General features: G+C 41.1%; 9 protein-coding genes, 2 long non-coding RNA genes and 1 pseudogene across 19 annotated transcripts; 3 read left to right on the forward strand and 9 right to left on the reverse strand.

Annotated features, from left to right (window-relative positions):
• Positions 1–387: 387 nt before the first annotated feature.
• SPATA4 (spermatogenesis associated 4) lies at positions 388–8,351 on the forward strand. Of its 2 annotated transcripts, none has more exons than XM_073798697.1 (6): positions 388–757; positions 1,509–1,638; positions 2,020–2,138; positions 2,239–2,459; positions 4,419–4,528; positions 5,732–8,351. In XM_073798697.1, exons 1-6 carry the CDS (start codon positions 546–548, stop codon positions 5,765–5,767), a joined length of 828 nt encoding a protein of 275 aa, XP_073654798.1. In that variant the 5' UTR covers positions 388–545; the 3' UTR covers positions 5,768–8,351. The 2 variants fall into 2 exon arrangements, with proteins under 2 accessions (XP_073654798.1, XP_019776792.1); XM_019921233.3 differs by having other exon boundaries at positions 393–757; positions 4,419–4,532.
• A 1,151-nt stretch (positions 8,352–9,502) lies between these two features.
• Positions 9,503–88,748, reverse strand: WDR17 (WD repeat domain 17). Of its 4 annotated transcripts, XM_073798696.1 has the most exons (33): positions 88,576–88,748; positions 78,369–78,450; positions 76,173–76,294; positions 76,015–76,062; positions 65,014–65,142; positions 62,029–62,212; positions 58,622–58,669; positions 57,763–57,993; positions 54,313–54,564; positions 52,312–52,434; positions 49,504–49,688; positions 48,735–48,903; positions 45,616–45,707; positions 43,099–43,181; positions 41,333–41,419; positions 37,532–37,696; positions 35,840–36,042; positions 34,620–34,769; positions 34,402–34,532; positions 33,311–33,436; positions 32,132–32,287; positions 29,352–29,416; positions 26,569–26,701; positions 26,018–26,109; positions 24,617–24,716; positions 23,643–23,782; positions 19,664–19,775; positions 16,969–17,110; positions 16,590–16,692; positions 15,209–15,310; positions 12,470–12,568; positions 11,964–12,147; positions 9,504–9,817 (listed from the first exon to the last, which is right to left on the reverse strand). In XM_073798696.1, the coding sequence occupies exons 5-33, from the start codon at positions 65,134–65,136 to the stop codon at positions 9,698–9,700; spliced, it is 3,900 nt and encodes a 1,299-aa protein (XP_073654797.1). In that variant the 5' UTR covers positions 65,137–65,142; positions 76,015–76,062; positions 76,173–76,294; positions 78,369–78,450; positions 88,576–88,748; the 3' UTR covers positions 9,504–9,697. The 4 variants fall into 4 exon arrangements, with proteins under 4 accessions (XP_019777135.2, XP_073654795.1, XP_073654797.1 ...); XM_019921576.3 differs by lacking the exon at positions 76,015–76,062 and having other exon boundaries at positions 9,503–9,817; XM_073798694.1 differs by lacking the exons at positions 76,015–76,062; positions 78,369–78,450 and having other exon boundaries at positions 9,503–9,817.
• Positions 88,749–116,520: 27,772 nt separating this feature from the next.
• On the reverse strand, positions 116,521–116,644 carry LOC117310083 (small nucleolar RNA SNORA18; annotated as a pseudogene).
• An 8,316-nt stretch (positions 116,645–124,960) lies between these two features.
• Positions 124,961–373,022, forward strand: GPM6A (glycoprotein M6A). 3 transcript variants are annotated; one of them, XM_019921618.3, is made up of 7 exons: positions 124,961–125,133; positions 337,106–337,298; positions 346,638–346,794; positions 363,141–363,294; positions 367,293–367,369; positions 367,904–367,969; positions 370,908–373,022. In XM_019921618.3, the coding sequence occupies exons 1-7, from the start codon at positions 125,130–125,132 to the stop codon at positions 371,058–371,060; spliced, it is 804 nt and encodes a 267-aa protein (XP_019777177.1). In that variant the 5' UTR covers positions 124,961–125,129; the 3' UTR covers positions 371,061–373,022. The 3 variants fall into 3 exon arrangements, with proteins under 3 accessions (XP_019777177.1, XP_073654825.1, XP_033704731.2); XM_073798724.1 differs by lacking the exon at positions 124,961–125,133 and adding an exon at positions 167,528–167,785; XM_033848840.2 differs by lacking the exon at positions 124,961–125,133 and having other exon boundaries at positions 346,638–346,782.
• A 40,867-nt stretch (positions 373,023–413,889) lies between these two features.
• LOC101330066 (beta-defensin 130B-like) lies at positions 413,890–419,693 on the reverse strand. The gene is made up of 2 exons (XM_004327604.2): positions 419,635–419,693; positions 413,890–414,200 (listed from the first exon to the last, which is right to left on the reverse strand). Exons 1-2 carry the CDS (start codon positions 419,690–419,692, stop codon positions 414,019–414,021), a joined length of 240 nt encoding a protein of 79 aa, XP_004327652.1. The 5' UTR covers position 419,693; the 3' UTR covers positions 413,890–414,018.
• A 7,763-nt stretch (positions 419,694–427,456) lies between these two features.
• Positions 427,457–431,900, reverse strand: LOC117310055 (beta-defensin 109-like). The gene is given in 3 exon segments (XM_073798739.1): positions 427,457–427,583; positions 427,585–427,660; positions 431,756–431,900. Coding segments are annotated over 3 exon segments (348 nt in total).
• Positions 431,901–440,932: 9,032 nt separating this feature from the next.
• Positions 440,933–448,840, reverse strand: LOC101329370 (uncharacterized). 3 transcript variants are annotated; one of them, XR_012329010.1, is made up of 5 exons: positions 448,659–448,840; positions 447,046–447,603; positions 446,130–446,375; positions 445,553–445,858; positions 440,933–443,234 (listed from the first exon to the last, which is right to left on the reverse strand). It is a non-coding gene; the product is annotated as an uncharacterized lncRNA (long non-coding RNA). The 3 variants fall into 3 exon arrangements; XR_012329011.1 differs by lacking the exon at positions 445,553–445,858 and having other exon boundaries at positions 448,659–448,837; XR_012329009.1 differs by having other exon boundaries at positions 440,933–445,858; positions 448,659–448,837.
• A 5,616-nt stretch (positions 448,841–454,456) lies between these two features.
• Positions 454,457–460,265, reverse strand: LOC141275685 (uncharacterized). The gene is made up of 5 exons (XM_073798541.1): positions 460,147–460,265; positions 458,887–459,013; positions 458,071–458,166; positions 457,487–457,569; positions 454,457–457,027 (listed from the first exon to the last, which is right to left on the reverse strand). The coding sequence occupies exons 1-5, from the start codon at positions 460,156–460,158 to the stop codon at positions 456,149–456,151; spliced, it is 1,197 nt and encodes a 398-aa protein (XP_073654642.1). The 5' UTR covers positions 460,159–460,265; the 3' UTR covers positions 454,457–456,148.
• Positions 460,266–464,413: 4,148 nt separating this feature from the next.
• LOC141277524 (endogenous retrovirus group FC1 Env polyprotein-like) lies at positions 464,414–476,684 on the reverse strand. Its single transcript, XM_073798740.1, has 6 exons — positions 476,666–476,684; positions 476,125–476,193; positions 471,268–471,430; positions 466,543–466,676; positions 465,197–465,544; positions 464,414–464,673 (listed from the first exon to the last, which is right to left on the reverse strand). Exons 1-6 carry the CDS (start codon positions 476,682–476,684, stop codon positions 464,474–464,476), a joined length of 933 nt encoding a protein of 310 aa, XP_073654841.1. The 3' UTR covers positions 464,414–464,473.
• Positions 476,685–479,587: 2,903 nt separating this feature from the next.
• On the forward strand, positions 479,588–498,238 carry LOC117310060 (uncharacterized). The gene is made up of 2 exons (XR_004524321.2): positions 479,588–482,457; positions 493,639–498,238. It is a non-coding gene; the product is annotated as an uncharacterized lncRNA (long non-coding RNA).
• Positions 493,704–506,217, reverse strand: DEFB1 (defensin beta 1). Its single transcript, XM_073798603.1, has 3 exons — positions 506,078–506,217; positions 494,267–494,568; positions 493,704–494,162 (listed from the first exon to the last, which is right to left on the reverse strand). Exons 1-2 carry the CDS (start codon positions 506,136–506,138, stop codon positions 494,420–494,422), a joined length of 210 nt encoding a protein of 69 aa, XP_073654704.1. The 5' UTR covers positions 506,139–506,217; the 3' UTR covers positions 493,704–494,162; positions 494,267–494,419.
• A 50,413-nt stretch (positions 506,218–556,630) lies between these two features.
• LOC101326055 (beta-defensin 103A-like) lies at positions 556,631–564,064 on the reverse strand. The gene is made up of 2 exons (XM_004319017.4): positions 563,895–564,064; positions 556,631–563,232 (listed from the first exon to the last, which is right to left on the reverse strand). The coding sequence occupies exons 1-2, from the start codon at positions 563,950–563,952 to the stop codon at positions 563,087–563,089; spliced, it is 204 nt and encodes a 67-aa protein (XP_004319065.1). The 5' UTR covers positions 563,953–564,064; the 3' UTR covers positions 556,631–563,086.
• Positions 564,065–576,716: the final 12,652 nt, after the last annotated feature.

Below are 576,716 nucleotides of genomic sequence, written 5' to 3' on the forward strand. Positions count from 1 at the left end.
TTTGTGAAGTGTGAAAATCGAATTTACAAATCGCTTTCGAATATGTAATTTTTATGAACGCAGCGTAATAATTAAGGAAATAGGTACGTTAAATTTTGTAGCCATTAAGCATCTATTCATTGTAATTTTGAAGATTTTTTTCATTGGCATTTTGGAACAAAACCCTATCGTTTCCAATTTCCAAACAAAAACTGTCTTTGTCCTCTGAAAGGTCCTCACAACCTCCTCCAAATGCTTGACTGAAACTAGGCCTTCGACGGGGCAGAAACCACGATATTCAAAATGTCCATTTCTAAGGGAGGGCCCTAATCGGTTATTCTTCACACCAATTAAAACGGAGATTGAAAGCTCCGCCCAAGGCTTAAGCTCCCGGAACCGAGTCCTCAGTGAGGCCAGGGAAGCGCGTCCGCCAACCCGGAGCCGCAGGACCCCAAACTGGAGGACCCGCGAGGCCCAGGGCGCCCGCGCCGAAGCCCCAGCCCCACCGAAGCCCCGCCCCGCCGAGGCCCCGCCCCCGGTGCTGCCATAGAAACCCAGAAAGCGCCATGGCTGCCGCCGGTCTGGGAGGAGAGCTTTTGACACTGCCGACGGTACCCAAGTCACCGTCACTTGCGCCACGTCCAGCCGCTCCCATGCGAGGGAGGCCTAAGAAATGTCTGGTCTATCCGCATCCCCCGAAGAGGTCCCGCGTGTCTCCGTCGGTTCTGCGCTGGCTCCAGGGCCTGGATCTCAGCTTCTTCCCCAGAAACATCAACAGGTGCTGCAGCAGGGCCGGCCCCCGCCGCCTGGCGGGAGCCTCGGTCGGAGCAGAGCAGCCCCGGGGTCCGCGCAGGGGCTTTCTCCTGGGATTGCCCCCGCCCACTCATCACACACACACACACACACACACACACACACACACACACACACACACACACACACACACACACACACACACACACACACCCCTTGCTTTCTTAGGGAGCTGACCTAAAAAAAATAGGATGGAGCATTTCACTCAATCGGTCAATCAGTCAATCAATCATTACATAGACTTGAGCTAATACAGACTGCTTTGGTGACTACAAAAAAAGTAAAAGAGTCCAGGCTCTTTCTTCAGAGACACTGGACATTAATACTAGTGGCAGTTAATATTTGCTCTGGGCGTGCAAACTAAATTCCATAAAAATAATGACTTTGTTGCAGGCAAGGACTCTGGTTTACTAATTTCGGTATTCCTCAAGAAAGACACGCCTGAAAATTTCAGTGTACCTAGGTATCACATGGGCATCTTGTTAAAATTCAGGTTTGATACAAATGAATAGTTTGGGGTTCATAAAAAGAACACCATGGCCTTCGGTGTATGTCATCTTACCCAAAGGTTATTCCATAGCAGGTCCTCCTTGGAGCAAGGGTACAACAACATTCTGTAAGTTGCTGCCAGTATAGTATATTAAATTGGTGTTAATGAACCATAATCACAAACTGTGTAAGTAACTGCATTTTATTTCCTTATTTTTATGGATCAGGGATTTTTCAAATGGCTTCCTGATAGCAGAAATATTCACTGTACACTACCCCTGGGACCTTAAATTGTCATCCTTTAAAAACGGAACGTCTTTAAAAGTCAAGTTGGATAACTGGGCGCAGTTGGAAAAGGTAAATTAGCAACCAATGACACTTTTAACTGTTGAAAAGTTTATGTTTGAAGAAGCGTATTCTTGAGGTCGTGGATTTCTCTGTATATGCGTGTGTGGCCGTGTTTTAGGACGCAATGCAGCTGGGTAGGCAGCTTGTTTCCTTGTATTGAAAAGAAGGTTATTAAAGTTTATGTCATGAGCCACCTGTGAAACTGAGCATACTCATTTCAAATTGGAGTGGGATATAATGGTTGATTCTCTTGCTGAGTAATAACTTAATTAACATGTTAAACCTCAAAATATTAGTTGAGGATTAAAGGGGGATTAAAGTGAATTCACAGTAATTGGAGATTTTTATAGAACTTCTTATGGTGAAAGTATTCTCTTTCTACTATTACAGTTCCTGGCGAGAAAAAAACTTAGATTACCTAAAGAACTAATCCACGGAACAATTCATTGTAAAGCCGGAGTACCTGAAATACTGATACAGGAGGTGTACACCTTGTTAACACATCGAGAGTGAGTTATTTGGAATTTTCTAGTAATGTGAAACTTTTGATAATATAAATCTTATTACTAAAATGGGGCTTGTCAACAATATTTATTTTTTTATTTCCAGAATTAAAAGTATCCAGGATGACCTTGTGAATTTCACAGACTACAGTTACCAGATGCAGTTGCCCCTGGTCTCCAGATCGACAGCTTCAAAGTCTATTAAAGATAACATTAGGTTATCAGAATTAATAGGCAATCCGAACAAGCTCAATAATGAACGTAAAGTAGAGTTCCTCCTCCTTTTACAAATGTTGCAAAGAAAATTGAGCAGAAAACTGAATCCAAGTAAGTTTTCTTGGAAACAGTCAACTGGGTTCTTCCAAGCTTAAAAGGCTCTTCTTGAGCACAGATGAAAGAAAAGCCTGCCACTGTGCCCTGATTCGTAGACTTGTTGTAATTTCATCTACTGTGACTTTTATTGTTATTAATTCAGTCATACTTATTACCATATATGTATTCATATCTATCATATTATTTTGTGCTTTTAATTTGTTCTCTGTTTCTTGTTTTTGTCTTACCTATTTTTCTTCTTCTTTTGGACTGAACTTTTATCCAAAGACGTTTTTCCTCCCTACTAATTTGGAAAATTATAAATTTCTATTCTCTTTAGTGCTACGCTAGAAACTTTAACATGCCTATTTATCTTAGTCTAAGAGTAATATCTTTATTCTCTTCCTCAAACTGTAAGGACCTTACAACACTAGGACACTGACCAATCCCTACCAGCCCCCTCCCCACTTCAGTTCTTTTGTTCAGCATTTTCGTTTTGTCAAGTTATTTTTTTAACACTGCAAAATCAGGTATCATTATTTTTTATACCGAATACTTGTTTACATTTAATCTGTCTCACTATTACTTCCACTCACTGGGTCTTGTCGGAATTCCTGGATCGAAACACAACCATTCCATTTAGTCATCAGTTTAAATGTCCATCTTAGTGCAGAGCTAACCTCTCTCTCTGCTGTCTTCTTTGGAACACATGTTCTCTTTAGCCACGGACATACCTCAACACTTTCGATTCTTGAACAGAATTCTGTTATCACCGGTGTTGATTTTTGAGAATGCTGATTTCAAGCTGGCAAATAATTAATTGTGATAATCACAGTTCTGGGAATGACCAGGGTGGTGTTTAAGCATAAACAGGGCATGGCTGATGAGCAGAAATGACCTTAGACACGTCTTCCAGCCTCGGTGAGGGTGAGCTGCTGAGGCGTAGGTGATCTTTAGAAGCACAGTGAAGCTGATGCCCAAGTGCTGCAGTTGACAGAATTAGTTAATAAGACATACGGGAAACATGGAAAATAATTTTGTCACTATTTTTACAGTATAAAAATGTTTGCAAAATGAAATAGATACTGTATGGTTTTACTTATATGAAATATACAAACATGTAAAGCTAACCTATGATGATAGAAGTCAAGACAGAGTTTTAGTTTTAGGGTACTGTATGGGAGAGACAGGAAGCGATTTTGGGGTGCTGGCACTATACTATTTCTGGATCTGGGTGATGGCATCCCAGGTATGTATTCACTCCAAAAATTCATCTGTAAACATAAACAAAATTCAACTGTAAACATACGATTTGTTCATTTTTCTGTACATATATTACTATTGAATGAAAGCTTATTGGGACTTCCAGTGGTTAAGACTCCGTGCTTCCAATGCAGGGGCGTGGGTTCAATCCCTGGTGAGGGAAATAAGATCCCACATGCTGTGTGGCCAAAATATTTTTTAAAAATAAAATTAAAAATAAATTGGCTGAATTAAAAAAAAAAAAGCTTAACAAAAGACTAATAGGAACATAGGGATACTGTCTTTAAAGTAACTTTTTTTTTTTCTTTTTTTTGCGGTACGCGGGCCTCTCACTGTTGTGGCCTCTCCCGTTGCGGAGCACAGGCTCCGGACGTGCAGGCTCAGCGGCCATGGCTCACGGGCCCAGCCATTCTGCGGCATGTGGGATCTTCCCAGACCGGGGCACGAACCCGTGTACCCTGCATCGGCAGGCGGACTCTCAACCACTGCGCCACCAGGGAAGCCCTAAAGTAACTTTTTTAAAGCAACTATTTTGTGCATCAGAGATGTGAACCATGGTGGAGAGGGTTATTAACCTACATATCCACACTGCTCTCAGGAATATGATACAACAGATGTCTAAATAATTTGCTTAATTTCAAATTGTGGTGTCGTACTTTGACCATGGCCATAGTGAATTTTTAAGAAGGAATTTTTGTTTACATTTTATAGAATGGTTTGAGGTCAAACCAACACTGGGAGAATCGACTTTCAGTCATGGTCCTGCCCAAGCCTGTGGGTGCAAATGTAATTCAGTCGTTTCGAAGGAAAGAGTTGCTCCTGTGTGTAAGTTTTTTAAAAGTTTTTCCACTTGTTAAAAATGATGTTTTGGGGTTTTATTGTTTGTTTAAAATTTCAAAATAGTTAAAATGTTGGTCTAGGCATTCAGTCTAGGACGGTGCGGTAGGTTGGTGTGTGTGCTTTTGGATAGGTGGCGGGAGCATGCTGTCCGCTAAGAACCAGTCACAACGGGGGAAAATCCCAGGCCAGCGCTGCCCCGCCTGCTACTATAGGAGCCATTTCAATTCCGATTTCAGCTTAAAAAAGTGCGCCTGAAACAGGGGAAGCTCGTTGGCAGAGCTCAAAACTCAATCCTGTAGCAGCTGGATGATGAATCAGTCCTAAGGCAGATACAGACAACCTGCACACCTAGACGTCCCCATCACTTGTTTTACAAGAAGCCACGAGTTTAAATCCTGTTAATTCAGAAAGCACTTAACACCAAAGCAAACTGTAGCCAAACGAGGGCCGAAGTCAGCCTCTGCCTGACTTTTTGGTACAGCCTGCAAGTTAAGAATGGTTCTTACATGTTTACATGGTTGACAACATACACCAAAATTGCACATAATGGTACTGAAATCACAGCCTGTTCATCTGAGAAGCTTCTAATTATCAAATAGAGTGGGAACAATTAATTGTAAGAAAGGTTACCTTTTTTTTTTAACACTTAAGTTCCTCTCTTTGTTTACCTAAATCTAGCATCTAGCAAAATAGTGCGCCAAGGGAATGTGGATTTCTTAGTTGCCACTGGCCCCTCATGTTAGAACTGAGTCACCTAAAGAGTCTGAGTGGCCGGCTTGGATGCCTCAGTGCAGAATTCTAGAAACCGAATTCTGAATTCTGCATAGTTGCCAAATCTAAGCACTATTAAAATCGCGGCACTGTTGCCTCACCTGCTTTCTGAAGCAACATCTAAAAATAGTTGAGTCATATTCAGTATCAGAGGCACCAAAATAAGCCCTGGGTATTTTTAGGCTCCACCGATGACTTTTGGAGATGGTGGCATTCAGGTGTTGTATTTCCAACTACTGTCATGCATGCTTTAAATATTCTGTTTACCAGGCATTTAGACTAACCTGTGCTCAGCCTGTTGCCAATCGTTCTGCATATGTCTAGTATGTTAGAAACACAGATGGTCGTATACAATAGTTAGTAACCACAAATGGATTTTAATGTTGTTTATTTAAATATTACACCAAATACAGGTAATGGTGGCAATCCACTTAAAGAAATTCACATGAAGCGAGCTGGAAAACATTCTTCTGACTCTATGAAACCTATCAGATCAGAAGCATGGAAAGGGGACCCAGAAGAGCGCCTGTCTGATGGGCTTTGAAGAAGCAATGCCACCACCTCTTGCCACTCTGAAGGGATACCGTCACCTAGTCTTGGATATATGTCAATAATAAGTAAATTAAAGGGGTGTCTTATCTATAGTTGGGCTGAAGAATGTATTTTTTAATTCAATTCAACAACCATTTATTCAACACCTGCACCTAGTAGTGTTGAAAATACAAAATCAGTTTAATTAGTATAGAATGAACAAAAATAATTTTAAAGGTACAGTTAAACATAATTCACCAAGACGGGTGAGAATTCTTTCTCATAAATTTTGTAGGAATGGCGAATCTACTTTGTAATATGTTTTCCTCACTAGAAAGAGAAGAGTCATGCTACGAATATGCCTGATAGTATTTATTTACAGGTCATGTTCATCAACAAAATTTATTCTGAATGATTATTACTGTTATACATAGGCCCATAGAAAATCTTGCCCACTTCCATAAATAACTTTACTTAAGCCATCAAAAAAAAAAAATAGTCATCTTTCCTGTTGATACTGAGTTGTGGGGAAGGAAAATCATGGTTTACTTGGTGTTTAGCAAACAATTCAGTTTGATTTTAAAAAATGCCTCCTGCTTGCTGCCATGCCCCATATTTTTACTGAAGGGAGACAGAAGCAGTGATATACTGACAGACTGATGATCGTTCATATATTCTCGGTAATTTAAAATTCATATTTGGTAAATTTCCTTCAAGTGGAATTATTCACATTTTTATGCTATCTCATTAATAGTGTCATATGACTTCCAAGATGAGTATTACTAATGCTGAATCCCATGATATGCTTGTCAATTTCCAACAAAACTCTATTCGTCTTTCTGCATTTTTGAAGCCTTAGAGAGTTTAATTCGGATTTCTACCTCCAGAGACTTCCTTGTTTAATCTTACCCTTCTGGATAGGTAACATTTAGTAAAAGAAATTAACGAGAGCCCTGATGAAATCGATGACTTCTTGGGAAAGGTTTAGAAAATTATGAGAATAATTTTTAAACCATAAAATATAGTTCCTTAGGAAAGGATTTTAGAAACAAGTCTTCTGAAGCTCAGCTAGAGAAACGTCCAGAGAAAAGGATTAGATTTGGATAAACAGTCAAATAATAGGTTTCTTTATTCTCTTGACTCTGTTCAATCTCCTGAAAAAGCTACTCACTCATGGCCTGACCCTGGTTAAGTTCCCAAGACCCCTGTGGGACCTACGGAGAGTTTTGAAAATACAGGAGAGTCTGGAAGCTTCATATCATGGTTACTAAGGACATGAAGGAAGTGGGGATATGGTGAAAGTAGGTAACATCAAGAGCTTCTTAAGATGAGTTGTGTCAACAGAAGCCAACACTTCAGGCAAATCTAAGGAAGGTCATTTTCTTCACAAAGATCTTTGACAGAAGGAAGCAGTGAACTATTCTCGGAGCTACAGCTGCCCCTATAGGAACAGAACCTTTCAATCAACTGGCAGAATGCTTATCACGGGAATGGAAGCTTCTGTGATATGCTGTTTCTATTAATTAGTAAGCCTCTTTTGTCTCTCTTTTATACTAATTCTCTCTTGTATACTAAACACTGTAGTCAGTGTTTCTTACAAGTGGAGAATCACCCTCCTGAACAGCCCAATCACATGATTTTTCTATGTTTCTAAGCAAGGTCATAACCCAGATGGACAGCGCAGCCCTTCATACCTCTGATGACTTTAACCCAGAATTTAGCGAGAGATGGTGTCCTCTCACTGGTGGTTCTAGGGACAAGACTGATGTTCATCTTAGCAGTTAACTGTGTCGTATCTGGCTTTAACTGCGGTATTTATTAAAATCATTGTCTAATGAGACTTCTTTCATAAAAGCATACTTAAACTTGCAAAATAATTGGTCCACATTATCAGTAATGTCCACCTTATCAGACACCTTCAAATAAAAACAAGTTCATGTTCTTTGTTTGGGTTTTCATGCATACTAAATATAACAATGAAATTTAACTTTATAAATTTGTAAAACTTTTGTTTTTCATATTAAGACACATACAGATCAACACAGTCAATGACATTTTATGAAGAATTAATAGTCATAATATTAAGGTATAGAACATTGTTGAAGTCAAGGAATAATAGAATTGCATTTGAATCAATCTAATTTAGGCTTTAGACAAATACTGGGTTATACCTCAATGGTCTTCATGTGCTAAAGAGTTGTAAGGTCTTTTTCATACTTTACACATTAAAATATTATTTCTTGCATTCATTAAAAATACAGAAGAATGTAACAATTGTTTATATATGTATAACTTAATACGTTTGAAGTATTTAAAGCACAGATTAGGGTTTTTAATCTATTTTAAAACAAAACAGAGAATGATAGCAGGATTTAGACTGCCACTTTTTAAGTGAGGAGATTTCAGTGCATATATGCCAATTAATAATACCTCTCACCTAAAAAAAAAAGAAATCTGAATTACACGTATCACTAAGGGTTAAAAAGTACTTCTCAGATACGATTTACATTACCCATTGCATCTCTGAGTTGTATACATTCTCTTCTATAATATTAACTATTTTCTTTATAAAATGGAATTTAAGGCTAAAATGCTTTTTTTGTGGAGTTAGAAGTAGGTCAGTGTGATAGACAGGTACATAATACATATTGTTTTCTGTTTTAAGAAGCTTAAGAAAAATTTTAAAGTATTTTAAATGCAACAAGTTTAAAGATAATAAAAACCACCATTATTCTAGTTATATGAGCTCACTCCCTAATTAGACAAAACACCTGTATTATAAATCTTGTAAAACAGCTTGAGTGTCAAAGTACTATTCCTCCTAGTGTGGATTCATTTCGTAAATTTTGAAGTCAGAATTCTAGTACAATTGAAATACTTGTCGTCACGCCTCAGGCTTTTTAAAAATATCGACAGATGCACTATTTTAATAAATATTTTTAAAACTTGAATTTACATAATATATCCCAAATTTCAACTAACATCCTATTTACTTACAGAAATTTATTTGAAACTAATTTTCATCAAATAAATTGTTTATTATAACTATATTATAATGTAACTTGATTAGCGATTATGTGACTATTAAATACATTAATCAAAATTAATATTCATAAATACCAAATATCTTTTTAAATAGTGAATTATCATCAAATGCAAATTTTCACATAGATTTCACTGCATTTTGTGTTTTTCGCCTCCAATTTTTTTCATGCTTATATATAGCCTATTCCTTTATAATTAGACATTTGAGTTTCAGCTACAGAACTTGGGAATGTTTTCTCTTTAAAAAAATAAAACTCAAAAGTACTTTGCGTACCCATTTATTGATATATATTAAACTTATAACTGAAAACTTCGATTAAATATGAGCTAAAACTAGTGGTTTACTATACATTTTATAGAGGACAATACCAGTGTTTGTTAACTTGAAGATCAGTTGTACACACCTTACATTTCGACACTTCAAGATATTCAGTCACCCAAACACTCTAAGCACCTACTGCACGTCAAGCACGATTCCAGGTGTTGCACTATTTTATGTTTCAGTGTTTCAACAACAGAATATTTGGTACCTTTCGTGCTTTGTGAAAAGTTGATATGCTCTTTTAGATTTGTCAGTCCTTCATAATTTAAATATTACCTTCCTCCCAAATAAGGAGACACCTATTTTTCCTTGAAATTATATAAATATTTTATTTGTTGAAGTTAACGAATAAAATCAACTGTGAGTCCCCACTTCCCACCTCCTCCTCCAGACCTTTGGCTCTTGGACAACAAAGGTTAAAGGTAATACTAACCGGAAAAAGGTCTTTAAAAAAACAATTAAGTGTGAGAAAAACCTTCTGTCAAAATGGGTTGAGTCGTATTCCAGTCCCCAAAGGTGAGAATGGGTTCACCTTTGCCCACATCAGAGCGTCATTCAAGGAGATGGTGGATTTCCCATCTTCAAGGAAAAATACAGGGCCCTGCACAGTGACAGTTAAGGGAAGAGAAGATGAGATTATGAATTTGCAATATGCTTTTAAACTTCCAGAAACAGACTCACACAGATAAAAAGCACTGGTGATATTTAAGCAACACTGATAGGAAATTTATAAATAAGAGAAAAATTAGATTATTTGAATTGCCACCAAATAGAGAAACATTTTAAAATATCTTAACATTATGCCCTGATGTCTTTCAAAATAGAATTTAGTTTTATAATTTGAATTCGTTAATTACAATGGCGCTGTCAGTGGCAATAGGTATTGCTAACCTATTAATTACTACAAAGTTAACATTTATAAAGGCATATATGCCTAATAATAGACTTTAATATACTTCACTCTTTTAATCATACAGCCTACATCAATACAACTGGGAAAATTATTTAAGCCAGAAATTCAACCTGCTCTCCAGAAGATGAAAAATACACTGCTATATATGTGTATATATAATTCAAAGTCCTGTCAACCCTGTGATTTACTAGCATATCTATAATTTAGTTATATCAGCTATTTTGTATGTCAAGGGTAGTTCTGAAGAACAAATCCAAAAAAACCTTTCAATGTGTATCCCCAGCTCTTAGAAGGAAAAGCATGATTTTACAAACACAGAATGGAATAAAAACTTACTTTCTTCATTACTTTCTAAAGTTATCAGGTTTTTTATCATGATTTCAAATGATAACAGCTTGTTGTTAGTAAATTATTTCTAGATATTAGGAAATCTATTATATGAAGTAGGCAGCTTCCTATTCACAGGGACTTGAAATTTTAGTTTTAAGCAGAACACATTGATTTTCTGCAGGAACAGAAATATCCTAGGAGGGTAGCCCCCCTCCCGCACCTCTGAATAAGTCATTTGCGCCCTAGTGTATGTAAGATAATGAATAGATCCTTTCCTAATGTGTGTGTGAGTGCAGAGAGGTTAGCCTGTGGAGTAGGTCATCTGTCTGTCTCAGATGGAGAAAAAGTCCTGAAGAGGAGAAAGAAACAGGAAAGTGTCCACTAGAAGTACATGCAGGGCAGTGAGTGGCACTGAAAATGTATTCTGAAAACTGCATAATGGTTTTTGCTCTTAATCATAAGTTCTTGAATTTACTGCTTTGGTTCTTTATCTCTGAACATAAGTGGATAAGCACGTATACAACTAAGTGTTCTGTCTGTGGTTTGGAATATATTGCTGTGTCTGAAGACTTAGTTTGTTTCTGGTGTCAAGTCAAGCTATAGATAGAGTTTACATGAGCAGCAAGATATTTAATTGGAGTGATTATCCCCCCACGTACCTTTCTCCATTGACCTGGCATGTCAGTGTTAGAAATGTAATTAGCTACGTTACATTAGAAATACAAGAGTCCTCTTAGTAAAATGTGAATGTGCCCAAGAGGTGGCGTTCTTTTAGTCCCACCTGGTCTCCATTAGCATTTCATTGGGATTCAGCTTGGTTTACTTCTTGGGGACACCTACAACCGGTCCTGGCTCTGGGATGATGAAGGCTCCTCTATTTTCTGGAGATAATGGCACCCCTGGGTCACACTGGGAGGCTCTGGCATCGTTCACCATCATTACTTTGATTGGGCATGAGGGACCATTCCTTGGGAATTAGCCATCCCTCATGATTGATCCCCGTAATTTTTAACTGCTGAAAAGTTCCGTAAATCAATGTAAGAATATGCATAATATATCAATGATATATTATACATCTAACAGTTGTTAATTGCTTTCTTTGTGTTTATAAAATACAAATGGAGACTATAAAGTTAAATTTAATCTACTGAGATATAATAATTTGTAACTGTGTTGACTATTGCTTTGTCTTTCTTATTTAATTTCCCTAAGGATATGATCTATATGTATTTTAAAACATTTGTTACTAAGTATATCTATTATATGAATTGCTTTTATGATAACAGTACCATGACTATGTCTCTGAATTTATTTCAAGGAGAGAGAAAACATTTATACCAAATATGGAAGCATTGAGGGCAATACTTTCTCACTGGGCCTCAGGTCTCTTTATAGGTACCTAATTTTATTCAGGTTGTGCTTATTTTAAGATCACATTTCAAAAAATAATGAAACAAATAAAAATGATGAACATGCACAATTTATGCCTGACATCATGCTGTACCTGGATTTTTAATCCTGTAAAACAAGAGATGTGAATATCAGAATGACTCGGTAGGTTTGACCCGGTCACATAATCTGGTCCAATAATTCCTCTGAGCGGTTCTTCTTTTAGTCTCTTCAGTAAAGTTGCATAAACCATTCTTTGTGAATCAGAAGGGGGTGTATGTGGAGCTTCTTCTGATGATCTGTATTTTCAACAGATATTCCATTTTTAGTTTTGCAGAATCACAGGGTTGTTAAGGTTTAGATTAGAAAACAGTCCCTGATGATGATTTAGTTCTCCTTTATGAAACATGGCAAATCAACTTTAGACTCAAAGTATAGTAAAATGAAGGACTTAAAAAAGGCAGGAAAGAGCGTTGTAAATTATTACTGAATATAGGCTCAACGACACAAGATTCATTATCCTGCCAAGATAAATAATGAGACAACCAAACTGTCAATAAGTCTGTCTGTAATATTAAGTGATACCTTCTGTATCCCAATTTTTATATCAGCTTCACTCACCGGTTGATGGATCGTGAGCAAGCTCTCCACGCATCCAATTCCTCAGAAAGGTGTTCGATTTTTATAGGCACTGACACCTTCCGACGTTTCAATAGCTGACTGAAACATGTGAAAAAGACATTAACATCTACCATCCAAGACAAAGACAGCAAAAGAGCAAATGAACTTTAAATAACTGCAATTTCAGATTTAACAACTGTTGTTCACAAATCTATGTGTATATGTAAATATATACATGTAGGGGGGTGTGTGTGCGTGCAAGTCCCTGGCAGGTCAAAGATATCCAATAAATATTGGTTGGATGACAGGCCGGGTATTGCTGAGTAACAGCCATGGCCAGCTACAGTGAGGTCCAGTGTGTCTCCGTATTAAAAACGACTCTTAGAAAGCAAGTGGAACAGTAAGAAAAGAATGTCAATTAGCGGAAAGCAATGGAAATGCTGATTTCAATTCTTTAAAGACAAGGATGTGTGAAAAAAAGCAGTGAGACAGTGACAGCAGTGATCCATCACATCTGTGTATAGAAAACTGGAAAACAGATACAATGTTGTTAATTATGAGGCTGTAGGTAAGGAATTACTAGTCCTAGTTTCCATAAGTTACAAACTCAGTATGTTTTTCAAGGAACTAGTTGGTTGAAATTTAAAAGTAAAAGCTGTTTAGGAGATAAAAAGAAAAAGAACATAAGACCTTACAGGTGATATAAGACTAAAAGTAAGCATTTCTATACTTTATATCTTGTGGTTAACTCTTGCTGGTTTGTCATCATTCTGCTGGGACATGATCAGAATTGGTGAGAAAAAATATATAAACACACTCCCCCCACACACATACCCCTAACATTTCAGTAATATTATCTCAAATCAGTTGGTAGCTTGTTTTTTTTTCAACCTCAAATTATTGACTTAAAAATTTTTTATTGATAATGTAGCTTGGCTCCAAAACAAATTCTTTAAATCATATGGTTTCCCTGTCTACAGTTCTGCACTTGGTAGTACTTTGTCTGCCCAGTGGGTTTTGATGATCTACTGTAGATAGAGCACTGTTAAAGAGTGAGGAGAAAAACCCAGGTAACTAGGTGGACAGAGCACTGTGAAAATACCAGAGAAAAGCTTACATGTGTAGACGGGGAATCACAAGGGTTTCACTTTGGCTGGAGCAGAGAACACGTAGAAGGACACAGTGGGTGATAAGGATGGAATGTGACTTCTGTGGAATTTCAAAGTAAGACTAAGGATCTAAAATGTTATCTGTTCACTAGTGGGGAGTCTCACCGTCAGGGTGGCTAATGCAACTGTTGTAGGGGTGACAGGAGGAGCGGGGGTAGGGTGACTAGAGGAAGGGCTACCACAGGGGACAGTTAGTGAAGACGGTAAGTGTGGGTCCCAGAGAATGAGAAACGTGCGGGTGTGGGAACTTACTGCATAATTGGATGTTGACAGCGAGGAAGACCACCTAACCCTGAACCTGAGCGTTTAATTCTGGACGACAGAAGTATAATGACGTCATCAGAAGAAAGAGCGAACCCAGGAGGAATAGATGTGAGAAGGAAGATGGCTTTAATTCTGAGCGCACTGAGGTTAGCGAGCTGCGGGGCGTCCAGCCAGGCGCTGTACCTGCCTACAGAAGGGTGAGTCGTCCGCACAGAGGTGAGAGGGTGGGTTCTGAGGGACAGAGTACAGGCAGGTCCCAGAGCTCGCGTTCCTCTCTCTGGGATAACACGTTTCTAACCCAGCCACACTGTCGCAAGTCTCTCCTGCCTTAGGAATAAAATGCCTTCCTTGCATTGGTGATACGTTTTCAAGGGACCATTTTCTCTTTTTCATTACCAAAGTCATACAGAGCTGAACATAGCTCATTAAATAATATTAATTCCATGTGATACATCCCAGTGTTCTTACAATATATTTTCTAAATATTGTTAAAAGTTGCTTTCGAATTGTGGTCATGCTGCCTGCGTAGATCTCTCCTTGAGCGCCCTGACAGCAGGAATGTCTGCTGCCCCCTGGTCAGGCCCACAGCTACACCAGACCTCCCCCCAGGGGCAATGGATTTTATTTTCGAGTACGACAAGCTTTAAGCGCAATGGCCGATGGTCAGCAAGCTGTGAGAAAACACAGGAGTTTGGCAGGTAGGTTATACCTGAATACAATATGCTTCGCACTTTTGTACCGTAGAGATGGGAAAGCTAAAAGACACAGTTTTTCATCTTCTTTTGAAAGTAGGGTTACACCGTCCTGGCCAGTGGGTTGCAGATGCACAGCCCTAAGGAAGACTTTCCTTCCTGAATCCAAGGGTCCTGCCCTCTGTGGTCTCCATCCTTTCACCCTTACCACTCCTTCTGCTTCGAATGTAGACCTAATACCCAGAGGGCTGGGAACTACCTGGTAACCTTGGGTCACTCAGGCAAGAGGAAGGAAGCCAAGAATGTCGGAGTTGAAAGCAGCGAAGAATCCAGATCCTTGATGGAATCTGCCTGAGAATGCCTACCTCGAGTGTCTTGACGTAAGACCAGGAACCCTTAGTGTTTAAGCTAGAATTAGGATTTCTATTATTTACACCCCAGTTCACTGCTAATTCATATCGTTTACTGCTGCTCTATTATGAAGCACATGCTTAGTAAATAAATACATGGATGAGTGCAAAATGTATTCGTTGCTTCTATGATGCACTTAGACACTAACCATCTCAGTGAAAGGTACTTCTCTAATTTCACAGTAGAAGAGAACCTGCTCTTACCTCGTGTACTCATAAAGTGCCGGGACGATGCTTTGGTACTGTCTTCTGATAGCCAGCAAAGCACCAACGTACCCACATAGTATCAGCAGTTCATTTCGCGCTCTAAAAGAGAATATATTTATTTTGAAAGATTCCGTAACTTGAGGTAAGAACATTGCTCTCATATACAGTTATTCTACTTGTGGCTCTATATTTGGATGGGTGACATTTATAGCAAAATATGCTTAGAAAATTTTCTAAACTTGAAGATGTTTTATTCATCAGCTAACTCCTATTCAGACACGTACACAATAACATAAATTGTATTTTGAAATAAAAGTCTTTAAGTAATATTTAACTCTGCCTTCTTGTTTTTCTCTCTTCCTTGTCTCTTCCTTCATGTAATTTCTCCCCGAGTGATGCACTGGGTCGGACTGACGGATTCCTGGCATACTGTACAGACTGCAGGGGACGGCAGAGAACACCTCCTGCACACCCAGCTGGGGAAGTTTGCCAAAGTTTCACAGGCTCTGCACCATCTTTTCCACACAGCATTGCCACAAAAATAGCCCAAAGCCTCTAGTATAAATATATGTGGTCTTGGGATTTTAGTTACATGGATAACAATGTCCTTAAATGATACTTGAATTCAAGGATAGTGTCTATTTTTTAATTTCTAGCATTTTCACTTCTTTCCCCAACCTAGTATGCTTTGCACACACGGAGATTTAAGAGATATGACCACTAGACAGACCACCGAGGACATGAGGTCCAGAACCACCCCAAAGCTCCGAATTGGCCCTATTTGAACCAGGCGTGTATGTGTGTGTCTGTGTGTACATACACATAACACACTAGATATTAGGAAATGGGACCACTAAGATTTACTATTTGTTTCAAACTGACCTCTGTATTTTTACTTAAGGATAACACAAATTAAAATGTAATTTTTCTACACATGCACCTATCTGTCCAAGATGATCTTATTTCCTGATCTGAACACCAAAAACAATACAGCCGGGACCTTCCCTGGTGGCACAGTGGTTAAGAATTCACCTGCCAATGCAGGGGACATGGGTTCGATCCCTGGTCCAGGAAGATCCCACATGCCGCGGAGGAACTAAGCCTGTGTGCCACAACTGCTGAAACCACGTGCCACAACTACTGAAGCCCCTGCACCTACAGCCCGTGCTCCGCTACAAGAGAAGCCACTGCAATGAGAAGCCCACGCACCGCAACGAAGAGTAGCCTGCACTCGCCGCCAACTAGAGAAAGCCCGCGCGCAGCAAGAAAGACCCAACGCAGCCAAAAATAAATTAATTAAAAAAAAACAAAAAAACAATACAGCCATTCCGAAACATTACGTAAGCTCAGTTACGCATTTTGGAGAAAAAGTACTCACTCAGTACATGTATGAAGGAGTAATTTTTCAGTACGAACATAACTCAGTAGGTCAAGAACGGGGTAAATGGTATCCAAAGTCCAATTGGAACTACTGATGGATCCTGGCAAAATAAAACCAAATAAAAGATTCTCTAAATAATAGGATTAAACCTTGTTCATCCAATTTTTAACTTATGTAATTGATTCTTTTCTGGTCAACGCTATCTACTTCTTTATTTTCTAGATCACAATCAGGTCCCGATACCAAACACGCAGCAATCTCTTTCCTCTTTAAATTCAGGACAGCTAGTGCTTGGTTTTAAGCCTTTTTATCGATATGAATGAAAATACCAAATAAAAGAGTAGATTTTAAACTATACTACCAACTGAACACGTACCTTTGATGAAGTCAATACCAATAGGAAGGGCTTTCTCAGGTTCTTGACTTAACAAGTAATACTTTATACTTTCAAATATATTGCCATCGGCATGGGCTGTCTCAGCTAATTGCATACATTCTTCTACTGTGGGTAGCTTGCACTAGAAAATAATTGGTTTGATGACACTGTTACTAAAATTTATAGGGATAAAAGCAATAGTATTAAGTGCTAAATGTTTCCAATATGCCTCCTTATTAAAGTTGCTGAGAACAGATGTAAATGAAATAATTTGTACTAAAAGCATACACTTATGGGAATATCTTTAAGATCTAATAACAATAAATAGGGTATTACCTAATGAGTCAGTAGTTTTAATCACACAAATACCTAATAAAAGAGGTGAAAGTAGGGCTTCCCTGGTGGCGCAGTGGTTGAGAGTCCGCCTGCCGATGCAGGGGACGCGGGTTTGTGCCCCGGTCCGGGAAGATCCCACATGCTGCGGAGTGGCTGGGCCCATGAGCCACGGCCGCTGAGCCTGCGCGTCCGGAGCCTGTGCTCCGCAACGGGAGAGGCCACAGCAGTGAGAGGCCCGCATATCGCAAAAAAAAAAAAAAAAAAAAGCTACAAAAAAAAAAAAAAAAAAACCCCAAAGAGGTGGAAGTAAATTTGTCCTGATTGTGATACTAGAATTAGTACCTGCAAATGTAATTGAGCAGGAAACGCTGAAATTAGTTACTTTAGAACAAATATACTGACCAGTCTCAAAAACTACATTAAATGTAGAAAACATAAAAGGTGCATGCTTACGTGTTCCCTACACAGTGATTTACTTTCACTTGGCCTTGAGACAAAGCAACTTTATTTCGAGTAGGACAAGCTCTCAACGTTTTTAGCTTTGACATTCCGAAATGCCACAAAGTGGAGATCTGAGTCTATGAATTCATTACTGTAAAATGAAAAGCAACACTCCCAATCTTTTCAAATAATGTTTTCTTCTGTTAAAACTGAGAGTCTACTCCACCTTCATGTAAGTTTTTCTGCTTCCATAACGTAGACAGGAATTAAGTTATAAATTAGTAACTTAACAACTCAAATCAATATTTTAACTTAAGTTATAAATTAATTTTAGATAAAATTCTGACTTGTTCATGATATGTGCAGTTTAGGTGTTAAAGTTTGTTGGTTTGTTTCTAAGCAACACAGGCATAGTGTACTGCTGTCTTACTAGTCTTTGGCAACCACTGAGACGGAGCTTCCGCCGCAAAAAATATTTTGTGCTGTGACCGCAGATGATGTGGTTCATCCACAGTTAGGTCATCTGTCTCCTCTCCTTGGAGATTTGTCACTCTATTTCCTTCTCACTATTTTTTACACCCCCGTAAGTTACTAAAATGGTTTATTCAATTTGTTTATTCCACAGCTTCATATTTTCCGTTGTTTAAAATTTAAGTAAACTGAATATTTTAGATCCCTCAAACTCTCTCAAAAAAATTACAACAAACTAAACTAAAAGAGCTCTCATGTATGTGACATTTCATATTGTTTCCCCATCTTTATTCACTGAATGCCAGTTATTTACTGAGCAACTACTATGTGCTAGGAACTGTGCCTGGTTAGAAAGAAAAAAGTTTCTTCACTTTGCTATATGCTCTGAGAGTAGAGGGAATTAGCAAATGGTTCCCACTGAAATTTCATTCTGACACATAATATGATAAGAAGGGTAGGTTGATCATTCCTGTAATTCTTATCCTATCTTAAAATTCCAAAAGCTTATGACTTAATATTTAAATATAATTTTTAGGGGAGTTCCCTGGTGGCCTAGTGGTTAGGATTCTGGGCTTTCACTACCATGGCCCGGGTTCAGTCCCTGGTTGGTGAGCTGAGATCCCACAAGCCACGTGGCACAGCCAAAATATACTGTAATTAATACAATCTCCCTATTGTTGAACATTTTGATTGCTTTTGTATGTAATCTTGGTATATAAATTCCTGTATTCGTAATGGAGCATTTTTAAAAAGCACTTCAGAATAAGCATGCCAATTTTATTATACTTCACTGATTCTTTTAAAGATCTTAAACTGCCTATTTTTAAAGTTAGCATACATGTACCTTAAGATGCAAAGTGGAAAGGGCTTGGGATGTGAAGTTACAAACGTTGAAGTTCTCACCCCACCGTTAACTAGTTAAAAGTTCCGGGCTTCCCTGGTGGCGCAGTGGTTGAGAGTCCGCCTACCGATGCAGGGGACACAGGTTCATGCCCCGGTCCGGGAGGATCCCATATGCCGCGGAGCGGCTGGGCCCGTGAGCCATGGCCGCTGAGCCTGCGCGTCCGGAGGCTGTGCTCCGCAACGGGAGAGGCCACAACAGTGAGAGGCCCGCGTACCGCAAAAAAAAAAAAAAAAAAAAAGTTCCTTACCTTCTCTGAGTTCACTTTCTTTATAAATTAGGAACAGTATCCCCTGCTTTTCAGAGTTTCATGAGAATTAAGTAACAGATAGATAACAGATGTGAAAATTTAGAACAGTTCCAAACGTATAGTAGAAACTCAATAAATGTTCTTCCTTATTGTTATAATTTTTGTGGTATTTATGAGGGGATTCTGACGGAACCGTATATTCATTTCTCTGTGTGCATCACTATTTGACCAAACCTAAAGCTAATGAAATCACAGCACTGCACTCCAAAGTAGAATACTTAATATCGTCAGCATACCTTCTCATGAAGATCATTTATCTCTTCGATACACCCCGGGTAGAAAGCACAGAGTTTTACTAACTGTAGTTCGCTGTCAGGAGTCATCAGGAGAAGATCAACGGCCAAATTCCTATTCACATAACAAAAGGGGAAACTTCCATGAGGAAGAAAAAGCCTAAAAATAACATTTTAGAACTATTTCGAAGGAAGAAGGCTCATTACACCTCCCTTGCTTTTCTATTTACATAAACAGTACTAATTTCCTACTTAGTGATGAAACTCCTCTAAATGTAGATTACAGAAACCAGAGGACGTGAAGAAAAAACGTATTATGAAATTCCTAAATACTGAGCCCTTATATATTTACAATTAATTTTGTTATTATAGAATAATTCTCTAACCAAACTAAGTAGTATGAGACGTGTTCTTTGGAGCGAATTGTAAGGCAGACTCTGTGAAAGCTAATTCTCATCAACTTTTGCTACACTTGCCAACAATGGACAACTGCATTTTCCAGCGCATTAAAACTAATGGATATTTAGATATTTTAAGTGTAGATGTATGGGTATTCTGCATATTTCTTAAACTTTAGGTGGAAATCAAAGACAGAAATGCGGTTTCCCGATTTGCTTTCTAAAGATTTAATCAATGGAATAGATCATCTTGAAATCAGACATTTAAAAAATGTCTGGACTTTCACAGCTTTACATTAAAATATTTTGTATAAAATCATTCTTAAAAATCAGGAAGTGAGGAGGTTTTGGTTTCACGCCTCGTAAGAGAGAAATCACTAATTTTTAATAGCTTACGATATTATCATTCAATTTTCAAGAAAAGGATAGACATTCCGCATGACTTTAGAAGAGACAGTATTCCAAATGTGAAGTTACCACGGCTGTGCTGTGGACTCTGAGTAAAGCCCCCTCCACCTTCTCTGTGCAGCCTTCAGTAAAATCTAAATTGGTCATTCAAGTGAATAAATTATTTTAGAAAATATTAGGGAGATGTTTCATCAGAATACACTGAGTAAAGAACAGGAATAGGGATAATTTGTACGTGTCAAATTCTCTATCATCATTGGGCAAGTAAATCTTTGAGTGTTCTTACAGGTTCCAAATTAGAGTAATTCATCTGTTCTTGATAAAAAGTATGACTTTATGTTTTCTGATACTAACATTTAATAGCAGTTTTTAATAATGTCCATGAGAATATAGAAATTATCATTTGCTTTTATAGTGTTTTAAAAAGCTGTGCTAAAATTCTACTTTAACTTCTATGAACTACAGACAAAAGTCTGACTTTCTTATCCTAGAATCATATCCTGACACAGAGAAATTTACAGCAATTCTAGCTAATTTTATTTACTTTTTAGGCTAGTTCACTATTTATTGAAAATTCAGTATGCCAGTAGGGGAAAATGTGTGTCTATATTTCTATATACTGATATAGACCAGCGAAATGATCCAAACTCTTAAATTTCACTATAGAACAGGCATCTTAATTTGCTTAGTTGAGTTAATTATTGTTTTATTGTAGAAAGCCACAGTTCATTTTTTACACAGGTTTAAAGTATAAAATCATGAGTGATTTTGTACCTAGGTTATAGGAACTGTTCTCATTACTTTGTAGTTAGGTTTTATATAAACTATATAAATGAACTGGCATTCTGCAAAGCAATAAACCAAAAACAGTTAGTGATCATTTCTTAGTAAAGAGTTGGTATTCTAAAAACAAAATATGTGAATTTTTAATTGAAGATTTTAATAAAACTCGATAATACCTGTATCCAGTGGATGGAAAGCTAAAAAGAAAATAAATTTGAATACCGTGAATAGGCAATGACAACCAAGAAAAAGCAAACTTTTACCAGTGACTGTAAAAAAAAACACGAAGTGTTCTCGGTTTATAAAATAACATTAGGATTAGATTTCACTCGGGAAAAAAAAGCCAGATGCATGTATTTCAGCGTTTGAACTTTATCCTGGTTTCTGGTGCACAAACCTATGGCTATATTAAGAAAGGACTCTTGGAGGGAGTTAAAAGGAAGGAGAAGTTTGTTTTATATTAAAAGCAATAAGACATAGAGTCAGGTGGAAGATTTTGAAACCTCTTTAAAATTTAATATCCATGTTTCGCTACTTTTTTACCTTTACTTTAGTAATCACATTGTATTTGAATTAGATGATGACTTTTAGCACAGCGTCAGTCAGTCACCTTTGTGGGTTAAGTAGTGTGAGTTAGACCTCGTGCTTTCGGTTGGGTCTGAGCCAACGACCATAGTTCTCGAGAGACGGAACTGGGTCCTCTCGAGGGATGGCCTGCGTTAGGTACACTTAAGTCTGAGACTGATGGTGGGGCACCACTCCATTCTGATGGGGGAGGGAGCTCTTACATCACTGTAAGATATGGGTAAAAATTAGAATAACTCTGAGATTCCCGAATCTCTCTGAAGCCCCCAGATCCAACAGGAAAGGAGTCCGGGAAGCACTGCTCTTTTTCTGACTCAGCCCTGGATGAGGGGGCGGTGTAGTGTGACAGCTGCCATAGACTGAATGTTTGTGTCCCCCAAAAGCCCTATGTTGACATCTAACCCCCAGCGGGATGGTATTAGGAGGTGGGGTCTTTGGGAGGTTATAGGGACATGAGGGAAGAGCTGCGATGAATGGGATTTAGTACCCCGATAAAAGGGGTCACAGGGAGCTCCCTCACCCCTTCCACCACGTGAGCACAGCAAAAACGCAGCCAGTTACGAAACAGGAAGCCAGCTCCCATCAGACACCGAATGTGCCAGTTTATCTTGAACTTCTCACTCTCCAGAACCATGAAAAATAAATTTCTCCTGTGTATCGGTCACCCAGGCTGTAGCATTTTGTTACAGCAGCCCCAGCTGACTAAGACAGTAGCTAGGAGTGCAAACACTGGAGGCAGTTTATGTAGCTTTGAGTCCTGGCACGACCAATTACTGAGACCAGAGGCAAATCAACATCTACCGCATAGTTCTGAGTGAACTGTCGCATGTGGCACGTAAGTGCTTACGACGGTGCATGGCGCACAGTGAGCGGTAAGGAAGTGTTAGCTAGCGATGACTATGATTCTCATCTGTAGTGTTCAACAGTGGAGTCTGTATAGCTCCATCGTAAGAGTGGGGGCCTGTGTGCAGGGAGTGTAGAGTGGGGAGACGTGAAAGTCCTCATAAACAAGCTTATGTAGAAATTTCCCAAGGTTCTACGTGAGAAGACAGAGGTCTAAAATCATCTTTATTCAACAAACATGTGAGTGACAGCACCATCTCCTTCCTCCACGATGAAGGACTGTCTGCCCTGAGAAGTGAGGGAGAATTGCTGTGAGCTGGAGCTCCAGGTCCCCCAGGGACTCTCCCGGGTCTGCCTCTTACAGCACAGCCCAAGTTTGTTCCAAGTGTCCGGCTATATCATCTTTATTATTACTCTCCATTAGAAAAGTGACTTTATTTTCTAAACCTCAAACTAAGACCCAAGATCTGACAAGATTGAGTGTAGACATGCAGAATTTAAAAAGTGGGAATGTTGGGCTTCCCTGGTGGTACAGTGGTTGAGAGTCTGCCTGCCGATGCAGGGGACGCGGGTTCATGCCCTGGTCCGGGAAGATCCCACATGCCGCGGAGCGGCTGGGCCCGTGAGCCATGGCCGCTGAGCCTGCGCGTCCGGAGCCTGTGCTCCGCAATGGGAAGTGGGAATGCGTGGTCCTGATAATCTTAAGAAGTGCACATTTACTGTCTCATGGTGCTTTATGTGTTTGAAATATTACACGTTACAACTGGGCTACTTTAGAATAAGTGATGGCAGATTTCGCTACATAGCCACGGTAGTTCTCACTCTTAATTCGTGCTCACATCTTATCTTTATCTAAAAGGGAGCTCCTATATTCTCCCAACACACATCTTATCAAGAGCAACTTACCACATTCAAAAAATGCTTCCATCACTAGGAAACTATTCTTTGACTTTAGAAATGCTCACCACATTGGAATCATCATGCACTTTCTCGCCAGCAGCTCGAGGGCATAGTGGGTTGCGGGTCCTGCCAGCTCTCCAAGCACTGTGCCCACAGAGACTGCCAACTCCAGCTCGTTTCCGCGAATCAGGTACGCCATAGCCAGCTTGCTCAATGAGAAAAGAATTCCTTCAGTTTCATAGATGCTGGGCAGCCTCATCATTCCCCTACTTCATCTCGTGAAGCAGATAAAGTTGTATTAACCTATAATCGATTATTCTTATAAAATACCGAGTGTAACATTTGTCTACAGTACTTATGTCAGGGCAACTACAGTTTTCAGATGGAAAAGCTGATAAAGGGACACAGAGCACATTTTATAAGGTCAGAATTTAAGAGTTTCGAGCCTTTGCTCACATTTTTGTAATTAATAACAGTCTCTCTGCAGTATCCTCAACATGTCCTTCAGTCCCTCTATCAGAAAAAAAAGTAAATTCGTAAAATCTTCCTCGATACTGTACAATGACTATCAATTATCCCTTAAGGCCAACATAGCTAAGGATACATGCAAAATAGAACCCACATCTTTACTTAATGGTTTCCTATTACATTAGAGGCTCAAATGAAAAATACCTCAAAAACATAACTTGCGAAGAATATACTAAAGTATTTATAAAAATAACTGCTTTCAAAAGTCAGGTATTCTGAGTCCAAGTCCAGTGACTCTTCCCTTTACCACACTCCTGCTTCTCATATATGATGAAATACTTAAAGTAAGGTTTTGACAAGTATGTCTCTTGTAATAAAAATAAATAAACAGGTAAATAAAAAGATCTCATAGTCTGTACAGTTTATCTGTGTTTATTGGGCATGTAATCGCTCAGGCTTGGAGAGCATGCAAAAACCAGATCTTACATAGAAAGTCACCGTATTATTCCCCCTCAAACATCATGACGTATCTTAAGAGCTTTTCATTCACATGAGCCACTTTGAAATGTACCTCGATATTATCCACAGCGAGGTGGCAACACGCGGCTAGGACTGCCCGGCCATCCTGAAAATACCATTCCGCCAGCTCTCTGCAGGCTTCCTGCAGGAGTCTAGGAAGAAAAAGTGTACGTACTGGATATAAACACAAGGACTCCATCATAAAAGTGAACTGATGCCTTTTTATAACAAGCTGCTTAAGGGATCCAACAAGATTTAATTTTATATCCTTGGTATAGGTAGAAAGCCTGATTTGGGGGGAAAATCAGGAAAGCAGTCTTTCTTAGCAGATGAGCTGATAAGGCTACCTGCTCTCCCCTGCAATTTTTCTTCTTTTCAGAAGAAAAGCCAAATTTTCAGAATTTCCCATCCTACCTCGAATAATTTATGCCTCAGCTATAGGGGCAGTTAACCTTAGAAGAATTACAGGTTGAACAGAAACTTTTCAAGATTTAGGTGATGACTGGAACAGGGGTGGTGTAATGTTAGATCTTTAAAATGCCAAGTTTAGAAATGGCAGAGAATAACAGCAAAAAACCAGGAAGAAATGCGTTAGTCCCAACACATTATTTGCCTAACATTTTGTGATCATTTTTACTTGTCAAGTGTCCTAAAAGTTTAAATATCCTATTTCCTAGGGCCATGATAGGAGCTAAGAGAAGACGCAGAGGAAGGTAGATTACTAGACTTGAAAAAGGTCAAAAGGCTGGAGAATCCTAATTTCTATTTCTTTTAAAAATGTTAGTATTTGGATTTCATTTTTTTTTAATTTTTAAAAACATTGGTATTGGAGTACAGTTGGTTTACAATGTTGTGTTACTTTCTGCTGTACAGCAAAGTGAATCAATTACACATATACATATATTCACTCTTTTTTAGATTCTTTTCCCATAGAGGTTATTACAGAGTATTGAGTAGAGTTCCCTGTGCTCTACAGCAGGTCTTTATTAGTTACCTATTTTATATATAGTAGTGTGTATATGTCAAGAGACCTAGATGTTGTTCCAGATGCTAATACCAGGGTGTCATGGATTTTGAGTGATGTCAGGGAGATGTTATCCACACTGAGTCTAGGGTGAAACATTAATAAACAGCACATCTTACTTTTACTGCCTCTCCTCCCCAGCAGGTTTGATCAGATTTTAAGGATTTAGGTGCTTTATATGCAATTTCTGTACTGAAATGCAGTTTGCTTTTCTGGAAGCTACATAAGACGTGTGGCGGCTGTGTCTATGTGCCTGACATTTCCCTCCTTGTCTAGGGACGGATGCTGTGACGGAACATGACTGTGGTGAGAAATGCAGTTGAGGACACGAGACAGACAAGTCCTCTGCGTGCCAAGAAGGATGAACTGCCTTAAAGGGAAACCAGCCACAAAAAAGTATTGATCCCCAACAAAGAATGAATCGCTCACTCGTTAAAGTCTTCCTTGTAGATATCATCAGAATAAGAAGATCCTTTAGGTGTTGAAACATGGAAGGTTTGCATATTTCCCTCACAAGCAGCCTGGAATTTAATGCAATCTTTAGTTAATCTGTAGCTAACTGCTGATAATGGACCGATTTCAGAATATTCTTTTGAACAAAGTATATTTAAATGATGTTTGAAATTTATACTACGATTTGGAGATAGGCTTAGAATTAAAAAAAAACCAAAAAACCAACCCATGAACTCTGTTGTATCAACAGGAAGCTTCAAGTGAATGATTACTAGAGTTGTTCAAGTGTATACGACATTCAGCAGCGTAGAAAAGGCCAGAGTTCAGAGACGCCTGCATGTTTAAAGATCTAAAATAGGTTCAGTGTGGCCAGAGCAAAGAGAGGGTGACTGAAATGTCCAAGAAAGACGGTCAGGAGGTGGGCAGAAGCCAAGCCATCTACAACTCTGTCCATCACGTGAACATGACCTTCCCCCTCCCACACGCCCCTCCCAGCGTGTCCAGCCCGTGTCGTTACGTGTTTGTACCTGTGCAACAAGCAGAGCTTCTTTAAGCTGACCTCGTGACATAAAAAAATGGACTAATTTTTTCACATCGCCAGTGGCTATGCAGTATGGAATGACATCATCCTTATCTTCCTGGATCAGCTGATCAGCTCTCCTAATAAAATAACAACAAAGCTTTTTTTTATATAACATAGTAATTTCAAGGTTCTCAGTTTGACTGAGATTCTCTGAAGTCTCTAAACTTTGCATCAGAATCCACAAAGACTTAGATTTATAATCATATCACATAAGGAGGACAGAAGTTTCCTGAAATAGTAAACACTGTTAGTACTTGTTTTCCCTTAGGAAACTACAAATTTTCATATTTTAAATGCAATGAACATTTCAGGTCTTAAAATTAATGTAGCTTAGCTATTAAAATAAGGAATATATCTTTCTGATAAGTTGTTACCCAGATATGTGTGATGGGACATCCATCTCAACTGGATTAATGCATATGTGGGTGTCTACTTCACTAAAGACAGAGAATTTTAAGTGTTTTACTGAGCACGATTGGCGAGCCTCTAAATGCAAGTAGCCGAAGAACCATTAAAAAGGATAATTCAAGAAAAAAAAAAAAGGATAATTCAAGAAAATTTTATTTCACTGTTACTTATATTTAACAGACATGAAATTTATTTGTTTTGATTTTTTTCCCTACTCACTGTCATAACTGGCTATGTTTTTGCTGTGCTCATATGCTGGAAAGGGTTAAGGAGCTTTGCCCCAGGCAAGGTAGCTTAAAGAAAAATAATGTTCCCAATATGTGAGGGGGGAGCGGGGGCCTGATCTTGAAGATTATGAAGGATATACATGTGTCTGTCTCTGTCTCTCTACATCCATCACTGTCTGTCTGTCTGTCTCTGTTTCTCTTTTCCTGTTTTATGTCCCCATTACTTTCTCAGTGACCAACCTCGTTAATGCCACTCTTAACGTTCAATCTCAGTTTTACTGAGAACTAATCTGGTATATTTAATTTACGCTGGCACCTGCATTAAACTCCATTTCAATTGCCAACCTTTGGGTGGGTGCAGTAGACACTTTTTTATTTAATAATAAAACAACAATTTTATTATTGTTTGCCTAGATCACTGTTAACAGTCTCCAGTTCATGGGGTCACTGGAGTCTTCCCTAACAACCAGGCTTTTACCATCTGACCCTGATTTCCCTGTTATAGCTGTTTAGAAACAATATTCTCTTCCTGGGCATTTAGAAATAGGACTGAGAGACTGCCGATCAATCTTTCTGAATGGCTGCATGCATAAAACATGAACTTAGGAGTTGCAGGGAGATGATTTTCTGGCCACCATGTGAACTAAGGAGCAGAGAAAATCAGGTGTTGGTTTTCAAAGATAAATGAAAAAGACTGTTGTTTCTTAGGTTGAAACAAAATTGTTTTGTGAAATAAATACCCTCTGCTAACCTGACTTTATTAAGGTTTCAGTGGGAGCAGTGACATTTACAATCGTGTAGTAATTGTACACACAACAGAAGACACATGAACTTAGAATTACTTTGGATTCTCAGAGCTTAGTCTAAGGAGCCTGCAGTCTGAGGGCTGGAGCTAGCTAATGCTTAACTTATTTGGGGAGAGTAGGTGCTGGGGAATGGTCCACTTTCCCACGGCTAATGCGTTAATCCTTCTGTATTTCATGCTTAGTCTCTGATTGATTTTATGGGTACACGTGAGTTACAGTTGAATTTTTTTCTAAACCCTGTCCCGTGAAATGAAAACCAAACTTCATTTTTAATGCCAGAAGCAAGGTAATTACTCATTAAATAGTCCTCTACGGTAACTGGCACGTAGTGAGTGCTAAATATCTGTGGAACGAATGAATAGAACAGAACAGAGAGCAGTCTATGTTTCCCCCTCAGAAGATACGTGGTGGAAGCCCTAATCCACAGTACCTGTGAGTGTGACTTCATTTGCTGATATAATTAGTTAAGACGGGGTTGTACTGGATTAGGGTAAACTCTAAATCTGATATGACTGGTATCCTTATTAAAAAGGGGGAATTTGGACGCAGAAACGCACGGAGGATAATGCCACGTGAAGACTTAGCAGAGCCTGCAGTGCCAAGGGCTGTCGGTAACCACCAGAAGCCAGGGGGAGAGCACGGACCTGATTCCTTCTCAGAACCTCCAGCAGGAAGCAACACTGCTGACAACTTGATAGCCGGGAGAGAATACATTTCTGTTGTTCTAAGCACTCGGTTTGTGGTCCTTTCTTATGGCAGCCCTAGGAGACCAATACACCTCAGAAGAAATCTTGTTTGTTTATTACATTCTAGAACAAGGACATCCGGTTAACCTTGTCCAGTGGTAAAACGCTTCTTCATCATCAGAACTACCTTGTATACATGCAGAGGACATGGCAGGAATTAGTGTCCACAGAGAGAATTTCTGAGATTATTTATAGAATGGCTATTTCACGAACTTTGCTAACCTTCAAGAAATCTTACCACTTATATTTCAATAGCAATACATTAACCAGTGAGTATGTTGACTGATCTGTCATTTCCTCCATCAACATGGGGGAATTTGCCTTCTACCACTGTTCTTATCAGATGTCAGCTCAAATATAAGAACGCCAAATGATTTATAACCGATTCATTTAATTTACTGTATCAGGAGACATAAAATTCAGTTATCATTTAAAACAACATAAAAGTAAAAAATCTCAAAGGCTACTAGCATACTTATATATTGCTTCTATTTTAACAAAATGTAAAACATCTGTTTGGACACAGACTCTCTGCCTCACCTCTGCATCAACTTCTTCCAGTATTTCACAGACACCCCTGGCGCAACTGACAAGGCTTTGTCCCACTAGAACAGGAGAAAAGAAGAGCAGAAACATACCCATTTTGATTGTACGGGCTAACTCTTAACAGACTTTTTTAAAAATGAACTCATATTTATAACACAAGTTTTTATTAGAGCGTTTGGATTTCCAGGCATATTTTTTGTATACTATCTCATGCATTCCCTAGGGTATAAGTATTACCATAGTTTAAAATAAAATAAGATATATAAATTCCCTGATTTAGCAGGGAAAATCCCAAGCCTACAGAGAAAGAAAGAGAGGTGGAGGGAAGGGGGGAGCAGAGAGAGAAAAAGAAAGGAGGTTGGGGGAAGGGGTAGTACATAAAGTATGGAGTTTGAAAAATATACTAACTCACCTTCGCACACAACACCAGAGTAATCTGGTCTATGGTATTCTATGTTCTATTTTCAAAGTCATATATACACTGAAATTTTTATTTCACTGTTACTTATAGTTAACAAACATGGCATTTATTTCTATTTTTATTTTTTCCCTACTCATTGTCATAAATTTTATTTATTGTCATCTCTCCCTTTATAATTGATATTCCTGTCTTCATATTTTAAAAATGAGACTACTACTAAAAGAAGCTCGCTGTTCAATTAAGGCTGATTGTGACTGTTGTTTGAAGACACAGATTTCACTGAATTCAAGTCTAGAAGGGAACTGAGGAGAAAATATTCTGAAATATCACTACAAAAATCAAAACTTCATTTTAATTAAGGCTCTCCGAGACAGGCAAGTTCTACTGCAAATAAAGCTAGAAAATTGGTAATTAGCCTGAAAATAATAGGTTAGGGAATTTTTAACACTACATTATTTATAATCATGTTTTTTGGGGGAAATTCATCTTTATTATAGTAGGGATGAATGGAAGAAAGAAATTGAAATGTAGATTAAATTAACTTTAAAATCACCAAGCTCTTTCAATAAAAACATGTGTTGCAAGTGAAAAGAATAAATGTTTTCCTAATCTCATACTATCAATTTTACAGAAATAGAAGCTATTTGTAAGGCGGTGATCATGAACAATTATAAGGACACCTATATTTCTAAAGGGTTGTAAGCACAGTTTTTTGGATCATTAAGTCCATTGATGAAACTGCACAACAACAAAATTATTAGCTCCATAAGTAAATGCCTGATTAAATTATCTTGAATTAAATTGGAATTAAATATAATTTAAAATTATATACACCCAAATATATAACTCAGAAAGATAAAGAATTACACTGTTCTACCAAATTTATTTATTCTTTTTCTCCTTCACTTTTGATATTCTTTCTAGAAGTGCCCTGTTAAAGAAGTTACTTTTAAGTCATACCTTTATTTCTTCAAAAGAAAAATTTCACACTGCTCCTAAGTTAAACATTTTTTTAGTTTGCAATTCCTTTTAAATAACATTTTTAAATGGTACACTTTATTATCTTAGATCAAGGAGTAATTCATTGTTTTTCTCTAATGTATGGGGAAATACAAAGGTGAGCTAAATTTAATTTTGATACAGTTTAATGTAATGTTACTGCTTAGTTTTACTTCATATTATTTATAAGTATTCTTTTTTTTTAAGTTAGTTTTTTTAATAGATTTTTATTGGAGTATAATTGCTTCACAATACTGTATTAGTTTCTGTTGTACAACAAAGTGAATCAGCCATTTGCATACATATATCCCCATATCCTCTCCCTCTTCAGTCTCCCTCCCACCCCTCTAGGTGGTCACAAAGCACTGAGCTGATCTCCCTGTGCTCTGCGGCTGCTTCCCACTAGCTATTTTACATCTGGTAGTGTATATACGTCAATGCTACTCTCACTTCGCCCCAGCTTCCACATCCCACCCCCGTGTCCTCAAGTCCATCTTCTATGCCTTTATTCTTGCCCTGCCACTAGGTTTGTCGGTACCATTTTTCTTTTAGAGTCCTAATATCATGCTTTGTAATTATAAAATTAATTAACCAAGAGCTTTTCAGAAATTATCAACCATGGAATGAGTCCATGTCATTCTAATCTTTTATTTTTCATGGGTAGGAGAATTTCTGTTGACCTAAAAGTACACATGCCAAAAAATGAAAGGCTCAATAAATCTTCCCAAACTGAATACTAATGTAACGAGCTCCCAGATCAAGGAACAGAAGCCCCTCCTCTCTTCTGCTCTATTTTAGTCACCAGCCATTTCCCAAAGGAAACCACCATCCTGAATTTTAATAGAATGGATTCATCCAAACCTTTTTGGAAAACTGTTTTGTTGATTCCGTGCTCTCTAAAGATCAGAATGCGCCTTCACCAGCTGACCCTCAGAGAGGGTCAGTGTGGGACTGACAAACAGTATTAGCAAGGGGAATTCACTGGGAGCAGATTAGCCAACATAGATTGTTTTAGGAATCAAAGACTAGAGTCGAGGACAGTGGTTCTCACAGGTTAGCTTGTTGGGAAGAGAAGCTGGAGGGCTTAGAAAGGCACCTGTCATTGGGCTCCATCCCCCGAGTTCCTGATTCGGTAGGTTTCGGTGGGAAATGCACGTCTGAGGAGTTCCCAGGCATGCTGATACTGCTAGCCGGGATCTCACTTGGATAGCTACCGCTCTGAGGTATACCCCTGGTATCAGATTGGCAGGGAACCAACCAGGCCTGGAAGAAGACAAGCTTGATATTTAGTATCTAACTGAGACTCGGAACACTGTGTGAGACTCCTTGGTTTTGCTGTAACAGCACATTTTACCTCTCCAAGTTCCACCATCAGCTCACAGTATCTCCGGATCTGTCCTAATCGCAAGTGTATTTCAGCAGCTTCCTTCAGTCTTTCCTCTTTAGTAGGGACACCAATACCACCACCAAATTTAGACATCTTGACTGTGGTTAGCTCTTGGGCTTCAGACTGGTTAAGAAGAAAATGAAATGATCTAAATTTTGTTATGCAACAGTTCGTGATAACAGATCATTATAAAAGCATTATACAGACACATATTTTATAAGCATATAGCACTGGAAATTAAATATTTTTTTAAATCAATGCTTTTTATCTATAAAATATAACACCTCTTTAAACACAATATTTTGGTGTGGTGAAGAGTAGGGCTCGGGTATGCCTGGTGTGGGTGGGAAGAAGCTAAATCCCATTTTCCTTAAAACTCACCAGAAGTCCAGAGGCCAAAAGGTAGTGAGTGATAAAGTGGTATATAACTGGTGAAAAAATATATAATAAATAAATAAATAAAAATAAAAACTAAAAATTATTCTAATTGGTTTCTATACTATCAATAGGTAACTGTTACAGTCATTAGGTGTTTAGTTTGTGACTTAAAAGCGTACTTCTTTATGAAAATAGCTGCTTCCTATCACCATCAAATCCACATCCCTGGCATGATTCTCTCCATGGTCTGACAATTAAATAGTCACCCGCTGATACTTCATTGCAAATATAAAAGCTTTTTCTTCTTTCTGGTCTCAGGACTGGTTTACTGTTGGAACTGCATATCGCTTCATGTATAAGGTGACTAGTAGTTTTGTACTGAAATTCATTAAGGGATAAAATATGAACAGTTTTAATAAAATATATCCCAGAATACAGCCTAGTAGGACTCTGAGACAAAAATCAGAGTAGCCCATACATACAATCATCTGGTAAGAGGGTAAAGGTAAAGCATTTCAAGGGCTTTCCAGGTGACCTTTGAAGAATTTCACGAGATTCAACCTATGAAAACCATGGCTGCCTTAATCTGTTCCCCAAATAACTGATACTCTCGTGATCAGTTTTTACTGAAGGTTTATGTCCTCAGTGTTCACTTACTTCAGTCTACCAACTCTAATTATATATGCAAAAAATAATTTTCCTATTTTAATAGTGAAAAGGCAAAACAATTTTGTGTTTGAGTACATCACATCTGCATACTTTACTTACTGTTCGGAATGTAATCAGATGTTTCAAATGCATTATTCCTTTACAGTAGTTCTGAGGAAGTAAGCTATCATCTTGCCCTTTTATCACAGCAACTAAGTCCCATAAATTGTCACTGCCACCTGGAGGCTAAAAAGTTGATACAGAACATCCAAAGATAGAATAATGAATTAAAAACCCCACAGCATTTTGCACCTTTAAAAATATAATGCAGGCATATCTAACTTGAAAAATTACCAGGATAATAACTATACTCTATCTTATTTATTGTTTCTGGTTTCCATTTGCTTTTTTTGTTTGTTAGGCCCTCTGAGATCCTTGTTGGATTAATGCATGCACCCAAATTGTCTACTGAGGACCAGAGGGGAAAAGCTTTGTTCGTTGCAAAAGATCCTTGAATCACCCACAGTCCCAACAAATAGCCTCTATATATACAAATGTGCGTGTATAAGCGTGTGTGGTATAATATGAAAATTTTGGATTCAAATGTATATAGTAGAAACTTATAATTTATAAAATAACACTAAATTTAAAATCGTTTAAGGTCGGTGGCAAACTTTTTTGATTACATATTTTGTTAGCTCAGAAATAATCTCAGCTGTCTATTACCATGTGGAAGATCACGAATAGTTCTTGAGGTGAAAAGGGTCTTCAAAACAAAACACGCGGTTCTGAAGTGCAAGTAATAATTAAGAAGGAAAAGTTGATTTATTGCCAATAATAAAAGATAGTAATATCAAGGCGAGGGCCAGAATAGAAGGTAAGGAAGCATGCTGCTATAAAAGCAGACATGGAGACCACACAGCCGCAGCTGACAAGTTAGGAGGTAGATCGGTAGCTGAAGTACCCTAAAGGCTGTCAGAAATGCTACTGATTAGTCAATGATCGATTTTATCAGTGTTAGTAGGGTGGAAACAGCAAATTGCCTTCTTCTGTCTCTTTTTTAATGTCTCATTGCCCTCACAACTTATGGACCATTTGCTTTCTTACACTGGGATAACACATGTAAATATGTGATAACTTAATGACAAAAAGTTGTCATGATTCACTTTGGCAAAGGGGAAATTTTCACATTTAATTCCTCTAATACTTACTGATAAACATTCTGAAAACCATCTTAGTTTTTTCACACGAGGGTTGCCACTTAGTTTCTCTATCTCCTGTTTGATGTCTCTTGACACTTTGCCACACAGCAGAGGGGGCATGCCTTGTTCTACAGCACAATCTGGAGAAGAGACACAACTCAGTGAGAAAACAGCGCTTATAAAATCGTATTTAGAAAGAAGATCTAATACATGCAGAGTTTCCATACCAGTGTTCCCGATAATTTCTTCCCAGGATCTATCTGCCAGAATATTTATTTGTAAAGGAGTGATTAACGGCGTTAATGACCAGAGTCTCACCGTAGAGTCCCGGGAGCACGAGGCCATAGTGAAGGGGCGACGTGGGTGGCATGTTAAACCTGATGGAAGAAATAAAGCCGTTTACTAAAGGAAGCACTGAAAAATATGTTTTATTGATGTGTACCTCCTAACCCTTCCACAGAACTGAAGTTGTGGAGAAGTGTTTTAAATAACATTTCTGTCCTGGCTGAAAACAATACACAGATGTAAAAAAAGTATTTAGCATCTTCTGTAGATATGAATACAGAGTTGAATAATTATTAGAAAGCAGATGGTCCTGGATGAAAGTGTTGGAATTACATTTCATTTGGTATGTCAGTGAGCTGACTGTCATACCCATGGAATACACAGTGATCCATGGGTGGGTGGATGTTCTCATTACACGATAAAGAAAGGCTTGAGGACCTTTCATTTTAGAATGTCCAGAAATGGGATTCTCTCCCACACTCAGTCCCACACTGCAGTAACTAAAAGGCCATTGGCGTAAAGCATATGGATACAATGACTAGGTTAGGGTTAACTGCTCTCAATAATCATTTTTGCATTCTTAATTTACCTACTCAACCCCATCAAGGTTTGGGTGCTACAAATGAGGGTAAAATCATGTGCAAAAGGTAAGGAATCTGATTTTCCATTCCCAACTCATTTATAGTAAAAAACTTTGTACTATACTAAGAAACAAAACATTGCCCCAAATATCCAAAAATAGAGGTAAAGGAATGGCTAACTACGTCATACCTAAGTTATTAGGGACTTCCTGTTTTACAACTTACCTTTGGGGTGATGGTAAGGTAACGGAGAAAAATCCAAGCCATACATGAGAATATGTGCAAGGGTATATGTGTGCGTGCGTGCATGCGTGCGTGCATGTGTGTGTGTATGTTTCTGTACAGGGATAGAGAGAAAGACACCACGGTGCTAACAAGAGTTAGTTTCTGATTATTTTTGATGACATTTTCTATTATAGTCTGTGTACCCTGATATTTAAATAGTAAGCATGTATACTTTCTACTAAGATAAATGTTATTTCAAAATGAAACCCTGTAAGACTTCTTCAAAAATACTGTCTTGCTCAGAAATTATAATCATGAATATAGCAAAATTTAAAAGTACACGAAAAACACTTTACCGTATACATCTGCGCCATGATCGTACACGGTATCCAAACAAGCTCCTTCCCGAGTGTCCCACACTTTTATAGTATAGTCCCAGCTGCCAGATATTAGTAGGTATGGGATCTCAGTATTCCACATTAATCCCCGCACAGGTGCCGTGTGTCCTCTAAGAACGTTTACGCATGCATCTTTAGTATAATCCCAGATTCGAACAGAACTGAAAACAGAATATTATGTATATAATACAAGTTATAATTTATCTGGAGTATCAGCATGTTCTTAATGGAACACAATGATTATTTCTCAGTATATTGAAAAAACATTTTATGTTTCAATATATGTTATGATTCTCTTCTTTTTAGCAAATAATAATGAATTTTATTTATTTTAAAATGAATAACTAACTAGGCTAGAGCCATCCTATTCCAATATTTTTTCCTTACTTTTACTGGTCATTAACCCCAATACTAAATATATGATTTCGCAGTTTATGTGTTTAAAAAATTGCTTTCTTAAAATAAAATATCCAGAACAGGTAAAGCCAAAGAAAAATATGACTAACAACATGTATACGATAACTTAAGAGCACTCAAATTATTTGTGTAACTTGAAAATACAGCATGTATGGTGACGGGTATTATTTGAAAAATCAATTCGTATCTCTGCTTTTATCAATACAGGAAACACTTCATGTTTTTGTCAGTTAAATAAGTTTCTTAGTCTGTGGAATCACTCTCAGATCAAGTACAAAATTTAAATATAAATGGGTTCATAATATTACTTGAATCTACTGACTGTGTAGAGTACAAATGTTACTGAAGGACAATTTGAACTCAAAATCAATTTAAGACCTCCAAATGTCAACTCTGCTTGGACAATTCATAATAATCTTTTAGTTAAAGATTTATATAAACCTGAAAAATATCAAAATATTAATATTCCAAAGGTTATATTACACAATTAGGAGACATACCACATATTTTATTTCTTAAGGCATATCTCTTTCTGCTATATATAAAAGACTATATATAGTCTGCTTTATATAAAAGACTATATATAGTCTGCTATATATAAAAGTAATGTGGTTACTATATACCACAACTTTTACTTGCACCAAGTAAGATTTTTCTTACCTAAATTTATCTCATATTCAAACAGCCCAAACTGTACCATGCAAATGTATCTTGTCTGGATATAAAATATAGACAAGATTTCAGAAACTTTCATAAACCCAGAAAAAAATGTTATGTCACTCTCATTTCTAAAATATCTTTTCATGCTAACATACATAATCATCTTCTTTTATTCCATTCTTAATGAAAACAGAGTACAGCTGTTTTCCACATTAAATATGGGAACATTATTAAAAATCAACTCGTCTCTACATGTTACAAAGGTTTATTGTTTCAGACGTTTTTCCCTTTCCCAACAGATTTCTGTTAACTTTGTTCCTAATAAGAGAGAAATAAGCACCTATTGCAAGTACAATAAATAAGGAAATAGAAATCATGAATAAGATGCTAAGTATGGGAAAATTTAATTTACTTTTAGTTGGATGCAACTAGATACTTGTTAACTGCCTACTTGTTAAGTACATGTTTAAAATAGTTCCACATACACGTTGGATCATATAAATAAGTACACTTCTAGAAAATTACAAGCTTATGAATTTTAGGACTAGAAAATTAGAATCCAAAAATACATACCCATCATCAGAGCCACTGCAAAGAATTCCCTCCCTCAGAGGAGACCACCTAACATGGAACACCTTCTCTGTATGCCCACTAAACACTTTCAATGGTTGATCCGAACTGGTGGCCACATAATAGACACGAACATTTTTGTCTTCACAGCCAGTGGCTATCATGTCTCTGAAATATCACCCACGGCACATAAAAAAATAAAAAGTTTGATATTATTTGTTACTGATAGCTTTTAAATGCACACAGTTCTAACTTCTAAAACGAGAATTTTTTGCTTCCTTAATGAAGTTACACTGAAAACTTACAAAAGTAAAAACATCATTTACAGCAACTGCTCTAGTACAGAGTTTCTCAATGTTTCCTTTCAATCAGTTGTGTTTTTTATTTATGAGAGATAATGGCACAGTCATTTCTATACATTCTTTTTCAAGATGTCTAGATTCATAACTTTAGTATTTCTCAGACCTTTATATTTTGCAACTACTGGGTCTTAAGAAGGGTCTTGAATGGTCAGTGACTGAGATTTGCTTAACTGCTGGTAGGCACGTTATTAATTACTACATGCCCTGACCGTTGGTAAATTTTGTTGTGGTAGGGATATAAATAGCAATGCTTCCCCCAGAAGTGTGCTAGGAAAGCTCCCCGCAGAGCCAGGGTCGTCTCATCTGACAGTAAGTCACATTCCTGGTTTTCCAATTCTCTCTGGTGAGATGCTTAACTGTTTGATCCAACAGAATCCTCTGGGAATATAATACGTGGATCTGATCTTTTAACGATCTTGGCTCTATCTCTAAGAGAGTGAGAGAGCTAAGCAACTATTTGTACCCTAGCCGTCATGCCTGGAATACTGTTCCCAACGGAATTCGAGTACTAGGCAGACCTGTGGCATCAGGTACCAGTCAGAACAGTCTCCCCGAGGAACATTAACAACCGTATAAACAGTCCCCACACTTTAAAGGTAAAGAGGGGAAGTTACACGTTTTGGACCCAGCTGTTATCAAAACCTTCTCCAAACTTCAAATTGTTGATTTTTGTCGCATGGGTTGTAATACCTGTATTTATTTAACCTTACATGCATAAATACACCAGTTGGTAAACTGCATGCCAATCTATAAATGTGTCGATTACATGTGCCCAAGGCCCACTGATAAACAGCCCGTTCCTCCATGTGGGAAAATATATTTTGCATAATACAAATATTTACACGTATACACGAGCATATTTCTGTATATATGTCTATGCAGATACATAAAGATAAAATCTTAGAAGTGAAAAAATATTCAAAGAAGGTACATACAGATATCCAAATCATAAATTCAGAAATATCTTATGAATAAACTTTTATAAGTTCAAGGTGTTTTTCACTTATCTCCTAGGATGCTAAGTGGAATATAAATACAGAAATTAGAACATTTAGAAAAGATTTTTAAAAATAATAGTGAAATTTTAAAAAAATAAAAAATGAAATTTATTAGGTAGGCTTGGTAGTAAACACAATAGTTAAGTATAAAGGACTTTTTTTTAAAAAAAGTTTTCTTAACCAATAAGGCATACTGCATTAATTTCTAATTTTTATTCCTACCGGTCAAATTCTTATTAACCCTATAAAACAGAGAAATAAGAATGTGGAACTGTTCTGTTGATCATATGCAAGGTAATTCTACTCATTTTTATATTCAACAAATATTTATTAAACATCTGGTTTTTTCAAGGCATAGTGAGGGTCAGAAGTACAGTGTCTTGCTGATAATATACTGCTAAAAACAGATAACCACTACTGATCTCATGGAGCTTACATTTTACAGGGTGAAGCAGCCAATTCACAAACAAAACTTAATTGTATGATGTCAAGTGCACCCAAGGCTTATTATACCATAGGGGAAATTTACCTAATATGGGGGTCAGGGAAGACTTTTCTCCAAAAGTGGTTTTTTGAGCTGAGAGCTGAAGGATAGGGAGAAGTTACTTATATCCGGCCCAGGTTGGGAGGAGTTGTATGCGGTGGGATGGGAAGTAGAATCCTAGATGGAAGGGGAAACAGGAGTGAAAGCCTTGGGGTGAAAATGAGCTGGCTGGTTCAAGAAATCGAAAGCCACTGTGGCTGGATATAAGGAAAAAGGGAAGCAAGGCTTGTAATGTGATACTAAAATACAAAGGAATGGGATTATACAGGGACTCCCTTGTAGGACTGGCTAAGATTCTGCACATTATCCCAAGATCAATGGGAAACTGTTGAAGGATTTAAGCAGGAGAATGCCGTGCTCACATCTGCGGTTTTAAACGCTCACTCTGACAGCAACCTAGAGAACACAGAGAGAGGAAGTGGTGACGAAAGGTGTGAATTCTGGGATTGATTTAGAAGACTTTTACAGAAGTCCCCAAACAGACAAATGTCATTAGTTTAGTCGCTGGAGGGATGGTTGGGTAAAGAAGGATATTTAGATGGAGGATATGACAGGAATTGATGGCTGGCTGCAAGTGAAAATTGAGAGCTAATAAGGTCTAAAAGAAGAGGGCTTCCCTGGTGGCGCAGTGGTTGCGAGTCCGCCTGCCGATGCAGGGGACGTGGGTTTGTGCCCCGGTCCGGGAAGATCCCACGTGCCGCGGAGCGGCTGGGCCCGTGAGCCATGGCCGCTGAGCCTGCGTGTCCGGAGCCTGTGCTCCGCAACGGAGAGGCCGCAACAGTGAGAGGCCCGCGTACCGCAAAAAACAAAAAAGAAGAGGTCAAGGATTTGGGCTTTAGCAGTTTGTTGTTTGCATTTTCAGGCCACTGAGGTGGGAAATACTGCAGAAGAGCTGGTCACGAGCTCATTTTAGAGCCTCTAACCGGGGACCTCCCTGGCAGTCCACGGTTAAGACTTTGCCTTCCAATGCAGTGGGTATGGGTTCAATCCCCAGTCGGGGAGCTAAGATCCCACATGCCTCGGGGCCAAAAAAACCAAAACATAAAGCAGAAGCAATATTGTAATAAATTCAATAAAGATTTTAAAAATGGTCCACATAAAAAAATTTTTTTTAAAAGTACCTGTAACTGTGTAATAAATGCTTCTGTATTTACTGGAAGAAACTCATAGATCCATCATTTTGTATAATATGTGATTTGACTCAGAACACAGTGTAATAAGGGTTTAATATTTTAGTATGTATATTTTACGACTCTAATATGGAAAAGCATAATTCACATTGTTTTCACAATATTTAAAGAAAGTTTGAATTTTTAAAGATAATTTATATCCCATCAAAGAGAGGTTTGAAACACAAGATTCTTGGAAGTGCAGGGGCTTAAAAGATCAATTTTAGTGGAGGTTTGACTTGGATTAATTTTTAAATCTAAGCTGATCTTTAATGCCAGGCTCTTAAGCAAGGTTGACCTTTCAAAACCATTCTAAGTTCTCTGTCATGGGAAATCACCCAAGGCCGTGGCATTTGCATTAGGTGGAGGCAATGGAAAGTCACGGGGAACAAAATACCATTGCACAGATTCCTAAAAAGGGTTCAGAGAAAGGGCCACGTTCCTCAGAAGACACACAAAGATTGGACTGATTTCCATGTTTCATTAGTTAGTCATATGCTTTTCCTTAAAGCAGCAGGAAATAGCTTGAAAGTAGGAAATCAGTATTTCTAAATCATATAAAAACCTCACGGAATAAAAACAGACGGTTACACATGCAATTACAAGGCTAGGCAAAGGGAATATTACCTAAAAAGAGTCATGAATATTACCTATGGAAATAACCTTAAACTTTATGGCTATTCAAAATCTCTGAAATGTAATTATTACTTATTTCCGGAAAAAATACTTACCTGTTGTTTTGGCTCCAATCACAACCAAACACTGCAGCTGGATGTTTGTATTTGTGTAGTACTTTACCATCAACTGTTCGAATAATACTGAAATTAAGTATAATATATTAATAGAAAATTACAACAGTCTAAATACATCATTCAAGGGAAGAAAGCCAGAACTGTAAAATTTGAACATAAGTGTTTTAGGAAAGAGACCTTGTCTGCAAAGCACAAGGAACATTTAAAAGTACTGTGTAAATATTACCAATGATGAGTACGGATATTTATATCACATAGTATTAATTATGGTAACCCACTGAAACCAATTTAAAGGAGATACATTTTTATTTAGAAACTATTTCTTATAGTTTTAATTAGGGAAATACATAGTTTAATACATATATTTTAAAATATATGCATTAGATTTCAGCTTCAAAATTTAACAGTTCAAAATGTATGTTTAAAACAACTCATTTATAGTGTTGGGTGCATGCACTATTACACCAACTGCAAGACATATAATATTTTCATGGCATATTTTAAGTGATACAACTAGAACTTCAGAGGACCCCTTCTCCCAAAACAGATCCTATATACTTTCACTGCAAAAACAAAAGCAGCTCTAATACCCTTCTATTATATCGCCATAGTGCAAGGGCTACTGATTCCATAGGGACACAAAGCTGTGTATAAATTAACGTATTGCAAAGTTTTAAAAGTCTTTGGAAAAGACCCTTTTAAAACATCACTAGGCCCACCAAAACTTTGAGGTTACTGGAGAGTGGTGGTGATCTACGCTTCCAAATATTTAGTCATTGACTGTGGTGTTTATCAAATAAGTAATGCCCTGAGAATATATGGTAAAGCTAGTCATGTATCACCTAGTCAAAAAACTCTTACGTACATCTTTCGTATTTTGGTATGTATCAATGAGCAAACAGTCATTTTCAAGGGAAAAAAATCACTAACTGTCGTTTCTGAAAATTTTAACTTCTTGGTAAAGATCTTTGGTTTCCATAACTACTGTATTTTCCACTGAAATTAAAAAGTGAGGATGAGAAGGTTTTGGGCTGGGTATAGCAAAACCTAAGAGGAGATAAACTTTACTACTTCTCAACAACCATAAGTGCTTATACTACCCGTCAAAGATGACAATACCTATAGCTATAGGGTAGCACCACTGGATTAAAAACATTTTTTTTAACTCAAAGGCAATTCTTCCCTTACATATATTTCTTGGAAGCCTCCTTTTTCCTGGGACTCAACAGAATTAAGAAAGCACATATTTCTGAGAAGTTAGTCACTTTCTAAAAATAGGCATTTCCCACAGGCATGGTCTTATTGCTCCTTACAAAGCCTTTTTTATCCTTTTAAAAATAATAACACCTACTGTGAACAAGTTTCTAGAGCACTTGATACCTCTTTAACCACTTGCGAAACTGAAATACCACGCCCTCAAAATGTGATGAAAATTAGACTCTGAAAGTCCTTTAAGTTTCTTTGAGGTAAGTCACGGTATTCTAGTTAAAATTCGAGTAGCATTTTCATTTAGAAAGAATTAGTGGTTTGTTTATTTTTAAACATCATTGCATTGTTATTTATTACTGATATATCATAGCAATGTAGCATGTGCCTATGCGGGCTTATAAATAATATTTATGATAGTAGGTAGAGCTGTACGAATGGAATCTCATCGAACATTTTAATGTATGTGCTAACATGATACAATTGATATTATCAAATGTATCTTTTATAAACAGTGTAATTTCATACATAGTACTTACCAGTAACCATCACCACTGCAGGTTGCTATTCTTTTGGAATCTTTATGACTCCAGGCAATGCAGAATATTCCATTTTTTCCATGCTTCAAAAAATGTAAAATACCTATCAATAAGAAATAATTCACCCCTTTTTCCTCTTATTTATTTATTTCTTCTAATATTACTTTGCTATTAGGAACTTGCTCTAGATGATGCTACAGAGACACTACTGTCAACAGCAGAAGGCTGAATACATACTTTAAAGAATGTGTAATGCTGTCAACACTTAAGAAACAAAACCATTGTTTTAAGACATAAATGGGTGGCTCTATTTCCTTTTTGTGGACACTGGTAAACACCCAGAATCTGCTTCCTCAGCCATCTGTAGAATTAAGCTCTGCTTAATAGCTTAATACCTTTTTCTGTAAAAGCCCTTCTGGAGATGAAGATATTTATCTATCTGCTTTCTAACCCAGTTAGGCTCCTAAAACTACAGTATAAGAGATGCTGCAAGCAGCTGTTATTACTGATTGTTCTTCTAAATTTCAAAATTTTATTTTTATGAAACAAAGAAGGTTTAAGGTTATTATTAAAACAAATCACTCTGTATTTACCTGTACTCTACGTTTATCTGTATTCTTGGACTGGGAAAGGGTAAAGGAATACAGTCACAGCTGTATGATGAGAATTTTTAAAAACACAAAGAATGTATTTTATACATAGGAATGTCATTCATCAACTAGGTAATGGGTGAATAAAGGTTGCAACCAATGCATTTCCGAATTTCGTTTACATCATTTCCGTTTTATATAGCACTTCAATCGTGGCTGCTCTTAAGGGAAGACTAAAGTGACTTTTTTATCTGGAGCTTTAAGGCTGTTTTACTAAGGTGGTCTCCAGTTTGCTATTTTTACCTTTCTTGGGGGATCAAGGTGGGTAGCTTTATAAAGATGAACACAGGAATGGAGGTAGTCTCTATACTCACTCAGTTGAAGGAGGGGAGGTCCTCCATCAGCTGTGCTCGTCCCCGTGAACGGGGCACTCATGGCTCCCTCACGCCCTGCATTTTATTTGGTGAGGCATGTGTAACTTAGTTAACTGAAGCTGGCACTCTTCATTTTCCCCACATTTATTATCCTAGATGTAAGCGGTTTCGATATTGGTCTTAAATATGCTATTGGAGCTGGGAAAGACATAAATGGACATAAGAGATGTCCCTGATGCTCAGGGCTGGGCTGCTGGAATCAGGCTGCACCTGCCGAGTGCTAATAGGAAGATACTTAGTTGACAGGACGCCAAGATGCTAGAAGAAGAAATCGACAGATTTGACATCCAAGGATAAGATTCTTGAATTAGGTCCAAAGTTGCTTTTCCAGATTCATCTTTTCTTCTTATATCCTTACTTATTATGGGATATGCATCGTTCTGGTGACGGGGAGGGCAGAAGGCGGGCTGGGGGAGTGCTGAACTGAGAACATTGTTGTTAAGTAGAGAAAGGGAAGGATGACCTGTAGTCCTTTGCCAAAGTTTCCTCTTTTGAGAGCAGAATTGCACACTGGTGGTTGTTGAAGTTTCCCTACGGCTCTGCATTTGTCACATAACTTCCGTAACCCCTGGAAGATCAACGCTACTTGATTTTCAGAGAGAGAACAGTCTTTTGTATAAATGGTTTTAAAGCCTCGATATATAAATAATTATCAAGTAAGTTATATGTTTGATAAACTTCAACAGTAATCATTTGAAATGAATGAAATTTCAAGAAAGTGACAGACAATCCTAGATGCTGTTCACATTTCCCTCCATTTACAACGAACATACTGTAACGAGAGCATACGTATTTACAAAATATTAACAGAACTCAGGGAAATATGAGATGACAATTTAACTCCAAGCAGAAGGAAAAGTACAATCTGTGACACTACAAATAGGAAGAGAGGAGCTTTTGGAACTTGTCATGGAAAAATGGAATTTGAGACTTGGAAGGAAACCTAAGAAATTATATAATCCAACTTCACCATCTTATAAAATGAACAATCAGAAGAGATATGGGAACATATGTACATGTATAACTGATTCACTTTGTTATAAAGCAGAAACTAACACACCATTGTAAAGCAATTATACTCCAATAAAGATGTTAAAAGATAAATAAATAAATGAACAATCAGCTTCAAGGCAATAAAATTATCCTCTCTATGTCAAGAGCTAATCAGTGACAAAATTGGGACTATAATTTGGGTCTTGTTCTGAGTTTAGTCTTTTTCCAACTTTTGAATATTTGCCTAGACAATTCTGTGGAAGGCGACCCAAAATTCCTTTGAACCTCTCATGCAACTCTAGGTGAATTTTTGTATCTTAGGCTCAGCTACATTTTTCAGAATTCATTTTAGCACGTGCATGTCCTCTTGGATTTTCTTCTAATTAAAAGACTACAATGCCACCTGGTGACTCACTAATAAATTAAGAGAGGAAAGCATTTAAAAAACGTGAAGCCATATAAGGCATTATGTTATTCGACTAGCAATAAATACATCTTACCTCATTAAATCGTTGTACGATTTTGCCCTTTTTAATATCCCAAATAAAAGCACCATTTCGAGAAGTTGCTCCAGCAATACAATTTAAATCACCTTAGGAAACAATTTGTTAGACATTATACGAAATGTTTGCCACAAATGTTAATTCTTTTCAAAAATGTAATTTTTGAAAAAGTAAGACTTGAGTTTGCAAAGTGGCTCTTTTTTTTAAATAATGAAAATTATCAAATGTATGCAAATATAGAAAGAACAGTATAATGCATGAATCCATCATACAATTTCAACAATTATCAAAATATGGTCAATCTTATTTTGTCTATAGCCCCCTACTGGATTTCTTTGGAGCAAATCTCTAACATTGTATCCTTTCATCAATAAATACTTGAGGATGGATGTCTAAAATACAGGAACTCTTTTATTAACATGACCAAACTACTACAATCACAAATAGAAAAATTATCAAAAATTCCTCAATATTATGACATATCCATTCGGTATTTACATTTTTCTGACCATCTAGTAATTTTTTTAATGGTTAGGAAAGTATTTCTCTAAGCAGGACACATGAAAAAATTCATTTTCTCCATCAAAGATATAAACAATGCTCTTTGTTTTTAAGAAGTTAAAAAAATCTGTTAAAATTGAACTGCAGCTAAGTTAGTAGCTGGTCTTGAATTTTTTGCAAGGCAGTCAAAGAAGAGGTTTGCTCCATTTGAAGAAAGAAATAGCTGTTATCTGTCTCCTAAGAGTAAAAATATGGAGGAATTATTTTGTGATAAATGACTATGAATACTAAAAGAAAAGCCCTCACCAGTTTTTTCTAGGGTTTTCATTCTGCTACCCTTTTAGTGCTCTAAAATTATTGGGGGTAAGTTTCCATATTTATATGCACTTCTAAAAATTTCCCAGTGATATCTACTCTAAAAATAAAGGAAATTCTGCAATCATCTATAACCTACTCTACTTCCATCCAGTGTCAACCTTTGCTAATCTTTTAAGTTTCATCCATATTTACCTAACAATAGTGATTCATCAGTAATCACTTTGCAAAAAGTGGCAGAATTTCCATTTTACAACATTTTTATTTTCTTAAGGCAAATTCTCAATGTAGAGAGCAAAATAAGCTTGAAGTAAGATTGGGCCTTCTGTGTTATGATTTGAAACAATGGTTTTCACAGTCACAATTTCTATTCAAGCTTTAGGTTTGAGACTTGAACACGTTCTGTAGAAGAAAGAATGATCAGCTCGTTGCTGTTACAGTGTCACCGCACTGGTGGCCCAATTCCTGTAGCTCAACCCAGCAGGCCCTGCTGTGACGATGCAAACTACCATGACTAAGAGCACAGGCTTAAACATCAAATTGATAAGGGTTCAAATCTTGACTCCACCACTACTCCCTCTGTATATAATCTTGGGTAAGTTACTCAACCTCTCTGACCTCAGGTCCTCTTTAATAAATGTTGGCTCTCACAATCGAAAGTAAAGTGAAGATGGAGGTAAAGAAGGGAGCAGAAAAGAGTGCTAGTTCTTTTTGTTCCTTACATCTTTTTTTTTTTTTTTTTTTTTTTTTTTTTTGCTGTATGCGGGCCTCTCACCGCTGCAGCCTCCCCCGTCGCGGAGCACAGGCTCCGGACGCACAGGCTCAGCGGCCATGGCTCACGGGCCCAGCCGCTCCGCGGCATGTGGGATCCTCCCGGACCGGGACACAAACCCGCGTCCCCTGCATCGGCAGGCGGACCCTCAACCACTACGCCACCAGGGAAGCCCTGTTCCTTACTTATTAATTAGTGAAGTAACATTTTTTTCCAATTAGCTTTGGATCTATCATGGCACTAAGTATTTTCTGCTTCAGAGAACAGCTGCTGTCATTAAGACTTGGAAGTAAAACCTTCTTCTAGATCTTCTCATGGTAGGAGATAAGGGATACAAAAATAGTAGTTCTTTACCTTTTTTGTGTCATGGACTTCTCTGAAAATCTGATAGCTATGATAATCTTTGACAGATATAGGAACATGCACACATATGCTAAAAATTATGCATAAAATTCCAAGAGAATCCCAAATTCTCTGAAGACATCAAAACCCTGACAGCCCATATATTCAGGGCTAAAAATCTCTGTGCACAAGGAGATAAGCTAAAAAATAAGCTACATCTTGGTTATAAGTGGGTTTTAAATTAATATGTTAGTATTAGGACAAATAAGTAAAGCATTCTACATAGTTTATAAAGTGAAAAATTCATTTTAGGTGTGTAAAATTATTTATTACAGGAAGAAAATATTTGGGAAGAAAATGTCAGAGGTTTCATAGGACATCTCTTTTTTACGTACAGGAAGGTATAAAGGTAGCATCATTCTGAGATCAAAGAAAAGACCCTATTATAGCATAAAAGTTCTTCAATATTACAGAAGCGGAGTTTATATAGAATCACATGCTCACAATTAAACTGTGATGATATATAGTCATTCATATTCACAAAACAGATGTATCAGAGAAAGACAGGTATTATAATTTTTAGAAAATACATGTTTTATTTTCATATATTTGATTCACATGAAAATTTTAAGGAAAGCTTCTATAATGTGAAATACACTGCACCTTCATAGACACATCTATACAAATGCAGCTAAAACTAGATGCGTCAGTATCATCCTGATTTACTGTGGCTTTTCTTTATGACTATGTCATATAGAAGGGCCGAGAAATCAACGTGCTTGGGCAAGCAGTCTATTCTACAACCCACAAAAACTGCACCAACAACTATGTTGGTACTAATCTGCCTCCACAATCATTTGGAGTAAGATGACACTGTGAGGAAGAAGATAATACAAATGAAAATAAAAGTTAGGAAAGTCGGGCTTCCCTGGTGGCACAGTGGTTGAGAGTCCGCCTACCGATGCAGGGGACATGGGTTCGTGTCCCGGTCCGGGAAGATCCCACATGCCGCGGAGCGGCTGGGCCCGTGAGCCACGGCCGCTGAGCCTGCGTGTCCGGAGCCTGTGCTCCGCAGCGGGAGAGGCCACAACGGTGAGAGGCCCGCGTACCACAAAAAAAAAAAAAAAAAAAAAAAGTTAGGAAAGTCATTTAATTGTATTCCTGATTTTAATAAAATACTTCTTACCTGGAGCCCATGAAAGGGAATAAATAACCCCTTCATTCCCTGGGGAAGTGTACACTGCCGTCAGTGTGTTTATATCCCAGACTTTTATTGTGCCGTCAAAGGAAGCTGTTGCTAAAAGATTGGGATCATCAGGTTTGAATTTGCAGTCAAAGATAGTTTCCACGTGACCCTAGGGATGCAGCATAAAAAAACATAGAACAAACCCAGACAAAATGTGAGTCCTCAGCAGGGCTGTATTCTATTTCACACAGAGGCTTAAGGATCATGAGAACAGAAGTTCGTAGACTCATAGAATTATTATGACTCCATAATAGAAATAAATCTTAGAAAACACTTAATCCAAGCTTGCTCATTTCATGAATGAGAACAAGAAAGCTCAGAGTAACTGGCAGAGGTGGACTTCTCCTTCCTTCTGAAAGAATATTCTATTTCTCATTTTGCTTCCAAAATATACTACATCTATGTGATTTTCCACTACACAAAGGAGTAACGTAGCCCACACAATAATGGGAAAACTACCAAATGCAGAGTAATTCTGATAAGCTAAACAGACATTAATATTTAAAGAAGTTTAATGTTTATAATGTTTACAATTAAATAATTTTAATAGTTCTATACATTTTTCTAAAATGTTTCAATCAACCAAGATAAAGTCCTAATATATGATTCTCTATGAAAATAATTTTAGAATATCATCAATAATACAAAAGTAAACATCATTTTATACACAAAATAAGTATTGTGTATAAAAGAATGACCACAGACATACCAAGTCCCTAAGAAAATCCCACTTCTTAGCTCCCATATCATAAAGTCCAACTCCACCATCCAAGAAACAGCACACTGCGTGACCAGGAGGAACAGAAAATGCTTGATTCTGTGTCAAAGTTGGGGGTGGTACTGCTTCACTCGTTGAGGATGTATAATGATTTTTGGTTGGGGACTGGACTGAAACTAGAAAAGAAAAAAATAAATAAACAAGTAAACATTTATGCCAGTATCTTCCCATAGGCTGGAATGAAGCCACAGGACTTAATTTACAAAGACGCTCTTTGTTTTCTTTTATCCAGAATTTATATCAGTAAACTCTTAAGCAATGATCAGATTTTCTGCCACAGGAGTACTTCAGCAGCATTGCCCATATTTATATATTTATATATACAAAATGGGATATTATTTTGAAAAGAGGTGTATAGAAGTGCAGGTGGTGCAAAATGAATGAAAATTAGTTTCTGAGGAATCACAATATGTGGTGAGTATTTGGTTTCTTATTGCCCCATAAATTAAAGCACAGCACGATTATTTCTGAATTAAAAGTTTCTTTCAAAGTGCTGATGTAATAGCTTACTTCTTCCTCTATACAAGCAAACACACACGCACCTGAACTTTTTTCTTTTAAAACTAATAACTCTCTTCCACTAATTTTCAATCCAATGAAAATAATTTTGTTTTTTCTTTTTTTTGCGGTACGCGGGCCTCTCACTGCTATGCCCTCCCGTTGCGGAGCAACAGGCTCCGGACGCGCAGGCTCAGCGGCCATGGCTCACGGGCCCAGCCGCTCCGCGGCATGTGGGATCTTCCCGGACCGGGACACGAACCCGTGTTCCCTCCATCGGCAGGCGGACTCTCAACCACTGCGCCACCAGGGAAGCCCGAAAATAATTATTTTTGAGATTATTTATAATTCACTTTAATTTAGCACCTAAATTAAGAATTACAACTGATATACATTTGCACCTTAATTTCTTCTTCCTCAATTTTTACTGTTCATACACTTTCAATTACATAAATGTCTCCTTGTTCAGTTATTTTCTTTGTATTCTTTATCACATATTTTGTCTTCTTTCAAAAAGCTTTTCCTTAGAACATAAATATACTCTTGTAAATATAATTCAAAATAATGATACCACCATAAATTATCAGACCAATCTAGATTAATTACACACTGGAATATAAATATTTCCCAGTATATTGTCTTTTTTGACTCAAATATAATAAAGTCTTTCTTATTGCATTCATTAGGATAATACTCATTTCTTAGAATCGGAGAACGACAGGCAGTCCAAACTAGAATGAACCATTAATAACAAAAGAAGCATTTGGTGCAATGAAATTTTGCTGAGAGTTTGGTTAAAATTAATATAATCCATGACTGTTTTCTAATATTTTAATTTGTTGATATTATAGGTGGTTTTGATACCCTTTATGCTCCTATCTATCCATAATTCATCTTTTTTTCAGAATTTGATGATTATGTCTACATTTAAAGTTTTTCATTTTTACATAAATTTTCTTACTCCACGCTTTCTGTTACATTAAAAAATTGGGAGAAAAAACTATCAACAACCTGAAAGGAATGACTCAAAAATGACAAGATCAGTATGTGCTTCTTTATATTTCCTGACTTTTCTCTAATGGGCCTGGACCACTTTTGCAATAAGAAAAATATAAGGAAGTAAAGAACCTATGATATTTCAGTCATCTTACGAGATGGGTGTTCACAGCAAATAAACAAAGAAAAAAATAGTTCCAAAAAATGCAGGATACGTAAACATATGCCAGTCCCCAGCATACTATCAATACTTCTCCAGTCCTAATGCTTCTAGACCCTCCAGTTTCCAGGATTTAGAAGTATCAGGAAAAGCTTAAATTTGTGAAAAGACTGGAGGTTCAAATACAGAGAGTTTCTACTACTTGCCATTGCCCACAAAATCAGATACTAAATTTGCTAACCAAAACAGCATTATTTTGAACAGGCCTCACTAATTATTTAGTATATCATAGACAGCAGTGAGTAAGGAGGAATCAATAACTCTAGGTTGTTCAATCACTACTCTTTTCCCCAAGTTTTTTTATGATCCACACAGAAATAAAAGAAACACTACCAACCATGCAGAGTAACCACAGTTGACTTCAATAGAAAGTCAATTTCTTTTCCCTCATATTTAGGAAAAATTCTAATTCTAAACCTCCCCCCCATACTCCAGATTTTTCTTTTATACCTTAAATGTATTTTATAATTTTTTCTTAATCATAGAAGTAATAAAAGGTAATTAGAAAAAAACACAAAAATAAATGAAGAACATCTATAATACTAACTACTAATCCTGCAACAAACATGCAATACGTTCAAACATGGAATATATATTCTAGATCCTACATTTCCAATGTTTAGGTTATTTTAACTTTGTTATAAACCATATAGATTGTAAAAGAGCCACGTTTAAAACAAAGTCCCCTAGTTCAGACCAATTTTATTTAATCCCATCACTCTTGATATTTTTTATTTTCACCAATATCATTGTCTCATTTTCCCCACGTAGATTTGAGATTATCTTAATATCCTCACTGAATAGCATTTTTAAATGTAACTTTGCTCTAAATATTTTCAATTTAGCAATATTAGATATTGTGTGGTTTTGATGGTACCTTTAGCACGTATATTGTCAAAGGCTATTTTTTTAAATTTACTTTTCAGTAGCAGTATTTGATACGTTTATATCATTATATCACTCATTTTATTGGATAGCAGCAAGTACGATATTTTAAAATATCCAATTTTGATAATTTTACTTACATTTCTTCCTTGGAGGAGAATTCAGTACGTGTAAGCAGTGAAACCCTGTTTTCTTTAATTTAAAATTATCAACAGGTGTTGCTCTAGAAACATTCCAAACGCGCAAAACACCCACTTGAGAATCTAGTCAGATCCAGAAAAAAGCATTATATTAACAAATTTTATTTGAAACATAAAATGCCTAGATATAAAAGTAATAACAAAATTTCAACTTGCCAGATTTTTAGCACCACTTACTGACATTCTTCACACAGTAATATTATATCATAATACAAAGAAACAGCCGAAGTGATATTCATCCTTTCAATTTTTGGCACGTTTTGTCTTTTTTTTCCTGTTCCAAATCCCCTTCTCGGGTGAGAGACTGCCTGCCTTGGGAGCTTCCCCGACAAAGATCATTATGACAATGTGACCACAAAAAAGCACCCCAGGGACACACTTGCTCTAGGAAAGCCAGCCACAGAAAACTTTCCACCTCTACCATTAAGTAACCCTTCACCTTTCGAAATGCTTGTACACTGCTTCCTTGCTCACTTGCAGCCAAACAAGGACTGCCTGATATACCTGAAGATTAATTAGAAAGCCCCCTCCTTCGAAAAATCCTACCTTAATAAGCTGCTCTGGAAAGAGTCTGGCAGTTCCTCAAATGATTAAACGCAGAGTCACCATGTGACCCAAAAATTGCACTCCTGCATATACACCCAACCGAATTACAGACATGTGTCCCCATAAAGCCTGCGCACAAATGTTCCCAGCAGCATTGATAACCACACAAAACCGGAAACAAGATAATGTCTATCAGCTGATAAATGGATAAACAAAACCTGGCATATCCATACCATGGAATATTATTCACCTATAAAAAGGAATGAAGTACTCATCCATGCTACATCACGGATGAACCTTGAAAACTCTACGTTAAGTGAAAGAAGCCAAACATAAAAGGCCACATGTTGAATGACTCTGCTTCTATGAAACGTCCGGAACAGGCAAATCCACCAAAAGAGAAAGTAGATTCGTGGTTTACGTACACACAGGAGTGACTAAGGGGTGTGGAGGGCGTAATGAAGAGTGACTTGCGGATGGGTCCAGGGTTTATTAGGGGGATGAGGAAACGCTCTGGAGTTAAATGATGCTAATGGTCGTAGAACTCTGTGAACACAGAGTCCACTACACTGTACACTTTAAGTGTACACGGTGAGTTTTTATGGTATGTGAATCTCAGCTCAATAATGATGATAATAATAATAATAGGTATATTATTATTAATATATAGCTATCATTAATTATATCCTGTGAAATTAAAGGCAATGAAGATACATCAATAAGAATCCGTCTACTTCTATGTGCAGTTTAAGTGCTTAAAGAAGTAAAGACTTCTTTAAAAATGTTGAAAAGGTAAAGACTCTTTGTCTTTCATTTTACACTTAGCAAATATGGGAAGTATTTATACAGTAGCTGAAAGTGCTGTCTCTTCAGAGACCTCTCTCTCTCTGAAGCTAAGTAAACGGTAAGAGTCATTTAATTCCTAATTTCTATTTTAAATTCCCCACCTTCCCATCCCCCATCACTTCTTAGTTTTGCTAATTCTCTTATGATTAGGAAATCATGACTGTCAAAATCCTCAGTGAGGCTAACAAACTCCTCATCCAGACAGACTGTTTTTCTAGCCAGTATTTTTACTGTCACCCTGCCATGGCTGAAATTGAACTGCCTTTGTCTTTTGTACACACACAAACACAGACATGCACACATGTGTGTAAATATATAACATATCCCAATGTTACCAGAAACCTGGAAAACCGGGCCTTCTTTTCATTTTTATTTGTCATTGTATTAATGATGCACTGTATAAATAAAAGTAAACGAGCTATTTACTATAATAATAATGTTTGAGATATTAATAAGTTTTACACAAAATTAACCAATAAAAGTACAATCTTCCTGATTCAGTTAAAGAATATACACATATTTAAACCTCTGGGAGTAGGGTAAAGTTACCTCCAGTTATAAACATGCCAGGAGCACCGGGAACCCAGGCCAAGCACTGCACAGAAGCTACTGCACTGGGAAAATTAAATGTTGTTATGCAACAAAGTGATTCCGAATCTACCAGGCGAATTCCACGATGCAAATTAGCCACTAGGAGGTAATCAGTAGACAGTGGGTCCCATTCCAGGGCTGTAACGGGATCCTCTTCGTCGGTCCCTTCAAGAGATTCAGGTCTCAGAACATGTTTCTGACTTTTACTACCTATTAAAATGTAAAGAGCATGATTTTAAACAAAATTTCCAAAATAAGATTAATCACTGAGATCACATGAACTTTCTCCTTGCATACCACTGATCTCTGAGGGTCCTGGGAATACAAGTCTGGCATTTCTATGCAGAAGTCATAACTGACAAGGGAATGCAGGGGAATTAGAGTTTGCCCTAAGGATGAAAGTCGTACTGGACTGCTTTGCCTTGGCAATCCCCAGTACCCTGCATGTTTTTCTATTTGTTACTGAAAAGCTGTAAGAAAAAGACGTAGGAAAATAATATACATCATCTTGTCATCAACTACCATTTCACTGAGTTACAACAGCATAGGAATAGGGAAGTGTTTACCGAAGGGAAGAACAACGTGTTCTGACTAAAAGCACAGACTTTGGAGGGCTGCCTGGGTCCAGATCCTAGTCCCAAGATACTTAATCTCTGTGTGCTCAGTTTTTTATTTTACAGTGGAGAACATAACGATACCAGAGTTTGTTTGTTTGTTCAAGAGTAAACGAGTTAGTTGCTTGAAGTGCTTCAAACAGTGGGGCATACGATAAACAGCATACCAATGTTTATTGTCATCCGTCCTCATTCATCCTATCACTTGTCATATCATAATTCGCTCCTGGCTACCAGAACAAAGAGGCAGCCAGAAAAACAGGGAGATGAAACAGTGAGATTAAGTGAAGAAAAGGATCAGCAAACAATCCTCTTATTTCTTCCAAAATATATACACGCTGGCGATACGGGAAAAAAAAGCCTTTGCTAACGCACCAATGGGGACTCCAATTAAACAGTTCTCTCGTTCACAAAAGAAAGGCAGTGAAACACTAAGTTTACAGATTACAACCTTAACAGAAGTACCAATTATTCCTAAGTACTGTAAACGTTGAAGAAGTGTCTATTTTTAAAATAACACTATTGAAAGATACCATAGCTCTTCCTGCAATGTCTTCGTTACATACTGTTTTTCAATGTATCAGATTATAAAAGCAGAAAAAATAGATCTCCTTGTATATATAAGATATTTGTAAAGTTAACTGAAAAATCTTATAGTTTCTGGCTTGAGGTTAATTCGTCAGAACATATTCTTTCAATATAATGGTATTCTTAGGTAGGGAGTATTTTATTTAGATATTTTGCAGATATAATCATAGAAGGTGCATGTGAAGCTTCTCTTATTGGACTTTATCAAACTTTTGCAATAACCATCAAGAAAAGTTTGCTTGCTTCTTCTTTCCCAAAATAAGCATCTTTAAAGTTGCTATTTGATAAAATAAACAGTAATGAATATTAATATAGTTGATCATTACAAACCACAGAGAGGTAGAAAAATGATTAACCTAAGTTAATCAGCTATTTAAGTAATTATTAGGTATTTGAATGTGCCCGTTAGTATCTATGGTTATTAAAAATATTCCAGGGCTTCCCTGGTGGCGCAGTGGTTGACAGTCCGCCTGCCGATGCAGGGGACACAGGTTCGTGCCCTGGTCCGGGAAGATCCCACATGCCGCGGAGCGGCTGGGCCCGTGAGCCATGGCCGCTGAGCCTGCGCGTCCGGAGCCTGTGCTCCGCAGTGAGAGAGGCCACAGCAGTGAGAGGCCTGCGTACCGCAAAAAAAAAAAAAAAAAATGTATTTAAAATAAAATGAACACACCATTGTAAAGCAATTATACACCAATAAAGATGTTAAAAAATAAATAAATAAAATAAAATAAAATGGTCCGATGGATAAAGAAGATGTGGCACACATATACAATGGAATATTACTCAGCCATAAAAAGAAATGAAATTGAGTTATTTGTAGTGAGGTGGATGGACCTAGAGTCTGTCATACAGAGTGAAGTAAGTCAGAAAGAGAAAAACAAATACCGTATGCTAACACATATATATGGAATCTAAGAAGAAGAAAATAACGGTCATGAAGAACCTAGGGGTAAGATGGGAATAAAGACACAGGCCTACTAGAGCATGGATTTGAGGATATGGGGAGGGGGAAGGGTAAGCTGTGACAAAGCAAGAGAGTGGCATGGACGTATATTCACTACCAAGCGTAAAATAGATAGCTAGTTCCCACTAAGCAGCCGCACAGCACAGGGAGATCAGCTCGGTGCCTTGTGACCACCTAGAGGGGTGGGACAGGGAGGGTGGGAGGGAAGGAGACGCAAGAGGGAAGAGATATGGGAACATATGTATATGTATAACTGATTCACTTTGTTATAAAGCAGAAATTAGCACACCATTGTAAAGCAATTATACTCCAATAAAGATGTTAAAAAAATAAAATAAAAATAAAAAATAGTGTTAAAAAATAAAATAAAATGGCCTGACTTTATCAATAATTTATATAGCTTTTTTTTTAACATTAGAAAGATCATTCCCTAAGGAAAGAAAAGATTTATTTGGATGTTCACTGTTCTGTTCAATTTCAATTTCTTCTTTCTTCTATTAATTTCAGATAAATTGAATGTAATACGCCTTGTGAAAGTAGTTATTCTAATCCTGAAGCAGCACTTTCATCCATCTACCTAGTGAACCAGGAGTCACATCCATCAACAGATACCAATGGCGAAAAGCACGTTTTTCAAATGTCAGCAGTGCTGACTTACAAGTGGAGAACTGTTCATCTAATTTTTCAATTTTTTATTATATATTTTGTTATTGTTTAAATTTTAAAAATACACATAAACTAATTTCTCAGACCTTTCCACTGAGCCATGTTAATTAACTAATAGAGCTACACGGAGTTATTGTTCCTTTTTATCCCAAGTTCAAACTCTTTGCTAAGGAGCTGTGACAACTAAATGGTATTTTACAAGCAGGTGCGAAAATATTTTTGAGTAGTATTAGTAAGTTATTATATAATCCAGCTGTAGGTCCTTTGTCATTCAGGCCATTTTCTTAGTAAATACGCAGAATGAAACAACTGACTTTAAAAAGTAAAAATGCAGGACAAATGCCTGACAGGGGTTAACTCAAAGTAAAATCCAGAGAGCTGAGTTAAATGTACCACGACGCCTCACAAGTAAGATTTACTTCCAATGGTTATTTGGAATTAGCATAGTGCTGGATAATATTTGCACAACTATTATTTAAAAATTAAAATACTGTTAACTTTCTATGCTGTGTAAATAAGAAATTATATATGCTGAGAAAAATAATATTTAAGAGACCTGACTAGTAAAATTCTTACCTGGTTGAAAAATTGATAGACTTCCATCAATATGACCGAAGACAACTTTCCCCTTTTTCTGGGTATGCCATCTGAATATACAGATATCAGACAGGAAGCTATGGGCTTCTCTGTGCACAGTCACGCCACTGTCCGGTCCTGAGATGGTCCAGATGAACAGTGGGCCTCTCTGGGAAGCAAACGCCACTGCGTCATCTGCATTCCAGCACCAGCTGAGAGAGGCAGGCGTCCCTGGAATAAATTAGATACAGATACACAGTAGAGAAACATGGCATAAGATCGTACCGTTAAATGTGATTTGCATCCTACCTTTCTACAACAACTAAAATACAAGACTGTGTTCATTATTAAAAAATATTACCTTCTTACTCGGAAATTTGATTTATAAAGTAACCCTAAAGGCTGCAGGGAACATATGCAGGGTGCTTCTATGATGAAAAAGTACCTAGTTTCTGGTTTGAAACTACTAATATGATCATATGCTTCACATACTCAAAGAAATGTATAGAGTTCTTTCTTTCTTTCAGAAAACTATATATTAAAGCAATAAATTCTTACTGAGTTTTTGTGTATAAGACCTGCTTTAGGCGTTCTAGGTATACAAGTTAATATAGGAGACAATTCCTGCTTTAACGGATCTTAAGTATAAATTGGGGAGATGATTACATTTATGAAAAGTTGCATGCTACTATAAGGATTTATTTTTTTATTTATTTTTTTTTTGCGGTACGCGGGCCTCTCATTGTTGTGGCCTCTCCCGCTGCAGAGCACAGGCTCCAGACGCGCAGGCTCAGCGGCCATGGCTCACGGGCCCAGCCGCTCCGCGGCATGTGGGATCTTCCTGGACTGGGGCACAAACCTGTGTCCCCTGCATCGGCAGGCGAACTCTCAACCACTGCGCCAGCCTCTATAAGGATTTAAAAACAACAAAATTAACACTACAAACTACTTCTTATCAGGAGTTGGATTTAAGTCTTAGTTTTGCCTCGGATGATCTAAACAAGCCACTTTACCTCTGTAAACCTGTTTCCTCACATAAAAGAGACATGACTAAAAATAGCTGACCACCTGTTTCACATGAAAGTTAGGGCAAGAAAAAATAATGATGTATGTAAAAATCCTTTTTAAACTAAAAGACAAAATACGAAAGTTAACTGTTAGTCTCCTGTTATTGTGATCAAATAAATAATAGATGAAATAAATGTTATGGTAAATTTATGACTCAGGAGACAGACTGTGAATCTCCCGACATAGAATCGGAATCATCAAACTGAATATGCATATCAGATCGTGCGGAGTTAGGGCCCAGGAATCTATTTTTAACAAGGTTCTCCAAATGATTTTTATGTGTATAAGGGTTTGTGACCGTTTGGGCTACTGCCCTGGAAAGAAACTGGATTTGAATTACACCTTGAAGGAACAGCGGAGTTTCAACACGTGGGTCAAGACGTATTTCCCAGGAAGAGGAAACGCTATGAACAAAGACACAGGGTTGAAAGTTGTTCATTGACCGTAAATTCAGTTTGTGTCAGCAGCCTACAATGTGCCAAGAGGCAGAAGCTAAAGCTGATTCACTTGGTTATAAAGCAGAAACGAACACCCCACTGTAAAGCAGTTATACTCCAATAAAGATGTTAAAAAAAAAGGGAGAGAAAAGAAACTGTTTCAGGGCTTGACATACAATGGGAACTCCATAAATACTCACTGAATGAACGAATGAGTACACAAATAAGGCCAATAAAAAAGCTGTTTGGTTTTCGGATACATTAACAGAAGTAGAATTTCCCCAATAAGGGACAAGACATGCTGTATGGGTCAAACCACCACAGCCCACTTGAAGGAAGCCACTGGAATGATGGCTCTCGGAATGTGTGTTTTGAGAAGCACAGCAAGGAAGAGAAAGGACCAGAAACGATGTCCTGTAGTTATAATAGAAAACACTGCTATACTGGCTTGTCACACGCAAGCACTTCTAAGAGCTCTACAAATAATCCACTCATTTAATTCTCTCAACAATATTCTGAGATAGGCAGGTAGTAGTATTCTCCACTGTTAACAGTTTTTTTTTTTTTTTCTGAAAGTGTATTATTAAGTGTGACATTTTTCAGGTTGGTGACAATTTTTTAACCTTTTACATTTAAACAAAGTAATACTCATTTTCTTTTAAGTGACTTTTTTAATATTAAGAAAAAAGAATGATGAAGTAAAAAGAATACAGAGGCATGTTCAAGTTCAACAGCCGGATGTGGAAGTTCTAATATTTATTTTTTTTAAAGTTGACAATGCAAACTTCTACTTTGTTTAAACTGGATTCTGAAAAGAAAAAAGGAGTCTAAGCCTTTTCAAAGGGGATTATTTTAAATAAAAATGACCAAAAATATTCATAATTTTTCCAAATAAAATATCAAAACTTTCAATCTTTAAATTAAGATCTTTGAAAACATAAGGAATTTACCCTGAAATTTTTCAGAAAAAGGAAAAATATATAAAATTGATCAAAACTGTTACCACAATTATTTAATCATTCTACACATGTTAATGAAAAAGTCTTATTTAATTGCATACTCAGTGGCAAAGGAAGCTATGGTGCACACAGCTGATGAACAGAAATCTCTTCCACAATGAATGGATGTGATGCATATGGTGTTTGATGACAAATCACTAGGTAATGATATCATAATATGCTGTCTAATCTGTCCTTATGCATAACATTTAGAAAGTGTTACTATGCAGTTACAGTCTAGTATAGATTTTGTGGGACAACTTTATAAGCACAATGGCATTGTATAACATTTTTAGTTTATGTCGCATAAAATATGGAAAGAATTTTAAGGAGTATTTATTGTGTTATTTAAAATTAATCTCACACAAAGCTGTATTTAAAGTAGTGGGAAAGTGCACTGTTGATCAATATAAATAATACTGGTAAAACCGTAGGATCTGTGATTGGTGGAGAAAGGGCTATGACCAGAAAAACATGAAATCTTGATCGAGGCTATCACTGTTTATACACCACAAAGCTTTGTACCAAACCTAATTTGGCTTTTTCTCATTGGAGTAGTGAAAACCTTAAGGAAAACTGTTACTTACATTAATGGGAGCTCACTGAATAGATGACTTTTAAAAAGATTTTGCTCAGAGATTGAAGCAAACTACTCACTGTCTAATACTGAAATTCATTGGTCGCTGCAAGTGAAAATAATAAGCAGCGTATGTGAACTTGGGAAGGAGATGCTCATTTTCCTAGCTGAAAATATCTGGTAAATATTTTTTAGGACAAAAGTTACATAACAAAATTGGTGTGTTTTTCGGGTGTTTTCAGCATTCCTAACGACCTAAATTTGAAAAGACAAGGGAAAAGCCATACTCAACCTATGTCGAACATACCCAAAGGTTCCAAAAGGCATCATTATTGTTATATTGGAAGCAAGATTTAAATACAATTGCCTATGACTCCTCAATATTGTTGTTACACACTGAAAAGAATATTATAAAGAAACTCTGTGAAAAGTAAAGTTTGTGACACTGTCACATCTCAGTTTACTATCTCAAAGTTACAACCAGTATTTTTTAGAGAAAAGGCTGAATATGGAAAATATATCCAGCAGGAGCTTTCAAAAACACAATCGGTAATCGAGCCACACTCAGCACTCAAAAAGAGAACTGAACTATTATGACATTTAACACAGAAAAATGATTATTTAACTTCATCATCATTATGGGGTAAGATGCTAGGTAGAGAGAAAGTAATGATATTATGCCATTCACAAAGATCTATTTGCATAAACTAGAACTTTCTACTTTGACCTAAAAATATAGGAAAAAGTCAACTCAGCAGAGCAGTGACTACATGCGTCATACTGTCTTTGTATGTTTCAAGCAAGGCCAATTGTCTCATTGAGAAAATAGTATCTAATTATTATTTTTATATTTATTTTGGAATTTTTAATATTATATTTAAATATTAATCAAGTTATTTGGTGTTGACTATGTTTTTTAATTGATCAGTGTACTAAGTCTGATCATTTCATGAAATTTTGTTTCAGTTTTGTACACATGCACATACACAATAATGAGTCATGACGTGAAATGTGTTTCTTATATAGATTACCATTAGAAAGCTTGAAAAACACTACTTTAAAACTTGAGCTAATTGAAATAAAATATTTTGCTTATTGAAATAATAGGAAAAAAACTGAGGTATAATTCACATGTAACATTCTATTTATTTTCATTCAATAAAATAAATCCCAGTTATAGGTATACCTTTCGTATTGTCGAGTTTAGCAATGACTTTTTGTTCTGCAACATTCCAAATGATCACTAAATTATCGGTACTGCCACTTGCAAACAGATCAGGGTTATGTGGACACCAAGAGATAGCTGTGATTGTTTTTTTATGTTCAGACATAATTGCGTGAAGTTTGAATTCATTATAACGGTGATCCAACTAAAAAATATATAAATAAAACATGTCAGTGCTTCTTTCTATGTAATACACTTTCCATTAATAATCACATTATTTTTAAAAAACTACATACATGAAAATTAGTACACCTAATAACAAGATATGAACATAATTCAAGCCTTGGTCTACTTTCAAGTGAATTCAAATGTATTCAATTTGAAAGAAATCATTTTCCAAAAAAATAAAAGAGAATTGAAATTAAACATACCAATTTTAAAAAGAAGTAACAATAAATGTACATTTAAATATGCATAATAATTCAGAGACTTATTTTCCATAGCTCTATTTATGAGGGAAAAACATCTTGTTCTTAAAATATTTTTTCTGCAAATTTTTAACTTATATTTGAGTCAAAAAAATGTAGGTTAAATAAGCCAGCTGCTCATTACTACATTATTAAGATGTCCAAAGTTTGCAGAGCAATGGTATCATTTGGACCTGTTTTATGTTATTGCTTTTCGGAAGGGGCATTATGTTGTGTTTTTATACGTAAGTGGACAAAAGGAATAGCCTAGTTTTCCTATTTTCTTTGTAAATGTGCCATTAATTAGTGGATCAATTCATCTTTCTATCAGTTTTACCATGTTTGAGATGTATATACTGTATATGTCATTTTGTTGAACCTGGTTTTTCCCTTTAACACATAACAAACCTTTCACAGTGTTATGTAAGAGTTACTCAAACCATTATCCTATTAACTATTAACTACACCAACCTTTCTTTAACCGTATACTTGCCGTAAAATCCTAACTGCTAACTGTCACCCAAGTTTATTTGTATTAACTTCTAAATCAGGGTAATTTTTAGTTTGTTTTAGTCTTTAATAACACGCAAACTTTCTTCATAGGTTTTTTAGATTAATCTTTTAGCTTAATCTTCCTAAGTATTCAAGTCATAAAATGTCATCATTAAACAAGATATATGCAAACATTAAAAAAATTAAGTTTTGCCTTCATCCACTTTCTTACCTTCCTGACTCCTCAGAGGAATAGTTTTCCCTGCCTGATAAATTCTTCTTCTTTAGGAGGAAGTAAAAGACAAGACAATAGGGACCAAAGATTAAGGGAGAAATTTCTGAAGAGGAAGCTTAGCAACACACATAGGGTGGTAATGAGGTAGATGGCAAAACAAAAGGGGCATTTAGAAGGCTTGCTCCTGTCTTCTGGGGAACGGGAAGTGAAAAAAAGATGTGAGTTACATTGAAATTGCATTTTGATTGCTAGATATTTCCTCAATCTTGAGAAATGGACTACATAAAATCTTAGCATTGTGGAAACTTAATTGGTTTATAGATGAATGCTATTATTTCTTAAATTTTCAATAAACTACAACACTGTTAGCAATTTAAAGGAATTTTTACTCCAGAATAAAGCAATAATTTTTTTTCACTCTTAACTGAAGTGAGTTGGTATTTCAAGATAAAAAAAATTCAAGAAACATTTACTAAGTGCTTACTAAGTGCCAGAGAGTGTGCAGTAACTTGAGAATTCAAAGATGAGAAAGACCCATTCTGGTCAATGGAAGCATGTAGAGACGCAATCCATTCCATAAGGTCCTTCACTAAGAACGAGGAAAAAGCAGAATGTAGAAAAGAGCTTATACATTTGAGCTGACATTTGAAAGATGAGAAAACGTCTCTGGACAGGCAATGTGGGCAAACTGAAAAATTAGTGCAAGCACAGGCAAGATACAGAAGAGTCTGAGTAGTTTTGGAAAAGGCAATGATCTCAGGGTCTGGAGCACAAGGTGACAGGGAGACGGAGACAGGAAGATCATGAAAGGATGTCATACCATGAGGTTGGATGTTAATATTAAGGAATGAGGAGTGACTGAAGACTGAAAAGTTTAGATTTGCATTATAGATGACTGGTTACACTGAAGGATAAATTAGAGGGAGTCAAGATAGAGGCAAAGAGAATATTAAGAAACTGTTATAGTAGTTTAGGTGAGAAGGATATGAAGAAGGGAGTAAAAGGTAGAAAGTACCAGAACCAGTCCTGGTTACCTAGGGTGCAGGACGTGAGTAGAAGAGGGAGTCGTTGATAACTCTCACATCTGTGGTTTAGACTAATGGTTAGTGGGTGACACTGAAATACTGGCTGCAGGTTTAAGAAGAAAAACTGGACTTGGATTTATGATGCTCATGTCACCTCTATATGAAAAAATTCAGAAGGCCGTTGGCTGTGTAGATTGGGAACTGATAAGAGATGTCTGCATGGAGTCAGCACATGAAAAAAGGTAGTGATAAAGGTGATAGTCCCAAGGTGATAAAGGTGATAGTCCCAAGTGATAAAGGTGATAGTCCCAAGACTATCTCAAAATATGTTACAACTGCACTATTTTTAATAGAAGGCTCTCTAAAGGACTACTCACTTCTTCAACTGATAAGACTATTTTCTCGTATCACATGTTACTGAGTAAGGTTTGAAATAAATGGACACATGAATTCCATTTAATTATATGGGAATATAGTTTAAAAGAATTAAGAACTACTTGTTCACCATTCATAAAACAGGATCTTTAATTCTTGAAGAAATTCTTTTTGATGAATAGCACCAAAATAGGATTACTAAATCAATTAAGAATTTGCTAATAATTTAATATTATGATATGGGCATTTTCTAAAAGCTTGACTTGGAAAACTAACAGAGTATAAATAGTAACAAAATATACAATAAAATACCAATATCAATAAAGTTACAGCATTAAGCTTTTCAAGTATTAATTAAATAGTAATTTTACCTGATAAAAGGAAAACTTGGAAAGAATCAGCATTCTTTTACCTGATAAACATAGATGGCCAGGGTAGCACAGTACGCAAACCTGTCTCCATTGGCAACGCACACATCTTTGTTCCATGGCTGACATCCAGCAGCCAGCAGTCCCACTTGTCTTACCTGGGACATGTTTGCCTTGAGGAACAAATTCAGAGGCATATCAGTCAATTCCATTATTCAATAAACTTCCTCTTCTTTGTTTTACATCTGTTTTCTTCAATCCTTATCTTTACGCCCTGAAAACATTTTCTACTAGCACCATCAATCTCAGCGTCTACTTTCAAAGAACAGGAGTTGAAATCTCCAAATGTCAACGAACATCAAGGCAGGTCACTTCAGTTAAGGAAGCGAGAGATTATAAAATAAATGACGACTGACATTTGACCAAGGGTTGGTAATCCTACCAGGAGTGACAAGGACCAGAGTGAAACAGAAAGTGTATATCCTATCTAAAGGGTCTGGTACCACTGGAGAAGGTTACTCCATGTTGCCAGTATTTCTGGAACTTCCCAAAGAAATGGAAATATCCAGATGTTTATGTAAACGTACCAATTTTAAACACTGGCAATTCCTTCAAGGCAGCAAATTCAGATGTTAAACACTGTGAGCCAATACTATATTGGGAGGATTGTGACCTCTGTCTCAGAACTTCAGTCTTCACATTGACGCTACGTCCTCACAGAAACTATTCGAGGTACACAAGGCAGGAATACAAACTGGCTTAACGGTGGTGTTCATTGTGAAGAGAGGACAGAGGAAGCTGGAAATTACAGAATATAAATCGTTTATGTGGCAGGGCAGAGGATTTTAGAGTAAAAGAGCCCAGAGTCAGTTACGTTATATCTCATTTATTTATAAAGCTACTTTCCTCTTTATATCTTTTCTAGTTCATATTTCCACTTCCTGAAAAGATCTCTTCTTTTTTCCTCTTCCCTTTCTTCTCCAATTTCTATCTTCATCCCATTAAATTCCTTTATCTGGGTGGAACTAGTGATATATTTCCCCCAAAAAGTAAATAATTTGCAGTGAAAACTGGCAGGATAAAAAAGCGGTGCTACCAACTTTTCGGTGCTTACAAGTATAAGAAACTGCTACAAATACCTGCTTTCTTCCTCCTCTAATGACACCTAGCATTCTGGATAAATTTTAAAAATACACTTTTTTTCAATTAGTAATGTTATGACAATATTACTTTTCATTGAAAATATACATTATCTCAACCACATGTGAATTAAATAGGCTGTTATAGTTTATCCTTGGTATGTATGATTACTATTAATGTTCGTGTGTAAACAAATTTTGAGTTTATATTTGGAAAAGAAACATAAGGGAAAGATATTTAAATATACAGGCAAAATGGAGTCATTTAATTTTCACTTTCTTCTAACTCTGTTTTACTTTTTAAAAAATTAATAAACTTTATTTTTAGAGCAGTTTGAGGTTTACAGCAAAACTGAGTAGAAATTAGAGATTTTCATTCGCCCCCCGGTTCCCCTACACGCACAAGCTCCGCCACTATCAACATCCCTACCAGATGGTACATTTGTTATAACGATGAACCTACCCTGACACATCATTACCATCCAAAGTCCAGAGTTTACATTAGGGTTCACTCTTGGAGTTGTACCTTCTACGGGTTTTGACAAATGCATAACGACATGCATCACCATTGTAGCATCATACAAAGTAGTTTCACGTAACCATTGATCTTTTTACTGTCTCCATAGCTTTGCCTTTTCCAGAATATAGCTGGAAATCATAGAGTACGGTGTTTTTTCCAGATCAGTTTCTTACACTTAGTAATATGTATTCAATGTCTTTTCATGGCTTGATAGCTCATTTCTTCTTAGCACTGAATAACAGTCCATTGTTTTGATGTACCGTGGTTTGTTGATCCATTCACCTATTGAAGGACATGTGGTTGTTTGCAAGTTTGGGCAATTATGAATAAAGCCACTATAAACATCTGTATGCAGGTTTTTGTCTGGACGTAACTTTTCAATTCATGTAGGTAAATAAGAAAGAGTGGAAAAGGAAGAGATTGCTGGATCCTGGTAAGGGTATGTTTATTTTGTAACAAACTATGGAACTGTCTTCCAAAGTGTCTGCCCCATTTTGCATTCCCACCAGCAATGAGTGAGAGTTCCTGCTGCTGTACATCCTCACCATCCTTCGGTGCTGTCAGTGTTTTAGATGGGCCATTCGAATAGGCACGTAGTAGTACCTCCCTGTCGTTTTAATTTGCAATTCCCTAATAACTTATGATGCTGGACATCTTTCCATAGCTTACATGTCATCTTCTTCAGTGATGTGTCTTTTCAAGTCTTTTTCCCTTTTATTTTTATTGAAGTATAGTTGATTTACAATGTTGTGTTAGCTTCAGACGTACAGAAAAGTGGTTCATATATATATGTATATATATATATATATGTATTACTTTTCAGATTCTTTTCCATTTTAGGCTATTACAGGATATTGACTATAGTTCCCTGTGCTATACAGTAGGTCCTTGGTTTTTTTTAATTGGGGTGTTTGTCTTTTCTTGTTGAATTTTAAGAGTTCTCCACATATTCTGGGTAACAGTTATTAGATGGTCTTTGGCAAATATTTTCTCCGAGTCTGTGGCTTGTCTTCTTTTTCTCTTGACACTGTCTTTCACAGAGGAGAATATTTTAATTTAATAAAGTTTAGCATTCAATTATTTATTTCATGGATCATGCCTTTGGTGTTGAATCTAAAAATTCATGGCCATACCCAAGGTCATCTAGGTTTCTCTTATGTTATCTTCTAGGAGTTTAATAGTTTTGTGTTTTACCTTTAGGGTCTAAAATCCATTTATGAAAGACGTAAGGTCTAGTCTAGATTAATTTTTTTGCATGTGGATGTCCAGTTCTAGTACCATTTGTTGAAAAGACTACCTTTTCTCCATTGTATTGCCTTTGATCCTTTGTTGAAGATCAGTTGATTATATTTATGTGGGTGTATTTACGGGCTCTCTATTCTGTTACACAGATCTATTTGTCTATTCTTTTATCAATACTACACCGTCTTATTCCTGTAGCTTTACAGTAAGCCTTGAAGTTGGGTAGTGTCAGGCCGCTGACTGTTGCTCTCGTTCAACACTGTGTTAGCTGTTTTGGGTCTTTTGCCTTTCCATATAAACTTCAGAATCAGTTTGTCAATATCCAAAAAAATAACTTCCTGAGATCCTGGTTGGGATTTTATCACATCTATAGATCAAGTTTTAGCAATAAGTGACATCTTGACACTATTGATTCTTTCTATCCCTGAACATGGAATATCTCTCCATTTATTTAGTTCTTTGATATCTGTTGTCTGAGTTTCATTGTTTTTCTCATATTGATCTTGTACATATTTTGTTAGATTTAAACCTCAGTATTTCATTGTTGGGGTGCTATTGTAAATGGTAATGTGTTTTAAATTTCAAATTACACTTGTTCATTGCTGGTACATAGGAAAGTGATTGACTTTTGTATATTCATCTTGTATTCTAAAATCTTGCTAAAATCACTATATTGGTACCAGGAGGTTTTTTTCTACGCAGACACTAAAGTCATCTGTGAACAAAGACAGTTTGATTTCTTCCATGCCAATCTGTATACCTTTTATTTCCTTTTCTTGTCCAGTTACATTACTTAGGACTTCAATACAGTGTTGAAAAGCAGTGGTGAGAGCAGACATCCCTGCCTTGTTCCTGATCATAGCAGGAGAACTTCAAGTTTCTCACCATTAAGTATGATGTTAGTTACAGGGTTTTTGTTCTTTATCAAGATGAGGAATAAATATGTTCTTTGTCAAGTTGAGGAAGTTACCCTTTATTCCTAGGTTGCTGAGAGTTTTCATCATGAAGAAGTACTGGATTTTGTCAAATGATTTTCAGCATCTGTTGATACATAGGTCTATTCAGGTCTAGATACACGTCTACACAGATTGTCTATTTATACTTGTGTGAGTTTTGGCAAACTGTGTCTTCAAAAAATAGGTCCATTTCACCTAGGTTATCAAATTTGTGGGCATAGAATTATTGATAGTACTCCTTTATTATCCTTTTAATGTCCATAGGATCTGTAGTGATACCTCTTCTTTCACTACTAATATTAGTAATATATTTCTTCTCTTTTTTCTTCTTAAGTAGCCTGGCTAAAGGCTTATAAACTTTATTGATCTTTTCAAAGAAGCAGCTTTTAGTTTTGTTTTGTCTATTGATTTTCTATTTTCAATTTCATTAATTTCTGCTCTAATTTTTATTATTTCTTTTATTCTGCTTACTTTGAATTCCATTTGCTCTTCTTTTTCTAGTGTCCTAAGGCAGAAGCTTAGATGACTGATTTTACATCTTCCTTTTTTTCTAAGAAATGCACTAAATGCTATAAATTTCCTTCCAAGCCCTGCTTTTGTGGGCTTTTACTTCATTAAGTTGTATTTTCAATTTCATTTAGTTCAAAATAATTTTTAATTTCTCTTGAGAGTTCTTCTTTGATCCATGTGTTGTTTAGAAAAGTGTTGTTTAATCTCTAAGTATTTGGGGGTTTTCCAGCTATGTTTCTGCTACTGATATCTAGTTTAGTTCCATTGTCTCAGAGCAGACCTGTATTATTTCTATACTTTTAAAATTTGTTAAGGTGTGTTTTTTGGTCCAGAATATGGTCTAGTCTGTGAATGTTCCTTGTGAGCTTGAGAAGAATGTGTAATCTGCTGTTGTTGGCTGAAGTAGCCTATAGAAGTCAATTATATCCAGTTGATTGAAGATGCTCTTGAGTTCAGCTATGTCCCTACTAACTTTCTGTCTGCTAGATCTGTTAAATTCTTATAAAGGGATATTAAAGTCCCCAACTATAATAGTGGGTTCATCTATTTCTCCTTGCACTTCTATCAGCTTTGCCTCATGCATTATGATACTCTGTTATTAGGTGAATACACATTACGGATTGTTATATCTTCTTGGAATACGGACCCCTTGATTATTATGTAATGTACCTCTTTATCCCTGATATCTTTCCTTGCTCTGAAGTCTGCTCCATCTGAAATTAAGACAGACATGCCTACTTCTTTTGATTAGGGTTAGCATGGTATATTCTCCATCCCTTTACTTTTAATCTATATGTGCCTTTATATTTAATGTGAATTTCTTGCAGAAAACATATAGTTGGGCCTTGTTTTTTGATCCACTTTGACAAACTCTGTCTTTTAATTGGTGCATGTAGATCATCAACATTCAAGGTGATTATTGATATAGTTGGATTAATATCTACTATATATTTACTGTTTCATTTTGTTGCCCTTGATCTTTGGCCCTGTTTTTGTCTCCCACACTTTCTCTTTCTTTTGTGGTTTCAACTGAGTACTTTGTACGACTCAATTTTTTCTCCTTTCTTAGCATATCAATTATACCTCATTTAAAAACATTTTAGGGCTTCCCTGGTGGCGCAGTGGTTGAGAGTCCGCCTGCCGATGCAGGGGACACGGGTTCGTGCCCTGGTCCGGGAAGATCCCACTTGCCACGGAGCGGCTGGGCCCGTGAGCCATGGCAGCTGAGCCTGCGCTCCGCAACGGGAGAGGCCACAACAGTGAGAGGCCCACGTACCGCAAAAAGAAAAACAAAACATTTTAAGTTCTTGTCCTAGATTTTGCAATATACATTGACAACTAATCCAAGTCTACTTTCAAATAATACTATTCCACTTCTCAGTACCTTATAAAAACAAAATAATCCTAATTCCTCTTTCTCATCTCTTGTATCATTGATGTCATTCATTTCACTCACACATAAGCATACCTGACACATATATATGTATGTATGTGTAAGTGTGTGTGTGTACACACATAAGCTTACATAATTAAAGACACTGTCACTAATTTCATTTTGAACAAACTGTTATTTGTTAGGTCAATTAAGAATAAGAAAATGAAAGTTTTTATTTTACCATCACTTAGTCATTCTCCACTGTTCTTCCTTTGTTTATGTAGATCTGAATTTCTACCTATTTAATTTTCCTTCTCTCTGAAGAACTTTTTTTTTTTTTTTTAACATTTCTTGCAAGGCAGGTCTACTGGCAACAAATGCCCCAGTTTTTGTTTGTCTAAGAAAGTCTTTATTTCTCTTTCACTTTTGAAGGATAGTTTCACAAGGTACAGAATTCTAGGTTGGTGTTTTAGTTCTCCCAACACTTTAAACGTTTCATTCCACTCTCTTCTTGATTGCATGGTTTCTGAGAAGTGGATATAATTCTGACCCTTGCTCTGGCTTCTTTTAAGATTTCTCTTTGTCTTTGATTTTCTGAAGTTTGGATATGATTTTCCTAGGCGTATTTTTTTGGGGGGCATTTATCCTGCTTAGTGTTCTCCAAACTTCGTGGACCTGTGGTTTGGTGTCTGATGTTAATTTTAGGAAATTCTAAGTCATTATTGTTTCAATTATTGCTTCTGTCCCTGTCTTTCTTCTTCTGGTATTTCCATTATGTGTATGGAAATGTAGTTGTACATTTGTAGTTGTCCCACAGTTCTTGGACATTCTGTTCTGTTATTTTTTTCTCTTTTCTTCTTAGTTTTGGAAGTTTCTATTGTCATATTCTCAAGCTCAGAGATTCTTTTCTCAGTCATGTCCAGTCTACTAATGAATCTATTAAAGGTATTCTTCATTTCTGTTACAGTGTTTCTGATCTCTTGTATTTCTTGTTGATTCTTTCTTAGAATTTCCATCTCTCTGTTTAAATTATCCATCTTTTTTCCATGTTGTCTACTTTTTTCATTAAAGCCCTTAGCATACTAATCATACTTTAAAAAAAATTATTGGTCGGATAAATTCCAGCATCCCTGCCGTATCTGACTTTGGAGCTGATGCCTGTTTAATCTCTTTAAACTGTGTTTTTTGCTTTTTAGTGTGCCTTGTGATTTTTTGTTGAAAGGAGAACATGATGTTACTGGCTAAAAGGAACTGGTAAGCAGACCTTTAGTAATGTAATGTTAAGTTGTGGGAGAAGAGAAAGCATTCTGCGGTCCTATGATTAAGTCTCTGTCTTCTGAGGAGCCTGTGGCTGTGGAATGGGAATTTCACCAGTCTTCTCAGGGATCTTTCTCCCCTAGGTGGGACAGGATAGCTAGTGAGCAGGGACTGGGTATTTCCCTTCCCCCAGATAGGTTAGGTGCTGATATAATCTCTGCAGATCAGGCTCTCCTCACGGGCAGCCTTGTTAAGAAGAAGAGTGCTCTGACATATTTCTAAACAATCCCTTTTCCTCTCCCTTTGCCAGAAGCAGGGAGGGATCTTTCTCTGGTATTTACTGTGAAAACTTGGTAAAGGTCCTGGAGGTAAAACTCAGAAAAGCCTGGAGGCCTCCTTATTACTCCCCCCGCCGTCCTGAGTTTTTAACTCTCGGACTTGATATATGGGCCTCCAGCAATTCATCAATTACAGTTCAGGTTTTCCACTGTGGCTCTGGTTCCCACAGAGGTTTCTGCTGGTGGGTTTCTGCTCTGGTGCATTGTGATTCTCCGTATCTGCCTGTCTGTCTCTCCAATCTGGGGCAGTGGTTTGCCTTGTGACCTCACTTCTCTTATGAATCTAAGAAAAGTTGTTGATTTGTTTTAGGCCACAGTAAAGACTTCTGAGCTCCTACATGACAAACTGGAAACTAAAAGTCCCTCTGCTAACTCTTTATTTATTGAAAACAAATAAATTACTTCTAAATCCATGCCAATACTTTTTATTTTATCAGTTTACCCTGATTTACTTCTTTTTAGTTTCTAACTTCAGATAATATAAACATTTCAATACGGTCATACAATTTGGCATGCCTTCATATGTTCCTAAGCAGCTTTTATAAGTTTCATAGTCCAACAACTTAAATCCTTCATAATTCAGAGTTGAATAACTTGTCTAAACCAGCCATTAAAATAATAAACAGGAGGGCTTCCCTGGTGGTGCAGTGGTTAAGAGTCCGCCTGCTGATGCAGGGGACGTGGGTTCGTGCCCCGAGCAGGGAAGATCCCACATGCTGTGGGGCGGCTGGGGCCGTGAGCCATGGTCGCTGAGCCTGCGCGTCCGGAGCCTGTGCTCCGCAGCGGGAGAGGCCACAACAGTGAGAGGCCCGTGTACCGCAAAAAAAATAAATAAATAAAATAATAATAATAATAATAAACAGGAAAAAACAAAATGGCAGCTTCTTAAAAAAATTAGGATTTTGAATGAGGTATTAAAAAATCATGCATCATTAAACATATGACTACTATTGCATCTATAATTCTGAATTATGTATTTAAACTGCTAGTATTTGAAACTTCTATATTATTTTTCTCAAAAGTATCATAAAATATATATATATAATATTATGTAGCCTTTATTAAGCGATATCTTCAGTTACCGAGGAGATAAAAAGAAATGTCCAGAAGCTTTTGATATCATTGTGGTCAGCATGAACGTTTACAAAATTAGTGATTCTGCATTACTAAAAATAGAAAACGTTCAACCGAAGGTCCATTTCAAAATATATGTTTATATTTTAAATATAAATCCTACAAATATGTCACATATATAGGAAATCAAATATATTTTAACTGTATGTGACAGGTAGTTTTATATTTCAGGTAAATATTACGTACCCTTTTATCTTTAGTTAAGAATACGTTTCCTTCTTATGTGAACCACCTAAGAATTTCCATGTCCATTCTAAAGATTTGCTATTTCAGAAAACATCATCTTTCTGGCCCAGAAACAATATACACACTTTAAAGATAAAGTACTAAACCTTGCAGTTCACTGAATAATGCAGATTTACAAAGGATTCAGGAAGAAAGTCTGAGCACTGTGTCACCTCACATGCAACTGACAGTGTCAGTAGCCTGGCAACTACAGCCCTACAGAGATATTATTTTCATTTTTTTAACCTAAATTCTACTCTTGGTTTCAATCTTATATTATATGAAATACACAATGCATACATTATAATTACACTGAAGTGTAAGTGTATGAAATGTAAAAAAGCAAGTTATAAGAGTATATTTGCATTAGATTTGTATAACAATAAAGCTCACCTCTGAATATGCAAGATTATATGACATAAGCATGAAATTTAAATATAGCTAGAGTTACAATACTGCCAAAAATAAAATTATAAAACTAAGTTAAAATCAAGTTCATAAAAGAAAAAAAAAAAAAAACCAAGTTCATATACATGTGCTGTGTGTGTAGAAATATATACATATGCCATAAATATTAATTAAAGTATAAAGGCCGCTTCAGTGATCTAAAGATAAAACTCATACTTGTATGTGACTTTTTTCAAACACTACATTTCTCAATTCTAATTTTTAGCTCAAAAACCAACTTATCTTTTCCAGTAAGCATTAAAAATATAACAATGGAAAAATCTGGTGTTCTGAATGCTGACTATATAGGGTATATGTGCACATATATATCATCTGAAAAATGTTAAGCTGGAATTTTAGAAGAAATTAAATAATCATGTTTCAATTTTCATTATTTAGAATAAGCTGTTTCATTGTCATCTAAGTCTGTATAAGAACTGATCAATACTTGAGCCAAGAAAAGCTTAAACTCATGAAGAGGATATGGTAATTTTAGGGTTGGACTATATCTATATATGAGAATAGTTATTCTTTTAATATGTCTCAGAACAAGGAATTCACTTATAAAGGCCATAGCTTATTAAAGGGCAGATTGGGCTTATGGTGGAGGGAAGGATTTTGAATCCTCAAAATCTCCATGAGCTGCCTCAAAATCACTAAAAAGAGACACACAATTTTAGCAAAACGCATTTTCTTAAAATCAGTCACCCCCTCCCTCCAAATTAGATTGTCATCCCTTTCCTTTCCCGTAGAGGAATATATGCACTACACGTGAAAACAAAAAGCCTTCTGTCTGAACATCAGAAATGCACTGTTATTACATTTTAAATGCACTCACACAATATAAAAAAGGATGCTGGCATTACAGTGAGTGCACGCGTGTCTCTGTGTGTGTGTGTGTGTCCAGCGCAACTTCAAATACTGCTATTAAACTCATAAGCTGAAACATTTCTATCATTATGGTTAAGGCTGGAATTCGGGACGGTGAGCTACCCAGTAATTCTCAACCTCCCTTCTGAAGAACGCTTTAGGATCCATACCATGAGGGTTATTCTCCAGAGTTAGATATTTACTGGCTCCTGAGATGTTTACCAGCCTGTTTCACAGCTGGAAAAAAAAAAAAAAATCTGAAGAAGAAAACCCAAGAGGCTTAAACTGCTGAGGATTGACAACTAAAAAGATAATCTAAACGAAGTAAAGTGCTGAGAAAATATCTTTGATTGATGTGATTAGAACAGTACCCTGAAGAAGTAAGGAGGAAGGAAGAAGAATTCAGCGCTGCCTGTCTTTAGTAGTACACGCCCTCAAACAACAATGGGGATAAAGCTGGTAAAACTCCATCAAGATATTCTGGCTCTTTTGTTCCACTCATTAATGAAAAGAAAAGTCCACAAATCTCCTTCATTTAGGTAATTAAGAAATCCTTCATTGAAAAGGTGACCATAATCAAAGAGAAATCTTATGTTATTCTAAACTAAATCCATTTTGATAAGGTGCATTTAAAGATGGCAGTTTTCTGCTGTTGCAGTAGAAATAGATCAGAATAGCTGTGCTGCGCAACAGTTGCCATAGTAACAATGCAAATCCCTTTGAAGCATAATTAATTGCCTAAAAATTTACCAGATGGAACATGGCACTCTTCTTCAGAACGTTTTTTCATTTTCTTTTACAATATTATTATAATACGTGGTATTATCATACATATTTCTATCATAAAATTATGTAAAATTACTTTCTTGAAATTATTGCTATTTTCATACATTAATCACATTAGAAAGAATCCTATTTTATCTTTAAAGCCTAAAGACAATCTGAACACGTTAAGAATTCATCTGAAATCAGGATAGAAAAAAAAAAAACACCTTTTCTTCAATAAATGACTATCCTTATATTTTTTCTTACCTCTGCTTTTAAGTCTATCAGATAAGTATCCTATTTACCCTCAGAATCCTGCAATGCAAAAATGTCCGCAATATAAATGACACAGAAATACAGCTGCATGAGAAATAAAGCAGATAAAAATCACAGAAAATTAGAATTACAACGTAAATATATCTTACTCTTTGTAGTCCTTCATAGCAATCATCTTGCTCAAACCAATGTGAAATGTAAGTCATCCAAGCCATAGAATGTTCCTACTTTAATCAAGGCAATTGGAAACCGGCTTCAGAATCGTCAGCACCTAAAGTAATAACAATGTGTTTCAACCAAAGGGGTTTACCAAACTCTGCCTTATGAAATGTTGTTCAGTACAAGACACTAGAAGTACATACACATTTCAGCTGAACCAGTTTTAATAATTTATAACTAACGGTGTCTGTAAAAATAATGCTAAAGCAGAAAGGTAAGCCTATAGTCAAATAAGAAATAAATCAAATGATAATTATGTTGTTGTACTAGACAATGCTATGTCAAATACTTCATTAGCCCTTCACTTTTCATTGTTCTGGCGTAGAAACACATGTATGACACGTAAACATCACTGCAGCTAGTTGAGAACATCTTTATCTCACTCTAAAAATATACCAAATGGGACATGGCACCCTTCAGAATTCCTCTTCTTCCTTATTCTCTAGAAATATTTTCAATAATATCTGCTTGAAGCCCCAGGTCAAAATAGTTGGGAATAGGCTTCCACAGGAAGCTCCAGGACTCGTACACTCTGGTGCTCATTTTGTTTCCATCTTGCTGACTTCCCCGAATCTGGACCATGCTTTCTGTCCTGCCCTTGGGTTCCCACAGAGCCCCTGGTTCCTGGCTAACTGCTCAGAATTTGCATCTCCTGCAGGGTCCCACCCTCTGGACTGGTGGTCCTTCCTTGCTGTCTCTCTTGTCATTGCCTATCCTATTCTGAGTTAGAGATCTGTGTCTGTGTCCTGCCTTACGCTTTTTTACCCCGCCCTGGATCTATATCTAGCGCCTACCCAGGGTATATCTAACTATCTTGCCACCATTTCAGTGGTTGCAGTCTCTCATGGCAAGCCCTTAAACTCCATTTTAAAGTACCTACTGTACCTAGATCCCGCAGCCTTGTATCTGGTAATCTCAATATGAACATCGGTAAAGCCAAGCTTATCCCTTTCAAGTGATAAGAATCCCTTTCTACTGCCCCCCAATAGTCTTTCATTTGCCCTGCATTCCCTGTTCCAGTGACCAAAACGATACTCGACGGTAACCCGAAATAAGAACAGGGAGCCATCTTTGATTCTTTCACCACCTTCCCCTCCACCTCCCGCTACATTTGATCACCAAGTCTTAACAACTACCTTTAACATGTCTCTTCAAAAGCCCCTTCCCTCCATCCCTAACGCCACTGTCTTGTGCAAACTAATGAAATACTTTACTTACTAACCTCCCTGCTTTCACTGCAACTCCTAAACATGTTCTATACCAGCATGGCTTTATGCCTTTAAGTTGTGAAATGCTTTTTCCTGAGCTGTCTTACCTCTTCCCCTTTTTTTGTGACTAATACGCTGTATCATATTTATCAAGACCCAACTTAATGTCCCTTTTCTTTGAAGCCTTTCACAAATGCACCAAATCCCTCATCTGTATGCCTCTAAGTCTATATTTGTGTGCACTGGATAGTGATTATTTGCAGAGACAAAAACTGTGAGTTGCCCAAGACAAAGGAACATGTTTTATTCATATTTGCATAGAAGGTACAAAATGTTTGTTGCGTGAATTGACACATGCTAGAAGAGTTTGTCAACTAGTGGTAGTTCACATGAACCGAAGGGGTGTGTGTGTGTGTGTGTGTGTGTGTACACATAACTGCAACTTGGAAAGGGGCTAAAGAAATGTATCCAAATTACAGGTAATATACTCATCAACAAGGGAAATGGGATTACCATTCAATTCCTTGCAGAGAAATGGCTAATCAAATTATTTCAGAAATTAATTTTTAAAGGGAAAATAAAATGCAAACTTGAATTGGTAAAATTAGTTTATAATCATATAAGGTACCAAGTATTTACTATGTCACTATAAATACAATATAGTTAAAAGGAATACCTTGTTTGTAGGGCACGTTACAGTTCTCATGTCATACTTCCTGACCTTTTTCCATGAGCACTATTTACCATATTTGCAAGAACTAAGAAAAGTAAAATATTTCACATCATGGAATCTCAGATGAATATTATCTTGCATAAAAATACATATTTTTGATTGTATTTCAGGTATTTTGATTATCTGAGAGTGTATAGAATCTGGTTCATTTAGTATAAGAATGGCCAATAGTGTTCAACTCTCACATCTCCTTGATGGTCTGGAGCGCAGGGTTGAAACCTTTAGCTGATCTCAGAGCGGAAGCATGTCACGATCACTTAGCAGTAACTGAAACAGGAAGGAGAAAGTCATGGTGACATCTACTCCACATCTTTACATCTGTGTATTCCTCCACGGGTCTAACTGACTAATTTATTGTTAAAATCACAAATTTAACTTAATTCGTAGTCAGAAAATTTTTCCTGCCTTTTAAGATTAGTGATGGAAGGAAATGAAAAGAGCCAAAGGCTAGATGTCATTGTGTTAAAGAAAATAAATAAATAAAGTAAAATGGCTTGCAACGTCAGAAAACTTACTGCAGGGATTCATACAACACACAAGTAACCTGTGGTCTGACTGCGGGTCATGACCTTTTTATATCCCTCTCTGCACCTATACCTTTTTATGAGCTCATCACGGGCCGACTATATATCCTGGCCTGTTGCCTTTGGACTTGCCGTATGACTTGCTTTCCCCAGCGATATGTGGGCAGAGGTCAGAATGTTCCAGCTCCAAGCTCTGGCTGTAAGGCTTGCTTCCTTTCACACCCATCAACATGAGGAGGACATTCCACAGCTACCCTCTTGTAGGGAACAGGGTGGGGCTGGGGAGGCGGGGAATGCTACTTCCCCCCAACAGGATCTGACTATCTAAAAGTAGTGGCTGAAGTACTAAGACGCTATGGAGAGCTTTTCATAATCTCATGGGACTGGAGGGAAAAAACCTGGCGTCCATATGCTGCCAAGGAAGAAAACGGCCTAATAATGGTGCCCTTTCAGTGAGAAGCACGTGGGTCCACACCTTAACACTAGCGTGAAATAGACTCTCCTTTACAAAGACTGAAGTTCAGCTTCAAATAGATTCATTCAATGATTGCATTGAGGGGGTCTTCCCTACCCTCATACTTTCCAAAAGCAAAAGCATATTCTCTCTGGAGAAAGAGAATATTAAATCGTCAGGCTGCAAAGCGATCAAGGGAATTCCAAAGAGTGAGGAGACCAGTCGGGGGAGATGGGGAGACAAACAGACTAACGGCTTCGCCTTTGACGGGGAGTGGGAGAAAGAGGCGACTGCCATCAAAGCGGGGAGGAGAAAGTCAGATAAAATCTGCGAAAGTCCTAAAGGCCGGTATGAGCTAGAGCATCAGTTCAGAATAACTGGAGGTCCCCGGTGCAAGCTGGGTTGCACTCACCTGTCAGATCTTCTCCTCAGGCCTCAATCGGGGGCTTAGGAGAAAGAGGGGGGCAAATCAGACATAGTCCCCCGTAGTGGCTCAGGCACATAGGAGGCACTTGGCTACTGAGAGCTGACAGGCATGCAACTCTGTATAGGCCCCTGAATCCTTCTCCCAAATGGAGCACAAGCCTTCAGCTACTCGGAGAGAGGAAATACATACCCTCACTCCCAGGGACAATGGGGAGGGAGTAAAAGCAAAGCCCATCTGCTTCTAGGGAGGGACAGATAACCCTCCTTCCTGCCCACAGAACTGGGAGAAGGGAAGAAGCAAAAGCTACCAGCCCCTGGGGGGTGGGCAGGAAAACATCTTGGGCTCCCATCCTGAACCAGAACGAAGCCCAGATCTGCCACTGAAGAGGTGCTTTCTCTCTTACTCAGCACCCACCCCAGATATAAAGTGGAGTTTGGCTGCCTCAGAGCGGGGTTGAGGAGAGGGAGACACACAAGTCTCCCCTAAAAACCAGATTCCCGCAATCTGGGAGTTCAGATGATAGGACAGTCGTACACTGGGGTACTATACAATAATTAAAATGAACCATACACAGCGAAACGGATGAACCATACAATGTAATGATGACCGAAAGTCACACATGAACATCATAGGATTCTAATATTTATAAAAGTTTAAAGACCAGCAAAGTTAATCTATGCTACTAGAAGTTATGAGAGAGTTTTCTTCAGGGAAAAGGAAGTAGTGACAGACAGGAGCCATGAGGGAGATTTCTAGGAAGCTCACAATGTTTCTTTTATGCTAATTATGCTGATGTGGAAATTTGCTGGTACAAAACAGTAAATTGCACATTTCTGCTGTCAGGTATATAATCTAAATAAAAAGAAATTATACACTAAGAATCCACAGCAGTGCTTTCTAATACTAACAAAATTAAGAGGGGAAAATAAACTGAAATGACTTGTCCACATATAAGTAGGTGTTGTATAATTGGATTATATTTTCTAACTTCACTTGGACACTTTCATTTATCTTTTTATTTTGCCCCTAGAGTTTCCTGCCCCATTTACCACCCCCAGCCATCATATTTTGCAACATGTTAAGTCTTTCTCTGAGATATGCACTAATGCTGCTTTAACCCACAAGTATTTTTAGAAGCAACGTCAGGGACAAGCGGATGAGGAAGGTGGACACAAGGAATAAATAATCTCACAACAGGAAATGGGTAAAAACCAAAGTCTGCAAAGCAAGCAGCAGGGGACTGAGATGGGCTAGATTAAGGATATGCATTTGGGGGTCCACAGAAACACCCACAGAGTCTGATGACTCAGCGTGATGGTTCACAGTGGATGCCTGCTAATGCCACGCCCATAGCAGATCCTCGGACTCCTCAGTCGGTACTATTCCACAGGGGTGTGCCCCAGAGCAATCTCCACCAGCACGTGCCTAAACGCTGGCAGCGATCTGTAGCGACACACAGCTCCCATCCCAGCATTTCATGCCTTGACAAGACCTTCCAAAAATATTAAACAGCTACATCCTAAGAACAATTTGAAAGCTCACCCTTGGAAAACAACAAATCAATATAGCTGACAACACCCTCCAGTTACTGGTGATTCTAACCACTGGTAACAAAGTGACAATCGATACAGTATACTTCTCTTTAGCTTAGGTCACATGATATTTTTAATATGTAAGAACAAAAATAGTTGAAAATGAAGTATTTTTACCAGAAAATCTGACTATATGAAAAGTAAAAATAGGGCTTCCCTGGTGGTGCAGTGGTTGAGAATCTGCCTGCCAGTGCAGGGTAGACGGGTTCAAGCCCTGGTCTGGGAAGATCCCACATGCACCGCGATGAAGACAGTGGCTCCCGCTCACCACAACTAGAGAAAGCCCTCGCACAGAAACGAAGACCCAACACAGCCAAAAATAAATAAACAATAAAATTTTAAAAGGTACTATAGTCATGTCATAGGTACTACGTGAAAGCGCACTAAACAGAGGGAGCAGCAAAAGCAGAGACTCTGACCAGGAAGCACTCCGGGGAGGATTGAGAAAGAGAAAAATCGATCAAAGTATATAAAGATGTGTATTCAAAGGTCAGGGTCACAAACATATCACCATGCAGAGAGTCAGGGTAGTTTTCTTGAACTCCTCTTTGTCCTATTCAGAAGTTTGTTAATTTTCTTAATAGAAATCTATTGCCTACAGTAATTTTTTTAAAAACCTAAAAATATCATGTTGAAAATCAGTGTTTAAAATTTGAATACACTATATGCTCAGAGTGATGCAAAAAATTCTAGTGAGCACATATAGTTAATATGTTAGTATTTACTATACGTGCTCATTAGAAAGCATTTGGAAATTGCCAAAAAAAAAAAAAGTGGAAGGTTTTTTTTTTTAAGCAGCCACTAGCCCACTGACTTGAGATCTTCTTCCTCTGTCTAGTATCCATAATTCTAAATGACCACTATTTTCACTGATATGTACAGCCATAGGTTATCAAGGATAAATATAATTTTAAAAAATCTCTAAATCGGTGCATCTCAAAGTGTGGTTCTCGGGTCTCTTGCATCAGAATTAACTGAGAAACTTGCTAAAAATGAAGATTCCTGGATCACAATCTAGGGCCAGTGGATCTTGGGGTGGAGTCTGGAAACGTGCTTTTTAACATCATTTCCAGATGATTTATATAGCAGAGTAAAGCTTGAGAACTACTTACTCAGTTCAACAATAGCAAAGATGTTTATCAGATAAACTGCCTCTGGTAACTTCTACTGACCAGATTAATCTCTTAAATTTCAATCATTCCTAAATTTACCTTTCATGTGCTTGGCAGGACATTATATCTCAGCATCCCCAACATATGTCAAATCCTAATGTTCTTAAAAGCTTAGATGATAAAATAGGTCACAAAGTACAGTATTAACCTATGTTAAAATCCTGGATTAGATAGCAAATAGAAAAGAATAAGGTCATTATGGTTGTTCTAGTTTGGACTCACAGAATGACCACTTATACCAGTATGAATTCCAATTTGATCAGCAAAACAAAGGATTATAGGTAAGACGGAGAAGACCAGAACACTAATTCAAAGATGTGGCAAAGTGAATGTAGTTATTTCATCATCCATCTATATACTTAATCTATCATTCATCTAGATATTTATTTTTATACTTCCTACATTTTAACCACCAAAGTGAAAATTATATGGATTTGAATTACGAAATTAGATTTTCAAGGCGCTTGAAGGATTACAGAATCTCTTGACCTGCAATGTGGAAAAGATTTTTAATTTGATCAAAGATGTAATACACTTTTCTTGAACAATAGGGTCATTCATATACCTTCAATTAACCATTCTGAGAGACTCAGCCAAAGAGAAATACAAGAGTGAGATCACGTATTTTTCACCCATAAACTAAGAAGAGGTAAATATTCCACTGAAAGAGACATTATGAAAGTAAACACGTAAACATTGTCATAAAAAAGATGTAGGATTAAAGCAAAAATAAGTAGCTTTATTTTTATAAATAGGATCATTCCTCATGAAGGAGGACTTGAGAAGCTATGGCATGAATTGTTCTGTAAACCTGAGGATGCCTGTCCCCCTTCGAATTCATCTGTTCTGTAAGTTGGACATTGTATACGAGTTTTTAAAGTAGGGTGGGTCTTTATGTTATCTGTGTCTGAAAATCAGGATTCTCATTTGGCAGAAACAAGTCAGTTAGACTGGCATTTTCATGTTCTGGGCCAAGGGTGTTAAAATTTATTTTTGTCAAGGGCTTCCCTGGTGGCGCAGTGGTTGAGAGTCCGCCTGCCGATGCAGGGGACACGGGTTCGTGCCCCGGTCCGGGAAGATCCCACATGCCATGGAGCGGCTGGGCCCGTGAGCCATGGCCGCTGAGCCTGCGCGTCCGGAGCCTGTGCTCTGCAATGGGAGAGGCCACAACAGTGAGAGGCCCACGTACCAAAAAAAAAAAAAAAAATTTATTTTTGTCAAATGCTGAGAAAAACCAGCAAAGGAAATCAAATGGATTTAAAGCTTGAAAGCTTTAAGAAACAGCTCACACCAAGTCACTACATCCAAAATTTCTTTTATATATGCATCCATACATTGATAGGAGGCCGGAAATAAATCCTAAAGTTTGATAAGTAAGGAGTTGTATCAGCTAAGGCAGGACCAGTGCATATATGAGACAGGTTACTAATCTAGTCAACGGGCCACCTGTCAAAAATTATTCCCTTAGCCACCGTAAAATTCCCACAAAGATGAACTAATGTAATTAATAATGCAAGTGAGATATTGTGTCCAAAAAGCTACTATTGAAATTTAAATGTATCCACAATTGTATTCAATATCTTCAGGAATGAGTTCATTTATTTAGTAGTTTAAGTAAAGTTTCCAAGGTGGAGTTGTATACGAACACTACCAGTTCAAGAGAGGACTAGGTCCAGTGGCACAATGTACCTTCTATCAGTACCTCTAAAGCGTGACCTTGCGTTAGAATCACTCGAGCCTCCTGAAAACACTGATTCCAGGTGCTCCCTCAGATATTCTGATTTGGCAGGGCTGTGGCCTGGAAGTGTGCACTTCTGACATGCTCCCAGGGGATGCTGGTCTAAGATACATGTCGAATAACACCATTCTAGATGGCGTCTAGTACCAAAGGGTCAGAAAGTCTAGAAAATAAATGCGTCCAACTTCAAAATTTTACCCAATGGTAACCATAATCCAGGCTTCAGATGTAACTTCCAAAAGCTTCTTATTTCTAACATTCAATTGTAGATGTGATGGCTATGTACACTTAAGTACCATTGAGGTGCATTAGGATAAAGAATTTATAAGATAACTGGATCCCCCCCAAATCACAGAAGACTTTGCAGAAAAACTTAAATCATATTAATGAGCGAATCAAAAAATTTTACGAATTGTGGGAAAACACTTTTTAATTAATATTTTAAGCAAACTTTCCATATGATGAGACCAAACACATGCAATTTGTTCATTATGTACAATAGTTACTTAAAAAATACAAAAGTGATCTAAATCTTAACTACTCAAACTTTTGAATTAGTCACTTGAAGAAATATAATAAAAGAGAAAGGTGATATATTTTTACACCTCTTTAGGGAGCAGCACAATGCTGAGTGTTAGAGCCTGAGGTTCCAGACCAGCTTTCCCATTGAAATTTTCCCAATTTTGAGCAACTTAAGTTTTGTGTGTTTAGTGTTAATGGTGTTAGATTGACTGGTCTCTAAGAATCCTTCTAGCTTAAATTCTGAAATGACTCCTTCAAACCTGCTACCATGTTTATCTTAAAAATAAAATTTGCATAACTCTTTTCATTAAGACTCATTCAAAAAGTTTTATCTTAATGGGCCAAAATTAAGTATTACCTACTTCTTATTAACCAACTATTCAATTTTCAGGGCTCCATGTGGCGCTGTATTGTATTGAAAAATGAAGTTTTTCCAACAGCACATCATACACGACTGCTCTGTGTAATGAGAACTATTTTCTGCTTTCCAATTGGAAACTTTTTTTGTGTATGAGATAATGAAATTGAGCTTATTATACATAATTGCAAATGAGCCCACCTGAGATACTGGTACATGCTCATAACTTAAAGTGTCAACAACTGGAAGAGAACAACAAGTCTGAACATAAGGTAAATTACTTAACAACCTCCACTATGAGTTCTCCACATCTGAGCATTCAAATTTATAAACCAAATTTTAAATGGTGTAACATCCTCACCGAAGCATGGAAAATTATTTCTTGCATCTTTTGATAAGAGCTTTCCTGAACATGACAGTTATCAATTATCCCTTTAATAGCAAATAACATTGCTGAATTATCTCCTATGATCTTACTGTGCAAGATTTGCCTGTTTCTGTGACACATATATTTCCTAAACTAGAATACAGAGTTCCAGAATTTTAGGAGATAATTAGGCTACTAAATCAATGTTGTAAGTACCTGTAAAGTAATAAAAAAGTAAGCCTTCATCATTATTAAAAAAAATTATCTCACTCAAGTAGCTGATAATGTGATATCTAGATGCACGTGCCACCTGTGGCTCCAATTCCAGGTTGCTTTTTTTTTTTTTAACAAAGTCTAGCCTATTTCAAGTTATATTTGTTTAGTCATTGAGATCAAGTAAAAACAACCTGAAACTTGTCTCCTCATGTGACAGCCCATGTTTTACCATGAGAAGTTTTGAAATTCTTCTAGTCAGTCATGATGGGATTTTTTTCCCTTTCAATACACAAAGGCAAAGGTCAAAGTTGATCATTTTAGTGTATTTCTCTACCAATTTTTATAACCGAAGTTACAAGTCCTTCTTGAACAGTAACAGTAACCTCAAGCAAGAGGAAGCTTTTCCTTTAGGATCTGTTTCTCTACAGAGTAAATTCTTTGGGGAATTTCTAAGATTCTCTCCGGGTATCCATATCTAATTTCTTGCTCATCAATCTCCAAGGAACAGTCTCATCAACAGTGAGAGAATCATCTCCACGTGATTATCATAGAACACAGCATGGTCTTGGATGCTGAAAAATGCCAGCCACTCTTGGTCTAATATATGTTTCTCACATGAAAGAAAAGGAGGTGTCAGTTAGTAAGAAATGCCTCCCAATCTCCTAATATGATTTCTATGGATTATAATATTCTCAGTAAGATCTCTGTTCCTGAAGACACACTGGAAGCTACATACATAATTTCACTTTAATATTTCAATCTGCTACATGGAATAGATACAAAATACAAGATGAGATAATTCAGCAATTGCAGAAAGTAGTAGTAATGTTTGTATACTCATCATTACCATGAATGGCTGGGTAAACACGTTATTCAGTAATCTGGTAAACCATTACCTTTCTTGCATATTAGATCTGATTTTGAATAAATTCTGGAATACAGGAAGGACATGTGAATCCTTCCAAATTGTTTGAATTTCATTTTAGTCTTCATTACAGAGTTTAGGCAAGCAAAATTACGTAGTATGGAGAATTTGTACATATTTTATTGACAGGGACATCTAATCAGTCATGTTGGACTTCCAGTATCTACTGGGGCAAAAGAAACAAACAAACATACTCTTACTCTTCTCTGAGCAATATAAAAGCTGCTGCAGCTCACCCATGCTCAGGCTAAGGGCTGCAGGGTAGAGTCCACAGAACACAACAAAAAACACTCTAGCCCTAGAAGTCCGTCTACTGGGAGCAGAGGAATTTAAAAACATTATTTTCTAAGCTAAATTGATTTGCAGCTTTCGAATATATAGGATTATTGTGTGAGTAGTAACAAAAGTTTTTAGTACAGCAATATTTAATCATTAAAGATAAAAAGAATGAAGAATTTCAAACTTTTAAGTAAATATATCTTTTTTTTTTTCAGAGATACCCACAGTTCTTTAAGTATTCCTATTACTATCAACATAGGGAAAATCAGCTCAATATAAGTAGCAAAATTCAACTAGCCATTTTAATATAGAGTAAGTTTGTGGAGCTCACTTAAGAAGTATATGAGTTTTCTTTCCATTGGGCCCTTTCAAACAAGCCTTGGTTTATTCCAGTGGAGCAAACTTCCCAGGAACTCTCAATGCAATGACCTAAACCTAGCATTTGTAACATTAATCTCTAAACTATCACCTAAAGCACGGTTCCCCAAACTCTGATGAATTAACTGACAACTTTTCAAAGGCATTTAATTACTGTATTTAATTTTAGATCACAGAACAGGAAAGACTGTCAGACTTATTTCTCAGATCTCTGCCTTCACACAGGTAAGATGTGACCATGCTCACTTTCTTGCACACTTAGGCCAGTGAGGCAGAATCTCAACAGGATGTAAGAGAGCTTTTCTGCAGGGCCTGTCCACACCACAAGCCCAGAATCAGCTCCACTAATGCCAATAAGAGGGAGACAACATAACACCCAAGGCCATGCTGTGTTCTATGATAATCTCACCAAGACTATCCTCTCACTGTTGATGAGCCTAGGAGATTTGTGAGCAAGAAATCAGATATGAAAACCTGGAGAGAATCTTTGAAATTCCCCAAAGAATTTACTGTTAGAGAAACAAACCCTAAAGGGAAAGCTTCTTCTCACTTGAGGTGACTTAAAATGTTCAAGGAGGACTCGTAATTTCGGTTATAAAAATTGGAAGGGAAATGAGTTTCTCCGAAGGGTATCTATTTCTGAAATACTCAGACAATGAAAGAAATGTAATCTCTCTCTTCAAACCATTGTTGGAGACTTTTAAATAAAAAAAGTCAACAAATACATATACAAATGGACATGGAAGTTACAAAACAAGGGTGCTTTACTTCTGATACATGATCCAAGGCATCACTAAACTTCATTCAAATCAACTGCTTTTACTTAATATAGTAAAAAAAAAAAAAAAAAAGTCAGCTCCAATGCTTGCTCCTTTTAATATCTGCATGCAAAAAAGTAAGTCTGGGTTTGTTAGCTTCTGAAAAATAGGAAAGATTATATTTTTAAGATTCGCTTAGCACACAGTGCGCCTCTGAGATTCAATACTGTCTTTTTTCTGGGACGCGCTTCCCTTTGACCCCAGGGTTTCTTGCCGCAGCCTGAGTACGAAGGCCACCTTCAGGGGGGCGGGGGTCCTTACAGAAGCGCCCGTGGGCACAGTAACGAGAGCGACAATCTAGACTCTATACGCACTGAGGCTGAATAAGCTTAAAACATAAGGCAGTGTCCCCGGTCAGGGTCGCAGGTGACACTCCAGGGGCAGTTCAGAGGCGCAAGGGCTGCTGCTGCTTCTGCTGCGTCCCGTCGTCGGCCGGTGAGCGGCGCGGGTGCTCGGGGCCTCATCGCCCGCCAAGCCCCACAGGACGCGCGCACGCGGGTCCGCGACCGTCGCGGGGGCGGGCGGACCCCCACCAGCCCCGCGACGCCCCATCGCTCGAAGATCGCCCTCCTCCAGCCCGCGTCCGCCTGCGTCTCTCGCCCTGCGGCCCGCAGGCCCCTACCTGCAGGACGAGGCGACCGCAGCGGCGGACAGCGGAAGGTGCTGAAGCGGGCGCGGCGGCCGGACCCGACCCGCACCGCCCTCTCCTCCTGCGCCGCAGGCTCCGAGGCTGCGCTGCCGGGCCGCGGGGTCTGAAGGGCGCGCAGGCGGGCTCCGCAAGCCTGGCAGCGCGCGCGGCACTCCGGGTCCCGCTCCGAGCCCCACGTGACAGCCACACTGGCCGCTGATTGGAGCGCCTGGGGAGAGGCGGGGGCGGCCCCTGACCCCCGGAGACTGTGCGCGCCCAGGTGGTTACCTGGCAACCGGGAGTCGGCTCCGAAGTTGTGGTTCCCAGGCCCTGGGTTAGGCTTCAGCAGAGTTTACAGGGAGGCTGAAAGTGGAGGAAAGAACAGTGAACCGCCAGCGTTCTCACCACCTAACAGATTCCGCACACCGGGTTTGCACTTTCTAGGAAAATGAGTCAAGTATACAATAAATAAATCACCCCATCTTCTTGAGGAGCCTGAGGGAGGGAGTTGAGCCTCCTTCAGAGTCTAGGCTACACTAGCCTCGATGCTCACCTGGAAGGTGAGTACAGAATGCGGTCTCTTCTGCACTTCGTTATCGTCTGATTGGGCTCAAGAAGCTCTGTGCAAAACTCCTATGAATGCGATTTGTCTCTGTTGGTGGATTTGTATGTAGTTAATACACCTGCCCTCAAAGTGTGCAAACTGACATTTTCCTTGTGGAATCTGGTTGAATGGAAATGGCACTGTCATTCATATTTCCTTCTTCGTATCTCTGAAATATCTTCACTACCAATGACCTTTATCAAACACCCAGGAGAAAATAAACCTTCATATACTCGGAATATGTGTTTAATAACATTTACTGAGCTCTAATTATATGTCAGACTCTGAATAGTTAATAAATTTTTTGGTTTTTTAATAGCATTTTTCAGATCTTTTAAAAAATTAATTAATTAATTAATTTCTTCATTTTTGGCTGCCTTGGGTCTTCGTTGCTGCGCGCGGGCTTTCTTTAGTTGCGGTGAGCAGGCGCTACTCTTCGTTGCGGTGCGCGGGTTTCTCATTGTGGTGGCTTCTCTTGTTGCGGAGCACGGGCTCTAGGCGCGCTGGCCTTCAGTAGTTGTGGCTCTTGGGCTCTAGAGCGCAGGCTCCGTAGTTGTGGCGCACGGGCTTAGTTGTTTGGCGGCATATGGGATCTTCCCGGACCAGGGCTCGAACCCGTGTCCCCTGCATCGGCAGGAGGATTCTTAACCACTTTGCCACCCGAGAAGCCCCTGAATAGTTAGTAAATTATGGTTTGCCCCAACCGGCCAACCAGCGAAACTCCCTGGACGTAATTCTGACCCTCCTATGCCATACACTTTTTTTTTTTTCATACACTTTTTTCTTACAAAGTATTCTGTGCAGACTGTTCCCTATCACGGCACTTAGCATTCTGTTTTGCAAATTAAAATTGACTTAAAAGTTACCTCTCCACATAGACAAACTTGTCAAAAGCTAGAATCAGTTCTTACAGGTCTGTTCTCTGCATTCTAATAAAGTGGCTGATGAATAGCAGATCTTCAATAAATGTTGGATGAATGGATGGATAAATAAAAAATTAAGCACATAATCTACCAGAGAAAGTATAGAGGACAACACCTAAATATATGTGGTGTGTTAAGTCCTAAAGTAGGGTTATATAAAAGTTCTGCGAGATAATTTCAGATGAGGGAAGGAGAAAATTTTCTTTGTTTTCAGAGTAACTCTCAAGAAGGGTGATATTTGGACAGGAACTTAAGAAACAAATAGATTTCACCTGTTGGAAAAAAGGACTGGACATACTATGCGTCAGGAACAGCATGGCCAAAAGCACAAAATGGGGAAAATGCATGATTGATTTAACTAATTTTGACTTGTTTGCATTCTCTGGAGGAGGTGAAGGTCAGTATCTAAAGAGAAGAGGAGGGAAAGAAATTGGCAAAAGATTAAACTGAAAAAATAATAAAACCAGATTTAAGAAGACATTGGACTCCCTGATTAGGTTAGCCCTTAGACCTTAACCCCTAAAACCAGAGCTTTTTCTTGAGAAAAGATACCTTACAAATGTTGGGGGTACATAAGGGTGCAGAGAAATGAAAAGCATGATGGAGTAGGGAAAGATGCTGATGGCCTGAATTAAGATGATGAAAATAAGAATGATGGAGGGGAGATGGAAAGAAACATTTCTGGGAAAATAGACTGTCATTTTCATTTATGATCAGATATTTATTCGGTACAGTGTCAACAATAAACATGAAGAGAAAAGGTTGTCAAAGACCCAATGTCTAGCTTGTTCCATCAAAGTCTTTTACAACTAATTGGTTCATAATTGTTTCAACTCTCCAGTTAAGAATCAGAAAACCAAATGACACATTAGAAAATACCTGGTTATGCATTCACAATTGAAAGATGAAGGTCTTGAGGCCTGGAAAGTTCTAGAATTTGTCAAGATCCTACAGCTATATTAGCAGCAGGATTGATATCATGATCCCAGACTCCCAATTCAGTACCCTCCTCCCTTTACCATGATTTGGTTCACAAGTTTTGAAAGGGAGGTTTAAACAATCACAGATATAGTTAGATCCAGAACCCAAAGAAATAGGATAACCTAATTTCTAAGGAAAACATCTTTTTACTGAGATTTTCATTCTTTTATTCAACAAATATTTAATGTGATGCTCTCATCTCACAACCAAAAAAGTCAGACACTCAGGCTGACAGTTTCAGGGCAATCATTAGTTCTTAGCTAGAAGAGGGATTAGGGGAATCAATTGATTCTAGTCAATCAGTCTTCAAGGGTAGACATGTTCTGTGAGAGCAGTGGCTTTGAAAAGGTGTTCCAGGCCATTTAATGTGACAGGTGCATTTTTTGTGGATAGTCTAAAAAAAAAAAAAAGCAACCAGGTAGAAATTCTTGAACTTAAATTTTAGGAAAATTTAGCTAAAAGGGCTTTAGATTCACCTAAGTGAAAAGCTTTCTCACACTATTTTTAATGTAAAAATGGTAAGAGAACAGAAATAAGCATGACAAAAAAAAGCGATCAAACTGATATGCAGTAAACACGTAGAGAACTAAACACTTAGAGACTTACTGTGAATAAAAACACTGGCTGAAACCAGATCGCACTGGCTTGAGAGAGACAGCTGTCATAGTTTTCAGGGTTTTAGCAACCCATTGCTGTAAGAGCTCTTATTAAAATTAAGTGATATAAACTTATAATTTTAAAATGTTATTAAAAACAAATACTCAAAGCTCATCACTTTCTAATTATTCTTAGTATTTTATCTGTATCTATGTTATTGATGTTATTTATGTCTATTATGTCTATTTATGTCTAAGTCTGCATGGTGGAAATACTATATAATATTGTATATTTCTTCCCAACTCGTCATTCCATGATGTGATATTGGATGCTTGAAACTAGCCAAAATCAGTGTATTTACAATCCCCAAGTCAGCAAATGCTGCAAATCAGGCCGTGATTCATGGTTTTGTTGACTGTCTAGACCTACACTGTCTAATAAAGTAGCTACTAGCAGCATGTGGGTTTTTTTAATTAATTAAAATTAAAAAGAATGAAAAGTTTAGCTCCTCAGTTGCAGTAGACACATTTCAAGTGCTCAACAGTGAGTGTGGTTAAGTGGCTTCTGTATTAAACAGCACGGGTAAAGAACATTTTCATTATCACAGAAAGTTCTGTTGGTAAGTGCTGGTTTATTTCCAGAGTCAGAAAACTGTTCCTGGAAAGAGTCAGAGAGTAAACATCAATATTTTAGGCTTTGCAAACCATACAGCCTCCATCTCAACTCCTCAGTTCTGCTGTTGTAGCTTGAAAGCAGACAGACAAGACATAAATAAATAGGTGTGCTGTGTCCCCAAAAAACTTATTTACGAAAACAAGCTGTATTTGACCAAACAAGTTATTTGCCAATCCCTGGTATAAACTTAAGGAAATGATGGAGAAAATATTAATAACGCAATTCAACTGTAAAGTATGATATGCCTATAGTTATTACAATATAAATAGCAAAAAAATTCGAGGGACACTGCTTCTAATATTCAAAACCTATTATGCAAAGACGTTGGTAAGGTAACAACTAAATAAAAAGCCTTCATTGTTGCCCTGTTGACTCATTAGCATAAACAAAAATTTCGATCAGCATCAAAGCACTATGTTCATTTGTCTATTGCAACTGTCATTCAGCTACAAATAGAAGAGTTTGGCAAAAATTCAGAAAGAATTCTGTGAAAATCAATTAGCTATATGGAATATAAAATACAATATTGCATTATTATATGTAAACATGCAACACAACCTTTATCTCAGCAAAATCTGTAATAAACTTGTGTACATATATGTACACATTGTTTTATTCAGAGCACTGGTTGTTAAACATTCATTAGCACACCACTAAGAAGTACTTAAATGTGTCTAAAAATGTGACACAGGGTGCATTATGATTCTTGGTGTTTCTAAAGCCATCAATCTATCTATCCATTGATTTGTCTTTATTTCTGTTTACCTATCATAACCTTGAAAATGTGCCACTCATCTCCAGCTGTAGGAAACATCAAAGATAGGTGACCTCAGGTGTTGTGCTCTGAATCCAGCACCACTGGGTCTGGCCAAAGCTGCACTTTACCATATGTACATTGTCTCTCAATAATTACTGTTTCATCTTGGCAAATGACTGCCTCCAGTTAACATTAAAATATCCCCATAGTGTACAATTGGCCCATCAGACTGAAAGAAAATTAGGTGAATACATTTTTTATTTTAAATGGAAGATGCTTTTTGAACATATATTTGCAGTGAGTATTGGGAGTTAATAGAAACTAGGCAAAATAATTCTTGTTTGCTTGGACAGCTTAGCTTATATCCTTAATGTTGCCATGAGCTTATACCCTTAATTTTACCATGATCCTCTTAAATAATATGTTTTTGGCTTATTGTATCCCAAATGGAAATCTTTTTTGGTATAAGATACAGGCAAATGTTATCTGAGATACTATAACTCTCTAAATCTAAAATTTCCTTAATATGGGCATTCCATTCCTGTGTGTGCGTTGCATATACATAACTATGTATCTAAATAAAATGTATCAAAGCTTTATAAAGAGCACTGAAGAAGCGTACATATGAGACTGACACAGTGCAACAGACAAAGCTGAGACAAAATAAAGCAAGGTTGAGACTTCTGGTTATGGAAAATATGCCTTAGATCATCTTGCTGTGAAAACAAGACAAGATGTTGTTGCTATGAGTGGGAGTCCCACATGATGCAATTTGCCAAAAATATCTCAGAAGACTTTGGGCCCCTAAAACAAAGCTTTTTGTTCTGGGGATGACTGCCAAAAACTTATCTTTAATCCACAATTTTAATCTTTTAGTGACACCAGGATGAAGAGCACTTAATCATTTTTCACATGTTTTTAAAATTCTTAAGATCATCTACAATAATACGTGAAAATCTAGCATTTATAAAATCTTGTTCAGTGCGTGGCCAAATTTCCTTTGGCTATGCTTTTTGAGAGCAGTCGTAAAATTAAACCTTAGAGGATTTCTTCTGTGTTACTGTATTTTTAATCCTAGCCATCTTGCCAAAAGGAAAAAAAAAAAGAGAAAAGAAAAATCTCTGAATATATATTTTATGAAATATGAAAATAATATGTTACATTGTGATTTTCCAGAGGGAAAACTTATAAACTGGTTGATTTTATGGCCTAAAAAAATTTTTCTAAGGAGCACAACAGTTTAATAAAGAGTATGTCCTATTTTTTTTTTTGCATGTTGTTTTTCCACACTCCCTTGTCCCTATGCCACTCTGATTCCACAACTACATTATAGTTTTAGGTTTTTTAGAGATGAAAGAGGAATAAGAAAGCAATGGATCCAAATTCTCTTCTGGAGATGTTAATATTGAAAAACTTTTTTCTCAGAAGGAGAGTGTGGACAAAGTAATTAAGTAAATAAGCAAGTCAATCTGGAATGTCTATTAAGCATGTCGGTGAACATCTAATACTTACCACTTACATAAATTGTTCTGTTAAATGAATGTTAAAAATTTTTAATTTATGGTTGATAAAGTAATATTTTTAAAGACGGTTATATTTAGCTTTTCAAACCTTTGCATTGCATAATGCTTTATTTTTATGTTGAAACTTGAGGCAAGATCCTTAGGGATTAATTTGTAGGTATTCTCGAACTCTCTAATTGCCAGAGTGTTTTAGTATCATTGCTTTTGGTGTACAAATGGATTTCCCCCTCTAGTTCATGAAAACACAATTAAATTTTGAGAAGCGTGTTGTTCAATCATATGCCGTTTCCCCAGTTACAAGCATTTTACTAGTATAGAAGGGAACCAGGCAGATGTTATAACCAGTTCAAAAAAAATTCAGAATTAATGTATATGGTGAGTAAAGGAATATTGAAATGACTTTCAAATGGAAGCAGAAATTGTGTTTCTGGGAAAGAGGAAGAAGTCAGCTGAATCTTTGCCAGATAGGACAGAATTTACATATCTATCAGTTACTTACAATTTAAAAGAGAAGTGCAAAACAGCGCACAGACCATGAATAGGGTTGGAATTGGGCAGCCAGAAGGAGGGGCGATAGTCAACGCATGAATTTCCACTGGCTTTTCAACAGTTGTGCGGGTGATATTTAGGGACCTAGCTTTGTGTACATAATACACTCATTGAGATGACAGATATGTAGACTTTAAACTTAATCAACGTGATTGATTCCTAACATCACATGTAGGTTCACTGGGGGAAAAAAAGATAATCTCTGGTTATAAGAGAACTGAAATAATGCTTAGCTTAAAATAGCATATGCATTGGCATGATTATAAACTAGAATTATCTAATAGATATCATTAAAAGAGGTTTTTAGTCTATCAAGTCACCACCGCTTTTCCCAAATCTTTATTGTCAAATATACAGCGGTTCATAGCTGAGATTTTTTTGGTGATGGGAATAGATGGAGTGTATTATGATTATATATAATGGGAAAAGTATTAATCTCTGAATACTGAAAAATCTTGGTGATTTTTTGCTTGGTTAAGGTATGGAGTTTAAAAATAAAGCTTCTGACATTATCTGAAAGAGTATACGTATTGTCTTAACAGGACAATCCTAATTTTTCTGATGATTTTTGTGACAATTCTGAGTTGCCACTAGGTGGCACTGCTGCATCCTTAGTCAATGTAGCGGTTGATTCCTCTTCCACCCCGAAGGCCGTGCAAGTTCTGTGAGGCCGGGCTCGACTTCTAGTCCCTTCTCTCGCTTCTGTTTGCTTGCTCGTTAAGTTCCACTCAAAGCAACAATCAGATACAACTTGTTGCTTGTTCAGCCCTGAGATGATATATTGATTCTGATAACTGTGATCCTACTTAGTTACTTGAGGACAAAGCAATGTAAGCTAAGCATTCGTCTTCCTCTCTCCCAGGGGCCAACTGGCTCGGCGTTGTGTGTATCTGTAAAGCAGTGGGTCATACCTACGTCCCTGCTACGTCGCCCACCTGGCAGCTCTCCTCCCACCGCCTGCCGCTGCACCGTGGTCACTGAGATGCACAGGCATGGTTCCCTGACGGGATGCCCTCCTCCTCTGAACGCGGCAGCAGGAGGGCGAATACTCAGCACCCTCAGTTCCTCTGATCTTTCCATCCCTTCACACTCCCCATCAGCAGCGCCCAATGCTGAAAGGTAGAGCAGACTTTCTGAAGGGCTGGGGTAACTAACCCAGGAGCTGTCATGCAGGAGGAGAGCAACTTCAGACAACACGCTAAAGGTGCCTTTTCTCACCACCCAGAGGAAAATTGCCCAAGATCTTAAGTTACAACTTTTGCAGGGTTAGGGTTTTGAGTGATGGGCACACTGAAGCTCCTGACCTTGACGCTCCTTCCTCAGTACTGACTACTTCCTAAAACCCGCGTGAAAATTGAAAAAAAGTGATTTCCTTGCAAGTCTGTGTGTATGTGTGTGAGAGTGGCACAGCTCTAACGCAGCCACTTTTTAATGGTGTCCAAGTGGTTTACAATAGCTAAGCATCTTTGAAACCACGTATCAGTTAGATCCGTGCTTTTCAAGATTTTCACCTAAGAAAAAAAAAGGAGCATGAATCAGGGGGTTCTGTGACTATAACACTTTTTGGAAGTTTCAAAGTATATTAGAAATTAATGAGAATTTCACGTTCTATGCCATAAAAATGTCTCCATATTTTTAATTGACAAATATTTTTAATTTATGAAATACGTTTTTAATAAAAATTTACTATTCACTAAAACTGAGGTTTCAGGAAGACGATTCTTGCTTTTTTTCTGGGACCTTGAATGTACCCCTAAGGTGAAAAACCAGCCATCCTGGTTTGCCTGGAACTACAGTGTTTCCTGCGACACAAAACTTTCAGGGCTAAAACCAGAGCAGTGCTGGGCAAACGGGGATGGTTGCTTACCTTATATGTGACTTTGAGAAGCACAGATAGGACAGGGGTTAACATCGTTTAGGAAGAGGGATCCTAAAAATTCTGCCTAGCATCCCTTCCCTATTACGATAGCAATTACATCCTGCTTTTTTGGTATGTGATCTCCGCCCTCTCCCCTGCCTCAGCGTGGGCACATGAGTTCAGCTGTCCACCTAGAGTGCCCTGACCTCTCCCCACCATGCTTGGACCCAGTCCTTGTTAATAAGAGCACTTCGCTTCCTGCCCACAGCGATTGGTGCAAGCAGGGTCAGGGGACCCAGACAAGACTTGAGACGGGTACTTGGAGATGGTGAGATGGAGACGGTGAGAGAAAGGCTTTCTTCTGATAGGGTTGCTAAATCAGGAGGATAGAGAAGGAGCTATCTTGATTCACATGAAAAGAAAAGAAAAAAAATCATTGCATGAAGAATGGAGGCAAGAGGGTTTACCCAGAGCCAAGAAACCCAAGACTTGATTTATTTATTTGAGCTCCTGCGTCAAGTCATGCCTAAAGCTGGACCCATTTCTAGGCTTTAAACCCTACAAGCCAATACATTACTTTTTAGCTTCAGCTAGTATAATTGGATGTATATAATTAGCAATGGAAGGAATCCTAAGACACATGCTGAATTTATTTTTCCTCAGTTTACAGAAGCAAAATTAAATATAGCCTCTTGAAGATTCAGGCTTCATAGCACATGACTCCCCTGTGCCTTGAGGCCGTATTCCTCCAAGGAGCCTGTGAAGGGTAGGAGGGGCGGAGTGAGGGGGATGGGAAAGCTAACCGTCAGCTGAGACTCCAGGGGGCAAGCCGTGTGCAGTGTCCATCAATGAGGGCTTGGAAATCTGCAGGTCTGCTTCAGCAGGGCGTGGCGCCAGGTGTGCCAAAGACGGGTGCAAAATGGTTCCAAGGAAAAGCAACATGGGAGATTTGCTACGCGGAGCAGGGCCCTAACTGATTGAGTACGGTGCTGTCTAAGTCCTCAGGGGAGAGTGAGAGGTAGACCAAGATAGGAATCAGTCCTACAGCCTAGGACCGACATCATGAGGAACCAGGCTCAGAGACTCTGGATAAGCCCGAAGATCAGAAGAGATTGGCCTGAGGAAGGGAAGGTAGGACCGTGAGAGCCTCTTTTCTTGAGGGAGGATTGGTTTGGTATTTGAATGGGGAAAAAGCCCAAGGAGGGGACCAGCAGCTGCAACCCTAAGACGCTGGAGAAGGCAAAGACCTAGAAGTGCAAAACATGGAAAAGAGGGCGGTTTTAATGATAGCTTCCTAAACTGTAATTCCCAGAAAAATGTTATCTTTACAACTGAATTCGAATTCTAGTGATTTTTCATAAAAATAACTTTTTGTCTATATGCTCATTCCCCATGTTGAAACTCCACTCTCCGTTTGGACATGTATGTTTACTGGAAATTTACAATTCCACCTGTGAACTCATTTCTATAAGCCTTGAAGCCACAACTGAAGAGCTGCCTCTCTATCCCTCTTCTCCTGTGCTTTCCTTAACTTAAAAAGAAAAAAGCTCAGTTCACAGAGCCGTGAAACATGAAAAGAAACAAGCTCGATTACTGTTGTGAACAAGCATAGCATAGCAGCATAAACAAGCTATTCCAAACGTTTTCACTGCCTGAGATTTAAACGCCGCTCCTTTGAGGTTGGGTTTCCACGTATGTACTGGGACCGTCAAGTCAAAAATTTTATCGTTTCATAGATGTTTTAATGAAATAAAAGGGCATCTAAGAATAACCTGAAGCATTAAATGCTTTCATTCTATCTCCCTGGTTTTTAACAAAACAAAAATGCAGGTCTAATTTATTTCATGTCATTAAAAGGATTAAAAGTTCTCCACTGACCCTCTGCTCCCAGGTATATCAGCACAACACACTTAGCAGCCTTGCTGTCTTCACCTCAGGGTGTCCTCCCTTTCCCTTTTCTTTCCCTCTCCCCACCCCTATCCTGAGAATCTGAGTGTTGTAGAGGGAAAAATGAATATATTGGTGTCCCTGACTTTCTGGAGTTCTTTTTCACTCAGAGGAGACGGTGACATGCATAAAAATGCCAGCATTTTTTGAAGCCTTTGCTCTCTATTTATATGACTGTCTGGGTTTTATATGTCAGTCTTCCTTTCCATTCGCTGGTGTGTTGAATACTTCAGCTCCCAGCACAAGGTCTTCCCCTCTAGTCCTTCTTCTAAAATCAGGGAGCTCAACATCCTTTCGGGTGGCCTGTGCAGCAGTCAGGACTCTCAGCCCGTCACATTCACCTCCGACCTTTTGCTCTAGTGCCCTCAGCTCTGCACTCAATGCATCTTTGGGTCATCAGCGTTAAGACTGGAACTCTGAAGGGTCTAAGCTAACCAGCTGGCCCGCCAGTCTTATGTCCGTACATGTGATGTTTCATTGTTTGTGTTAACTTGGCTGGGCAAGGGTGTGACTGGAGAGCTGGTGAAACATCATTTCTGAGTGTGTCTGTGGTGGGGCTCCTGGAAGAAATTAGCATTTGATTCAGTAAACTGAATAAAGAAGATCCTCCCTCCCCAATATGGGTGGACATCATCCAGTCCACTGAGGCACCTAATACACCAAAAAGACAGAGGAGGGGCGAATTCTATCTCTCTGATGGAGCTGGGAAGCCTGTCTTCTCCTGCCCTCGTACATTAGTGCAGGTTCTCAGGCCTGTGGGCTCTGGGATGGGCACTGTTGGTTCCTCTGATTATCAGGGCCTCAGGCTTGGACTGAAACGCATGACCAGCTTTCCTAGGCCCCCAGCTTGCAGACAGCAGATTGTGGGCCGTTCAGCTCCTGCATCATGTGAGCCAATCCCTCAAAGCAAATCTTTTTCTACATATGTATCTATATATATCCCATTAGTCCTGTTTCTCTGGAGACTCCTAATCCATCGTGTGTGTGTGTGTGTGTGTGTGTGTACAGAAACATGAAACTCTGGATCAGGGAACAGAACTTTCATGTACTCACAGAACATCTGTCCCCCACACCCCAATTCCCCATGGCGAGACAAGGCAAGAGGCAGACTTATCTGTGTCTGCAGGGGTTTGTATCACAGCAGAGAAACTGAAATCATGAAACCCAGAGTTTATATTGGAACTGCTGGCATATCTTCCCAACCTCCCCTCTGGAGACAGAGAGAGAGAGAGAGAAAGACACTTTGTTTTTCACTCTGGAATATAAACAGATCCTCTCTTGGGGGAGGATGGGAAGGTCTTTACTGGAATGTAGGAAATTGACTCTGGGGGAAGCAAGAAAGCTATCTTTAAATTTTATTATTCATAAAATGTGAACAGTTGTCTCTGGGGAAGAGGAGACATTCTGTATCTTTATAGTATGTCAACTTCCATTGTTCAGAAAATCCTGGCCATGTAGGAACATGTAGAAATTCAGGAAGGATTGTCTTCTTGCAATCTATACCTACACGACCTCTAAAATCTCCACACCGAACATCTCAGTTTCTGACTACCTGCTCGTGTTTTTCTAGCTCACTTATTCCAGTACCCAGACTCTAACAGACTCTAATTCTTGCCTTCTTTAAGATATCTAATTCACTTTTTGATTTGTTTGTTTATTTATTTTTCAGTCATCCGACCCACCATCTGCTACTTTCACTTCCCTTTTAACTCAGCCTAAATTTCATGTCCCATTAGTATCATTAGTATCAGTGTCCTGAGAATTCCCTCAGTCCCAGGCAAACCAAGATGGTTAGTGGAATTTATCACCAAGAACTAGCTACGATAACAAAAACAGCACAATGGTTGCAAAGCCTCAGCATTCCAATTAAGCTTTTGGAAAACGAGAAGGAAAGGAGAGATTTGAGTCATAATTTCACTAAAATGCTTTTTTTGTGAAGTATCAAGGCCGGTTCTGTTTGAAGATCGACAATCCATCCATGTGGTTAGGCTGACCCCTGTTGGGGATGGGCTCTCAACCACAGTCACTTGAGAGGTGATCAGCGAGCTGCCTTTTTCTTTTAAAGTTTTTTATTTCCTTTTCTATTCAGAATGAAATACGCCTCCCATAAAGTTTCTCCTCTGACGTGAAATACACAGGGGAAGCTCTCTGCAGTCGTGCTGCTGACGTGTTTTATGGGCCTGCCGTGGAACCGCAGAGTGGCGAAAATCAGGCCTTCGGTCCCCATGTTATTCTTAGTTATTAGCAGGGAGAACCCAACAAGATAGTTAATTTGAAATTGGATCTCTAAGTGCTCGTCTTTGCATCTGGTGTGTGCTCGGCCTTGACATACTGTTATCCCAGATTTCTATGTGTGTTTCTCCTTTGCTTCCTTCAGATCTCTGATTAAATGTTGCCTTATTAGACAGCCCTTCTTGACTACATTGTATCAACGGCATCTCTTTCCCTGATACTTTCTATTATCCTTCGCCTACTTTAGTCCTCTTTCGACCAGTCAACCACAGCTGAAATCTGCTCGTCTCTCTCTCTCTACCTATCTATCTATCTATTCATCCATCACTATTCCCACTAGAAAAAGGCAGGGGCTTTTCCTATATTGGTTACCGCTGTATCTATAGCATCTCAGACAGGACGCCTGAGGGGACCAGTAGATGCACAATATATACTTCTTGAATGAATGAGTGAACGAATGGTCAGTGTTTCATTAACATAAAGCCAATCATCTGAAAGACATTGAGTGGCCAAAAACAATGCCTCAGTCCTTGCAAAGGAAAGTGGTCATTAAAAGAATCACACAGCAGATTGTCTTTCCACAAGTTAATGGCCTAGTCACCTAATTTCACAAAGTGGAAACAGAGTGGTAGTGGCAGCATGTGTCACTCACAGGTCTCTGAATGCAACTTTGTTCATAAACAGACTTTGCTCTTGTTCCTGTTCTTGCTATTTTTCCTTTATCAAACTGAACTGTAAATTCAGGGCAGTGATTCTTCTCTCATTTATCTGTTGACGTTAAATCAATATTAAGACTTTTTAATAGCCTAAAATATTAGTAGGCATATATATTATGCCCTTCAAGATATGTTTACTGCATATAGATTACTCATGGTGTTGTCCTTATTATAGTCTAGCCAAGTTGCCACTGGGCATATTAAAAAACTATCTAGTGCTTATACCTGAGGCCGCACGGACAGAGGAAACCATGCCACACTTTTCAACACTGGACAGAGAATAAGAACTATTTTTCCTGTTAATATTCTTTGATTAAATAGGACTTAGATAAACATTTTTGGACTTTTAACTGAAAATACATCTAAGAAGATCGTAACAGCTGACAGTGCTTGAGAAAAGTGGTAAAAAGCAGTGCTTTAAACTTCTATTCAACTTCTTATTCTGACATAATTTCAGACTTGTAGGAAAGTTGCAAGAATATTGAAAAGAATTTCTCTAAGCCTTTTTGTTTCTTATAAATTTATTTATTTTATTTATTTATTTTTGGCTGCGTTGGGTCTTCGTTGCTGTGCGCGGACTTTAGTTGTGGCGAGCGGGGGCTACTGCACTTCGTTGCAGTGCACGGGCTTCTCGTTGCGGTGGCTTCTCTTGTTGCGGAGCACGGGCTCTAGGCACGTGGGCTTCAATAGTTACAGCACGTGGGCTCAGTAGTTGTGGCTCGCGGGCTCTAGAGTTCAGGCTCAGTAGTTGTGGCGCAGGGACTTAGTTGCTTTGTGGCATGTGGGATCTTCCTGGACCAGGGCTCGAACCTGTGTCCCCTGCCTTGGCAGGCGGATTCTTAACCACTGGGCCACCAGGGAAGCCCCTCCCTAAGCCTTTTATCCAGGTTCCCATGTTAACATTTGCTACCTTTGTTTTGCTCTATTGCTCTTTTCTTCTCAAATATGTTACACACGCACACCCCCGGAGTTTAATCTTCTCTCTTTGTATATGTTTTTTTCTTCATTTTTTTGAAAGTAAGCATCAGACATGATGCCCCTTTACTCTTAAATACTTCAGTAAATATTTCATAAAAGCAAAGATATTCTCTTTCTAATCAAAGTACAATTGCCAAATAAAAAATTAATATTGATATTATGATCTAAACTACAGACATTATTCACATGTTGCCAGTTGTTCCAATAATATCCTTTCTAGCAGAAGAAAATCCTGGTTCACACTTTGCCCCCTGCTGTTCTGTCTTCTTGGTCTGCTTTAGTCTGAACACTCCTCAGTGTGTCTTTGTTTTCATAACCTTGATAAATTTGGAGAATATAGGCCAGTCATTTTGTAGACTGTCCTTACACTTGCTTTTATGGGACACAGCCGTGTGATTGGGTTCAGTGTCTGCATTTTTGGCAGGAATATTGCAGAAGCACAAGATGGCATGTGTCCTATTGCTGGTGATACTGACTTTGATCATTTCATTACAGTGGTGTCTGCCCGTTTTCCCCATGGAAAGTTATATTTTTTCGTTGTAATAAATAAGCATATTATGGGAAATAATTTGTCAGTAAAGAATATAAAATTCCTGTGACTCATCAAACTTACTTTTTATCCACTAGTTTTAGCATCTGTTAATGATTCTTTTGAAATCAATTATTACTATGATGGTTACCAAACGGTGGTTATCTAATTCCATAACAGTGCTGCTTTAATCAGAAATAAGTTATTATATAATAGTTTTTTATCTTTTCATAGTTTAATTATTTTCTTAATGGATTTGTATGCTCTCATTTTTTCCCCACTGCTAGTTTCCCCACTGCTATCTAAGGGATCCGTAAAAATTGCCTAGGTCATTTGGTAAAAAGCTACTGATTTTATAGATCATTTCCTTCTTATAATAAGTAATTGTTTGCATTAGCCATATTATTTTAATATTTTAAAAAGTATAGATGCTGTCTGTTTTAAGAGAGCAACTTTTTTATATGTAAAGCGATATCTTAGCCCTACTCACTATCTTGGGGTTAGGTTCCTTCACTAAAGCTTAAACTTACCGGGCATGGGTTGATTTTTTTTGCCAACACTCTGATATTAGCAGCAGGGCGCACGAGCTGTCGATAGAATTTTTTTTTTTTTTGTCACAAGTGGCATTCATCTTAATTTCTTTCTTTTTCTTAACTATATGATACCGTGTGGTAAATATTACATGATATAGCAAAGAGTTTCCTGTAACTTTTATATTATGACTCAATTAAGGACACTTTAAAACCAACACTACTAGGTAAAGAAGTTTTTAAAATTATATATCATTGGGTAGTCTTTGCAATGGCATTTAAAAATTTTACTAACCTGACTAGCTAAATAAACTAGACTCTGCTCCTATACTAGAAATTTTTCTCTCTATATATGTATTTCTATATATACATATAGTATGAGGATATGAAGGGTGAACATAATATTTACCAATCTACAAACACTACCTCTAAGTTTATACACACTTTATCTCTGGATATTAAAATGTCATAATTGCTAAAGTTTAATGACCCTGTTAAGAGGAATGGAGTAGGTCTTCATCTTTTAAAATATATATATAAAGTAGTGATAGTACCAAGAAAATTTGAAAATTATTTTGTGATAAAATGGGAAAATTTCTAGCATGGAACTCTAGATGCTGCCAAAAGAGCATTTGTTGGTGGTTTGCTGATAATCATGTATAACTTCCACTCTATTATCAACACCATCATCAAATCATGCCTGTAGGAAGGCTCAATGAATACTTTTGGGTGTATAACTTGTTGTTACCATAGATGTGTCCTTCATATTTGTTCATTGGGTAAATTGTTTAAATTAATAGCACCTTAATATATTCAGTCCATGATTCTTGAAAATTCAAATTTAACTTACTTATTTTTGTTGTTGTTTCTTTTACTTTGGGTTGGCAAAAGTTGAGGAAATAAGTTGATTGAAAGGATGTTAGCACTCACTTTTATCCAAGATGAGCCTTGTTGGTGACACTGCAGTGAAGTAATACACTTTGTATCGATAGCAAGGGAGACAAAGGTATCATAATTTTGTGAGGCTAGAGACCACATACACCTTTTCTCTCTCTTCCTTTATAGCTTTATAATAACTTTATAATTTTCTCTGCCCAGTCCCACCTCACCTCCTCATCCCCTCCATTCCCATCCCTTTTCTCATCCCCTAACCCTTCTTGACCTACTTCTCTTATAGCTTAACTTGAACTAGTTTTTATGTTCAGAGATGGGTGTTTATAATACGTAGTCTTCACAGGTTAAGTATATTTATGGAGCCGAAGTGGAAGCTTTATTCTAACCATCAAGAACTTTTCGAATTGAACAAAAAACTCTCAAATTTATGGGAATACAAGGATTCAAAATATTCTATTTTTAAAATTATATTTTAGAAATTTAAAACACTCTTAGTCTTAAAGTATACTGTTGGCAGTGAAATAAACATATATATATATATATAAATTAATTAATTAACTGTTATTCTTCAGCCAATGCAATTTTTAACAAGACTGTAGCCGACAGATTAATAAGACGTCTCTAATTCTGATGAAATGATTCGTTATACAGCTTGTCTCTATTTTCATATAATTTAAAGATCAATGAAGCAACAGAAAAATAATGATGACGAGAGAGCTCTATAGCCTCACGACTGTGTTCTGATCCTATTTTTTTGCTGTAAGACTAACTAGCTTATGATTGTTGCAGTTTGCTGCAGTCAGTACAAACAATCAGATCATTTTTACAGTGTTTCTTACACTAGAGTCAATTTTTTTTCCTGGAGTGATTTCTTTTTCCTGCTAGCTCTCCAATCTATTCTCTCACCAGACTCTACATTGCTCAGGCACCTTTTTGTCCAAACGGATCGGCGCTCAGCAACAGTAGATGCCTGTCTGAATAGCAGGGAACACTCCTAAGGGTGGAAGTGAATCCCAATGAGAAGAACACTGAATTCAGAGCCAGAGGCCAGAGTGCTTCCGAGTACAGTAGGCTGATAAATGACAAAGTCCTTTCCAGTCTCTCCTTACCCTTCACGCAGGTGACAACTTAGTGCTTCCTTGTCTCGGTGGAATTTTCCTGCAGCGGGTAAAGGAGATGTATGGGTACATCAGTTCCCTTTTGATGTGTAACCGACCAATCACCCCAAAATGCAGTAGCTTGAAACAACCATGATTGACAATTTCTCATGACTGATTGTGTCGTTGGTTCTTCTCTCCACAAGGGGTTGGCTGGACTCACTAGTATAACTGTGTTGAGTTGCGTTTGTCCGAGAAGGTCTCTCTCAAGTGTCTGGGGCTTCAGTGCCAGCCATCGGCGGAGGCATCTCATTCTCTCCCCACTTGCTGCCCAATTCCACACGGTCCCTCTTTCTATCAGGACGTCCTGGACTTTTTACCCAGAAGCTCAAGGATCTAAGAGAGCAAACGTCAAAGCTTCCGGGCCTATTCAGGGCTAGTCCCCAAACCAGCAGAGTGGCTACTTTTGCTGAAGTTATTGGGCAGGTCAAATTCTACTGGACAAGGCCAGCCTGCTTCAAGGGGAGGGGAAATTCCACCTCTTGATAGAATTAGTGTCATGCGCACACAGGGAGGGGAGGAATTGTTGGCAACTCATTTTTGAGACTATCTATAAGAAAGGTACGTTATTTTTTAATGCTGCCCAGATTAATTTCTCCCATTTTTTTCAGTAGTCATATCCATTTTCCCTCCGGAAATTATTCTTCCTACTCTCAATCCACGTGCTTTGGGTGAAGTCCCATCCCCAGCTCAAGTATAACGTATGGGACTTGGGTTTAGGTCATTCAGTGCATCGTATTACATTAACCACCGAGGTCAGGAGTGAAATGTGATCTCATCAAAGTCAAGTGAGTGCAATAAAGTTTGTTTCCCTGGTCATTGTGGGATAGAGAGCCGCATTCCCTTCCCTAGTGGTCTTGAAGCTAAAATGGTGATGGTAACAAGAGATAACAGAAAAATCATCAGAGAACAGATTCAAGCAAGAAGTAGAGCCCTAAGCTGGAGAGAGGAAAAACAGACCCTGATGACATAATTGAGTCCTGGATCTAGCTTGCTGAGGCCAGAACCCCACCTTGGTTTTCTCAGTGTTGTAATGCAATACATTTCTCTCTGTGTATAACGCCTGTGAGTTCACTGGATGGGAAGAGTTCCAACTCATAAAAGCAGAAAGTTAAAATTGTCTGCAATTCCGTTCCCTTCTTGGCCTCTGTAGCCCAAAGTTTAAACGCCTTGAAGAGAAGGGAGTGAGGAGAAAGAATTCCTCTGTTAGAAATATGAAGAAAGAAGGAAGGGTTTTTCCAATATTAAAAAAGAGGTTTTGTCAACTTGAGCTTGGGAGTGGGTGGAGGAGACATCAGTTAGGGTCTGACATTGCCATGCGCCCTCAGGGGGTGGCCAGGCCTCAGGAGAGTTGACAGGGCACATTGTGAGGCAGGACCCTAGGCTCCAGCGCACTCACTTTTCCAGAGAAACCCCAGCGAAGCGTGGCACGGATGCTGCAGAGCCGGCTGGCTTGAAGGACTCACGGAGAATGGGACGGTGACAGCTTGAGAGCAGGCTCTGAAAATAGCACACTGAGCCCCAGGGGTTCTGCAATATCCTCGCGAGGAGAGACCTTGGGACCCTCAAGGTCGAGTGGCCTTCCATCCTGAGGGAGTTCAGATTCAAGTTGATGTGAAAATCACTTTTAGAAAATAAAACAATGACTTTGTGTACATTGGAATTTGTAGACTGGGATTTATGCTTATTAAGCACTAATAAAATACATGAATTAAAGCAAATTGTTTAACATTTCTGGGCAGGAGTGTTCTCCCATACACAAGCTGGAAGATGAGGGATCACGAAATCAAAATATCTTGTACGCCTATGATAACTGGAGATTATGTGTGTGGAAAATTTCAGTGAAAATATTGAGCACCTACTGTGTGTCAAGCACTATGCCGGATGCTGGGGACACAGTACTGAGAAGAATAAGCCTGGTTCCTGCCCTCCCAGAGCCTGTAGTTTAATAGAGACGCAGACAGTTAGAGATGGAACCACAGTGCAGTCGCTACGATGGGAGGACGGGCTGTGTTTGGGGCATTTAGACGGTGGTTGTGCCTGTCCAAGTCTGCAGGTCATGGAGAGCCACTGAATCCAAGTTGGAAAATAAAGACAGCAGATCTTTACAGAGCAAGGTGGGAAAGGAGGTTTGTTGGGGGCAAGAGTTGTTTTAAGCCAAAGGAACAACATGTTCAAAGGTCAGAGTGGAGAGAAAGCATGGCAAATTACAGGATCCTGAACGGTGATGCACAGGTTGAACATAAAGATTGATGTGGTGAATGACAGCCATGAGAGGTAAGGCTGGAGGGCTGAGCGGACGGCAGCCATGGCACCAAGTCCCTTCTATGCTGCTTAAAATGTTTGTCTTGGGCTTCCCTGGTGGCGCAGTGGTTGAGAGTCCGCCTGCCGATGCAGGGGACACGGGTTCGTGCCCCGGTCCAGGAACATCCCACATGCCGCAGAGTGGCTGGGCCCCTGAGCCATGGCCGCTGAGCCTGCGCGTCCGGAGCCTGTGCTCCGCAGCGGGAGAGGCCACAACAGTGAGAGGCCCGCGTACAGCAAGAAAAAAAAAAAAACAATGTTGTCTTAATTTACCAATTTATCCCTACCCTCACCTGCCGTTTCCCCCCTGGTAACCATAAGTTTGTTTTCTACATCTGTGACTCTCTTTCTGTTTTGTAAATTGCTTCATTGGGATTGACATATACACACTACTATGCATAAAATCGATAATAAGAGCTACAGTATAGCACAAGGAACTCTGCTCAGTACTCTGCAATGAGCTATATGGGAATAGAATCTAAAAAAGAGGGCATATATGTATATGTATAACTGACTCACTTTGCTGTACAGCAGAAACAAACACAACATTGTAAATCAACTCTACTCCAATAAAAATTAACTACAAAATGTTTGTCTTGGGGCTTCCCTGGTGGTGCAGAAGTTAAGAATCTGCCTGCCAATGCAGGGGACACGGGTTCGAGCCCTGGTCTGGGAAGATCCCACATGCTGCGGAGCAACTAAGCCGTGTGCCACAACTACTGAGCCAGCAAGCCACAACTACTGAGCCCGCACGCCTAGAGCCTATGCTCCGCAACAAGAGAAGCCACCGCTCACTGCAACTAGAGGAAGCCCACATGCAGCAACGAGGACCCAACGCAGCCAAAAATAAATAAATTAAATAAATTAATTAATTTTTTTTAAATGTTTGTCTTATTTTGATGTTTAGGTGAAGAATTTTAAACCAGGAAATTACATAACCAGATTCACATTCTTAGGATGATCAGTTGGGCTGCTGAGGAGAGGATAAAATGGTGGGGGGAATTGTATGCTGTAAATCGAATGGTTTCTGGCAGGCCACTCCTGCTCTGAAATGCTGTTGTCACTTCCAGGCTGTCATTTCCGACTCTGGCCCAGATGTTCCCCGTCCAATTTACAGAATCAAAATCTACTAGCGCTCTTTGGTGGTCTCAGGACAGCTCATTTCTCTCCCTATTCAGCTTTGCCCATCGTATTTGGCTCTTGTCCTCAGAGCTCTGCTAACAATGCCACTAACTAGTCTCACACAGACGGATAAGTCACTGCAGGATCTGAGCCTCACTCTGCTGTTGGGGAACTCCTCTGACTCTGCCCCAAAATATAGCAGCATCATTATAAATTAATGGTAATAATCCACTGAATTCAGAGTTGTTGGAAGAGCTGCATATGTGATGTTTATGCAAAGGACCTGGCGCATAGCAGGCACTACAATACATGACTATTATTTATAGTTGATCTGATCTTTCGAGCAATTCCATCCTCCTTGCCCTGATTACCTAGAGTAAATATATGAAAGGAATCAGGATAAATTTATACCATATTTAGGTCTATCAGCACAAGAGATAGTATCATACCTCAAATGTTGCAGCAAAAACATAATACCTGGCATCTCCAAAGACGCAAAGGAATAAAGAAATTTGAAAGTGATTATCTTCATTAAAGAAATATATGAGGTGTGACTGAAGTGATGTGGCTTAAATGGGACTGTGAAGGTTATAGCTCCACAGCCACACAAACAATGAACCTCCTTATTTTACAGTTGACAGCAGGAGTACTAGATAGATAAGGGATGTCTGGTACTTCTACATTAAGTGTAGATCTCATCTGAATTGCATTTTCACTATTGTGTTTCTGATGTCCTGAAATAATTTATTATGCTACAAATATGCTCATTTTTTTTTCTGGGAATTCTGGACAATTTTTGTATTTATGAAACAGAAGTAGAGATGTAGAGTCATGGATGTAGAAAACAAACTTAAGGTTACCAGGGGATGGGGGGGGAGGGATAAACTGGGAGATTGGAAGTGATGTATACACCCTACTATGTATAAAATAGATAACTAATAAGAACCTGTCATAGAGCACAGAGAGCTGTACTCAATCCTCCATAACGACCTCTATGGGCAAAGAATCTAAAAACTACAACAACTACGACAAAGTATGAGTTTGGAAGAGAAATATAGATTGGTTCATACTGGAAAAGAACTATCAAATCATTTTTATCCTTACTATATCTAAAGTAAATTGAACAACATTTAAAACTGCTTTAGTGGTGGAAAAAAATGATGTCTCATTTGCTTCTGGTAGTTGGACCACATTTCACAATAGACTGAAGGTGAAGTTTCTTAACTTTCCCCCCTATCCTTTGGGGCATGTAGAATGGCATACCCTTCAATGAGCTTATTTTACATGCAGAATCTACATTTCTTCTTACATAAATTATTCTAACTTCTGCCTGTCACACTTTACTTTTACTATCTAAAGGGCATCTGCGATCTCTTAAACATTTTTATGTGACTTTGAAAAAAGGTGTTGGTTGTGCTTATTTACATAATATAGCACACATGTGATAATTTACAGTGTACCACATCACCTAACACTTTTGGATAAAATTACAGATCATGGTCATACTTCCTGATTTTTCATTTAGATCAATGTCAAACACTCTTAAACTATTTTTAAAAAATTTTTTTCTGCAAGTCTGGGAAGAAAGACACTAAATTTGAAAAGTTTTTTTTTTTTAATTTTGAGGACAATCAAAATATACTAATGTTATCCATAAATATTTATTGGTCTTTGGCAACATTTTTTCTAAATTATTATCAATGAGCCATAGTGTACGTCTTCCCAACATGGCTAGTTTTAAAGAGGAACTGTCTCTTATTCCATTTTGTCCTGATGGAGCTATCAAACCCAAAATTTTATGTTCAGCGTTCCCTCTGTCTCTCAAGTGGTAGCTCAGGGCTGGTACATGAGCCATGCAGACTGATGGTAGTGTGTCAACCTCTTGACAAAAGCGAGCAGCCCACAGGTGGTCACAAGACCTCCAGCAGAGCCAGTCAGACTCCTCCATAGACTGTGGTACAGTGTCCGGAGTGAGAAAGGTCCTTTGCTGTAGGGCTTCTATGCTGGGAAAAGGTAATCACAGAAGGTTAGTGCCATCTTCCACGTCACATGTAGAAAACAGAGACACCTTCTGAGGGATTTTACATCTGAGAGGCACAAAGTGCCTACCCAGGGAGGAAGAGAAGTGTAATTGGTATTGAAATGTGTTAAGACAACGTTACAAGAATGAATTGTTCTGTAGAGAGAAAGGAAAGGGTGGAGATATTCCCGAAGCAACATCCACGTGAAGTTCTAAGCTCATAGGCACCCATCACAAAAGATGCCCCTTATTTGTCATCCGTAGAGGAAGGGCCTCCGACGACAGTGAAAGGCAAGCCCAGGGACAGTCAGCTGTCAATGTTGAGTAGGGTCACTGGCCAGAGCCACCAGATGTCAGGGCGTCACTCGGTTCAGTCTTCTGACCTATGACCCCTTTCAAGGTGTGGTGGAGTTGGGCCCCCCTGGTTTGAGAATAGAGAACTGTTGATAGGAGTACACTGTGGGCAGCCTGGTGTGTCTGGAGGACGCTGTGGAGACTTCGTAGAACCTGCTAGGGAGGTGTGTTCACAGCCTGCAGGTCTGCCTGGAGGAGACGCGCCGATCAGAGCCATCGCACCTCTCGTAGGTGTTATTTAGTTCTGCTTGTCCGCAGGCTAAGCATGGATAGCTTCTTCCCTGGCTGTGTCCCTGAGCTCCTGCACTGGTTAGGCAGTAGCTGGGAGGAGGGTAAGGTAGCTGAAGATTTAACACGAGAGTGACCATCGCCCAAATGTCTTCAAGAGAGTGAGCTAAGCCTGACATCTCCCAATAGATGGAGGGGGGGCGGGGAGATAAAGACATCTATAATGAAGCATAAAGTATTTTCCCTGATCCAGTGAAATGTGAGGTGAGAGAAAAGAGCATTGGATGGAATTAGGAGACTCCTAGCCCCTTCTCTGTCAACGATCGATGCTTTGAAGGACACATTAAAATTAATAATAATCATTTGAGTCTCAGGGTCTTGATACATCACATTCTAATTTCCCTGTAATGATTAACTTCAATTGAGTAAACTCAAATGACCACTCAGCACTCAGAGGTTTGCTGTTATCACTCTCTTAGGTGACGTCTCATACTCTTCTCCTTTCTTCATGCCTTACACAACCCTTCCTTTTATAATTCGTAAAAGAGGAACTCATTTAATACTTAGCTGAAAAACAACAACCAAATGGAACAAAAATTGCTACGAGGGGCTTCCCTGGTGGCGCAGTGGTTGAGAGTCCGCCTGCCGATGCAGGGGACACTGGTTCGTGCCCCGGTCCGGGAAGATCGCACATGCAGCGGAGCGGCTGCGCCCGTGAGCCATGGCCGCTGAGCCTGCGCGTCCGGAGCCTGTGCTCCGCAACGGGAGAGGCCACAACAGTGAGAGGCCAGCGTACAGCAAAAAAAAAAAAAAAAATGCTACGAGGGGGAAACTGTTCCTCTGACAAAGCCCACTGCAACATCCTTGTCTGTAGCTGTCCGCCCCCTCCTCCCCGCTATGGACGGGCATCCTGCCCCTGTTTACCTTCCCTCTCGCAGCTGCGATTTCTCCTGCCCCCCTGATTTAGTCACATAAGCATATAAGCATGCTCTGGAATCCACCTTCCTCTCATCATGCCTTTCTATTCCCAACATCCTTGCCCTGTTTTTCTTCTTCCTCTCAGAGCAAATTTTCTAACAAGATGCAACGTTTTCACTTTCCCTTTTCTTTCTTCAGCGCAATCTGTTTGCTTCCATTCCCACCACTCTTCAGATATTACCCTTATCAAGGTCACTAGGAACCTTCAATTTGCCAGATTTAAAGAGTACTTCTTCGAGCCTTCCCTGACTTGTCCCTGTACCACCCCTTCTTTGGAACAATCTCTTCCCGCCCCTTCTCTCACTGTTTCCAATCACATCAGCCACTTCTCTACTTCACTGATTCCTACTCTTCTGCAGTACATCCAAGGATAATCCTCAGGTTCCTTCCTGGAATCTCTCTTTTACCCTCCCCCCTAAGTAAGTCCTTCTATTTCTGTGACTTTTAATAACATCTCTGTGCTGTGAAGACATACAAGTCCATCTGCAGCTCAGTTCAGTCCTCAGTTGTCCAACTGGCAACTTGACATTTCTACTGGGATGTTTTATAGGCATCTCAACACTTAACATGTACAAATGAGGTCTGTCCAGGACCTCTATTTCCTCCCTACAACTCCTTCATTTTAATAAATGGAGCCTGAACGGGAAACCCAGGAGGCATTCTTGACCCCTTTCCCTTCTTCAACTCACATCAATCAAACATCCCATCATGTCAGTTTTATGTCCAAATTGTCCAGTTTTCTCCATCTCTCCCATTGCTTCAATTCCAATCAACATCATCTCTCAACTGGCCTGGTTTTTCTGTTCCTTTCTCTTCCATTCCCCTTTTCACAATGCAAACAAAATAATCCTTTAAAAGTAGGAATCAGCCCAAGTTACTCTACTACTTAATATACATTAACATTTTCCCATTGTAGTGAACCTGATTTGCAGACTCTCTACAATGGCTTATAATGTCTAATGTGGTAGGACTCCTTGCTGTCTCTCTAACCCTACATCACCTCTCCATCACTCCTCACCAGCCATACTGGCCCACGTCAGCTTCTGGAACAAGGTAAACTCTTTTCCTCATAAAGTAAATCTGAAGTGGGACCTGAAATCTACATTTCTAACAAACTACCAGGTGACACGAATGCTACTCTTTCAGTTGCAAGGGCCTAGATTGACAACCAAAGCTTCAATTCACTTTTCTATTTATCCTATAGATGATATCTATTGGCCATCCACTTAGTGTAAAAACTACAGGGAGGAACGTAGGTAATGAAAAGAGAATAAGGCACTCTACCCAGAGAGGAGTGATGCTCTGATTGAAGGATAAGGTAAGTAAGCTAGTCACTCCAGAGAAAACGGGATCCATTTAAAAGGATGTGGAAGAACAATTGATTAGGAGATGGTGGATTATAAGAGGACAAAAGATGCGAAAGTTCTGTCTCAAAAAATAGGTATTTCCACAGGTGAAGGAGAAGTAAATGACAGAAGTAAAGGTTCTTCGGCCATAAATTATGGAAGATGCTAATTATAATAATAGCGTTAATAAAACTAATAGTAGGGGCTTCCCTGGTGGCACAGTGGTTAAGAATCTGCCTGCCAATGCAGGGGACATGGGTTTGAGCCCTGGTCTGGGAAGATCTCACATGTCTCGGAGCAACTAAGCCTGTGCACCACAACTACTGAGACTGCGCTCTAGAGTCTGCACTCTAGAGCCCACGAGCCACAACTACTGAGCCCGCGTGCCACAACTACTGAAGGCCACGCGCCCAGAGCCTGTGCTCCACAGCAAGAGAAGCCACCGCAATGAGAAGCCCGTGCACAGCAATGAAGTGTAACCCCCGCTCGCTGCAACTAGAGAAAGCCCGCCCACAGCAGTGAAGACACAACACAGCCAAAAATAAAAATAAATAAAATAAATAAACTAAAACAAAACAAAACAAAAAACTAATAGTAGCAATAAAACTAAAATTCATTGAGCCTTTACAATATGCCAGGTGATTTCAAAACATGTATCTATTTATTATTTATGTACATAATGTATTTAAATATAGGTTTATGTATTATATATTTATACTTCAAGCCATATATTAATTATATATAGTATAATAAATATATATTAAAATTATAAATGTATTATTTATTATATATAATATAAATTATTTATTATATAAGTTCATTTAATCTTCAAAATAACCTAGAAGTTGGTGCTATAATTATGCTGTTTTCCGGGGGCAGAAGTAGAGGAGAGAAGTTAAGCCACTTGCCCACGTTTACCTGTTTAGTCAGTGGCAGAGACAGGATATGAACGCAGGTAGTTTGTAGCAGCTGGTGATTACAAAACTCAGACTCTAGACTCCAAACCATTGCATCAGATTCCTTCTAACATCCTAAGCCTACCAAACTAGAATATATACTTCAAGTCGACCCAATGTTATTTATGCATGTGATGGTTTTAGAAGCTCTACTCCAAACGAAGTGAATTCTGAGAGCTCTTGTAATTCTGAGGTTTTATTATAAAGCTTCTGAGGAGTATTTAATGGCAGCAGTGGGTGCTTGCTCAAACTATAAGCATTTAATGGTGAGAGGATATTAACTAGAAAACTCCCTTTTTTCCCTAAAAATAGGGTGGTGATGGGGCAAGTGCAGTTAGAAAATATCTCTTGTGGGTTAAACATGTGAACAATACATGAAATAAAATAAGGACTAAAATGTATACTGAAGGGTCACCCAGCATAGTTTTTTTTTTTCACGTATCTGAAGTGTTTGTCTTTAATTCCATATAAATTTCTTACTGATTATACCATCAGTTAGCTGAAGTGAAAAAGCAAAAGGAAGAGAAAGCAAAGCAAGATGCAGATGCCCAAAACAGAGCAAGGGCAAAAGAATTTCGTAAGGTGAACAGCGAGCCTCACAATTTTTCATGTCTAAGGCACATCAGAACTATAACTGATAAATTGAGGGACCTCCACAGAAAACACTAGAGAAACTTCGAGCCAAAAATATATGCTGACTTTCCACACAAAGTGTAAAGGGTTTTTTTTTTAAATTATGTGTAACACAGACAAAATTATTTAAGTCAATTTTTAAGGAATTTCATGTTCTGATTCTTTCCAAGACCAATCACCTTAGTTCCTCCAAACTCATAATCCTCAAGATAAAGTAGCGCTCTCAGAAAGAAACTGTCATGTAAATCAACCCACAATTCTTTTAGTTGGGCTTCTTCGATCTCCAGTGGAATATGGACACACTTCAGAATGCCCCACCTGGAATCTTTGGGATCCAATTTCCTCAAGTGATTTACTTTAGGACCATGTTTAGGGTCAGGGGATGGATCTGCCTGGTTCTGAATTTGACACCCTCTAAAAATGTATTAGGTTCAAATCATATTCACTCCTAAGCCATCACACCCTAGAACAGTACAGATGATCGGGATATGCCAACACCTAAGATAAAAGAAGTTTGACTGTTAGGTTTTTCATAGTTTACTTGGCCGCTCTGTCTTGTAGTTCTTTCCCACAGATCTAACAGGTAATTCTATGAGTAAAGGAAACCACGCAGTTACTCTATGAGGCGTTTCCAACGAAGGTTTTTTAAAAGATACACCAATGAGCCTAACTCAAGAGAGATGCTAACGTTTTTATAAACGTCAATTGCATAGAGGACAGTGCAAGAAACATGCCACATTCTTTAAAAGTGTGTGAATACAAACCAAGGCCATAGAATATAAAGGGCGCTGAGGTCTGATACTTTCCACACCCTTAAGTCTATGGGCTCTAAATACGAATCTGGTGTGTTTACAAAATAAGTATGGATACAGACCAAACATTAAAGAGCTGAGAACAGAAGTAGTAACGAGAACAAACAGAAGAGAGGAATCACGTCACCATCCGGGGGTTCTGGTGACCTGGGGGATCTGACCGAAGTTAGCTATTTTGCTCTTTGACTTCCTCGTCTATTTTGCTTGTTATCCCCTCACCCCGTTTTTTTCTTCTTTTTTTTTTTTGCGGTACGCAGGCCTCTCACTGCCACGGCCCCTCCCGTTGCGGAGCACAGGCCATGGCCCACGGACCTAGCCGCTTGGTGGCATGGGGGATCCTCCCAGACCAGGGCATGAGCCCATGTCCCCTGCATCAGCAGGCGGACTCTCAACCACTGCACCACCAGGGAAGCCCATCTTCTCACTATTTTTATTTTTTTAATTTTTTCTTTTCTCATTTTATATTTTTTGCATTTTTGTATTTTTTCTTTTTCTCATGTTTTCCTTTCTATTTTCTTTTTCTTAATCCTTTTACTCTTTTAATTTTTCTTGTTTTAAAATTCTTTGTGCCTTTTTTCAGTTTTCTTTTTATTCTTTTACTTTTCTCACGTTGTTCGTTTTTCTTTTTCTCAGTTTTCTTTTTCCTTTATTCATATTTTCTTACTTTTACTTTTTAATTTGGTTTGTAGGGTTTTTTTTTGTTTACTATTATTTTTGTCTGTTATTGTGGTTTGATACCTTTATAATGACCAGTTAATTGGGTGAACTGTATTAGTCAGGGCTCAACAGAGAATAAAACCAATAGGATATATAATATATGTATTTTATATATACATATATATAACATGTATATATGTATTTTATATATATAATGTATACATATTATATATGCTATGTATCGTATATATTTTATTATAGATTATATAATGATGTATTGCTATTATATAATAATGTAATTGTTATTTATAATTTTATATTATAGTATGGATTTATTATAGATTATATGCATATATGTATAATAAGGAACTAGCTCACAGGATTATGGAGGCTGAGAAGTCCCATCCCACCATCTGCCATCTGTGAGCTGGAGCCCCAGGAAAGCCAGTGGTGGAATTCAGTCCAGTCTGAGCAAAGTCCTGTGAACTAGAAGAGCTGATGGTATAAATCCCAGTCTCAGGACAGAAGAAGACGTGATGAGCTGTCCCAGCTCAACAACGAGACAGGAAGAAGGCGGAAAACATTCCTCCGGCCTCCCCTTTCTGTTGCCTTCGCAGACCCTCAGCGGAGGGGAGGATGCCCACCCACACTGGGGCAGCGGAGCTGCTTTGCTGAGTCCGCTGGTTCAAATGCTCACCTTCTCCAGAACTGCTCTCACAGACACACCCAGAAATAATGTGTAATCTGGGTCCCCTGGGCCAGTGGAGCTGACACACAAAATCAGCCATCATGTGGACTTTGGGCCCGGCCTTACTTTGAGGGGTTTGGACCAGCTTCTCACCCTTTTAAACTGACCTTTTAGAAAATGGAGCAGTCAGCCCCACGCACTGCGGGGCCTCTCGGCCACCTCGGGTTCGACCCAGAAAGGCAGCCACCATCTCCTCAAGCCTGTTGGCGATGGTGGGTGCACATCCTGCCTGGGAACGCGGTGGCCATGCAGATCAGTAACCTGGTTCAGCAGAGCTGCACCAAGCTCCGGGGACGGTCACACAAAGTCCAAAGCACGAAGGCCTTGAAGCCCTTGCCGTGCAGCGAACCAGTGGAAGAGACTTGTGCCATTACCTCGTGGCCCATGGCAGCAAGAGAGAGAGAGAGAGAGAGAGGCCTGAGGCAACCTCCACCAGATCTTGTCTGCTGTACCGTCCTGTCCTCAGGGGTGGCTCGTCCTCAGGGACTGTCGTGGCCTGATTGTCTGTGTCCCGCCAAATCCATATGTTGATGCATTTGGATCCCCAACAGATCCCCCATGGATATCCTAACGTGGCGGTATCTGGAGGGGGGCCGTTGGGAGGTGATTGGGGTCAGAGGAGGTGATAAGGGTGCGGCCCCATGATTACAGGAACAGGAAGTGAAACCAGAGCTTTCTCTCGCCACCATGTGAGGACACAGAGAGAGGCAGCCATCTGCCAGCCAGGAGGAGAGTTCTCTCCAGGAACCAGATCCACTGTACGTTGACCTTGGACCTCACAGCTTCCAGAACTGTGAGAAAGAAATATCTGTAGTTGAAGCCACCCAGGCCGTGGTATGTTGTTACAGGAGCTCAAACTGAGTGAGAGATCCAAAGCAGAAAACCTATTTTTGGAGGCTGATGGTGCAGGTTTTGGCCCCAGCAATGAATTCCCCCAGGGCAGCAAGCTGGGCACCTTCTGTGGCACTGCCCCACATGCTGCCCGGAACTCTTCCAGGGCGAAAAGTTACCACAGCCCTGCAGTGCATGTGTATGGCCTGGGAGCCATCCTCTACAGGCCGGTCAGCGGGTCCCTGCCTTTTGATGGACAGACGACAGGAGATGTAGAAGCAGGTACTGAGTAGAGCAGACAGTATCCCACGTGTCCACGGAGTGTGAGACCCGCTCATGAGATGCCTTACCCTCACCCCCAGCAAGAGAGGCACTTTAGCAGAAACCATGAGCAACCATGGATGAACGTGGGCCTTGAGGACAGTCAGGCCTTGCGCCGAGCCACTTCCTGACCGCAAGGATCCCTGAGAGATGGAGTAATGGTGTCCGTGGGTTAGACACGGGAAGAGGTCCAGGACTCCTTAATGGAGCAGAAGTAAGACAAAGTCATGACCACCTGTCTGCTCCTGGGCTACATGAGATCCAAGCAGGGGGGCTACGCCATCACTCTGAAGCCCCCAACTTCAGCTGGTCCCACCAACACCTGCACTTCTTCCCCATCCTGCAAGGTACAGCGCAGGGTTTCTGCCAACCCAAAGCAGCGGAGTTTCAGCCAACGTGTCATTCTCACCTTTAATTCTTACTCGAAGAAGAGTCAGAGTAGAAGCAACTCAGAAAATCAGTGGCTGATGAGGGGTGGAAGTCAGGGCAGAGGCCAGCAGCGCATCTAAAGCGCCTTCCAGGGCTTCCCTGGTGGTGCAGTGGTTGGGAGTCCACCTGCCGATTCAGGGGACGCAGGTTCGAGCCCCGGTCCGGGAAGATCCCACATGCCGCGGAGCGGCTGGGCCCGTGAGCCATGGCCATGGCACCAGCAGCCGTGTAGGAACCCCAGACAGTACCATCTCCCCCCAGGGCCTATCCTCCAAAGGACACTCCCTCCCCTGTGGGCAGCTGGTGCAGGCGCAGATCCAGTGGAATTTGCCTGATGGTGTGAGGTGTGACCCAGGCCCTTCTTCAGGTGATATCCGGGGCTAGCAAGGGGCCACTGGGAGGTTTTTCATCTCCTCTGCAGACGCTCGCGTTTCAAGTCGGCCAGAAAAAAAACGAGCATCAAGTTGAAAGCAGACTGCAGTAGATCAAACATCACGTGGTGGGCAGCAGAGGCAGGCGAGGCAGTGATAAAATCAAAAGTGTCAGGAGGTCATTATGGTCTCTGCCCTTCACATGGAGCCAGAAGGTCATGAACTCCACGGAGCCCCACAGGGCGCTGCTGGAGATGAGGCAGGTGTGGACGAGAATGGCTGCGCGTGGGAGCAGAGCAAGAAGTACACGCTCTGTGTGTGCATCGTACACCAGCCAGGAAGACTTCGTGCAGTGGAGCGTGCAGGTGTGCAAACTGCCCTGGTGTCCCCTCCACAGGGCTCAAACTAAGAGGGTACCCAGCACCTCCATGGCCTTCAAAAGCATAACTGCTAAGCTTAAAAGTCTGCCAGGAGCAGTCTGGGACAAGAGGGGAAGCCATGTTTGTGGAAGAGGAAGGATGGCTCTATAGAAATACACACACACACACACACACACACACACACACACACACACACATATATATTCTAACTTATATATTGTGTTTAAATACAATAGTTAAAAACAAACAATAATGCCCTGCTTTATTGTTACAGCTGTCACAAGACACTTGTCCACAACTTTGCAAGAGAAGGTCTTGACTCCTTCAAAATTCTCTTGTGATCCAACCGAAAAAAAACCCCCAAACCAAAAACAACACCAAAAACACCAAACCCTTCCCTTCAAGGTGAACGAAAGCCTGGTGAGACTATCCTAAGAACAGGACTCATGTCAATGGACTGGAAAGGGGACTATATTTGGGAGGTGTGGTGTTGTTTTTTCTTGCTTGAGGGAAAACAAGGCTTGAGGGTCACATCTATATGATGAATATTGCTATGAAAAGACCATTCCAATATTTTAAGCCTAAAAGAAACAAACAGAAAATTAAACTAATCAGCAGAAACGATATGAGTCTTGTGGATGGCATTTCCACTCCCTGAAAAACCAGCTTGCTCTCCAGAAACCTCCCTTTCATCATTCATTATCCTGCTCGAGGATCCACGGCTTCTTCTTGACTCTTTCATATATAAATTATTTTGATTGGCTTTTATGGCCACCCATAAACTATTTCCATTCATGTTCTCTATGAATATTTGCATTTGCAACTAACATTTGTATAGCTCTTTAACATTTTCAAGGTCTTTTTCAAATGCATTATCTCATTTAAATTTGACTCAGACTTTGTTTTTCTTTCCTTCCTACTCCTAACATCACTGCAGTAGACTTCAGAATCCCTGTGGATGACCTTCCCAACACCTGTCCTCAAAGTCCCTCCCCTCCATACCAATTACCATCACCTCCACTGCACTTCGAAAAATCCACTCCTTTGGTCTTACCCTGGGCCTTACTCCCAGTTGTTCAACTTCTGAGATCTTGAGGTCTAATTCAGCAAAATTTGAACATAAGGTGCTGTCTGTCCCCATCTTTCAGCTTTATTTCCACTAAATTGGCTTTTAAACTTCATTCACACTTTTAGAAACTTTACTGCTTCTGTTCCCCGAGTCCCAATCTACTTTCCTTCCCTGCTGAGCTACAAATAGGGTGTCTCCGTTCCCTTCCTGCCCCCCACTTCCTCATTACCTATTGTCCTTCAAAGTTATCTGTTCCTCAACTTTGACAGTACTCTTGCTAATTGTTGGAGGAGGTCATCGTGAGGACGGACGTGACTGGAGAGTTGAACCCAGGCAGTGGAGGCTCCTCACCCCCTCCCTGTCCTTGGACTGTACTTTCTGCCCACTGTTCCCACACTTGGAGTCATTTTCAAGGACGCAGCCTTGAGAGAGCAGTGCGTTATTGAGACCTTCTGGATGGTCTGCATTGCTGAACCCGCTTAAGGGCTCTCTCTATAAACTCTGAAGAGTCTGGCGGGCAGGGGTGGACATCTGCTGGTCTTGTGGCCCCCAAGACAAGCCTCCTAAGTCAATCCACTCCCTTATTACACCTGCTACCTCCCAACCTGGAGTGGCTGCCTCTTCTTTTTGGTCTCTCTTTGTCCCCCATGTACGGGGGCCAGTTTCAGATTTCACCCAGGAACCCTTGACGTATTGAACCGGCACTCTTGTTTCACCAGTGACTTGATAACTGCTACATCCAGAGGGAACTTCTCAGCCCTCATCTTATTGGCTCTGTCTGTGAAATCTAATCCAGGTGACACTACTCTTTCTTCCCGACACTCCCCTCGCAGGACTTCCTCTGGGTTCTTTCCCTAGACTGAGATGCTACTCTTGCACTCCTATTCATGGACTCCTGTGGCCCACACTAATTAACGTCTGTGTGTTCCGATCTCCCACTGATGGTGTTCCTTCCTTTTCATTCTACATTCTCCCAAGATGAATCAAAACTGTGGCGATGTTGGAATGACATCTGACAGAGCCAGAAAAGGCTCACGCAAACTCCAGTCACTCTGTGCCTAGGTCAAACCCCTGAAGTTTGCAATAGAATGTGGAATGAAACGCCTCCACCCATCTCAGGATTTAGCTAAATCCTCAATTTTGAGTTCGGTGGTGGATTAGAACCTCCATATTCTAAAAAAGAAGTGCTAGTCTCATCCGCACAGGACTTGTGAAGAGGTGGCCCAGGCAGTGGGGTTGGAGAAGAAGGACGAGTGGGGAGATGGTTTGGAGGCAGAATCAATCGTAGGGACTGATGGACAATTAGGTGAGAGGAATGAGAAAACAGACATACTGGAGAATTGGCGTTATGAATAGAATATATTGAGGCAATGAGTTAATTGAATTCCCATATAAAATTATGTAATTTATTAAAGCTCAGGTGAAACAATGGCTTCTTTGTATCTGAGATCCAGAATATCGATGCCCATTTGTATGGTCACTGTAAGGGAGATTACTTAAACCTTAAATTTCGACACATTAATTTATAATCAGCCAAAAGAGAGACAGCATCAAGATCTTGATTATTACATAGCAGTATATAATGAGACCTATCTCTATTGTATTTCAGAATTCCTACTGGGAGTATCTAAAATATTTATGAATTATTCTTAATATTGGAAGATGATACCACCATCTTTCTCGAGCATGTGGCTATCCACATAACTATTGAGAGAGAGTGTGGTGAACTGATTAAGCTCGTGGACTCTGGAGCATTTCTGCTTGGGTTTGAATCTCACATTTCTGTTTATGATCTGTATGAATTTGGGTAAGTGATTTATTTCTTTGTGGCTCAGTTTCCTTATCAGTAAAGTGGGAATAACTGTATCTCCCTTATAAGTTTGTTGTGAAAACTATATGCGTTAACATAAAGCCTTTAGAACAGTGCCTGACACAATAAACCACACTTAATTTATAATTATTACTTTGTATTTCAGAATCATGGTATAATTCCACTGCAAAAAGAATAGTTCTAATTTTAGAATTATAATATCTTGAAATAGAGCCTCAGGAAATAAGAAGTAAGTTGTCTGTGGCGATCCAAAAGCTGTGCTTATGAATTAATCTCCAAACATTCATCATTTATCTTTCTTGGACCCAGGTGTAAGTATTACGCTTTGCTGCAATCACGGCTCACGTTCGTCAGTTTCCAGAACGGTGATGCCTTTCTCAATGGTACGTTGAACCCTTTTAACTTTTATCGACTACTTCCCTTCCCCACCCACAAGAATAACTTTCTATTTCCGTTTAACTGAAAGGCATTCACGGCATCCTTCCAGGAGTGTGCCTCCTCCATTACGTGAGAAATAGCTGTGCAAACGTTTCTGTGCCGTTTTAATGATATGCTCAGCATTTCTTCATGTTTTTCTGCCAAACGTGCTCTGAATTATTTTTCGTACCGTGTCTTCTCCATTATTTAGCAGTGTTCCTCAAGGTTGGTAACCATGCACTTCACTTCATTCTTCTGCTTGGTCATGGCATAGATCTGTATACTTTAGGGTGTGTCCTGTACGAAAAAGGAGCTTGCGATACTTTGGGGACTGACTTACTGAAATAACTTCTCCACTATGAATCCTGAAAGAACTAGGCCAATAGCCCAAGGAATTATATAATTTTTTTTTTTTTTTTTTAGCTTGAAGGGACCTTAGAGATCACTTTTTCCAGATCTTTCATGTTACAAATTAAGAAACTGAGTCCCGGTATGTTAGTAGTAGAGCCAGAATCACAACCGATTCCTCCCACCTGGCAAGCCCAGCGCTTTTTCAGCACTACCTACTGCTTCTTGCACTGAGTCATTTATTTTCCAGGTGACTTCTGCATATGATGTTGATGATGATGATGATGGTGATGATGATGATGATGTGTGTGTGTGTGTGTGTGTGTGTGTGTCTTCTAGGACTTTATAGCTTTACCAGGTTACAGAAACAAATTTATTCAACAGAGAAGAAAGAAGAGAGACAAATTCAAGGGAGAACTTTCTCTTCCTATTGCCTTAATGTTGTTGTTAAGGGAAAAACTGGAATACTGAAAACAAGAGAAGATTTTAGGGAATGTAGAAATCATCCCATCAAACTCTTCTGGAAGAATCTTTCCTGGTCTCCACATTGGGGATGATTATCTCGTCTACCCGGTTGTCCGTGGGGCGCTGAGACGGTGCGGGTGTGTAATGTGTGTTTAACGTATGGGGGGCGGGGAAGGGCGTTTGCACGTGGCTCGCCCGGGCCTGAGCAGGCAGGGGAGGGGAGGGGAGGGGGCCGGTGGAGGGGGGCGCGGCGGGAACCGCGAGGCCACAGCCAGTCACCCGCGGCGCAGGTGGGAAGAGGGAGGGGTCTGCGCGGCAGCCGCGGAGCCGGGAGCCCCGGGAGCCGGCGAGGCTGGGAGGGGCGAGGCCGTCACTCGCCGCGGCGCGCGGAGCAGGGGAGGCGCGCGGAGCCCTTGGCCCCGGGCTGCGCCGGCCGCTTGCGCTCCGGAGGGGCCGCAGCGAAGGCGGACGCGGCGCCATGGGTGAGTGAGGCTCGGCCTCGGGGGCGGGTGTGGCGGGAAGAAAGTGGGTGTCGGTCGGCCCCGGACTGCGTCCCTCCTCGCCTCCCCCGTCCGTCTGTGGACTTTTCCCGGGCGCCGGGGGAGGGGCGCGGCCCGGGGGTCGCCGCGCGTGAGCGGCCCGGGGTCGGATAAGGAGAGTCGGGGGGCGGGGTGGCTGTCCCCACGTGTGCCACGTTTCAGTGTGCGGTTCGGCGAGCAAGTTGAGACGGGGCTCGAGGAGTGGCGACGTCGTGCACTTTCCATTCGCCCAGGTTTGCGTGCGGGAAGGCGCTGGGACGAGGCGAGTTGGGGACCCTTTCCAGCCCGCGCCTCAGCGGGCCGCCACCGCGGCACAAAAGGCTTGACGTGGAGGCTGAAGGCCAACCTGCCTCCAGCAGAGCTGGGCCGGTGGCGAGGGACGCGGGCTGTCCGTCCCGGCCCGGGTCCCCGGGCGCTGGGGCGCGCGCCGCTCCGCTCAAGTTTCTAGACGGGGTCCGCCCGCTTCAGAGCTGAGCTGCTGCGGCTGCAATGGCCCGGGGAATGTGGGTGGGCGGAGGGGGACCGGGTGTGAACCCGTCGGACCGAGCGGAGCCCGAGGAGGCGGCGTCCCACGAGAAGGCTTGGGAGCCGAGCAGGGCGCGGGGTCCGGAGAGCAGGCGTCACGCGCCCTGCAGAGGCGGCGCGGCCCGTCTCGGAGGCCGGAGAGAGCCCGGCCGTGCCGCCGCTCACGGTTACGGATCAGCGACCCCCCGGCAGCCCGGCTGGCTAGTCGACGCCAGCGTTCTCGTTTCTTCGCGTCCCAGCGCGTTACGCCCCTCCCCCGGCCTCTCGCTTGTCCTTTGTTGTCAGGGATTTCTTCCAGGGTACAGGAGGCCTTTGGGATTGACGTGCTCGGGTGGAAATTCCTAAGTTCCCACAGGCTCGAGGGTTAGGGGACGCTTTGACTGCTAATCGGTGCAGTTCATAGACGCTGGCCAACTTGGAAGAAAGGAAAAAAGAGAGAGCCGAGGACATTTTTGCCTGTGAATGTTAATTGTGGTCAAGACATGTATAGTCTCTTGCGTGATTCTGGAGAAGTTTTAGAAGGACCCATTTTTAGGGCCTTTGAATAAAATAGTGTTGCAGATGATCTGCAGGAAGAACTGTCTTTAAAAGTTTTCTGAAACGGAAGGAATATTTTCAAGTTAAAAAGGAAAGATAAAACATTTTCCCAAGTATGGCAGAATGAGTTTCAGGCTCTTCCTTCCTTCCTTCCTTCCTTCCTCCCTCTCCCTCCCTCCCTCCCTCTCTCCCTTCTTTCTTGCCTTTCTTTCTAAATACAGGGGCATATAAACTCCTGTTAGACTAGCACATAGAGGGAAAAAGCTCTCATAAATGGAAAACCAAAGTAATTGACTTACATAACCCATTCATTTTACTAAAAACTTTTAAGATGCTATTTGGATCCAACATAAAATCTCTAGAAAGAATGACATTTTTGCCTTGTAACCGTAAGCTTGAGTGGACTATCTATCAAGGGGTAAAGTACACATAATTTTGCAGTTAATTATTTCTCTAGGTTGCATTTCCAAACTATAATGAAAACAGTTGGTCTTGGCTTTTACCTCAATGTCCTCGGGTAAATTACACACGATCCCAGGTTACAGGAGAGTGTTCTCCGGACAGGGGGTGGAGTCAGCACCTGAGCTCTTCTGCTAATCCTGAGCTTGGAGACTTCTCTGTCCTACCTGTAAACGGACAGATACCTAAAATTTGTCTCTTCCTTTTTCTGCCGGGAGTGGACTACCTTTTCCTACTGTAATCAAGGTCACTAAAAACTCGTGTAGGGGTCAGATGGCTAGTAGGAGAGAGTGGGTAGAGGAAGCAGGTGAGAACCCAGAGGTCAGGGAAGTAGAGAAAGGAACAAGTGGGTGGCTCTAGGGTGAGAGCATGAGGCCAGCACTCAGGACAGTGACCCAGACACGCGGTCCACAAATAGGAAAGCCAAGGAAGGAGCCGAGGGGGGCCGATGAGAGAAAGAAGGAAGGAAATCTGTCCAGAAACTAGAGAGAAAACACTTGGTCACTTAAGGTCCTCTCTCTCTTCTTCTTTTCATTCACTTGTGAAAAACACATTACTTAGAACTTCTTTTATTTAGAGGTAGTAGGGGGGTGAGGGTTTAGCATTGGAGTCCAAATTGCTAGGATAAAGGGGAAAGCAGTGTAGCAGAATGCCTGACTATGCCAGCAAGCTGAATCCATCTTTTTCTGGTGTCATGACAACTGAAATTTATCATTTGAAAAAAAGGAAGATGGTGCTATGGGAGTGAATATAGCAATCAATTCTTGCTTGACTCAGAAGAAGAAATCCATACTCTAGCATCGTGGAAGAATGAGAGTAATTGGTTAATCAAATATTCTGAATAATTGATAGTTATTTATAATGCACAAGGCTAATCCTCAAAAAAAAGAAGTTATTTGCGAAGTAGGCAAATTGAGATTTTGGGATCCCTTGCTTCCTTCCTTTCATGTATTTTCTTTCCTCAGTGATGCCTTCAGCTAATCTAGGTATGCAACAGGCTTTCCCTCTGCACCTAAATTTTGCTCTCGAGAAAGGATGTGATGAAGCATTTCATACTGAAAAAATGCAGGACTGACTCCTTGCTAAGAATATTTATATTTTAGCTGCAAGGTTAACTTTAACCCACATGGTCTCTAATTATGTAATTCCAGGCTCCAGTGTGAGATGGGTGGGGGGATATTTTATATTTCTCCTCTAACCACGTCACTTACGTAGTTCTTTGTTTTATCTAAAAGGTGATGTTGGACATTATTTAGTTCATTATTTAGATATTATCATGGAAAGTTTCATGGAGGGAGTGGTATTGAACCTGGTGATATTTGGATGGATGTGAAGGATTCGGGAAGAGGTGTTCTAGGTAGAATAATGGGCCCCTAACCCAAAGCAGGAAGGAATTTGGGGGAGCGGAGCAGTAAGACATGGACCTGGGTTGACCAGATGGGACTTGATTTTGGAGAGCCTTCAAAAGCAACCAGAGGAATTTAGAATTTATGTAAGAGGAAATAGAGAATCATGGAATGTTCTTGAGCAAAGAAGAATTGTAATGAACTTGGTGTTTAAGGAAGATAAATTGAGCAATGTTGTTTAAGACACAGGATAAATTGGAGAGGACAGAACCAGTTGTCACAGTAATCCTGAAATGACATGGTACATGTCTAGTTCAGTCCTAGTGGAAGAGTGGCGATAGTGGAAATGGAGGGGAAAAAAGATAGATGAATGATATTTCTAATGAAAAGTCTATAAAATTAGGAAATTAATAAAGAAGAGAACGAATAAGAGGTATTTTCTGGAGATTTGAAACCTTGAGGATTGGGGATATAGTAGGTCCCTTGATAGATTATTTAAAGGATAAAACAGATGGTTTCTTTTCTGGATGCTTTGGACAGAAGATTAATTTCATTTTTGAAGTGTTAGTTCAAAAATGATGGCTAGACATCTAAAGACGAATGTTAGTAGATTGGAAACATACAGTGAGAAATTAATCAGAGGGCAAGAGCAAGAAGGAAAATAAAAGTTAGAAGGTCACCAATCTTTGTTTTGGTGAGAGGTAAATCCATATAATATATGAATTATCTGTTCGGAGGCAGGAGTATAGGGAGGTGGGTCGAGGGAAGGGGAAGGAGGATAAACACTGTTCGCTGGAAGAGAAACATCAACTACATAATGTGTATCAATGCCCTAAAATTAGAACAGTGAAATGTGACATCTTTAACATTCCGTGTTAGATCTAGGAGTCGGGAAATTTTGACAAGAGGAGAACATCAGACAGAAATATTTTGCTGTCATTCAATTTCAGTCAAAATGGACTTAGTTAAGGATCTGTAAAATTATTTGCAAACTTAGGCCAAGAATAATGAGACGTGGTATTGTCTTGAACTCAACTTCGTTTTTTCAGGAAAATATGACCCCTAGAGGCAGTTGGCAACAAGGGACAGAGAGCCAGGATATGAAGTAGGAGAAGCAAATGATGGTCTTTGGGTGATTATGCAAATCCTGGGGATCCCGTTTCCTCTTCTGTTTGATGAGAGGTTGGGCATGATTCTGTACGTTTATGTAGCTCAGATCTTGATTCAGTAAGACTTAGAGGAAAAAACATGGAAAAAGATAAGCGCGAGCTCTTTCCATTAAACAAATCAAGAACATGTTAAAGATGCTGGACTACTGGGCAAAACTTTTTAAGGGTCAATTGGCCTCTAGTACGTTATGTTCCCTAGAAAATTATAAACGTCTGATAGTCCGAACCTGAGCAGAGAAAGATTAATGTTCTGGTTATCTTCACTGCATAATAACTGTCTCCATAACTAGTTAATTAAAACAACAGTTTGGTATTATCTCTCATGGCTCTGTGGACTGACTGCTGAGCGGTTCTCATTTGAGGTCTCCTGCCTTGCAGTTGTGTACCTGCTGGGGGTTCAGGCATCTGAAGACGTGATTGGGCTGGTCGTCTAACGTAGCTCCCACCTGTAGCTGACAGCATGCTGGCTGTTGGCTGGGACTTCAGGTGGGGTTGCCTCCAAGTGGCTTGGACTTTTCACAACATGGTGACTGGGTTCCAAGAGGGAACAGCCCTAGAAAAGTGTTCCAAGAAAAAATCCGGCAGACGCTGCAAGGCCTCTTATAACCTAGAACATCTTAGGTCCCCATACATCACTTCAGCTGTATTCTCATGGTCACAAAAATCATTCAGGACAGTCAAGTTCAAGAGGAGGGGCATTAGACCCCCTTCCTCCTGATTCCAGGAGAGAAGGAGGGAAGGAACTGAGGTAGGCAGCTGCTTGATCTCGTTCCTAGAAGAGATGTAAGTGTGTTTCACAGTAGAGACATCCTCAGGTTTGCAACTGAAAATCTGATACAAGTTCTCTGAAACACATATGGTAAAGCATTGAAACTTTAGTTAGAACTATGAAGAAGTCCAGATAGTCACACTAAAGTTTCACAGTGAAACATTTGAGTGGAAATTCATGCCTGGGTGGAAATGTGTTAGTAAAATGCCGGGATAAGCTCTACTCAGAATAATTTCAAATACGATCAACTAATATTTCTTATTTTCATTTAAATTTGAAGTTTCTAAGGCTATTGTAAATTACTGTTTCTTTTACTTAAATTTGAGTTTATGTTATAAATTGGAAGGTAGGTCAATTAGCATAAATCCTTTATTCAATATCCTCTTGTCACAATAAACTAAATGTTTTGTAGTGAACTAACTGTTCAGAAGCTTGCTTTATTTTTCAAAAACGTGTTAACTGTACAAAATACGTAATTGGAATTGGTATGGTGCAACTAAAAGTAAGTGTAGTCTTAACTGTACTTACTTTTTGAAAGATATGTTTCTAAATTAAACATGTAAGATTGTTTATTAAATCTTGAAATGTAAATCTCATTTTATTATTTTTAATGGGAAAGAGTCAGAGCTGTCATTTATGATACAAAAAATATAGGTCTTTCTCCTAGACAGTCGAAAAACAAAGAAAAATTAGGGTAAATGAGATGGGTTTAAAGTCAGGGACGGAATTAGTTTCAACCTAGAAACTTAGAGGCCTTAAAAAAGAATTAGATTCTGTTTCAACCTGACTGATTTGAGGTCATTCTATTTTCAACTGTTTGACAAGAGGTGAGGAAATGAGGGTGGATAATATGAAGCCACGTACTTCGTGCACAGTAGTCATGATGTGGCAGACACACAAAGCCCACATCTCAACGAGAAATAAAGGCCTGACCTATATAACCAGTGGAACCGGAATAATGCCTGAGGAGTTCAGAAGGCACTATGGCATGGAGTTAAATTCTTCTTTAGTTTGTTAAGATGACCTGTCAGAATAGTCACTCACTACCTCCTCTACAAGGTACGAGATCTACCCAAACTGTATAATGATAGCACAATAAATATCTCTTGCCGTTTCTGTAAGACTTCTTTTTCTAGAACCTCCACGTTTATTGTCTACATAGAATAACTTAGAGAATACGTTCAGTACTAATTGCTGGGTCCCACTGCCAGGATTCAAATTCAGAAGGTTTGGGCTTGACCGGTGGGCCTTCAGTTCTAACGTGGTTCAGCCAGTGTTGAGGATGAAGCCTCGGACACGCTTCGGGAATTGGCTCTTCCAGAAAGCCGCTGTCCCCCATCAAGCTGGCTGAGCGCCGTGACAGCTGCTACTCATCACTTGTGTCCTGTCGAGACTTAACCTGATGAAGCCTCTGTCTAGTTGCCCTTTCCTTCCTTACCAGTCACTTCTTAGCCTTAGGATGGGGTGATGCTCTCCAGAGTTTACTGAAACTCTCCCTCTGAAAATTACTAATGATTTCCCGTCTCATGGTTCCAAGTGTAACTTATGTGCTCATAACTCCCGAAGCCGTGTCCCTGGGCTCCAGTGTCGGCTGTCTCCCCCCAGCCGTCCCTCTAGTGCTTCAGCCTCAACGCCTGCAAAACGGAGTTCCTCCTGCCAGGATCTGACTGGTTCCGTCTTCTCTTCCTTTGCCCTCTTCCTCCTCTTTCTTTTTCTTGATGACTCGAATAGACCTGGCCTTGTTGAGCAAACGTCATTAGCCCTCTGGCCGTCCACACTCTCTTGTCCTGTGTCATTGCAGTTGCTTTCCGCCAGCCCCTCACCCGCTCCAGCCTGGACCTTAGTGGTCTTTTCAGTGCCAGTTACTTCCCCGCTTTGGTCTCCTCCTAGTCACCCCCATGTGATGATCAAGACACCCCACTCAAGCACAGCTCTTAATCGCGTCGCTGTCCTCCCCAACTTCATTTCCTGCTCTTAGCGCTCATGCATTTTATCCCTTAACCGAAAGAAACTACAAATGAATTTCATCTACTCACCCTCAGCCTCTTCTTACCTCCAACTATTTGATCATGCTCGTTTTTATTACTCTGTGGCACGTCCTTTATTTCCCAGTGGAAATGCAAAACTATTCTCAGCTTAAATATATTTCCTGCATGAAAAATGTCCACTATCTGCCCAGCTTAGTGTTTTCCAAAGCGTGGGATATATGCTAGTGAAATGCAAAGTATTCTTTTTTAAATGTTCGACAAATGAGTTATGATAATGCTTCTTTTTATTTTTTAATATTTATTTATTTCTTTGGTTGTGCCGGGTCTTAGTTGCGGCAGGCGGGCTCCTTAGTTGTGGCATGCAAACTCTTAATTGCGGCATGCATGTGGGATCTACTTCCCTGAGCAGGGATCGAACCTGGGCCCCCCGCACTGGAAGCGCAGAGTCTGAACCACTGCGCCACCAGGGACGTCCGCGGTATTTTTATTTTATATACTTCACAAATACTTCTACACTATTTAATATGTGCCATGCACTATTTACAATGCTTTATAAGTACTTAGTAGTTTAACCTTCCAAACAATCCTATGATGTGTGTTATTATCATCATCTTCATTTTTACACAGAGAGGTTTAAATAATTTGCTCAAGGTAACCTAACTAGTAAACAGTCAAGAGGGATTCTGCACTGAGGCCCTCTGGCTCCAGAGGCTCTATGTTATACCACCTTCCCATTTTCGGTGGTTCAAGGACATGGCATTAAATAAAGTTGAATGTTACAGTGATAAAGTTATGCTCTTCTCAATATTCTTTCAATTCTTTTGATTAAGTCAAAAAGAAATCCTAGTTTAGTGTTACTGGTTATATTCATTTCACAGCAATTACCTTAACAGATCTCCCTTTACATAATACAGGCATCCAGGTTTAAATAAACTGAGAGGTGAAATGGTACTCAAGTCAAAAAAAGGTCGATACTTAAAGAGTATCAATGATATTTCAGAGAGTTCCCCTTTTTAATAAAGAGAGGGCAGGACCTAGACTTCGAGCCTTTGGTAATCATTGTTTTTTAAATAAGAAATACTGACTTTCTATTTAAGGTAGAGATTTAAAGTTTCATTTAAAATATATTTTAGTAAAAATGTAAATTGTGTTTTAAAATACCAAGTAAAGGAGAATAATGATGATACTTAAATATGGGACAAACCATATACCTGGAGGCAATTTTGGTCTGTAGAAGTAGTTAAAATATAAGTATTTCAGGAAATTTTTATCCTAATTTATCCACTAATTAGCCACGGAACTTGGGCACTTTTGTCACTCAATTTATAATTGGCGGGGCTTCAATTTATAATTGGTGGGGATAAAACCAACAATATTTATCTTACAGGGATGCTTCTAGAAAAAAAGATGGGTATTTGAAAAAACTTTGAATGTAATAAATGCTGAGTAAAGTATTCTATTTTTACACATTGCTAGGAGAATCTGGTATGGTAAAAACCATGACTATGGGGCACAAATGGCTGGAATTTGGTAAGCACTGCATCTAATGAAAGTCTGCCTTTTCTGTGCACTCTCAGTGCCTTACTTCTACATCTGTGACGCTTAATTGTGAATGTGTATTTTCTCCCCCATTATTTGAGGTCACGTCCAGATTCTGAAGACGGCACCTTCCAGTTAATTGGCATAAACACAGCAAACACTCTCACCCTTAAGCTGTTTGTCTAACACTGTTTACCTCACTAACTTAGTAGAAATTACAGAAATACAGCATTTGACTCTTACTGATGAAAACTGTATTTAGAATTAGTCATGGCAGGAGACAGGAAAGAAGGCAGAACTGTGGAATGACAGGGTTAGGGCTGTGGTCCTGGGAGGGTTTCAGCACCGGGCCAAAGGCCTCAATGAGATGGGAAACATGAAGGCAAACAGCCCTAGAAGAATCCTCTGAAAACAGACGAGACAGAGTTAGTTCGACTGCAGGAGAGTCCAAGGAGGACAGTGTTTTGAGAAACCAGGAACCTGCCTCATCTAGCCCAACAGAAGGAAGAATAGAGGAATGACATTCCTTTTGCATCGACGGATTTTTCCATCGATGCAAAGCCCATTGAAGTTACAGTACTTTTAATAAAGGGGTGAAGATACAAACCTGCTCTCATGGAGCAGATTTCAAGGACTAAAAAGAAGAGAGAGGACAGAAGGAAGAAGGGGGAAGAGGAAGGAGAGAGAGAGAAAGAAAGGATTTGGGTGGATCCAGGGTCAAAGAAGATTTTTATCAGGTAGAAAAGAACTGCAAGAATTCCTTCATATTTTAAGAAAAGGGGAGTGACCTCAGGGAGAGGCATAAACCACTGATGCCTTGGAATGTCAGGATCCCTGGGCAACGTCGTACAGAGCGATTAATCACAGGAACTATTTGGTACTACTTAAACAGGGTTTTTAAAGTAAAAAATTATATATATTTTGTCTATAAAAATGATGCCATTTGAGGATTTTTTTTAAACTTTATTTATTTTTGGCTGCATTGGGTCTTCATTGCTGCGCACGGGCTTTCTTTAGTTGCGGTGAGCGGGGGCTACTCTTCGTTGTGGTGCGCGGGCTTCTCCTTGCGGTGGCTTCTCTTGTTGCGGAGCATGGGCTCTAGGTGCGCGGGCTTCAGTAGTTGTGGCTTGCAGGCTCTGTAGTTGTGGCTCGCAGGCTCTAGATGCATGGGCTCAGTAGTTGTGGCACACGGGCTTAGTTGCTCCGCGGCATGTGGAATCTTCCCGGACCAGGGCTTGAACCCGTGTCCCCTGCATTGGCAGGTGCATTCTTAACCACTGTGCCACCAGGGAAGCCCAGGATTTCGTATTTCCAGAAATTACCTCAGGCTTCGTTAGGCTACATTGCTCACATGGAATTCATTATATATCATTATTAATATATCATTAATAAGTGAGAGAACTGGTTGATCTATTTTAACATGTAGGTTTGTATTCTTTATCCTGGTAGGATCCTGAACTTTTGAAGTATGTGGCTATGTGTGTGTGTGTGTGTGTGTGTGTGTGTGTGTGTGTGTGTGTGTGTGTGTGTGTGTGTGTGTGTGTGTGGTGGGGGGCGGTTCTTGTTCCTGCATTTTCTTTGATTTGTTTAATTTTTATGTGTGTGAGTACACAGTAGTGTCCTGTGAGGTTGTTATAATTAAAAAGGAATCATTTTGCAAGTGTTAGAACTGGTTTTTTAACCATCAGCAACGTTCTCTGCTGGTGAGAAGTAGCACCATGGTTATGTCCTAGTCTATGAGTCCCAAACAGACACTATTTAAAAAAGAAATATTGGGGCATAAAGAAGGAGGTGACATATGAGAATATAAAATAAAGTATAAAATATAAAGATAAAATATAATTCACTGCTGGCTAATTCCATCTGGGTGTAATATTTTCTTTTAGTAGAAAAACTATGTAAAAGGGAAATGCTGAAATGGAATTGCATTTTCAAAAAATGCTGAATGCTAAATACGCAGTAATATTTATTTCAGTAGACATTTTCTATTGAGATAAGTCAGCTATCTACTTCAGCCTAGATTTGAAGCGCAGGTAACAGACATCGGGTATGAAGGGAGTTTTCTGCAGCCCTGTGTCAGTTTTTCTACTAGATAGTACAACAAGGACAAAAATTCATGATGAGGTGCTACATATATGTGTGACAAAGACCCATTATTGTCACTGTTTTACACATTCTTTCCTTCCTAAAGGAAGATTTACAAAGAAGAGTACAATTTTGTTTAATTATAGATGAGAGAGTAAACTCAGGGTGACAAGTCTCTAGAGAAGAAAAATCCAGAGCAACTATTAATATAAGTGCATCATTTGTAAGTAATTGGTTCCTTAGGTATAAATGAAGTAGTGATCACTAGAAAAATTAGTGTTATTAGTTTCAGTCATTTCACAGCAATTACCTTAATAAACGTCCCTTTACGTAACATGATAAATACATCCTGTTTAAATAAACTGGGAGGTAGAGTGATACTCTCAAAGGAGGTAAAAAGAATTAAAAATACCAGTGATAGCTCATATATCTCATGGAATCATATTAAAGTCATCGTTGTGGCAGAATCATTGTACCTAAGGCCACCAACACTTCCATAGTAAAATAATACGGTGTATTATATACTTGAAGTTATTAGAGAGTAGATCTGAAGCTTCTCACCATAATAGAGAGCTAACTATGTGAGGTGATGGATGTGTTAATGAACTTAATTGTGGTCATTGTTCACAACATATGCACATGTCATCATGTTGTGTACTTTACATATATACAATTTTGTTTGTCAGTTATACCTCATTAAAGCTGAAAAAATGTAAGAAAGTGAAAAACTAAATTAGAAAAGAGTACTCCTCCCAAAACAAGCAGACTCTTCGATGTATTTTCTTTTCTTTTCTTTGGCTCCGCTGCTCAGAATGCAGAGTCTTAGTTGTCCGACCAGCGATTGAACCCGTGCCCCCTGCTTATCTACTGGACCGCCAGGGAAGTCCCTTAAGTATATTTTAATATTGATTTGACTGAACAAGTATTTCTTTTTTTTTTTTTAAATTTATTTAATTAATTTATTTTTGGCTGCATTGGGTCTTTGTTGCTGCGTGTGGGCTTTCTCTAGTTGTGGCCAACGGGGGCCACTCGTTGCCATGCGCAGGCTTCTCACTGTGGTGGCTTCTCTTGCTGCGGAGCGTGGGCTCTGGGCGCGTGGGCTTCAGTAGTTGTGGCTCGTGGGCTCAGTAGCTGTGGCTCACGGGCTCTAGAGCGCAGGCTCAGTAGTTGTGATGCACGGGCTTAGTTGCTCCGCGGCATGTGGGATCTTCCCAGACTAGGGCTCGAACCCATGTCCCCTGCACTGGCAGGCGGATTCTCAACCACTGCGCCACCAGGGAAGCCCTGAACAAGTATTTCTTAAGGATCAACCACATGCCTGCCCTTCTACACATAATGACAGTGAAGGACGCAGACTATAATTTCTGCTCCAAAAGGATTTATGTATTAATTGGGAGATAAAAAACTCACCCACACACAGAAAACTATTTGATAAAATTAGATAATGGAGATCTAGACTAAATAATAATTGCTAAAAAAAGCTGTTGGTCCAGAATGGAAGAGACCAGTGGAAGCTGCAGTCATCAGGGAGGTTTTCTGAATAAGGGAGGGACCTTGAAGAGAACCTGGACTTTCTGTGAATCTGTCAAAAGGTAGGGTGGGAGTAGGTGGGCGTAACCCAGGAGGAGCAGAGGTGCAAAGCCGTGGAGGTGGGGTGAGTGTGCCCTGGGGCCCACCTGAATCTGCTTCCCCTCCAGCTGCCTTGCATGAAGGCTCCTGACCTTTCCACGCTCCGTGACCTCTGGACTGGGCCGTGGGGTGCCACCCTGGTAGAAGTCTGCCTCTGCCGTTCAGGCTATCTGTGTACTTCAGTTTCTAGTTGGCCTCTGCATGCATTATTCCTGCCAGTCCTGTTCATGTATAGACTACGCCCTCAGCTCTTTTGTCCTCTTACTCTGTTCCCCCAGATCTTACCAGCGTGTTGGCCCACGTGGGCATCCCTTTCAAGACTAGTCATTTCCATCCCCGTACCGCCCTCAACCCTGGCTCTCCCAACTCACCCCTGGATTCTGTCCTTAAGTGGGATTTACTGACTATGTAAATTAAAACCAGTGTCATGCTTAGAGCATCAGTAACATTGCACAACACCAGAGGGTGTGATTCCCATCGCACTCTATGTGCCCCGAGGGCTTCCTGTTGGGTAGAACACGTGGGAATGGTGCCCGGCGGTGGGCAGAGTAGGGTCTGCTAGTCACAGCATCAACCTTTGTGCTCTCACTCTGTTTCTCCAACTCTGACCCTTCTCACTGGCCTCCTAGAGCCCTGACAGCCTCATTTGCTTTCCCTCTGCTCCAGCCCATCGTTATTTCCCTTCTCTCAGGCATGGCCCAGAGCCCCGACCACTCTGTTGCAAATCTTCTTAACTCCCTTGATCTTTTGTCCCGGAACCTGGATTATTGCAGCACAGATGGGAGGAAGCCTTCATGCAAGGTCTGAGAAAACGGTTCTAGTGCATATCATGCAGTTGTAGCATCTCAGCCAGGGAGTGATAAAGAAATTAGCAGATTTTGTTACAGATGAAGCAGAAAGGAAGGAAATGTGAGAGATAATGAAAAGAAAAACTATCTTTTTGTCTGTTGAAATACCAACCAGAAGAAATTGTGTTCTGATGAAAGAGAGGAAGAAGCCATCAAGGATGAGCATAAACAGACTGAAAATATTCACAGTTCAGGCAGTTGCCAATTAACTGTATATATCAGATCCCAAGTTACTAAATAAGAGGGTGATCTGGTATGACTCCTGTCAACCCAGGGATTCAGGATTGCTGTGTTGATCTACTTGTCCAGAGGGATGTTCTGTTACTTCCTGCTACCTACGTGGTCCTCCCTGGAAACTGTGCAAGATGACAAACTTTCCGGATGAAAGAGTATATTTTACTAAGGTTATGCAATTGGCTTCACTCGCTATCTAAATAGAACCTTCAAACAAGCTCTTAAGATCAAATTTCCTATTGACTGTGTGATATAATCAGAAATTTATAAAATTTGACTCAGATGTAAAGCCATCCACTTAATTACAAATGAAATAACTTAATTCTACATATTTAATTACAGATTATAACAATGGACAATTATACTGTTCAAGCTAAGTTGAAAAATTAGAAATTTGAAACTTTAGGTATCAAAGAATGCGATATAGTTAAGTATTGATAATGACAGATTACCGACAGTTTTTTTATCCCCAATTATTTAGCATTATGCAATATTTTCTCCTTTTTCCTATTTTTTATATTTAATATGCATGATTTGAGATGAAGGGCAAAGAAGAAAGACCCTTTTTCTTAACACTTTAGATTTCACATTCTTACTTGTAGGTCTCCCTAATTTTGGGGCTCCCTTCTGTTTCCCTTCTTTTTTGCCACTCTGGTTTTTTTTCTGTTTCTTGCTTTTGCTTGGCTTTTAAAGTTCCAAATGATGAATATTTGAAGAAGGCTATATCCTTGGGGTTGAAAGACTCATTCAGTTCCCCCGCACCGTCTTCTATGTAAGGGACTGACCCAAAGCAACGTAATTAAAATAAAACACCGTATAATTAAAACAATGCATTCTGGATAGGTGAATTAAAAAAAAAACACTAATTGGATATCTGTAATGATGTCTTTTCATTTTCCACTGAAGGTTTCTTAAATTAATATGTGCTGCTACAGGCAGGTGAATCTCTAGATTCCGATGTGTACAGGGAGTGTCTCTCTATCCCTGATTGCTCAATAGGTCCAGCAGGCATGCCTCTGGTCTTCCAGTTCCTGCACGGACTGCAGAATCGAGGTGCAAGTAGCTGTTTGCTCTCGAGTCCAGCCAGTCCTTCTGTTTTCTCGGTCACTGGCTTTCTTCTTCTGTCCCAGTGGCTGTAGCTCACTGTTTATTTTTTGGGTGTTTAGTATGAGAAAACATCTAGTCTTTGATCATTGACAACAAGTGAGAGCAATGAGCATGCCCATCACGGTACATTGGGTATAATCTTTGGCTGTTAGGCTCTTGGCTGGTTTGCTGCACTTTACTGTCCTGAAAGTTTGAGAAATCTGACTGCTTTGTTGGTTGTTGTTTCCCTATTCTTATTAACACTTGCCAAACCTTTTGTCAGGCATCTTTAGAACCATGACAGCTTCTAGGTCAAATTTCAGTTTTGATCCCTGCATCTTTAGAAGTAAAACTAAGAACTAAAATAGCCATTTCCTCCCAGTGATTGCAGTGGAGGCTGATTAAGCTGCCTGCTGGTTTTTGGAGTCATAGTAACAAGTCCTACTTACTATCTTTTAAGAATCTCAATTAAGTTTCTTTAGTCTTCGAATATCTAACGACAAAAAGTTTAATTTCCTAGGGAAAATGAATATGTTCTTTTCTTGGAGAACAACACCATAGAGTTAATTAAGCATTCCTTTCAAAGGTTTATTTGTGAACTAAGCTAGAAATTATTTGCCCTCCTTTTTTTTTTTTCTAGTTTTCATAATTAGGCTTTCAGTGGACTTAATCTTTTAATTTTAAAATGATTAATTGCCAAGTTGTTGGGTACCATTGCTTGGGTTACAAAGATAAACATACCCGGCGATAACAAGAAGTTCATTGAACTTGCTACAGTAACAGCAAATACTCAGGTTTAATTTTCAACGAAGACTCAGGACATGTTGCACTTGACAGTGTTATCTTGAGAGGAGCTATAGTTCTTTTATTTTTCTAGGGAAAAGGTAGATTTGGGGAGTAATTAATTTTTTGGTATTAAATTCTACTATGATATAGTAGCATGCCTCTTTGGAGGCATAGAATTACAAAGTTTAGACTTTTCCCAGATGGGTTAACGGTGGAAAAAAAGGTTAAGTTCTTTTACTTTTTAAATCAACTTGAAAAGAATTTTGTATTCTCCAATTCATTGATTTCCAGGTGAATCTGAACAAATCAACCTTCCCTGGCAAAGTCATGGCACTTTGTTTGCATTTTTTGATTTAGAAAAGTCTGTTTTCAGTTCCTAGACTCACTCCTTTGGAAAGGTGATCTAAACTCCCTGAGCTTCAGTGATTCTATTTTGTTATCTCTAGGCACAGCAATAATGCTGATAATAACACTGTGTACTACCTGGAGTTGTTGAAGAATAAATGATGGAATATATTAAAATAGTATAACAACATGTCAGACGAAGAGATGATACTCAATACATATAAACACACGTGAGCACGTGTGTGCACGTGCGCGCGCACACACACACACACAACTATGAAAGTTAGTTTGTCTTACCAAATCTTTAGTCTTAATTTTTTTTAAGTCTATCATGCAGGAAACTGTAGATTTGTGAGTATAATGCAAACTTCGATCAAATCAGTGCTTATTTTTCAAAACCAATGCACAATGTAGTCATATGTTTTCTTAGGAATAAACTGATTAGCTGTGGCTTTTATGGTTAGAAGATATTATCAGGAATAGGCTAGAATTAAGAGCAAGGTTGCTCAAAAGATGTCTAGGAATGGTCTTAAAAATCAGAACTTGTACAGTCTGTCTGTATAATCCATTCATCAAGCAATTTTAAACTTGTTATTTGCTAGACAGCATACTTAGTGCTAGATATTGGCAGTACAAAGATGAAAAAAATGTGATACTTGATACAGTGGCAAAGCAGTTGGAGTTATAAGCTATAACAGATGCTGCAGTGGAACTCTATAGGGTGCGTATGGACAGAAGAGAATAGTTAAAATTTCTCCCCAAATGTCAGTAATGAATTCCTAGAGACAGTCTGGGGCTGAGCCATAAAACCTGAAGATGGTTTTCCTGACACATGGATCAGGATAAAGGCATTCTAGCCAGGGGAGTAGTATGAATAAAGCATTGAGGTGAAAGCATGAAGTTGTTCAGTGAATTTGAAGCACATCAGCTGACGGGAGTACAGAGATGCGGGTGGTCTGCATTGATCGGGAGGACTGAAGAGGTAAAAAGGAGGCAGACTGGGGGGTCTTGGTCGACATACTGTTGGCATTTAGGAAGCACGGGGAGCCACTGCCGGGTATTCCGTACAGGGATAAGATACTTAGATTTTTATTTTATTAAGATTATTCTAGCAGCATTGGAGATAAAAAATATTATAAGTGGGAGAGTAGAAAAAACAGGAAAGAATACAAAAGATCATTTTTCAGAATAGAGATAAAAATATCAAATAAAAGACTAAAAGATCTAACCTAGAAGTGTCTTAAAAATAGTTATGTCCAAATAACATGTATTGGAATGGAAGGATGGTTCAAGATCTGGAAGTTAATTTTTTATGTTTAAAGGGGAAAAGCCATATGATCATCTCATCAATAGATATATATTTAATAAAATTCAATAGTAATTTATGGTAAAAATTGTAAGCAAATTAGGAACAGAGTAGAATGTCAATAAGCAGATCTAGGCTATCCTACAGAAACCTACAAGTATCATTATATTTAATGGTGAAACATTAAAAGCATTCCCAGTACAGTCAATAGCAGGACAAGGATTCTTACTCTCACTTTTACTATTCAGCACTGTCTTAGATGTCCTAACCAATGCAATCAGAAAAGAAAAATAAATTAAAGAGGAACAATTGGAAAGAAAGGCAAATTTGTCGTTACTCAGGATGATATACTTGTCTCCGTAGTAGATTGAAGAGATACTACAGACAACTAGAAATAATAAGAGATACCAGCAAGGACACTTGGCATAAGGTCACCACATATGATTAAGAGTATTGCTATATGTCAGTAATACCAAAGCAAGGTTAATTAAAAATCCAATTAACAGTAGCAAAAATTCTAAAAGAATCCTATAAATAAACATACCCCCAAATATATGGGATTTTACTGGCAAAAAGAAAATATGAAACATGACAAGATATATCTGGTTAGTGTCTGTGAAGTATCATCAGAAATATTCCAATTCCCTTTCAAATTAGTTTATATACTCAATATAATAATTCCAGTAACACTCCCAAATAAGTTTTTGGGATTCTAAAACTCTGTATGGAAAAGTGGTGTTCTACAAATTGTTCACAAAATTCTGAAAAAGAAAAAGAAGGAGGTGGGGACTAGGCCTTTGAAATATCTAGATTTATTTCTTAAACTATAATAATTATAACTGTGGTTTAACAGAGTAAACACAATAAAGTGGTATCTTCATTGGGACTCAATAAAGATACCAAAACCAGATTCAGATTTCTGTGTGTCCTTGATGTGTGTTAAGAGGAGGATTACTAATCCTTGTAGGATTATTCAGCAAATGGCGTTGGGACAGTGGTTTGCATATACAAAACAAGTTATTTTAACGCCTCACACATTACCTAATACCTCACTCCATACATGAAAATAATGATCTAATTGTGAAAAGCTGTCTTAAAATTATAAAGTTCATAAAGTTGAAACAATGGAATGTATGTAACAAAACAGAAACAGACTCATAGATACAGAGAACAAACTAGTGGTTACCAGTGGGGCAAGGAAGCCAGGGAGGGCAAGATAGGGGGAGGGGAGTAAGAGGTACAACTATATATAAAATAAATAAGCTACAAGGATATACTGTACAGCATAGGGAATATAGTCAATATATATATATATTTTAAATTAATTAATTTATTTTTGGCTGTGTTGGGTCTTCATTTCTGTGCGAGGGCTTTCTCCAGTTGCGGCAAGCGGGGGCCACTCTTCATCGCGGTGCGTGGGCCTCTCACTATCGCGGCCTCTCTTGTTGTGGAGCACACGTTCCAGACACGCAGGCTGGGTAGTTGTGGCTCACGGGCCTAGTTGCTCTGCGGCATGTGGGATCTTCCCAGACCAGGGTTCGAACCCGTGTCCCCTGCATTGGCAGGCAGACTGTCAGCCACTGCGCCACCAGGGAAGCCCCATAGTCAATATTTTATAATAACTTTAAATGGAGTATAATCTATAGGAATCTTGAATCCCTGTGTTGTATACCTGAAACTAATATACTGTAAATAAACTATACTTCAACAAAGTTAAAAAAAAGAAATAGAATCGAGGTAGTCTATGGTGTTTGTAAACTTATACCTCATGAAACTGTAGTTCGTTTTTACATTATTGTGTCAGCTGTTTCTTGGTGGAGACTAAGTTTTTCTTCAAACACTTGCTTCTTGTCATATGAGTATTTAATTAAGGGAAGGCTAATGTTTGCCTGAACTTGAGGACAAATTTATTGGCATATTGTAAAATATCTATTGGGTGTTTTTTCTGTAAGAGTTCCAGATTTGTAGTATGCAGAAATTTTGCCTTAAATTGATAGCTTTAGGCTTTACATGAGCCATGATGAAATGGATAAAATACTGTATTAAGATACCACCTTTATTATACCACCTTTATTAAGATACCACCTTTATTATAATTGTATAATTAAGATATTAAGATACCACCTTTATTATAATTCAGTGTAAATTTAGCTCTGGTCAGCAGTGGTTCTCATCCTTTAGTGTGCTTCAGAATTACTGGAGAGCTTTTTAAAACTAGTGGTATTTGGCCCACTCATAGAAATACAGTTTCAATTAATTCAGATTATAGCCCAGACACTGTTGTTCTTTGTTTTTTTTGTTTTGTTTGCGGTACGTGGGCCTCTCACTGCTGTGGCCTCTCCCGTTGCGGAGTACAGGCTCCGGACGCGCAGGCTCAGCGGCCATGGCTCACAGGCCCAGCCGCTCCGCGGCATGTGGGATCTTCCCGGACCGGGGCACGAACCCGTGTCCCCTGCATCGGCAGGCGGACTCTCAACCACTGCGCCACCGGGGAAGCCCGACACTGGTATTTTTCAAGAGCTCAGTACTTGAATCCAATATGCAGCCAAGATTGAGAGCACCTGAATTGAACACTAGGGTCTTTTATTTCTATATTATTCACTTATTCTTGATAGACTAATTGCTGTTAAAAAAACAACAACAAAAAAACAAAACCTGCATCTCAGTGGCTTGCAAAATAAAGATTTATTTCTCCCTAAGTCACAGCTCAGTGACTGTGGGTGTGGAGGCTAGTGGGGAGGGGACCCACCCTTTTATTCTGGTAACGCCATCCTCCTGTAAGAGTCTCAGAATTTTTCACATGGTAAATGAGGGAAGAGAGAACAAGGGAGATGAGTGGGAGGTTTTCTGTTCAGCCCTGAATTGGTAGATACACTTCTATCCCTATTACCTTAGCCAGATGCAGGCTTAAGGTCTCCACTTAAGTTCAAGGAAGTCTGGAATTCTAGTCTCAGTTTGTGCCCTGGAGGAAAGGAAACTGGGTTTGGTGAATACGGGGCCACCTCTACCTAAAACCGATTTTGATGAAAACAAGCACAGAGATACTCTCAAAGACAATAGTAAATGATAGCTCGTCAAAAACTGCTTTATTCCTTAAACTTTTGTGTAGTATCTTGAAAAAGCATGTACGTATTTATTTTTACGTGGTCACAGGGCTTGGATTAATGGCTTTTGAAGCCGAGAGCCATGCAGGGGAGGAGCGTACAGTCAGTATGTGGAGGACTGTCCAAGTGTGCACCTGAAGTGTTTAGGAATTCAGGGAGGTAGAAGAGAAAGCAGAGTCACATTTTCCCACCCTTTGGTTATCAAAGATCACCTGTTAAGTAGGACCAGAGATCCTGACTTCTGTTTCGGTGTTAATATCAGTGCATCGTGCAGATACTCAGTTTGGTTTCACACACTCTACTTTCCAGTCCCTTGTTGATAATCTCACTGTAACGCTGCTCGTATGGGAAAGAGAGAATTATTGAGATTGTCTTTAACCTTTTATATGAATATTGTGTTGCATAAATGTAGGTTTTGAATCACAAGGCTGTTTCTGTAGGGCTTCTATTTAAAACAGGGTTACTTTATCGCTGTTTTCAGATATGGGGAGGAACATGGTGTATTTCCATTCACCAGGAATGTCTAGGTTCTTCCAACAGTTATGTAGACTTTAGGTAAATTAAACTCCACATTCCAAGATATTATTAAAGAGCGATAAGACTTTTGTTCTCCTTTATTCTAAACTCAAGACATTGAAATAAGTTGCTTATTTTAATAATATTTGACAGCACTCTCAAGAGAGAATGCTGAATAAAATACTGCAAACACTTGGTTTTACATAGATATTTTGAACGGCTGTAGGAATGGTAAAGATATGAAAATTGTTTTCCAATTCATGATAGGAATTTCCATTATTAGTACGTCAAAAATCATTCTGATTATCTTATAGTCGTATCATATTCTAAAGTCTGACTTCGATGAATTCTTCTGTCTCGGTTGTGATTAATTTTGGTCACTAATTATTCAAGCTTTCTAAAATCTATTTCTTTGATTTGTCTATTAATCATTTCTCCAAAGAATAAAATATTATTTTAGTATTGAAAACCAATTTCAGTGAGTATATTACATATTAGTCTGTTAGTCTGCAGAATATTTAGATGATTTTTAAAGAAACAGTCTCCAGTGGCTTAATTATGTAAATGTACGTACACGTCTCATATCCCACCGTATTAGGGAATGCAGGATTTCATTTTTTTTTTATTTTTCTAGATTTATTCAATTCTGTTTTTTTTTTTTTGGTTTAAATCTGGGCACTACTACTTGTTGGTTACGCCGTTTGTGTAATTTGTTGGAATTCTCTGAGTTGCAGCTTCTCTTTGTGGCAGTTCTGGCTTACTCATACTCATCATTACTCATAATGATGATCCGAAGCAGTGGGTTCTTCGTGAACGCCTAGTCCCTGACTCAGGGCAGGATTCAGTCAGTGGAGCTTCCTGCCGGATTACCAGTCATCTATGCCTGTTACACAGACAAGCCTCTACAATAGTTGGCCCTCCTTGTTGTAAACCTTCACTTAATGAATATGCGTGGTACATACCACTTGTTCTGAATCACAGTGTCGCACTATAACGTCTGGTGTATTGAATTGCCTACCAGTGACCAAAAGGACAGTTTTAACATAAGAAACCAGTTTGAGAGACAACATATTTTATTTATTTATTTATTTTGCATTTTTCATATAGAGTTTTATTTGCTCTTTCCGCAAAAATAACAATCTGCATTTTGTAAAGAGTGCACACAAATTCGAATGTCTCAAAATATGTGACTTTTTTACTTATCCAAGAATAAATGGTATTCATCATACTTAGCAGGAACATCATGGGTTTCATTTTCAAAGTATTTTGCAAGCATCAGCTAATTAAGCCTCCTGTAGTCTTCAGTTTGACAGTTGTTTTCAAAAGTTGAGAGACAACATATTTTAAACCACAGACAATGAGTTAAAAACTGAAGTACAAAAAACCCAAACTGGTGAAAAACATCAGTGTAAAGTATTTTAAGATGATTTATTAAAATTAGATAAGACAAGTCTGAATTAGAAGAAAGTCTAAATCACTGAATTTTCAAATGCCAATAGCATGTTTTTAATTCCTAGCACATATGAGGCCTTCAAAGCAACTGTTACCATGGTTTTGGAAAGAAACAGCTTCTATTTCTACCTCAGTGAATGAATCAGAATCATTTTAAATTACCTCAGCACCTTTTATATAGAAATTAATTTAGTATGATTTTAGTATAGTTTGTTTTCCAGATAGATAACTAACAAAGTACTAAGACTGTGAGTCTAATTATATTACTTTATCTTTGATTAATATTTTTCGTTGAATAAAAGTGAACATTACCTGTGATCAAATAATAAATTAACTGAATAAAAATTATTAATGTTTTTGTTTACAGTATAAGAGTTTAAATATTTCTGAGGAGTTAGCTAGAAACTGGTGAGAACTGAAACTCTGGCGGCATTAATGCAATGCCAAGGAGTTTGGGTTGTGTTGTTGTTTGTCCATTCATTTACTCACTAAATAAATATTGATTGAAGGCCTACTGTGTGCCAGGCACTCTGCTAGGTGCTCAAAATATAACAGCGATGGAAATAAACATGGTTAGTGACATCACAGATATTCATAAACTAATAGGGGAGAAGCACAAGTAGATAATTGCTACGCAGGCATTGGTATTTGAAAAGATCCAGTAAAAAAAAAACCAAAAAAACAACAAAACCCTTATTACTCACCCAAGTTTGGATTGAAGACAAATGCTCTTGCAGAAGGAGCTCGAAGTGTTATAGCTCTTTTACTACTGATAGTGAGCTTAGAGAACAGGATTTTAGCTAGTCTCTCCAAGGGGGCTTTTTAGTACGTCAGCTCTGAGTTGGACAGACTCGCTCAGATGCAAGCATCGTGGACCAGTGGCCACCTCTCAGAGCCTGCCCTTCTACTGATGTGTGGTGCGGAGGGGCAGAGAATTATAGACAAGTATGAAGGCTGAAGGTGGAGACGTGCGAGATCGTGGACTTTAGGGAACTCACTGTAGTTCAGATTGGTGTATAAAGATAGGAGGGATGTCTGCAGGAAGAGGGGGGATCCGTATGGCACAGGGCCTTGGGGTCACGTTGGCCAGTTTCGATTTTATCCTAAGAGCAGCATGGAGCCATAGGTTTTAAATAGATGGTTGACAAGGTCACATTATTATTATTATTATTATTATTTTTGCGGTACGCGGGCCTCTCACCGTTGTGGCCTCTCCCGTTGCGGAGCAACAGGCTCCGGATGCGCAGGCTCGGCGGCCATGGCTCACGGGCACAGCCGCTCCGCGGCATGTGGGATCCTCCCGGACCGGGGCACGAACCCATGTCCCCTGCATCGGCAGGCGGACTCTCAACCACTGCGCCACCAGGGAAGCTCCACATTATTTTTTTAATGTCATCTAGGAAGCATTGCTCAGGGTGGATCTGAAAAGGACAAAAGAGAATGAGCACCTACTCTACAGGCTGTTTTCATACTAGAAAATAGAGGCCACACAATGTGAACAGGAGTAGTAAGAGTCTGAGTGGAGAGGTTGGAAGACATTTGCCGTTTCATCTTTCTAGCCTCTTGTAGCCATTGCACTGCTCTTTAGCACCTCCACCAAGAGGGGGCGCAGAGGAGCTGAATCGGACCTTCCCGGTGTTCTTGCAGAACCACCATTCTGAGGAATGAGTAGTCATTTTTTTAATTGCAATGAATAGTCACAGAGTGGTTTGGGATTAACTGAAAATTTCATTTATTCATCCTGTCCCAAGATCTCATTAGTATGTGTGATTGAGTTGGAAATGATTTTAATTATTTACTTGACCCTTTTAATTACCTCATTTTTCCTGTGATACTTTGTAAGCTTTCTGCATATTTTTAATTGATCACATCAGAGGAGTCACAGCTTCAGTAAGATGGGTCCTGAAAACAACAGCAACACAAGCAGCAAAGCCATGTTCTAAAGTTCTGTGAAGTTCATTTTGGGATTAGATGAAAAGCAAAATCATTCTTGGACCATGCTGTTTGTTTAAGATTAAACCTTTCCTCGTTGAAGTTGGATTGCTTTTGGTTTGAAGACCTAGAGTGGACACTGCATGCCTAAAGGCTCAACAGTCCCAATGTTATCTAATCCTTGACCTAACTTTAGAAGCTTCTGTATCTACAAAGTTAAGTCCTCTTAATTTTGCTGTGTCATTTCTGTAACCGTCTGCTTCTGCGCTTCACCATCTTTTTGAGATGGGTATTCACTGTTGTGTACACATTTTTGTCTTCACTGACCTAGCACTGTACGTGTATCATTAAGAGTCAGAGATGATAGTCATGTGATCGTCCATTCATTCCACTACCACTCAGTGTGCACTCCTGTCGTGCCTGGCACTGTTTACTGCTCTGTACACCCAAAGATAATAAAATGTAACGAGTGTAGCTATAACTGCTCATGATAAATGTTAACAGAGGTACCTGGCTCTCACAGCATAGAGAAGGGAATGACTCATTTTCCTTTCATTATCTAAGAAGGAAACTTTGGATAAGGGTTTGAGGAATGGAAAGGAGTGTGTCAAACTACAAAAAAAGTGAGCATATGCCAAGTAGAGGTATTAGCATATGTAAAAAAAAGCCCAGAAACAAAGATAATGGAAGTGCCCTGTATTTTTATTTTCCACTGTGTTATCAAGGCAGAGTCTCCCTAAATTTTAGATTATAGAGTATGTATATGTAGGTCTTGGAGCTGTGAGAGCTATGAATTATGTTTGGAGATCCTAGCCCAAACCACTTGCTTTATAGCGTAGAACTTGAGACCCAGGAAAACCAAGAGACTTGCCAGAGGTGACGTGGCTGATCAAAGGCAGAGCAGGGTCTCCCCACTGTCAGTCAGCAGCTCTAACCACACTGACATCCCCAGTGAAATCAGAAGCCTCTTGGTTGTTATCTTTGATACCTTATTTTCTGTCTCTTGTTTGTGAATCCTTAGGAAAGGCTCTGAAGTTTGAAGCTCAGCTCTTGTGAAAACAGGGATGTTATCAGCGTGATGTAAGCCACAGTTTTGTTTGAGGTGTTCCACTGCATCTTTGATCGGCACTGTTCACTCTACCACATACTTGCCACTGAAGATAATTTTGAGTGGAGGCTTATATCCAGAGCATCCAGAGAAGTGTTTATAGTTAGCTGAAGATGGTTTTAGTCTCGGATCAAGATAAAAGCTCTTGGGAAGAGTGATGATCTGTTCTACTTTTTTTTCTAGTGTGGACAAAAATATGTTATGAAGGAAATAAAATTACAGTGTGAGAGAGGTTTTGAGTCTGAGATTCAGGTCCCCATAGACTTCTAATAAATAAAGGAAAGCTGTGTAGAAACATTTACACTCATCTTTCAGATGAGCAAGGGGAATAGCAGAGGCATCCATTCTCCTCAAGAGGTTTACATTTTCACAGCTACCAGTTCAACAGTTGTAGGGCACAGGGATTACGCTGAGTATCTACAATGCAACTGCCATATTTCTTAGAATATATAGATATATACCAACTCTACTTTCTTAAATTATAAAAGGTTTTAGGGAGTTTTTTTTTTCTTTTCCTTTTATCTGCCCAGGCAGTATGGATTACAAATTTATCTTTAACAAATCCCATGTCATTTTTAAAAAGACGTCAGCTAACAGTTTTCAATAGCAAAGATTTCAAAGAAAGTTTAAAAGGATTATTGGTAAAGTAAAACAGTTTGCAAGTGAAAATGTCCATATTTTAAAATTTCATGTTCAGGAATTTTTGTTGTTACTTCTGTCAGTCTTGCTAGAAATAATAATTGGCATGAATTGAACAGCCATCAAAGATTTTGCATTTTATTGCAAATAAAATAATTTTTTAGCAAAATGTCTATATGTTTTATTGTTAGTAGTAGTAAGATACACTGGAACATTGTATTGTTTGTGAATTTATTTCCAGCACAAGAAAATTTAAAACAAAATATCTAGTGCTTAGTAGCTGCATCTGATACAAATCTAAAAACATTTTGCTTTTTTAAAATACATTTTAGAGCTAAGCTAGGGTCCTTTGAACAAACTGATGGAGAATAAAGTATATGCAGAGAATCTTAATGTGAAGGGGGGAATGAATAGTAGCCGCATGGGAGAATTTAGGTCAGTTACACTGCACATGATTCTCTTGTGACTGAAAATAGTTTTCAAGTAGGGAACAATGTACTCAGCTCCTCTCCTACCCCCAGCAGTGTGGCCGGCTTGTCCTGCCCAGGAAATAACTGTTTCCACCGCCCAAAGTACGGAGAACCCATAACTGACTTCCCCAAGATGTACTTTTTATCTCTATTTGTTTCTCTTTCTGAAACCCCAGAGCCACACATTATGTACATTGTAGCCATACTGTACTGCCGATTTCAACACCATCACTATCCTACTTTCATTTTTTTGGAAAAATACATAAGTACTCTATTTCAAAATCTTTACTTTAAAAAGGGAAAGACAGCATCAATCAGAGGCTTCTGGGCTGTATCTTCCCTGTAGCATCTCTTTTATTACCTTGCCCATCTTCTGCTCTTTTTTTGTTTGGTTCTCTTGTTAGTTCCATCCTGTTCTGCTTTCTGTCTTAAGATGGGAAAATACACTACCACGTGTAAAATAGTTAGCTAGTGGGAACCTCCTGTATAGCGCAAGGAGCTCCACTCGATGCTCTGTGGTGACCTGGATGGGTGGGATGGGTGTGGGGAGGGAGGCTCAAGAGGGAGGGGATATGTGTGTACATATAACTGATTCACTTTGTTGTACAGCAGAAACTAACACAACATTGTAAAGCAATTATACTCCCATAAAAAAATTTTTTTTTTAACGGGAATATATCAATAGTAGAGTTGGGCAGAAGTATAAAGGGGAGAGGAAATGGATTTGGGGAGAGGAGTTGTGGGATGTCTTTATGAGTGTGTTTGGTCTTCATTTTTATATGGAAGAGATGAATTTTTAAAAATACGTTGACACATTCTTTAGGCATATAAGCATCTACTCTATTTCCTTGGTGGAGTCCAGCTTTGAAAATACATGTGGCTCAGAGAATAGGCTTACCTAGGTTTGGATGAGTAGTAACCTAAAGGCAAGTACAAGCTCCTTTAAAGAGCCCGTGTTTTCATAGCAGATCAAGGCAAAGCGTGTGTCAGTGCCGCCCTGAAGGACAGGTTTCACAGGAGATGGCAGCAGGGGTGGGCCAGTTTTGATCCGAGCTGCTAAGATACTAGGGCTATAGAAAATCTAAACATGTTCTCTATTTTAAAATTGGGCCGAAGATAAATGCCTGAAGGTGATGGATGCCGCGGACAAGTGGGCTTTCTCCAGCAAGTGGTATCTTGCTGAGGTCTGTATCCTTGACTTTCCTAACTAAGGCAGCATTGTATTTGCGACTTTTGCTGAATCCCCCAGGAGTGCCCCGTGCTGGTCAGTGGCAGGATGTGGCTTCAGGCCCTGGCTGACTCCTTTGTCCTGAGACCGTGCTCTTCCATTGGGAAGTAGTGGGCTGTGAGTATCAGATGATGCTGACGACCAGGGGAGCACAGTGGATCTGCCATTCGGAAGACACGTTCTTCCAGCAGTTTGCTCATTTGAATAAAGGGGTGACAGAGGACATAGAATCTTGTTTTTCTTACAGTTGCTATTCCTGCCTTTTAATGTGACCTTTTATTTCAGAACAAGGGAGTTTGTTGTGGCTTTGAAGATAAGGCTTTCCTGGACTCCTTTCTCCTTTTTCCTTTTTCACTTGTGACGGTATTAAGCTACACAACCCTGCGTATGACCCTTTAAATCTAATTTGAATAAGGAAAGCAATAAGCTTAGAACGAATTTGTTTTGTTCTTTCAAAGAGGGAAGGAGCCACGTCCAACTTCTTTTGTATGTATTCCTTATAGCTCCCTCTTCAATAAACATTTCTCAGTGGATACATATGTGAAAACACACACATGCCCACACACACACACATCCACAAACACATATAAACTAACCAAGAGCTATATTGCAGCCTGTCATTACTGTTTACTAGTACTTTTTCTTCATTATCCTTGATTTCTCTATTTTTTCTTTTCCGTTGAGAGTCTCCTTATTGTAGCTCTGAAGACTGCCATCTTCTGGCAGTCAAGTGGCCCATGTGTTCACTGCAACTAGAATGTGACCTTCAACCTTCATTTCCTTCTCTGTTGTAAAGCACAAGTCTGGTGTGTTTTTGTAAAAGCCCCCCAAAGCAGATTTCCGGTGAAAACAAACTTGTTTATTGAGAGGTGGCAAAGTGCGTGGGCAAAAGAGTTTTATTTCCAGAGAATCTGCCAAATATTTTTTGGTAGGAAACGTTCTCTTTGATGAAAAGGGAAAAAAAAAAAAAGGAGAAAGGAAGGACACAGTGGAATATTTCAGCATCACTGTGTTTTGAAGAACAATAATATCTGAAAGCTATTGCTGAATTGGCCTTGAAAGTAAAAAGAATTTAATAACTTTATTTTTCATACTTAATGATCACTCATCTTCAAACTGTCACTGTGTGCTGTTCTGTGGCATTTACTGAAAAAATTCATAAGCATATTTTTTAGAGCAGTTTTAGGATTACATAAAAATTGAGCAGAAAGTACAGAATTCACACTTACCCCATCATCCCTCCTCAGAAACACAATTTCTGGTGTTATTAACGTTTTCCATTAGTGTAGTACATTTATTACAATTGATGAGCCAATATTGATGCGTTAGTATCAACTAAAGTCCAGAGTATACATTAGAGTTCATTCTTTGCATTATATGTCCTATGGGTTTTGTCAAATGTATAAAGATATGTGTCTACCATTATAGTATCGTACAGAATAGTTTCAGACAGTCAAAGTCCTCTGGGCTCCACAGACACATCTCCCCCTCCATCACCCCAGATCCCAGGCAACCACTGATCTTTTTACTGTCTCCACACTTGTGCCTTTTCCAGAATGTCATATAATTGAAACCATTCAGTATGTAGTCTTTTCAGATGGACTTCTTTAACTTAGTAATAGGCATTTAAGAGAACAGTTCCTCCTTGTCTTTTCATGGCTTGATAACTTGCTGCTTTTTAGTTCTGTGTAGTATTTCATTGTCTGAGTGTACCACAATTTATCTGTTCACCTTTTGAAGGACATCTTGATTGCTTCCAATTTTTGCAGCTTTGAATGAAGCTGCCATAAACATTTGTGTGTAGCTTTCTGTGTGGGCATAAGTTTTCAGTTCCTTTGCACAATTACCAAGACGTGTGATTGCTGGATCATGTGGTAAGAAGACTCATCCCTCAGGATCCACGGGGGATGGTTTCCGGGATCTTCCCGCATGTACCAAAATCCTTTATATAAAATGCCCCAGTTCTTTATATGCCCCAGTTCTTTATATAAAATGATGTAGCATTTGTGTATAACCTACACACGTCCTCCCATATACTCTAAATCATCTCTAGATTACTTCTAATACCTAATGCAATGTAAATGCTGTGTAAATAGTTGTCTGTGAGCTGCAAATTCAAGGTTTCCTTTTTGAAACTTTCTGGAATTATTTTTTGTAATATTTTTGATCCAAGATAGGTTGAATTCACAGATGCAAAACCCATGAATACAGAAGGCCAATTGTATGTTTATTTCATAAGAAACTGTTAAATTGTCTTCCAGAGTGTCTATGTCATTTTGCATTTCCACCAGCAATGAATGTTTCCCTGGAAGTTCCTTCTTAAATAAGGTCTGAGACTTGTAGCTCTCTCAGTTTTGCTCCCCTGCTGTTACCCAGGAGTCCTTTAATGTGGTAAGGTGGGAGGGAGAGAAGCATCTGTGGTCCTCCGATTAGGTATTAGTGTTTTAGTGAGCCTCTGCCCTTGGGCTGTGACCTTTCCCAGGGCCTCTCTGTTTCCAACACCACCCCTAGGTGAAACTGAAACTCAGGAGTGGGCTGGAATATTTCCCTTCTTCCAGATCAGTTTAGCCTTGGTAAAATATTTTGCTTGAGGGCAGGTCTTGTTTAGAAGAACAGGATGCTCTGGGTGTATTTCAGAAAGGCTATATTCCACCCCCCCACCCCCCCCCACCCCCCACCCCCACCCCCCCCCCCCCCCCCACCCCCCCCCGCCCCGCTCCGAGGAAGCACCGAGGAATTTTTCTCTGATCTTCTCTGTGAGAACCTAGCAGGGCTCTGGCTGGTGAAGCTCACAAAAGTGCAGGGGCCTCCCTAAGACTGGCGCCTCCTGGAGTTTTAAACTCTCGTTAAAACTCAAACTGAGCTTCCAGCAAGCCATCAAGTACAGACAGTTGAGGTTTTCTTCCCGTGGCGCTGGTTCCAGCAGGGTCTCTGCTTCTGCAAACTGTGGTTGTCTGTATCTGCCTCTCTGTCTCTCCAGTTTGGGGAACACAGGTTCATCCTGGGACTTCAGTTCTGGTGAATCATAGAAGAGTCGTTCATCTTCACTCTTTTCAGCTCTTGTTAGAACGGCATGGTGACTTCTAAGCTCCTTACATGCCAGACCACAAATGGAAGTCCATTCCATGGTATTGTGATTTTTGTTGAATGAACACTCCTGCTTAAAAGTAATCTGCAAGCACTGTAAAAAGTTGTTTTTCAGATGCATGGTATTTCCAATAAAGGGGTTTGTGTGAATATCGTAAGAAGTAATCAAATGATAGTGTCATGACAGTATCATGAGAAGTAACCAAATGACAGTCCATCAGCTCGAAATGTGCTTTATAGGATTAGCTATATTTAAAGGATGTTTGGGTTAATAAAACTTCAGAAATTAGCACACTGGCTCACCCAGGCTTTGGAATGCAGAAGCCAATAATAATGCTTATAAGGTATACATATTCATACATTACACAGTATGCATGTGTCGAACTACATTACAGATCTTCCTCAACTCATGATGGGTTACGTCCCGATAAACCCGTCAGAAGCTGAAAATATCCTAAGTTGAAAATGCATTCAATATACCTACCCTACGGAACTTATTAGCGTAGGCTCGCCTACCTTAAACATACTCGAAACACCCATATTAGCCTACAGTTGGGCAAAATCATCTAGTACGAAGACTTTTATAATAAAGTATTGAATATCTCATGTAATTGATTGAATACTGTACTGAAAGTGAAGAGCAGAGTGGTTTTCTGGGTCCAGGATAGTTGTAAGTATATCCCTTGTTGATTCTCGTGATCACAGGGCTGACCGGGAGCTTAGGCTGCAGCCCTGCCCTGCATCACAAGAGAGGATCAGACCACATATCTCTAGCCTGAGAAAAGATCAAAATTCCAAATTCGAAGCATAGTTTCTGCTGAATGTGTATCACTTTCACACCACTGTAAAGTCGAAAAATCGTTAAGTCGAAACCTATGCAAGTCAGGAACTGTCCATATTTACCTTTATCCCTAATTTTCAATAGAAAGATAGCTAATCTTACAATTAACTGTCATTTTTCCAAAATTGAAACAACTTTGTAGTTAAGATAGCATGAAACTTGTGCACCCTAATGCGGCAGTGCTCTGGGATTTGTCTTTTGACACCACAGACATTTAGAATTTGAAGGGATCTTTAAAATCACTTAGCGTTTCTCATATTGTACAGATCAAATGTATAAAAGTTACGTTTCTTGTCTAGGATCAAAAAGCTGGGATGTGGAATGACTTATTCTGGACTTGCGGTACGCGGGCCTCCCACTGCTGCGGCCTCTCCCGTTGCGGAGCGCAGGCTCCGGACGCGCAGGCTCAGCGGCCATGGCTCACGGGCCCAGCCACTCCGCGGCATGTGGGATCTTCCCGGACCGGGGCACGAACCCGCGTCCCCTGCATCGGCAGGCGGACTCCCAACCACTGCGCCACCAGGGAAGCCCTATTCTAGACTTTTTAATGGGATTTTTCAGTCTTGGTCCCGAGACAGACTTAGATCACTTTGCTCTTATTTACTTGATTAGGGGACTGGTGGAGAGTAGAATTTATAGTGTTGACCCTGCAACCCTGAAAGATTTCAAAGCCATATCTGACTCATCGCAAAATGGCTAAATTCTATGCCTAGAATTCGATTCTACTTTTAAAATGTTTAATTTTATTGTATTCAAACTGTTTGAAAATTTACCCCAAGTTTGGCCAGGTGGTTTAAAAATGAAAAAAAGAGGTTTAGTTGGAACACATTGGTGCCAACCTGTGTGATCTAATAGGAGCTTATTTAAGAAAATTAACCAGGGTGGTGTTGACTTCCAGAGTAGAGTATTTGGCAATGATTTTATGGTGTTCAGTAGGGATGCCACTTAACCTGTGGGCACCTCAGTTTTCTCCTCTCTAAAATAGGGTAATAGTTTCTATCTCATAGTGTTATAATAATTCAACAAATTAAATGTATACATTACTTAGAAGAATGTCTGGCAGTAGTTTCCTAATTAACGTTAGCTATTATAATTAAAGAGAACAGTGAATCAGGCTCTCGGGTTTTGCATTTTTGGTCCTCTTCCATTTAAAACTCTTTCTGAAACCGTCCTGGATGGATGACTGGCCATTTCTGGGTTATCTCTGAAACAGTTCCTTTCATTCACCCATTCTGTGTGGATATCTGTGGGGAGTGGCCGTGAGGCAGAAGTACATCTGAGTTTTGGTCACTGATTCTGTGGTCACGCAGGGCAGCAAAGTCCAGTCTTAAAATGCATTGCACACACCCATGTGTCTGTAGGGACTGAACTACCCCCCAAATCGCCAGTTCTGCTAACATTCTGATGTTCGTCTTTTCTGTTAGCATCTTTTTGCATAACGTTAAGTAAACCAGTGTAATTACAGCAGTCACTGAATTTTATGCATGTGACGTGTGTGTGTATGTGTGTGTGTCGAGGATCAATTCTAGGTGCATGAGAGGTTATGAAATGGCAATCGTGCAAAGGTAATGAGCCATACATCCAATCGTGACGTGTGAGCCTGGCTGTGCTGTGAGCTCTCATCACGTATAGACCGTTACACTATGTATTATGAAGATAGGGGCATTGCTGTTTATGAAATGTGAATATAGGGGCCTCCCTGGTGGCGCAGTGGTTGGGAGTCCGCCTGCCGATGCAGGGGACGCGGATTCGTGCCCCGGTCCGGGAAGATCCCACGTGCCGCGGAGCGGCTGGGCCCGTGAGCCATGGCCGCTGAGCCTGCGCGTCCGGAGCCTGTGCTCCGCAGCGGGAGGGGCCGCAACAGTGAGAGGCCCGCGTACCTCAAAAAAAAAAAAAAAAAAGTGAATATAGAGTTCCCCAGGACTTCCAGTCCCCACCTATCCGGACGTTTTGAAAGCAGTTAATTTTGTTTGTTTTTATGTTTCATTTTGGCAGAGTGTCTCTGTTTTCTGTCCCTGCTTCTTGAATTGATTTTGTAGAATGATTTGGTTGTTCTGCCAGCCTACACTGCAACTGTCCGGTTCTGCTGACAGTCGATTAAGTGGAAGCCTTTTTTTGAGCTGGAATTCCAAGCAGATGTAGTATGTATTCAGACACCAGTGGCACTCTTCATTCATTTACCTCACGTGCAGCCTTGTGATATTAGGCCTCAATCTGAAGCCAAGAAATCCTGGTCTTTACAAATGACGAGGCAAATGGATCGAAGTTGAATTTCATTCCAAAGTGAAGGCCATGGTGACGGAGCAGTCAGAGGGCCGCCGTGACTCTGGAGGGTGAAACCAGAGAGGGTTCCTTTAGTGGAAACCTGCCTCCTTCTGGGAACCCTAGTGCTCTGGCAGACATCGTGGGTCTAGGCAGATAACACCACAGTGCATTTTAAGATACGATCTAGATTCAGGCTTTTAATGGACTGCTGATGTATACTCAGAGTGACCAGGGGCAAAGTTCTCCCGAGATCTCCAGAGATCTGTGGAAACCTGTCTTTCTGGTCAGGACAAAAAAAAAAAAAAAAAAAAACAAAGAAAAAGAAAAAGACAACATTCTCTGTTTAGAATACAGTTTCGGCCGGTTTTTTACACTTTGCCCTATCACTTAGCAAATGAATTTGGAAACAGGGTTTGAAAGCTGCTTTATAGTTCTCAATGGCAATGGCTTTGAAAATGCATTTCAAATACAACTGCAGTTCCTACACCCAAAACCCAGTACTACAAAGTAGAATAGTAAACTTGCCTCTGGATAAACAACGGTTTCCTAGACTCTGCGGCACTCCTTTCTTTGAGGGACCATCGTGCGAAAAGTACTTTGAAGGTGAATGATGCCATTCAAGTATTTTGTTTGGCCCAAATAACTTTTTACAGGAAATATAAAAAAAAAAATACATAGTGATCTAGCATTCAGAGTCAGTAGTGACAGGCCAGGATCACAAGTTACATTGCTGTTCTCATTGCTGTAGGCACAAACAAAAATTAGGCTACGTGTGTGTTTCATGTCTTTTGAGCGCAGATCAACACGGGGCAAATATATTGCTTTGGCTTTGCAGAGAATTAACACACAGATGTAACCCACTGCTTGAAATTTTGCAAATCTGGAAAATTTACGTAACACCATGTAACAATCTTGTTTTTGATTTTGTTCTTCTGCATTTTTAATGGGGATGCTATTTGATGTTGATTTCCATTTTCACGTGGCGTTAGGGAAACGGGCACCCTGACACACAGAATTTGCTTTGGATTAGTGATAGTTACTGTAAGCGTGAGCGGACGTCCTGTATTTCTGGTTACCCCGAGACTTAACTCCAAAAGAGATTCTGTACTTCGATTCAAGCTTTCCTCAATGTTTTGTTCAAAATATTTTCCTGCTTCGGACTGTGCAGTAGAAATGCTATAGAGATTTCTTTTCCCCTTGGTGATTTTCATTCTACTTTGTGATGTTCATTACATTTTTTTTTCATGCAGATAATCACAGAATAGACCTGCTCAACAGCTCTCTGCTTTGATCTGGAACTTCGCGCAGCGTTTGCCTCTTAGCTTACTGTCGTCCTAAAGGTCTTTGAACTTCTTCTACATCCCATGCACAGCACACATATACACACACATTTTCACAGGATTTTTGAATCCTGCAGAACTCTGCAAAAGATATCTCTGTCTGCCTTGCCTCTTTGTACAACTAGACAGTTCCCGTGGGCCCGCACGTAAGTAGTCAGCCTAAAACTTAACTCTGACCCTCATGCCTGATCCAAAGTGAATGACGGCAGAGTAGCTCTGTCATTACGATGATCGGCACATATCGGCTTCCCTCGGATCCCTGTCCTAATTTGGTTTGGTTTTCTTGTCCAGCCTTCTCGTTCATTCTATACCACACAGTTTTCGATTTGTCGTAAAAATTCTTTCATTTGGGGTTTCAACCAGGCTATGGGTCATTTCTGGTTGGGGAATTAAGTATTTCTCCTGAGCACCTTCCGCGTCTTGCAGAATGTCAGGTACATAGGTGTAAAGTCGGGGTTGATCGACGGGTATGTTCAATGAAAATGAAAATAAATGAAGTTCCTTGAGGGCAGGTGCCCTGTCGTGCGTCTTTGATATCTACCTTCCGCTTAGCTTATTGGGAAGCACAATTTTTGCTCAGTGTGTGGTGTAAATGGGAGTATGGGGTGGAGAAGAACTAATGGAAACAGACGGAGAGATCAGAGGCTGTAGTGATGGGTAAAGTGCATCTATTCAGTGTGTTACATCTTCATTTGTCAGCTTCCTTTCAATCCTGATGGTTCAATTCTGGACATTTCAAAGCTGTGTGCTCTGTAAGAGCTAGTCTTCTCTGCAAGCCTTTCAGGTGGCAGATATGTTTTTTTTCCGTTTCCCTTTTCTCCAATGTTTGTATGAACAATTGTTAAATATATTTCGCTAGGCATTATTTTAGTCTGGACCATTGAGTCATTTCTGTGTATTTTCTCCACTAAAATATTTTGAGGTAATCCCTGACCATATGCACACTAGCATACATGATTTGTCTTATTCTCATATTTATTTATAATAGAGAATAATAAATACCATCACATTGTTACTTGTACCAAATGGTCCTCATTCCCCCCATCACCTCCTTTTAGTATGTATTTTGCTGTCATAAAATGGGATTAAAATTGCATTACGTTGCTTAGGAATATAGTATTCAGTTGAAATGAGTACTTAAACATTTAAAAATTAGAGTCAGAGGATGAATGGATCAACTTTCCAGCCAAGCCTAGTTCACTGAACACCTCTGTGTGCGGATTAACTGGGGAATAGCTTCCTATCTCACGGAATCTGTGCCTGAGTAATTAAAAAAGTTTTATTTGAATAAGAAATAATTTAGGATCTGACAGTTAAATTATACAGCCTAATTATTTATTTAAAACATTATTTAAAACGTGTTAGTACCTTGCAGAGGTATATAAATTCCTAAATGTAAACAAAGAAGTAGAAAGATGAGGTTAAAAAATGGTGAAGGGGAAAGAGGGCAAAGGGAATTTAATTTAGAAAAATGAGGTGAAGCTGGGTGAGCTTCTTACACAGAGTATATATATCATTAAATTCTATACATTTGTAACCTATAAATTATGTCTAGTTTTTCTAACATCCGACACGAAAGGGATACAGTTACGTGAACACCATTTTCTGCAGGATAAAAACCAAGCCAGAACACGTGTCTTTCTGGTATGTAAGGGAGAAATTTGGCCAGTGGGTCCTCAAAGAACAGGAATTTTAAAAATTGGATGCCAGTATCGTCAACAAGATCCTTCTCATATATCTGGTACAGCGTTAGACTTTGTGTGACTCACGTCCACTCCGGCTGATGGCGCTCCCTCCCGTGCAGGTCTGTGGCCCCAGTGGTATGATGCTAAGTGTTTAACAGCCAGTTCTCTGGTGAGGGTGGGTAAACCCTTATCTGAAGTGTTTGACCACTTTCACGGTGTATTTCCACAAAGTTCAGTGTCACTGAAGGGGGAGCTGGAGAGACTGCGCACTTGGCCCTCTAGAGGCCGCACCAACGAGCCCCAGTAACCCCCTGGGTGGCGTCCTCACAGCTCTCCCCGGATCTTGGCTTTATCCCAGACTGGATAGAGACTTTTAGAAATGGATGGTTTATTCATCAGGCTCTATCAGTACTTATTTTTTTACTAAACCAATTTTTGTTGTTGTTGTTACTATCAAGTTGCAGTGATTTTGAATTATACTACTTAATAATTACTTACAATGAAGTTATTCCTTAATACTGGTTAAGAGCACAGCCAAATGATTTAACAATCGGGTGAACCAGAGGTAGACTGGATGCCCATCAATAAAACTGAGAACCCTGAAAATGACCTCTGCCTGAGAAGATTTTACTTTACCTCTGTACTGGTCAAGATATATGATAACTAACATTTATATTTGAGCACTTGTTTTGGGCCAGACACAGTTTTTGTTGCTTTACATATATTAGCTGGTTTTACTACTGTCAAAATCCTGTGAGTTGGGTACTATTATTATTTTCTCTTTTACCACAAGGTCAGACCTAGTGAGTTGTGCCTTTGGGATCTGATCTCAGGTTGCCTGGTTCCATTAGTCCAGCATATTTGAATTTTTGAAAACATATTCTCTGTTTGCTATTGAATATTTGTTGAATAAAGCAAAGGACACAACGGCATTGAAATAAGCTGTTCTTTAAAATGGGCTTAGGAGATGTTTGCTCTCTCCCCTGGGAACCCAGGATTAGGTATGGTGTGAAGTGTTGGTACAAGTAGAGACGCAGTCCCTCGAGCTATCTTGAAAAGGTGAGATGTCAAGCGTGGGCTTTGCCTAGTCGTGGATTATCTGTGTGGCAAAAGCCCAGCCACTCTTCTTCCAGACGATGGACGATTTGTCTCTCCTTAGGACGCCGTCTAACAAAAGTTGTGGTTTATCTTGGACTCCTAAAAGACCAGAGAGTGTTTTACCTGTTAAAGGTCACTGTCTGACGCTCTTGACTTAAATGTTTATTAGACTCTCCCAGCCCCCTGCACTGCCTCCTCTGTGCTACCGGTGTTTGGTTTAGTTCCTGATTCTGTCTTTGGTTGTAACTGCGTGCCTTGCTGTTGCTCAGAGAGCAGAGGTAAGGGTTTACTCTTACCCTGGTTAAGTAGAAAATACCTGAAGTCTAAACTATGTTTGAGACCCAAAACAATAGAGAGATATGAGACCCTGTGAGTAATGGGGACAGAAATATAGCTGGGCTATGAAGGCTGAACTACAGCCGTACAACCGTAGACACCTAATAAGCTTACTTTTCAAGCTGTCCTTGCTCTCAGAAAACAGAAATGTATCACCTTCTTTAATGATTGAAGGAAGAATGGAAATGATGACTTCTGTCCTTCTGAGGAGATGACAACCTGACTCATCATTTCAGATTCACTAGTCTTTAGCCTCTTGGGTTTTACTTGACTTTTTTAGTGCGAAGATAATAGATATTTCTGGGTATTTACTTGAGGGAAACAAAAACACGAATTTGAGAAGATACATGCACCACCATGTTCATTGTAGTATTATTTACAATAGCCAGATATGGAAGCAACTTAAGTGCCCATCAACAGATGAATGGGGAAAGATTATACATATATATATATATGTATGTATGTAGTGGAATGTGTATATATATACACACATATTTATATATATACACACATACATATATACACACATATATATTATATATACACATATATATAGTGGAATATTACTCAGCCATAAAAAATGAAATCTTGCCATTTGTGGCAACATGGATGAACCTAGAGAGTATTATTCTAAGTGAAATAAGTCAGAGAAAGGCAAACACTGTATGATTTCACTTATATGTGGAATCTAAAAAACAAAACAAAACAAAAGCAGAATCATAGATACAGAGAACAGATTGATGATTGCCAGAGGAAAGAGGGTGAAGGGTGTAAGAGGTGCAAACTTGTAGTTATAAAAATAAATAAGCTACAGGGATGTGATGTACAGCAAAAGGAATGTTGTTAATAATAATCTAATAACTTTGTATGAGGACAGGTAGTTACTGGACTTATCATTGTGATCATTCTGTCATGTATGCAAATATCGAATCACTATGTTGTGCACTGAAACTGACATAATACTGTATGTCAACTATATTCCATTACAAAGTTTAAAGGTAAATAGCTACGTGTGACTGGAGTCTACCTTATTAGTGAAGCTCTAGACCAGGCTACCTCTCTGGGAGGAGCGAGGTACATCCTAGGTTGGCAAGGAGAGCCAAGGAGAGTTAATTGGACACGTTTCTGTTACCCAGCTTTCATCGCTGCCAGTGTTGAGTCCAACTGTGAAAAAAGATGATTATAAACCAACTGGGTTAACATTACTAACTCCCTTTTAACAGTAACCGTGGTAGCACACACTGTACGTCTGCCATGCGTCCAGCAGGCTTCAAAGTTGTGTGGTGTGTTGTAATCAAGAAGGCGATATTACTGTATTAACTAAGAATAATGGCAATTAAGGGAAGCATCAATTAAATTTCTGCCATGTTTCTGCTTTGCAGGCATTTGGCTGCCCTTGTTGTGGTTAGAAAGTTCTTTCTCCTCCACCCTTTGTACTACGTATCTTAAAGTGGATGTAAATTTAGGTTTCTGAAAATGCTATTTCCTGGGCCATTTTCACATCTAGCGCACAAATTATTATTCTCCTAGAATACTTCTCTGTGGAAAATTGTCATGGTACAGTAGAGGTTCCAACACAGTCTATTTATAGGTTTTTCAGGTACAAAAATGATAGAATTCTGGGAACAGTTTGATGAAGAATAAAATCTCCCTGCCTTTGATATTATTCTTTATTTGATGGAAATTAGGATTGTAGATACTTAGAATGCATGCCGTCTTCCATGGTCAAAGCAGAACCTTCCCATTATTTAACTGTCATGGTGAGGGGATTTCTGTTTTCTTTGGGCCTTGTACTACAGCAGGACAGGACTCATTAGTGGAAGAGATGGGTCACTGTCCACATTACTGTATGATTTCATGGGCTCTGGAAAGGCACTCGCGTAAAACTTTTCACAAAAGAGACACTCAGAAACATTTGTGGAATAGGTGAATGAACTAATGCTTTCTAAATATTCCTAGTTTCATGTTGCCTAAATAGAAGAATTTAAGCTGTTTGCAAAACCACCTCCTCAAGGAATGTACTAAATGAACAGATACGGGGAAGCCCGCCAGCTTGACTTTATCTTCTAAGTGCGCTTGAAATCAAACGGGGAAGGACTCTGGAAGGATCGGCCAGAGCAGATGCCCGTGTTTCTTTGCCAGTTCCAAGGAATCTCTACTAAGGTCAGCTCTTGATAAGAAGAAACAGGAGTACTAGGTACGACTCAATCTAATAGCACTTGACTATTTAGCTTCTTAGATTGAACAAAAAAAAACACAACAGCTTAACCTTTTTTTTAAAAAAATTATTTATTTATTTATGGCTGTGTTGGGTCTTCGTTTCTGTGCGAGGGCTTTCTCCAGTTGTGGCAAGCGGGGGCCACTCTTCATCGCCGTGCGCGGGCCTCTCACTATTGCGGCCTCTCTTGTTGTGGAGCACAGGCTCCAGACGCGCAGGCTCAGTGGTTGTGGCTCACGGGCCTAGTTGCTCTGCGGCATGTGGGATCTTCCCAGACCAGGGCTCGAACCTGTGGTCCCCTGCATTGGCAGGCAGATTCTCAACCACTGCGCCACCAGGGAAGCCCTTAACCTTTTTTTTAACATAAAATATGTGCCAAACAGATAATTTTAAGATCAGATATGAAATTTATACTACTGGAATTAAAAAAATCTCCCCCTGGTTCAAAAAGTAATTCATTTTTCATTGTGAGCAAATTGAAATGATAGGAAAGCACTAAAAAAACATCAGTATCACTTGTAATAACATCACTCATTGATAAGGACTTTAAATTTCTGGGTATTTCTTTTGAAAATATTTTATGATATCTGGGAGTATATGAAACTTTGGGTTAGCTGTTCATTTTAGGAGCTGTTTCTTGATTCCTTAGTTGCATGGAAGAAGTTTAACTGAGGGAGAAAAGGTAGCTGGTTTCCTCTCCCCACCCCGATCCCCACATATATACATACCACCAAGTGCAGCCTTCTTGCTAGAATAGGAAAAGTATCTGGTCTTTCTCAGGAAATTATCACTTGTTTTCAAGGATCTTTAGTTAATTTCAATTATTGCCCTTTACTTACTTTAATAGCAATTAATTGGTGGTAATTATTATTATAGTATCAATATATTTACTTCACTTGATGGGGCACAGGCCCATAACATAACTTTGTGGCAAATGTTTCAAGATTCCAGCAAAAGGAAGGGGTAGCGTCACAATTATAATTCTCCTTTCTTCTATTTAATTGTATCTGCTTTCCTCTGAGGTTAACCCATGTGATTTAGTTCTATATTTGTTATAATAATGCTTTATATAAGATTTAGTGGAATAATCAGAATTTCCTAGTTTAATTTTCTAAAGTCAAACAAACAGTATAGAGAAGGTGGAACAAGATGAAGTATATTAGTCAGTTTGAGCTGCCATAACAAAATACCATAAACTGGGTGGCGTAAATAACAGGTATTTATTTCTTGCAGTTCTGCAGATTGGAGGTCCCAGGTCAGGGTGCCAACGGATGGCCATCTTCTTCTAGTCTCACATGGCAAAGAGAAACAAACATTCACTCTTCTTTTAAGGGCACTAATCCAGTCATGAGGGCTCCACCCTCAGGACCTAATCTCCTTCCACGGGCCCTACCTTCTAACATCATCACATTGGGGCTTAGGATTTCAACACAGGAATTTTGGGGGGGGACACACAAACGTTCAGTCCATGACATAAGGATTCCATGATATTGGAGAAAGGATTACAAAGTTCTGTTCTTCATAGGGCTTATTAAGCTGCAAGTAATATCCTTAGGCATCCTTGCAATTACTAACTTGGAAATGAGATGTGGTTGGAAAAAAACCAGGTATCCTTTTGCTAGGTGCTGTGGTGGCACACACCGCTGCAGAGAAACAAGAGGGGAACTTCATTTATTCACTCATATTATTCATATGTTAATTCATCCATACATTCAGTGATTATTCAAGTGTCTACTGTGTTTCCAGATATCTTGCTAAAAATCTAGAATATGATGAGAAAACTGAGACTATAAACTTTCTATTTTCCTAAAAAACCTGGTGGGGAGACCATATAACATACTTGAAAAAAGTACTCAGACCTTCGTTCTGCTATTAATTGTGCAATTAAAATCTTGGCTGTCTGGTTAAATCAACATTTTAAAATTTCACCTGAGTGGTCATCATACCTGCTCTCTTAGCCGTTCATTTGGAGAAGCAAATGAGGTAATGAATGTACAAGCCTTTGCAGAATATGTATTATAGCACAAATGCTAATTATTATTGGGACTGATTTGAAAATACCTATGAGATTTGCGAGATGCTTGTATATATAATCTTTCATCTTGGAGACATCATTATTTTTGAGTTCTTCAGGTTTAGGAAACATATGAAGATAATACTGAATATTTTTAAATGATTTTCTTCAGTAGAAGTTTTCCCTCTAGTGGTTGCTGTGGAAATCACATGAGGAGTTTCTGTTGGTACACATCAAAATGGAAAAGAAAACAATCAAACTAAAGAGAACTGAAAAGAAAAGAAAAGAAAACGAAACAAAAAAACATACTCTGAATTATTGAGAAGATGTTAACTGTTTTTTAAAGGCTCTCCACTTGGACTTTTAAAGTTACATGACATTCAGTTTTCGAAAATGAGGAAGAACAATCTTTGCTCCTTTCCTGGTGCCTGGTTGATTTGAATGGAGATGGTGGTTAAGTCATCTTTGGTTTGGAAGAAGCAATAAAGAAGGCTGCCCTCTCCACCTTGTAATGTGCATGAAGACTTGGGACTACAGGTTCTGATCTGCTTCCAGTACAGCAGTGATCTCCAATCTTGGCTTCCTCGCAGGAAGCTGAACAGAAGTTCTGGGTGAGTAAGCATATTTGGTCTTTCTAACAGGTACTTTTAAAGAAATGATTCCAAAAGGTAAAAAAAAAAAATTTCATTTGTTGGGAAGATTGATACATTAAAAAAAATCCAACCTCTAACATGGCCTACCAGGTCACCCGTTATCTCTCCCTTGCCGGCCTCTGCAGCTGTGCACCGTCCTGTTCTCCTCTTTGCCCCCTGTCCCCGTTTTCTGACTGTGCAGTCATCTAATAATTAATTAATTTATGGCTGCGTTGGGTCTCCATTGCTGCACGCAGGCTTTCTCTAGTTGCAGCGAGCAAGGGCTACTCTTCGTTGCGGTGCGCGGGCTTCTCATTGCGGTGGCTTCTCTTGTTGCAGAGCACGGGCTCTAGGTGCACAGGCTTCAGTAGTTGTGGCTCACAGGCTCTAGAGCGCAGGCTCAGTGGTTATGGCACATGGCCTTAGTTGCTACGTGGCATAAGGGATCTTCCTGGACCAGGGATTGAACCCGTGTCCCCTGCACTGGCAGGTTGATTCTTAACCGCTGCGCCACCAGGGAAATCCCTGTGCTGTCATCTTAGGTCCCTCAGACACTGCACGTTTGGACGTGCCATTCCCTATTCTTGGGATGCTCGTCATCACATCACTGGCTCCTATAGACTGAAACCTCACCTACCTCAAAAAGGTTTTCCCTGACCCACCTGACAAAGTAGGCTTTTGACAATTAATCTTTGTCACACCCCCCATTTATTCACCCAGAGCTCTTACCACAATCTGTTTACTTACTAATTTCCTGTCTACATCCCTGCCCAGAATGGAAGCTATGTGAGGCCGGAGATTTGTCTCTCTTATTCACAGTTGTATCCCAGAACCGAGAGCAGATGCCTGTTATAGGTTGACACAATGCATAAATGAATGGGAAATGATATTAACATTAACTCATTGGAGTCAATTGCATAAAGCTTTTTCTGAAACATTAGTCTTTGGTGCCCTGTCTTAGTTGAGACTAATTTTTCCGCCTTTGAAACCATTTAACTTCCTAACTTCACATTGAAATAAGGGTTGTAAAAGGTTTGCAGTTCTTTACCCAGAAGCTCTATTCCAGAATTACAAAATTGAAACATGGGGGGGAGAAATGTTTAGTGAGCTCTGTTTGTGCTGAATAAGAACATGATGCTTTTATTTCTGTCTGTTATTAAATTCAGCTTGATTCTGACAGCTTGTTTAGTGATATGTTGTTTCTTATATCTGTACAATAAGAAGTCATTTCATAAATTGAAGTCGTTTTTCTGAAACTCACGTTATTCCGTCTTGCTCCGTCTTCCGTAAAGAGATAATTGCTGTTCGCGCTCACATGGTTGGCTTCCTCAGAATCTTTTCCAGCCTCAATAAATGATAAAAAACAAATCAAAACAAAACCTCTTCAAAAATGGCTTGTTTTTTATACCCGTCATCAGTTTTGATTGATGTTCTCTTCTGAAACTGCTTTAAATATTCCTCCTATTCCTGCATGGTTTTGAGGCTAAAAATGTACACTGAAGGCCAAGGATTCCAGGTCTGGGAGACTGGGGTGTCCGTACTGCTGTCTCTCAGTGGACTGCCCTGGGAGAGCCTCTGAGACCCGGCACTAGACATGGATCTGGTGGTTGCCTTCTATTCATGTTTGTGTCCTGCTCACGTGAGCCTGTTGCCACATGCAACTAAGAAACAGGTGGTTTTGCTATAAATTAGTAGCAAAAAGGCTAAGACACCAGAAACTATGAAATTCTTACTTAAATTTTCTGCTCTGTCACTGTCTCCATGCAGCCCCGTGAACACAAGGGCGATGTGCACGAGGTTGTATTAGTGCTTGCCTGGTAGTGTGTGTGTGTATGTTTAAGGTGATATGTTTTAATCTATTGGCCATGAATGATAGGAAGTAGAATAAAGTTAATATGCATTTTATAGATAGCTCTGCTTATTACAAAGGCTCTAAAAATAAACAGATGAAGTGCAACTTATCATTGGCTTATTCAGCCTCTCTCTTTTTGCACTTATGCTTTCCTGCTTTCGTTACCATAGTTACTGGCTTAATCATGATGCACAGAACCATTTCTAATTACAGTAGATGCCAGCACAAAAATTAATTCTTCGCATATCTTAGGCCACAAACAGCTTGTATGTAGCTCGCTTTTTGGCACTTTATTACCATATATTCTGAAACAGACATTTGTACATCATTTTAAAACTGTTCTTTTCTGCTATTTGTTATTAAGATGAAAATAAGTCTCTCAAGTGGATTGATGTTAGGACAAGTGACGCAGAAGGTTTGGAAGAGAGGACGGTTTATTACAAGTGAGACATCATCAATATTATCCCTAAAATATTAGTAGCAATTAATACATATTTAACGTTCTTTTCCCATCAGAAAATATTACTGAAAGGATGTTCATCATTTAGAAACTAAAATTATTAGATTGTGTGACTAAGCAGTTGAGGCAGATACCACTATTTGAGCATTCATATTTTCTAAAAAATGGGCGATTTACCTCAAAATTCCCTCCTAGCTCCTCTTGCAGTTATCCTAATTATATCAATCTAGTTGGAGCAGATACCACAAAAATTTTATAGGCATTTCCATTCACTTTCATTATTATTTTGCAGCTGAGTAGCAGTTTTAAAATATCAATAAATTATTATCAACAATAGAGATTTTAGAATATAATTACTTTTATGGACATTTTTCTTGTTAATGTGAAAATGCTGTTATTCTTAACTCAAATGTATTACCCATCTTTTCTGCCTTAGTAAAATGTTTGATGAACCAAAAGGGCATTATTTTCTCTCACAAAATTACAATATATCTTTTCCCCAAACTTACAGGTAAATGTTTTCTATTTGATTTTTGCTCAAAGTAATTTTTTAAACAGGTTATTATTATGCTCCCAAATGTATTCGAATCATATTTACATTGGTTGATACGTACATTTTCTAAAGCAATCAACATATGGTGCTTTCATGACTGCTCTGGTTCTAAAACCTCTTCTGTATTTCATAACTGGTAGTCCACCAGGCATGTTCAGTTTCACAGATAAAACCGTGCAGTCACACAAACAACATTTCTATCATAAAATAATGAAGGGACTAGTGCACCATCATTGATCTAACCTTGTTTGGCGATCTTTTGCTGCTGTGTTCCTACCTTGACTAGCATGGGATCTTTAAAGCATGCGTGCATCTTCCCAGAAATAGCGTATATAGCCTGGAACCAGGCCCTAGGGTTCCATTTGTGCTTACAGGAAAACCTCTGACTGCCAAACTATAAATGTTTTTCTGCCGGTTAAGACTGAAGCAGATAAATGTAAAATAAAAACAGGAAAGCTTTTCTGCTACAAAGACTAGATTCTTTTTCTTGCTGCTTCTGTTTAAATTCATCATACTCTAGTTCTACGTCAAGATATGTATCCCCTCGTAGTTTATTACAAAATAAATGTTAATTTCCGATTGAATTTTTTCTGACTTTTTCCATCTGGTGGACTTGTATTACTGTTAATGGACACATATAATGCGTATATTATGTTATTAACTGAAATAGCTTTAAAATCAGTGCACTATTTGATTTGCCAGTTAAACTGGTAGAGTGGCCTCTCTTTAATTGGGGAAGACATATTTATTGGCTTTTTAATTCGGTATTTTTAACTTGTCTGGCAGCAAATGTAAATCAGTTGGGAAAGCATAAGTCTATTAATTAGCTGAACTGATTTAGGGGAGACAAAAGTCTCTTAATGTGGATAACAGGTTTTCCATCAGGAAGAATACAGATTATTAAGTTATTCACAATTCTAAATACTCGGAAATGAAATTGTAGACGTGAAGATTACTACACGAGCTTGTCTGTTTTTTTTTAAAGGATTATTTGATATTCCTTTGGACTGCAGCAGTTGAGTGCCATTAGCTGTATTTGCCAGAGCCATGTTGGGTCTTCTCAGAATGTATTCTGAATTCAAACCGTAATCCATATGTGACAGACATAATTTAGACTTCTATGCAGTGTACTGTCAATTTGCAATCATAATAAACAGGGTTGACCTTTTGGGGTACAAGCATTTTCAAAACAATTTTAATGAACAAATTTAGAAAATTTGCATATTAAATCACTTACTCTTTTAATATAAAATGATTTGAGAGTAAGCCAGAGGTATAGTAAGATGAAACCCAGACTCTTTGTTATCCATTCATTCACTTGAGGTCACTCACATCTATATAAATAATTGGTTAACAATTTTTAAATTAAATTGGTTGATTGAGAGTCACCTTATTGATCAAACCAGTTACATTATTTGATTTCAGCTTGTGATCTCAGTGGCACTTGTCAATTTAAATGCTGTTTTTCATTGTGAAAATTGGCCCATTCGTTTAGCCTTTGGCTTTGTTCTGAACTTAATGCTTTTATGTGAACAGTTTTCTGATAGGTTACTTTCTTTAGATTTTCACTGAAATTAAATTCAACTCTTCAAAAATAACTTGTTTAAAAAATTCAAGTAAATATGTAATATAAAATGTGACAGTCCCCTTCATAGCCCCACAGTGTTTTCCTCCCCCATTTTGCTCTCCGGTCCATAGGTAATCACTGTTATCAACATGCTTTCGGATTTCTTTCTAAGTATTTATTCAGTGACTTGTTCATTCAATAAGCCAACATTTTAAGTACTGTCATGCAGAGTGTCATATCCATTTGTGTTGGGCACATTCGTATTTTTTATAACATGAATTTGGTCACACTCTACAAGCTGTTCTATAACTTGTTTTTTTCCTTCTTATTTTCAGTAACTTTTTCCACAGAGGTACATATAGACACAACTCATTTTCTTTAAAGGCTACATAGACCCATACTAGGTGTGCAAAGTAATGTACTTAATGGACGGGCATATGAATTCATTCCTTTTTGTTTGTTATTTCCCAAAAATGCTGTAATGAAAAGTTTGTCCTTGCGTGCAAGTCAGGATTTCTGTAGATTAGACTTCTAAGAGTAGAACTGCTAAGTCAAAGAAGAGGCACATTTATAACTTTGATATTTTGGTAAGTTGCCTCCTGCCACATTTATTTCCATTTTAAATTCCTCTAAAAGCAGATGATGGTTTTGTTGTCCTGTACTCTTGGTGGAGGTGGAAGTCATTAAATCGTAATGATAGGTATATAGTAAAAGATGTCTTTTAATTGAAATTTCTTTGATTTTGAGTCTTTGAATTCAATTCAATTTATTCAAGTCATGTCTTATTCCTTGTATTTAGTATATTTAATGTTTTGTATTTTTCTTCATAAGTAATACGTATATATGTATATATTTCTACTTTGTTGGTATTTAAATGGGGATCTAGAAAATTCTTTATTTCTCTCAGTGAGTATTTCTTTTCTTCTGGCAGTGGTTTTAGAAATCCGAGTCTTCCAATGGCTTTGGGGTGGCTGCAGGGAATACAGAAGATGTACGCCTGGGCAGGCTTTCTTTAATATTGGAGGGAAACTTCCTTTCTGTGCAGTGACGGGTTGTACCTTTGAATGAGTAATTCCTGAGAGTTGTGATAAACAACCGTGGTTGGAAGGGATCTGCCACCTAAGAGGCCAGCGGTGTCGGGGAGGTGAACTGCAGGCTCTTACGTAGCGGTACAGACAGTGGATTAATGCCCCATTGCTGTTGGGCCTCACGGTAAAGGCACATTATTCCCTCTGCGGTGTCAGTGCTCAGCGCAGAGCCCCACACAGCGGGTAGGTTAGCAATCATAGCATCAGTGTTAAACTAATCACGAAATCCACGTGGAATTAAATGGGACTGAGAGATTATCATTCCTTTTTAAAATAAACGGGTCTTAATATCCGCTTTGGAAATTTGTGCCTGGTTGTGACCCCTGAGCATGAGATGGGGATTTGAACAATAATTGAACTTTATCATTATTGTTTTAAAAATATACACAGAGGGTTAGCTAGCTTAGGGGACTATGCTTTATGGCTAACATAGGCATTATGAAGAAGTTTGTTATACAGTTTGTAAATATTCCTGGAGGCATAAATGATAGCTTCAAAGTTATCAACAGAAAGAAAATAAATGTGAGGGTTTTACTGCCCTGCTGTTATGGGAAGGAGTATCTGAAAGCATTTATGCAAAGGTAATTTCCTTTTTTTGTATTTACTTTTATTGAGCTAGTTAATTTTGAGCAAACCCCCATACGTTTTGGAACCAAATGTATATGCCCTCGAACAATATACATTTTGGTGTTCAAGCAGTATCTTCTGAATATTCTGGTGCCAACATTTATTGAGAGGAATACAGTCTATGTAATTTCTCCTGTATCTTCAGATTTGGGTGATATTTTAGGGCAGTCCAGTCACTACAACTTCAAGTTAACAGCTTAAGTAAACAATTTAGTTTTTACTGTCATAGATTAGTTATTTGATCTATAGCCAAAATTTGGCATATCTGTGGTTCCCTAGATTCATGGGTATGACACTTTTCCTCCTAGGTGTTAATTGATGAGAGTTTGGGAATCGCTGGCTCACAAAAGAGAATAAATGCTGTAAAATTAACATTTAAAATAACTTCACGGAGGAAAAATTTACCTGTTAAAATGCACCCATTTCAAGGGTAGCATGACTTCTGGCAAATGTCAACTGTGTCACCCCTACCAGTCCTCAGAAAGATCACTTGTGTCCTCTGCTGGTTATCGCCTGCTCCCTTGTCCCCGGGCAATCACTGATCTGCTTTTGCCACTGTCGATTAGTTTTGCCTGCTGTAGAATTTACTGTAAATGAACGTAGCTTTTTCTGTCTGGCTGCTTTCACTCAGCGTAAAGCTTTTGAGATCTGTACATGTCGTTGTAGATATTAAAAGTCCATTTCTTTTATATGCTGACTAGGAACCCATTGCGTGGAATTACAGTTTTTCCACTCACCCATTGATAGACATGTGCGTTATTTCCAGTAGGGGTGTATTAAAAAAAAAAAAAAAAAAACTTTTAAGAACACTATGTGCGAGTCTTGGTGTGGACATACGTATTCATTTTCCTTCATTAACTACCTAGCAGCAGGATTGCTGGGTCGTATGGCAAGTATACGTTAGCTTTGTAAGAAACGGTGAAACTGTTTTCCGGGGCTCTGCCATTTTACATTCCCACCAGCTGTGCAGGAGACAGTGTGACTCCACGTCATCGCTGATACCAGACATTGTCAACCTTTCGTTTTCAGTCGTTCAGAACGTGTGCACTGGTACCTCATTATAGTTTTAATTGGAATTTCTCTGAAAACAGATTCTGAGAATCTTCATGAGCTTATTGATCATTTGTTTATTATTATTATAGCTTATTATTAGCTTATTATTATTAGCTTATTATTAGCTTATTAGCTTATTATTATTTTTTGAAGTATCCTATCCTTTGCCCATTTTTCATGGATTTGGTGGTTTGCTGGTAATTGGGATTTGCATGGAATAGCTTTTCTAATCCTTTACTTTTAACCCTATTTCTTCCTTTATATTTAAAGTGTATGTCTTACAGAGAGCATATAGTTGAGCATCGCTTTTTTTTAACAGTCTGACATTCCACATTTTATTTGCAGTATTTAGAGCTTGACTATTATTGTAATTGATAGTATAAGTGGGTTGAAGTCCTCCTTGTTATTTATTTTCTATAAGTTTCATCTATTGTTTGTGCATTATTTAATTTTTCCTGACTTCTTTTGGGTTGAGTATTTTTCCTATTCTTCTATTTTGTTTATCAACTATATCATATTTTTAATTTTTAGTAGTTGCTCTGTGATTCACAATTTGCTCTTTAACTTCTTATGGTATAGCTTGATATAATATATATCTTCATGTATAATGTAATAATCTTAAAACAGTGTACCATTTCTACCTTCCTTTCTTTGTCTTATTGTTGTCATACATTTTACTTTTGCATGTATTATAAATCCAGAATACTTCGCTATTATTTTTGTTTTAAACAATTATCTAATCAAGAAATGTTTTAAAGAGGAGAAAGTGCCTTTAAGGTATACTTACCTGTTTATCATTTCTGGTGGTCTTCAGTCCTTTATGTAGACCTGGGTTCTATCTAGTATCATTTTCTTTTTGCTGAAGGGTTTCCTTTACTATTTTATTGTAGTGCCCCTACTAGAAGTAAATTCTCTAAGATTTTGTTTGTTTGAAAAGGTCCTTATTTCACCTTTATTCTTAAAGTATATGTTTCCCTGAACGTAGAGTTTGAGGTTGACAGTTTTTTTTCTCAGCACTTTAAAAATGATGTTCTATTGTCTTTTGGATTGCATAGTGTCTGATGAGAAGTCTGAGATCACATCTTTGTTCCTTTACATGAAATATGTCTTCGTCTCTGGTTGTTTTTAAGATTTTCTTTTTATCATCTGTTTTCAAAATTTGATTATATGCCTTGGTATGATTTTCTTTGGGTTTATACATCTTGAGACTTGTTAAATTTATTGGATGTGAGGATTTAGAATTCTATTAAATTTGGAGAAATTTTAGCCATTATTTGTTCAAAATGTTTTACTGTCTTACACTCTCTTTTTTCTTTCTTAGACTCCAATTACATGTATATTAAACTGTCCCAGAAGTCACTGAGATTCGGATCTTTTTTTTTTTTGCGGTACGCGGGCCTCTCACTGTTGTGGCCTCTCCCGTTGCGGAGCACGGGCTCCGGACGCGCAGGCTCAGCGGCCGTTATTTTGTACATAAATAACAAAATCATTTGTTATTTATGTACAATTAAAATTTAGCTAGGCATCTTGTGTTTTATCTGGCATCTGTAACTGCTATCCATGAGCAGAGGAAGGATGAAAGCACTCTTAACCTTTAGACCAACCTAAACTCAGGCTTCAATAGGGGTTACATTAGATAATATTTATTCAATGTTTCTCTCTGCCTCAAGTTCCTCCTCTGTAAAATGGGCACAAGAATAGTGATTACTGCATAGGATGGCTGTGTGGATTGAGATAGGAGAAATAAGTGGTTAGTCTGTGCCTGTCTCAATCTAAGTGCCCAGTAAATATTCACTCTGACGTCAATGACTATAATAATGACGATTATACCAAGACAGTGATTACTACTCTTACTGTTTGTTTTCATTGTTGTTTTTGATGGTCTAAAAATTAGATATGATTTTCTGTTTCAAGAATCTGTCAATTTAGCTAGGAAGAGTAAATACCATCACAATAATGGATAATTCATTTATAAAATTCTGTGCCATGCATTGTCCAAATCTCAAATGTTAAACCACATAGTTATTTATCAGAGTACCAACTGTCTAATAATACATCCTACCAGAATTATGTAATATTAACTGAGAAGAAAAAGATCTATGTTTGGGAAATAGTTGTACTGGCTTCGCTCTTTGGTATGTGGGAGGACTGGAATGCCCATTTTATCTGCAGGACAAGTGCCAGGATTCTTGATAGAAGTTTCAAATTATTTGAATAGTTTTTATTCTGAAGAATTCAAAGGGAGTAAAATGAAGTTCAGCGTTAGAGACGCAAAAGAACCTCACCAAGCCCCCCCCCCAAAAAAAGATTCTTTTAAAATTTAATTCAGAGTTGAGTATAATTGTCTAAATTTAGCTTGTGAAGTGCATAAAATAAGCTGTATAATACCCAGAATGCTCCTTAGGAAGATGACTTCATGTTGCAACCTTTTTTCAAAAATAACAGAAGACAGGTTTATAAAGTTTTTTTTTAAAGTTTAGATTTATGCTTTTTGTCGTTGCTATGCTGTGGCTTGTCTGAAAACCTCCTTAAAAAGAAGACTGTTTACATGGAGGTAATCTTCACGATGAGCTTCTGTTCTGTTTTTTTTTTTTATTTTGAAACTCCTGGTGCTGTTTTCAATCAGAGGCAAAAAAAAGGCACCGTTTTTACAGGGTGCTTTTATTAACGAGAGAATCTTGCCTCAGCGGAGAGTGACCGAGTGTTGTCTCTGTGTCCATGACGGGGACACCGTTCATCTCTGGAGTGCCCACTGCATGTCCAGCAAAATAAAACAGCTGCTGGCGGGGGAGGGGGGGGCGCGGTTTGTCTGGAAATCGGAAAGAGGAAGGAAGTTGAGATGAAATGACTTGTAGGTTTGCCTTTATCCATAGGGAGTAGGTACGTTCCTTGGGAACAGGGGTGAGACAGACAGGTACACGGCCCTGACATTTCCAGGGGAGCACACGCCTTCCTACGTGATGTGAGAGCTCCATTGTACTCCGCACTCAGTGTGTCTACCTCCCAGGCACAGTGATCACATTCTGCTTTATAATTTAATGGTTTAAATACTTCTGTCTCCGGCTAAAGTGGATGCACAAGACGTGAGTAGCCTAGTTTTGTCTGTATTTACATCTGTTGCATGAACTAATAAGGTGATGTACACATGCCCAAGGCTCTGTACATATTTTTTTGAGAATTGATGGGTCATGATAGCTGAAAGGGGAAAAATAAACAACTATGTTGACTCCTGAATACTCCGTACTCCACGTGTGTGGGTTCCCCCTAAACCAAGCCGCTCTGGCACTACCTGCCTGCAGTTAATACCACGTCCCGCAGTCCCAGAAACCTGCACCCCAGCTCTTACACTGATACATGCCCCATCAACGGATGTGTTCCAGGACAACTGTACAAATGCAGAAGAGTACTATTTTATTGTATTTTAGTAACTGAATTTATCTTTGTTTAACCCAGAGTCCTCCCAATAGGGACATGCATTTCAGAAAATAGCTACAGTGCAGTGGACCTCTTAGAAGAGCCCACGGGAGCCCACTTGGCTTCTAAGTCCTCCTGGCTTCTGGAGGCATGAGCTAATGAGGTTTCATGATGAGACTGAGCTTCCAAAATATTTTGACCGAGATAGGTGATTTCAGGCATATAAAAATGTTCCTTTTTGTTTATGAAAGCGTTCTAAATACAGAAAAGAAATCCTTGGTGTTTAGAAATTGAAGCCTGCTCTTGTGCCGCGTGTCATAGAGCTGTCATCTTTGGTTTTCGTGGCTATTTCTGGGAAGGCTGTTGCTTTGAAAGTTTTGTTTATTTATTTTACTTAATCACAGGCCTGAAACTATTGAGAGCTAATGTATGCTTATTTATTCCACATAAGCCTTCGACTTCCAGCGTGAGGGAAGCCCTATTCATGACTCACTTCTGCATTGGCCCCGTAGTAAAGAAGGTGCTCCTGGGAAATGTCTATTGTAGAGATGCGTGATAAAATGTATTGTCAGACAGCCCCACCCACCAGAATGAACCAAGGACATAACTAATTAATTGGTGTTTCCCTTAGAGCTTTGTTATTTTAATTTTGAGAGTTTGATGTTAAATAGAAATGGCTATTCTAAATCGGAGTTCTTTGGTCAGACTGCTCTATAACAACGCGTATACTGAAATGTGATGAATGGGAGTTAAATATACGTATTCATATTCTCTTTTGCATATGATAACTCAAACAGGGAAAAACCCTGACTTTTTTTTTTTTTTTTTGCGGTACGCGGGCCTCTCACTGTTGTGGCCTCTCCCGTTGCGGAGCACAGGCTCCGGACGCGCAGGCGCAGCGGCCATGGCTCACGGGCCCAGCCGCTCCGCGGCACGTGGGATCTTCCCGGACCGGGGCACGAACCCGTGTCCCCTGCATCGGCAGGCGGACTCTCAACCACTGCGCCACCAGGGAAGCCCAGTGCTCTCTTAAATAGAGCTACCTGTGAACAAAACAAGCAGTGCAGCTAATGAAGAAGCACAAGAATAAGGATCGGGAGATCTGGATCTGACTTGGGCAGATCCACAGGCTTCAGTCTTCTCTTTCAGGGGTTCACACGTCTCTTCCAGCTAAATGCTGTAGGTTGTATTCACCAAGTATGAGTGATTCTTGGGGTTCTGTCTGGAGTGAGAGCAGAGTTCCCACAGGCTGTGGACACCACATTCCTTCTCTGTTTTTGAACGGCGGTCTGTGAACAGCACAGTGCTTCCAGAAATGATTAGACATTTCTCAGTAAAAGGAATCATCCCCTCAAAAAAGCCACCTTCTTCTCTCCCAGTAGGTGGTTTCAGAAGAGAAGCTCTCCCTCTCTTGTGTTGGTTTCCAGATTTTATATTCTGTGCACTCTACAGTAGAAACAGTTTCCATATTTGTACCCAATAGGTGTACACTTGTAGATTCTATACATATACCATTGCATTTATAAATATGTGGATGATGAAAATATTAGAATAATGAGATAAAGTCAACAGTATTTTAAATAATATTTTGTTCACGGCATAGACAGCTATTTGGTTTTACTAAAATACTGTTGTAAATGATAATATTTTTATTGTAAGCAGTGTGACTAAATAAACTCCCATATATATGAATATGGGTTAAGGCAGCGATTTAGAGCTCTGATTTTAAGTACAGTTTTTTTGTTCGTTTGTTTTGTTTTTTTGCGGTACGCGGTTCTCTCACTGTTGTGGCCTTTCCAGTTGCGGAGCACAGGCTCCGGACGCGCAGGCTCAGCGGCCGTGGCTCACGGGCCCAGCCGCTTCGCGGCATGTGGGATCCTCCTGGACCGGGGCACGAACCCGTGTCCCCTGCATCGGCAGGCGGACTCTCAACCACTGCGCCACCAGGGAAGCCCCCAGTACAGTTTATTATATGGTTATTAAATTTGAAATTAGTACTCCTTCAATTGGCATTTCTCTGTAAACCATAATATTTTGAATTGTTGGTATCCTCTCCATAAATGAGGTTCTCATAAACTCAGAGAAAATTTGGCTAAATGAAAAATATTCTTAATTAAATATTCTCATATTATAAAATAATAAACATGTCAGGTCAGCTATTTTCACAAATACTGTCTTTGTGCCTCCATTCAGAGTAATTTTCTTGGACAAATATATAAAAATTTGTCAAATAAGTTGATTCTTTCAAATGTTTTATCAAATTTAGATACCATGTAATTGTAGGTCGTCTCAATTTTATTTTGATCTCATACACAATACAGAGTTATCCAGTAAAATATAGGGGCTTTATTAAAAGATTCTTCCAGAAGCCAAGCTATTCCTAAACACAGAGAATTTAAAAATTAAATCTTGCCGTCCATTTTGATCTCGCATTGTCCAACTTGTTCACTTCTTTTCTTGCTCTTGTCTATTTTTTTCTGTTCCATTTTATTCTCAGTAACTGCAATTGACCTGAAGCTTCAAAAGCCAACATTTTTGACACTCCATTTTCTGAATATTTTGAAAAAGCATTCAGAATTTAGAGATATACATTCAAAATTTAGGGAACTTTATAAACGCACACAAATATACATAAACACACGTAACTTTTGACAACTACAGCTGTATTTTCATTAGTACAATATTGAACTAGAAACTAGGTTGGATGTAATTATGAATTATAATTCATTTCAACCAATTGCAAATACGTTTCTTAGGAATACTGTTTTCATTCAAAAGCTGTGCTCCAACAAAACTTGTATTCACATTATTACCATAAAAACAATTCTTTTTTGTCAGCAGTGAACTTTCTAACTACAGTAGTATTTACCATAATGTTACATGTTTCGGTTTCAACAGAATGAGCTGCTAAAAGCTTTGTCCCAAATATATTAAATTAGATTTTAAAATTAAAATCAGTCTGGGAATTAAATTTAACTGAGTTTCATTTTTGTGCTTTTCTTTTTGAAGCATTTATGACACAGGATAATTTAACTGTGAAGTTCATTTGCTAAATGAACAACATACTAATCGCTTTTCCTATGTGCACAAGATAATACACAAAATTAATCTAGAAGTCAGGCATCTGATGTACTTGCAGTCATGCTTCACGGAGTGAAGTGTAAACACCTCCTCTGCAGCTTCTCATCCTAAATCATTGTGTTCAGGTCCAGGCTTCTTAACATAACTGCTGCCTTTTAAACAGTTACTCTTCCTCAGCAGATTGGTGTCTTCTGATTTTCATGGGGTCAGACATATTACTGTGACTCTCAGTGGACAGACATTTTGAAAAGTTACACAGTTATCCTCAACTTCTTCGAGAAATGGAAATTTGGTACTTAGTATTTTCATTGAACGTGGCCTTTAGCTAATTAATGGCAAGATGGTTCATTGCAAAAGGAAAAGCTTTACCAGAATAAGCTATATAAATAACCGTAGGTTTAATGACTCAACCACCGTAGCCTGAGTGTTGGGACGCCTCTTGGTTTGTTCCCAGGAGAAACTGCTCAGGCTCTGCTTCCTCCTCCCTTTCCCATCCATCTAACCTACGACTTCTCAGAAATCCGTCTGGCTGGTGGCCCGATAGCTCGGTCCCTCTCACAGTCTTTAACAAGGGCCACCGCACGTCTGGTCAGGACAGCACGCGACCCAAGTGGCAGCTGCATCAGATTACTTCCACCCCACCCTCCCCGCGACTCGGTCTGCCCCTACCCCTGGCATTGGGTGTGCTGCATTTGATCTTTGGTCGTACTGCATGCTGTCTTTGTCAGGAGGATTCAGTCGTATTTCATTTGGAGAGGGTCATCGGTAGAGACAGTGTCTGAAGGAGGTACTAGTTTTCTTTAGATGTAACCATGTTTTGAAATGAGAGAGCTGTTTGCTGCACAGCGCACCCTATGCTGCTGCATACGGCAGGACCAGAAGCAGGAAGTGCACAGTAGAGGACTACCCGATCCATCCTGGCTTATTTGAGTGCAGTTACTAATAGTGACAGTTGATTTGAAAAGAAAAATGCCAGGGCAGAGATGGAAGTAGAGCATACCAGGCGAACCTAGATGGCTCCCACAGACTGGGAGTTATGACCCTTGTTCACCCTCGTGCTCGTCATCTTGTGGCAGCAGGATGGCTGCTGCGCTGACGGCCATGGACTCCATTCAGAAGCAGCAAGGTGAGCGGGGTGTGGGGAGGGAGACAGGGACGTATAGGAAGTACCTTCCTTGGAACCTTCCTCACGCCCGGCACACTTCTCTGTTCAGGCGGCAGGTGTCCGCTCCCTTCTCACTGTTGAACGTGTGTTCCTCTCTGAGGCAGCTCATGGCCGGAACTTGGATGCTTAACTGCAGTGTTCTTCCCCGTACACATGCCCACAGCTCTCTTCCTTGGGAGTAAAGTGTTCTTCTAAAGAAAGAACGTTCTCACATTATTAATCTTTTCAGTTGTATGGTGTATATAAATTATTCACACTACCAAATGTCAGGAACTCTAAAGACTGCCTTTGACAACACGTGTAAGATCTGTTTAGCTCAGGTATTGCTAGAGATTCAACACATTTTTCTACAGAAAGATATTTATAAATCAGTGGTGATATGGATAATAACAGAGTATCTAGGAACTGATGCTATTATTATAATATCTTAGATAAATGACTAGTGTGGACTGCATTGTAATTCAACAATATTGAGATAAAGATGAGCTCAAAAGTGCACTGATTAAATTATAGGGCAGCAGTATTTTGGGGAACAGTGATATGCTTTCCATTTATAATTGCTAAATCAGTATCCCTTTCCATCCAAAAAATGAATAAAATAGAGCAAAAGAAAATTAAAAGGATGGTTATAATCAGTTAGATTTTATGTTAGGTTGATTTAAAATTACTAGTAATTAGGGATTTTGCTTAAGGGTTTACAAAAATTGTATGATGTAAGTATTACTGTTGCGGACACTCCAGTAGGTAAATGCAAAATCCCACCTCAACAGCAACACAAAACGAAGGGTAAGAAACCTGATGTAGCAAACAATGATAGGTCATGATCAGATACGAATATGTTCTGTAGAGTAAAATCTGTTCCCTTCTATTCTTCCATAAAAAAACTGAATTTCCAGAAGGTGTGAAACTCACTGCATACCCCAAATTAGGTCCACATGGTACTTTCTCAGGAGTTCCTTGATGATTTAGGTATTTCCTGGTCTTTAACAGGTTATGGAATATTTCATCTTCTTTGTATCCCATTTTTTCATTAGGAACAGCAGTCCTTGACTTTTTGGTAGGATAGAGCGTGGACGTCCTGGGAGAATCTGATTAAAATATTGAAGTTCTCCTCTCCACGTGTGAACAAAATTTCATTTTAACCATAGGCAGTTTACAGGTTTTGGAAGGCATCTGTGAACCCGTGGAATGCAGATTAAAATCCTAGCACATTGCCTGGCTAGTTAACCAAATGAATCTATGATCTGTTTGCACATTCCTTTCTTCTTTTTTTTTAAGGAAAGAAATTAGTCATGGTTGTGTATTGTAAGTGTTCTTTTTAAAGGATGGTTTTAATTTAACCATGTTTATGATATAAAGTTAGCATAGTCTGAATGGAATCTGTGCCTGCATATCTTGGATGATTTGCAGTGTGTGTTTAATCTTAAGATTTTTTTCCTAATACGTAGTTTTGCTATCTCATGGCATCTGCAGAGTAATTGCTTTATCTTTTACAACTCTTGCTTTAGCAATATTGCCCAACCATTTTCACATAAATTAACTAGTGCATCTCAACTAGGAAACAGACACTCATCTCAGAATTAGTAATAATTTCCAATTATCCCTGCCTTATCTTACCATCTTCTCCCAGGATACTCACGTGGCCCTTAAGGAGAACCTTCCTGGGGATATTTATGGAGAGATGATTTTTGATACAGTAGCTATGAAATGTTTTCGGGCATTTCATGATTAAACTACAAAAGCTATTTTGTTGTAGACGTGTGACGGAAGTACTACCGTAGTGCCGTGCGGCTGAATTTTTATATTTTTATTAAGCATGAATAACCACAAGGGCCCGCATGAGGGAAGGTTGTTTGACAAGAAAAGCCAATTGTTAAAGCATAAAAGCTACAAACTAGATTGGTCCATCCTGCGTCTGTTTGATGCCGATAATATGCTTTGAACCTCATCATCGCAACGGCTCTACCCAAGACTCTACACCAAACAGAAGTCTCTCTAAGAAACTCCTTTCCTCAACTTCCCAGTGTGTGTCTAATTGATAGACGTCATGCATGTACTTGTAGCCTTTTAATTCCTTCTCTTGATGTGTCCACCTATCATTTCTTAACTATGTTTTCAGCTTTATTGAGGTATAATTGACGGATAAAGTTGTAAGATAGTTACAGTGTAGATCATGGTGGTTTACTCTGTGTCCATACTGTGAAGGGATTCCCTCCGTCTAGTTAATTAACACACCCATAACCTCACCTGTTACTCACGTGAACATACTATGAGTGGAGACCAGGCTCTGTCTGGTAAACAGTAAACCTTTAAAGTTTACTTCACTTTCAATGAGACTTTAACTCATGACCAGAGATGGCCAGATGTGAGAAGACAAAAGGAGAATCTGTGAAAGAAGCCTGTCTCTGCTACACGGCATCCTTCAGAGGGGTCTGGACGAGAGAGAGGTCTGAACCAGAGGGGGTGTGCGCTCTTTTACACAGAGGACGCGCCGTAATCTGGATACACGAGGAGATTCCTGGAACTGGATAGCTATCCCTTCCCTTACAGGGAAGTTCTGAGGTAACAGCAAGGTTCCAAACTGAACTGGATCTCTGCTCAGCTACACGGAGCAGCTCACCATCCTTAACTGGTCTGGCAGTGTAACCAGTGCCACATAGGCTGGGAAATGTGGTCTTTTAGTAGTGTGCTGATTCTAAGTGGGAGTTCTCATCATTTGAAAGAAGAGGAGAGAATGTGTGTTTGGTGGCAATTAGCAGTCATGGGCTCATCTATTGATTATGCCTTTTTTTTTTTTTTTTTTTTTTTTTTGCGGTACGCGGGCCTCTCACTGTTGTGGCCTCTCCCGTTGCGGAGCACAGGCTCAGCGGCCATGGCTCACGAGCCCAGCCGCTCCGCAGCATGTGGGATCCTCCCGGACCGGGACACGAACCCGCGTCCCCTGCACCGGCAGGCGGACTCTCAACCACTGCGCCACCAGGGAAGCCCCTGATTATGCCTTTTTATCAAAGATGAAAACTTGGGCCCAATTCTTCTTTATTTACCCTTGTGTACTATTAAGTAGAAGCCCGCTCAGAAGTCTCAGGCAGACTTCACTGATGCTTCTAATTAGGGTGAGTTTTGTTGGTGGTTAAAAAAATAAAAAGACCTTCTGTTTTTAAGTTAGAAATGTTTGGGTGAAAGTGTCAATTGCTATTTATAGCTTATTCTGACTCAGTCTCTTTTTGTACGTGGGTCTTACTCTGTCACGAAGGTGAAGCCTAGATTTGAGGATCACGTAGACATCATAAGTAACTTTTATGATGCACAAAATGTTTAGAAGTTCCTCAGCAGAGAGCCATTACATGCAATTAGACTGCCAGAGACCTCATTCTTACAAGACAGATCACTAGAAGAGTTGAATTTTTAAAATAAGTGGTGGGCAACAGTCCTAAGCAGATATTTTAATTAATTATACAGTTATTTTTAGATGTACTAAAGTGTACCCCACCATATCCTAAGTATAAAAGGTGATCTTTCCACCTTCCCCAGTTTCAGATCAGTTTATTAGTATGCTCAGTTTTGCTTCAGAACATGAGGCTATAAAATCAACAGATATGAAACAGGTCTTTGCCTTATTATTCTAAGATAGCTTATGAAATAGTAAGACAGATACATCTCAAGTAAAAACTACCAAAGGACATAAATAGACAATTCAAAAAAGAATGGGGATAGACGTGGAATAATTCTTTCTTGTTAATTTCAAAGCTATACTAGATAAATGATGTGCTGGAGCTTAACAAATTGCTGATGATTTAAAAATATACATTTCTGTATATTCCACATATTGCATTATAGACGTATTTTTTGAAAAAAATTAGGAAACACGGTAGGCATCTTTCTCAGTAAACTCTGGGAAACCAAGTTAAGAATCTTTCAGTCCAAACTCTTAGGTTAAGGAAATGCTGTCTTTAGTTACAAGCATTCTGTTAACTCTTGCTAAACTTTCTTCCCTGTGGAAATGGTCAACAGTAATTTAAGACAGTTTTTTCAGAATTTGTCTAACATCAGCATTTTTGGTTAAAGACAGGAGCCATGCCTATACCTTCTTGATATACACTAACGTTTCTTCAGAAACCGTTGAAGTATTATCTCCCTTTTTCCCCCTATTTAAACATTTTTCTTCTTGATTCTGGTTTTTTTTAAAAAAAACTTCTTCCACACGTAACTCAACAGCTGCTGCTCCCAGCACCAGTTTCATTACCTAAGCAAAACTTTGCCTTTCTTAAAAACTGACAGATTCCCAGCTTACATCCATATAGTTTGTCCAGTGTTTTTAGAGAAAATTCAGAGCTTGCACATATGATTATCATCAAGTTTGTGTGAAATATCTCTTCATTGTAAAGTTTCTCTTTTTCTTTTTTCCATTTTCAGTGTCAGGGTTTTAAATTGCATATGCAAAATATGCCCCCATAAACTCTTCATTGTGAGAATATAATATGTTAGAATTATTATAATTTACTTTTTTATCTGGTGGGATTTATTACTAAAGCATTTTCTTTTCAGTGAAGTTTAAAATGAGATAGCTGTTTTGAGTTTCATGAAATAAAGAACTAGGGGAAAAAGGATCCAATTTTTTAAAAATTACAATAACAGTATATAATTCCTTACAAATTACCCACTTGTAAGGCTACTTTGTTGTCTTTCTGTGTTGTGTTGTTTAGAAAGCTTTCCTCTCCTTGGGTTGAGGTATCTTGAACCATTTGGTATTATTCTTCCATTGCTTTTTTTCCCTGTGTTTTTTGTACCAACTCATTTCTCCCACATATTAGAGTTTTTAACTCTAATATTATTAGATATAAAGTCTAATACAATATTAACTCTAATATAATATTAAAAAGTCACAGTTTTTAACCTGTTGTCCCTGAATTATATATATCATGATTCTTCCCCCCTTGTGCATTTTATAAATTTTGTATCAAGGAGGATGAATGAAAAAGAAACATCTGATCAGCAGATTTTTAATAGCTGCCCACACTATTACGATCTCACACGGGGACACAGAAAGTCTTGTCAGCCTTTTTTGTATTTCTTTGTTCTTGTTAGAATTACATGTATGCTACCTTTCTTTGGTCGGTATTCGTTTGCTGTCTCAAGCCCTGCCATTTCATTGTTTTGCGTATTTAGAGCTGATGTTTCATTTCTTACAACATGCAATCAACAACAGCTGCTTCTAGCAGGGCCTTGCAGTGCTGAGGGGAGGAGGTGACTCATCTATGGGGGGATTAAACTGAGGAGGGCATCTTAAATGTTAGGACCCCTACAGATAAATGTGATCGATCTTGTGGAGGGCAGCCTGTAAGAAGCTGCCTGTGATCCGTTCACTTGTTTTAGGTGGGAGATGACTCCCTCCACGCCCCCTGCCCAGGGAAAGGTAAACAGTCAGGTGATCCTGTCTAATTTCCTGGCTTAGTGGACTCCTGCAGACTAGTGATATTTGCCAGGAGAAAGAGACTGTTATCTCTTCAGCAGGAATGCTTTTAGCAGGATGTCCTTGGCTAAAGGATTGCCTGTATTGCAATAGGAAGTAAACCCTAGGTCTGTGGATTCACGAGGCAGGAAAAAGTCTGTCAACCACCAAACACTTTGGACTATAGAATAAAGATATTTCATAACTTAGAAATTCCCTTCAATGTGTGTAACAACCTGTAACACGTCTCCTCCACTCACCCGTTATTCTGGGCCAGAGAAAACACGTCCAGTGCAGGAAGGCGGGACCTGGGGAGCCACATGGGATGTCCCAGTCTTCTTTATCTGAGCCCCTTGATTGCTCTTATCCTTAAAATTATTAGTAAAACTTGATACTGGGAAAGAACTCTGATTTAGGGAGTCTGACTTGACAGTTTGAAAGTGTGGGCTACTTTAGATGATTACTTTTTCCCTCATGGTGTGTACACTTTCTAGACCACCTTCCTGGGTTATTTTCTGTCTCAGGGCTGCTCCTGATGTGATATCAAATGAGGGAAGCAAAATAAAACACAAGATCAGTACCGGAGTCAAGGGAGTGATGCTCAGGGCCCCTGGGTGATATGATCTATGTCTTTCTCAGGCTCTTATAACTTTCCTCTAAAATGGCAGGCACAGGAAAAAGACAATGTTCTAAACGATTTGAAAGAAAAACTTAAAAATTTGCCAGAAAATGGGGTAGTTTTGGTTTACTTCCAAAGCTGATGGGATTAAGTGGCCTGTATATGTTACATCCCTGGAGCCACCCTTTCCGCTGTCTGTTTTGTGGAAAAGAGAGTCAGGGAATGCAATAAACAGAAAATTAGATTTTCTGTATCTGTACGGATGGTTGTGGATTTTTTTAAGATTTTTTGGTGTGGACCATTTTTATAGTCTTTATTGAATTTGTTACAGTATTGCTTTGCTTTATGTTTTGGTTTTTTGGCCCCGAGGCATGTGGGATCTTAGCTCCCTGGCCAGGGATCAAACCCACACCCTCTGCATTGGAAGGCCAAGTCTTAACCACTGGACCGCCAGGGAGGTCCCTAGTTGTGAGTTTTAAACGCATACTCCTCGCTGTGTCTTGCAGCTCACAGGAAACAGGGAAGGAGAACCATGTGGGGAGGGATGGGAAGTGTGGTTTCCACTGGGGGGACCTCAGGCCCTGGGTCTCCGGGCGTTCTGAGGAGTGCAGTGTTGCATGTATCTACTTTCTCGTTTGCTGTTTTATATTCATGTCCTCCTGTCCTTGGCTGGGAGCATTTCCAACATTTCTCCTCTCTCTTCCCTCCCTTGCCGTCCCTTCCCCTGCCCTCCCCTCTTCTGTCTCTCTATTCTTTTGCTCTGAACGAATCCTGTTTCTACTCAGTGTCATCTACTTGTTTAGGTTTCAGGAACTCTATACCTGTAGCCACATCTCAGCATTAATTCTAATGACACATCTGACGCTGCCTCCTGGACAGTCCCAGTTTGGTGTGTGGACATCACCTAAGCCATGCCTGTCCTGGAAGGGAGTAATCATCTTCCTCTTTGCTCCTTTTTATCCCCTTCTTGACTTTTCAGTTTCCCTCTGTCATTTTTCTGGCATCTTATCTTGAAGAAAAAAGAGTTCACTCACTCTTTTCATTTGATGCAATCAGTCATCTTCAGATTTTTTATCTCTTTCAAACACTCCTTTTTTTGGTACCATTTTCATGCGTATAATCCTAGTTTGAATTATCATATTATTTGTATGAACCTTCAAATTATTTCCCTGCTGTTAGAATATCTACTGTTTTTTGGTTTTTTTTTTTTGCGGTACGCGGGCCTCTCACCGTTGTGGCCTCTCCTGTTGTGGAGCACAGGCTCCGGATGTGCAGGCTCAGCGGCCACGGCTCACGGGCCCAGCCGCTGCGCGGCATGTGGGATCTTCCCGGACCGGGGCACGAACCCGTGTCCCCTGCATCGGCAGGCGGACTCTCAACCACTGCGCCACCAGGGAAGCCCTCTACTGATCTTTAATCCATCCAATTCATTGCCAAATTTATATTTATTAAACAGTAGTTTCCTTATATCATTCATCAACTCTCAACCCTTAAGTACTTCAGTGTTCCGCAGTGAATAGAGTTAAAGTCACTTTATGTTTGGGGTATATGGCCTGATACGATCTGTGCCAATACTCGTATTAAACCTTTACAACATGATGCTAAAATGGACGTTTCATCTAAAGTACAGGGAAGTATTAGGCCTTATGTAGTACGATCAGATTAAGGGGGAAAAACCCTCTTGACAACAGTTAGAACATAAAAAGCGTTAGAACGACTTGATTTTTTAAAAGGGCAGCCTCTGTACTATGAGTCTCGTTCTCCTCACTTACCTCCCCTTCAAAAAAGAAGGGTTCTAAAGGCGAGCACTTGGGTAGGTGAATATAGCCCTTGCCATTTGGCGGACAGGGTAGATGAGTGTCTAAGACACCCGAGAAATCTAAACGTCTAAGCTTCAGAGAATTATTTCACCGTCCCGGGTAAGCAGGGTGTAGGATATACGAGTGTTTACTATGGACCGTGTGTGACAGTGAGGCAGCAAAGGTCAAGGTACATGATACCTCAGGCTCTAAAGCAGGTGTAGGCCAATTCCAGCTCTCCAGCCAAATTTCACTGCCTCTTTCGGAAAGAGAAAAATTTGAATATAGTCACAGTCATTTATTTTATCTATTGTCTATGGCTGCTTTGGGCTACAGTGACAGAGCTGAGTAGCTGCTGCGAAGATCAGCTGGCCCACAAAGCCTAAAATGCTTACTGTCCCTTACGGAAGAAGTTTGTTAACCCTTGTTGACAGAGGTAAGCAGTTTCAGCAGAAGAAGCCTGGAATTGTTGCTTGACTCCTAAGTCCAGAGAGAGAAAAAAGCCAGTAACTAGACTGTGAGGGCGATCAACCTGATACCCATGGTGGTCTAGTTGAGCGACGCCAAAGATAGAGAGATTTCAGCAAGTGTGGAAAAAAGCTACCTGCTTTTTGCTTCTTCCATCCCGTGATGACGGAGGCTTATGGTAGTCTCATCTGAGTAAGTGTCTGCTGCTTTCCTTTTTTCTGCTCCATTCACCAGCACAGGAGGGCCGAGAAACTGGATTATCGACCAGAGGAGTGGTAACACTGAAAGGGAAAAGAGAAGGCACCTGCCCCCTTGCCCAGCTTTAAATCAGGTTCAAAGCTTTTATTATTACGTAGTTTTCACCATTTTAATTCTTAAAATTAGACTGTTTTACAACCTAAAGAAATCGTGCAGTTTTTATGCTCTTCAGAGTAACCAGAGAGGACTCGTGGAAAACGCAGATTTTCATCAAGGGGAAGGGGAAGCCAGGGGCATGTGGGGTCAGGCCCCAATGGTTTATGAGGGTTGGTTGTTCAATATTCAGAAACTCTGTGAGCCTGTGGGTATAGCATTAGTTGCTTGAAATTGGCCGCAGTGGGAGTATTTACACCGCAGAAATTGGTAAACGCTATAGATCAGGTCTTCTTTCCCCAGAATGTCAATTTCTTAGCACACCACTGGATGGTCACAAGCCACACTGAGGACTTTGAAAGTGCAGTGGGAGACGAAATGCACATGCTTTTCATTATACCCTGTGAGTTATTCATGTTTAATGTAATGGTTGTACTTGATTCCTTTCCCTTTGATTCATAAATATCTTGTTGTCATTTTCACTGTTCCCTAAACATACTATGGCTGTTGCTCATTAAATATGTTGTTTAACCTATGTTATTCAAAGTAATGTTTATCTCTCTCAGGTCGTCCTATCCAAACCTTATCAATTTTTAAAACTCACTATAGACTCTGCCTCTTTCTTAAATCTTTCCCATATGACTCCATTTGCTATTGAATTTCTCTTTATTGCTCTTCCTTTTGTATTTGTGTTTCAGTGTATAAATATGTAATGTAATGTGCTGCGTGGCTTTTAAATTTGTGTCTTTCATGTTTTTTCTTCCCTCGCTTTTACTGTAGGCTAATGGAAAGTAGAAATCATGGCTTTTTAAATTCATGTATCAATCCCATGTTCATACTTAGCATTATGTAAACTTATTTCTAATAAACATATTAATAAAAATTTATTCATGAATGGATATATTAAAATACTCTACATTTAGTTACTTTCACTATGGTATTATGGTAGATTGAGGGTCTTGGAAATTTCGCCAGCAGATGGCTGTATCTATGTAGAAAAAGAAGACCATTACAGCAAAAAATTAGAAAGCTTAACTATGTTCCCTTCCATATCAGCTTAGACAGTGAATTTACTCTCTGAACATCTGCTTTTTATCTGTGAGCTGAATTTAATAATATCTACCTTCCTAGATTGTTGGGATGATCCAATTAGATAAGGCATATGAACTCCTTTGATCGATGTTGGGTAATTAGATGTTTGCCCTGACATACAGGTGGGCCACTCAGATAAATTTTTCTCTCTCGTAATAACTCTTATTCTGGGAAAGACGTCCAATTTAAGCTCTTCTGGATTGTTAAGGGAGGGACAAAAGTTTCTCTTGAATCTACAGGATCTCGATTGCCTTTAGCGCAAAATAATCGTCCCGGTAAAGTGGCACGCTTGGGGGAGGCTTGTTCTGAACCCCTTCAGGTGGAGTAGAGTGGCAGCTGGGCACAAATTATTTTGACTATAATAGATTGCATGTTAAAAATGATCACTAAACAAATGGAGTTTCAATTTATGATGTCATAAATATGTTATTTAGTTAATACAGTCTTTTTTTTTCCAATGTTTATTTTTTGTATTCTTACATTTGCTCTTAACATTCACTTCTTCCCTGCTTCCTGTTGACGTCAAAAAGCCTTTCCTCTTCAGCGGTTTGGATCTTTCGTTCTGAGGATGGGACTGACTGAGCATGAATAGTGTGTAGATTTAGGATTCATGGAATCTCAGAGGACATAGATGTAGATGCAGGTTCATTTGGACCGTGTCTAGAAGGTCTGCTGCTTCAAACAAATGAGGTGTTTTTTTTTGCGGTACGCGGGCCTCTCACTGCTGTGGCCTCTCCCGTTGCGGAGCACAGGCTCCGGACGCGCAGGCTCAGCGGCCATGGCTCACGGGCCCAGCCTCTCCGCGGCATGTGGGATCTTCCCGGACCGGGGCACGAACCCGCGTCCCCTGCATCGGCAGGTGGGCTCTCAACCACTGCGCCACCATGGAAGGTTTTGAGATTAGATATTTAATAAAAGGCAAGGGGAAGCAAGGAACAAAGGAGATTTGATCAGGATGGAGATTGGAAAAGAGCAAAAATGAAATTAGAGGATTCATGGAAATGCGTGGTCCTTTCAGGCATGAGTGTGTGCACACACGCTTAGAGGTGGAAGAGTAGCATCTTAGTCTGTTTGTGCTGCTGTAACAAAATACCTTAGACTCAGTGTCCTATAAACAACAGAAATTTATTCCCTACAATTCTGGAGGCTGGTAAATCGAAAATCAAGGTGCTGGAAGATTGGGTGTCTGGTGAGGACCCGCTTCTCCATTGGCAGCCATCCTCTCACTCCATCCTCACAGGGTGGAAGGGGCAGGGGCTCTCTGGGTCTCTTTGATAAGGGCACTAATCCCATTCACAAGGGCTCTGCCCTCATGACCTAATCACCCACCAAAGACCCCGCCTCCTGACACCATCACATTGGAGGTTAGGATTTCAAACTACAGATTTTGGAGGGACATAGCCAAGTGGTATGTAGATGAGGAAGACCAGATCATAGGCAGCAGGTGCTCTCTAAGACAGACCAGGAGGAGGTGGCATGACAGGCCGGAAGCTACGCAGCGAGCTGGGGGGCCACGGCACTCTTGAGGTGCCCGCTGAGCCCGTCAGCTGTAATGACTGGGAAGCAAGTTGTGTCTAGGACGATTAAGGAGAAACATATTTAACTGAAACCATCACAGGTCGTTTGTCTTTTGTGGTGGGTGGTGGTTCTGCTGTGGTTCTAAAGGTCCTCTTACAGATTGGCAGAATCTGGTAGACAGTATTTGCTTTCAAAAATGCCATAAATGCCCTTCACTTTGACCTACTTCAGTGGCTGAAAATGTTCCTAAACATCTGTAGCTGAGATTTCCCAACTTAATTTGGTTCTCATCAGAGTAAATTTCCATCCAAGTCAGTGGCAGCATCTGTGCCTGTAGCTCTGAGAAGGAAAAGATGTGTTTGATGGTCTCCCCAAGTGGGCAGCATCAACGTGAACTCATGAGAATTATAAGGAAATGAAGTAAGGAAAGGTAAACCTGGATTTCAAAGGAGTCTGGGTTGGGCTGCTGTCACGGAGGTGATGAAAAGCAGATCTGCAAGCTAAGAAGCTGTGCAAGGAACAGAGCTGTGTTTCTGAACAGCACCATGGTTACGGTCTATAAAAATAATAAAACTGGAAGAGAAAAATAACAGCGCAGGAGTTTGAGAATTTTTTTTTTCTAAGATTGGTTTTTATCTACTTGTCTGATCAAATGAAAAGATCCTGTGATTTGCATGATCGTACCTAAATCAAAAACCAAAAGCAGATTATAGCTGTCTCTTCAAATGCTCATTGCTAAATATTCAAGAATGTCTGTGCTCTCTATCCCTCCTCTAGACACCACGAATGTTATGTTTAACAAATCATTGTGAACTATCAAGTCTCCCTCTACTCTGACTGCAGATCTACAATCAAAACTCAGTGATGACTTTGTATCTTTCACCCACTACTTCTTAGACTTACTATCACTGATGCAGGGAGAGAGTTGCTTGAATTTCAATGCTTCTTGCATCCAGCTGTGGCCATTGATTCACTCATTGAATCTGATGGTGTTAAGCACAATAAGGGAGATGACTTAATGGGTCTTAAATGTTTACTGTTATCGAAACCGTTCTGCAATTTTCATTACCTAGAGAAGTCCCTGCTGGAATGTTATTCTTTCTACTTCCCGAATGCTTCTTGTAAGCAGAGATACAAGGAAATTCAGTCCACACCAGCTGTTACAGGCTAATTTAGAGAGAAATGAAGTGCCCATATTCAGTAAAGCCCCACTAAAATGCTCTTCTTTTCATAATGATGAAAAGACAAAAGGGCATTGCGTTTTCACAATTTAATGTACGCCTAGCAGTTGAAAGTTTTTTCCCTCACATTAGCATTCTTATGTAATGTGAAGACCAGTTCCTTTAGAAGATGTTTCCTTAACGTGAGAGGATATATTCTGAAGGGGATCAAAGTACAACACCCCCAAATATGCCGCTGTGGCAGAAAGATTATTTTGAGCTGAAGGAAGTGGAGAAGGAACAGACAGAAACGTTCTTTACCCTCCCCATTTGCCTAACAGCAGGGCATCCATTTCCCTGTGTATGAACCCAAGCCCACTCTGTCTCGTGCACCAGGGAGGGCAGAATGGGATTAGCCCAGAAACAACAAGGAGAGGAATCTGTATAACAAACCTTACGGAACAAACCTTATCTTTAATTAGTTTCCCCTATACATTTCCCTTACAATTTACCAACCTTAAAGCCTTAACACTTTTTTTCTTTCTGTTGTTTCCACAGTTTATTTCTCTTGGTTAAAATGGTATATAAACCCCTGGCACTAACTGCTTCTTTGGGTCTTCAATTTTTTTTCTAAAATAGTTGTACCATATTAAGTTCCCATCAGAAATACCTGAGAGTCTGGTAGCTGCATATTCTAGCCAACATCTGGTGGTGTCATTCTTTTTAACCCTGGCCATTCTAATGGATATAGTCCAGTTCCATTTTTTTATAATTTTTATTTGCAGTTTCCTGATTACTGATGAGATGGAGCACTTTTCATGTGTTTACCATCTGTTTGTATATCGTTCTTTGTGAAGTATCTCTTCATGTCCTTTTGCTCATTTTTAAAATTAACTGTTTGTCTTTATGTTATCGAGTTGTAGGAATATTTTATAGAGTCTTGACGCAAGTTCTTTGTCTCTGGTTTTCCAGGACTAGTGGAGTGCTCCAGGATAAGGCACGTAAATACCAAGTTGCACAACACAGTAGAAGCAGCATGAGCTATGGAAGTCATTAATGAGGAATTACTGAAGTGATATAGGGAGAGAAATGACATGGTCAGATTTACATTTTAGATAGGTCACTTTCAAACGGTGTGTGAAGAATGGATTGAAAGAAGACAAGATTGATACGGCAAAACCAGCTGCATTAATTGAAGACAGAAATGATTAAGGAAGCCAGAGGATTTCCACTCAGAATGATAGCTTTCATTTATCAAGATTCACCAACAATATCAAAGAAACTTGATATGATTCTGGTTTAAGATAGTTGTACTTTGCTAATCACTAATTATTCACAGCTTGAAATTGAAAAGAAATGCTTAGAACTGTGTTACTTGCCAACTTCGGTAAAATATATTCGGTAAAACGTAATATGATATAATATTTCAGTAAAGTATAGTATCACTAATATAGCAAAAATAAAATGGATTCTAATTTAAGTACAGTCACTGTTCGGATTCAATAGCTGGTGGAGAGGACCTCATTCTGCCGTTCTGAAACCTGGGCTGATTTTATTCTTTAATCAGAGTAACTCAGTTGACTCAAATGACAATGCCTGTGCGCATACACTTTAGAGATTTTGGAAGAGATTCTAGCATGAGAGGAAACGCAGAATCCAATCCCTACATTTTTCTCTTGGGTCCTCCCTTGCATGCCTCCCTGATCTTAAACCATCTTCTGTTTCCTAGAATGGCTCTACAGTACGTTTCCAGTCTAGGCAAGAAGCAAATTCACTAGAAGAACCCAGTGGTGGCTAGAAATGTTGTTCGGTATCTGAGGGTAGTTCTGCCCCGAGTTATGCTGGAAGTTCCCGGACAGTCCAGTCTCTGGACTGCTGACGCCAAGGCCCAGGCCTCACCCTCCCGTGCTCGGTATGTGGGGGATGCCGACCTCTGCAGAAAGCAGACTGCTTATCCTCTTCTTTCTCCGACTCCAGGGCTGCCTCTCAGCACTCTAGTGGCTGCTGCAGCTCCTGCCATTTAAGCCCATTGTGGATTCAGCTACTTCCACCAGCCCTGGACTCCAGGAACTGCAGCTGTGGGACCACATCAGCCTCTTGCTCTTACTAGCCCGAGGACCCTTCACTGCCCTCTGACTTCTCAGCAGTTCCCTGACCTGGGCGACCTCTGCCCTGTACTGGCATCTCTCATTTCAGTTCTCACAGTGGTTTTTTGTTTTCCAGGTTGAGCCCTGACTGATGCATGAGGCAAACGAGTTCTTTTAAGGGCTCGAGTTGATCATCTCAAACTGAACATTTTCAGTGAATATAATCATTATCCCTGATACACCGTTTGGACGAAAGACGCCACTCCAGAAAAGAGGATTTCTGGGTGATAGAAACACAAATAGACGCACCAAAAATCTTGTCAAACTTCATCCTCTTTTCATTGACAAGTACAGAACTTGGCCTTGAGTAATAAATACTGTAGCAAGCTGCTTTACTGAAATATTATCTTTTTGCATTTCTTCTCACATTCCACTGTGCCCACCTACTCTTCCCGCCGCTGACCCCAACCCAAGAAGATAGGCATGTCCTTTTGTGCGTATCTAACTGGGTTTTTTTTTTGCAAGGCAGGAAGCAGAAGTAGAGGGCTCCTGCAACAGCACTTTGAATTCTGTTCAGCTCTTTAAGCAGTAATGCCGGGTCCACGACTAAGGTGGAATGAGGACAGCAGTTGGGTGAGAAAGCTTTGGAGGAGCTGCAGGAAGCCTGAGGCTCAGAAGAGGACAGAGATCTCTGGAACTCAGTGGGCCTCACATCCAGCTCCTGGGCACCTCCCCGAGCAGAATGAAGGGTCTCAGAGGATTATTATCGGGTACATTCAAGAGGTGATAAAGGAAAAATTTATTCATGACACTTGTTAAGGCACAGTGAGATAGACTTTATTCAAGGGGGTGCTGTCAAGACAGGCATGGGGACCACTGACTGGGAGAGAGATTGGGGTCAACTCTGAGCACAGGGTGGACAAGTGGAGGGTTCACGGCCACGGAGCAGGGTGGGGATCAGTGGATGGAAAATTCCTAAGAGCAAACTTCAGGGGGAGGAGGGATGCTGAGTAAACCGACCTAACGGATTCTCGCTGAAGGCAGGCCAGGGAGGTGACACATCACCTGGGAGGTGGAAAGGGGTGAGGAACCTGCGACCACGGCTCACGGGCCCAGCCGCTGTGCGGCATGTGGGATCCTCCCGGACCAGGGCACGAACCCGTGTCCCCTGCATCGGCAGGTGGACTCTCAACCACTGCACCACCAGGGAAACCCAGGATTCTCGTTAAAATTGAACAATGTCGATATGAACACAGAAGCCTGAAAGTCAGTTGAAAAGGAGCTCAGAAGCATCTGAGTAAGGTTTGGTCAATGAGAGAACATTATCGGTGGCGGAGTCCCAGGTAATTGTGACTTTAGTGTCCTAAGCCTACCACAGACTCTGCAGAGGTTTCTGACCTGAGGGACCGGAGCAGACAGATGGGGGCAGCCTTGCCACCTACCTTGGCGCTCCTTGAGTCCAGAAAAGCTCTGAGCCTTTTTCAGCCTGAAAGTTGGAGCTCTCTAAAAAGATGAAAGTTGAATTTCCATACTTCTAGATGGAAACTAGAAGTCAGAATTAAGTTGATTTTAAGAAAATAAATAAAAGTAATACTAAATTATATCTAGATCTGCTGACTCAGATATATACCCATTGCAAAAGTAATCATACTTACATTATGCTTTTTAATCTGCAAAGCTACTGCAAATCATATTTTAAGTACCAGATGTTAACATCACATTTGCTTAATAAAGCCAAGTGTAAAAGGCCACAAATGGAGGGACTCAGGACCAATTGAAGCCAAAACAGGATAAATCAGAATAAAATCAAATGCAAGGTAGATCAGCGATTTGGGGGTAAGAGTTTATGCTAAGGTACTATTAGGAATAGTTATTTTAAAAGATGTTAAAACATGTTTTAATTTGAAGAAGTAACTGCAAAAAAGGCCGCTATGCTTGTATATGATAGATTAATGCCAACGTACTTAACACAGTTTAGCAAATATTACAAATCCCATAAATATTAGTTTTTCAAATCTTTTCTATATTATTAAGCACCAGAAACGATTATTGAGAATATGGCTATGTGTTACTGTATGAATAGGCTGGCCTGGAACTTTTAACCTGCTCATAATATGTTTTCTTTTTAATTTAATTTGTTTATTTATTTATTTTTGGCTGCGTTGGGTCTTCGTTGCTGCGCGCGGGCTTTCTCTAGCTGCGGCGAGCGGGGGCTATTCTTTGTTGCGGTGCGCGGGCTTCTCATTGCGGTGACTTCTCTTGTTGCGGAGCACGGGCTCTATGTGCACGAGCTTCAGTAGTTGTGGCGCACGGGCTCAGGAGTTGTGGCGCACGGGCTTAGTTGCTCCACGGCATGTGGGATCTTCCCAGACCAGGGCTTGAACCCGTGTCCCCTGCATTGGCAGGTGGTATTCCTAACCACTGCGCCACCAGGGAAGCCTTCATAATATGTTTTCATCTGTTTAAATTTATTAATAGCTGTATATATCTTGGTGATACATTTATATGTCGATATCCTTTTTCCTCATCTGTGTTTTCTAAATTTTCTACAAAGTACATCTGTCGCTTTCGAAATAATCATAAAATATTTACTTTTAAAGTCTTTGGTTACTGCAAATTGGCATTAGAAAAGATTAATTTATTCGCTATTTAAAAAAAACAGTGCAGGGGCTTCCCTGGTGGCGCAGTGGTTGAGAGTCCGCCTGCCGATGCAGGGGACACGGGTTTGTGCCCCGGTCTGGGAAGATCCCACATGCCGTGGAGCGGCTGGGCCCGTGAGCCATGGCCGCTGAGCCTGCATGTCCGGAGCCTGTGCTCTGCAACGGGAGAGGCCACAACAGTGAGAGGCCCGCGTACTGCAAAAAAGATAAAAAAACCAATGCATTCTTTATATTAATATCACTTTTATTGAGATTAACGTAAATTTATTTTGAGAGGAGAAATTTAAATAGAATTTTGAGTTCTTTATATTGACCAAATGGAGTCCTTTGGCCTTTATTCCATCCCATAAAGAAAACTCACCAAAGAGAGCAAAATACAGACAAGTTGGCTTCACCAGTAGTAATCTCACGGCATTCATTGACATTCCGGATCATAAGGTGATCTTCTTTTAAGGATAAAGTAAGATTTTGTTTTGTATTTAAGTTGTATTTGAGTTTGCTTTGAAGCTGACTCCGTCCCATTCTAGGTCCCCTGAAATACTAGGTGACACAATGAAATGAAGCAAGGAACCCATCACAGCAGGTCTCATCAGTACTCAGTACTGACCAAGGAAGCAGAGTGTTGTAGCAACACTGACTTAGGTCTTGGAAACAGAGACTGGCCTAGAACTTGGATCTGCTACTTATTGGCTGAATGACCTTACACATGATGATACTCAGTCTCTGAACTTCAAAGACCCCTCATGTGAGAAAAGGGGATCATATATCCCCTGTATATTTTTTTATGTATAGGTTTTCCCCCTAAATGATATGATTGTTCTGAAGCTTTTTTTTCCTACTTATTTTGTGCATATCATTATATGCACAGCTAACCTCTTCTGACTGCTGCAGAATATCCTTAAAATGAACTCAGCCAAAATGACTTAACCAACCCCGTCCTGATGAACTTTTGAGTGGTTTCTAGTATTTTACTACCCTAACATGAAAACCCTCATGTCTGGTTGTTTGAGCACGTTACTCTGAAGAAGCAATGATGACAAGGTGGAAGGGTTTATGATAGAGAATGAAGCTCCATTATCAACTAGAAATAGAACATTCTCCTTTTGCAATTGCATGGAAATCTCTTCCTTTTTGTGAAAAAGAAGTTGTGGGCAGAATGGAGCAAATACTTCCTCAGAGAGGTCTCATTCTATCAGACAAAATTAGTCTTTATTTTGTGAGACTATCTTTTGGGCTAAGGCAGGGCAGCTGCTTCTTTTCTAGAGGTCCTTTTCTTTGCAGTATACTTTCTGTAGATTAGATATAGATGATTTCTCATTTTTGGATTTAACTAATCACTTAATCTGAGAGCATTTAATTAGGTCTGTGACTTTTTTGAGTGAAAGTATATCTTCAAAGAAATCACACAAGTCTTCCAATTCAGAGACGGGGATGGTCTGCCACCCTATCTTCTGTTCTCCAGCTAGATCTGCCACCTCAGTCTTAAGACTGCCAGCAAAGAAGGTGAGAAGGTGAAATTGTCACCGTCGTTGAGACCAGAGTATTCTTGGAAGGTGGGAGTTAAATGGTTGCTGAAATCAGAGATGAACTCATCCTTTTTTAGGACTAGATTTTTGACTAACCAATTTTGACAGGTAAGATCTCAGAAATATAACATGAAGTTTGGAGTTATCTGGGGTCAAATTTTTATCATTGTATTTGGTATCATTTTGCTAATAAATAACTTCACACTGCTTTTACTTACCAAGTTTTAGCATCTCCAGGTTTCACAAGGAGGTGAGTGAATTGATAGATATCCGGCATCCTAGACTATAAATTCCTAGGGTAAACTTAAATTCTTTAGTGAACTTCTGTCTCTTCTTAGGAGGATTAGGGAATTTCTTAACTAGATTAGGCAAATTTGACTTAAACTAAGATTTGAAGATATAAGACCCATAAGGCTGTTCCTCACCCCCACCTGTATTATAAGACATTCGGAAGGAATCTCATGCATTCAAGGGGATGTGGTTAAAAGGAAAGAGAGTACCGTGAATGTGCTGGAGGAACAGGAAAAAAGAACAGACCAGGGGGGAGGGAGACGTCAATCTACAGGGGGTCAGGAAGGGGGCAGATTGGAGTTGGACCAGGAGAGAGAGAGAGAGCACAGTGTTTAAGTTTGGATGTTAGCATTGCCTGTATTTATTACCTTTTCTAAGGAGTTCTTAACAGAAGCAATTTTAAGTGTTAGAGGCCTCTTCATAACAATAAAAAATGTAGCTCATTGAATATTTGGAATTTTTAACCCCCTTTTTTCTAGGACATCTCACAAATGATTATTTCATTCATACACCAAGTTCTCCTAGCATGGTCCATCAGAGTCAATATTGTCTATGATGAAACCCGGCCGGAGTTTAAGAAGCTGGACAACAGCCCACGGGTTCATTGAAATGACCAGGCAGTTGGTTGAAAAGAAGAGAATCTGAGAATCAGACCCTTTGAAACTTGGGTCTGCCACCACTGTCCTCCAATCCCATTTGTCTCTCTCAGTAGTGAAACAAAATGAGACAAAAGCCTTCTACCAAGGACGACAAAGATGAAAGAATAAAAGTTTAGGCAGTGTTTCCAAGCCAGGCGGCAGAGTGCTGGTCAGGAGGAGGCTGCTGGCCCATCCACGGTCACGAGGACTCCTGGGACATCCACGGGGTGCCTGCCTACCCAGCCCCGACCTGAGTCTCGGCATCAAAACTGCAGAAGGAAATCAACCAGAACAGGAATAAAACCTTTATTTAAAATGCCAGCAGGGACAGCTCAGAAGAAAGTTGGAATTTTTAATGAAGTTTACCAAAAGGGCACAGTTGATATTCACCTAATAGTAGGAATAGTTGGTCCAAGATGGTTCTGGTGCATCCACTTCCATCGTTTGCACAATTTCAGTTCTATCAAGAGGGGGTGAAGGAACCATTAGAGTGAAGGCCACGTGCAAGAGAGTATGGGGCTGGGACACAGCTGTGCGGCTCGAGGACATGCGAGACCCACTGTGGAAAATGATGAGTTCCTTCAGCACCTCTTACAAAGCGAGAAAAAAGTACTACTTCCAGTAAGACTGTTCAGGAATATTTATGAAATAGCACATGAATTACATACTGAAGGTTAGAGAGTTTGGAACATGGGAGAAGAGAGGAGAACATGGCAGAGAGAAGAGAGTGTAAATGATGCTTGGGACCTGAGAAAAACTAGGGAAGGGACAGAAAACAATGAGTAGCACATTATTTTTCTAGGCCTAAATTTTTTTTAAGGCTAATAAAATAAATTGGAATGGGACGAGAGAATACACTGAATTCCTCCTATCCAAGGATTTTAATTATTCAAATGCTGGATATCTGTGACATCATCTCTCATAGGTGACGATTCCTATTAACAAGATGCCATTTTGTGAATTTTGTCCTTCTTGAGTGGAGGCTGTAGTTTGCTTGAGTTACCGAAAGGTGGCAAAGTTACATGCTCAGTGGGTTTAAACAGTAGCTTGCTTCCCGACGGAGCCTTCTGATTCCTTTCAGTCTCAGTGGCAACGCACAGACAACATGCAGCAAAACAATGGGGAAAAGCCACACAGAAGCTTTCAGTCCCTTGTGTTGATCTGTGCTCTTGGCAACGCTGCAGCATCACAGCTTGCCGTACTATGAATCATAGCCTTGCCTTCTTATTTTATTCTTTATTTAGTACTATCATTATCTAAATGAGCTTTGAAATTATGAGTTGACGCTTCAGACTAGTCTTTGACTCTGCTCTTCCCATCTGAATTTGGTTCAGTACTTTATGTTTTTTGAAAAGAGAAGAGAGCAAAGTAATTTTTAAGAGATAGCTCAAGTTCTCACCACCTGCCCTTCTCCCTTATTCTCTCCCAAGGAATAACCACTGTCCTGAAACTAGGGCGATATTTTTCTTTGTATGCTTTTGTGTTAATTACTTATTGTAAGTGTCAGTGCCCTCCAGAGACCACCAGGAACATGCCTGTATTTGAATAAGTTGGGTGTATTTCAGTGATGGAGAATGCACATCATAGGGAAGTGTGTGGAATCTTAGAAAGGACTTGTAGTTGGACTTGGGTTAGGTGATAAGGGGGTAGGATTTAAGGAAATGGGGCTCTGCTCTGAATTGTTTACTGTTAGGAAGCAGGAGTAATTCTATTATTGAGTATCTTAATAAATCTTACCTAAAAGGAGGGAAGGATGTGATGAGAATAAAGCTGTAATTGGTAAAGAAGCAACAGTCAATTGTATTAGCCAGGATAGGGGATGCTTGGTCAATACTCCTGGTTTTCCTTTGTTCAGCATGAATTCCTAGTGGTCTTATTTTTTTCTCTTGATCCATCATGGTCACAGTGTGGTCTTGTTTGATGTTGACGTTCTGTGAAGTTATTTATGTTCAACAGAAGAACATAAAGGCCATGTGCTGTGAAACTCATAGAGGGAAGTACCAGGCCAGGTCCTAGTTGATGGAACCAGGTCCACTCACAGATGTCAAGGGCTGCTTTTTTCAGATATCTGTATACATATAAGTATCCATGTATATAATTTATTATAATTTTGATATTTTTCTTTAAACTTTACACAAATGACATCATGCTATGCGTGTGATCTTTATTAATTTGCTTTTTAAACTTCTCATTCTTTTTTTTTTTTGCGGTACGCGGGCCTCTCACTGTTGTGGCCTCTCCCGTTGCGGCGGAGCACAGGCTCCGGACGCGCAGGCTGAGCGGCCATGGCTCACGGGCCCAGCTGCTCCCCGGCATGTGGGATCTTCCCGGACCGGGGCACGAACCCGTGTCCCCTGCATCGGCAGGCGGACTCTCAACTACTGCGCCACCAGGGAAGCCCCCTAAACTTCTCATTCTTGATGCATCCGGTTCCTTGCTTTCAACGGTGCATATGGTGTTTCGTATGAATAAGCCATATTGAATCTTCTATAGGTGGACAGTTTAATTACGTGGGTTTCCTATTATAATTACTGCAGTAGTACTGTCAAAACATAAGTATAAATATCTGTTACATAGGTATTTATTGTAAAACAAAACTACCATCTCAAATGTACTAGGTGTTGTTAAGTTGGTCTCCAAAAATTATTTGTAAACATTTGTACTTTGTACTGTATGAGTTTCTGTTTCCCTGCATCTTCCAATGCCTCTTGTTATCAAACTTAAATTTTGCCAGTCTTCTGGATGTGCAGTAGAATCTCATTGCTATTTTAGTATGCTTTTCTCTAATTATTAATGAGCCTGCATATTTTTATGTGCTTTTTGGCCATTTGGTTTTCCAATTTTGTGTATGACTTATTAATATTATTTGGTCATTTTCCCCACTGAATTTTGGGTCTTTTGTTTATTGATTTGTAGTATATTTTTACATATTTTGGACACTAATCATTTGTACAGTCTGTGACTTATCTTTTCCCTTTTTTATGATACTTTTTCACGCAGAAGTTTTTAATTTTAATGTGATCAAATGTAGTAATGTTTTCTTATGGTTTGTGTTATTCGTTTCTTTAAAAAAAGTCCTCCTCCATCCTGGTGGCATGAAGTGAATCTCTTTAATTTTCTTCTGAAAGTTTTAAAGTGTTATTTCTTACATTAGGTCTTTTGCTCACCTGTTTTGTTTGTATGGGTGGGGTAGTTTGAGGTAGGTGTCTATTTTTCCTTTTTAACCATATGGTTAGTCTATTATCCAGCACATCTTTCCCTTCTAATTGATGATGTTACCTCATTCCTAAGTCTAGTTTCCATATAAGCAAGGATCTATATCCAGGGCTCTATGTTTTCTTACGTTCTTCAATTGGTGAATGGCAGGCAATATCACCATGTTTTTGTTATTCTTTCTTCTTCTATTTCTTTAAAGCTACTTCACCTATTTTTGGCTCTTTTTGTTTCTGTATTATCTCAGATTCACAGTGTTATGTTCTTGAGGTGCCTTGGGGAATTCAGTATGAATTGCATTCGTTTATAGAATTATGGGGAAGATACCCACCTTTAAAAACTGAGACTTTTTACTAGGGAACATGGTATAATATCTGTGTGTATTAGCGTAAGATTTTCTAACGTTCAGCCATCTTTGTGTTCATACGTTAAGCCATCCTTGAATTCTACTTAGTTATTATGTATTATTTTTACATTTTAAATTAGATTTTTTGAATTTCTATTCATAAGTAAAATCCATCTTAAAATTTGTTTTTGATGATGTCCTTATCTACTGTTGGCATTAAGATTGATCTGGTATCATCACATTTAATTGCAAACTTTGCTTGCTTTCTCTTCTGCGAAACAATTTGTTTAAAATGGGATTATCTTTCCTTAAAGTTTTCGTGGGGTTTTCATTTAATAACGGTTTGCCTCTTGGTATTCATCAGTGGGTAAATTTTAAACTACTGATTTGTTATTTAAGTTGTTATAATGATATTCAAGTTTGCTCTTCCCTTTGAAACATTTAAAATGTCCATTTCATCCACATTTTTGAATATACTTAAAGAAATTGTTTTTAGTGTTTTCTTGTTTCAGAAGTTTTCTCACAGTTATACTCTATTCCATCGAGAACTCTTTGCCTTTGCTCTTTTGTTCTTTGTGAAACTCGCCAGTGGTTTGTTTGTACTTATGAGTCCTCACTAGGTATGAACTCTGCAGTGTCTAGCTTCCATCACCTAATTTTCTTCTCGTGAGACTGTTCCTTTTTGTCGCATACAGTAGTAGTTCACTCATTTTCATTGCTTTATAGTATTTCAGTGTATCATTACACCACATTTTTTTTTTTCTGACATGAATGGATATTTGGGGTGTTTCCAGGCTTTGGATACTGTGAAAAGGGCTACTTTGAACACGTCGTATACATCTTTTGCTGTGCATACATGTATACATTCCCAAAAGGTGTATTCCTGAGGAGTGAAATTGTTGAGTCATGCTTTAGATATGCTCAGAGTTAGTATCTAATATCAAAGAGTTTTCCAGTTGACATTGTTTCCAGCAGGTGTATGAGAGTTCCAGTTGCTCAGTATTCTCACCAGCACTTAGTTTTCGCCTCTTTCATGTTACCATTTCATCTCAAAGGACTTCCAAATTTACAAAAACATTTGAATTCCATAGTAGGTATTTTTGAGTATTTGACATATGTCAAAGAAGCGTTTCATCTTGATATGAAAAAAACCTCTAACAATAAATGGTGCTCCCGGTATGTTAGGTCAAATATCAGATTTATTGGAATTTTCAAACAAGAGACTGACCTTTGCCTCACTGCTCTGTTCCATTGCTTGATACATTTTGAAAATTTTTGTGCTCAGTTTCCTAAAGCAGACTCTATGGAAGAGTCATAGATGCAGTTGTTAAAATGGTTCAGAATGTATGTGTAAATGATGTGAATCATCACTAGTGGATGGAAATGTTGAAAGAAGTAGAAGACAATGAATTCAATCATCTTGTGTTCTTTGCCAGTGCTTGCTAGTTGAGTCATGGAAGATTCTTTATAAAATCTACAGTTCTGTTAACTCCATTCAAAATTTCTTGAAACAGAAATAATGCTTGCCAAATATTTAAAAATCAGAGACAAAAACGGCAATGTGATTTACATTTTGTCGTCAATATCACACTGCATACACGTAAGCCAAATTTGAAACTCCAAGGAAAGTAAAATTTTATTTTTTGATGTAACTAGATAGCAATGAGGATTTATTTTGAAATAAAAACTTCATAATACAAATCAGTAATGATTTTTTTTACAGTTTTCTAATAGGAGTCAGTGTGTAGAACATTTTAATTGTAGTTAACAGAATTATATAAATTGGCTATAAAGCCAACAAGAAAAATTTGAGCCATACGTTCTTGCTATTGATAAATTTAGAGTTGCTTTTCAATTCATACGATATCTCTAAATTTGGTATTAATACTGAGTTAACACAAAAGTTAGTTAATTTACTTAGCTTGGACAGATGTACCTTTGAAACATGGTTTTGAAACTGATAAGCTTTTGTTGACATCCAAATCTATTATTCTAACAAACGTGAATCAGTTTTATTAATATTATTGCAGAAATCAAAGAAAATGATTTTTGGATCTCCAATTCAGTTATTAGGAAACTTTTAACTATGTTTGGAATAACTTGGAAGTGTGAATCTACTGTTCCTACTGTAAATTCTGTGAAGTATAAATACAGATCAATGTATTTCTGATGAAATTCTGATGATGAAATACATCAATTTCTGATGAAAATTCAGCATCCACGTTGAGATGCGCTGCAAGCAAAAAAATACATAGTGGATGATGAAGACCGAGTAAGAAAAAAGAACAACGTGAAATATCTTCTTAATAATTTTCAATATTGATTAGATTTGCAGCAGTAATATTTGAATCCTTGGATCGCTGGTTAAATACATTTTATTATTAAAATTAATTTCCTCTTATTTTTACTTTTTAAAAGTTTGGCTACTAGACAGTTTAAAATTACATGTGTGGCTCCCTTTATATTTCTGTTGCGCTAGAGTGATAATCTGGAGTAGTAGCTTACCTGTGCATATTTTCAGAACAAAGAGTCCCAAACCAGTATGCTGCAGAAGAAATTGGGTGGACTATCATCTCATGTTTTGATCCTGTGGGTTTCCATTGGCTTCAGGAAGTAATACAAGTTCTCTAAGAGGGTACGTGTTCCACGATTAGCATCTGGCTACTGTTGAGCAATGTGATCTCATCTCTCCCCCTTGCACTTCCGTGTGCATTAAAACATGAGTCTTTTAAATATCGTTGATCATGTCATGCAGTTTCATGAGTTTTTAAAATTTGCATACATTGTTGCCGCTGCTTATCACCTTGACTGCTTGGTGAATTCCTCCTCGTTTCTCCAGGACCCTCCCCTTGTTTTTTCTTGTTTGGTATGTTCCTTGACTTTTCCCAGTGGAAGTTTAATCTTCCTCTGTGTAACCATTGTAAGTTCCTGACACCTCTGTCATTACCCTTTTTCATGATATTTTTATTTTACAAATCTATTTCCCTGCCAGACTGCGAATTCTTTTTAGCCTCGTTCCTTACACAGTATAAATATTAATATATATACTGTGAGCTAGGTGTTCATTACAGGCATAATACCTAGATCATAGTATATATACTACTGTTTTTTAAATGTATGACTGAGGAAAATAAAGTAAAGCAAACCATCAGATTCCAAAGAGAGGATGAAATGGATAAAGGGAAAATTTTAAATTTCAAAGTTTATAAAAATGGTAGGCTGAGTTTCTATGGCAATCTTTTGAAATATGTGGAAGAATAATTTTAACTATGTCAGAACTCTGAGGGTAAATAATATGAAAAAGGATGAGCTTTTCAGTTTTTTTTTTTTTTTGCGGTACGCGGGCCTTTCACTGTTGTGGCCTCTCCCGTTGTGGAGCACAGGCTCCGGACGCGCAGGCCCAGCAGCCATGGCTCATGGGCCCAGCCACTCCGCAGCATGTGGGATCTTCCCGGACCAGGGCACAAACCCGCGTACCCGCCTGCATCGGCAGGCGGACTCTCAACCACTGCGCCACCAGGGAAGCCCTTCAGTTTTTATTTAATGTGAAATTCACCATTATATAAATTCAAGATATTAATATTGAATCCTTACCATTCTTTACTGATAGTTTTATTAACCATTCAGTAGCATAAAATAATTTCAGTGCTCACTCATACATTAAATTACTAGTTGTGTCAGCTACCTCTAAATATTTTGATAAGTATACAGCAGACCTCATGGAAAATATTACAGACAAATTATGTCACTAAAATAATAATAGGTATTATTAGAGAAGCACACTATCTTAGACAAAATGGAAAATGTATATTCTTTTTTGCCTTATATTAACTGGAAATGGACGACATGAGTGATAGGGTTTCTAATTTTAATTGATTAGAATGATAATAAATTACTAATATATTCACGTTAAAGTAAAAAATGAAAATTATACGTCTGTTTATAAGGATAAATATATATTTCTTTATAAATGTATAACTATTAATCTAAAAAAATTAGGTCTAAATGAGTTTAATCAACTACTCCACTAAATATTTTTTTAACTCTGTTGACTCCAAGTTATACGTTGATTGTTGCTTGACATAGCGGGTGTTTAGAAAAAGCTGTTTCAATATGATTATTATCCTTATTATTTTGATTTTCTCAAACATTCAATAATAAATAGCATTATTTTTTAACCAAAACTATTTATCAGAAATAACATGAACTTCCTATACATAACATTTAGCAGAGGAAAGAAAGCCATTTCCTCCACTATTTTGATGTTCCTCTATGACATTACTGACTTTTTTGTTATAAAGGTATAGAACACTGCAGCTAGATTGTTGTCCTGCTACATCTAGAGTCATTTGTTTTTTGGGGTTTTTTTTGCGGTACGCGGGCCTCTCACTGCTGTGTCCTCTCCCGCTGTGGAGCACAGGCTCCGGACGCGCAGGCTCAGCGGCCATGGCTCACGGGCCCAGCCGCTCCGCGGCATGTGGGATCTTCCCGGACCGGGGCACGAACGCGCGTCGCCTGCATCGGCAGGCGGACTCTCAACCACTGCGCCACCAGGGAAGCCCTAGAGTCATTTGTTTTGACTGCCACATTAAAACGACTCTGATTTACTGTCCCCACTCTTCTCCTGGAGCTGAAGCAGGAAGCAAACTTCTTCCCCAGAGGAGACCACAGTGGCCTGTGCCTTCCATGTGCCCACAGATGAATCTGCTGCTGCCTTCACCTCAGGGCAGATGTCACCTCCGGCTGGATTTGCTCTTTGCCATCCACTGACTTTCATTTCCCTGATGGCCGGGACTCATCAAGGGGTACTCTTTCTAGTAATACTTCTAGAGCCTCCAGAACTGGACCTTGAGACACACTCTGCTTGTGCAGAATCCCATGGGGACAGTGTCACTGGTCTTTTTTTTACCTTTCATACCCCTTAGCTGGAATCTTATCATTTCTGGTCCTTCTCTTTTCTAAGGATGGGCTTCAACCCTGGTGCACAGAACCAGGAGAGGTGCAAACAACAGTTGAGGATAGACAGAAGAAAAAGAAAAAGAAAGAAAGAAAAAGAAAAGGAGAACTGGATTGTTCAGAGCAGTGACAAAAGTGGTACTGGTTGAACCCCATTCCTCTTCCCCGTTCTTGGCATTTCATTTTGGCTAAACTAGCGATGGTCCCACGTTCGTATGAAAGCACGCCCTTTCTGGTCTGTTTAGTGTGATCTTAGGTGGCATTTGCAAATGTCTTAAATTGCGCATCTGACAGGACAGACTTAACAGCAAGGATGTGGTTACCATGATACTCAGAAAACAGCTTTCAGAGAGAAATGTATCTTCTCCACAAACAGAAGCAAAGCCTGAAAATAGATTAGCGTGTTTCCTACCCCGAAATTGAGGACATAAAGTACAGTGTACATTAGTGAAATGCAAAGTGTAATTTTAGTTTTTAAAATGTCCTTATTGAAATCTAATCTATTTTATGAATTAAAAAAAAAAAAACTATTTATTTATTTATTTATTTAGGCTGCGTTGGGTTTTCATCTCTGGGCACAGGCTTTCTCCGGTTGCATTGAGCTGGGGCTACTCTCCATTGTGGTGCGCGGGCTTCTGATTGCGGTGGCTTCTCGTTGTGGAGCACGGGCTCTAGGCACATGGGCTTCAGTAGTTGTGGCTCGCAGGCTCAGTAGTTGTGGCGCACGGGCTTAGTTGCTCCGCGGCATGTGGGATCTTCCCGGACCGGGGCACGAACCCGTGTCCCCTGCATTGGCAGGCGGATTCTTAACCACCGCGCCACCAGGGAAGTCCCTGAATTTTAATTATGCCGTTGGCCCTTGCGTGAGTCATGTTATTACCCCTGTAGCTCATTGTGGCAGGAGAGTCAAGGCACTTCATGAAACGGCTCATCTGAAACTCATGGGACTGTCACCACACTCCTCCTAGGTTTCTTCCCACATTAATACTATTTTTAGGGTTATGTACCATATGGGAATCAAACTACATAGAGAAATCACAGCACAGATTCTGGAAGACTTGAGCTGGGTGAAAATTTTTGACAAAAACCCTCAATTTACAGATGAGGAAAATAAAAGACGAAAAAAGGTATCAGACTTTTGTAGTCAAGCAGATGATTAGGAATAAAACCAGCCCTTGCTGTTAGATCTCGGGTTCCTTTTCTTGCACTGGCTCGTAGGTTTCTACTGCTTGTTTTGTCATGACAAGACATCAAGGGTTAGTCTACCGCAGGGGAGTCATATTTCTTAATGACAGGTCCTCCTCTTTAGAGTCTGCCCTTGAGAAGCAGTGAGCTATTTCTGCTTCCAAGACATCCATTGTTTAAAGGGTTTAAGGGACCTTGGAATGGTCTTGAATGACCATCTACTGCTTCTCTACAGGTCGCTGAGCTATAAATCATTTGGCTGCGGATATCTCTGCATTTTTGTTTGGCAAATGCAGTGGTGTATTTAGGGAAGCAATGTACAATGCTTTGACCGGTAACCAGCCTCTTGACCGTCTAACTCTTGGAGTACGTCGCATGATTTGTTATACAGATTGTCAGGTGTGGGAAAGAGTTACCATGTAGGTCATTACATACACTTGGCCACGATAAAACTGTAAGTTTATGTTCTTTCATTTTAACTGGGTTTTCAGGGCTATCGATGATTCTCTTTCACCTTGAATTGTCTCTCTGTTAATTATCTCATGATCACAATTATAGCTGCTTTCTTCCCTCCTTTGATCTTCAACTCCTGTGCCAGTTACATCTGTGTGTGTGTTGCGGGAGGGGAGTGGTTGCGTGAAATACAACTGCTTATGGATAACTTAAGCCAGATGACACCTACTGGCTTGATATCAAAAGCTCATGGAATTGCAGGAAGGCTGGAGAAGCAGCTTTGGAGGGGACAAGACCGAGGCAGCTTGGAAGCCAGAAAGCAGGATCTCTGAGAATGGTCATTTGGCAGGCACGTGTCGGCACAGCTGCTGGGCAGTACGTACTCCCACCCTTTCTCCAGTCTTGCATCATGGTTCAAAGTCCCAGGAGTGAATCTGGCTAAGCTTAGGCCCCATGTCCTCCTCTTGGCTGTAGGGGGTGGTGAGAAGTAAGATCTGCTTCTTCAGCTTTTTTTAGCGGAAGCAGGCACCAGGGTTTCATGTTGCAGCACGTCCACAAAGGTTGGGGCGTAGGCAATGCCACGAAAGGAAATCGAAGTAGGAAAGAGGTATTAAGAAGTGGGAAGGAACACAGTGTGGAGAGCAGCAATTGTTCAGTGGTCCTGCATGCTTCCCTTCTAATTCTTGGCAGACGGCTGGGCTTCTGGATTAATCGAAATGACGAATGCCCACTGAAGAGAGCTGTACAGATTTCCCTCTTCTCCCATTTCCCACTTATTTCAAAGCAAGGATCTCTTATTTTCAATCCCATCTACCTTTTCTGGAAGTTTCTGTTGTCACCTGTACCTTCTCTCTCATATTCAATCTCATTGTCACTGTCTCTTCCCTCTTGACTTTTAAGAGATCTGTTTCCAAATTATTTTTAAAATGTTGCCTTTGACATTTTTCTTGTCTTGAAGTACCATCAAATCTCTCCAGTTTCTCTGCAAGTTTCAAGTCGAAGTCATCCCCGCTAGCTTTGCTCCTTCAGTATCTCCTCTTCTCTTTCTTCTGAAACTGTTTTTTTGGGTCAGAGACCTGACCCGATGCTAAAGGTCTCTTATCTATCCTCACTCTCTCTGAACTCTCAGAACAAAATGGACCACTTGTCTTTTCTTGAAAAATTTCTCCTCCTTTGATTCACAGTGTTATGTTCTATTTTTTATTTTTATTTTTCTATTTATTTATTTTTGGCTGCATTGGGTCTTCCTTGCTGGTTGCGGGCTTTCTCTAGTTGCGGTGAGCGGGGGCTACTCTTCGTTGTGGTGCGCGGGCTTCTCGTGGTGGTGGCTTCCCTTGTTGCGGAGCACGGGCTCTAGGCACGCGGGCTCAGTAGTTGTGGCTGTTGTGCTCTAGAGCGCAGGCTCAGTTGTTGTGGCGCACGGGCTTAGCTACTCCGCGGCATGTGGGATCTTCCCGGACCAGGGATCGAACCCGTGTCCCCTGCACTGGCAGGCAGATTCCCAACCACTGCGCCACCAGGGAAGTCCCAAGATTCGTTTTAGAAAGTGTGTTTTGGGAAAAAATGTAATTAATTCACTGACAATTATTAATCATCTATGAGAAAAATCAGTGTTGATCTTTCAAATCTTTGATTTATTACATTAATTACTTCATAACTTTATCATGTTTTCATTAGAATATTTTTCATTAATTTTATTAGAATATATTTTCTTATTGTGGAAATTATAATAACATAACTGAATAGCAAAAAAAGGTAGTGGCTATATATATTTTCAAAGGTAAACGGCCACCTATTATAGCAGAAAATGTGATTATATTCTTAATTGTAATTTAAACATCTCGTACAAAATGTTTATGGTGATCATTTTCTTCTTTTCTTTACTAAGCAATTTGCTGACTTGTGGATAAGTTTTCAGTACATATAAAATTACAAATGATAAAGTAATTAATTTAATAAAAAATATCTTAATGTGACGTTTAATTATGAGTAGTAGGTAAGTGATTGTCTTTAAAAAAAAAAAAAGACCTGCTATTGTTAACTCATTAAGCTGAGGAAGGTACACACATTTCCCTTTCATCTGAAAATCAACATATTGTGTGTGTGTGTGTGTGTGTGTGTACATATATACAGGTAATTGAAATAGCTACAATGCAAGCATGTACATGCACATATGCATAGAAAAACAAAAATTTTTTAAATATGGCTTCATACTTTACCCTTCTTCTTCCCCAAAATACCTTAAGTAAAATCAGTTGGTATGTTTGTCCAGTACACATGCCATTTATTTTTAGCCCTCTATGAAGGTTAATTAACATTAATTCTAAACCCAGAGGAATATAATTCAATCAGTCCTAATAAGACTTGTTAGAGAGAACTCTAGTGATCACATTTTGGTTTCAGAGAAGTGTAAATTTTAGAATCTTACTTTCACAGGAAGGTTATACCATCTGTCTCCATGTTAATTTATTGCTTCACATGCATTAATTTTTTTGCACCTTGTGTCACATAAATGTTGGCATTGCTTACTTATTAACTCTTGTAGTCCTAAATTAGAACAGAATCACTTTTTTTTTTTTTTTAGAACAGAATCACTTTTAATGTACATGCTCCTAATAATAAAGCAACTTTAAAGACAAGAGTATTCACTATGATAGAACACATTTAATATGCTGCTTCTAATTCTCAAAGAAAGTCAACTAGAGAGAATCCTATTATATGAATTTTGGAAATATTTCAGTCTCTCTCTTTGCCTCAGTTTTATGTATAATTTGTATGGCAATTCAGCATACCTACTTTTTAGGAATATTTTAATGCTTCTTGGGCAAAACCCAAGATGACTGATGCATCAGAGAGAAAGAAAGAAAGAAACTTTCGAAGCAATTTCAGGAAGTGCCTGGGAATAAAGGAGAAGAGTATAAGTCTGGAGGGGAGTAGTGGGGGGGAGGTGGAGACTAGAGCGGGGCTGGGGGGTGGGGTGCACCACGGTGCAGAATAAGGACCAGAGACGCCACAGAGGTGCACAGAGCTGAAGACCGCAAGTCCCGAACCTGATGAATATGCACACCTGTAATCTGTAAAAATGAGAAGAGAGGAGCTTTTTTTAAAGTTACTTTTAATATTGATTTAACATATAAGCTTGACTAGTTAACCAGGAGAAAAAGGAAAGGCCAGTTGAGGGGAAATGAATGAATATGTGAAATCTCGGTGAATAAGAGAACAACAGCAAAAACAAAACAGAGAGAGATTATCCTTTACAAGTCATAATTGTAAATTCCCTGTGGAATGTGTCAGACATTTTCTCTGAAAGCACATGTCAGGGACAAAAAGAGTGTTAGTTAAGCTTTAGTAATGAAATGATCTGTGATCTCTTTGGGAATATCTGGAGGAGATATATATTTGCTTAATTTCCAGATATTTGGGATTTTCCAGCTATCTTTATGTTTTCCGTTCTTTACATTAGAGCTCTTCATACATTACCAAGAGCTGTGGTAAATTCATGGAGACACAGCATGGCTGGTTTTGTTTCTGGACATCAGGCTCCTACCAGTTTGATGTTTTGTGATAGATACAGGGTATTCTTCAGGAAAATCCCAGAGCACACCGTCTGGATTCTTGTCACCTGTCTTTGTATACTGAAAGTCACATTCTACATTGATATTATTTTTGTTTAACCAATTATACTCTTTAAAATTTAGATGTTAATTTTAGGTTTACAGAAGAATTGAAAAGATAGTGCAGAGAATTCCCATATACTGCTTACACACAGTGTCTTTGATTAATTTCCTCTTACATCAGTATGCCATATTTGTTAGAATTAATGAACGAATACCGATACATTATTATTAATCAAAGTCTATACGTTATTCTGATTTCCTTACTTCTTACCTAGTGTCCTTTTTTCGGTTCCAGGAAACCACATTGCATCATCAGCGTGTTTAGCTATATATTTTTGCTTTTTGAGCAGTTCCTTGCTTTCTAGCACTGTAAGATACTCCAGGCTCATCCTGTATCTTTCCTGCCAGTTCTAGAATTGGCCATTTCTCCAAAGACTCCTGGTTCAACATCCTGGAGGGTGGAAGGGTTACCGTTTCCAGCTCTGTGTGAGTCATGGTGATGTTCTTCCTGATCTTTGCAGATGGTCTTTTCCTGCCTGAAACTCCAGGCAGACCCTGCGTGGGCCCCAGAGCTCTCTCTCTGTTCAGCTCTCTCCTCTCTGGATCTCCAGCCGTTGGCCTTCTAGGTCTCTCTGTGCCCTCAGCCCAGGGAGTTCAGCAGGCACTGGCTGGGTTTCCCTTCCCAGCACATGAGATGAGCTGCGGAAATTCTTTCAGGGTGGTACCGGGGCAGTTACAGGGCTCACCTCATTTATGTCCCATCTCTCTGTCTATTGTTGCATGGGGTCTTTTATCTTGAAAGCCATTGTTTCAGATCTCATGTTCAATCTTTGGTTGTCTCAGGTGTGAGGGTAAATCCAATCGTAGTTACTCAATCTTGGCCTGAAGCAATCGTCTGCCCACGAGTCATTCATTAGAACTTGCCTCTTTCGTAAATCCTGGGATTTCTACCTGTCTGAGCTCTCAGTGGTATCAGATTAACACAGTTCTTTATGAAACGTAGGCTCTGACCTCAGTCATCTTTAAGTGCAAGAGGCTTCGGGTAAGTTTCGGATGACGCCTTCCACTCTGTCTTCATGGCCCTCTACTTTCTTCCCTTCTGCTGCTTCCTTTCTTGGTTTGCCTTTGAATTGTTTCTAAGAAACTGATGATCTCAGGGTCTTTCTCCTGGAGATATTTACCTTCTGCTAAGTTGTGCTGATACACACCTATTTCCAAAATACGTGCTTCTTTCGTAATTAAAATTAGGTCCTCAGAACTTTGTTTAGCAACATTTTCAGTTGACCTGGCCAAGTCAGAAATATGCTTCCCTTGTTCATCCTTTTTTCCTTTCACGGGAGTCCCTTTTTCCTTCTAATTTATTGGCTTAAGGCAATTAGCAGCTTGCTTTGAGTGTCAAGGTAACATGGGTACCTAGAGTTCAAATGAACATGGACCAGTTATAAAATATATTGCATAAAGACTCTGATAGTGAAATAGTTAAGAGTGTTTAGGCTTACAACAATTGTTCAAACTTGCTAAGAAGGCTTAGTTTTTATGTTTGGTAACTGAGTGATATTAATATCATAATATCCTCACACAAAAGTACTGCTGAGAAATAAAGTCTCAGAGAGTCATGTGAGTTCTCAGGTTGCCACCACTCATATGTATTGGGCTTGTCCTTTCCCTTAAAAAGAAAAAACCTAACCCTTACATGAAAGCGAATGATTCTGCTTGTGATCATGTTAACTGTTTGTGAAGAGCAATGAAGATTTCCTGATTTTCTTACTTCTTGATCTCATTGTTTCTGAGGCTTTGCAAAGCGAAGAAAAACAAACAAAAAAAGAACTTGTTTGATTTCCCAATTATTGTCTGATTTGTGCTGCACTGTTATTTAATACTTCCTTTATATTGTGATAAGCTTCAACTCAGGTTTTTAGTTAAGATCAGGTAAAAAGGGGGAAAGAAAAAGAAAAGCTTCTTTTGTTAATACTTTCTTGTAAACTTAGCTCCAGGGTTTTTTTGGGTTTTTTTTAATTAAATAATCCTTTTTGATACAGTGCCCAAAAAACCTCATGTCAGTAATATTCAAGAGTGCAGTTGAAGTAATCACTGTAAATATGTATTAGTTATTAACAATAGAAGTGATCTCTTTGAACCAAAGTGATTTGAAAATTTTTCCTTAAATTATAAATAATGGGGAAAAATAAGGCAAGTTAACTGTAGCACTCAATTATCTCTGTAATTTTCTACAACTTGATTTTTGTAGGATTAGAGTTAGATCTGAGAAGAAAAGTGATGGCAGCTGTAACCGGATGGCCCATTTGGGTACAACGTTAACAGAAGGAAAACAATGTTTATCATTGTTGATGCAAAGTCTTTGCTAGAGTTTACATAATCTGTCCCTTGTTTTAAACAAGGCTGTATATCTTTTCTGATGTTCAATGTGCTGTAAGAGGGACTTCCCTGGTGGTGCAGCGCTTAAGAATCCGCCTGCCAGTGCAGGGGACACGGGTTCGAGCCCTGGTCCAGGAAGATCCCACATGCCGTAGAGCAACTAAGCCCATGCACCACAACTACTGAGCCTGCGCTCTAGAGCCCACGAGCCACAACTACTGAAGCCTGCGTGCCGCAACTACTGAAGTCCAAGTGCCTAGAGCCTAAGCCACCGCAATGAGAAGCCGACGCACCGCAACAAAGAGTACGCCTGCTCACCACTACTAGAGAGAGCCCGTGCACAGCAGTGAAGACCCGATGCAGCCAAAAATAAATAAATAAGATAAATAAATTTTTAAAAAATGTGCTGTAAGAATGTGAAATATTTGATTAGTGTTTCCGCATTTTCACGAAAGCTTCAAGGTTTTCTTCCTTCATGTTTTTTTCTGAGAGCAAAAAAAGAGTTTCCTTTTTCTATGTTAAAGGCAGCAGAATATTAAACGAGTAGGAAAGAAACTTGAATGTTATATAATTAGTGCTCTGAAATTATTTTCCACACTCCAGTCCTTAAGTTTTTTTTAAAAAGCTAAGTGCATTTTCGAATTCGGGAGCAGAAACACTTGTTATTAACATGAGCTCTAAGAGCTATCAGAGTGGAAGTGTTTGGGATGAAGCTATGACAGGACGCAATGGAGGGGTGTTTCCATTTTTCTTTGTCATCTCTAATAAAGTGCAAATTAGAGCAAGAATGAAGATGAGTCTTTGCCCTGAAAGAACACTTTAATTTTTAAAAACCAGTCTATATTTAGTCTCATTGCGTTGGCCTCTCTACCACAGTGCTTTCCAGTGGTCTGCCTGTCTCTATAACTATCCCTTCCTTCCTATCCATCTCTTTTCTTATTACTACCTTTTAATAATATAGGTCTTCCAAAAAGTTTCTTTCTTTTTTTTTTTTTTTTTTTGCGGTACGCGGGCCTCTCACTGTTGTGGCCTCTCCCGTTGCGCTCCGGACTCACAGGCCCAGCAGCCATGGCTCACGGGCCCAGCCACTCCGCGACATGTGGGATCTTCCCGGACCCCGGGGCACGAAGCCGTGTCCCCTGCATCGGCAGGTGGACTCTCAACCACTGTGCCACCAGGGAAGCCCCCAAAAGTTTCTTTTTTCCATTATCTTTTCTCCCTCAATTTTCTCCATCAGGATCTCATGCATTTCTACTTATTTATACATTCATTCCAAACTGATTATCTATTTTGTTCCAGGAATAATACCAAATGCTAGGGATATTGATTCTACCTTCTGATTTCATCCCTTTATTTAACTTCTAATAAGATGACTACAGGTCCCATTCTAATTATGGGGAGGTCAACACCCTCTCCTGAGAGCTTGCTTTCCTGTAATCCTTGTGTCTTTTTTTTTATATATATATATAGCTCTTCTGTGTGTGTGTGTGTGTGTGTGTGTGTGTGTTTTAATTATTTTTGGCTGTGTTGGGTCTTTGCTGCGCACGGGCTTTCTCTAGTTGCAGCGAGCGGGGGCTACTCTTCGTTGTGGTGCGTGGGCTTCTCATTGCAATGGCTTCTCTTGCTGCAGAGCACGGGCTCTAGGCACGCGGGCTTCAGTAATTGTGGCTCACAGGTTCAGTAGTTGTGGCTCGGAGAACTCAGGCTCAGTAGCTGTGGCACACGGGCTTAGTTGCTCCGCGGCATGTGGGATCTTCCCGGACCGGGGCTCGAACCTGTATCCCCTGCATTGGCAGGCAGATTCTTAACCACTGCGCCACCAGGGAAGTCCCAACCATCACTTCTGAATAGGAAAGTTCTTTACACTATGAAACTATAAATATTCATAAAATTAATTACCAATTTTGAAGTTAATGAATTTTATATAGAGAACAATATTTCATACCATTTAATATTATCAGTTGAACAACAAATCCAAAATTAAAACTGAGTCTCTTATCACTTTTCCTAATATGAATCTGAAATATTTATTTTCTTATTAGTTTCTTACTTGCTCTAAAATTATTGTAATATCTCCTTAGCTTAATAATGACAACAATAACAAAAGCAATAACAATACTTATTAGGTTTTATGTTTATTAGTTAATAAATAACAATACTTCTGTGAACTATCAATAGAAACACATTGCCAAAAATTTTGTGTTCGTAATCTGAAATTTTCAGAACATTCCCCTTTGGTAGGTAAATTACTATTATTCTCATTTTATATGTAAGGAAATTGAAGTTAAGATAGGATATTTCCAAAAATACCACAGTTAGTGCAAGGTAAGGCTAGAATTTGATACCCATTATGTCTGACTCTAGTCTCTAAGCTGTAATGTGTTCTCAGGTAGACTACTAAAAGTCCTAATCATAACTTAGTTTGCCTCTTAATCTCCAGAATATTATATTTGATTTTAAAGTCTGTAAGACAGTTAGATAGTTTTAGAACTTAAATATAAAACAAGAAAGAAGGTTTAAGACCTTCTTTTAAGAACCTTCTTTTAAGAACTTTTAAGAAGGTCTTTTAAGACCTTCTTTTAAGAACAATTAAGAACTCATTCATCTGATGGGTCCTCAAAGGCATCTGATAGTTTTAATTCATTGATTTTTTCAGAGGCAAAAATGGAAATGTATTCATGTGAGAAAAGGCTTTTCTTTTCATTAGGGGCTGCTGTCTTTGAAACTAGAAAGGCAAGACAACTACAAAACAAGCTGTCATCAACATTATACATAACTGAAAATGTTCAAGAAAACACTGTTTCAGCACGAGGCTGCCTAGCCCGGTAGATTACAGCCTTGGTGTTTTGACAACTATTCAAGAAGAGATATGAGCTTTCTTGCCAACAAACAACTAAAAACAGCTAAGAATTGGGGAGTAGGCAGAAGGGAAATGAAGATATGATCTTGAGAGAGAATTAAAGACTTTATTGTTTCTTTTACAGAATACTGTTCTTGGTTAGAAAAAAATACTGTGAGCTCCCTCAGGAAAGGAGTTTGTCTTTATGGGCTTATATATATGTGGAAACCTTGTTTGTAGATCAAAAGAAACGAGGGTCATCCAGTGGGTAGTTTCAAGTGAAAATTTGTATTCCAGTGCATAATTCTTGAGTTCATGTATTAGAATACGTCCTGGATGGAGGATTCTATTCCTTGTTCTCTATTAGGCCAAGTAACTGCCTTCTACTGGCTTACTATTTTGATTTGGTAACTCTGTATCTGGGCTATATCTTTTTTCTATATATTCTAGTATGCTTTAAACCAAAAAGGGAAATTCATTGATTTCTGGCTTTTGTTTATATAGCTTACATTGGCAACAAAAATATTCCAAGAATATCATTTGTTTTTGAGCTCAAAATGAAGCTGTGTAAAACAGATGTAATGAACTCCCCTTCATTTCTTCATATGTAGACTAAGCCACATGGAGGCCCATATCATACAGTTAGGAAGTTGAAGAAACATCTAGAGGCTTTGTGTGCTTGTATGAAAGTACTTGATATAATGGCTACATGTCTGAGATGATTTGATTTAATATTCTGTACCTCAGTTTCTTGATACTGGGTGTAATATTCTATTTTCTGGGCTCTTGAATTGTCGTGCAATATGGCAGGACCAGTCACATGGAGTAGGAGTCTTTGTGCTTCCATACCTTCATTCCTTTAATCACTAAGAAAAAATTATAGTTTCTGAATATTAAAAGTTGTACATTTTGAGTAATTATTTGCTATGTAATAGTTTTCTTTTGGAAAAAAAATTAATGATCTACTCGGTATCTAATTGCCACTTGTATCCAAGTGCCTCTTGGGTTAAAGACCTCACAACATGTGCAAAGAGCGTAGTGACTTGGGCTACAAGGATAAACTAGCCACACTGCCTGTGATTACTGCTCCCTCTGCATTTCTTGAGAGAAGAACCAGTGTTTGAATTTTCCTTCCAATATTGCAGTTTTTTAAACTGAAGTTTATAGGACTGTAAAGCATGGTTTCATATTGGGCCTCATAAAACACCAGAAATGTACACAGGACTTGATAGGTTTTCATATATTCATTTGTAGGGGGGCGGGATAGAAGATCCAAAGCTTTTATCAAATTATCAAAAAGGCCCATGATGCACACGCAGTTGAGAATCATTGAAATGATAATTTCTTTCCTTCGTTGTTAAATATAATGTAAACTGGAATAAGTGACTTAAGAACAAAGTTGAGAACAGAGATGCAGTGTTGTGGAATATTAGGATTTGAAAAGGGTACTTGTCTCAGTCCGTGCAGGCTGCTATAACAAATTACCATAGACTGGTTGCTTGAACAACAAACATATGTTTCTCACAGTTCCGGAGGCTGGGAAGTCCAAGATCAAGGTCCTGGCAGATTTGGGTTTAGTGAGAGACCACTTACTGGTTCATAGATGGCCGTCTTCTCGCTGTGTCCTCACAGGGTGGAAGGCAAGGGAGCTCTCTGGGGTCTCTTTTATCAGGGCACCAATCCCAATCATGAGGGCTCCATCCTCCTGACCTAATCACCTCCCAGAGACCGCCCCCCACCTCAAATACCATCACATTGAGGGGGTTAGGTTTTAACATGAATTTGAGAGGGGCAGAAACACAAACATTCAGTCCATTGTGGTACGTCACTAACTATTTCATATAGGAAGTATGCTGTGAACTTGAAGTTGACCAATATTTGGAAAAGTAAAGTGGAAAGAAGGTGATCCAGGCCAAGAGAAGAGCTTGAGACCATATGGGGTGTATTTGGGGGACAGCAAATTATTGATTTGTTCCTACTATTAAGTACAAGAAAGGGTGCAGTGCAGTATACATTTGGGCAGATAGCCTGGAGCCGGCTTCATGAATTCAATCATTTGAGTGATGGAGAGAAGCCAAAAATGTTTCAGAATAAGAATAATGTGATAAAAATCCCTGCTATGAGGGTTGTCTTAACGTTAGAAAGGGGAGCTTTGGAACCATAGAAATTAATTGGGATGTTATTGTAATGATCCAGATAAAGATTACTAGAAGTTGAAATTGTGGGGAATAGAAAGGTCTAGATTATTATAGAAATTTCAGAAAAAGGAATCACCACCAGACTGGATGAGGGAGAAGGAAAGAGCAATCTGAACTGCAACGTGGGTATTTAGTTTCAGGTTCTTTGTTTTGAGGGGATTAAATGTAGTTCCACTCACTCAGTGGTGAATACGCGTTCTATGTAGAAGGGCAGCTATGCACACGTAGATGTTTATATTGTTAAAGTGGACATTTAGTGTGAACGAGAAGTTACTAATCAAGGTATCATTTATTCAAGAAGTTAAAATAATGTAACATTGGATTCCATTGCTGTTGGTAAAACAGTGAAGTAAATTTGGGAATGTCATGTTACTCCTGTAAGTCACATGTTTACATTAGAAATGAATAATGTGGTCCACCCTCTCCTCTACAATAGGAATGTGTGTGTGTTCATTGTAATTAAAAACTCTTTGCTGGGAAGCCCTTGAAAATATAATCCTATATCTCTTCTGCATAGACCCACGAGGAGGTAAGAGCCTTTTGAGGACACACTCATGTTTTCCACATAACTAAGAAAATGTTCTCAATTGACTTTGTCACACAGACACACACAAATATCTGTTTCTTTTCTGGTGTTGTTATCGAGTATAAGGGAATCATTCAAGATACTGGCAAGGTGTCAGTTGACTTTACAAAAAGAAGAGGATTGACTAAAGCTGATGTAGAGCAAGAATAAATGCAAATACTATACAATAAGAGCCTTTTCTCAGCAAGTCTATCTGGAAAAGACGAAAGAGCGTAAGATGATTTTCACCTATACCTATCTTCATAAGAAATAGCAATTTGTAGCAAAAAATTTAAAAAAATAAATTCAATTAAAAATAAAATAATAAAAAACAGACTCAATACCATGAGCCCAAGACACTTATAAAGTCTTGACAGTGATAAGAAAATGAGACAGAAGTATTTAAAAGAAAATTAAGTGGAATTTAATGAATCCTTAGTTAATTTAAGATAATTTAGCTCTTGTGCTACAAGACTTCTTTAACTTCCATTTCATGATCTGAATGATCACGGATAGCGGGAGGGAGGCGGCATCCGGGGGAACCTCTTCTCAGTAGGGGTCCAGGTCCAGATTCAGCTTCAGCACTTTCTGTGGCAGGAAGAAAGTATGTGCAAAGAAAAGACATGTGGAGAAACTAAAGGTGGTGTTTGTTAATTCGTCTCTGCTTTTAGGTGAAGTAATTTTTATGCCCTGTATTTTGTTACATGGCTTTCATCTTGGAAATTCTGCATTTAATTTTTGGCACAAAAATAATTTTCCTAGAATTCCTGGGTGTAGAGAGATGGACCTGTTAACTTTGTAGAGTTAGAGATGGAAAGTTTCCTATTTGAAGATTGAGATCTATCTATCTATCATTGATCTATATCTGCAGATGGTATAAAGAATAGGCACATAGCTAATAATTTTGATAAGCCTCAAATCAAAGACAAATTTTGCATCAATTGTTGCTAAGTAATTATCATTCTTATTATAATTAAGTTAGCAAATATTGGTAATTAAAAATGTCCTCTTTTTCTTTTTTGCATAAAACTATTAACTGACATTCTTACTAAAGTATAACTAAAATGAACTATGATGATAGTTCTTAATCTTTTTTTTTTTTTTGGGGGGGTACGTGGGCCTCTCACTGTTGTGGCCTCTCCCGGTGCAGAGCACAGGCTCTGCACGCGCAGGCTCAGCGGCCATGGCTCACGGGCCCAGCCACTGCGTGGCATGTGGGATCTTCCCGGACCGGGGCACGAACCTGTGTACCCTGCATTGGCAGGCGGATTCTCAACCACTGAGCCACCAGGGAAGCCCGATAGTTCTTAATCTTTTAAGTTAAGTGGGAGATGTAGCATCATAGAAGAAAAAAGCTGAGCATAGAAATATGAAGAACTATGTTTAGTCTTCTTATGGCCACTTAGCATGTAATGCTTGTGGGTGTCATATACTTCACCGATGGAAAAAAGTTGATAACAGTATCTGCCCTTTCTACTTCACATTGAGAGTTTCTGTGAAGACCAAATTTAATCACATAATGCCTTTAAAATCTATAATCTCATATATATAATTTTACATTGCACAGTCAAACCTGTCTTACATAATTTAATGCTAAATTTGCCTTTGGAGAATATTTTTAACCTTGGAAACATCTTAAAAAGGAATTCTGTACAAAATATTGTTATTACTTTAGAGAAACAAAGCTATTTTTCCAGGATTTTCTCAAATTTTTATATATGCAAAACCAAAAAGAACGAATCTCTAATTTTCAGAAGAACTGAGTAGAAATGACCATGTATGTCTTATATTATAATATAGTATTTTCTTCTGAATAAAAATTTATTTTAGCTACTGTGTATTCATGAGCAAGCACTCTCTATGTTATCTTAAAACAAAATAGATTAACTGGATTTTGTTAAAATGATAAATGGAATGACAAATATGGAAACTACAAAACTCGTTTTGTATGCAATGTTAGTTTATATCTTGCCTTTTATTTCCACATTTTCTAGAATCAGAGAACCTGCTGATCTTGTATATAACTATTAAGAACGTCAGCTTTTTATCTCTGTTTTTAAAAAGGGATAGCATTTTTTTATATGTTCATACACATATTTTAGCATGTATGTGAAAGATTCTTACTCTTCTCGAAAATATGTCAGATGATTGAATGCGTCGGCAAGGAAGCAGTGCAGAGGTGTGCTGGCCCTTTAATGCTGTTTCTGTTGTCATGGAAATAAGATTTTCAAGTAGGTTTATCTGCAGTGCTTTGCTTTTTATAGATTCCAGATCATTTTAAGTTGGTTTTAGACAAGCATCTTTATCCTTTAAATAAAAACACCCATCGACCAACTTTCAATGTTTTCTCCAATAAGATTTCTTAAAAACCTAGGAGTAAGGGAGTGTAGATTTTTCAGGAGTGTACATTACATATACACATGGCAAACGAAAAAGCAGGATCCAGCTCCAATGTCAAGCTTTTAAAATGAACATCTCACGTTATTGTTAGTTGTTTAAGTACAGTTTACATGGGAAAAAAAATTGAAAAGTGAACAGAATCCTGTCACGACTCATGTTATTGGTCCAAATTCCTAACCTGGGCCTCCATTTTCCTTCATGACTCAGCAGCCGCTTAACAGTGAAGATTCATTACTACAGAGAGATTTGCTGGGACTGAATTTAGATTCTTCTCCTAACCAGCTGTGTGGGCTTGGCAAGTTATTTCAACTCTCTCTTCCTCAGTTTCTTTCTCTTTTTCCATCATGTGATAAATTTATGTTTCCTCATCACTTAAATGTGTTCTAGTCAACCATATTTTCATGTTATTGATGTATTCACATGTTCCTAAGGAGAAACATGATAGCAGTGGTTTTCCAGGATAAAAGGACCTGGGAGATGTAGTCCTAGTGGGTTTTCCTAAGCTCCCAGGAATTGGCAGTTTGCAACAAGCACCCAGGAAAAGAAGATCTAGTTTACAGTACCCTCTTCTCAATGCCAACACATGAACACATGGTGGGATCCCATGGTGAGGGCAGGCCGACCAGGAGAGACAAATAAAGGAAAGGAAGAACAGCATGGTATAGAAAGTGCTAGAACAGAGGAGAGAGCAGGTGCTGTGTGGCGCAGTCATGGGGCTTCTGATCCAGTCTGGGGGATTCAGGTACCAAAAGAATTAAATTGACAAGTAATCACCCAAATGACCTTCATGCTTCTTTATTCTTCTCGCTCTTTGCGTGGGTGAGGGTGATACATGAAGCAGAGGAGTCGTGAGAGCTTCAATAAAATGAAGAAGGGCTGTGCCTTTTCTTATTATGTAGTGATGGTCATCATAATTCTGATATTTATTATAATTATTGTCTTCATGATTCAGACACTCTCAGCTCTCGTCAGTGTCAACTTATAAACAGGGTTGGTTTTTCTTCTTCTTTTTTTTTTTTAACTCCTGTTAAGGAAAAAGTGCACGGATGAGAGAATGTGATAGTGTAATCCATTCCATTCAGGATTGGAAGTGTGATGGGGCCCCTGTGTACATACTCCAGCATCGTGAGCTTACAACACACATTCAGTACAAAAGGAAGTCAGGAAGGGAAAACAGTCTATGAAGGTCAGAGATGCAACCCTCCACTGTGAACACGCCAGCTGACTGCATCCTTGAGTAGGAAGGACTGAGAATTCGGCCCCATTTCTCACTTTTTAAAGATTTCGTAACCACCGGAGCAAACAAACAGGCCAAGAACAGAAAAAACTCAAAAAAGTAGCTGAACAATTCTGTGGGAGGGGGGAGCCTTTTGTCCTTTTGCTGATGTGTGTACTTGCCCCTCCCCCAGGCCGGGCTGGGAGCCAGAGGGAGGTGTGAGGGGAACGTTCTATATAGGAGATTGCACTTTGCCTTGGGAACACCAAACCATCACTTTCAGATGAAAGGCCTGACAGATATTTGAGTAAATCTTAACGCATCTCTCTCGGTTGGGTCGTCAGAAGCCACCCGGGTGGCTCCAAGTGTCCGCTGGCCTTTGAAGCTGCTGTGGTGTCAGTCCCTCATTTACCTCACACCCTGGCTACAGGGAGCCCAGGACGCTGGCTTTCTTCAAGCACGCTGCCTCGGAGACTTGGCCCTGCAGCATTTCCCTGAAGGACCTGGGAGGCTTCTAGCCCAGTTTCTCCACTTATCATTCAAGAAACGGTGACCTAAATCTTACTGGCCCAAGTAAGGGCTTAATAAGACAGATTTTTCTCTCTGTTCTCCACTCACTCAGGCCTGGCAACTGTTTGTTGGTTTTATGTACTGGGTATTGGTGATTTGAGGCGCCACGCCAAGTCATCTGAGGCTGGTGGTTAGGGAGACAAGTTCAGAGCGTCAGGCTGATTCCTGGTTTCTGCTGTGACCCATTCTACCTTCGGAGCTTGCTCCTTCAATTCTCCGCCCCTTACTTTCCTTATCTGTCAAATGGGAAAATAATATACCTTAATTTCTCTACTGGGCACAATGCGAAGCGGAATTAGACCTGACTAAAGGTATTTATCCGTTTGCATGTTCATACCTTGCCTGATGCCCCTCAAGATACCAGTTGGCTAGGAAGACATAAACCTGAGGGACTGAAGACTGCTTTATAAGCTGGATTAGGGATGTGGTAAAGAGACTTCACAGTAAGCCAGGTGAAACAGACCAGCATTATATTGAGTCTCTGCATTTCTCTTCGACACTGCACATCTTCAGAAAGCCCAAAGGAGCCCACACGCCAGGAGAGCAAAGATAAGCCCTTGGCTGTGAGTGGAAGAAAGAAGGACGCTGATCAGGCACGCGTCCAGTTTTGACTTCCGGGTTGGAGAGTTACGCTAGGCTTGTGTATACTCTGGCCTTTTAACTTCAGTGCTAGATTTACCGTTTCGTTTCCTCTATCACACTGAGAATCTCCGTGCAACCTCGTGCCTTGGTAGAGATTCCTAAGTCCACTGTAGGTGCTGCCTCTTCCTTGATCTTATCCCAGATGAGCTGATCTACTCCACCCTCTCTTCCGTCTCCAGTGGTTTCTTGTTGATACCAGTCTAGCGGTGCTGAATAACCATATGCGGTAATGTACCATGTATGTTAGCTTCCTCCAGATCAGGTTTTTGAGGTTGGAATCTCAAGGTTTCTTAGTCAACTTTTTTCTTTCTTTAATATTTGCAGTTCCCAGGAGAATGCCTTGCACCAGGTATTTTGTTACTACGGATTGAAAGAATTTAACTCATTATCAATTTTAATGCCTTTCTCCAAGGGTCTACCAGTTTTCCTATGTTATGGAGTGATTCTGCTGTGGTTGGGAGTAGGGAGCTGGGAGGAAGGGTCCTCTCTAAACCTGCCTGACACGCTGTTTTGTTTCACTTTCGATCATTTTTCCTACCAACTCTCGACTCTCTGCCCTTTTCACTGGCTCACATGCTTAAACATTTTGTCTCCTTTCTTTACTTTCCTCGCTAGGTGTCTTTTAATAGTTTTAACCAGAATTTCTCGCTGATGATGTTTTTGCCTTTTTTTCAAAAGCCTATCCAGAGAAGACATTTCCCATCGCTTGCCTGGCTCCTCTTATCTCCTGGGAACAGAACCTTTTCATGTTTTGGTGGAAATGGTTCTCCCAGTAAATTTTCCGCCAGATGGAATGAGGAATGACCCTTCTGTTGTTGCTTTGAGGTGAACATTGAACATTGAGGCTAGGTGGTGTTAACCATATTCCCTGCTTGGCGGGGAAAGCCTGGAACAGAGATGGTGGTGTCACATGACAGAAGTAGTAGAGGCTGGAAACCCTTTCTCATCTTTTTGGGTGTAGGCAGGTGTTCTTGTGACCAGACACTCCTCTGTCATGACAGGTCCACTTTGTGGATGTACACGTGAAACTGTCCTTTGGTTTAAGGTTGTAGGAGTTTGCTTTCTATCTCTTGCACCCAAAGAGCCTTGAATAATATACCAGATAAATGTACTATTTATACTTTAATAAATTCAAAAAGTTTGTATGGTTTTTGGAAATGGGAAAATAGAGATCAAGGTATAAAATCATCTAATTTCTGTCATCTATGTTAAAATTTTCTAAAAAAATAAAATAATACACAAGTTAATCCTTCCTTTTGCTTCAGCTACTGTTGGTTCCTTCTGCCAGACCCTAAGCAGATGTTAAGTTCTTGGTGGGCAGATAGGCTTAATTAATTTCCATGTTGTTGGTACCTTGCACAATTTCTGATGCATAATAAGAACTACGCTAGTAATTTTGAATTGAAATAATATATTAATATTAGTATTAACTAGTTATAATATAACATAATAATATATTGTCCTGAAACAAAATCCTTGGAACAGCCAGGATATTTCTTAGATGTCCATTACTTTATATACTACACTATTTTGTTTTATACTCCTTGTATTTATAAAGAAAAAAATATTTAGCTTCCCCTTTTACTGTCTATTAATTTATAAAAGGGAAAACTATCTTACCTAGTAATTTATTAACTTACTAGTTGTAATTTATTAACATATTTAGTTGAGGTGAAGGCTTATATCTCAACTACTTGGGAGAGGTCAAGATTGAAAATATTTTTAGAGTCAGTCGGCCTAAGAATAATAGTTTTTTTGTTTGTTTGCTGGTTATTAAATGAATTGCTGGATTCTCTAAGTGATTAGAGAGCCAGCATTTTAAGAAACAAACAAGACAAGGAGACAGGGAATTGGCAGTCAGAGGAAAGATGAACAGGGTGCTGATCTAGACAACGCAGCATCAGTGAGGCACTTACAGCGTTGAGAAGTCATCTAGAATGAAAATGGTAAACTGGCCCTTAAAGTCAGAATCACAAGTTCCATTCCTGACTTTTGAGAGCAATAGTAGGGGATGAAGTGAATGGAAATCAAATTGCAGGGGCCCTTCAAGGAGGTGGAGAGGGGTTGGAGAAGCCTGTCAATTAATCTAATTAAAGCGTGGATTTGCTTTGCAAAACAGAGAAAGAAGATGTTATGTTCCTGACATAGAGCCCATCAGTGGAATATTTCCCATTTCATGTTGAGGAATTTGTATTTGATTCCCTGGGGCACTGGTCTGTTCAAAATAAATTACTCTCTACAGTCAAGTCATAAAGTAATTGAGACTCTGGGAATGTAAGCCAAGTGCTTTAAGCTTTTGTTTAAAAAAGTGTGCCAAAGGAGGTAATGTTATTATAATAAATAGAGCAGCCTCTCAAAAGCACCTTCGGGTGACTAATAATTTTTTCTTGTCCTTTCTTGTTGTCTTCAGATTTAAGTATGTAATCTGTTAGATTCAAATATCATTTTGTTTCCATCTAATGGGTTTAATTTATCCAGATTGTAGCTCTACAGGGATTCACAGTAATTAAATAAAGGGCATTTCTCTCAACTACTGTTTTGATAAAACTCTAGCTTTAATTACTAGTTGACAATAAAAGCGCAAGAAGAAATAGATTCTATGTTATTTCCAATTAAAAGGAATTTTTGTATAAGTTTTTTAAAAATAAATAAATGAGATAAGTGAATCAAGTGTGATCAGCATTTGGATTTATTTAAGTTCAGGGATTGAGTAAAAATCGCCAAATTAAATATAAAGTTGTTCAGTCCACTTATTTTTTTCTTAGCCCAGTTAGCCAAGGACCTGTATGGGACTACAGACAAAAATAAGTCAGAAAATGTAAGTCAGTGCATCAGTGGAGAAATAAATCAGAATGATGGAGTCTGCATATGAAGCTGAACAGATAAAATAAGGAAAATAAATGAACACAGAGCGGTGGCATGCGTCCCTCACAAGCAGAATAAGAGCCCTCTGTTTTATGTGCTCCCTTATTTTCTTAAAATAGATGGAAGTCTGTGGCCTCTGCAGGCAGACTGTCTGCTTTGAGTCCCAACTCTGCCAGTCTGTGCTTCAGTTTTGCTCTCTGCAAAATGGGAATAATAACAGTACCTACCCCATAGAGTTGCTGAGAAGATTAAATGGGGAAATACGTGTCATGTTCTTAGAACAGTGCCTGGCACGTCAAAAAGGCTCATCTAGCATTAGCTCTTATTATTATTGTCATGACCATTGTTAGGGATTCTATTTGGTCTGTAAACAGTAGAACCACTTTGCAAAGAACAACTGTTGTCTTGAGACCACATGGTGAGGTGGTCACCTGCCTAATTTTTTCTACTTCAGGAACTCTTAAAGTTTTAAAATGCGGTTATGTCAACATTACACCTTTTACTAAGCCTTGGACAGTTTATAGTATGAAAAGTCACATGCTCTCAGTTCTATCATAGCGGCTTATGAGCAGGCTGTAGGTATCATGCTTCCTACCCAACCGGATAACAGTTACAGGACAATTCTGCTTTGTGGTCAGTTTGTTTAGGCAGACCTATGGCTTGGGCAGGTATGGAATTGACCCAGGGTTTGCTAAGCTGGACCAGTCCCCCAGTGTATCAGAGGGAATCTACTGACCCCTGAGAAAATCAATACGCACTGTTTTAGGAAGAAAAAACAATTCTATTTATAGATACTCAGGATAACATTGTTTTTACAAAGTGGATTACCTTATGACTCAAGACAGTAATAGTTCATTTCAAGCCTAACACTTCATGACCTGAAGCCTTTCTCTCATCTTTTCTGAGCAGTTTATGGGAAAGTAAATTATCTGAAGTGATGTCACATTTGAGAGGTCAGAGGGAGGGGTCTCATACGCACTGAGTGCCAGCCAGCCGTGCCCTGTGCCAAGATTTGTACCGAATGCACTTGATCCTGCAAAATCCCTAATGAAGAGGCTTTCTTTTTCTTCGCTTACAAATGAGAAACAGACCCGTAAAGAGGTCACAGAGGATGTATAGAGTTGGCAGAGCTGCCCTTGGAGACCGATTGCTAAGCTGAGCCCCTTCCAGGGCACGGTGCTGACCTCACTGAGCCCAGAGAATGGCCAAAAGGCTTCTACGAGAGGAAAGATAATCCTGCCATGTGTTCCGTAAGCTGTGGATAAATAGCTAGTTGGTTTGCATCCCTCAGAGCCCACTTCACAGGACTGGTTTAGTCCTACAAGTAGGAGCACAGGCTTAGGAACCAGACTGTCTGGTCTCTCATCCCAGCTCTGCCATTCACAAGCTGTTCCCCGGAGCAAGTTCTTTCTCTTCCTCTGTTTCCACATCTGTATAATGGGGGTAACAATAGTGTGTGCCTCAGGGAGTTATTTTCAAGATTCTTGAGTAAAAGTATGGACAAAAGTGCCAAGAACTGGGACTGGCATATAATAAGCCCTAAATGTTTTGCACTGTTTTTCTGAATTGTATCAGGTGGACGGCTGTGCTGCTGTCAACTTGCAATTTCCAGGATACTCTAGCGTTAATATTTTTCATTCAGCATGATTTCCTTCTTCCCATTTAATTATAGCCATGGTTATAATTATATGTATTTTTAACAATGGTTATAATCACACTATTTTGTACAGCATTTTATATTTCTGGAAGAAGTGTTTCATCTGCTTTCATCTGGAGCCTTCTTTCCCTCACCTGCTAAATGGCTTTAATTAACGATGCCTGTCTCGTGAAGATGTTGGAGGGGTAGAATGAGATGATGTATATAAAACACTTAGCACGGTATCTGGCACCTGGTGCAGTTGCCTTGCGAAGACAGCAGGGCAAGTATTAGTACATTCATTTCGTATTTGAGGAAATGGAGAGAGACCATCCTAGCCTAAAATCATATAGTGGATAGTGGTACAGTTAGCACACAGCAGAGTACTACCTGACAGGATGCCTGTTGACCAAGTAAATCACCCATAGAACTCGTTTTTTCACCAAAGCTCCTCATTTGATTGTATTGCCTGATTTGACATATTTGGACCTGGGGGTTATGAGTTCATTAATGAGAATCTCAGTAAGCTCTATTTTTTGAGACCCGAGAAACTCGTTGACTAACAAAAGGTGTTTTAGATTTCACTGCACAGATCGGACATTTTTGCATTCCCTTCTCTCTCGACCGTCCAGAGAAGCTGCTTCTTACCACTTGCTTCTAGGACCAAGTTTTGTGCACTGTTTCTGTTTTATATATGTCAACATCTACCTCCTTTCGGTGAATGTAATCAAAAGTCAACATCATGTTGAAAACTACTCTATTAACAACTCAGAAATGCTGAATGGCCACCTGGTTGTTCTATTTAAAGAGCAGAGCTTTATAGTGAAAATTATGATAGCCCGGGTGTCACAGACTTGCGTCTCAACACTGATCCTGATGCAGGACACACGCGCACACACAGAATGGATTCAAGCATTAGGTAATGTTTTAGGGTGTTCTAAGCCTCAGGATACAGATGGATGACAAATGGTGTTTGAGATTGAATACAAGCCACTTTTTCTTTTAAACGACAGCCTTGATTTCAACCTGACTTGAAAATGTTCCACTTAAAAAAAAATGTTGCACCACATCCAAACAATGACAAAAGATCCAATTGGGACAGAAAACATAACATTTATGAGCACTGCTGATTGCTCAAGCCTCTCTTTCATTGTTTTCCTTCCTAGCTAATAAATAATAAAATTCTACTAGAGATTTTTGGATATGCACTTATTATTATGGCTGTGGATAATGTTTAAGAACCTCATATATTGGCAGCACAAGCTACAGGACCCTTTTGAGCACTCTTTAGTGTGTTTCCCTGATTTATTTTCATCATTGCACATATCAGAACCTGATACTGCCTTTCTTTATGTGCTTGTTTATTTAGCCTCTTACTTTCTTCTTCTAGAGTGTAAATGCCAAGAGAACAGGGACCTACTATATGTTTCCACTGAACTTGCCCTAGAAGTTAGATTTGTATCTGGAGGAAGATAAGCACTCAATATATAGTTGATGAAGGGCTTCCCTGGGGGCGCAGTGGTTGAGAGTCCGCCTGCCGATGCAGGGGACACGGGTTCGTGCCCCGGTCCGGGAAGATCCCACATGCCGCGGAGCGGCTGGGCCCGTGAGCCATGGCCGCTGAGCCTGCGCGTCCGGAGCCTGTGCTCCGCAACAGGAGAGGCCACAGCAGTGAGAGGCCCGCGTACCGCAAAAAAAAAAAAAAAAAAAAAGAAGAGTTAAACCTGGGCCTGGGAAACCTGTCACTTCAAAGTAGCTCTATCCTCTGTCTCACTGCATGAAAGGTTAGAAAGAAGACAAGTGCAACTTATGGTTTCTGCTCTCAGTGACAGGCAGAGGAAATACATATTGAAATAGCATCTGTATTGAGATGTTAAAAATGAAAAAGATGTGTGATACTTGGCAAATACGTGTTGTAGACAAATGATATTGAAATTCAGGCAGTGCGATGGAGGGAGCAAATAAATCAGGTTTCCCTTAATATTTGCAATGTCAGAGCCTAAAAACAGCTTTGCATTTATCTCGGACAACTGCAGTGGGGTGCTGTGGGTGACCTGAGCATCCCGCAGGAGACCTAAAGAACAGTTGCAAATGGATGGCTTGTGTGACTGAAACCAAGGGATATTCTCCAGGGTTCATGGAACCTAACACTGTGTACAGGGAGCAGAGGGACTGTTAGGACGGAAATTTCTTGTGTTGTTTGAAGGCTTGAGTGTGTCCACCTTCCTGGAGCCACGGTCTCATCCAAATGGACCCTGCGTCATTGCCGATAAAACTTTCTTGGGAGAATGTTTTCTGGCTGTTTCTGGTACATGAAGGACTTGGGCATATCTGTCTTCTCCTTAATTCATGGAGAGTAGATCACAATCAAAGGCCTCTTGCTGAAGATTAGTAACCCACCCAAATATCTTCAGATATCCAACTCCCCAGGAAGGAACGGTGCATAAAGTCACACACCCCTCATAGAGGTAGGAAAGGAAGTGACTTTCGTTTTGATCTGCCCATTGGGAGAAGCCCGTGGTGCCCTGCATGAGCCATGAGTTCAAATGTGTTGGTAGAAGGCATTTTGCAGACAAGTTGTCAGTCTGTGACCAGTTTCCTTTCAGGATAAGAGAATGTTTAGGTTACCCGAGATGATCTCTGGAAATGTAAGAGTAGACTCCAGTATATATTTTTCTGCCGTGAAAGGACTTGCAATCTAATGTATAACCAAAAAGACCAGAATGCTCATTATAAAGCTGAGAAGGCTTGAATCTGATTTTTCCTCATCATTGCTTTTTGCACCATCTTGTGTAATCAGCTCTTTCAAAGGATTTTTCCTGTCATCTGTGTCTGCAGGAACATTCAAAGCCCGATTTAAAATCAAAACTCAGAACTCCGGACAAGCTTTACAAGCATTATGTTTACCTCCCTCTCTTTCTTGTTCTCTCTCTCTCTGTCTCTGTCACTCTCATTCTGTTCTTTATTTACTTTTACCGGCTTGTCATTTGCAATATCCAGTGTGATGTGTAAGGTTGGGCTTACTTGAGATTTCCAAAGTGTTGACCTTTGATTCAAATGAATGGAGCAAAACAAATCATCTGTCAGCTAAGGTATAACTTATGTCTGTTGTCATTAATGTAACACCAAGACTTTACTCAAAAATGAAGAAATACTAGCATAACGTGCCTTATGACTGTGTTAATTAAGGACTGAATGACTTACCTTCTTATGGGGGGTGAGTTTAGAATTAGGAAGACGAACATTCAGATCCCAATTCCTTCATTTACCAGTTGTGTCACCCGGAGAAAGTCGCTTAAGGTTTGAAAGCCTCAGCTTTGATTTACAATAAATCCTTACAATTGATTCTTCCTATTTTGAAAGGGCAAATTTGGCCTAAAGGGTGTTCTCTTGAATATTTCTGTCTGTCCTTACCATAATCAGTGCTTATGGCAATAAAGGCCTCCCTTAGGAGGCATGGCACACAGTGAATGATTTTCCACCTGCCTTTTTGTTTTACAATTTGCTTTTCGAAATATCTCTGTATCATTCTGTCATCAACTCCTCAGTCATGGCATTTGTTATATATGAATATGACATGTGTCTCCTGGAACTATTGTAAATGATGTTCACACTCCAAAGTATTTTGTGGAAGTTGCTAAACTTATGATAAAGTATATTTTAAGCCACTGGATTTTTTCGTTATTCGTCACTATTATTTCATTCACGCGTGCATGCATTCAGTAATTATCTATGGAAAGCTTACTATGTGCTTGTCTTGTGGGAGGTGGAGACAGAGGGCACCTGACCTCCCGGGGCTTGGCGGCTGCAGGTCAGTGGGGACAATAATGGAAAATGCAAACACCAGAGAATAACTGTAATGACATGTGTCATCAGTACTAAAGGATGCTTATTCTGTGGGTCAGGGAAGATTTGCCAGGGGACATTCATTTATGCTGAGGTCTGATAAATGAGTAGATCCAGCTATCTAAGGATGGAGGGAAAAGTGTTTCAGGCAGAAGGAACAACATTTAAAAGTGGACAGTTTTGAGAAATGAGAAGGGGTGAGTGAGTGAAGGATAGGAGGGGAGGTTCCTGCCATGTCTGCCCCATCTTTCCAGCCAATCTCAGGAGGTTGAACGTTATCCTAAGAACACGGGCAAACCATCGACTGGTTGTATACGGGCCACGAAACTGACATGACTGGTGGCTTGGCTGACTCTGAAAACACAGTACTGCTAGATTGCAGAAGACGAGTCTTTGTGTGAAAGAGCCTGAAATTCCTGGAGATGATTTCTTGATGAAAATATAACAGGTTTCTCATCTTTTCCTTGTTAAGACTCCAACCTTAAGGCACAGGACATGTCTCTGGAGTGTCTCCCTGCCTCTCCAGTTACTCCAAGGAAACTGAGGGCCCTGACTCAGAACTGGATTTTCCAGCCCAGGGCTCCTGGACACCTTGCCTCAGAAACAGTAAAAGAGGGTCCCCTCCACGTGGCTAGGTGTTGGTCTCTTACACGTTGTCCAAAGAATATGAGCTTTTGAGTATTCAGTGTCGACCGTCTTGAAAACCTTTCCCTTCTCCGCTATTCTATCCGCTCCCTTCTTCCTAGAGAATATCACTTACTTTGGGTATCAGGTCAGATCAACCTCACCCTCTCAGAAAACAGGAAAACTTTCCCAACCATCAAAACTAAAGAGTGGGTAGGCATCCTTGCTGTGGGCTCATGTAGCAGCCTGGGTATTTTGTCCTTAGTGGGTATCACTTGTCACAGTGTTGAGATGCTCCGGATGCGCAGGCTCAGCGGCCATGGCTCATGGGCGCAGCCGCTCCGCGGCATGTGGGATCTTCCCGGACCAGGGCACGAACCCGCGTCCCCTGCATCGGCAGGCGGACTCTCAACCACTGCGCCACCAGGGAAGCCCTCTTGCCTTTTTGATAATAGCCAGTCTGACAGGTGTGAGGTGACAGCTCATTGTGGTTTTGGTTTGCATTTGCCTGATGGTTAGTGATGTTGAGCATCTTGTCATGTGCCTGTTGGCCATCTGTGTGTCTTCTTTGGAGAAATGTGTATTCAGCTCCTCTGCCCTTTTTTTTTAACTGGGTTTTTGTTGTTGTTCAGTTGTATGAGTTTTTATATATTTTGAATGTTAACCTCTTATGTATTATTTGCAGACATCTTCTCACAGCGGGTTTAAGTTTAGTGAGCAATGTGTCTTCTGGTTTACACAAGAAAATTGTCATATATTTCACAAATATTTCTTAGGTGGTATTTAAAAGGGAAAAATCATACTTAACATTTAGTATATTTTTAAACTCCTACTGATGGACCATCATACGTTTTAAATCAATGACTGAAAACAGAGTGTGGCAAACATAACGTGATGCGATGGAAAGAATGTTAGATGAGGCATCTCGTCACCTCAACTTGAAGGTCTTGAAAACAATCTAGAAAATAGAGCATTGCCAGTTCTTAGGGTTCATGTAAGCATATTTACGAATTCATAAAGTTAATCTGCAGTGATAGCAACCATTTTTCTTTTTGAACTAGTTTTGAATTACTTGGTAGTTCAAAATATTTTTAATTTAAATGAGATCAAGACTTTAAAAAACCATTCTAAACACAACAATCAGCCCCAGGAACTCAGCTGCCCTCCAGTGGGAGAGAAGGACGTAAGGAACTGGCGTTTAATGGGTCAGAGTTGCTCTTTGGGGAGGTGAAGAAGTTCTGGAGGTGGAAGTTGATCATGGTTGTACAATGGTTGCATGTACTTAATGCCACAGAACTGTCCACTTAAACCTGGTTCAGACGGTACATTTTATGTTCTATTTTACCACAAGAAAAAAAATAATCTCCACTTACTGAGAGGTGATTGCCGTAAGGAAGCTGTATGCATGCTTGTTTCTCCTCGTTAAGAGTCTCTTCAGCCTGGATTTTAGGTGGTTCTTTGCATGTTTGAAAAATCGGTATAAGTTGCTATTGTCTTCTTTAAAAATGTGTGCGTGAAAACGTCTATTGAGACAAAAAATAATAATTATCATTATAGGAAGTTGTTGCTCTGCTGGAAAGTTTCCAGAAAAAAAAGAAGTTATCGTGACTTTTCCACTCATCTTTTGCCCAATGAATATGTTTTACCATTTCCTTTTCGTCTTCCTTTCACTCGTTCCCATGGTTCACATGGTGTAGCAGGAGGCTGTGGACTGAGTCTGATTTGTGCGGGTGCTGGGGACACTCCTAATGGGATAATGCAGGCGGGAGAAGCAGCCTCAGGTTCAGAGCATCAGTCCAGGAACCGCTGACGTGGAATCTTAGACTTATTTGGTGGTTTACTGGCCCAGTCCAGGGTCTCCCTGAGTCTCAGTTTTTTCCAACATAAAATGGGGGGAAAAAATCACACTTTCCCTCTTTGTTTTGCGAAGGGGTTAATGCATGTGCCTGTGTCTTGTAGATTGTAAAGTGCTCTAAAGGCTTCAAATGGCCTTATTCTTTCTACTGCTATGAACTATTAATGACTTGTTTCACTGATGATTCCTGTGGTATTAAATGAATAGAGAATATCACTGAGAAGTAATGCTGCATTCTGTGTTGACTGGATCCCAGGTGATGTCAGCCTGGGGAGAAGTGGCAGCAGAGATGCTGCTATGATTTGACTCTCTGATTTCCCCCTTGGTTTCCTTATTTCAATCCATGCCCGGAGCAAGCAGCTCTCTCATGAACCCTTGAATACAGATTGAAATATATTCAGAGGAGATAGGCGTTTGATTTATTTGATTATTATATTTACCTTTGGGTTAAATTCTTTTGAGGAGAGAAAATAAATAGCAAACAATCGTAGACGTGAGAAGGCTAGGCATTCTTTTAGGAGAAATCTTGGGAAATACAGAGGACTGTTGTACAAGAATTGCCTTTCTCCCCAATAGTTGCTTTTGTGATGGTTTTGAGGGTGATATGGAATTTGCTGCTGACCCACTTTAAAAAACGTATGTGAAGTATATGCTCTGATGCAAGAAACGTATACTGTGGGTGAGGAAGAGGCGAAGTCTTTTTTATTAAAGGTAAGGAATTACAGTTCTGTGTGTGTGCACACATGTGTGTTTCTCTGTGTGCTTGCTTCTTTAGAGATGGAGACGGAGACAGGGATTCTTCCTTTCTTTATACTCTAGGCAAGGTTTATGCCCCCCTGGGAAGGGATACTGTTTATTTTTCTTCCCGTACCTTTTGTGAAGCATGGAGACCCTTGGATCGCGCCCTGTCACTCAGTAGGCTGAAGTGCAAATGCTAATTTGTTGCCATACTGCAACGTTGTGATTTGCATTCCAAATCAGACTGCAGAATCCCATTATAAATCGCTTATCCTGTCGTTCCTCATCTAGCATTTGTTCTTTCTGCTTCCCCAAGAATGACCCTTGAAACAATTCTCTTTCAAGACATTCCCATTTAAAATCAGTTTTCATGGCCGAAAATCACAACAGTATATCACAAAGACATCCAGAGATTCTTTTTACAGAAATTGCAGTGTTTCTCTCCCTTTCTTTCAAGAGTGTCGTGGCGCTGAAGTGAACTAATGACTTAAAACATATCTTTCAGGCTTAAAGGTTTATACTCATCCTTTTGAAAACCATCCTTCTCTATCTTTTTAAACCTGAGAGGTGTGAGCTTACAAGTCCTCTCTCAATGATCATCTTTTACAGATAGACCCTGAGATGGTATAATTGCATCCTTTCTTGGCACTTTTAAATCAAATTAGCCAGATACGTGGGGAGGAGAGAACAGGGGAACGCAGTTTTGAAAGGTATCTGACTGGGTGAGCAGTAAGACCGCAGCATAAAGAACCGCCGGGAGTCTGGGCTTTCCCACTCTGGTGGCAGGGAGGGGGAATTACGGGTTGGTGGTCTGCTTCCTGTTAGGAGAACACCCCTCCATCTGTTCCCAGCTCAGCCTGTTTCCAATTTAAAGCCCAGATTTCAATACAAACCTCAATTTCTTTTCCCCATTTGAAATGCAAAGCAAGCCTTTCACGTCCTAGAGCCTCTGCCACTGGGATTCAGACCAAATTTCCCCCCAAAATTCTCAGGCTCTTTGCTTGAATACCTGCTTACAGTGGTGCACAATGGACAGCATTGAGAAGAAAAATTAATAATCTTCACGGAAGAGTAATTTGAATGAAATTGCACTTGACAGCCTGTCTCCAAGCAAACAAGAAACGCGAGGGAGCCTGAGCTAAGCTCCGAGGACTTACCCAAGCCACTGCTGGGGGAGCTTCCCAGGGACCAAAAAAAAAAAAAAAAAAAAAATCGCTCGCTTCTCCTCCATCTAATTGAGCTTTTGATTAATTCCTTGTACCAGATTCTACTGAAGAAAGGTAGCCATGGAAGAGAATATGGAAGAGGGACAGACACAAAAAGGTACTGTGCTAGAAAGGGGTTATTTGTAACTAAGTCATTATTTTGCAGTTTCCTTGTTTGCTTTAGACACTTGCCAGGAAGGCTAATGAATGTTTCTGTCTTGGAAGGCGTTTTTTGTTTTGCCTTTAGTCTGTTCCCCACTTGCGTTCATATCTGGCGTGAATGTTGCCACTATTTGCAAATCTTTCAGATATAAGTATCCAGACACGGAGTTGAGTGTTAGTGATGAGAGCATTGCGGTATTGTTGCGAGCTGTCCCTTGGACCTTTGTTCATCGTCATTTATTTCATGTTTTCACGCTTGTCGAGCTGGGTCAAGGGATTCCTGGTGTGAGCCATAAATGCAATATTGGGAGCTGGTTGTAGTTAAAAATCTGGTGATGTAACCATTATCAATACCTCTGAATGGACATCTGATAGAACAAAGACCGAGAGTGTATTTATTATATTTTCCTTGGTGCGCCTTTTTTAAAAATCCTTTTTTCTTTGAGTGGATGCAGTTGAGTTTTAATAGAGATGGAGCAAAGGTTCATAAATTTTCAGAGTGTATGTACGGTGACATGAAGGTTTCCCTTTCTATAGAGTTGATTGTCATCAACTTCTGCATAATAAATGTCAAGGATATTCTCTGATGCATTTTCTAAGCGGGTGAGGTATATCTGGCTGTATAAGTTAAAGTGAAATTGTCATTTTTATAGGTTGAAAATGGCCAGATATTGGCAATTTTAAATGATTCCAATACTGTAGAATTTGTGTGTGTGTCAAGTGGTAGCTTTGAAGGGAACGGTAGCTTTCACCCCAGAATCAGCTGCATTTTCTCTCATGTCTGTTCAAGGCTTATGTAATGGTATAGAAAACACTCTTGTGTTCTTAGGATGGAAAGAAGCATTAACACAGGTAATGCTACTTAAAGGTTACATTTAAGAGTAGTACGGAAAAGATTCAGCTATCAAATTTGATTTCAAATGTACATAAATGCATTATTTTAGAAAATTATATTTTACGTGATAAAATAGGTAGGTTGGAAGTATAGCATAGTTTTTACATTATTTTGAACCATTCGGCTTTGCTGGGTCTTTCACCTCAACACACACGTACACACACTCACATACACATAATAAGAGACATTAAATACATAAAGGTTTTATAGAAGCAATAGAGGAAGGCAGTAGATAAACCAGTGCCCAGATTTTAGACATTAGCACACTTGTTAATGATACTCTGTAACAGAAACACAATAATCTACCTCGATAGGATGTGATCTATTTTAAATGAAAAGAAAACCTCAACTGCCTTTACTATGTGAACAGACAGCTGAAGTGTTCATCAGTGATATAAAATGGCAAATTTTCATGGTAATTTTCATCCTTAAAAGGCATCTCTATTGACTGTTTTATTTTAGGAATAAAATACCTTATTTTAATATCTTTTTATAGCACATAAGAAGATCGCTTCTCGGCCAGTCAACCTGTTTAAGGAAATAGAAGTTTATCATTTTAAATAGAAAAATGGTATTCCTTACACTAAATAAAACCTTGAGATAAAGCACGGATTGTGGTAACAGGTTGAGTATGTCTGAGCGTGCCTTGGTAGATGCAAGAAAAATGATGCCAAGAAAAATGATGTAATTAGTTGTGATGTTTTTTTCTCCAGTAACACTGAAAATCTTTCCTTCATTGGGGTCGGGGTAGCGGTGATGTGATGATCACCTCCACCTGTCTCACCGGGTTCTTTTTCTCATAGATGTGCATACTTAGTTCAGGAACAGCAGTGGAAAACAATTTTTAAAACTTAAAATTTGTATAATGATCTCTAAGTATATCGAGATATATAAGTAAAATATCTGTGATTAAGCTTTTTTTTCCTTAATGGAGAAAGAGAAGGTTTAATTTTCTTCATTCCTGGTCTTCTATTCCTTTCAGCTATGCCTATGACACCTTTTCTATATGTTTGTTGTTAGAAAGTTATATTTGAATGTAAATGCTCTCTCTGCTTGAGTGGAGGCAGGAAACAATGTGATGGGATCTAAGTTGGAGGAGTTACTTGACAAGCAGATAAAAATCATTAGAGGTTTTTACAGAGTTTAGGTGGACAGATCTGATGATCCATCCACTTAAAGGAAGGCAACACTTTGCATCAACCCTTATCCTGTTTTTCTTAAATTGCATAGGACTTTCTTAAGTAATATTTCAGATAGCACAGAATTCTCTGACGTTTGAAAGATGCTGCCCTGTCCCTTCGTAACAATTTAAATCGATTCTTCCCTGTTACAAATTTAAAGGACTTCAATTCATGTCAGTGTTTACTCATGTCACCTTCCAGGTTCAGCTAGCACGTAAAATGGAAGGCAGTGGTTTCATAAACATATTTGGAAAAATGCAATAGAGTTGATATTTAAGGACTTAAAAAGATCTTCCATAGGAAATGTATTTTTCTTCAAAATGAGTTCTCCCTTCCCCACTTACTCTGAAAGGCAACCGAAAGCAGTCCTGTGACATTTGCACTAATTTAACTCTATGTGTTCAGTTCGGGAGAGACGATAATAATGGGGTAACTTCACCGGCCGTTCTGCTCGGTGAACCCATGCCTTGGTGTGAAACGGAAATGGGGTCATTAGTCTGTTATTCCATCCGTGTGTGCCACCCTTCCCAAAGGTGAGTATATCTCATTGTGCTGAGTGGGAGTACAGTGTTTTAAGGAAACATGTTTTTTGTAAAACATGCCCTGTAAATGAAAGCCAATTATTTTCTCTCGAGTTCAACCAAAGCAACCGTGTTCTGGTATTGGAGGAAAAAAGAAAAGAAAAGAGGCTGTTTTGAACTTAGCCCTTGGGTTCAGCCATAATAAACCCAGCATCACTGTCATGAAAAAGTGAGATACATGGTCACCAACTCCAGCAACAAGGGCTTCAGTTGTCATAGAGAGTTGGGCTACGTGCATGAAGAGATTTTTTACGAAGATTTAAAAGGTATACATTTATGACTTGTAGATATGCAACTATATCTGGAACATTTGGCCCAGTCCTCTGGGAAGAGATGTAAATGATTTGGGGGTGTCTGATCATTAGAGAATTAGTGAATGTGTGCTCACATGGCCAGCCAAGTGGGTAGCCATGACTTTGTAGATAACCTCACTGAACACATTACTGAATTAGGAGAGGTCACAGAGAAGGTCACTGATGAATCAATGATCAGAAGAAGTGATTTAAAGAAGTGATTCTATAGAGACGAAAAGAAAACAACAATGGACAGAAGAGTGAGCAAGTGGGAATCTTCATAAACTGGCTGAACTCTTCCAAACAGCCAAAAACCTGATGGATTTCATTTCTGAATAGGAACATCGTATATGAAAAAAGCCTCAAAATTACAAGCTGTGTACCGGAAATGTTTGATCAGCTCAGAAGATTGCCTCGGTGTTACTCACCATGTTTTTCTAGCATAATTAACTAGCAGCATATGCATCTACGCTGTCAACTTCTCCAGCTGCACAGAGTCCACCGCTGGCTTCCTCTGAGAATCAGTCCTTGGTGACCCTGAAGGACTGGGTCACTGCAGGACATAGAAGGTCACGCTTGGTGGGAACAGCCCAGCTTCCTCACCTCCAAGCCATCACGTGGCCCCTGCTTAATGGTGCTCACTCAGCCTCAGTGCAGCACCACTAACATAGGTGTCGTGTCAGCATCCTTAACGTGTTAAAACCAGCAAGAATATCTCAATGAAGGGACAGTGCACAGATCTGTCTTTTCCCGGTCAGTTGTCATGTCTATCTCATAATTAACAACACCGTATGATTATATTTATGCCTGCTCATAATTATATACTTTACATTCGACAAGTATACACACACAGGACAAAAGCATATATATCATATTTGTGGGCTGACAAAGTCTTTTCAAAGCTTTTTTTGACTAGGGTTGTTTCTGCCTTGCCAGATGACTTGGGAGCCTAACTCTTCCTTAAACAGATGTCATCCCTGAAGAAGAGACACCACTGTAGTAACTGAGAAGAGAGGCGGCTTCAGCTCATCATCTCTAGATGATGTTGGTCAGTGTAAATTACCCTGGGATTTCGGTGCCAGACAATGGCCTAGGGACTTTACATAAATTAACTCATTGACTCTTCACAGTGACCTTTGGTGGTACTAATATTGAGAAGACTAAAAATCAGATAGGTTAATTAACTGGACCAAAGTCTCATAGTAGCAAGTAGCAGAGCCGGGGTTCGATACAGTTGGATGGTGGCCATGGTCTGACTTTCAGCTACACCCTGCGTTGTGCTAGGTGTCAATGTGGCCTGCCTGCCACACCCCCTTCGTAGTGACTCAGCTCCAGCCACAGACTAACACTGCACTGGTCAGCTGTGCTTGGTAACTCACGGCTGTGTTCTTTATCACCAACTCTGGCTTGTTTGGCCAGATGTGAACAGCTTCACCAAGGGCAGCCAATCCGTAGGTGAGCCAGCAATCTATGACCTGTAAGTCTTGACTCCAAAAAGAGGGCTTGGTCAATGGGACTCCTCTCTTGAGGTTGGGAGAAGATGCTTCTTGGTGTGTTGGGAGGGTCTCTTTATCCCTCCATGTATCTTTCTAGTGACTGTGCTGCCCATCCCCCCGCTAATCTGAGTGAGTCTCAGTTCTTGGCAATCAAAAGACCTCTAAATAAAACAGATGCCCAGATCCTGTTAGGAAGCTGATATGAAGGGACTTAATGTTAAGAACTTTTCCCCAAGTTTAACCTGCTAAGTGGCAACTGAACCAAATGTACACTTATTGTATACTTAAATGTCAACTTGACACACTGCTCTTGAACACATCCTAGGTGATGCTGAATTTTTCCCTCACCTATATTTTATTTTTATAATTTGAATAATTAATTCACCCTAAAACTTACCGAGTAAGCATTGGTAGTAAAATATTTTGAGAACCATTGCAAGAGACATTAAAGAACCAGAATGAGTCAAAATGTCTGCTTTATTAATAGAATTAGAATCTTTAATAGTGTGCCATTGAAATCCATAGGCCTGTGACTAGGAAAATAACAACAACATCAAAAACCTTCGAACAGTCATGGAAATGGAAGAAATTAATTAGCGTCCTTTTGCTTTTTGGATGTTAGCTACTTGTGGACTCATGAAAAAGGGAATTTGTCTTGTCTAGACAGTAGCTCCAAGTGGACAAACTTCATCTCAACAAGCATTGTCAGATGTCATCAGCATTTGGACAACAAAGCTAGAAGAAGCTTAGAGATTGAGATTTTATAAAGCACATAGGAAAACTCTGTCCCGTGATTTGACAGCCGTGCTTTCACTAGTGTTTGCTGCACTTTAAGAAATTAACTTCATGTTGTTATCAGATGTTCTAAGACACCTGTCAGCAGGGAAAATTAGGTGTATTTTTCATAAAATTTGGTAAATATTCCCAGAACTTCTGCATTGCCCTGGTTTTTACGACTTCTGTAGTTTAGATTTTTTTTTTGGAATTTCTGAATTTTATTTTATTTATTTTTTTATACAGCAGGTTCTTATTAGTTATTCATTTTATACATACCAGTGTATATATGTCAGTGTAGTTTAGATTTCATGTTTTAGAATATTGTCATCTTATGTTTCCATTGGATCTGTTGCTGATTATGTTTTTTAAAACTGTGGGTGCTGTTTGTCTCTGAGACCCACATGCTCAATAACACAAGTTCTACCATCTTGTTAGGATAAAGGATAGATGTCAGGTTTTTTTTTTACCGTATCATTAGAATGAGTTTATTCACCTTTTAAAGTGAAAGCGCTTAATATAGTTACTTCATTAACTCCTTGAACTGAAACTTCGTCTTAAACATTTAAGGAAACTGAGAAGAACAGTATGGTGGACTGACATACTGATACAGAATGAAGGTAGAGTGATGACTTCAAAATGGTTCTTGGAAATTAATTATTCTTTAATCTCAAAGGCAGCGGTGCGTGTGGGGTTCACAGGATACAGGAGATGACTCCTAGTTTGTCAATTTTGGCCTCCATTTTCCTCTACACACACACTCCTCCCAACCCCCTCCTCCCCATGCAAAATGTTTGACAGTTTTCTTTTTCATACATCGAAGACAGACTGCCTGGCTTATTTTCAGAATCCTTTTGGATAGCATCCATGCTAACAGGTGGCACAGCTGTGGATTAGCTGACATTGTAAAAATAATTCACGTTTTCCCATGTGTTCGCTATTCAAATGGGGACCATTGTCTTAGATATTCTTAATCTGAAAGAAACTTCCTCTTTTGCACTGAGAAAATAAAGGGAAAGAAAAACAAAAGATAGCTGACTGTTTCTCTCAGCTTGCAAGTGGGAAATTTAACTTCGGTCACAGGTGAAATTCTGTTTTCTGGGGCCCGTTTATAGAGTTCACTGGGGAATAAGTTACAATGTGAGCAAATCTGAGATCAGAGAAAACAAAAGAAGGAGGCCTGTTGGGTTTTAAATGATTTGTGTTCCTAAAGTATTAGGACATATCAACCTGCCAGAGCATCACTGCTGTGTGTAACCAGAAGAGTTTCCAAAAGAGAGAAAGACATTTTTGGCACATTGTTTAAATCACTTAATGTGTTTGGACTTACATTTCTATCATATGAGAAATAATAATCTTTTAGTACACCTACTTCTACAAAAGAGTGATTTGGTGGAATCAGTCCCTGAGAATGACTTCAGGAACGTAAAACATATTGTCCACATTTGCCTCCTGTCATGGGGCATGTGTGCTTTTATTATGTTCACAAGTAAAGGTGAGAGAATTAAAAATTTTTGCTAATTACCATTTTCCACTAGTAATAGAAATTTCATTGTTTTGGCAAATGTTTTCTCTCTTTCAATGCAATTTATTTTCTGCATTAGAAAGGTCCTTTGAATGAATTAGCTATTTTTTCTTACTAAAATAGAATGTGGAAGAAAAACTTCATAATTGTTTATATTCCTTTATTGTTATTTGATGAGAAAAAGTTCTAGTAAATTATTCAAATAAAGAAATAGTACATGATCAAATCCCTTTCCCTGAAAACTTAGCCAGTTTTTTCAATTTTGGGGACACCTCTCCACATTTCCTGTATCAGTGGATGTACACTTTCATTGGCAATAATCTATACCATATCAATTTTACACTTCAACTTAGTGACTGAACATCTGAAACATAGCTAACTGCCTGTACTAACACGATTTATTTTTCATGGAAAAATAGTAAATATAATAGCAAATATTTGATAATCTAGGCACTGTCCTTAGCATTTCATGTTAAATGTCTAATGTCAAATATATATGTTACCATGAGTTCATAATAAAACTGTATTGATTATGGTTTTCTTATCAGTTTCAAAGGTTCTTTGATTTTCGAGGACACTATCTAGTCAATGGCTATTTAGTTCAAACTTAACTCTACAGAGAACTAGAAGAAAACCTTATACAAATATCCAGAGAACAAAGAGGGTTTTAACTTAATGAAATGAGATGGTCTTCATTTCAAAGAAAATAAAATGTGTCTAGTTCGAAAAACCATTCTTTCCCGTAATAAAAACATTCAAATACAAATTTTGGAATTTTAGATTGGAAATTTCTTTTTCAGTGCTAGTAAAGAACTGTATATATTTTTGATGAAACACCTTTCAGTATTTTGCTACTAGAATCAGTTTTTAAAAAGATAGGATTGAGCATTGTTTGAGCAATGGAACGCTCAGATATGACATTGAATAAGGTTTGTCCATTAAAACCAACCTTAGGCTTTGAGAAGTTCTGAAGGTCTTAAGCAGAGCCCATATATCATTAAACCCAGATTCACTTAATACTTCAGAAATATTATTATAATTTTGCATCAATTTAAAAAATCTCATCCTTTTACAGGAAAGATGACTTTGAATGCTACTCATACAATAACTGAACTTAAAACATTTTAAATCTCTTCACTCCACCGCCCATAATAGAAAGTGGTAATTAAGCGATAAGATCTGGAATTCAGAAACCATGTACTGGATTCTCTCCATAAACCATAACCGTGTAGAAGACGCAGACATTTTTGTAGTCGGCTCTCATACTGAGTGGCCCATTAACTTGTGGGTTTCTAGATCAGGTGACTTTTGCTACAGCTGTCTTTTCCTGCAGCATAACTTGATTTCTGTATAACTTCATCGGCACTATTCAATCCTAGTTTTCTCAAAACCCATTTTTTTTTTTTTTTGAGAATTCGTTTTCTCTACCATTATCTCTAGGATTGATGGGTTTATCGTGAGTATTCGATGGAATAGTGGATAGGTGAATGTGCGTATCACAGAATCTCCAGCAGAGTAGGAGTGTAGTCAGTTCAGGTTCATTCTCCATGTCTCTTCCCTCTCATCATAACACATTGTGACCATTTACACAATAACCAGGCAACTTTCCTTGAGACAGAGAGCCAGAACTGCAAATTAAACAATACTAGATTTAATCACTAGCTTGAATTGTTGTGACAGTCATTTTCTAAATGTTGGTTTAGCATTTAATAAATGACCTCTCGTATTATCTTTTTATATAAATGTTATGTCCCTTCTTAGGGGCCTTAGGGGTGTAGTGTAGATTTTACCGTTTGTTCTTGAACCCAATCTGCAAAGTCTCGTTCATGTCTTGTGATGATGATGATAGAAACTCAGAGGAGAGGAAGAGAAAGAGGAGGGTGAAGAGAAGAAGGAAAAGATGGGGTCAACCATACAGGCTAAAAGGATGAAACACGTTTCCTTCCTAGATAAAGACAGACCTTACAGAGCAGCTAAACCTAGCTTGGAAGAATGCTGCCATGACTCCATTTTATGCCATTAGATTTGAATTTTTAAAAGTTCTTTTTTCTTCTGACCTGCAGTATATTCCGTAGTTTGACAGCAACCTTCGTGAAAATGAGTAGACTTTCGTTTTATGATGAAAGAACCCACATATTATTCACATTCCAGTTTTAACAATGCAGTGAAATTCATTGAACTGTCAAGTTTAGCGGATGGTTACTGAAACTTTGAAAGTTATGTCTTAGAACTTTTTATAAGATGCTGAGAAAGAAAACGTAACATAATTGTTTATAAATTTGCCGACACTAGGCTCACTGTTCATTGGAGTTGAACAAAGAAAAAAGTGCAAGAGGAAGTAACAGTTTTAAATTACTGAGGACAATTTAATAAGATGAGGTCTTCCTGAGGCTCTATCTAGTTAGTTTTCAAGATGATAAATTCAATGACTAACACGTCAATAAGGAACAGAATTTCTTTTTACCTTCTTTTATGCTTTCCATTCTCATATTCTCATCAGTATGTAGTCTGTACCGGTTGCCCAGCATTGTGGCCGTGAACAAGGCAGAGTCTGAAAAAAAGGGCATTTAAGCTCTGGTCAGTGGTATGTGGGGAGGATTTCCATACAATATTTGCATGTTTATGTCTTTCTCCCTGCAGTTTGATGTACTAATTTTTTGGTATATCATCACTGATTTATGCTTGGAATCAACGTATGATGCATTATCTGGTGAAATCGAGGGGGAGTTCTTCTTGAACATCTAAAGTTATGTAACGTTTTTTATGCCAGTTATATAGTGAGGTCAAAAAAGTAAAATCTTGGGAGAAGATAAACTTATTTATTTATATGTTCTTTTTATACAGTGATTTGTTGCAACCCTAGATAAAAACTTAGTCATCAAAGAGGTGACAGACACTTACTACTGTTACTGATCTCTACTCCACAAAAGAGTGAGGGAATCCGCTAATATATGACATATATGATTCTTTCATAATGATGTTTGGAATATCATCTGTATATCATATGTGGATACCACTTTAACATGAATATTAAAATTTTTTTTTTTTTTTTGTGGTACGCGGGCCTCTCACAGTTGTGGCCTCTTCCGTTGCGGAGCACAGGCTCCGGACGTGCAGGCTCAGCGGCCATGGCTCACGGGCCCAGCCGCTCCGCGGCATGTGGGATCTTCTTGGACCGGGGCACGAACCCGTGTCCCCTGCCATCAGGCAGGCGGACTCTCAACCACTGCGCCACCAGGGAAGCCCATATTAAAAGTATTTTTACCCGTTGTTTCTGGTAAAGTTGGAGGAAAGTTTATGTCACATTCACAGAAGGGTCATCATTACAATATCTGGCCTCAACTCTAGTACTTTATTTATTCTTTCAAATTCTGCAATAATGCAAAAGCAACATCATTATAACCTAATGATTCTGAGGTCTCTTCAGGCAGCTGGATTCCCATGCCTCTGTCCCACCAAGCATTGCACAGTTTTTAAAATATTAAAAATAGAGTGTATTTCTTCATCTAGTATGCTCAATTAAAAAAAATCAAATCCACTGGCCACTCCATTCCATCTGTGTCAGATTGTGGGCACAGTTCCTCCTGTTTATTGACATATGTTCATTTTGCTTCAGTCTTTAAGTATTAACAGAATTATTTTTAAGTGTCTCCTGGGTGATTTGTGACTTACTTGACTGTATTGTAGATGTGTTAGTTTTGACCATCTCAAATTTCTAATACCAAACAATTTGTTCTACAAAGATGACATTTCAGTATGTCTGTACTGTCAGTGTGGTACTTTTAATGAAAAAATGTAATGAGTTCATAGTTCCTACATAGGAAATAGAGGAATAATATATGCTATGACATGATTAAGATTTGCAAATCATATTTACATGGAGTTTATAGTAAATTTATGGAATATTTTCCCCAGATCATTGTGAGCTCATTAATTTGTTGTGCTATTTTACCTTTTTAGCAAAAATTGGCCAAATGTTTGGAAACTTGATTGATGTATTCGTATGTAGTGACAAAGCTAACATTTTTGTCATTTTTGAAGTTGTACGAGTTTGGTACTTTGGTGGCCTGTTCAACAGTACTACTCTCGTGTCTATGATTTACTCTGCCTGCCTCAGAGAAGATGGTGTAGAGAGTGGAATATCTGCTTTGTTTTTCCTTGGATTGAGTAACACTCCAAAGATCGTTTTCCGTACATGTGGCATGACTCAGTGGAATCTCAGCTCCCACAAGCTGAGATTCCATTCTGTCATGAGTGGTTCTTTTTTTATATCATCTACGATACGTTTACAAGGCTGTCTGTGGTCCTTGAGGTACAAAGAATTATGTACCATTTCAATATTGAATGTAACTCAGACTCAGAGATAATAATAATTTAATTATTATCGCTGGTTATTTTGAAGTTTTATTGTGCAAGAAACGGAAGCCCTCATTGAAAGGGTCTTACAATCTATGTTTTAGAAATGTAATAAAGCAGTCATTTTAAATAATAATTTTTAAAAATTGGGCTTCAGTTGCACAGTAATGCAGGACAGCACTGGTGAACAATGGAGTGCCCTTTAGTTTATGTAGATGCATAATTTTATCTGTTAATTTTTAAGCGTGGGTGTGAGAAAAAGTGGGAATGGATGGGAAAGACTTGGGTGCCCCTGATCTTACTATAGGGGGGTCTAAATAGTTTTAGACCAGTTCTGACCCAGAGGCTGGGGAGTCCCACCCCTAAGTTAGATGATTTACATTTAGTACAATAAATATAAAAATCACATTATGAAATTGGATTTATGTATACAGGGTTTGCATACATTGATTAAGTAAAGCAATTTATGTCTCAAACGCAGGTTTTGGTACACGTATAATTTTATCTTTGTTATATTTTGAATATTCTTTTTAGCTCTTTATGTTTCCATGTTGTAAAATCTGAAATAAGATCCCTCTTCAATCTCTGTGACAGTGTTTAATCACCCACTCCAAATTGTGGAGCTACTGGAGTTACTTAATGACTTCCTGACCACGTAGAAATCCATATAGTTTAAAAGAAAATTCTGTACTCTCAGGATTGTATTATTTGAAACAAAAATTGTTCTAATTTCTTTAAAATTTATTATCAAAAATCTATCCCACTTAAGAGACCGTAACAAGTTGAACGAAAAAAGAACTTACCTGGAAAAAATTTGAATCTTATCCTTATGAAAAGGGTTTTGCAGTATGCCTTTTGGCTAAGGGTCGCTCGTGTGTTTTTGAAAATATGTTCTATTTCTAGGGTGACAACTAGACGTCTTTCAGAGGTGTCCGTTGTACCTGTGCCCGCTCCGTCTCTCACTACGTTATTAAATTTTTACTTTTGTATATAAAAATGTCAGTATTGTCTCTGTGCCCTATATGCTTTAACTTCGTTGCACGAATATCAGTCTTTATTATAAGTTGAGTTTCCACAGTTGTTTTCAGTTGATTTTTAGGTTCATGGAATTTTCTAGTAATTCATGGAGTGACAGGAGAACATCAGCTCAGTGTCTGATGCATTGAAAGAGGTCATTGAATGCTACACTCCAGAAATGACAGTGGTTCAGAGTCAGTCATTAGAGAAATGGGTGTATGTTTGCGCCAAAACAGAAATGATGCGTATTTCAGAAGAGGGCTGATGCCTCTGAGAGTCTAGAGAAGAGATCTGGCTGGAGCTTCCGGGAGCTGAGGACAGAAAAGTGTGGGCTTTGCCTAAGGTCTTCAGGGGCCGGCAGTGAGCCTGGTAGAGCTATTTAGAGGGTATGGTTGGGAAAGAATAATGTTGTTTCCCATTTTGAAAAATGAGAAGAAAAAAAAAGGATGTTACTGTGTATCCAGCCACTGAAATCTTTGTACTCTTACCTCCTAAGTAGCCTCTGGCAATGATTTCCAATTTGCTTCATTTTCTTTTATGTGAACTACAGCTGAGGCTTTGCCAGACGAAATATGCCAGACAAAAATTGAATACCTCTTTCGGAGCGGTGTAAAAATTGCATTTTACACCTTGGTAAAATTGCTTTCCCGAGGAAACCCATTGATTGTTAATCCATTGTTGATCCTCAAGTTTCCTTCATTCCATAACCAAGAGCTTCTGTCTTGCTAGTTAGATGCAGTGGCACTAAAAGGAAATGTTTATCCACCCTACTAACTAGATTATAAATGTCACTAATGGAGTTTTATTCACCTTAAAATGGTGAATTGAGCACTATTATAGAACATTTGGTTTAAAGAAAATCTCAATATCAAGTTGAAAAACTGAGCTTCCGTAAAAACTGTTAAATGATACACAGGCAGCCTTTGGGGGAGATAAGGTGATGATTTTGCCTTAATTTATTAGACATGAATAACTTGTAAGAGAAGAATGATTATTAACTGTACTTTGCAATGGATGGGCTATTTTTGTGCCTCTGGGATTTATGTGTCTTTGTAAGTTGCACAAGGGTAGCAGTACCAGAGTCTAACAGAGTAGTTCTGCCTTTGGTTTGCTGGATGCTCACCAGTTTTGGGGTGTGTTAAAACACAGGTTGCTGCCCCTCTTCCCCTCACCTCAAGTTTCTGATATAGTAAGCCTGCGGTGGGGTCCAAGAGTCTGCATTTCTAATACTTTCCCAAATGATGCTGTAGTGGCTAATCCTGGGACCACATATAGAGAACCATTGGTCTAGTATATTGCTTCCACTGGGTAAAACTCATGGTGAATTTCCCAACTGAGGTTTATAATTTATATATATCCAAATAAAGATAGTATGGATTTGAAACCCGAAAGCCTGAGAGGAAAACATAGAAATGGCAGTCATTTAAAATAAGAACCTTCTGGGTAAATAACTCAAACGTTTTGCTTTTGAAAATCAAAAGGATTTTTGAAATCTGTGATCATAAGTTCTTGATTACTTCAAAAAGTTTTGTGAAATGTGCAATGGTATAGAGTCCTTCATCTGGATTATTCAGTAGCTGTAGGAGAAAATTACAATCATGGGATGATGGGGGAGATTGACCGAGTTAGAAGACCTACAGTTATGGAAAATGTTAATAATGCGTGCACCAAGGAAACAGTTATCATGTATTCAGTATACATGGGAGCTCAGTTATCTTAGGGGGATCAACTCTGTGTCACACCTGACTGCCAAGACCTGTTGCTGGTATTAATACTATTGTTGATCTCATTAGCTAATTAACAAATATTATAAATAAAGAAATTTCATGTCAGAGATCATGAAAGATCCCATGAAGACCAGCTCTAAACTAAGTTGAAATAGTTGGTGATCACTCTTGGTAAATAGTTGGTTATGACTAAGATCACAAGGCATCTTTTTACTGGCAAGTTAAATAAAATGGAAGCAAAAACTGTAACTGTCAACATACCAATTATCACCATGTATTATAGAGTTATTTACTTGGTTTTTTTTTGCATTCTCTTTTTAAATGTACATATATTATCTTGAGGAAGTGAAATAACTAGCAGTTTTTTACATGTTGCTATGGAATATAATATCAAATTAGCTACTTTTTCTGGAGAACAGAATGCTTAAGAATCTAAGGTAATTGTTTTACTATAAAAAATGAAGACATAAGCTTAACACACACACGAAACATAGCTGAGGACTTTATAGAAATTCTTGAAATTATTGTTTTGGATGAGAACAACTTTCAGGGTGAATTCAGTATGCTCTGGGGAAGGAAGTGCCTATGGGAACTTATTACATGTTCATTAGCTTAAAAATAAACCAGCAAACAGCTTGCATAGATGGAAGAGCTTGAAGACTGTGTCTTCCATCAGTACTACCCCTAGGAATTACACCTCTTCTCTTCCAGAATTCCCAGATGTAAACATCACTGCTGAATTATGATATGGTTTTGGTAAACACAACCCAAAAGCTTTGTTAATGCAACAGCATGGGGCAAATGACTTATATTCTAGCTTTTACATATTCATAATGAAAAACCCTCAACTGCCAGAGGGAAGGTGGTGGAAATAACCAGAACCATTCAGACGTGGATCCTAACTCTTCCATATACTGACCTTGCTTTTGGTCCTGTAACTTAGCTTCTGATCAACAGACTTAATTTTATCATCCATATGTTGGGATTGATATATCGTTAAATGAGATAATGTTTGTAAATCATCTGAATCATCGGCACTACTTGGTAAATTGTAGAGGATCAAACTGGATTTTTATTCATCTTTTAGAATATTTTACTGTTTTCGTTCCATCATGCTATAGGGTCTCCCTGTCCATGCTAAAAGACATCTCAAATCTGAAAACTTTGTGATTATTCGTAGATAATTATTTTAGTATGACTATGTGCCAGCCACTCTGCTAAGTGTCACTGAACAAGGCTAGATTATGGGGCTTTTTTTTTTTTTTTTTGCGGTACGCGGGCCTCTCACTGTTGTGGCTTCTCCCGTTGCGGAGCACAGGCTCCGGACGCGCAGGTGCAGCGGCCATGGCTCACGGGCCCAGCCGCTCCGCGGCATGTGGGATCCTCCCGGACCAGGGCACGAACCCGTGTCCCCTGCATCGGCAGGCGGACTCTCAACCACTGCGCCACCAGGGAAGCCCGATTATGGAGCTTTTGACGTGGAAGTGGAGGCAGACGATAACTGAAACAGCATCCACACACAGATAGATATGAAAATATCAGGGATATGCTTACGAGAACAACGGAGTGACAGGTTAGAAAGTGACAGGATTGCAATCAAGCTGTTGGCCGTGGCTGCAGCCTCATCTGAAGGCTCAACTGGTTGGAGCACATTTGCTCAATAGCTCATATGCCATCTTGCTGGCAGGCTTCTTACTCCAGGGTTGCCTCACGATGTGGTAGCTGGCTTCTGAACGTAGAATCTAAAAGAGGTGGGAGGAGAGCATGCCAGGTGAGAGCCACAGTGCTTTTACGATGTAAGCTTGGACACAACATTTTATCACTTGTACCATATTCTCTTCATTAGAAGCAAGTCAGTAAATGTAGCCAGTAAATGAGTAAATGAGTGAATGAATGAATGTAGCCCTTACTCAAGTGGAAGAGATTTCAGAAAGGCCGAAAGGCATGAATGCTATGAGGCAGGATCACTGAGTACCATCTAAGAGGCTGCTCCGTAGGTGGTGCCTCAGGTGCAACATGTCCTAAATGAAACGTATCAATTTACTTCTGAATCTACTCTGCATCTGTGTTCTTGACTCCCATCACTCTGTCACCATGTATATGTGGTGTGTCAAAGCCTGAAAGCTGAGGGGTCATTGCTAATGCCTTCCACATTTCCATCTACATCTAATTGGTTACCATATGCTTTTTACCTCAGAAACATCTTTTAATTCTGGTGTCTCATCTCCATCTGTTCAGTCGTAGCCTTGAGACTTAGTTCTTGTCTTAAGCTATTGCAGTTGTCTTCACTATGCGTCTCTTCATCTAATCTCTACCTGCTTTAGTTATTTTTCTCAAACTAAACATATTCACAAATTCTGTGGTTTAAAGCCTTCCATTATTTTCACTCCCTGTATGTAAGATTAAATCCATTATACTTATGTTGGCATATCAGGCCCTTTACAATATGGGCAAAGTGAACTCTCTAGCCCTATTTTCTGAGATCATCCTTCACACAACGTAGGACTCCTTACTCTCTTAGCATGGTACAGCCTCTTATGATGTGTACTGCCCCATCCTGATTTCCCTTTTTATCCTCTTTCTTACCTGCTAATGTCATTCACCATTCGAGTCACTCAGCTCATTGAGTTATCCTTCCTAAACTTCCCTTTCAAACAAAATCCAAGAATTATTAATTCTGAATTCAAAGTTCTGAGTACAATGGTGTAACAATTGATGCTCAATAAATATAGATTGAATAAACGAGTCCTCCTTCAAGTTATTGTATGTAGGTGTTTCAAAAAGAAAATAGTTGAACTATAGAGGTTCCAAAGAGGTTCCAGGGCTATGATCAAAATAAATGTTTGATTTTAGTTCCTACTGGGGACTTAGAACATGTAAATCTAAAAGAAATTATAATATTTAATACTTGTTAAGATCACACTATTTGCTAGGCACCATTTCCAGTGCTTTATGTTTAATTTACCCAATCCTGTCAACTCTACCAATTAGGTACTTTTTTGATTCTCACTTTATAGATAATGAAACCAAGGCACAGAGATTTTTTTTAACATCTTTATTGGAGTATAATTGCTTTTACAAGGGTGTGTTACTTTCTGCTGTGTAACAAGGTGAATCAGCTATACATATACATATATCCCCATATCTCTTCCCTCTTGCGTCTCCCTCCCTCCCACCCTCCCTATCCCACCCCTCCAGGCGGTCACACAGCACCGAGCTGCTCTCCCTGTGCTATGCGGCTGCTTCCCACTAGCTATCTACCTTACGTTTGGTAGTGTATATATGTCCATGCCACTCTCTCACTTCGTCCCAGCTTACCCTTCCCCCTCCCCGTATCCTCAAGTCCATTCTCTAGTAGGTCTGCATCTTTATTCCCGTCTTGCCCCTAGGTTCAGGCACAGAGATTTTTAGTAATTTTCCCAAGGTCACGCAGCTAGTAAGTGGTGAAGCTGGGTCTTCAACTGTGGTGGTCTAGCTCCAAATACTCTTATTCCAGAAAGAAATTGGTTTCCAAAGATACCCAAATCGAGAAAACATAAATTGAATAGGGTTAAAAAATAAAAACTAAAAGGTGAAGGCTAATTATGACAAAAGGATGAAAATTGTGAACGAATAGAATCAAGTTTATATTATCATAAAAAGTATTTTCCAACTTTTTTCTCTCTAAACCCCAGAATTTTAGAACATTGGAAGGACTTGAGCATCTTAAAAGAATTTAAGGAAGAAAAGAATTACTGTTACCATACACAGTGGGAAATGACTTTAGTTATCAAGGCATTAGGTGCTATGAGTAAAGAGTGTAAGTAGTTTCTGATGTCAGGATGAATTCATGGATACTTTATAGAACGTGACAGCGCATTCTTAATTGTTGCGAGGCGGGAAAGGTGAGTATTCAAGATGTTTCTAAGAGTTTACCAACAGGGTCCTACCTATCTTAGAAGAAGCACATTCCCATTGTATGGAGCCGTAGAACACACTGCAGAATGGAAATTAGTAATAGTTTGGGAAGCAGGCTACCCAAAGTCCGTAATATAGTCCATAGTAGTGGATTCATCTTTACTAGTTCAAAGAATATATCAGTATGGGTACGTTTCTAAAATACAGTATTAACTGAAAACCGTATTTAAAGCCAACACAAGTACTATTTATATGCACATACATTATATGGTTTATACTTGCTTGCTATATTATTTGTTTTGTGTTTGAAATCTCATAATTAAAAAAATTAAAAAGTAAAGACATCAATACAATAAAATGGAAATAGTACGTATACTTTTACCTTTGATTTCAGTTTTTCCCTTGAAATAGGCATATGTTAAAAATATTTTTTATTAAACATAAATTGTTTATAATTGTATAATTTTTATTAAAACTTAGAAGTTAAATTCCAAGATAGTCTTATATTGTATTTTAAAACACATGAATGAATTAATAAGCACAATGGAATTGAATACCCCCAATTTTATTAATATTCATCAGTTATCATTATCAACTGCTGTGCACTAAGTAAACTTGGTTGCTATTTTAAAAGCTAATGCCATTTCCAACTTTGTAGACTATTTTTATAAGAAAAGTTGTATTTCCCAAGTACATTAAAGCTAAATGTATTATAACAGCAGTAAAAAGACTGTATGAGATTACCTCTTCTTTTTGGTTATTTTCTTCCTTTAATTATTTCTTAGTCTGATTTTTTATTTTTAAGTGCACTTTTAAGAGTAGACACCAACTATCCTATGTAAAATTCTGGACTAAAAAGAAAATTTGGTACAACCTGTACTCTGAGCTGAATGTTTCCCACAAGTTTGACTTGGCTTTTTATTGCAATTGTAATTCAATGCAAACCCCGAAGAAATAAATGCTATATGTTACTACCAGTAAACACAGGGATTGAAAGTGCACATCTGAGGTTTGAAATCCCAAATGAAAATGAAAAAGACTAAAATGCATTTTTGTAGTAAGATCGAATTATTCATCCAGGGTCAAGGTCATACTTTAAGCAAAACAAATACAATCATTTATTTGTAACATTATTACCTCCCTGAATACATCCTTTTGTGTCTATGCTGATTTTAATGAAGACTTCTTAGGTTGTGTGAAGACTCCCCAGATTATATAGTAAGTAAACATGATCACAGGCTCTGGTGTCAAGGCATTAATTTGATTAAAAGATATGCTTCCCGGGCTTCCCTGGTGGCGCAGTGGTTGAGAGTCCGCCTGCCGATGCAGGGGACACGGGTTCATGCCCCAGTCCGGGAAGATCCCACATGCCGAGGAGCGGCTGGGCCCGTGAGCCATGGCCGCTGAGCCTGCGCGTCCGGAGCCTGTACTCCGCAATGGGAGAGGCCCCAGCAGTGAGAGGCCCGCGTACCGCAAAAAAAAAAAAAAAAAGATATGCTTCCCATTAAGATGTTAATATATTAAAACCTTTTTGGAAGGTGTAGGGAACAATATGTTAATATTCAGAGAGGTGGTCAAAACCAAAACCATTTGGAAAGTAATTGTTCTTGTGGAAGTGTGTGTGTGTGTGAGAGTATAGTACAAAGGTGCTAAATATTCCGTGTGTTTTAGACTAGCGCGTCCCTTTTAATAGAATCATTCTCTGAGTCACCTATTAGGTAAGAGATAATTGATGCTCCTCTCCTTTAATGGATTAAGATGATTGCAATCAATTCCTGAGTTCAGTTTCACACAAGTAAAATTAGCCTTTTATAAACTAGTTTTTCTTTACATATGAAAGCATTTATAACAGCACATCCAAGAACTTGACAAATTCATGTGGAGTAATAAAGTTAGCTCCAAATTCTGTGGCTGCCAATGGCTGGATGGGTGGCCTATGGCAAACCATTTAACCGCTGTGACCTTAAATCTCCTATTTGCAATATTAAGGAAATGTGCTAGAATTCCGTATCTATGAATATATCCATATCTATGAATTTTAGACATGCTCTTTAAGCCCGGTATTTTCGAAGGTAATATAAGAACATTATTACATTCTTGTCACCTTACTAGGACTAGAATATATTTTATTTTTTAAAACATTTTTATTGTAGTATAGTCACTTTACAATGTTGTGTTAGTTTCTGCTGTACAGCAAAGTGAATCAGTTATATGTATACATGTATCCCCTCTTTTCTAGATCTCCTTCCCATTTAGGTCATCACAGAGCATTGAGTAGAGTTCCATGTTCTGTACAGTAGGTTCTCATTAGTTATGTATTTTATGCATAGTAGTGTATATATGTCAGTCCCAGTCCCCCAATTCATCCCACCCCCGCTTCCCTCCTTGGCAACCGTAAGTTTGTTCTCTACATCGGTGTCTCTATTTCTGCTTTGCAAATAAGTTCATCTGTACCATTTTTCTAGATTCCACATATAAGCGATATTATACGATATTTGGTTTTCTCTTTCTGACTTACTTCACTCTGTATGACAGTCTTAGGTGTGTCCATGCCTCTCTGCAAATGGCACTATTTTGTTCCTTTTCTATGGCTGAGTAATATTCCATTGTATATATGTACTACATCTTCTTTATCCATTCACCTGTTGATGGACACTTAGGTTGCTTCCATGTCCTGGCTATTGTCAGTAGTGCTGCATTGAACATTGAGGTGCATGTATCTTTTTGAATTATGGTTTTCTCCAGGTATATGCCCAGAAGTGGGATTGCTGGATCATATGGTAGTTCTATTTTTAGTTTTTTGAGGAACCGCCATACTGTTCTCCATAGTGACTGTACCAATTTACATTCCCACTAAAATATATATATGTTTTCTATTCATACATTGTATTTATCTTTACTTATTTCTTATAAAATAAGCTCATTTGTCATCTGATGTTATATACAGAAGAAACTCATCTGAGTGTCAATATTCTGTTAGCTAATAGACAGAGCCTACACATAGAATAATTATATTAAAGTGGAATTTCTAGTCCAAAACACACAGAAGTATTTACCAGAAAATAGGAACATTCACAATTTAATAATTTATTCTCTCTCTCTTCCTTTTTCTTTCTCTCTCTCAGACACAGATACAGACAGACACACACACAAACACACACATAACAAAAGCAAATTATTATAAATATAAGAAAGAAATTGTCAGGTGAAGGCAGAAGATTTTATATGTTTTACATCTAAAGGATTAGTGTAAACATTTCTTTCAATCCAGGTTTGGTATTTATGCTGGCCTTTTCCTCTACAAGAAGGAACAATACGTCTTTTTTTCCAATTAATAAGTGACTTCACTGTGTTGCAAAGTCCTTAAATCTTTAGCATTTGTTGTTCTTGCCTTTGAACTAAAGACTTCCTTAAACAATAGTTAACAGGATTATAACAACTTAACCCAGGCCTTCATAAGTTTTCATTTTATGATACAGAATTGAGACAATTTTGCTATTCGGTGATTTCCTATTTGTCGAATATGGTGTCTTCACACCAGGGATTAGTAAATGCCAAAAGGAACTTGCTTTTGTAGTAAAAGAGGAGCTAAATATATATTGACTTCAGGCTTTTTTTTTATAGAAAAGGAACTCTTAAAGGAAATAACCAAGGCAAAGGATTAAAAGCATCGTATTTGTGATGCTTAAAGCATTCTGATTATTTTTAAAAATGATGATGGTCTTATTGCAGACATCTCTATAGTTCAGACTCAGGAAATAAATCTTATTTATTTATTTCCTGAGTTCGTCCCTTTATTTTGCTGGTGAATTTGTTGACAGATAGTAATTAGGTCACTGTATTGAAATATCCATTGTAAGCTCAGAATTCTCTGTGTTGGTTGGCGTGACAACCATAGCGGTCAATTAAACATGCTCAGAAACTGAGAAACTGTGCTGCTCAGGTTAACTGGATGGGGAATAAGAGCACCGTCCAGAGGAAGGCAAAATGGACAGAGACTTCTAAGAACTGCCTTGGATGTGCTATCCCATATTTATTTGTGTGGTATTGATAAAATAAACTGCTAATATGTACAAAAAGCTAGATGTTTAAAAATTCATTTAGATTACCAAATATAGTTTTGATTTTATATGGATTTTTCAAAGGTTGAAATAGCCTTAAACTATGAAGCCCTCTTTTAGAGAAAATGCTTAGTATTCTTTGTAACAAATATACTTGCTATAAATGATCATTTCTATCCAGCTAGTTCCCTTTTAAGTCGTTCCGTGAAGTGCATGGCAGATGACATACACAGATGGTGTAGATTGGCACTGCCTTTGCTGGCCAGTATAGCCATAGCCAGATTTAGGGACCAGGGAGATGGTGAAAGGATAAATCATTAACGACAGAGACAGAGCGTTGGACAAAGACGGGATGGTACGGTTCACTATCTTTTTCTTTTTCTATTTTTCAGCTCCACCCCTTTGGCTGGTACATAGCTATTAACCTAAGACAAATTTGGAGGTAGTCAGTGAAAGCAAGTTATGCTTTACAGGACATTTCATAGTTTTTGCCATATATTTTATTTCTAATACAGACAACATTTGGGGGTTAGGAGAAGGGATTGACTGTCTAGCAAGATTCTTTTAAAGTTAGTTTGTTCTGATCTGGCTAATAAAATTAAAAAGACAAGATAAAATGGACATCAGAGCTTTGAACTGTTTCTGTAACTCAGTTTAAGCAATTGATATCTTAGGTAAGGAAGGTGGCATATTTTAATTCGATTCTTTTTTATTAGTATGCCCGTATGAAAATTCAAGTACGGATGTTTTAATCAATGAAAAAATATGAATATCAACTATAAAAATAAGTACTTTTAAATAGGCTAAGATCATTCCAAAAATCCATTGTCAAAATCAATTTAAAAAGTCAGTATCCATTATAACACTTTTGAGAGGATGAGATATTACAGATCGTCTTCACTGTACAAAAGGAAATGAACTGTATAGGATTAAGGAGCTAACTAGTGATAGAACTGAAAGCCCTGCTGGCCTCTTTCAATTGCAGGCTCTTTTCTTTTTTTTTTTTTTTGCGGTACGCGAGCCTCTCACTGTTGTGGCCTCTCCCGTTGCGGAGCACAGGCTCCGGACGCGCAGGCTCAGCGGCCATGGCTCAGGGGCCCAGCTGCTCCGCGGCATGTGGGATCTTCCCGGACCGGGGCACAAACCCGTGTCCCCTGCATCGGCAGGCAGACTCTCAACCACTGCGCCACCAGGGAATCCCAGGTTCTTTTCATAGCACCGTGATGCCTGCTAATCTCCCTCCCCATCCATGTTGTGGTCAAACATAACTTCCCGGAGACATGAGATGTCCATTGAGTGCAAGTGAAACCAACACTGTTTTATTTTGAAATTCCTTTTCTTTCTTTGTCATGTTCCTTTTCTGGAGCTGTGAGCTCTAACTGATTACTTTATGTGTTCGTTTTTGCTTCTTTTTAATTTTGAGAGAGGCATATTAATATTTTCACTATATCTAAATGTCTGATTTGCTCATGAAGAATTACTGAAGGATGGACAGGGGTAAATATTATCTATCATTGACTGGTATTTAAATATTAACTCTGAAAAACAAAATCAACCTTTGAAATTACCCTGATAGACACACACTTCTGTAAAATTTTCATTGTCTGCTATGCAAATGATTAATAATAAAATGTAGCTTCAGTTTGTTTTAGAACTGGCACTCATTAAATTTTCCAGATTTGAGGACAAATGTTTTGTCTTTCTTGTATTATCCTCATGAGGTTTTGGTTAAAGCTTTCAAGTGTTGGGACTAAAAAAATGTTACATTTAAAAAAAAAACAACAGTGATCTGTATATTTCTATTTTACATTTGTTATTTCTGTAAACAAATATGAACTGAATATATCTTAACCAAATTCAAGATATTTCTTTGAGAAAAAAATTGGCCATTTTCCTTGATTTCAGGATTGAAAATACGCGTCTCTTGCCTCCCTTTCCTTTTGTTTGTTTCTGACCTATCAGTTGAAAATCTTTGTTTTCATTCTCCTTTGTTTCCTCTTTTCAGTCTGTGCGCAGACCTTTCTCATCTTCCTTCCTTTTTAAAGTCTCTTCCCCGCCTTGTCCTTCCCTTTCAGATCCATCCCCACTCTCCCCCCTTCCCATTGCTTTGACTAGATCAGCACACTTTAATGAGCATCTTCGGAAGGGTGGCAGAGGTGGGTGAGATGGAAAAGCGATGAGCAGGAAAGTAAAAGCTGAAGTGAAAGATGAGAAGAGTGTGAATTTTATAAAATGGGGGGAAAAGATAAAACAGTGGACAGGAGTGTTATCAGCAAGTTAAAACTTCACAGCGTGTATTTCTGTTTTTTCATCCTTTATTGGTTGGATTCTTTCATTCATTGATTCATCACTTAATAAACGTATAATGAGCACCTACTTTTTGCCAGCTCTAATTGAATCGTTTGGGATGTAGGAGTTAAAACACACACGCACAGACACAGACACACACACACAAGACACAAAGTCCTCGTCTTCCCGGAGCCTGTGTTCCAGGGGATAAAAACTGAGCTTAGAAAATGGTGCTTTATGTTGTTAATGAGTATCCTTCTTTCAGAAGTAAGAGCAAAAGGAAAAGATTTTTCGCAGAAAATTGTCTTTCATAGATTAAATTTGTTGGTGCACAGTGATGTCCAGTAAGCAGTTCGATGCATGAGTTCAGGATTTGGGAGAAAAACCTGCATTGAAAGTCTGCGCCTGTAAGTTATCAACAAGTATGTGATCCTTGATGACAGCAGTATTGATTAAATCAACCTAAAGGTGTTTGTAGACCTAGAAGGGACCGGAATAGAGACTCAGAGCAAACATTGTGGAAAGAAGCTGAGAATAGGAAAGAGAATGTTAAGTTGCGCAAAAGCGTGTGTTGGGTCCTTGAAGAAAGCCAAAGACAGGTCACGAAGAAGTGGCCAGCAGTATCCGATGCTTGGGAAGACCGATAAGATAAGGTCAACAGTAACTATGTTGACCTTAGTACAGTGTCAGTCAAACCTTTGAGTGAACCTTTACTGCTCTATTTCTGTAGCTCATACCGTGTTAACTATATTAAGGTGTATTTTATTTATTTTATTTTTAAAATAAATTTCTTTATTTGTTTATTTTTGGCTGCATTGGGTCTTCGTTGCCGTGCACGGGCTTTCTCTAGCTGCGGTGAGCGGGGGCTACTCTTCGTTGCGGTGCGCGGGCTTCTCATCACGGTGGCTTCTCTTGTCGCGGAGCACGGGCTCTAGGTGTGTGGGCTTCAGTAGTTGTGGCACACGGGCTCAGTAGTTGCGGCACACGGGCTTAGTTGCTCCGAGGCATGTGGGATCTTCCCGGACCAGGGATCGAACCCGTGTCTCCTGCACTGGCAGGTGGATTCTTAACCACTGCGTCACCATGGAAGTACTTAAGATATATTTTAATACCTAGTATGTGACATCTTATGAGAAGGATGATATTTTTTTCCTGTGTTGTTTGATGTTTCACATGATAGGGATGTGAATGTGCATTTATGTGAAGAGCAAAGAATCAGGATAGAGGGAGAAAGAGAAAATAAAAGAAAACAAAAGAGGGCGGTCAGTTGTGAGAGGTGCTGAAATCCAGAATGTAGCTGGGAAGGTTAATAAACACTCTGAAAGATGACCACAGATTTTTTTTTCCCATCCCTATTAAAAGAATAAAGTTTAGTTTTGTTTCTTAACACAAAGACGGAAGATGTATCTGTCTCGTATTTTGTGTGTTACACATTTCTGATGGAAAAGCACAGTTGTGGTGAAATTAGTTTGAGGTTGTGGGGAAATGAGTCTGGAATTGTGCAGGATGGATGGATTGGAGGATAAGAGGCTATAGCTTGGTGGTCATAGAGGCTAGACTAAGATAAAGGCTATAAACATTGGAAGGATTCAATTAAATTGATTCCAGGGAACAATGTGAGGGAAAATTGATGAGATACCTCGTGTCTCTAGGCCAAAAGCAATACCTAGCACATTATCTATTAAATAATGATCTTAATAATTGTAGTCTAACAGTGTCTGACAGATGTCACTGTATTTTCAGTTGAAGATTTTAAATATCCAGTGGTATCCTGTGAGTATCCTGTAGGTGCCTTGGGTCACAGGCTGGAATCCATAGGTTGATGCTCCGCTTTCTCCTATCTTGTTCTCCTTGTTGTGTTGGAATATATACTGCACTCTACCATAATTGCTTACGTGATTTTTCCATCCTCCTTGCCGGACTGCAAACTACACGAGGAGAGGACCACGTTTATCTTGTTCATAGTTGACTCCTTCCCAACCAGCACTGGCTTGTGGTGGGTCTTAAATAAATAGTTGTTGAATTAATCCAAATTATGAGTGGGTTAATTATATACAGTGCTAATTTGACTGCGTGTATTTTTCAAATTCTAAGTTAGTTTCTGGCATATTTCTTTTAGTGGAGTCATCTTAACAGTCTATGTGAAATCTGTTAACGATATCTGAGTAGACTGAATGCGAGTGCCAAAAAAAAGAAATACGTCTTCGGTTCTGCATAAGAGAAGGTGAATTAAATGAATTAGATGTACCAGTTTTAAGGGAATTGCGGTAGACATGAGAATGAGAACTCTAACCATCGTTAGAAGTCACAGAATGCACCCAACTCACTCAACTCTTCACACAGCTGTAGGAAGCACAATGCGTGACAAACCGTCCACCGAGTTACTGGTTTAAGACAATATGGATTTCTTTTCTTTCTCACAGTTGTATGGGGTGTTTGATTTATTCTGCTGCTTCGTGTGGTACTGGCTACAAGACACTGGGACATTTGCAGTCACCTGGGGTTTGATGGAGCAGGAATGTCCCAGAGCGTTCAGTAGATGTTGGCTGTGGGTCGCAAGCTTAGCTGAGACTCTGCGCCACTACGCCCACGTGTGTCCTCTGCCTGTGGCTTGGACGTCTCACAGCATGGAGCCTGGATCCTGAGAGGGAGCATCCCCAGAGCAAGCGCTCTTAGACATCCAGGCAACAGTAGCAAGGATTCTCAGGATCTAGCCTCAGAAGTCTGAGAACTTCTCCTCTGCCACATTGTATTTGGAAAGGCAAGTTGCTAAAGCTTACCCAGATGGGAGGGGAGGGGAATTAGATCCTTCTTTTCAATGTAAGAGGCAGCATGCATAAAAAGAGAGGGGATGAGTCAAGAGTGGCCATCGTTGACCATCTACTACGTGTAGTGCTATTATCTTTCTTATTTTAGAAATGAGGAGGTGAATTCATGGAGAGCTTGGTAACTGAGATTCATAGCTGATAAATGCAACATCCAGGACTCAAACTCTGGACTTTGCTCCCAGAGTCTCTGCTCTTAATCACAACCTGTTACTGCCTCACCTCTAGCAATATTGTTCATTCTCATACATGATTACACACACACACACACACACACACACACACAAAACCTGTTACTTCCTCACCTCTAGCAATATTGTTCATTCTCATACATGATTACACACACACACACACACACACACACACACACACACACACACACACACATTCAGTATATTCAGAGGTCATGGTGGTAATGATAATGGCTATAGTCATATAATTCTTTGTTTTTGCATAGTTTATTAGGGTTCACATTGATTATTTTATTTATTCATAGAATGCATTTTTTGTTCAGTAGTTTAATTTTGACATAATTTTAAATTTGCAAAAGCATTGCAGAGAGAGTGCAGAAAGTTCCAGTGTAACTTCACCCAGCTTCCCTGAATGCTTACATAGCCATGGCACATTTATCAAAACTTAGAAATTCTAACATTGATACAACACTGTCCAACTACAGACTTTATTTGGATTTTCAAGTGTTATTGACAATTGTCATTTAATGTTCTAGGATCCAATCCGTCGTACTAAATTGCATTTAGTACTGTCTCCTTAGGTTCGTCCAATGGGTGAATGTTTCTCCATCTTGCCTTGTTTTATGTGACCTTGACGTTTTTGAACAGTACTGGTCAAGTACTTTGAAAGTTTTCTCTCATTTTGTGTTTGCCTGATGTTTTAAGATTGGCCTGGGTGATGGATTTTGAGGAATAAAACCAAAGAGATGGTATTCTTGGTATACCAAGTGGTATCACTGGTCACTTGGTTAAGGTACTGCACTGTCTACCACTTCTCTTTCACACTGTTTTTGTTGGAAGTGAGTCATCGAGTCCATCCTATCCTTAAGGAGCTTCACTTAGCCTCCTCCTCCTGGAAGAAGTGCTGTCAAAAAATGTGTGAACATGTTAAAACCACCGACCAACATTACTAAATATTTCAGAGCGGTCCTGTGAGGCTATGCAAATTTGTTTCTACTCAGAATGAATTTGAACCTCTCCAGATCGATCCTGATTTTTCTCCTCAAATTTGAACTTTTAGTCACAAAATTCATTTTTATAATTATTTAATAATTTTGTCTGTACATCTTATGGTATAATGTGACAAAATGCGGGACCGTAATATAGTGCAAATAATTCTTATCAATGTACGTAATTCCTAATATAATCTACTTACCAGTTAAAATATAAAACATATTCAAAATATATGGTTCACAAAATTTTATCCATATCCACATATTTTGTTTACTAGCTCTGCCTTAACGATCAAAATAGGCATTCATCTTATGTAATTATATCAAAGCATATAATCTGGTACAAATAAATCTTAGACCTTAGTGTTGTGCTTTAATAGATTGTTTTAAGCCATTAATTAAGTTTTCTTTCTGTATTATTAAATTTGGTCTTTTACAAATATCAAATTTCTGAAAGAATTTATGGAATATTGAAATCAGCAAGCATTTTTAAATTTTTGATGAAAACAGAGAAATGTACACTTACCATGAATAATTCATAATTGTTCAATTCCTTTATCAACTCTTAAAAATTTTTTTTCACCAGTGAAATTGATACTACTTAATCTAAAGCAAATTCTACTTTGAGTAAGGTTTCTTATGCAGGTAAAAATGGGGATGTCAAGGCAGTGCCTAATTATTTTATAATTTGTTTTTCTGTTTTACGTTACTTTTATAGCAAAGGAAGGAAACAGAAGTATTACTTTCTAAGGAGGCAAAGTTAATTCAAAGCAATTTTCATTTTAATAAGTAAAAAGGGCACAATCAAGTTTAATAAACTTTTTAAAATAGGAAAATATTGAAAATAATTTAGAATTAGTAATTTTTTTTGAGTTTTGTTTCATTGTTGCTGGCAATGTAGGGCAGTGTATTTTTTTCAAATGTACATTACAGACATTGGTATTACCAGTTATGCACTGATTATTTTTTTTTAATAATTTATTTATTTTGGGCTGTGTTGGGTCTTCGTTTCTGTGCGAGGGCTTTCTCTAGTTGTGGCAAGCGGGGGCCACTCTTCATCGCAGTGCGCAGGCCTCTCACTATCGCGGCCTCTCTTGTTGCGGAGCACAGGCTCCAGACGCACAGTCTCAGTAGTTGTGGCTCACGGGCTTAGTTGCTCCGCGGCATGTGGGATCCTCCCAGACCAGGGCTCGAACCCGTGTCCCCTGCATTAGCAGGCAGATTCTCAACCACTGCGCCACCAGGGAAGCCCCCTATGCACTGATTTTACTCGGTGTATTCAGAACAAAATAAATGTATATTTTAGAATGATAATCATTGAACCTTCCTTTCTGAATGTAAATAGTATTTTAGTAGTTCAAAGGATAACACCATATCTTAAAAGGGGAAAGGAGAAAAATATGATTATTTTCTCTACTTAACTTTGAAAATGATTTCTTAATCGACTCTATTCCTTAAGGTATATGCAAATAATGTAATTATAGTATTAATGGAATACAAATTATTAAATTGTATAATGTAATTTATACAACTTACCTATGATTTCCATAATTGCAAATATTTTGGGATAATAAAGTGCTGTTTCTTGTTTGGCTTGTTCTGCTGGTTAATCAAACCTAATGAATTTATGGAGACTGGAGAATATAACTGCACTTGAGTTGTATTAATTTGCTAAGTTGTTTAGCGAAGGATCATCAAGAATACAGCAATAAACAAAAACATTATTTCTGTCTCCAAAGAACATGTACTTTAGTAGGGGAGGGGGCATACATGTGAACTGTTACCTTACAAGACTGGATATGACTTTCCTTATGCCCTTTCAATTGGAACTTCAGGGAGTTTCCATGAAAGGTGATTGTTTTTTGTGAACCTTTAAGGATGGTTAAGATTTTGAAAGGTGGACATGGGTGAGATGATATTCCATAAAGAGAAGCAGTCTTAACAAAAGCTCAAGGTGGGTAAGGAGAAAGAGTTTTGAGAAACTCATAATGTTGTCTTTGTTGTCCTAGGGTGTATGGAAGAATGGTCTGGGAAATAAAGTTGGGGCCAGATGATGGGATGATGTTAGCCTAAACATTTTAGCCTCTAGGCAGCAGAACTTGGTGATAAAAATGATGGGGCTTATTATTTCCGGCACTTCTTGAGCCTTCCTGTTTTCCAGGCCTTGCAACAATCCAAGGAGGTAGATGTCACCGTTATTTAATATATTACAGTTGAGAGATTTGAGGTTTAGCTATGTCATTACTTGCCCCTCTGCTCGAGTTCATTATCTGACACCACCTTTGCATCTTTATAAAAGTGGCAGTCATAGTGTAAAACCATGATTTTAAAAAGAAGGATTCAGAAATGCATAGTGGGGAGGAGATCTGAGGTCGGTGAGGAAGTGGTTGCAGCTATCTACGTATCTACTTTAGAATCAAAATGTTAATGGAATGATAGGGATGTGATGAGATTGGACAGACATGGGCTCTAGCAGCGCTGGCTGGCAGAACTTGATAGATGACCGATCTGATGTAGAGGGAATCAGAAAGAGAAGGACCAAAATCACGAGATGGTTTTGAGTTTTGGTAACCGGGTGAATGATGCATCTATCACTGTAAATTGAAAGGTGAGTTTAATTTTAGGCAGGGAGTTTGCCCTGGAGAGTCATCCACATGACCATTTATACCGCATAAGGAAAGTCCAAGGCATTTGGAAATGTGAAAATGGGTCTCACGTGAAAGGTCAAGGTTATGAATGAAAAAAAATTTGAATAATCTGCCTTGAGACAGTCATTAAAGGTTTGGATTGGAGGATATAAGAGATGGGAAGAAAGGGATCGAGGGAGGGACAGAATTCAGTGAATACTGGTATTGAGAAGACGAAGGAGGAAAAAGAGATAGCAAAGCTATCAGAGAATTGTACTGGAAATTAGTTAGTGTGGTGAGGTAGGAGTTTAAAAAGGAAGGCATTTGAAGAAGCTTGATACGGTGGAGGTTGAGAATGAAGTAATTTCAGATCCAGAAATTAAGATGTTAACTATATTAAAAATGTGTTTCCTGTTCTGGCTTCACGGTTTTTTATCAACACAACCACAGAGGACCTATGGATTCCCTATCCTCCATCCAGTCCCTTCCTTTGTTCAGGGCATCCAAACACACTGCTTGAGTTTCTTGATGCCACTTGGGTCTCTGATTATAAAATTGTAGGTCCTTATATGATCTTATTTTCCACTGTTGGTGGTGTCATTAAAACTAAATAATGTGACGATTGTCATTTTTGTTTTATTTTTTTATTCCTGTGCCTGAGTCTCTTTGCTTCATTTATAGACTGTTTTAGTCATTTGGTGTTGCCGGTGATGAGCTACGTATGTCATTTCTTGTGTCTCCGACATCTTACCCTTCCAGTTGATTGAACATATACTTACTAAGGTCTCTAAATTCTTCCTCGTCACGCTGGTCTTTTGTGCACGTGTTATCACTTAATCTGACTAGTCTGAGTAGTTAGAACTGAAGCTCTGGCTTAGTCCTACCATAGAAAGGTATCTATAGCCATCCAATAAAATACAACCTTACCGTAAATGGTGATTACAAATTCACTGATTTCGGAGGTAGGGAACACATTTGGAACTGATTGTGAAACTGGTTTTCTTGCTTCTCTAAAGCTTTGTAGGATCCAGGTATTCTAGGCATTATTCAGAAAACATTAGCTAATTTGTGTTGAAGAAATGCAAATTGTCGTAAACTTTAAGATCATTTTTAAAATAAATTTTGTTCTTATTGAGAAATACTAAATTATTAAGCAAAAACCATAAAAAGTAAGCAAGTCAGCATAGGTTTGAATATGCATGGGTTGGATGTGACATTTGTATATTCACTTTAGTTTTTAATTCTCACCGTACCTGCATGATAGCTGTTCACTCATTCAGCGGGTATTTGTTGAGTGCCCGCTCTGAGCCAGACACTTGGGATGGACAAAAGTGACAGGAAGCTGCACTCTTGCACATATGTCCTTCTTTTTGCAGAGGAAGAACCTTGAAGCCCCTGCAGGTCATCTTTCAGAAGTTAGAGCGTGGATTAAAATACTGTTTTTTTTCTGACTTCAAAACGGTCTTTCTATTGAGCGTACTGCCACCTCTAAGTTATTGTATGTGATGACAGTTTTATTTTGTTTTTCAAAATGAATACAAATGTATTGTCTTCTTTGAAAGAAGTTATACTTTTCATAATTTTCAACTCATAGTTTTCCTCTTATTTCCTTTTAACACTTTCACCCTCATATTTCCTCACTTAGAATATATGTAGAACTAGCCTGTTAGGTCACATAATCACACCGCTGCCAGCCTGGTGTATTTGTTGCCAGAGAGGGAAAAAAGCCCATAGACTTGCTCATTTTTATTCTGTTTATTAGAAGAGTCTTTTAAATTTTAAATTTTTTGACTGATCTTCAGTGTTTGCTTCTAGAGGAGGGTCAGGAAAGCTGAGCATCTGTGTTGAAACAGTACCTCAGGGCAAAGCCACATACATGTTGCTCCACGTGAAACCCACCAGCTAAACTGGGAACCACTGGAATGCTATCGAATATCCTAAGCACTGCCGTGGAACATACTGTGCTTTTGGAAAGAATGAAGTATCCACACAGAAAGACGTGGAAGCATGTCCAGTATACATTACAAAACCCAAACAAAATAGAAATCATTCTCCATTTGTGTGACAGCTTTCAAATATTTTTTGGTAAGGGAATATTTACAGACTTATACATCCAATAGTCAGCAGTGATTGCATCAAGCTTGGGAAGATTATACTGGAAATATCATGAGAAACAGAATTGTTCCCAGGGATAAAAGCCAGTGTGGGTGCTAGTGTGAAGACACGCCCCCCATCATTTTCACAGACATTTATGAGAACTTGATATCTTACCAGTAAGTTTTTCTTTTGCTGGAATATCATTTTTTAAGGCAGATTTTACCTCAATTACTGACTAATGTTATATAACAAATTTGTAAATAAAGAATTAGTGAATTTTATTCCAGTCATATAATTAATGTAACAATATTTATGTTATAATTATATGCATAATTATATAGTAATGTATATGCTATTAATATATAACAATTATATTATTGATATATTTATATATTATAATTATATTAAATGATGTATTTATTATATATAATTGTACTATATTTTATACAGATAATGGATTATATGTTAATAATGAGAAAGAATTATTAGGTAGTTATAGTCACCTATGTCATGTTAAGTGGAAGAAAACAGAGGAATGTTTACTCAGGAAATCTCTATGGTGCTTGATTTTCACCTAAACTACAGAGTTTTCTTTGTCATCATCTTAAATATTTCACTGGAGAAGCTCAGTAGATCTGGACTATTAGATAGATGTCAGTGACAGGTACCCAACTTGCATTTTAAATATTAATTACCCCAAGTCCCTTACAATCAGTGTAACATTTATAGCCTAGATTAAATGCTTCACATTACTTTAGTAAATTTTCCCCAGGAAACCTTGATCCCGTAAGAAAAGAGAACACTGGTGGACCTGCCCTGCTAGTCCGCTGGTTACACGCCGATGTTCATGAATAAGGGTTAAAGCAGGGTTGGAGTTGGGAAGCAGTGAAAGGTGAGATGCCAGTCTTTGCTCCTTTCTCGCCCATTCAGTTAAAGAAATGAGATAAGTAAACGCTAAAGAAAGTCATTTATGTGATTGCTGCTCTATAAATACCAAATGGATTAATTAAAGACATTCTTTTAAAGTGTCACACTGTCCTTTTTGGGGTAGTTCTAGTTGATAAGTAAAATGTATAAGGCAAAGATAATTGCTCTGGTATATTTGAAGAATTAAAAAAATTAAGTGATTCATTAGTTATTCTTCACAATTTCCCTACGTCAGAATGAGATCTGTTCTTCTCTAAGAAAATTGATTCGTTCCTGTGGTTGATTAGTTCCTGTGTGATTGATTGATTAGTTCATCATCTATAGGTAATATATTGAACACATTGAATTTTAATAACACTGAAGCAAAGGCTTAAGATTATAGTTTAACACATTGATTTATGCTAATGTAATATACTGTTGGAAAAGTATGTTGAAGATTTGCAATGTTTTGATGTTTTCTACTTAAAAATTGACTTTGTTACTAATTATAAAATATGAAGTCTAACCCTGTAACTTACAAGTAGATATAACACACTCACTTATGGAGTTTTGTAGAGAAAATAAGAAAGAGAACGTTCCCTCTCGTGATTGCATGCTACACAGAGAAATAACTTCATGTGTAGGGTATATCGATAAAATATATATTCCTCGTATAATTTACTGAGTTCCTACTATATGATAGGAACTAAGATATATCAATTTATTAATTATGTATTCAGTGTTAGGTAAAATTGCACCCATTTGCAAAGACTCTGCAAGGCTGACTACTATTTTTCTTAAAGACAAATAAAACCTATGGTCTTCATGATCTCTAGCTAGTATAGTAGGCCAGTTATTGAATATGGTCTCACAGTTAGTAATTGCTAGGACTGGAATTCACATCCAAGCCTGTTTACCTCCAAAGACTATGTTTCCATAACAACAGCTGGCCTCATATCTTGTGTTTACTTATCCTGTGCCCTGCCAGTAGCTCCTCCCACCCATGCCTCCATAATTGTCTGGAAAGTCTAAAATTAAATTGCGAATTTATATTGCTATTGAATATATATAGTCTTTGTTCTTTGCTTTGGGGAAGGATAGAATTTCTCTATAGGGCTTGCCGTTAGAATTTGAGCTGGACGCACAGGCCTTGAGGGCATGTGGTTTGCAGACGTGTATCACTATTGGAGTCATTATTCCAGTGCATAGATTCTTAGTTTCCCATGGTTCCCAGGACTTCCACTTATTTTCCATACCTATTCCTTTATGTGTACATGTAAATGTGTTCGGGGTTTTCAAAACCACGGTGGGGAATGCATCCGTCATATGTAAGTGTGAAATTGAACGGTCACCTTCAATACAGAAAATTAAACTTTGTTAGAAATGAAATAAATATACAGTGAAACTAACTATTGTTTAGGTGGGGATTCTTACTCCGCCTATTCATGGAATTGATTTCCCAGGGCAGCTTCTCCGCCTTGCTAAGACTTAGACTTCTCGTCATGCTTCCACGATCAGTGCTTGAATATGTTAGGGACTAAGCTAGAAGATGCTCAGAGGTCCCGTACACACCTGACTCTTTCGGCAGCAGCTCAAGTTTTGACATCATGAATCAGCACAGTTTGCTCTTTCAGTCAGAGCTTCTGTTACTCTTCTAGATTCCCTTCCTCACTCCGAGGCTTGGCTGGGTCTTTGTTTGGAAGCCAAGTGGAAAGATACATTGGCTCTTAGCTGTCAGTTAAGTGAAAAAAGGCGCATTAACCTAATTCTCCATGGAATTTACATATAAATTGACTTAACACACTGGGTGAGTCAGTTCAAAACGGGACACTTGTAGGATAGACACTTTAGTCTAATGATTCATATAATATTGAACTGAAATTTTTATCTAAGAAAGTTTTATTGAGGTTCTTGCCGTGGATCTCTTTTTGAAAAAGCGTTTCTCATCAGTGTTATTGCTTTGCCCCTTTAAAAACATCTCCTGCTTCAGCCTCTTGCCATTCTTATGGTAATTCTCACACCACAAATTAATAGTGAGGCCAGGCATATTGTGTCCTTGGTTTTTTATAATCTGAAGATTTTCCTCTCATTTAGCGTCAGTAGTGTCTCTTGCCGTTTTTATTTTTTCTCAAGGTTTCCTCTTTCGTGTTCTACTTCAATGTCAGTCTATAAAGGATAAAATATAACCTCTCTTTTTTGTGCTTTCATCCCAGTGAGCTGATTTATAGATTTATAACTTAGATTTTCACAGCACGTTGGTCCAAGGTGGCAGAAAAAAACAGCTCTATACTCATGAAGTTTTAATTGGCTTTTCTGAAGGCTGTAGGTTGTGTTTTGGTGTGTGTTTCACACATGACTTGCTTTATAATAATTTGTGTACTTTTTTAATCATCAGAAGTGTTCCTGATTTCTGTCTTTTAATTTAGTTGTTTTGAATTTCACCAGATAGTCCTCTACACGTCCTTTAAGTGGCTATGAAGGCAAGGCATTTGGGAAGGAAGCAATCATTTATTTCCTCTGCTCTGTCAAATTTTTTACCCTTGAGTTTGAAATATAAAATATTTGGTAAAGGATAGGAGAGGACTGAAAATTACTAGCAGGCTGAAATAACATTTAGGTTAATGGAAAAACTCTCGAGATATTAATAAAATTTTGAATAAAATTCTAAACATCAGAGTTCCTCACTTTCTTTTTTTGGGCCATGACTTTGGAGAAACGCCAGTAGAGAAATATTTGTTTTTTTTACGTTGATTTTTAAGTAGGAATCTTAGAAACAGAGAAAACACTTTGTCTTTTCCCATTTGTGTTTTTTAGTGGCTACAAAATACCTGGGGGTCCTACTCAGATGTGTGCTTTACACATGATTGAGTCTAGATTCCTCAACTTTCTGAAATTTTGTGAGGTTAATATTGAGTTTGACGCGGAGATATTTCTCTCAACTGCAGATATTTTGGCGATACTAATTTTATATGGCCTTGTAGATTTCTAGACCAACTGTAAGTACTTCCAAAGGTTTTAGCCTAACATCTAAACTGATATGAGTGCGAGCCTTCTCAGCCCTGGTAGGTTTTACACATTCACATACAAGACAGACAATAAAAATGTTAGCACTATATAAATCTGCTCACTTTATATCATGATTTTATTTTATATCTACGTCGAAGTATGGTGTGGTCACAATTTTGGGATCATCAGGTTAACTTAAAATTTATTTTATGGACATTCTTCATTAAAACTGGATAAATGAACAGAATTCCACCTATTATTAATTCAACCTATTTGAGAATATAATTGTTTATATATCACCAGTTTTATATTGTAATTTCAGAGATAGAAAATAGCTGTATTTTACATATTTCTTTTAGTGATTTGTCAGTTATTTCCTCTTAAAAATGCCCTTTATTAGACAGTCATGGTTGTAACATGAGATTTTTTTTTTACTGATTTATTGTAGTTTGATGATCCAGTGTTGATCAGACAATTATTCTTTGCTCTGTTGTTCAGTTGTTACAAGGATCTATCATTATTTATGATACTCTTCATTGTATAAAATATTTGTGACGTTCACTCATGACAAATTACTTTATCTAAAAAGCTCAGTGTCTGATTGCTTTCACTTTCTCTTTGGAACTTATGTATTGCTGGATTCTGTATGTCAAAATAAAATATGTTAGGTTTTTTCCAAGTTAATTAGATTGGCTTTATTATTTGACTGTGTTAATATCCCCATTTTGTAAACATGTATTTTAAATACTTCAGTGCCAGTATTAGAGATTGGGTGGGGAGGGGAATCTAATGACATATTATTTGAAGCATTTAGATTTCATATGAAAAAACTTAATGTTTATTAATACTTTTAATTAATTACCATGGTGAGTTATAGTAGATACTGTGTTATTAACCCAGTGGTTAATTGCTGACCTTTTCTGGGACTTTTGGTACAGCAGAAGAGACAAACAAAAGACAGGCTCAAATGCAAATTTCCCCCGCACTTGGCTTTATGCACACTAATGGGATCGTAATTTACTAAGCAAATATCTAAATTAAAAACAGTGGCATTGACAGAACTCAGTCTACAATCCTTGATTGTCCTTGATGAACATGAAACAACTGGGATTTTCAATTTTGCTGCTGAACTTCAAGACGTGTTGGCAACAAACTTGATAGAACTGGGTTTCATTATTTTGATATGTGGATTAAAGAAAAAAATTAAGGGGATTCTGTTTACTCCATTCCAGTTAATTTGTATTGAAGGATTTATTTTTAAAGGTATTTATGAAATATCATTTTGGTTTTGCCATTTAGCATATTAAAATTTTTCCTTTCTGTTTTTAAGGATAAAGGCTTTTTTTCCTAAGATTTTGGTGCAGTGAAATGAACGCTGAGGCAAGCCTTTTGTCTGGAGATAACTATTGCTTTTACACTAGCCATTGCCCTGTTTCTATGGAAACCGCAGGACTCTGAGGTATAGAGGTTTTTGTCCAACGATGCACAGTGATAGCCAATCAGAGTTTCTTTCCCTATTCAATTTATTAACTCACAATTGTGGTTTCAGTTGTTCCATATAGAATCCAAATACAATTGCATTCATTTTTCCCACAAGTGTCATAATCTGCCTATGGCATTTTGTATCAGATTAGTTTTACTTAGGATTAGTGTTACTATTATTTGAAAAGGTAATTTTATAAACACAAAATCAGTTTTTACCTCGAGAGTTGTCCTTTCTAGTATCAAATAAAAATATTTTCTTAAATTTGAATGTTAAGATTTTGTTTCTTTTCTAATTAGCAACCAGTCTATTCCAAACAGGCTCTCCTATTTTCTATATTTATTGTGAAGATGCAATATTGAGTCTGGTACTAATTTCAGTGCAAGGCATTTGTTCTCTAAGGCTTGGAGTGTATGAGAATAGAGATTTTTTTTGCCACTGCTCCTGAATGGCGTATGCAATGATGGTAGTGATTAATAAACCTTTAATGTAGAAAATTGATCTCTTGAAAGCCCACTCAACTATTTTTCAATATGTGAGATGGCTGGTAAACCTTTGCTTATATGAGCTGATGGTGCAAATCTATAGGGATGTATGGAATCTCCGCCAAAATGACAAGGGGCTTTGAATGAAGATGTACAAACAGAAGGGCATTGGCGGATTAAATAATCATATAAAGGGCTTTTAGTATGCTGATTTATTCCAGTGACCTGGTCAAGACCTAGGATGAATTATTGACCAAGGGGGTTCAGAGAAATTCAAGATACCTCCATCTGTAAGCACATTACTTTATAGTAATTGGACTTTCCCGGCTTCCATTTGATTTCCGAATACTAGATAATTATGTTTTCTCCTATATGATGAATATCTTTCTCTCTCTCTCACTCTCTCTCTTTCAGTATATAACAGTAGGAAAGCAAGATGGATGCTAACCCCAAGATAATGTGAAACGTGGACTAGAGTCTGTTCTGTGTGATTTCTCTTCCCTTTGTCTCTGTTTTTGTTTTCCTTTTCCCTCTTTCTCCCAGAGGGAGTGGATAGAAGCCAGTTAGGAAGCCCTGAGGCTCAAACTCAGCACAAAGATAGGAAGGCAAGTTGGCCGTCTAAATGGGGTGATTTGGATTGGGATGGGCTGAAGTTCCTTCTTCTGCAGCCTCCTTGTGGCGTTTCTGGATCAAACACTGGTGACAGGATACAAAGGAGCATTTGCCACGGATATACCATTGTAAGCTCACAACATTCTTGCTCTTCATCCTGTACACCCCCTAGGGCTTTAGCCTTTCCTGGAGCTTTTATTTCAGCCAGAGCCTCTCTCGCTCAAAGTGGCTGCTGCTCAGCATTCATCCCTCTGTTCCCAATTAAAACCTGCCATTTACTGGGATAAGCCCAGGAGCAGTGTCCTACTTGAAGTAACTGAGAAGTTGTGACTGACAGATACGCTGACCCCGTATGGAGGGGGTCGTGTCTGCAGCCCCAGAAAGGTGCGTGGTGGAAGTGTTCATGAGTAGAATATCCTTTCCCTTCCTCTGATGGTTGACTGGGGAAAATCAACCCATGTGCACTGAGCACAAGAATAATAGAAGAGGCGATTCCTATGCAGAGATGAAAAACAATCTACACAGGTAATGCCTGAGCATGTAGAGAGATTATGGCTAAGGAACTAGTAGTGGGAGAGGTGGTAAAGATGCAGGAATGGTGATGGGAGCTCACAGATGAGGTGGGAAGGATTGAGACTTGGCAGGGATGTCAAAACCCACACAAGAAAACCTTGAAGGGGAAGGTTTTCCTAGCACCAACATAGCACGTGTGAAATCCTGAGGAAAGAGAGTTTAGAGTAATTCAATATTATCAAGTGTAAAGAAGCAAGTTTCAGAGGTGAGACTGGACAGCTAAGCAAGTGCCCCATCAGAATGGAAGTTATAAGCCACTCCAAGGAGCTTGAAATTCATTCTGAGGTGTGGAAAACCTCTTAGAAAATGCCTTCATAATGTAAGTGATGTGTTGAAGTTAGCATGTTGGAAATATCACTCTGGCTGCAGAGAGATGAGATTAAGAGGTAAGAGATTAAAGGCCAGCAACAGTGGTGGCCGTAGGGCTGTGAAAAGCATCCTGGTATCTCATTCACAATGCCTAGAAGTCAAGATAATAGGCCATTTAGGGTAACAGGTCCTAAAATCTTATAACATTTACCATCCCATTCTTCTTTTTGAATATTCTAGCAGAATGTCACTTAGAAATAAAATTCAGCCATTTACTGAGACTGCTAATCTGTTCAGACGATGTCAGATTTTTCTTAACTTTTAATATATAAATTTAATTTTTTCCTCGACATTAATTTTACACTGGAAGAAAAACTAAAAATATAAAATATCACAGAATGAAATAATTAGCAGGCAAATTTAGCATTTACTCTAAGTATCGTGGTCCGTGGCCTGGCTTTCTTTGGGTTCAGTGACAAAGTATGAAATAGGATAAGGGAATATATAATTTATTTGGTACATGGTGGACCCTCAAGTGCTGCCCTGGCCTCACTTATCTCTAATGGTCTAAAAGTTGGCCAGTGCGCAGCCCTGGGCTCCCCAGACCTGGCTGAGACTGTACTCTGAGCCATTTGAATCACCTGCGTGGAGTGAACTCTCAGGACGCACAGAGAGGTGCTGGGGAGAAGTTTCCATTCACTTGTAGCCATGAACTTAACCTTTGTCTTTTGCACATCTTATTTGCTGGTCTGTGTCATCATTGTCTGTCAACGTCAAGCCCAGGCTGGCCTTTATGTTTCATTCAAGTAAACACTCGAAGAAGTGTTTTTGTGCATTATCTCATTGAACTCTATAAGGTAAGGAAAATCATCCCAGTTTTTTTAGATGAGGCTTAGAAAGATGATGTGGTTTGACCGAAGTCACACCATTACGCATTTGAACACTTACATTGGAAAGTTGGGGTTTAAACCTAAGGTTTTCGAAAATAATGCACAATCCCAGTCAGTAAACCACCTTTCAGTTAACATTCTATTAGTTAGGAATATAATATTTCTAAAAACTACCTTTCAAATAGTACCTTACTTTCTTCTTTTGCATTACACATAAATGTCTATTTTTTACCTCTGAATGTTTATGTTCAAAATGATAAATGATGCCCACATATTTAAACTCAACTTTTGTAATAAATGTAAAGTTCAGTATATTGTATAATAAAAATTAAAAATCCACAAACTACTTTTATTGGGTCACAAATTAAGTTTGTAGGCAATGGATCATTGTTCCTTTTTTTTTTTTTTTTTTAACTTTACCGTCACTATATCTTCTCCACCTTCTTTGAGTCTGGTCACTGTACAGAACTAATTTTTTGGTTTCTTTTCCTTCCCATTTTCTCTGGCAACTCCTAAATCCCCAAGAAATATAGTAGACACTTGAATCTCCCCCAAAGGGTGCCTCTTTTTCCTGTATTTGTAATATATGGCATCTAGGACATCTACACAGTTTATATATTCTTCCAGGAGAAGAAATCTGGAAGGCACAATCTGTTTAATCAGTGACACAAAACTGATATGATACTTCCTTTTTAAAATACTTTGTCCTCTTTTATAGGACATTCACAGTCTAAAAATAGCATCTTTTTGAAAAGCACTTGTAAGCATTTCATGTCATTTCTTAATCGCGTAAAAGCTTTTTCTTAGAATTATACTTGTCAACTTGAGCACCATCATGTAATCAAGCAGTCATTCAAAATCAGATGATAATTAAAATAGAAATTCTTTCACTTTCTAGATAAACATGAAGCATACTGTTGTTCTTAATGGAAGTTCCTATTTAGTTGTGTTTTTACCTTGATTGTAGGGTTGAATATAAAAATACCGTTCATTTTGGAAAATGCCAAATGCTGTAACCCTTAAGCTCCTGAAAATTGTGATATCCACTTGAACCTCCCAAGCAGACTCCTTGATTTTTCTGTATCTCTAGTATGTGGCTTCTTAGACATCACCCACGGGCTTAGATTTTCTCCCAGTGGTAGAAACCTGGAGGCCTTTGAATGTCCTGGAGTGAACCATTCCCTCTATATCAGTATCACATCTGGATTCATGCGTGCTAAGCCTGTGTCTCGTGAATATACCTCAGCAGACTCAGACTTTCTAGATGGTCCACGTCATGAACAAAATAGAAAGAAAATTTAAAAACTCCTCAAATGTGTTGTACAGTGGCTGAAGCCATGACGGCAGCCCCCTCTTTGACTTGATGGTGCACAATATGAAAAATCTCCTATAAAAAAAGAAATTAACAAAGATCAAAAAGTATTTTCTCTGAGAAAATGTCGTTTCTAAAATGTGTTCGTCTTCTGGTTGGTAAGACCAGACGGTGAATTGGTAAAAATGGTCTTTTCAGGTTTTAATGGTGAAGCAGCCCAGTCAGGGGTTTCTGGCTTGGGTAGAGGTTTGCTGTATGTAGCGCAAACACATTTTCTTTGGCTGGATTACAAGTAGTTTTCAAGTATAGAGAAGTCCTCTTCCTGTCCCCCACAGGAGTGTCACCTCGACACAACATATGTAGCTTTCTGTTGCCAAAAAGGGGGCAGATTTTGAATCTTGGCTTTCAAAACCCTGTTCCATCTGCAGCTCTTGATCATTTCTATAAATTCTCTAACTTCTTTTAGAAGAATGGTATGTGTCTTCAGGAGAACTGATGTGCCTGCAGAATGTTGAAACAGTTCTGATAGATTTTATTTCAAGAAGCTGTGTTGGACTCATTCATTATAAAAAGAAAGAAAGGAGAATAGCAGTCTTTACCTCTGACTGCATGTTCTCTACATGCCCTGGAAGGCAATGGCTGAAAGCCAACCGGTTTGGTCCATTAAGTGCAGAGAAAGGTTACGATTAGAGGGGCAAACTCAGAGGTAAAGCGTGAGTGGACGCACTGGTATTCTAACGCTCCTCTGGAAATCATAATGCAAGGTGAGAACTGCCTCAGCGATAGGTGTATCTGATGAATTTAACTCTATTAAACTTATGAATTGATATGTTAAAGACGATCAAATACAACTGAGTTGGGGGAAAAAGGGGGGAAAAAAAAAGAAAAATGAAACTAGTGACCAAAAGTCAACTGATTAGTGTAAATTGAAGTCATTCATGTAATTTGAGTTGAATCCCTTCAGATATTTTTCTCCAGATAAAGGCTTATTTTACTGAGCACTGTTTTTCTAACTGACCTGCTGCTCTTCCGAATCCTTACCTTGGCAAGGGTTATATTTTCTTCATCTATAAATCTGTAAAAAGGGGTAAATTCAAGTTAATGAAAACACTGTCCCTCATTTCTCACACTTTTTGAAACATCTGAATTAAATGACCTATTTTAGAGACCAAAGAAGAACGTATACTTAACTGATGTATGATCATTTTACTTACAAGAGGGATATTTTTTCTTATTGTAAAAAGCCCCAAGAAATTTACAGTCTACTGTGGGAATGGGAGATTGAACAAATAAGCCACCAAATGAATGTGTAATAAACTACGTTAAATGCTAAGAAAAAAATTAAGTTCATTTCGAAGGAAAACATTGGGACACCCTAATTTTGGTCGGGGGAATTGAAAGGTGGTTTGGAGAACATGACATATGAGTAGAGGCTACAAGATGATTGGGAAATTGTTTAGGTGAAGAGTGATTTGGTGACAGCAGGGGGATTAAAACAGCATTAGGTAAAGTTCTAGAACAGTGCGGTGGAGGGAGGATGCTGACAGGCCTGGTGTTGATGGGGTATAATACGGAAAGGGGAGAACTATTAGATGAATTTGTGGTGCAAGTCGGAGTCTGGGTAATAGCGATTGACAAGTTGTATTGAAGATTGGGTTTTATTTTAGAGGTAACAGTTTCCGAAGGGTTTAAGGCAAGGGAGTGATGTAATTTATGTAAATTCTTAAAAGCATCTCTCCGGTCTTTTCAGTGGAGAATAAATTTGAGATGGTCAAGACAAGAGGGAACAGCCCAGGTAACAGGTGATGGTGACCTGTTCTAGTTAATGGCAGTGGACATAAAGAAAAGCAGAAGAGTTCAAGGCATTTTGCACATCGAATATGTAGCATTTGGAGGTGGAATGTACATTGGTAATGAGAGAAGAGTGTGCTAAGGACGGCTACCAGGCTTTGGGTTGAGTCACTAGCTGAATGGAGTTGCCATTTCATAAAAATGAAGGAGGCCAGAGAAACTTTAGTGTGGAGCTGGAGAGAATTCACACACACTAAGTGGGAGGTGTGCACAAGATGCCCAGTTGATATAAAAAGTGGGTTCTTGGCTATCAGTGTCGGCCTTTTATTTTTTCCTTGAAATTCAACAAGTTTCATTCTCCATTGAAGGTATGCATGTTGTCTTTGGTGTGTGAAGGATGAGCTCTTTAATGGACAAAAAGTTTTCCTCTTTAGAGAGAAAAAATTTTCCCCCAAGTTTTATATTCTTCTTCTTTTTTTTTTTTTGCGGTATGCGGGCGTCTCACTGTTGTGGCCTCTCCCGTTGCGGAGCACAGGCTCCGGACGCGCAGGCTCAGCGGCCATGGCTCACGGGCCCAGCCACTCTGCGGCATGTGGGATCTTCCCGGACCGGGGCACGAACCCGTGTCCCCTGCATCGGCAGGCGGACTCTCAACCACTGTGCCACCAGGGAAGCCCTCAGTATGTTATTAATAGTTAAATTAAACATTTCCAAATTATTTAATCCAAAGTTTGAAATGTGTTACCTATTTAATTATCCAACATAGATACAAAAATTGAAAAAAAGTGTGTAACTTTTGTGGATCAGTGTCTACCTGAAATATCGGTAGAAGGATCTTATATTTTAATACAAATACAATGTTAAATTATAATAACATAATCATCATTTCATTCATTCAACACATAATTATTGGAGATCCTATTGTCTGTAGCAGAGTAGTGGTTGAAATCCTAGACTCTAAAGTAAGGTCCATGATTTTAGTTTCTAAGAAAATTCAGTGTGCAACTTAACCTCTTGAATTTTCGAATGGGTCTTTACTTCTTTCCATGAGATTCTGCGTCAGTAAATTCAGGATGATAATAGCACCTTCCTCATAAGTTTTTATGAGGGTTAAATGAAATAAAATACCTTAATACAGGACCCTGGTATAAAATAAGCTTTGAATATCTTTAGCTAGTATTCCTATGTCTTTTGATCTTCCATCATTACTGTTTACATTTCAGACATACCCAGATGAGCATCTCCCATTTTAAAAGTACTACTTTTCTATATTTTTATCCCCAAGCAAAGATCTTGACATGTATCTCTATCTTTGTACCTTTCTTCCTTCCTTCTTCCCTCCCTCCTTCCCTCCCTCCCTTCCTTCCTTCCTATCTATCTGCCTTTATTTAATGACTGAACAATTAACTACTCCTGGAGCTATAGTTTTATAAATATTCCTTAGATGTTCAATTTATATAGAGAATATCCATCCTTTTCCTATAATTTTCCTCTAATTTATAATCTGCCTTTGAATCTTGACTTTAATCTTAAAACTTTTACTGTATTTCATCAATCGCAGAGTCTTTTGAATATATTTTTATAAAATACCCTAGAATTCTATAACATGAAAAGGTATAAAAGATAAAAATAATGCTCCGGGAAATGTTGTATTACTTGGTTGTGCTTTTCTCAGATGCCTTCCTATAGATCTGTCCGTTTTGAATATCATCGGCGTGCAATTCAATATCAATAACCTGTTCTTGGGAATTACTTGGGAACTGTCAAAAGTTAAAAAAAATGTACACGTGGGTCAATTTGATTTGAGGAGAAAATGTTTTAGATTTAGGTGAAAAAAAGAACATTCTTATATTCTTTGTGGTTATATTCCAAAGAAAATTCCTTCCTCTGGAAGAGAGAACTGTTATCTCCCTTTGTTAAAATAAAATTCTTCATATTTTAGATACTAAATTTTTTATTACAAAGTAATGCACAATCATGGTAAAATATCAAAAGCTATAGAAAGATATAAGACAAAAATTAACAGCCCCATTTTAGTCCTCCCCAAAACCCAAGATTCATTTCTGGGCTAACAATCATTAATAGATTCATGTATGTCTATAAATTTTCAATTCAAACACAGAATATCAGTTTATACACATAATCTGTCAGTAAGTAAACTGAGTTGTCTTTTTAAGTGCCATCGGTAGACTTCCAGGATAGTTTTGAAGTCTTTTTCTAGAAAAAGACCCTCAAAATTCACAAAAATTATTTAGCCAGCTATCTTCAAAAGGGAGAAAGTGGGTACAGAAAGAGAGCATTTTACAAACTTTCTATAAAAAGATTCAATTCCTTATCATCTTGATCTTCTATCTTCAATGCTAAGTTGTCTTGAAGAATTATCTATGTGTAAATAAGGTCATTATCTTGTCTTCTTCTCATCTCGTAGTCCTTTAACTTCTGTTTTGTTTGGTTCCATGCATCAAAGTCACAAAAGTCACTTCCTTTTCTAGAGGAAATCACCATCATAAGGCAGATAATCTACGTAGCTACAACCATCTAATAACTGGAGATTTTCGTCAGACACCGACGGTATTGTTTTCATCGTATAACTCGTTTGGGGTGTGCCCTGTGTTACAAACAAAACCCAGTCCATACTGTCAGGGAGTGTAGAGTCTAGCGATTTTTGTGACTTTGATTTGCTTATAAATGGAAGAGACAGAGCGCCTTGTATAAATTCACGTGGACTTGGAAAGAAAATTTGATATCCCGGTAGCTTTTGAAGGGCTAACTAGAAAGCCGGCTGCCTCCTGCTGGCTGCTAGTACGTGGTTTCGTGTGTGGAGATTTTGTATATCCTGCTGGGCCCCAGGAGAGGACCAGAAGATGTGCTCATTATCTTGTATTTATTTTTATATACCAGGAATTTCATACTGTTACAACCCCGGGAGCAATCACTGAAAAGCACTCCTTGTTTTTATAAGTCTAAAGAAGTCTTCTCAGTGTTCCTTTTAGCCTCTACAAAAATGGCCATTTCTAGATTTAATTTGCTGTTTTCTCCCTGGCGGCTCTCTGCCAGTTTCTCCTAAGTAACAAGTCACATTTTTGCAGTGCTGTACAGTTAGAGAGATATTTCAGGTATATAATCACGTGCTTGGAATTAACTGGTGAAGCCAGCGGGTTTGACTGATTCTAGCCACATTTAAGGCTTTTTTCATAGAATGTGTTACTCTGGATTGACTTCTCGAAAATTTATTCATTTTCAGAAAAATATGTTACTGTTGAGAAAGCAAAATGCCTCTGTTTTCTTATGTCTTTATCTAACGTTTCCAATTTTTAAAAAGGAAATGAGGTAAACAAGGGGGAATAATATTTGCTGAGCGCTTCGTTCGTATGTCTCAGGCTTGTGCTGAGTGTTTTAAACTACGTAACATATATTTTAAACCTGACAGTAGCTCTTGGATACTATCCTGGTCTAACAATGTAGGACACGGGGGGGCTTGGAGAGGTCAGATGTATCTCCTGGGGTCACTCCACCGGCTGGAAGTGAGCACGGCCTCAATTAGACTGAGACCTCCCCCCACCCCCACCCGAGGACCGCCCTCCTTCCATGGACAGTCTGCACTGTTCATTTTCCCATGCTTTTGCTGTGGTTTGAAGTGGAAGATTATATCATGCATTTGCAATTCTTATCCTTTCCAATTCAGTGGATGGTTCTACCATATCCCAGTCGCACAAGCCAAACATTGTCAGTTATTTGAAATTCTTGTTTTCAGACTCAGCATGAACATGTTTCCCGTCCCCATTGCTATGGCCTTAACTCAAATCTTGTCATCTCTGACTGGACTATGTCATTAATCTCCTAAACGTCCACCCTTGTTTCTATCTCTCCACCAAAAATCCATCCATCAGAGTTCTTGCAAAGCATCCTTCAGGGCTTCCCTGGTGGCGCAGTGGTTGAGAGTCCGCCTGGCGATGCAGGGGACGCGGGTTCGTGCCACGGTCCGGGAAGATCCCACATGCCGCGGATTGGTTGGGCCCGTGAGCCGTGGCCGCTGAGCCTGCGCATCCGGAGCCTGTGCTCCGCAACGGGAGAGGCCACAACAGTGAGAGGCCCGCGTACCGCAAAAAAAAAGCATCCTTCAGTACCTCCTCGTCATCTTGTAACATAACTCTACACTCTGTTCTTTCTTTAACGTTTACTGCTCCCTTTATCACCACCGCTAACTCCTGTACCTTCCAGAACATACTAGAACCCTCATCATCTGAATAACTTGAAATTCCTCATGCATCTGACCTTGGGTCCCATGGTGACACGCTCAACCCTGAAGCCTCTTCTCTTATTGTCTTTCACCTATAGAATACCTGCTTATCTTTCAAGGCTCAGTGCAAAGGTTACCTGTTCTAGGAAAGCTTTCCTTCGTCTCACCTTATAGCCGATACCTCCCTGTCTCCCTGCAAACTAGTTGGTGTCAAGGATTATGACTAATTCTTCTTTCCTAATCTCCTGGGCTCATTGTAGTGACTGAAACACGGAAGTCATCAAGTAAAATGCTAATGAATGAAAACAGAAATTCATTCATGTGACCTGGGTAGATGGATTACTAGACTTCTTGGCTCATTCAGGAACGCTACAGAATCACCTATAATACAGTCAGTTGTGTGTGTCTATGGTATTTCCAAGAAATTGTTTATTGGGCTGGCAGAGAAGGAAGTACTACTACCACTTACACATACAGTTTTATATGGAAGCAATTCATAGTTTCTTTATTATCAGATTGAACTTAAGGAAAACATGATTTAATTTTATTTCAAACATATTAAAAGTGTTTGAAAATAAACGTTTTTAGTTACTCTGAACCTCAGCAATTGAGAATGTTACTATTGGTTATATGGTTCCAAAGTTTTATTCTAGAACCGAAAATCACTTTCTTCTTGAAAACTATAAGATAAATTCTGTGTCTGGTCTTCTTGACTGCATTTGAAACCCCAAATTTTGATTGTGTTATTCTTGTAATTACAGAGAAGAAAATAAGAATTTATTTTAGCTATAGCTAAGAATGCCATATATATTTTTTTCATTTAAAACACCTTTCAGTACATTTATCACAGTGGTAACCAGAAATGCCGTGCTGTTTTTTACAGTATTAAGATACTTTTTCCCTCATAACTACAACAAATTACATTTCTGAGTCTTTATGTTTTTATAATACAAGAGAGAATTTTAAATTATAAAAATGTTAAATGTTTTCTTTTGCCCTTACAATATTATAGTGTTCAAATTACACAAAAGTTTTTTTTAAAGATTTTCTCTCTGTCTCTTTGTCTTTAGAAACAATTGAAAAGTGCCTAAGAGAAAAAAACTGTGTGTGTGTTTCTGTGTATATATATGTGTGTATGTGATATATACAAAAAAATATGTTTATTTGATTTAGAGCAATAAGAAAATGGAATCAATGACTATTTCACTTTGTTGCTGTAATAAAATTGTTGGACACCGACATCTGGAATAAACTGAAGGCAGAATAATTAACTGCATATTTTCTCTATTTTAATTAAATAAATAGTTTACCATTCTTTTTCCCTTTTCTTTGTCACTGGCGTATAGATTCTGTATGTAGGTAAAACAAATGTGAACATCTTTCTAGACACTGGCTTTGCGTATAATCTCTTCTTCAGTTTGAAGGCTGTTATTGTGCTTTGAAGTAAATAACCAACACCTTGAAAGGAAGTACATTTAAAAACATAGTTAAAAAAAAAACATATTAGGGGGAATGGATATGGGGAGTGTGACACTCAGAGCCTAAAACCTAGGTGGGAAGTATATGCAGCTCAGCTCACCAATCTGCAGGGGGGATCCACAGGCACTTCCATTTGTACAAAAGAAATGGTTCTCATCAGAAGCACAGAACAAAGATTTCTTTTTCCAAATAAATTAATTAATTAAATAAAAAATAAAAACATAATTACTTAAGAATCTGAGCTCTAAAATTTAACATTGAGAATTTGGGGATTGTTTTTATTTCTGCTTAGGTTGTTGCTTTGAATTGAACAAAACGTGTTTAAATTATGAAATCGAAATCCGAATTTAAGGTTAAACCACTGGTATACAGAAAGTCAGAAGCTTGGGGGTGTTTGTCATCCTCAGATGTTCCTTTATATTTTTGTTTAGAAACTACTTTTGTGATTGAAAGGATTGCGTGCGGCACTTTTCACGGGGCTAACCTATACCTTTCAATTAATCCCTACCTTCTAAACCAAGGACCTTGTAATTGTTGTTGTTATTGTTGTCTCTTTAATCAGCTAACTTGAGCACATCAAGAAGGTTTTTTATTTAGCACACCAGGCACGTATGCATGCATCTAGCCAATACGTGGTATTATTCAATACTAATGTTCTACTTGGAATTAGCTTTGGGTGGGTCAGGGATCCAGATGAAAAGAAGTAGTTGACATATCTGCTTATTAAGATGAATTGAGAAATAGTGAGTAGGCAATGCTTTTAATGGGGAGTTTGGAGACATATGACATGATGGAGCGGAGCCTAGAGCCTTCTAGGGAGAGTGATGGGTGGAAGCAAAGCACTGAGGAGAGAGCACACTTCTCTATGAAGGCTGGACCTACCTGGTGTTTTGATATGGGTTTGGGCACAACTGCATAGCTCAGGGAACAGTAGATGCTGGAGTCCTTAAAAGGTGGTGATGATCCTGGATGCAGAAGGCAAACACAATCAAATGTTGGGCATGACATAGGCCCTTGCAAAGTAATATGTACCTATGTATGTATGTATGTATGTATTTTTGCGGTACGCAGGCCTCTCACCGCTGTGGCCTCTCCCGTTGCGGAGCACAGGCTCCGGACGCGCAGGCTCAGCGGCCATGGCTCACGGGCCCAGCCGCTCCGCGGCATGTGGGATCTTCCCGGACCGGGGCACGAACCCGCGTCCCCTGCATCGGCAGGCGGACTCTCAACCACTGCGCCACCAGGGAAGCCTAGTAATATGTATTTAAATGGAATCAAACACTTAAAATGGAAATAGAATTTTCAAGGGGAAAAAAGGTCTCAAAATTGTATGCATAGTGAGTTGGAAAGTAGAGAAACCGGAATTTGGAAGATCATTTAGGAGGTTGTTGGTTTAGACGTGAGGGGACAAAGAGTTTGCTAGAAGATAACGAAGAATTAAGATTTAAATGCCAAAGAGTGAAATATCTTAATTTAGTGAAGGGAATAGGAAAATTGGAGCTTTGAATAAGATAGTGTATGAAGGTAAACACAAATTGTTTCAGGGCTTATTAATTCAGTTAAAACTATTTACTAGTGAGATTTCCTTTTAAAATGACATTCCTATTTTTATCTCTGAAACGTAATTATCTCCAGTCTATTTCACTTTGATAGTTTTCATTTGAAACCTGAGGTAAAAGCTGTTTCTCTGCTCGTATACGAATTTTAGTAACTCAGCTCTGTTGATTTGTTCATAAATTGCTTTCTAATCATTTCGAACAGCTTTCTCCTAATAAACATAAAACGTCCCTGGATATTATTTTTAGGATATATGTAAATATAGATTTCATGTTAAAATTAATTTCTTCTTTATGGTTAAGAACAACTGAAGGATGTTGAACGTAACACATCAAATATTAATGATGTCGAAAATGTCTGCGATTGTTTTATGTAGCATAACAGGGATACGGTTGTGGATGTACCTCTGGAAGTGAGCTAATACGTGTGGGTTTTAACTTTGTGTCCCATATGGGAAATGTAGACAGTACATTTCAGTCCATGGGAACACGAATGAAATTTCTGAAATGACACTTTCCAAAACTGGAGAGCATTCTGTCTTTTAGATCTTAGCACACTGCCAACCATGAAGCTTGCCTTTCTAACCACTGGATTGGCAGGAGGCATTTACCCTACACGGATGGAACCTTACCACAGCCCCGTGGAGGAAGCTATTTCTCATCTCACGGTCTAGGTGAGGTACCCAAGTCCCTTTTAAGGAGAGAGACATTATAACCAAGAGGGAGATGCTGCAGGACACAGTTTATAAAACAGGAAGAGATCTTTGTCTCTTAAGCTTTATTTTCACGTAAGAGATATGTAAGCAAATAGAGGGAGACAAATCCTTAATTATAATGGGTCAAAAGTGGATATTCCTCGCAGTTGAGGGCTAGCAACCAACCTTCGAACTCTTGGGAAGCGTGTCTTCTGCCAAGGCTGTTTCTTTGGCCCAATCCTTCCTTCTTGGAACAGACTTTGTCAGAGGCTACGGAAGGATCACCCTGTTCTCCTTGATGAGGACAGAAGGACCGAGTGTGACCGGGTTTCAGGCAAACATGGGAGAGTTCCAAGTGGAGAGGACACAGGTGTGAAACCACAGGATTGTAAATAAGCTCATCTAAACTGGGGAACTCTTCAGTATTCTGTCCACGGAAGACTTTAGATTCTGAGAAGGCCAAGAAGAGCACTGGAGAGCTTCACAAAGAGCAGGGATTTGATAACTTTGCATTTTAAACCGTCATCCTGGACTGGTTAGACGCTAACAAACTAGGCAAGAAATGAGGAGAAAATAAATAATCTTCCTAAGCAAGAAAAGATCTGTGTAAATGGTAAAGGGACAGAGAGGCAAGGACAAATTGGAAAGTATTACTGGGTAGAACGGACTGGATGTGGCTCGTGGGAGCGTTCGAAGAAAGGAAAAAATGGAAGATTCCATAGGTTTTAGCAGCTGAGTATATGCTGGTGCCACTAAAGAGACTGAATCCTGAATAAAATGGGCCAGGGAAAATTGATCCCTGCGTACTCTTACAATACCCTCTAAGCTCAGAGAAAGTGCCGCCTGCCATCATTGCTAAGGCTAACATTCATTCATGCCTTTTATGTCCGACATTCACTAAATTCCGGGTCTGCTTCCTCAATTCTCCCTTCTTTCTCCATGGTTTCTAAATAGTCTCCTGCCTGTCCCCTTATAAAACATATATCCGTTTCGTCTGAATTGTGAAACATAAGCATATTGCCTTCTGTCACCCTGGGTCACCTTCTGTTTGTCATCCATGGTGTGACCACAAGTAAAATTATGTGAGTTCTAATTTCTCCACAAAGGTCTGCACCTCCTCCAATTAATACCAGCGTCCTTACTATAGACAGTATCACTTAACTCTGTAGAGTGTAAGAAATTTGCTAAAGGTAAACCTGTTTATATCCAGTATAGTCGAGTTACCTTGGTTGGATTATAGTAAGAGTAGTGACTAGAAAAACCCAAAACAACTTTTTTTTTTTTGGTTGCAGTATGCTTGGGACAGTAAAATGCCATTTCTAGGTTTTAAGGAGAGATTTGAAAAATTAACTTATGTTATTGATTGAATACAATTTTCATATGACTATCCTCCCATATTTCCTAAAATATAATGATTTTACATCATTATATTCTGGGTTTTATGACAATACACGTCATTCACGTTCCCGATGACGTTGAATACTATCTTACCCTAGTCTTCATCTTTCTGGCTCTTCAGAGACTTCTCTTTTTTCCCTGGATTTAAATTATTGTTAATGCATTCACGCATTTAGAATTGACACAGTTTACAAGACTGTAGAAATAGATCTTTCTTTGTTCCCCCTTCCAGTCACATCACCTGAAGTCTCACATTTCCAACTTATTACCGTTTAATATGCCGTTGCTACTACTGAGGATGCAGTATGTCTGCTTTATTTGTGGATCATAGATGAACTTCCCTGAAGATTATAATCATAATTATATTCCTTTCTAGATTTCATCTGGAACTGCTTAAAGAGCTCTAGTTAAGAAAAAGCTGAAGGGGCTTCCCTGGTGGCGCAGTGGTTGAGAGTCCGCCTGCCAAGGCAGGGGACACAGGTTCATGTCCCGGTCCGGGAAGATCCCACATGCCGCGGAGCGGCTGGGCCCGTGAGTCATGGCTGCTGAGCGTGCGTGTCGGGAGCCTGTGCTCCGCAGCGGGAGAGGCCACAGCAGTGAGAAGCCCGCGTACCGCAAAAAAAAAAAAAAAAAAAGCTGAAATTGAGACAGGCAAACTCACTGTGCATACACTTTTACAACTTCCTGTGTGTTATCATGCGGATTTTGTCTCTCGCGTTTCTCAAGAGCGTCACTGTTCCGTCTAAGAGCGCTCCTGTACTCATGAAAGCCTAGCCTTCTAGAAGTTATAGCTCACATGAACTTCAAGGCCCATGCTTTGGTTTAGAAACAGGTGTACTTTGGATAAACATCAGGAGATATTTTTAACAGGAGTGTAGTATGGAATCTGACCTTTATGCACATACCAAAACGGCTAAGGCTGTGAAAACTTCGCCTGTCAGCCAAGTGCTAAATGGCAGGTCCCAGAGAATCGTTAGACCAGGAGGAGGCACAGGGAATAAATGATGCTGGAGCAACTCTTTGCTTCTCTGATAACTCATGCTGCCCATTAGTTGGGGGAAATTGTCCTCCAATAGTTATCAGAAGAATGTCTTAAAAAGAGGAACTCACATCCAGATGACCATGACATTATACTTAAATATGAAAAAAAACTAAGAGTGATTTGGCGATACTCATCAGTTTTTACCTATACGTTTGTCGTAAGTAGTGTCATGAAGAACTCTGCTGTTATCAGAGTCAAGGTACAGTGCTCTGCTCTGTGTTCATCATTTGAGCAGAGGAAGGAAACTTTTTCTAAACATAAGTTATTATATAAAGGGTCTAAAGAACATACCAGTATATGGCTTAACATAATGATCGCCCTTGCACTTCATCTTCCCTCGTTTGGTGATTTAATATTGAATTCAGTCTAATACTTATTATAAAAGGCATGACAAAGGCAGTGTGTTCTAGGTTTCTTTCTTTTTTAAAAATGCATTTAAGTATTGCAGTCTGCATGACAAGAGATCATCCAGACTATTTCAATGAGTTACAGTTTGCCACGTGACTTACTTGGTAGCAGGCAAAGCAATAAGATTGGCTTTCTCATTTTGTTTCAGTAGTGTATTGATAATCTAGATATCTATAGATATGTGTGTATAATCGATATGTATTCATTGATAATTTATAGATCTAGCCTTACATCAGTTTATAAAGATTCAAATCCTCTGATGTATAATATTTAAGGTTTTCAAAAGATATACTTAGTTATCACCTAGCTAATCTTGGAAACTTTACCTTTTAGACGTAATATAATCTGGCATGGGTTTAGGAATATAAAAATAAAGTTGCTGGGAAAAAAATGAGTATATACGGCTCCCCTGGTGGCGCAGTGGTTGAGAGTCCGCCTGCCGATGCAGGGGACGCGGGTTCGTGCCCCGGTCCGGGAAGATCCCACATGCCGCGGAGCGGCTGGGCCCGTGAGCCATGGCCGCTGAGCCTGCGCGTCTGGAGCCTGTGCTCCGCAATGGGAGAGGCCACAACAGTGAGAGGCCCGCGTACCGCAAAAAAAAAAAAAAAAAAAGAGTATGTAAAGGGTCAGTGCTCCAAATGGTATCACATTTCTGATGTGTCCGTTTTGAGCATCCGAAGCTTGGTTCTAATTATGATGGGTTTCACATTAAAGAAACTTGCCTATAAGAATATTAAATAACATATTTGCTTCAGATTTTTTAAAATTTATTTATTTTTGGCTGCGTTGGGTCTTCATTGCTGTGCGTGGGCTTTCTCTAGTTGCGGCAAGCGGGGGCTACTCTTCGTTGCGGTGCGCGGGCTTCTCATTGCGGTGGCTTCTCTTGTTGCAGAGCACGGGCTCTAGGCGCGCAGGCTCAGTAGTTGTGGCGCACAGGCTTAGTTGCTCCGCGGCATGTGGGATCTTCCCGGATTGGGCTCGAACCCGTGTCCCGTCCATTGGCAGGCGGATTCTTAACCACTGCGCCACCAGGGAAGCCCCTTTGCTTCAGATTTTGATCTTTAATTCTGGTCTTTCAAGAGACCACACAAGGTTGATTGAGAATGATTAAGATCATAGTAATGTCTGACTTACATACAGGTTAATACACAGGCAACTTAAGAAGATGTACATAAGAAATTAACAAAATAACTCAATATTTTCTCACTAAGGAATTCATAAAACCCCAGTCAAAGATGGTTACAGAATGTGTTTCTACAATGGTCCTGTTTAGATCCTCTTCCTTGTTTTTCTTAGTGGTTCCCCCGTCAGGTACTAATTTTCTCTCTTTTATCAATCTACATCTTGTCTGTGTCTGAACCTGAGTAAGTGCTTCTGGAGGGGAAACTGATACTGATGTTTACATTAATTATATGGAAATTTTAGCGTGTCTCTCTGGAACTGCTCAAGATGTACACTTTTAGTTCAGCAGATGATGAATCCACTCCCCTTTCTTTATTCCTCCTACTGTTTCTACTGTCCTAACAAGAACCCTAGTCATCTCTCATTTGGGCTATTAAAACTGACGCCAGATTTCTTAGCCTCGGGTCTTGTCCCCGCTTAAATCCACCATGCACAGGGCAAACAGTGTTATCTCTCTCAAATGTAAATCTCACTGTGTCACTCTCTGGATAAATGAAACTCGCCCTGGTTAGCATGAAGAAGCCCTCCCCAGCCCTCACATGGCTCACATGCCCCAGCCTCAGATTACATCTTCCCTCACTTTGCATCCAGTGCATACCTTGGTTATGTCGACAGTGACTGTAGCTGTCTGCACATACTGTGATGTTCCTTGACTAGTTTGTGTATTCGGTCATTCTGTGCTCTCGGCCAATCTCATCTTCCTTTGCTTGAATAATTCCTGTGTATCATGGAATAACAGTAATGCAGGCGTCCCCTCTTTAAGAGGATTTTGTGAACTACACAACATACCCTCTTAGAGGGAAGACTCTGCAGTGTCCCTGCCAGGTCCCTTGAGGCAGGGGTTTCCTTTGTTTGTGGCGGTACTTCCAGCACCTAGCTCAGTGCTTGGCACGTAATAGGCAACAGACACGTGTTGAATGGAATCAAACAAAGCTCATGTTTTTGCTCTTTGTCATTTGCTAATTTGCACATTAAACACGCCCGGGACAATGGCAGCTGCAGCTGACTCACAGTAGGGAGGAATTGTCCCAAGAAAACACTCTTCACCTGCTTAATTTTTCAATGAAGTTCATTAGCTGAGTAATGGATAATTGTCATGGGTCTCTAAGATGAACCTTTTGCCTGTCGTCTCCAGTTACGCTGTTTAAAAGGCAGACACTTAACGTATGTCGGGATAACAGATTTAGCACATAAAGACTTTCTGTAAGTGGTAAAGAATCTGGTGTTTTGTGCCTTTTCTGACTTTTCATCAAAATGCTCTCATGAGTAGTTAATTTCTTGTCTTCCTCTTTGTAGCGTGGGCAGTAGATCAGGCAGAAAGGAAAAGCTGTTTTGGCTTTACTTTAGCGAAAAGGAATAGTGAAAAGAGAAATTGAGGCCTTGGCAAAATTTCTTATTTTTCTGTCTTTTTCTTTTCATTATGCTGAACAACTTAGAGTTCTGTGCAGTAAAAATACAGTCATGGGCTTGCAGTCTTTCTTACTTTAAAACTTACGTATTTATGAAAAAAACTTATGTATTTATGATCATAAATTCTCTGTAACAGAGATTTAGTGCATACCAGAGGTTTTGAGATATGCCCTCTTTTCATTATTATTTATTTCAAAATACATTCTAATTCTTAAAATTTCTCCACGGGTGATATTGGAAATGTATTGCTCAAATTTGACATATTTGGAAGTTTCCCTAGTTTAAAAACTATTCATTTGTAACAATTCCACTTTGGTGAGAGAATACAATATATTTCAAATTTTTTGACATTTGATGAAACTTATTTTATTGCTTACTCTGTGGCCTATTTTGGTAAATGTTCCATGTGCGTATGATAATAATGTATATACTGCAGCTTGTGGTTGTGCTATTAAGTGTCAGTTCAGTCAATTATTAATCATTTTATCGCTTGTGTACTGGTCTTGACTTTATGCTTTATTGTTCATTCAGTTACTAACATATACCTGCTAAACGCTTCAACTATGATTTTTGTACTTCTTTATTTCTCCTTTTAATTCTGTTATTGCATTCAATGTTTGATGCTGTTTAATTAGGTATCTAGAAATTTACAATTATTTTATATTCCCTTTGAATTAAATCTTTAATTGTGTGAAATGTCCCTCTTTTTCTTCAGTGATAATTGTCTCCTTAACATTTATTTTGTCTGATATTAGGATTGATGTATGACCTTTTTTGTTCAGTATTTGTGTGTTATACCTTTTTTCCTGCCCTTTTATTTTTCATCTTTCTGTGTCCTTATATTTAAAGGGTTTTTTTTTAGTTGTAAGAAGCGTATCATTTTCTTTTCTGACCTTTGTCTTTTAATTGCAGTATTTAGTCCATTTACATTTATTTGAATTAATAATATATTTTTGTCCAAATCTACCATTTTTCTTTCTTCTCTTTGTCTTTACTGCTGTTTGTTCATTCTTTTCTCCTTTTACCTTATATTAATCATATTTTTAAAATTTTCCTCCTTATTAGTGTGTTAATATTAATTCCTTTTAAAAATTCTTTTATTGGTTCCCCTAGAAATTGCAACATGCATTCTTTTTTTTTTTTTTTTTTGCGGTACACGGGCCTCTTACTGTTGTGGCCTTTCCCGTTGTGGAGCACAGGCTCCAGACGCACAGGCTTAGCGGCCATGGCTCACGGGCCCAAACGCTCCGCGGCATGTGGGATCTTCCGGGACCGGGACAAGAACCCATGTTCCCCACATCGGCAGGCGGACTCCCAACCACTGCACCACCAGGGAAGCCCAGTGTATTATTGATGTAGCCGTATATCTGCATATCAGTTTCATAAGTGCTTTTGGGAATTTAATTTACATTTTAAGCAAGTGAGACATTGTGCAATTTTATCTACTCCATGATACAATAGAGCATTTGCAGCCACTTTGGAACAAACCAACCTGCCCTGAAGGAGTAGAGGGAATTCTTTTATATTGTGGATGTACATGGTTCAGACATCAGAACCCGCATCCTGCCCCACTTCATAAAATAAGTACTCCAAGGAAATTATGAGTATCTGGTACTTACTTGGGTAAATACTCTTTCAATTTAGCCTAGTTCAGGCGAAATTTTTTATACGTGTTTTGCCCCGACAGATTTTATTTTCAAAAACTATTCAGAATATTTTTTATAAAATAATGACTATAAATATTACATTATCAGTTGGTTCCACGGAGCACATGTGGGCTTTAGTTAGGATAATTTACTTCTTACCTCTAACTCTCTCTGATTCTTACTCTTCCTTCCATGAATGCCATTGCCCTGATTCTAAGTTACCATCGATTGTTAATTTACTAAGAACTTTTCAGGGGAAAAAAATGAATTTTTGCTTTAAATTATACAATAATTGTAAGACAGATCCCCAAAATATTAAAATGTGAAACAGACATATTATGAATTTGAGAAGTTATGGAATATATTATCGCCAACTAAATGCTGGTTACTGTGGTGATCAGTGAAGAGAAGTAGATGAAACATTTTAGGTTGAACGAGTCCGAAACCTAGCTAGGCATTAGCAATGCAAATCCATAAGTATAACAATCTGATAAGTCCATTGACTTGTTATGTCTGAAGGTCCCATGGGAGCCTGGTAGAAGACGAGGCTGTTAGTCATATTCCAATAATGAAGGGTCATGAATTTCCTGTGGAGAAAGTTAGGATGGCTTTAATTAGCAATTATATCCGCAAATACATACTTCAAAAGCTAAGAATAGCGGCACTGTGTAATGCATACAATTCTTGATAGTCTGAACTAAGATGGTAATGATGAAGAAGCAGACTAGATGTGGTTTTAGAATCAATTTAGGAAATTCAGATAGCGAGGAGTCTGGTGACTGTGGGGAAAGGAGGTATGCAGGGACAAAAGGAAATTTCTCACGTTTCTAACGTGTGGTTTTGTGTTTCTGATTTGAGTGGTTTTGAGCCCTATCAGCGTTTACAAGGTAATGCACAGATAATTGATCCTGGATTATGTTGAGTTTAAGGTACTTGTGTATATGTTGGAGAAGCAATTAGACAGTTCTGATGCATAGGAGACCATTTGTACTACAGAGAGAAATTTGAGACTAAAGAGGTAATTTTTGAAATTGTGATAACAGGTGAGATCATGAAGGAAAGGGGTGCACTGTGGAAAGATGATAGACTCCTGGGAGCCAGCAGTATTTATAATATGGAACAGGGAAGGGAGCCCGGAGGGAGATGAAGAAGTTGGAGAGAATGGAGAACTGGGAAGGAATGGTGTTAAAGAGGACAGATCTTCAGGACAGCAAAGTTAGTGATGCCAGATGCTGTGGAAATCTTCAAATGAGGGAACTGAAAAGCTTTACTTAGATCTGGAATGTAGGGGACTGCTAGTGGCCTCACTGAGAGCCATTTCAATGGAATGATCAGGTGACCTCAAACTGTGGAGTCAAAATTGTCGAGTCAAATCTGAGGACTGGGGGAAGAAAGGGAGTAGAAACAGCGAGTGACATTTCAGTAGTATTTATTAGGCAGTTGCGCTCTTGAACGTTAGAACTAGGATAAACGTACAGTCTGGGTCTTTATGCATTTATCTGCATACTTATGCATTTATCTGCATATTATCTGCATATCATACTTTCATTCTTTTCATACTTTCCTATTTGCTGGTGACATTTAGGGGGCTGCTTCTAAAACGCCTTTCATCGGTTTCTGTAGCGCTACTTAAAATGCCACCCTTTCAAAACCTTATTTTGGTAGCCCTTTACATTTGACAGTTTTTGAAAGAAACACGAACATGAAATAAACTTCTCAAAGCTAAAACAGTAAAATCAAGTATAATAAAATAAAAACGAAACGTTTTTCTAATCTAACAGCTGCTTATCTCTCTGTATAGATATATACATAAAGCAAAAGTCATCCACCTCCGAAATGTTTCCAGGGCTCGAACTGTATCACTACGGAGGTGTATTCATTTAGTTTTTTCTTCATATTTAGAGGCATTCATAGGAAAATTTTCAAGAAAACAGAATTAGAGATTTTTTTTCTGCTGAAGAAGTTTGTAATAACATTTGCCAGTCTTTGACACTAGGTTCCACAAAGGAATTCATTTTAATGGTTTTAACTGAAATTTCTAAATTTAATTCTATCCGTAATTTGCATGTACTGCTCATTCTTCACAAATTTAAGTGGACACAAAGTATCATCTAAAAATGTGTAGTGGCAGAGTGTTTTAAGACTCCTGTCCCCACGTGCGTTATTTTTATTATACAACTAGTGATTTTAGTAGGATTTCTACCTTAAATTAAATATATTACCCAACAGAATGTGGTTCCAGCAGCCATTTGGTAATTTTCAAGTGTTTGTTCAGATCAGGTGAATCAAAATATGTTTGATATGATAACCTAAATTTATTAACCTGTTCCTTCTGAACTCCCTAAAATTTAACTAAATTAACCAAAAAGAAAAATAAACTGTGTTTTAGAGACAATTTTTTCTGTATATTTATTTTAGCAAGCCATTGGTCAAATATTCTTTACTACTTTTTAAGGTATTTTTGGAGTACTTTGCTTTATATCTTCTATTTTCTGTAATAGTTTTAGATAATTCTCACATTGTCTGAGGAATAAAATGATCAGTAACAAAACGCTTTTTGCAAAAAGAAAATATGGTTCGATAATTTCTAAAACTTCACTTCTTCATACTTAGAGCTGGATTACCGTGTTAAAAGGAAAGTCTTAAATGGTGGCTTAACACACTGGGAGAAGCCAAGTGTCTCTGGCTTCTGATGGCTCATCAAAGTATTTTTATTTTTAAAACTTTTTTGTTCTATTTATTTATTTTTTTGCCGCACCGTGCAGCTTGCAGATTCTTAGTTCCCCAACCTGGGATTGAACCCGTGCCCTCAGCAATGAAAGCTCAGAGTCCTAACCACTGGACCAGCAGGGAATTCCCTCATCAAAGTATTTTTAAATTGTCCTGTTTTACTACCTTACGAATTAGAGGTTTAATATTATAGGGTCATTTACTTATAAAAATGTGACTCATGAATGACATTCATTAAGAAAAAAATTCTCTGTGTTTTCAGAACAACTTAGGCAGTCTGCCAAACTTTACATTTCGTGTATAAAGAATTTTTCCCCATGCATGTAGTTAGTACCTTTCAATAACACTTGGTTCTTAATTATTACTCGTTCTCAAATTGGAAATTGCCAGAATTAAACTACAGGCATTTGTGATATGGAAGCTTAGAGAGAACATTTGTTTCTAGGAATAGACGGGGTGTGTGTGTGTGTGTCTAGAAAATACGGTAGATTTTTGTGCCTGAGACCTTGTAAAAGAAACCTCTGTCCATAGATACTTGACAAAATGCATCTCATCTATTACTATTTATAATTGAATTTGCATTTCCTTAGCAGAAATACATTCCCTAGTTGACTACATGACATGACATTAAATTTTGAGAGGAGAATAAGGTAAACAGAAACACATATACCAATTTTTAAATTCAGGCAACAAACTTAGGGAGAATAATTGGGAGCTGATCCTGTCAAATGAAAAAAACTAAAAGAAAATAACTTCTATTCAACACCTTGTCAGCCACAGCTGTGGTTTTCTTTAGCGCTTGCTTTAGACTTACCAAATGCTCTCTAGTTTTTTAGAATAAGACCACCTACACAAATTATGTCAGTTTCGTAGTTAAATTTCTTTTTCATGAAAGCAAAGGCTACTAGCCTTCAAAAACAAGCCATGAGTTTTTAGAATTAAGGTTTTAAAAATCAACCTGATTTCCACCCCACCTATAACTTTGTGTATCTAAAACAAATAGCAGATGGTGTGTGGGGTGGGTTGGAGTGTAGAATGCATCTGAAATGAAAAGTCATGGAATTCCGTTGACTTAATCAAATTATCTGCACATTTAATTCTTTACAACATGAACACACTGCTCCGTTTTAAATTCAGAATTGCACTTAAAAATTATCTTTGCATTTTGTTTATTTACCAGCGTACTTATGCACTCCTTGTCTAGGATAGAAAAAAGTTTTAAAATAACCTCAGGTTACTCTCCATTCCATCTCTGAACCCTTCGTCTTCCCATTTCTTTTGGCCCCACTTTGCCCTTTCACTCCCTCCTTGTGAATACCTTCAGAGACACAGTGCAGAGTACAGCCTTGCTGAGGCCTTTGCCTGCTGATTCAGTGTCTGCATTTAGTTTGTTTGGCATGGTTTCAACAAACGGTAGGGAGGAGATTTTCTCAAGTGAGTGCCACCCACAAAAGCAAGATGGTAGTACCGGCCATAAGACATACTGGCGTTTTCAGGAGTTGTTAGTGTTTGAAGGTGGGTGACCAAGAGGTGCTTTGGGATGGGAGCGCACGAGAGCGGTGAGCATTCCCAGCTGCTGTGGATTTCTACAAGCCTCCTCTGAACCCTGTAAAACGTAAATAATGATCATATTTATTGAACATTTCCTGTATACCAGGTTCAGTGGTAAGGACTTCCGTGTATCAAGTTTGTCCCCCATGTAGCAGCTTTTAAATTAAATAAGCTTTCATCGTTAGCTCAGTATTGCAAAGGCCTGGTAACCTAGCCCAAGTCCAAAGGCTGAGCCGGCCCTTCCTTGTAGGTTATACTCTTCTCCTCCTCCAAAGGGGCAGAAAGAATCTTTCCATTTGAATTTATCCAGACTAAAATGGCATTATTGATTCCATAGTGACAAATTTCCAAAGTATTTTTGAAGCCTGTCAAAATAGGATGTTTCTCCAAATGAAATTTTTTGATTTAGGCAAAGAATATTATCTTCCTGATCATCAGTGATTACCTATTTCTAGCTAGTCTCATCAACTACGGCAGAGGTTAACACCAATTACCAATAGCAGAGGCTTACAAACTGGTTCGTTCTGAAAGATTAGCACAGTTAGGAATGTGATGGTAAAAACGTTGCTGGAGCTGCTCCCTCTGCCCTGGACATTCTTCCCCAAATACCCACACTCGACTCTCTCCCACCCCCATCAAGAGTCACGTTTTTGTTCAACTCTCACCCTTACGATGAAGCCTGCCGTCCTGCTCTGGCCACCCTATTAATACTGCCCCCTGCCCATCTCCGCCCCCCCCCAAATCTTTGCATCACCCCTTTTCCTGCTCTGCCTTTTCTTTGTGCCGTTGCTCTTGTCACATTTTCACCTACTTAATGGTTTTTAATTGTTTTCTTGCCTATTGTTTATTGTCTCTTTGCCACTCTCCAGGATGTAAGACCCATGGGGGCAGAGATCTTGGGGATGTTCACCCATGTAATCGAAACGATTAGGAAAATGCCACTAAGTGAGTGCAAGGATATTAGAATGATTTTTATTTGGGGCATTGGCAACAGACTCCCATCCCACAGTTAGGCTTTTCAGAAAGCAGTGTCATTGATAACTCGAGAATATTTAGTGGATGTGGTTAAAAATAGTCAATAGAAGGCTTTTTTCGTTTGCTTTAGGCAGTCTCATGGCTGGGGAAGTAAGTTGAATTCCACATAATTTCCTCCCTAGAAGACATGATCTCAGGCAACCTGCCAGGATGGGTTTCCTCGGAGGCTCAGTGAAAAAACGTCACCTTATCTAAAACCCTCCCTGCCTTCCTTCAGCTGTTAGATTGAACTGTTCCGTTTTGTGAACCACGTACTGCTGGGGGAGAGCAGTGAACAAAGGAGACAAAATCCCTGCTTCACTCAATTTACATTGAGGTGGGAGGAGACCGGCAAGTGACAACGAAGTAGACAATTAAAAAAAGATCACCGGAAAGTTAAAAAATAATTAAGAATGGAAGGAGAGTAAGTTGTCCCCAGGAGTCAGGAGGATGACAATTTTAATTTGGGGGAGGTGTTGGGGACACTCCCACAGAGCACATTTGAACAAGAGCTTGAAGAATGTAAGGGACTGAGGCGGGTAGAAATTGGGATGTTGCATTGGTACAAATTGGGGTATTCGAGGCAGAGGAACACAGGGTGAAAAGGCAGGAGGTGGGGTGGAATCCCATGCCTTGGGGGTCAGGTTGGCTGGAGCTGAGAGTGAGGGCATGAGGTCAGTGAGACAGTGGCAGAAGTTTTCAGGGTCTGTCGTATGTCTGTTTGTCTTGCTGGATTAGGAACATCTCGAAAATAGGATAAAGTCTTCCTGACACAAAACTGAGTGTTCCGTATACCGCAGGTACTCAGTAAATGCTGTTCAACATTGACTAAAACTTTCCTCCCATGCTTTACTTTTCTTGGCCGACAATTTACCAATCAAGACATCATTTGCAATAAATAAGCTTTTACCAGGCACATATCTCATCAGCTATTAAAATATCTCCTTCAAATGACACTTTCTCTCTTTTCACATTTATACCAAAAATGCAAAAGGAATTAACAACATGCCTTCAGCTAAATAGAAATAGTAGTAAATTTTTTAATTTCCTGAAGTCAGTTTCTGGATACTGTCATTTTGATTAATATTTGTAACTATTTTTTCATAGAGCTAGGACTAGGATAATAATTTTATTTTAAGGGAAACACATTTCATTTCATGAAAATTCTTTTGACCCGAAAATCCATGTATGTCAGAACTGTTTCCTATAAAAACAGCATGCAAATTTATCTTGTAATTAATACAGGTTGCTTATTTTTGCTTGTTTTTATCTTATTACCACTAGCCTCTAACTGCCTTTAAAAAGTTGTTTTATGCGAGTAAGCATACTTCCCGAAATAAGTCTTATGGCTGTGTTTTGCTACAAGTTTTCACTTGGTGAATTTAGCTGTTTGGGGATATTATTTAAGATCTATTTTTATTTCAACAACATAAAGCTGCTTTTATAGAGAAAAAAGTATCTTCTTTATTAGAGCATTTAAATCATTTTCAAAGAGAAATTAAAAAAAAAAAGAACAGCTTGGTATTGTTTATGCTATTTGGTTCCCCAGGAGACAATCATTTGGTAGTGAGATGGTCGATCTAAGACAGTAAGCAGGGTGGAGCCTCGTGTGTCAAGACCTCAGGTTGGTTTATTTACATTTTATAGGTTCCTCCTGCTAAGAGTCCTTTCTATAAGAGGCCATTCTTTTAGTCTCAGGGAACTCTTGGGTGAAATCCACCAGATTAAGTTTGGAAAGGGATGTGATCGCCTTTGTATTTTTATGCAGATGTATTTTTAAATGACTCTATTTATTTTCCAGGCCCATTTGTGCTCTCAGAATCATAAATATGGTTATTTGTAATATAGGCCCCAAATTTGTATTCTTTGGGTTAATGATTTTTATTTGTGAAAAACTTACAGTGGTAACATATGTGCCTTCACTACGTTTACAGCTTGATGACAGTATTTGTCCTTCTTGGAGACTAAGAATGGACCACTTAATAGCACTAATTTGGAATAACAGCTTCTTCTTGTTTCCCAAATCAGACAGAATTAAGGACCAAATCTGAATATAACTATAGTCAATTTTATCTTTATATGACTTTGAAGATCTTAAACTCTTACAATCTAGACTCAGTTGTTTTTAGTTTCCCTGTTTAATGCCCACACTCACTCTTCACGGTGTAAATTCATGGAAGGTATTTTTTCAGAAAGAATAAGTGTTGCTATTAATTCTAGATTTTAGAAATTCAAAATACACTGAAGCAATGGAACAGTCCAGAAGGATGTACTTTGAAAACAGTTTACTATACGTTGTGCTAAGTGACCCACGTAAAATATAGAATAGAAAGCATCATTCTGAACAAAGATAAATACTGTTTCGTGACATTTTTAAAACAAGCATTCAGCAATTGCTTATTGGTGTATTGGAAAGCATATGTAGTATGACAAAGTTCTTATAAATAGATCATTCTCAAAGGTACAATGTAACTCCAGAAAAAGTTGAGATTCCAAATACAAAAACAGATTAAGGAATAGTTTACCTAAGGTAAATATTAAAGCATTTTTTTAAAGTGAGGGACTGGCTGCGTTTGAAATAATTTGATGTAATTATTTGTTGAGGAACCTTGAAAACTAGCAAAGATTGACAACTATACATCAAACAAGACCACTGCACATTTTTGAATAGGGAAATGATGAATGGAAGGTGGTGAAGCATGTTAATTGATAACTCTTTGGATGTATATTAGAAAAAAGAACAACTAGAAGCAAGGGAGCAGAACAGGATTCTGAGCCATAAATCTAAGTAAGAATTGAAGAATTACAGGTTACAGTGGCAGCACTGGAAATTGCAAGGAAATGTTGAACTAAAGAAAAAGAATATGTATTTGGCAGAAAATAATATAGGCAACCAAAGAGAGGGACTTAATCAAAACACACTTTAGGGCTTCCCTGGTGGCGCAGCGGTTGAGAGTCCGCCTGCCGATGCAGGGGACACGGGTTCGTGCCCCGGTCCAGGAAGATCCCACATGCCGCGGAGCGGCTGGGCCCGTGAGCCATGGCCGCTGAGCCTGAGCTTCCTGAGCCTGTGCTCCTCAATGGGAGAGGCCACAGCGGTGAGAGGCCCGCGTACCGCCAAAAAAAAAAAAAAAAACACACTTTAATTTTTCTAGCTTGGAATAATGGAAGTCAGTTTGAAAGAGATGCTAAAAGTTCAATTTTGAAAATTTTGAATATGACAAAACATCAAACTTGGCACACTCTATAGGAATTTAGATGTTTAGGCTGAAGGATCAAATAGGAATGCTATTAATATGATTATAATGAATGACAACATTTTAATCTAAATGAAACAAGTTCTCAAACAGGAATTAAAGTACTATTTTAGAGATAGTTTAAGGTTACTTTTTAAGCAAAATTAAGTGTCTGTACTATGTACCCACTACTCTTTAAACATGCAGTCAGGTTAAGAAACTAGGCAGATAGAAGACTTAGTCTTTAACCTGGGTATTTGTATCCTATTCTTCTCCTGGTCTCTCAGAGATAGAACGACTGAGTTTAGATATTGGGTGAGTAAAGTTAAAAGCACATGCTGACTTGTGAGAAACATCTGCTTCATGGGGGAAAGCTATTAATATTGTTAAATCTCCAAGAGATACTTCTCCCCATGTAGGTTAAACAAAAGCAAAGACAAAGGATAATTGAGTTTACTTTCAAAAAATAGCTTGAACTGTGTAGATAGCTTGATTTCTCAGTGTTTTTATGTTTTTCACAAGTAGCATGTTTTTCATAGAGAGGTAAAGTTATACAGTAATAAACCGTTTCACCACTGCGCTAAAATCTTCAAGAGGGAAGTAGCACGTCAGTTTCACTCATCATTACATTGCCTGAACCTAACGTGGTTCTGACACTCAGTAGATCTGACTTACAGTTTAGCTCTGCTCCTGCAATCTGCGTGGCCTTAGACAAAGCAGTTCACATCTCCATGGCTGAGTTTCCTCAGGATATAAAATACAGATAATAACATAGAACCATTGAGTAACCATTGGCTTAACAGATGGGAAATCTCTGCAAAATTCAAACTTCCCTATATATGTACATCCCAGTATTATTTCATAACATTTCTGAGACAAGTGACAAGTTAATGAAAACCTTCAATTATATAAAGGAATATTATACAGAGACATCAGTAAGGTCTCGTGGTATCAGCTACTGCAAAGCAACCTTAAACTGGAGCATTAAGTCTTTGAGTTAGTTACATAAGGGTAATATTTTCATGTCGAAGGATTCTCTCTATCTGTATATGTTTTTGATTTTTTTTTTTTTTTTTTTTTTGCGGTACGCGGGCCTCTCACTGCTGTGGCCTCTCCCGTTGCGGAGCACAGGCTCCGGATGCGCAGGCTCAGCGGCCATGGCTCACGGGCCCAGCCGCTCCGCGGCATGTGGGATCCTCCCAGACCGGGGCACGAACCCGCGTCCCCTGCTTCAGCAGGCAGACTCCCAACCACTGCGCCACCAGGGAAGCCCTGTATATGTTTTTAAGATACAGGATGGAATATTTCTTATCTGTTGTAACATAAATGTGTCATTTACTGAAACTAATGTAAATCCTCCAACATCCCTTGCTACTTGAGATTAGGTGGATAAGCTTAATGAGAAAAAGGTACATGTAGATATACACACACACATGTACACACATATTCTCATGGAAAAATCTGTCCCCCTCTTTAAAAAGATATGGGCATTACGGCATTTGAAAATTAAGTGACCTACTCAAAATTAGGTAATTAATTTATACCAATTGTAACATGTAATTTGAGTCTTTTTTAAAAACAAGTATTTGTTGAACACATGCTCAATGCCAGATGTTTCCAGATGCATAGTCTCCTTTAACAGGGGTTATCCTGTATTACAGTTTTTCAGGATCGTCTCAGTTTATCCAGAACAATCTCAATTATTGTTGTCCAGGCTTAATTATCGAGAGCACCCTCTCTTATTCTCAAAAGTATCCTGAATTGGGAGTTAATTTTATTCTCACATTTCATACTTGTAAAAAAAAACCCTCAGAGGTGGGTGTTTTGTAAAAGAAAAAAATTACTGAGCTGGTTTTAAACCCAAACCCCTAGGAAGTGGCTGGCCTAGAATTTTCAGCCAGGTCTATTAGTTTCCACACCTGCTCGGCTTTCTCATTTCTGATGCCTAGTCCAGTCCCACAGATATTCAGCATCATTTGTTATTATATCTGAAAATAAAACTAAGACAGTTTGAGGTGCCTGTCTACGATTTGCCAAGATTGTGGAAGAGTGCCAAGTGAAATATCAAAGTTTAGCTTCCATGCCCGCAGTCTACACATTCTGCTCAGGGTCTCCATGTATTTTGTTTGTCCTACAGATGTGCCTATTGATTCTCGTGCCTTTATTTCTTTATGTTCATATGAAAATCTGTTCCATGTGTAGATAAAGCCTTTTCTCTGGGTTCTGACTTTCATTTCTCATTGTTATGAAGGGCAGATAAACATTTTATTAACTGTAGTATAATGACAGGCTTACAATGACAATTAGTAAAAAAGATGTATATATATTATTTTTCTCAGAATATATATTTAATCTACATGGCATTTACTGGTTAAGACTCCTATTCCCACTTTAGTAGGTAAGAGAGATTAATCTGATGGTCATGATTTTTTATTTAATCTACAAATATGTATTGAGCATGTTCTATTGTATATCCCAGACACTGTCCTAGGTGCTGAAGATACAGCAATGAACAAAGCAGGCAAGAAGTTCTTACAGATCTTACATGGTAAGAGCATACACATATTGAATTTAAATAGTATGCTAGAGGTATACTAGAAGGCAGTAATTACTATGGGAAAAATACTGAAGAATGGGGAATATCAGAGTTTTAGATACCCTACTGTAAAAATAACACTGAGGGCTTCCCTGGTGGTGCAGTGGTTGAGAGTCCGCCTGCCGATGCAGGGGACACGGGTTCGTGCCCCGGTCCGGGAAGATCCCACATGCCGCGGAGCGGCTGGGCCCGTGAGCCATGGCCGCTGGGCCTGCACGTCCAGAGCCTGTGCTCCGCAACGGGAGAGGCCACAACAGTGAGAGGCCCGCGTACCGCAAAACAAACAAACAAACAAACACTTGAGCAGAGATGAGGAGATAAAGGGAAAAACCATGCAGATATCTTCCAGGCCTTGTGCTGAGCACTAAATATATGACATTGAGCAAAACCTTATACTTTACGCTTGTGCAGAGCAACATTGCTTAAGAGTCAAACACATGCTTGAGGCCACGGTCTCGGTGAAGTGACCTTATCAGGGAGATCAGGGAAGGTTATCTCATGAAGTAACCATTAAGTGGGGAGATCAAAAGAGGTATAGAAGTTAAGTAGGTGAAAATAAATGTGCAGTGTGTGTGTGTGTGTGTGTGTGTGTGTGTACGTTTGGGAGTGCATTCCAGACCCTGGGGCAGGGCAGCATATAGTCCTGTATCAGAGAGGAACTCCAGGAGCCCAGTGTCAGCTGCCACAAGAGATAAAGATCCGGTAAGCAGAGACCTGAGGATGAAGAGTTTTGAAAGCCAGGCTAAGGGTTTGTCCTTATTCAGAGATCAGGAACATTATAAGCTCTTCTAAGACAAAAGTCATTCATGTATTATAAAGCAAAGAAAGGACATAAAATTTATATTCAAAGTATTCTGATTGAGATGGGCCAGTGGAGATGATGCAAGACCCATTAAGGGCACTTTCAGTGTCTGAAAGAGAGAGGGTGGCAGGAAGGATGGTCAGGATTTAGAACCTTGGTAGAAGAAGATAGAGGCAAAGAAGTAGAGGAGGAGATGCCAGAGAGGCAGGGAGAAAACCAAGAAGCCAGACAACTGTTGGGTCATGAAACCCAAGTAAAAGCAATGTGAAGAAAGCGGGAGGGGTGATCGGTGGCCAGTTTAGGGGAGAAGTGAATCTTGTACATTGGTGAACGTAGGAAACCATGGGAAATGGTTTCAGTGTAGTGATGGATCGGGAAGCTAAACCAGAGGGATGGTTTGCAGAGCCAGATGGAGATGACAGCAAGAGGCAAATATGTCAGCAGCAGCTAGAAACCATTTCTCTATGAAAGGGAGAAGGAAACCATTTCTCTATGAAAGGGAGAAGGAAACTAGGTCAAGAGCCACATGTTATGTGCCAGGATATGTTGAAATACAGGAGAGCTTTTAAAAATTTTGTTTTCAAACTAAAAAGTATTTAAGGACTTTTGGAAGCCAATGGGAAAATCCAGTGGAGAAGAAGTTCAATATGCATGAAAGAATAAACTGATTATACAAGAGTCTGTAGATATCAGGAGGGGAGGAATTAGCTTTAAATAAGTACAGAGATCTTCTCACTTGTCACCTGTGAAGGGATTTCCATTTCTGAAATAGGAGAAAATTAGAACAGAGTCAAGAGTGAAGGCATTGGCAGATCGACGTGATTGGCGCCAGGAGGAAGAGAGCGTTCTAATCCCGTGGTTTCTATATTCCCGACAATGGGATGACCATACAGTTTGTCATCCAAACTAGCACACTTTGAGGAATAAATGTAGGTACTAGTAATAATTAAGCTGGGATTGTTTTGGCAACTGGAATTATTGTCCCAGTCTTTGAGTTCCCCTAGAAACTGCCCCTGATGCAGAGATTTGAGGTTTGTTATTTATTTGAAATGCAAAGGAAATACCACTAGAAGAGTGGGAAACTGAGGCAGCTAATGAAGTTTGGGGAAAGGACACTGATAAAGCATGCATTATCAAGCCAGCTATCACTTAGAAGAGTCGGGACCTCATCCAGATGGGGAAACATTGAGGGCCAATGCAGATCACACATCTCTAGAGCTGTCTCACCCTAGGAGAGAAGCTGGGATATTTATACTCAACTCTGTCAATCATTAGATGGGGGTTGTTCTCAGGTGGACATTAATTTCCCTACTACGCTCACCCAACTGGCAGACAAAATGTTTGTGGGACGAAAGACACCTGTGGGGAAAAAAATGCAAACGCTAAAGGCTGGAAGTTGAGGTATCACGTAACTAAGAGGAGATGTAATACGGAGAGGACACCAAAGGCTCTCATGATACTGAGTTAAGTGCAAGTTCAGGGGAGCTCTTGAGAGTTAGGAGATGGATGAGAAGTTGGAAGGAGCATAGAGCAAATATAAACAATGATATGAGGAAATATGACTATTACTATTGTGGATGCTATAGGTCTCTACACAACAGCTAGGAAAATTTTAGCCATGGTTGAGATGGTAGTGATGGTGGCTTTTATTTTCATCTTTATCTGCATTTGTCAGACAGAACTGCACCATGGAAAAGTAAATATATAATAAGTCACAAGGACCATGAATAAAAAGCCTGGAAAACCAAAGCATGCACTCTGGCTTCAGATGCGATGCTCTAGGTTCTTTTCAAAAGAGCACCTGTCAAAGATCTGTTCACTGAAGTTTTTTAATATGTTTTATTTAGTTTGGTTCGACTGGTGATGGCTCACTTTTAATCTGTGTTTTTAATGGGAAAGACTTCCTTGTTCTCTTAGATTCTCACAGGAAAATGACTGTAATCCATTTGCATGGATTCACATGTTTTATGTTTAACTCTACCCAATAGTATTTCTAAATACTTACCTATAATTTGATATGATAATATTCCTTCTGATGATTAATAGTAATAAATCAATTAAATGAGTGCAGAGTTGCTCCATTCCTGTGAGAAATATGTAAGAAATGAGATTATCTGAAGTTATTTTGAATATTTTCTAGACACACCCTGTTAGAAGTTTCTGTAATTGTATAATGACGTTAGTGGAAGAAATGAGTGGATAATTGGTGACGAGGTGGCAGTGTATCACTGGGGGATAGGTTTTCTAATCTACTGTTAGACACATGCTCAGCAAACCAGGCCACATTGGTTTACAGTTTTCCCCATGGAACTTACTCATAATACTTGGCAAATGAGTTATTTAATTAAAAAGACAGAAATTGCCCTATTTCTTATCTTTCTCATAGATTTGTGACCAAAAGTTTATGATACTGAATGACTACAGATGAGGTAACTTTGTTCTTTGCTGTGTTGCTTTCTCCATTAAATATAATGAGCATTTTTTTCTTCATTTGCAACTTTAGAAGATTACTGGCTCTTCCTCATTTCTTTTTTTTAAAGAAATTTATTTATTATTTGTTTATTTTTGGCTGCTTTGGGTCTTTGTTGCTGCGCGTGGGCTTTCTCTAGTTGCGGCAAATGAGGGCTACTCTTCGTTGCGGTGCGCGGGCTTCTCATTGCGGTGGCTTCTCTTGTGGAGCACGGGCTCTAGGCGCGCGGGCTCAGTAGTTGTGGCTTGCAGGCTCAGTAGTTGTGGCGCACAGGCTTAGTTGCTCCACGGCATGTGTGATCCTCCCAGACCAGGGCTCGAACCCACGTCCCCTGCATTGGCAGGCAGACTCTCAACCACTGCACCACCAGGGAAGCCCATATTTCTTGTATTTTTAAATGTATTATCAAATACTTGCAAAGTGAGAAAATATACTAGTGTAGCACATTTTCGAACCCTACCCTTTGAAAGACCTCTAACGTTCAAAACATCACACTCGGCTATAATATTACACACTTCCTGTATAGAATCTGGTGGGTGAACCAGTGACAGCAGTGGACCAGGTCATGAGTACCCCTTATCCTCCCAAAAGCCTCCTGGAGAAAGGGAGACTCAAGGAGCCATGGGCGCTTCTTGAAGACAGGTCATAGGTAGACATGAAGGGCAGCCCAGTACTCTGTCCTCCAGAGGCACTTTCTCCCCGTGTCCCCCTGAATGTGGCGATGAGTCTGGGAAGCCCCTTCTTGTCACGTGATGCTCAGTCATAACTGGGTTAAAGCTTTCTGGAGTAATAAAAAGACTCTCTTTCTCCCTGTGTCCGGAATACATTGTTATGATCTCCTGAGCATTGGAGGAAGAAAATCAAACCCGCTGAATCTTTTGAAAGATTGTTAAAAACGTTTTATAAGCAGAAAGAGACCTTAGAGACCATTCAGTCATTGGATCCTTTAACAATGAAGGAAGGTTAAGAGACTTGCCCTTAGCAGCCAAGTTGCTGGCTCCCTGCTCTAGACTCTTTGCCACTGAATCTTAACTAGCTCTTGTCTTGTCTACCATAGAATAATTTAGAACATATGCTTAAAATTTGTTGTCCTAGATAGTAACTCTATCTGTACCATTTTCTTTGTAACACAGCGCAATATTTATGGCTACAGTACAAGGAGACTTTCTGTTTTGATGTGTTTCTTTGTTTTTTAAGCTAAGAGGAGAAATGTTCCACAGAGTGAGACGAGTGGTAACGAAACCTTATGCTTCCTTCCGTTTCTGGGAATACCTGTCATTTTTATCAGATTGGTGGTTGCAGTCATCGGGAAATGACATCTTTATGTATGGACTCTATGGGAAATTTCTAAAGTCTCCAACTAACGCTACAGTTTTACTTCCCAGGAGTTTTGTAGGAGCTCTTGCGGTGTTGTGGGAAACCAGGATCCAGTCAAATGGCTGTGCACTCTTTTCTTTGAGGTTATGGAATATATAGTGCAGTTTTTAATATGAGGTTATCGTGTATCTTTCTGGCTACGGATTTGATTTTTTTAAATTTTAATTTATATTTTGACTAGGAATATGTAAAATATTAAATATAGTTTTTTATCGCTAAATAGAAATGCATTACTTCCAAATACACATGCATGTAGGATGTTGGATATAAACTCTGTATCTTTTAAGCAACTTCTTTTTGTTATTTTCCTTGTTGACTGTGAATTCTAGGTTTTTACCTGGCAGTCATAAGCATAAACTTATATGTATATAAAAGGTAATATTCAGTCAACAAATGTTAATTGAGGACCAACTGTGTATGAGCTTACACTCCACTGGAGAAGACAGATAAGCAAGAGATAGTACAGGGGGAGTAAACTTCGTATCATGTGGGAAAGGAATGTGGAAATAAGACAAAGCAGAGCAGAGTCACAGGAATTGGAGTCTTCAGCCGTGAGGATGGGGAGAGCAGGACACAATTCGTGAACTGGATAGGCAGGATAGAAATTGAGCGAAAACTTGGAGGACGTGAAGAAGTCGGGTCCCCAGATATCCGAGGGAAGAATATTTGTGAGAGAGAGCATAGCTTCTAGCAATGCCCAAGGCTGGGTATTCATCACAGCAAGGAGGTGGGAGAGATGATGAGGGAGAACCTCAGGCAGGGGCTCGGAAGCCCTTGTAAGGCCTTTGGCTTTGCTCCAAGGGAAATGAAGTGCTGTGCAGGTTATGAGCTGTACCCACCCGCAAGGCCTGTCTTTCTGTTCTCACCTGACCCTTGAGCTCTCTCATTGCTGTAGTCACGTATGTTCGTTATTCACTAACAATTCACACATAGAATATAATGCACAGTACATTGTAATATGCTTTTTTCAATATTAGAATTCCAAATATATTGATGTTAATGTCTGGACTCCTAGATATTGTTCATTTATCTATTATTTGTCTAGCAGTAGAGTCAACATTTAGTAACTTATGTCTTTACAAATAAAAGTTCAGCTCTGTCTTCTTTTTCAAAAGCAACCAGGCTATTAGATGAATGTTTCATATTTTCTCTTAATTTAGGTTATAACTGATGTAAATATAATAAGTCTACCTGCTCAGACTCTGGGACTCTTTGGAAAAATGCAGTATTCTGGCCAAACTCCTCCAGAAATATCCTTTTCGGTTGTTCTTTAGAACTATATAGCACCTGCTCAATTTTTAAATGGACAGACTTCCTGATTAGTTAGCTACATCTATATAGTTTACAAACCGAATACATGGTTGAAATGGGAGTCATGATAATGCTGAAAAAGAGGGAGAAAATCCCAACAGACAGTGACTTTGCTTTCATTGAACGTTTGGGATCAAACATAAATAGAGCCCAAGTCCCTTGGGGACATTTGCTTCCTAGTCACGAGATGGTCAAGGTGCCTTTTGTAGCGTATGTCCCCTGGATTTTCCTCATTCAGTTCTGTTTGTGAAATACTTCAAGTGTGGTGGTTTCTTAAGTGAAAGGAAAATAATCTCAGGCATGTGTATCATCTTTGTGTAGCTAAACAGCAGGACGTATACATCTCATTTACAGTCTGATTATGAGAGTAAACCCCTGGAGTTACTGTAAACTCTTCTCTCAGAATATTATCTAAAACTGTTAATAGGATTTTTTAGAAAATGTTATTTTTACCAGTAGAGAGAAATCTTTACATATGGTACATTATCCATAATATAATTTTATAAATTATTGTAGGGGGTTTGGTCACATTTGAGAGCTCAAAGGAAGTAGCAAAAATTACCATATCATTGGAATACATTTGTCACTGTCACTAATTAATTTTAAATGTCCTTCACTACAATTCCTTTCACTCACTTCCAAGTTCAGTCTTAACATGAACATTGTCAGATGTGTTGGATAAAAATAATCCTTTCAGTTATCTAAATTTGACCATATATACCTGTCAAAACTGCAGGAAGTGTCAACAGTTTTTATCATGAATACAAAACACTGTCCTCCATGTTTCAATGCCAACGTGTTTATTTAGTAAGCAGAGTCTTTAAGGATGATCCGACTTAGACTTTCCAATGATTTGAGAAAAACATTAAGCTAATGAGTTTATACAGCAGCTTTAAGGGTAATAAAGCCAGTTCTATACCCCACACAGTCCCTCAATGGAGCTTTTTAAAATTAGATTTTGCTTATTTAAAAATAGAAAAAAACAAACACTAGGTAAGTTTAACTAACTGCTACTTATTGAAAAAAGCAGAAATATAACATTTCTGGTGCTACTGTCTTCAGGGTTCTTTTCCATCGTACCCTCAGCAGTGACCAGTCCTGGCCAAAGGCAGAAATTACTATTTTTCTTTACATTGTGAAATATACTTCTGAGGTTTCCTCGAGTTCAGCTCCATCCTTTGATTCTATTGCTGTGACTGTAATATTTTTTTCCAATATAATTTGAATGGGCAACATGTTGAAATTGAAGTTTACTTATCCTTCCTGTACATAGGTAACTAAAAGAAGAAAAAAACACACCAAATAGAGGTAGAAGGTACATCCCAGGGGTTATTCCATGCTTGCTGTGTTCTTGAACCAAAGTATAGGAAATCCTGGATGTGTAAAGATGCATGATCTCAGAAGCTGATTGTTAGCTCACATGCAAACTGCAACACAGGAATGCTATACCCAAGCGTAGAGTATATCCTAGAGATTGTAAAAACCTAATGCTTTATGTAATGTATCTGTCTCTGCAGTTTTCCATGGACATTCTTCTATTACTTTTGCAGCAATTCTTACTGTAACTCGACAGCCGCTCGAAGTGACTGGCAGGAACTGGAAATGAGCTTTGTGTGTTTTCGCAGAATTCTGGGGATTAGTAACACGAAATAAAAAGATTTATGGGAAGTACAGGTTCTCACACGCAGGCTGAGCTCTCTTAAAGATGTGCCCCGTGGTGAGCAGAATACAAAAACAGCTAAAAGGCGGATTCCCGTGTAACATGTTCACAGGCTGCTTTGTTGTCGTTTTATCTCTCTCTAAACCTTGATTTCTCAACCACCACTATCTAGGAGTCATATGGGATCTGATCAAAAGGAGCAAGGGACATGAAATATGTGGAGTATGGGACAAATTAGTCGGGAATGAAAATCGCTGTTAATTAAAAAACTGTGCGTCTGTATTTTGTGATTACAATGCTCATTCAGATTGTAACAGAAGCAACAAAATGGCAGGCCTCTGCTTGGCTCAGATAAAATCAACATTTCCTCTACAACATTTAAAAAGATTTACTAGAGACTTTGAGCTAGTGCTTCCCTGGCCTTTAGGGAGCCGAGCATAGCACCATAGCTCCTCTGATGAGAGAGGGAGAGGGAGAGAAAAGAAAAATATCCTGTTGGTTAAAAAAATCTATTTTCGCTTTTTAAAGTCTCTGGCACTTGAGAAAAGATAGCGCTTGCAGCAGTGACATTTCTACTTTGCAATGGTGCCATTTTGCCTACTTCCAAATATACATTAGACAATTCCGACGCCCTTAACAGCACTTCAGGACTAGGGAGGAGACTTTTCCTTCTAACAGATTATGACGGCTTGCGACTAACGGTCAAAAACCAACTGACTGTGAAACTAAGTGTGAAAAAATATACTCACTTTGAAAGTTCCGCTAATGTTCATGGGAAAACATCTTAATATGATTATCAGGAGATGATTTGCTTTTTTCTCTATTCCATACAGATTCTGAAATAACATTTTGATGTAAGAAACTCTACTTCAAAATATTCTTATCATGTTCATGTTTCAGACGATGACTTTACATTTTGTCTCATACCAAATTTTTGTATACTTGTAGTAACTATGAAATAGAAAATGTTAGTACCTGCCTTTCTGAAAAAACTATTTTTAAATGTAGAATAAATATGTAAATCCTAAAATACCAGATTGCATTAAAAAACCTACCATTGTGTTTAGAGAAATACGGTTGTACCTGCAAATGCCATAGTGAATTTCTACAAACTAAATTAAAGAAATAAACTTTCCATAAGTAATTCACACTATGTTTAAAAAGAGAATTTATATTTTTTTATTTTCTAATTTTTCTTCCACAACTTTAATTCATAATTTGGGATTATTACATAGTTCTTTTTTTTTTTTTGCAGTACGCGGGCCTCTCACTGTTGTGGCCTCTCCCGTTGCGGAGCACAGGCTCCGGACGCGCAGGCTCAGCGGCCATGGCTCACGGGCCCAGCCGCTCCGCGGCCTGCGGGATCTTCCCGGACCGGGGCACGAACCCGTGTCCCCTGCATTGGCAGGCGGACTCTCAACCACTGCGCCACCAGGGAAGCCCTACATAGTTCTTTTAGTCACTAACTTCTAACATTATACTTTTATTTTCAAGAATGTCTTCAAATTACTCAATTATATATATATATATTTTTTTATATTCAGCAATTGGGAGTATACTTTAATGTCTCTTACCCATGGAATATTACATGAGGTTTTTATAGAGATATATATCTGTTTGTAACATGTAGTTCTGATGGAAGAAGTTATCTAAAGAAAGACATGGAAGCAAAGAAAAAATATGCAGGAAATGCAAATTTATTTATTTATATATATATATATATATATATATATAGTTGACCCTTAAACAAGTTAGGGGTTAAGGACACAGATCCTCTGTTACTCAATTATATTTTAAGTATACTCCAGTTGGATATAAAATATGTATTTGATCATTTACTTGGATTATGATAGTAGATGATGATCCCATTTTGCCTTTTTTCACTGGAGTTTCAAAGAAAACACTGATCAATACTTTTTTAAAAAAATTGTCGTAGGGTTTAAACATGGAGCAATATATTTTTTAATTTTTTTGACCAATTTAATTTTTAAAATGTAAATGTTATTTTTTAAGATTAATTTTTAAAATTTCCTTATTCTTTTGTTATTTTTAAAGTAGCAATATAATCGTAGAATATTAGGTTACTTGATCTAGAATCCAGACTGCTATATTTAATTGGTGCAATTTCATAAAACCGTATATACTGTTTAAAGTTTAAAAATAACCTAATGCCATATTGCTTCATTATGTAACGCATAATGTTTATTTCACAACACAGAACACCTTATCACACTGAAAATTCTGGGCAATTATAGCAGCTCCTTCGTGATGTGCAGAAGACATTTAAAAAATTTTTTATAATACGTGGTTCACCATATTAGCCAAGAATGAAAAGTGCAGGCTTAATTGTGTAATTCACGTCAGTATTGAAGTATGAAGTATTTTCCGTTAAAACAGCACATCCCCAATTTTTCCCAGAGGATCCATTTCATCACCAGGTCCTTCCTTTTTCTAGTTGTCTTGACAAGTTTGTTTATCTAAAGAAACTTAAGTAAAGATTATTTTTTATTTTATTGCTCATGTATATGTACATATGTGGAAATGACAGTTAATACCACTGCTACTCTGCTGTAGTATAAAATTCCAACAAAAGCAAAATGTTGACAGTTGGGGCGGTCTCGTCATTAGTGACCAAGTGATAAGTACTGATGTAGAAAAATACATCATTAAAAAATAAATGTCTGTTAATGAATGATGAGCTTGAAGATACGCTGTGCTTAAAGGAATTCTGCCCTATCATCAGTGAATACACCATTTCCACTAGACTTGTTTAGTATTGAAAATAGGATCCTCTTTCATGAATGATAAAGGGGATTCTCACTAAGGAGGAGACGTGGAGACTTGGGAGAGGAAGGAGCCTAACACGGGGAGAGCGTCGGAAGCAGGCGGAGGGGCAGCATGGGTGCAAAGGCTTGTCTTCAAGGCACTGAAAGGTGGCCATTGCGGCTGGTGTGCAGCGCCGGCCACGCCGGGTGGGAAGTGATGCTGCAGAGATCACAAGTGGCACTCCGGTGATGGAAGGTGTACTGATGGAAGGTGTACTGGTGAGTACACCTGATAGAAGGTCAGGGAAGGATTTCAAGCAGGAGAGTGCTACAGCTCCACTTACGTTTTGAAATACTTCCTCCAGCTTTTGAATTAGTGTTATGTGAGGTAAGACAGAGAATACACCCATTATTAGGAAGGCAAAGCTGCTTCAGAAAAAACATATCCAGGCACCACAATATTTTGCAGCAGTACTTAACAGATATTTTCAAAATCATGTAAAATTTTCCCGAGCACGAGTAAATATCTTAAATTACTTTAAGAAAAACACTATTCTCTTTTCCTGAATTAGTTTGCTTAGGAGGCTGGTGACTTTTACCTTTATTGTCAATATCATCAGCTTCTTCTGTTTGGAATTTAATTTTCGTCTGTTTAAAATGTAAGCGCTCAGAATCCTCCTTGGACTCTTTCTTTGTTGTTCCTTTTTTTTTTTTAACATCTTTATTGGAGTATAATTGCTTTACAATGGTGTGTTAGTTTCTGCTTTACAACAAGGTGAATCACTTATACATATGCATATGTTCCCATATCTCTTCCCTCTTGTGTCTACCTCCCTCCCACCTTCCCTATCCCACCCCTCTAGGTGGTCACAAAGCACCAAGCTGATCTCCCTGTGCTATGCGGCTGCTTCCCACTAGCTATCTATTTTACATTTGGTAGTGTATATACATTCATGCCACTCTCTCACTTCGTCCCAGCTTACCCTTCCCCCTCCCCATATGCTCAAGTCCATTCTCTAGTAGGTTTGTGTCTTTATGCCTGTCTTACCCCTAGGTTCTTCATGACATTTTTTTTCTTAGATTCCATATATATGTGTTAGCATACGGTATTTTTTTTTTCTCTTTCTGACTTACTTCACTCTGAATGACAGACTCTAGGTCCATCCACCTCCCCACAAATAACTCAATTTCGTCTCTTTTTATGGCTGAGTAATATTCCATTGTATATATGTGCCACATCTTCTTTATCCATTCATCTGTCAATGGACACTTAGGTTGTTTCCATGTCCTAGCTATTGTAAATAGAGCTGCAATGAACATTTTGGTACATGACTCTTTTTGAATGATGGTTTTCTCAGGGTACATGCCCAGTAGTGGGATTGCTGGGTCATATGGTAGTTCTATTTTTAGTTTTTTAAGGAACCTCCATGGTGTTCTCCAGAGTGGCTGTATCAACTTACATTCCCACCAACAGGGCAAGAGGGTTCCCTTTTCTCCACACCCTCTCCAGCATTTATTGTTTGTAGACTTTTTGATGATGACCATTCTGACTGGTGTGAGATGATATCTCATTGTAGTTTTGATTTGACTTTGTTGTTCTTGATCTAGAAGTATGTGTTTTTATTTTGTTTGGTGGAGAGTCATATTGATAGTCCTTAGTGTGGTGTATTATTAAAGCAAATATATTTTACAGACAAATATATTTAGTACAAATCCAAGCACTGGCAGGTACTTACGCATATGATACTGTATGATGAGTATCCTAATCCCAGTTTTTTCTTCTACAAAATTATGATAATACATTACAGGAAGGCTTGTTAATTATCTCCCCTGCAAACCTGCATAAATAACTCTTTACCAATTATTTCAAAAGGAAAATAAACTTTTTTTTTTAAGATATGGGACAAAAAAAAAGGAAAAACAATGTTGCAACCAATTTGTATTCCCCAAGTTTCTCTTCTTGGTCACAAAGTAGGAAATTTTCATGATTCTGACGTTTGTCTGCAGGGTAGACATGGTGGAAGGTTTGGAGCTAATGACCTCTTTATCACCTGTCCTAACTGGTTTTTGGGGACAGATGTTCCAATTAATTCATTTATGCAACACCTGTGAATTGAGCATCTACCATGTGTGATTCTGTTCTAGGAAGTAGGTATACAAAATGAACACAACCCAGAAATTTTTGACTTCACGGCTTTTCATTTTGGCGAAGAGGTTCAATAAAGTCAACAAATTAGATTAAAAGTTTGTCAAATGTCAATGAGTGGTGTCCTGGACAAAAACAACGTGATCCTTGGGGTAGAAGGTTCAGTTTTTGTTTTGTTTTGTTTTTTTGCGGTACGCGGGCCCCTCAGTGTTGTGGCCTCTCCCGTTGCGGAGCACAGGCTCCGGACGCGCAGGCTCAGCGGCCGTGGCTCGCGGGCCCAGCCGCACCGCGGCATGTGGGATCTTCCCGGAGCGGGGCACGAACTCGCGTCCCCTGCCTCGACAGGCGGACTCTCAACCGCTGCGCCACCAGGGAAGCCCGAAGGTTCAGTTTTAAACTGGATGGTCTTGTGGCAGATTGCAGATGGCTGCGCATTCTTTAGCACTCCTCCCATCCTGGCTTGGAGTCAGTTTCCCTGCACTGGAGAATCTGCGCTTCCTGTAACTACTCTGACAGCACAGCGTGGCCCATTTCTGAGCTCAGCCTTTAAGAAGACTGGAAATGTTTGCTTTCTCTGTCTGGGAGCTCCTGCTTTGATAGACGCCATCCATCATGCCTCCCCTTGCTGTGAGACAGCGTAAGTAGCCTCTGGGAGAGGCCACCGGAAATGAGATATTCCTAGGAAGTCCTCCGCTGTTGCAGGCGTGCTAGCTGGGGTGCTTGACGACACATGCCGGTGGAGGAACCAGCTCAATCAAAGAATCAGATGACTCCTGACCCCATTCATCTTTTGGCTGCAAGAGCTTGAATGATCCCACGTGAAAACTGTCCATCGGGGTCCAATAAACCCATGCAACTATGAGAAACTGTAATATATTTTCGTCTTAAGCTAACACATCTTTGGGATGGCTCATTAGACAGCATAACCCCCAAAATAAACAAACGGCATTTGTTTGAACATAGGCCCGAGTGTTGTGAGGACGCAGCCATGCTGGTATCTGTGGTGACTGGCTCAGTCCTTACAGGGGAACGTGAGGGTTTTAACTGGATCTCGGAACATCATCTGAACAAGGAAGATGTCTTCTGCAAACACCTCCCAGCGGTCTGCAGCTCAGACCAGTTTGGGGGCCCCACTTTTTTACCTTCCAGGGATTGCTCTGATTGCACCTCAGAAACCTTTCTCCACCTGACGGCTCCCTCATCCTAAGGGCTTATTTATCACAGTCGGAAGAGTATGGTTCTAATCATTACTGAAACAATTAACTTTTCTGCCTTAGGGAAGTGAGTTTAATTAATCAAAACATTCTTGCTAAGTCATGTTGACCAGTACAGATTGTTCTGTAATTAGCGATATATTTTTTTAAACTCTCAGTTGTAAATAATAATATAAAAATCTCCATAATAAAAACATTTTTTAAAGGAAAATGTCATCATTCTTCTGGAAAATTCACTAGACACAGGCTTTCACATACTTTTCAATACCAGCCCTCAATAATCATTTGAGAAATTACCCGTATGGAATTATACCCCCTTCGTAGGGTTACTGTGGAGATGACACCCATCAGTACATTAAAAGTCTTGGCACTGTTTCTGATGCATTGGAACCGTTCAAAAAAAATTCTTATTGATGTCATTTAGTTATAAACTGCATACTTTGTTTAATAATTTGTACAAAATTCCTGGAGTGAATCGTTCTTAATCCCTGTATTACATGTATATCTGGTTTATCAACTTGTTTTAAAGTAGGTTAGATATTTAATATGATTTTATATAATACTGCGTGGTTTCTGTATGCTGTTACATCTGTACATCAGAATCAGCTGAGGTACTTGATAAAAACAGCAAAGGTTTCAATGGAGGGGATCCTAGGATCTCTGTTTTTGAGAAAATCCCACAAATTTAGGAGGGTATAAAGAATATCTCCAAACTCTGCGTATTCTTTCCCTTCACCAAGATGTTCCTTTTAAAATTAGGAACTGATTTGTTTAAGCGTAGTACTGTAGCAATGACTAAAATATTTAAATTTAAAACCTGTTATGTGCGTTAGTATTCTTGATAATCCCACTTGGTCCTGCATTATTCAAATATTTAACTCTGTACTTTGTTTAGGCCAGGACTATATTTAAATAAATGTTAATAGCATTTCAATAATATTGGGGGATTATTTGAGCTATATTCTAAGAGGCTTTAAAAGTTTAGATGATGGGGCTTCCCTGCTGGCGCAGTGGTTGAGAGTCCACCTGCCGATGCAGGGGACACGGGTTCGTGCCCCGGTCCGGGAAGATCGCACATGCCGCGGAGCGGCTGGGCCTGTGAGCCATGGCCGCTGAGCCTGCGCGTCCGGAGCCTGTGCTCCGCAACGGGAGAGGCCACAGCAGTGAGAGGCCCGCGTACCACAAAAAAAAAAAAGTTTAGATGATGATGTCATTAATCAGAGGGTTAGTGTTAGAAATTCTTTTTGCTATAAACTTTACAGTATAAAAAACTCTTCACAAGCACAATTTTGAACTCTTACCTTATTGCTCATCTTTCTAGTATGCTACACTTCCCACCAAGGGCATTTTCCATTTGCTGAATAACTTTGAACTCCAAGGCCACTGCCACTCTTTCTGGTTTGTTGATGAATATTTTGATTCTGACTGTGCTGACTGAACACGCACGACATCACAACAATACTAAATATTCAGGTAGAATATTCTTGGAAAACTTTGTGAAAAGGTGCAAGAAATTTCTGATTTTATTTCCCACTAGTATGTAGGCTTATTTGTTTCTCACTACTAGTAGGTAGAGATCATATTTTTTGTCACTCCTGTAGACTCAGGATGTAGAACTAGTAGGTGCTTAAAAACATTCACTATATATTGATATAGTGATTCGGTGCCCGTGTTGCCAGCAAGACATGGAACAATGGAATGAGCATGTGAGATAAACCTAGTACAGTCAAGTCTTGACTTAATGGTGGCTATACTGTTTCCACGCACGGGACATGTTTCCTTGTATAACAGGATAAGAGAAAGTGAGGTTGTCTTCATGCCACTAAGATTTCCACAGACATTTAAGGACCCTAAGACCAAATGGCATTGTTTCAAGTTTTCAGAAATAGTCCTCTGAAAAGTCATCTGCTTTCCCTTTAGTGGATAACTTCCCATCTCCCTCGTCTGACGATGGCTTTGTCTAAGACACTTGTTTCCATGACCCCACTTGCTGTAATGGGAAGAGCCACACATCCAGTCCCAGGCCTCTTTTCTTCTTGGTATCGCGTGGCTGTAGGGGAAGCAGTGGTGTGTGTGTGTGTGTGTGTGTGTGTGTAAGGACCAGGTAACCAGCCCATGAAGAAAAGTCCTGTCCATCTAGAGGTGCGCGATCTTCAATTCTAGAGTTGATGTACTGTTTCATGGTATTTGATGACTGGCTGGGTAGTCTTCATTTTCTCTGGTTTTCTTGTTGGACGTCATTCTCTTTGAAGGTCGAAATTGGACTTCATCTGATCTTCTCAGCTGCTCATCGTTTCTGTCCAATTTCCATCTCCATCTTTTTGTTCTTTGACATAGATTTCCTTTTCTTTGTCTTTTAGCCCATCCATTAAATCTTAAACTTCTGCCATCATATTCTTACTTAATAAGAGCTTTGAATTTTTTGCAGTTACCTATGTTTAGCATCCACTCTTACTTCAAGAATACAGTGTGTTTAATTATATCCTAGGGGAATATAGGAACGTGTGTGTGTGTGTGCGCACGCGCACATGCGTGCATGCTGCCTGCTTTGCCTCTCGTATCTCTGAGCTCCCTTTGCGCTTATTTATTTTTGTTTCCTTCTTTCAAGTTGGAGGTGTTCCTCAAATACCTAGTGATCTTTTGTTGTCCCTTTGTAATAAAGAGTGAACTCGCAGCAGCATGGTCGACTAAAAAACATAGAAAACTTTGCTTTTGTAAAGCAGTTTAAATTGTGGAATTAATATGTGTGTGTATTTAAAATATACATATTTAACATGTAGATATAACTAAAATATATTTACTTATGTAAGTATACATTGGTACACTTGCAAGAGAGTAAGCAGAGTCCTCAGAAGCCAAAAATAAAGTTAAAGAGGAGTTCAAAGGGATAAGCAAGGTAGCTTTGCGCTAACGGCAGGCTCTGTGGTCACCTTGATGTTCTGGTCTTCTTGGCTTTACATGTGATGTCCTGGAAGCAGGGATTAGGGAACAGCCGAGTTCCTAGGCAGGGAATCAACTTGAGATATACAGTACAACATCCAGGACTCTAAAAGTCTTTTGCAGGAGCCTAAACCATGAAAAAAAATGAGATGAAACAAAAAATAAACAGAATAGCAATGATGACAAAATTTCTGTGTAGGACAGAAAAAAGTGACCTGTCCTTTACCTTGGGTGGGTTGAGGGGGGCAAATATTGCCTCAGAATCTGAAACAGCTCACAGGCCAGGTTTCCTGTGAGTTTGTGACCTTAATTTCTGCTACCTTTAGAGACTGAGAAACTCAAGTCTAAGTTTTGACCTAAAGGAAATCATCATAAATTCCAAAAGATTGCTGCCCCGTAAGCCATTTTCTCTGCATAACAACCATGCAATTAAGATACAGACACAAAACACGCCAAAAAAATAGAAAAAAAGCCTCATGTATTTGGAAACTAAAAAAAAAAAAATTCAAAGAAAACAAATATATAAATAAATTATGTTTCAGAAACAAATCACAATAGGCTTTAGAAAATTCTTGTAACTGGACAACAATGAACAGTTTGCAGATTAGAACTTGTGGAACTCACTCAAGCAAACTTAGAACGGAACCTTATCTCTTTAAATGTTTGTATTAGAAAAGAAGAAAGACTAAAGATTAATAGCTCAGCATCCATCTCAAGACATGATGAAATGTAGAGCAAAATACACCCATAGAAAGTGAAAACAAAAGAGGTAATTTAAGAACAGAAATTAAAGGACTTCCCTGGTGGCGCAGTGGTTAAGAATCCGCCTGCCAATGCAGGGGGACGCGGGTTCGAGCCCTGGTCCGGGAAGATCCCACCTGCCGCGGAACAACTAAGCCCGTGCGCCACAGCTACTAAGCCTGTGCTCTAGAGCCCGTGAGCCACAACTACTGAGCCCACGTGCCACAACTGCTGAAGCCCACACGCCTAGACCCCATGCTCCGCAACAAGAAAAGCCACCGCAATGAGAAGCCCATGCACCGCAACGAAGAGCAGCCCCCATTCGCCACAACTAGAGAAAGCCCACACGCAGCAATGACGACCCAATGCAGCCAATAAATAAGTAAAAGAGTAACTTAAAAAAAAAAAAAAAGAACAGAAATTAAGGAAGCATAAGGTAATCATGCAAAATGAGTTATTTGAAAAGAATAATAATATTGAAAACCCATTGGCATTACTTATTACAATAGCCATTAAGGCTATTGCCTAAGCATTTATGGACCCCTGTCCTGTGCAAACATGGTAGAATTGCACTTTTTGTTCTGTGCGGTTGAGGGGAGGCATGTGACTTTCTAGGCATTGGATTGCGAGTAGAAATAGCACTATCATTGCAGCCCTGGGTATTTGTCAGAGTGAGACTTTCCTGATGTTTTTAATTCTGATGTGACGACTGGCAGTGCTCAAAGTAACATCCCCTTCATCAGCCTGAGTTTCTGAATGGTCAGAGAACCCCACTACTAACCTTGGATGGAAATATTATCATCTGATTGAAAAATAAAATGTGACATTTGAAGTCACTGATTTTTTTGGGTAGCAAACATAGAACAAAACCCATGCTATGCTGACTGATGCACTTTAAGAATAGAGAAAGAAAAGAGAGAAAGAGGAGGAAAGAGAGGTGGGGTCAGAGGGGATGGAAGGAAGGAAAGAAGGAAAGAAGGGAGGGAATTGAAATCAGGGAAAACAAAAGGAAATATATGCAGGTGATGAATAAGTTAAAAATACTATAAAAGTTACATAAAACTTCATCATAAGTTTTAAATCTTATAATAAGTTTACAAATGCCTACAACACTGAACTTATTAGCAAACAACAGACTTAAGAAGAAATAGAAAATTTGATTAGTTCTGTAACTAATTAGATCAGTGAACTTCTTCCCGTAAAGTACACAAGTGGCCTGGATGGTTTTACCGGCTGGTTCTACCAAATATTTCTTATGCAGCTAAACCTGATGGAAACAACTCCAGGGAGTAGAAAAAGGAGCTCACCTTACCAGGCTTAGTATAAACTTGATTTCAAAGCAAGAAAGCAAAAATTAGATGCCAGTCACATTCATTAACACCCCTGTCCTAACCCACTGCATTTTTCATCTCATCATCTCATCTCATGTTCTTTTGTTTCAGCTTCAATCTATTGTACCGCCCCTGACTTCTTAGATTTTCCTCAAATAAGCTACACACACACCTGCTTCAGGACATTCACATGCACTTTTCCTCTGTTGGAAACCCTCTGCTCCCAGAGAGTCTCCTGCCTGCCTCCTTTACCTCCTTCCCACCTTTTAAAAAACGTCGTCTCAGGGCTTCCCTGGTGGCGCAGTGGTTGAGTCCGCCTGCCGATGCAGGGGATACGGGTTCGTGCCCCGGTCTGGGAAGATCCCACATGCCGCAGAGCAGCTGGGCCCGTGAGCCACGGCCGCTGAGCCTGCGCGTCCGGAGCCTGTGCTCCGCAACGGGAGGGGCCACAACAGTGAAAGGCCCCCGTACCGCAAAAAAAAAAAAAAAAAAAAAAGTCATCTCAGTTATTCCTTCCCTGAATTATTCCGATATTCCTTACCCCTCTTTCATGTTTTGCTTTTCTTTGCACTTTTCACATTCTCACATATATTACTTCTGCATCTTGTTTATTGTCTGTTTCCCACCTCTAGAACGAGAGCAGCAGTTTTTTTTTTATTAATTCCACAGTTCCAGCAATTAGTGAAGTTCCTGGCACCTGCTGAGGCCCTGATAACTATTTGTGGAATGAATCGATACATACAAAAGCATTGAGCAGAATGTTAGCATGACAAATTCAGCAATGTATTAAAAAATAAAGTATGACTCAGTTGGAATTTTCTCAGGAATACATTTAGTTGAAAATTGAAAAAAACATTGAAATGGCAGGTAAAAAGAAAAAACATAAAATTATTTCAGCAGATGGGGAAAAGCCTGTTATGGAATTCAAAATTGAAGAGACCTTCTATAACCAAGAAACCAATAGCGAACATCACACATAATGGCAAAGGAACAGAGTGAAGTGAAGAGAAAGGTCAGTAAAAACGTATAAATAATGAACAGTAAGAGACAAAGCTCAGAATTTTCACAGATGGGATGATTATCAACACAAACTTAAACTAATTCCCAGAATCAAAATAATTCATAGGATCAAAAAAAGAATTTTGCAAAATTTCTAGATGCAAAATCAGTATAAAAATACCAGTCGGGGCTTCCCTGGTGGCGCAGTGGTTGAGAGTCCGCCTGCCGATGCAGGGGACGCGGGTTTGTGCCCCGGTCCGGGAAGATCCCACATGCCGCGGAGCGGCTGCGCCCGTGAGCCGTGGCCGCTGAGCCTGCGCGTCCGGAGCCTGTGCTCCGCAACGGGAGAGGCTACAACAGTGAGAGGCCCGCGTACCGCAAAAAAAAAAAAAAAAAAAACAATCAGAACCCCAATAAATTGTGGAATCAGACAGACTGTTTCTAAAATGTCTATGTTAATGCAATAGAGCCATCCGCGAATAGCATGATACACATGAGAAGATGACCAAGTTTGGGGAATTTTCTCCACCACAAACCAAGACAGATTCCAAGGCCTGGGGATAGACCGATAGACAATAGACCAATGGAACAGAATAGAGAGCCCACAAACAGACTCAGACCTCTGTGCATACTTGATAATGACAAAGGTGATAGGGTAGGTGGGAAGAGAAAGAATCAACTCATTGGTAAACGATGTTGGGAAAAATTTATCAGTGAATACATTGTCCGTCTCTTGTCAGTCTCTCTTCCAGGATCTGCCATTGTGTTGGCCTCTCTTCTCAGTTCTCTGTCTCTCAGGCTCTCTTTCTTGTTATTTAAGGTCTTTTTCCGTTATTTATTTCGGTGCACTTTGTGGAGTGAACAAGGCTTGTGTTTATTTCAGAACGTTTAAATGAAAGCAAATTAAGCACATATCTCATTTTAAAAAAATGTAGACTATCTCAAGAGCTTTTATTTTCTTTGAAATTTTCAGACACGTTGCAGAGTGTGTTGAAAAGAAAGTCTCGTAATTTCTTTTTTTTACATGAAAGTAAAAGCATAGTATTAATTCATTGTGAGAAAATACAGGAACTGGATTTGAGAAATGCTTCTTTGTGTATACAGGTAGGTCTATGGCATGTAAATTCTGGGTTTAGTATTTCAACCACCAGCTCTTATTTGAGAATCAATCATCATACCTAATATTGAAAATGTTTCCTGTGCAAAGTAATTGTATTGTTTTTAATAGAGAGTTTTCTCAAGCAAGGTATTTTCTCCAGTGCCAGCATTCCACTTCTTATACTTTCACTGATATTCATTTAATGGAGTGGTTTCTCATTTGAGGTGCAGTAAAAACATGGTGATGGGTGGCAGCAGAGCCCTCAGCCTTAAAAGATTATTGTTGAGAGCATATCCTGGACCCCGGAGCTCGGTTGCTATGGTAACTGTGCAGCTCTGCCAAGGCTGGTCCTCACTGTGGGCGGAAAGAAGCTCCCCTGCCAGCAGCTACGTGGGATTCTGGCAGCTGGAGGGAGTACTGTGAAATGGTGCGCTGCTTCCCCCGATGGGAGTTCTGAGAGCCTTCTTTAAAATCCAACAGCAACTCGGGACCGCGGAAGAGTGAGGGCAGTTAGGATCCAGCCCATTCTGGTGCAAAATGTGCCTGATGAGGTGCTTGACGTTTCTTACTTTGAGTAAAAGTTTTGCAGAGGATCAGGACTGAAATGGAAAGATTCTAGCCTGACCCGGCAGTAATGGGGCCTTAGAGGAATTTGTGCTTCTCCGTAGGGGTAATATAATCCTGAGGGATTTAAGGGACAGCATTTAAATAGAAAGTAAAAGAAACATTTCTATTTAATTTGGAGATCTTGGGGCTTCCCTGGTGGCTTGGTGGTTGAGAATCCGCCTGCCGATGCAGGGGACACGGGTTCGAGCCCTGGTCCGGGAAGATTCCCACATGCCGCGGAGCAACTAAGCCCGTGTGCCACAACTACTGAGCCTGAGCTCTAGAGCCCGCGAGCCACAACTACTGAGCCCGCGAGCCACAACTACTGAGCCCTCGAGCCACAACTACTGAAACCCGCACGCCTAGAGCCCGTGCTCCGCAACAAGAGAAGCCACGGCAATGAGAAACCCACGCACCGCAACAAAGAGCAGCCCCTGCTCGCCGCAACTAGAGAAAGCGCGCGTGCAGCAACGAAGACCCAACGCAGCCAAAAATAAATAAAATAAATAAATTTGTATATAAAAAAAGGTCATCATAATTTGGAGATCTTAAACTCATTTAGAAATGCCTATTAACTCAGGCTTGTCAATTTGGGTTTTCTCAGTACTGAAATTTATCTCATGTTTTTCTAAATTTAAAAAGCAGTATTCAGTTAAAGCTATACTTAATGCTATAGAATACAACACGAATATATAGTGTCCCCTCCCACCGCACATATATAGTCTAAGTAACTAAGCTTGCTTGCATGGAGGCTAGTATTGGTCCAGCTAAACCACAGTAGAGAAAACATGGAATAAGCAGAAAGTGACTCTGAATTAGTAACAAAATTAGTCAGAAATCCTTGATAGCAGTTTGGTGACCACCAGTGGGCTTACCACTTCATTTGCTCCTGAGCCATTCTCGTTCTGATTTTATCTTTAGTCTGTTAAAAGCTTTAAGTGTAGGATCAGCAAAGGTAATTCCTATCTACGAATTTGGTGTTTGGACTCTTTCCCTGTATATTTGACTCCTACTCTTAAGGGTTTTGTTGGATACTTTCATCTGGTTTTGACACCTCAGTGTCTGCAGTCGAAAGTCCTCACTCTTAGATTCTTGAAAAATAGGGAGGAAATCACAAGGGACTGGGATTTGAGATCATGGGGCTGTTTGGGGCACTTGCCAAAGTTAGGAGTAACTCTTCTTTGGGTCGGTACCAATTTTAGTTTTTCTCTTTATTTTTAAATGATCAGTAAGATGAAAATTTTACAGCATGGTGAGACAGAGACTAGTCCAAAGATTTTTCTGCTACCCTGTTAATCTCCACTCGAAACTGTGTTCAGTGACATTCAGATACTACACACAGTGTCTCACCCATCTGCCAGTGAGATTTCTTCCTATCACGTGAAGTGTCAAGCTGTTCTAACCTTTTCTACTTCCCCACATTGTGTGTGTGTGTTATGTGTGTCGGGGGCAGAAAGTTCAGGAAATGATTCTTCCTATGCAAGCAAGAGCTACGGAAGTGGGGAGGTGTTCAGACTTCTTTTTAACCTCTCCTGGGACAGACGAGATGATCCATGATCCTTTTAAGAAAGTTAGTTAAATGATCAATATTACAATAGCAGACTAGCCCATCTTCCGAATGTAGAGTTACTTCACACAGGAACTTTGCAGTCACTGCATGTTTCAGATATTGCTATAAACATATATGCATTATTGATAAAACACACTAGAGACTGTCATACAGAGTAAGGTAAGTCAGAAAGAGAAAAATAAATATCATATATTAACGCTTATATGTGGAATCTAGAAAAATGGTACAGACGGACTGGTTGGCAAGGCAGAAATAGAGGCATAGATGTAGAGAACAAAAGTATGGACACCAAGGGGGAAAGTGGCGGGGGTGGAGGTGGGGATGGTGGGATGAACTGGGAGATTGGGATCAATCACACGGAGAGAGCTTGAGAAGTCTCAGCATTATAAAAGAAAGTTTGATCAAAAATTTGCAAAAGGAGAGAAGTAGGAGGAAATCCTTGGAATAGGATGTGTGTGGGGAAGCAGCGAAGGACAGAGGTGGACAGAAGTAAAACAGATCACATAGGCGTTCCTCTTAGTTGTCAGCCTCTAATCTAAACGTTCCTTTCTCACCAGTGTCTGGCAAATAGTATCTCGTATTTCTTACTGCAAAACACATATGCTCAAACATTTCTAGTTAATCCCTTAGAAGAAGATACCTAACAGCTGACTGACTAGAAAATTCGGATCCTTATTTTGAATATTAACAACCAAGGTTATCTGATGTTTCAGACTAGTTTCAAGCCATCTTTTGAAAATGAAGGACTAAAATGATAAAACTTCAAAAAGCAAAAGTAATTACTGTGGCCAATTTTTGGAAACCATATTACAACACAGTAATACTTAATATTAATAATAGTTAAAATTACATGCAATGATGGTAGATGTAACATTTACTGAGTAGTGACTCTGTGTCATGCACTATTTTTTTTTTTGTTAATTGTTATTGGAGTATAGTTGATTTACAATGTTGTGTTAGTTTTGGGTGTACAGCAAAGTGAGTCGGTTATACATATACATATATCCAGTCTTTTTTAGATTCTATTCCCGTATAGGTCACTACAGAGTATTGAATAGAGTTCCCTGTGCTATATAGCAGGTTCTTATTAGTTATCTATTTTATATATAGTAAAGTGTATATGTCAATCCCAATCTCCCAATTTATCCCTTCCACCACCCTTTCCCCCTTGGTAACCATAAGTTTGTTTTCCACATCTGTGACTATTTCTTTGTAAATAGGTTTATTTTTACCATTTTTTAAGATTCCACAAATAAGCAATATCATATGATATTTGTCTTTCTCTATCTGACTTCCTTCGCTCAGTATGACGATGTCTAGGTCCATCCATGTCACTGCAAATGACGTTATTTTTTATGGCTGAGTAATATTCCATTGCATATATATACCACATCTTCTTTATCCAATCATGCACTGTTTTCTGTATTAACTCATTTAATGCTCACAAGAACATTTGAGGGAAAGCTTTACTGTAACCTTCTTTACTGTCACCTTCAAATGATGAATTCAAAAGAATAAACTTGCCCCAAAACACACAGTGGTGGAGTCAAGACTCTAACCCTTTCCAGGTCTCTCTTTTCTACTCTGACAGTATCTTACTGAGTTGGGAAGGAAGGACTTCTCTGGTTTGGGGTAGAAGAGGAAGCCCTCAGCAGAAGTAATCATTCTCCTGTCTGTGGAGCATGGGATTGTCATTAAGAAACTTGATTTTTATACCTTCCAGGACACTCTCGGACTTGATTTACATGGTTGACCTGATGTCATCTATAAATGCAAATATGTTTTCCATAATGCTTAAGTTTGGAAAAAAGTTCAGTAAGATTAATAAAAATATGAATTTCTAACTTTCTTCCTGTTGGACTTTTGCAGGGTGTTTTGAGTGCTGTATTAAATGCCTGGGAGGCATTCCTTATGCCTCTCTGATTGCCACCATCCTGCTCTACGCTGGAGTTGCCCTATTCTGCGGCTGTGGTCATGAAGCTCTTTCTGGAACTGTTAACATCCTGCAAACCTACTTTGAGATGGCCAGAACTGCGGGAGATACGCTGGACGTCTTTACCATGTAGGTCATTCTGGTATCGCTTGTTATTTTGAGAATGTATGTGCCCATTGCTGTGTGTTGAATAAATAGGGATCTAGAGTTAAGCGAGGCAGTGTTACATAGAAGAAAAAGTACTCTTAGGGTATATACGTGAGGCAAAAGGACACTGACCCTTACCATGAAAACAGGAAGGTACACAGCAGAAGATCAGAGGCCAACTTAATCTGGACTTAATTTGTGTTTTAATTTGCCTGTAAAGTTTTATCCAACATTCAGTTACCATTAAGTGGAATACTTGCATTTCTCTCGCTCTTCTAATTTGAGCAGAGGCTGTTCTAGCAGAATAGAACAGGATATAGAATCAGAGCCAGGTATAAGTGTGTACTCTGCTGCTGATTCTAGGAAAATCACCCAAACTCTGTGGCTACTCCCAACTTTTAAAAAATTTTAACTCAACCATGGGTGTGATATCATCATTATTTCCTGCCTCCTAGAAATGAGGTGACTACCTAAGTGAACATTTTGAAAGGGTCTTATCGACTTCTGTAAAATGATAAACATAAGAAATATTGAGCACCTTTTTACAAGCACCAATTATGCTTAAAATATACATTTTACCCATAAATGTAAACTCCTGGGATCACTAAACTATGGTGATGTTAATATTTTTAAAAAAAAAAACATAATTCAAACATAGTCTGGAAGTAGAAAAGAGTTTAGTGTTCAAGTTTCAGTCCCATATTGCCTAAGTTTCCAGAGAGCAAAATTTTAAGATTGAATTACAGAGGAATTTTTTTTCCAAATAAATTCCGAATTCAAGTCATTTATTCAGTGATTTCTTGCCCACAAAAAGAAAATAAATTATTTACTCACTTTATTTTATAATCTCAGCTGATAGTAAACTTTTTATCGTATTGTGTGTTGCCCGTACAACTTCTTAAATCTATTTCATGCTTCTGGATACTATGTGATTATAATGTTTTTCACGTTGCTTTATTTTGTTATTCTCAATAAATTCAACACTTCTTAATTTATACATACTTCTTTCTGGCATAAGATGCTTCTAGAGTTACAAACCGGAACGGTCGTATGGCTGGTTAGGATGGCGGTGCTTTTTTGCTCTTACCACTTCCACGAAAAGAGGTTAATCACACTTCTTATTCACCCGGGGCAATTCCTTCTGACAGGGTAAACTATAAGCTAAGACCCTAATCTAAGACAACGCTTGGTCACCCTGGACACCATTCTAGATGGAAGATAGCTTTTCTCCAACTCCAGTATCAGAAGATACATCATATTTCTAAATTTTTTAAATAATCCATCAGCTGCAGTCAGATTGTCTTGAACACAGTATTGCTCATACACTGTATTTGTTATTTTATTCATTAATGTTGCTGAGTTCCATGAAAATGAGAAGTGAAAAGAGATGCACGTTTCTATCAAGAAATAGAGCAAGAATTCCCTCCTTGGGGGCTGGAGGGCACGTTCCCAGGGACATAGAGATAGCAAAATTTTTAGGAAAAAGAAAGTTGAAAAAGTTTATTTTTATTTAAAATATGTTGGCACTTAAAATTTGAGCGATATTGGTTGTAAAATAAGAAATATAGGGCTTCCCTGGTGGCGCAGTGGTTGAGAGTCCGCCTGCCGATGCAGGGGGCACGGGTTCGTGCCCCGGTCCGGGAAGATCCCACATGCCACGGAGCCTGCGCGTCCGGAGCCTGTGCTCCGCAACGGGAGAGGCCACAACAGTGAGAGGCCCGCGTACCGCAAAAAACAAACAAACAAACAAAGAAATATAGCAAACCAAGTGTATCACACACACACACAGTGATTAAGAGGAGGTGGACGTTGATTAGCCACTCAGATAAGAAGTTAAATTATTTAAACATAGTCCCTAACTTGGAAGCATCAGTTTATTTCATCGATGTCACTGATAAATGGAAATGAAGAATTAATAGCAAATTTGCAAAATCATGGGAAAAAAAAGAGATGAGGGAATGATATCACTTATATTTCCCAATGTAACTTTATTTTACAAATTAGTTCCAAAAATTTAGCGTTATTCATTAAATGAAATTTTTTTAAACCCATAGTAGACAGTTCACCAGTTTCCATTGAATCAGTTTCTAGCATGAATTGATCCTTGAGAGTTTCTGAGTGATAGTCATCATTTGGAATATAATTAAACTATCTGAAAATGCTTTGGATTGTTGCAGGTTAGTTTGCAGAGAGCCTGTAGACAATGACTGCATGAATATACTTTAATGTGCTGATGCTGGCATTTTCTTTTCAGTTTTATCCCAGCCTACACTGGACAAAACACGTTTTCACTGTGCATTATTTTAAGCTACCACAGATGTCCTTAAAATCTACTGATTCTCTATATTTAGGCTACATCCAAATTGCTACCTTCAGTTATAGAAGTTTATAAGAAATCATAAGCCTAGTAACTGGCATGGGGTGATTGTATAACTCGATCAGAAACCAATTGTCAGGATGTTTATTTAACATTTAGACAAGCAGCCTGAATAGATCACAGACCTCGACTACAGCTCTGAAGGGTAGTGAATGTGGGAGTTCAGCAGAGAAATCAGAGATCATATACTTAATTTGGAACTTTTGGTCTCTTATATTGGGAGTTAAATGTGAAATCAGTAATGCGTCTTTGGCATGGGAAGCATACCATTTTCATTGGAATGAAAGCAAGTGCTCAAATTATCTCTCTTTTCGTATTTCAAATAACTAAAATTCCTTATCCTAGACCCCGTGGAGCTACCAAATGAATTAAGACTCCCTGTCGGCAAACGGTTCGTGAAAACACAGAGGGAAGGTGTGTACAGATAACTACCGGGTCTGATTAGTACCAAGCGGTACCTTCCAGTCACGTAGCAGTTGAGAGGAAGGTAGCGTTTACTCTATGGGGGCTGCCTTACAGGGCTGTTAGCGGACTCCATACGGTGAGGGGCAAAGGGGCAGTAAAATCAGGACTTGGGACGCAGAAGTGAGTGAGAGACGCGATTGCAGGCAATACAGCTTCCTTGAAAATAAGGTAAGTTTGGAGAAGAATGTGTAAGAGAATGATTCTGAAGAAAGGACTTGTTGGCCAACTTTAGTAATTTACATGGTCTATGTCTTGTCTCCATAGTTCTCGGGCCTGATTCAACCAAATTAAGCGCTCCTACCTCATATACTTATAAAGGAAAAGAAACCTGTTCTCTGGGTGTATGAACGAAGAGATAAAACGAATTGCCTAAGCCCCCGTTTTCCACCCAAGGTCCTCAGGACTCCCTTCTTTGTCTCAGCTTCTCTCTCTGTCTCTCCACTGCATCTCTCCTCGTAAATATATACACACACCTGTCTCCACGTGGTCAATATCCAAGTCTACAGGGGGACATAGGAAGGGCAGACACACTGGAATATGCCTACTCCATTTCATTCATCATCTTTCCAGCGTGTAAAACTTACTTCTCATGAATAAGTTTGCAAATAATCTCTGTTCTCATGTGATCTATATTTTATTTTACTATTATTATTTTTTTTTTTTTGCGGTACGCGGGCCTCTCACTGTTGTGCCCTCTCCCGTTGCGGAGCACAGGCTCCGGACGCGCAGGCTCAGCGGCCATGGCTCACGGGCCTAGCCGCTCCGCGGCACGTGGGATCTTCCCGGACCGGGGCACGAACCCGCATCCCCTGCATCGGCAGGCGGACTCTCAACCACTGCGCCACCAGGGAAGCCCTGTATCACAATTTTAATGCCCAGTGTCATGCTTCCTAAAGTCTGTTTGTCCCTGGACACACCCTACTTACCATAACTCTTACTGACTTACTCTTTGACTAGAATAGGTGAGCACCTGTAGTGTCAGACTGGATTAGAATTCAAAGACCTGATTTCTGTTCTCTTTTCTAAAACCTAGGAATACGGCAACTCTAGAAAAAATATTTACAAATAAGAACATGATGATTTCATTCTATGAATATTTGAAGGGCTATCAAGGAAAAGGAAATTTGCTTTGTTCTTTGTGGTTCAAAGAGAGAGATTTGGGTGAAGGGATTTCAATTTGTAGGGAAAGAGTTTTTGTCTCAGAATACAGAACATTTCTACGGTGTTCTTGTTTTCAAATATTCAGATTTTTTTCAGGTCAATCTTCTGTCTGGTTTGTTTTTTAATGAAATCATTTACTCAGCAAAAAATACAGGGTTATACTATGTGCCAATCGATCACTGTGCTAATCTTTAGGGATAAAAAGTAAAACAAGACAAATTATTTTTCCTCTCGTACTGACATAGGAAAGATATGTCAGCAAAGTACCATCCACGTTAGACTCAGCAGATATGAATCAGGTAGTGGTAGTTAGTACTTGAGCTGATTTCTAGGATGCATCAGGTTAATGAAGTAGAGACAGTTGAGGAGCTACAGTAATTAATACTCCATGACATTGGCACAGACATACATATAAGTACTTGTAAAGTACTTATATGTACTTATGAGTACATATAAAAGTATGTTCCTACTCTAGTTTTTACCAAAATTTTTTCAGGTGGCTTTAAAGTTAAAATTTAAGAGTAAACTAATTTGTGAAAGCTAGAAGAAAATACAGATTTAAGATTTTACTTACTATGGGGCAAGAAGTATATAAGCAATATAAGAAATCACAAGAGAAAAAATACATAGATTCGACATAATGTAAATTAAATTTTACTCATTAAAGTATTATAAAAAATTAAAAGGTGTGCAAAAACTGAGCAATATATTTACCACTTATATAACAAGATTTCCTAATTTTAATAAACAATAAATTCAACAAAAAGATACATATTCTAGTAAAAAAATTGGCAAAATATAAAGACCTATTTCTTAGAGAATACAGATGATTAATAGCTTGTAAACATATGTTCATCCACACTGCTAAACCAAGAAAATTAATTAAAATGATAATACCATTGCTTTTTAACTATTTATTAGAAGAATTGAATGGTAGTACTCAGTATTGGGAAACAGACGATAAGCCCTCTTCCTCATTATCAGTGCATCTTTGTTTTGGCACAAACTTTCTGGACACCATTTTCACAATACACGCCTTAAAAATTTCTAGGAATTTATGCCAGGGAAACAACCTACACCGCCCAAAGATTTATCCTAAGTGATGTTTGTGATAATGATGCGTAGCTTCCTATTACTGCTGTAACAAATTACAACAGACTTAGTGCATGAGAAAAACACATTTATTAAGTTTTTACAGTTCTGGAGGTCAGAGGTCTGAAATGGGTCTTACTGGGCTTATTGAAATGGGGTCAGATCAAGGTGTTGGCAGGACTGCACTCCATCTGGAGGCTCTAGGGGAGAATCCGTAGTTTTACTTGTTGCAGCTTCCAGGAGCCACCTGCACTCCTTGGCTCGTGGGCCCCTTTCTTCTTCAAAACCAGCAGTGGAGCATCTTCAGACTTCTCTCTGAATCTGACCCTGACTTTCCTACACCTCTCTTTCACTAATTATTAGGACCCTGTGATTATATAACACAGGATAATCTCTGAATATCAAAATCATTAATTCAATCACATTTGCCACGTCCCATTCAACAAGATAGCATATTCATAGGTTCCGGAGGTTACAGGCAGACATCTTTGGGAGCGGTGTTACTGTTCCTACCACTGAGCAAAAGTAGAGAAGTGGTAAAACATGTCAAACAAATAATAGACTGTACAAAAAAAATATCCTGATACAACTGTGTAATAGCATCATGTAGTTAATTGTAATTCATATAAAAAAATTGGGAGAAGAAACAGTGAAGAGTCTGTTTTTCCGGTTTTTTTTTCATTTTTCTCTGCAATGAATATAGATTGCTTTTAAAATCAGTAAAACAGTGGTTTACAGAAACATCGTCAAATTTGAAAGTTTGCATTTAGAAAGGAGGTTAAGTGCTTTCATTTTTTCCTTTAGAAGTAAGGTAATATGGATTCTTACTTTGCAAAGCAAAAGTAGTACAGTGAAGGTAAGGCTTCTTCTGATTCTCTGCTATTTGATCCTACAGTGGACACATAATCAGTGACTTCATTACCAGAGGGTTTTTATTACTGCATTCTGTTGACGTATCATTGACAGGAAACTCATCTTTACAGAGAATAAGAGTTTAATTTTCCCAATATCATATTTGAAATTCTTTGTTAAATTCATATATTGCATGTTGACAAGAAAGAGTACTTTTTGTGATAAAACAGAGGGATTCAAGCCAATAAGATCATGACAATTTAAATTATATTATAATTTAAATATTTTGATGATTTAATTTTGAAATCCATTTTGAAATGTAACATTAGAAAATGTCCATCCTCAGATTGTTGGAAGAAAAACTTTATGTAAGAGTTTTTGAATGTCAAGAAATTAACATTCAGCTTCAAGAAAGTATAGCTTGTGGCAGGCTGAAATAATGACCCCCAAAGATATCCAGAACCTAGTCCCTGGAATCTGAGATTTACTTTATATGCAAGAGATTTTGAAGTTGTGATTAAGGATCTTGAAGTACGGTGATCCTCCTGGATTATCCAGCTGAGCCCGAAATCTAAGCACAAGTAATCCTCATAAGAAGGCAGTAGAGAAATATTTGTCCAGAGAAGAAGGCATTGTAACTGCAGAAACAAGGCGCTATTTACTGGCTTCACTAGGCAAAGGATGCAGCTGCAGCTCTAGAAGCTGAAAAGTTTAAGGACGCTGTGCCCTAGAGTCTCTGGAAGAAGTGAGGCTCTGCCAGTCCCTCGATTTCAGCCCAGTGAAAGTGATCTCAGACTTCTGACCTCCAGAACTGTAAGGAAAGAAACGTGCGTCAAGCCACCAAGTTTGTGGTAATCTCTTAGAGAGACCATAGGAAATGAATCAACAGCTACACCGCTTTACGCCAGTACTTACTACCAGGTATTCTTACACGGTGTTTGAGCTCAATTTCAGGAAGATAAAAGCAAAGGGTTTGTGATTGCTATGTAATTACCATCAATAATTTGCAGTTATACTTTAGTGTAAATAACCAGCTGATATACACATGAACTTTAATTGAATTAAACATGAATTTGGAAGGAGTAATGGCATCAAGGTGGTGATAGGAAGTCCCAATGCGTGTTCCCACAGAGAAACACCGACTTATCAGTGATATACAGACCGAAATACTTTCATTCCTTTTATTAAGAAGTTGCAGTACCCCCAGACAAACACAAAGCGAGAACAGTCATGTTGAATTGGGTAAGATGGCCAATTTCACTTTACCTGCCTCAGTCCCTAACCCCAAACCAGGGCCAGGTGAGAATGCCCTGGATCGTGACTTCTCCTTTGTGGGGAAAGAGAAGATTGGAGCTTTCATCCAACGTTCTGGCTTTCCTGAGGGCTGCCCAAGGAACAGGTTTCTGTTTGGCCTCACTCAGAGCGCTGACAGAGCAGGTGTCTAACTCAGGGCACTGATGGGGGCCTGGCGTACTTTGCATGCTGGTTGGCCACTGAGAACAAGAGAGATCAGGGCAGCTTGCTGCTGTAGAACCAGAACTTGTAGTGTCGCAGGCACAAAAGAAGCAAGATTATGAGATCCTGAAAAAGATACCAGTGAGCCTCTCTAGTTGAGAAAATTGCACTCAAAGGCCTTCAGAAGTCACATTCCCTCCCACATGATGTCTAGGCAGGTTGATTAGGGAGGGTCTTCTTCTGTACAAAGCCAGTTCCTTGAAGACTGGCAGAGGTAGCTGCTTTTTCAAATGCATGGACCCCGACACTAAGTCATAAGACACATGAAGAAACAGGGAAACACGACCAGAACAAAGGAACAAAATTAATCTCCAGAACCCAGTTGTAAGGAAATAGAGCTGTATGAATCACCCGACAGAGAATTTTAAAAATTGTCATAACAATGCTCTATGAGCTCAAGAAAACAAAGCATGAACAAAATGAGAATATCAACAAAAGATAGAAAATATTTTTAAAAATTGGGAGATTGAATAAATGAACTGAAAAATTCACTAAAGGGGTTCAAAATCAGGTTGATAAAGCAGAAGAAAAAATCAGCAAGTTCAAAGCCAGGTCATTTGAAATTACCCATTCAGAGGAACCACACGAAAAAAGAATGGAAACGAGTGAAGCAAGCCAAATGGACTTTGGGACACCGTCAGGTGGACCAATGTATACATTATGGGAGTCTCACAGAAGAAGAGAGAAAGGGCAAAAAACTTATTTAAAGTAATAACAACAGAAAACTTCCCAAATCTGGGTAAGGAAATGAATGTCTAGATTTAAGAACCTCTGTAGACTCTAACTGATATAAATTGAAACAAATCCACACCAAGGCATATGATAATCAAATTATCAAATATGAAAGAATTTTGAAAGCAGCAAGAGAACTTGTCCCCTACAAGAGAAACTCCATAAAACCCTCAACGGATTTTTTGGCAGAAGCCTTGCGGGTCAAAGGGAGTAGGATGATATAGTCAAATTGCTGAAAGAAAGAAATTTCAACCAAGAATAAATACTATATCTGCCAAAACTATCCTTCACATATGAAGGTGAAATGAAGAATTTTCCAGATAAAACTAAGCAGAGGGAATTTATCACCACTAGACTTGCCTTACAAGAAATGCCAAAGGGAGTCCTTCAAGTTGAAATGAAAGATTTTAAATAGCAACACAAAAGTCTGTGAAAGTATAACACTCACTGGTAAAGGTAAATATATATACAAATACAGAATACTGTTAATACTGTAATAGTGGTGCATAAATCGCTTTGAGTTCTCGCATAGAAGTTAAAAGACAAAAGTATAAGAAAAATCTATAAAATATGTTAATGGGTTCATAATATAACATGATGTGATTCGTGATATCAATAACAAAGTGTGTGTAGGAGAGAAGCCAAAGTTTCAAGTACGCATATATGATTGAATTTATCAGTTTAAAATAGATAGTTAACTATGTTTCATATAAGCCCCATGGTAAAAACCACAACGAAAATACCTGTCGAAGATACACAAATGAAAATAAGAAAGAAGTAAAAGCATGTCACTACAAAAAAAAATCAATGTGTCTTTCAGGGATGTTTTACAGTTTCGTTCATGAACCCTTTGAGCATTTCTTATTCAGGGAATGGGGGATGGTGCAGGGGAAGAGGAAGAAACTTACAGGCATGAAAAACCCTTGTCAACAGATACTAGAAGTGGCAGAACAAAGTGTACACACGTTAGACATATAAAGCAAAAGTGTTTTAAAATCCAGCCTCCATTATGAACATAAAAACCCCATAGCTTTCCTTCCAAAGGAACCCTGAGCACGTGGACGTCAGTTGCTGCAGATCCGCCATGAAGAGTTATTAAACTAAACCCCTTCATCTTTTCTTCCCAGGATTGACATCTTCAAGTATGTGATCTATGGCATTGCAGCTGCATTCTTTGTGTACGGCATTCTGCTGATGGTGGAAGGTTTCTTCACGACTGGGGCCATCAAGGATCTCTATGGGGATTTCAAAATCACCACGTGTGGCAGATGCGTGAGTGCGTGGGTACGTTACCTGTCTTTCCTCAGGAGTTAATGTGGGCTTATCTCAGGAGCACACAGGTGTTTGTGTTCATCTGCCAATAACTGGAGGGTTGTTTTTTTTTTTTAACACAGTAACATTCCCTGCTCTGGTGGCTATTTTAAATCTTAATAGTATTTTCAAAATAACGATTCCATGTGAAAATTCAGGTTCAGATTCTCAAATCATGTGCAACACAACTCATCTTGCTTCTAGAGGCAGCAAACTGTTGACTGATTTATGATCTATGTTTCCCGAATGGCTCTGGGCTTCCCATACAATATTTAAGATAACAGAAAAATCCATCTGCAACTTATAACAGTGCAGATCTCTCTTCCTTAAATACATGTTACATGTATTTTACTGTAAACTTGGGTATGTTACATGTATTTTACTGTAAACTTGGGTGGGAACTATATTATGCAATTTCTGTTTAATATTGACATAAGGTAAGAATTACTCTATTATACTAATTTAGATTTTAAATCGTTATTGATATGATATTTAACGGTAACTCAAACTTATGGTCTAGAGCTAATGCAACGCAGAAAATGCATGTATATCTATTACAGCACAAGACTGATGAAAATTAAGAGTAATATGTTAAAAATACATTCACCTTTTTATGCAGAATAATTTTCATAAAATGAACTTTGGAGCTTCCATCCTTGACCAATGTATTTTTATTATTTCCCAATGTTATATGAGAATATCTACTTAATTACAGCATATATTTCCTATTAAGTAAGATGTCTCTAATAAGGAATGGTGCAATTTATTTCAGTCTTACAGAAAAGTTCAAAAATACCTGTTAACCACCAACCATTTTTTCCACCAGCTTGTAACAAGTTCTAATATTCTCTCAGTGTCAATAATGATAATAATCTTATAAAATAGCCTGTGTTGTGGGTATTTGTAGTTGTTGCTGCAGTAATTTCTTGGGAACAATGTTTGTTGTATAATCTAATTGTTTAGGATCAGTAATATCAAATTACAGACCCAAAGGAAGTTTAAAGATCTTGAATTAATTTAATAAGTAAAATATGAATATTCAGTGGGCTAATTTTCAGTGATACCTAAGGGATTTCTCTATTAAGAAGGCACGTTTGATTTTAGATTCACTTATACTCTGCCAGTAGACTATGGTGAATTCAGTTAATGATGGGCTTTTTCTTATAGTTAGGACAGTATCATTATAACACCACTCGTATGTCTTAGCAAGTCACTTAACTTCTCCGGATCCCAGTTTACTCTCTTACATCACAAAGGCATTAGATCATCTCTAAAGCTCATTCTAGCTCCAAGAGTCCATAATTCTAAAACACGAGTGAAATCATAGAGAAAAGGGGTCTCTTTTACCATTGGGAGTGACCTTTCGCCAGGAAGAGTGCAGTAGATTAGGTCGTTTCATTGAGATTGTGAAATTTCTGCAAAAGATTGTATGCAGAAGCAAAAAGTCATGGAAGAAAACACCTAGCTATGTGCCGTTACTAATTATCCGCTTGCCATTGACACTTCACAGCCGTCTCAAATAAGAATTTTTAAAGCAAAAATGAGCCACATTTTTTTCTATAATAGTTACAGTTGTGTCACCAGTCCCACCCAACAGCCCAGAAGGGTGGCAGCAGCTGCGTGGGTCCCTCCAGAGGCGAGGCAGCAGGGAGTCAGCCCCCTAAAACACCCCACCCACGCCTTTAGCACCCCTCCGCACCCAGGAATGAGCACAATTGAGGGAGAAGCAGAGCTGCACTCTTGTGTGTCTTACAAAAGCAGCAATGCAGCGCACGGGCGAGGCCTTTGAGTCCGGCGCAGGCTGTCCCAACATGGCCTCCATGAAGGGGACCAGCCCCTGCAAAAAGGGGACTGGCTGCACTGCCTGGAAGTGCCCTGCACAGTGCACAGCCCTGCAACCGTCTCATGCAGGATTTAGGGCTCCATGGAACCAGAGGAAAAAATAATAATAATGTTTTATCGGAGATTGCCAACAAACACAGGAAAGAATGCTCAACATCATTAATCATTAGAGAAATGCAAATCAAAACTGCAATTTTGTGAGGTATCACCTCACACCAGTCAGAATGGCAATCATCAAAAAATCTACAAACAATAAATGCTGGAGAGGGTGCAGAGAAAAGGGAATCCTCTTGCACTGTTGGTGGGAATGTAAATTGATAAAAGCCACTATGGAGAACACCATGGAGATTCCTTAAAAAACTAAAAATAGAACTACCATATGACCCAGCAATCCCACTACTGGGCATATACCCTGAGAAAACCATAATTCAAAAAGATTCATGTACCACAATGTTCATTGCAGCTCTATTTACAATAGCCAGGACATGGAAGCAGAGACCAGGACATGGACCTAGAGACTGTTATACGGAGTGAAGTAAGTCAGAAAGAGAAAGACAAATACCGTATGCTAACACATATATATGGAATCTAAAAAAAACAAAAAATGGTTCTGAAGAACCTAGGGGCAGGACAGGAATAAAGACACAGACGTAGAGAATGGACTTGAGGACGCGGGGAGGGGGAAGGGTAAGCTGGGACGAAGTGAGAGAGTGGCATGGACATATATACACTACCAAATGTAAAATGGGTAGCTAGTGGGAAGCAGCCACATAGCACAGGGAGATCAGCTCGGTGCTTTGTGACCACCTAGGGGGGTGGGATAGGGAGGGTAGGAGGGAGATGCAAGAGGGAGGACATATGAGGATATATGTTTACGTATAGCGGATTCACTTTGTTATAAAGCAGAAAGTAACACACCATTGTAAAGCAATTATACTCCAATAAAAATGTTAAAAAAAATGTTTTATCGGTCATTCTCTCCTGCTACTTAGTCTTCCTTGCTTCCCTATTTCCATTCTGCTGCCTTTTTTCTTTTTCCAATTTGTAGGTTAATTGTATCTTACAGTCTACTTTTTGTTCTATGAGTTCCTTAACTTTAAAAATGTCCTTTTTTAGAAAGCTCAGAGATAAACCCATGCACATATGGTCACCTTATCTTTGATAAAGGAGGCAAGAATATACGATGGAGAAAAGACAGACCTTCAATAAGTGGTGCTGGGAAAACTGGACCGCTACATGTAAGAGAATGAAGTTAGAACACTCCCTAACACCGTACACAAAAATAAATTCAAAATGGATTAAAGACCTAAATGTAAGGCCAGATACTATAAAACTCTTAGACGAAAATATAGGCAGCACACTCTATGACATATTCACAGCAAGATCCTTTTTGACCCACCTCCTAGAGAAATGGAAATAAAAACAAAAATAAACAAATGGGACCTAATGAAACTTCAAAGCTTTTGCACAGCAAAGGAAACCATAAACAAGATGAAAAGACAACCCTCAGAATGGGAGAGAATATTTGCAAGTGAAGCAATTGACAAAGGATTAATCTCCAAAATATACAAGCAGCTCATGCAGCTCCATATCAAAAAAAACAAACACCCCAATCCAAAAATGGGCAGAAGACCTAAATAGACATTTCTCCAAAGAAGACATACAGATTGCCAACAAACACATGAAAGGATGCTCAACATCATTAATCATTAGAGAAATGCAAATCAAAACTACAGTGAGGGGCTTCCTGGTGGTGCAGTGGTTGAGAGTCCGCCTGCCGATGCAGAGGACACGGGTTCGTGCCCCGGTCCGGGAGGATCCCACATGCTGCGGAGTGGCTGGGCCCATGAGCCATGGCTGCTGAGTCTGTGTGTCCGGAGCCTGTGCTCCGCAACGGGAGAGGCCGCAACAGTGAGAGGCCCGCATACCGCAAAAAAAAAAAAAAAAAAAAAAAAACTACAATGAGGTATCACCTCACACCGGTCAGAATGGCCATCATCAAAAAATCTAGAAACAATAAATGCTGGAGAGGGTGTGGAGAAAAGGGAACACTCTTGCACTGTTGGTGGGAATGTAAATTGATACAGCCACTATGGAGAACAGTATGGAGGTTCCTTAAAAAACTAAAAATAGAACTACCATACGACCCAGCAATCCCACTACTGGGCATGTACCCTAGAGAAAACCATAATTCAAAAAGAGTCATGTACCACAATGTTCATTGCAGCTCTATTTACAATAGCCAGGACATGGAAGCAACCTAGGTGTCCATCAACAGATGAATGGATAAAGAAGATGTGGCACATACATACAATGGAATATTACTCAGCCATAAAAAGAAACGAAATTGGGTTATTTGTAGTGAGGTGGATGGACCTAGAGACTGTCATACAGAGTGAAAGTAAGTCAGAAAGAGAAAAACAAATACCGTATGCTAACACATATATATAGAATCAAAAAAAAAATGGTCAGAAGAACCTAGGGGCAGCACAGGAATAAAGATGCAGGCGTAGAGGATGGACTTGAGGACACGGGAAGGGGGAAAGGTAAGCTTAGACGAAGTGAGAGAGTGGCATGGACATATATACACTACCAAATGTAAAATAGATAGCTAGTGGGAAGCAGCTGCATCGCAAGGGGAGATCAGTTCGGTGCTTTGTGACCACCTAGAGGGGTGGGATTTGGAGGGTGGGAGGGAGACGCAAGAGGGAGGGGATATGGGGATATATGTATACATATAGCTGATTCACTTTGTTATACAGCAGAAACCAACACACCATTGTAAAGCAATTATACTCCAATAAAGATGTTTAAAAAAATATCTTTTTGAAGCTGAATATATTAATGAATTTCTATTTGGAATTCTGAGGAATATTAACAGGTGGAATCAATTTTTTTGGAACAACCATATTATTGTACGATAAGCTTCCAGAATTAGTACTGAAAGAAGCTTATTTTTATATCCGTTTTTCTGTGCTGTATAAAATGTAACATGGTTACCAGTAAATGATTCTACTCAAAAAATGCAGTTGTGCACAGTGCACAAATGCAGTTCATTTTAAGGCAGCTTTAGATCACTGAATCCAAGACGCTGATCAAGATTCTCTTTTCCTAATGAATACTCTTGAAAGCATAACGATCTGCATTATGCATTTGTTCTCATGCAGCATCAAGACCACTTCAAGTTCATTTCAAATTTTTAATGCTGTCATTCGAAATCCTTAATGTGAGGCACATAAAACACAACAGCACAGTATTAACCTTTGGGGGGTAAGAACCATTAACTAGCTTATTAAGATCATGTCAAAAGTTACTAAAATATTTTAAGTAACAGATTATATTTAAATTAAATGGCAAATGGCCGTAAGTTGCATACACGTCAAACATGTTACTAAATACATTAAACGTGAACTTCAGTTTAAAGAATATGGAAATATTTATTTTCTTTGAATTTCTTCCCCATTAACTTTTTAAACAAAAATATATATATTCATTCGGTTGTAACGAGAGGCATTCAGTGGCTCACATTTTGAAATCATGGGACAGTTGTTACACCCATCACTCTTTTCTTATTTCTGACAATTTCCCATTAGTATTATGATAGCAATATGGATCTCAGAATTTATCTGTGCTTGTTCTGACACTTCAGGTTTTTAAGCCCAACACTTTTGAAGTAAAAGAGTTCTTAAATGTGCTATTCTCTGTGGAAATTAATACATTTACTTTGCATAAATCCACCTGCTCTAAGTGTTACATAAAGCAGTAAAAATTTTGAAAGTATATGTATTCATTTGCTAGAGCTGCCCTAACAACGTACAACAAACTGAATGGCTAAGCAACAGAATTTATTGTCTCACGTTTCTGGAGGCTTGAAGTCCAAGATCAAGACGTCAGCAAGGTTGGTTCCTTCTGAGGGCTCTGCGGAAGGTCTGCTCCTCTAGCCTCTGGTGGGTTGCTGGTAATCTTTGGAGATCCCAGCTGACAGAAGCATCACCTCAGTCATCGCCCTCATCTGCACCTGGTGTTCTCCCTGTCTGCATGTCTGTGCTCAAATTTCCCTCTCTCAAGGACACCAGTGACATTGGATTAGGGCTCTCCTTTTAAATTTGCTTACCTCTGTAAAAGCCCTATCTCCCGATAAGGTTGCATTCTGAGGTACGGGGGTGAGGAATTCATCGTATGAATTTTGGAGGAACACAGTTCAACTCATAACAATGTGGCTTATAACAGCAACAGTATGCCACACACAATGTTTAAAGCAACAAAAATAAGCAGTTACCTTTGTTACCCCCGTTTTACAGATGAAGAAACGTATTCTATTTATAGCCCTTCAGTATCCAAGGGGATGGGTCCCGGGACCCCCATGGATACCAAAATCCACAGATGCTCAAGTCCCTTGTATAAAAAGGTGTAGTATTTGTATATAACCTACACACATCTTCCCGTATACTTTCAATCGTCTCTAGATTACTTATAATACCTAATACAAAGTACACTCTGTAATGGATTGTAGATACAATGTAAATGCTGTGAAATAGTTGCTGGTGTGTGGCAAATTCAAGTTTTGCTTTTCGGAACTTTCTGGGAATTTTTTTTTTTTTTTTTTTTTTTTTTTTGCGGTACGCGGGCCTCTCACTGTCGTGGCCTCTCCGAGCGTTGCGGAGCACAGGCTCCGGACGCGCAGGCTCAGCGGCCATGGCTCACGGGCCCAGCCGCTCCGCGGCACGTGGGATCTTCCTGGACCGGGGCATGAACCCGCGTCCCCTGCATCGGCAGGCGGACTCTCAACCACTGCGCCACCAGGGAAGCCTTGGGATGTTTTTAAAGAATATTTTCCATTTGTCGTGGTTAAATCCAAGGACGTCAAAAAGGAAGGCCAACTGTATTTATTTTAATCCTTCCTGTTAGCCTCAGATGTTTATAGATTTTGACTACAGCATATTAGACTAGTGTCCGTAAGACATACTCTATAGAACTCCCTTTACATCTATTCACTATGTAATGACTCCTGGCTCATTTTCATAGCTTAAAGTTAAGTTTTAATAATAAATCCAGTATTAATAATAGGAAATGGTTGTTAGGTGCTTACATATGCCAGTTGCTATGCATGGGACTTTATGAAACACTAGGGCATTTGATCCTCCAAACTATGTGAAGTAGATACCAATATTAGTTACCTTCATCTCACAGATGAGGAATCTGCTAGCAAGAGATGAGTACATAGTGGGCAGTGGAGCCAGATTTGGATTTGAGCATCTGGCCCAGAGCCCATGTCACTAAACTCACGGTCAGGATTTGCCTTGTCATTTTATGTTTTATAGGAGAATTATCTGGTTGTGAGAGTTGTTAGTAATTCACCAGTCACTTTTGTTTTGCCCTTTGGTGAGATCATTCATTGATGGTTGGAAAGTTCCTTCGTTGCAGAGATGTCCTCATTTTAACATTTATCCACAATCATGAATTATCTCTTTTTACAAGACAGGGATGCTCTGTGGGATATGAAATAACTCAGTCATCAAAGGTACTTTTCTATTTTGATGACTGCCGATTAAGAGTTCTAAGGTAACTTCCTAACTAAAGTGTCATCAAGGAACTCTGCATTCTAGTCTGTCTCTAAAATCCAGTATCTTCCAAAGTAAATTAAAAAGATAGTAACAGTTTTGATCCAAGACTGCCAAGTTCCTAGAATAAGGCTTAGTTTCTCTCTAGGATATTCCAGCTCTAACCTGAAGAAGGCAACATGATTTGTTTCAGGTTACAACAATGCATTTTAACACTTTCTCAGTAGAGAAAAAAGGGGGAGGTTAAGGGGACCATAAACTGCTTCAGGCGTAGTGGTACCATTTAGAAATAATGTTTCAAAAAGCAGTTCATGTGGAAGATGGCACGAGGAGCTTGTTTGCCACAGGTATCTGAGGTGGATCTCCTGCCTGCACTTACAATTTCAGAACTGGTCTGTAAATACAGGACAGTACACCAATCTCCGTGTGACCATCCAGACGTTAACTCTGCTGGTACCTAAATTATAGCAAAAAAAGAAAACATGGGTGTCATTCTTTTCAGATTTAGGGCGTAAAACTTGACAAAAAATTTCAGTTAGCCTTAGAAGATGACATTGACAAAATGGGAACATCTCTTGTAAAAAAAGTAAATCTTCTGGTTTTAGAATTTTTCATGCAAGAGACTTAAAACTGCTGGAAATGAAAAATGGAAGAAAAAGTTTGAATCATCCTGATTCCTCTCCAGTCACCATAAGTCATCATTGGAATTCTATTCAAATAAAAATAACTTCTCGAAATATTGAGCCAAGGTTTTGTTTTCTGTTTTTTTTTTTGTTCTTTTGATCACTCAAGTCATGAAATACAGTCTTGTGCTAAGCCTTTCTTTTTTAAATTTGTATATTCAAGTGGCATTTTTAGACTTCTCTATGTATCAGATCGTCCATCAGATCATCCTAGGATATAATTTCATAGCATTTATGACTCCTTATATTTTTAAAATCCTAAAGTATTTTTTCAAAAATAAACTTATAGTTTTACAATAGTTTCAGATTTACAGAAAGATGAAGATGGTACAGAGAGTTTCCATGTATATAAAACTCAATTTTCCCTATTAACACCTTACATTAGCATAGTACATTTGTCACATTTAATGAACCAATATAGAAACACTATTATTAACCAAAGTCCATACTTTATTCAGACTTCCTTAGTTTTTACCAAATCAAATGTTCTTTTTCTCGTCTAGTATCCCACTCAGGGGATACAGATACCATACTACAGTTTAGCCATTTCTCCTTAGGCTACTCTGATCTGTGACTTTTTCTAAACTTTCCTTGTTTTTTGATGATCTTGAAAGTTTTGAGGAGGAGTAGTTAGGCATTTTGTAGAATGTACCTCAGTTGAAAATCGTCTGATATTTTTCTCATGATTAGACTGGGGCTTTGGACTTTGGAGAGGAAGACTCAGAGATGAAGTATCTTTCTCATCACATTATTTCGTATACATCTAAAGTACTATTAATTGAAAAAGAAAACTAAAGACATTAACACATTCTCTGATCCATGTTTTCCTAAACAAAATAGATCTATTCAAAATAATCATGCTGGGCTTCCCTGGTGGCGCAGTGATTGAGAGTCTGCCTGCCAATGCAGGGGACGTGGGTTCGTGCCCCGGTCTGGGAGGATCCCGCGTGCCGCGGAGCGGCTGGGCCCGTGAGCCATGACCGCTGAGCCTGTGGGTCCGGAGCCTGTGCTCCTCAACGGGAGAGGCCACACAGTGAGAGGCCCGCGTACCGAAAAAAAAAAAAATGCTAAAATACAATTTATCGTAAATAAACTGTACATAGCAGGATAATACTCTATGGACCTCTATTTTCATTTCTGCAGAATCCTCAAAACCCTCAGTTTCTTATTTAATTAATATAAAATTAAATCTTAGACTTTGATACCCACTGAAAATTTCTAAGGGAATATCTCCATAACTAATGAATTTTCCATTTCTGCTTATAAAGATATTCTAGTTTAAATGAAGTCATTTGCAGGTATAGACTGTTGAAGCAAATTTTATAATAAAGCTAGAAATTCATCTTAAGGATAGATAGAAAATGTCCTCAAATTCATAGATTTTATGAATCCCAGTGTAACATCCTGAATACATTCACTCACAGTAGCTGCTTGTACTGTGAGTAACCTTGATTTTATATGTTCGGGTGACACTGCAAATAGAAATCTAATTTTTAAAATGGGTTCAAATATTTAAATTGGTTCAAATATTTCCATACGTGTAAGAGTTATAAATAGACCACTAGATTGGGGATGAAATAATAACTCTGGATTACAAATGGCCTTTTAAAACATTGATTAATAGATACTTCTCTTTTTCAGTCAGGAACTTCACGCCCACTGTACTGGGAATAATCTCCACACAAAAGAGCTTTATTTTTATATTTTCTTTAAAAAAAAGCAAGGGTTATATATTTTTCTGACTTTGCCTTTACATCAGTAACATTTTAGAAAACATATGATGTTTCCCCATATTTTTGAGACTCAATTTCTTTATCTTTTTCTCATTTTGAGATTAACTACAATAGTTTATGTTTTTAAATTACCTTATGGGGAAATGGTATATTAAGGATATAAAACTCAAAAGTTCACTGAGGAGTGACTAAGCCTAGTATTATTATATTGGGATTCTTGGTCAAAAATACATTTCTCAGATATTTACAATGTAATTGATACTAAAATAGTATTCACTAAGAGGAAGTTTTCTCTGTAGTAATATTTGCTGGAAAAGGTGCCACTGATGCTTTTACCTTTAATATAATTTGATTTTGTTTGAATTCTGTTTTCACTTGAAAACGTAAGCTCTACGTAAGCACATACATGCTGAGCACATTGATGGACGTGGGTGACTTACAGTGTTTGCACAGGGAGCAGTCAAAGTCTGTGATAGATGTTGTTGACCAGTATAATACCTAAGGCCTCATACAGTACATGTTGTTGACACATGAGATATTTTCATTATTAATGAGTAAGTGACTTTCATCTGGGGTTCGGAAGATAGAAAGAAGTTCTATGAGTAACCTTCAGGGTGCTAATTAGAATGAACTTTTCAGAACTTTTCAGGATACTGCGGTAATCCAAGTGTTAGATAAGGCAGGTGGAAACTCGTGATGGATCCTGTGTTCTGAAGTATTTTAATTTGATTTGTTGAATGAATGAGACCAATGCAAGGTAAAAAGAAGAAAGCATTACAATTAATATATTTTAAAATAGATTTTATTTTTTAGAGCAATTTTAGGTTTACAGCAAAATTGAGCAGAAAGTACAGAAATTTCCTATATCCCCCCCACCCCAACATATGTACAGCCTCCCTCACTATCAAAATTCTGCACCAGATGGTATATTTGCTACAATTAATGATCCTACTCTGACGCATGATAATCACCCAAAGTCCATAGTTTACCTTAGAGTTCACTCTTTTTTTTTTTTGCGGTACGCGGGCCTCTCACTGCTGTGGCCCCTCCCGTTGCGGAGCACAGGCTCCGGGAGCGCAGGCTCAGCGGCCATGGCTCATGGGCCCAGCCGCTCCGCGGCATGTGGGATCTTCCCGGACTGGGGCACGAACCCGCGTCCCCTGCATCGGCAGGCGGACTCAACCGCTGCGCCACCAGGGAAGCCCTAGAGTTCACTCTTGATGTTGTAACTTCTGTGGGTTTAGACAAATGTATGACATGTATCCATCCTTATAGCGTCATACAGAAGAGTTTTACTGCCCTAACAATCCTCTGTGTTCCACCTATTCATCCTTCCCTCTCCTGCAACCCCTGGCAACCGGTGATCCTTCTACTGGCTCCATAGTTTTGCCTTTGTCAGAATGTCATATAGTGGGACTCATACATTATGTAGTCTTTTCAGACTGGTTTCTTGCACTTAGTCATATGCATTTACGTTTCCTCCATGTCTTTCCATGGCTTACTAGCTCATTTCTTTTAGTGCTGAATAATATTCTATTGTCTGGATGTAGCACAGTTTATTTCTCCATTCACCTACTGAAGGACATCTTAGTTGCTTCCAAGTCTTGGCAATTGTGGATAAAGTGGCTATAACTAAGCAAATAATTTTTTAAAGAAAGCTTCTGATCACTACTTGCGCTAAGATAGTTTTGGGCCATGATGTTGACAATGATGATGCTTGCATATTTTCAAGTAATTTACATAATAACGTAAAAATTTTTTCTGCAGCTCACTTCACACTGTATACTTTTCAGAGCCTACTGAGTTCAGTATTGTTAATGCTGTCCCATTTTGCATTCTTAGTGATAGTATATTCAGGTGTCCATTTGCTTTTTTTTCTGACTTGGTATTTTCTCATATTAGAACTGTGGTTCTCAACCAGGGGCTAGTTCCCTACCCCACCCCCAGGGGACATTGAGAAACTTTGGTTACACCACTGGCATCTATTGGGTAGAGGCCAGGGATGCCATTAAACATACTGCAACGCATAGGACATTCCCCATAAGAAAGGATTTTCTGGCTGAAAATTTCCATCGTGCTGAATTTGGGAAGTCTTGATTTTGAAATTTGGTTCACGTCCAGTCCCTCACTCATCCGTGCATTTGGCTGTTTTGTTGACATTGGCAAATCATCCCCATTGTACTTTTTTTTTTTTTCTCCTTCAGGTGTGGTACCCTGAAGAGCCTAAAGATAAAATAGCAAAGATGTTTTCACATCAAATGGACTCACGAGAGCTTTACTGATTCCAGTAGAGCAGTAGTTCCTCACACTGGACACCCACTATTGTACATACAGATATAGTTGGCAAGAGCAAGGCCTGAGCATCTCTTTCTCAGATTTGCCAGATGATCCTAACGTGTGGCCACAGGTGGAAAGCACTATCAGAGGCTGTGCACCCTCAGTGCATGTCCATCCAGTGAGACTGCTTGAGGACAGTATCTCTAAGCCTGGAGCTGTTTCTGCCTTTGATAAAATCTAAAGCTGTTTCCTTTTTTTTTTTTTTTTACACTCTTTCCTTTTGCTGTTCAAGTGGGGACATGATTGAGTCGATACTCTTTAAATCCATTCACAATGAGGAAATGTCATTGAAAACATATTATTGTGAAATGAGGGGGCTCTGAGTTAAGATTTAGCTAAGTCCTTTTATATCCTGTGTCTCGAAACATTAATGAGAAAGGGACCTTATAGACAGTAACCTGAGTGGAACCCAACAGTATACGTTTGGTATATGTTTGCATAGATCCATTTTGTTCACTAAAGGTTGGGTCTGCCTCATGCCTGAATTTGTTCATTATATCATAACATTCCATTTGGTATGTGGCTTATTTTTTCAGTGTTTACATAGTTCATAGACTCAGAGACTTGGGAGTCAGGGTCAGCTGGCTCTTTTTCATCAGGGCTGCTAAATTCTAAGATGTTATTTTTACCCTGATTGGTGCACATCTGCTAAAGTTGCCCAGAAAGCCTGTAGCTCAACAAAGTCTGATTTTCTTAGACATCAAGCCTAAGTTCATAGGAGTTCAGACGAAAAACGAATTACCTTTTACAAGTCATTCTCCAGTTAAATACACTGTAATCTCAATAGCTACGTAAGCAAGGATTAATCATCTATTTTAGCCTTCTTTCAAAGGTTATAAAAACCTTGTCTGCCGCAGTTCTATGTTTCAACCTCCCGTCTAAATTTCTAACAATGATTAGAATATCCAGGTTGAGATCAAAGCAATAATTACATGTTTCTTTTAAAATTTTAAGCCACTAAGAAGTAATTCGCAGCAATTTTGTTGAATTTAATACTAACCATCAACAAATGTATTTTGAGTAAAAACAAAAACAAAACAAGAAATAGGATAACAAGAAGATGCTATTGTGAAAGTCATTTGCATGTTCTGATGAAACGGTACTCAAATAATGATGTGATAATGAGATTGCTGGATACTAATTATGAATCTGGCACTCAGTCCCTATCATTTAATGGTGGCTTTTTTTACCATCGCAGATCAACAAGTTAACTAATCTAAACCAAACCAAGGAAATTTTACTGAGATTTTTTTTCTTTGTGAATTAGGAGGAAATGGTCAGCATTTTAATATGTGAGTGATATATTAAACAATGGCTGAAATAAGAAAAGCCACTGAGTCTACTTTATATGTCAAACTTCCACAAGACCCATCCCTCCCTCCTTTCTTATAAACAGGGCCACAGCTGTTGAATTTAGAAAGTAAAATTCCTTGCTGTTCAAGGCAATAAACACCAAATGCAACGTAAGTAGGTTAGTCTGTCCATACCTCACCTTTAGAAATGAAAAATAATTTTTTGCTGAATCAAACAACTTCCTCTCTTGGGATTTCTTCCTAAGTAAGATTTACCGTGGACCGTGTTTACTGTTAAGTGATTTCATATCTGAGCCCTGTGAGAGAGGTCTGCTAATTTCCAGTTTGTGAATGAGGAGGTGACTCTGAGCCTTAAGTGAGATGTCAGTGATCCAGTCCTCTGATGTCAAGTCCAGGGTTATTTTATTTCTTCCAGTTTTTATTTGTTTGTTTTCACTAAACTCCCCAAACAGATATTGCAGAGTTAAATTTCAGAAAGTGTTTCATCTGAATAGATGTTAATAAAGGAAAAAATAAGATTTTCAAAATCAGAAGAATTTTTCAAATGCTCAGAGATTGTTCTAATAAGAGTAGCTTATTGAAGATACAGAGAACAGACTGATGGTGGCCAGAGGTAGTGGTCAAAATGGGTGAAGGGGGTCAAAAGGTACAAACTTCCAGTGATGAAATAAGTAAGTCCTGGGGATGTCATGTACAGCATGGTGGTTATAGTTAATAATGCAGTATTATATATTTGAAAGTTGCTAAAAGAGGAGATCTTAAAAATTCTCATCACACACCCACAAAAATTCATAACTATGTCTGGTGACAGATGTTAACTAGACTTATTGAGGTGATCGTTTCACAATATATACAAATATCCAATCATTATGTCATACACCTGAAACTAATATAATATTATGTATCAATTATACCTCATTTTTTAAACAAAGTAGCTTATTTATTTATTTAATGCTCAGACAGCAGAATGCATATCTGTCACAGTTCTAGTGCAAAGCTAGAAATAATTTATGATAATCATGAGATATTTTATTACATACAGAGAATTTTTACCTGGAATCACACTTGATCAATTTAAGTAATTCGTCAGTCTTAGTAAGTATCAGACTCTAAGCGAAACATAAAATAGGAAGATAGACTTATATTTTTAGCATCTTTAATTTGGATACTTTAGTGACCGTGAACTGCTGCCCCCTGAAATGTAACTGCTAGGTACTCCAATTCAAAAGTAAAGTCTGCTGTGTCTTAGAACAAAAGTTATGCACTAGTCGTCATGAAAAACATTTTCTCACAGCAAAGATTTACTCTGTAACGTTCAGCTTTACTGCCGTGCCATAACATTATGGCAAATAGGAGTCAGAACTGTGGTTTAAGAGTCACTCCTTTCATTGCCTTGTCAGGTAGCAGCAGCACCATGTTTCAGAGGGCTCCACGCCGCTTTGAGTCTAAACCTATTGAATGCTAAGTCCCATCCTGCAGTGAATAGCACCTTCAAAAGAAGCTTTGAAAAATCCCGTGGGACAGAAAGAAAAACAAGATAGAGAGGACGAAGCCAAAAGCGCACTGATTACTGTCCCGTGGGTTCCGAGTTACTAGCTCCCTCCAGAGAACTGGGTCTGGAGTGGCCATATCATGTTCATTGTTCCCGAGACTGTCGATTAGCCTGGAGAGCTACAATTGTGAATAATGAAAATGTTAATAAACAGGGCTTTTTCCACTCCAAGGCGTTCCATTAACAAGATTTCTTCAGTTTTGGGGTGGTTTCCAAACTTTCTAGAGTCTTTCTCCTTGAGTGGGAGCCCTCTTTGAATAACTTTCCCAGACTGAAGAAGTCCTCATTCTTTTTATTTTCTCCAAACGTGAAACGAAGCCTAATTTCCTTATTGCGTAGAGTCCTATCATTCAGGCAGATATATATATTTGATGGTAGTAATAGTAACCACAGTAATACTATCTAGAATAAAAACTAGCTAATACTTTGTCTGGGCTTCTTATGTGCCAGATTCGATGCTGAATGCCTTTCCCATATCATCTCATTCCAGCCTCTCTACAATCCTGCAGTGATTGTAATTGTAGATTACAATTGTGATTGTAATTGTAGATCAATTTAGGAGGTATTCTCTTGCAGAGGCAGACACAGAGACATAAAGAGCAGCCTAGACTCGTTCCAGCCCAGGAGTCTGTGCCTTTAATCAATGTGCTCTAAGGCCCCTGTTATTGCTAAATAAATGTGACAGTTAGGCTGGGGACACTGTAAGTGAGTGGCATATCAATCAATGTTTGGTCAGTCAATCAATCAGTCAATCAGAGGTAAAATTAATATGCATGAAAGAAGACTGAGATTTAAAGTTTACAGAAGCCATTAAAAAGGAATAGAAATACACACTAATATTATATACTAAAATGACTTGTGAATCATCATATCGAGAATGTTAAATGTAAACACAATTAAGTAGCTTAAATATTTATGATATAAAATCGTGCCCATTTAGTTGTAACATAAAGTTATTGACAAGGTTTTAACTCACTGTGCAGAATCCCCTGTGAATTTACCAGTTAATGTTTTCTAAAGTTTAAAAAATGTGCGGTGAGATCTTTAAGATAAATACATGAACGAAACAGGCATCAAGATGCAGCTCGATGGTCTCTTCCTTTGCACATCAGAAGCTCAGTTTTCTGGCAGGTTTCTTCCCGTTCCCCATGATATTCACCATCTCTCAGCTTCCCAGGTTGCAGTGCCTACCTGGGTTGTAATCATTCAGACCTTTGATATTGAGCTGTGTAAGTTAAGCATAAAATTCTTCTTTTCCGGTAGATGATGTGTTTTCTGTCTCGACTTCTCTCTTGCAGTTTATTATGCTGACATACCTTTTCATGCTGGCCTGGCTCGGAGTCACGGCGTTCACCTCGCTGCCAGTTTACATGTACTTCAACCTGTGGACCATCTGCCGAAACACCACCTTAGTGGAGGGAGCGAATCTCTGCCTGGACCTTCGTCAGTTTGGTAGGTGGATCTCTGGCTCATGTGGTTTCTCCCAAATAACTGCCTCTAAAATAGTGTAAATCACTGTGGAGCCATCATTGCCTCTTCTATCAAAGAGACAGATGTATCAGAGTCTTCACGTTTAAGTCATTCTTTCGGAAACAAGTAGGCATTTCAGAGTGACTGGAAGTTGATTTCACAACATGAACCCGCAAGCATGTGTATGTGAACAGGCTGTCAGGTTGTGTTTCCTGGTGTTGGCAAGTTATCATTTTGATTTTCCTGTCGTGATTCCTGTGAGCTTTTCCTACTCAGTGTGATGTTTGCATAGTATTTTCATTCTCTCATGATAAACTATACAATCTGTGAAGTCTGCTATGAAGGTCATCTAAGAAATATGTACTTCCTCGTCTTCTGAAATAGGGCAAAAAACAAAACAAAACACCTTAGCATTTCATAATAACAAAATCAAAAAATGTTAAATAAATCAGTAGTCCTCTTTGGTTATTTTTATTTAGGCCTAAAACCTCACATCATAATAATACTTTCTTATGTAGATAGGGACTTACAACGTGTAGACCCTATTCTGAATGGTTTGTATATGTTGACATGTTTTAATTCTTACAATAATTAAATATGGCAGACACTGTTATCCTCTTTATAAATGACAAATTGAGGAACCAGGAGATTAAATTACCTGCCCAAGGCGATACAGCTAGTAAGTGACAGAGCCAAGATTCACCCCCAACTAGCTTCAGTCTTTTCTTAGCTAGAAATTAACTGCCTCTCCTGTCAAAACAAGTACTGAACTATGAATGTATAGAGTCTAATCTCACCTAACCTGTTTAGAATTCTATCCCATCATTTGTAAAAACATGGGGGCTACAGAATTTATAAAAGATACGCAAATTCACAGGCTCAAAGGGACTTTTTTTCACAACACAGCTATTAAAATCTAAAGAACATTCTAAATGTTTTTCTCTAATGGGGGTTTCCTCATACTTCAGGCAAGTGGGAAACATTTCAGTAGATGGTATGTGCCAGCCTGTGGCTCTAAGGTTATACTGTAGACAGATTGTAGGGTACAGATAGAACTAGTCTATCCCCAGCTAGCCGTGTGTTCCAAAAGTGTGGCCTGCCCACCCTCTTGTCAGAAGGAGTCCCCAGCCCCCATTGTCTGGCCCGAATGAAAAGCAGGATGATCTGCTCTGTGCATGAGGTTCTTGGCAAGAAGATGATGGAGGGAATGTGGACAGCTCTTCCACTGGGGAGGTTTTAACTTCAGAATCACGTCCCACATAAACACAGGAAAAGGAAACGTCGGCCCCAGCTGCTGGATGCAGGTCACTGGAAAATACCTGCTTGGAAAACCACGGCCCTGACTTCAGTAACCACCACCCCACATACTCCAATGTCTTCCTTTAATTCTGCTGATCTGAAAACTTAAGATTGGAAAAGATGTGACTAGTGTCACAGAGAGGGTTGCCAGGTAGATTACAGGACTCCCAGTTAAGTTTGAGTTTGAAATAAACAAGCAATATTTTTTTTAGTCCAGTATGTCTCAGATATTATACGGGACCTAATTCCAGTAAGTGTAAAGTATGACTATGATTAAAGCTGCTCTTTGAACCTTAGCACTGTTTACAACACAGTTACCAGGATTTACGCAAGTTTAGCTTTTCTTTGTGACATGGAAGGGAAGGCACTTTTCAGATGTCATGAAACCTTTTACATCAGCCTTAAAGGCTTTCTGTTTGCTCTTAACACAGAATCTACTGCCTGGATAGCACTTATTTACCCTCCAGATAATAGGTCCTTAACAGGAATGCTGAATGTTCATATACAATCAAGTTATAAACAAGGGGCATCAGAATAGAAAAGAACGTTCACTCCCCAAAATGTGGATTATGATGGGTACAGACAGAGACAACAGAATGTCCTGATAGATTGTATGTGGGGTTGAGAGAAAAAGAAGATTCAAGAAAGAATTCATTTTTTGATTGAGCAACTGGAAAGATGGATTAGCTATGAGATGAGATGGGAAAGCCAACCAGAAGAGCTTACTCAGGAGTGGGGCAGGTGAGGGAGAAGATCGAAAGTTCAGTTTTGACAATGTTAATTTTTAGATGCTTATTAGACATCTCAACAGAGTTGTCAAGTAGGAAATTGGATATATGGGTGTCAATTTCAGGAGAGTAGTATGGGCCTGGCTATATGGATTTAGGAGTCTTGATAATGTTTGAAGTCTTTAAAAGCTCTGAGACAGGATGAGATCAGCAAAGGAGACAGATGACTGAGGACTGAACACTGGGAAGCACCAATGAAAGGGGTCCTAGCGGAGAGGAGGAACCAGACAGAGATGCTGAGAGGGAGAAGCCGATGAGAGCAGAAAGGCAAAAACAAGAGACTGTAGAGTTTGAACCCAAGAGAAGACACCATGAAGGACGCAGAAGTCATCACCTGCCTCCAGTTCTGCGGACTGGCAAGTACAAGGAGAACCGAGAATTCGTCTTCCGCTTTCACCATTTGGAGGGTATGGGTGAGCTCTATAAGAAAAATTTCCATGGAGGATTGGGGTGAATTTGACTAGAAAGGGTTTAAGCAGAAATGGAAAGAAAGAAATTGCAGACTGAGCAAAGGCAACACTTCCTGGAAGTTTTGCTGTGAATGTGAATAAAGAAACGGGTGAGGAAATGTACGCGCAGCCAAGGTATTCCACGTGAATGAATGAAATCTGTAATAGATCAACATGGAGGAAGATGGCCTTTCCTGGGAAGCTTTCTCACTAATGATGGTTCACTAGTCACATCTTCTGGAGGTTCTTTTTTACCCCCTCTTAGAGCTGTCTTGGCAAAAAGGGAAGGTCGCAGAGAGGGATCTCTACATTCGAGGTACTGCAGGTAGGTTTTTTTTTAAGTGAAATAATTGCCCAAACTCTTGGCAAAGCAGGACGGTAGCAGCTCCACAGAGATGGACAGGGGATGGTGCACCTCAAAGCTAAGAAGGTGTGTATATACGTACATATGAAAACTCAATAATATGTGCATATATTATTATGCAGCAAGTGCTCAACGCTTAGGTATTAGTTTGCCCAGAACTTGTGAATTTTTCTGCTCATGTATATATGTGTTTAACACTTCAGTAGTTCTCCAAACAAAATCAAAGACCCATTTTAGGATGAACTTGCTCACTTCTCTAACATGAGGACTGTGGCAGCGTATCACCTGTGTGCTTGTTAAAAATGCAGTACTCCTGGCAAACAGTCACAGATTCTGATTTAACAGTCCTGTGGTGGAGTCCAGAGATACAGATCTGTGATAGCTCCCCAGGAGATGCTGATGCAGTCGGTCCATAAACCAACTGGAGCAAGGGTAAATAGTAGTGAAATGGCAGCTTTTTATTTCCCCTTACTAATAGCGCTGTTTTCAGAATTAGCAGAGAAAAACTGCTCCTTTGGGCAATACATTTTATAGACTAACAGAGGCTTTGTACCAGCAGAACACTTTTATTTATTTATTTGCGGTACGCGGGCCTCTCACTGTTGTGCCCTCTCCCGTTGCGGAGCACAGGCTCCGGACGCGCAGGCTCAGCGGCCATGGCTCACGGGCCCAGCCGCTCCGCGGCATGTGGGGTCCTCCCGGACGGGGGCACGAACCCATGTCCCCTGCATCGGCAGGCTGACTCCCTGCCACTGCGCCACCAGGGAAGCCCTGATGCCTACACCATGACATTAATGGACCAAACCAATGAAGTAGCTACAATTGAATATGAAGATTCTGGTGGCTAGATTCCATTGAATTCAGATTGAAAATGTTTTTAATTGCTTGAGGCCTAAATAGTCTTGATCTTTCATTCAGTTTTTTCATAATTATTGTCAAGCAATGAAAGCTTGTAACAATTTTTGTTACAATATAACAAAATGAAACTTGCTTAGATTTTATCAGCTCAAGTTTCTTTTTCTCTCTCTGGGATCTTGAAGACATTTATAATGTTAAACTGTAATTTTCTCCATGTTGCAGGGATTGTGACAATTGGAGAGGAAAAGAAAATTTGCACTGTCTCGGAGAATTTCCTGAGGATGTGTGAATCCACTGAGGTGAGTGTTTTCACAGCCTTTAATTTTGTCAGAATTTGAGGTTCATTTCGTTATTTGAGGAATATATAATTAAATCGACATTGAGTTTCCCCCTCTTTCTTTCAGAGGCAAGGTCACATCCAGTGATATTGTGCAGAGGGACTAGAAAATAAATATGAGATACTCTGCATATTTCGATAAAAATTATAATTTTTTTTCTAGAAACTGTCATTTTAATGAAAGTTGAAAAATCATAAAGTTATATTTTAAAGGATATAACATAGCCTTCTGTGGTTATACTGTTACTGGAAACCATCATTATTAATCATGATTTCATCTTTAAAATGAAATTACATTAAAATGGTGCAGTTGCAAAGATTTAAATAACTTGCAGGAGAAAAGATACTGTAATAATGTTTTTGGTGAAGTGATTTGTCACGGGTGCACTTCTGTTAAAGGTGAACAGAGTTCTTATTTGTAAGGCAGCAGGCATCCTTATCTCTCTTCTGTTGTAACCCTGATGTTCATTCTGTTTCTCTGTGGTTTCCTTTGCAGCTGAACATGACCTTCCACTTGTTCATCGTGGCCCTTGCCGGAGCTGGGGCTGCAGTCATCGCTATGGTAAGACCTCAAGCTTGGTGTTGCACTTTGCCTGTAGAGACGATAATTTACCTCTAATGTCTGAAGTCTATACAAATCATATGTATTTTAATATAAGTAAAAAAAAGGGTGGAGGAGAATGGGCAAATAAATAAGTGAAAAACAAGGCTTAACCTAAAGAAGGACTATCATTACAATAGAGCTAATATTTGGTAATCAGTTGAAGAATTCAGACACTCCATAATATTGGTAACACTAACCAAAATAAGTAGCATTTTAGATACGAGTCTACTATTAACATAAAAAATCATTTCTTTAGCATATAAGTATGTATCAGTGGGATAGTCAAGTAATTTAATCAATTCCTTGACTTATATTATCCTTTTTTCCTCCTTAAATCAGAACATATAAAAGCCACACTGAGTCACTTAGGAAAAAAGGATTCATTTATTTCTCCCCACATAAACCTTGGTAGTCTCGTGTCGTGTCTTCTGTATCTAACTTTCTTCAGAAATATTAAGAACGAGTCCTGAAAGTCAGGCTTTTACTGAGTTTTGAGGACCTACAATGTGCTAGACACCGTCCCTTCTTTGTAACTCACCGGGAATTCCGGTTTGTTCAAGGGAATGCCAAGTGGCAACAATGAACAATGTACTCTGCACATCAGTCAGAGCTTTTGCAGCCCAGGTCCTCAGTCCTTGTGTCCTAGAATATAAGTAGCATAGAGCTCTAGAAGGTGCCCAGTAAACTCACCCATGGTATAGCCAGTTCAATACGCAAAAATGATGAGTTAATTCTTACTCATTTTCTTATTGGTATACATCTCTTTCCTGTATCATTGTGTCAAAATTGTTTTGTTAATTTCTTTCTGCTGTCCATTGACTGCCTTAACATACTACAGTAGTCACCATTTAGAATTGACCTTGGATTCTTTATGTCCATCCCTACTTTTCTAGAACCAGCCTACCTCCTGTTTTGACTAATCAAAACTTTAACGTTCTTCAAAAATAGAACTACCATATGACCCCGGAGCTCTACTCCTGGGTATATATCCAGAAAAAAAAACAACACTAGTTCAAAAAGATACATACCCCAGTGTTCATAGAAGAATTATTTACAATTGCCAAGACATGGAAGAAACCTAAGGGTCCATCAACAGATGAGTGGTTAAAGAAGATGTGATACATATATATATATATATATATATATATATATATATATATATATATATAATGGAATACTACTCAGCCATGAAAAAGAAGGAAATCTTGCCATTTGCAGCAACATGGATGGACCTGAAGGGCATTATGCTAAGTGAAATAAGTCAGTCAGAGAAAGACAACCACTGAATGATATCACTTATATGTGGAATCTAAAAAGTACAACAAACTAGTGAATATAGCAAAAAAGAAACAGACTCACAGATATAGAAAACAAACCAGCAGTTACCAGTGGGGAGAGGGAAGGGAGGAGGGGAAACATAGGGGTAGGAGATTAAGAGGTACAAACTGGGCTTCCCTGGTGGCGCAGTGGTTGAGAGTCCGCCTGCCGGTGCAGGGGACACCCGTTCGCGCCCCGGTCCAGGAAGATCCCACATGCCGTGGAGTGGCTGGGCCCGTGAGTCATAGTCGCTGAGCCTGCGCGTCCGGAGCCTGTGCTCTGCAACGGGAGAGGCCACAACAGTGAGAGGCCCGCATACCGCAAAAAAAAAAAAAAAAAATAGAGGTACAAACTATTATGTATAAAATAAGCTACAAGGATATATTGTATAACACAGGGAATATAGCCAAATTTATAATAACTATAAATGGAATAAAACCTTTAACAATTGTGGATCACTATACTGTACATAATATAGAATATGAAGTATACTTCTATAAAAAATTTTAGTGTTCTATTTTACTAAATTATGGATAAAAATAATGCCTACCCTTTAGGGGTTTCCCTGGTGGTGCAGTGGTTGAGAGTCCGCCTGCCGATGATGCAGGGGACACGGGTTCATGCCCCGGTCCAGGAAGATCCCACATGCCGCGGAATGGCTGGGCCCGTGAGCCATGGCCATTGAGCCTGCGCGTCCGGAGCCTGTGCTCCGCAATGGGAGAGGCCACAACAGTGAGAGGCCCGTGTACCGAAAAAAAAAAAAAAGCGTACCCTTTAAAGCTCAGAGAAAGTATATACCTGACAACTTAGTTTCTTTTTCCTATTCGTCCATCAAAATTCACCATTTCGAAAACTACTTTTTCTCTCTCATAGACTACGAGGGAGGGAAAGAAAGAAAAACAAATAAGTGATCTCATTGGTCAGTCTATTCAGGAAAAATCAGGAGCTTCCTTTTTGAACAGGGCACTATTCTAGCTATTATGAACGTATATAAATATTCATGATTCGTATGACACAGTGCTTGCTTTCTTGCAGTTGACAACATAAAATTCATTGTGCAAAATTCACTGTATGGAAAATTAACTTGTTAATTAAATCTACAGGTTTATTTTGGGGTTTCCATGAGCCCTCTTCCCGTTGCACTGTGGGCAATATATCATCTCATTAATTCAAGTTCACTGGACTCCACTGTATGTGAGACTGTTTCCCACAGTGGATTAGAAAACATAAATACATAAACATGAAATGTATAGTCTGGGTTTGAGTAAATGAGGACAAAAGGACAGGAAACATCACATAAAGATTAAAAATATTGAATTAAGACCCTTGGGTACTTCGGAGTTGAAAGAGAAGAAAGATACTGAAAAAAGGGAGCTGAGAAGACAGTGTCATAGTTGGAGGATTGAGGAAGGAATATATTGTATTTATATTCTTTGTGTTACAGCAGAAATCTTCATTCCATTTTGTTAATGAACATATTCTATATAAGTATATAATTAGAATATTTCTTTCCTGATAGCAAGGTGTAATGAAGACACAGAACAGACTTCCAGTATAAATTATCTTTGTCTTTGATTAGGTCCACTACCTTATGGTTCTGTCTGCCAACTGGGCTTATGTGAAAGATGCCTGCCGGATGCAGAAGTATGAGGACATCAAGTCGAAGGAGGAACAGGAACTTCATGACATCCACTCTACTCGCTCCAAAGAGCGGCTCAACGCATACACATAAACAGCGCCTTCCCCTCCTTTCCACCATTCAAATGCATTGGTGATTATCTAAGGGCCATCCAACCATCCAACCTTTTGAAAAAGAAAATGAAAGTGCTTCTCATCAATGATATGGAGGGTGACTTATGAATCACCTGAATACAGTTCTTTGTTGTTTAGCACTTAATTTCCTAATTTGTTAAATTGGTGTAATCAGAGCTCTCCTACAAGCTCCTATCCAGCCTTTTTTTTTCTTTTTTAAATTTCTCAAACTCATTTAATAATTCTGTAAGATCAAAGAGACTAACATTGTCAAATGCAGAGATTTCTTTGATTTTTAACCACTTCCATGTGTTATACATTATACCTTTTGCATTATTTCTTATGTTTTGAAAAGAAAAATAGCTTTTTATACTTTTTAGTTTTGATTTCGGTAACTAGTTTAACTACAGGTAACCTTCAAAGGGACCATTGTACATTATGAACGATAGACAGAGATGATATCATGATGACCCGAAACATGCAAATCTTGTCTGAAGATCAGTGGCCACGTTGCTATAGGCCCTGGTTAATGTTTTCATCAATCTAAGGTGCAATTTCTAAATTTGTAAGAGTAGGTTTAAAAAAAAAAGTGCTTCTTATCTTTGTTAACATTGTATTTTTTCTTGATGTACTTAAAAGGCATTACTCTCTGATGACTCATGTTTCTGTCGTGAGCATGTAGAAACAATGATGCTTATGCATGGCTACTTACCTTTTTAAGATTGTGACACCAGGCTTACCTTTTAAAGTTTAGTATAGAGACTGTTTTAACAGAAATAACTACTGTGGACTATTGGCAAATGATCTCTTTGTGATTTAAGCAGTGGCTGGATTGGAACTTTTAATATGTTAATGTGGGACATTAATTACCTTTATGAAGATGGTGTATTAAAAATAAGCACACTAACCCCTCTGAAGTTGTTTTACCTACTTTAAAAAATTTTAATGGATTGCACCTCTGTAAACTATCCCTCAAATTGTGTATGATATATTTGAAAAGGTTTCCATTAATACAGTAGCTTTGCTTGCAGCCTTCCAATCTATGTCGGTTTACCTGTAGTGTTTTTTAAAGTGTGGTCAGAGGCCACTATACAATGTATCCTTTTGAAGTGTAGTGATATATTTGTGTTTTTATTTCCAGTAAGTCATTTTAACCAAATGTTCATTCGTATTCATTTATAAGACGTACCTATATCAAAAGAATAAAAAAAAAGCAATCAGTATTATTGGACCAAATTTGGTGTTTGTTTTAACCTTAACTCTTCTTTCGGTTATTTCTAATGCTACAAGAATGCTGTAAAGTGTCTTTTAAAATGATATAGCCTGACGAGACTTTGCTGTCAGTGTAAAAACTAGGTAGTATTGTGCACTGATTTGACCATTGTGAAATCTTTTCTCAGTGTAAGTGCATTTCTAATAAAATTTATTGAGTGAAACAATCTTTGTACAATGACTAGTCATGCATCATCCATAATTTTACAAGTTCTTGTAGTAGGAAGGGGGGTATTACTAGCTTATCTGTGGCATGATTATGCATTCTGTAGTATTATTTAATTAATTTGGGGTTTTGCTTCTTTTTTTTTTTACACTTAGATTATCTTACTGGTTCAACATTTTTCTGATACATGCAGTATTACAGATATTCAGCAAAAGTATTAATGGGCTTCTTTAAATTCTATATTGTAGTGTTTCGGTTCTGTGTCTTAATAGTTTGTGATGATTTTTAAAACTGTCTTTTAAACTTATGTAATGATGTTGATGTTTTTGGCGCTTTTTTTTTTTCTGGTATTAGAGTTTGTATTTTCACAAAGAGTGCTTTGTAGCAGGCATTACAATTAATCTGTTTTGTACATAAATGTGCCAACAGCTTGATGGTGGCGTTTTTGAAATGTAGAACAAAGTGCTTGCAAAATGTAATAAATACACTTGTGTACTTTGTGTACTTATTATTAGTTTCTGCAGTGTTTCTTTTTTGTTTTTTTTCTTTCTTGTTTTGTTTATTCCTCTTTCTTATGTGTGTGCATTCTTTCCAATGCAGTAGACGCTATTTCTTTCAGATGCTTATTGCCTCGGTTGAGCTGACCTGATACTTCAAAATGCAATGAAAATTCTGTGCATGGACCATACCATGGGGATGCTGAGTGGGGAGAGGGTGGAATGGAGACTGTGGAGGTCATTTCATTTAGCAGATGGTAACGATTCCCAGTTTATGCTATTTCCTTGCCTAATGTTTACTGTTTTGTGTTTTCTTTAGTGCTTCGTAAACTAACAGAGAAACTAAAAAGACTAGTGCAATTCAGAAAGAAAAATGATTCTTGGTTGGCTTCAAAATTTCAAGGTGAGAGCAATGGAATGAAAAAAAAATTTTTTTTCCAGAGTTTTTGTTTGTTTTGGATGTAATTCCTTCTGGCCAAACCAGAAGTAATGGCAATTTTAAAATAATAAAATAATTATCTAAAAAAACTTAATTTTTATAAGGCCTAAGGAATTATATTAGCCTTCAGTTATTTTTGTATTATTATAAATGACGACTTGGAAATTTCATAGACTTAGGTTGCTGATATCTACAATAATTATAAGTAGATCTGAGGAAAATGTCTTATGTTTTAAAAAGTCACTTTGAAGACGACACAAAAATTACCCCTAGCCAAATCTTATGAAATGATAATTCTTATTCCTTCCAGTGTTTATGAAATTCTTAGCATAGCAACGAGAGAATAAAGAATGATATGTTAAAGAATATCAACATGAACAAGAATTTCAGAATATGTGCTTTTCCAAAACTGATCATCATAAGATAACTGTAATCTTTGACAACTTAGAAATCCATTTCTCTTTGTAAAAATACACATTTATCTTTAAAGTGAGTAATTTCCTTTTGGGAACTCTTTTGCCCCTAGCTTTATTGGGATATAATTGACATATAATCCTTTTGAGAATTGTAAAGCTGATGTTGAAGCTAAGGAAATTACTCATTTTGAGCATAAACGTGTCTTGGCCCGCCGCAACTTGGTTAGTCAGTTTACTTCTTCATGTTAAAACTTAGGTATTAACAGATTCTGATTTAGTCACTCAAAGATCGAGTAAACTTGACTTTTTGTTTTATTTGTTTTATTTTTGCCTTTTAGACAAAACAGAAACAATCATTTTAAAGTATATTTCATTTAAGCTACCTGATAGCTGAGATATGCTGAACAGGATAAAATTTGAATTAAACTATCATACCTTGAAGAAACATTCTATTGCATTTTCTGCAAGGTTTTTAGATGACAGATCATATGAATTCAGTGGAGGCAAGTCTGTATAAAATGCTGCTAGCTCAAATGTAAACACCTTTCGCCTAGCTTAAATAAGCCCGGGACCTTGAGTTTTCTTCTCTCAAAAGTGAATTTTGCCTGTTTGATCATTTTAGGTTCTTTTGCTCTTTTCCATAAAAATCCATCATGCTTGGAAACGGAAAAGAACTTAGAAAATGAAATAAGTTCTATTATTTAATTCATTAATAAGTGAATTAGTGAAATAAATAAAATAATAAGTGAAATAATATTAAAATGAAATCGAAATTTTCTTGACTATTTCTAACCTGCGGAAACTCTTAAAAGTGGAAACACCAAACAAAATAAAACAGATAAACAAACAATGCAGGAATGAAAAATAGGAAAGAGAAGAGATCCAAGTAATTCTGCTATTATTCTTTCAATAAGAAGGAGAAAGAAAAGAGCGTGTTATTGGAAGATACCTATTGCATGGGGAGATCATTTTAAAAAGAAAGTCAAAATACAAAAATCAAAACTTAGACCAAGAAATAACAGCCTACAAAATGAAAAAAAAAAAAAAAAAACTGTAAAAAGCAATTGAGACCACAGGTGTTATTTTCTTCAGCATTTATTGCCCTCTATTCAAGGTACTTGAGCAAACACTCAACCCCCAGGTTGTGCAGAATAGAACACTCTCATCCCGTAAGAGTTGGGGACAGGACAGTAGAGGAGCTGATTCCATTTAGTTCCCCAGCATTGCTGCCGACCAGAAAATGGGAACATGTTTTGACTTTTAGAGTGGTGTTGCGATCTATTTGCTTTTTTTATTTGATTGAGCAACTGTTTGTCTCTTGGGGCCACCTTGATGGGAATGTGGTTTTTCCCACCACAGATTCAACTCCATGAGTCAGCCCCTCCGAACCATATCATGTAGATTGAAAAGGAGCAGTAATCAAAGGAACGCACTGAAAGACGGAGCAGAGGTGCTGCTGTGTGCGTTATTTAGGATACTGATTAAGTGTATGTAAACACCAGATTTTGTTTTATTAATTTTTTTGGTATGTCCAGAAGGTACTGATACTTTTTTCTTAAAAAGGTTAACGCAAGTTGTTTAAATATTAACATTCCCCTTTTGACTGATTCATGTGTTAGTGGACATGCCAATGAGGTTTCACCCATATGATCCAACAAAAATACATGTGACGTAACTTTGTGCTTTCTAATAAATGAGCATTTGGAATGAGCATATTTCTCGTTTTTTGGATCTTTTTTATTTTTTATCTCTGGCATCAATTAATCTCTGTATGAAATCTGTTAATCTGTACTTGAAATCTTATATAGCATATATATAGTGTAATCTAGTTGCTATATTGAGAAAGATACGATGCCAACCTAGCCCTTCCATATACAAAGGGAGAGGATTTCCAGAAACGAGAAGTGGATTTTAAGGATATTGACGTCATTTAAAGGAAAACTTGAATAGCTCAGCAGATTAACACAAGCTGGAAATACCACCTCCTTCTCAGCTTGCCATTCACCTCCACCCTGAATGAACCAGCAATACAAGGCCAAGTTCTCCAGCCTTTGAGGTTAGAAACTACATTTGCTTTTCTCTGTGTATGCAGTGTTCACAATGATTATTGTGTTTGTCGTCTTTCTTACTACTTTATTTCTGAGCATGGGATCAGGTCTTAGAAAATACAACATGCAGAATGAGAATTGAGTGTTCTTGACATGTGAGTGAAGCTTACAAGATAATAATTTTCCTGAATGATACCTTCATGGTTTTAAACTAATTGTACTTTCCAACCCTCCTAGATTGTACCTAGTAGGAAGTACACATAGTAGATTAGAGATAACAATGTAATCAATGCAAACGATGTAAAAATCACATTTTGAACATATAGTGATGGTGTGTATATAAGTCAACACAATTAATTTTAAGATTTTTTTCCCGATTTCTTAATTTTCACTACCTAATATTCAAGAATCATCAGGTACCTTGATCATCAGGTACCTTGAGAAAAAGAGAAAAAAACCCTGACTGCTATCAACTGGGAGGTAGCTGGTCTGGGTCTTAGAGATTTTCTCTAGATGAACATACACAATTTTAAAAAACAGCAAATCAAAAACAATCAATGACCATGAAGGAGCAAGACAAAACCAAGACCATTCCAGAATTATTTGGGCAAAATACGAAACAAAAACTGTCCAGACCAACCTCACCAAAAGTCTACTTCTCCCTCGCATTGCTAATGCAAATGACTGCTGTTCCTTTACCACCTGACCTCTAAGGTCACCATGTTCTTCCTGCCTTTTAGATAAAAATTATTAAGACGCCCAATCATAGAATTGTCCTCACTTTCTGACAGCCTCCAATCCAGAGGATGCATCTTTGAACACTGCACTGAATCTCCCAATGCAATGCAAATCCTACTACAAGCCTGTTGTCGCTGTGTCGTTCTCTATTGCTGCCCAACAAATTATCCCAAATGTAGTGGCTTAAAGCAACATTATTGTGTTTCTGTGGGTCAGCAATCCAGGCACGGTTTGTCTAGCTTATCTAGATTATGTGGTTCTGGATCCTCTTAGAACACCACACTCATCTCAAGCCTCACCTGGGATGGAGCTCCTTCGTAGCTTTCTCTCTCTCTCACTGACAGCGTTGTTGTCAGGATTCAGTTCTTTGTGGGCTGTGCTCTGACACCTCACTTCCTTCTAAAGCTATTGAAGGAACTTCCTGAGGTGATGGAAGTATCCCAGATCTTTACTGGGATGGGGGTTATTTGGGTTTGTCCAAAGTAATGAACCTCTACACTGAAATCTATGAACTTCATTTCATGTACATGATGCATGATGACTTCCTTCCATTAAAAATCAAATTAAGCCGAATGAAAAGTAAGAAGGAAAATGCAGACCTTTGAGGACGTCTCTCTGGGTTCATATCTTGTTTCTGCCCTTGTGATCTTGGAGAAGGTATTCGTCTCTTTTTGTCTCAGTGTCCATATCTGTGAAACTGAAATCAGAATAAAATATACCTACTTCAGAAAGTTTTGCAAAATAATTTGTGTGAAGTAGCTGATAGATGATGAGATCATTATATTTGTCTTAAACAGTTAATTATGTCACTGTGATCATTGGATTTGGGGGTTGAAAAGGACTTTAGAGGTCATTTTTTAATTTCTCATTTATAAGTAAACTCAGAGACATTAAGTGAATTGCCCAAGAATATACAATAATTTATTAAACAACCTTGTGTTGTATCTCGGGTTTTCTGTCCTTATGATTCACATGAGTTGAGGAATAACTGGAGTGGGTAACATCATACTGTCTTTTCTTTGCTTCTTTGACTTCGACAGGACCTTGGGCTGAGTGTTTCACAGTGAATATGTAGCCGTCTGTAAAAAAGTTAAAGGAACAATATAACCAACTATATTAAACTGATGACAGCTTGTTTCTTATTACAACTATTTCACGGACATCTGCCCAAATGACTATTTTAGCAATTTACCATTTTCCCATCTTGTTCATGAAAAAAAAGGGGAATTTACGATAAAAGGCAAAAGAGTTGGCCTTCCGTTGCCGTCTTTTTTGTAAAATCAGAGTTTAGAAATTAGTCATATTCGAAATGGAAATTATTTTACATAAAAAAATAAAATATTAGTTTTTGAAGGAAAGAATTCCCTCACCATGTGGTCCTTTCAACAATAATATTCTGCGAAGGGGTTTACAAATGATTATAATCAATTGTAGTTGATCAATGTACACGTGATTGCATATACCAAAGGGTATGTCTTCATTTTTGTTTTGCATAAATAGTATCTTGTATTTTAGCCCTTAGTTTCAAAAACATTACGAAGGCATTGGGAAAATCGCATGTCTCGGATTGAAAACCCTTGTGTACTTAGTGGTCTCATAATCTCAGATTTTTCGTGATAAAGAAATAGTTTAAACCTCAAAACAAAGATTTCCAGTGATGAGTGAATTAAAATATGAAGATGATGTCCATGTAAGCTACTTTTGAATGGAAGCTTATTTTTTTAACCTTTTTTATTCTCATACTTTAAAATGGCACTATAGAATCACTGTCAGAACTCGATAAGCAGAGTAGGTCTGTGACTCTCCTGTATTTTGAAATAAACTCATGCTCTCTCCTGGTCATTTTATTACAGTGGCTCAACCTCTGTGATCAATAATATATGTGTGTTTCTGTATTGTCATCAAATCTATCACTTTTAGAACGCTTTTCAGTTTAAAGGTACTTAGGCATTTTTCATCACTTTTCTGTGGAATCATTATTTTGTAGAATTCATACCTAGGAAACTGACTTTAAATGACCTGCCTTAGCATAGTTTTGTAACTGATTTGGGAATGCAAACCTGGGGTACCAAGTTCATATACCGTTTTATTATATTTCTATTTTTGTCTCATCATATTCAGTTAAAATTGTGCTTGAGAGAATGCTTACTGTGGCTTGTTAATTTTCTTTAGTGTACTTGATAGCATTTGAAGAATGAGAACCAACGCTAATGTCATGCTGTCAGGGTAAGCTCACCCTCTGATATGAAGTATTGATCCCTGGGACGGTAAATAAGTCGCCTATAACAGAGATATTTGACTGCGTCTGCTATTTGGTAGAGTTTTGTTTTGGCCGAGAACAACATGCCACGAGGGAGTATTTGTCCACTAGCTTTTTCTGAAAATGTGTTGGCTTTTCCCTATTTTGCTCTAAAACACGTTAACAGTTTGCTGGTTTAATAAGAGATAAGTTCTATAAAAACTGTTGTTCGGTTTGTATACGTCTCGATTTTTGCTTTATAACTTTGGAAAAACATTTCGAACTGGAAGAATTCAGTGACAACTTTCAGCTCTCATTATGTTAATGAAAATCTTTGTGAAGGGGAGAGGGTCCTCTGGTGCAGGCATATACATATTGGATTGGCCAAAGGTTCCAAACCAACCTTTTGGCCAACCCAATACAGAGAGAGAGAGAGTAACAGTATCAGTGGTGACCAGTGGTTAGTGGGGGGTGGGGTGGGGTGACTAAACGGAGAGGATTTTTAGGGCAGTAAAACTACTCCATATGCTATTAAAATGGAAGATGCATATCACTATCAATTTATCCAAACCCACGGAATGTACAACACTGAAAGTGAACCTTACCATGAACTGTAGAGTTTGGGTGATAATAATGTGTCAGCGTATGTTCATCAGCTGGAACAAATGTGGCATCTGGTGGGACTGTCCATAATGGAGGAGACTGTGTGTGTGTGTTGGGGGGTATATGAGAAACAATACTGCTGTGAAGCCAAAACTACTGTAAAAAATAAAGCCTATTTTTTTAAAAGTAAATAGTAAAAAAAAAAAAAGTAAACAGTAATAAGCTGATTAGAGAAGTAACTAGACGTTGAAGTACTCCTAAATTAGTGGTAGTTTTACCTAATTTTTTTCCATTCATTACCCTCGGCCTTGGCTCAAGGCAGCCCCATGTTAGGAAATAGCATCAGTGTGGACCGAGAAAAAGCTCCAGGAGGAGCCCTCCAACTCTGGTTTGAGGAGCATGAAATGGGTCTCTAACATTCAGAGAGGGTGGGGGAAATATCCCATTTGTTTTCATTTTCTCTGCTTTCTCATGCCCCAGCTCCCTAGCAAGCCTAGGGTAGAGACAGTGACAGCCATGACAGCAGCGTCCCTTTTTCAGAGTGAAGGAACTGTTGTCTCTAGAGGATGGTGTGATCGTCTTTGCACTTTTAACAACTTCCTGTCCTCCTGCCGCTTGGCCTCAGATGCAGGTGCAGTGACAGAAACGTGTCGGACAGAACGAGGTAGCAGAATCCCCAGCTTCTGGCTGGAGGACCAAGGAGAGCCCTGGGGAAACTGGTGAGTACTGTGTAGAGAAAGAGAAGGGGGGTGTGTGGGGAAAGTGACCTATGAAGTCGTCGTGAGCTTCTAGGCTCCTCCCGAGGTGCACACCTGTGGGTCTCACCGTAAAGAGATTTATGATGAATCACCAGAGACTCCAAAACTCACTATGGGACGGACTCAGGTCTCAGCCGGTCCCAGTTCCGTGTAGGTAGTTTGGAATGCTGCCTGCTTACGTTAAAACCAGAAAAATCTTGAAACGCAATATATAAATATACGTTCACCAAAAATTCATTTTACATTTATGAAGGATGCAGTTTTTATTTTAGAACTATATTTATTTGGCGATATTCATTTGAAAGGCTGTTGAAACATTATAAACGAACAAATTAACTCAAGAAATTGGATTATACGAGGATTACACGAGGATTGAATAGGCACAAAATGTTTACCAACAGATTGTTCAAGCCTTTTTAAAAACATGAAAATCTTGGTTTTGGCTCTGGGTGATGTATGTGCAAAAGCTAAACGCTCCACATCCACACAGGCATCTGGGCTTGTTTTCTTATCTTAAATGACGTTATGTCAAAACTGCTGTATAGTTTAGTTGTGAAAGGATAAGATCCCCTTTAATGAACAGAAAACGATGATGGTGACTACATCAGGCTTTGTCGAAGTGTATAATCCTAAAATGATTATCCTCTAGCTACAAGCAAGAGCTAATTTAAAGCCGACGATACTTTAAGGTGAATAAGCAAGAATATCAAAATTGATGGTAATGTTCATTAATGGTAGACGAAAGTCGTTACCACACACTCATGTGATAGATTGGACAGCTCATGAAATTGGTGATAAAACATAAAATGAGGTATGTATTAAATTGAGCCTTAAATGAGCAACGAGGACGTAAGAGTTCAACCCTTTCCTTACAACTAATTTTAATACTGTGAGAGGACAAATACAGAATAAGTACAAAGTGTTGATATGAGGGCCAGTTATGGGAGCACTGATACTTTAGTCATCTTTATCATCCAAATTGTAGCTCTATATATTGATGCTTACTATTACAAGGCACTGCTGAGATTTTATTTCGTTATTATTTCCATTTTGCATATGAGAAAACAGACTTAGAGATATTAACTTGTTCCAGGTCCTGTTAAATGATGGTACTGTATTCAAAACCACAAATACGTGATTCCAAATTCCTAGTAAGAACACTGGTTGAAGAGAATCAGTGGAACGCTAAAGTGTGGGGTACAGCCTAAGAGAAAGAAAATATTATGCTCTGGCCCATTTATTTATTTATTTTTACTCTTTTTTTTTTTTTTTTTTTTAGCGGTACACGGGCCTCTCACTGTTGTGGCCTCTCCCGTTGCGGAGCACAGGCTCTGGACGCGCAGGCTCAGCGGCCATGGCTCACGGGCCCAGCCGCTCCGCAGCATGTGGGATCTTCCCTGGCCCATTTATTGATCTCTCTAAACTTTATTTTCTCTTCTGTAAAAAGGAAAATTAATAGTCATTCTTTCAAAACCGAGGTGTAACTGAGAAATGTGAATTCAAAACAAATGTAATTCAAAAACACAAGGTTGCAAATAGATTGAGCACCATGATGGAGTACACGGGACGGGGGTTTTTGTCCTGCCATTAACAACTAGAAAACTAGACAAAACATGAAACAATAGTTTTCCAACACTGGACCACAGGCAGCAGAGTGCTGTGATCCCTGACATAAAGGAAGCAGATGAGGCCTCAGCTGACTATCTGGAAGCCATTGCACAGGTTTGGGAAAGCCAAGCAGTAGTTATCGGTTGAGGAGACAGAGACTGGTATTTGAGTCAACCAACATGGCTTTAATTTGTGAGGCAGGTTATCTGAGAGGAGCGAGCTTCACAAAAGAAAAGCTTCATCCCTCAGCAGAGGGATGCACGTTAAGTCTTCAACTACTGATCCGCAAACGTGTACGAAGGCATCACCTGAAGATGGGGAAACACCAGAAAGCAATGGGACAAACATTGCCTGAGGCACATGCAGTGCAGACCTTAGAACCATTTGTGTTTCCACCTGCCAAAATAGAAGACTTTATAATAAACAAACATTGGGTGCAGTCCTTAGAAAAGCACCAGCTCCATAGTGGGCATCAACTAGCCCTGGACCAAGGGCTGCTTTGAATCGACCCTGAACAAAGCTTAAAAGCAAGCCTGAGTCAGCAACAGAATACACGAATCTTACCAAGATCATGCAGATCATTCAAAAGGATAAACTATATACTGGGCGGTAGAACACATTGCCATAAATTTAAAAGCAGTGAAATCAATCAGAATGTGATCTGTAACCACAACAAATTGACCTAGAAGTCAATAATAGAAAGGTATCTGACAAAGTATTTCAAAATTCGGAAATAAAATAGCATACTATTATATAATTTATAGGTCAAAGAAAAATCAAAACAGAACTTTGAACATATTTTGCACTGAATGCAAATGAAAATACAGCATATCAAAACTTGTGGAATTCAGGTGAAACAGAGCTTATAGCATTAAATCTTCATATTAGAAGACATGAAAGGTCTTAAAGCTCTAATCTTCTGTGTTGAGAAACTATAAACGTAAGAACAAATCAAACCTTGAGTAAGCAAAAGGAAGCAATAATGATAAAACAAAAATCAATGAAGTAGAGAACAGTAGAAATAGAGAAAAGTCAATGAGCTCAAACGTTGGTTCTTTGAGTAGATCAACAAAATTGATAAATATTATCCGGAAATCCCCCCCCAAAAGGGTATAAATTACCAATATCAGGAAAGAAAATGAGGACAATGCAATAGATCCTCTAGTTAAAATGATAATATTTTTTAAAACTACGTGTCAATAAATTTGATAATTAACATGAAATGTACAAATTCCTTGAAAGACACAGGTACTAAGAAGCTACTGAGAAACTACTTAGGAAGAAATGGGTAACCTAAATAGTCCTATGTCAATTGAGGCAATTAAATTTGTGGTTAAAAACTGTCCCACAAAGAAAATGGAAGACTGCAGTTGTTTTAAAAAAGAAGTAATGCCAATTTTGAGCAAACTTTTCCAGCTGATAGAAGAAGAGGCCAGCATTGTTCTGATACCACAGTCAGTTAGAAAACGAAACAGAACAGAGCAAAACAAAAAAAGACAAACATCTCTCATGAAATATAGATGAAAAAATACTTAACACAATTTTAGCAAAAATGAATCCAGCAATATATAAAAAGGAATAAAAGTTGGTAAGGAGGATTTACAAAAATCCATAACAGTGATCACACCATAGTGACAGATAAATGTTTTGCACAAAGATCAGGAAAAAGCTAGAATGTCTTTATTACCATTTCTCTTCAACATTTTAGTAGAAGTCCCACCCAATGTACCTTACTTTATTTTTTTAGGGCAGTTCAGGTTCACAGTGAAATTGAGAGGAAAGTACAGAAATTTGGTGGGCTTATTCCTTTGAATTGTCCTGGCCTGGTTCTGCGGGGGCCCTACAGGAGCTATAAAACTGGATGTCCGTGAGTTAGTTAAACTGGTGTGTGAAAGGTTTTTTACTTTCATTGAATAATCAACTTAAAAAAATATTATTTCTACATCTCAAAGCATTTCCTCTACAAATAAAATTATCAGTGCTTCCTTTAGATACGTTTTTTTCAAATGTCTGAGAATATTTGAAGCGCATAGATAAAATGAATAGTGTCACAAGCTTGACCACTTTCAGATGAATCCTTTGCTCAATATGGTTGGTTTTCCAGGCTCAGTAACTAATTGGTTAGTTACTTATCTTCAAACTGATAGCTGGTTATTTTTCCAAACATTTTCTTTTGCTTATTTTCACCAGTCTTTCATCTCTATTTTATTAAATAATGGATGCACACACATGCACACGCACACATACACTTGTCATATACTAGCATTAATCAGTCTTATCCAACATCTTGTCAATATCATGTTCAAAAATGTTCACAAATAAAGAATAAACGACAAGCTACAAGCCTACTCAAGGCTTTCACGTACAAGCCCTGTGAATCTGTGATTTTTGTTTCCTTGTGGTACACGAAGAGTTATCGGCTGATTAGGATGAAAGTTTGTGAGGTAATTCAATTCAACCGTCAGTTAAAGAAACTAGATATTTTTTCACGAAATCATAAACATGATGTGAAGGCGGATTGAAAACTAAATGGCTGTGGAATCTGTTCTCTTGTCTGAGTGACAGGTCTGTTCCCGCCAGCCCTCCGTTCACCAGCAAGAGGGAGAAAATATTTCCAGGTGCACACGGACACACCTGAGCTCTTTCCGCACCATCCTTTAGTGTATTTACTAAAAAGCGAATAGATTAAGTGAGGAAACAGCTAACAGTGGGGAAATGCTCCAGTTTCATAGATTTGAAGTAAAAGGAGAGGTAAATCCTACATATCCTTCTGAGATAAGCTGAAATAAATTCGCCACCACCAAATATTTAGTGCCCAGGAGCCCAACTACAGAATTATTATATTAACAGTCATACTGAATGTAGACACACCAAAGAATTTGCATTTTCTGTTGTACCTGTTGCTTTACAAATTGTTTTCAATCAGGATTTTATGAGTTACAACAGAGTGCCAGCAGCCTGCTAGTGAGAACGGTTATATAACCTCAGCTTATTCCACAGCCTGAAGCAAGCCATTTTCTTCTAAAAGTTTCAATTACCTTATCTAAAAAAGTCAGCTGGTAAGATTTGATTTCTCTATATGTTAAAGGTACCAATGAGAATTTTTTGCAAGATGAGTCAATATCCTCTGCCTAATTGTGCTATGTGAGTTTCAAGTATTAATGAATTCTGGAACATTAAGACTGTAATATGTTGTAGTTTAGTTAGATGATTCATTTTAAGCTTCTTGGAACAGGGACTGTTTTGAATACATCTTTGTATCCCCCCATGGAACCTAGCACAGTGCTTCACAGAGAGCTGGGCTGAATAGACATTTGCTAAATGAATAGATTCTACAATCTCAGTCTGTAGCTACAGTTTCTCAGAGAAAAGGGGAGACCTTGTTTTAGAATTGGGATTGAAAGAGTGATCTCACCCAGTGAACTGAAGGATAAATACACCCAAACTGTAGCCCGTTCACAACAGGAAATCACTGCATAACTAATCTTTAAGACCTTTGTAAGTGTCAAAATTCCCCAGTTCCGTGCCCTTTTCCCCCAAACTGCTGCCTACACATACACAGAGTTTGTATAATATTCCTTTGTCAGCTGTAAGGAGAGGACTTTGGTAGGTCTCACTTGATTGTGTTGTTCACAGTTGGGAAAGACAGAAAATCCTCTCTGGCTCTCCTCTCTCCAGAGTCAGGTGTTGAGAGAAAGTGACCTAAGGGAAAAGGCAAACCGTAATTCCTTAGTTGTTAGCTGCAGATTCGTAATATCTGTAGTCGAAGGAAATTTAATGATATGTATTCTCCAACACACCTTCTTCAAAATGCATGATCTGGCTAAAGAGACATGACTTACTCTTGAAATTATTTCCCTATGATGAATTAATTAATCCGTACATTGATTCACTCACAAATTCACTGATTTTACCTTGCACACGTAATGGACAAGAGACTCTTCTAGCCCTCAAGGCAGTAATAGTCCCGCAGAAGTGTTGAGAGATCCAAAAAGACTCACAAAATGTTGAAAGGGCTAAATTTACAATAGAGTAAAAACAGGAAAGAAATCATCAGACATCTGCATTTTCCCCATGATCCAGCGGATGGGGAACACTTGTTAAGAGCTTAAGGGGTTAAGAATATGTTTGACGCGATTCCTTCTCATACCATGGCAATGTGTATTACATACACGCTCGCGCGTGCGCACGCTGATATTTTTATTAAGACCTCTGCTTAACATATCATAAAACTTGTGATTGGAAAAGTAGTCATTTCCAATGAATTGCTGATCTTCTTACGTTTTTATATGTATTATTTTAAATGGCATACGGTTTCTCATTCACTCTTTCTATGGATGGAGAAAATGGCTGAACAGAAAGTCGCTCGCAGCGTGAGCCTCTTTCAGAGAATTATCAGAGGCTGACACCTGGTGGCTCTCAGCACCATCGCGATAGAACACGTTCAACAACAGTACATTACTTTCCATTTACATGCCCTGTGCCTCCAAGTTAAAATGCACACCTGTGACCCATGGATGTATTTTATTTTGATGACCTATCGTGGTCCTTTATATGTTAAACTTCTGATGATATTTAGACAGAATGAAAAACTGAAGCGAAACAGACATTTTGGGATCAGTTTTACTCCACATTCTGCCTAAAGCTGAAGAAAGCTCCCCTTTTCCTTTACTACATTATTTATTATGTAGGAGAACCTCTTTATAAATGGTTTCTTGTTACCCCCTGGTTTAGACCTTCTGTAATCTGAAATAAGCCTCTTGTGAGTTAAATTCTTCTGGCCATACAAATCTTAATATCTACATCAGCAGTTTTCAAACCATGGACTAGGGACCTTTGAAGGGTTGATGACGCCCTTTCAGAGGTCTATAAGGTCAAAACAATTTTCATAATAATACCAAGACATTATTTGCCTTTTAAGATTCCCATTCTCTGAGAGGAGTCTGCCAGAGGTAACAAGATGTAAACTCACAAGAGACTGAATGTAGACACAGATCTAAAAATACCGCTCTCTTCTATTAAGCCAGACATTAAAGAGATTTGCTAAAAATGGACAATGGTGTCACTCTTGTCACTTTTTTCTAACTTTAGAAAATTCAGTTATTCTTCATAAAAGTGTTACTTGTGTTAACATGCAATAGTTTATCATTACTGTTTTATTTAAAAATTTTTTAAATTTATATGATTTTATTTTTATACAGCAGCTTCTTATTAGTTATCTATTTTATACATATTAGTGTATACATGTCAATCCCAATCTCCTGATTCATCCCATCAGCCCCTTGCTTTCCCCCCCTGGTGTTTTAAATTAACTGTGAAATAAAGACTTTAAGCAAATCTCTCAGCTTAAATTTCTGATATGGTAAGTATCAATATATTTAACCCACATAAACAAAAGCTCTTTGGGGTCCCCAATAATTTTTAGGAGTGCCGTGAGTTTCCAAGACCAAAATGTTTGAGAACTGCAGATTTCTACTAGAGTCAGGGAGCGTTTATGATTTTCCTCTCTCTGGGCTTTGATAAAGGAAGGAAGGAATAAGGATTCTGAGGGCACTGTAACTTGGATACAGGACTAGGAAAGAAAGAAGTTACAGAAATGGGGATTCAGGAGCGTTAGATAATGAATCCTCTATAGAGTTACAGATGTGGGCGGCCTCCTCTCATGACTTCAAAACTTGAGAGTAAAATTGTCCCTGATCCGAGGTTGGGCTTGTGGGATGGAGAAAAAACACACCCAGAGAGCTAGCTATTCCACATAAAGTCAACCGCAGTCTATGGTACTACGGCCTACTGGTCCCTTAATATGCATTTAACATTAGGTATAACACTATTAGAAAATAAAAACATCCACTTTATAGCTGTCTATAAAGGAATTGTACAGCAAGATTGTGTCTCTAAACGTTTTGCCTTGGATTGAAATGTTGAAAATACATGACACTTTCAAATGTTATTTCTGCATTTACAAAAAGTGTCTTCTAATCTATGCTGTGTTGTAAGATACCACACAGGGTAAAGGAGGATTACTTATTTTAGCTACGGATCAAAACTGGTAGCAGTTATTTGCTTCTTTCTAAAGTATTGCAGAATGTAGAAAACATGTAGGACAGCCACACTGCCTAATTTGGTGTAACTGGAGGGACAGCAGGAAAGAAGAGAGAAAAAGGGACAGAAACAATATTGAAAAGATAGACAGCATGAATTTCTCCAAAATGATGAGAGATAACAACACATAGATTGAAGGACTCCGGCACCCTGTTGGTAGGATAAAAACAAACAACAAAAAGAACCCCACATCTAGGCATATAGCCAAACTGCTGAAAACCCGAAACAAAGAGTAAACTTTAAAACCAAGGGTTGGGGTGCAGAGGCCTAATAAGGGACCAACGGTAAGATTTCCAGCTGCCTTTGCACTAAAAATGGAAACTAGGATACAGCAGTTTACTAGTCTTAGAAAACGGGTCAACCTAGAATTTTAACTCAGCAATATATCTTTCAAAAATGAGGGCAAAATGAAGATTATTCTTCTAGATAGCCACAAGCTGAGAGAATTTGTTTCCATTAGAACTGCACTGTATGAAACATTAAATGATTTAGGTAGAACTTAAATGATTCCAAGTAGAAGTACAAAACTACAGGCAGAGATAAAGAATCCTGGAAAGGGAAACTATGTGGGAAAATATGAAAAAAGTAGTAACCACTTAAAGTAACAATAATTGCTATGTTTAAAACTATGCTTGTAGTTTTACAAGATATAGAGTTAACTATATAAGAACAATAAAAGAAAAGGCAGGGGAGTAAATATAGTTAAACTGTGGTAAGATTTTGTATTTTATGGAAAGTGATAAAATTCTAATTTAAGGTACTCTTATAAGTCATGGATGCATAATCACTAAAATAATAATATAAAAGTTAAAATAAAAGCTCTAAAAGAACATATTAAATGGAATAGCAAAAAAAAAAAGGACTAATCCAAAAGAAAGCAAGAAAAGGGAATTAAAGAACAAAGAATAGATGAAACAAATAGAGAACAAAGAGGAAGATGGTTGGTTAAATCCAAATCACATCAGCAATTGAATTGAATATACATAGAATAGATACTGAATAAAAGAATACAGTTCTCAGGGTGGATTAAAAAAATAAAAGAACAGCAAGACACAACCATAGACTATTTTTGAAGACACACACATATGGCCACAGATAAATCAAAAGCAAAATGATCAAACAAGATATGCCACAGAAACCTAAACAAAAGAAGGCTGTCATGATTATTTAAATATCAGACAAAGTAGATTTTAAGGCAAACAGTTTTATTCAGGGAAAACAAGGATGTTTTATAATAGTAAAATGATCGATTCAGTAGGAAGACACAGCATCCCGAAATGTTCATGCACCTAATAACAGCTTCAGTTCTCAGATTTAAAATGTTGAAAATAATTACTCTGCTGTGAGTGATAGAAGTGGCTTAGTTAAATGGGATACCAGTAAACATTGCTTGGAAGATTTGCCTGATTTTCATGCACAGAAGCCAGAGTGTTATTTAGTCTTACTTATTTTGCTTTTTAAATGCATGGCTGACTTAGAGAGCTGGAGCTCAAGGTGACATCACTAGGAGTGACAGTATTTCCTAGTTAGATGCTTAATTTCTGTCAGAACTAGTAAGTCATAATTGGTGTTAAGATAAAGATATATACTTATGTAATGAAAGGTGTGCTCCTCAAACACGTCAGGCAAGCAAATGTATTATTTAGTAAATAGTTTTTTTCCTTATCAAAAATCTGTCAGATATGAGTATCACAGATCTCCTAAAGAATCCGTAAGATCATACCCATCATCACTAAGTAATCATCTGTATAATACATTTAAGCTTCTTTCTGTGGAATTTGTTAGCCAGATTATGTATGTGCCTATATATTTTTTTTTAACTTTGTATTCTATATTGGAGTATAGTTGATTAACAATGTTGTGATAGCAAAGAGATTCAGTTATACATATACATATATCTATTCTTTTTCAAATTCTTTTCCCGTTTAGGTTGTTACATAATATTGAGCAGAGTTCCCTGTGCACGCATCTATTTAGAGACACAAAGTTTACATAAAAATGGTGGAACGTCTTAGTTATGCTTTCAATTTTTGATACCTACAGTTTTCACTCATATCTGGCATACAAAGATAGCCCAAAAGATTGAACAGTGCTCAGGCACAGAAATCAAGAGTCATCTTTTCCAGAACAATTTCATTCGTGTGGTGAAGGCAAAAGCCAGATTTCAAGAGAGGAGGACGCAGACGGACGCAACGCTTGGAAAGCACACTTGGTTCAAGTCTCATCTGGGACTGCAGCCACAGTGCCTTAGCATCTCTGTAGATATTCCTAGAGTCAGGGGTCAAACTATCATTTTCTGTCTTGCATTTACTTACCACAAAATGTCTTGAAATGCTAGCTTCAACTTCCTTTGATTACATCTTGAAATCTGCCTTTGGAAACTAACTGAACTCTTCATTCTTAAAGACCTCTTCACGGTCTCCTACTTTTCAAAGGCAGTGGCAAGTCTGTCCTCCTTGACTCGATAAACTTGCTTGTTTTGTCCAACTCATTGTCACCACTCCTCGCCTGGTCCACCGTGGTCCACCAAATTAATGGCGTGTGCTACAACTTCTCTGACGTTTTCCTTCTTCCCCTCAGTGCCTAAATACGGACATTTCACAGTATTATTCTTCCTTCCGTATGGTTATGGGCTGAAAGTTTGTGCGCCCCCAAAGTTCCTATGTTGAAACCTAATCCCTAATGTAATGGCATTTGGAGGTGGGGCTTTGGGGAGGTGATTCTTTCATGAGGATGGAGCCTGCTAGGAATCGGCAGAGAGCCAGCGCACTCCGTCTCCACCAGGTGAGGGTACGCGGAGAAGATGGCCCTCTACAAACCAGGAAGTGGGCTCTCACCAGACACAGGATCTGCCTGCGCCTTGATCTTAGGTTTCCCAGCTTCCAGAACTGTGAGAAATAAATGTATGTTGTGTTGTTTGAAGCCACCCAGTCTTTTTTTTTTTTTTTTCCTTTTTCTTTTTCGGACAAGGGATATCATTTTAGTTGCTACAGTTACCGCGGGACGAAGGGGAAGGGGCAGGGCGTGGGTTCTGGCCAGAGGGCCCTAACGCCAGGTGCTGAAGGTGCAGCCCCGGGATCGGCCGCGAGGTGGCGCCGCGGCACAGGCCGCTCGGCGATGGGGATGCGCAGGCCCAGTCGGGCGCCTGGGGCGTCAGTGGTTCCCGGGGCCTCCAGGAGCAGCCCTCCGCTGGGCCCGGGAGGCCCCTTCCTCGGGCCTCAGAGTGGTCTCGCTCCATCCGTCGAGGGGCAGTGCGGCCTCCACAGGCCGGGGACCGGTCCAGCGCAGCCAGCCGGGCCCAAGGCCGGCCCAGTCGGCCCAGGTCGGCGCCCAGCTCCTCCCGCGCTATGGGCCCCCGGCCGCCCCCGGAGGAGGACACGGCGGAGACGCGTCCACGGAGCCGGCCCGGCTATCCAGGTAGGCCCTTCGCCGTCCCCCGGCCCCGGGCGTGGGTCGCAGCTGCAGACAGGTCCCCGCAGCCTCTGCCTCGGCACCCGTCCTTGCGCAGGTCGCCTGGCAGCCCTCGAGGATGAGGGGACCCGCTGCGGCAGCCACTCACTTCTGGGGACCTGGGTTAAAGTGTCCTCAGAGCCGGGCGGGCTGGGGACGCGGAAGCAGAGGGCAGGTGGGCGTCAGGTAGACGGGCCCGGGGTCAGCATCCGGGCCTGCGGCGTCCCAGGTGAGCAGGTGTGCGCGGCACGTGCCGGTGAGCGGTGCGCCGCCCGGCACTGGGCAGGGCCCACCAGGGCCTTTGACCGACCTCACAGCGGGAAGCGCCTCGTCCGCGAGCGGTCCAGAGGCATATTCAGTGTGAGTGTGCAGCACGTGCTGTTACACACGTGGGGCAGCCTTCCTGATGCTGATATATTTGGGCACAATATATGAAATACTACATATATACACTTACAGCATGTGCGTACCTCATATAAGCATTTTTATACATATATTATCTATAAATATTCAACATAGTAATACATTATATAATAATATAAATATATACACACATCTAACATTTTATAATATGTAATTATCTATATACATACTACATAAGTATCACTAAATTGTATGTAAATTAAATTATATAAGTTTGGTATGATGTGTATATATTATACATCAATGTGTTTTCGATTTAATATCAGTCTAACATCATCACCATACGTATAATTTATATAGATTTTATATATGTCATCTATATATTATCACATATATTATGTATATATACCTATATAAATTTCATATGTGCATTTTTATAATTTTATACTTTCTATAATATATTTAATATATTATTACATACAAATATACATGTATTACATTTATATATTTGTGTTTATATATTTAAATACAATTATATATTACACATACATAATTGATCATACGGGTCATGTGTGACATAATTTTATGAAGTGTTTCACAGAACTAACCCCCGAGGTTTTTTGTTTTTTTGTTTTTAATAATTCTACAGCATTTCTATTGATTGATTGATTGATTGGCTGTGTTGGGTCTTTGTTTCTGTGTGAGGGCTTTCTCCAGTTGTGGCAAGCGGCGGCCACTCTTAATCGCGGTGCGCTGGCCTCTCACTATCGTGGCCTCTCTTGTTGCGGAGCACACGCTCCAGACGCGCAGGCTCAGTAGTTGTGGCGCACGGGCCCAGTTGCTCCGCGGCATGTGGGATCGTCCCAGACCAGGGCTCGAAGCCGTGTCCCCTGCACCGGCAGGCGGACTCTCAACCACTGAGCCACCAGGGAAGCCCAAGCCCCGACGTTTAAAGCAGAAAGATGGGCCATCATTGTCAAGCAGATCTCTGACTTAAGGCTGGGAATCTCATGGGGTTTCTACCTACTCACCCGCTTCCCACCAGAAACCTGGGTCCAGGGTGTGGAAGGACCCCAGGCAGCCGGCAGATGTTTGACACACTCTCTTCCTTCTTCACTGCTGGCCTCTGCCCTTCTCAGCTGGGCGTCTGAGCATGGTGTAGGCTGGCATGTCATCTGGAGTGTGCCCCCAGCCTCCATGCGCCGGGTGTGGAGAGGGCTCCCAAGAAAGCTTCGTTGGCCCGAGCCTCCCGCCTCGGTGCTCATGTGTCTGCCCCGTGCGGGGAGAGCTCTGGGACTAGCTGTCCTGTCTGCTCCCCCGGGGTCTCTCGCTCCACTGTAGTGAGGTCTTTGGCCAACCTACCTCCTCGTGGTCAGCCATGAAATATCCATCCCCACATGTTAAGAGAGAGCAGTGCGCTCTGAAGTCTCAGGCTGGGGGCTCAGTGCTGCTCCCAGTGGTGGAGAGGAGAGGTGCAGGCCGACCTTCCTCCTGGAAACCACGGGGCGCATTGCCCCGGCCTGGATGCTGTGGCCCGCAGGTGGCGGAAAGGAGCGGGGATGGTGAGCCCTGCTCCAGCCTCGACTCACCTGGGGCCCGTTGCCATGACAGCCGCCATCTGAGTGATGGACGCCTGGTCTGAGAGGACTGGGGAAAAAGAGAGAAAGGAGGAGAGAAGAAAAAAAGAAGACATCACCCAGGTATCTTTTCCCTGAACATAATTTTGCTCTGGTATCTTTAAGTCTACAACTAGCCCTCTATTCAGCTGTGACCTGATTTAGTTAAATAGTTCCTCAATGCTGTTGGGTTTAAATTTTCTTCTCTCAAAATTCCACATGATAACAAACAATTGGCAAATAGCTTTGTGCACATTCCTTTATGTCTGTTTTTATCATTTCATTAGAATAATTATTATGAATTTCAAAATGTCTTCTAGCGCACTATGTGAAATTGAGGAAAGCGTTAATTACCTTAAGACACAGTTTCCTCATTTCTCAGGACAATAATATCTCACTCGTCGGGTTAAAGACTAAATGAGACAATGAATGTAAGGCACATTGCATAGGGCCTGATATATTGGAAGAGATGAAATTTACCTCTAAGTATTATAGTATTTACGATGAAAATTCTTATTAGTATTCTTTTAGTGGTATCACTTAATTTTCTTTTGGCAAAATTGAAACAATTTAGACTTCTACCAGCAATGTATGAGGAGGTCCACCTTTTGATATTTCAATAAGGAATAGCATAATCAGAATGTTTACCATATGTGTCCTTTCGTCGTTGAAGGAAGCCATCATTAGAAGTCCTTACTGTGCTTCCCCATGGGTCTCACTGGTTGGACTGTGTGACCGCCCCATGCCTAGTGGGACGGGCATGGGGGAACGGGCCCATCATGATTATCTGTGACCGCTAGGATCCCTCCTCTCTCTTCCCGCCCAAATGAGGCTGTGGTTCTGGGATCTCTCTTTGTAGGGGTGGATGGCCATTCTGAGGAAGGTGGAGGAACTGCAGTGGTCAAGTGCGCAGCTAGGCAGGGCGCTTCGGCCGTTTCCGTGGTCCGGGTGAGAGAGATGATGAGGGAGTGCCATCGGAAATGGTGATTCAAGTATCCTGGAAGAGTGTGGACTTGGAGTCGCCAGGGTTTGAGGACCGCCTGGACTTGGGGAGAGGCTGAAAGGAAGGAAACCGGGTGAAGACCAGGTTTCTGCCTTTGATATTGGGGAAGGTCATGTTGACATTCACTGATATGAAATATGTGCAAAGGGAGATATTCAGTACATGGTGTGCACGTGAGCGAACAGCACAGTGAGGTCTGGGCTTCTGAAAATAGACGTTTGGTGGTCACTGCGTGTAAAAAGTAGGTGAAGCCATCCAAGCGAATGCGATTGTTCAGGAAAATGCCACATAGGCAGCAATAAATATGGTGATATAAATTATAAATATATATAAAATTGAGATCACTCTTTTTTTTAAATAACTCTAGACGTTTTTAGAGATTTGATAGATTGAACAGGTTAAACATTGGGTGTTTAACACCCAACAGGTTAAACATCTCAAAATGTCCATAATTCAACCTTTCTATAAAATGTAATATGATACTTTTTCTGTTTTCCTAAATATAGCTCGTCATGGTCACTGAGCAGACTGGGTCATTTATTCTACTTATGCTTTCCTGTGGCTGTTTCCTTTTCCTCAAGTTTTCACTTATTTTTATTAAATGATATCACAGATTTTAGCCTTCTTGTTGTTTCTGGAACGTGCCAATCTTATCTTGTCTTAGAGATTTTGAGCTGGCCTCTGATTTAGACACTTTTCCTCCAGGTATCTGCAGGGTTAATTTTCTTTCCTCCTCTAAGTCTTTGCTCAAATAACACCTTTGCAATCAGGCCTCCTCCGATTACCTTTTTAAAATTGTATCCCTGCCCACGATGTCCAAATAACCCTTAGACAGCTGTAATATTATTTTTTCCCAAAAGCACTTGTCACCTTATAACAAATGGGCACATTTACTTTTATTATTTTTATTCATTATTTCCTATCTCACCCTCCTACAGTATGAGCTCCAAGAAGGCGGGGACTTTGTCTATTTTATTCACGGATGTATTCCAAGGACATATATTAGGCACTTGTTAGATCATTACATTGAATGAATGAATAAAATATGTCAGATGTGCTGCACACCACCTGGAACCAAACTGGCTTGCAGTAAATATTTGTCAAAAGCCCTGAAACAAAGCACGTGTAGAAAATCGTTAATGAGATCATCTAGTGGTGTGATGGTTGGCGTCCGACAGGGTATCTGATGGTATAAGGAATCACTGTGAAGTGTTTCAGTGTGATGACAGGATTGATTGTGGTGGTGTTTAATGAAAGAGTGCTTACCTTTTAGAGAAAATATACTGAAATGTTTATCAGTGGAATAACATAATCTCTGAGATTTGCTTCACAATAATTGTGTGGAGGAAAGAGAGCAGGTGAAGACTTAGCCGAGACAAACGTGGCCACAGGTTGCTGACGGCTGTCACTTGATGAGGGATGCGTGGAGTTTCATTGTACTATTCCCTATACTTTCGTGGAGATGTGATGCTTTTCAAAATGAAAAACAATAATAAAAGGCTGTAGATATTAAAATAAATCCCCTTCCTTCTGACAGGGTGAATACAAGAGATGTTCTTGCGAATGTAAGATTTAGTCTTATCCTTGTTCGGCAGCTTCATACCTCAGAGCGTGAACCCAGTTTTAACTCTGTGCGTGAATGTAGGTTAACTTCTACTTGGTACAAAGCAGAAAAATTATGTGGAACAGCAGAGGAAAACCCTAGGTTAATGCGAGACACTGGATTTTTATTTCAACCAGTAACTTGGCCTTGGAAGGAATCCTGTTTCTTCAAGTATTTAATTTTTGCGTTTAAAATGACTTGAATGGGATCAAGATAATAAGCACTTTATATAAATTTTGGAGTGAAGTGTCTTCCTACTGTATTCAGCGCTAACCTGGATGTGCGGTAGATCGATAACCAGGCTGCTGGTGCAGAGCTGCAGGACTCCGTTCAAGGCAGCTTTGAGGACGCCGAGGAAAGCTGGTTCACAGAAGGCTACCCGCTACTACCGGTCCAGCTTCACTTTTCCCTAAAAATTCAATGCTTACCAAAACTTAATGCGCACACCTGCCAAATGGCAGCGGCTTTTTGTATGTATCTGGGCAAAACGCTGAGACCCGCATCTCAGTATAGATCTTCCCATTTATACTAAAGCTAAGACAGTAGTCTGTAATTCATCACTCAAAAGTGTCTGCCCTCTGTCTGTATTATAGTCCAGGCTTGGGACTCATCATTTGGGAGCTTTCAGTCTAGATGAACATTAAACAAATTTAAGACAGATAATAAAAAGTTTCCTTGAGTTATGATCAGAGAGAATTGTCATCCTTAGAAAAACCATATATATCATCTTGATTGAAGGGTGGAAGAAACTCATGACATAATGGGGAATCTACAGTCTTGCTGAGAAGAATCGTAAAGCAACATCTCTGCATAATGAGGTGGAAAATCTATAGATCTGGGTTTTGGACTCGGTTCTTGTCTGGAGTTTCTAAGATGTTTGGCTTATATGTTACATGGTGTTCCCTTTATGAAGAGAACCCAAGCAAGAATTCGTGTCTCGTATTAGTACCAGTAATATCTGTGCTTCTCCTAAGCAAGCGGTTCAGTTGATTCTTTAAAAAGTGCAAGTGGCAATATTTCACTTTGTTATTTGGCTTCTAGAAAGCATAATGCCAAAGCTGTGGACCACTTCAAACAAGATACTTATCTTTACAGTATTGAAGTCTTTACCCTCAGTTCTCAACCTTTTATGATTCTTCTCTTGCTGTACAATCTGCACTCTTTCTATTTTTATTTTGTATTTTATCATACACCTTAAATCCTTATTATCTATAATAAACCCTTAACCTTATCACCCACCATAAATCCTTAGGCAAGATCTTTATCTTCTTAGGATCTTTTTTTTTTCACTTGTAAAAATGACATTTAGAACGTTTTATGTTTGCAAGAGATTTATCTTTTACGGTAATATCAGAACTGCCACCATCTACCTTAGTATTGTTCAAAAGGAAAAGATAATAATATAGTAAGGATTATAATTATGCTGCCTATGGTATTTCTCACATATGCAATATAGTAAAAAAATTATACTGTGTTGAATGAAAATTTTATCTAGTATGGTTTAGAATCTCTCCCAAAACTCTAAAGAGGCAACAACACTGGTATCATTCAAAAACTCAGTGAACAGAAATGGACATTATTCATGTATTTAAAAAAATTATTTCATTACAAATGATAAGGCTACCTGAAGAATCTGTATTAAAAATCTCATATCATTAAAAAAAAACCCATACTTCTTGGAATAAACCCCAAGTGTATTAATGGAAAGATGTAACTCTAACATAAATTTACTATTATACCCCTAAGTCTTGTCTAGAACTAACATCCTACCTTCCTCTTTATATCCTGCTGAAAGAGGAACAAATTATTTCCACCAATAGCCTCTATACTATGAGAATAGAAGCTTGTCAATTTGTAATAAGTGGGCATGTACCACGTTATACTTTCTGACAACAGAAACAGAAGTTCTATCCTCACCCACTCCTTGGCCATATAAGAACCCACTGAAAGGAACTGTGTAATTCTTTTGGAAAATATTAAACTATTACATGTACAGTTATGCATGAATCATGATTTTCTTAAGTGTAAGTTAACAGGCAGAGGAAAGTGCTGTGGGAAAAGGCAGGCTAGTTTGTTCAAATTTACGGCATTGCCACACAACCTGCTGATCAGTTCAGCAAAGCAGAATCAACAGCTGCTGTGGGAATGAGATTATTTCAAACAAGCAGAGGGAGCATATTTATGCCCAGGTTCGGAGCCTGAATATTGCTCTCTGAGTAGTGCTCAGATAGTTCTGATGTATTTTGGCAGAGGAGAAATGCAAATTGGGTGAAATCCAAGGAGGACAAAGCGTTTGAGGCTCCCGATGATTCTAGGACTGTCACATTTAGCAAAAATCCACTGACCTTCATTTGCAATTTATGACAGTAATACCACGAGTAGAGATGGAAACCAGGCAACTGTCTCATCATGGAGAAAGACAGTCTGTGCATGATAAATTAGACCCAAAATACAGGGGGAGAATCGTTAAGCGGGTTTCAGCATGGTTGGCAGGAAGCAGTTCTGTTGAGCAGAGGTAATCCCTGGAATGTCCCACATATGTGTATTAAAAATAAGGTTGCCAGATTTAACAAGTAAAAAAACAGGACACAGTTAAATTTGAATTTCAGATACAATGGAAAATTTATTGTAAAAGTGGGCCAAATATTGCATATTCTCATGCTAAAAAATATTCATTGGTTACCTGAACTTTATATTTAACTGCAAGTCGTGTATTTTATCTGGCAGCCCTCACTAGAAATGAATCTTCACCGAGAGGCTTGGATAAACTGGATTGAACCTTCCTGTCTCTAGGGTTCACCTCAGTATATTAAAGTCTCTCAGTCAATATTCGTTTTGGTTTTCTATTGCTGCCGTCCCAAATGACCGCAAATTTAGGGGCTTAACAGCCACACACATTTGTTATCTAAGCGTTCTGTAGGTTAGAAGTCCAACGTGGGTCCCACTGGGCTAAAATCAAGGTACCGCCTGGGCTGCGTTCCTTCTGGAAACTCTGGCAGAAAATCCACCTCCTTCCCTTTTCCGTTTCTAGAGTCCCCCGTGCTCCTTGGCTTGAGGCTCCCTTTCTCTGCCTCCTGGACGGAGCGTGACGGGCCACGTCCTCTTCGCATCGGGTGGGTCTGACCGTCTTCCACACGCCCATTTCCCTTGCACTCTCTTCTCCTGACCCGCCTACCACAGTCTTTAAGGCATATCTGCGTTGACTGAGACAGTAATTTTAAAGCTGCCTTATCTCGAGTGGCCTGACATTCTACTCTTGTTTGTTTGTTTGTTTGTTTTGGTGCCCAAAAGCACCTCTTTATTTTTTTTTAACTTTTTATTTTATATTGGAGTACAGTTGATGAACAGTGTTGTGTTAGTTTCAGGTGTGTAACAAAGTGATTCAGTTATACATACACATGTATCTTCTCTTTTTCAAATTCTTTTCCCATTCAGGTTGTTACATAACGCTGAGCAGAGTTCCCTGTGCTCTACAGTCGGTCCTTGTTGGTTACCCATGTTAAATACAGTGGTGTGTACATGTCAATCCCAAACTCCCTAACTATCCCTTCCCCACCCTTCCCCCTGGTAACTGTAAGTTCATTCTCTAAGTCTGTGAGTCTGTTTCTGTTCTGTAAATAAGTTTACTTGCATCATTTTTTTTCTGGATTCTGCAGAAGTCAGTCAGACATTCTACGCTTTTAATTGGCTAGTTAGATTCATTTTCTATAGGATGCAAAGAAAGCAGACTGTGCTTGTCGGAGAGATCAGACATTCTACTCGAGCGTGTTTAGAAGAAAGCAGTGCAACACAGTACAAAAATGTCAGCGGGGAAAAGCTCCAACTGCCAACACCAAACGACTTCGTTTATTCTCTAAACATCATTTTCTTAACCATGTACTGTGGAATCCTTGCATTGCATAATTTCATGAGGATGGGCATATAAAATGTAAGCAACAGTTTTACAGATATGAACCTTTTATGAAGAAAGAATTAGAACAAGGTGACAGTGGGGACAAAAATCCTAATTTTCTATTATTACTTATCACGAAACTTTGTTTCTTGATAGACACACACACATACACACACTCTCTTGGGTCAGATACGAGTTTACAAGTTTGAATGGGAAATTACTTGGAGAACTTCCATTCTTAGGACTCTATTATATTAATATGATTTACCAGCTAAGGCCACTCTGTATATGCCAGGATGTACTCCATCAGTGCCTGGAAAGATCTGCTTCTGCTTGATAAAATCATTTTTATCGTTTTCTTTTGTAGACAGTGGGGGAAAAAGAAGTTCCCTTTTATTCCCACGGTCTTTAATGCAATCGATGTAAATATCAGGCAATTCAGTTTTCAGCTGGGTTCTCTTTAGGTTGGTGAGTTTAGGTTCTTGAGACATTTTAAAAATGATTCATTCCTTTATTACATTTTCTTTTTATGCTACAAGTTCAGTGATAAGTTTCTGTGGTGTATAATCTTCATTTAATTTCAGCTTTTATTGATTATAATTACTGTAATTATTGAACACTTTCTAGGAGCCACATTACGCTCTAAGCTCTATACATATTCTTCATGCAAACCTCATCGTAGTAGGTACTGTTCACATCTCATTGAAGAGGAAACTGAGACTTTTATACCACTTGATTTTTGTTTGTTTGTTTGTTTGTTTGTTTTTTGCGGTACGCGGGCCTCTCACCGCTGTGGCCTCTCCCGTTGCGGAGCACAGGCTCCGGACGCGCAGGCTCAGCGGCCATGGCTCACGGGCCCAGCCGCTCCGCGGCATGTGGGATCCCCCCGGACCGGGGCACGAACCCGTGTCCCCTGCATCGACAGGCAGACTCCCAACCACTGCGCCACCAGGGAAGCCCCCACTTGATTTTATAACTACTTGATTCCAGACTGTTAGTCAGGATTTGAAACCAGCTCTACCTAAAGCCTAAACACCTTTCTCTTAATAGCTGTATAATCATGCCTCCAAAATACATGATTGTGCTTTATTTATACAGTCATGATTTGCTGGTTTGCTGTTATTGTCTTGTATTACAGTGGTAATTATTACATTTTATTGTCTCCTGCTGGGTTGCCAACTAAAGGTTTGAGAAATATTCTTGTTTGGCTTTGAAGCTCTTCCCTCATATACCGGGTCCATGCATGATGAACACATAGCTTGTAAGCCCTCTGAGGTCAGGGACTGTGATCTGTTCAAGTGTTTTATATTCTGACAGCACCTACCATTGATTGCCAATAAAGATACGCTCATTAATGAGGCAGCGATTAAAGGCCTTTATGTTAACTACATGTGTGATAAGAGTGTACCACCACACTGGACTTCCTTGTCTCTGTAGAGTGAGGCGTAAGTCAAAGCTCTGATGAGGCAGAAGAGCGGCCCATCAGAGATGCCCATGTCCCTGTCTCTGGAAACGGTGAATATGTTAGGTTTCATGGAAAGAGGAATTAAGGTTGCAGATGAAATTAAGGGTACTAACCAGATGACCTTAAAATAGATTATCCTGATGGGTCCAGTGTGATGACAAGGGTCCTTTTAAGTGGGAAATGGGATATGGAAGCAGAAGAGAGCTGGAGGGAGATGAAACTATGGACGGAGTTCAGATGATGCAGCGTGAGAAGGCGTGCGGGGCATCTAGAAGCCAGACAGAGCGAGGAGCCTCCAGAAGGGATGCAGCCTTGGCGACAACCTTGAGTTTAGCCTGGCCAGACTCATTTTGGACTTCAACAGGACTCTATGACAATACACTTTGCTGTTGTAAGCTACGGGGTCGGTGGTAACCCGGTACAGGACCACCACGAAACTAACACAGCTCTTAACTGATAGTACTCAGAAACCTCAAATTCTAAGCACACTTACGTCTTATGACTTCGGAATTTGGTAACTGAGCTGCAAATGCCTGTCATACGTTCTAAATGGAGCCCAGTGGGAACATGTACTTGAATGAATGCAAATTTACTGTAGCGCTAAGTAAATCACTTGGAACAGGGGCCTCTTTTGTTGATGAGCGTGATGTTCCATCTTTATTTGGAAAGAAGTGTGCATTCTGAGTTCTGCGTGCCATAAACTTTTGTAACGAAACCACTTCACTGACTTGCACCTCTAGCAATAAGAGCTGGCAGAACAAGTACAGTAGTTTTGTCTGTTTGGGGAATTGAAGAGCCCTGAAGGACACCCCCCCACCACCTTGCCAAACAAAACTGTGGCAGGATGCACAGTTAAATTTGAATTTCAGATAAACAATGAATAATTTTTTTAGTATAACTGTGTCCTAAATATTGCATGGGGCATACGTATGCATGGGACATTCTTATACTAAAAGATTGCTTATTGTTTATCTAATATCCAGCCTACCTGGGGCATCCTGTATTTGTATCTGCTGGATCTGACAGTCCCTACCCCTTCCCCGCTCCCAAAGGCCACCCTGGACTCCAGAACCCAGGATGCCGCTTTGGGTTACTGGCACGTGTAACATTCAAGCAGAGAAGCATCAGTGGGAGGCAACTACTCAGTCCCCTCAGAACATGAACTTGGACTAGTAAAATGATTGGACGTCTAATTCTGCAGGCCTGGAGGCCACATGATCCCAGGCCTTCAGGTTTTTCTGAGAGTAACTGCGAGAAACTTTGGGAAAGAACAGCAGGGTCTGGGGTGGGGTCCAGGTGGGTGAGGAGTGGTGGGGGAGGGTTTCTAAGGGTGAGACTGAGGACTTCGGCACAAGAAGGGGTACAGATGACAGCCAGAGAGGAAGGGCTTGACTTGCTTCACAATGAAGCTCCTTTCCGGCCCTGACAAGAATGTCATCTGTTCTCCCTTAGGCAGTTTTCCCATTTAAGCTGGAAATTAAAAGGCATTTCCCCTGGTAGCACTTGAGTGTTTCAAGCATTGGTGATTTTGATTGCCACTTGATCCCTGCCCAGTCTTTGAAAATTATTTCTCTCCATTCTAATTACTGTAAACAAAATCCACTTTGTGTCATTGCTCTGGACATAGGGATGAGTTCATGTAACTTTTCTACCCTGAAGGAAAGTGGAATCTGAATTGTCTACTTTGCTGTGAAAAATTCCAGTTTGCCCATTTCCAAGCTGAGCCATTTAATCCCATTAGTTAAAGTACTAAATCCTGCATCCTTATGCTGAAGAACTTTGGAAAACACGTTGAAGCATTTCATTTTTAGTTTCACAGTCTCCCCACCCGCCTACCACCTCCGCCCGAAAACTGCAGACTGCTCAGTTAACCCTAAATTCCTCAGACTCCATAGAGTAAACACACTAATCTGTGGGATCTGTGACTCCTTCAAAACTTACATTTGGGGCTTCCCTGGTGGCGCAGTGGTTGAGAGTCTGCCTGCCGATGCAGGGGACGCGGGTTCGTGCCCTGGTCCAGGAAGATCCCACATGCCGCGGAGCAGCTGGGCCCGTGAGCCATGGCCGCTGAGCCTGCGCGTCCGGAGCCTGTACTCCGCAACGGGAGAGGCCACAACAGTGAGAGGCCCGCATACCGCAAAACAACAACAACAACAAACTTACATTTGTTTTTTAAAAAAAATCAATCAATTGAAATGAAAGTTCCTTAAAGGATATTTTGGGCATTGAGTGACAGGCCTTGGAACAGTAAAAGACATCCTGGCATGCTAAAACAAAAACAAAAACAAAAACAAAAACGTAAGATGTGACTTTCTGTTTCATCTTTCTCAGAGGTCATAGTTTATTTGTTAAATGATCACAATGTTTGGGAAAACAAACCATCAAACATGGTTGTTCCTTAAAAACTTCAGGGTTTCAAGTGAAATATTGGGACTGATGCAATTTAATTTTACTTTATCTCACCAGACATTTTATTAGCAATGGGGTGGTGGTCTTCAGGCAAATACTTTAAGAGAAAGAGCTCATTGAATCTCCAGGATACTTGAGGTACATACTGAATGCCACATGAAGCCTGTGGGGACGTGAAGGGACTGAGAGCTGGTCTGTGGTTTCCTCTTTGAGCTACGACTGCTGTCTGTCTCTGAACTGTCTCCAGGTTGGGAAACTGATGCTGAAAACTCAGCCTCTGTGCACTGGTGCCAGATCGAGTCTCAGAGACAGAGTTTTGGGTGAAGTAGAAAAGAATAGCTTTATTGCTTTGCCAGGCAGGCAAAGAGGGACACAGTGGGCTCTGGCCCTGAAAAACTATGTGTCCCAACCCAGGAGGATCTGGTGAGTTTTATAGCCGTGGTTCAAGGGCGGGGTTGCTGATAAGATTAGGGTGTGTGCAGGGCCTGCACTGCTTTAATCTGACCTCAGGTGATATCTCGATGAGCTTCTCTGGTTCCTTTAGTCTGACCTCAGGTGGTCTTCTCTGGAATGAAGGATGCTGACATCTTCCACCGGGGGGTTTTAGTTCTGTAAGGAGCTCAAAGATACCTTCACGTGTATCCCTTTGGGCGGAGCAGGGCCCTGCCCCGGGCTGCACTGGTGTCTCCTGGATGCGCCCCCCTCGTCTCTGCATCCCCTCCCTTCCCTGAGTAGCAGCTGTTTGCAAGGTTTCTGTGCTCACAAGCCCCACACGCTCCTGCGTGGTTTCAAAACCACTGGTATTTCCCTCTACTATTGAGTCAGGGTAGCCATCTTTAGAAAACTGGCTCGATTTGAATCCCAGCACCGCCACTTAGTAGCCCTGCAACCGTGGTGGAGATGCTTACTCTGTGCCTCCGTTTTCTCATCTGTGAAATGAGGGTGTGAAAGGAAAATCAAGATGGAGCCGGTGTGGCTGAGAGAGCTCTCTGAGCCGGAGCTGGAGGCCATGGAGAACATGTGACTTACGCATGTGTTGGCCCAGATGGGATCTGACCTCTGACCACGTGCTGTCTTAACACAGAACCAATCTGCCCAAAGTCCCAGAGCCTCAAGATGCTCATCAGACCTCCACCCTAAAAGGACTCATGTCAGCCTCACCCCTTAAGGACAGATGCTCCCTCTCTTGCGTCAGACTCAATCATAATTCTTACCCAACAACGTTAACAACCTTGTGCTCTTGCCTTTGTGAGCCCCTGCCTCTTCCTCTTCCCCAGAGCACTCTGTTTTACCTGAATCTGTCTCCCAAATTGCACTTCCTAAGACCCCAAATAAACTCGTTCTTTGCAGCCTTGATACTAATTATTACTATTTTTTGTTAAATTTGTTTTTTTTAAATTTTATTGAAGTATAGTTGATTTACAGTGTTGTGTTAATTACTGCTGTACAGCAAAGTGATTCAGTTATACATACGTATACATTCTTCTTTTTATATTCTTTTCCTTTATGGTTTATCACAGGATATTGAATGTAGTTCTCTGTGCTATACAGTAGGACCTTGTTGTTTATCCATCCTATATATATGAGTTTGCATCTGCTAATCCCAACCTCCCACTCCATCCCTCGCCCACCCCACCCCTTGGCAACCACCAGTCTGTTCTCTGTGTCTGTGATTCTGTTTCTGTTTTGTAGACAGGTTCATTTGTGTCATATTTTAGATTCCATGTATAAGGGATACCTTATGGTATTTGTCTCTACATATATTGTAGAACAATATATTGTTCTACAAGGGTAGTATCTACCACATATAGTCTTTTGAAGGAAAAAGCAAGAAGTTAAAATCATGTAAAGTACTTGGAACAGTGCCTTCCATGCAGTAAGTTTTCCACAAGGAAAACTTGTAATTACTCATGCTACCATTTGTTCATTATGTTTTTCCCCCTAACCTGTTTGCTCCACCAGTGATTTGAGGGGGTTTTCAGTAAGTTCACAGATGTGCTGGACTAAGAAACAGTTCAAATAGAATAAGGGTGAGGGGATCCTTTTTAAAGTCAGGGGGTCCCAGGAGGACTTCATGTGATTTAAATTGGAAGCATTTCTCAGAAGACTAAAATTGGATCTAGGTAAGCATGAGAAAAATTACATGATTCTCATTGATTCCTCAATTTCTTCTATCTACAAAATACAATAAATATTTTTTGGAACTTCCTACTTCCTCTTTTTTTAATTTTTATTGCAGTGTAGTTGATTTACAATGTTGTGTTAGTTGCAGGTGTACAGAAAAGTGAATCAGTTCTTCATATACCTATATCCACTCTTTTTTCAGATTCTTTTCCCATATAGGCCATTACAGAGCATTGAATAGAGTTCCCTGTGCTATGCAGCAGGTCCTTATTAGTTATCTCTTTTATGCATAGTAGTGTGTCTGTGTCAATCCCAATCTCCCAATTTATCCCTCCCACCACCCGGAGGGAGGGTTTCATTCTTCCTATAAGAAAATGATGGTCTTTAGTAGTTCTCCTAAATAATGATTTGGAATATAAAAGTGCTTTAATCCAGGCTGAGAAATTCATGAGGGGATGGGGCAAATGTAAGCCTTTCTGTTTCTTTAGTATTTTGAGTAAATGTGATGGGCTTATATGTATTTATGACAGAATGGCACAGCTGTTTTAGGTGGAGTTAGCAATGACAATTTTCCTCTTCTTTTGTTGTTTTGAATCTTAGCCAAAGAACTGCGGCTTAGAAATGGCTTTTTTTGGCTGCTTCGCATGTGGGCGTTGTGCTAATGATTTCTATTAGCTGAATCATGAAGCTGTGGGAGGCGCCTGGGGCTGTCGGTTTACCACATATAAATATATTAGATTACATGTGCATCACTTAAACTACCCATTTTCAATTTATTTTCGTTATTTTACTTTAGGTGGTCAATTTTGAATCACGTTAAATGTTAGGTTTCTAGAAAAAGGGAACCAGAATCATCTTAATGAGTCTTATTTTAAAATCTCTCACTTCCATTAGCATGCAAGCTGAGCCTGTATTTTCAATTTTATTATGTATTTCCAGTTCTTTTACCTAATGCTCTGTACTCTGCTAGAAAAGCTGCAGCTTCTTAGCTGTCTTGGAAACTGAAAATTGTCAAAAATGGAAAAAGGCTTTTAACCACAAGATGTCATAGTTTGCCTTTTCTTGAGTTCTGTCGAGGCACATAGGGTTAGGAGGCGGAGTCCGCCTGGCTGAGCCCCGCTACTTTATTCCTTCAGTCTTATCGCCTCCTATTCTGTATCAGGTACAGTTTCCCACGGTGTATGCCAGTTCTCGGTTTATTGGGCGTACGAGTGTAAAATAATACAGTATCTCCTACAGCAAACTGTGTCATATTGAAAAGTTTTTTTTAATCTTTTAGGTTTTTAAAAATGTAATAAACTGACAAAGTGTTCATTAAATATAACTTAAAAGGAACGTATCCGTTTGAATTATTCAAATCTAATAGGAACTTCAGTAACCAAATTGATTCTTTAATGAGTTGTTTTATTTTGAGTGCATTAGACTTGTAAGGGAAAGAGAGATGGTAATAAACTAGATAGAAATGAAGGATTTATTTCAAAATGCCATTCTAGAGATCTGTATAAAAACCAATTTGTCTTTTCAACCTTTGACATTTATCTCTAGTCCTCCTAGAACAGACAGCATTACAGGTTATAGAACTCTTCAGTTACAAAGGATATCTTAACAGTTATGGGTAATCAGAGTTTTATCAAAACATTTATCCTCATAAGGAAAAAAAATCCAGAACGTTCTAGATAATTTATTATTAAAATATCAACATCTGATAGTTTTGTTATCTCAGGAAATTTCAGTGTAACCGAATTAAACCAAACTTGACTTAATCTAAAGCTAAACAAGGTTGGGCATTCAGTTAAAATGCCGAGTCAGCTTGTTAGTATCCTCAATTAACAAAGAAAATAGAACATTGATATCTAAGTAGATTCTATTTATAAAGTTATATATAAATTATAATATCCCGGCAAACATTTTTTTACTCCTACATTTGCCAAGTGTTGGCTTTATTAAATATGTCCAAACCATCTATTCCCAAATGGTGTTTCACGCAAACGTAGTGTTATGGGTTAAGTAGCATCTCTCCAAAGTTCATATGCTGAAGTCCTAACCTCCAGTACTTCAGAACGTGGCTTTATTTGGAAATAGGGTCATTGCAGATGTAATCAGTTGAGAAGAGAGCATACTGGAGTAGGGTAGACCCCCATTCTGGTATGATTGGCATACTTGTACATGGGGGAAATTTGGACACAGACACACACACAGGGATAACGCCGCGTGAACAGGAAGACAGAGACCGGGGTGCTGCTTCTGCAAGCCAAGGAATGGCAAAGATGGCCAGCAAACCAGTGGAAGCAGGGAGAGAGGCCCGGAACAGATTCTCCCTCACGCCCCGGACGGAAGCAACCCTGCTGACACCCTGATCTCAGACCTCTATTCTCCAGAACCGTGATACAATAAATGTCTGTTGTTTAGGCCACCCAGCTTGTGATATTCGGTTACTGCAGCCCTAGCAAACGAATACAACTAGTAACTAGGTGTTAATAGGTGTTTCACGGAGGAATTTGTAAAAAAAATTCTAGAGTCACTGCCTTTTTCCTGAAACATCTTTCTTGGTTTCTCACCCTCTCTGGGTTTCCTTTTCCCCAGTCACCAGTTGCTGAATCCTCTCTCTTCCTTACCCTTAAACAGGGTGGTGTCCCAGGATTCATTCCGCAGGCTTCTGGTGTGTCTATCCTTGCCCTCTAAGTAAACTCACTCAGTGCCATATCTTTGAATACCTGCTCCCTCCCAAATATATATCTCAGTGCTGACGTCACCCCAGTTCCAAACTTGTGTGTATATTGACCCACCTCATCTTTCCACTTGCCTGTCACTGGGTGTCTCAAGCTTAACTCACCTGACATGGAGTTCTGACCCGCAAACCAGTTTCAGTTTCGGTCCCCTCCATCCCGCCGCTGGATTGCTCAGGCCAACACACTTGAGAGGCATCCTCGAGGCCTCCCTTTCTCTTACAATTTACTTCCAGTTCATTGGAAGATTTCATTCCTCCAGCTTCAAAGTATATTATAAATTGAAACCACAAATTGGTGGTGTTTGAAATTTCTCAGGGGACAACAAACTGTTTCAAACCTAAGAGTTAAAAATGGATTTTACATTTTTTAGTGTTGTGTCAAACAAACAAGCAAACAAAAACAAGATTCAGGATTCATGACAGAGGGTGTATGTGACTGACAAAGCCTAAAATATTTGTCATCTGACCTTTTACAGAAAAAAGTATTTCCAAGCCCAACACCTACTGAGCATTCAATAATCATTTATAATAATAATTATTATATTTATTATATATTTTATATACATTAAAATATATCAGAAGCTTTGAGAAATCCTGAATTAATTCAATTCCAAGCTTTTAATAGGCTGATTTTTATTGTGGATTTTGGTACCACGAGGTTCTCAAATGTATTCATCTATGTTTCGTGGCATGCTTATTAACTTCTCCTAGAACAGTAATATTTCTAGAAGAAACTTAGAAAATGCTGTTTAAAGTGTGAACCAGGAATGTAAGCAATAGACTGCAAGTGATCACCATGAAGATAAGTCGCCATCTTCCAGCAACTAGCAAGAAACCTACTGGTGAGGGTCAGGCTGGGCCCCTGGGCCGAAGGCTCCCGGCCGTCCCGCACTCAGCGTTCAGCTGGGAACATCACTCTGTGCAAAACACATGGTGTCGCTTGTGAAATATTTTCTGCCACTGAGGGCACAATCCTTACAGCGTCAGAGAAAGTACCCTGTCTGTCCAGGCCAAACCTGGTAGGAAGTGACCGTAATACTCAGTCTCCGGTGGTCTGTGTTTCTTCCCAGGCCGGTCACTCGGAAGCCCCCTCTGCTCCCTTGGGCCACATTCCTGCTGTGTTAGCTTCCAGCCTCTCCGCACCAAAGCAGTAACAGCCTTCTCTGCGTCATCGGCGAAGTGCAATAGATAAGTTCTCACGGAGCATCGATCGCAGCAATAAAACCCGAAAATCATGGCCGGTTTCTGCTCATCTCACCCATAGATTCAACAGTCTTCCATAACTCATGAGGTGGTGAGCTGCAACTACAAGCGCCAGCCAGACACAGTGGTGTCCTCAGGAGGCTCACAATCTATGGTGAACGGAAGACATTCCTATAAGTGCCTGAAGTTCAGGTCTGCAGCTGTGCGACCAGGCACCCCTGCGCTCCTCGGCCAGTTCCAAGGGCACCATGAAATATTTTAAAAATTCAAGGGAAAGGCAGATGCTGAACTTTTTTTTTTGGACTCTGCCGAAACTGCTACCTCTAAGTACTTCTCACCTTCAGCATTAGACCTGCTACGTTCCTCCCAGTGACGTCAGACCTTGCTCAGCTGCGACGTCAAGCGCCACACAGGGAATCGCTGTGGAGCAGAAAGTGAGGGTGGCTGTGTCCCATCTGATTCCAAGATTTGAGAAGTTGTTCAGTGCCCAGTGGGCACATACCTACCATTAGTCAGTAATTGGGTTATTTAAAAGTTAAAAAGTATTACTTTTTCTTTCGATTTGTGCGTGTTATTTTTCACATGGTTACTATGTTGTTAGGGCAGAGATAACTTAAGTTATTAAGACCTAATAACCGAAACTATTAGGCATTTCTTTTGGTCCAGGGTTCCCTAGAAATAATTATGAGGCATTAAGAGTTCCATGAATTGAGACACTTCTGGAACTAAGTTAAAATGAGTGAAGACGTCCACAGAGGTATGTTCATGTGCGGAGAACACAAAGGAGGGAGAGATTGATTTGCCTCGTGAGATGGGTTTGGAGGGCATCTGGGGGAGGCTAAGCAGGGGCATGACAATTGAACGATCCCTTGAGGCACGTGTGGGATTTTACCAGGTGAAAAGTTAGGGGGTGATAAGAAAAGGCAATTCATGATGTTGTTACTGCCAGTCATTCCAACATTTCACTAAACTGTTCTCTCAGCCTTTAGTGGGCTTTACCAGAGCAACATCTTCTCGCTTGGTTGTTCTCCAGATATGACGCTTCATTTCCAAGTGTGACTCTCTCTTTCCAAAGTCACCATCCCGCCTTATTTCAGAGGTCTCACAGCTCCACACACCAACACTAAGACAGGCAGGTGTCTCCCCTGCCTGAAAGACACCCCCGGCCAAACGATTTCTCAGTCTCTTCTCCGGTGCCCACAAAACCTCCCTCTTCCTGGTGGCTTGATCACGGGTAGGGCTGAGGAGAAGACGATGTCATAAAACTGATTCACAGCAAAAGAGGAGTTATTTAAAGGCACCCTCCTATCCTCCAAGGCTAGTCAAATTCGGAAACAGGACTCATGTCAACACAACTGAATTTCTAATCTGTGGTATTGCATTCTCCGTGGAGAAAACCCTGCTGAGAGGAGGGGTTTGTTTTTGTCGGATGGAGGGCTGAAGCTACCCCAGAGATTGTATCCTTGTAGCCAACACAGGACCCTTTTCTTTTGTACCTTCCCTCGCCAGCCTAGGAATAAAACGTCTCCAGAGGATTCACCGGAGAGCTGACAGCGTTTGGCTTGTGATTCTTTTAACTCTTAAACTTTTCCTCATCGTGTGACGACACATTTATCCAGCATAAGTTTAGTTGTGGAAAACCGTGTCCTAAATTGCGATTCTCAGTGCCTGTTCTGAGAGAGCTCTTTATACTCGCAAGAAGAACAAAGTGATGGCATTAGGGATGGAAAAGCTAGTCTAGGATGAATCTAGAAAGTGGCTAGAGCTCCTTACCCAGTGTTCTCACGATGCTCTCTCCCTCTTTCCTCATCACTCCCAAGAACCCAGGATGGCCGAGCTTTGCTCTCATGATAAGTGCAGATACCGCCGTAAGGGATTTCTATATGCAAATTCATTTAATCCTCATAATAATCAATGAAGTGAGTATGGTTTTCCTCATTTTCCGGAACTGGCAGGCCACGGAGTTGAGATCTGCACACAAGCTGCCTGGCCTGAAGGCCACGTGCTTCATCGCTGTGTCACCCTGTGCCGGTCCAGAGCTCTGAAGCTATGCTGTGCTGTATAAGTCACTAGTCACATGCGGCTATTTAAATTAAAATTAATTAAAATAAAATAAAGCGTCATTTTCTCAGGCACACTAGCCACATTTCAGATCTTTGGATTTAAATTGACTGTTTTTCTTTAATACTCCCTCCAACGCGTGTTAAATAATAGCTTAAAATATAGAACATATTAGTGAAGGATAATGACCTATTATGTTACCTCTTCCAGAAAACATATTTGAATTATGATAAAAATTTTAACATCTTACCCATAAAATAACTAACAAGGGACTAAAGGAAACCTTTAAAATCTTTATACAATCTCTAGGTCAGAAAGAATAGAGATCTGAGACTTTGGGAGAAGTTGTTTCTCAGAGATGCTAGCCATCCATCACACCATTAATAAAATAACAATTCTAACGCCCTTTGTCATCTAAAAAAAGTCCTTCCCTTGATATTGTTACTTATTTTAATCTATTATGTCATTAGAAAGGATTGTCTAATGCTAATGAAATGTCAGTATTTAAGCTTCATTATCAATCCTGATGAAAATCTCCTTTAATATTTTTCCTAACATGCTTTTTTAATTTCAGTTTTCATAGGAGGTCACGAGACATATTAATTAAAGAAATGAAGCTTTAAATATCAGAAAACAATGGTATTTATCATAGAAACTGTAAAATTTTAACAGTTTGCTGTGGTTTCTTCTGAAATACCAAGAAATAGTTGTTTATCCATATATTCTTTCAATATGAAATCTATTTAGTTCCATTTTATTTATTTTAAACTGGTAATCTATGCATCGTATAATAACAGGCCTATCTAAGTACAATGATTTATTTCCTTAAGGTATTTTAGCAACAAGAGAACAGTAATAATATTAGCGGCAAGCTTTTCTGGGTTTTGCCATGTGTATACCAAGCGCTTTGTGTACATGATCTCATTTCATCCTTACAACAAGCCCAGTAGTTAGACTTATTTCACTCATTTATTGGAGAAGAATTTTAAGGAAAATGAAGGTAAATAAATAGTTCAAAGTCACATGACTGGTAAGCAAAGCAACTACCGTTTCATCAAGAACTGCACACGTCAACACTGTGTGTTCTGTGAGACCGTGTGATGCATGGAACACGCAGATGTGAATAAAGGCGGATTTTGTACTCAAGAAACTTATGGTCTTGTGGACACCTGATAGCCACGTAAAAAATAGAAACATAAATCCTAAGACTATTAGAAGGTGAGATAACCCACCTTCTTCTGATGGACCACAGAAGACCAGCTTTACGGTTGAGGAAACAAAAAGCCTCGAACTTTGTTTGTGGAGTCATTTGGCCTCATTCAAAAGATTTTTTCCATCCTTGTGAAACTCGTGTCCTGTAATGTTCTTGCCCTCTTTCTTGCCCTTTCATTTTCTTAGCCATAAAGTACAGATGATCCAGAATTATTATTCTGGTGGAAATGATTCCAGCCAGAAAGTGGAATTATCTCGTGGCGAATTTGGAAAGAACTAGCAGGGCACGCTGAGTCCTCAGCACTCTGTTGTCTCCCTGTGGGCCTCCTTGCAGGGAGCAATTCTTGCATTTCATCCCCCCAGGGCCCGGGTGAAGTGGGTGGGGGAGACCAGCCTCAGTCAGTGCTGGCAGGACTGGGTTGGCAGCCAGCCTACTGCTGAGGTCACATAGCAGGACCATGTGATGAACAGACCTTGACTCACGCCACCCAAGTAGGTCTCTCTTAATAACAGAAATAATTTTTGGTCAGAGTCAGATGAGGAAAAAGGTTGATATCCCCCTTTAGATAATCAAACACTACCTACTGCTATTTCATACCCTTATGATTTTTTTTCACATTTTAAAATTTTATCTTTTTCTTTTTTAAGAAAGTCGTATTCTGTTTAAACATCTTTAAGGTGTGAGGTGCCTCTGTTATTTAGTTTAGTCTTGTAGTTCTTAAGAGGTTTGCACGTGCATCAAGAAGAAGTTCCCCAGGGATGAGTATGTGTAGAATTAGGACATTTATTTCCAGTCAAGGGAGAAAAGCAAGTTTAAGAGGAGTCTGTATAATTTATCCTCGGGTTCTGGAGTTCTGAGTCAAACAGGAGTCTGTGAAGTTCATCCCTGTGTTCTAGAGTTCGAAGGGCTCAGTTTGCTGTCATCAAGGAGATTTTGATTTGGGAACTGGCGTTGGATAGGGAAGAAGTACCCACCACCTTCTACAACATTTTTTTTGATCATTACATATACCAATGGTATCATCCGTGCTGGTGCATCCTCCATCTTTGCACACCCCTCGCAGAAGAATGCATTGTTTCTGTCCTGGAATAAGGCCAGTACTTGCTGCACAGAAAGAGATTTAACAGCCTCGTTAATTCACCATCAAATTATTGGTAATGTACGTAAATACATTGGTAATGTACGTAAATACATCTAGAGAAGAATGGCTTTGAGATAGAATACATGATATTACCTATATGAAAAAATCCCTTAGGCAAAAGAAGTGGCTTTTTGGAGGAGGGGTGCTAAGAGCGTGGGACTATACACACCTTGGAGGGGGCAGGCTGGTTTCTAGAAGCTTTTAGAGAGTTGTCCTTATCAAGGGCAGTACAGGTTGAACCGTGTGGGGTGCTTTGTTGTCACCATGACTGGGGAGATGTCCTTGGCGTTGGTGGGTAAGGCTCAGGGTTGGTAGATTTCCCTCCTAGTGAGCTGTTCTGCTCCAAATGCCAGTAACACCTGCTCTGAGACAGACTACTTCAGCCGAAGTATCCACCCTCTACCCCCTCGCCCGTGCTAACCTCCGCATCCCCATTTACAGCATCCTTATCGTATGGCACCTGTCCTCATCTCATCTCCTCTTGTGGAAAGTCTAGCCGTGCTCCAGCTTTCACCTTGCCTAATCGCCCCATGTCAGGACTGTGCAGGAACCGGATTTTCTGTGTTCTTCAGTGCCCGGTATATGCAGATGCATGGAGAGATTTTCTCTCAGAGCTGAAAGGTGCTTTTCCTTAAACACTCCCATATGTTTTCCCCATGCATTGGGCTGCTGAAAAGCACGTAACTGAGGTGTGCCTCAGCACCGTTCCCTCGCACCCCAGCATCCCTCCTCTAGCGTTGCCAGCGCAGCCAAGGGTCCTTTTCCCCGTGGGTCATGGTGGCTGATACGTAACAGGACACTTCTGTTTGCGGCCAGCAACGGGGATTAGCTGGCTCCTGAACCGTCCTGTTAACTCACCTGTGTCCCGTTTTGTCTTTACTGTCCAATAATGTACTAACCCTGACTGGCTGGCTTCTTTGGTCCCTAACTTCTACCGCGTAACTGAGAGTTTGAGCGCTCTGGGGCTCTGAATCTTTGTTTGGGGGGGGGGGGGCGGTATTTAAACCAGGCCCTCATTGTTATCTCACCGTCCCGTAGAAAAATACCCGCAGCCATATACACCAATGCAGCCTCTTGTAACTGAATTTTCAGAACCTGTGCGAGTCTGTGTTCTCCGCCTGCTGCAGGATCTGACTCTCAGGCTAGCCGTCCGTGGGCTCGGAGCCTCGTGCGGCAAGAGAATGGCATGATGGGGAGTTGGTTAGCATCCTGTGGTGCTGCCTCTGCTCTGCCGGCTCTGGAGGCTGGAGCGTCTGTCTTTCAGGGAGAGCGCCGAGGGTCCCGCCGCTCTCGGGGACAGGGCTGAGGGTCTCACTGCTCTCGGGGAGAGAGCCGAGGGTGACCCCACCCCACGCCTGTCTACACAGAGTGCAGGCTCCGTACCCAGCAGTGCAGCAGTCCTCTTACCAGCTGTCGGTCTCTCCCCCGATAACCTCAGCCACGCACTTCGTGTAACATTTGGTGAGACTTTCAGGTTTTCTAACGAAGCTAAAATCAAGGGTTTTTAATATCGGGCAAGGCAGAGTGAGAGGCAGAGTATGTTTCAAGGACGCATCTGGGTATAAACATAGAGGCGTCCCACGCGGTGCATCTCCACATGCCAAAGTAAGGTATCGTGACCTTTCCGTGTGGCTGCAATATATTCTCTTCCGAAAACACCTGGCCATTGAGAGTTCTTCCCTCCTGTGAAAGATTATAGGATCTTTGTTTAATCCATCCTCTTGGCATAACTGATTTGGGAGAAACCAAGGAGGACTGATCTGGAGGAAGGGGTCGGCATGACGCCTCCAAAGCGTTCTTGTCAGACTCGTGGGGAGCCCGACGCTGTTACCAGCCCCAGTAACCTCCTGCTCTTCACTTGTTCTTTCTTTCTTTCTTTCTTTTTAACTGTGGTAAGAACACTAAACGTGAGATCTCCACTCTGACATTTCTAAGTACACAGCATGGTACCATTATCCAGAGGCACAAGTCTGCCCAGCAGATCTCGAGAATTCCTTCATCTTGTAGAAGTGAAACTTTAAGCCCATCAGACGACAACTCCCCATTTCTCCCCTCCCCCAGCCCCTGGAAACTGCTGTTCTGTTCCAGGTTTCTACGAGTCTGACTATTTTTAGATGCCTCAGGTAAGGGCAATCATGCAGTCTTTATCTTCTTGGACTGGATTATTTCACTTAGCATCATGTCCTCCAGATTCACCTTCCAGATTAGTCTTGAAGTAGAGTTTGTTGTGCCTCCTTGTCTACCTGCCCCACATCTATCATCCTGGACCCTGGCGGGTTTTGCCTGTGAATTGTGAGTCCTTCATACCATCAGTGATGCACTTTCCTCACCACCTTTGCTGGTTTTGTCTTATACTTTGGTATCCTACTTTAATGGAGTACGAATCATGGTGCCTAGAGGGTAGGAACTTCCTTTGGAATACTGAAGAAGGGACCTCATCCAAAGGACGACAGAGATTTCAGACAGTGCATATTTTCAAGTCTAAACATGATCATGACTTAGAGAATCCACCTAGATAGATCAGACTTACTTACCTTTGGACCACAGAAATGATCAGATTGAAAGGTTAGGAATTTTGATTTCCTAATTTCTCATGATTGTTATTGATAGCGTTTATCTGTTTCCACACAGTTGCTGGTGGTTTCCCAGGCTTCATTCTATGTGTGTACCTCAAAGAGTGATTGTCTCGAGATTAGAAAAGAAGGAAGCTCCTCTAAACTTGAAACTCCTTCTGTGGCAGAACGAGGAAGAGAAACTCTGAAGAAAGAATAGTGGAGGTAGTGAAACAAAAGGAAAGACCTATGGGGCTCGTAGGCCGCCTAGAACCCGTAGATGTTCCTACTTTAGGCATAAAGCGAGACCCAGCCCTGGTGATGGAGATACTCGTGGTCACCACTCCCGGCGCAAAGCTGGTAGCCTTGCCCTCGCTGTTCCCGAAGTGTCCCTGCAGATTGAGCCTTGGTGCCATGCAGCTTCCACTGTGGCCTAATTCCATGAGATGCTGGGCACATTTTCTGGTATGAACTAGCGTTCTCCTGCCGCGGCCTTCTTGCAGTTCCTTAAACACACGGTGGTTTCTTCTGCATCAGGGGCATTGCACCGGCTTCTTCCTCTGCCAGGAGTGTTGAGGTCTCCTTGCAAGGCGTTCATCAATGAACACTTATCTTCCCGTTTTCAGCTCAAAAGGCACACACCTCAATGAACTTTTCCCGGATGTTGCAGATTGATGATGACCGCATGTTTCAGGCACTCAGAATACTCTGTTCCTTTTCATTGTACTTATTAAAATGTATAACTTATAGACGCATTTGTAATCATTTGCCTAATGTCTGTCTTCTCTACTGAGGGAAGACAGTCTTCCTTTCATTTCCCATTGTATCTTGGGTATCTCACGTAGCCCATGGAAAGTGGCAGATGCTCAGTACACAGTTCTTACCATTGAATGCAGTTAAGTATTCTTTGACCGCACGCACATTTTCTGTCTCTTATTCCTTCTAGAACTTCTTGGCTCCAGCCTATTTTTAACTATTTGGCCACCCACTCCTGGATGTACAATTGTATTTATGGGTGTCCAGTCTTGTTATTACCATAGGAACTTCTCTAAACCTTAGGCCTAGATTTCTTGGAGTCCTGTTTTCCTGTCAGTTTTTTCTGGCCTTTGCTCTAGGACAACCTTTTTCTTGAATTGTTTTCCACTCTGAGAATGAACCACTGCCATATCACTTTCTCACTATAATGGTGACTTTTGGCTTGATCTTTACTTCCAGAAGTATCCCTCCTTAACCTTGAAAAAAAAAGGCCCATAACATGGTGCATGACTCTGGATGGAGACAGTCATTTATGTTGAGTTGAATTTAGCTTAGGTGGTGGAAAGCAAGCATGAGCAAAAAAAAAAATTCACTCAACAACCATGCACACATAATTATCTTGAAGCAAGTGCTTTCAGCAGTCTGATTATCACCATTATATGATTTTAAGAACAAAGATCAGGAAAATCTAAAGACTAGTGTAAGTCATCCCAATAATAATGCCAGAATGTTAAGCCGGTTCAACATGCCTACCACAGACACTGAAGAAAAAGGATTTAGAGGTAAGTGAAGTAACATGTTTCAAAGACATTGTAGCTTCCCAAAGAGGAAACTTGAAAATCTCCTTAGGTTCTTCAATGTCTAATTAGGGGACTTTGAGGTAAACAGCCTGACAGAAATTAGGGTTACCACTTTATGGGCATACCTACACCCTTAGATCGTTGGAAACAATGATGACCCAGATTAAAAGTACTTGGTTCCAGCTGCAGTGTTGCCACTACCTATGTGACCTTAGTGAAATCATATTCTTTATGTGGACATGGATTCCCTTATCTGTAAAATTAAAGAATTAACCATTAAATTGCCTTCTAATTTTAAGTCATTAACATCATATAATTTTATATTAGCTGTTGCTACAAGTGTGTCTTCTTCTGACAGAATTGAGAGCCAGGTGAGAAGTACATGAACTCCTTTAAGAGGGGGCAGCTATACATCAGATAGATCCCAAGATATTCCTAGATTAGGCAAAGATCAAACATTCCAACATACATAAATATCTTTGATTGTATTTGAAAGAATCTTATAGATGAATCAAGGAAGAGGGAGAGTTACCCAGACTTAATCTATGTTCAGTGAACACATGTTATTTTGAGGGATGTGAACATCCTGACATCAACAGTGGAGAAAGCAATCTTAGTTTTTACAAGGATCTGAATGAATCAGCCTGAAAATGGCCATGTTCCCTTTTCCCTGTAAGTCTACACTTTAATATTCCAACTTCTCCATCATGAGCACCAAGGGTGTAACTCAGGTTGTTAAAATGCTCCCTTCCTGTTTTGCGTTCTGCTTAAAATTTTGCCATTGACGCGCCGTCCCAAATCCATGCTTTTTCCAAATTCCTCTGCTCCCTATTAATAACTTGATATAATTCTCTTTTGTTGAGCTCTGTATTATGCGCCTAATTTCTACCATTCACAAATATTCCCTCACCAACAGACTGCATCACTTCCATTCACTAACCAAGTCTGACCCAGTAGCCGCCATTTTCACTCCCCTTTTTGGAGGTGGGGGCCCTTGTAAAAGCTGCTCGATTTGTATGCTGAGCCTGATGTCACATGTCAGAGCTGCTCCGCTTCCACATCGGTTTGAGCCCCCTTTTCTAGTCATGGAGCTTTTGGAACTCATTTTCTGTTGGTGGAAATCCTTGTCCCGCTTCACAGTTTTGGCCTCATCAGTTCTAAGGAAGATGATCATGTTGGACTTTCGCATCCCTAAGACTGTGCATTAGGGTCTGAGATGGCCACAGTATAATGACGCATCCGAGTAGGTCTCCTAAGAAATCTGTCTCTACAGTTATTCACCGTCTTACCTTTTGGTATTATAGTCAAAGAGAGGAGGAGAACAGAAAGCAGTAAATGGAGTCTCATGGTTGAATGCCCGGTAGAGAAGTGGATAATCAGGAATAGCGGGATTCAGGGCCTTTTATTTACTTCTGGAGACTGAGGTTCCTTTTAGTCAGTGAAGCTTAACAAGTAAGAAAATAAAACAGCTTCCGCTGGAATATTTCCAAGCCCTGAACTCCCTAATTTGGTGACAAATTAACCTAACTGCTGGAGACCAGATGGCTAATCCTTTACTTTTTCTGTGGGCTCTCAAGTTTCTCAGAGGTCAGTATCTTTGGCCAGTCATCTTTTAAAGGGTCACTGAGTGTAATAGTCCTTGTCACCAAAGTCCTCTGAATTGCAAGGGAGCTCTTCCGCAGCAAACTCTTTTCCACAAGACGGATAAAATAATTGCCTACGGACCATTTCTGAAAAAAAAAGAAGCGATATTTTTAAGGTATTCCTTTAAAAGAGAGGCCAGTATCACATATGTACTATGTTCTTAGTAGCATCTGAAAGGTAAATACACTTAGTTCACATTGAAAACTAAAATTGTCTCATTTGTTATTAATCCTTTGTATAACTGTCCCATATGACAAGATTGATGAGATCAGGAGAGTCAAATAAAGAGCACAGTATTTCCTCAATAGCTGTGTATTGTCTAAACACTATATGCCGAAAGCTTAAAGAGGGACTTCCCTGGTGGTCCAGTGGTTAAGACTCCGTGCTTCCAATGCAGAGGGTGTGGGTTCAATCCTTGGTCAGGAAACTAAGATCCCACATGCATGGTATGACCAAAAAAATTTTTTTTTAAAATAAATAAGAGAATAAATTTTGGGGGAAAAAAACAAAAGCTTAAAGAGATCCCTAACCTTTCCCCCTACCCTACCGTATAGAAACAAAGTATAGAAAGCCTAAGTATATGCCTTTGGCCAATAACCAATTGACCTAAAACCAGTTTATCTAAAGTTAATTGACCTAATGATCAATGGCTTAATGACACATTTATCTAAATTTACTTATTTTTTCATTTATAAACTTTTATATGTGATATCAGCTTTTTACAGAAAAATTTTATATACTTTTATGTCTTCTATTATGACTACTTTTGATCACTTACATGTTTATTAACTAATGAGTTTATCTATTTTGAAAACTTGAGATACAGTTGACATATAACATTGTGTAACTTTAAGGTGTACGACATGTTGATGTGATACATTTATGTATTGCGGTGTGATTGCCACCACAGTGTTAGCTGACACCTCTATTAGGTCACATAATTATCATTTCTTCTGTGTAACGAGAACAATTAAGATGTGGTTTCCTATGACTTTGAGGTTTATCGTACAGTGTTGTTGACTATAATCACTATGTTGCCCATTAGATCTCCAGAACTTACTTATCTACTGGTTGTAAGTTTGTACCCTGAAACAGCATCTCCCCAATTCCCCCACTCCTGGCCCCTGGTAGCCACCATTCTACCCTCTGTTGTGATGAGTTTGGCTTTTTAGATTCCACATCAAAGTGAGATCACACACTATTTGTCTTTCTCTGTCAGACTCATCTCACTTAGCATAATGCCCTCCAGGTACTTCCATGCTGTTGCAAATGGCAGGATTTCATTTTTTTTCTCATGGGTGAATAATATTTCATTGTGTATACACACACACACACACACACACACACACACACACACACACTTCTTCATCTGCTGATGGACACTTGGGTTGTTGTCATATCTTGGCTATTGTGAATAATGCTGGAAAGATCACGGGAATGCAGATAATTCTTCAAGATCCTGATTTCATTTCCTTTGTATATATGCCCCAAAGTGGGATTGCTGGATCATAGGGTAACGCTATTTTTACTTTTTTGAGGAACCTCCACGCTTTTCCATAGTGGCTGCACCATTTCACATCCCACCAACAGTGCACAAAGGTTCTCTTTTCTCCACATCCTCACCAGCACTTGTTATTTCTTGTCTTCTTGATGACAGCCATTGTAATAGGTGTGAAGTAATCTTTCACTGTGGTTTTGATCTGCATTTCCTGATGATTAGTGATGCTGAGACTCTTTTCATGTACCTGTTGGTCATTTGTATGTTTGGGAAAATCTCTGTTTAGTTCCTCTGTTCATTTTTTTAAAACGGGGTTATTTGGATTTTGTTATTGAGTTGTATGAGTTCTTTATATATTTATAAATATTAACCCTTATCTGATATATCATTTGCAAATATTTTCTCCCATTGTGTAGATTGCCTTTTCATTTTTGTAGAGTGTTTCTTTTGCTGTGCAGAGCTTTTTAGTTTGATGTAATCCTGCTTGTTAATTTTTGCTTTTGTTGATTGTGTTTTTGGTGTCATATCCAAAAAATCGTTGCCAAGAAAATGTCAAGGAGATTTTTCCCTGTTTTCTTCTAGGAGTTTTATGGTATAAGGCCTTATGTTTAAGTCTTTAATTCATTTCAAGTTAATTTTTTGTGAGTGGTGTAAGGTAGGGGCACAGTTTCAGTGTTCTGCATGTGATTATCCAGTTTTCCCAATACCACTTGCTGGAGAGACTGTCATTTCCTTACTGAGTATTCTTGGCTCCCTCGTCAAGCATTAGTTGACTGTATATGCAGAGATTTATTTTTGGACTCTCTATTCTCTTCCTTTGGTCTCTGCATCTGTTTCTATGCCAAAAGCATTTTATTATTTTAATTTTTGATGCTATTTTAAGTAGAATTTCTTTTTATATTTTCTTTTCAGATATTTATTTGTTAGTGTATAGAAACACTACTGATTTTCACATGTTGATTTTGTATCCTGCAACTTTACTGAATTCATTGACTAGGTCTTACAGTTTTTTGGTGGACTCTTTAGGATTTCCTATATATAAAATGTCATCTGAAAATAGAGACAATTTTACTTGTTGGTTTCCAATTCTAAAAGCTTTTAATTTCTTTTTCTTGCTTGATTTCTCTGGTTAGGAATTCCAGTACTATGTTGAATAAGAGTGGTGAGAGTGGGCACCCTTGTCTTGTGCCTGATCTTAGAGTGAAAACTTGTAACCTTTCACCATTGAGTATGATTTTGGCTGTGGGTTTGTCATATATGGCCTTTATTATATTGAAATACTTTCCATCTATACCTAAGGTGTTACAAGATTTTATCATGAATGAATGTTAAATTTTGTCAAATGCTTTTTCTGCATCTATTTAGATGATTGCATGATTTTTATCTTTCATTCTATTAACTTGATGTATCACATTTATTGATTTGCATGTTATTAACCATCTTTGCATCCCAATGATAAATCCCATGTGATCATGGTGAATGATTCTTTTAATGTGCTGCTGAATTCAATTTAGTACTAGTATTTTATTGGGATTTTTGTATCTTTAGGTAGATTTGTCTGTAGTTTTCTTCTAGTGTCCTTTTCTGGCTTTGGTATGAGGATAATGCTGACCTCATAAAATGAGTTTGGGAGTGTTTTCACCTCTTCAGTTTTGGGGAGGAGTTTGAAAAGGACTGGCATTAATTCTTCCTTAAATGTTTGGTAAAATTCACCAGTGAAGCCATCTGGTTTTTGATTACTGAATTAATATCCCTTCTAGTAATTGGTCTGTTAAGATTTTCTATTTCTTCTTCATTCAGTCTTGGTAGGTTGTATATTTCTAAGAATTTATCCATTTCTTCTAGGTCTAGTTTCTTGGCATAGAGTTATCATAGTAGCCTCTTATGATCCTTTGGATTTTGGTGGTCTTGGTTGTAATGTTTACTTTTCATTCATAATTTTGTTGATATGGATCCTCTCTCTTTTTTTCCTTGTTTAGCCTAGCTAAAGGTTTGCCAGTTTTGTTTATCTTTTCAAAGAACCAACTCTTAGTTTTGTTAATCATTTCTGTTATGTTCCTGTTCTCTATTTCATTTATTTCTGCCTTAGTCTTTATTATTTCCTTCCTTCTGCTAACTTTGGTCTTGGTTTATTCTTCTTTTCCTAGTTCCTTGAAGCATGGAGTTAGGTTGTTTATTCGAGCTTTTTTCTTGTTTCTTGTTTTTGTTTTGTTTTTTTGGTGCTACGCGGGCCTCTCACTGCTGTGAGTTCTCCCTCTGTGGAGCACAGGCTCCAGATGCGCAGGCTCAGTGGCCATGACTCACGGGAACAGCTGCTCCACGGCATGTGGGATCTTCCTGGACTGGGGCACGAACCCGTGTCCCCTGCATTGGCAGGCGGACTCTCAACCACTGCGCCACCAGGGAAGCCCCTTTTCTTGTTTCTTAATACAGGCATTTACTGCTATGAACTTCCCTCTTAGAACAGCTTTTGCCGCATCCAATAAGTTTTCGTATATTGTGTTTCCATTTTTTTCTCTCAAGATATATGTATAATTTCCCCTTTAATTTCTTCTTTGATACATTGGTGGTTCAGGAGAGTATTGTTTAATTTTCATGTATTCATGAATTTTCCAGTTTTCCTCCTGTTACTGATTTCTACTTTCATACCACTGTGGTCAGAGAATATACGTAGGACTTCAGTCTTCTTGAATTTGCCAAGACTTGTTGTGTGGCCTAACATGTTATCTAGTTGAGAAAATGCTACATGTGCACCTATCTATCCATTGTTGAGAGTGGGGTAAATATATCATTTCATCCTCTCCTGGTCTGAAAAGTTTCTGTTGAGAATTCTGCCCTTCTGTTGAGGGCCTCCTGGGAAGTGGCCATGATGCTTGGGAAGCTAGATGTCCACATCAGGCTCTCTTTTTCCCACTGGAGAATCACAGGTCCACGGGGGCTTTCTTGGTCTGGTTCTGTGCCAGCCTTGGGGAGGGGTGATGAGGTTAGAGTGTAGCGATCCATTTACCTTCTAATACCATCCTTCTCAGTGTTCGCGGTCCAAAGAATTTCTTCAGACTCACCCCCTGTTCTGGGATTTTCACAGTGGTGTCTAATCTGTGGATATTTGCTAGTTTGTCTTCTTGTGAGGGAGACTGAAGTCAGGAACGACTTATATAACCATCTCAATAACCAAAAATAGGATACTGATGTCAGAAGGCAGGACCTACTGTCTAATGGAAAAATTACTTTCAGAGACCATAGGCTGCCCCTCCAATCGCTTTGCATCCCAGAGTACAAAGGTCTGGGGGTTAGAATGATTTCAAAAGAGGGGCCACCTACTGCCTGGTGCCACCTCACATTACGGACTCTCTTCCTGCAGCTGTGGTCCTCAGCAGCCCCAGGTACAGCTCCAGAAGTCCTTGATGTGGTGTGTGCTGTGCACAGCAAAGCTGTGGGTGCATGGCTGCCTCTGCCTAGATTTCAGAAGATGCTCTAGAGAGCTGTGGGTCCCAGGCAGAGAACTGCTGCTGAGGTGTGATCACCACTGACAGCCCCCCTTTAGGGCAAAGCCCAGTGGAGCCATATGCGCATGGTTCCCCCAAACTCCAGGCATGCAATTATAGCTCAGGAGAGCGGCCCGTGTACCCCTCAATGCAGGGAGCTGTGGGGGTGGGGCTGCTTGGAGCCTCGGAGGCCCCAGCCCTGCCCAGGAGTGTCTGGAGAATGGGACCTACGCCTGGATCTCTTGACTGCACTCCAGACTCTCATAAAGGTCTTTCCATCCGTGTATAGTTGTTAAATTAGCCTTTGTGTGAGAAGAGGGGGTCTGGGACCTGCTGTTCTGCAGGTTTGCTTCCTGGAATATTTATGACGATCCTCTCTATTCAGATATTCCTATTCTAGTGTTTAAAGTCTGAACAAAAGAATTGGAAGCGTGAAACACACACACACACACACACACACACACACACACATACACACACACACACACACACACACAGTGTCTCCCACAGAAGTTAGCCAACATGTTGAATTATTAAAGCAAGTGTGGCATGTCCAACCGTCAAAAGAATTTAGACAGGATGCTAAGGACTGATGTAAATTAAGTATAAGAAGGATATTTTTATTAAAAAGGATGAAAAAATGCCAGAGACAAGACTTTATTACTGTACATGACTAACTAAAAGGTATTTGTAGGGAGACAGACACAAGTCAGGAGATTATTCTATATTTGGCAAGAGAAAAACTATGACGAATACATCAGTGTTTCCAGAGTCTTTTGGAACACACCATGAGGTTGCTTCTTCTAGGGACTAGAGAGTCTGCTCATCCTGTTTTGATAGCACTTGTAATGTAGTCGAAGCCTGCTGTTCTTTAAGGTTTTGAAATCTTTCCTACGTACCTGTAAGGGTTTTGCTATTCTCTTATAATCCCCCATCCGCACCCCTGAACTGTGATTGCATCTCATTAGGATAACAGTCTTTCAGGTATTTTTTCCTTAGTTATTTAAGACATCATGTTTCCATGATAAATCAGGAAAACAAGCGGACTTGCCAGCAAATTCCGAATTCTAGATAACAGGTGCCATGGTGTTTTAAATGAGCTAAAGCCAGATTGAGGACCTCTTCTGAGCTCTGAGACTCACGAGCGCTCACAGGCAGCTAGTCTAAGCTGAGGCGCCCAATTCTGCGGAGTCCAGGTATAGATCAGTAATATAGGGGCGAGATTGACTTGGTAGAGAGTCCCGGTTTCCCACCTGTATCCAAAAAGGACATAGTCTTTGTAAACTAAACGCAACTCAGGTGAGGTGCTTATATCCATATTCTCGCCAGATGGTGGAGATGAGGTAGGGAGGGAGAAATGAAAGCAAACCATCCAGCTGTCTCACCACTTACACACTTAGTTCCTTACGTACAATATACCTCTGCTGTTTTAAGGTCAATTTTGCCCTAAATTGAGTAAAGATTATACCAAATTATTATGGGAAATGTCCATACTCTGAGAATAAAAAAAAAAACCATAAAGACTTCATAAATACTGCATTATAGGAAGAGAGAAAGGGAGTCTTCACTACCAGAGCACATTTCCTTAATCATCGAGGTTTTATATATGACTGAAAAGTAAGACTCCTTCTAAGAACTGCTTTGAGGTATATAGTTTACTCAAGTCCTAAGGACATTCAGGAAAGGAAAGTGAGACCTTATGACACTAGGGAGGAAGATGAAGTTGTAGCAGAAGTTGTGAAGCATCAAAAATCGATTTAAAAGGGGTATTGACAGCATACCCTTGGAAGAGGTTACTGTGTTTTTTACAGTAAAATGTTTAGGTTCTATAAAATGGAATTATTTGTGTTGAGGAGTAAAATATTGAGAATCTCTAAATGATCACAGTGTTTCCTCATAGCAGTAGAATATCAAAATCTTTGTTGTTGTTGTTGTTAAGTGGGGTTTTATTTGTTTGGGTACTTACTCCTGTTGGTCTTCAACCTTTCATTCTCCTTGTTTTCATCTCTTTCCAGTTATCTGCCATGCAGTTACAATCCTTACATATCATCCCAGATTATTTCCTCTTGCCTGATTCCAATTTTCTCCCCTTTCCCTGTTTATATCTCTTCCCCTCCCTGATATTTTCTAGATTTCTTCTATATTTGACCTTTGCATTTCCTTTGTACTCTCTGTGCATCTATTTAATTGTGTTGCATATAACTATATTTTCATCTTTGCAACTTGGTTAATCTTTTGATCTTTCTGTGACAAATTTTTTAAAAATTTGTCAAATAAATGGGCTTTCTTACCTCTAAAGAGATTGTTTGGATCTGAAAATGAGTCACAAAGAAGTAGTGTCTGGGTAGATTTTAAATCAATATGTATTTATTTATTTTTCTTGACAAGGGATAATAGAAGTTGATAATAAAGCTAGCAGTGTTTAATATGTATGTTTTAAATTTTTAGATACAAAGACATTTCCTTTTGATGTTTTTCCAAGTTTCATTTCAATTTATGCTTAATGGGTGGTTGATAATCTGAATAGATAATGGACGTTGGAATTGGCAGAAGAATCCACCACTGGCGACAGCATTTCCACCGTCTTCGGTAGGCACCAATTATATCCTGTTATCTTGCAGGTGTCTCTTCTGCAAAGGCCAGAGAGATTGAAACAGTGGTTTTCAGCAGAAGCCAAACCACTTCTTACTGCAGAAGAAGAGTCAGTGAGATGATTAGTCCATGAATGGAATATAAACCTGTAAACTTAAGCATGAGAGTAGAAGAGTTCTAGGAAGAGCATTTCTACATGGAGAAAAGAAGCTGGACAAAGGGTCCATTCAGTTGCTTCATCACATTCACTGACTCCTTTTTACCCAACAGCCAAAATATTAACAAACCCCTCCCTCCTTTTCTTATATGTTTTTGGCATTTTGTTAATGTAGTCTTCAAACATAACTTTGGTAAATGTCAAAGTGAAACAACGAGGGGATGGACAAAATATATGTTCTAAATACACCAGTGTCTTTATTATTTTAATCCTTTGTATGGATCTTCAACCAATATTTGCCAGATGTCTTCTATTCACCAGGCATTTTTCTTTGTACTAGCAATAGAACAGCGGAAATGGCAGAAATATCCTCACAGCACTTATATTCAGTGAGGAAAATCTGACCATACAAAAATAGAACGATAAGGTAATTTCAGAAAGTGATAAGTGGTCAGAACACAATAATACAGTAATGGGCCAGATATAGTCTGGAGGGTGGAGTTGATAAAATGGACCGAGAAAGGCTTTCTGAGGATACAGCATTTGAGCTGAGATGTGAATGCTGAAAATGAGATAGACAAGCAGATACCCACGTGAGGGTATGATAGGCATGTAGAATAGCAGGAGCAAGGTCCCTTGCTTAGTTTACTTGAAGCACAGAAAGACCTGTGTGGATGGAGCATATTGGGAAAAAAATAAGTTTGATGAGAAATGAGGTGACTTTGGTTAAACAGGATCAAGATCATTTTGCACTTGTAGGTCACAGGAAGCTTGCAGATCCATACAGCTATCATTGTAGCTGCCTTCCGTCAGCTTCTATGTGCTCGTTCTTTTCTTAAAATGTTTAGCATTTCCGGACTTCCCTGGTGGTCCAGTGGTAAAGAATATGCCTTCCAATGCAGGGGACGCGGGTTCGATCCCTGGTCAGAGAACGAAGATCCCACATGCCGTGGGGCAGCTGAGCCCATGCGCCACAACTACAGAGCCCACGCGCCCTGGATCCTGCGTGCCACAACTAGAGAAGAGAAAACCTGCACGCGACAACGAGAGAGAAGCCCACGTGCCTCAACAAAAGATCCCGCCTGCCTCAACGAAGATCCCGCCTGCCACAACTAAGACCTGATGCAGCCAAAAATAAATAAATAATAAATCTTAAAAAAAAAGAGAAAAGTTTAACATTTCACCTCCTCTTTCCTTTAGATAAGGGGTAGGGGAGGGTTTCAGGAAAAAAGAGCCTGTGGGTAGTCAGTCGTGGTACAGGTTTATTCTAAACAAATAGAAAACCTCTCAATCTCTTCATGCTTCAATGAGCTCAGAAAGAAGAAGTTATTTTTCCTTTCCAAATGTAGATGTGATCTACCTAACTCAAAGGACGGAGAAGTTTTCATCATGGAGTGTATCAGAGGAAAAGTAAGTTTGTGGACATTCTAAATAATCCTTTCAATTGTATCTAAAAAGTAAAGGGTATTAGAAAGCTGAAAATTGGTCATTGTGTCCAGACCATTTTATCCTCCAGATGACTTGTATGGTAGAAAAGCTAATTTAATAAATAACTCTCTAGTGGTAGAGCTGATGCCACAGTCCTCAACATAAACTGGCCTTCCAGTAGAAAATCCGCCTAAAACAAGAGTTAGGAAACAGACAGTTAATAGCTTCACTTTGGACTCATCCGTGTGTTGAGAATTTGCATAGTGTCAAGGTTTTACCACTCAAGAAATAACTCAAGGTCCATTTAATAATTATGGGGTCTATTAAATAAGATAATTTTTGGTGTCATCACATTAGTTTTATTTATATTTGCCTATCGAGGCCATTCCTAGCTAAGAATAATAAGTCAATATTTTTAGATTAAAATTTGGTGATGATGTTCCTGTTCACTGTGACAGAATGACGTAGACAATATACCCACTTAATCAAGTAACTTAAATGTGTATCTGAAGGGGAGAATGGAAAAGAAAATCAACATTGACACCTGAGAAACATTATTTTTTAACTAGGAAGAGAACGGTATTGCCTTAACCAAGTTAAAGTTTGTCTGAACACAAAATCCATGTAGTGTCTCATAGTACAATATCAACCTCGATCTCACGAAGGTCAGAAAGAAAAGAAGAACGTCCACGGTCGGCACTACATGAACATAGCTCTGACATGTTTGAACCACGCCAAAAGTCATAAGGAGGAAAGTCAGTGAGGGCTTGAGCCTGCTGTGTTTCCTCTCCTTCTGTAACTCCCCAGACGCCATTGGAATGGTGTAGGTAGCATTTTGAGAGAATCTATAGGGGTGCCAGAAATCCCCGCGTACCATCAATGCATCAGAAACTGAGAAATAACTGAAAGGTGCAAACCAAACATGATCAGGTTGAAAGAAAGATTTAAACTTTGCCAAGATTACAGGTTCAGTGCTCTCAAATGACTGCTGTTATAGAAAAAATAGACCCTAGAGAATATCTTTGAAATTTTTCTGTTCTTGAAAATGGTAGGGCAATTTCCTGAAATACTCCCTTCTTCAAGGAGAAAAGTCTGTGAACTGAAGCTTGAGCAGTAGGCCCTCTGTATTGGTCAGCTTGGTGAGTGCAGGGCTTTCCGGAAGGTCAGTGCTATCGTCACCCATCCTAATGGGGGACTGGCTCGGGTTTGCCACATTGCCAGTTGGTTAAGACTGGAACCCAGGAACTGAGACAAAGAGGGAAGAGGTTTCAGAGCAGTAGCTTTGGTTGGTAGCAGAGACACATTGTCAAATGAGACTGTAAGAAAATGGCAGGCTGAGTATAAGCAATGAATTCATTATGAAAGAAGATCAGGAAGGCCAGACACCGTTGAGTACAAGTTAATGGAATAAATAACATACTTGGATCCTCAGGAACTATTGGAGTCGCCCATGTGAGCAAAGAATTATGTTCCTGCCCTGACAAAGAGAGCAAGCTGGGTAATTTGTAGATCACAGTTTTTAAGAGCCCCTCAGAGATCTGGGTTCTCAAAGAAAGCTAGTTAACTAAAATCCAAAGTCATAAGGTCCTACTAAAATGGAGGGGGCGTGACATCACAAAGGGGACAGTGTATGTCTTTCGGGCACCTCTCAAAGGTCTTATCTTTATTCTCAGAACATGCTAGCTTCCGTTTCCAGACTATCTTCAACTTCTTCTGAAGTTTCACAGACTCTTCTCTCTAAAGGATTCTGGAAAATGACAAAACGAGTCACAGCTCATATTGTCCTCACGTGAAATAACACAAATGGAAAAAAAGAGCCATTTGCACTCTTGCTTGCTACAAATACTTAGCATATATACACTTGACCAGACACTGTGTCACTGGATCGGAGATGGAAGCATTGCCTGCTAGTGTGAACCACGTTTTCTTCCAGATAAGGATTCATTTTCTCGCCAATAAACTTGACCTTCAAAATAATGATTTGGGGTCACTCCAGCATACTATCACACATAGGGGACTGATGATTGTAGGCAGTGAAAATGGTAAATGCAGTAAAGTTTCCATGGAGGTGTATTTACACACACACACACACGCACACACACACACACACACATATATGTATATCTCCCATTTCCTTCACTCCTCAGCTCTTGGTCACCATGATTCTACTCAATATTTCTATTGAGTTTAACTGTTTTAGAGTCCACGTGTAAGTGAAATCATGCAGTATTTATCTTTCTCATTTCACTTAGCATAATGTCTCCACGTTCATCCACCTTGTTGCAAATATATATGTATATCAAATCATCATGTTGTACACCCTAAATACATACAAAGTTTATTTGACAATAAGGCTGGAAAAAACTTGTTAAAAAAAATGCAAAAAACCTTATGACCTGATTTTAGTCACAACATTACGATGTTGAAAGGGGACCTCATTTTGTTCCTGTCCAAATCTCAAACAAAGAAACACAAAACCAAACATTCTCATCACTGTGTTTCCTTTCTTGGTGAATGCCCTTTTACTTTATTCAGGAACCCAGTGCATCCATTTGTTCATTAAGTATAGTCAGTTATAGCTCTTCCATATTCCTTTCACTTGTCACCTTCTCTTAACCCAGAGTTTGCCGTCCAGTTGTTCTGTCTCAGCTCAGTCCCAGTGATCATTCCCTTCCAGGCCGCCCCTTCCTGTCTGTCTTCTTCGTTGCCCAAAGACAGGTGTCTAAACTCAGACGAGTTTGTCCATTCCATTATGAGGACAAGCCAGTGCATACAGCCCCTCCTACCTTAGCATGTGCCATCAGGGCACTCATGGGCGCCTCTGATTCTCCTCACCAGACTGCGGGCGTGATCGCTTCAGCTAACATCACTGTGCTTTAACCCACCACCATCAGTATACCGTGGTCATCACATCTCGGCGTCTTTCCTCATGTTATTTCATTTGTCTGAATTCCCCTCCACTCTCATCTCTAGTCCTCAGATTCACCTCACAAATCATTTTTCATTTATAAATATATACAATCATGATTTCTTTTGTAAAGTTGGTGTTATGTTGTGGGTTTTTTGTTTATACTTTGACTAATTTCACAAAAAGAATTAGTCCTCCTTCTCTGTAACCCCGTGTTTCCAAATAGTCATGCTTTAACTTTTCACTTATTTTGGTATAATCATTTTTCCTATGTTTGTCTCTTCCCATAAAACTTTAAGATCCTTGTGAGTAGTTATGTGGCTTATGTGTGTTTTAGACCTGAAACTCAGAAAAGTGACTGGAAGATAGTATATTCAGATATAAGATGACTGACAAATAACTTTATTGAAAACTGAATAAGCAGATATTTTCAAATGACCATTTGGAGTTGAAAAGTTAGAGGTGAAACTGCAAATTGGGAATCTCTTCCACAGAGGACTCAGAAGGAGGGATCAAAGTAAAAGATGAAGACATATAAGCAAAGAAAAGGAATAGGTGGGCCATGGGCTGGAACCAGCAGAAGAGAAGGAGGAAGAAGGTCGCCTCTGGACTGCTTGAGTCTCAGAGCTCAATAGATATAGATAGATTATAGATGATTGATAGATACAATAGATAATAAATAATAGATAGATAAATGATAGATATAGATAGATAGGTGGATACAGATAGATAGATACAGATATATAGGAACTGAAATGTCTCTTACAGAGACATTTCTCATGGAGTATTCATTGTTTTTCCTTCTTCCAACAATCAGCATAAAGTTGAAAAAGAACCATCATGTGTTTGTTTATCACAGGGAATACTCTTGAACTAATGATTGCTTCATATTTCTTTATTCTTTCTCTTTCCCTCATTCTCCCATTCTGTTCTCTCATCCATTCTCTCTCCCGCCCATCCCCTCCCCCGGTCTCCCAACCCCATCTCTCTCTCTTACACACACACAAACTCGCACACATAATTGTATGCAAGGTAGATAGGGTCACTTCCACGGCTACTTTAAATGTTGTTATACATTTATCTTTTTAACATATGGCTGGAAAAGACCTGAAATACAATTGTAACACCCTCATGATCCTCCCACCTGAACTTGTGCCCTATTAAAGCATGTTTGCTAGAGGACAGATGCATACTTGTATTATTCGCTATCTGTTGCTATATAGTGTATTACCAAGAGTCAGTAGCTTAAAACAGTAAGCAGTTACTAATGTAATTTATATGGTGAAACAGATAAGTGTCTCTGGCTCGAGAGCTCTTACAAGGTTGTTGTAAAATTGGGGGCCTGACTGGAGGTTCATCCTGAAGGCTGGGGTGCAAAGGAATCTGCTTCCAAGCTCACTCACTCACTCATGCAGTTGTTCACAGGCTTCACGTCTTCACTGGCCAATTGCTAACGTCGTCAGTCCCCTGCCACATGGGTCTTCCCATAAAGGAACCCAGCAGACCATGCGGATATCCTAAATCTGTGGGAAACGTATAACACTAACTCCTGCTTTCTCATCCATTGAGTTACCACCACATTGCATACTTTTGTCCCTGGAGATTTCCTGTGGAAGACTGAGTTATTCTCTTTCTGTTAGGCTCCACTAATCATGAACAAACCACAGGTCCAGGGAGCATCATAAAAGGCCATGGACCTGCTATGCTCAGTGACCCCAGGCCCCGACCATGTTGATGACGCTTCCCTTCAGCTGCCGTTCATCCATGAGACTCCATGTGCTTCTCTCCATGCTCCTCTTTTTGACTCTCTTATCCCCAGGTAAGGTGGTGGCTGATTACCTAGGTCTGCAGTTTAGAAGGCTATTGGGCAGGTCAGACAAGACCCTGGAATCAGTCTTACAGATTCGTAAACCTAGTATCAACAGCTTCCCTGGGATTACAATGGGGGAGGATAGGAAAGAGACCTTTCCTTTGCCATTAGCCAAATTGCCTGATGAGGTCACATTCCGCTTTATCCTTACTTTGTGTCTTGGGGTGCCTATGTGAGGCACAGCAATTTATTTGTAGGCAGGTAGATCTGAAAGGATTGGATTTCATCAGCATCTATCATTTTATCTATTCAGTGGGTCGGAAAAAGAGATGGACAGAGTCTTATCAACAGGGGTTAGTGCTAAGGCGTGTCCTGGGGAACTCTGTCCTGTAGGTGTTTGTCTCCTTAAGGAATGGAGACATCAGCATAACGAGTACAACTCTCGCTATGGGAGAGGCATGTCCATAACTGTAGGAGTAGGGTGAGCATTTTAAAAATCCAAACTAGACACTTTTGGAAAGTGAAAGAAGCAGTCTTTTTTGTTGTTGTTGTTGTTTTTGCGGTACGCGGGCCTCTCACTGTTGGGGCCTCTCCCGCTGCGGAGCACAGGCTCCGGATGCACAGGCCCAGCGGCCATGGCTCACGGGCCCAGCCGCTCCACGGCATGTGGGATCCTTCCGGACCGGGGCACCAACCTGTGTCCCCTGCATCGGCAGGCAGACTCAACCACTGCGCCACCAGGGAAGCCCAAAGAAGCAGTCTTATAACTGTATCAGAACTAAGGCATAAACCAGAACTGTCTCATCTAAACTGGCCACTGGGGCACTCTATGTAAATGGCACAGACCCAGAATAGGGTTTCAGAAAGAGGATTACGGTTCCCAGGGAGGGGTTACCAAGGAGATCAAGTGCTGGTCCACAGTCTAGGAAGGGATTCTCACGTTAAATAGCAGTCGCACGGCATAGGTACCCCAACATAAATCTAGCCTCGCAAAAGGAGGCAAGAAGGAGGAAAACACATTTTGGAATACTGACGCATGAGTTCTGTAGGAAGAAAATGACTGGGCTGGGAAATGGAGACAGCAACACAAAATGGGATACTCTGTGATCATGGACGCTTAGGGCTAAGACTGTCAATTAAAAGCTATCAGGCTCAAACTCGTCAGTTTTAGATAAGATGACTGAGGTCCACAGAAGTACTTCACAATCTGTAATTTAAGTATTCATACCTGCATCTGAAAACAATATGTCACGGTTGAGGAGGTTGATAGTCAATTCTGTAGAAAGAGTTTAAATAGTTTGTAGGTCATGTAAGACTAGCTGATAGCAGTGGGAGCAAACATATTAAGAAGACACATATTGGACACAGTGATCTCTGCACTTCTTTTTTCATTAAAGAGGAATTTGTTTAGAGTATACTAACTGTCAGGCTCTGCTCTAAATTTCCTATCGGCTATCGTATGATTTCAATGAAGACTATGACTAGAACAGAGAAAACTCTCCTGCTTGAATGGTGCTTCCAATGCTAACCTTTATGTTGTTCACATGCTGGTATTCTTTAACCTCTACTCAATTTACTTGCACTCTAAGGACAGACTGACTCAAGTGGCGTGGATTCATTTCCTCTTGACAGAACGGGCCATTAACAAGTCAGACCTATGTGGGCGTCTCCATGCCCCCTGACCAGGGAGGAGCTCTGAGAAAGAGGTTAGGACATGGGGAGGGGGAAGGGTAAGCTGGGACGAAGTGAGAGAGTGGCATGGACATACATACACTCCCAAACATAAAATAGATAGCTAGTGGGAAGCAGCCGCATAGCACAGGGAGATCAGCCTGGTGCTTTGTGACCACCTAGGTGGGATAGGGAGGGTGGGAGGGACACGCAAGAGGGAAGAGATATGGGGATATATGTATACGTATAGCTGATTCACTTTGTTATACAGCAGAAACTAACACAACACTGTAAAGCAATTTTACTCCAATAAAGATGTTGAAAAAAAAAAAACTGGAGGGCAAGTACTATTACAGTTTTAAGAACAACGTAACTTGAAATAAAATATATAAATATGCTGTCAAAATCTAAAGACTTGATAGAAATGGCTCTAAAATTCATGTCTGTAATTAGCCATAATATTAAGTAATACAGAACTTTTCCCTATCATTTGCTACTCTTTTAACTTTAAGATATAAGAAAAGAATTATCTATTTTTATTTGGGAAAAACATTTTTACATTTTACATTGTCTTACATAATAATTCCACGTTATATAAGAGTAATGTTAGCTTATCTGATCAGTAAACCAGTATAAGGAGTATTTTCATTATTTCCTTTCTAGTTATTAAAATGTTTTTGAATTACTTTATGCTTATTTCAATTTTCATTTGTTATTAAATTACAGTCACATGCATTATTATCAAACACACTTATCTGTGCTATTTTCAAATTGTTCAGGATCCTGAGAGGACTCATATGTAGTCAGTTCTTCTTTATGTTATGTGGAAAATAGAAACTGAGTTATATTTCACATTTATAATGTTTAGAATTGAAAGCGTTTGTAGATTTTACCTTAAAAATTGCTGTTTTAGGTGCGCTATAGTCTTACTGTATTTTTACTGCTTGATCTGTCAATTGTGAGTGAGCAGATGTCGTCTGTATTACTCTTTGTCAATTTATGGTTGGGTAACTAGACGTGTTACCTAGATGTGTTATCTAGGATGATAATAGCAGCAGTAACCGTAACAATGACAGGAGAAACAATAGTAGTAGCAGTTCTATCAGTCAGGATCCAGTCAATTAGAATATGCTAGTATTTTGGAAAAAGGGGATTTATGTCAGGATTTGTTCAAAGAGAATGCTGAGGGAACCCAGAAATAACTGCAGGAAGTAGATAACACCACTCAGTGGGACAACAAAACGGAAGCAACCAGGAGCCTGGGAAGGAGTCCTGTGACCGTCAGGCCTCGGAGGAGGGGCATGCTGTGCAGCTGTGCCTGGTGCCTCTGCAGCTCTAAGGGGAGGCCTTTCAGGGTCAGCCCTCAGATCTATGAGGAAGGGGCATCAACTAGCTGTTGCTGGCATCTGTTTGAGGACATGATGAAATTGGTCCTGGAGTGCCATGAGAAGGTGGGCCCTGGGGCCGACCGTTTCTCCTGGATGCAACCTGTCATTGCTGTAGCAGCAGTGACAGGAACAAAAATGAGGAAGGAAGTCCCTCCCCCTTCTCCAAGCTCTACATCCCCCTGTAGTGCCTGTCATTGAAGCCAATTGGCAAAGGAGTCTGGGAAATGTGATTTGCACAGTCCTGGTCCCAGCATCACTGGAGAGCATAGTATCAAGGAAATTGGAACAAAGAGACATTGGGGGAAGTGACGCCACAGTGGGTGCAATGTTATAAAGGTTGAGCAGTCAGATTTTCTTTGATGTGCAGATGTTTCAAGTAATTATGTTGTAAACGCATTTGTAATTTCCTTGACAGATTTTTTTAAAAGTATACATAGTTTAGATTCCTACTTTTTAAATATTTATTTATTTATTTGGTTGCACTTGTTGTTAGTTGCGGCAGGCATGCTCCTTAGTTGCGGCTCCAGGGCTCCTTAGTTGCAGCAGGCGGGCTCCTTAGTTGTAGCAGCCGGGCTCCTTAGTTGTGGCACGTGGGCTCCTTAGTTGTGGCATGCAAACTCTTAGTTGTGGCATGCATGTGGGTTCTAGTTCCCTGACCAGGGATCGAACCCTGGCCCCCTGCATTGGGAGTGCAGAGTCTTATCCACTGCAGGAGTCTTATCCACTTCCCCACCAGGGAAGTCCCTCCTCAACAGATTTTAAGTCGTCTAGGAAAACAATGTTCTAGGGCAAAATACAAAGAGAAGTATGGAAATGGGGATGAATTAAGTCAGATTCGTTCAGGCAATGGGATCTGATGCTAATTGGGTGAGAAGGTGGTTAGCACTGAAAAAGATGGAGAAGCAAAAACAGGAGAGAAACAATATGTAAGAATGAAAAATATCACCAATTATGCTGGAGTGTCTGAGAATTACTTTCACATGCTGCATGTCCATGAATTAAACGCACACCATTCTGAAGGATAGTTATGGGAGTGGGTGGATGCCTCACACCTATTTAGGGCTTTCCTAAGAAGGCTACAACATGCTCTTGAGACAAGATATTTATCCTCTTCTGGGTTTTGGTTCTTACCATTTTGTCAAAGCCTGTAGCAGAGTTTTTTCAATCTCAGCACTACTGACATTTTGGGTCAGATAATTCTTTGTCTTGAAGGTCATTTCTGTCATTGTAGGATGTTTAGTAACATCCTTGGTCTCTATCCACTAGGTGCCAGTAGCATATTTCTGGTTGTCACAACTGAAAGTATCTCTAGACATTGCCAATTATGTGCCGGGGGCAAAAGCATCTCCAGTTGAGAACTCTGGCTTATAGCATCTGTATCCTCATGCAGGGTTTGTTTTTCTTCTAGCCATTTGGACCAATCCTTAGGGCTAAGTTTTGGCTGTAGGGTCATCAGGTGGTAGCTGACATTGAATGAACCCAGGAAACAGTTTGGGTTATGTGAATACATCAGGAGCAGAGCCAGAGGGGATTTTTTTCCATCGCCCAGTATCAGTGCCCACTGTTTTATACTTTGAACTATAAGAGAGGGTGATGTAGGCTTTTCTGCATGACTGGACCTCCTCCAGATTTTTACCTGTCCCTGTAGTGGTGCCAGGCCTCAAAGGTACAGGAAAGGTATGGGGGTGGAAGCTGTGGTTACTCTGGAAGGCCGTGTTCTGGGTGGAGAAATATAGCAGGTTCTTGTAAGTGAACTCTATCCTGACATTCAAGCTTAACGAAAAGAAGACACAAGCTATTAGAAGTCAGATAAAGGGAGCAATAAAAGCAGAAGACAGGAACAGAATTGATATTTGTACTGTCTTTTAAGTCAGATTTATTGAGATGTCTCACACAACAGACATCTGAATTTTATTCCTTAAAAATTAGCTCAATTCTGTGAGATTTAAAAAATCCATCTAGTTGTATAACCAACACCACAGTCAATACATAGAACAGTTCTATTACCTACAAAATTCCCCTCACATCCTTTTGTGGTCAACGTCTCCTGTTCCTAGCCCCTGACAATGTCTTATCTTTCTGTCCCTGTAGTTTGTCTTTTCTTCTTTCTTATTTATTTCTTCTTAAGTGAGTTTTGTTAGTTTGTTTCTTTAAAAGAATTTGCCTATTTTCATTGATCTTGTTGGATTTATGGACATATGGTTATGCCTAATAATGCCTGGTTATTCATCTTATATCTGTAGGATATGATGTCCTTTCTTTCATGGCTGGCATTGGTAATCTGTTTTCTTTTTGTCTATCTCTCTCAGATCAGAATGGTAAGACATTTATAAATTTTATTCATCTTTTCAAAGAACCGATTTTTGATTTCTTTTTTGTTCTCTATTGATTTTCTGTTTAACTTCTTTTATTATTTACATTAATCTCCTTTTCTTGTTTTAGATTTAATTTGCTCTTCTTTAATGATATAAGCATTTGGATACTATACATTTATTTCAAAATGCTACTGGAGCTTTATTCCACACAGTTTGTTATGTTGTATTTTTACTCAATTCAAATGCTTATTCATTTTTATCCAGAAGTGTGTTGTTTAATTTCCAAATATATGGGAATTTTCTAGGTACTGAGTGTTGATTTCTGGTTTAATTCTAATAAGGTCACAGAGCATATTTTATATGATTTGGATAATTTTATGTCTATCAAGACTTGTTTTGTGGCCCAGAATACAGTTTATATTGGTAAGTGCACACTTAGAAAGAATGTTTATTCTGCTGTTGTTGTGGGAAGTTTTTAAACAATATTAATTAGATTGTTTGTTGTTAGTATTGTCCAGGTCTTTTATATACTTACTGAATTTTTGTCCTCTTATTTTATTGATTACTGAAAAAGAAATGATTTTTATTGAGATGTAAGTGACATACAACATTATATTTCAGGTATACAACATAATGATTCAATATATGTTGTATATATTGGGAAGTATATATTGGGAAGTGATCACCACAATAAGTCTAATTAACATCCATCACAGTGCATGGCTACAAACTTTTTCCTTGTGATGAGAACTTTAAGATCTACTCTCTTATCAACTTATCTACTCTCTTATCAAGCATGCAGTACAGTATTATTAGCTATAGTCACCCATGCTGTACGTTACGTCCCTAGGACTTATTTATTTATTTATTTATTTATTTTTGCGTTATGCAGGCCTCTCACTGTTGTGGCCTCTCCCGTTGCAGAGCACAGGCTCTGGAGGCACAGGCTCAGGGGCCATGGCCCGCGGGCCCAGCCGCTCCGCGGCATGTGGGATCCTCCCGGACAGGGGCACGAACCCATGTCCCCTGCATCGGCAGGCGGACTCTCAACCACTGCGCCACCAGGGAAGCCCTAGGACTTATTTATTTTATAACTGGAAGTTTGTATCTTTTGACCGTTTCACCCTTTTTACCCACCCCCAACCCCTTGACTCTAGTGACAACCAGTCTGTTCTTTGTATCTATGAGTTTGTTGTTTTTTTGGTTTGATTTTTCTTTTGGATTCCACATATAAATGAGATCATACAGTATTTAACTTATTGCACGTAGCATAATGCCATCAAGGTCCATCCATGTTGCCACAAATGGCAGGATTTCATTCTTTTCTATGGCTTAATAATATTTCATCATATATAATGTGTATCACATTTTCCTTATTCATTCATCTATAAGTGGACAAAGGTTTTTTCCATGTCTTGATTATTGTGAATAATGCAATGAACATGGGGGTGCAAATATATTTCTTTTTTTTTTTTAACATCTTTATTGGGGTATAATTGCTTTACAATGGTGTGTTAGTTTCTGCTTTATAACAAAGTGAATCAGTCATACATAAACATATGTTCCCATATGTCTTCCCTCTTGCGTCTCCCTCCCTCCCACCCTCCCTATCCCACCCCTCCAGGCTGTCACAACAAATATATTTCTGAGTTAGTGTTTCTGTTTCCTTAAAATAAACCCCAGAAGCAGAATTATTGTATCATATGGTAGTTTTATTTTTAAAATAGTCTTTGCACATGAAATAACCTTATATATAGAAAACCCTAAAAGACTCCATGAATAAATGTTAGAACTAATAAATGAATTAAGTAAAGTTTCAGGATACAAAATCAACATACAAAACTTAGTTGCATTTCTATATGTTAAAAATGAACTATCTGAAAAATTAAGAAAACAATTTTATTTGTGATAACATCAAAAACAATAAAAGACTTATAAGTAAATTTAACCAAAGAATTGAAACACCTATACACTGAAAATATAAGACAACAATGAAAGAAATTGAAGAAGATACAAATAAATGAAAAGATGTCCCAGAATAATTAATATTCTTAAAATATCCATGCTACTGAAAGCAATCTACAAATTTTGTGCAATTCCCGTCAAAATTCCAATGGCATTTTTCACAGAAAAAGAAAAAACAAATTCTAAAGTTCATATAGAACCACAGCAGAACCTGAATAGCCAAAGCCATCAGCTAGAAGAACAAAGCTGGAGCATCACAACTCCCTAATTTTAAACTGTATTACAAAGCTATATTAATCAAAACAGCATGTTATTGGCATAAAACAAACACGTAGACCGATAGAATAGAATCAAGAGCCTAGAAATGAACCCGCATATATATGGTCAACTAATATTTGACAAGGGAGTCAAGACTCCTCAATGGGGAAATGATAGTCTCTTTAATAAATGGTGTTGGGAAACATGCATTGGGCATATACATACACACAGAATGGAATATTGTTCAGTTATGAAAAAAAGAAGGAAATCCTATCATTTGCAGCAACGTAGACGAACTTTGAGAACATATGCTAACTGAAGTAAGTCAGACAGAGAAAGACAAATACCATATGATCTCATTTATATGTGGAATCTAAAAAAAATCCAAACTCGTAGAAACCGCAGGTAGATTGGTGGTTGCAGGGAGTGAGGTTGGGGTGAATGGGTGAAGGTGGTCAAAAGGTACAAGCTTCCAGCTGTAAGATGAATAAGTTCTGGAGATCTAATATACAGCCTGGTATATATAGTTAACAGTAAGTAATTTATTGTGTAACTGAAAGTTGATAAGAGAGTAGATCTTAAAAGTTTGCACCAGGCTTCTCTGGTGGCTCAGTGGTTGAGAGTCCGCCTGCCGATTCAGGGGACATGGGTTCGTGCCCCAGTCCGGGAAGATCCCACATGCCGCGGAGTGGCTGGGCCTGTGAGCCATGGCCGCTGAGCCTGTGCGTCCGGAGCCTGTGCTCCGCAACGGGAGAGGCCACAGCAGTGAGAGGCCCACGTACCGCAAAAAAAAAAAGTTTGCACCACACACAAAAAATTTCTAACTATCTGAGGTGATGGAAGTGTTAGATAACCTTATTGTGGTAACCATTTTGTGATAAATATGTATATTAAAAAATCGGACAAAGGACCAGAATAGACGTTTTTCCAAAGAAGTCATACAAAAGGCTAATCCGTATGTGAAAAATTGCTCAACATTACTATTCATCAGGGAAATGCAAGTCAAAACCACAGTGAGATACCATCCCACACCTGTTAGGATGGCTGTTGTCAAAAGATAAAAGAGAAGAAGTGTTGGTGAGAATGTGGAAAAAAGGGAACCCGGAGGACTGACTTTGAAAAGGGTGTGAGAATTGTCTTTTATCGGGGTGTTGCTCTGTCCACACTCAGCTTGCTGGCGAAATCTGGGAAATCCGATTATGCAGGTTTCCTGTGATCGGCCCTTTTGAGAGGGAGGGAGACCCCACAAGCCTGCATGGAATGAAGTCATGCATTTTCCAAGTGGAGAAGGAGAGTAGTGTCCCCAGATGAAGGGTGGAGGGCTGCCCGGGCCAGGCAAAAACCGTAGGTAAGAAAAAAGGCCCCCCACCCAACCTGGAGCTCATCCAGGCCATATAGAGAGATGGAGACCAAACCACGACCAAGTGAAAATACATCGTACGAATTCCTAAACTAGGTTTTGTGTTTGCAAGTTTTGTTTTTTTTATTTATTGAGAACTCACGAAGAATCCCTGTGAGAACAAAGACAGAAAGAGAGGCGAGAGCAAAAGCGAGCGAGGGAGTGAGGATAAAACATCCAAACAAACAAACAGCTTGAGAAGGGCGTCAGTGCTCCCTGGGTATAGCAGGGTCGACTTCAGGCACGTGCACCGTGGGCAGACGGCATGGTCGGCCGTCCACACGCCTCCCAGCCTGGATTTCTGAGTCGATGCAGAATTCCTGGCAGGAGCCGTTTGGAACGCTCACAGACTTCCTTGAAACCGGCCCTGCCTGCACAGAGAAGAGAGTTGTGGTAGCTATTTCCTGGTGTCCCTGAATTTTTATTGAATTACATGGGAGGAGGGAGTATCTGCAAACAGTCTTGTGTGGATTTTTCATTGTTACTTGATTTCTTAAAAATCTGCTTTCACACAAAAATTTGGATTTGGGGCATTGCTGTAAAATCGGACAATATTGAGTGCATCTGAGTAACGAAAGGCTAGCCGTGGGCAGCCCTGCCCCCACACCAGGGCACACACACCCCAGCTCTTCTGGGTCTTTCTCGATCCTTATTATCTGCTAACACCGATGACAGAGGTCAGTTTTTATTTAATATTAGTCTTCTACTGCTGGTTTTCCTAGAGTAGAAGAAACTTTTTAGAGATATCTCTCTTTCTATATGTGTGTGTGTATGTGTGTGTCTTTCAAAAGCGGAACTGAAATACAGATCCAAAGGATAATATACGTCAAGGAAATTATTAGAGAGGATATGTTTCCGGGGGAAGGGAACGATATTCCTACATATGTAACATGCAAACAGTGCCCATGTCAGTATCTCTTGCATCCTGGAGCTGCGCTCACTGCCTCTCTCCCTGGCTCTGGTCTTTGAGCTTGCAATCTGCTGCAGGAATCACTGCATACATTAAGATTCTTAAAGGCTAAACAAGCATCCTTGTTAAAAGCATTGACTAGTATTTGACTTCTTTCCTAATGTATTAGTGTTCGGGGGTGGGGTCATACACAATGAGGGGCTCAGTTTCGAAAGTGGCTTGATTCTGAGCCATCCCTGTATGTTACAAAGTGCACCTTTTCCCTGACAGCTTCTTAAGCTCTTTGCTGACATTAAGAGAGGTCTCCAAACCAACACTTCTAGATTTTCCTATTCTGGAACATAAAAGCCAATTCTTGAATAGCTTCAAATCAGTATAGGGCATTCATGGACATTCAACAAAAGTCCATTGAATTCAGCCGAAAATCAAATGCATTAACTTGAATTTAACTCTTTACTGTTCACAAGGCAATCATTAATGGATATTTGTTAAGCATCCACTGAATGTGAGGCCCTTACTGGGAAGCAGGCATACAAAGAAAAAAAGATACGATGGCCTTCGACTTCCGAAACATCATAGGCCAGTAACCTTGGCTGCTAGATAGTCCGGGGAAGAGTCAACTAGCCCTCAAAATAGAGTACTGGCACAAGGATGAGGGAGAGGTTTCGTGAGAGCCAGAGAGAAAGCACGACTGAAAGAAAGACAAAAGAAGTATCGCAGGGGTTGAGAGCTTAAGGCACTAGGCCTTGAAGGATCTGATGGTCAGAGCAGGCTTTGGAAGGAAAATCATGGGATCACATTAGTCCTAAGTGTTTGAGGCTGTCTATTCAAGGTTTTCATCTGCGTTTTTACCTGTAACCAGAATAGTAATATTCTGAGTGTGTGAGCGCAGAATATAGTGAAATATATCCACTACCCCTCACTCCGCAAGGAATTTGAGAGGAATAACAGGGCTGGAATTAAGTAGACTACCGCTCCTTATATGAGGACTGTCCCCAATCACGCATCTGTCTACTTTCCTGCTCCTTTCCAACCCCTGAGACCCTGAATTCTCAGGAAAAGGTAAGACAATCCTCTTGATGTAGAGCAGTAAGTTGCTCATCCCTCCTTAGAGCTACATGTCCCGGAGATATACGTCTGTGCCTGTACCTGTGACCCACGTTCGCATGCAGAATGCAGGGGGTGCACTCACTGCAGTGCCACCTTGACCCCTGTGTTTAAAGTTCTACTTTAGGAGAACAGATGTTGAAAAGGAAGAGGATAGCCCGAGGTTGGCATGGAGCCTTCAGGGGCATCATCAAGGCTGGGCGGGGCAGCGGGTTGGAGGTCTCTCGGACTCAGGGCAAGCCTTTCAAGGAGACCCCCCCACCCCGACCACTCCCTCTGCCCCTATAACTTTGGCATAGCTCTTACATCAGTATCTTAGGATGCTAATTTTTGCTGAAAGTAGAGGAGTTTTGGAGACCAAGTTTTAGTAGAAAAATGCCTCATTTTTTTGTTACCTAGATCTAGAAACTGCTAGTAAATTTGCCTAAATAATTCATCTTCAGTGCTGGAACAAAGAGGGTTTCAAGCGCTTGAAACACCCTTGGCTTCATGTCATCTAACTGAGAGCTGCTGTGGAGAACTACTGAGTCAGTGGCTGCAGGACTTCTCAGGTTTCCCACGAGACCCCTGCTCAGGGCAGAGGTGATGCAGATGTTGCTGTGAACACTGGACCCCTGTAAGGCCTCAGGCACCCTACTCTTACCAGAGCTTCAGTAGAGTTTGTTTTGTTACCTGGTGGGACTTGGCCCATAAAGAAGAGAATGGTAAGCCGGGGAACCGCAGTCCTCGTGGCTGCAGAGAGGAGAAAGCTTGGCTTCATTTCCAAGAGGCAGAGAAAACTTCCGTCTGCAGCTCCCTGGCACCAGCAGAATGTCTTTGGCCGGATATCAAGTGCCCTCCTGTACCTCATTAGGGTACTTGTGGACAGGAGCGTTCTATGCGCACAGAATGGCCTTTGCAAGAAGGCTGAGAATCCTTGTTTTGTTGGACGCTCAGTTCATTAGGGAGATGTGGGCGCACACTTTTGACCAGAAAACCCTGTTAAATGGGAACATAAGCTACAAACACTTTGGCTCCAGGTAAGGTGTGCGAGCGAAGAGCTATCTATATTCAGTTACAAGGAGTCAGGCTGTGTACAGACACCTGCTGGTTTAGTTAGTGACTAGACATTGTGTTAGTGAGCACTTCCCAGGCTTTGCTAGCCCTCCCCGTGATTAATCGCCCCACTCACTCCTGGTCCGAAAGCCCACATTGCTCTGCTCAGGATATACTGACCACACGTATGTTAGTTTGCTTAACAGATGCTTACCTCCCAATAAGGCGTGAGCTCCCTGTTGTTAAGACCAGACATCGCCCCTCAGGGCTGAGGAGGAAGTTGAATCCGGTGGTCATTTACTCTCAATAGCGCATCAAGTGCATACAACACTGGCAGGGCAGTCAGATGCCTCTGAACATGAAGGCAGGGGGTCTCTAGGCCTGCTTCTCCCCGGAGGTCCAGACATCGGCAGGAGGGCCGTTCCCCTTGAATCTCAGTAGCGCCCGTTCAGACCTAGATCTGTTGGGTCGCAATCAGGAGACTCTCAATCATTACGCATAAAAACAACTGGGAAAATTGCTTCTAAATGCGGACACGTCGACCCACTCCAGGCAATGTTAGTTTGGTAGGGTGCCTACAAGGCTAGGTACGCCTTCTAATGCCTAGAAGTCTGCATTTTTAACGAATTTCCCAGGAACCAATTCTGAAATGGATTCTGGAATACTCAGTGGAAAATATCAACTTAGATCACTTCTCAGCTTCTTTCTAGCTCTTATATTAGAGTATCCTAAGTGTTCTTGCCTTAGAATAAAACTCAGGCTTGGCTTTTATCACTGACAACAACATTTTGTGTGTGTGCGCACGCGCACACCTGCCTGTGTGCAGCACAGAAAGGTGAAGCGCACACCTTAATCTGTGCAAAATTAGATTCCAATTTTATAAAAACAACTCCGGAATTGGCCAGGACGAGTAACTAAATTGACAGAGCAATCTACCTGGAAGAAGGCTGTTGCGGTAATAGACCCTAGATGAGGCTCCAGACTAAAACAGTGTGAGTGACAGAGAGAGGGTGGAGAATGTTTGAGAGACGAAGTGTAGGGCCATGATGACGTTTCTAATGAAAGTGGGCACATGTGAGTCATCCAGTAAGTTTAACCTGAGTGCCTAAGTAAATGGTAACAGCGCTTACCTGGAAATGGTGCTGGACTGAGAGGCGCGGCGGGTGGTGACCCTCAGCCTGAGCAAGCCAGCTGCTCCGGGAGTTCTAGAACCACTTGTTGGCCTATGCCGCCCCCTGCTGGTCCAGAAACAGCTGTCACTGACACCGTCCTGTACCCCGCCTCTGAGATACACGGCAGCCAGCTGTCTGGACCCCAGGGTTCTGGAGGAAGAGCTGGCAGAGGGCATGCAGGTGTGAGGGCTGAGGCGAGGCTGGGGCTTCCGGTGGGTGTAGCTGGGGCTTGCGCTCCGACTGTGGGTCTGTGGTCCTGCGTTCCTCGCCTGCAGTTGCCGGGGTAGAACTTCTGAAATCAGTGGGTGTGGAGGGGTGGGCAGGCTCAGGACCGAAGTCCCTCTATCTCTGTCCCTTAGGACATCCCTGTGAGATTTGTCCTCCGGGGTTTGTGCCAGAGTTCCCAAGGTCACCTGTGTCCTCCTCGTCCTTGTTTTTGTATTCTCTTTTCCTCCTACATTCTGCCTTACTTTCTTTTCTCTTTGTGCAGACCTTGAACTCTGAAGCCAAAATATCCTATGAGGCCAGAAATTAGTACCTGGTCAGTCATACAGGAGAGTCTGTACTCTAATCTCCCATTACCTTAAGGTTTATTTTGATTCTCATTAATAGTGGTGGTATTATTATTATCTTTATGATGGCCCTCAATTTTTATTGTCATTGTTAGTCATTATTTATTAGTATTTTATTAGTATTTATTATTCATCATTATTTTATTAGTATTTATTAGTAACATTATTCATCTTTTTTTCTTATTATGGATGATTTTGTGGTCGATTTATAGAACATGAGGGCTTCTTGCAGCACTTAGACAAATCCGCGGGTGGTGGACAGGCATGTCGGCACCTCTGTGCCGTCCAGTTTAGTAACAGAATTTCTGGGGCCAATGAGGGGACTGAGAATGTTTCCAGAGGCGCAGGTGGTCCTAGAATGCCCTAACTGCACCTCAATTTTTGGCAGTGTTGGCTTTCTGGTTCTGAGCTGGGATAGAAAATACCTGCAGGGACAGGTGGTGACACTTTCTAGAAAGCCAAGAGCGGTATTGCCCCCTAGTGGACTTAGAAAAAATGTATAGAGGATTAGTTCAAGATGGCGGAGTAGAAGGATGTACTCTCACTCCCTCGTGCAAGAGCACCAGAATCACAACTACCTGCTGAACAATCATCAACAGGAAGACACTGGAACTCATCAAAAATGATATCCCACATCCAAAGACAAAGGAGAAGCCACAATGAGACAGTAGAGGGGCACACTCACAGTAAAATCAAATCCCATAACTGCTGGGTGGGTGACTCACAAACTGGAGAACACTTATACCACAGAAGTCCACCCACTGGAGTGAAGTTCACTGAAGTGAGCCCCACGTCAGGCTTCCCAACCTGGGGGTCTGGCAATGGGAGGAGGAATTCCTAGAGAATTAGACTTTGAAGGCTAGTGGGATTTGATTGCAGGACTTTGACAGGACTGGGGGAAACAGAGACTCCACTTTTGGAGGGCACACACAAAGTAGTGTGTGCATTGGGACCCAGGGAAAGGAGCAGTGACCCCATAGGAAACTGAACCAGACCTACCTGCTAGTGTTGGAGGGTCTCCTGCAGAGGCAGGGGGCAGCTGTGGCTCACCAAGGGACAAGGACACTGGCAGCAGAAGTTCTGGGAAGTCCTCCTTGGTGTGAGCCCTCCTGGAGTCCACCATTAGCTGCACCAAAGAGCCTGTAGTCTCCAGTGCTGGGTCGCCTCAGACCAAACAACCAACAGGGAGGGAACTCAGCCCCACCCATCAGCAGACAAGCAGATTAAAGTTTTACTGAGCTCCGCCCACCAGAGCAACACCCAGCTCTACCCACCACTAGTCCCTCCCATCAGGAAGCTTGCACAAGCCTCTTAGATAGCCTCATCCACCAGAGGGCAGACAGCAGAAGCAAGAAGAACTACCATCCAGCAGCCTGTGGAACAAAAACCACATTCATAGAAAGACAGACAAAATGAAAAGGCAGAGGACTATGTACCAGATGAAGGAACAAAATAAAACCCCAGAAAAACAACTAAATGAAGTGGAGATAGGCAACATTCCAGAAAAAGAATTCAGAATAATGATGGTGAAGATGATCCTGGACCTTGGAAAAAGAATGGAGGCAAAGATCGAGAAGATGCAAGAAATGATTAACAAAGACCTAGAAGAATTAAAGAACAAACAAACAGAGATGAACAATACAATAACTGGAATGAAAAATATACAAGAAGGAATCAATAGCAGAATAACTGAGGCAGAAGAACGGATAAGTGACTTGGAAGACAGAATGGTGGAATTCACTGCCACAGAACAGAATAAAGAAAAAAGAATGAAAAGAAATGACAGCCTAAGAGACTTCTGGGACAACATTAAACACACCAACATTCACATTATAGGGGTCCCAGAAGGAGAAGAAAGAAAGGACCTCAGAAAATATTTGACAAAATTATAGTCGAAAAATTCCCTAACATGCGAAGGGAAATAGCCACCCAAGTCCAGGAAGCACAGAGAGTCTCAGGCAGGATAAACCCAAGGAGAAACACACTGAGACACATAGTAATCAAACTGACAGAAATTAAAGACAAAGAAAAATTATTAAAAGCAACAAGGGAAAAACGACAGATAACATACAAGGGAACTCCCATAAGGTTAACAGCTGATTTCTCAGCAGAAACTCTACAGTCCAGAAGGGAGTGGCATGATATACTTAAAGTGATGAAAGGGAAGAACCTACAACCAAGATTTTTCTACCCCGCAAGGATCTCATTCAGAATTGACGGAGAAATCAAAAGCTTTACAGACAAGCAAAAGCTAAGAGAATTCAGCACCACCAAACCAGCTCTACAACTGATGCTAAAGGACCTTCTCTAAGTGGGAAACACAAGAGGAGAAAAGGGCCCACAAAAACAAACCCAAAACAATTAAGAAAATGGTCATAGGAACATACATACCAATAGTTACCTTAAACATGAATGGATTAAATGCTCCAGCCAAAAGTCACAGGCTCACTGAACAGATACAAAAACAAGACCCATATATATGCTGTGTACAAGAGACCCACTTCAGATCTAGGGACACATACAGACTGAAAGTGAGGGGATGGAAAAAGATATTCCATGCAAATGGAAATCAGAAGAAAGCTGGAGGTTCAACACTCATATCAGATAAAATAGACTTTAAAATAAGGACTGTTGCAAGAGACAGGGAAGGACACTACATAATGATCAAGGGATCAATCCAAGGAGACTGCTAACAGCTATAAAAGAGGAAATCGACAGTAACACAATAGTAGTGGGGGACTTTAACACCTCACTTATACCAATGGACAGATCATCCAGACAGAAAACTAATAAGGAAACACAAGCTTTAAATGATGCAATAGACCAGATAGATTTAATTGATATTTATAGGACATTCCATCAGAAAACAGCAGATTACACTTTCTTCTCCGTACTATGCCATCTGTATCTCCTCATCCCCTTAAGGCAATGTGTGTTCTACTGTCCATCTCTTTGGAGTTATGATTTTTCATCTTGGTAAAATGTACATAAACTTACCATTTTAATCATTTATGGTCATACAGTTCAGAGACATCAGGTACATTTACATTGTTGTGCAACCATCACCACCATTCGTCTCCAGAACTTTTTTCAGCTTCTCCAGGCAAAGAAGACAAGAATGCACATCCACAGTCAGCGTTCAGACATCAGACCTGAAGCCCCCAGCACTGCCCAGACCTCGCCTGCTGTCAGTCCTTCTCATTCTGGGCACCTTGAAGTCCAGGCCCCTCCATTTGCACCTACACTGTCCAAGGTCATCATCTGTATGCTTCCTGGCCAGCAAGGGCAAAAGGGACTGGCAGCACCAGTTTCCCAGTTGCCAGGTGGACTGAAAACTTTCTGCAGTTGCTTGGGTGAGCGAACCACATTCTCCATGCCTTCAGTGTTGGCATCGGCCTTTCCTGGGCACCCGTGGGAACTGAGATCATTCTAGAGGTTTGGGGGGGATAAGATGACCTCTGTGCACCTCCGTTTCCAGCTATGGTGGTTCCTGGGTTCCTGATCTGAAAAGAAAATTCTGAAGATGCTGGGGGCAGGGATGCCACCTCCAGCCTCTCAAGGAGGGCAAGAGTGGTTCCTGGGCCCCCAGAGTAACCTTGACAATGTGGCTATGGTGGGCAAGCATACCCTCTCTGACTTCCTGGGAGACACAGCTGTTTCTGGGCCCTCAAGAGGACTCGTCAGTTGTCCTATAGGCTCAGGTGGCCCATGGACATGCTCTTCGAAGCTCCCCTTCCAGCCTGGGCTGCTCACCTTTCCCTGAGGGGAACGTGCAGGATTTCATGAGCCTCGTCCAGCCAACAGGTGCCGGCAGTAAAGCTGTTGTCAAAGGGCTGCTGTGTGTGTGTCTGTGGGGAGAACCCTCAGGAATCATCTTCAGCAAATCCAAAACACTTTTGAATAGAGCAGTATGCAAAAGACCTCTATAATAAGTAGCGTAATAATAAAAATAATGATAATGATGATAGTGATGATGGTGTTAATGATATTAATGCTACGATGGCTGTTAATAATAATAATAATCAACTTAAGGAAATGGAGATTAGGAAACAGATTCCCCCAAGTGATTGACAAGGATTTACATTGTCACAGTTTAAGTGACCAACATAGGTAGACTAATGTATTTCTAATTACCCTCGTGATCATTATATTGATGAGTTAAAATAGAGGAGGAGCAAAAGTGTAGAAACAAAACCACAGGACGATAATCTTTTTGTTCAGTATTTTTTGGCCCTCCGTAAATACTGGCATTTGAGAAGGGAGTTCTGTCTACATAAAGTGTGAGCGTTGTACAGAAAATTTTCTTCCACATAATGGAAAACTTAATGTAAATGACACTATTAACTCATTGTTAATTCACTCCATTGCAAGGTGGATACATTCATGAACGACTTCCTTCTGAACTCTAAACCATCAAGGGAATCTGTTGGGAAAGATTGCCAAGGATATTCAGGGAATTAAGAAAGTGACCAGAAGTTTGCTTTTCATTTAAGAAGTGTCCCAAATGGCAGAAATCTTTTTGTTAAGTACAAACCATAATACATTAAGAATATTAGTACTTTGAAAATGTGCATGCCTAAAGGTACTTATAAATACACACACACACACACCCCACTTATTCCTGCGGTCTTCCTTTTATTCCTTTTGGAGGGGCTAGGCAAAATGTATCCTCATTACCCGAACGCTGTTTTCCTCTCTCAGCATATTTATGCATGATGCTGACAAGTAAACATATTTTAGGTCGTCTACAAATAGACCCTTCTGACCCTTATCTGGACAGCACCCTGGATATCATGGCAGCTCAGAGTGTGAACCACGCTTTGAGAGAGTTGGAGAAGCCCAAAAAGCTGGATGGGGAAGATGCCCATCATTGTAGTGTTTGTCTCAAGAAGGTGCCCGCCACCAAGAGGTTGACTTTGCACAGCACCCCAAGGTCCTGATCCTTGTGCTGAAGCAGTTCTTCGGATTTCACAGGTGACAAAATGGATAAGAAAGTTCTGTATCCCGGGTGTTTCGACTTGCAACCATACATGTCAGAGCAGAAGGCAGGACCACTGGATTATGTGTTCTGTGTGGTGCTGGTGCCCTCTGGGGGCAGTTGTCACCGACAACCCTACTTCTGTTACGTCAAAGCTGGGGACGGCCAGTGGTATAAAATGGACGATACCAAGGTCACCGCCTGTGACGTGGCTTCTGCCCTGAGCCAAAGTGCCTATGTCCTCTTTTACGTCCAGAAGACCTCATTGGAAGGAGACGGTGGGGGACCGTCACCGGGAGGGGCACCGACATCCCTGGGGCTGACCCCGCAGGCATGGATGCAGCCCACAGGGAACCTGGAAGAGACGCCAGCATCAGAGTTCCTGGGAACACCTGGAGGAAACAGATGTTCAAGAAATCACCTTAGAGCAGTGGAGATGCCGCCGAGAACACAACCGACCTCAGCCTGAACCTCAGGAAGATCGAGTCTCCCCTGCCTGCCCATGCTGTCGTGATTCACCCGTCGAAATATGGAGATGGGATGAAAATGAAACTTCCTGAACAGGAAAACTGCCGGCTCAACAATCCAACCAGAGGCACCCCGCCTCAGGGACCAGTAAACATCGACCACATCCCTTGTCTCAGAGGGAAGGACTTCCAAGAAGAAGAACGAGAAGAAGCTGAGGTCTCTGGATGCACTGCAGTAAGCTCTGCTGCACATCTGCAAACACACACGCCCAACACCCACAGTCACACACACACAAACCCAGTCGTGTATAGGAAATCGTGTTGCAGGTGTGAATAATCTAGTCTCGTGAAAGGACTGCGTGTCTGCAGTGTTCACAGGACACGATATTCAGTGGCAACTTGTGCCTCCTTCTCAGGAGTGTGGTGTACGCCGCAAAGCTACTGGAGCAGGTGGGGTTGATTACTGGGTCTGAGGACTTTCCACTTGTTCTGCGTTTGAAGACTCATTTGTTGACGGGGTGCAGGATGTCTGAATTTTTGCACTATGGAATTCTTATGAATCAGTTGAATGACTTTCCAGTATTGCACTTGGAGTGCATTAGTCAGAGATGGAGAATGGTATTAGCGCCAATTTTTCTAGGGGATTCGGTGTTGCACATACTTGGCAGTTGTCAAAAGAAGTCTGGTGGTGTGGACATACTTACTCTGAATATTTGGGGTTGAGTATGGATAATGAGCTGTGTGGCATCACCTGGGTAGATGGAAGGTACCCCACCATCTCAAAAGTGACAGCACGTGTTTCTGTTGAGCCCCAGATCAATGCTGTCTCACTAAACCCATCCTGTGTCCTGAAACCCTGTCCCCTGTATTTTCAGGTCCAAGAAAACCGAGCCCATCCCTAACAATTCCAATCCCAGATGGCTACGATGACAGACTCCTCTTCTTTAATCCTGTGATGTTCAGAAGATTCCATAAAATAGAACATGTGTCAGGGCCTATTCAGACGCTTTGAAATGCCAGAAGTAAGGATCAGTGGTGTTTTGTTTTGTGAGAATCTGTAAGGAAGTGCTGGGACAGGATGAGGTCATGAGATAAGGGAATATAAGGAATAAGGTCAGACCCGGGTCACAAAGAGAAAGGTCATTCCAGAAGTTCCCGTAGGTGTGGGCATGGCCCCGAGTGTGCCGGCTCTGCTTTCCCGATATTTTAACAACCTTGTGCCTTCAACCAGCAGCTGCCCTTGACGTACAGGCTTCTGCGGAGTGAAGATGCTCTCCCCAAACAGTTGTTCTGTGTGGAACATGGTTTCCTCTTCCCGGGAAGCCCTCTCTACACAGCTCGGTGAAATAAGATAGAGAGTATGATTGTGGAAGGAACTCTTCATCCACTTAGATCAATTCAGAGGTTTTGGGACAAAATAACAAAGAGATTTCTGAGGTCTGGGAGGGCAGACATGCCTGTCTCTCTAGCCCCAGGTGGTTTCCATCTGCAGACATAGGTTGAGGGGCCTCAAAAAGTGTAGGACTAGATAGATGTCTTTGAGACTTCCCCATGACCTTGCCTGACCAGGGTCGTGACATTCTGGGAAACATGACCAGTGGAGCTGAAGATCAGAGCTGTGTCACCACCAGGGCCTGAAAGGGTAGATGGGGTCGAGGGACGTTGGAAGAAGTGGAGCTGAGTTGTGTGGAAAGAGCTGTGGAGAAAGGGGACACTCAGAGAGTGGGGCTGAGTCTCTGCCCACTTTCCGAGGGTGCAGACCTGAATCCCTGTGTTTACAGGGGCATAAAGAAGACCAGACACCAACACTTGGCTCCTTTAGCCACAGACTTTATTGTTTGAATAGTTGCAACTATTATTCTATACACAAATTTTAATTTCTTCCAAACTCTACATTCTATATTGCTAGACCACTTTACTCTCCTTTTTATGCCACATTTTCATGAAGAGGTATTTCACCAGATCACAATTTGCCTGAATGTGTGTTAAAGGATTCTTTTAGAGGCTCCTTCTTCCACATACTCAAGTCATTTTTTTTCTGATGTAAAATCTAGCTATAGCTCCATTTTGATTTTTAGGATTGCTGCATCCTCAATGTGAGAATTTAATGTTGACTAAGAAATAAGTGACCACTGAAAATTTCCCTTCCTTCAGAACACTGAAGGTGTGATGTACAGTCTGAGCACACATGTACCGGAGAGGTTGCTCTATGAATAAAGAATTTCTCATGACCTTACATTGAATAACTTCTCCAGTATGAATTATTTATAAGTATGCTCTGGTGTTGCTCAGCAAACTTTCGTATTTCTCAAGTCTTCATCTTTGTTCTTGATTTAGTGTTTATTCTTTCACTGAGTTTCTTGTGCACATCAAACCTGGTGCTTGGCTGAATGTTTATTTACAGTTATTATAGTCTTAGTGGTTCTCCACTGGGAGTTGGCTCATGTTGACCATAATTATCAAAGGATAACTAGGGGTTGGTTATCCTCTGCTCAAGCCCTCTGGGACAGGGGTCCCCAACCCCCAGACCATGGACCAGTACTGGTCTGTGGCCTGTTAGGAACTAGGCCGCACAGCAGGATGTGAGCGGCGGGCAAGCAAGCAAAGGTTCATCTGCTGCCCCCCATAGCTTGCATCACCACCTGAACCATCCCCGTGGCCCCCCATCCGTGGAAAAATTGTCTTCCACGAAAGTGGTTCCTGGTGCCAGAAAGGCTGGGGACCACTGCTCTAGGGTCTTTAGAGTTGGGAGCTGTTGCTAAAAACACCCATACTGTATTTACAGAGTGAATTCTGCTAAGTTACCTGAGGTCAGGCCAATGACTAAAGGCTTTGCCACAGAGACAGGGCACATATGGATCCACATCCACAGGTGATGCCTGTCTGGACTGAGGAGCGTGATGCCTGAACAAGTGTCCATATTGATTACAGACAGAGTTTCTTTAGTGGGTGTGAACCTTGGTGTGGTTAAATGCTAAAGCTATGCTGGTGTTCCATCCACATTCCTCACATGTATGACGCCATGTCATCTCAGGTCAGAACGTCTACTGAGGGCCCTCCTGACTTTCTCTCCAGTGCTGAATTCCCTCATGTCGTCTAAGGGAAGAGTCGTGACTGAAGCATTTCCCACACCACTGACATTCATGGGGCTGCTCTCCAGTGTGGGTTCTCTCATGTCTTCTCAGGTTTGTACATTGACTGAAAGCATTCCCACACTGCTGACATTTATAGGGTTTCTCTCCTGTGTGGGTCCTTTTGTGCCGAGTCAATTCAGAACTGTGACTGAAGGCCTTCCCACACAGAAGACATATGTGTGGTTTCTCTCCAGTGTGGATTCTCTTGTGCTGACTAAGTCCAGAGCTCTGACTAAAGGCTTTCCCACACTTATGACATGCATAGTGCTTCTCTCTGGAATGGATTTTCTTATGTTTTCTAAGGTAAGAGATTTGATTAAAAGTTTTCTCACATAGATGGCATTTATATGGCTTCTCTCCTGTGTGAATTTTCTCATGTTCTTTCAGGTAGGAACTTTGACTGAAGACTTTCCCACACACATGACATTTATATGGTTTCTCTCCAGTGTGGATCCGCTTGTGATTTCTAAGGTTAGAACTTTGAAAAAAGCCACTTCCACAGAGATGACATTTATATGGTTTCTCTCCAGTATGAATCATCTTGTGTCGTCTGAGGCTAGAGGAATTACTAAAGGCTTTCCCACAGAAAGGACATTCACATGATTTACCTCTAGTGTGAATGTGACCCTGTCCGTCAAGGAATGACCCTTGACTAAGTGAATTTCCACACTGTTTGCTGACATTACGTTTCCTCCTTAAGTGAATTGATAAATGTTTAGGTGAAGATCTAGGAGTAAATTCATCACTCAAATCAGTCCATCCAACAGGATCCCGTTGCGTGTGAGAAACCTGTTATGGGAAGGAGATATGAGGCTGTTACTGGTTCACCCACATCCATGCAGACACTCATGCCTCTACATTTACACCCTAGAGCATCAGTTGTTAATAGTCTCCTGTTAAAATGTTTCCAGTGTCAGTTGCATACACATGTTGTGTTACTCCCCTGCAGGCACAAACATTCTCTTTTATTGTTTCCCAACCCAGATATCAGATGAATTTTGAAGATTTCAGTGTGTTTTAGAGACTATGAGATGAGCAATGTTAGTGCAACTGACTTTTTTTCTTAGGTTTCATGCTGCGGTTTTGAGCTCATATTAATTTCTTAACTGATTTTAACCTATCCAAAAATTTTCCCAGAAAGAGCTCAATCTCAGCTTAATTACATACCAGCAATTGTGCTCAATTACCAACTTATCTCACTGCCAGGTCCTTCATTTGGATGACTGGTGTTCCACCCATGAAACTTACCATTGGCATGGTGGCAAATATGTGCTTCCTGTAGACACTTTGCGTGAATATCATTTCTTGTAGTCTAAGCGGACTTTCACCATCTAAAGAAATGGAAAAAATATAGATTTTAGAATGGCATTAGGGAAATAGAAATGTAAACAAACACCAAGGTCCATGTGAGTATCTTTCAAAAGTTGGCACTTAGTTGGAGAAACAATGTATAATAAAGAAGTACTCAAGGTAGTAGAAATATTTTAAAAGTCATTGTCTATTAGAAAAAAACAGGATTAAAATATAAAAATGTAATGTGGTGGAAAGACATTGGGTCAGCAAATGATGGAAAACACATTAAATGGGGCGATCAGGACAAGAATCACTATGTGAAAGTTTAACTGCAGTGAGTTCACAAGCACCCTTTTCCCTAAAGAATAGAAAATGAAGGATTTTGAAGAATTTCAAAACATGAAGAATTTCAGCCCAGTGTCCTCACTTCCAGTTTAGAACATATCGCTCACATCATAAAACTTTCATTTGGTGTTTCCAAGGACTTAACACACTGACTGAAACTCTTTTTCAGTGAAGCACAGGCCCCTGATTCTTACCTGGACTCTGGCCTTGGAGGCATCCTGTTGCTTCACTCCACAGCTCTTTTCCTTGTTCGAGCTGGGAAATCACATCTGATTTGCTGATCTGATACCCTGTTTGATATGAAAAAGAAAAAAAGTGTTGGATTTTGAGTCTGGGCTAATTACCCTTTGCTGTGCTCAAGTCCAGGGTAAGGGAAAGAGGAAAATACAGAGATAATTGAAGGTCAGTGCAGGCAACAACATCTTCAACAGACAGAACAGTGAAGGTCCTTCAGCAGACCAGGAGGAAATCCAGAGCAGCAGCAAACACAGTGAGACCCTCTAGCGGCTGATGCCTGTGCACAAGTTCAAAGAGAGATTACAGAATCCTCAGTGTTTTCCAAATGGGAAAGATTGAAAGACTCTACAGTGGGCTGAATATTACTTTCAAACAGGAGCCAGTAAGGATACGCCTTACAGGAATCATCAAAATTATGTCATATACACGACTCTGGTCTCAAGCCTTCATGGAGTGACTAGAACAGAAGAATCATTTTTAAAATATTTGATCCATTTACTTATGCATTAAAATATCCATTGAATCCCCAGTTCTGTTCTGAGTGTAAACACTGAGTAGCCACAGAGATATGAAATGTGGCCAACATTACTTTCCAGTGTAGTAATGAAAAGTGCCGTGAAAAGAAACGTCTTCGTTTTAAGTAGTTATGAGGACTATCAAAGAAGCAGGAAGGACTTGGAGTGGGACACGGGGAAGCTGATCTAAATGCCTGTTCGGTGAGTGAATGAATGCAGTGAACACACGTGCACGTACATCCGTGTTGACAGACTCACCTACGGAGACCAGGTGGGTGATATTTTCCAGCATCACGTTTCTGAACAGGGTTTTCTGGGATGTGTCCAGCAGGGCCCACTCTTCCTGGGTGAAGTTGATCGCTACATCTTCAAACGTCACTGATTCCTAAAACATCGGGGATGTTCTGGTTTAGACAGAGCGGTCCCTACCACTGTCCAGGGTGGGAGGGTTGAGATGAGGAGGTGATGGGATCTGAGTGGATAAAGGATCACGCTCTGTGTGGGGTTCCCCTCGGTTCTCTGCCAGCGCTGAGCTGGTGTCTGCCTTTCAGGTACATTCACAGAAACCTACACACTCTGACATCATGAAGCTTTATTTCACAGAAATATCACTTGAAGTGTGTTATAATACAACAGTGAAGTTTTTCAATAACCTGGAAATTAGGACTTCCATACAGTTGATAGTGAAATATTCACTTGCGTATTCATAACTCAATCTCTCTTCCCTATTAATTTCAAGGAACTCTACAGATTCATGACAAGACAAACAATAACCATGATGGGCTACCTTGAAAACATGACTATTGGTTTAAATTATGTCACTAGAGGAACCTTTGACTCTCCAGATAGAAACTGCTTTCATTACTTCTTATGAGTGTTGAATCATCCAATATATTATTGTATGAGGGGTTTGCTGTCTAGCAAACCTGGGTTAAATACAAAACATTATTCTGCTAATCATGCCAATTTCACAGAACCATGAAGGGATCCTTCATGTTCCTCAGAACTGAACAACATTCATACAGAACTTGGTACCAGTACGTGCTCTCTTTCTCAACACTACAGGTCGCAGGTGTTCATAACAAACTCTGAGGTCAGATGGTTCAGAAGCATAAGCCGGGGACTCAGGTGGCTGGAGTGAAGGACAGACCTAGCCTGACCATCGCTGCACAGCATAAGGATTCCCATTCTTGACCTTCTCAGGGACCTTGACCTTAGTTATCACTGTTTCTCTTGTAATCTAGTCTCATCTCCATGCTGAGGGATGAAAGAAGCCTAGTGATTGGTTTTTCTCCAATTTTTCAAAAATCTATTAGAGAACCTAATTTTATTCTACCTACTGTACTGTTTCTCCTTTCTGTGCAGCACAGTTAAGAAAATACTCCTCCCTACACATTCCTCCCAGTTATCGAATATGAATAAAAGCTTAATTACTAAGAGGTGGAAGGTGTGAATGAGGGAACGATTGCTAATGGCACTTGGGGTGTAGCTTCAGGAGAAGGAGGCGTCGCTACTCACCAGAGGCTCCATTGTCAACAACTCAGTCGCCAGGAGTCTTTCTCGGAATTTCACTCACAGCCAATCCAAGCACTGAACACGCAAATCTGAGGATGGAGAAGAAGCCATGAGACTCCAGTCCTGTGCACAACTTCCAGACCCACCTGAAATGGAGCCCTGCACCTCCACCTGGCTGTGACCCCAGCCCAGCAAACGGAAACCAGTGGTGCATCCTAAGAACACGGTGCAGTCTCTTCTCTCCCAGATCCCATGTAAGAAGCTAGAGCTATGGTTGCTAAGACAGGAAGTCAAAGTTCAGAGAGCCTGCAAATAAGAATGTGCTAAGCATTGACTTTGTGTGTTCAGCAGCCTAGGGCATCCAGAAGCATTCAGTGTCCTCCTTGATTCAAACCCTCGGGAACCCTGACTCATGCCGGAGTACAGTTTGGTTTCCTCCTGTAGGAAACACTGGAAATCCCCAGATCATTCTTTTCCCTTATGCACCCACAGTGGTCCTCCAACACCCCTGGCAGCCCGCTGGAACCTCACTGCCTTCCAGCTCTCCCTCAACCCTGACTTTTAGTTCTGTCCCCCATCTACGTGGATATTAATCAGCCGAGGACCTATTTCAGGATGCGGTTAAACCAAGGGCTTATTCCACTTGGAGGAACCGTGGCACCCACCCTTCCGGTCTCGTCCTTAACATCCGCTGCTCCAGAAGGAAGCAGGGGTACACGAGTCATAGTGTTCCGGTCGTGGACTGTCTCAACCCTCTGTGTCAAGGTTGCTCAGAAATATAAAATGACTGAGGTTTTGGAGGAAATTGGTTTATTTACCAATTTACAAGTGACACACAAAGGTTCCAAAAACTTGAGTATATGACAGAGTTACACATCTAGAAGAAGGATCAGCTGTCATTTAATTTTGCTCAGCCTGTGTCCTGTGCTCAAATTCCTTTAGGGTAACAAAGATCACCTAGATTTTACCTGTAATACGACCTCTAATATTAGTTATCAGAAGAAGCTCCCTGTTATTTCTCTCTTCATGTTTATCACCCAGATATAGGGGAAACCTCTCCATATAGCCACACTCAATCCCCTCATTACATCCTATCTTGAAACAGAAATCTCTTCTAAAGATATTTGCTCTCAAGTTCCTTCTCTCCTGTCCCCCCTCCACAATCAAAGTGAAAGTGCATTTTTCTATCGAAAAAAAGAGAAGCCCTGGATTAATGCCAGCATCTGCTAACTGTGGATAAACACACTCAAGAAAAAGCGTTTAGTGATTGTATTATCCACAGCACCTAGGAAAATGCAAGGTGGGAGGGACTATCTAGGAAAACCAATCAAGACTTGGCCATGGGTTATACCTTTGGTTTTGACTTCAAGACAAATTTCAGAGGGAAATGAAACTTTCTCTTTCACTCTTAGAATATTTCTTCTATTGATAATAGGAATACGTAAATCCCTATGATATCCAGGGAAACCCCAGGCATATGCAAAAGAGCCGCCTTGCATCTAGAAGGTGGAACCTAGGCGACCCTGGCCATGTCCAGATTACAAGTTATAGGAATCAAAGGAGGTTAACATCTGTTAATTTAGGGGAAGAATTAAATATCTCAAGAGATTTATTTTACCTTGAGATAATTATTTCAACATAAAAATCTATCCCAAGACACATAAGAAATGAAATGAAAATCACTTGATGAAACCCATAAAAGGAAATTAATCCAGGGAAGCAGAAAATGAAGTATTTAGAAACAAATTAGTAAAAATATCAGATGTAGATCAACAGCCAATAGAACTTTCCAAGATGAAGAACATGCTCTACATATGCAATGTATGATACAGAAACTGCCACACACATGTGGTGACAGAACACTTGGAAATCTGGCTGGCACTACCAAGGATATGAAGTTTAGCTATTTAATTTCATTAATTTAAATGTTCATGCAGCTGGTCGTCACTGTATTGGGAGAGCACAAGTTTAGGATCTTAGGTTAGGCAGATGAAATAACTAAATAGATTCAAGACAACTGTGTTGGAGTGGGAAAAAGGGACATGTACAGTCAAGAGTAGGAAATGATGGTGGCAAAATACATGTTGACACAATATGATTCAGAGACTACAAGAAGCTACTTTGATAGGACAATTGTCTAGAGACAGATAGGACTTAACAACGTTTTCATGGGATGAAACAAACTCACATCTCACAGTTTGTAGGACTCACCAAAACCCCAGTTGCAGGAGCTGGTGAAGCCAGATAGATTCTGAGCTAAGTTCCACAGCAAGCAGCCAATTTCTCTTCCTCCAAAGCCCCAAACTGTCCAGCTTCTTCTTCTCTGGACAAATGCATCCCTTTGCCTGTCTGACTTTCCTTTATACCTGGATAACAGTTTATAACCCAATCTGGGCTACATTCCAGGATCCACCCTCTCAGAAGGTTACCGACCCTAATAGGTTTCAGTCTGTGAGCCACACCCTGTTCAATTTGATTGGATTTTCCAGACTAATCGGAAATTGTAATCCTCACACAGTGTTGGAGAGCAAAGATGTAAGGTCATGTCCAGGAATAGTGAGAAGATCCATTCATTCCCTTCTTCATCCGTAAACACTGTCGAGTGCATTCTCTATACTGGGAACCATTCTATGTCTACAAAATAACAGGGCATCAGACACACTGGGAATCTGTGGAAATGAAGCTGGGATTCCCTGGGAGAAATCTGGAATTAAAAATAAAATGCAAGATGAGGAACTGTGAAAACGTGAAATAATGAGGTGGCAAAATAAGATACATTGCTGGGATGCAGAACATGACTCTTAAGGCACTGGCCACATAGTACTTTGAAGAACATGTTAAGAATCTATTAACTATGCAAAGAAAAAGGGAAGACAATCTTATACTTTAGTTCTTGGTTAGTGGGGAAATCCATACAAATGTTCCTGCATAGTAAACTACTGTAAATAATTTTCCTTCCATGTCATTCGGAATCTATTTATACATTTTAGTGGAAATCTTACAGTTGTGGAGATGGCTGTTTAAGCTTAAAATTCCTGGTTCCTAAATGGAAAAATTAAACCAGGGGACATGGTGAGTATTTCATTGTATCCGAGGACATTTTGCTTGTATCATACAATGCCTGGCAATCCTATTATCTCATGTATTTCAATTCCATCTCCCATACACATTAAAGAGTATTTCACCTGAAACAAATATATTAAGGTAAATGAACTATACTTCAATTTTTTTAAAAAAAATATTTTAAACCTTCGCCATTACCCCTCAATCTCCAAGGACTCATCCTTTTCTCTTACAGTCATCAGATTATGTGTAACCTATTTCCCAAATGAAACTGATATTTTGGATGTAGATACTGTCCACCACAAGATTTAAAGTACTCTGTTACTGTCATTCACTACTTACGCCATCTTCCACCTAAAAGGAAGGGAATTGCCTTTCCTCTCAGCTCGGAAATTTACTTCTACCTTCGTGTTCTTTCCTATTCTCTCCTGCCACGTCAGAATGTATGTTATAATTTAAATTGAATTCACTTTATTTTTCACATTGGTTGATTTAAAATATTATAATAGTTTCTGTAAGGTCGGATCTTAACAAACGGCACCGCGAAACAGAGGAAAGCTTCAAGTGAGCTTTATTAGGGAGTGCTCCCGGGCGAGGTTCACTGGTCCGAGAGAAAGGGGCCAGAGAAGTCGCACCTGGGCGAGGGTTGGGCAAGATTTTATAGGGGAAGAAGGGAAAGGGGTGTGGTGAATCTGGGAGGGCACAGGGTATTCCTTATTTGGTGGTCTTTTCGGGTATCCTGGGGGACCGTTAGCCCTGCCCCTCGAAAGGCGGGAAGGCTGGGCTGGGTTCAAAGTCCCCAGGTCAGTTCCTGGAACTGGGTGGTCTGGAGAATTCGGTCTGTTACAACCTGTGAATCTGATTGTGTTCCCCTTCCTCGGGCCAGTTGGCCTTACATCCCGACATCTTTGGTGTAATGGGGCGGCGTTCTGAGCTCTGGCTACTTCATGCTCAATGGGGGCGTCAAAAGGGGAGTCGGGCGACCAGAGGTCCGAGGCTTAGGGGCGACCAGTGGGGGGTTCTGTAGGAAGCAAGGTGTAAGGACCGAGGAGCATTTGGGTTGTGGCCACCCGAGAGACTTCCTCCATGCGCCTGCGAAGGAACCTAAGAAAACAGGGAGCAAGCATGAACAAGATACAGATGAGAATTAAGGGGCCTAAGATTGGTGTTAGCCAGGTATAGAGGGTGGATCGCCACCAGTCGGGAATTGGGGAGGCGGACTGTTGGTGTTTGCGTTGGAGTTCTTCTCTTAAGCGATGGAGGGCTTTTACGTTTCGATGAGTCCTGTTTCATTGATGTAATAGCAGCATTCCTCCTGTAGGAAGAGGCAGGTACCTCCTTTGTTGGCCGTCAGGAGATCCAGGCGTCGTCGATTCTGGAGAGTGACTTGGGCTATGGAGGTGATTTGGTGCTGGAGAGAGGAGATGGAGCCGGCGGAGGCTTCAATGGCTAGCTGGAGTTTATGTTCTAAGTTGTGGGATGTTGAAACACTATGTGTTAGAGCTTCCCCCCACCCCGCCCCCGAGGCCTGCAGCGACCAGGGAGGAGGCGAGAGAGATGCCTGCGACCAGAGGAAGAAAGATAGCTCTTTTCCGTCGGGTAAAGGGCGGCGTGATTAGCGAGGAAAATTCGGCTTGGCTATACAGTGCGAGTTGTGGGACGAGAGTAACGGGGATACATGGGAAGGGGGAGGAAGAATTGATCTCTTTTGTGAGGGAACCATTGCACCACAAAAACATGCCTGGTGGTGCTTCAATTGATGTGCTTACCGTGAGGGATGAGTTGCAAAGAAACCCAGTATCAGCTAGATTTGGGCGGCTGCCGTAACAGATGGTGAGATTTTTTGAATCAAGGAATATGGGGACTTTTAACGGGGAAAAAGGTGGGTTTGGGGAGGTGTGGGAAGTAGAATTGAAGGGCTGGTCGAGTGGGACAGCAGCCAAGGGTGGCCGGCCAAGCGAGGCACATAGAAAGCAGTCGGAGATGTTACCTATTCCTGTGTGGTTGAGTATCTGTACTGCTTGATGGACGAGGGTCAACGAAGAAAAAGGATCCTCTTTGTGTTCGGGGTGAGGTAGTTGGTGTCTTAGGGCTTGTTCTGTTTCCTGGATGGCAGTGGCTTGTTCGCTCAACTGTTGGATAACTTTGGGAATCAAACTGATATATGAGCGAAAGACCCCGATAGAGCCCACGGGGTAGGCATCAGTTGCCCATCGGTAGATTTTTCCTTGTACCCCTTTTACCCATCTTGTGTCCCAGGGATCTTTGATGTTGATGAATAATTGACCCTTGCCATTTGTGGTGAGCAGGTGGGATTGTCGGAGCGAGCTCCTGGTACCTAGTTTTGCCACATGGATGTTACATGAGTGATAGGGGCACCCCCCATAGGTCTTATTCCACCATTGACAGTAGTCTCGGGTCTGATCGTAAGTGAAGCAGACAGCGGGGGTGGACCATCCCAGGGGAACACCTTCTGTGTTAGAGATGGGGATCTGGACTGTTACCAAGGCCTGGCACCCTTCTGGTTGGCAGTCTCCCGTGCCCAGGACTCGGGTGTGGGTCCGACCTTTAGCTTGCCATGTCCCGTGGACATGGAAGCACCATAGGGACATCTGGTGAGTCCTGGGTGGCAGGAGGAGCAGCAGGAGGAGAGACAGGGTGACGGACAAGCCGTAGTCTTGTAGACTCCGGTCTGGAGTGGGAAGGATGGTTTGCCATCAATACCCATGACCGAGATCTGGGAAGGAGAAACTGGCCCGGAATAAGTAGGCAGGACCGAATAGGTAGGGCCGTCCAAGTCTCTGGAGTTGGGGCCATTTTAAGGCGGGAAACATGGTGCCAGGAGGGGTGTCCCAAGAGTTTAGCGGCCGTGGGAGTGGTGAGGATCACCGTATGTGGGCCTGTCCACCGTGGCTTGAGAGATTGAGGGTGTAATTCTTTGAGGAGGATGCTATCGCCAGGTTGTAGAGGGAGAGAGGAAGTTTCAGAGACAGTCACTGTCGATAGATGACGGTCAGCGTGTTCGCGGAGAAGACGGCGAAGCAGGGAGAGGTAGGGAAGGTAGGAGGCTAGGGGTGGACTCTGGGTTGGTAGGTCGTGAAGGAGGAAAGGGCAGCCGTAAAGTAGTTCAAATGGACTGAGGCCAGTAGGAGTCCGAGGTGAGGCTCGGATTCGGGTAAGGGCTAGAGGAAGCAGGTCGGGCCATGAGACACGGACCTCAAGGGACAGTTTGGTGAGGTGGTCTTTTAAGATCCCATTGGCGCGTTCAACCTTACCAGATGATTGGAGATGGTAGGGGATGTGGAGTTTCCAGGTGATCTGGAGAGCCTCTGATACCTGTTGAACCACCTGAGAGACAAAGGCGGGTCCGTTTTCCTACTGAATGGAGACCGGCAGACCAAATCGGGGGATGATGTGTTGAAACAGGATGGTGGCGACTGTGTCTGACGTTTCTCGATCCTCGATCCAACCTGAAAAGGTGTCAATGAGAGTGAGCAGATATCGGAAGCGTTTGCAGCGGGGCATATGGGTAAAGTCGATCTGCCAGTCTTCACCAGGCCTATGTCCACGCATCTGGTGTGTAGGAATTCGGGGCCGTAGGCCTCCTTGTGGGGAGACGGATGCACAGGTTTGGCAGGCCATGTGAGTCTTTGAGATGGCCTCTCTAAGTCCTGGCAGATGAAAGAGGGGGTCCAAAAAAAGGAACATTGCTTTTGGACCAATGTGTAAGGATTTATGGTTGTCTGATAGGAGGCTGGCTGCTTGGGCCAGAGGTAGGGCAATTTTGTTGTCTATAAAAATCCATCCTTTGTTGTCTTTGTGTCCCCCTTTGGATAGTAAGGCAGTTCCTCGTGCGGGGTATATGTGGGTTGGGTAGGACTAGTAAAAAATAGGAGTGAGCTGGAGGATCCCCTTTTGTAAGCTCTCGGGCCACGGAATCGGCCTTCGAGTTACCTTGTGCTATTGGGTTGGATGGGAGTTGATGACCCCTGCAATGGATAATTGCTACTTCTTTAGGAAGCTGGAGGGCCTCCAGGAGTTTTGCAATGAGGGAAGCGTTGACCACTGGGGATCCCTTAGTGGTCAGAAATCCGCGTTCCCTCCATAGTGCTGAGTGGCTGTGTGCAATGACAAAGGCATATTTAGAGTCTGTGTAGATGTTAACCCTTTGGTCTTTGGAAAGGTTAAGGGCTCGTGTAAGTGCGATTAGTTCAGCCTTTTGGGAGGTCGTTCCTTCTGGGAGGCTGTTAGCCTCGATAATAGTTGAGATAGTTACCACCGCGTAGGCTGCCCGTCGGCGCCCGTCAGGACCGAGTATCGAACTACCGTCCACAAAGAGAGTGCGGTCCGGATTTGAAAGAGGGGTGTCAGAGAGTCCCTCTCTTGGTTTGAAGGCTTCTATGACATGAGGGCAGGAATGGGATGGAAAACCACCGGTGCCAGAGATAGGCAAGAGGGAGGCCGGGTTTAGGCCAGGGGAGAGGTCGAGGGAGATAGCAGGGTTTTCAATGAACAGTAGGTGGAACTCCTGGATGCGGGAGGGGCCCAGGAGGGAGAGAGACTTGTGGCCTAGGAGGTTGACCAGCCGGTGGGAGGAAAACACGGTTAGTGGGTGGGCCAGGGTCAGTTTGAGTGTTTGGTCAGTTCGGCTGCCGCTGCTAGGGCCCAAAGGCATGGCTGCCATCCCCGAATGGTTGGGTCTAGCTGTTTGGAGAGGTAAGCCACGGGGCGGTAGGAAGGCCCTACAGGCTGGGCAAGGAGCCCAGTGGCTATTCCGGCCCGTTCATCCACAAAAAGGTGAAAAGGTCAGTTTGGGTTGGGCAGAGAAAGGGGAGGAGAAGATATCAGAGCGTTACGGAGGGTGAGAAAGGCCTGTCGAACGGCGGAAGGAGAGGTGAGGGGTCATTGAGGGGTTTCTTTAGCGGCTAGATATAAGGGTTTAGTGAGGAGAGCAAAGTTAGGGATCCAGTGTCGGAAAAATCCTATAAGGCCCAAAAAGGAGAGAATTTGTTCCGCTGTTTCCGAAGGCTGGAGTTCATGGATAATACAGGTGCGATCGGCTGTTAGACCTTTTGTGGTAGGGGTAAGGTGGAGCCCCAGGTAGGTTACAGAAGATACAGATAACTGAGCCTTGGCTGGGGAGACCCGATAACCACGAGAGCCAAGGTAATTGAGGAGACCTGCAGTGTGTTGTCTTGAGAGGCTGAGAGATGGGCTACGAAGGAGGAGGTCATCTACATATTGAAGGAGTGTGCTGGGGGTAAGGGAGCAGGAAGTGAGGTCCCATGCCAGCGCCTGACCGAAGAGGTGAGGACTGTCGCGGAAGCCCTGGGGAAGAACTGTCCAGGTGAGCTGACTGGAAGTATGAGTATCCGGATCCGTCCAGGTAAAGGCGAAGAGGAAATAGGAGTCGGGATGTAGGGGGATAGTGAAAAAGGCATCTTTGAGATCCAGAACCGTAAAGTGGGTTGTGGATGGGGGGATATGGGAGAGCAAGGGGTATGGGTTTGGTACTACTGGGTGGAGAGGAATTATGGCCTCATTGATTAGTCGGAGGTCCTGGACCAGGCGATAATCCCCAGAGGCCTTGCGGGCAGACAGGATGGGGGTGTTGCAGAGAGAGTCAGTGGGGATAAGGAGTCCCTGGTTTAGGAGTCTGGTGATAATAGGTTGTAGGCCCCTAAGGTGAGTCTCAGAGATGGGAAATTGGGGCCTTGATGGAAATTTGGAGGGGTCCTTTAGGTGGATGAGGGCGGGGAAATGGTGTGTTGCTATTATGGGCTTAGAAGTATCCCAGACTTGGGGATTGATTGGGTTCGGTGTGATTGGAAGAGGGGGATAGGAGGGGGAGGGTTCTAGAGACAGGCCGAGGAGAGGAAGCAGGAGTTGGGAGAAGGGGACCTTAGGGTCAAGTTTAACCAGCTGGAGGGAGGCCCCTAAGTGGAAAAGGACATCTCGGCCTAGCAAGGGAACTGGGCAGGATGGTATGACTAAGAAGGAATGAGTAAAAGGAAGTCCTTCAATATGACATGGGAGTGGACCGGTCTGGAGCGGCAAGGATGGTTTGCCATCAATACCCATGACCGAGATCTGGGAAGGAGAAACTGGCCCGGAATAAGTAGGCAGGACCCAATAGGTAGCCCCCGGGGTCCACCAGAAATGAGATGGACTTACCCGCTACCTGTAGCGTTACCCTGGGCTCGGCGAGGGTGATGGGGGTCTTCGAGTCTGGGCGCCGTCAGTCGTCAGCCAATCCCAGCAGTTCAAGTGGGTCGGCCTGCCCCCCGTGTGGAGACGCTGAGGGAGGGCCAGTCGTAGGGCAGTCACTCTTCCAGTGGCCCATTAGCCCGCAGCTGGGACAGGGCTTAGAAGGAGGTCGGGGATTGGGACATTGGCGAGCCCAGTGGCCTTCTTTTCCGCATTTGAAGCAGGCCCCTGGCGGGGTTGCCTTTTGCGGACCCCGTGGATGCTGTGATCCATGGGAGATGGCCGGCCTTAGGGCGGCTACAAGAGCTTGGGTTTGGAGGGCCACCTTCTGGTGCATCCGAGCCTGTCGGCTGGATTCTGCCAAATCCTCACGGCCATTATAGACTTTAAAGGCCATCTTTACCAGATCTCGAATAGGGGTTTGAGGGCCGTCTTCTGCCCGTTTTAATTTCTTTTGGATGTCCGAGGCTGATTGGGTGATGAAATGGGTGGCCAGGACCGCTGCCCCTGCCGGGGTGTCGGGATCCAGCCAGGTGTAGAGAGTTAAGGCCTCTGTAAGGCGATTGAGAAAGATAGCTAGATTTTCATTAGGTTCTTGGGCTATCTCTTTTAGTTTTTTCAAAATTGACTGCCTTATGAGCGGCAGCCTGCATGCCAGCCAGGAGGCATTGGATCATGAGGTCACGTTTACGGCGGCCATCTTGGCCATCCTGAGAAGTCCAGCCTGGATCGGTGCCAGGTACGGCAGTCGCTCTGACAGGCATGGAGTTGTCGGGAAGGTGAACCTGATCTGCATGGTTTCGGGCAGCAGTTTGAATTCTTTCCCTCTCGTCAGGGGTCAGAGTAGAAGATAGGATCACAAAGATATCGTGCCAGGTCAGATCGTAAGCTTGAGAGAGATAGCGAAATTCTTTGATGTAGCGGGAAGAGTCGGCAGAAAAGGAGCCTAATCGCTTTTCTATCAGAGAGATCTTGGAGAGAAAAGGGAACATGAACTCTAACTAATCCTTCCGCTCCTGCTACCTCCCTCAGAGGGCAGAAAAGATTTGAATCTTGGGAGTCGTGAGAGCCTGTATGTTCACTAATTGGCGAAGCAAGGGGCGTGGGAGGAGAAACCGTTGAGGGAGGCGGGGGAGCGGTTGGAGGGGCCGGAGCGGGTTCGGGAGGAGGAGAGACCTTTTCAGGGTAGGGTGGAGGTTGGAGAGGAGCTCTGGAGCGGGGAGAGGCGAGAGATTCGGGTGGGTCGGCTAGTGGAGAGGGGTCATCGTCAAAGGAAATTAGGGCTTGAATGTAGGAGATGTCTGTTTGGCAAGAAGGATCTGGGAAGTGGAACAATCGACGCCGAGGGAAGGGCGGGAGCGCAAATACCAGAAGGCCTGAACATAGGGGACCTCAGACCATTTGCCCGTCCTGCAGCAGTAATTATCTAGATCACGGAGGATGTTAAAATCGAAAGTCCCTTCAGGAGGCCATTTGGATTGACTGTCTAGAGGATATTGTGGCCAGGCCACAGTGGAATAGAAAAGAAGCCGTCGGCGACGGAGATCTTGGGAGAAGCTGAGGGCTGTAAAATTGGCTAGGAGGCACCCCAGGGGCATCTTAGAATCTGGTTTCGATTGTGAGGTTCCCATGACCCCAGTCTGTCCCTGAGTGAATGGAGAGGGAGAGAGGCGTCCCTGGTCTCAGTCTCCAATTCACGGCAGGTCGGAGGGCGGTCAGGCGGTTGGGACGTCTCCACAGTTGCCGGAGGCCCGGAGAGAGGACGGAGGAGTCCCTGACGCGGCCGCGATTAAGGACAGGGAGTCCGGTGGGCAGGGACTCTGAGGGTCGGAGGGAACAAGGGAGGGGACTTACCCCGTTTTCTGCCGGATCGGGTGGATGAGTAGAGGTTCCCTGGTTGTCTCCTGGGGGAGGGGAGGAGCGGCCTGCGCGGGTTGTAACCCGCGGGGCTTGGTACCCCTCCCGGGTTTTGGCACCGGGATCTTAACAAACGGCACCGCGAAACGGGCGAGGTTCACTGGCCCGAGAGAAAGGGGTCAGAGAAGTCGCACCCGGGCGAGGGTTGGGCAAGATTTTATAGGGGAAGACGGGAAAGGGGTGTGGTGAATCTGGGAGGGCGCAGGGTATTCCTTATTTGGTGATCTTTTCGGGTATCGTGGGGGACGTTAGTCCCGCCCCTCGAAAGGCGGGAAGGCTGGGCTGGGTTCAAAGTCCCCAGGTCAGTTTCCGGAACTGGGTGGTCCGGAATGTCTCCAGGGCAGTTCCTGGAACTGGGTGGTCCGGAGAATTTCGGTCTGATGCAACCTGTGAATCTGATTGTGTTCCCCTGCCTCGGGCCAATTGGCCTTACAGTTTCAGGTGTACAACATAGTGACTTAATTATTTTAAACATTATACTTCATGACATATATACTTCATTTAAAGTTATAATGAAATATTTCCCGTGTGGTACAATTTATTTTTGTAGCTATGTTTTTTTTATTTTTATACATAGTAGTTAGTATCCCTTAATCTCATGTTTTTAATTTCCTCTCCCCCTTCCCTCTCCCCTTTGGTAAACACTAGTTTGTTCTCTATATCTGTGAGTCTGTCTCTGGTTTCTTATTTCATTTTGTTTTTCAGATTTCACATACAAGAGATAACGTACAGTATTTGTCTTTTTTTGTTTGTCGTATTTTTCTAATCATAAGACCCTCCAAGTCCATCCATGTTGTCACAAATGGCAAAATTTCATTCTTTTTATGGTAGGGTAATATTCCTTTGTATATATACAACACTTGTTATTTATCCATTCATCTGCTGATGGACACGCAAGTTGTTTCCATATCTTAGCTATTGTAAATAATGCAGCTGTGAACATTGGGGTGTATATATCTTTTCAAAATAGTGTTTTCGTTTTCTTGAGATGTATACCCGGGAATGGAATTGTTGGATCATATAGTAGTTCTATTTTTTAGTTCTTTTAGGAACCTCCATACTCTTTTCCATAGTACTAGGCCAATTTGTATTCCCACCAACAGTGTCCTAGGATTCCCTTTGCTCCGTATCCTGGACAACCTTTTCTGGCTGAAGAATTTTTTATGAGGGCATTCAGACAGGTGTGAGGTCATAGCTCACTGTGGGTTTGATATGCATGTCTCTAATGATTAACGATGTTGAGCATCTTTTCATGTGCGTGTGGCCATGTGAATTTCTTCTTTGTGAAAATAGCTGTTCAGGTCCTGTGCCCACTTTTCGGTTGGGCTGTTCGTTTTTTTGATACTGAGTTGTATGAGCTGTAAAACAACATGTACACCTTATTTTAAACCACTCCCTCTCTTTGAACCCTCGTCTTACCATTTAAATATGCTGTGGTATCACTCAACCTTAAATTTGAATTTAAAAAAAAAAAGGTAAAATTTTGAAGTCCTTTTATTCCCAATAGCTGCCCTCTCACTTTTAAAATCCAATTTGAGGGCAGAGTCCATCAATTTACATTTCTCCTCACCTCAAACAATCTTATTTTTTGTCTCCATTAATTCATGGATATTATTCTTTTATTTAAAAAAAAGTAAGTTTTTTCCAAAAAAATAATAAAGAAAATGGTCAGAAGAACGTAGGGGCAAGACGGGAATAAAGATGCAGACCTATTAGAGAATGGACTTGAGGATACGGGGAGGGGGAAGGGTAAGCTGGGACAAAGTGAGAGAGTGGCATGGACATATATACACTACCAAACGTAAAATAGATGGCTAGTGGGAAGCAGCCACATAGCACAGGGAGATCAGCTCCGTGTTTTGTGACCACCTAGAAGGGTGGGATAGGGAGGGTGGGAGGGAGGGAGATGCAAGAGGGAGGGGATATGGGGATATATGTATATGTATAACTAATTCACTTTGTTATAAAGCAGAAACTGACACACCATTGTAAAACAATTATACTCCAATAAAGATGTTAAAAAAAAAGTAAGTTTTTTACAACATAAAAATACAAACAGAATGAACCAACTTGTATAAACTGAATTTTGTTCCCCTCCCCCAAGTTCATATGTTGAAGCTCTAACATTTAATTCATCAGAACGTGAATGTATATGGACACAGAGTTAAAACTGTGATGAGATTAAGGTGAGCCCTTTAGGGTGGGTCCCTAATCCAATCAGACCTGTGCTCAAGAAGCAAAGTGAGAGACTGCAGAACTGTGTACCTCAAGGGCAAAGAGCAGCTGGTTGAAGGCGCGATGTGTATCTATTGATCAGTGGACCTGTGAGGGCCTGAGATGCTATATTTTTAATAAGTCTTAGGTTCCCCCCAAGCTTCTCTTTCTTCTCAGTTACATGAGCTTTGATCAGTAAAAATAAACGTTAAGATGATCTTCAAGGCTTAGAGATAAAAACCACGTACAGCATGTCTTATACGGTAGAACTTTATTAAAATTGAAAGAAAATTTGAAAACAAAGCTTTATAGTAACATTTAATGAAACATAAGAAGCAGAGCCGTGGGAGTGTCCCCACCGTGATTTACAGTGAAAGACTCCACAGAGTCCACGAGTCTCATCTCAGGACAGGGCACTGCTGACCTTCTGCAAAGCACAGCGTTGGGCCCTTTAGCCAGGTTCCAAAAGTTCAGACATTTGCACCAAATGCAGATTACTACCACAGCTTCCTATTTACACAATAGTTAAAAGTTACTCCTGGAATTTGCCTCAGGTACTTAAAATAGATTCAGACTGACAAACGACTTGCCATTCCAGCGTGATAAGCACCGTTTGACAGATGGCTCTAGTTCCATCAGGAGAAGGTGCAGTGCGTGCACGTGTGTGTCCCTGGGGCTTGTCTGGGTTTCCAGCACCGTTCGCCCAGCAGGGGTGCGGAATCGCTGCTTCTCCAGGAACAGCTGGTCTTTGTGACTCCCCCTCGTCAGGTGCACAGTCACCTCCAGGGCACCTGGGGAGTCCTACATGGAGGGAATGGAAAGTGATTGCGGCAGCCAGATAAGACCAGAAGAATCTGTCAGCTGAGCTCAGCCCACTTGCCAATCTGGCATCATGAGCTAAGCAGGTGGTGGTTGTATTAAACCATTAAGTTTTGGGGGATGGGGTCTTACAGAGTCAACTGATAAACTTTTAAATGACCCAGAAAATGGCTCAGCATATATGGAAAACAGAACAAGGTAAATTCCTAATTAAATATCCTGGCTTTCTCCCCTGCACACACGTCTGCCTGGTATAAGCACACCACAGGCCACATAAAACTACCTTCCCCAGCATTATGTTCATAGAAACCTCTCTTGTAGCACATAACGGAAACCCTGCCATTTCGACGTAAAGGCATCCCCCATTTCAGGTGCACCAGGCCCGCGCCCGACACACACGCCCGCTGTGCACACATCGTTCCGTCTCGGCTTCAACATGCACGTCTCTCCCAAATATTCTTATGCACAGTAATTACCATTTGTAAATACAGCACCAGGTCATTTCTTTATTTTCAGGAAATTATACAATAGAACTCACAGAGTTAAAGTAGTTGCCCTATTTCATTCTCCGGGCCCCTGTCCTCCGGGCCCTCATCGGCCCTTGCAGCATTTCTTTCTTCCACCGAAACAGGAACTGGCGGGTGTCCGGTGTATCGCGCAATAACATGGGCCCCATTCTGGAAGCATTAAGAGATTTTCTGTCTGGCCTGGACATAGGCTGTGGAGAGGAAAATATACGTCAGCTGCTCAGTAGGGAAGAATGTTCCCTGTGAAGGCTGGGCCACGTATGTGCCCTGAGCGGCCGGCCAGGTGGCCCCTTCTGCAGGTGGCTCTCTCGGAACCCGTGTTCCCTTCTGCCTCTGCTGCCCGTGCATCCTGGCTGGCAGGACAGGCTTGACTCCAAAAAGGCCAGATACTGAAGTGTCTGCCCCGAACGCGGATGCTGAGCGCCCCGGCCTGGGTCCACCTTGCTCGAGGGGCACAGGGGGATCTGCAACCTCGGGCCGTCTGATGAGAAGCTCAGCACGCTGTGCACTGCACGCCCCCGGACACGAAAGCGCGGGGACGTGTGGCCAGAGGCGCTGGGCAGAAGAAGCAGCGGGGTCAGGGGCCCTCGCCCCTGCATCCGGGGGCTCAGGAAGGGCTGGCATGGTGGGGAGTCAGAGGACACAAGGGATGAAAAAGGGCAGAAATAAGAGGCAGCAACCACCCCCTAAATGTCTGGGCTGCTTCACCTCACTGGTCCTCAGCAGAGCCTCTGGGCCCCTCCGGGCTCTGCAGGGGACACGACTGAGTGTTAGGACGCCCACCTGAAGGCACATTGCCAGGAGGCGTGGGGCCGGGGAGGACGCTGGTGTCTGCTCGGTCCAGCTTCCTCCCACACCCGGCCTCGCTCCGGGCGCGGCAGACAGCCCAGGAGCCCCAGGGACGCCCTCCGACCTGGGGCTTCTCCCCAAGGCCCGCTCCAGCTCCAACCACGTCTGCTGTCCCGAGAGCACGGCAGGGACACTCAGTTCACTCTCTCCCTGCCGCCCGTCGTTCCCGGGAAACGACCCTCCCTCTCAGTCTGTGGAGATGCTGAGGGGCGGTGTGCCAGGCAGTTAAGAAAGCGATGAGCGTTTCCCCCGAGACATTCTCTTTGGCTGACGTCCAGATTTATTTCTTGTTTCTAGACCCTGACCCACTCCCCAGTACAGCTTGGTCCCTATTCCCTGGGCATGAGACCCCCATGGCCCCCGTAAGCCTGGCTCCAGGGCTTACCTGAGGCAGACTGAGCGAAGGGGGTGCAGGAGGCCAGCAGCAGAAAGCAGAGGCGCCTCGCGGAGGGTCCTGGGTGGTGAGGAAGAAAGAGGGGGAGCCGGCGGCCGAGGTCCATGAGCTACTGGGGCCGGAGCAGCCTCTGTTTGCAGGTCTCCAGGCGCTTGCGCAAGAGGCACGTGGTCCAGAAACGTGATGATCCTAATTATATCAGAAGGATCCCTGTCTGTCCATGAGACGCATGCCAACGGAGCTGCCCCACTCCTGCGCCATGTCCCACACTGGGTGGGACAGGTGGGCAGAGTCTCCCTCCCTGCTCCAAGGCTGGATGCTCGACACACCCACCTGACTGCAGAGGTGTTCCAGACTGGACCCCTAACCTAGGTCTCAGCAAACTGGACAGCACATTCCCTGGGTCACAATGATTACTGGGCATGGGCTGCGGTGGAGACATCCATTACCGTGAAGTCCGTTGTGTTTGTTCAGTTGGTGGAGAAGGAAAAGCTCTTTTTCTCTGCAAGGATACAAATAAAACCAATGTCACCCAGGATTTTAGCTGCCATCTCGCTACTGTAAGGAAGTGGGTCTGAGAATAAATCAGACCCTGGTGAAAATACACTAGGTTCCTGGTGACACTGGGTCTGCACTGGATCCAGAGACCCTGGAGCCTGGCCTTCCTACTCTGGATCTTTCAGACAGCAGCCCTTGTTTGGTTAATCCAATCTGAACCAAGTTTCCGGTTGTTTGCAACTGCAGGCGTGTTGGCTGGCACAGTGCGTGATCTGGGGCTCCAAGCCAGGGCGCCGTCTCCATGCCCCGGTGCGGCCTGGCCACGATGGGGGCACTGGGAGGGTTGTTGAGGCCCCTGGGGGTAGAGCTTGCTTTTGTACCGATAGCTGTAGTAACACGTTCAGCATTTGCAACGGGGCTGGTGTGTGTGTTCTAGATTCCCTTTGGAAATTGGGGGGACCCTGGAAATGCTTGGGGAAGGTATCCCAGCTGCATATTCTCTTGCACATTTATGTGAGGTGCCTCTGTCTTTCCAGTCTGGAGTATAAGCAGGTTTGTCATGTAACGGTGGTCTCTAGAAAGTGGATGCATGCCTTCCTTGTTACCAGTTGCTCTGATAAGCCAGTCGGGACAAGATGGGATCCTTCTGAACCAGGATGTGAAGTCACTTCTTTCTGGGTTTGGAGGCTGTCTTCATCTCCTGATGGTGAAGTAAATAACTCCCCTCAAACTTGGTGGTTTAAAACCACAGGAATTTATTCTCTCAGAGCCCAGGAGGCCAGAAATCTGCCATCAGCTTGGGGCTGAAATCAAGGTGTGGGCGGGGCCACGCTGCCCCCAGAGGCTCTAAGGGAGGATCTTTCTTCACTGCTTCCATCTTCTGGAGGCCGTTGGCATCCGTCACGTGTGGCCGCGTCGCTCCCATCCTGGCCGCCGTGGTCCCGTTGCCCCTCCTCTCGCGTGGGTCTCACCTGCTATGCCACGTTCTTATGCCAAATGCACTGGCATTCAGGGCACAACCAGAGAGAATCCAGGATCATCTCCCCATCTCAAGATCCTTACCTGAATCACATCTGCGAAGATGCTTTTTCCAAATAAGGTCACACTCGCAGGACCCAGAGGTTAGGGCCTGGCACCGTGGGTGGCTCTTAGCCTGCTCCACAGACTTTCAGATAATGGCCGTTCTGTTGGCAAAGGAGTCCGGGAAGCAAGGCTTGGTGGTCACAGCGGTGCATCTGCCCCAGGCGGTAGCAGCAAAGTATCACCCACCAGAGCGGCAGCTACACCCAGAGAAGCCTCTGGAGCTGCCTCTTGCCCCAGGCCGGGAAGGTGGGAGCTCTGGAGAATACAAACCCCCGGCCGGGACACCATGGCCTCTTGCTTGGTGACTCCAGGGAAAGCATCAGGAAGCGGAGGGTCCGCTTCGATTTTGAAGCTCAAACTGGGAGACTGGGCCCTGCTTTGAATGCTCTGGCTCTCACTGGACTCTCCTTCCCAGGAGAACACACTTCCCAAGGCTGCACAAGCGATGGCTGGCAGAGGAGAATGTGACTGACGTTTATCGTGGTGTTCAAGCCGGCAGTCGGCTGCTCCCACGGTCAAACGGCCAGATAGATCTATTAGTTCCAGAGAGCTGGAGGAAGGCGAGCCTTCTATTCCTTTCATTGTTAAGAAGCCCCCAGGAACGCCAGGAGCTCTATTTCTTCCCCCTTTTACCATGTGTGAATGAGAGGTCTGTTTCTTGGATGGGTGATTATGGTCGCACGAGTTTTAAAGTGAAGTGAAAAGCGGCGTTCTCAGTCCAGGCACACAGAGGAGGATGATATCATCAAGGGCAGAGCAAGGTCACCAAAGGCAAGGGCTGTGCTTTACTTTCTTTACAATCTCACGTTTCCTACGGTAAAGCCGTGCCGCAGGTTTGCTGAGTGGAATGACAGTCATCCTCACTCCTGGGGTTTCTGCTCCAAAGTCTTCCACCACGGCAAGAATGGGCCCACTTTTCCCCACTAAGAGAGCGCTCAAATCTGCTGCAGCAGGCAAGGTGCCGGAGACACTTCCTGCCGGCGTGTCCGTGCGTCCTCACCTGGCTCAGGTGACGTATCTCGACGTGTGGGGGAAGCAGGTGCTCCTAGACCCGGAGAGGAACGAGTCGCCTGTATGAGGGTGAAGCGTCACTGCAGGAGGGAGAAGTCTGGGCAGGTCTGGTATCTTCTAGAAAGTCCCGTGGTGAGCCTGTAGATAATTTTCCTCTAAGCAGCACAGCGTGTCTCTGATCGGGTGCTAATGTCTGCCCGAGGAGAGGCACACAGCAGGGCGTGGCTGCAGGGGGGCTGGGACGGCCCCCAGACCTGTCCCAAAGCTCCGAGCTCCGAGGCCTCCGCTCCCACGTCTGGCCAAAGCAGCTGGACACGAGGTTTATATCAGAGCGTGGTTTGGAAATTAAACCAGCAAATGCGAGGGGTGAAAAATCCTTATAAAGTGCTTCTATAGGAAGAAAGGGACCCAGGAAAATGGAATTCTGCGGCGGGAGGCCCACGGGTCCAGTTTAACAGGCTTTTCAACCTGCTTTAGAGACCGCAGGCAGCAGCGTCCAGAAAATAGGCAGAAGTGTCTGTCAACCTCCCCCTCTGAGAGTCTGCAGGTGGCCTTGATGAAGGCCATACGCAGAGCCAGCCTGCAGGCCCACGCAGAGGTCAGCGCTGAGCGTCCCCTGGGCCGCAGAGCTCAGAGTCTAGCTGCTAACACAAGCCTGGTGTTGGGAGGGGGAAATCACACGCGCGCGCGTGCGCGGACACGCACACACACTCACGTACACGTGCACACGCCCTGAGCTTAGATTTTTCTGTTTACAGTAGCAGGGCCGAGGCATCGCTCACGGGAGTCTGTTTCAACCCAGCTGGATTAGAGTTGGTCCAGTTCCTTGCCCACCTCTCCACCTGGGGAGCTTTCAGGACACAACCTTTAGGGCCAACTGGAAACTCTCTCCTTCGGGCTTGCCCGTCTCAGTACCAGCAGAAGACCCAGGCAAGGGGGTTCCTCCCCGGGGCTCGGCTTTAAGGGGGTCTCCTCTCCTCTCCTCTCCTCTCATGTCCCTTCTCCCCTGTAAATCATCCTCTGGGTTCTGGTGACCCCAGAATTACTGACTGCCAGCAGGAGAGCACGCCGCCTCCTTGTGGGAGCGCAGGAGACCCTGGGGTGAGGGGTGGTCTGGAGTGTAGGAAGAAAGGGAGGGGCTGCCGGCCAAGGCCCCCGGCTCATCCTGAGGGCTTTCAGGAGTCCGAGGATCCTGGTTTCACCTGGCCGGCCAGGTTGCTGTGGACGTGTATCTGTTCCGTGGGAGGGGTAGGAGGTAGGAGCTTATTCAGCAATCTGATTTATAAACGTTAACTGTGAGTCACTTGTCACATGAGCCTCTGTGTGGGCTCCTCCCAGAGCCCAGGAATATTTGGGCGGCACTGGGTTGCCTCCAGGGAAAGTGACCCACCTCCAGCTGGGTCAGGACTAGGCTTCCAGCCCGCATCGATGCTGGGATGCAGCTCTCGTAAAATCATGGGCGTTTCGTGAGGCTCTGAATCTCAGGGCCCTCGTTGCTTCTCCTACAGCATCTCTCTGCTTCTCCCTGCGGCCAGCTGCCAAGGGCCGGAGAAGGACGTGTTTCTGACTGTCCCCATGCAGTGCCACTGCGTTTCTCATGGTTTATCTAATCTCTGGACTCGACCCAGATAGCAGAGAGGCAGGGCACTGGCACCCAAAGCAGCTCCAGCCCTGAGCTCTTGTTCCAAGGCAGCGGCCCCTGGGGGGAGACCACGAGGGGAGCCCACGGAACTCCAGAGAGTTCCGCACGGCCAGCCCCATCGAGGCACTGGAGCTGGAGGGAGCCGGCAAGACCTTCCTGGCTGCAGAACCACCGTGTGTTCTTCAGACAAAGCTATTCCGACTTGACTGCTGGGAATCCATCAAGTCCCTCAGTGGTCTGAAATATGTCTTCCTCAAGGTCCTGAACTGGAAGCAGCAGGGAGTTGGTTTTAGAAAATTAGAAGATGGAGACTTGATCGTTCAGAGCTCTTTGCCTTTCAGCTTACTGAGAAAGCCAAAGGGTGCTGTTGGCAGGTGGCACCCAGGTTACACTTATTTGTCTCTAGATGGCGCCAGAGAAGGGAAAGCCTGGACCACTTGCCCTTGGGACCAGGTGGAAATGGACTCTGAGCCTCTGCAAAGAGCCTGGACAGACGGACCCAGTGAGCCAGTGAAACTCAGGTGCTCGCTCGAAACTGCAGAGTTAGTAACAGGCAGAATTTCAGACCTGTGGCTCCTCCTTTAAAAAAAAAAAAAAAACGTGCCGTGAAAAAGAATTGCGAGCGGGCCGTTACTGTCAACACTGACATAGGAAGGGCCTGGTGGGCAGTGTGGACGCAGAGCCATGGAGAGGGACAGCCACCGAGGGCAGTTCAGAAACCCCCGGCTCCTTGCAGAGTGTTCAGCTTCTGCTTCTTCCCTTGGTCCAGTGGCAGCTACCAGGGCTGTTCACTGGCAAGTGTAGAGAGCGGGAGAGGACCCTGAGAGGTTCATACCAAAACACAGGGGGACAGTTCGATCCTGTGGGGCAGGTTCAAGTGCAAATATTGTAAGAGCCCAAGTCAAAGCGGCCATTCCGATGACAGCAGGAGAGGACAGTGCCACCACGTGCAGACGTGCACTCGCTCGCGTGAAATGCCAGCGCGCCCGGACCTGGACCCGGATCTGGACCTGGGAGGGTGAAGCAGGACAGCTCCTGAGGGACGGGGCTTGTAGGAGTGTAAGTGACCCCGTAGATTAAGGGACATGGAAAGTCCTCTGTGACTGTGTCCTTTGTTATGGCAAATGGCCAGCCAGGACGTTGCTTATTAAAAAAGAGAAAAGAATAATCATTGCAACAAGACTAAAACTCATGCCTTTTCTCTCTCTCCCCCCGCTTTTCCTTTATTTCTCTCTTTCTCTTTCTCCCTTTCTCTTTCTTGCTTCCTTCCTTTCTTTCTGTTCCTTCCCTCCCTCCCTCCCTCCCTCTCTCCTTTCTTTCTTTCCTTCCTCCCTCCCCTCCTTCCTTCTTCCTCTCCAAGGAGGTACGGCTGGGAGGTGGTGGGCGAGGGGTTTAGCCCAGGCGCCCTCCCCGTCCTGCGCCGTGAATGGTTTCTGAGGTTTTTCTCAGCGTGAACTGTACAATGGCTTTCTGTAGCTCTGAGATCTTCTGAGTCTCTGATTGCACACGCATTCTGCTTCAGCCCTGAGTCAGACTGTGCCACGGAGGGAAGCTCTTCAACCCACAGAAGCGGAAGAACCGGTTTGTTAGTGACAGGAGGAGCCGTGAGAAGCTGGGCTGGCCGGGCTCCTTAGCTCTGACCTGCTGGACAAGAGGATGACACATCTCCCTGCAACTGCTACACCTCCAAGAATAAGGCCTCGCACAGGGCAGAGAGCTGCACCAGCGAGTCCCGGGAGTCCCTGTGTGTCAGGGATTGGGCTATACCAGTCTACACGTGAGGTAGCCCACCGAGTCCTCACATCAACCCTGCGGGTAAATCTATCCTGGTCCTTTTTATATTCTCAAGAAAGCCAAGCATCAGGGACGTTGCTTGTCCAGAGACCCAGGTCTCTGCGACTTGGAAATCAGCGTGTGGTTCTAACACCACCTGGATTTCTGTGTGAACTACTTTGGTGGTGGGTCCTGGATGCTGGGGCCAGGCGTTCCCCAGTGCATCTAAGGGAGATGGACTCAGCAAGCGCAAAGTGTAAGGAGACGGTGAAAGAAACCGACCTGGGCACAGAGGACAAATGGAACCCAAACTCCGGGTAAGGCAGAGGCAGGAATAGTTCGGGGGTGAATGGTGAATGTGGTGGTGCGGCGGCCACTGCATGATTGCTGTCCCGGGATGGATCACCAATGTCCTGGGTGACAGGGAGTCTCTAACCACACTGTACCCCGGTTTCCATAGGCAGAGTCACTGGGCCGGTACTAAAGCCCCAAAGCCCACATTCTGCTCTGCACCAACTTTGGTGATGCAGGCGTGGGACCGGGCAGCCTGCCCCTCTCACCACCCACGGGGCCACCAGGCGAGCCCGCAGGGCTGGAGGGGAGGCGCTCGCTCTGCTTCCAGGGCGCACATGTCTGACCCGACGGCTCTTTCTCTGACAAGTGACAAAAACACGACATCTCGAGTGGACTGCACGGGTAGCTCCTGCCGCCCCCACAGCCATCCTGTCGTGGTCTGTTCGGCTGCCCCCAGGGCCAGGGAGTGATGGGCGAACCCGGGAGGGAGGCTGACAGTGAGGGGGCAACTTCCCAGCCCTGTGGTGGGTCTGTGGTCCCATCTGGTCCCATCCGCAGCTGGTGAGCTCTGGACGGAACCACGGTGCTCTGCCTCTCGAGGAGAGCCTGTCTCCTGTCCTGTCCTGGAATCTCCTTCTCTTCTTTGAGTTCCTGTACACAGTGACCACTGCAGGGGCCCCCGAGTCTGTTTGCTTGTCGATAAGGGAATTCACACCAATGAATCAGGTCCCTGGGATGTTGAAAGAGGGAAGATTCGGAGGTCTAATATGTCCAAAGGCAGGTGTGAGCTCGCAGAGACTCTGCTAACGAGTGATTGAGGTCTGCACTCTGGACCGGCGCCATGAGGCTGTCAGTCTGCACTCGGTTGGTTGAAACAAGCCACACTGTTCATCGGTCAGAAGAGTCTGAATTTAGGTGTGTGAGGTGCTGTCACACTGGGTCACTCCCGGTTCTTAGTCATTGATCAGTTCTGGTTGGTTAGAAATAGCTGGATTGCAATCAGCCTTCAGGTTGGGTGTGCTCCAGGCAAGGGCTGCTCTAGATGAAAACATTTCCCTTTACATCCCTCAAGCATCTGCAGAACTCAGCAGCCTTTCCTTAGACAGGTCACCTCTGAGCCCAGCATCTCCTAAAGTTACTCCAAGAAACCCCCTCTCTGGATCTTAAAGGACCCCTCCCTTCTCTCCCTTAGGAGGGGGGATATGTTGCTCCTTAATCTAAGGAGAGGGAGAGGATGTAAATCTGCCCCCAGGATGATTGGGGGTGTTCTGTACTCACTGAGGAGGGGTAGAATGGTGGTTCTGATGAGGCCACAGGGGTGAGGCAGGTGGGCTGTGGACCTAAACTGTACTCGGGAGTCAGAATGGCACATATGCCATGAGTGCGATTCTGAAATAAAGTACACGGGCCATCCAAGACTGGAGAAGTATGAGGGAAAGATAGGTCAACAGCAGATTTGATTGGAAGAGTGGTATTTTAAGCAATTTTTTTTCTCATTACTGTTTTGTAATTTGTTTGATTGTGACAGGAAAATATTTTTCTACTCATGTTTGTGAATTTTCAGGGTTTGGTTGGGGTAAGACAGCCTTGATCAAAATAGTAATGGTACAAGAACTTCGTCAGTGGAGAGCGCGCTTTCTCAGACCTGCCCAAGCAGGACGGTCGTGCCCCCCACTGAAAGGGGACCTAATTCCCATCAAGACCTGTTGTTGTCCAAGCTTTGGGACTTACAGTAATAAAGACCTTAGGTGGCTTTTGTCTGTAAGTTGTGTTTAGCCTGTGATCTATCAGAGGAAATAAAAGCTGGGGAGTTAGGTATTTCTCCTAAGCCTTCATAATACTATGATTTTACAAATTATTATTTTTCAATATTTTTGGATATTTCTATATTTTGGGAAGTACTTCTAAAGTATTCATTGAAAAAGCATATATATATGTAAATTTATATACATATGTAATAATAGATATATATTTGTTAGAAACACCCATTTCCATAGTAGTTCTCAGTCTAAACATTGGGCAGAATCAGCATAGTCTCCTACACCAGAGGTTGGAAAACTATGGCCCTTGGACCGAATCTGCCATGCTGTCTGTTTTTGTAAATAAAGTTTTATTGAAACACAGCCACTCCCATTTGTTTATGTATTATCCATGGCTTTCTCTTTACAGTGGCAGAGTTCTGTGGTGACAGTTACCACATGACTGGCAAAATTGAAGATATTTATTATCTGTCCCTTTAGAGAAAATGTTTGCAGACCCATGTGCTAAACCACTGACATCACGATCTAATCCTACATGGTGACAACCGGCGAGTCATTGAATAGAAGTGTCACCAGGGTCCACTGATGCAGAAGGTCTGGGACTTATGTTTGTGGAAACATTCTTTAACAGAGCTGCAGTGGGAGGGCTGTGCCCACGGACAGTCCAGTTCACCAGAGTCTAACTCCCTGCAAGTTCCAGCAAAAGAAATTCTTACTAAGACAAAGCGTACTTTCCCCCCATCATATTACATTATACCTCCACTCTCATCCTTTCTTTTCACTTAACAAACTAAATGTAAAAACCAACAATAACCATTTTGATGACTTTCAAACCAAGGCTTCAAGAGAGAAAAACGGTGCTGGCCAAAATGGGAGAGGGGCAGTTATAATGATAAGCCCTGACATTTCCTTTCTCCCTGCTCTTTCTTCCCTGCCTCCCTCCCTCCCTTCCCGTTCCTTCCTTCCTTCCTTCCTTTCTTTCTTTCTTTCTTTCTTTCTCCCTCTCTCTCTCTCCCTCCCTCCCTCCCTCCCTCCCTTTCTTTCTTTCTTTTTCTTTTTTCTTTCTTTCTTTTTCTTTCTTTCTTTCTTTCTCTCCCTCCCTCCCTCCCTCCCTCCCTTCCTTTCTTTCTTTCTCTTTCTTCTTCCTTTCTTTCTTTTTAAAATTCTCACTTACGACATATCAAATATATAATGAATCCCAATATTCTTACTTCCTAGCTTCAGTATTTCTCAACATTTTCCAGATCCTTTTTCAGGTCCATACTTTTCATGTCTTCATTTCTTTATTTCATTTCTTTTTGCTGGAGTGTTTTAAAGCAAATCCAAGATATCATGTCATTTCACCTATCAGTACTTCAGTCAGCATCTTTAACTGATGAGGCGCTTTCTCTTCCAACATAACTGCCACCCCTAATTAAATCCATAAGAAGCCTTTGATATTACCCAGGCCATATTCAAATTTACCTGACCAGCTCAGAAATGTTTTCTTGCGATTGGTCTGTTCAATACAGGATCCAAACAAGGCCCACCCATTGGTTGCTTCTTTCCTCTCTTTTTCTGTAATGGTAATTCTTATTTTTCCTCATGCCTTTGAGTTTGTTGGAGAAACCAGGTCGCTTTTCCCGTATAACGTCTCATGCTCTGGGTTTGACTGATTGTTCCCTCGAGCTGTCGTTTTACTTGTTTCTCTAACTTTTGTATTTCCTGTGAATTATTGGTTATATGTGGCAAGTTGATTAGTTGTAGGTTCAGCTGCTTGAGAAATAAAATATTGCCTGCAGTCATCAGTGACTGCAGCCACCCCTGACGGTGAGCCCTGAGAAAGCTCAGGATGAGAAAACATAGGGTACTGGCCCCAGACAGCTGAGGTGCGTAGCAAAGGAACGATTTCAGAAGGGAGCCCCGACTCTTGCATCTTCCCATACATAGAAAAGCACTTAACTTCAGATGTCTAGTTTCTTTTTATTATCAGTAGCTTTTTGTTCTGATTACCTGGTCCTATTAAAAACTCCTATATATCCTGGCATATATCCTGGGTTCCCCATTTCCTCTTTGGAACAGTTTTCTCAGCGTTTATCTGAGAGGCTGCCTCCCGGGCTTGAAGTCCTAAGAACGTCTGCTGAATAAAACATAACACTCAACTTTTAGGTTGTGCCTTTTTTTTCATGCTTTTGGCCAGAATATTTCACAGGTGGTGGTGTGTGCTTCCTTTACATCACAACAGGAGGTCCCTGAACCTCTGGTCCTGCCACTTTTAGTGAGGGGACCAGGTGAGTCATTGAGTTTAGTTGAGTTAGCCTGAACCCTCTGTTATCAAATTCCCCACCAAGCTTTCCAACAAATGGTTTTAAAGCCATCCATTGACAATTGTTTTAGATCTATGATTTCATTCAGGGGTGCAAAACAGTGATTTTCCAATTCTACCATCCTGTCGACTTAAAAAAAATACACACAACCTAAAAATGGAGAGCTGTGTTTTATTTGGCAGAAATTTTTAGGACTTCAAGCCCGGGAGGGAGCATCTCAAGTAACCCTGAGAGAACTGCTCAGAGGAGGCCAGGGCGGGGAGCCAGGTTATATAGGAGCTTTGCAACGAAAGGCAGGTAGTCTGAATGTCAAAGAATTATTGTTAATTAAGGAAAACCAGATATCTCCAGTTAAGGAATTTAGCGCTTTTCTATGTATGGGAAAATACAGGAATCTGGGCCCCCTGAAATCATTCCTTTGATATGCACCTCAGCTATCTGGGGCCAGTATCCTGTGTTTTTACATCCTGAGTTTCCTCAGGGCTCATGGTAGGGAGTGGCTGCAGTCTGATGGCTGCTAGATGGCAGGCATTCTTTCCTTCCTGAGTTTCCTCCGGGCTCACGTTGGAGGGCTGCAATAGCTGATGACTGTGACATCCTTTGTTTACTGATACGGCAGGAAATATTCCATTGCTCAATCCCTTCTTCATTTATTAGCTGGAAATTTTCTATAAATAAGATATTTCCTTCATATAATTCTTGCTTATCCTAAAATGCAGTTTGTACTGGAAGGGCAGAATAAATGCTTGATCTTCTCTCCTATGTACCAATTTCCAGAGTGAAGTTGGCACCTTAACAAACTCCAATTATAAATAATATTGTTTCTTAAGTATCATTCTGACCTCATGTATTTGATGTGTTTAAAATATAATTTAATATTATACTTTTATATATTTAATGTGTTTATATATTTTAAATACTTAATCAATTGTAGTCATGATTCTCTGCTGTGATGAAAAATGTTCCATCCTTTTGCCCAGTGAGTCCCTGTCAATTTGCAGCCAGTGTTCTACGGCCGCGACCCATCAGCCTTTGTAGCTTCCCTACTTTCGAGCACAACAACATACCCCTGGCTCATCTTGTACATCTTCTGCTCCAGACCTGGACTCTTCTGTTTCTGTAAGACATCCTGGTTCTTCCTCGTGGGAAAGAGTAGTGACCCATGGCCTGTGTGCTCGGGGTACTCATTGTCACTGCACTTTTAGGTGCAGGGGCTGAGAAATACACACTTCTGTTAAGAGGGAGAAAAGCCAGGGTTTTAGAGTGATAATCCCAATTCGAATTTAAGACTACGGGATTTTAATATAACCTTTTAACTTTATATGAATCTTCTCTTACATCGAAAATCTTGGTTCTGATTTTTTTCATCCCCCCCAACTTTCGTTTTGAAAAGCTTCAGACGGACACACACAGGCAAGCATAGTACAGAGCGTACTGGTACACCCTCCCTCTGGATCCACCAGCTGTAATCGCGTTGCAACTTGTATTGGCTTTGAGCTATTACAGAGGAAGTTGCCAGCACCGTGACATTTCAGCCCTAAATACTTCAGCACATACCTCCTAGGAGCAGGCCATTCTTCCACAGAATGGCAGTGCGGGAAACCAACACTGACGCAGTTCTTGTAGAAGTTGCTCTGAGGAGGGGCGCGGGTTCACACGGCTTTGGTTTTTCCATTGGACAACAATAATGTCTTCCATCTTCAAAATAGACATTTGACACTCTGCATACATTTTACAGAAATTGTACATGTATTTTATGAAAACTAAGTTCTTAAAAAGTACAACAGGAAGCAACGACCTTTCACCATTTTTCACGTTCAGCTCTGCTCCTTTTCCGAATGACATGCTCGCACCTCTTGTTTTCACTTATTAACTTTAAACACCGTCTGTTATCCCATAAACCACGAGGATTTAGTTGATACTACCCAACCCCCTCCCCCTTTTATGTCCAAATAAGAGCGCATGTTATTATTTCTAGTTATTTTATTGGTTTAGTTTATGCCTTTATATAATATGCTCATTGTCATAGTCTGGGTTGCTATAGCAAGATACCGTAGGCTGGGTGACTTAGACAAGAAACATTTATTTCTCACAGTTCCGGAGGCTGGAAGTTGGAGATCAGGGTGCCAGCATGCTTAGGTTCCGGCGAGAGCTGCTTCCTGGCCTGTGGGCAGCTGCCTTCTCCTTGTTCCCTTCGAGGGCAGAGAGAAAGAGACCATCTCTCCTGTCCCTTCTTATGAGAATTCCATTCATGAGGCTCTACCTCGTGATCTAATCCCTTCTTAAAGCCCTCACCTCCAAGTTCTACTACATTGGGGATTAGGCTTCCACGTGTACATTTGGGGAGGACATAGCACTTCTACATCTATTTCTCATGCAACAACTTTAGACAACGTCCCTGATTACCCACCATGTACAACAAGACGCCTCTCCCTGTCTCTCCTTCCCCATCTACCTTCCAACTGCTCTCAGTTATCCATTGATGCAGCCATGTCGTTACCAACTGTATTCTAACCTGTAACCTTAAAGAAATCTTTGCCGCATCGTCCGTAGTTGATTCTAAGGGTTGAAAAGGAAGAAATAATTGTATATTTGGACCACAGTTATGTCACGGAGATGTTTTCCAGAAGCTATTAAATATTGTGCGTATGTGTGTGTATTACATTATTATCTTGTGAAATTTACTCAGCTGTTTAGCCTACAATCCGATACATGGCGTCCCTTCCACCCACAGCATCCTAGAACTCAAATCTCCTTTCTCAGGTTGTCCTGCTTGGTCCTTAGGTCCGTGGAGTTACCGCCTGGGGATTTCACTTTCCATCAGCCTTGGGTTAGAGGCTGTGTATGGACGCGTGTCTAATAGTCGGGGCCACTTTGGCTCCAATAACACATAAACTCTCAAAGTTTAGTGACTTAACACCCTAGAAGTGCTTTCCTGGCGCATGTGAGAACATACCGTGGCTGTTCCTGCTTCGGAGGGGACTTTCTCCACGTCACCATTTAGGACTTTTTGTCCCTCTGGTGGCTCCACCAGCTCCTGTGGTCTCTGGGAACTTGGGGAACTTAGGGGACCTTCATCTACATGTCAGATTTTCTTTTTTGTTGTTAACCATTTGGGATGGAAATGTTTCTTAAAGGCATCACAGCAGGGAACTTAGGGGACCTTCATCTACATGTCAAATTTTCTTTTTTGTTGTTAACCATTTGGGATGGAAATGTTTCTTAAAGGCATCACAGCATTTCTCTGCTTTATTAAATATTGCACTGAACTAAACCACTTTATTTTGTCAACAATCCATAAGTGGCTGTCTTCTTTGCATTCTCTGAGGTTTCCCCAGGGCATTTTATTAGCACTGTATGACTACAATATCTCCTTTCATCCATTTGATGATACTAATAACAATTTTTACAAGTTCTCTTTTGTTCCAGGACTAACAGTACTTTCTCAGAGGCAATTTGCATTTGTTTAAGGTGGCTTTCTTCATCGTGCCTGTGGTTGGCCTCACCTGTCTTCTTTTTTCTTGGTTGTGTGTTCCCAGTTAAGGATAAAGATCTGCGTTGTGTTCTAGGTAGGAAGAGTGTATTTCCTAAGGTATTCTGTTGGAAGACCTGTTTCCTCATAAGCTTTTTCTTTGACAGACAAAACCAAGTGGGAACCTTGACATGGATAGGTCATGCTGATAAGAGATCTTTGTTTTCAAGCACAAATATGGGATGTCTGCCCAGCAGAATGAGAACTCCTCTAAGGTGCCATTAAAGATGCCTTGGGCTTCCCTGGCGGCACAGTGGTTGAGAGTCCGCCTGCTGATGCAGGGGACACGGGTTTGTGCTGCGGTCCGGGAAGATCCCACATGCCGCGGAGCAGCTGGGCCCATGAGCCATGGCCGCTGAGCCTGCGCGTCCGGAGCCTGTGCTCCACAACGGGAGAGGCCACAACAGTGAGAGGCCCGCGTACCGCAAAAAAAAAAAAAAAAAAAAAAGATGCCTTGATGTTTGATTTTCTGTGCCAACTGGGCTGGAACACGGTGCCCAGGTATTTGGTTGAACATTAATGGGAGTGCTTCCATGAAGGTGATTTCGGGGTGAGATTAACATTTGTTTTGTGTTCTTTTATGAGATGGTCAGTCAGGTGAGGCCACAAGAGGAGCCAGAGGAGAGGCTCAGGAAGAAAAAGTTTATTATCCTCACAGGTCCTAGAGATGGGAGGAGAGCACACTCCGCAGGGCCACATGGGGAAACAGTAGTGTGGGCAGGAGACAGAGTCCAGAACCTTTATTAGGGTTTCCATGGGAAAACAAGGCAGGATAGGGAATTAGGTGAGGATCGGCTAGTGTGAATAATTTTGGTGAGCTTTAAGTCACAGGCAACTAGCTTTCTCTAGTTGCCCTGGCATGATGCAGGCAGAAGAATGTCATCTCCTGTAAAGTGGGAGCCACATAGAGGGGGCCTGGCTCCGGACTGCGTAGCTGGCATAGCAAACGCGTGCTCCCAGCTGGACCCTTTGCTCTAAGCATCGATTAGCACCAGGAAATCCAGTTTCTTCCCAGCCAGAAAAGGTGTTTTTTTGTTTTGGGTTTTTTGTTTGTTTGTTGCTTTTTTAAAAAGATACCAAACCATCATAATATACAGAAAATAAAATGTATACAACACAACCTTGAAATCAGGGGACTCTGAGTGCAGCAGACTGCCCTCCGTAATGTGGGTGGGCCTCATCTGATTAGTGGAAGCCCTTGATAGAAGAAAGACGGACCTCCCCCAAGAAGAAAGGAGTTCTTCCAGCAGCCTGCCTTTGGACTCAAACTGCAGCTCTTTTCTGTATCTCTAGCCTGTAGGCCTCCCCATTAGATTCTGGGCTCACTAAGTCTCCACAGTCCTATGAGTCAATTCCTTAAAGTAAATCTCCTCCTGTATATACACACACATCCTGTTGGTTCTGCTTCTGCAGAGAACCCTGACTAACACAGATGCCTTTACTCTGAAGGCTAACATGTATGTGAGTAGCTCCAGTTCTCCCCTTGTTCATTCTTTTTTATCGGAGAAAGTTCCCCCTTTTGGGGAAACTTGTGACGAAACCTTGAATGGCTGAGACTCGCTAGTGCCCGTGAAAACAAGAACGCGTGGAATGCCATGGCAGGTCTCTCTGCTTGATTGGGTGACGTGCCTTATAGGCCCACGAGCCATGGAAGCCAGGATGCCACATTGTTCCCAATGTGGAGCTAGACGAATTCACTATCAAACGCTGGTTTGAAGCAAAGCGAGGGTGCGTTTTGCCTTGTGCGTGACGCCGCCTTCCTGGGAAGTACCTCGGTGACTGAGGTGGGGATTGGCAGGATGACTCTGCAGCTCCCGTGCCTGTCTGTGCAGGTAGATAGTGTGCCTTAGCGGTGATTATGCGTTGCATCCTTTCCCAGAGATCTGGGCAGCCATGTCCAGCTTTGCTGACACAACTGCAGTGATGGGAGAGGTCCTCCCTAATCAATTTATGTTGGCATTCAAGTAATTCTTGACCGGAGTACCCAGCGTATCGCTCATGATAGGCAAGTGCGGACTCGCTCACTAATGTAAACTAGGCTTCCATCCACCATAGCACGCTAAAAGGCAACAGTAGTTAAGAGGGGAGGGCGTCCTTCAAACGCATTCAGGCAACACCGGTCTTCTCCAGTGGACACTTTTCCCACTCAGAGCTGTCAGCGTGTTTAATGACTGTGAAGGTACGTGATTCAGCAATTCCTTAATGACAGCCACGGTGATAAAGGGTTGGATCTGGGTCTGTATGTACAGCTTACTCAAATCCATACTTGCCCTTCATCTAGACAGATGCTGTAATAGGAACCATGAAATTGGGCCTTTCAGTCATTCAGGAGTGAGGTGCCTCGTAGGCAGCCCCATGCACCGCCCCCCCCCCCCCCCCCCACCGCTTAACTTCAAAGCCATCTTCCCTCCAGGCTGGTTCAGGCGATATCTTTTGCGTTCCAGTTTCACCAAAGGAGGGTGACACTGGCACACAGGTGTAGGTGAATGCAAAAGGTCCGAGGAGATTTGGGTGGAGGAGAGAAGGCGGAGAGGAGATGGGACATCTCCTTTAAAACTTGCTGCCCCCTGAGGAATGTAAGTCCTGGGGCCAAATGCTGTTGGGCTGGGAAGGGCTGTAAGAACCCTGCTCGTCATTCTGGTCTGAGCCTGTAGTCTCTGGCAACAGGGCTATTGATGTGACGCCGCCACCTTCCCGAGATGGTCAGTGACCTCTTTGTGGCTGGGGATAAGTGGAATATCGCCTACCATGTCAGTAAACAAAGGATGTCACAGTCATCAGCGATTGCAACCACAGCCAACGGGGGAGCTGCTGAGCCCTGAGGGAACTCAGGAAGGAAAGAATGCCTGCCATCTAGCCGCCATCAGACTGCTGCCACTCCCTACCATGAGCCCTGAGGAAACTCAGGATGGGAACACACAGGATACTGGCCCCAGATAGCTGAGGTGCATATCAAAGGAATGATTTCAGGGAGCCCAGACTCTTGCATCTTCCCATACACAGAAAAGAGCTAAGTTAAATTCCTTAACTTGGGATATCTGGTTTTCTTTAATTAACAATAATCTTTTGACGTTCCTGACTACCTGCCCTTTGTTGCAAAACTTCTGTATAACCTGGCTCCCCCCTCGCTTCCTGGGAGAAGTTCTCTCAGGGTTACCTGAGATGCTGCCTCCCGGGCTTGAAGTCCTAAACTTTCCCGCCAAACAAAACATAACTCTCAACTTTTAGGGTGTGAATATTTTTTTAAGTCAACAGATGATTTCTTAGCCTTTCAGGAGTCGGGGGAGGCCTGGACGCAGTGTAATGAACACTTGCCGTGTTCCTGTTACAGAGAACGCCCGAGTAGCGGTTACTGTGCACAGCATAATGGCATCTCCTCTGCCTTTCCCTCACAAAAGAGGGGTGTGGCATCTAAATCCATCACTGGGGGATGGGGGCAAATTTTTGGGGGGGGGCGGCTGTGCCACGTGGCTTGCAGGATCTTAGTTCCTTAACCAGGGATTGAACCTGGGTCCGGGGCAGTGAAAACGAGGAGTCCTAACCACTGGACCGCCAGGGAATTCCCCCAAAGTTTTTCTAATGTTTGATTTTTATTTGTGCTTGCAGTTTATCGAAGTGGAATGTGGAATTGCTGTTGCCTGATGAAGGAGAGGACAGAAGCACACGGATCATCAGGAGTTGTAAGAAATTTATTGGAAAAAAGGGAAGGCAGCTCCCTCTTCCCCATCAGTGGGTGTCTACAGGCCTAAAGGTGCAGAAATGATGAAAGGCGGGGCAGTGGTCGTAGAGGATGCTTTTCTAAGTGACATGTAAATAGACCACGTGATTGTGCTGGAGTGAAGAATGGACACCCGGGAGCCCTACTATTAGGCCTACAGAGTGAAATAGGAATAGCTTTATGGTCCCAGCGAAGGTTCTCAAATGCTGAGGTTATCCAACCCACAACCCACTGCCCCCGGCCCAGGGAGGAGAAAGGGCAGCGGTTCTGGCCTCTGCAGATGGGCAGGCAGCTGAGACCGCTGAATCAGGGGTGAACTTCTGCTGGGACAGAGGGAGGCCTGAAGCTGTGTCATCTCGTCATCAGGTGTCCTTAGTCTCACGTGGACCCCCTGCATCCCTCCTGTGTAGATCTGCTGATGAAACAAAGTGGCAGTGAAACAGGTCACAGCCTAGTCAGCATCCCCCAGTCCCATCCTGGACAGGCTTTGTGGCTCAGCCTGTCTGCCCTTCTGACCTTCATACTTTCTGAACTTCTTCTAAAAGGAGACACAAGACTCATATTGGTCTGAAGGACGTACGCCTCGAAAAAACCTTCTTTTATTCAAACAACAGTTACAAGTACTTCACTTGGCTTCTGGGTCCCCTCTGCCCATGCTCCAGCCCAAAGTCAACGGATGCAGCACTTGGCTTTTTTGCCGTAACAGGTGCCTTCAATCTTTTGGAAGAGCGGGCAGGAGGAGAAGTTGCAGGTCCCCCCTTTCTTGACACATATGTAGTGGTCGGACCTCTGGCCGAAACCCGTAAGCAGGTTAACACCTATGAGAAGGGAAAGAGAGCACTTCAGACTCCGGGCTTGCAGCCACAGGGACTTCAGAACACTCGGTGAAAGCAGAACAGACAACCCTTTGCAGAGCACGTCACAGGGGTTTCCCTTCCAAGAGCTTTGCACTCAGTTGATCTGTGAGGCTGCTCATGAAATAAGGCATCTAAAGAGACCCCTCCATCCGAGGTCTGTGCCAGCTGTGGCCAAACAGTGGGCAGCCAGAGATGAACAGCAGGGTTCTGAGCGGGCTTTCTCCTGCCCAGGGAGCTTTGGTGTACAGGGAATTCACGTTAGTCCCCAGATAGGTATTCGACCACTTTGTACTGTTGCCATCCTCTGTTTCAGAAATGCAGAAGCATCTTTCGAATTCCAGGAGCATTCCTGAACTTTCCTTTTACTCCTGTGCTGTTTAGTTACATCATTCCCTCCAGCTTGAATCCCTGCCCACCCCCCACCCCCACCCCCATCACCGTGTCTGCTGCAATCTATGATCCTTTAATGTCAGGTTAAAATTATAGCTACTCTATAAAGCTTTCATCATTTTCCCAGTTGGAATTTATTTTGTCTTCCTCCCCGTCACAGAATCTCATAATTTGAAGACCTCTAGACTCGTCTTCCACTGTATCCAGCAGAAAAAGCTGCCCTCTGATACCCCTGGCAAGCAGCTATCTAGCCATTATTTTGTGTCTCTCTGTTGCCAGGTGTTATGGCCTGAAACCCCCCCACAATGTTCCCCCCCCCATTCATAGTTGAAGCCCTAAGCCCCCGAGGACCTCAGAATGTGACTGTATTTGGAGATGGGGCCTTCAAAGAACTGATTGCGGTTAAAGGAGGTATATGGGTGATCACTAATCAATAGTGTCCTTGTAAGACGAGGAAATTTGGACACACAAAGGGACACAAGTGATGTGTCAGCACAAAGAGGAAAGGCCGTGTGAGGACAGAAGGCGGCCCTCTGTCAGCCGAGGAGGGAGGCGTCAGGAGAAACCAAACCAACACCTTGATCTTGAACTTTTACCGCCCAGAACTACGAGAAGCGAGCGTCTGTTGTTTACGCCGCCCACCCTGGAGCAGACACCCTGGGAGACAGGCTTCTAATCTCTGCCTGCCGGACACTTGGTTTTCATACTGATGGAAACTGTCCTCTCAGTAACTTCCAGCTAGTGGCGCTTTTCCTGCTTTATACAGACAAGTCTAAGCACTCTTTCAGAAGGCTGTCCCATTTTCAGTCATTCTGCTGCCTTAAAAGTCTTCTTTTTCTCATTTTTCTCAGTGTCTAGTTTCCAGACACTTCACAACCCTGTTCATTCTCCTCTGGATGTGTTCAGTTCATGGATAGACTTCCTTAAGTTTGAGGCCTGGAATAAACACAAAATACTTTAGACGTGTCCCGTCTACCAAGAGCAAAAAGAGGCTTCATCTCATTTTCTTCACTACAGAGCTGTGCTGTGCAATGTGGTGGCCACCAGCTATGTGCGGTCACATATTTTAATTAATTGAAACTACATCACCCACATTGCAAGTGCTTGATGGCCACGTGTGGCTAGTGGTTACTGCACTGGACCATGCAGTGGTAGAATATTTCCATCATCACAGAACATCTCATTGGACTGTGTTGCCATGGAGATGGAAGGGCACTGAGAGACACGCTGGTCCCACCGTCCGAGGGAAGCATCTTAGGCCAAGGCCACACAGTTGCTCACACAAAACACAGTCTCCTGACCTCCAGCCTGTATTCTTTCTGTACATTGTATTGGTTCCCGCCAAGGCTGTTCAAGATTGTTCCAGGTTTTAAAAGCCTCACCACAATATCGACCTCCAGTAAGATCATAGTCAACTAGACTCTCTCAATCTCCAGTTCCAGCTTTTGTTGCTCTTCATTGGAAGATGTCAGAGCTGGAAAGATACTCAGTCCAACCCCTGCTGCAAGATTGAATCCTTCCTTCAGTACGTCCTCCAAGTGATCGTTATTAGGAAGATGGATCAAGCTAATGAATGTGAAAGCCCTTTGAAATCAGAAGGTCTGCACTTTCTTTTTCTTGTTGTTGTTGGTATGTGTGTGTGTGTGTGTGTATTTATACCAACATTTAAATATATGTATATTTAATGTTATATTTACCCTTCCTTTTGTTGGGTAAACAGAGGAGACCCAAATACAACCAACTGTGGCTTTTTAGACCTCAGAGCTCAACTACTTCCACCTCTCTGTGATTCTCTCCCTAGATGAAGACGCTGAGGTCTGGCTATGCCCCCCAGGGCATGCAGTTGGCCACAGGCGGAGCCAGGACCAGAGGCAGCTCCCATGACCCCCACCAGTTCTCACTCCACCTCTCTGCTAGTGAATTGTGGTGCCACCGCGCTCAGCGGGAACTCATTTCTGGCGTTATCTTTCAGGATCTAGTACATTATTGGACCCCAAAGAAATAACAACATATTTCATGTCAGGGTACTTTGGTTACATTCCTTGTTCTAGAATGAATTTGTGTGATTTTTAGCAAAGCACTCAAACTTTCTGAGCCCCAGCTTCTCAAATTTAAAATTGAGGAGACTAGATTATGTGATCTCATCCATTTCTAAGATTCTGAAGCTGGTCGTCTTTCCTTTGGTGGGGAACTAACACGTTTATGGTTGCATTTAATCCTCCAAGGAATGTATCACTTTTTCCTAACTTACAGACAGGGAAACTGAGGCCCAGGGAGATTCAATGTTCCCATAATCTAATCAGCCAATGATTATATTATCTTAATAGATGCAGAGAGATATTGGAAAAAAAATCAACATTGATTCATGATAAAAAAAAAAAAGCTGCTAGCAAATAAGAAACTGGAGGAAACTTCCCTAATCTGATAAAGAGTACCTACAGAAGCCTACAACATATAGTACACTTAATGGTCAAGTATTGAAAACATTCCATGAGATTGGCAATCAGACCAGCATAACTGCTATTGTCATTACCATTCCACATTGTACTTGAAGTACTGGCCAGGGGGATAAGACAAAAAAAAAAAAAAAAAAGGTACAAGGGTTGGAAAGGAAGAAATAAAATTGTCTCTATTTGCAGACATTATGATTATATGTAGGCAATCCAAAAGGAATGAACAGGCACATTTAGCAAATTTGCTGAGATCAACATACAAAAAAGAAAAAAATGAATTTTACTTCTGTATATTAGCAACCAACAGAAAAAAGGAGATAAAATAAAAACACCATATAGAAGAGCATAAAATATGCCTAGTTATAAATCTAAGAAATTATGTGCAATACCTCTATCTATAAAGAATACAGTATTTTTTGAATTTAAAGAGGCCCTAAATAAGTAGAAATACTATGTTTAAGCATTGGAGGATTAATTATTTTTAAAATGTTAATTTTCCCCAAAGTAAGCTGCAGATTTAACCCAATACCATAAAATCCCAAGAGATTTCTTTCAGTGAAACTTGATGAGCTGATTCTAAAACATATATGGAAATTCCAAGGACCAAGAATAGCCAAGACGCTCATAGAAGAGAAGGCGGGAGAATTTGCTTTACTGGATTTTGAGACTAATTACAGAGCCACTGTAATTGGACGGTGTGGTGAGGATACGAGGGCAGACAAATACAGAAGCAGGACAGCAGAAGGAGATACATGCATATGTGGAGAGTTGAAGTAGAACAACAGTGGCTCCGCAGAACAGTGGAGAAAAATGGTCTTCTCAGTGGGTGGTTCTGGGACAATTGGATATTCATAGTGGAAAAAAAAACCCTTTACTCTTAGCTCGGACCATACGTGCACACTAAAAACCACTGCCAGATGGTTATAAGCCTAAATGTAAAAGGAAAAACAGTAAAAGCCCCCAGAAAACGCCACTGAACACTTTCTTTGTGCCTTTGGGGTAAAAAAAGATTTCTTAAGGTACAAAAACGCTAACCCTAAAGGAAAAGATATGACACGTTTAACCACATTAAAATAATGTGGAAAACCTCTGCTTAAGGAAAGTTTCCATTCAGAGAGTGAAAAATTAAGGCACAAGGTAGGAGAAGATATTTCTAATACTTACAACCAACAAAGAGCTTCTGTGCAGAATATATAAAGAGCTACTACAAATCATTAAGAAAAGACAGATAATCTGATAGAACATATGGGCAGAAGACAAACAGGTACTTCACAAAAGATATCCAAGTGGCCAGTAATTATACACAAAAGTACTCAACTTATTATTTATCAGGGAAATGCAAATTAAATCGCCAATGCTATGCCACTCCCCTCACCAGATGGCTAAAATTTTAAAGTGATTGACATTATCAAGCATTGACATAGATATGGAAGAACAGGCACTTTCATTCATTGGTTGTAGGAGCGTAAGTTGATATATACGCTTTTGGAGAACAGTTTGGCATTATTCATTAAAATTCAGTAGTATAAGCACATGCTACGACCCAGCAATGCCACCACCTCTTGACACGTAGTCAGTTGAAATGTATACACAAACCAAGCTATATTATTCAGCATGAATGTTAACATGGTAAAACTATAAGAAATATGGGAAGTTATGACCATAAAAGTCAAGTGATGATTGCTTTTGGGGGAAGGAGGGATTTGTTACTGAGAAGCCTGGAGGAGAGCCTCTTAGGTGCTGGCCAAGTTCTAGTTCTTGGCTCACACTGTGGTTACAGGAGTGCTTGTTTTATAATAATTCATTAAATTATACATTCGAGTTTTATGTACTTTTCTGGATACATGTTATATTTTACAATTAAAAATTAAAACAATAAGAGTTGCTTTTGAAAAGGTCTTCCGTGTATTCCTAGCACTGTGGGCCTCCTGGGCTATGTGCTGTGTACACCCTCTCCCATCATGCCTTGGTCCGTTTCCGTCCACTCCCCGGGCATGCAAGCTCCTTGGATAACTCACAGCCCCGCTCTTCTCCTCCCCTTTCCCAAGAATGATAGTACGTCTCTAGACTTGCGCTCATTCTTATCTTGGTCCTTATTCAGCTGGTCTGAGAAATACAGTCCAACACATCATGTGGCGGCCTCTGGAGCGCCGTGAACCAGAGGAACATGGAAAAGAGGGAGCGCGCTTATAGGTAAGAATGAAGGATGAGGAGGGGTGAAGGGAGCAGGCCTGTTAGGAAAGCAGGCTTGTACCAGCTTCTATGCTTGCCGTGAAAAGAGAGACTCTCAAATACTACACAGTTATTAGGCCAATTATAGCTGGACTCTTAATAATCCCACCCAAGTGCAACTACACCACCAGCTGTTTTTTAAGTCAACTGTAATAATAGGTGTTGGCTGAATGAAGGGCTGTTGTGATTAAGTAGCAGGAAATTAACTAGAAAATAAGTACCAGTGGGTCAGTCCCAGAAGAAAATGAGAGGAAGAATGTTCACGGCAGTGAACACAGCAGAGGCTTGACTGTTACAGAGTCATCAGGAAATATATCTGCCTGAGGGGCATGGACAGCTGTCAGTGCTGCGGAGACGGGACACAGCCTGTGCAGGTCAGATGGTGGAGGTTCAAGGAAAAGGGCAGGTGAAAAAGTCTACAGAGAAGAAGATACATTGGAAACATGGAGGGATCTTTGGACTTTATATAAAAGAGCCACGAAAATAAAATTTCTTAAAGAGCCTTTCAGAGAGACAGGAGCGGGGAGCTCTGAGATTGGGCGTGTGGTCCTCAGGCCACGGGCAGCGGACCCTGTTCCCCGGCACTCTCCTCTGAAGTTGGATTGACAGTATACAGTTGGAGGTGCAAGTGAAGTTTTGGAACAATGTCAGAAGGGAAAATTGGGGAGCTTTTGACTAAAATATAAATTTCTTGTCCTAAAAGACCACCAGGCTAAAGCGGAGTGAGGTGCCGAAATGACAAGGGTTTTGGAGAAGAAGAGGCCTGAGCTCTACCCCTGCCGGGACCCCTACCCCCTGCCCTGGAGGACTGCACCGCATAAGCAGCAGAAACGCACAGGCGTGGAGAAAGTCAGGAGCCAGAACAGGGTTGGCGGCACCCATGGATCTGAGATGTGAGAGGAGCAGACAGAGACACAGGTCTGAGAATCCGTAGGGTGCAATGAAGATTTGCCAGCGCTGGCCGTGGGGTCCCACACCTGTGGTGACGCATACAGGGACTTATCCGTGGGAAGCGACGTGAGACTGGTCGTCTCGGAATGTGGGCCTGGGCCAGTCAGCTGGGCTCTTTCCCCAGTCAGGACAAGGTGGCTGGTTGGCAGTGGGCCAGGGGAAGGGTTGCCCACGAGTGAGTGGGTTCCCTCCCATTGCGGACATCACAATAGAGGTCGCTTGTCCACTTAGGAGACGTGCTGGTGGCTCAGGCGGTCAGTGGAGGCCAGAGGGGGTCGGACTTCACCTCTGTGGATCTTTTCAAGATATCTGGGGAAGAAATCAAATATATACAAGGCACTCCTGCAAAACAAATAACAGAACTCCAAACCAAGTGAAAACTCAGGGCCCCTCTTCCACAGACGGGTCACCCATGACGTCCCTGTTCCTAGAAACGCTTGCCGGCCACTGATAACCAGCAGTGCCTCCTATTAAGGTCATGAAAGCTTTAAGTCACTTCCATCTAGATTATCCTTAGGATAAATTGATTTGCTGGTGACATATCCAGAGGTCTCTGGGAGGTGTGGGAAAAGAATATAGGAGTTCGAGTCAGAGCTGGATTCAAGTCCTTGGTATTCGCGGGCTGAGTATTTGAAAAGTCAGCCTCTCTGAGATTCCCTGCAAAAACCATCTCTAACGTGGGGAGAGTCGTCCCTGCATGACGGATGCAGATGCTGGGGACACTTAGTGAGATGTTTTCGGAGTTGCTCGTGGCACTATGAAGTACCACAGCCGGTGCCGTGTGACCGGCGTTTCTGAGGATGACTCTGTTTCCCCTGCATTGCTAATGGGGTGCCTCTGTCGGGTCTGCTTCGTAGGAATCGGGGCTTGTGTCTGAGGCACCGGGGAGCGTGTTTTTCCGGATGGGATCCGAGGCCGTAGCAGGCACATTCCTGGTGCTGTTGCCAGAGTTCTGCGAGGTGGAAGGAATTCGGGCCAGCAGGTCAGAATGACACACTCTGCGACACTCAGGTGTGAGCAGGGCCAGGTGGAGATCCAGGGTCACAGGACGTTGGGCTGGGACTTGTTTTGCCTCATCCGTCACTTTAAAGGTGAGGAAACAGAGGCCCAGACTCCCGGGAATGCACATGGTATCCGTGTCCGGAGGGAAAGGAAAGAAGAGGACTGAGGATTGGGCCATGACTCTATCAGTGGCATTAATTTTGGTTAACTTGCTGATCACCTGGCAAAAGCGCAGCCGTGGGCCCTGTTTACAGGAAGACCGTCCTCACTGTCCCCCTGTATCTACTGTCCTCTCCTCTGATCAACCTCCACACGACAGCAAACCAGTCTCTTTTTTTTTTAAATTATTTATTTATTTTCGGCTGCGTTGGGTCTTCGTTGCTGTGCGCGGGCTTTCTCTAGTTGCGGCGAGCGGAGCTACTCTTCATTGCGGTGCGTGGGCTTCTTACTGTGGTGGCTTCTCTTCTTGTGGAGCACGGGCTGTAGGTGCACAGGCTCAGTAGCTGTGGCATGCAGGCTCAGTAGTTGTGGCTCGTGGGCTCTAGAGTGCAGGCTCAGTAGTTGTGGTGCACGGGCTGTAGAGCTCAGGCTCTGGAACACAGGCTCAGTAGTTGTGGCTCGTGGGCTCTAGAGCACAGGCCCAGTAGCTGTGGCTCGCAGGCTCTAGAGCGCAGGCTCAGTAGCTGTGGCTTGCGGGTTCTAGAGTTTAGGCTCAGTAGTTGTGGCTCACAGGCTCTGGAGCACAGGCTCAGTAGTTGTGGCGCACAGGCTTAGTTGCTCTGTGACATGTGGGATCTTCCCGGACCAGGGCTCAAACCCGTATCCCCTGCATTGGCAGGTGGATTCTTAACCACCAGGGAAGCCCAGCAAACCGGTCTCTTAAAAAAGCCGTTTCTGATTCTGTCACTCGTGGGTTTAAAACCCCCTGGGGCTCACTTGCACCCAGATGCGTTTCCTGCTGCCTCAGCCCTCACTGGATCTGCCCCCGCATCACCATCCTGGCTCCTCTCTGCTCCCTGGCACGCTCTGTGCCTTGAGCGGCCTGCAGTGTTGCAGCTGAGGGCCTGGGAGTCCCTGCTCTGCTACCAGTCATGTGACTTCATTATTGTTATTTACCCAGAAAATGGGAATAATGATTCTTCCTCCCCCACGGGGCCACTGGGAGGACTAAACTAAAAGCGAGAGCTATGGTTTTCTATTTCTCTTCATCTCTAGGCTTTCACACCAGCTATCCTTTCCGTCTGCTTTGTCCTTGACTTCTCTCCTTTCACTGGTTTAGTTAATTCAGGGCTGCAAATCCAGCTGCCCACTGCAGCCAGGCGGGTAACACAAATCTGTGACGTGGGCTGAGGTGAGGCATTAGGGACCGGTGGGGTCTGCAGTGACATGGGGAGGGAGTCCCGTCTGGAGGCACAGCCGCTGTTTAGTTGCAGCTCACTGTTGCCATGTAGGAATGTTGCCACATCTTTTGTGTTTTTAAGAGAAGATAACATTTACACGGTTCTGTATTTAAACTGGATAACCAACAAGGACCTACTCTGTAGTACAGGGAACTCTGCTCAATATTATGTAACAACCTAAATGGGAAAAGAATTTGAAAAAGAATAGATACATGTATATGTATAACTGAATCACCTTGCTGTACACCTGAAACTAACACAACATTGTTAATCAACTATATTCCAATATAAAATTAAAAGTTTTAAAACTTTTCTAAATTTTAAAAAAGAGAAGATAAAAATCAGATTTTCTTTTCTTTTTTGTTTTTTTTTTGGTGGCATATCCTGACTTTTAAATGTTGGGAGGAAATTAAAAGAAATATTTCTTTGAAAGTATCATGAACACCAAAATGACTTACAATTTTCCGTCCCTTAGCTTCCTCAAGGCCAGGTCAGCTCTCACTGTCATGTGTTCTCCTAGCGTCCTGCACTTAACAGCATTTCACAACATGGTTGCCATTAGTTAAGTAATTATGTAATCGGTTTTCTCGTCCCACTCTGTTTCTGGAATGTGTAGAGATGAGACCCAGGGCTGTGTTTCCTGGCGCATCCCCTGTTCCTGGGCAACACCTGCCCACAGCAGCTCTTAACCAAACACTCCTTGAATCAGTGAGGGAACAACGTCAACCTGTCTTGATTTCTCAACACCTCGGCTGGGGTCCCATCCAGTAGATGCAGGGACCTGGGTCGCCTTGTCATTGTGACATCATTCTGCATTCACAGAAAGACCATTTGAATAAGATACAAGTGGGCAACCCATATTTTTTTTTTTTTTTCTGACAGAGATGAAAACTGCTAAAGGGAACGTCAAGTCTTAGGATCTCCTGTAGTGACCACAGAACACTGGTTCCCCCGGGTCACGTGGGCCTCGATTTCCCCACCTGTGAAATGACCAGGTCTAAGGGCTCTTCCAGAAAAGGAGTGAACTGACCCGCGCGGGGGCTCAGCGTTGCTGAGCAGCCCCCGCTCCCTCCCTGCAGTGACCCCGCAACTGTGCGGCCCACGGGCAGGGTGGGTATGGTAGGGGCAGCTGCAGCAGCTGCGACAACCCCTGCACAGCAGTGAGGACGCAATGACCAGAAGCGCAACCGGTGCCTGAGGGTAAAGCAGAGACCTGCGCTGTGGCCCCGGGGGACTCAGGCTGGGGGCACCTGTGTGTTCCAACGCGGAAGACACCTGGGGCTCTTTCCACCCAGATAACAGCATCCAGACAGCACGACATCCCCCAGAAGACACTCGTGTCGAGTTTGCCCTTGCCTGTGGCCCTCTTTTAAGATGCAAACGTCTTGGGACAGTAGAGGCACTGCAGAGGTGGTGCTTGCCGTGCAAGGACCTCGGCCGCTCGCAGCCTCCCAGCCTGAGCTGGGAGGTGGAGGGTGGGTGCTAATCTTGCCTTTCTAGAAGACGAGCTGGGGTCAGCAACTGGTCCTGAGGGCCCCGGTCCCCATCCTGGGAATCCATTCACTGATAGTTCTGTCCAGACAGGGCCTGCCTGGCGTCGGAGGACAGCGTCTGAGCTGATCCCGCGTGCACTGAGTGCTGCACGATGTTAGCTGATGATTCAGGAGTGATTAGTAAGTTTATCTGCTCCTGCACATACCCTTGGGGACACTTTCATTTTCTGAACTCTGCATGAGATGCTCATAATCATATTTACATGTCATAGACTGAAAAGAGCTCTTCACGTTAACAGAGTGACTTTCAAACATTTTGAGTGTACCTGAGCTGCAGTAAGAGATTTTGCACGGCTACTCAGTACGAACACACACGCAATGAGATGAGTGTGATAAAACAGAGGAGACGCTGACTGCGTGGCGTGCACTGGTATTTTCTATTCTTTTGAGAAAACAAGGTTGCAACTCACTAAATTAATTTCTCCACCTCTCTTATGCATTCCACCTGGAAACCTTAAAACTCTGCATTGGAATACCTCTGAACCCAGTTGTCCGAGGGGAACACTGAGGCACCCCTGGAGCAAATTAGGCACGTCTGCACACTAAAATGATGGCCTGGAGAAAAGCACAAGTGGGTCTTTCAGAGAATTCCAGAGCTCTAACACTTTTAGAGCCACCTGCCACAGCGCGCTCAACTCGCAGATGCGGAAACTAAAACCCAGAATGTGAGACTCGCTCAAGATCACTTAGTGAGTGAGCGACGGGGCTGGGGTAAAGTGTATCCCGATTCTGCCAGAAGAGTCTCACCTTCTCTTACGTCAGGGGCACTGCTGCCTTGACCCAGGGGAGCTGGGCCTGCCACAGAGCTCCCCTGCTCTGCACTGGGGAATGGCCCACCCTGGAGGATGTGAACCGATTTCTCAAGGAAGGTGGATCTGACTGCCTGCACACAGGTGAGTCAAGGATTCCAGCTGAGCTGGTCTTGTGGGCGGGGCGGGAAGCATCTGCTTGCAGCAGGCCACCTGGGAGAGCCCACCCCGGGACCTGGAGAGAGATGGCGTGGCAGCCTGCAGCTCTCGGCTGCCTCGGACCCTGACCTCTCAGGGTGAGGAGACGTTCTGCAGAGGGAATAGGTGATCCCCTTCCCCATAGGATACTTTCAGGATGCCCGAGACAAAGACAGGGCTGGGAGGTGCTGCGAGCTGCCTGGCGTGGGCCTCACATCCTTGCCAAGTGCAGAGGGAAGGGAGCCCTAAGGGACAGACAGAGAGACGGGAGTCTGGCCCTCCTGCAGCTCGGCTGCCCTCAGGCACCGGGGAGAATCGGCCTGGGGATGCTCCAGGCAGGCGCGCTTGCCCCTAGCGGCCGGGATGGCCCAGACCCTGCAGGCTCGGTAGGCTTCTGCCCACGGCCTTCTGCCCCCAGCAGGCCGCTCAGCCTCGAGGATGCCTTCCTGCTGATCTGTCCTGGGGACACAGAGGCCGCTATTCTTAGACTCAGCCCCAAGTCCCAGCCCCGGGGCGGGCGCTGCAGCAGGTCCCCAGCTCACCTGTGGCCAGCTGTGAAAAGAGGAGGCCGAGAGTCAGCAGCAGCAGGTAGAGGACCCTCATGGTGGTGGCAGGTGGCCCGGATCCCCGGGGAGGGCAGAGGCTTCTTGGAGGCTGAGCTCTCAGAGGCTTCCAGCGGCTGCAGTGTCACTGTATTTATAGGGCTAGAGGATTGCACAATCGCACATACTGATGAAGGGTGGTGTCGCAATCCTTAGAGTGAAACGCTAAGAAATAACCCTTCACGGCAAGCCCTGAGTCAGCCGGGAGTCACGTGGACACACTTTTCTCTGTCTGGCTGCAGCTGGACCCAGCTCTCGGCCTGCAGGCGTGGAGGCAGTCCTCCGGTTCTGTTTTGAGTCTCAGCTGGGCAGTTCAGCTGCCGTTCCCAGAACAGGAGCTCCTGCTAGAACCCCTGTCTCTGGGATGGCTCAGGGAGCCCCGAGAGGCGGCCCCGGGGAGGCACTGAGCCTGGTGGCTGCCCGGCTGCCATCCGGTGTCAGGCCCTTTAGCTGATGAGACCCCAGACTTCACCCTCTTCCCTTATAAAAGCCGAGCCCGTCCTTTTAACCTTTAGGGATGGAATTTTCCTCAGGCCCAAGGTTGACTATTACTAGCCTTTTGAGCTTCTGTTGTTTTTAAAATTAAGATATCTCTGAAATCCTTTTTAATCTATGGGCCTCTTATATCACTGAAATTTATTTTTTTTTTATCAAGACAATTTTTTTAGAGCAGTTTTAAGTGCACAGCAAAATTGAGGGGAAGGTACAGAGAGGTCCCATATACCCCCAGCCCTGCCCATGCACAGACTCCCCCGCTAGCTACAGCCCTCACCAGATGGTATGTGTATTACAGTAACGAACCTCCGCTGACCCGTCATTGTCACCCGAAGTCTGGAGTTGACATTCGGGTTCACTCTTGGTGTTATACATCCTGTGGGTTTGGACAAATGGACAGTGACAGGTAGCCATCATTATAGCATCCTACAGAATAGCTCCGCTGGCCTAAACACCCTCCGTGCTGTCTCTTCATTCCTCCCATGTGTGCTCAGCTGCTGACAACCACTGATCCTTTTACTGCCTCTACTGTTTTGCCTTTTCCAGAGCGTCATATAGTTGGAAGCACACAGCATGTAGCCTTTTCAGATTGGCCTCCTTCACATAAACATGCATTTACATTTCCTCGAGGTCTTTTCATGGCTCGATAACTCATGTCTTTTACTATTCCATTGTAGATGTAATATAGTTTATTTATCAAGTCACCTACTTAGGCTTCCAAGTTTGGGCAGTTATGAATCCAGCTGCTATAAACATTTGTGTGCAAGTTTTTGTCTGGGCATAAGTTTTCGGTTCCTTTGGATAACTACCAAGGAGTGCGATGGCTAGATCGTATGGTAAGGGTATGTTTAGTTTTGTAAGAAACTGTCTGTCTTTCGAAGTGGCTGCACCATTTTGCATTCTCAGCAGCAGTGACGAGAGTTCCTGTTGTTCGACATCCTCACTGGCATTTTTTTTTTTTTTTTTTTCGCGGTACGCGGGCCTCTCACTGTTGTGGCCTCTCCCGTTGCGGAGCACAGGCTCCGGACGCGCAGGCTCAGCGGCCATGGCTCACGCGCCCAGCCGCTCCGCGGCATGTGGGATCTTCCCGGACCAGAGCACAAACCCGTGTCCCCTGCATCAGCAGGCGGACTCTCAACCACTGCGCCACCAGGGAAGCCCCTCACTGGCATTTGGTGTTGTCTGTGGTCTGTACCTTGGCCATTCAAAAACATGTGTAGTGGTATCTCATTGTTCTAATCTGCATTTCCCTGATGATGTATGAAACGGAGCATCTTTTCATATCCAGCCTTTCTTTCTCCCAAGAAATGAGTTTCCAGGAAGCTTCCAACTGTGGCTTCTCCCAGAAGGCGAATCCCTAATGTGGCCCCTTGGAGTCAGGAGGCCCGGGGTCCAGACTGGGCTGAGTCTTCCTGAGCTGCCTGGATTGAAACTTATTCTTTCAACTGTCAAACTGGGATGCTGTGTTAGCTAATCTCTAAGCAGCTCTCAAGTTCTCATCAATTCTAAAGATTTAAAAAATATTTTCTTTATCGTTAATTTTCATTGTAATTCTGTCGGCAACTTTCCTGATGTCTCTGTCAGGGTTCTTATTTGCAGGCATGAGAAGCAGCTCTGGCTGACTGAGCAAGAGAGGAGTTTGTTAAGAGGATGTGGGGTAGGGCTTCCCTGGTGGCGCAGTGGTTGAGAGTCTGCCTGCCGATGCAGGGGACATGGGTTCATGGCCCCGTCTGGGAAGATCCCACATGCCGCGGAGTGGCTGGGCCTGTGAGCCATGGCCACTGAGCCTGCACGTCCGGAACCTGTGCTCTGCAACGGGAGAGGCCACAACAGTGAGAGGCCCGCGTACCGCAAAAAAAAAAAAAAAGAGGATATGGGGTAGCTCACAGAATCACTGGGTGCCTGAAGAACCTGGCTTATAAGCTCTGCTTCCAGAAACAGTGTCCAACCTCCTGCAAGGGACTGGTCCGAGGAGGACACTGTGCTGCAGCCACTGCGCGTGAGACAGAGGAGCTTGACTTTGCAGCTGCTGCTGCCGCGAGCAGAGCGCCATCTGTACCACAACGCCACGCGCCTTGCGGACACTTCCACTGCACCCCTACCAGTGAGAGACAGAGACGGAGGGAGGGAGGGAGGCTGGGGGGAGAGAAACAGAGAGAGACAGAGAAAGAAAGAAAAGGAAAGAGAAAAAGAGAGATCAAGGCAGAGAGAAATGGAGAAAGTTAGAGGGAACTAAAAAGAGAGAGAAATAACAAGAGATAACAAAGACAGAGGCAGAGAAATAAAATGAGAGACATAAAGAAATAGAGAAGCACACGTACAGAGACAGAGAGAAGGAAGCGCAGGATCAGGTCTCCTCTTCCCCGCCCTTTTCACCTTGAGCCCCACCTTTGACGCTACTGTACCACCTGCCTGGGTCTGAACCCCACTTGCCGGGTCTGGTTGGCAGAACCTTGGTCATAGGACCAGGCAGGAGAGCCTGGGAAGGCAAGAATGTGGCATGTTCAGCATCTTCGGAGGGTCCTTTCAGCCTCCCGCTAAGCTCCGACAGTGAAGAATTCCCCAAACACTCAAAGGGGTGAAGCAGTCACGTGGACAAAAGAAATGCAAGCGTTCATCACACTCAAACTCATTCATTCTTTCACTCACTGATTCAAGTGTATGTATTCGGTTCCCATTACGTACCAGGCGATCTTTAGGGGCTTGGGGTGCAGTGAGGAACAAGCTTTCTAGTGGTTTCCTGCAAAAGTCTAGTTGGGGAGACAGATGAGGGGACAGACGGTTGCCATGACGCTTGCTAGGTGCTCTGATGGGTGGCCTGTGGGGACCACGGGCCAAGGCCAGTATCTGAGGCAGTGTATGTGAGTTGAGGCTTTCAGTGTCATCTGAACAGTTTTGGTTTTCTCCTTAAGCAGTAGGGAGGCCACGGACGACCTGAATCAGAGGAAACACATGAAGCAGTTGCTGGTTTAGAAAGCGTCTCAGGGAAGTGTGGAAGTGGATGGAGAGGGGCAGGATTGGACTCTGCAAGGCAAGGGAAGAGCTGGTGCGGGGTCTTAGCTAAGGTCGTGAAGGGGAGATGAAAGGACACGTGGATTCAGGGGACGTTAAGAAGCAAAAGTCCAGCAGACACGGAAGGAGACAGAATGAGCGAGTTCTGGCTCGGTGTAGGTAAAAGGTGGTGTCACGGACTGAGGCAGGATAAACAGGAAGAGGAGGTGATTCAGGGAAATGATGGTGAGTTGCATATACGTTTGCACGGAAAGAGTGCCTCACGTTGGGCTCCCCTAGAAGAGTGTGAACCGAGAATTTGAGTGAACATGGGGACTTGGGAGACGTAAAGGATGAGGTGAGGGGAGAGTCGGTGTGAAGAAGAGGAAGCAGATAGAAGTGTGTTATTAAGGCCACCGTTGACCACAGGAGCTTTGTACCCCCAATGCCTCTTACTCCGTGGTTAAAACTGCTCTTAGCGGGATGCTAATTCCTAGGCGTCGTGGCCCCAACATTCAGAAGGATAAGGGGCGAGCTGCCTGGGGCCAAGAGGCAGGGGCTGGCTTTTGGAAGGCAGTGATTTGCGTGGAGTTTGGGGGAACGGGAGCCCCAGAAGGGTCTGCTGCTACGAGATGCGCGGGTATCCGCATGGGGGTCTTGCTGGCATCACACCTATGGGCTTGGCTCTCTGCCGACAGAGTCGGAAGGTACACCTGGTTCCGAACTTATCAGCTTCTGTGGGTCACTTGAAGCCCTGGTAGTGAATGAAATCCTTAGGAAAATAAAGTTGTTTAAAAATCCCAGAGAACACTGACTTTCGAGGAAGGAGGGGAGAAAACCATGGACGAGGGGGTAGCAGTCAGGGGAGGGAACATCTTTAGAGGAGGGAGGGGCAACCTCTGTCAGAGGCAGAAAACTTCTCATGCAAAAAAGCGCCTGCTTCTCTGTTTCCACTCCGGCTCTGGGTTTGTCCTTTACTGCTGACACCGGAGGACTTCATCTCCACTCTTTCACTCTTGGTGCTGTCGTAACATTTGCTTTCGGTATTTTCCGCAGTCCTTCTATGCGGTTAGGACGGTGTGTCTGGGTGGCAGGTCTGCGTGGCCGTGTCCCCGCGTCCAGCAGCGGCCGGAAGCTCCGGCGGCCGGGTCCAAAGTGGATGTGATGAGGGGACGCCGCTCCAGGGAGCCTGAGGTCAGGGGAGGGGCCGCCCGGCGCCGGCCCTCTGCCTAGGCTGCAAAGGAGCCACAAGAAAAGTGGCCGTTCCATGTATTTGAAGGGGATGAGACGTCTCAGCCGCAGAATAAGGCGGAAACCTGGGCCCTTGGCTGTGTATTTGGGGGTGTGCTGGGGGCGGGGCGTGTGGTCGAATGGGGGTGTAGGAGGCTGGATTAAAGGGATTACGGCACAGAGTCTGTGTTTGCACGCGAGCCTCTAACCTTCGGTCTCCCTGTTCTCATCAGCATCAGGAAGCTCCAGGCTTCCACGTTCGAGATCACGGTTCCTGGGGAGGCCCGGCCCTCCTCGTTTCCCTCCCTGCTGTTCTCCGTTCAGAGCCGGCTGGGCCTGGCCCACACAGGCCGGGACAACCTCTTGGCTCGAGTTGCCCCATTTGTGAAGTAGGGAGATTCAGACAGCGCCCCCCAGGTCGGAGCAGCTGGCGTTTGTGGTGTTTGCACAGATCGCTGGAGGGACTGGCAGTGACCTTGCGTTGCGTTGAGCTCGTGAGAATAAAAACAGGTGCATTCTGACGGCTCACGGGAGCCAGGCCAGCCCACATGCCCTGCATGAATATTCAACCTGGATCACTCCTTATCAGAGTCACACTTGATTGCATTTCAACAATATTTATGACATCACAACAACAACTCCTGAGCACAGCAGGAGTGAAGAACGTGCTTTGCTCTTGGGGGGCTGGTCGCTCCTGTGGGTGAGCCATGCCCTTGTCCCCTGCCACCTCCTCTGAGAAGCCCTCCCTGACCTCCACCCCTTGTCCTAGAAGCGCCTGGTACTTCCGAGCTGCCCCATCGCACCTTCCTTCCCTGTCACAGTGACTGTCATGTCCTCTGCATGCTTGCTGTGAGGTTTGAGGGAGGGGCTGAGTGGGGATCCCCATCATCTCCACCCCCCAGGCTCTGGTGTCCGGCATAGATAACCAGTCGCCAGAGGAAATGAATGAAACGAGTGCTGCTGTGGACTGAAAGGTGTCCCCCAGAATTCCTGTGCTCAGGCCCTGTCTTTGGAGACGGGGCCTTTAAGGGGGAAATTACGGTTAAATGACGTCACAAGGCCTGATCCCATCGGATGGGTGGTCTTGCAAGAAGGGAAGAGCACCACGTCTCTCTGCCACATGAGCGCACGGGGAGAAGGCCGCCTCCAGAACTGTGAGGCATAAGCTTCTGTTGTTCGAGCACCCAGCCTGTGTGTTTTGTTACAGCAGCCATAGCTGACTGATACAAGTGTCCGCACTTTGGTTAACCCTTCGTTTCCTAGGACCTCACTCCTGGCAGCACCCCAACGTCCCGGCACCCAGATGATGTTCCCTCTCTAAACGTCACAGCCCGCATTTGTTTGCATCCTAATAGCGTGCCAGGATTTCAATCTAAGATGGAACCAGAGGATATAAAACGGAAAAGCTCACGCATGTGTCCTCAGAAACAGAAAACTGAAGGACTGAGAAACAGAGCTCCCGTAAATGCCCCGTTTACAGAAAAGCGACAGTATTGGAGCAGGGACTTGGTCAAGGGCTGCCTCATATCAGCCTTGGAAAGTTTGCTTATGATTTCCGGAGGTCTGGAAAAGAAATGACCTAGGTTGGGCTGAATTGAGCTTTGCCTGCCTGGACTGGTTTGGTCTGCTCAGGGGACTTTTAGGACTGGTCCCTTTTTTAAAAATTGTTTTTATTTTAATAGACGCTAACTGGACTCTCCCCTGTTTACGTTTCCTGCCCGTAAATACAGCCTGCTCCACAGCCTTAACGGACTCGCTTATGGCTCGCTACAGTTCACGTGTCCTGAATTGCAATTCCTCTGCTATTCCCGAATAAACTCACCTTTTTGACAGTTTTGAGCTTGCCTTGGTTCACCTCTTTTTGTGGGTCCGTGATAGCTATTTTCATACTGTTCTCCTGTGTCTGAAAACAGACTCAAGTTCTCTGTTTCCAGTTTGAGGCCACCTCTGAAGGGCCTGTGTTCCTTACTGCTTCTGGGGCAAGGCGATCATCAACACACTTTACCATAAAAGGCACGTGTCAGGCTCTTTTCAGGGAGAAACTTGAGATTTAAGCACATTTGTGTGGGGTAAAAGAAAAAGAAACGCTATGTGTGTGTGTGTGCACGTTCGCAGTTGTAAATGCAGGGAGAAAAGTCCAGAGCCTAAGAAGAAAATCACCAAACGTTACCAGTATTTGCTTCTGGGAAAGGAAAGGGGGTTCCTGCCTGTATTCCCGCTGTACATTTCCATTCCGATTACTCCACTGATGGATGTCACGTTTTGCTTTGAGGCTGCATGTGGCCCAGAATTTCCAGCACTTGCCCCTGTTCTCTAGCTGTCACCTGACCTTGATGACAGCTGGCGGGGTCGTCGTCCTTGGCTGGCTGGTCTCTAGGACACGTCTCCTCGCAGGCTGCGTGGCCCGCCGCTCCCCAGAGGCAGGAGCTGCCTGTGTCAGGTGTTGACCACACCTTCGGAGCATGAGACCTGGTCGGGGGGCGGTGGGACAGGGGCCTGATGGTAGCACCTGCCTTGGGCCCTACCTGCTGAAGATCGAACCCGACTCCGTGGGGCTGAGCTCGTTTCAGGCCCACCTTGGGGACCCTTCTGGAGTCGGTCTCAGCTGTGGATGCTAGAGCTGGCTAGCCTGATGGGCAGAGCCGGACGGAGCCCCCGACCCCAGGCCAGGTTCGCCGCGGGGCCTCCCACCCTTGCGCCTGCAGCGAACCACGAGGGGTCTGGAGGGGAGCTGGATCAGACCCCGAGTCAGACGGACTGGATTTCAGTTCTGTACCTCCACCTAGAGGCCGGGCCAACCGGACATGGCATTTAGCTGCCCTTCTGCGCCGCAGGAAAGATAGACCAGAGGGCTGTGTGGCTTTAACACGTTTGTGCCTAGAAAGTAGTTGACAGGCGGGAGGGTTTAGTAAGTGCTGTTCTTACAGCTCCTGTTTCTGTTCTTTCTAACATAATGAAGCATCGTTATCCCCACTTGCCTGGATGACACACCTGGACGGGCAGAGAGTAAGAAACAGCTCATGGGCAGTAGGTCCTGGATCGAACCCAGAGCATCGGTGTAGCACAGCCGTCCTGACTGAACTCAGGCCCCAGGCAGAAGCTGAGAGTGCTGAGAGTGTTTTCTTGGAGGTCATCCCCGATGTTGGTTTTATTTACAAAAACAATACAAACGTGGCAAAAAGCTAAAACAACACTGACGCGTATCAACAGAAACTGAAAGTGGCCTGGAATTCTACCTCCCTCAGAAGGAAGGATGGCTAACAATTTGGTTTCTCTCAGTCCATGCCAGTGTCCTGTGTACACACGGAGGTACCTCTCCACCAGGCCTCTATGCATACGTATATATCTTAAAGGGAACATACTGTAACCCAGGTCTGCAGCATGCTTGATTCCCACTTTTCATTTGGACCTCTTTCTATATCATTGGATCAACTTCATTTTTATAACACATGTACAATATGTGTGAATTCCACGGACAGTGGAATACTTCTGGAAAATTGACTTACGTTTGAAAGTTCTGGTAAGACATACATAAGATAAAGTTGACCGATGTAGCCGTTTTTAAGTGCCCAGCTCAGGGCCCTTAAGTACATCCACACTGTAGCGCAAACGTCCCCACAGTCCATCTCCAGAACGGCTCATCCCTCCAAAGGGAAACTCTGTGCCCAGGAAACAGGAACGCCGCCTCCTCCTTGCCCTTCGCCTCGGGTAACCACCCTTCCACTTTCCGTCTCTGTGAATCTGGTTACTCTGTGAGGACTCTAAGTACTTCCTATGAGTGACTTCATGTAGGTGGAATCGTACAGTAGTTGTCCTTTTGCAACTGGCTTATTTCACTTAACGTAATTCTTCAAGGTTCACTCGCGTTGTAGCATGTGTCATAATTTCCCCCCTTTTGAAGGCTGAATAATATTTCGGAGCACTTTGAAGAAACACAAGACGGGTAGTAATTCTTTTTTGTTTAAGGCATTTTTAAAAATTGCAGTAGAGTTGATTTACAATGTTGTTTTAATGACTGCTGTGCAGCAAGGTGACTCAGTTGTACATATATACGTTCTTTTTTTAAAATAGTCTTTTCCTTTATGGTTTATCGTAGGATATTGAGTAGAGTTCCCTGGGAGTGATGCTACAATCCAGAAAAATCTCTAGTAAACGGCCTCCTGTCTTTTCTGCACTCACACCCTCTTCCTCTACTGAGTAGGGCAAACCTCAGAGATGGCGGTGTCGTGAATAGATGCTCTTGACTCCCACCCCACCTGCCTAGTAATCCTCCTGGGATGTGCTACAATGCCTCTGGCTTCTTTTCCAGAATTGAGTGTCGGACAGTGTCCCTCACTGGATATAAACACGATAAAGGTACCATTTAAGGTCATAACCCTCGTGCTCCCCTCAGGCAGGGGCAGACGTGCTCTGACACGTGGGACTGAGGGCAGAGCCTGCTGGTCAGTCACAGGTATCACCTTTCCACGAGGAAGCCCAGAACGGCCGCTTGCTACCAGTTACAGCTGTAGCCTCCCGATATCTGAGCTGGAAGGGACTCCAGCGCTGACTCTGGAGAATTTCTGCATCCCGTGGAAATGGGGATTTTTGGGGGGTAGGAGGGTTTCGCTGACCATGTGTGTGTCCGCCTGGCACTCGGGTCTGGCTCTCCGGTCTAGCTAGGGAGGGCCGTGCCGCCCAGGGAGGCCATACAGTCTTTTCACCCTTGAAGGTGAGCCCACAGGGCTCGCCAAGGTCCTTGATTTATGGGACCTGCTTTTGTTTCACACGACAGCGAACAATACCTGCCGGTTGCCGAACACCTGCCAGGTTGATTTTTAGCATTACCATTGTTGAGAACAAAGGCTGTTGGAAACATCCCAGAAACTGCGGGGGCTGATTGGTCCATCCAGTTTATTCTGGGTGTGGAGGAAAAGACCTGCCAGACCGTAAATGAAGTAGAACCAGTTTTGTGTGTGCAACTATCCATTCCCATCAGACGTTCCCCCCAAATCATTTCCTGCTGTAACCAGCTCTTCCCACGGGTAATTGGTGCGCTGACCTTCCAGACATAAGAATGCTTAATGACGTCAGAAATCTGGAGCTGCCAAAGTCATCAGGATCTGGGAAAGCCTGTGCTGGAGCCGTAAGGAGGCAGGGTGTTCTGGGGGGAGGCCCCTCTGGATGAAGAGGCGGGGACCCTCCTGAATCAGGGCTCAGGTACATCTGGGCGTGGAGGATCTCATATGTTACAGGCCATCCGCCATCCTCGGTTTCCCATCTGGTAGAAGAAGAGGGTGAATTATATGGGGTTTTTTTTTTAGGGACCAGTTTCCAAACTAGGCAGCCCATCAGAATCACCTGGGACACCTTCACAAAATAGCTCCTGAATGAGAATTGCCCACAGTGAGACTCTAGAGTCTATCTTTTTAACACGCTCCCCAGATAACCGAGGCTCAGGCAATACCACGTGCTCTGTGCTCTCACACACCTGCCATAGTCCTTAGACTCACCAATGCACAGTTTTCCATTTAACATTTTGAAGTTGGGGTGAATCTTACAATTGATAATTAATAACAACATAAATATAATAAATTATAATATAATAATGATAGCAATGAATGTAATGACTCTTCCCTCCCCCCATCAAAAAAAAGTGGTTAAAGAATTGTGAATGTTGCATTCAGTGGTATTTCTAAATTAAGGCAACACCACCTCATCTCATTTCTATGTTTACAGCAACCTTACAAAGCAGGTGTTGGGGAAGTATTTATCCCCTCTTCCCAGTAGAAGCAGACTCGAGTAGGTTGGGCAGGATATTGATGTATTGATTCAGTCAGTATTAATAATAAGCATCTTCCCCATGAGAGGTGCTGGGTTAGGTTTGGGGGTGCAGAGATGAACAAGGAACTGGTTTCCATCTCAAGGAGCTCAGAGGCTCGTGGGGACATAGCTGTACCCATGGCTGGTTCAAATAGCGGCGCCAGAAGGGCCCATGGGAGCCGTGGGGAAAGAGTGATTAGCTCTGACCTGGGGGTTAGTAGTGGACCCACTTCCCCTCCTTCCCACTTTCGCTCTATGGCCCTCACGCACCCAAGGGACTTATCAGAGTCAACGCCATGTGGAGGAAAGAGCTTGGACTCTGGTTATAATCTGCATGTTACCACTTTATTCATCCAACAAATGCTTGGAAGGCTTTTTTATCAATGTGGAGCCCAGCACCAAAAAAAAAAAAAAAAGATGGACAAGACAGACACGAGCCTTCATTCTTAGCCTGACACACAAATATTAAATAATTTTGCACGTATTAAATTCTCTGCAAGAGGAACATATTGTAGCATCCATGGGAGACCAGGGTCTCGGGCCTCATTTGGGTGTGAGGTTAGTCCCTTTAGAGCTTGGGATTTTGAGGCTGAGATTGAAAAGATGAGCAGAGGTTGTCCAGGCAGAAGGAGTGGTACAGGGAGAGCGAGGGGAAGAGCGGGAATAGGGAACGGGACAAACCGGCATTATTGCATTTAGGAGGCGACAGAGGTGCCTTACAGCAAGAGCTGGGAGGTGACAGGGTGACGGGAAGGGGTGAGGGCGGCAGGGGGAAGGGCTTAGAGGCCTGCTGAGAATTTGGGACCTCCCTCCAGGACAATGGGAAACCAGCGAAAGGTTTGTGTCTTTTAAAAGTACTTACTGTGGTAAAATACACATCGCATAAATGTCAGCATTTTAACCATGTTTAAGTGCACAGTTCAGTGGCTTTAAGTACATCCATACCGTTGTGCGGCCATCACCGCCATCCATCTCCAGAACGTCATCGTCCCGAAGTGAAATTAAACAGTGACGCCCCAATCTCCCCCTTCCCGGCCCTGTGACCTGCCTCCATGAATTTGACTGCCTCAGGTCCTTCCTGTAAGAGGCGTCACACAGCAGTCGCCCTATTGTGTCCGGCTTATTTCACAGAGCACAGTGTTGTCAGGTTCATCCGTATCGTAGCGTCATCAGAGTTTCCTTCCTCTTTAAGCCTTCACAGCATTCCGTCACATGTATAGACCACATTTTGCTTATCCAGTCATTGGTTGGTGGACACCTATTACAAGGTTTTAAGGCAGAAAGTAACAGTCCCATTTAGGTCTCCCAGCTAGGAGGGGGAATCAGAAGATTCATCAAAAGGTTTATTTGGGTGTGGGGAGCGAGGGAGAGTCAAGCGCGTATTACCCCTAGGGGACGGGGCTGCCATTTTCAAGGAGGAGGTGCAGGTGAGGGGTTGAGCTGTGGGTACGTGGCGTTTCGGAAGCACGGGGCCATCCGAGCGCGGATTTATAGATCTGGAGTTCAGTCTAAGCGGGAGGCTCAGATGGGAAAGTCGTCAGCAGTCGAGATCACAGTCAAAGTAGCCATCGAAGCCGAGGGGTGCATGTCATTCCCCAGGGCGAGGGCGCAGAGTGAAAGCAGAGAGGTCCAGGGGGATATCCCTGGGCGACTGTGATGTTTAAGGTCTAGTTGAGTTGGACCATCTGACCAAGAATGGTGAGCTAGAACATTCAGAGGGTACAGAACCAGAGGAGTGTGCTGTCATGAAAGCCGGGGAAGAAGAAGGGCTTCCAGGAAGAAGGAAGTTAGTTAAGGGAAGACCAAACATGTCCATTGATTTCAGCAGCACAGAAGTAATTGGTTACGTGGGTGAAGGCAACTTACGACACACACCAGACAGGGGTGGATGGAGAAACCAAGGACACTGATACAAGGGAGGTTACCAGCTGTGTGTCCTTGGTCTAGTTGTTCAACCTCTCTGAGCCTTTATTTCTGAATCTGCAAAATGGTGAGTAGTGGATGCTCAAAAGACTCCCAACAACTCATTACAGCCGTGCACTCCGGGGTGGTAGGGACCCTACCTACCGGAGGTTGGTTGAGGGGATGTCGCTACCTCCCAAGCTGAGGCAGGGTCCCAGGAGCAGCAGGTGACCTTGACCTGGTGGCTGACTCCCCCCTTTCCCCGATCCATAGCAAGACAACAAAAGAGGCATCTTGAGGAGTTGGCGAGTGTCGTTCTCAACACCTGTACTCGGGTCTTTAAAGGGATGGGGGATTGGGAGTGAACATAGAGGGCCAGCCTCTTCTGCTGCAGACAAATATCTCTGGTGTTTGGTTTCTGGGAAGCCAGTGGAGGAGAAAGGAGACCGGGCTTTGGTCTGAGCTCTGGGGGTTACTGGCCGTGCGACCTTGGCATGCCACTGCTCTCCACCTGCAGAGTTCTTACCTGTGAGATGGAGGCTTCGCCAGCTAGAAAATTCTGGAATGCATTCCTCACTGCTGGTGTGTTTGTATTACAAAGAGGTCCCTACCAGAGAAGGTTGTTGTGCTCCCTTGGACGAAAAGATGCTTCTGCAAAAAGCCAAGTACGTGCCTAGCTATAGTCACAGTTAACTTCCAAAACAACTCTGTGATCTGGGTACCGTTAGTCCCATTGAAGAGAGGATGATACCTAAGGCTCAGCGGCCAATGACTTGCCCAAGCAGGAGAGACAACGTTTGTTCCAGGCGGCAGTAAGGTATGTTTGGGCAGGAATCATGACTTTAAGCCATAATGGACCACTTGCTTCTCCTGCAAAAGGAATCAGTGGAGTAGGCCGCTGCCTGCAGGAACCCCCAATATTCTCTCCTGTCTTGGAAGTAAATCTAACCTGGTATTCAGAGACACCCATTCCTTGATGTAATCAAATTTCCTGGTTTATATTCCATTTCTCCCCCGAATCCCATTATTTCTCTGCTCTAGTCTCACTGACCCCCTCTGGATCCTGCTTTTCCTGCTTTTTAGACCTTTGGGCTACTTACTTGGGCCTGGGAGACCCTTTTCTCGGGACACACACAGTTGAAATTCTGTCCATCCGTCAAGGCCCGTGACCCTTTCTTGATCTCCTAATAGCTGTGACATTTTCCTCCTTCGGGGTCTTTACTGTATTTCATACTACTCTCAGGGTTTTATGTTTGTCTGCCTTGAGCGAGCGTCATCTGTCTGTTTACCACCTTCGTATTAGAACAGTGAGTCTTTGAATGTCCTACACGCTGAGCCCATGACGATAGCTGGCACATAACGGAGGCTCAGCGGCTGCTTGAAACGCATCCATCCTTAACTGGTCTCGGGCTTGTGTGTGCACTCATCCATCCAGTACCTGACTGTTAGGGTCTGTGCAAGGTCTCATGCTAGGGGTAACGTTACAACAATGAATACGATATTTCACTGACTCTGGCTTGGAAGAAATGTCCCATCAAATACCCACTTGTTTCTTCTGGGTGCCGCTTAACGGCTGGCACGTTTGCATGGTGTGTAATGCTTCCGATGAGCTGTCAGACCTCACGGTTCCTCGGTCGGAAGGGTGCTGACCTCTTCTGGTATTTGCTCCAGGTATAGTCCCACGAGGGCAGGAAGGATAGGAGGACAAGGTGAAGGCCTAAGTAGGGCAGGGCCAGGACATGGCAGTCTGAAAGAGGTGTCCGGGAACACCGGGGAGAGAAGAAAGAATCCAAGATCTCCCCGCAGGCCACGTGGCTTCTGGAGTTCCCACCAGGCTGGCAAGGTGAAGGCGGCATTTGCTCTCAAGCCATGGAGCTCAGAGCGCCGCAGGTTGGCTACTGGGCAGGTGAGCGCCCCTGTGCTGGGCATCAGGACCAGGCAGGAGACAGGTCGTCCTGGCCCGGGTCTACACAGTCCCACTCCGCCACCACCTGTGGACTTGAAAATCCAACTTCCTTGCAACGTGTCCGGCACTAAAGCAGGTATGATTTTTTAACAGTGTTGAGAGCGGAGTGTGTCCGAACAGTCCTGGAGCAGCTTCTTAGCAGGACAAAAGGGGAGGCGCTGCCTACCCGGCACCCCTGCCTTCCCCTCCTCCCCCCAGAGCTGCGTCCCCTTGGTGAAGCGTCCCCTTGGTGACCCTGGCCAGTGCTGAATGCTGGGTGCTGGGTCCCCAGTAAATTATTACATGCCTGCAGTAAACACACTGGCTCTGAGCCAGACTTTGGGTTGTTTTTTTTTTTTTTTTTTTTCTTGTTATTTAACAAATATTTATCGCAGACAAATATTTGTGCCAGACATTATGTCTGAGAATAAACAACACCTTTCTGGGAACACTCCTAACAGCGATCATGTTACGTGTTGGTCATTTGTAGGCAGAGCTGGAAAAACTACACAATTCTTGCCATTTGGATCTATTTTTCCAAACCCCTTGCACACCACCTGCTTGTTATCCACGAGCCAGGCTTTCTCATCGTGGGAAACTGCTTGTACTGTCTCCAGACAGGTGCTGCTGGGCGCTTACTCACATCGTAGAAAACCAAGCCAGATTCTCCAACAAGGGTGCAACCAGAATCCTCAGCAAGTCCCTCCCTGGGCCCTGGTTTCCTGCTTATTAAGAATGAGTTTATAGGGCTTCCCTGGTGGCGCAGGGGTTAAGAATCTGCCTGCCGATGCAGGGCACTCGGGTTCGAGCCCTGGTCCGGAAAGATCCCGCATGCCGCAGGGCAACTAAGCCCGTGCGCCACAACTACTGAGCCTGCGCTCTAGAGCCCGTGAGACACAACTACTGAGCCCGCGTGCCACAACTTCTGAAGGCTGCGTGTGTAGAGCCCGTGCTCCGCAACAAGAGAAGCCACCGCAGTGAGAAGCCCGCGCACCGCAACGAAGAGTAGCCCCCGCTCGCCGCAACTGGAGAAAGCCCACGCGCAGCAACGAAGACCCAATGCAGCCAAAAATGAATGAATAAATAAATAAATTTATTAAAAAATAAGGAATGAGTTTACAAAACAGAAAACAAACTTATGGTTACCAAAGGGGAGTGGGGGAGGAATAAAGTAGGATTTGGGGATTAATGTATACAAACTACTATATATAAAATAGATAACCAACGAGGACCTACTGTATAGCACAGGGAACTATACTCAATATCTTGTAATAACCTATAATGGAAGAGAATGTAAAAAAAGAATATATATATGTATATATAACAGAATCACTTTACCATACACCTGAAACTAACACAACATTGTAAATCAGCTATATTTCAATTAAAAAAAATTTTTTTTTAATGAGTTTATAGGGCTTCCCTGGTGGCGCAGTGGTTGAGAGTCCACCTGCCGATGCAGGGGACGCGGGTTCGTGTCCCGGTCCGGGAAGATCCCACATGCCGCAGAGCAGCTGGGCCCGTGAGCCATGGCCGCTGAGCCTGCGCGTCCGGAGCCTGTGCTCCGCAACGGGAGAGGCCACAACAGTGAGAGCCCCGCGTACTGCCAAAAAAAAAAAAAAAGAGTTTATAAAATAGATAAACAACAAGGACCTTTTGTATAGCACAGGGAACTATTCAGTATCTTGTAATAGCCTATAATGGAAAAGAATCTGAAAAAGAATATATATACATACATATATAACTGAATCACTTTGCTGTACACCTGAAACTAACACAACATGTTAAATCAACTATACTTCAATAAAAAAATTTTTTTTTTAAAGAATGAGTTTGGCCCATACAATCTCTAAGGTCCTTTATCTTTTTGCGTTTTCGTCTGTAACGTGGGATGAAGCCTCTCCTTCGTGTGGAGTTTATGCGCCGAGGAAGCCTTCGTTGCATCCAGGCTGGGTTACGGGACCAGGCAGTCCGGTATAGCATGGTGGACCTGCTGTCCTGGTTATCCTCCCAGAGGAACCAGGTGGCCTCGGGCAAGTAACTTTCCATGCCTCCGTTTCCCCATTTGTAAAATGGTGGTAATAAGCGTCTCTACGGCCCCTGACCCAGCCCACGGCGGCACAGGAAGGACCCGGGTCTCTGGAGGGAATTGGCTGTGGCAGGGTTTGGGAGGGGCTGGAAAGGCAGGTGTGCTCATAAGCTTACAGAGCTCGTCGCAATGTTCCAAGGGCCTTCTAGATCGACTGCCGTACCTGTGCCGCAGAAAGGACGCAGTCTCGTACAAAATCCACTTTCTGAACAAGAGTGTGGAGGGCTGGAGGGACAGCCATGCGCGTGGAGAGCCACTATTCAGCCTTCCCCTGGGAGAAGCCCCGGCGTTTTCCCCCAGATTAAGGCAGGCTGAGTGTGCTGTGGCTTTTCTCCAGGCAGCCCTCATGTTTCTTCTTTGCCCTCAGCGTTTCTGCTTCCAGAAAAAGCTAGATGGACTGGGTAGTTCTTTGCTGCGGGAGATGCCCTGTGCCTTGTAGCAGGAGGTGTTCAGGGCACGTCTGGCCCCGACCCCCTGGTTGCCGGTCGCACCCTCCATCGTGGAAGTCGAAAATGTCTCCAGACGTTGTTCGATGTCTTCAGAGACAGGGGGAGTGAAAGACAGAATCTCTCCTGGTTGAGACCGCAGCTCGCAGGAGGATCTGAAGTTCCTGGGTTGGGGGGTGCTTGTCCCAGGGGAGCAGCTGCTCAGGAGGTGCACGCAGACATCCGTCCAGTGCTGGGAGGGTTTGCTGAGTGAAGGAGGCTGCGTGGTGTCCTCAGTAAAGTCTAGGATTGGGTTTAAGTCCTTGCCTGGCCGCCCACCAGCTGTGAGATCCTGGACAAGGCGGTCATTCAAATGTTCTGAGCCTCAGTTTCCCACCGTTCAAGGCTGTGGAGAGTGACAAAGTCCAGCTCACAGGATAGTGTAGGATAAATGAGATGCTATGGCACTGCTCCACGCATGTAAGTCACCATTATTATCAGAAGGTAAATGGAACGCGTTCTTTACTATTGTGGGTGGCCAGACTTGAAGCAAGGGGCAGATTTTAGTGAGACATAAGCTCTAGTAAGTAAAATGTTTCAACACTCGGGTGGCCATTCAGAGGGTAGTGAGACCTCCTTTCGAGGAGGTATTCAAGCCAAAGCTTGAAGGCTATCTGTCCCCTTATCTAAAATGGGCTTTGTTTTGTTCCCTTGTTTCCCCTTGGTCCAGATCTTTCTTGCTCCTTTGTTCTGAAGGAAAGACCTTTGTCAGCCTCTAAGAAACCCAAGACTTTACTAGCGGTTAGGGAGGGAGGGTGTTTTCTGAGAAGTGACGTCTCAGAGATGACAGTATACATTGGTTCTGGGCCATCTGTGTGGCACTCAGGCTCTGGAAAAGAAAGCGTTCCTCAAGGGCCCTGGGCTAGAAGGAGCTTCAAGACATATGCTGTCCGGGTAACTGAGGCAGGAGGCCCCTAGCGCTCACAACCACCGTTGTGCATCGCGAAGTGGGTGCAGCACGTGTTGGCAGAAGAAGCAACGGGTCCTGTTTCGGGTCAAGGTGTGAAAATACATTATTAGTCGTCAACAGCTGTTGGACACCTAGTCAGAACGCGGACCTCGGTTTTTCTGGATGTGCCCATCCTCCCCCGTGGCCCGTGGAGCAGTGGAAAGACGGGCCGAATGGCGGCGCAGTAGTTTGTTTTTGACGGAACTTTTCCTCTTGATGACAGTGTGATTCACGTGCAGTGACAGTTGTTTACGATCGCCGAGGTTCTCGGATGGTAAAAATCATCATCTCAAATGTACCTCATTAGTCTTTGTAGAGCTGCACCTCTAGTGAAATAATGCAAATTTCCCATTTTTAATACATTAACCCTTACTTCTAAGACTGAGTTAGAAGAGGAGTTTTCAACGCGGGCTGACTTTGCCTCCCAGGGGACATTTGGAAATTTCTGGAGACATTTTTGTCATAACCCAGGGGGAGGTGTTAGTAGCATCTGGTGCACGAGGCCGAGGATACTGTTAAGCGTCTAAGCATCGTACGGTGCAGGGAACAGCCCTCGGGACCAAGGACCATCTGCTCAGAGTGACAACAGTGCTGAGGTTGAGAAGCCCCAGGTGAAAGACAGGTCACATCTTTCAGCTCTACCTCTTATTATCCTGTTCCGATTCATGCTGTGCCCATGTCACCTGCCACGGTGCCACGGCGTGCCTGGGTTCCAGGAACGAGGATTCATTGTGAGGTCAGTGGAAACAACCTGGATGTTGTGGGCTTGATCTTATCCAAGATAATTAGCAGGAGAGCCAGCCACGCACGGATCTGTTTCCCTTTACTCACCGGCAAACAGCTGCGGAGCTCCTAGCCCACGGCGGCCGTGCTGTGGCCCAGGCCTGCCCTCTCACCAGCCGGGACCCGCAGGCAGCGGGCACAGGAAACAGGGGCTGGGCAGGAGCGTGTGACATAAGGGCCGGGGAGGTGAGGTGGGAGATGTCCCTGCCCTGCTCTGAGGTTCTGAGCCATCACCGGGCTTTACAAACAATCCTGGGGGTGGGTCACAGCTACGGAAACCAGGGCGGGGGGCACAAACAGCGTTAACAAGGAGCCTTTCTGATCGAATAAATGTGCGTGAATTACTCTTAAACAGCCAACACAATTTTTCGTTCTTGGACGTCAACCATTTCCTTTGAATCGAAGTATCACTGGTTGGTCCATTCATCCCACGACGTCCGTTGACCATATGCTGTGTGTCTGGGACCCTGCTTGCCCCAGGGTCGGTCACGAGCAGGGGTGCGGGGCTGCCCCGGCACCATCACGCCGTCCGCTTCACGCGTGGGCCTGGGTCCATTTGCCAACATGGGGAACTGCTGTGAGATTCGGGATCCTCGGTCTGGAGGCCGTGACTGGCGAGACTGGAGAGGTTTCTCAGACGCCCACGAGCGAGGCCTCTCACTGCTCCCCCGGGGTCCAGGCTGCAGGGGGCACGAGGCTGTGGTCAAGGGCTGCAGCCCAGCCGGCGATACTCCTGCAGGGCCCCCCTGTTTGGACAAGTGGTGGCTCTGTCTCTGATCCGACTCAGACAATTCGAGGACAACCAGGGCCCCTTGATACTGGAACACTTACTGTAGTGGATGAGATTAACCTAGAGGGAGAGATGGACAGCAGACACAAATGGTGCACACCTGTGTGTGTGTGTGTGTGTGTGTGTGTGTGTGTGTGTGTGCGTGTGCAGGAAAGAATCAGTGTGTGAGAAAACCGAGGCAGCAGAAAGCATGACGGAGGTAGTTTCGAGGGTGGGTCAGGGCAAGCATCTCTGAGGAGGGAGCCTGTGAGCTGAGTTGTGGACAGGACGAGGGCGCGAGCTCTGTGCGGGCTTTGGACCGAGAGTCGTCTCACTGCTGCTTCCCAAACCTGCTCCTGTGTGCACACAGCTACATGCATGTGCACACGTGTGCACGCCACACAGACATATACCACACATACATACGATTTCATGACAGGTAGAAATAAAATTGTCAAGACTGTTACTATGTGAATATTTCTGGTAGACTTTGTTTTTTAATTAATTAATTTATTTATTTTGGGCTGTGTTGGGTCTTCGTTGCTGCACGCGGGCTTTCTCTAGTTGCGGCGAGCGGGGCTACTCTTCGTTGTGGTGCACGGGCTTCTCATTGCAATGGCTTCTCTTGTAGCAGAGCACGGGCTCTAGGTGCACAGGCTTCAGTAGTTATGGCACGAGAGCTCAGTAGTTGTGGCACGAGGGCTCAGTAGTTGTGGCACGTGGGCTCAGTAGTTGTGGCTCGCAGGCTCTAGAGCGTAGGCTCAGTAGTTGTGGCGCACGGGCTTAGTTGCTCTGCGGCATGTGGGATCTTCCCGGACCGGGGCTCGAACCCGTGTCCCCTGCATCGGCAGGCGGATTCTTAACCACTGAGCCACCAGGGAAGCCCTCTGGTAGACGTTGAATGGTGTTTTCTAAACTCCTATGACACGCCTGAGAGTTGGTCACAGAGCGTAGGTGTCTCAGGGGGCACAGAGCGTAGGTGTCTCAGGGGGCACAGAGCGTAGGTGTCTCGGGGCAGGGACACGGTTTCAGAAGCAACTCTGCCACCTTCTTCACCTTCAACATGTGAAGGACTTTCCAGCAGACTTCAGACTCGCCGATGGCTTAAAGGCCACATCAAGGTCAAATAAACTCAGTGATTGAGAAAACTTTGCTTAGCAAACAAACAAAAGACCCGTCTTATGGATCTTATGCAGGCTGGTGCAAAAGCAAAATGATGATATAGTTTAAAATTTTCTTGTTAAAGAACGAAAAAAGACAGAGCCTAGAAACTTCCAAGAAAGGTTATTTAGTGAAGAAATCTGCCTCGTGCTCTGGAATCGTGTGTGTTTGTTTTTGTGTATCGTTCTCATATCAGTCCAATCAGAGAAGCAAGTCAACCTGACGTCACTTTCCAAAGTTAATAATGTCATTTTTCTTGCATTAAATTAACGATTCTTGGGCTTCCCTGGTGACGCGGTGGTTGAGAGTCCGCCTGCCGATGCAGGGGACACGGGTTCGTGCCCCGGTCTGGGAAGATCCCACCTGCCGCGGAGCGGCTGGGCCCGTCAGCCGTGGCTGCTGAGCCTGCCCGTCCGGAGCCTGTGCTCCGCAAAGGGAGAGGCCACAGCGGTGAGAGGCCCGCGTACCGCAAAAAAAAAAAAAAAAAAATTAACGGTTCTTTTTTTTCTCAATGGACCTGAGTCACAGTCTCTCTTTCCATTCCCTGGGACGTGATGCTGTCCCATCTGAAGCGGCAGAAGGACCTGTTCGTTCCGCCTCTCTGAAGGGAAGTGGAATCCCCTCTCCCTTCAGGAAAATTTACATTATTTCACTAGAGATGCAGCTATGTCAAGACTAATGAGGTAAATTTGAAATGGTTATTTTTGCAATGTGAGAATCTCAAAGATCATAAACAGCTGTCACTGCATGTGAACCACAGGAAAAGTTCTGTCAAAAATGTTTAACCAACAAAACGCTTCACTTTTCTGTAAGTTAAAAAACAAGGTTAGTCACAGTATTCTAAAACTGCCCCTGACCAGCCAGAACTGCTTATTCCTGCTACAGGCCATGTTCTTAATGATCTTCGTACTTTCCGGCGGTACAGTCATGAGAACAAAGGGCAGTTAAACACTTGGAAGACAGAGTTCTGCAGACCCTGACAGCATGTTTCCTAAATTAACTGCACAGCAGCAAAAAGTGATCACTGAACAGCTTCTGTCGTGGGTAGACTGTTCGAATTTTAAATTCCTTCAAATACAATCCGTGCATAGGAAATGCAGATCCAGAGTCTGTTTCTTTCATGGAAGGGTAATTCCCATGAAACCACTGCTTGATGGAACTGAGGAAGTGATGAAGACAAAATCTAAAAATATAGAGTTACTTTCTTCATTTTGTATAAAAGCTAAAAAAGAAGATTCTGAGTTTGTTGACGAGTTTGTTTGTAACCTTTCTTCTTTCATTTCTGTGGATATCCTGGTGAGACTGTGTTGCCTTATAGGTGTTCTCGAAGCAAAGCACAGACATAGTTTAAGTACCTAGTATTCCCTGCAGGTAGCACAGTCCTCACCCTGACTTGGATACACTAACAAGCACAAAGCAGACTTCAACCCTGGAGGGAGACAGTGTTCTTTCAGAATGTTCATAGGCCTTCACTATGGGTAATCAGCATTTCACACGTAATTTTTGTTGAATCTCAATTAAGGAAGGACAGAACACACAAACAGAACAGTGACTGTCTGTGTTCAGTGCCTGTAGGCACACTTCCAATGGACAATGCGTGCGGAGATCATTTTCCTTTTTTTCTGGGTGATGTTTGTTCTGATTATCCTTATTGGAATGCAATTTTATGTTTGTTGAATCGAACAATAAAAATAAGACTAATTATTTGTACGCCTTTTAAAAAATGACAGTCGGCATACACAAACAATAGAAGTTTTCTCCAGGGAGCGTTTGGGAAGCACAGCTCTTAAGGATGTGATGATCCGGAGGGGAGGTGATGGGCAGAACCCGGGTTCTGATGGCTAGGCAGATGGAGCGGGGCTGCCAGCTCCGTGGGCACATTTTGGCCAACTTAGCTTTCTTTCTGGGATTTGGATTTCTTTGTTTTCTCTGAAATTGCTTTCTCTTTAAAAAGGTTGTGGTGGTAGAAACCTGGAATCCCTGGCGGGGTGCCTAGAAGGACCATTTCCACAAGCAAACAAGCCGCGCTGGCTGACGGTCCTGGCGCAGGATGGGGCATGCTGTCGCCCTCTAGTGGTCGGACGGAGACCTGCACACACTCCACCTCCTGGGGATCGCCTTCCGCTCTCTTGTACTCTGGAGCCTTAAAAAAACTCCTGTCCCTTTTTTTTTTTTTTTAACATCTTTATTGGAGTATAATTGCTTTACAATGGTGTATTAGTTTCTGCTGTATAACAAAGTGAATCACCTATACATATACATATATCCCCATATCCCCTCCCTTTTGCGTCTCCCTCCCACCCTCCCTATCCCACCCGCCTAGGTGGTCACAAAGCACCGAGCTGATCTCCCTGTGCTATGCGGCTGCTTCCCACTAGCCATCTATTTTACATTTGGTAGTGTATGTATGTCCATGCCACTCTCTCACTTCATCCCAGCTTACTGTTCCCCCTCCCTGTGTCCTCAGGTCCATTCTCTATGTCTGTGTCTTTATTCCTGTCCTGCCCCTAGGTTCTTCAGAACCAATTCTTTTTTTTTTTTTTTTTAGATTCCATATATATGTGTTACCATATGGTATTTGTTTTTCTCTTTGTGACTTACTTCACTCTGTATGACCCACTCTAGGTCCATCCACCTCACTACAAATAACTCAATTTTGTTTCTTTTTATGGCTGAGTAATATTCCATTGTATGGACAGATCATCCAAAATGAAAATAAATAAGGAAACACAAGCCTTAAATGATACATTAAACAAGATGGACTTAATTGATATTTATAGGACATTCCATCCAAAAACAACAGAATACACATTCTTCTCAAGTGCTCATGGAACATTCTCCAGGATAGATCGTATCTTGGGTCACAAATCAAGCCTTGGTAAATTTAAGAAAATTGAAATTGTATCAAGTATCTTTTCCAACCACAACGCTATGAGACTAGATATCAATTACAGGAAAAAATCGGTAAAAAAACCCACAAACATATGGAGGCTAAACAACACTCTACTAAATAACCAAGAGATCACTGAAGAAATCAAAGAGGATAAACTCCCGTCTCTTTTGATTAACATGAAAACCCTACACTTACATCCTCCCTTCTTGTCCCAGAGATTCTTAGGGATGCCTGCCTGGAATTCACTCAACTTGCTGCATGTCTTCGTCAGCTAAGGTTTGATCCCATCTTTCTTGAAGCTTGTAAAAAAAATTAAAGGTTCCCCCCCATATATCAATTAAAGATAATACTGTAACCTTGAATATACTTACATAAACAGCCTCACCTCGGCAAGATTCTCATCTCTTACAGGGCCACACATTCCTGAATGACGATCCATGCTTCAGGTCGTGCTGAACATCCCCATTCCTTCAAGTTTTCCTATTACTTTAAATTGCATGTTTTAGGGACGGTGATGGAGGTTCTGTGAAACAGGTTTCCATCGCTCTGGCTCCTTTGGCTTCCCTCCCTCCCCCTTCTCACCTCTCTTCCTACATCCTTAGCCTGTCTTGTCTTGCGGAGGGAAAACCGCTAATAGGAGTGGAAACCCAGCCCCCAGCATGCGTGGACGCTGCTTCCCGGCGAGTTAGCTGTGTTAAGTCGTTTATTTCACCCGTACAGCCTCGGGTCTGCGGTAAGAGCTTAGCGATGGGCGGTGTGTCCACTCTGCTCGGGTGGGCTCAGGAGGTGGGGTTTCTTCCCGTGGACCCTGAGAGGGAGGGAAGTAATGGAGACCACGCGTCCCGTGGTGTGGCTTCAGAGGAACCCTGACGTCCATCACCCACCGGCTCCGCAGAAGCTCTTCCCGAGTCCCTGCCGTTCCCAGGAGTGGCTGCTCCCCGAGCTTCCCCAGCTCCTCTGCTCACTCCCTAGGCACCCCAGCTTCCCCGGCCTCGACTTCTGGGTCACCCTTCTCGCTGTGCGCTTTCCGAGCTTCTTCTGCACGTTTCTCTGAGCGGCTTGTCTCTGTGGTTTAGTCAGTTTCATGCGGGGCTGCAGGCCCCTGTGGTCCACTTCACGCTCACCCAACCTCAGCTGCAGCCTGGGGCCACATTTCGGGGAGGAGGCTTAGAAATTTTCCAGGACTGTCTCATGTGTGGGGGGGGCGGGAAGGTTCCAGAAGGTTCTGGAACCCAGGTAAAGTTACTCCAGGGCCTCGACAACCACAGCCCCTCCCTGTGGGGCTCTCTGGGGGTGCCTCCCAGCTTCTTCCCCATCACTCGTTTGGACTTGGATGTGCCTCCGTCAGGTTCTCCAGAGAAACAGCCCATTTCTTTAGTTTACAGAATTGGCTCGCGCCATCATGGAGGTTTGGCAAGTCCCTCGCCATCACAAAAGACATCCAGTGGGGTAGACCAGCAGGACCCAGGGAAGAGCCGACGCTGGAGTTCAAGGCTAAAGGCCGGCCGCGGGCAGAATTCCTTCTTTCTGGGGGAAGGTCCGTCTCTGTTCTGTCCGGGACTTCAACTGATTGGATGAGGCCCACCCACGTCAGGAAGGAGTAATAATAACCTGCTTTATCAAAGTCCACCCATTTAAATGTAAATCTCATCCCCAAACACCCTCATAGGTACAACCAGAATAACGTTTGGCCAGACGCCTGGGCCAGCAGGGCCTAGCCAAGTGGACACATAAAACGAACCGTTGCAGGGAGTTTCTCAGGGGTGCCGTTCTCTGTCATCGGTCTCCCTCTTCCTTACGGTGTGGGTTTCCAGCTGTCAGAAGCTTTGAGTCGGATGGCATTTGAGGCCCCTCAGAAATGTTGGCCATACCCTGGGGCAGTCCTGGAGGCTCTGGTCTTGAGTCCGGACACCTATTTCATACTCAGAGGCTTTGTCACATCAGGAAAGCATTTCAGTTTCACGAGCCTCCTCTGTGGACCAGGAATCGTTATGTTCCTCTCGCGGGTTTGTGTAGAGAAGGAAATGAGGGAGTACGTAGGAGAGCGCTTTTAAGCCGTATGTTAGATTGCGACCTATAGTATTGCAGTCACCCCCCCGCTTCCTTGGAGAAGGTCTCCTCTGTTTGCTCACTGCCCGGTCCAGGCACACGAAAGCATCGGCGGACAAGAGGCTGAGTCTTGGCGAGAAGGCACCCTGGGGAGAGTGCAGGGCTCTGTTTATCAGGTGCGTCTGGCTCAGGAGAAGGCTGGGAAACCTCCCTGCTGGGGCTCCTGCACCTGCTTCCTGCTCCATCCGGGCTGTCGTCACCTCTGGCTACATCTGCCCATCGGGTGGAGACAGGGTACCACTTTCTCCTCCCCGCCAGGCCGGCAACCAGGCCGGAGGGGATGCCGAGGCCCCGCGTCAGGATCGATGTCCTGAGGCTGCTCGGAGCAGAGCGGGGAAGGCCCGGGGAGCACCCTCGAGGTCTTCAGAGGCGAGAAGGGGCAGCAGAGACAAGGGAGAGGAATTCCACCTTCCTCCGGTTCTGTCAAAGCGCTTCCTGTTTCTAGGCTTGAGTTACTCTCTATCTGGTTCACATCTCAGGGCTCCTAAGGGCCTGAGGAGACGGAGAGTAAACAGACCCAGTCTTGGGTTTTCAAGACCTCGTGGGTGAAATCTGGGTCAACGGGTAACCAGACATCCAGCTGGTCCGGAACGGCAAGGACATCATTCTGTCTTTCTGGTGAGAGAACAAGAGTTCAGTCGGGCAGACCTGTCCTGTCAGGATGGAGTTAGTAAACGCGTCAGATCAGAGCCGGTGAGAACGGAGCTGCCAGCATCTGGTTTTCTCATCAAAGAGAATAGACGTGCCATCCCGGGGCCATCTGCTTCGTGGCCCGCCCTGCGTTAGTGCCCCGCCGGGGAGCAGACTGGGGGCTTCTATGGCTCCAAAGCTGGAGGAGGATTTTACAAGAGACTCTTGGGACCTCGCCATCTGCCTCTTTTTCTCCTTTTCTTCCCCTGCTTCCCTCCCTCCTTTCATTCCTATTTTCTCTCCTTAAAAATATTAACTATCCTTGCCCTGGACAATTTTCTTCACTCCCCCTACATCCTCCAGAGATTTCTCTCAGGACTCATAAACAGCGGTGGTAGCCCACATTCCTAGACCCGAAGTGGGTTTTCTCTTGCTCTAACTTGTCAAAGAGAAATCTTGACATGAACTAAATCATCTCAATTTTGGATCCCACAAGAGTGGTAGACTCAATCCCAGCATCACGGAAGCACTGGGTGTTGGTGTTGTCATTAAAACTCCCTCAATTCCTTCACTGGACACAGACTCGTTTCTGACCCCCAAGGACATCTGGGCTGAAACTACAACTTGTGCTTAATGCATGAGATGAAATTTCTAATCAAGTCCTGGGAGAAAAAGCAAAGGTTTTTACGGAAGAAATCACATGGAAAGAAAAAAGATGGAAGCATCTATTTAAAAAAACAAACAAAACAGAAAAAACTTTCTTTAAAAACTATTTTTGAAAAACCTTGTTTCATTTTTGGATATTGAGGAAGTTGATCTGTGGCGTGAGAAAGGAGGAATAAGAGAAATGAGAATGGAGAAAACAGGGGAAATGAGTAGAAATAAGCTAATTTTTGCACTGTGGTAACTGAGAAAGAGTTTGCAAAATAAAAGTCATCCACCACAGGATTACCCCATGACATTGTTTTGTTTTGTTTTGTTTTTTGCGGTATGCGGGCCTCTCACTGCTGTGGCCTCTCCTGTTGCGGAGCACAGGCTCCGGACACGCAGGCTCAGCGGCCATGGCTCACGGGCCCAGCCACTCCGCGGCATGTGGGATCTTCCCGGACCGGGGCACGAACCCGCGTCCCCTGCATCGGCAGGCGGACTCTCAACCACTGCGCCACCAGGGAGGCCCCCCATGACATTATTGTGACCTTGTCTGGCCACAGTTTCTTCCTCTGTGAAGTGAGGAAGTTGGCTTAGATGATGTCTGAAGGTTCTAGTGATTGTGAGTCAATGCCATTCATTGAGAGAAGAAAGTAGCAAGTCTGTACATCAGAATCGAGGAGGTTAATGATCATTGGTACAGATTTATGATGTTAAGATTGAGAAACCATTGAGAAGTAACCACAAAAAAATCAAAATGGGTAAGAGTTCAACTTGTGGGCTAGTGACAAAATTATTACACAAAATCCACAGCTTTCCCTATGCAAACAGTAGTCAATTATTAAATATAACGAAAGAAGAATTGGCTCAGATAGAAAAGCCATAAAATATCTAGGAATCAAGTTACAAAAAACATTCTGCATCTATACAAAGAAGCTTATTGAAGGACACAGAAAGGCTGTATTAAGAGAAGACAAAAATGTGTAAAGGAAAAATCTTGTTCTTAGAAAGACTCGATCACCCACGTCATTTTTTTTTCTTTAATAAGACCAGTAATTTCAATGCAGCCTCAGTCAACAAAGCAATAACATTATGTTCAACTTGATGGAGTAATTTAAAAGTTATTTTGTAAGAGAGAATCATTGAGAGTAGCCATGTGTTCTGAAAAAGACTGATGAGGGAGATTTAGTTAACTTGAACCCTAGGAGCTGTGTTAGTTTAGATCACATAGTGCTGCCACAGGAGGGGACAAAGAGAAGAGTGGATGGGAATAGGACTGTCTCTGACCAGGACTAAGTAGGCACTTGATACCAGACAGGCTGGGATTTAGGTGCTCTGATGAATGTGCAAAATGTCCCATCCGGCCTCCCCAGGATGGCCTGCTGTACTCGGAACATCGGGCTGGCCTGCTGTACTCGGAATATCGGGCTGGCCTGCTGTACTCGGAACATCGGGCTGGCCCTGATCATCTTCAGCTCCTTCCAATCACGTATGATTTTGTTTCTCTTCTGTGCAAGACTCAGTTTCCTAAGAGGATGAGACGTGAACTCAGACATGTGCCTTCTATATGAGACAGCATAGGAGTGAGAGCATGTCTGTAGGCTCAGGAAATTCATGTTTCTGGATGGAGCAAGAAACAGTTTTCATGTCACTGCTGGGGATTCAAGTCTGTCACAGCTTTTCAGAATAGCCTCCATTCCAGGACTGAAAGAATTAAGTGCAGAACTGACCAGGGCTACAGACAGAATTGGGTAAACACACTAACAAAGCAAATATCTTTAAGGAAAACCAAACACGACCAAGTAAAAAGTAATCATTCAGAGTAGCCATAAATTTTGGCTATTAGATAAGCAAGCACAAAGCAAGAAGCAAGCCAGAAACAATTTTTGCAACACATACAATAAAGGATTAAGGACTTTAAATAGGCACCGGATTTTTAGAAGTCAGCAAGAAAAGATGAATAGAAAAATTAGAAAAATGGATAGTGCAAGAGACAAAAATGACCAATGAACATTAAAAAGATGTTCAACCTCAGAAACAATTTTAAAAGGATGTATTAAAACAAACAGGAAATATTATTATTCACTCATACAATTTAGAAAAATTGAAGCAATTGATAATAACCAATACTAATGAGAATATCGACCATCAAATATATTTTTATGCATTGTAAGTAAGGGGATAAAGTGGTTCAACAGTTTCTAGAGTGGGCAATTGGGCAAAACCCATTAAAACTTGACATGTGCACATAAGCTGAGATTTCACTTGTAGGAATTTATACAAAAGGAAGCACTACATAAATTTCTAAAGATATATGTATAGTCATACAAATATATGAGGCAAATTCATTTGAATGGATATTAAAGAATTCGCAAGATCATATTTAAGTGGAAAAAACACACAGTGGCACTGGTGGTGAAGTATGATTCTATATTTTAAATTAAAAATAAATATTTACACAATTTTATTTGCCAAGGAAAAGAACTGAAATACTCTGAACTGTAAGTAGAGTTTATAACAGAAGGGGCTATAGGGTTTCTTTAAATCTTCCATCATTTACACTTCTTTATTACTTGAAATTTTCTGATGTGTATTATTTTTATATCAGAAAAATTATAATAGATTTAAATGAAGGTAAATGTTAACATTCAAATCCTAGGGACAATTTGGTGTATTTTCCCACTAATTTTTAGCCAATATGAACTCTTTCTGCCTTTAACGTGGATTCCCTAGGAAGGTTATAACTAACCCACCGCCATTCTGTTTTTGTTTTTGTTTTGTTTTGTTTTGTTTTGCGGTACGCGGGCCTCTCACTGTTGTGGCCTCTCCCGTTGCGGAGCACAGGCTCCGGACGCGCAGGCTCAGCGGCCATGGCCCACGGGCCCAGCCGCTCCGCGGCATGTGGGATCTTCCCGGACCGGGGCACGAACCCGCGTCCCCTGCATCGGCAGGCGGACTCTCAACCACTGCGCCACCAGGGAAGCCCCCCAACGCTATTCTGGATCTTCCTTTCAAGGAGCCCTGGAAGATCCGATCAACCTGCCACAAGGTCTTTTCTAATGAACTTCCTCCCCCGTGAGCGACCGTCCTCATTCTCCGTTGGCAGCAGCGTGACTCCCGGCCCTGCCGCTCGCCTTGGAGGCTCCGGCCCCTGCCTCACCTGGACACCGTCTCCGTAGATGTGGTCACAGGAGCGCCTCAGCCCCGGATTTGAGAGGAACACAAGGCGAGCGACAGCTGGGACTCAGGGAGCAAGAAAACGCAGTGCAGTGGCGGCTCCTGCCGAGGGGAGCGTGGGGCCCCGGGGGTTGAGGAGTGCGTCTCTGCACGAATCCCGGGATGCCACGAGTTCCTCGGGCTTCTGGCTTCGACCTCCTGATTCTTCCCGGCCGTCCGGGACCTCAGCTCCAGAACAGTGAGGCTTCTCCACGCCCTCCTTGCCACCTTCTTGGTCGTCTTCCAGGTACTGCCCGGTAAATACCAACCACGACGATGCCTTGTCTTATCATTATTTTGTTTTTTCCTTCCCTAAGTCAACCATCGTCAGAAAGTAAAGCATTAGGGAGCTACTCATAGGTCACCTCCATGCCCAAAATCAGCTATTGAAAAATTAGAGAATAAACCGGTGGTTGTGTCTTCATGAGTTAAAAGTCTTGTTTGATGGTAAACTTCTGCCCACTCCCCTTTCCTTCCAATGACCTGGGGGATTTGAGAACCACATCAGTTGAATCACTTGGTTGGTACAACCCAGTGTGGAGCCAAAGTCCCTTTATTCTGGCCTAGACTGGAGACCTCTTGCCACGCATGCCACGGTGGCGACCTTGAGTCTCGCTGGGCGAGGGTTCTGTCTGATGAGCCTGTGAGAGCTGGCGGGGTTTTGTATGGCGAGGAGGTGGGGTGATCCGTGAGGCACAGTGGGCGTGGTCACTGACCCCGCGGTTAAGGCCCAGTCGTTCCCATCTTACGTCGGAACAAGAGCGTGAAGAGACATGAGGGGGACACTTGCTGTTGGTGTCTAGCTGGGGAAGATGGGGATTCCATCTAGATGCTGAGATCTCCAGCTTTCCTCGTGGGATTTCCAGCTTCCTACAAACATCTTTTCACTTTCCAGGCAGCAGTAGGGCGCTCCATTTTGAAAGACCCTGCTTTCTTCGGGGTGGGATCTGCCTGAAGCAAGGGACACCGAGCTGTGAGCCCTTCAGGGGACCCTGCCGAGCATTCGCCGTTTGCGGCAAAATAAGGAGGAGCTGATGGAGGAACCCGAGCCAAGGGATGCCGGCGAGAGAGCCGGAGCGAGGCTCCTTGGGTCCAAATAAGAGCGAACGATTCTCAAGGCGCACAATCGACTATTTTATCATTAGGATCGACTAAAGGGACCGCTTTCCCATGGAAGGGTAGGCAGTGGGAGGGAGACAATTATAAGAATTAAATTTACATTATGCTTTAAATTTTGCCAAGCGTTCTCATAACATATGTAATCCTTCAACCATTTCGGTTTACCAATCCCGTTTCGGTTTACCAATCCCGTTTCGGTTTACCAATCCCATTTCACCGATGTAGAAAACAAAGCTTGGCATGGTTAATAAATAACTCACCCAAGAGGACAACAAAGGAAGGAACATAATCTGAGAGTTTTCTTTTGGCTGTCGGACAGGTGTCTGTTGGGCAGGAGAGGGGAGTTATGGTTTCCTTAACAATCTCAGGGAGGCTGGATATGAGAGAATCACTACGGTGGCGTAAGGGGAGGCGGGGAGGGGTCGGGTCTTGGTCCTGGGACACTCCCACCCCAGGCTGTACTGAGTAGAGTGCAGGGTGGGAAGGGGCACGTGCTAAGGGGCGTTGTGGCATTGGGGACGTGCAGGCTGGAAGCACGTGGATACAGAGACTACCCAGAAGCATCAGTCCGCGTGGAGATGCGCGAAGAAGCCTGCTGGAAGCCGGGATTTGCAATGGCAGGTCAGAAGGCTTCTGCCCAAGGCTGGAGTCCTCAGGGAGGGGTGATAACTTTGTGTCTTGCTTGTTCACCTTTCTTGTCTAGGGCATGGCGTCCGCTGTACTTTGCTGAGTAGGTCGCCTCTCCACTACAGGTGTCACTGTCCCTCCCTCTGGTGAGGGAACAAGCCTTGACACGACGGGCTTTCTGCAGTTTACAAAGCACATCTAGGAAAGGAGAGGGGAGCAGGAATAGTGCCAAGTGCCCAGGAACTTGGAGGACAAAAGGAAGAACGACAAGATACACTAACGTTCTTCCAAAACCTAAACAATCACATGGGAAAGAAAAGCGTGTGCTCGGCATTGTGGTGATGTAACAAGGAAGACCAACACTATAGTTGGGTCCCAATCAATGAATAATTAAAGAAAATTCAGAGCAGGTTTACAGCTGAACAGTGGGCTAGGATCAGTGTACGTCAGCGTCTGTAAAGATATCCAGATACAGTTCCTAATGTAGTTTCTCCACTTGTTCTTACTCGGCACTGATTTCCTGTATGTTCTGCCTACAGGGATCGTCGTAGGACTTTGAATATTCCTGGTGTCTGCAACGTAAGTCCGCAGTGTGCCCCGTCAGAATAGTTTATCTGTCCATGAGTGGAATGGTCTTTTAATTTTTCCATTACACAAGTAATGCATACTGGCCTTTTGCAAAACATCAAGAATCTAAAAATTATGTAGAAAAAAACCCATTATAATCCATTTCATGCTTCCTTTAGAATATAAATTAGTTTTTCTCCAGATGGATAATCAATCAACTCTGCATGATTTATTAAAGAAATAGTCCACCTCCCTGCCTCCCCACTCGTGTAAAGGCTGCTTTTATCAATAACTAGCTGTCAGCGTCTGCGTGGTCTGTCGGTGGCTTCTGTGTTTTGTCTCAGGGATTGTTTTTGTTCTTCGGTCAATGCCACATATTTCAAGCCGCAGCATCATCATAAATTATAACTGGTAGTGAAAGTCACCATGTTGCTCTTTATGAAAATAACCTTGTTTATTCTTGCACGTTTTCCCTTTACAGTGAATTTTAAAATCAGCTGGTTAATGTAAAAATCTTTATTTTTACATCCTAATTTCTAAATTGTCACTAGTCTATGGAAAGTTATGAGCCAATTTATCATTCTTTTAAGATGCTATAGTAACTTTCACTTGATTCTAATAGCCAGTCCTTATGGAAGGAGACCAGTAGAACATCCTGCAGTGATCCCTCCAGGGGACCAGCCTCTGATGCTGGGACTGATCAAAGAGCTTCCATTTCCTGAGCACCGTAGAGCCCGGGGTCCTTGGTTCTCAACATTCCGGGGGTCGGGAGAGGCACCAGGACACTCCTTACTAGCCCCAAAAGAGCAGTTGGGCGGCACCATATGTTCCACAGAGGCCCAGGGAGGCTGAGAGAAGGCAGGTAGCTGCTGGCTTCCCAGGGGCGCCTGTGGGTCGGGTTGGAGGTCCTGGGTGGGCCAAGGCTGCTGAGGTTTCCCTCCCCACCCGGGGACACCGTCTCCAGCCCCCGCGGCCTGTTGCCTTTGACTCGGGGCCTCGGGGGCTTCATTAGCTCCAGGGGTCCTTTGGGCTCTTGACTCTCCCAGAGGAGGAAGCCTTCCCGTCCTATTCTTCCAGCACCCACATCTGGGGACAGCTGAGGAAGGGTGAGCCACAGCTGTCTTCCAGGCCTAGCCTCCCTGCCCCAAGCTTCGAGGGAGAGGATCCCCTTCCTCCTTCCCTGGTCACTGCTACTGCAGCCTGCATCCTCTCCAGACCCTCACCACGGAGGAGATGTGGCCCGTGAGCGTGACATAACCCGGCAGCGGTAGGAAACACTCCCTTCTGTGAAGGGGAAGCAGACTGGGCCGTAAGGGAACAGCAGGACTGGCTCAAGTGCCCAAAGTTTGCTGAGGGCATGGGAATCGGCCATGTTATTTAATTTACTGAGAGGAGTGGAATAGGCAGCTTTTTTCCCCTCCCTCTTCCCCTGACCAGAATAAAGTTTATTAAATTATTTTTTTAAAAAAACGAACATCCTGCAGTAGTAAAGAATTCAGGATCTGGAATCAGATTCCTGATTCCAATCTTTATCTTACCACATACAAACTTTATCACCATGCTGAATACCTCTAGTCTTATTTTTCCTCATGCATGCCTTTAGGGATAATATTAGTACCTGCATAAGGTAAGGCTGGTTTTCTTTTGCTTGTAGGAAGCCTGTCGTAATCACCTTCAACACGTTCCTCTTGGCTGGATTACATAAATGTGGGATGAGTCATCAGTCATCATCTTGGGATAAGAGGGGAAGCACAAAAATCCTTGAGCCGGTCACTCTGAAGACACTTGACTTCACAGAAAATGGAGATTAGGTCTGATATAAATACACCACCATATGCAAAATAGCTATAGCGAATGGGAACCTGCTGTATAGCGTAGGGAGCTCAGCTCGGCGCTCTGTGGTGACCCGGATGGGTGGGATGGGTGTGGGGAGGGAGGTTCAAGAGGGAGGCGATATATGTGTACATATAACTGATTCACTTCACTGTACAGCAGAGACTAACACAATCGTGTAAAGCAATTATACTCCAGTTAAAAAACAAAACCCAGAATAAGGGGGATCATTTTTTATGAGGGGCCCAAGATTTTCTGGGTGAGAAAAAAATGGAAATCTCAGCCCAGCTCCTGGGATTCTATGTGAGGGTCGGCGCAGCCAAAGCCCTGTGACAGAGGCAAGAGACAACAGGTTAAGGAAAACTAAGGCGTGGGCAGCTGCATGGCCGTTAGCATCACTCACGCCATCTTGGGCCCGAACAGCTCCTCCTGTCCTTCTGCCGATCCTACCCAGGACCGGACTGTGCAGTGAATCACTTCTCTGTCGTCAAGGGCCTTGTAGTTAATAGATATTGTTAATAATCATTAGGACCAGGTAGCCTCTATGCTGTGGGAGCCCCCAAACAATGGTGAAAACCTTCCCTGACGTATTCCCATGAGACTAGCTACCCTTTCACAAATCTTAACTTGGGAAAGCACATCCTATTTCCAACCACCGACCCGCATATTCCAGGTTAGCTATAAGTTGGTCCATGGCCCCTTGGAGGGCGGAGTGAGCTGTGAAAACTCCAGGATCTCACCCTGTAAGTAAGGTACCCTCCGCAACAAAGTGATCCACTGATTATACCGAGCGGCCTGCCTCGTGTTTTGGTCTCAAGATGCCTTTTCAGTTTGGTGGGCAAATTTCATTCCTTTCAGCCTCCAACAGGGGCACTGAAGCCCCTGCCTCAAGACAGGGCCTGACTTGAGAAGAGAACTTGTTTTTTTTTTGTTTTTTTGTTTGCAGTACGCGGGCCTCTCACTGTCGTGAGGCTGTATGTGTCAACCCAAGAGAAGTGTTTAAAGTCTCTGATCCCAGCTTCCAAATTACAGCATAAAATTTCGGTTCATGACAAGCTCTTGAAGACTGGCCTTGTCCTGTCAACAAGCAAGTAGGAGGGACGACGTGAGGACAAGGAGGTGCGTGAGACAGAATACTTTCCTGACCAGTACATTTTGGAGGTTCCTGGTTGGACTGTATTATTCCTTCCCCTGTATAGCGATCTCAAGACTTTCTTCCAAAAACAGATATTTTTGTTCTTTCTACGGGTTGTGGACACAGTAAAATGCTTAATTTATGTGACACGTACAAGTGTATGCCTGAAGAGGAAAAGAAACCGTATTCTTCCCATGCCAGGGATGTGCCCTGGTAGGAGCTTCTGTTGTAAGAATGAAGTGAACTGAAGAATTCACGTTTAAGGGATCAGCCCTGAATTAAATTGGAAAGCTGAGACCTCATATCGTTTTCTTTATTCACTCACTCATTTATTTTGTGAACACCTACTGTGTGCTAGGAACTGTACTGGTAGCTAAGGATATGGATTCAATACTTCTCTTATCCAAGTTGGGTGAATCAAGGATGTCTTCCCAGTGAAGGCCATATATGAGTTGAGTCCTTAAAAAATGAGTAAGAAAAAAAAAAAAAATGAGTAAGAATTAGGCAGAGAAAGTTGAGGGAAAGTGGCCTAAGTGTGTTCCACTGTGAGGAGAACAAAATATGCCAGAAACATGACTGCCATTATGTTAGGGGTTAGTTTGAGAATCGGGATGTGGTAAGAGATGAAACTAGAGGAAGTATGGCCAAAGGATGGAGGACTTGAGACACTAGAGAAATTTTGCTTCATCCCTTTAAGCTACAGGGAAACATTGAAGAATTTTACATGGAGGTGAGGAGGGGTTGGAAGCTGGAGAGATGGAAACCCAGAGGCCAGTTAAGGTATGATGCAGTGACTGAAGTGTAAATGTTTGAGGTTAAAGGGTGTGAATTAAGACGTTTCCACAGAGACCGGCATTGAAGGTTGGTTATTTAAAAGGTACCTGGGGAGTAGAAGCATGAGGGTTTGGTCATTGAGGGCGGGAAGTGAGAAAGACGATTTCTGTTAAGTCTGGCTCGCTGGGGGATGGAGTTTCCAGGAGTTGAGTCCCTAGCCTGGAGTTTAAAGGAGGGATCAAGACTGGAGATAATGGGGACTTCCCTGGTGGTCCAGTGGTTAAGAATCTGCCTTCCAATCCAGGGGAGTCGGGTTCAATCCCTGGTCGGGGAACTAAGATCCCGCACGCCACAGGGCAACTTAATAAGCCTGCGCGCCGTAACTACTGAGCCCATGCACTCCGGAGCCACAACTAGAGAGAAGCCCGCATGCCGCAATAACTAACTAACTAACTAAATAAATAAATAAGAAGGAGAATGGAGGTAATGATTTCTGAGACATGAGGATTCTTCCGGGTGATAAATGAAACCTCACAGGCCAGGCGTCCAGCAGAGACTGAGAGTAATAGAGCTGAGAAGCAGAAGCCGGAGGTACCGAAGGAGCAGGCAGGTTGAGATGTGACCTGTGGCAGCTTCAACTGCAGCCATGCCGGTAAATGGCCCTTCTGTTTCCCATCTGGCATCACGGTGAGCAATTCAAAATTGCCAATGATCTCTGGGGTAAAAACCATTCTGATTACAGCTCCGACCCTAATTGCCTATTTCAACAATCATGTGTAACTTGAATCTCTATTTCTGTTCCAAGATCCTATCCAGGATACCACATTTAGTTACCATCTTTCCATAGTTTCTGGGCTGTGACAATTTCTCAGACAATTTTTTGGATGACTTTGGCAGTTTTGAGGAGTACCATTGGGATACTTTGTAGAATACCCCTCAGTTTGTGTTTGATATTTTTCTCACGATTAGACCAGGGTTATAAGTATGTTTGTCACGGTCTGCATTCTGTTTTTCTGTCCACATCGAGTTGATTCTTTTTTTTTTTTTGATTTACATATAGTCAAATTCAAATTTTGTGGTGTAGAGTTCTAAGGTATTTGCAAATGCAGAGAGCTGTGTACACACTACCATACTTCTCTACAGATTACTCTTCACAGACCACCCCTCCTGGGACCCCCTAACCCTGAGCAGCACTGGTCTGGCTTCTAACTCTACAGGTTTGCTCTTCAAGGGGGTCGTGTAAAAGGAATCAAACAATCTGTAGCCGTCCATCTGGCTTCTTTAGCTCAGCAGAAGGCCTTTAAGATCCCTCTGTGATATTCATGAGTCAGTCATTTCTTTATGGCTACATGATATTCATGAGTCAGTCATTTCTTTATGGCTACATAATATTCTATGGTCTGATGTATCAAAATTAATTCACTCGTTGAAGGACCTCTGTGTTTACCATTTTGGGCAATTATAAATTAAGCTGCTATACACATGCGCATACAGGGTTTTGACAGGAACATACATTTTTCTTCTCTCAAGTCATATGGTAAGCGCACGCTTAACTTTACAAGAGACAGCCGAACGATTTTCCAAAGGAGCCTTAGCATTTTGCATCCCCAGCGGCAGTGTATAAGAGTTGGATTTGTTTCCAAAAAAAAAAGGTTGATAAGAAAAAAGATGACCAAGAAATTGTATCCTGACTGTTTCAGAACAGGAGATACTAAATTATTGCTGAAGATTGAATTTCCCAGCCTAATCGGCAGGCTTCTGCTATACAACTCAAGTCTTATCTGTTCTGAAGACAATCCCTTGTGTTCTAAGAAAGTGGTTCTAAAGGAATCTCACTATTTGGAAAGGCACCTTTGGAGAGAAGAAAATAGCCATTACCTCACTAAATCTTGGTTTTCTGAAAAAACAGTGGGTTGGTTTCTGTTGTCTGAGTTCCAGTTCTACGGGTTGTTGCCTAAGTACCAGCTTAAATCTTTCTGCACCTTCAAGCCCTTCGGATCAACTTATATCCTGGCTCTTCAGTAATCAATTGGGAGCCATTGCTTGATACCCAAGAGTCATTAAGGGTATGAAAATGAGAACGAAGTGAGAACAAAGCCTCAGTGACTTTTCATACTATAATCTCACACACACACACACACACACACACACTCACACACACACTCAAAGCTCCTATCCCCAATCCATACATTTATAGACATATATTAACAGGTTATAGGTGGCTTGGAGAACATCCATTTCAGTAGTTACAGGTGCAGAGACTGAGACCTAGAAAAGGAAAGGCCTGTCTAATGTTAATCAGCTAATGAGTGGTGTGACCAGACTTAGAACTTAAATCTCTCCCATCCGATTCAGGACCTCCCGTGCCCACAGAAACACCCACGCAGGGTCCATGGGAGTGGTGATGCTTTTATTAAGCAGAAATCAGTGGCGGTGAGCGTCTCGTGCTGCTCTGGGGATGCTTGGGTGCTGAAACTAGGCTCTGCAGCAGTGTTTCTTCCGACTTCTGCATTCTGCAGGCAGGATGGTGCACCCGTGGGTTGTTTGATGTTTGCAGACACCACCCATTTTTCCACATTCAGAGTTTTTCATCTTTTTTTCATTCCCTGAAAAGGAAGTGGAGGTGAAAAAACAAAACAAAACAAAACAAAGAAATAAAGGCATGTTTAACCAAAGCTACCAAAATTCATCTTATATAGCAAGGAACTCCAAACTGCAGTCCACAGGGACACAACTGGCCCTCTCCTTGTTTTGGTGTGACTTACAAGCTTAGAGTGTTTTTTACTTTTTCTTTAATTGTGGAAAAAAATCTCAGAAGGGGCCATAAGACCGTTCTGAGGTCTTATGTGTCTGTGGTCACTTTCACTCTGCAACAGAGATGAATCCTCATGACAGAGACCTCATAGTCCACCGAGCCTAAGATATGTATTACCTGCCCCGCCCTTTACAGAAAAAACGTATTGACCTCTGTGGTATAGTGTCTTTCCTCTTTAGATGAAGAAACTTTAGGTCAGAGAAAGCAAGTAACTTAATTGGGCCACAAATTAGGGACATACTTCATTTCACATGTCCTTCATAAAAGTTTCCTCAAGGGCCTTCCTCTTTCCCAAAAGGGCAAAATCTTACAAGCACACAGCACAAATTAGACAATAAGTGTTGTGGTGAGAATTCTCACTCCTAAATACTGTGCCTCCTATGTCGCTGCAATGAGGGCTGCACGGATATTGTAAATGTCGCCGCCGTGGCGTGTAGTGAGCAGAAAGCAGGGCGAGAGGAGAGAGAACCTAAATAATGTCTTAAGTCAAGAGAGCAAACGACAGAGAGTCATGAGGAAACAATGAATAAGAAGAGTTTCCATCCGAGGTTATAGCTTTTAGGGGAACTATGTTGTGATGGGAAAAGCGTCCGCAACCAGGAACTGGGAGACCTGGCCTCTGAGTCCTGCTTCACCACAAGTAACGAGAGTTTTCTTTCAGGAGCTGCAGATTCTCCTAATTTTTCTTAAGAAGGCAAGGTAAAAATAATGATATAAATGCTATTATAAATGTAATTCATATAGATTTATATTCCTATTGTAAATATGAATGAATGAATATGTTATATCCATATATTTAACCTTATTATTCATATTATATAAATATGAATATATCATGTCAATACCGACATCTCCATCTTCATCTATATCTATATTTATATCCATAAGCACACGCACATCCACATCTGTATCTGTCTGTTGTTTAACTTCATTACGCTATTCACCAACTAGGTCTGAGTCTCTCTTTTCTTGGCACAAAGTGGGATTCACCTTTTATGTGATTAAGGGGGTCTAGGACTTGCTTGGTTAATGAATTTTGAACAGAACTGATGTTTCCCTACAGGGCGGGAGCCCTCAATTGCCATCATGAGAGTCCTCAGAGCTCTTTCCTTTGACGCAGAGACCAGCAGCCTTCATGATGGGAGCTGCTCCGTCAGGAGGGTCGGAGCGGCTACGGTGAGTAGAGCACCCCGTGGCCGTCACGGGTTGGTATCATTTGAGCGAGAATTAAACTTCTGCTCCTTCAAGATGCTAAGATTTGGAGGCTGCTGTCACCACAGCATAGCCTGGCACGTGCTGACATGCGTAGGTTTGCCAGGTAAGACGCAGGACACTCAGTTTAATTTGAATTTCAGATGAACAACAATTAATCTTTTAGTCTAAGTATGACCCACGTGCTGCATGGATCATACTCAAGCTAAAAACAGTTGTTGTTTATATATAATCCAGTAAGTAAATCTGTTTTCTGGGATTGTTGAATATTTAATAAAAACATGGGCTTTGGAATCAAACCCACTTGGGCCTGAGTTAAAGTCTTCCTTACGTACAACCTGCACGACTTTGAACAAGTTACTTCATTTCTTAATCTCATCGGTAGAATGGGGCTAAAAATACCTACCCCATAAATATTGTTATGAGGAATACATTTGGGGCAACACATGAAAAGTTTTGTGTTGATAAAGAGGAAGTGGTCAATCGTATTTGCTATTAGTTATTCACGTGGAAATGATTTGTAAGCTGTAAAGTCCCCTGAGACTGTTGTCTATCACCATGACTACTTATAGGTTCGCTACCAACTAATTAAGGGCAATCACAGGAGAATATTTTGCATTTCTTTAAGCTTCTCTTTCCTTATTTGTAAAATAGAGCATGTTGTCTATGCTATGCTTCTTTCAGGTATGATATTATCCAGTGGCTACATAGATCAGCGCATTCCTGGATGACGAATCAACTTGACCTTCCCTACTCCAGGCTCCGAGGTCATCCACCATATATCATCCCACCAGTTGGATCCACAGCTTACCTGATGTTGTCTGGATAAGACATACAAGTAAGAGAAAGAGAAGGTATAGTAGCCTCATGATGGGAAAGGAATTTTCAGGATTCCAGGTGGAACTGGCAGTGTCAGTGGGGGCAGGTGATCTGGGAAAGAATTTGAAAAATTCAACTAGAGAGAAAAGGCTTATATTCCTACTAAAGACGTTCGGTTAGGGCCTGAGTGTAACTTGAGGACGTTCAGTGTTTCTGCATTGATTCTCACTTCTGCTTATGGCTCTGAAGTTTGGTGGGGTTTTTTGAGAAAAATCAATAAAAACTGAACTCTTAGCAAATCATTCATGCATTCACCTTTACTGCATGTCTCTGCTCCTGTCCGTTTCTCCTTTCAGAATAAACACCACCCCCTCACACGTTTTAGAATTTAAAAAGGAAAGGAATTTTGGAAGTTGAAATGATCTCTCCATTTTTACTCTCAAAAATGTTTTGCTACCATTTTAAGGGGAGAATTGATCCATCATAAGCAAGCTTACCATGCCAAGGTCTTGTACAGACCACCACCAGGTGAGGCTTTAAGGGCTGGAGGCATTACGTCAATGTATTCTTGAGTTAAAAGCACAGAAGTATACAAGGTAAACCATTGACATTTCTCTCCATCTCTTCCTTCTCGTCATCTCAGTTTTGCTTTATAGTGTTTATAGCTCTCTTTTTCACTGTATGTAAATTTCTAAAGTAACAAGTCCTGTTTTATTATCTCACATTCTCAGCACCTTGAACAGTGCCTGACAGAGAACAGGTAGTCAAATATTTGTTTATGTGAATAGGTCCTAGTATGGAAGAATCAATTTATGGGTGAATGAATAAATGGATGGAGGGAGGAAATAAGGGAGGGAGAAAAGAAAGAAAGGCTCAGACATAATCTTTGGGTTTTGAGGGTCTGGTGAGAGCCCATTAACTTCCTTTATCCAAAAGTGTTTCTGAGCACAGACACCCACCCACTCACCCATTCCCGATATAATATGTCAAAGTATGTCATAGTATCTGGTCTTCACTCATCTCCCTCTCTTCTATCTTAAATGAACTGAATATGTTCTGACATTTTCTCTCTGTCCAGAAGCAACTTGGCAATAAAAGGTTTTCGCTTGTTATCTTTTGATCAGCATTTGAATCTCTCACTAAGTGGAGATCTATTTTAATTTAGTGATGTTGACTGAAAAATAGAATAAGTGTTTGTAGTAATCTGCTTACGTAAGTCAGACTTAATTCTACAGACTAGCTGTGAGGTTTTACTTCCTGGGCCCCAGCACCATACTACTTTTATTATAATTAATAATAAATAATAGAAAAGAAAGTATAGACTAAAAGCTTGTGTCCACATTTCCACCTCCTATACTTTTATACCGAAAGCTATCCTTTTTATTGACTCCCTAAATATGCATGTATTCCCACCCCTTCTTCAACCACGGATGTTTCTCTCCTGAAAACCTACCTTGCAATTGGCTTCTTCACCCTCCTCAGGCTGTCTGCTGCCTGTCCATTCAGGCAGGGACACCTGCGAGCACCTGTCCGTTGCCACATAATTAGGGGTCAGATCAACAGTGGGCAAAGGAAGGGCTGAGTGAGGTCATAAAGGATGTATTATGATCCCCTGTTGACTGGAGTCATCTTGGTGGAGTGGTGGAGTGTTCTGAAACCCCCTGAGAGGGTCGGAGAGGAAGTGGGGTCTGCAGACACGCCTCCCAAAGGGTTTTGCTGAAAAACTAAGCACAAACAAGATCGAGCTGCTGAATGCTGTAGTGTCAAGGAAGAGGTGTTTGGTTGGCTTTTTTTTTTTTTTTGCGGTACGCGGGCCTCTCACCGCTGCGGCCTCTCTCGCTGGGGAAGCACAGGCTCCGGACGCGCAGGCTCAGCGGCCATGGCTCACGGGCCCAGCCGCTCCGCGGCATGTGGGATCTTCCCGGACCGGGGCACGAACCCGCGTCCCCTGCATCGGCAGGCGGACTCTCAACCACTGCGCCACCAGGGAAGCCCGCTGTTTGGTTGCTTTTAGTTTTTATAGATTCAGTAGAAGGGGACAAGGGGTAGAGCTGGTTTGGGTCTCGCCCACGAGTAAGCAAGGGAAACGAGATGCAGGACGCAGGTGGAGAGGTTTGCCTTGGACCAGAGCGTGAGCCCATTAATTCATGATTCACATGGAAAAGCCACCCTCTTCTTGCTACTGAAATCAGAAGAGTGTTCCTCCCTTGCAGGAGTCATAATAAGACACTTAGAAATGTTATGGCAAGAAAACACTGACAGACATTTTAGGATAACACTTAAAAGTTAAGAAAAAATTAAAAATTGAAATTCCACTAAAGAATATGATAAAAGTCTAATAAACAGTACAACCAAATCACACTTAAAACCAGATAAAGGTTGTATGATAATAAATTAAGCTAAAGAATAAAGGTTAAGAATAAAAGGGATGTCAGATACAGGAGGCATGAGACTGATTTACAACCACAGCCATGGGATTAAAAGGAGGAAAAGGAACAAGAACTCAGAACTGGGAACAAAAATGAAACGTTCAAATTAGAAGAAGTAGAATAAGGACTTGGAAAGTCAAGGAAAAGCTTGAATGTTGGGAAACAGATAAAATAAAGTTTTGGTTGAATTCCTGGGCAAAGGAAAACTGTCGAAGGGTTTTAAGAACATTAATGTTTGAAAATATGATTTATAGGATCTCTTTCAAGCTATCACATAAATTTTGTGTGTGTGGCTAAGGAAGAGATTAAGAAAACTTAATGTAACCCTACAGACAATGAAGACTTGGGTGATAGGAATAAAATTCCAATGGAATGATTTTACTCCTTCCTGCATTTGGGGGCAGGAATCTTTGTGGAACCCGTGAAACCACAGGGCACAGACGGCATGCTCTGCCCCTCAACCTGAGGTTTGATCTCCACCCAATAAATCCCAAAGTGCAGTCTTGAAAGGAGAGCCTTTCACATGACACTGAGCCCAGGGACCCTCTGAGGGACGGGAAGTTGGCAGGTACACCCTGGGCTTTTGTGTTAAGAAATAAATATAAAAATGTGTACAATATTCAACAATACTGGCTATTGCCCATTAAAAGTCTGGCCTCACTGAACCAATCTGGGATCTTTGGTGCTATACCCTTTATGCTCTCAGCATATAATTTTTAAGTAGTAACATAAGGCTGACGAGTTTAAGAAATAAATATCGTAACCAAAACAACACCAAAAAGCCACGAGGAAACATCAGAGTGATTTAGCACTGAGAATCAAAACATTTATTCTGGGGCTTCCCTGGTGGCGCAGTGGTTGAGAGTCCGCCTGCCGATGCAGGGGATACGGGTTCGTGCCCCAGTCCGGGAAGATCCCACATGCCGCGGAGCGGCTGGGCCCGTGAGCCGTGGCCGCTGAGCCTGCGCGTCCGGAGCCTGTGCTCCGCAACGGGAGAGGCCACAGCAGTGAGAGGCTGCGTACCGCAAAAAAAAAAAAAAAAAAAAAAAAAAAACACGTTTATTCTAGGAAGCTCCTCTCCAATTGGCGAAAGTAAGATAATTTATAAAATGCTGCTTAAGCATAAACATTGAAGGCAACTATGCAGGCACTAAAACAGCACTTAGTTTCCATTTTCTTTACCTTGTGTAACTCTGCCTCACTATTTTGTCTCATTGGGAGAGAACTGCTGAGACCCATGGGCAATGCTGTCCCGTAGGACTTTCTGTGATGATGGACATGTTCTACGTCTGTAATGACCAATGTGGCAGCCACTGGCCACATGTGGTTATCAAGCACTCAAAATGTGGCGGGTGTGACTGAGGATCTGAATTTTAAATTCGATTTACTTTTAATTAATTAAAATGAAAAGTTAAATAACCACCCATGGCTAGTGTCTACTGTATATAAGACAGCACAGGCTTAGGCATCAGAGCAATATAGTACTCAGCTCAAGGTTAGACCTTTCCTGGTCCACAGCCATCTCTTTTCCATTCTTGCTGCCTATCTGAGTGCCTGGCCCATTGTAGACACTTAGTATCTGAAATGAAGGTGTTTCTATTTGTCATTGTTAAAACTGTTGGTTTCTTTTTCCTCATGGTTTGAGAATTCCTCTCTGCTTGGGAGATACCAATTTACTAGAATGTCAGAGCTGGAAGATACATTACAGCCCTTCCAGTTCAGGAAGTCTAGTCTAGTCTGGCCGTGATGACTGAATGTTTCGGGAGTGCTGTGTTGAGAAAGATTCTGAGGCTGCATGGAGCCATCTCGCTGAGAGCGAATGCGCGTCCGGAGCCTGTGCTCCACAACAGGAGAGGCCACAACGGTGAGAGCCCTGCGTACCGCAAAAAAAAAAAAAAAAAAACCATGAACCGAAGGTAGCGCTTTCAGGGACATGTCCTGGAGGACCTTCCCGCTGAGAAGGCAAAGCACGGAGTGCTCCAAACGGCAGTTCTCCAAGTCCAGGCTGAGCCTTACTACCCTCTGGGATTCTCTGATTACCCAGAGACTCTACCCTTTAAATATAAAGATTTATTTATTAATTAATTTATTATTATTTTTTTAATGGAAATCTTTTTTCTTTTTTTTTGATGTGGACCATTTTCAAAGTCTTTATTGAATTTGTTACAACGTTGCTCCCATTTTATGTTTTGGCTTTTTGCCCCCGAGTCATGTGGGATCTTAGCTCCCTGACCAGGGATTGAACCCGTACCCCCAGCATTGGAAGGCAAAGTCTTTACCACTGGACTGCCAGGGAAGTCCCAATTATAAAGATTTATAAAGCAACATTCTGCACTTCTGTCCTTGGACGAAATCAAATTTTTTGCCTTTATTGAAACAGAAGAGTCGCCTAACAGAGGCTTCCTCTGTTTCCTCCACATGAAAAACAGTGAGGAGATGGAATTAGGAGCTGGTGACTCACACATAATGGCTCAGAAGCGGCCGGGAATTGTGCAGGAAGGTTCTCAGACTCCTTCAACACCAAAGGACACAGTGCTGGGTTCTCGTGAGCAATCCATACAGTTTATTTAGTCTGATCGTGTGGAGACAGGGATGAGGGACAGAGAGAGGGAGAGACAGAAGACAGTGACTATCCTGTCCTTTCCACCTGCTCATCCCTCTGGCTTCCGGGGCCCAGCTTACCTGACACAGGCAACAGGAACACGAAGGAGGTAATGGAGCCTCATGCTGGCATCTGGGGAGCTTTACAGCAGCTGACACTGGAGAGGAGGCTGGGCTTTGCCCTTTTTCAAGGTTCCAGGTTACCCGGAGAATTCAGTATTGCTACAGATCTGGTAATTACAGAGCCTCTGCCCTGTGTCTCATGGGAAGGGCCTTCAGAACACAAAGCAGAGTCAGTCACCCTTATGCTAATCAGGCCATGGGAAACCCCAGGAAGACCTTTTCTGCTGCCCTTGGGACCAGAAACTTCTTCCTGCACTGAGTTCAGCTGAAGGGTGGGGGGTGGGCTGAGGGGCGGGGCCTGTCTCCCCTGGGGAACAGACTTCTTGCCCCTCATTTGCTTTCCCCTGGGATCTTTGAATCTGCCCACTTTGTTTTTTCCTGAGAGTCTGGGATTGTTTCAGGCCAAACCAGGAACTAGTCCATCCCAAGGCAATTTCAGTCTGTGGGCATGAAACAGGGCTTGCTGAAACCCAGCGTCCCTAGAGATAGCCACATTTTTCCAGGCCCAAGGAGAGCTTTGGGACACTGAGGGAAGAGAGACCCCCACCTAGGCAACATTCATGTGAAAGTCTCCCAAAATGTGTCATCATCTCAATGGGACAGGTGGTGGCGCAGATGCGCGCTCCGTTTCCGTTCAACAGGGAAAGATTGGAAGGATGATGCTGTCACTGGACGCATCTCCTCGGTCTAATATCACGAAGCAGGGACAGCCGTGGAGATCCCTCAACTGGGTTACTCAGGGCGACATCTGTCACTAAGTGACTTTAGTATTTGAGAGCCTGTGGCCTGTCTGCTTTTCAGAAATGCCAAAGCTCGTGATCAAACTTGCCACTTGGATCTTGTGGTGAAGCTCAGAGTGGAACTGCAAGTCCTTTATGCCCCCTGGGGGACCCAGTCCTGAAGGAGCCCCTGGAGCTTCAGGTCTGTTCGAGGTCTCCCGCTGTGGCTCAGAGCCTCTGAGGCTCAGCAAAGCCAATGGAGGCCGCCAGGAGCGGACAGAGCCCCGTGCCTGGCCCCCGGGGGGTAGGGTTTTTCTGAGGGAAAATAGGTTGTATTAATCGTGAGTCCTTCCGCTTTAGCTCTAAATGATGTTTGAGAGAGATGGACATCTACTTATGCATAATTATCTATAAATAATATATGTATCTATTTATAGATTTTGCAAGCAAAATCTCTACTACAGGGTCAATTGGATAAGTGCTATAATACAGCACTGGAAAAAGAAGTAAAACTGAATCGTGGTCTACTTTCTTCTTTTAAAATGCTGTGTTTTAAAGATCTATGGTTTGCAGCACAGCAGAGATTTTTTTTTTAAAGGAAGCTGATGATGTTGTCTTATGTGCAAAACCGGGCATGCCTTTCCACAGCAGGAAGTCTCTGAAGGGGAGTGAAAAAGACGGCTGGACAGGGTGCCGTAGGGAGTTTCAGAGGAGTTCCCCTCCAAGCTTCTGGTGTAGTCACTATTGGGACACAGGGACACGGCCCTTGTAAGGAATTTTGATGACTGCAGCTGCTTCTTTTCCTTGGCAAGGTCTAAGGATGACTCCTTTGCAGCTATGTTTATCCTGGAGATAAAGCCAAGGGGCATTTTTGTCCATCGAGGCAGGATCCTGTTGCTTCAGCAAGGAGGTCACACACTAGTGAAAATATGCAGTGTCTCACCAGAAACCAGAGCTGTAGTTATAGGATTGGGGGAAGGGTTGATTTTAGGTAAAATCTAAATGAATTTTTAGTTTTCACAGGCTCAAAGCAAAACAAGGCTGTGTGGAAAATGGTTACCATCATGCCTGGGCTGAAAGGTAACTCATGGTCCCATTCTTTAAAGGGAACATAAAGGCTATGTCCTCACCCCTTTTCACCTGTGACTAGGAAATTCATGCAGTGTCTCTCTGGCAAAGTGGCTCAGTTCTCCAAGCAAGAAGGGGTGTCCCGGGCTTCCCTGGTGGCACAGTGGTTGGGAGTCCACCTGCCGATGCAGGGGACGCAGGTTTGTGCCCCGGTCCGGGAAGATCCCACGTGCCACGGAGCAGTTAAGCTACAATTAATACATCTTCTTCTCACCTAGTAAACATGTTTTTTGTTTCTTTTTGTGTTTGATTTATTTCGCTTGGCATAATGTCCTCCAGGTTCGTCTGTGTTGTCACAAATGGCAGGATTTTCTTCTTTTTATGGCTGAATAATATTCCATTATATTATATTAGAATATAATATACTCCACATTTATTGGAATATATTATATTGGAATATAATATATTCCACATTTATTGGAATATATTATATATTATTATTACCTCCAATATATGTATTCACATTTTCCTTATCCATTCATCTATTAATGGGCATTTAGGTTGTTTCCATATCTTGGCTATTGTGAATAATGCTGCAATGAAGATGAGGGTACAGATATCTCTTTGAGATTCTGATTTTATTTCCTTTGGGTATATACTCAGAAGTGGGATTTTGCTGGATCATATGGTAGCTCAATTTTTAGTTTTTTTAGGAAACCTCCATACTGTTTTCCATAATGGCTGGATCAATTTACATTCCTATCAAAAGTATACAAGGGTTCCCTTTTCTCCACATTCTTGCCAATATCTTTCATCTTTTTTTTTTTTTTTTTTGCTAGTAGCCAACCTTACAGATGTGAGGTGATATTGTGGTTTTGACTTGCATTTCCCTGATGATTAGTGACATTGAGCATCTTTTTCTAAACCTGTTGGCTATGAGCAGCAAAAGAAACAATCGACAAAATGAAACAATTAACAAAATGAAAAGGCAACCTACAGAATGGGAGAAAATACTTGCAAATCATATGTCTAACAAGGTGTTAATATACAAAATGTATAAGAAACTCATACAACTCAATAACGAAACAACAACCTGATTAAAAAATGGGCAAAGGAAATGAATAGACATTTTTCTAAAAAGGACCTACAAATGGAATTGGAATTTGGCTAGAGATTGCATTGTATCTGTAGTTGCTTTTGGTAGTACACCTTAAATTAAAAAAAAATAATAAGAGCTTTACCTTGTAGGAGGTAATGAATGTGGGTGTAGATCACTGCCACCTGTGGCAACTCCTTGTTTACATAATGCTGAGATGCAGAACTGTTCTCATTTTCCTACTTGCCTGGAGGGTGGGCATACACCTGAGGCATCTTGTAATTCCCTTTTTCCCCCCTTAATGAACCTAGTGAGAGCTCTACCAATTGTGTTGATCCTCTCAAAGTATCAGCTTTTAAAAAAACTTTTTCTACTGTTGTTCAACTCTTCTATATCTGATACTTTGTCTGCTTTTTCTTTTCATGACAAGCAGAAGAGTGCTGAAATACCCAATTGTAATTGTTAATTTGTCTGTTTCTCCTCTTATTTCTATAAGTTTTTCTTTAAGAACTTTAAAATTCTGTTGCTAGGTACATTCTGATTCAGTATTAACATGTGTTCCTTTTTTTAAGATTTTTTTGATGTGGACCATTTTTAAAGTCTTTATTGAATTTGTTACAATATTGCTTCTGTTTTATGTTTTGGTTTCTTGGCCCCGAGGCATGTGGTTCCCCTAACAGTTTCCCCCTGAGAGACTTCATACTCAAGATACTTCTTGGAAATTGAGGCAGAGGTCTTTCTTCTGTAACTATTTCCTTCTGAGAGTGAGTGTAGTCTGCCTAGTAGAGTTGAAGTCTCTCTCCACCTGATCTTAATCGACATATTCTGTGCCCCAAACTGGCATTTACCCTTGTAGTAGCAACAATTTAGCCTTAAGCTGTTGGACTCTGTCCAACAGAGATTAACCTGGTAAACAGTTGAAACAGACAGGGGCCAAACAGGAAGCCTAACAGGGTGGTCATCGTCAGGCCCAGAAAAGAAAGGCAAAATTTGGGGTGAGGGCTGCAGGGTGTGACTGTTTTCTGATAGTTGGTGAGGAGGTAACAGGGTGGTGCTCCAGGAATGTTGGGCTCAGCCTGAAGTTACCATCCTCCACCTGGGCGGGGTCCCTTTTCTGCAGAAGATCTCAAAAATGTTGTTATGTATACTCCTTGAAAGGGAACCAGGACCATGACCTACAAGGCTCACCAGGATGTGAGTCTTGTATGATTAAAATCTCAATCCCTTGGTCTGCCATTTTGGTGTAACAGACCCAATTAGAAGTAGTTGGAGGAGTGACAACTGGAATTTTAATAGACAAAATAAATCTTATTCCCTGAGGAAATCAGAAGAATAAGCCTGAAACCCAGTCTGTACCTTGCACCTTGGGGAGAATTGTAGCCGGGTAGCCAGTTGTTTACTTTTATCTAAGTAGGTTTGAACTTCTGATGTGGTGTTAACTTATACATAACAGGAGCTATTGGCCACCAAACATCTTCTTTTATTTATTTTTTTATTAATATCTGACCTAACACAATTTCATTGTCTAAAAATTTAATAGTTACAAGAGGATACCTTGAAACCATAAGGCTGCAGCTACCAGCTGCCAGCAGGCATTGTTTTGAGAATGGCTGGTGGCATCCCAAGTCTGACACAGCTCAGAAAACTCAAGTTCTTAGCAGTATTTGCTAAGTATTCTTCTTAGTTCTTAGCAAGAACTTGTCTGAAATCACATCCATAATGCCTGAACCGCACTGGATGTCTGAACTGCAGCTACTCCATTTTGACTTTCAGTTGCATTTCTCTCCTTAATGGCCAAAGTGGATGTCAACATTAATCATTTGAGTGCTTTTCTAGATATGAGAAGATGCAAGAATTTGGGCTCATAAAAATCTTCTGACAGTATCTAACTATCTGAAGGCCTGTTCTACTAGTTTTTCCAGAGCACAGAGAGCCTCATTTCTGATCTCCACCCTGAACTCCTTTCAGGAGGTGTTGAAGGTCAGCAGTTGCAGCAGGTCATGGTTTAATCCTTGTAGAGGTAGATGGCAAGTGCCAATTTGTAGGTGACAGGACATCCTCACGGTCATAACTTTGACCGTGCTTTGGGAGGCATTTCATCCCATGGTGCTAGGAATGCTCATTCCCAGGTCTGGTGAAGATTTTGCTGATAGGCTACTCAGTGTGCTGTTACTGGACTAGGCCTTAATAGTAGACAAAAGTCTTTGGACCACCTGTCTTAGTAGTCTATTTTGGTCCAGGAAAGTATTCCCTCTTGCTGCTGCTTCTTCCCATATCTAGAGTTACACTATCACAATCACTGATACGAGATTTTGCTTGTTGCTCTGATGGAGCTGGAGTAATACAGAAAATTTTATATTTATGGCCAGGGTCAGAGCAGGTATTATTAATTGGCTACATGAGGGGATCCCACCTAGTAATATCAACAGTGGCTTGAACAGGACTATAATTTTTTCTTTAAAATAAATTTCCTAAGGGCTAACCAATGACAGCCTTGGAATGAAGAAATCCACCAAGGTAACCCAGAAGTACTAGACACAGGCAATTGGCCACAAAACCGACAATTGGAATGATTTTTAAAACTAGCATAGGATCATGCCTATGACAGAAAAACATTTGATTCATATGCGAGCATCCAAGAAGTCAAGAAAACATTATAAATGATCATACGAGTCAGGTCCAGGGTCTTGTGCAAGCTGTCTACTTCTGATGTCGTCTTCTTCTCATCCTGTTGTCAGTGTAGTTTCGCCTCGGTTTGAGCATGGTTTTAAGGTGATTTTGAGGTCAGCTATCCCCTCTATAGGCCTGTCCAGTGCAGGGGCCCTTTGTGAGTGGAAATTAATCCAAGAGTCAATTCCCTTCAGTTTCACTGTGCATGGGCTATGTAAGAGTACCTGATAAGGGTCCTTCCATCTAGGTTGGAGATAGTTCTTAAATTATGTCTTTTCCAGTATGCATAATTCCCTGGTTGCAGGTCGTGGGGCATCTGATCTTCATCCAAAGACGGATTACTGAGATAAGCTTCAGAAACAGACTTAGAGTGTCCTTTTAATAATTCAATTAGACTTTACACTAATATAACATAACAGCAAGGAACTACGTGAGAGGTGAGTCTTTGTAAATTCAGACCTCCATTAACAAAACTGGAATTTAATATTCACTGAAACATAATCTTTTTCTCTCTAAAATTGCCCTCATTTTTTACCAAAGATAAAGAAATTAAGACTAGTTTGTTTGCAGAATAGGTCTGATCTCAATAAACTTGGCCTGATGATTTATATAACTGTAATTGATCATACAGACTCTTTTTTTTTTTTTTTTTTTTTTGCTGAATCTTTTATAAGAAGTCTCAGGCTGAACTTTTAAAAGACCTCTCCAGGCTAGGAAAGTCAAGCCAAGGGCTTATCACAGATTTTGCTTAACAGATTTAGGTGAATTCATCCCTTTTCAAGGTCACCAAAATACCTTGAGATTTCTGTACCTGTTAGTGAGTGGCCTTCCTAATTTATCTGATAAAGCTGATGGGAACCTAAGAGTTTCCAATGTCTGGAGGAAGAGAGAGAGAGAAAAGATACATGTTTCAGTTCTGCTTACAAATGTATAATTTACCAAATTACTGTAAGTCGTAATTAGTTTGAGGGGAAGGTTTTCCTTCCACCTAGAAAACACAGGTTTAAACCAGTAATTTTTCAGATAGAAACCATAAAATTTATAACCATATTCACCAGTTCACTCAGTCCTATGTAACTAATCCTTTCTATTAACAGATTTATGAAGTCATCAGGTTTCCCATTAGAATTTTTCAATTTCTTACCCAGTTCAGCTTTCTGGTCTGAAAGTCAGAAACTTATATTTATCCAAAAGCCCTTTCTATAAATCCTCTTGAAGAGGAAGCATTTTTGCAAAGGCATCAGAATAAAACCATAACTAAAGACAATGACAAAAGAATTACAAGAAGGTACGTTTAAAATCTGATTACAATGCAATTGACAAAGAAACTTGATTACTGTCGTGACATATAACACTTTAAGATAATAACTAGAATTATGACTGATAACATTTTATCAGAACATATCACATTTTTAGGAATCACATATAATTTCTAGAATATCTATATTAGTAACATTTAGCATACAATACAACCTAAAAAGATGTATTACTCATTTGACAACACCTCCTATCTAATTTAACATACCAAATGAACCTAATTAGTTTAATATCTCTCTTTGGGATGTTTCAGGGGCCCTTTGAAGCATCCCAAAGTTAGCCAGAGGTCAAAGAAACTTCATTACAATTTGATTTGGGAAGTTTTGTCAAAAAAATATCAAAAAGGTTTAGAACACTCAGTCACATGGGATCAGGGGGACCCCTTCCAGGGCCCGAGAGTGGGCTCTTGTCTAACACTCAGAAGTGCATTGTCCGAGGAGACACGCATGCTGACAAAGCAGGAGACTTTATTGGGAAGGGGCGCCCGGGTGGAGAGCAGCAGGGTCATGGAACCCAGGAGAATGCTGTACCGCAGGGCTCGCAGTCTTGGGTTTTATGTAATGAGGTTTGTTTCCAGGTTGTCTCTGGCCAATCACTCTGACTCAGGGTCCTTCCTCGTGGTGCACGCATCACTCAGCCAAGATGGATTCCAGTGCAAAGGACTCTGGGAGGTTGGCAGGACATATGGACTGGTGTCTCCTCTCTCCTTTTGACCTTTCCCGAATTCTTCCTGCTGGTGGTAGCTTGTTAGTTCTGTGTTCCTTATCAGGACCTCCTGTTGTAAGATAACTCATGCAAGTGGTTACTATCCTACCTGGTCAAGGCGGGCAGTTTCAGTCAGTGGTTCCCCTAACAAATGACCATCTCTCTCCTGAAGACAGCGTCTAGAGTCTTAGCATCACACTTTATTCCATCATGTAGAGCCAGATTTCCGTCTGGTATCATTTTCCTTCTGCCTGAATAATTTTTTTTTAATATAGAACAAGTTTGCTGCTCAGGAATTTTCTTAGCATTTTGTTGTTGTTATTATGTTTAAAGTTTTTACCTTATTTGAAAATAATAGACTTCATTTTTGAGAGCAGTTTTAGAACTGAATGAAAGGTACAGAGATTTCCCATATACCCTCAGGAGCCCCACCCCCATCCTGATGCCCCTTGCTGGTCTTCTGTCCTGGAAATGAGGATGTCCTGTGCTGTTTGAACTTTGATCCCAGTCTCTTCGACTCAGAAGAATTGCTGGTCTGTTTGGGTTCTTCCTCTCTATGCTTTAGCCTGGAAATCTGTCTCCTGTAGAGGCTGGAGACTTCTAAGTTTCACCTCACTTGTTTTCATCTCTCCTCAATCATCGTCCTGCACTGCTTGTGTCCAGTGTCTGAAACAGTGGTTTGACACATTTTGTCTGGTTCCTTAGCTGTGTACTGTAAGAGGGCAGTTCCTGCAGCAGTTTTTTTTTTTTTTTTTTTTATGATGAATCGTGGGGTCCAAGCTCTTGTCCTTGAGTGTCCGCTCCCCTCTTCCTACGAGCCCAGTGCCTTGACTGGGGGCTAGAATCGGAGGCAATGAGCCTCCCACTCCATTGGCTTGAATCATTCCGTATCAGCCTCGAGAGACCACTAAATACTTAGTTGGAGCAATGGCTCCAACCCCTTGGAATGTACTTCAACTCACTAAACACTTGTTGAGCAGCTTTTGTGTCAAGACACTTAGGCCAGAAGTGATTAAGACAAGGTCCTTGCCCTTCAAAATCCTTCGACCAAATATGGAGATTGGAAATATGCAAATGTATACGATGCAAAAATTAAGCAAGACTCAGCTGGAGTACTTAAGTCAGAGCCCTGTGGTGAGTCAGGGGAAAGGCTGTATTTGTTTGGGAAATCAGCTGTGTTTTCCAGAAGGAGGTAGAATTTGAGATGGCCCCTGAGAGGTGGCTTAAAGTTTGGAGACAAAGCTAGAGGAGAGATTATATGCCAGACATGAGGTCAGCCAGAACAGAGGCAAGGATGAGAGGAAAACCAGTGGAATGGTTGAGGAAGAGTCAGGCTTCCCACTTCTCTGAGGTGTAAAGTGTTCAGAGGGACCTGGGAAAAACCCTGAGGGATGCACTGAAGTTTCAGAGGTAGATTTTTTTTTTACATCTTTATTGGAGTATAATTGCTTTACAATGTTGTGTTAGTTTGTGCTGTATAACAAAGTGAATCAGCTATACGTATACATATGTTCCCATATCTCTCCCCTCTTGCGTCTGCCTCCCACCCTATCCCACCCCTCTAGGTGGTCACAAAGCACCGAGCTGATCTCCCTGTGCTATGCGGCTGCTTCCCACTAGCTATCTATTTCACGTTTGGTAGTGTATATGTGTCCATGCCATTCTCTCACTTCATCCCAGCTTCCCCTTCCCCTTCCCCATGTCCTCAAGTCCATTCTTTACATCTGCGTCATTATTCCTGTCCTGCCCCTAGGTTCGTCAGAACCATTTTTTTTTAGATTCCATATATATGTGTTAGCATATGGTATTTGTTTTTCTCTTTCTGACTTACTTCACTCTGTATGACAGACTCTAGGTCCATCCACCTCACTACAAATAATTTTGTTCCTTTTTATGGCTGAGTAATACTCCACTGTATATATGTGCCACATCTTCTTTATCCATTCATCTGTCAATGGACACTTAGGTTACTTCCATGTCCTGGCTATTGTAAATAGAGCTGCAATGAACATTGTGGTACATGTCTCTTTTTGAATTATGGTTTTCTCTAGGGTATATGCCCAGTAGTGGGATTGCTGGGTCGTATGGTAGTTCTATTTTTAGTTTTTTAAGGAACCTCCATACTGTTCTCCATAGTGGCTGTGTCAATTTACATTCCCACCAGCAGTGCAAGAGGGTTCCTTTTTCTCCACACTCCCTTATCTTTGATAAAGGAGACAAGAATATATAATGGAGAAAATACAGCCTCTTCAATAAGTGGTGCTGGGAAAACTGGACAGCTACATGTAAAAGAATGAAATTAGAACACTCCCTAACACCACACACAAAAATAAACTCCAAATGGATTAAAGACCTAAATGTAAGGCCAGACACTATAAAACTCTTAGAGGAAAACATAGGCAGAACACTCTATGACATACATCACAGCAAGATCCTTTTTGACCCACCTCCTAGAGAAATGGAAATAAAAACAAAAATAAACAAATGGGACCTAATGAAACTTAAAAGCTTTTGCACAGCAAAGGAAATCATAAGCAAGATGAAAAAACAACCCTCAGAATGGGAGAAACTATTTGCAAATGAAGCAACTGACAAAGGATTAATCTCCAAAATATACAAGCAGCTCATGCAGCTCAATAACAAAAAAACAACCCAATCCAAAAATGGGCAGAAGACCTAAATAGACATTTCTCCAGAGAAGATATACAGATTGCCAACAAGCACATGAAAGGATGCTCAACATCACTAATCATTAGAGAAATGCAAATCAAAAGCACAATGAGATATCATCTCACACCAGTCAGAATGGCCATCATCAAAAAATGAGACATAGATTTGATGGGGAGAGGCTATGGCTTATAGATGAACTGGAAACTCAAAATGGGTGACAAGTAAGTGAAGAAAATATTTCAGGAAGAACGAGGAGTCCTGTGTCACTGGGGTGCAAGATTTGCAAAAGAGGAATAAAGTCTGATAACCCTGGGAACATCAGTTCAGATCCTCTTGCTCTAGAGATAATACTTTATTTGAATTAAAGGTGAGTCACCAGCACTTCCTAAGTTGCCTGTTTGGTAACAACTAGCACAACAACCAGAATTAAAAGAAAAAAAAATAATCCACCTTCTAATTTTTTTGTGAAAAATCTTTAATTTGATTTGGCTTCTATAGACCCCGCAGGAGCATTTTCACACTTGGCAACGTTCTCATCGCGCTTCTGGATTTTTCATCTCTCCCTTCGGCAGCATTTTCGACCACTGTGGGAACAAAGGCCTAAGGGTATCTCCCTCGGAAGACAGCCAAACAGAGCACACCGGCCGCCTCTCACTCTGCAATAATACTTTTGTAATATATTTACGATTGTTCCACTGCCTGCAATGAAGAAACGGAAAGCACGGGAAGGTTTTAGGAAGTGCAAGACCTAGGCTTTTGGAATTCCTCACGTAACTGATCTGTGGCCTTTCTTTTATTTCTTTTTCCTTTTTCTATGCCATCAGGAGTAAAGTAGAAGGTGGGACTAAGCAACTAACAACGCGTCCATGGGTTCAGCTCAGTCATAAACCGCCGGAGTGCTGAGAAAGTGGCATGACCACAGGCAGCCCCCCTCGTGAACTGACACCTGGGAGGCCGGGGCCACGGTGGTCCCCCGGGACTCTCTAGAGGCCAAAAGACTCTACCACCAACCACTAAGCTAATAAAAGGGAAGTCTGTGCTTCTGTTCTCGACTGTCAATTTTTCCTCTTGGTATTAAAGTTTTACATCACTTTCCTCCTGTCTCATTAACAGGTATAACGGCCTTCCCGGGAAGGGGTGGCTTTTGTGATCTGGTTTTTCTCTTAAGAGTGAATCAGAAGAGATCGAGACTCTTACTTTAAGGTTCTTAATGGTCTTTGTCAGAAAGAAAAAAATTGGTTATGTCTAGTTCCCAGACAATAAATCTGTTTGGTCTAAAATTCCCAGAAGAATGGAGAGGGCTGACTCTGACTTATATATTCTCAATCCTTTCAGCCCTCTCATTTCCCAGCCCCTCTTACCTGAAACAGGCAGCAAGAACAAGAAGAACAACACGAAGAGAAGGTAGTAGACCCTCATGGCTGGCCGGCTTCGCAGCTGCGACTGGACAGGAGGGTGCACTGGCTCACTTTATAAAGGCTCCAGGTCCACAGCCACAGGGAGAAGCATTCAAAAGCTGCAATTCCTGTAATATTACAGCTGTGACAATATGATGTATTTCCTGATGCTTCATGCCAAGGTACCTTACAAAGCAGACCACGCCCATTCCTCCCAGGAGTTAATTACAGACCTAAGCGGGACACAGAGCTTGATGCGAGCGCAGGGCTGTCCTGACGCCTCTGCGCTCTGGGTGCTCGTGTACGTCTGGCTCAGGTCTGGCTGCCAGCACAGGTGGGAAAGACCTGCCTGCTCCTGCGTATGGAGTCCTAGGACGTGCAGCTGGGAGCTCACCTGTCTCCACTGTGGTCCTTCTAAGTGTTTGCCTCTTCCTAAAGTCCTGCGAGAGCCCGAGGGCCACTGGGAACCACATCGGTACAGTCCAAGACTGGTATATTCGGAATCTAGGCGTAAACTGGGGCTAGGCCACACCCTGAGCCTGCACGGATACGCCTGAAATTGCTCTGAAAACAGGATCAGCTTCTAAGCAGTGTGGGAAGGGAGGAAAAGTGGGCTACATTCCAGAGACCCTGCCCTTATGCCCCTTGGCCTGTGACGGGGTGTTGCCCCTTGGGTGAAGCACAGCTTATGTACTTCATTGTTGTCTGAAAACCACCAAGTCATGAGTCAAGAAGGCGCCTCATTTTCCTTTATCAGGGGAAGCTGATGTTGGGGTGATACATTTGATGGACTGACATCTCCTCCTCATTGGCGACACTCCCTATACAAATGAGGAGCTTTGGAAGATACACTTACAACCTCTGGTTACTCCTGTGTCATGAGCATTCAAGGGGTCAGGTGATTTCCACTGGATATAGATTCAATATTTAGGGGGCCAACTGCTTTTTAAAAAAATTATCAGGCTTAACTTAAGAAATCCAATCAGTGGGTTATACTCGATAGATTATTTCCTTGGAAGCTGAAATCATCATGGTGTTGGCTGGCTGTTGCTTTGTGTGAAAGCAATTGTAATGGGCCCACCAGGGTTCTGGGGTGTCTTAGATCTAGGACTGTGGGTTCAGGATCCTCTTGTACCTATCGGATTCTGTAAGCAAATTCTGAACTCCTGCTATAGATAAAGTACCATGTGCTTGGGGTGGGTGAGGGGATAGAAGGGATAAAATACAGAGGGGCCAGTTCCGGTGCTTTCTCTCAGGGAACTCCCATGTAGACGGGCATAGAATCGAATAAACCATAGAGAATGGACTTTAATAAGGGCCATAATAAGGGTTCAAGCACAAGGCTGTAGAAATGTAGAAGAAAGGTAATTCATGCTGAAAGGCAAGTTTGGAGAGCAGATTTAAGAAGAATGTCGAGTTGTAGACACTTCATACTTTTAAATTCTAACTTCCCTCATCAGTTCAGGATTTGAGACAAAGTAGACATTTTTATTTTAATTAGTTAATTAGTTGAAATATAGTTGATGTACAATATTATATGTTACAGGTATACAATATAGTGAGTCACACTTTTATTTTTTTTTATTTTTTATTTTTTTTCATTTTAACATCTTTATTGGAGTATAATTGCTTTACAATGGTATGTTAGTTTCAGCTTCACAACAAAATGAATCAGTTATTAGTCACACTTTTAAAAATATAAAATACTGGCTATATTCCCTGTATTATAATGTTGTTAATATAAAATATTGGCTATATTCCCCATATTGTACAATATATCCTTGTAGCTTATTTTATACATAATAGTTTGTACCTCTTACTCCCCTCTCCCTATCTGCCCCTCCCCCCTCCCCTCCCCCCACTGGTAACTGCTAGTTTGTTCTTTATATCTGTGAGTCTGCTTTTTTGTGATGTTTACTAGTTTGTTGCATTTTTTAGATTCCACAAATAAGCAATATTGTACAGTATTTGTCTTTCTCTGTCTGACTTACTTCACTTAGCATGATATCCTCCAAGTCCATCCATGTTGCTGCAAATGGCATTATTTTGTTCCTTCTATGGCTGAGTAGTATTCCATTATGTACAAGTACCACATCTTCCTTGTCTGTTCACCTGTTGATGGACACTTAGTTTGCTTCCATGTCTTGGCAATTGTAAATACTGCTGCTATGAACACTGGGGTGTATGTATCTTCTCTAATTAGTGGGTTTAGCTTTTTTTTGAATATACACCCAGGAATGGAATTGCTGGGTCATATGGTAGTTATACCGTTTTCCACAGAGGCTGCGCTAATTTGATTCCCCAATGCAGACATGTTTAACCGGGGAAGGAGGCTAATTCCGGGTGGGCAGGTGCTGACTGGGTAAGAGTCTCACTCGGCCTCACAGGGGGTAAAAGAGATAGCTGCAGGGGTGTCACCGAGAATTAGGACCAGCTCTCCGCCCAGGCGCGGGGCTGGAGTCCTCAGAGCTCTGGTTACCGGTGAGGACTTACTTTCCCACTTGGAGAGCAGACCTCCACGGTGAGCCCAGGGTCTAACCTGTCCCTTCAAAGCAGGGAGGGCTCTCCAAGGCAACACCACTGTTTCCTAAGAGGTTCTTTGGGAGAGAAAGTACTATGGCAGTGGTACTCACCCCACTCGCAAAATGAAGTTTGAGGAACATTTCTGTATTTTACGATGTTTATAAAAGTTACTCTTATTTGTGGTAAAAATTCAAACAATAGGAGAGTGAGACTGTTCACTTCTCTGCCCTGGGGAGACACTGGTAACTCTGATTTGCCTTCTTTTTGACTTATTATAGCTTTTTTTATGTCACCAATACTTGTGGCCTCTCAAGCAATAGCAGTTACACGTTTACCATTGAGTAATTCACACATGCCTGTGAGTCTGACATTGACAAGAACAGCAGCGACTCCCAGGGCCGAGAGGGCCTAGACTCGCAGGGCTTGGAGATGCAGACCCTGCTGACTGGATGTGCTGGGTTTTCTCCCTGCTGTGAGTCAGCAGTTTTCTATGTTGATTAGGTGGAGAGAGGAGAGACTTGAGTAATTCAACTATTTTCGCTCATGTCAGACTTTCCTCTCATCTCCTCTAATCCTTTATTTATTTTTTAAACTCTGGTTTTAAACTATGGAGCAGAGATTTGGTAGATCAAAGTTTTTGGTCCAGGGGCAGTACTATGTGGAGTGCAGAGGTCCAGGTTGGAGTGAGACGTTCCCATTTACCTCTCAGCTCTATCATTTATTATTTGGGTTTACCTGAATAAATTCCTTAAGCTCTTTGAGCATCTGTACCTCAGCAGTAAAGCACAGAGAGTAATCAATGTCCTGTTTAGTCCACAGTGAAAGCCCTATGAGTTAATGATATAAAATTGACTTGTAAACTGCAAATTACCACGGATCACCCATGTGGTCTGGGGAAGAATAACCAATGAGGTCTGGTTACCAATAACAAGGTAGGGCAAAGGTTGTGGCACGGGTTCCCTTGCAGGATTTCCACTCTTCTTTATCTTCACAGAGTCTAAGTGTGACTCAGCCGCTCTCCTTTGCAGCCATTTTAATCTTGTCATGACCACTGTTATTTAAGTTATATGGGCAAGGATACGCATTATCCCATTTTACAGATGAGGAAACTGAGGCTCAGAGAGGTTGAGTGACTTTCCTTAGGCCAGCCAGCTAGTAAATGGCAGTGCCCTGAGCTGTAGGGAACTGTGTACATTTCCCAGCCACTCCTGACCTCCAGGTACCATGTAGGTTTGCCAAAGGGATGCACTGGTAGAAGATGAGAAGGCAGGACTTGGTGAGAAGCCGGGATATTTATCTTCCTGAACTTCAGAAGGCATCTCCTCTGTGCTTTCAATTTTGGCCAGAAAGCTACTTCATCCATGGGCCTGGCTTCCACAGGCAGGTCCACCACGACCCCAGCTTCTGCTGCACAGTCCATATCCCAGGCTTTGGGAAGGTTACCTCCTTCCTGTCTTTGTCCCCCTAGCCCCAGGGATAGTAGTGCCTTTCTGCTGTTGCAAATGCTGAAGTGACTCACCATAGGCTTGATTTCTCAGCCTATCACCTCTATAACCAGTTGTCCATATTAAACCCCTCCCATGTGAGATTCTTATATTTACCTCAATTTCCCTTGTTGCATTTTGACCACCTTCCAAGTCCATGCTGTAAATCATAACGCTATGAAAGTTCTGTTCATTCTTCCCCTTCTGGTGCCAATACTACGTTGTCACCAGCTAGAATACTTTGCTACACACTGCCCTCCTGTCTACTTTATCAACATCTTAAGATTTAGCATAAAATGGGAGCTTTGAGATGATGGTATAGAGTTGCTGGTTGCTACCAACTAATTGTGGCCCTTTGTTTATACATTCTCCCAGTTGTGTGCTTCCCATTGTAGGTGAGGCAGCTTCTAGAATTCCAAGATATCACTGTTATCTTAGCTTAATTATTTTTCTCCAGAAGAATGTAAGCAAGAAAACAGGAGAGGGCTTCCCTGGTGGCGCAGTGGTTGAGAGTCCGCCTGCCGATGCAGGGGACACGGGTTCGTGCCCCGGTCTGGGAAGATCCCACATGCCGCGGGGGCCCGTGAGCTATGACCGCTGAGCCTGCACGTCCGGAGCCTGTGCTCCGCAACGGGAGAGGCCACAACAGTGAGAGGCCCGCGTAGCGCAAAAAAAAAAAAAAGAAAAAAAGAAAACAGGAGAGACAAAACCTTGCCTTAACTATGTAACCACAGACTGCCTTTTCTTCTGGAAGGGTGGCAAACTGTAGGCTTTTAGTTTTGGAGGTATTTTGTTTTGTCTCCGTGGAGGTTTAGAAATTAGCTTACCACTTACTCTTATTCCCATGCTTCATACATTAATATATTTGCATATTTCCTATAGGCATCTGAGCCGTTACTCCTGCTTTAAAAGATACGGTCTTCCCTTCAAACCCAAGTCAGAAAAAGCTACATTTCAACATGGGGATGTGGACCAGGAAGGCAAAGGCTGTATTTCACACTAGGTGACTGAGCTGTCTCCACCAAACCCCCTGGGTGTGGACTAATACTTTACGTCATCTTCAGGCAGCAAGTATTCCTGGCATTTCGGCATCTCCCAGGCATGAGCAAACATGGTTGACCCTTTAGCTTCCTGAAAATACTCTTGAATTGTGAACATTTTATTTGACATTTTGCTCCATCCACTGTACAAAAAAAATAGAGGAAATATCAATAGAAAGGTGAAGGGAGGAAGTGCAAAGAACAGACAAGTGTGGGCGTGAGGGATACCTGGCTCACCATGAGTCATGGACTCCTATCTGCTTGACCAGGTGGAGCAGAGCCAGAGACACAACTGTTCACCCCAGGAGCCAGAGCACATGGTGGGGAGATGGGGCAAGTTAGGGAACAGTGAACCGTCTAGTCTAGCCAAGTGGACAAGCGTGGGGACAAGTTTGCATTGATTTGGTAGTGGGGGTGATGAGAAGAACTCAAGAAAAATTAGATCTAAGGTTTTTTTTTAACATCTTTATTGGAGTAAAATTGCTTTACAATGGTGTGTTAGTTTCTGCTGTATAACAAAGTGAATCAGCTATACATATACATATGTCCCCATATCCCCTCCCTCTTGCGTCTCCCTATCCCACCCTTCTAGGTGGTCACAAAGTACCGAGCTGTAGATCTAAGATTTAAATGATCTAAAATGCTGAACTTGGATTTCCCTGGTGGTGCAGTGGTTAAGAATCCGCCTGCCAATGCAGGGGACACGGGTTTGAGCCCTGGTCTGGGAAGATCCCACATTCCGCGGAGCAACAAATCCCGTGTGCCACAACTACCGAGCCTGTGCTCTAGAGCCCGTGAGCCACAACTACTAAAGCCCACGTGCCACAGCTACTAAAGCCCACGTGCCACAACTACTGAAGCCCACATGCCACAACTACTGAAGCCCACGCACCTAGAGCCCGTGCTCCGCAAGGAAGAGTAGCCCCCACTCACCGCAACTAGAGAAAGCCCACTTGCAGCAACAAAGACCCAATGCAGCCAGCAATAAATAAATAAATAAATGTTAAAAATAAAAATAAATAAATAAATAAAATGCTGACCTCTCCAGCATCTCCAATAAAGACCGAGGAGAAGGGCTGAGAAAGCCGTGCTTACAATTAGGCCAATGGGCCTGGTGGTAACTCTTCCAAAAATCTTTGTGTGTTAAAGACCATTTACATAATCTACCTCCAAGTGGTGTCTATCAATGGCTCTGGGAGTGTGGCCATTGTGAGACAGGCCACTGATGCCAGGGACCTTTGCTGGATCTCGGCCACTCTGTCCTATTCCTCCACACCTCAGCAGCAAGGTGGTTCTCAGCACAGCTAGACATAGACCAGAGGGAAGAACTCTCAGTAGAGGCAGTGTGCCTGTTTTCTCCTCCCAGGAGCTTTTTTTTTTTTTTGTGGTATGCGGGCCTCTCACTGTTATGGCCTTTCCCGTTGCTGAGCACAGGCTCCGGACGCGCAGGCTCAGCGGCCATGGCTCACGGGCCCAGCCGCTCCGCGGCATGTGGGATCCTCCCGGACCGGGGCACGAACCCATGTCCCCTGCATTGGCAGGCGGACTCTCAACCACTGCGCCACCAGGGAAGCCCCACCCAGGAGCTTTGAATTAAGGTTCAAAGACTGTTGAGGAAGGCCGTGGGCATATCTTCTCAGTGGTCTCTCACTGAGAGTCACTAAGACTCTGTATTGTCCAAATACTAAAATCACCATACATTGCCATTTCTAGTCCTCATTTCTTTATATGAAAAATAAATTAATTTGAAGAGGTGATGCTTAAGATCCTCTTTGGCTACATCACTAAGGCTTCTTTTCAAGGTTCTCTGCACCCACCACGTCTTACCTTCATACAGCCATTTCCCACTCCTCTGAACGTGGACCACTCTAAGCCAGCCAGACCCATTGATGCCTCACCATTGCCTTGATGACGGACTATCGCTCAGGATTTTACTCATGGGTCCAGCAGACACAGAGATACTTCTTAGCTTTGGGAAAGGGCGAATAAACTGGCAAAGTGATTCTGTGTCCATATTCTGCACCACCTCTGCATAGAGCACTCCTCTCAGGTGCTACTTGGGTCACAAGTCCAAATCCTCTCAAATTACCCTCCCTGACTTTGCTTCAAGTGAGGACCACACTTGATGTTGCCTAAGAATATTACAAGAACAGGAAAAAAAATGAGAGCCACTGCATGGGGAACAGAACCTGTCAGGAGGGAAGAGGAAGGAGCTTGTGTTGTCTTCAGTGGTGAACACTTGGGCAGTGCCTACTTTGTGTCTGCTGGAAGGGAAGAGTTCACTGCAGAAGAGACCTTGGGTTCACTGTATGAACGTTCATATTATACTCAGGCTGGAGCTTAAAGGGTAGACTCTTCATTTCTGGACACACCCAGGTTGACTCCTGCCAGGGGGAGAAATGTCTCCTGAATTAATACAGCTTTAAAAAATTTTGGGCTATTCCCTGTATTTCTCTTTGTAGCTTAGACACCTGATGATGTCTTTTTTTTGTGGAAGAAGATACCCTGATGGTTTAGAGTACACAAATTAAGCAAAGATGTAAAAGACATACGCAGGGCTCTAAAAATTAATTCTTTCTCTCACCAAGTATTTTTAACTTATGGGAATGGAGGGTACAGGAGCCAACTCTCCTCAGTGAATCTCCATGTTCCAGGTTCTCCCTCAAATTTGTATGTTTTTACTGTTCTCGCTTCTTTCTTTCTGTTTTAGAGGGAGTATTTCTCTTTTCCGAGGCTCTTCTTTCTATACCTTTAGAATCCACCTCTTTTAACCATATACCATTATTTATCCTCTTTCTCTCTCAAGCCACTTTCTTACCCCCTCTTTCTCTACCAGCTCCGTTGTTATGGCCCATAATCGCACTTAATTCTCTACTTAAAAATAATCTCTCCTTGACCCTTTTTTCCCCTCAAACCATTACTTCACTGTCTTTGCTCATTTATTATCAAATTTCTCAAGAGTGGTCTATACCAGTATATATTCCCTCAACCAACTGGTCCCAATTTATTGCTTCCCGGCATCTGTCTCAAGAAATACATCAGAAGCACTCTCTCCAAGTTCAACAATGACTTTGGCATCTCCAATCCAATGGCTTCTTTGCCAGTAATCATTTGATTTGATCTCTTTGCGACATGGGACTTGTGGGGCTACTTTCAATCTTGAAACCTGTCCCTCTACTTCAACTCAACATCCAAAAAACTTTGTGGATAGTGACTCTATTTTAGGACCTTGGGACCTGGTGCCTTGACAGATACATCGATAAACAATATTTAGTCTCTGGGCTCTGTGCCCTTCACTAATGGTGGAAAGACACAGGCATTTGACATGGTAACACATAATATAAAAGACATACACTTTCCAATTTCCTCCTATCATTTGATTGCTATCTTTGGTTTATTATGGAATTTTTCCTCTTTCTGTTCTCCAAGGCCATAAAAGCGAACATCTTCAAGAATTTAATATTATCACAGCAATGATAATAATGGTCGTCATTATCATGATAATTGACATTTATTGAGCACAGACTACATGCAGACCCCATGCCGAGCAATCTATATGCATTTATTTTATTTGAATTGTGCAATAATTCAATAAGGTTAATATAATTATCTGCATTTCACAGTTGAGGAAGCCAAGACTTAGAGAAGCTAGATAAGGTATCCCATCATCTTTATATATTTAATTCTTTCTGATTCTTCTCTTTTCCTAATTACTCAAATTCAATCAGGGTGTCCAGTCAATTCATTCCACACAGCTGTTTGCACAACCTACAGAGCCCTGCTCACATACCAGTTCCTCACGATGCTGACCACCCTGGCTGAAAGTGATTGCTCTCTACTCTGCATTTATCCCGGGCATATTTTGTACTATACTTGGAGCTATTGCCAAACTCCTTAGTAAATGTCATATACTATCACTATTTGTGAACATTTCTTATCACCTTTAATAGATGGTGTCTTTTTACTTGCGTCCTTGTGTTAATGAGAAAGTAGATATTCATGACCTACATTGCTTTCATCCTTTGAATAATCGGAGGTATTTTCAAACTAGGAAACTTAGAAAAAAATATATAATAAAGGAGAAATAATACCAGAAGAGTTAGGAAGTAGAGAACCTCAGCAGGCAATGCAAAGTCAACAAAGGACTTACAAAGGACAACAATCTGAATGAATTTATATTTTAGCAAAAAATTTACAGCAAATATAATATGGAGGTTGGGTTAGAGGATTATGAGGCTAAAGGTCAGGAGATCAAGAGCTGAACTGAGGGCTCTTTAGTTCCCAAAAACAATGGGTTAAAGAGACAGACTTGAGAGCGAGAACCAACCAGAAGGTAGAATCCAAAGTTGGTACGATTGAGCGTGAGAGAAGGAATTAAGGGTGAGAGGAAGCAGGCTAGGAAGACCGCCAGTGTTCTGTTCAGGGGACAGGTAGATGGTGGTATCATCAATAGGGAGAGACAGTCAAGGTGGTGACCCCCGGCAGGCATGAAGGGAGACATGCTCTGGAGAGAGAGAGCCAGGCTGAAGACGTGACACCTTCTAACCAGCTCAAGCTATTTGAGGAATTTGAAGCCTTAGCGGTAATGTGATGCTGTGTGCATTTTCCCAGAGTCTAAAATCACACCCAACAAGGTGGGGCTGATCTCTTGACTCCTGAGGGCAAAAATCAAGGCTATTGCATCAAAAATTCATATAAGGTCACCCTAAAGACCTCCTACCTATCTGACAGCAATGTTTTCATCCCAAGAAGAATGAAGTGTGCATGGCGCTTTACTTTCTGTTTATACTTCTACACTTTAATCAGATTCTTTGACTGCATTTCACGCTCAACCCCAGTGAAAGCTCACCAGACAGCAGCTCTTGGTGCTAGCCTACACGGTCTGCTGGCTGCTTCTCTGAGCAGGAATTTTAGGGCATAGGTGGCTCTTAGAAAACAGCTATGTAGTAAACTCGTCAATGGCCCAGGGGCTGGGGTGGAGGAAGAAATGTATCCAAAGGCAAGAGGACTCCAGGGAAAATTTTTGAAAATGTAGGACTTCCGGCACTGTTATATAATCAGAACTGATACTTGAAATGAACCTATTGGCTGTTGCTGAAATAAGCAATGGGAAACCATCAAATGCTTTACACATAATGACTGGCATCTCCTGAACTGTTATGTACCTAGCACTGTAACTGGTGCTATAAAGCTTTTTTTTTTTTTGTGGTACGTGGGCCTCTCACTGCTGTGGCCTCTCCCGTTGCGGAGCACAGGCTCCGGACGCGCAGGCTCAGCGGCCATGGCTCACGGGCCCAGCCGCTCCGCGGCATGTGGGATCTTCCCGGACCGGGGCGCGAACCCGTGTCCCCTGCATCGGCAGGCGGACTCTCAACCACTGCACCACCAGGGAAGCCCCCCTGCTTCTATTCATAAACCTTGCCGCCAAGCCCGGGAATGACTCGTCCTTTGAAGGTTCATGCGGAATGAGTAACAGAGATAAGAATCAACCCGCATTTTCTGTGGGGAGAAGAGCTCAAGGGGGGAGGGCTTCAAATCTTATCGAGGACTAACCTTTCTCACATCCCCATGAGGTAGGCATAGGGCGGTGAGTGCGCCTTCCCTCCATAGGAGGAAATAGAACCGAGCTGAAATGGTCAAGCCCATGCTTCTAGGGGAGTTAATCCACTATTTAAAAGTGACTGTTTTCTTGCTTTGTTATCATTAGCAACAAGATCTCAAGAGTTAAAGGGATCTGCAAGGTCATGTAACAAAATGCCTCACCTGACGGTTGACTCCTGCCTCTTCTGCAACACTTCTAACGTTGGTGAACTCAGTGTTCCCAAAAGGATCCCACTTTACTTTCAGCTGCTATGCCTATCATTTTACTTTTCTCCTTATTGAGCCAAACGACGCTTCCCTAAAACTTGTCTCATTGTTCGTGTCTGGATTCCTGGTTCTCAGAAACCTCCCTCCCCTCTTTCTTCCTTTCTTCCCTTCCTGTTTTCTTTCTCTTTTAAATTAATTAGACCATGTCCTTTTTATTTTATTTTTGACTTTCTGATTTTTAAATTTGAGTTATAATCGACAAATAAAATTGTAAGGTCATGATGTGTACGTTGTAATGATTCAAAGCATGGGCACGGGCTTCCCTGGTGGCGCAGTGGTTGAGAGTCCGCCTGCCGATGCAGGGGACGCGGGTTCGTGCCCCGGTCCGGGAAGATCCCACATGCCGCGGAGCGGCTGGGCCCGTGAGCCATGGCCGCTGAGCCTGCGCGTCCGGAGCCTGTGCTCCGCAACGGGAGAGGCCACAACAGTGAGAGGCCCGTGTACCGCAAAAAAACAAAAAAAACTAAGAGCTTATACCCTTTTCTCAAATGGTGCTTCGGTAGTTGTTTGGATAGAGCACTGAAGAGCTGCTCCCAGAGCAGGGGGTGGGGGCCTGTGGAGGCATGCATCACTATGCCAGCAGGAAGCGGGCAGCAAAGGGAAGGTGGGACCACGTACCCACGAGACCCTTACCCTCCATGGCGTGGTCAGGGTGGGCGCTGGCACCTGGAGAGGAAAATTGCTGGAGTGGAAGATCCTGGAACAAAGCTTTCTGTCATCATGGTGCTTCTTCATCCTTCTTTTCATGAAGAGCTGTCTCTCCAGCAAATTCCTTTCCCAAGACTCATGGTGTCTTCCTTCCACATGAGCGGATGCCAGAATGACAGGGAGCAAAGGGGAAGGGCACCAGGGGTGTGAAGTCTCACAGTGAGCCAGCCTGGGGCTCCCTGGCTTCACCTCTGCCCGCCCAGCTGATGGCGGAGCCGTGGTGACTCACGGAACAGGATGTTCAGGTGTGACGCTTGACGCTAGGTGTGGTGCAGTTCCAGGCGAGCGCCGTGAAAAACTGGAAAAGCTGCACATTTCACTTTACTGTCGTCACTGTGTTGTTCCAGGGAGGAAGCTGGGGGGGCAGAGACGGGGCAGCTACCAGCCCAAGTCGGTGTCTCGAGCCAGAGGAGTGTCTTCACCCTTCAGAAACCGTCTCCTTTAGCCCTGTGGTTCTCAGTACCACCTTGGCAGCATTTAAGAATTACATATGGCGCCCAAGGCACCACCTGTAGGGATGACTGACTGAGTAGTGTGGGTCCTTAGCTAATTCTGTAAAGGGACCTGAGTGAAACTACTGTGCATCCAGAGCTGAGAACCATGGCCTCAGGTAGAGAATCGTGGTTCCCTTACATCCTCTCCAGCAGCTTCACTATCTTTTCCCTGCAGTAACATGACTCTGCCCATCACCACATCCCCCCACTAAGTAAGGCTCCGAAGGAGTGGCAGACAGAGCGGAGCTGCAGTGGACGCTGGTCATTTCACACGATCCACAGACCCGCTAACGATCTGTGAGAGGGAAGGCTAGCCTTCCTGCTCAGAGACAGGGACAGCGCTCTCGGAGGAGACATGTCATATGATGCACTTCACGTCAGAGAGGGAGGCGTATTCTAGAGGGCAAACCTCACTCGGGGGCCCGCGTTTGTACCCAGAAAGATAGTGCTGTACGAGGAGAGACGCCAGGTGGGAGACACCCCGTTTCAGAGAGAGCATTCCCTGAGGAGAAACGTGGGATCCTGGGCTTTGACCTCAGAGAGGTCAGCAGCTCTCTTTGAAGACAAGGCCTGGTGGCCTGCTCTTGTTCTCAGACAGACAGAGATCACAATAAAAAGAAATGCCAGGGCATCCCTGGTGGCACGGTGGTTAAGAATCCTCCTGCCAAT

This window comes from Tursiops truncatus, chromosome 21 (assembly GCF_011762595.2).
Source record: "Tursiops truncatus isolate mTurTru1 chromosome 21, mTurTru1.mat.Y, whole genome shotgun sequence".
Taxonomy (NCBI): domain Eukaryota; kingdom Metazoa; phylum Chordata; class Mammalia; order Artiodactyla; family Delphinidae; genus Tursiops; species Tursiops truncatus.

Excerpts from the sequence above, each read along its gene's own strand:
- SPATA4 (XM_019921233.3), top strand. The coding sequence starts at position 546 with ATGGCTGCCGCCGGTCTGGGAGGAGAGCTTTTGACACTGCCGACGGTA. Across the intron at positions 1,639-2,019 it reads ACTGGGCGCAGTTGGAAAAG|TTCCTGGCGAGAAAAAAACT; the intron begins GTAAATTAGCAA and ends CTACTATTACAG. Across the intron at positions 2,139-2,238 it reads ACCTTGTTAACACATCGAGA|AATTAAAAGTATCCAGGATG; the intron begins GTGAGTTATTTG and ends TTTTATTTCCAG.
- WDR17 (XM_073798694.1), bottom strand. The coding sequence starts at position 76,238 with ATGGCTTGGATGACTTACATTTCACATTGGTTTGAGCAAGATGATTGC. Across the intron at positions 57,994-58,621 it reads TGCCGATGCAGGGGACACAG|GGACGCCTGCCTCTCTCAGC; the intron begins GTTTGTGCCCCA and ends AATTTATTCCAG. Across the intron at positions 43,182-45,615 it reads TCGTACAACGATTTAATGAG|CATGGAAAAAATGGAATATT; the intron begins GTAAGATGTATT and ends CATTTTTTGAAG.
- GPM6A (XM_019921618.3), top strand. Across the intron at positions 346,795-363,140 it reads GCAGATGCGTGAGTGCGTGG|TTTATTATGCTGACATACCT; the intron begins GTACGTTACCTG and ends TCTCTCTTGCAG. Across the intron at positions 367,970-370,907 it reads GGGCTGCAGTCATCGCTATG|GTCCACTACCTTATGGTTCT; the intron begins GTAAGACCTCAA and ends GTCTTTGATTAG.
- LOC101330066 (XM_004327604.2), bottom strand. The coding sequence starts at position 419,692 with ATGAGACTCCATTTACTGCTTTCTGTTCTCCTCCTCTCTTTGACTATA. Across the intron at positions 414,201-419,634 it reads TTTGACTATAATACCAAAAG|CAAGTACTGGCCTTATTCCA; the intron begins GTAAGACGGTGA and ends CTTTCTGTGCAG.
- LOC141275685 (XM_073798541.1), bottom strand. Across the intron at positions 458,167-458,886 it reads CACCCACCTGGTCTCCGTAG|GGTATCAGATCAGCAAATCA; the intron begins GTGAGTCTGTCA and ends CATATCAAACAG. Across the intron at positions 457,028-457,486 it reads TATTTGCCACCATGCCAATG|GTTTCTCACACGCAACGGGA; the intron begins GTAAGTTTCATG and ends TTCCCATAACAG.
- LOC141277524 (XM_073798740.1), bottom strand. Across the intron at positions 466,677-471,267 it reads CCGATCCGGCAGAAAACGGG|GTTGGATCGAGGATCGAGAA; the intron begins GTAAGTCCCCTC and ends ACACCTTTTCAG. Across the intron at positions 465,545-466,542 it reads TCTCTCAGGTGGTTCAACAG|GTACCAGGAGCTCGCTCCGA; the intron begins GTATCAGAGGCT and ends TGGCAAAACTAG.
- DEFB1 (XM_073798603.1), bottom strand. The coding sequence starts at position 506,138 with ATGAGGGTCCTCTACCTGCTGCTGCTGACTCTCGGCCTCCTCTTTTCA. Across the intron at positions 494,569-506,077 it reads CTTTTCACAGCTGGCCACAG|GTGTTAACCTGCTTACGGGT; the intron begins GTGAGCTGGGGA and ends CCCTTCTCATAG.
- LOC101326055 (XM_004319017.4), bottom strand. The coding sequence starts at position 563,952 with ATGAGGGTCTACTACCTTCTCTTCGTGTTGTTCTTCTTGTTCTTGCTG. Across the intron at positions 563,233-563,894 it reads GTTCTTGCTGCCTGTTTCAG|GCAGTGGAACAATCGTAAAT; the intron begins GTAAGAGGGGCT and ends TCTTCATTGCAG.